The 559,454-nt window shown below is 33.4% G+C and overlaps 23 protein-coding genes, 3 long non-coding RNA genes, 1 other non-coding gene and 1 pseudogene across 59 annotated transcripts; 16 read left to right on the top strand and 12 right to left on the bottom strand.

Annotated features, from left to right (window-relative positions):
* Positions 1 to 14,585: 14,585 nt before the first annotated feature.
* LOC145306593 (C-type lectin BML-2-like) lies at positions 14,586 to 16,533 on the top strand. Its single transcript, XM_080148799.1, has 8 exons — positions 14,586 to 14,735; positions 15,025 to 15,082; positions 15,211 to 15,285; positions 15,544 to 15,585; positions 15,658 to 15,783; positions 15,901 to 16,002; positions 16,060 to 16,136; positions 16,207 to 16,533. Exons 2-8 carry the CDS (start codon positions 15,028 to 15,030, stop codon positions 16,339 to 16,341), a joined length of 612 nt encoding a protein of 203 aa, XP_080004925.1. The 5' UTR covers positions 14,586 to 14,735; positions 15,025 to 15,027; the 3' UTR covers positions 16,342 to 16,533.
* An 11,217-nt stretch (positions 16,534 to 27,750) lies between these two features.
* Positions 27,751 to 29,960, top strand: LOC145306594 (snaclec 5-like). The gene is made up of 8 exons (XM_080148800.1): positions 27,751 to 27,780; positions 27,900 to 28,008; positions 28,152 to 28,193; positions 28,607 to 28,732; positions 28,804 to 28,905; positions 28,965 to 29,041; positions 29,632 to 29,728; positions 29,844 to 29,960. Exons 2-8 carry the CDS (start codon positions 27,903 to 27,905, stop codon positions 29,858 to 29,860), a joined length of 567 nt encoding a protein of 188 aa, XP_080004926.1. The 5' UTR covers positions 27,751 to 27,780; positions 27,900 to 27,902; the 3' UTR covers positions 29,861 to 29,960.
* A 101,768-nt stretch (positions 29,961 to 131,728) lies between these two features.
* Positions 131,729 to 183,840, top strand: LOC145305367 (uncharacterized). Its single transcript, XR_013874579.1, has 5 exons — positions 131,729 to 131,780; positions 164,578 to 164,635; positions 181,635 to 181,694; positions 183,129 to 183,191; positions 183,777 to 183,840. It is a non-coding gene; the product is annotated as an uncharacterized LOC145305367 (long non-coding RNA).
* Positions 183,841 to 189,254: 5,414 nt separating this feature from the next.
* LOC145306132 (glutamate-gated chloride channel-like) lies at positions 189,255 to 229,728 on the top strand. Of its 3 annotated transcripts, none has more exons than XM_080148097.1 (19): positions 189,255 to 189,350; positions 189,838 to 189,919; positions 194,589 to 194,668; positions 195,480 to 195,516; positions 195,853 to 195,924; positions 198,764 to 198,811; positions 199,247 to 199,305; positions 200,523 to 200,579; positions 201,122 to 201,146; positions 203,673 to 203,718; positions 208,231 to 208,282; positions 208,833 to 208,920; positions 209,325 to 209,419; positions 216,811 to 216,948; positions 217,890 to 217,979; positions 218,679 to 218,770; positions 225,449 to 225,485; positions 225,964 to 226,028; positions 226,821 to 229,728. In XM_080148097.1, the coding sequence occupies exons 1-19, from the start codon at positions 189,322 to 189,324 to the stop codon at positions 226,898 to 226,900; spliced, it is 1,272 nt and encodes a 423-aa protein (XP_080004223.1). In that variant the 5' UTR covers positions 189,255 to 189,321; the 3' UTR covers positions 226,901 to 229,728. The 3 variants fall into 3 exon arrangements, with proteins under 3 accessions (XP_080004223.1, XP_080004224.1, XP_080004222.1); XM_080148098.1 differs by having other exon boundaries at positions 199,244 to 199,305; positions 217,890 to 217,964; XM_080148096.1 differs by having other exon boundaries at positions 199,244 to 199,305.
* RpL19 (ribosomal protein L19) lies at positions 190,191 to 440,028 on the top strand. 3 transcript variants are annotated; one of them, XM_080148093.1, is made up of 8 exons: positions 190,191 to 190,233; positions 262,790 to 262,875; positions 263,316 to 263,431; positions 264,621 to 264,770; positions 265,258 to 265,327; positions 265,902 to 265,990; positions 266,774 to 266,843; positions 267,546 to 267,715. In XM_080148093.1, the coding sequence occupies exons 2-8, from the start codon at positions 262,810 to 262,812 to the stop codon at positions 267,576 to 267,578; spliced, it is 594 nt and encodes a 197-aa protein (XP_080004219.1). In that variant the 5' UTR covers positions 190,191 to 190,233; positions 262,790 to 262,809; the 3' UTR covers positions 267,579 to 267,715. The 3 variants fall into 3 exon arrangements, with proteins under 3 accessions (XP_080004219.1, XP_080004217.1, XP_080004218.1); XM_080148091.1 differs by lacking the exons at positions 262,790 to 262,875; positions 263,316 to 263,431; positions 264,621 to 264,770; ... (2 more) ...; positions 266,774 to 266,843; positions 267,546 to 267,715 and adding exons at positions 436,232 to 436,330; positions 436,649 to 436,780; positions 437,280 to 437,414; positions 438,077 to 438,174; positions 438,625 to 440,028 and having other exon boundaries at positions 190,196 to 190,233; XM_080148092.1 differs by lacking the exons at positions 262,790 to 262,875; positions 263,316 to 263,431; positions 264,621 to 264,770; ... (2 more) ...; positions 266,774 to 266,843; positions 267,546 to 267,715 and adding exons at positions 436,232 to 436,346; positions 436,649 to 436,780; positions 438,077 to 438,174; positions 438,625 to 440,028 and having other exon boundaries at positions 190,210 to 190,233.
* Positions 190,688 to 191,919, bottom strand: LOC145305606 (uncharacterized). The gene is made up of 2 exons (XR_013874636.1): positions 191,897 to 191,919; positions 190,688 to 191,563 (listed from the first exon to the last, which is right to left on the bottom strand). It is a non-coding gene; the product is annotated as an uncharacterized LOC145305606 (long non-coding RNA).
* Positions 230,109 to 238,543, bottom strand: LOC145306134 (uS5 assembly chaperone PDCD2-like). The gene is made up of 13 exons (XM_080148099.1): positions 238,424 to 238,543; positions 237,696 to 237,813; positions 236,883 to 236,952; positions 236,278 to 236,421; positions 235,856 to 235,913; positions 235,128 to 235,193; positions 234,476 to 234,568; positions 234,126 to 234,176; positions 233,687 to 233,755; positions 233,319 to 233,380; positions 232,571 to 232,664; positions 231,209 to 231,300; positions 230,109 to 230,685 (listed from the first exon to the last, which is right to left on the bottom strand). The coding sequence occupies exons 1-13, from the start codon at positions 238,529 to 238,531 to the stop codon at positions 230,592 to 230,594; spliced, it is 1,119 nt and encodes a 372-aa protein (XP_080004225.1). The 5' UTR covers positions 238,532 to 238,543; the 3' UTR covers positions 230,109 to 230,591.
* On the bottom strand, positions 238,546 to 250,770 carry LOC145306126 (tether containing UBX domain for GLUT4). 2 transcript variants are annotated; one of them, XM_080148081.1, is made up of 22 exons: positions 250,613 to 250,770; positions 249,940 to 250,032; positions 249,165 to 249,215; positions 248,658 to 248,708; positions 248,228 to 248,329; positions 247,803 to 247,909; positions 247,445 to 247,502; positions 246,984 to 247,082; positions 245,427 to 245,484; positions 244,892 to 244,944; positions 244,675 to 244,776; positions 244,197 to 244,272; positions 243,916 to 243,962; positions 243,425 to 243,490; positions 242,791 to 242,920; positions 242,350 to 242,425; positions 241,687 to 241,718; positions 241,193 to 241,251; positions 240,763 to 240,808; positions 239,954 to 240,016; positions 239,435 to 239,483; positions 238,546 to 238,946 (listed from the first exon to the last, which is right to left on the bottom strand). In XM_080148081.1, exons 1-22 carry the CDS (start codon positions 250,685 to 250,687, stop codon positions 238,853 to 238,855), a joined length of 1,587 nt encoding a protein of 528 aa, XP_080004207.1. In that variant the 5' UTR covers positions 250,688 to 250,770; the 3' UTR covers positions 238,546 to 238,852. The 2 variants fall into 2 exon arrangements, with proteins under 2 accessions (XP_080004207.1, XP_080004208.1); XM_080148082.1 differs by having other exon boundaries at positions 238,546 to 238,934.
* On the bottom strand, positions 252,067 to 261,314 carry Lamp1 (lysosome-associated membrane glycoprotein 1). 3 transcript variants are annotated; one of them, XM_080148102.1, is made up of 12 exons: positions 260,658 to 261,314; positions 260,008 to 260,078; positions 257,699 to 257,776; positions 256,878 to 256,940; positions 256,549 to 256,613; positions 256,159 to 256,237; positions 255,363 to 255,443; positions 254,992 to 255,048; positions 254,412 to 254,510; positions 253,534 to 253,684; positions 253,179 to 253,298; positions 252,067 to 252,669 (listed from the first exon to the last, which is right to left on the bottom strand). In XM_080148102.1, exons 1-10 carry the CDS (start codon positions 260,725 to 260,727, stop codon positions 253,541 to 253,543), a joined length of 807 nt encoding a protein of 268 aa, XP_080004228.1. In that variant the 5' UTR covers positions 260,728 to 261,314; the 3' UTR covers positions 252,067 to 252,669; positions 253,179 to 253,298; positions 253,534 to 253,540. The 3 variants fall into 3 exon arrangements, with proteins under 3 accessions (XP_080004228.1, XP_080004229.1, XP_080004230.1); XM_080148103.1 differs by having other exon boundaries at positions 252,067 to 252,660; XM_080148104.1 differs by having other exon boundaries at positions 252,067 to 252,486.
* LOC145306118 (solute carrier family 2, facilitated glucose transporter member 10-like) lies at positions 296,086 to 299,557 on the bottom strand. Its single transcript, XM_080148073.1, has 6 exons — positions 299,474 to 299,557; positions 299,067 to 299,135; positions 298,834 to 298,951; positions 297,875 to 298,033; positions 296,969 to 297,014; positions 296,086 to 296,418 (listed from the first exon to the last, which is right to left on the bottom strand). The coding sequence occupies exons 1-6, from the start codon at positions 299,497 to 299,499 to the stop codon at positions 296,327 to 296,329; spliced, it is 510 nt and encodes a 169-aa protein (XP_080004199.1). The 5' UTR covers positions 299,500 to 299,557; the 3' UTR covers positions 296,086 to 296,326.
* LOC145306117 (solute carrier family 2, facilitated glucose transporter member 6-like) lies at positions 301,077 to 303,770 on the bottom strand. The gene is made up of 6 exons (XM_080148072.1): positions 303,685 to 303,770; positions 303,498 to 303,605; positions 302,799 to 302,872; positions 302,433 to 302,583; positions 301,994 to 302,125; positions 301,077 to 301,229 (listed from the first exon to the last, which is right to left on the bottom strand). Exons 3-6 carry the CDS (start codon positions 302,803 to 302,805, stop codon positions 301,157 to 301,159), a joined length of 363 nt encoding a protein of 120 aa, XP_080004198.1. The 5' UTR covers positions 302,806 to 302,872; positions 303,498 to 303,605; positions 303,685 to 303,770; the 3' UTR covers positions 301,077 to 301,156.
* Positions 308,197 to 308,268, top strand: TRNAT-UGU (transfer RNA threonine (anticodon UGU)). The gene has a single exon. It is a non-coding gene; the product is annotated as a tRNA-Thr (tRNA).
* Positions 324,805 to 326,912, top strand: LOC145305366 (uncharacterized). Its single transcript, XM_080146985.1, has 2 exons — positions 324,805 to 324,846; positions 325,327 to 326,912. The coding sequence occupies exons 1-2, from the start codon at positions 324,805 to 324,807 to the stop codon at positions 325,966 to 325,968; spliced, it is 684 nt and encodes a 227-aa protein (XP_080003111.1). The 3' UTR covers positions 325,969 to 326,912.
* On the bottom strand, positions 332,823 to 338,810 carry LOC145305613 (uncharacterized). The gene is made up of 4 exons (XM_080147296.1): positions 338,760 to 338,810; positions 333,393 to 336,653; positions 333,199 to 333,287; positions 332,823 to 333,088 (listed from the first exon to the last, which is right to left on the bottom strand). Exons 1-4 carry the CDS (start codon positions 338,797 to 338,799, stop codon positions 332,957 to 332,959), a joined length of 3,522 nt encoding a protein of 1,173 aa, XP_080003422.1. The 5' UTR covers positions 338,800 to 338,810; the 3' UTR covers positions 332,823 to 332,956.
* Positions 343,103 to 356,569, bottom strand: LOC145306483 (putative sodium-dependent excitatory amino acid transporter glt-4). Its single transcript, XM_080148614.1, has 18 exons — positions 356,354 to 356,569; positions 354,703 to 354,760; positions 352,357 to 352,408; positions 352,079 to 352,148; positions 351,575 to 351,662; positions 350,691 to 350,752; positions 350,299 to 350,404; positions 349,741 to 349,880; positions 348,750 to 348,893; positions 348,279 to 348,337; positions 347,761 to 347,824; positions 347,210 to 347,292; positions 345,897 to 346,017; positions 345,582 to 345,668; positions 345,231 to 345,321; positions 344,732 to 344,813; positions 343,981 to 344,118; positions 343,103 to 343,495 (listed from the first exon to the last, which is right to left on the bottom strand). Exons 1-18 carry the CDS (start codon positions 356,409 to 356,411, stop codon positions 343,436 to 343,438), a joined length of 1,563 nt encoding a protein of 520 aa, XP_080004740.1. The 5' UTR covers positions 356,412 to 356,569; the 3' UTR covers positions 343,103 to 343,435.
* Positions 374,348 to 377,012, top strand: LOC145306141 (uncharacterized). The gene is made up of 3 exons (XR_013874904.1): positions 374,348 to 374,419; positions 374,688 to 374,807; positions 376,211 to 377,012. It is a non-coding gene; the product is annotated as an uncharacterized LOC145306141 (long non-coding RNA).
* Positions 381,966 to 385,562, bottom strand: LOC145306137 (small nuclear ribonucleoprotein Sm D3-like). The gene is made up of 6 exons (XM_080148105.1): positions 385,431 to 385,562; positions 384,852 to 384,930; positions 384,077 to 384,130; positions 383,550 to 383,746; positions 382,913 to 383,021; positions 381,966 to 382,245 (listed from the first exon to the last, which is right to left on the bottom strand). The coding sequence occupies exons 1-5, from the start codon at positions 385,504 to 385,506 to the stop codon at positions 382,960 to 382,962; spliced, it is 468 nt and encodes a 155-aa protein (XP_080004231.1). The 5' UTR covers positions 385,507 to 385,562; the 3' UTR covers positions 381,966 to 382,245; positions 382,913 to 382,959.
* On the bottom strand, positions 385,550 to 389,083 carry LOC145306139 (putative arginine--tRNA ligase, mitochondrial). Its single transcript, XM_080148107.1, has 6 exons — positions 388,948 to 389,083; positions 388,560 to 388,655; positions 387,966 to 388,064; positions 387,487 to 387,537; positions 386,650 to 386,770; positions 385,550 to 386,364 (listed from the first exon to the last, which is right to left on the bottom strand). Exons 2-6 carry the CDS (start codon positions 388,585 to 388,587, stop codon positions 386,277 to 386,279), a joined length of 387 nt encoding a protein of 128 aa, XP_080004233.1. The 5' UTR covers positions 388,588 to 388,655; positions 388,948 to 389,083; the 3' UTR covers positions 385,550 to 386,276.
* On the bottom strand, positions 389,323 to 428,286 carry LOC145306131 (putative arginine--tRNA ligase, mitochondrial). Of its 6 annotated transcripts, none has more exons than XR_013874900.1 (15): positions 427,760 to 428,286; positions 427,256 to 427,323; positions 426,893 to 426,970; positions 425,590 to 425,663; positions 424,812 to 424,893; positions 409,513 to 409,598; positions 409,023 to 409,108; positions 408,575 to 408,725; positions 408,115 to 408,237; positions 407,291 to 407,366; positions 406,792 to 406,894; positions 406,457 to 406,541; positions 404,913 to 404,969; positions 402,311 to 402,442; positions 401,928 to 402,168 (listed from the first exon to the last, which is right to left on the bottom strand). XR_013874900.1 is itself a non-coding variant. In XM_080148095.1 (14 exons), the coding sequence occupies exons 1-14, from the start codon at positions 427,830 to 427,832 to the stop codon at positions 402,412 to 402,414; spliced, it is 1,173 nt and encodes a 390-aa protein (XP_080004221.1). In that variant the 5' UTR covers positions 427,833 to 428,286; the 3' UTR covers positions 401,928 to 402,411. The 6 variants fall into 6 exon arrangements, 2 of the variants coding, with proteins under 2 accessions (XP_080004220.1, XP_080004221.1); XR_013874901.1 differs by having other exon boundaries at positions 401,928 to 402,069; XR_013874902.1 differs by having other exon boundaries at positions 401,928 to 402,032; positions 402,312 to 402,442.
* On the top strand, positions 430,276 to 435,685 carry LOC145306135 (uncharacterized). 2 transcript variants are annotated; one of them, XR_013874903.1, is made up of 7 exons: positions 430,276 to 430,451; positions 431,176 to 431,394; positions 431,640 to 431,717; positions 432,338 to 432,441; positions 433,600 to 433,721; positions 435,023 to 435,378; positions 435,541 to 435,678. XR_013874903.1 is itself a non-coding variant. In XM_080148101.1 (6 exons), the coding sequence occupies exons 1-6, from the start codon at positions 430,315 to 430,317 to the stop codon at positions 435,191 to 435,193; spliced, it is 831 nt and encodes a 276-aa protein (XP_080004227.1). In that variant the 5' UTR covers positions 430,276 to 430,314; the 3' UTR covers positions 435,194 to 435,685. The 2 variants fall into 2 exon arrangements, 1 of the variants encoding a protein (XP_080004227.1); XM_080148101.1 differs by having other exon boundaries at positions 435,023 to 435,685.
* On the top strand, positions 433,437 to 433,471 carry LOC145306702 (small nucleolar RNA U3; annotated as a pseudogene).
* LOC145306138 (serine hydrolase RBBP9-like) lies at positions 440,023 to 445,928 on the top strand. Its single transcript, XM_080148106.1, has 6 exons — positions 440,023 to 440,092; positions 441,822 to 441,917; positions 442,371 to 442,426; positions 442,821 to 442,882; positions 444,531 to 444,637; positions 445,488 to 445,928. The coding sequence occupies exons 1-6, from the start codon at positions 440,028 to 440,030 to the stop codon at positions 445,564 to 445,566; spliced, it is 465 nt and encodes a 154-aa protein (XP_080004232.1). The 5' UTR covers positions 440,023 to 440,027; the 3' UTR covers positions 445,567 to 445,928.
* Positions 445,913 to 463,160, top strand: l(2)k09848 (WD repeat domain 74 lethal (2) k09848). The gene is made up of 18 exons (XM_080148080.1): positions 445,913 to 446,062; positions 447,589 to 447,653; positions 448,588 to 448,649; positions 449,005 to 449,040; positions 449,608 to 449,679; positions 450,324 to 450,364; positions 451,043 to 451,092; positions 451,768 to 451,936; positions 452,243 to 452,358; positions 452,760 to 452,809; positions 453,422 to 453,499; positions 454,561 to 454,678; positions 455,239 to 455,285; positions 455,682 to 455,765; positions 456,984 to 457,092; positions 457,867 to 457,974; positions 458,492 to 458,592; positions 462,655 to 463,160. Exons 1-18 carry the CDS (start codon positions 445,939 to 445,941, stop codon positions 462,881 to 462,883), a joined length of 1,659 nt encoding a protein of 552 aa, XP_080004206.1. The 5' UTR covers positions 445,913 to 445,938; the 3' UTR covers positions 462,884 to 463,160.
* Positions 463,071 to 467,927, top strand: LOC145306140 (uncharacterized). Its single transcript, XM_080148109.1, has 5 exons — positions 463,071 to 463,204; positions 465,350 to 465,430; positions 466,838 to 466,952; positions 467,257 to 467,366; positions 467,463 to 467,927. Exons 1-5 carry the CDS (start codon positions 463,171 to 463,173, stop codon positions 467,495 to 467,497), a joined length of 375 nt encoding a protein of 124 aa, XP_080004235.1. The 5' UTR covers positions 463,071 to 463,170; the 3' UTR covers positions 467,498 to 467,927.
* On the top strand, positions 467,888 to 485,140 carry LOC145306127 (sodium-coupled neutral amino acid transporter 7-like). Of its 8 annotated transcripts, none has more exons than XM_080148085.1 (21): positions 467,888 to 468,016; positions 468,160 to 468,220; positions 468,702 to 468,813; positions 469,291 to 469,381; positions 469,887 to 469,949; positions 472,540 to 472,587; positions 474,891 to 474,962; positions 475,381 to 475,480; positions 476,121 to 476,149; positions 476,566 to 476,680; positions 477,081 to 477,171; positions 478,226 to 478,334; positions 479,397 to 479,465; positions 479,627 to 479,711; positions 480,042 to 480,157; positions 480,736 to 480,815; positions 480,944 to 481,072; positions 481,973 to 482,299; positions 482,726 to 483,704; positions 484,101 to 484,158; positions 484,988 to 485,140. In XM_080148085.1, the coding sequence occupies exons 1-18, from the start codon at positions 467,992 to 467,994 to the stop codon at positions 482,081 to 482,083; spliced, it is 1,506 nt and encodes a 501-aa protein (XP_080004211.1). In that variant the 5' UTR covers positions 467,888 to 467,991; the 3' UTR covers positions 482,084 to 482,299; positions 482,726 to 483,704; positions 484,101 to 484,158; positions 484,988 to 485,140. The 8 variants fall into 8 exon arrangements, with proteins under 8 accessions (XP_080004211.1, XP_080004210.1, XP_080004212.1 ...); XM_080148084.1 differs by having other exon boundaries at positions 482,697 to 483,704; XM_080148086.1 differs by lacking the exon at positions 469,887 to 469,949 and adding an exon at positions 471,867 to 471,929 and having other exon boundaries at positions 481,973 to 483,704.
* SrpRbeta (signal recognition particle receptor beta) lies at positions 483,651 to 488,645 on the top strand. The gene is made up of 9 exons (XM_080146984.1): positions 483,651 to 483,704; positions 484,101 to 484,158; positions 484,988 to 485,139; positions 485,387 to 485,489; positions 485,794 to 485,851; positions 486,344 to 486,467; positions 487,678 to 487,735; positions 488,005 to 488,070; positions 488,566 to 488,645. Exons 1-9 carry the CDS (start codon positions 483,651 to 483,653, stop codon positions 488,643 to 488,645), a joined length of 753 nt encoding a protein of 250 aa, XP_080003110.1.
* Positions 488,646 to 489,654: 1,009 nt separating this feature from the next.
* On the top strand, positions 489,655 to 522,278 carry Nsun2 (tRNA (cytosine(34)-C(5))-methyltransferase Nsun2). Of its 2 annotated transcripts, XM_080148078.1 has the most exons (25): positions 489,655 to 489,722; positions 490,451 to 490,535; positions 491,281 to 491,367; positions 491,887 to 491,933; positions 495,717 to 495,798; positions 501,553 to 501,617; positions 502,206 to 502,267; positions 502,561 to 502,637; positions 503,325 to 503,387; positions 504,308 to 504,363; positions 505,337 to 505,466; positions 505,789 to 505,851; positions 505,993 to 506,088; positions 510,622 to 510,689; positions 511,155 to 511,280; positions 511,878 to 511,982; positions 512,714 to 512,795; positions 513,372 to 513,470; positions 514,281 to 514,373; positions 516,657 to 516,792; positions 517,444 to 517,534; positions 519,106 to 519,203; positions 520,153 to 520,254; positions 520,996 to 521,106; positions 521,653 to 522,278. In XM_080148078.1, the coding sequence occupies exons 1-25, from the start codon at positions 489,667 to 489,669 to the stop codon at positions 521,835 to 521,837; spliced, it is 2,265 nt and encodes a 754-aa protein (XP_080004204.1). In that variant the 5' UTR covers positions 489,655 to 489,666; the 3' UTR covers positions 521,838 to 522,278. The 2 variants fall into 2 exon arrangements, with proteins under 2 accessions (XP_080004204.1, XP_080004205.1); XM_080148079.1 differs by lacking the exons at positions 489,655 to 489,722; positions 490,451 to 490,535 and adding an exon at positions 490,625 to 490,689.
* A 19,247-nt stretch (positions 522,279 to 541,525) lies between these two features.
* LOC145306481 (uncharacterized) lies at positions 541,526 to 553,258 on the bottom strand. 12 transcript variants are annotated; one of them, XM_080148608.1, is made up of 17 exons: positions 552,945 to 553,207; positions 552,199 to 552,299; positions 551,752 to 551,863; positions 548,345 to 548,478; positions 548,107 to 548,163; positions 547,391 to 547,484; positions 547,172 to 547,254; positions 546,675 to 546,752; positions 546,436 to 546,527; positions 546,128 to 546,226; positions 545,413 to 545,483; positions 544,861 to 544,947; positions 543,953 to 544,057; positions 543,349 to 543,478; positions 542,265 to 542,882; positions 541,832 to 542,165; positions 541,526 to 541,603 (listed from the first exon to the last, which is right to left on the bottom strand). In XM_080148608.1, exons 1-14 carry the CDS (start codon positions 553,095 to 553,097, stop codon positions 543,413 to 543,415), a joined length of 1,332 nt encoding a protein of 443 aa, XP_080004734.1. In that variant the 5' UTR covers positions 553,098 to 553,207; the 3' UTR covers positions 541,526 to 541,603; positions 541,832 to 542,165; positions 542,265 to 542,882; positions 543,349 to 543,412. The 12 variants fall into 12 exon arrangements, with proteins under 12 accessions (XP_080004734.1, XP_080004731.1, XP_080004730.1 ...); XM_080148605.1 differs by having other exon boundaries at positions 541,526 to 541,836; positions 542,026 to 542,165; XM_080148604.1 differs by having other exon boundaries at positions 541,526 to 542,165.
* Positions 553,259 to 559,454: the final 6,196 nt, after the last annotated feature.

Raw genomic sequence — 559,454 nt, 5'->3', positions numbered from 1 at the left:
TAATTGGTACCCAAAAAAAGTTTTTTTTAAAAGTGTTTGTAGCCCTTTAAATAAATGATAAAAGCCTTTTTCTCAGCACATTTCTACAACAGTATTTACAGAAGAAAATTACTGAGTTTTAGAAAAAAAAATTTTTATTTACTTTTTCAAAAATATCTAAAATAAATTTCTAAGACCATGAACTAACTTATTATTTGTTGCTTCTAGTGGTTATGTTTATAGAACAAGGACTGTTTTAATAAATATGTAAATTGTATTTTATCCCCAACAAATTTTTTTTCTCTCACAAATTCTATTGTGACCTATGTAGTATAAGGCTTTACCTGTAGATAGGCCTAACCAAATTGCAAGTAATATGTTTCAAGTCAAATTCTTCTATTATAAATTTAAATATTGTTTTATTGTGCTATGTAATATTTTATTATGTATAATTTGATTTTCAAAAAATTGATTATTATGAAATAATATTGATTGCTGCATATATATAAATATTATTGTTGTTAGTAGCAAAGCTACTCTTTTATTCATTTTGTCTGACAGTCTGTAAATAATTAAAGCTCCTATTTAAGATAGACTGCTGTTTTTTTTTGTGAAGATACCCCAAAGATTGCCAAAGGGCGTCCAGTAAATAATTTACTGCTTACAAATTTAGGACCTAATTATACAGATACTTCGCGAAAAAAATTTTACCTTGCTGACGTAGGAATTATTGAATGAATTTAATTTAAGGAAGATTATATCATACAAATTATTTTTGTTAAAAAAGCAAAATCAGCATAAACGTAACGATTTCTAAATCTTCATCTAAGGTTTGAAATTTATAGGACAATTTTAACATGCCTTAATAACAATAAGAGCTAACCGTTACGAAAGGAAGTTTACTATAATTTTAGAAATGTTAGCTTTTAAAAAATTAGCTAATTTTATTTCCTGAAAACTGATCTTCATAGCTTTGTAGAGCTTCTATAGTTAATTCCACTAAAGTATTTTAAACGCAAGACAATATTTTTTTTTGTAGTTTTGACACATGGATAAGTTTAACACAGACTAAAAAATATGTAAGGTTGCCTTGTATCAAAATTGCAGCTTTTTATCATCTTTCCTACGTCTGTATATACTATTTATAATCATTCAAAGTAAGATATAAATCAGGAAGAGAGGGGACAATGTACTGTAAATTACACTTTTAGTACCCAAAGTTTTATAATATTGTTTTTCTTAAGAACTTGGGTACGTTTAATAGATTTTGATTGGTTGGTTCATTAAGTCCAAACGTTTCAGCCGATCTAGATAAGGAGTAATTTTTTTTACCATGCAATAGTGGGAAATGTACACTAATTTTGTTGGCCATTGTCTTATCCCTTTAGATCCCTTGATATAAATACACACACATATAATTTATAACTGTAAACATATTTTACCACAAATATATAGGATTACTTTATTGTTTGTTTGTTTTTTAAAGTGAAGCTTATATATAATTAGGGTCTGCATGTCCGTCGGTCCGTCTGTCTGTAGTCCACCTGGATGCCAGTACATCACAGTACATGTTAGAATTATCCTAACGATTTCAAACTTTGGAGGATGATTCCTGTTTAAAACATTCTAATTAATTTGTAACTTTTTTGACAAAATGTTTTTGTATGATATAATTATCATATTCATTTGAGTTTTGAAACAATGATTCATAGGACATGATATTTTAAACGAAACATTTCCATAAGTATGTCCTACGTTATCACGGGATCCTGTATTATTACGTAATTTTGCAATTTGATTTTAACCTTATACATTTATATTCTGCTTTTAAAGATGTGACACTAGTGTTAATATTTTCCCTATCCTTTGACTTCTGGAAAGTATGTTTAATGCAGCAACAGACCTTGTAAAAACAGACCTTGAGGTCTGGTGTGAGAAATACCCTGGCATACCTTAGACTGACAGATGATTTCAATGGCTTAATGTTTTTTAGGGTCGGTCCGTCCGTCAGTAGATTCCTGTAGAATTTGGGTACGATTTAGAAGGCGTAGCAACTCTATAAAAGTTACCAGAATTTACCGAAGTCCATTTTAAACATGTTGATTTTGAACTTTTTCAACAACCAAATTTTATGTGATAAATATACAATAAAACCAAGAATTGTATTCTACAGAAGGGTTAATTTTGTTTTTCATCATTGGAGATGTGCTTCAATTTATCGGCCATTGTCTTATGCCTGATAATAAAATATAACTGTAGTATAACACTACAATGAAATATTTATTGTCATTTAGGGCAAACAACTTTAAATTGGTTTACATGGCCCAATTCAGACAAAAATTTCAATCACTATGGAATATTTATGGAGCCAAGTTAAAAAAATGTTTAGATTTATAATGAAGTTGTGATTAAAGAACATGTAATTTTGCTCTTAAATAAAATCCTGTATTCACGCAATTTTATAGCAACGTTATATGCAATTTTATGTATACCTTTAAATCAACATTCTAGTTTTGACACTCTACAAATGTTCTTGTTCGTTCGTTCTACCAACATTTCAGAGCTTTGCTTTTATGGATGATATCCGATCCTTGTTTACTTAAATTTAAGACAAGAATATCTGGCAATTTGGTTAGGAGACTAAAATATTGGTTAAAATATTTAAAAAATTAAATAACCTTTTCATCAACATTTTAAGTTTATAAAGGTAAAGTATTCAGAACCAACTATTTACTACTTTCAATGAGCTTATTTACTTTAATTTAATATTTCCAATTCAACGATAATTATTCATTGTGTAACTAAACTAAAAGGATGACAATATCCATCAGTAGCGAAGCACACAAAATCATGGAATGGAAAAACAGACAAATTAAGCTATAGAGCAGATGTTCAGAGAGAGAGAGATAATATGCAAAAACTCTAATAAAACCACTAATATTTATAAAATAACGTTTACATCTTTTGAAGCATGACCAACAGAGAACAATGTATAGATCAGAAGTGCATAAGTCATCAGGAATCTTCACTAAAAATTTTAGCTTTCTATCTTAAATAGCATTTTCCCCATAACGTTACGGACTGACTGACGGACAAAGAGAATTATATAATAGCTTCGCTACTAAAATAAGAGACAACCCAAGAATAAATCTCTGATCATTTAGGGCAGGCCAAAAGTCTTGAATTCAATTTATCACCCAAACTTTACTCTTTTTTTTGTTATACTAAGGAGAAGATGGTGTTCATACAATGGATTTTTATTACTACCTGGATCTTACATCAGGTTATCATGTACTCTAATAAAGTGAAACTTGTAACAAGCTAAAATAACCATCACCCTTTTACCCTATCCCCTCCTCTCCTACTAGACGAAGGAACTGTTGAAATAGTTACCTAAATTTACGACAATTTTAAATATTTTTTCTGTCATAATATCCACTTATTTTATCCATCCATTGTTCACACGAATCAAATGGTTAGTTTCAGTAGCGAGACACCTCTACAATCTAATCGTTGCTTCTTTCTTTGTTATTTTGACATGTTGATTTCCAACTTTTTGGACAACAATTGTTGTATGGTATATAATTACAATTTTGTTTAGACTTTTACATTTATATTCTTTGTAAATATATGTATTTTTTTTCTTCTTGTTTTTTCTCGTTCAGAAAATATTATTCCCTTCTTCCCCTCCCCCTTTACCTCTATTTTCATGAGCACCTCATGAGCCTTGTTCTTGTGCTACTAGTGACCAAAATTGTCTATATTATTGTAGGGACACCAAGGTTAGAACAGTGCAGTTTATTTGCCAATTTTTTTGTCTGTTTTCTGTGTCAGGTCAGATTTATACTTTGTTGCTTTACAAGTAGCGTGGCCCTTAGCCTCTAGGAGCTTTATTACATTTTATCACAGTGGCGTCCAGAGTGTGCGCGGAGCGCAATCGAAAATTTTTACACCTCCCTTAAACAAAAATTGAGAAGGGTGTATTTTAAACAACAAGAGGGGTGTATTTTTAGTGTCATGGGGGAATGGATCTTCACTAGTTGTCCATTCCCTAACTCAAAAAACATCACCCTTAAATTTGACGGGGGAGTGACTTTTTTACCTCGGACCCCCCCCCCCCCCTTGGCTGGTTTAGGGGTGTAGAACCTTGTCAAGGGGGGTATAGTATTGAGTAGGAGGTTGTACACCATGCAGGATGTTTTCCACCACCCTTTATTTTGCCAGGGGGTTGGATACACCTCCCTTCTGCACGCGTCTGGGTGAGAGTAAACCACCAACAATCAGTATTTATTAACATTTATTTCCTTATCCTTTTTTAACGAGGGTAAATATTTACCCACCTTCCAAGAAAATGGCTTAAAACCATTCCAGAAACAGTTGTTATTATTTCATTTTCTAGGGCAACAAGGTATACTGTATAATAAAACCCTAAAATTGTATAAGCATGACTTAAGAATTGATATTAAATTTGTTCATTAGTATAAAGCAATTATTAATTTAAAATAAATTTATGATATAAATTTAGTTTGCTGTCTATGTATGTGCCATAGTAATCTATACATTATTACTTGGATGTTGCACCACATTTTCATGTACTCTGATAAAGTGATGCTTGCAGCTGGCTAAGATAATAATACCACCCATCAACCTCCTTTACCCTATACTCTCCCCCTCCCTCTACTTGAAGAACGAACTGATTAATAAATGGGGTTCAGGGACGTCCAAGCTTTTTTTTTTGGTGGGGGGGGGGTAAAATTTTTTAAGGGGGGGTACAATTTGCTGGGGGGGGGGGGTAATTTAACCCCCTGAAATCTGTTGGCAGGGGTAAATTTTGTTTAACCCCTCAAAAATTTACCCCCTGGGTAAAATTTTTTGGGGGGTAATTTAAATTTCAATAAATATTTAGTATTAAAAATGCGCGCGGCGCGCAAAAATTGTTTTTGTTAGAGATTTTTATTTTTTTTGGGGGGAGGGGGGGGGAGTATTTACCCCTCCAAAATTGTTTGGGGGGGTAAAAACCCCTAAGGTAGGGGTAAATTTTAAATGGGGGGTAAAATGAAAAAAATTTTGGACGTCTATGATCGGGTTCATATTATTAAGCTAGATTGACAACAATTTTCCCCTGTACATTTATCCACTTATATACTAAATCTATTTCTATAGTGAGTTTATTTTGGGCAGTTGTTTTTCCCCCACCAACCACCTAAAACTTTTCCTCTAAATTCTATTGAAATTGGAAGGTTCTATAAGGTTACAAATATTCTGAATTTTCTTGAAAAATTCCTTTTAATCCATCAATCCTGGCGGCCACATGAGCTATCCAAAACCCAGATATCCTATTATATAAAGTAGTAAGATTTTTTTGTCTGTAGCGAAGGATCTCGCTAACCGCTGAACCAATATGGTTCTCCTGTAAATTGTAGCTTCATATAGGTCCAGGGAAGGTTTATATCTTTTGGGGGGAGGGCACCACCAACTTTCTGAGAAAAATCGCCACTGAATAAATGAACCTTTCACAAATTTTTTTTTAAACTAAAATTTAATGTCCAACCTTTCCTCAAGTGCCCCTAGAGGTCTCTAGGGGCGTAGTCGCTAGTATTTTAAAAAGCGTCTAAAATATACTATGCAACATTCTTAATACCTTTTTACTCTAAACACAAAGTAATTCTAATGAAAAAGTAATAAAGTAAGTGGCATCAGAAATGACATTTAATAGGTATTCCTGGCACTTAGTACCTGGAGCGTCCTGCTAACCTTAAATTGTCATAAAATTTACCTTTTAAAATGAAAATTAATAAAAGATTCAGAAAATATTCATTTTCTAAATTTCTTCGTTACTCTAGGACCATATTAAAATACTGAAATTTTTTTGATTGCCGATCACCTATCAACCATTTTTACCCCATTCCATCTCCTCCTACTGAAGGAAAGTAATGACCAATAAATGAGGAATAATGAAGTATCCTAAATTGCTGACATAATATCCTCGTATATTATATCCATTAATAATAAGCTGTATTGAAAAGGAAAAGATTATTTTTCTTTCATTGATATTTCCCCTATTTTTCTAACTTTGAAATAATCTCCACACCATCTATTTGGTCTTGAGATTCTCAATTTATAAAATTTCTTGGTTTCCTTTTTTTTGGGCATTGCAGCAAATTCATAGATGAAATTTTTGCGTAGATCAGAAATAATTCAAATACAGTGTGTAATACTCAGGGATATAGGGATAAAAAAAATTGGGGTGGAAATGTTTTAGGGGTGTTTTGAGGTTGGAGGCATCCAAATAGAAATAAACCTACCCATAAACTATACAAAGCTTCACTTAGATGTAGAGATATGTCGGTAGAGCGATTCGTGAGATCTAAGGCTACAACCATAAAGACATCCTATTATTTTTATAAATGGATATATGTTTTTTGATCTTTGTTCTTTGTATATTTGCAATTCAAAGTGAATATCCCAACAATTTTACCAAATCAGTGTTTATATAAAGTAACAAGGAACTTTCCACTGTTGCTTTGGAAAGGAAAGTACGGGGGGGGGGGTAGGGTTCCTTTGTAAAAAACAGGCATATCTCATTACCAGACTTGGTATTATCCTTATAGAAATATTTTTTTCAATTTTAAAAATTTTTATACCCTCGACACCCTTGCCTGCCAGGCCGCAGTGCTCGGCCCCTTGGCCTGCCTAGCCACAGCGCTCGGCTTCCTAGCATGCCTGCCGCGGGAGCTCGGCTACCTTGCCTAAAACCTAACCTAACCTAAAATAGTTGTTCTTTGTCAGAGTCCTAATTCTGTCGGGAGGGGGGGGGGGGGGTGGGAAGAAGTATAAAAATTTTAAAAATTAAAAAAAAAATATTTCTAAGAGGATAACGCAGGTAAAGTTTCTAAAATTGTTTACAATCATATTAAAAATCTGATATATTTCAAAAAAAAATATTTTTTTTGGGGGGGTGGGGGGGGGGTAGGTGGGATAAAAATCTCCTATGCCCTCTCTCCCCACAGAATTTGACGCGCAATTCTAAATATTAAATTTTGCAAGAACACTGCATTTTAGAATATTATGCCCCATTTAGCTTATTCAATTCTAACAGTTCTAGCTTTTCCCTATCTGTCTATCCTATTTTGTAAAGTGGTAAGATTTCTTTTGTCTGAAGCTTAAGATCTCAATTATTACTGAACCGATTGAGTTCTCTATTTTACTTAAGGTTTACATAACTCCAGTGATGGTTTTAGGCTATCCTATTTTCAGATTTGAGTCTTGGGGTTGTTTTAAGCTGTTTTTATAGAAACTACGAATACAGAGCTCCTAGAGGATAGGAGCGTTGCTGCTAGTTTATTATATTAGTAGAAAAAATTGGAAAATTTTAGCCGAAAATTGGTGCTTTCATCAACAAATGATTCTTACTTTATCATATACTAGCGGCTTCGCCCCTAGCCTCCAGGGGCTGTGCCCCAAGAGGTTTGATCAACCTATTTTGTGTTAATTAAATTTAAAAAGAAAAATCAATTTTAGTTAACAAAAAAAATTGAGGGGGGGGGGGGTATTTTTCATTTTTTGGGGGGGGAGGAGTGTCCCACTCCCCCTAGAAAATAGCTTAAACCAACACATGGCCAGTAGGTATATTCCCTGAAGAGTAGAGCCCAATCGGTTCAGTGGTTACTGAGATCTTAAGCTTCAGACAGACAGACGGACAGACAGACAGACATCGTACTACTTTGTAGTATAGAAAAGTTGCTATGTCCCTTCAGATCTGCTTTCCTTTTTCTGCCTTTTCTTTTATCCATTTATTCAAAACCTCATCTCTCAATTTATATCTGTCTATCTACGTCTGTAGCTAGACGAAAAGATTGAATTGGATTTCCTTGTAAAGCAAAGTGGATCTATTTATAAAACAAGGATGACAACATCCATAAGTTGCAGAACACCAAAAAAAACATGGAATATATCACCGGATAAAATGAGTTATAGAGCAGATGTGCAGTTGTAATAACAATTAAAAGAAAGAAAGATAAAATGTGAAAGCTCAAAGAAAATCATGATACCTTTATAAATAATATTGATGTCCTTTGAATTATTATTTACAGACAAACGGACAAAACAATGTATAGACTAGATGAGCATGTGACACAGAAATCTCCACTAAAAATTTTAGTTGTCTATCTTCAATGGCAGAAGAGAAAACCACTTACCTTCGGACATTTAAAGGGAATTATATAGTAGCTTTGCTACTACCAAGAAATATAACATTGTAGCGGCGTACTTTAAAATAAATTTATTTCTTACAAAAGATATAAATTTATCCCGCTTAAAAAAATTAAAACAAAAAAATTGATTGTTTTTTGTCAATTAGAATTGAACAAGCTATTGAAAAAAGTGACAAGTGTATTTATAATGTATATAAGTAATTTTACATAATTAAGAAAAAAGAAATTCAACGTACGTCAATTTGTTGCAAAAAATTATTAAAACTTTTTCCTACAATATTTTCTCAGGGAGTGGACACTGGCTGCTTATTACACTAGTCCCCAAAGTTTTAAATACCTTTTTATTTGTTGGCTTAACATTTTTAGAGACTAAATTTTGATTGGTTGGTTCATTTAGTTGGGTGTACGTACAACGTTTCAATCACTAATTGTAATCACAGACGTGTTAATTTTTTGTATTATTATTATTGGGAATTTACATCAATTTATCGTTCATTATCAAATATTTTCCGATACCTGGAAGTTAACAAGGTATTGGAAAAAATTAACGAGTAACAATGCATTTAATTTTACATAATTAAAATCAGCGCTCTGCAGCTTCGCGTCAGCCGCGTGTTAGCCTTAAAGAAATAGTAATAAAATTAAGCTAGATACCTAAACATGTAAACAATCCATCTTTTTGATTTTTTTTCTTCACACAAGCGGGTTTTAATTTGAGGCATATAGGCGGCTGCCAAGCCCTGAAATTTACTTACGTCAAAATGTCGCAAAATTAATGATCAATATGTTTTGTTACATTTTCCCGCTAACCATTTCTTTATTAATTGGAACTTAAAAGCAGATTATCATTCACTCCTATTAAAATGAAACTTGTAGCGTGCTAAAAGGACGACCCCCTCTCTCCACCCCCTTTACCCCATTCCCTCCCACCACATAGGATGAACAAACTGACCACTAAATGACTGGGATAATAGCAACCTAAATTGGCGATAATTTTTCACTTGTCAAATTATCCAATTATATTCTATCGATTTCTACATTATATCACTTAGACCTAATAATGGTGTTTGATTTCATGCATACAGTTGTATGTAAAAACTTATTAATGGTTATAGAAAATTGGATTTTAAAATATTTATTAGTATTTTAAAGATTTGTAATATTTAAAAAAATTATGTTTTAAAAATTAAAGATTATATTTATAATGAAACTTGATTTCAATGTTGTCAAATGTTTCACAGTTTAATTATTAGTAGCGAAGCTACTCTATAATTCGAAATGCCCGTCCGTCTGTCCGTCTGTCCGTCCGTCCGTCTGAGACAAAGTGGGGGAAACGTGATTTTCTCGGCTCCTATAAAAGATAGACAGCTGAAATTTTTAGTGAAGATTCTTATAACATATGCCCATCTAATCTATACATTGTTTTGTCCAACCATCTGTCATTTGGGGTGCTAGATCGATTCCTACATTTTCATGTTTTTCTGATTTTCTCAACTCCTTTTTAAGATAATGGGCTGAAATTTTCAGGGATTGCTTAAATTTACATTTTACATATTTTCCTTAAGTTTTAATACGATTTTTTTATTAACAGGGGTGCTAGATCGATTCCTAGATTTTTAGGTTTTCTATTGTTTTCTCAATTCCTATTCAAAATTTACGGCTGAAATTATCAGGGATTGAATATGCTAATAGTCTACATATTTCCATCAAGTTTCATTAAGATTTGTTTATATATTGTGGTGCTAGATCGATTCCTAGATTTTTAATTTTTCGTGATTTAAAGGTTGCGTGATTTTGAAGTTTTCGTCATTTCCCTATTTCATCAAATATATAGGATGACACTGGTATATGGTAAATATATTCATAATATACATTCATATTTTCTGAGCTTCGCTACTTATGGATGCTGTCATCCTTGTTTAATTACAGTTTCAAACTTAAAGTTTTTACTATAAGTTTTAATACTTTTCAATTAAATACATTAAAAGGAAATACTACTATGTTGACAATTCTTTAAAATTAATGTTTCTATTGAAGTTACATTTTATGAAAATTACTTATAGAAATAATTACTTAAATGGTTTATAAAGTGTTGTAATTGTTCTTTATGACAAAAGTTATTGCAATTATTATTGAGTTATTGTGTTTATTCAAAATGGAAAGTGTCCGAGAAGGTTTTACCTGAAAAGTAATATTTATAACAAGATGCCTGTGTGTCTGTCTGTACTAAAGAATCTTATTTACCCCTTAATCAATATGGTTCTCCTTTTAAACGTATCTTCTATAAGATTATTTCTTTTAAAAACTAAAATTAAATATGTGGATGGTAGAATCCCCCCCCCCCCCTCCGTGAAGTGACTTTAGAGGCTTCTAGAAGCTAGTTGCTCGTTTAAACATAATTGAACATCTAACAAAACAACCCAGTTTGCGATATATTTCTACAGTTTCCAAACTTTTTAAAATGAAAAAGCTTCAAAATTATTCATAAATCTTGTTTTTTATGTTGTTCATGAATTTTTGGGTGTATCTGTAGAGCAAAAGGTGTATATAAAGTGAAAACTATATTTTAAAGTAAAAAATAATACGTGATAATCCCTTTAGCAAGTGTGTGCATAAGAGGTTGTTGAGTCTATGGTAAAATATTCTAATTCATAATTCTTATTCACTTATGGAACCCATTAAAATTCTACTTATAACAAATAATCAGTAATTGATTTACTATGCTGTAGAAAGCACAAGCCTTTAGAAGCTTAACCATGAATAATATAAAATTACTAAAAACTTTATTCTTAATTTTTGCTGTTGGAATATTTATATTTCAAATGGAGAATTCGTTGAGAAAATATTCTCAAAGACCAATAGTTCAACAGACATCAACAATCAAATTTGATGCAATCAAGAAGCCAATTATTTATATATGCCAGGAAAACCAGTTTAACTATACTAAGGCGGAAAGTTATGGATATCGCACCCTAACCAGATTCAGCACTGGAAAACTTGAAGGCTCTGATACCATAACATGGAAGGGAAAATTTGGAAATCAATCTTACAAGCAGCTGCTAAATGAACTCTTTGAATATGACTACACTAATTTGATTGTGAACTCTGGAAATTCTGTATATAAAGAAACAACAGCTGAAACTGAAAAGATTTTCAATGTGCATGAGGGTTACTGCATAAAACTACAAGAGACAAGATCATCTATACATCTGCAATCAACCACAAGACATGTTCTGTTTCTTGTTGATCCAAATTTAGCCAACAACATCATTTTGCCAGCAGGTGAAAATACCAAAATAACATTTGGCAGCTTGGGCAATGGCTTTTTTGATGGAAAAACTTTTGACATTGAAATTACTCTAAATGACAACAAAATAAATGACGGAGTTGCTTGTAATGATTATGATAGCGATGGCTCTAGTTTTGGTAAATGTATCGAGAAAACATTGGGCAATAGTATGCTCAACTGGTTTGGTTGTCTATCACCTTGGTTTCCAGGATCTGCCAATTTGTCTTGTGAATCATCCAACAATGTTAAAATGAATGAAACAGTATTTGATGAATTGACTAAATTCATCAATGGCTGGAAAATGGAGTCCAGCAATGCTTGCAAACAACCCTGTCAAACACTGAAGTTTAAACTGAATGAGATAACTCATATCACAAACAGGATAAACTATGGTTCCGTAATATGCAGCTTCAATGATGAGATGATTGTCCATACAGAAGTACTTGCCTATGATATGTTTAGCCTGGTGGTTGATCTTGGTAGCTCTCTTGGTTTATGGTTAGGACTTTCTGCTATTAGTGTTGTTGGTTCTTTCATTGATTTTGCTGCTTTTGCCAGGAATGTGGATTTGAAAATTTAAATTATTTTATTGCATGAGACTTTAAGCTTCAAATCTAAGGGAAAAGAACATATATCCCATCAAGTATTTTAATGCTGTAAGGGAAAATTTTTCTCACAGCGAAGCCTAGAAGACCTAATTAAAAGTATTTGAATTAATTTTGTCTAATTAAACAAAAATTTTAATCCACATCCAATAACAGGATAAAATACCTTAATGATTGGTAATCTCCATAATGTCAAGAAATGTTGGAAAAAATGTCTGATATGTACTTTGAAATATAAATACACAAGAAAAATTATAATTGATTATAAATGCAATTATTTTACAAATGCAAAATCTTTCTTCATCTAAAAGTACAAATTATTTACATTTTATTCAGTAACATTTATTTGTACCTTAAAACATTCTCTTTTTATCATTTATTGATTAAAAGTTGAAATATTTAATTTGTAACAGCAATTAATTAAAAAAATTCTCCTTAAATCATTCCATTAAACCGATCCATTTTATTTTTTTTCTATAGCATAATGCAATTCATATACTTTTTATCACTAAATTTAGTTTTTATTATATCTGAGCAAAAAAGAAATTTTTCCTTACTAGTAAGCAATTTATCAGTTAAAATAGTTGTCAATTTCTTTTTTTATTTCATTTCACTGTTAATTTTGTTATTATGTATTCTAATAGTTGAATGAACTCTATGAAAGAAAACTTTTTGATAATTCTTGGATTTAAAAATGATAATTGCGTCAAAAGATTAACTGAGGTAGAACTAAGCTATGTCATTCCTTATTACAAAATTAATTATTCTTGTTCTGCTCTGGAAACTATTGTTCTTGTTAGTCTGTTTCATATTTGTTACTTAAAAAAATTAACTTATAATTAATTTAAAAAATACAATATAAAACCTAAATGTTAAATGTATTTTATGATCTGTTATTGTAAATAAGAGTGAAAATAAAAGTAGTATTTTCATGAATAGTATTTCATTAGTTTAGATAGTTAGTATTTTAATCCATTACAAGAACTTAGACAGAGTCATTACGTAAAAATTGTTTCTGTTGTATTTTGTCTTCAAATATGGTAATTTAAAAAAGGTTCATTATTTTCAATCAGATCATTTACGTGGAATACTCCCTTTATTAGAACACTTGTTGGAATACGACAATTGACGTAATTCTTCCTTTCAGAAATAAATAATGGATATCACTTTAATTGTAAGAGATGTCACCCTTACCACTTGTCTATGATGCTACAAATAATAATAAATTTTATTGAAGAGAAAATAATAGATTTTTATACCTTAGATGAACAATCAGACACTATAATCCAACCAACTTATAAAAGGAAGATTTTTGTTTACATCTGGTCACATATGATTTGATTCAATTTTCAAATGACAAAATTTTTTCACAGATCATAATCTTTTTATATCTTACTTACTGCATGAGTTTAAAAATTATTGCTCTTTATTACAAAAATGTGCACAATATTATTCAAATAAAAGATTGATCATCTAGACGTTGTATAATTATTAGAAGAAGTCCATTTACGTATCATAACAATATTTCTGCATTAGATAAATTATTTATAACATATCTACTCTTAACTTCGGCTGTATGTCCTTTTCTGTGTGCTTTCCTCCTTGCGTCCTTTGGCTTTACTCCAGCTTTAGAAGAAAAAAAAGATTACCCCTTTAGTTCTGTCTCCATTTAAAAAATAATTAGCCACCTGCAGTAAAGAAAGGCAGCTTCAGGTGTAACTTCAGGAACCAATGCCGCATCTGAAAAGAATCTTTGATTCTTCTAAATGTTTGTTTGACAGTATCTGTTAAATAGCCTGTAATTTTTGTTCACTATCCTATTTTACATAATAAAAGATTGAATCTTTGTTAATCGTTTGCACTTTTTTTTTATTTCTATTTTTGCAAACTAACATATTGATCAAAATACAAATTTTTATTGTTTGCCATTTTATCTAGCACACTTTTAATCTATGTTATAAGAAATTATTTAATGTACTAAAATCTTCTAAAAATTGTGTTTCAAATATTGCTGTGCTACATACAAACATCCTTTAGTATATCATTCTCTTTTTACTTATAAGAAACATAGCACTCTATCATGGCAATTAAATTTCATTATTTTCATTATTAGTTAGCTTATATGAACTAAATGAATCTCTGAATTATTTTGTTTCTTACAAGGCTGTTATCAGTGAAGAAAATAGTTTAAAGCATATTTGAATTCGTCTTCAACTGCAGTCGATGTTGAGGGGAAGTTTCAGTGCTCAACATGGTGCTTTTAAAGAAATTACCCAATTTATTTTAATAGTAAATTGTAAAAATTGGGGGTCAACAAGACAAGTGTGCAATGCAACCCTCTTCAATACAAGTCCTTTTATTTCAAAACTTTTTTTTTAAGTGTTTGCTTTTCTACTAACAGTAGATATTAAAAAGACTCCTAACTGATAAAACTTTCAAATTGATTTCACAAGTCAAAAAAGTTTTATAGTAGCAATATAGGTGATCACAAAATACTTGTAGGGTTAATCTTAGCATAAAAATGTAAAATCTTCTTGAGAATAAGATATATTTTCTATGACTAATAACAATTTTACACCTGCAATTGCATATAAATAAGAATTTAGAATTTGAAAATTTATCAGTTTTGTTCAGCTTTTCAGTTGACTGGTATTTATTATTCTGATATACAACATTGACTTCAATTGTATCTCTAGTAGATCAGCTCTTTAAAATTAAAATAAGTTTATTCTTTTGTTTCAAAATGAAATAGGAAAACATTTTGGAGGTGTTAAAATTCTTATTTTATTTTTAAGGATAAAACTTCTTACTATACAGTTGAAAAATTATTAACAACAGTTTCTAAGAAACAATATTATTATGTATCTGCGCTTTTTCTAACATGTTATCTAATCATCACCTAAATAACTGTCATATGTTGGAAAGTATCATATTTTAGAAAATGCTTGTGTTGATAGTTGCCCTGGCGTTTTTATCGCCAGTATTTGCTCAGAAAGGTAAAATAAATAAATATTTTTTTAATTGTTGTCAAAAAATTTTATATTTGATTAAATGAAAATCAAAGGGTTATACTTTTTGGGCAAATATTATTTTGAGAACTTCATAATTTTGTTTATGTTTAAAGGTTCATGTGGTAATATTGTATGTCAGCCACCATATGTTTGTTGGAATGGGCAATGTGTTTTACAGAAACAGCCAGGTAATCTAGAGTGAAAATCTATTCCTAAATACAAATATCTAAAATATCATGTAAAATCTTAAAACTAATTCAAGTTTGGCTCTGAATCCAGTTACTTCCATAAAAATATAAATTAAATGGACATTAACAAAAACATGTATTCTAGAGTTTTGTAGACTTGTTAGCAAAATAATGTAATAATAGGAATTATTATTGTTTAGAGGCTCTATAAATCTTTAATTTAGACAATTATTAATTAAGATAAATTTATACTTTCAGCATTTTCTTGTCAAAAAGATTGGATTCAAGATAACGAAACAGGTTAAAAATTTTCATTCTCTAGTACGTTTTAAAATTTTATTAGAAAATTAAACTAAATTATGATATATGCAGGATCATGCTACAAAGTTTTGACTGCAACAAATAGCTGGGATGATGCTAGAGCAATGTGTGCTTCATTGGACAAAAGATCAGATCTTGCCATTATTAACAATGAATATGAAAATGAACTTGTTAAAGGTGGGTCAAAATTCAAATATTCAATATAATATTCTCAATATTCAGTATTCAATATTTCTATAATGAAGAGCATCAATATTCAGAACAATAGTCTTACATTCTTTTAACATTTTTTAGAACTTGCTCAAGAATCTGAATTTCCAGGATCCAGAGGATTTTGGATTGGAGGACAATGGGTTAAACAAGCTGATGCATGGTTATGGATAAATGGAACTCCAAGTAAGATTTTATAGTTTGTAAAAATAGGAATGAAATAAATCAAAATTTTTATATTAGTTAAGTATGAGGATTGGCAAACAGGACAAGGTTGGCATAATGGTGAAGGAGAAGCAAGTGAGAAAGGCTGTATTGCGGTAATAAAAAAAATTATTTTTGAACAAGTCTAAAAGTTTAAAAATTAAATAATGATCTATTTTTGTTCAGATGTGGAAAGGAATGAAATATGAATGGAAAGATGTGAAGTGCAAAACTAAACTTCCTGCTGTTTGTGAGGTAGCAAGACCACTACAACCACCACCATGTGTGAAGTGTAAATACCCTACAGGCAATTTAAGATAATTTCTAATGAATAAAAAATTCTGATTTATTTAATATTGAATAAAGTTTTTGATTTTTACTTTTAGTTTTTTACTTTTAGGTTAGATGAAGAAGATGTAAATTGAAATGTATTTTATGATTTATAAATTCTGGATTTTTTCTGTACTTTGGCTTTGTAAATTGTAATGATTTTCAATAAATTTTCTAACTTTATTGATTCATGTTTTTAATTTACTACATCACTAGCGGCTTCGCCCCTAGCCTCGAGGGGCTTTGCCCCAAGAGGTGTTAAAATTTTTTTTTTGGCGAAATACGTAAAAGGACCAATGAAATCTTCTACAAAAAAAAAAAAAAAATGGGGGGGATTTTTTGTTTTTGGGGGGGTTGGGGATGTCCCACCCCCCAAGAAAATAGCCTAAAACCACCACAAGACCAGTAGGTATATTCCCTGAAGAGTAGAATCCGATCGGTTCAGTGGTTACTGAGATCTTAAGGGACGGACAGACAGACAGACGGACAGACATCATTCTACTTTGTATTATAGATATCAAATACTGTTTTCATGTAATCTCTAGCTAAACTATTTTATGGTTATTTATAGATAAAAAAAGGGTGAGCAAAAAAAATGCGTAGATTTTTAAAATTCAAATTGCGCGGCTTGTGTTAATAGTAGAAAAATTTTACGCATACCATTAGAACCGATAAGAAGTCTATTTTTTGAAAATATAAGAACGATTCCTCTGCTACGTATAGTTAGGGAGCTACATGTTAAAATGTCCCAACTGACATAAAACTTCACTTGCGAGTAAATTTTGGGACATTTTACCATCTAGCTCCTAGATTATTTGTAGCACAGGAACCGTTCTTATATTTCCAAAATATACAGTTCATAGCGGTTCTAACGGTATGCGTAACATTTTTTTACCATTAACACAAGCCACGCAATTTGAATTTCAAAAATGTACGCACGTCTTTTTGCAAGAATTATTGTCTAATATTTACTAATATACTCGCAAGTCAAGTTTTAAGTCAGTTGGGACATTTTAACACGTAGCTTCCTAACTATACGTAGCAAAGGAATCGTTCTTATATTTCCAAAAACTACACTTCTTATCGGTTCTAATGGCAAGCGTAACATTTTTCTACTATTAACACAAGCCGCGCAATTTGAATTTTAAAAATCTACGCATTTTTTTTTTCTCACCCTTTAGATATAAATCAATTAAACTTGTAACCTTTTTTTGAAAGGTATATAAAAAATATACTCTGACACCTGTAAAATTTTTATTAGGATTTTAAAGTTTTTTTACTATATTAACCCTTTACAGTCGGGCTCCTTGCCGCACCTTAATCGGTCGGGGGGGGGGGGGGGCGTTCAACGCCCCCCCTTATTATCTCAGTTCCTATTAGAGCTAGAGGGCTAAATTTTTTTGTGCAAGTCCCCTGTTTGAAATGAATTTCCGACCTTTTATAAGTCTAAGTCAATTTTCGCTTCCTTCACCCTTTTATTTAACAACCTTTGTTTTAGGTCTTTTTTTACTTAATTTTTCAAACGGCTGTAATTTTCTTATTTTTGAATCTAGAAGAAATTTTTTTTTCCAGAAAATGTTTATCTTTATGTAAATTGTACATTAGAAATATCAAAATATAAATTTCAGCGGCCACAGCTGTACTTGGCAGCTGCCAGCCGCCGCAGTGGGCGGTCGGCGGGAAAACGGCGGCGGATCTTCATGAAATTTTAATACGTTACGTAGACATGTAAGAAAAGCTTAAGTTTAAAATTTGAAGTCTCTAAGTCAAAAATTGCGGCCACAGGAGCCTTTCAAAGATTTCTGGAGACCTGGAGGATCAGGACCTGCAGGATCATACCTGGAACCTGAAAGTGACTTGAACACCTGTATTTCATATAAGGATGTACTACTAGATGATTTTTTAGTATTTTGGTATGATAAAATGCTTTGTTTTAGTCAAAAAAATATTTTTGCTCTTTACCTGGATGACCCTGCCAGGTTTGCTGGCATCCTGTGCCCGCCAGGATGGAGATATTCAAAAAATTCCAACTCTCAGTTATGTGTCATACTCATACTTAAAAAGTCAAGCAGTTTGGGCTCTTTATCTTTCACACACAGAAAATGAGATAGAAAAAACGGAAGGGGGGGCGTTCAACGCCCCTCCCCCCCGACCGTTAAGGGTTAAGTGAGTTTTGCTGAATAATGTATAAATAAATAAATGTATTATGCAATTACCCAAAAAGAAAAGACACATCAATATTCAACAAAATTTACTTAATCTATAGTAAAAAATAATAACTTTAAAATCTTAATAAAAATTGATGTTATAGAGCATATAGAGATAGTTATAGAGAAAAAATTTCCAATTTCAAGATGAGAGTTTTATATTTTTATGACTAAAAAAAATTTGAGGGTCTTTTTTAAAGAAACTTTTAACATCAAATATTTAAAAAGCAAGTAAAAGGTTAATAAGTTCTTTTCTGGCATTCATTCGAATCCAGTGGATAGGAACCGGTTCTCATCCATACGAAAAAACTATGTCTAGCATCGTATTATATCCAGCTTTCTACGAATATAAAAATTGTACAATCATAAGATTAAAACCAGTTTTTTTAGCCCATGCCTTTGGCACCTCAGGGCAAAAATAGTTTTAATCTTATAATTGTACATTCTAAATCCGCGGAAAGCTGTTTATAATACGATGCGAGAAATAACTATTAATTTTTGAACCTGGATTAATTTACTGTAAAATGTTGCTGTACAAAGCAATTCATAAGTATTAATTTAATCTATTATGAATTTAATTTATTATGAAGAAAAAGGCTTTGTATGCAATAATTTCCCCAAAAGAAAAAACACATCAATATTCAGCAAAAATAATAAAAAATAAACTTTAAAATCCTAATAAAAATCGATGTGGGCTATTATTCTCATTTTTAGCTATGCAGTATGATTCTACAGATGTCAGAGTATACTTTAGATATACCTTTCAAAAATAGATTAAAAACAGTTTAAGGCTACTTAATACCTAAATTTGATATGGCCTAATATAGCAAAAGATTTGAGTATTTGTGTCAGAAAATATTGTGACCATAACTTGCATGCAAGTTATCTCATGCCCCAAAACATTAGGTGGGCGCTTTTAGAGACTAACCCCCTCCCGCCTCCTGAAATAGGATTACACAATAATAATTACAAAAAACAACACTAAAATGTACTAAGTAAAGGAAGAAATAAACTAAACAAATAATCTTAAAAACTTTGTTGAATTAGTAAGAACAGCTTAAAGGAAAACTGCAAGAAATATGAACCAATATTTTTTATGTCTGTTTGAGAAAATATTTAGGTTTAAAGTTTTTATTAAACCGAGGTTAAAAAATTGATTTTTTCAATAATTACTCAACAGAATTTTAAAAGTAAGGTGTCAAATTAAAGATCTTACTATTTTTGTTCATACTGGCAATTTTCTTCTTTCATTTTGTTGCGTTTTAGTACCTTAAAACCGACTTAATTATTTTTAAAAAAAACTTAAATTACTTCAAAAATAAGAGGTCTACAAAAAAAAATCGATTGCATATCTGAATTCTCTGGAAAATTTTACATCTATTACTTACTAAAAGCACCGGCTAGCTATTCTAAATAAAAAGCAAAAAAGTTAAGAAGCCTTCTTTTACTGGTTCATGTTTTTATTTAATACCTCATATCAAAAGATTGATAAGATTTTCCTACAATTAAAATTGGTTCCTTTTATTTCATGTTATCTTTTGTTTTTACTTCTACATAGTTTTACATTCTTAATTTTAAAAAGAAACATTTTGTATCCTATATTTGTAAAGCAAGTATAGGTTGATAAGTTCTTATAACTATAGGACATGGTACATTTCAAAGTAAAATGTTGCTTTAATCAAACATTAAAAAAAGGTTTGAGTATTTGACGTTTTTAAAAAATCTGAAAATATTGTAATTATACCATCTTTGCAAATTATCTGGCATCTAGTGCCCTAAAAATCATAGGAGGATGCTCCCAAAGCCTCTTAGAATACTTCTGTTTTAAAAAGGGGAAAATTAAAGAAAATAAAACAATTATAAAAACAATATTCAAATAATGAGAACAACTAAAAGTGAGGGTTAAATATAAAAGATAATAAAACAAGCATGGCAACATTTAAAAAGAGAAAAGCCTATTAATACAAATAAATTACTTATATGAGCTCAATAGTAGCAGAGTATCTACAAATTCACCAATAGTAGCTTAGTATCCACGCATATTTCCCAAGAGTAGTTGAATATCCACAATTTTTCTCTATGGTAGGTAAATATTCCTATTTGTATTTTCAAAAGCAAATCCTCACTAAATCTCTTGTCCATTATGGATATGAAATTAAGTTATGTTGTTAGAAATCTTATATCCTCAAACTCAAACCTCAAACTCAAACCTCAAAACTAATAAATACCATTTAGATATAAATTAATCCATGTATGATTTTGTATGAAATTTAGATGCTGTGAGAATTGGTGCAAAAAATATGACGTAACAAAAAAAATTAGCCAATGAGAGGCCGTTATTGACCACAGCATCTGAAATTTAAGATGTACAAAGAAGTCAAAAAATCTGGCACCTTGAACATAATTACTTTAAAAACAAGGATGACAACATCATTAAAAGCGTAATTTAAGTGTATAATTGTATTTAAGGGACTTGATTAATGAGATGCTTTGCTTATATTTTTGTAAAAGCACATAGTCCCAAAATATATTGGCGGATACAAAACAAAGGTAGCCAAAAATAAGAAAAGTTGGGGGATGTTTTAAAGTTCTGGAACACGAACTTGCTACACTAAGGGGTGTTGACCTGCACATAAACAAAGAAAAGGGAATATTTAAAATTCTCAGTCAACTTGGCTTGAATAGCGGCGCTTGGGTACAGAGACAAAATTAATATATCGGATATACATTATTTTTCAGGGAGGGTGAACAAGGGTTAGAAAAATTTACACGTCCGAAGACTAAAAAGCTTTAATTGCCTATACAGTACTGATAGACTAAGACTAAGAGGCTATTTAGCTTTCTATAATAAATAGCAGGAGAAAAAATCATATTCCTCTATATAAATTTAATGTTTTCTAGCGCATTACAATAGAAAGATTGACAGACAAGTGAGTTTTGGAGTAGTTGCACATTAATAAGAAGAAATATTGATAAAAAAATTAATTTTAGAGTAGTTTTGCTCTAAAAAGGTAAGAACAGCAAAAAAATAATTGGATGTACAAATTGGCCATTGTATCTGTGCATTAAATTATATGAGAAAAATCACAGCACAATGTCTACCAAAGGATTACAAACAGATGGCTGACCATGTAAATTATGTTGGTGCTTATTGGTTAGCAAACTGCAAAATCCACATAAAAATTTCTGTTAAACACTGTAGGGATCCAAGTAAATGTACACTCTCTTATAGAGTAGCGAGACAAAGTGAGTTATTGAGTAGCTTTATTACTAAAACTGTCATATCAAAGTTTTTTTTGATTAGATAAAATAGGGAGTCTTTGACCTCTATTGATAGCTATTATCTGATCATTTTAGCTTTTTATCTAAAATACTTCTTGATCTTGTTATTTAAAACTTTTCATTAACATATATGTCTTTATTGTTTAAATATAAAAAGAAATAAAACAACAGAAATGTTTTTTATGATCTGTTATAGTATATGAGAGTGAGGTTAATAGTGTACTCATGAGTAGTATTTCATGAGTTTAAATAAAAGCTTTGTGTGTCTGTAATATTCGAAATATTATGGATGTCTTTTATACCCAGTTGTCAGAATCGTCACTTTTTAAGGGGAAAAAATACTAAATAGGTTTCATATTCCTGATCAGATCACTTACATGGACTACTCCCTTTATAGAACACTTGTAGGAATTGACGTAATTTTTCTATTCAGGAATTTAAAAATAAATGTCAGATTAATTGTAATGGGTGTCACTATAACCACTTGTTTATGTTGCTAATATAATAAATGGAAAGAAAATTGACGTAGATTAAAGATATTTTTGCATCAGATAAACTATTGGTATCATATCCACACCCCACCCGAAGGCGTGTTAGGTTAGAAAAAACCCCCCGTGGAAACGGTTTACACAGGATGTACCAGGACCTTATGGTGGTTTCAGAACATGCTTTCCCTAAATTAAATTAGTAGCTTCCCATAGTAGAAAATTTTAAAATTACTTTTGGTGATCAAATTTTACTTTTATTTTTAGAGTACCTTCACCTAACCTCCTTTATTGTCTTATTTTGTCTTTCATGTTTATCATGCAAATTCCTTTACATTACGGTTGAATTGACAGATATTGGAGCTTTCTAAAAAGGTCTCTAACAATTTTCTAGATCTAATACTTTTTGAGATATCTTATTTCAAAGTATTGCTGTAAAATCATCTTTTACACAACAAAAAGGTGAAACATAAAATTAGATATTTTAGAGAAAATTACATGTATCTTCATATAAATCTCTCTAACATTTCTTCAAATTGACCAAATCGGACAGTTAAGGTGCCTAAGACTATCTACATTCAATGAACAATCCAAATACATACTTTTTAAGACTTTATAAATTGATAGGAGGATGCTAAAATATAATATCAAAGAAACAAATGTAATTTAATTTTAATTAAAAATCACTTGTAAGACATTTTTAAAATGTAAAAGGTGTTTTAAGGAACAAGAAACTCATTTCTAATAATGATTTAATATTTTTAAACATCTCAGTACTAGTTTAGAGTAACTAATGGTGTATATTAACAAAAAAATTGTTGCCTAAGAATAAATTGTTTCTTTTATTATATGTGAGATCATCCATGAAAGTCTTTTAATTACTATGTTTACTTAGTTAAGGTGGCAAAAATTAATTTTGTTTCACGAGGTTGTAAAGAATTTAAAAGGCCAATCAACTATTCTTAGTTAAAAATTACTAGAATTAGTAAATTACATTTGTAAACTGCTTGGAAATGCTTAAAATTCTAAGCAATTTTGGGTTTATTTACAATGATTATGTCTATTTTTTAAAAGATATGTTTCTATTTGTTCAAAATATCAGATGATTGTGTTTTATTGGCTTTCTAATTACAAAGTGACATCTTTATACACTATAACTTACCTTAAAATCCTTGCTAGAGTCTATTAAATATCAATTTATTTTAAAAAAACAGGAATTTTTTTTTTTAGTATTTTTAAAAATCACTTCAGCTTACTACTATTGGCTTATATAGTCTTTGTAAGTATGAATTTGGATTGTCCATTGAATGTAGATAGTTTTAGGTACCTTAACTGTCCTATTTGGTCAATTTGGAGCGATACTAGAGTGATTTATATGAAGATAGTTGTAATTTTCTCTAAAATATCTAATTTTATGTTTCACCTTTTTGTTGTGTAAAAGATGATTTTACAGCAAAACTTTGAAATAAGATATCTTAAAAAGTATTAGAGCTAGAAAATTGTTAGAGACCTTTTTAGAAAGCTCCAATATCTGTCAATTCAACCGTAATGTGAAGGAATTCGCATGATAAACATGAAAGACAAAATAAGACAATAAAGGAGGTTAGGTGAAGGTACTCTAAAAATAAAAGTAAAATTTGATCACCAAAAGTAATTTTAAAATTTTCTACTATGGGAAGCTACTAATTCAATTTAGGGAAAGTATGTTCTGAAACTACCATAAGGTCCCGGTACATCCTGTGTAAACCGTTTCCACGGGGGGTTTTTTCTAACCTAACACGCCTTTGGGTGGGGTGTGTATCTACTCATAATGAGGTCCTCATGTCCGTTTTTGTATCATATACAAGTTTCCTATATAAAAGAAGTTGTATCAACTTTTTTTTTATAGCTAGCCGGTCCTTTTAGTAAGTAGTAGATGTAAAATTTTTCATAGAATTCAGATATGCAATCGGTTTTTTTGTAGACCTCTTATTTTTTAAGTAATTTAAGTTTTAAAAAAAAAAATTAAGTCGATTTTAAGGTACAAAAATGCAACAAAAAAAAGAAAGAAAATGGCCATTATGAACAAAAATAGTAAGATCTTTAATTTGACACCTTACTTTTTCAATTCTGTCAGGTAATTATTGAAAAAATCGATTTTTTTAAACCCACGAGAATAAAAACTTTGAACTCAATTTTATCATTTCACAAGTAAAAAAATATGGGTTCATATATACCTTTAGAATCAGAAAAATATTACGAATCCATTGTAAGCAAAATTGAAAAAAAAAGTTTACAATATAGTATATAAACTACAATAAAAGGAATTATATGAAAATATCATATTATATTGTACAGGCAACGTCTTAACTCTTCAATTGAGTATAAAAATGGGAAGGGGGTATAGAGGGGGTAAAGAGGGGGTAAAAAAGGGAAGACGATAGTGTTGCCAGAACAAAAAATACAATTGGCTATTTTTTTGTTTTTTATTTTTTTTACTTTTTTTCAATTTTGCTTACAATGGATTCGTAATATTTTTCTGATTCTAAAGGTATATTTGAACACATGTTTTTTATGTCTGTTTGAGAAAATATTTAGGTCTAAAGTTTTTATTAAACCGAGGTTAAAAAAAATAGATTTTTTCAATAATTACTCAACAGAATTTTAAAAGTAAGGTGTCAAATTAAAGATCTTACTATTTTTGTTCTTACTGGCCATTTTCTTCTTTTATTTTGTTGCGTTTTAGTACCTTAAAACCGACTTAATTATTTTTTTAAAAAACTTAAATTACTTAAAAAATAAGAGGTCTACAAAAAAAACCGATTGCATATCTGAATTCTATGAAAAATTTTACATCTACTACTTACTAAAAGAACCGGCTAGCTATAAAAAAAAGTTGATACACCTTCTTTAGAGGACTTACTGATTAGGAGACATTATGTGAAATTATTAATATGATTTCCAGTATGGATTTGAAGCTACATAATATTCACTGGATTAGAACCGGTTCTCAGCCACACTTAAAAATCACGTATAGCATTAAACTACAGATAATTTTCTAAAGACAATAAAAAAATCATAAAATGAATACCAGTTTTATTAGACCGCGACTTTGGCCCCTTAAGGCCAACCAAACTGCTTTTAATCTTTTTCATTCTAATATCCATGGAAAGCTGTCTATAATACAATGCTATACATGATTTTTCAGTGTGGCTGATTACCGGTTCTTATACAGATTATCTAACATTTATAGTAAGAATCATAGTATGTGCTGTTATAAAATCATTTAAAATTGTAAATTATATAATGTTATGCTAATTGTTAATTCTTGTTCATTTATGAATCTTTTGTTGCATCATGTATTGAAAATATAGAGATATGGCACCTGAAGATGAATACTCTACTAAATAGTTTTAACTAACCCGCGACCGTGGCTCAACACGTAGCGCATCCGCTCGTCGTCAGGAAGGTAATAGGTTCGAATCTCGGAACAACACCGCGTCATAACTAAAGACGTTGAAAATGGTTCTTACTGCTGCTATGTCAGATGCGCGACATAAATAGTAAGAGTAGGGGGAATGCCTTGGCCCAAAACAGGCGCAACTCGTTACCATGCACAGTTGGGACTTCTCAGACAAAGGTCGTGCATCACAGAGAGTTGGATGTCTGTTGGATGTTACTTAACCTAATAGCCTTGGGTGTTTGGACAGAGAAGGGTGCGTACCAGTCATCCTTAGTTCTCCTGGATTGCTGGACCAGGACCTGGACAGTACATCAAGTCGATAAGGTCCTTGACTGCAATTCCGCCCGTACGAGGTAATTGAAGGTAAAATAGTTTTAACTATTTAATAACGGAATAGTTATTACTCACATCGTATTATAAACAGCTTTCTGCGTATATAAAATGTACAATTATATGTAAGATTGAAACCAGTTTTTTAGCCCCGAAATGAACAAAGGCATGGGCAAAAAACTGGTTTCAATCTTATGATTGTACATTATTGTATTCGTAGACAACTGGATATAATATGATGATAGACATAGTTTTTTTGGATGAGAACTGGTTCTAATTCACTAGATATTAATGAATGCGAGAAGCCTCTACTGCATCACTATGTAAAGCATAAGGCTAAGCCTGTATTAAATAGAGAAGAAAAAATCTTAAAGTTTATTGTACTTCATAATTCTTCTGTTGTCATGTATATGTATAATTATTATTTAGTTTGACAAGTTTAAAAAAAACACTTTTTGTCTGTTAGGTATTAATTTATAAGATATTATTAAAGAAATAAATAAAATACATTAACATTAAATAGGAAATATAAAAGATACATATTAGCCTAAAATAACAATCACCTTTTCATAGAAATAATTGAAAAAAATAAAAGAATAGTAATTTCTCGCATCGTATTATAAACAGCTTTCCGCGGATATAGAATAAGATTAAAACCAGAATTTTAAGCCCTGAGATGCCAAAGGCATGGGCTAATTAAACTGGTTTTAATTATATGATTGTACATTTCTATATTCGTAGAAAACTGGATGTAATACAATGCTAGACATAGTTTTTTCGTATGGATGAGAACCGGTTACTATCCACCGGATTCGAATGAATACGAGAAAAGTTTTTAAAGATTCCAATGAGTTTATGTTTTTTTTTGTGGGGGAGGATGCCTCGAACCTTGCAAGAGAAATCATCACGAAAAAAATACCTTACTAAATTTGTGTTTTTGTTCTAATTTAACTTAGGTTGTTACCTCTCAATGACCTATAAGGTCAAAGTGTTTGTAAGAGAAATTAGTAATACTTATTAGTTTTAAATTATTGGTTTTTATTAAAAGGGTAATAAAGGATAATAAAATCCCGAATATAAATCTTTAATATCAAACAGTAGTGTGCACAAGGTTCTAACAAGATATGAGAAATGTCATAAAAACAACCAAGGGGTGTTATTTTATTCTTAGGGAGGCGGATTCACCTCTGTAGTTTTCTTCCTATCTACAAGTTTTAGCAGGTGCTCGCCATAGAAACATAATCCACATTTCTAAATAAGAGCTATTTTGATGATTAGTATAGTTGCAGCCACCATTTGATTTAAAATGGATATGAGTTATATGTCCTCTTTGTTCATGCATATTTAGTTGTTTGATTTGGGATAAAAATACCCTCCAAATAAATTCTTTTATTTCTTTTTCATGAAAAATTGTTTATAATCCAAAAAGACACATGCTTTAACATTATGGCTCTGATCCAGTATTAATCCAGCAGAGTGAATCAGATCCCAAAACGTTCTGAAAATTATATTTAAAATATAGTGTAGAAGTCTAAAAACTATGATTTAATAAAGTAAAATCTTGCTCAAATCAAATCGATAGTAATTGTGACTAATAAAACTATTACACGCACCTGTAACTGCCTATAAATAACAAATTAAAGTTGGATAATGTATCAGTTTTTTTCAGCTTTCCAGTTGACTGGTAAATAACATTTAATTTTTAAATAATTTTTTTAATAATGCATTGGGTAAAGGTGTAAAACAAATCTAGTTATTAAATTTTAAATAATTCTAAGTATGTTAAATTATTTGACTGTTTAGAAAATGATAATGCTTTTGTTTGCTCTGGCTTTAATATCACCAGCTTTGGCCCAAGATGTATCAGTAAGCAAATATCCAGGCAAATATCCAAACAAGAACCCAAGCCCAGGTAGTTAGCTAAATTACCTGACTTAGCTAAATCTTAAAATACCAAAAATTATTATTTGTAAATTATAGACAAGAATAAAAAAAACAAATATTATCCTGTTCTAATATTTTGATAATTTTGCCCTAACTTTCTTTTTTTCTTAGTATTTTCTTGTTTGAAAGATTGGATTCAGGATAAAGAAACAGGTATGGATCTTTTATTAGATTGCAACAATACAATATGTATTACTAGCGGCTTCGCCCCTAGCCTCTAGGGGCTTTTCCCCAAGAGGTTTTAAAAAACTAATTTTTCGTGTTTTAGATTTTAAAAAAATATAAATTTTTTTTTTGAGGGGGGGGGGGGTATTTTCATTTTTTGGGGGAGTTAGGGGTGTCCCACCCCTCAAGAAAATAGTTATAAACCTTTCCGGGACCTATGAGAAGCTACTCTGTAAAGGAGAACCCGATTGGTTCAGCGGTTAGCGAGATCCTTTGCTACACACAAACAGACAGACAGACAGACAAACAAACATCGTTCTACTTTGTATTATAGATTAATTAAAAATTTGAACATAAGTTCAAAAGCAAACAATTACATAATTTATTTACAAAATTTGCAGGATCATGCTACAAAGTTTTGACTGAGACTAATAGCTGGGAGGATGCTAGAGTAATGTGTGCTTCATTGGACAATAGATCAGATCTTGCTATAATCAACAGTGAATATGAAAATGAACTTGTTAAAGGTGGGTCTAAATTCAATTGTGTAATATGTATGTATAATGAAGATTATCAATATTCTTTTAACATTGTTTAGAACTTGCCCAAGAATCTGAATTTCCTGGAGCAAGAGGATTTTGGATTGGAGGACAATGGAATAAGAAAGCTGATGCATGGTTATGGATAAACGGAGCTCCAAGTAAGATTTTACAATTTGTAAAAATAGGAATGAAATATGAAGGACCCCTTTTATATTAGTGAAGTATGAGGATTGGCAAATTGGACAAGGTTGGCATAATGGTGAAGGAGATGCAAGTGAAAAAGGCTGTATTGCGGTAATACTTTTTTTGTTTTTAATTAAAGAGTGAAAAAATATGATTTGTTTCATAGTTTTTTTTTTTATACAATTAACTAATTTGCAGTATTTCAAAATCCATAAGTATTATTTTCTTTAGATATTTATACTTTGCTAAAATGTCTTGGTTACTATTGCACTATATTTGTTCTAAAATTTAGGATGATAGATTTTATGCCAATTATTGAGTTGACTTTAAAAAATTTTCTTTTTTTGTTACTACACATCTTTTTTTATAATAAAATGTGAGAACAAGCTTTTTAATATCTAAGGCAAAAAACTAACACTGAAGGAATTATTTTTTATTGCTTATAAATGTAAACTTTCATAAAAAGATTTTTTTTCTAAATCTGTCATTTAAGGCATGAAGTTAATTTTGCAAATCAACATTGCAAATTTTTGCAAAAAACTGTTAAATGTGATTTCTTTAGATTTTCTACATAGGCGTTTTCTATATATTTTCAAAAATATCTTTCTTATGAAGATTGGTTAAAAAAAACTTAATGACTGTGATTCCTGAACTGGGGATATGGAAAAAATGAAAAAAATATTAGATTTTGACATATTCAGATGTGGAAAGGGATGAAATACGAATGGAAAGATGAGAAGTGCAAAACAAAGCTTCCTGCTGTATGTGAGGTAACAAGAAGATGTTGTAATCCTAAAGGTAATTTAAGTTATTTGTGATTGATAAGTAATTTTCCTAAATTGAATTCTTGTGTTTAAAAGAGAAGAAGGTATATAAATGAAGTTTTGATTGAAATACATTTAAATGCTTGTAGGTTGCTATGTTTGTTAAAGGAAGATGAATGAATTTATTTTTTTACTTATTTATTTCGGATTTATTTGTGATTTGGCAGTGTAATATTTGATGATTATTCAATAAAATTTAAAATTTATTTTTGTCTCTTTATATTTTTTAAGAAGATTAGAAATTAAAATCTAATAATTGACAACAAATTTATTAAAAAAAGAATTAACAACATTTATCTATACTAGCGGCTACATCCCCTAGAAGCCTCTAAGGGCACTTAAGATAGGAAGGGGAAAAGTCGACCTCATCCCATTTTAAATTTGAGTTTCAAAAGAGTAAAAAAAAATTAGGGGGGGAGGGGGGTTGAAGACACCCTCCCCAAAAATAGTTTAAAACCTATCTATGACCTATAAGAAGCTTCATTGTAAAGGAGAACAGTATCAGTTCAGCTGTTAGCGAGATCCTTCGGGACAGACAAAAAACGCTTACTACTTTATATAATAGGATTTGTTGGAATGTTAGATGTTTTTTTTAATTTTGATTAACTACATAGATATACATATTTTGATTAACTACATAGATATACATATTTTGATTAACTACATAGATATACATATTTTGATTAACTACATAGATATACATATTTTGATTAACTACATAGATATACATATTTTCATTAACTACATAGATATACATATTTTGATTAACTACATAGATATACATATTTTGATTAACTACATAAATATACATATTTTCATTAAGCACAGAAATACAGCTCTACAAAACTTCAATTTATAAAAATGGGAATTTCAATATTATTTAGAGAAAAAATAGAGTTTTAGGTGTCAATACGATTTCTTTTTTCACATTTCATCATCTAAAATAGACTATGTAAATCAAGTAACAATTTAGAGTCTCATCTTAAACTATCTTAACATTTACAATATTGTTATTGTTAAATAGTTGTATACTTTTTCCTTACGTAATATGATTTAGTCTTTTCAAAATATTTAATTATGCTTTCAAATTAAAAAGTACATTAAATGTTGTTATTCTTCTAACTATAAAGCTGTAAATGTCCTCATGTTTAAGAATCCAATAAGGAGGAAAAACATACATTATCAGCAAGCCATCTATTAGGTATATTGGAATTTTCATTTTACCAATAACAACTAATGCAACTATCACTAGAATTATGACAATTGTACTGGCAACTATAAGTTTATCCGTGCCTAATATATCAGGCTGTTTAACATTTCTAGAGTCTAATGGTGCAACTTGGTTTTGAGATATCTTCTTTTTACACTTTGAGTAATTTACCATGAGTTTTAATATTTGAGGAATCCATAATGATAGAATATGAATATGTATTACAGTTGGTTTATATTTGAAATTATCCTTTTCAATGTCAAATTTTTGACCTAGGCTTTCAATATTTAGCTTATTACAAACTGTATTAAAGTAAGCTATAAAGAAAGAATACTCAAAAGCCCAGCATGATATTATAAGGATGATTGTCACTTTCCATACATTGTCATGGTTCATGTTAATATAGTCTGTTGGATACACAGCAATCATTGACTTGAAAGAGATGATAGCAAAGAGAAAATAAGAGCTGAGAACATACCATGGTTCATAGGACAAAATACTGCAGGCAAGATTGGGATAATTTTGTGCTAACTGTTTGACTGTAGAGCTTAGGTAAGAAATGTGGTATAGATTCTTTAGACAACCAACAATTAGAATGATCCCCTGGCTTACCACAAGAGCTTGTAGTAGCTTGGTCATTATTGTCTGCTTCAGGTCAGGTATAGCATTGTAGTACCTACAAATATGGAATAGAAGTTAGAAAAATGTGTAACAACTTCAAACATAATATTAGTTTCTATCTAATTTTGTTTTGTTTTCATAAGCTAAAAGAATAATTACTTGCTTTGTAAGTTTTCTAATTACATTCAATTGTCATTTTTTTAGCCAGAGTCTTTTCTCCATTCTTATCCCTATTTTTATGGGGCTCTCATAACCTTACCTAAGATTTGCTTTAAATTTGAAAATTAGGAGGTTTGTTGGATCCACTTATCAAAGCTTTAAAAAAATATCCCTAATTTTTCACGTAATTTGTCAAACATTGCTAAGTTATTTTGACTTTAGCAAAGGTTTTATAAGGAGTTATCAAACAGTTTATTAATTTCTCTTAAAAGAGAATTACTCAAGGTTCTTTAATAATATTAGAAGTTAGTAATTGCCAATTTATTCATTTTTTTAACTTGCCTTTGGCCCCTCAAGACTAACAAAACTGGAATTAATCTAATAATTTTACTATCTGCAAAAAGCTGTCAATAATATGATTCAATAAGTAACAAATATAAGAATGAATTACCTGTAAATGTAAGCTATTGATATTAGTGAGATGCTGGTGACAAGAATAGTTCCAGTTAGGGTGACCATCTCTGGTAGGACATTACTCTTCAGTATTATTATCAATACTGCATACACTGGTATGGCCAAACTTTTCAATTCTGGAACAACACACATTTTAGCCATTTTAGATCTCTAAAAATATTATCTGTGTACATTTTCATATTTATGTTAGGCTTTTTTTATGGTTCAAATAAATCTATATTTATTATCATTGCATACTTGTAATATTGTACTGAATAGGGATTAAATGATTCTGTTTAAAATGTGAAGAAGGTGAAGGTGTAGGATGTCGTTTTGCTAAACGCGTACGTTTCTTGTATTTATTTGAAAACAATATATATTCGGTGTATTAGAACTGGTTCTCATCCATACGAAAAAATTATGTCTAGCATTTTATTATATCCAGTTTTCTACGAATATAAAAATATACAATCATAAAGTTAAAACCAGTTTTTTTGGGCCCGTGCCTTCAGCATCTCTGGTGGAAGCAAGGTGTTTCAAAGATAACCTCTGCAGCTATCCAGTACTCGTTATAACCTATCCTAGCTAAAGGCTAATCTAATAAACTAACAATCAAAAAGTGACCCTTAAATTTGTTTTTGAAATAAGGGTGGGGTGGGGGAGGTCCGTGCTCAACAAGGCACTTTGAGGGAATTTGGTAATTGTCCTGCTTCTGTAGGTCATTAAAAATACAAATATCCTATCCTATCATATAAAGTAGTAAGCTTTTTTTTTGTCTGTAGCAAAGGATCTCGCTAACCGCTGAACCGAAAGGGTTCTCATTTACAGGGTAACTTCTCATAGGTCCTGGGAAGGTTTATAACTAAAGTGGGGGAGGGTACCTTCATCTTCCCAAGACATAACGCCCCTAGAAAAAATGACCTGCCCCGAATTGTTTTAAAAAATAAAATTAAAATTGGAGGGTCTAACCTCCCCCTAAAAAAGAAACTTTTCTTAATTTTCTTTTTTAAATATCTATTTAAAATCTAATTAAAATCTCCCTCTTTTAGTGCTCCTAGAGGCCTCTAGGGGCCAAGGATCATGTATAGATATGTGGCTTTTTATTTACAATGCATCCTAACATCTAAGAATCTATACTATTACTAATATTAAAACCCTAAACAATTAATTTTATTAGTTTTGTATTGATTGTCTTTTCTGTAGAAAATAATATTAAATATTTGGATCAGATGCAGTTTACAGTTCCTCGGATAGATTACCTCCAAAAAAGCCCATAAATAATCTGGAATAGCCAAGATTGCGGATTTTTCATCATTATCCCATAAAAGGTCAGTAGTAGACTGCCAAATCCTTTTATTTTACTAAAATAGCTTTAATATTAAAGGAGTAATAAAACATTTAGCGCAGGATTTTTGTACGTTTTGCGGTTTGGCATCTAGCAGCCTTTGAAGTTCGTAGATTTTTATAAGTACTCGTTCCCAGGAACATTATACCGTTAACTGCATCTGATCCAACTATTTAGGAATAAACTGCTCGTCATGGAAACATTAGAAAAAGTTTCTCTTTTCTTGTGTTGTTAAGTTTAAAGGAATTAAGAGATGGTGTAAGTAATGACTCGTTTTTGAAAACGTGTTCTATTCTCTGCGCAGTTGAGCTTTCTATAACCCACTGACGTTAGCTTTTAAAAATAAATTAAAATCTCGACCTTCTTGTTTTAAATCAAAACCAAACTTTGGTCATGGATGCCCATAATTATTCTTTATCAAAACAGATTAAAAATTATAAATGCAACTATAAACTGAGGCGGATTCTTAAAAATTGTTATTGTGAAAAATCCTCCAAAAACGCATAAAAAATTACAGAAATTAAATAAAATCATCAAAGGGTTATTAACATAAGATTTTATTTCATTTTTGTAGATTTTTTATGTGATTTTGGAGAATTTATTACAAAAACAATTTTGCCTCACCAGTGAGCAGCGAAGCTATTTTTTTACCCTTACAGTTTTTAAAAGCGAAGCTTTTCTATAATTAGGGTCAGTCCGTCCGTTCGTCCGTCCGTAACGGATAGCTTTTTTCGTTAATTTAGGCATGTTAGAATTGTCCTATCGATTTAAAACTTTGCATGGTGATTCCTGTAGTAGTTAGTTACAATTTAGAAAGCGTAGCAACTCTATAATCATTACCAGAATGTCCTTATGTCCATTTTAAACATAATAATTTTTTTTACTTTTTTAACAACAAATTTTTATGTGATTTAATATTCCGATTGATGTGATTTTTGGTATAAAGATTCCTGGGACAACAAAGTACAATCTTATAAGCGAAGCAACTCTAACATCAAGTCCTAAAAATGTAAGTATGTCCATAAATATTATTCTGTATCAAGCAGTTTTTCAACAAATTTACTTACAATTTTGCTTCGACTCTTATTCTGATTGTTCAGTTCTGACACTATACAAGTGTTAAGTTAATGTCCGTTTGTCCTACCGTTTCAGTGCTTCGCTTTTATGGATGTTGTCATCCTTGTTTTTGTAATTTTTTTGTAGGTAAGATATACATTAATTTATCGGCCATTGTCTTATACCTAGATCTGTGATCGTAACCGTGTGTCCTTCTGTTGAAAATATGTTCTTATGCATGAATTATTTCTTATTCAGAATTGGAAGTCGATAGAGAGTGCTCACCTAAAACAGCTGAAAATAGATTAGCAAAAAAACAATGACATGACGTCTAAGCTTTATAGAAAGGGGTAAACCCTAAATCTACTTGATTTGTAAAGACTAAAGGTTTTGAACCATGGCGCCAAATTTTCAATTTAGAATTTTATTGAGACCTTGGGATTAAATTTCTCATTGGGGAAGGAGGGGTAGTAGGTGTTGGGCAAAATATTATGTAATGTTTAGGTAACTCTAATGATGTAATTTTAAAAAATGTTTATGAGGCTTTTGTGTGCTTAAACAAATACAATAATTATGAAATTTTATTTTATTTTTAATACCAGTTATGCTACCTATTGTATAATCACTTGGTTTAATAACCAGGTTGCTAGACTATATTAAAAACCAACATACACAGACAATTGTAAAACAACAATTTTGTTAGGTTGCCTTAAGCTTATCCGCCGGTCAAAACTTATCACATATGTTTATGTAAATATCCATTTTATTTTCTGTTTTCATTGAACAACAAAAAGTCAGAGAAAAATATGAGATTCCTGTATATTGTTTCAGGAATCCTAAGGGATAAGACAAAGGACAATACATCATGAGAGATAAAAACAAAATTACCTCTTCTGCAGAATAAATTAATGGGCCTGATGTAATTTACAGTCAAAAGTCCTATGCTATCCCTCCCTGGAGAAATATTACTTTTAAGAATACTAGCGGCTACGCCCCCTAGAGGCCTCTAGGAGCACTTGAGGAGAGAGTCGAATTTAATAATTAAATTTCTTATTTTAGATTTTAAAAGAAAAAGTAAAAACAAATTTTTGGGGCAGCGAAAATTTTTTTTTGGGGGGGGTGCCCTCCCCCCTCATTTTAAATTTTAGTTTAAAAAATTCAAAAAATTTTTTTTGGGGGGGAGTATTTTTCATTTTTTTTGGGGGGGGGGGGGGTTGGGGGTGTCCCATCCCCCAAGAAAATAGTTATAAACCTTCCCGGGACCTATTAGAAGCTACTCTGTTAAGGAGAACCCGATCGGTTCAGCGGTTAGCGAGATCCTTTGGTACAAACATACAAACACACAACACACAGACAAACACACAAACATCCTGTTACTTTATTATATTGATAATTTCATATGATAGTACATATACAAATAACGACATACGTGGTTTAAATGTGCATATCAGTTCAACAAAATTAGTATCCATCATTTTATAAATAAATCTACGTATAGTAAATATAATTTGAACATCGATACATTTATATTTCTTCTATAATATTCTTTAGAATGCAAAGTTAAATGTAACTCAAAAATAAGAAAGTAAAACTTAATATAAATGGTAAAGATTCCCTTTCCTCCATAAAGCACTAAATAAAAAATAAAACAGTTTAACTTCTTGATTGTTCTTTTAGGATAATAGGTGTCATCACTCTTTCAACCCAACCCCTTTATTTTTGAAAACTTTAGATCTAGCTCCTTCAATAGACTAGATTACCCTCGCGGTACCCTGTAAGATACTTTCCACTAAAGGCTCGTCAAGCAATCTGCCTAACTAACTAACCTAATAAACATTTTATTGTTGTCCATTTCAGAAAAACAAACATTAAATATTCTTGCTGCGTTACTAACAGAACATTTATTCCATTATGGTTTCAATTAATATCCACAGGAATAGAACCAGTTCTCATTCATACTGAAAAATCATGTGTAGAATTGTGGTAGCTAACAAAACTGGTTTTAATATTATACCATGGATAGCTTTTTATAATACGTTGCGATAAATAACTATGATTTTATATGTTTTCGGTAGAATTATGATTTTAACTTTTAACTAAAAATGAATCTTCAATTTTTATAAAATACTCTTATGCAAGAGTTGCATCCAAGATTTTAATAATCATTATGAAAAGCACAAAATACAATTTATAGTTATTAGAAAAGGCAAGAATTTACCTTGGTTAACCCTTTCTACAGTTAGAAACGCACATAATGACTTTATAGAGTCAGAATATCATTATTTTTTTTTTATAAGTTTTGACATTCAGATGAAATAACCATTAGAATTGCAGGTCTACAGACAAATTCTTTGTTATTTATTGTTATTCTAGTCATGAATTACTGTTTCTATATTCTTAGCCACAGCTGAGCAGCTTATAAAAGCTTAACTATTGGCTGTTTGGCTTCGCAAGTCACCCAATATGCGTTATTGTCTGACTAGCAGCTTCTTAAGCCTCTCAATAAGCCCTACTCTAAGCAATGTCCACCTTAGCTGTACCCGAAGCTGACCCCTTGAGAATACAGTTGCTCTTTCTTTTTTTCTTTCTCCAACTTCTAGTTTAATCGAATTTTAATCGAATTTGCCAAATTAGCAAATTCGATTAAAATCAAATTTAAATTAGCAGTATATTGTGCATTTTCTAAAAAAAATCTATTGTTAATGCTCTTCTTCTTACTCATAAGGACAAAGTTGTCCTTTTTTAAAAAAAAATATTTCTTACTGAAAGGGTTAATACTAAGATCTCTGTGTGTGAGAACCTAACTTTTAATCTCAAGGGTCCTGGTATGCTCAGGGAGGGAGAGAACATGGGACTATATTTTTTTACTGGTACCATTAAATTGTTGTGTACACCGACAAACCTCCTACTGCGACAAACGTCCTAATGCGACAAACGTCCTAAACCTTATAATGCGACAAACATCCTAATATGACAAATCTCCTAAAACTTTAAATTGATCATTTAAAATCAACCAATGGTGTCGCTTATATTAACACAGCCAAGTAGCAAAAAATAATTTAGAAGCAGATGAAAGAGGTCTTTGAAAAAGGAGGGAGGTAGTTGTCTGTATATACATCTATACCAGAGATCTGTTCTGGTACCCATAGTTTTGTAAGCACGTTCTCTTTTTAGATTGCTTTAACTTGGAGGTACTATTAAAAACTTTATTGGTTGAATCGAGTGGTAGTGTCGAAACTTTTCAGCCAATAATTTTATGAAAGGATAATTTTGTTTCTCATAAATGGGAAGGTAAATCAATTTATCATCCAATGTCTTATCCCTTGAGATCCCTGGTATAAACTATACCATAATAAATTTATGCACATAAACAGTATGGGATATGAAACATCTATCTTGTTGCAATTAAGATTTGAAGCTCCTTATATATAAAATGACGTCATACAATGCAAATTACAAAAGATAGGCAATACTCAGACTAATTTACCACTGGCAGGCCAGTATGACGTCATTTTTATAGGCACTATAAAAAGCTTTATAGGATTTATGCATTACTTACTAACGGATCAAACTTATTTTTAGAAAAACCTTGCTTTATGAAAAAGCCATTTGACATTTAGTTGCTCATTTGGTGAATTGTTCATGCTTATTGGTTAAAAAAAAAGATTTTTTTTCTAAGAAATAACAAAAACCTAAACCATATATGATTCTTCTAAATTCTTTCCAGTAATTGTATCATATATTTTTGGTTGGAAAAGTGATACATAACTGAATTAAAATATGGAAAAAAAGATGAAAACTAAAAGTAACAAATGTTGTGCCCCCAACTGCACCATAAGATTGGTTGTAACGTAGGAATAGGACAATGAGGTATAAATTCAACTTTGCAGATCCAGCATTACATGTTTATTTTGGTAAGGGTGGGGGTAACCTCATAAGAGAAAAGCTTAGGGGAAGTAGGGTGGGTAAAGGATAAAACTCCAACCTTCAAAAGTCCTTCTAGTATATTTTGGTGAAAAAAATGAAAAAAATAATTTGTGTGTTGGCATTAATTGACAACCCTTCCATTTTTTTTGGAGGAGGCTAATTGTAACCTTAAAGGGGATGAAACAGATGTTTCCTTTTTAAAAGCGAAGCTTTTCTATAATTAGGGACGGTCCGTACGTCCGTCCTAGACGGATAGCTTTTTTCCGTTAAACCAGACATGTATCAATTTCAACATGGTGATCCTGCAGTAGTTAGGTACGATTTAGAAAGCGTAGCAACTCTATAATAATTACCAGAATGTCCGTACGTCCATTTTAAACATGTTGATTTTTCTACTTTTTTAACAACAAATTTTTATGTGATCTAATAATCTGATTGATCTAATTTTTGGTATATTGATTCCTGGGACAACAAAGTACAATAATATAAGCAAAGCAACTCTATAATCAAGTCTTAAAAATGTAAGTATGTCCATAAACATTATCCTGTATCAAGCAGTTTTTCAACAAATTTACTTATAATTTTGTTTCGACTCTTATGCATTTATATTCTGATATAGTTCTGACACTATACAAGTGCTAATGTTCGTTTGTCCTACCGTTTCAGTGCTTCGCTTTTATGGATGTTGTCATCCTTGTTTCCTTAGATATTAAATATTGAATTTTAGATCCATTTTCCTATCCCTGAATTTCCTAAATATATGAATGCACTTTGTTCACTAGAAGTATACCTTACTTTACAGGAAGATATTCATACCAGGGAGGCAGAGGGGAACTTTGTTCACTAGAAATATACCTTACTTTGCAGGAAGATATTCATACCAGGGAGGCAGAGGGGAACTTTGTTCACTAGAAGTATACCTTACTTTACAGGAAGATATTCATACCAGGGAGGCAGAGGGGAACTTTGTTCACTAGAAGTATACCTTACTTTGCAGGAAGATATTCATACCAGGGAGGCAGAGGGGAACTTTGTTCACTAGAAGTATACCTTACTTTGCAGGAAGATATTCATACCAGGGAGGCAGGGGAACTTTGTTCACTAGAAGTATACCTTACTTTGCAGGAAGATATTCATACCAGGAAGGGAGAGGGGAACTTTGTTCACTAGAAGTAAACCTTACTTTGCAGGAAAATATTCATACCAGGGAGGCAGAGGGGAACTTTGTTCACTAGAAGTAAACCTTACTTTGCAGGAAGATATTCATACCAGGGAGGGAGAGGGGAACTTTGTTCACTAGAAGTATACCTTACTTTACAGGAAGATATTTATACCAGGGAGGCAGAGGGGAACTTGGGCTGTTTATTACACTAGTCCCCAAAGTTTTATAATAACCTTTTTTTAATCGTTGGATAAACAATTTTGGGAACTTTCATTGTATTTTGATTGGTTGGTTCGTTAAGTTGAGTGTCCAAAAGTTTCAACCACTAATTGTAATCTACAGAAAAGGTAATTTCGTGTATCATCAACGGGGATTTACATAAATTTATCGGTCATTGTCTTATCCCTTTAGATTCCTGTATTTCTACGCAAATTTTTGAAAGTTGAACAAAAGTAGAAACAAAGATCAAGATAATTTTGCAATTCTTAAAAAATCTAACAGAATAATGGATATATTATTACTTGGATCTAACACCAGATCTTCATGTTCTCTAATAAAGGAAAAATTGCAGCAGGCTAAAATAATGATTCCTCCCTGCCACCCCCTTTACCCCATCTTTTCCTACTGGATTAAAGAAATTAACAATAAATGAGTTCCATGTTAGCAAGCTAAATTGACGACAATTTTCCCCTGTCATAAAATCACGTATATTCTACATCCATTAACAGTTTGTAGAAGTAGGGTTTATTTCTGCTTGTAAGTCAGCCATTCTAGAAAGTTTATTATAGGCAGAGTGTAGCACAACATCCCTAAGTTATACATTAATTTTTTAGGCTATATATTTAAAGGAAGAAGGCAGGTAATACACCAGTTTTGTTAGCTCCGAGCGGCCGAAGGCCTGTGCTTAAGAAAACTTATATCTTTTTCAATATTTAATTACTTGTAGGAACTTGTTTACAATACGATACCCCACATGATTTTTCAGTATGGCTTCGGTTTTTAACAAGCGGATGTTAATCGGTTTCGAAGAAATACTGAAAAATATTTTAGATAAGCTTTAAAATATAATTAATTACCCTAGTTAAAAAAAATTAAATGAGATAAAATTTGTGCACTACTGTAAAAACATTTTGAGATATAAAGAGTAGGGTTATGCACTAGAGGGTTTCAAAATAATCAAGCATTTACAATTCCTAACAATTTCAACGGTTACAAACTTACAGTGTTAGCAACATGATCGTATTTTTTATGTATCTCTGATGTGAATGATTAAATGATCAAACGCCCAGCAGACAACTAGTCCTTTGATTGCACAACCTTTGTCCTAACTGTCTTTAGTCATGACGTGGTATTGGGCTAAGATTTTAATCTATTAATCCTCCTTAAAACGAGCAGATGCGTCGTGGGTTTGGTTTATTAGATAAGATTTCATAGATTGATTCCTGGGACAACAACGAACAATATTATAAGCGAAGCAACTCTATAATCAAGTCCAAAAATGTAAGTATGTCCATAAACATTATCCTGCTTCAAGCAGTTTTTTCAACAAATTTACTTACAATTTTGCTTCGACTCTAATACTTTTAAATTATGATATTCTGATTATTCAGTTCTGATACCATACAAGTGTTAATGTCCGTTTTTCCTACCGTTTCAGTGCTTCGCTTTTATGGATGTTGTCATCCTTGTTTATACAAACACATCAAATAACTCAGTCTTGTTCAAATTATAGCATTTTTTAAAAGAAAGTTGTATCAGATAGAAATTTATTTATAAAGACACAAGCTCTTTCGTCTCTATCATCAAGGGACTACGGTTACAAAGGGGGCAGAAAATTGCCTAAAACAACCCTAAGCCTTAACTTAAAATAAAAATAGCATAAAACCATCATGGGACATATGTGAAGCTTTCCTAAAATGGAGAACTCAATCAGCTCTGTAATTAGCAAAATCTTAAGGTGTAGACAAAAAAAACCTTACTACTTTATATAAATCTGTACTCATGACAATGTAAGAACTATTTTATTAACACAGCACAAAATAAGAACAGGGTTATATAAATCCTTTATGGTATTTTGCAAGCCTCTATTATGCATAGATTGGGTGTTGGGTTATTGTGAAATCTGAAATGCAAAAATGCATTTAAGGCCGAGTCACTCCTCGCTGAAACATGACTTTGAAAACATTGCAAGATAACCTGGTGTTGGGTTTCTAGTTTCCCTTTGGTGTTTGGTGGAAAAGTATGATGGCTTGCCCGTTTTTCACCTGCCTAAGTGTAAAAGCCAAGCTGAGAAAGACCTGCTTACCATATCAGACTGATTTGTGGTGAGGCCCAAGCCTAACCGTCATCCCTAAAACTCCACAGCTATGAAGGTTGGTGCTGGTGCCTGTAGAAAAATCATAGTAGATAATTACAACAGGGTATCTCTCATACAACCCTTGTAGCAGACGAAAATATGGAAAATTCTTGTAAAATGAAACTTAATTCAATTTTTTTATTTCAATTTCTCAAAGGGCGCGAATTCCCAGATTTTTTTTTAAATTCGAAAGGTGATATTAATACAAAAAGTAGCAAAACTTACTACATCCCAACTTGGGTTGTTTCAGGGATCTGATGGGATAAGAAAATATAGAATATATATGCTGATTTGATTTTCATACCCAATAATGATAAACAAAATCATCCGTTCTGTAAATTAAAAATATTCGATAAAAAGTTTAGACACAAATAACTTTTTAACTTATCAATAATCTAGCAAAAGTACCCAAAGTTTTAAGCCAGCAAATGAGAGAGAGAGAGCATTTATTATACTTTGGATAAAATGCATTGGCGCCTCCCTCCTTGGGTTGTTTTTATATTTTCAAACTCATGTTTCATGGAGGTGTGAGATATATTGAAAAATATATTAGGATGTAATGTGTATAAAGCCAGAGAGAGATGGGACAATGGGCTGTTATTACATTAGTCCCAAAAGTTTAATAATAACGATTTCTTAATCGTTTGTTTAACAAAATTGGGGACTTTAGTGGATTTTGAATGGTTGGTTTATTAGATAACTGTGCAAACGTTTCAACCACTAATTTTAAACTACAGAAAATTAATTTTGTGTATCATCATTTAAGTTGTACATCAATTTATCAGCCATTGTCTTATTCCCTGAGATCCCTGGTGTAAAGCCAGAACAACATCAATGTATGTACAATATATACAAGCTTCATAGATAAACAAAATATCATAGTTTTATAAGTATGGCTTTAAAACCAGGCATCCAGCACCTAAGAGCTTAAAAAATATTTCAATCTTTTTATTTTTCATTTTTATATCTGCGGAAAGCTGTCTATAATGCGGTGCGATAAATAACTATTGTTAGCGGATGCGACATTAGTATCTAAGGTTCTGATTTCAAAGAGGATGTTGGGCAGAAAAATAGTTTTAAACCATCCATTAACTGAAATATAAAGATTGTATCACCACCCTAGGACATATGAGAAGCTTCTCTTAAATGAAGAACTTGCTTGGTTCAGTTATTTGTGAGATCTTAGCGATCTTAATAATTACAGTTTTTCTATAAAAAAACTTATTCTTATATTATTTGAATATGAAATATCATCTTGTTCCAAAATAGATTTTATTTAATTTTTATTATTATCACATGATTTAACACATTGATAAATATTCTGGAATTTTGATATTATAATATTTTAAAAAATAATTATTTATTAAATATCACGTAGTTACACACGAAAACACACACAAACAACATAAAGATTGATAGATGGGATAGATTTATAAGTTATTTTTTTCCGACTACTAAAAAATGTTGAATATTAAATGCGTTGATACTCACGTTCGTTTGTCTGATCCTTCAGTTTGTTAAGATTCCCTTTTAAAGATGTTGTCATCCTTGTTTTAATTTGTTTACTTTAATGTATTTTTAAGGAAACAATGTTATTCGTAGTGCACTACATATTAAAAAATTGCTCTTGTTAATCACAATATAATAAAGTAGTAAGCTTTTTATGGTCTGTTGCGAAGGATCTCGCTAACCGGTGAACCGGTCCTGGGAAGGTTTATAACTATTTTGGGGGAGGGTAACACTAACCTTGCAAGAGAAATCGTCATCAGCTTTAACAAGCGTACCTTTTGAGCTCTACTTTTTCGGGAAAGCTTCACATAGATCTCGTGATGGTTTTGTGATATTTTATTTTTAGATTTAATGTTAATGTCGTGTGGGTGAGTTGCACCTGGACTGAATATTCAACTTGCCAACTCAAGGCCAGGCTCTTGGTCCTTCACCTCATACCCGTGGTACAGTACATTACAGACAACCAACCCTTTGATTGCACGATCTTTGTCTGGAGATCCTAACTGTGCATGGTAATGAGTTGCGCCTGTTTGGGGCCAAGGCATTCCCCCTACTCTACTTTTTGATGTCCTGTGCCGAACAAAGCAGGTATGTACCATTATTAACGTCTTTGGTATGACGCGGATTCGAGTTGCATCCTTCCCATCAATTTCCTTGGCACTTTAATTAGGACTTGTGGGTAATTTACACTTCAACCTTATGGGTGGATAGTTAAGGTGATTTTTTGGTCACGGTATCATTGCGACAATTAATGCAACCAAAGCATGAACATGACGCTGTATCAGCAATGACTGAAGCCACATCAAATCCTAGGGACTTTTCAATGCAACCTAGGATCCAAGCTTGACTCCTAGTCGTTGAACTAACAAGCGCCACTAATACACTAGTGAGCTACTACACAATGCTAGTCCACAAGGACTTTTCAATCAACCTATGACCTTACAGCGTTTTTCGTTCACTAGTGCTCCATGCTAAGGACCACCCTGATTTAGGGCTAAGGCTTCCCCCCTACTCTTACTCCAAATCTCTAACGCCTGAAAGAGCAGCACTAGGTACTAATTTTACATCTTTAGTATTGATGCGGTCTGGGGACTCGAACCCGACACCTCCCCAACAGATAAGCGGACGTATAACCACTAAGCGGGTAAGTCTTATGAAGGATTTAGGCTATTTCATGCCCCCATCTTACCCCTACAAGACCAGAGGCACTAGAATCTTGGGGCAGAGCCGTTAATATTACTAAAAGTGTGTAAAATTGAACTACATTTATTTTGAAATGTGAAAAGAAAAATGACAATCATAAATCTTATTCTATCAAAATGAAAAGGCATGTAAAATCAGGTATCTAAAGGGATAAGACAATAGCCGATAAATTGATGTACATACCTATTGATGAAGCACAAAATTACCCCCTCTGTAGATTATAACTAATGGTTGAAACTTTTGGACACTCAACTAATTGAACCAATCAATCAAATTCAATAAAGTCCCTAAGGAAACGTAAATATTGACCTTAAGGGCCAAGTGAAATAAAGAGCCAATGTCCCCTCCCTTCCAGATGTAAAATAGAATGATGGTGAAAACAATTATTTAGCTAGTAGACCCCCACCCCAACTCGATCCCAATAACAATTTTTTCCAGTATGGCCCCAAAACCGCTGGATTAGAACCGATCCCAGCCGTAGTGAAAAATCATGTATAACATCGTACTACAGACAATTTTCCACGAATATTAAAAAAAAACACCATAAAATTAATACTAGTTTTGTTAGACCTGGGCCTTTGCCCCTCGGGGCTGACAAAACTGGTTGCAATCTTTAAATTAAAGAGAAGGAAAAGAGACTACTCGCGAAAATGTTTTTTGTTTCAGAAAACTGTGGGGATGCATAAAATTTGCAAAATTTGAGGTGAAGTGGGTGGGAGGTGTAATAGAGGTGTTCCCCCCATGGGACCAATAATATTTATAGACATTAAAAATACTTCGAAATGGGACATAAGAATTTATCAGTATTTAGTTTTTAATAAAATTTCTTAAGGTAAAAAAGGCATTTTTGTTAATCTTTGAATTTTATTAAGATCTTTAAAACAACTAAAAAAATGTTCCATAATTTATAGGAAATCCGTGCATGGTAATAAATTGCGGTGTTTTTGGGTTAGGTTAGGTAAAGTAAAGTTAGAATAAAACAGAAAGCATTTTGTCGACATGCAATTTCAATTGTTTATGTTCACTATATTGCATTAAATGAAAGTGGTTATGGCTGACATATTATTGACAATGTTAGTAGCCCAAGATAAAGATAGAGCTTTGATTTTTCTCCTATAAATTAATCGAACTATAGCAGAAAAGTACAAAACAATCTAAAGGGATAAGACAATGGCCGATATATTGATTTAAATCCCCAAAGGTAAAACATAACCCAATCAAAATTCAAGTTCCCAAAGTTGATCAGCCAACAAATAACAAAACTTTATTATAAAACTTTGATGACTAGTGTAAAAAGCATCCCAACGTTCGATTAAATTTGATAAAAAAACATTTCGAAATTTTAACTTTAGCAAGATATGGAGAAACACTGTAATTGAAAATCAATTACGGAAATTGGAAAGATTTTAGTCTGAATATTTGATAGAAAACGTTCACTCAGATTTTTTTCTCTTTGTGTATGAAATTAATAGAAATAAAATAGGCATTTTTTACCTTTGAAAAAATATATGTGACAAAGACCAAAATGTATCGAAAAAAATCATCCACGTGACGTCATAAAAATTAGGGAGATGAGAGGAGAAGTGGGAAAGGAAACTCCTAAAAAAGAGATGGATAATCTCTAATTTCTATGACGCCACATGGATGATTTTTGACACAATTTGGTCTTTGTCAGATTTAAACTTTATTACAAATTTATAATGTTATTCTAATTTTGTGCTATCTTAAATTGTAATCCTATTTTATTTTAATTAATTAAACAACTATGTGATAAATGGCCCAAATTTAAAGACCATGATTACTATTCAATGAATTTAAAGTATAAGAAAATGGACGATAAAAATAATATAACTGATCTGCACTATGATAATGAACAAAAATATCTTTCTATAGATCAAATTTTTTTGGGTGAAAAGTTTGCACACTTATAGTTTGAAACTTGTCTATTGATTTTCAATAAAAGTATCCAAAGATTTTAAGATAATATGGAATGTTATTACCAGTGTAAGTTACAAATTATAAAAAAGAGACTTGCTTAAGTTTTGAGGATGAATTCTCTAATATCAAAGTTAATTACGATATATTTTCTTCCTTTAGTCTTAATTTCTAGGGATCTAAATTTCTAGGGATCTAAATTTCTAGGGATCTAAATTTCTAGGGATCTAAATTTCTAGGGATATAAATGGGCGATGAATTTATGTACATCCCCAATAATGATACACAAAATTACACCTTCTGTATATTACAATTAGTGGTTGAAACGTTTAAATACTCAACTAAATAAAGCAACCAATCAATGGTCATTAAAAGTCCCAAGATTGTTAATTCAATGAATAAGAAAACATTATTATAATACTTTGGGGACTAGTGTAATAAGCAGCCCAATGTCTCATCCCTCCCTGTTACATTTCAACATACTTTTGATGAGTTGGAATCTACATAAATTTCAGCAACTTATCAATAACTTATCAAAATTTAGAACTTACAAATTTTAAGTTGGTTAGTTATAGTATTAAAAAGAAATAAATCTTTACTATTTGAAAAATTTTAAAAGTTTATTGTTTGAAAATATTTTTTTTTTATAATTTGCATGATGCAAATTTCAGCATCAATATCAGTTTGGATGAAACTTTATTCAGGGATCGGCAACCGCGTGTCAGCCGTGATTAAGTCTCAAATTAAAAACCCGTTTGAGTGCTTTAATTTTTTTAAGCAGAGTGGAGTTACCATAGAATTCCAGCTTATTATTAAAAATGTAAAAGGTTGATTTCTATGTGGCTTATAGGCGGCTGACTTACAAACAGTGTATTATTTGTTGGCTTTTCATCTCCTAAACCCAAGATCATCGCTCCTCCCCTCAATATCGATCTCAGTTTTATAATCCATAGAAGAAATTGTTTATTTTTCTCTTAAAAAGCTAAGCTTTTCTATAATTGAGGTTTGAACGTCCGTTTATACAAACATAACAGATGTCTCTTAACGTCTCTTTAAAATTGTCCAAACTATGCATGATGATTCCTGTTACATTTAGGTACAAGTTAGAAATAAGTTTTTTTTCTATCTCTTCCTGAATGTATATGCCTATAAAATCAATTCATATAGTGAGGGCTTTGTAAGTTTTGTATGGAGGGGGGGGGGGGGTAAAGGAGGCATGTATGCATTTTAAAGATTATTTTTTTATGCAAGATTAATATATTACAAGGTTGGAAAATAAATATTTTCAATGCTAGAAAGACCTAAATAAAAGACCTTTCTTTTACAAATGCTTTGTTAAAGAGAGATAGAAAGACCAATGGCAGATTTTTTATTTACTTTTCATCGTTTGTTTAGACCATCAAAATAATTTGAGACAGATTGATATACCTTGCATTGTTATCCTATTGTCAATTTCCAATTTAGGGAAGCTTCATATAGTTCTTGGGATGGTTTTTGGCTATTTTTTAAAGATTTGAATACAAAGCCTCCAGATGCTAAATATAAATCGTAAAATTATTGGTATCCCCCCCCCCCTTGCTTTAATTCTATAATATACCTGAAAATTTTCTGGATAATACATAATTTTCATATATATTCTTGAATTGCTGAAAAGTTTGGATCATAATTTTTGCTTCTATTGTCTTATTGTAACTTCTCCTTGGTCCAATGCATTCTAAATCCTATTAGGCTAATATCTAAACAAAACAATTTTTTGTAACAGCAAAGCGTCAAATCTTGCCTAATTGAATTGTTATTAAAAAGAGGCCCACGGCAATGTTATCAAATGCTTTGTTGAGTTCAAGGTGACATTAAATAAACCATCAATCTATAATATAATAATCGGTGTATTATTACTTGGGTGTTGCACCAGATTTTCATGTGGTCTAATAAAGTTATACTCCCAACTAGCTAAAATAACGATACCCTCTATCCACCCCCTTTACCCAATCCCCTCCCCTAATTCCTGATATTCGAATATAGCTTTTCACATAATGAGTTTTTTATATTAAACTAGCGGCTTCATCCCTTAAATCTAGTTCAAATGCTTCAGAAGGAAAAGTCTATTACCATCACGAGGGGCTAGCCTGAATAGTAGAATTTAATCAAACCAGCCATTCGACAGGTTTCTTGCTCCAATCAAAAATTCTATTTATGTTATAGACTAGCGACTACGCAACTTGGGGCCCCTGAGGGTGGGGGTGGGGTTAGAAGTCTCCACCCATTTCAATTTAGTTTTAAAAGGAAAAGTTTTTTATAAAAATTGCGGGATGGGTATAATTCTATTTTAGGAACGATTTTTCTTTGGATGTTGTTCAGCAATTATGAAGATCCATTCTCGCATAAACGACCCCTTAAAAAGTGGATGTAAATATTCCTTTTTCTCCCTGAGGTAGTCATTTTTTCCCCGAGGTAGTCATTTTTTCCCTGAGGTAGTCATTTTTATCCCTGAGGTAGTCATTTTTTCCCCCGAGCATGGCAACCGGTGAACAGAATCTCAGTTCTGCACCACAAGCCTCGCACAACTGAAGTTCCCATGTCTATACAGTCATATTTGTATGAAAATCTGAAAAAATATTTTTAGAAGATTTTTGAATTTTTTTTTGAAGATTTTAAATTTTTTTTTGAAAGATTTTAGAATTTTTATTAATTACTAAAAGAAAGCATAATTACCTTGGGGAAAAAACTGACTACCTCGGGAAAAAAATGAAAATTAATAACCAAAATTAAACCACATTTTAGCATAAAAATGAGTTTTTGTTTAAATGAGAATGATATTCCTATCATTTATTCCCTCGGGCAAAAAATATTCATTCCTAAACAAAAAAAAACTGGATAGGAATACCCCATTTGTACACACAATTAGGCAGACATCCTGTTACTTTTATATAAGGATGTAAATAATCTACGTACATTCTTTATGAAAGAAATTTAAAGATGTATATAATACAGTGCTTCCTTTTTATGACTGCACAGAGGAAATTAAAACCATATACACTTTAGAAACTTTATGCTTAATTAAGTCTTCTTTATACATAGATTTATCTTTAACCAAGTTTTTAACTTGGCTCTTTTTATCAGGGCTCGGCAGCAATTACAATTTATGGTGGCTCGGCTGTTGTTTTTTTTACTTCTGAAAAATTTGATTGTATATTTTAAATTCATATTTTGCCTACATTTACGTCTTCGGAATCTATAATACAAAGTAGACTGATGTTTGTCCGCCTGTCCGTCTGTCCGTCTGTCTGAAGCATAAGATCTCGGTAACCACTGAACCGATTGGATTCTACTCTTCAGGGTATTTTCTTGGGGGGTGAGACACCACTAACCCTCAAAAAAACAAAAAATCCTCCAATCCCTTTTTTTAGGTAGGCTGTAGGACTAGGCATCAGCCTGTAGCAATGCCTATTTTTTAAAACAAATTCTATATAGAAAGATTGGATTCGCGTTACCTCTTAGGACGAAGCCCCTAGAGGCTAGGGGCGAATCCGCTATTTCCTTACATAAAGGTGTACACCGACAAACGTACTAGGGGGAAAAACACACAGGATTTGATTGTTACATTGTTCTACTGTTAGTGAATTTTGTCCTCAAAGGTTGGAAGATTTTTATATTTTTATAATAACCAAAAAAATATCCTATATTGTATTACTTCAGAGATGTCCCCCTAGAGGGTTATTAGTTTCATTAACAACAAACAGACAACCAACCCTCTGAATTGTAAAGAAGTCCTAACTATTATGGATGGTATTAAGTAGGTAATGTCTCTAACATGACGAAGTGTGGTCTAAACTCGAACCTAACACGGTAACTTTACAAAGTGTCTAAAAGATCAGCCATGTGACGTCCTAAAACTGAGGGATTATCCATCCACTTTTTTAGGGGTTTTCTTTCGTACTTCTCCTCTCATCTCCCTCATTTTTATGACGTCATATGGCTGATTTTTGAGTCGCTTTGTAAAGTGACCCAATACAATACACTATCAAGTATGTTAATGCCAGGACTAGGTATTTTTTTTGTATAGTATGATATGTGCAAATATTCTCAATATTACATTGCATATGTTCTTAAAGCCAAGAAGTAATGGGGAATCTAATTGTAAGAAATTGTATGTATGTATAAAAAGCAAAACTTTCATCTGACAAACCTTCAATCCATTTTGAACTTATTTCAGCAATGACGTCCAAGCTTTTTATTTTGAGGAGGTAAAAAAAATTTACATTGGGGCTATATCATTTCACAGAACTTTTACCGCAGGGTTAAAAAATTATATGACGATAGTTTACCCCCATCAAGGGTTGCAGGTAAACTCATCAATTTTGGTGTGTCAAAACCTTTTTAAAACTATTTTATTTGGGGAGTGGAGGGTCACCCTTTAAGAGAGTTTTCGTGATTTTCTCTTAATCTTCTACCTTATATTCAAATTTTGTGTTTTCTTTATGATTTTTTGTGCTTCGCTAGACATGGATGTTGTCATCCTTATTATATCTGTATTTTATAAATACGTTGCTTTATGATAACACCCTGCCAAATATAAAAGATTCTTTTATCTGAGACTTCCTCAAACACTTTTAGTTTTACTCCCCGATATTTTTTCCCTTCTGTTAGGGCTCGGCAGCCCCGCGTCAGTCGCAAGTAAGCCTCAGGGCAATCAACCTTTTACAGTTTTAAAAATCAGCTAGAAGTTAAAACTTGACAATCCTTCTTTTCAAAAATTGTTTCAAAGCATCCAAAAGGTTTTGAATTTGAAGCTTCCTTGCGGCTGCCGAGCCCTGCCTTTTTTATTTCCATTATTGTTACATCTGAAAATATTTCTCATATAAAGATTTTTAGATTTCTTTAACCTTGAAAAGATTGAATTTAATCTTTATTGATAAAATTGAAGATGAATTTCAAAATCCTATAAAAAATCATAAATAAAATCTTTGCTTTTTGATGTTAACATTGAACAATTTTAGTTGAAAAGATACTTCTGTTCAATTTGTTTTACTTGAACAACCAACCCCTCTCCCCCCTTCATGTCCCTCTTTACTTTCCCATTCTATTTCCTCTTTAAAGTGATGGCTCCCTATAAAGTTACATAAATGGTGCCCTAGTATTAAACCAAGAAAAACTTTATTCATTCCATAAACAAATAGAATAAAGGGTTTTTATCGTTTTGGTCAATGAGAGTTTAATAATGAAAATATGCATTTTATACATTCTATGGTTTGAGAACTCGAGCTCACCCATAGACGTGTAATTCCTATATAGATCTTGAAGCAATGTAGCAAAGCCTTTTGTTAATGTTAATTGAAAGATTCTTTGTAATAAAAGTTGTCGCAAATATAGGTATTAAAATAAGATTTTAAGATAATTTTAGAGATTAAAAAGTATTTCTCTGTTAAGAACACTGTGACACACTAACAAACATGAAAGTATATTAATTTCTGTGCCATGTCTATATCTGTATATCAGGTTTCTTTTTATTTTGCACCCTACTGAGATGATGTTTGTTCTTGTTTAATTGAAGATTCATGTGCTTGAATCATATCACATACAGAATATTTCCTTTTTTTGTAATTCAGGTCATGATTTATTTTCCATCTTATAAATCTATTTGGTATTGCACAAAAATAATTGAGGAAAAAATTGTGTAAAAAGTAATGGTCCTGAATAAGAGTATTTATTCCTTGGTCACTCCTACTCTATTCCCGCAGGACTAGGTAAAAAAATAATAAGAATGCAAGAGTAAGTTGAGAACTAAACATAACTTGTTTTATTTTTCTATTGATGGAAATGGAAAATGGAAAATAATTTTTTTTTTAAATTGAAATATTTTTAATTATAGTCTTAATAATCAATTTTTGTTTTGAATTATCATTCATTAAAATTGTTGAAATTAAATTTCTGTTGTATTTAGTTAACATTTTAGCTTTTTTTTTGTTTGGTTTAATAATCAGCAACAATCAATTCTTAAAGATGTGTCTTCCTGGAAGTAACAGACAACCAGTTTGCAAGAGACATAAGGTCAAACTTTTATCCAAGACTTGTTATTGTATCATATGCCTGACTTTTTTAACAACTTTTATTTTGATCGGTATTGTGCTGGGTCTTGAACTTGTAACCTTATGACAACTTTACATATGTTTAACTCGGCACATATTTGATAATTTGAAAATACAAGCTTATAATAATAATATTGTTATTGTAAAATTAAATCTTAGTTAACTCTATTGGCTCTTTATTGTCCAATCCATAAAATATTGTTATTGCATCCTTTTGTATTGGATCCCAATTTCTTGATGGATGTGTTTGGCAATATCTTTTTCTGAATGGTTTGTACAATATTGAAGCCACCTTCTTTTTACTTATTTGACAGGTAATAAAGAATAAACACTTTTAAAATGTATTCAGTAAAAAATGTTTGAAATCAAATATAAATTTCAAACAATAAATTACAAAATGCATTCTTCTCATAATTGGGAGATTTCCAATATGATTTAAAAGAAAGAAAAAAGTTACATTCTGTAGAATATACAATTTACATTTTGATATATGAAATAATGTTTAAACAAATAAAAAAATTAAAATTTTTTTTATGAATTTTGAAGTATACCACACAAATACCTTCCTCATTCTTAAAGGACCCATAAATTTGAAGAACAATAATTTATTTTGCTTTCTTGGAAAATTTTTAAAAATTTGATTGCATTAAAATAAAATTCAAAAATGTAAAAAAAATGCATAGGTTACTTTTGTAATTTTGAAGTATATGCATTGAATATGCTGGGAAAAAGTATGTCTTAACCTCTTTTCGAGGAAGCTTTGTGTTTATCAAGTGCGAAATTAATTCCTTATCATTATTCGAAAACTAAGCGCAAATGTCGTCTTTTTATGGCTTTCCTTTCATAATGTGGCGCGGCATGGATTGTTTGTTTATTTTGATGCGCACGTTCTTTACTTTTGAAAGAGATATGAGAGTGTGAAGATTTCGGAGAACAAAATTGGGCCTATCATTGGTCTCATAGTGTGTGAACGACCCTAGTATATCAGGGATTTAAAACCATAAGAGCTTCAGGTAGAATTTGTTAATTTGATTAAGAAGAATGGTGTATAGGACGATTATATGTAGTTTTAAAAAGGCTTTAGCCAGCTAAGCATGAAACTTAATTATGTTTAATATATGTTAGTAATTTTTATGTGCCTTATTGTTGCATTTAACAATGATTTATTAAACCAAATAATTTTCCTTTAAAGCCAAAGTTTCCAAAGATTTTTTACCGTAGAGAAAAATGATTTTTAAAAAGCAAATAAGATTACGTGGTTATAAATAACTGGAATTATGAACTAATTGATATTGTAATTTCAGGTCTTTGAAATAATTTCATCAATAAATCTATATTCAAACCTGCTGTTGAAACTTGATGGTTCCTGGTATTGGGGGTTTGTATGTTCGCCAACTGATCTCGTGAACTTCCCGCTAATTCGGAAGTCAAGCTCAACCAAAGTGTCATGGTTGAGACAATTTCAAAGTATCTGATGAATAGGCGTTAGCATTCATCAAGAGATCAATAGCATCCAGTGAATTATTGATGCAATAAACTGTGACAATTTTTCTGTGAAATAAGTACCTAGTGAATCAATATGCCACTAACCAAAAAGCAGAAAATTGAGCGAGCTATCGCTATTGGCAGTGAAAGGCTAGAAGTTTTTGATGAACAGTTAAAAGTGTTTTATGACAATCTAAAAGCCTGCCAAAGTTTTAGTTCATGTGAAAATGTGAATGTAAAATCAATTCGTGACATTTTTAGTGAGGTCAAGGACCAATCTGACCTAATAAAAAGTCTAAAACCTGCCGTGGAGACTAGTGAGCTGCGCGAGTTCAAGCGTGATTTGGATGAAGCTAGTGAGCAGAAAACTGTTGCAGATAAAGTTTATGCGTCGTTGGAGCAGTGTACAAAAATTCTGTACTGGCTTGACAATGATTCAGACGACGCGAGGTCAAGCACTGTCGCCAGGAACCTCGACGTCATTGAGAAGGTGAAGATGGACATGGGAGTGCTTAAAATTTCCGTGGAGTTGCGCCAAGAAGTACGTGATATGTACCGAAGGCTTAGAGAGATGGAACGTAGTTCATCTAACCTGGATGAGAGTGGGACACCTGCCATGCTCTCCAGAAGTATGTCTGCCGTGGATATTCGGAGTTCCAACCCCCAGTATGGGCGCTGGGACAACAGTTTGTTGCCGTCGTTCGACGGTACTGACACGGATTACCCAAACTTTAAACAGGTCTTTAAAGATCTATGTTCTGGTTATGGATTTGCTGACCAGAGGTTAAGTCTGATGTTGTGTATGGAGAAGGTGATAACCAACCCGGAACTACGCAAGCAAGTGTCAGCGATTAGAGATCATAATGAACAATGGGCGTTTCTTGATCAGATGTTTTTATCAAACACTCGCCGGTTCATGAGGATTTTAACTAAGTTGAACAAGATGAAACCTGTGGATAAACCTGTGGACGTGGTTAGCGCAATTGCTACCTTCAAGAGCATGATGCAGGAGGTAGAAGCCATCGTTGGTTCTGCAGCTAAGGATTACAACCACCTAACTCTTATTCATATTTTTAAAGACAAGTGCCCTGAAAATTTGAGAGACAAAATTATGATGGAGCTAGGTAGCATGAACCAACCAAACATCCCGAAGATTGTAGAACTGCTGGAGAGGACCAGGGGTGCCATGTTGGCCGGTGATATGTCTTATGATAATGGCGCCGGCAAGAGAAATCGTGACAGAGCTGCCGCCGCGCAAGTATCTGGCCGCAACGACAATAAGAATGGAAAGGCTGGAAAGGACAAGGCTTCCAAGTGGAACAGTGCATGTCCTGTGGAGAGCTGCAAGGAGAAACACCCGATTTTCCGTTGCCTTACGTTTAAGAAGATGGACGTGGTTGACCGAAAGAAAGTTGTCCAGCAGAAGAAATTATGTGAACTTTGCCTATGTGACGGCCATACTGCTGACAAATGTAATAAATCGGATAAGCTTGGTGTTTGTGGTACCAATAATTGCGACAGATACCATTCCAGGTTACTCCATGAGGCTAGTGCTGGTGTGAATACAGTTTACAAGTCAAGTTCTGCACCCAGCCCCTGTACCTTCTTACTTCAGTTAGTTCCTGTTGTAGCACCTGGCGGCGGCACCTGCCACGCCACGGTAATGTTTGACTCCGGGGCAAATTTGCCACTTGTGTCTGAGAAGTTATCCAACAAGTTGAAGCTGAAATCTACCGGCAGATATACAACTATTTCTGTAGCTGATGGCAGTGAGTCTTCCTGCCGCAATGTTGTGTTTTATCTGAAGGATAGGGACGGCAATTTGAGGGAGTTTGAGGCAGCTGTCATGCCTACCCTCGGCGGGGCCAACGAGATGCGCTCGGTCCACCCCGAAACTGCCGCCGAGATATTTAAAATGCCGCCAGAAAGGTTTACATATATTAGTGGAGGCTTAGATATCATCATTGGAAATACACATCCTGACGTGTTTCCTTCAACCTACCAGAAAGTGGGCCAGTCTATGTTGTGGCGAACCATTTTTGGTAGTGGTTTTATCTGTACGAGTGCTGATGGTGGAGCTGGAGATCAAAAGTCGGCTTATAAGGCTGTCAGTGTCAGTGGAGGCACTTTGCCAGACTTTCTGACGTCTGAATCGTTTGGCGTACAGCCGCAGGCACTTTGTCCAGGATGTACTGCTTGTCAAGAGTGCAAGGCTATGGCCGACGGCACTACCTGGGACCAGCGTGAGAGGCAGAGAATAATTGAGGCAGGTTTAACACTAGACTTGCAGTCCAACAAGTGGACAGGTCAATATGCTTATATTGAAGATCCTCACACTTTACCCTACAATGAGAGTTTAGCCCGCAAAATTGCTGAAAAGGATCGTGCCAGGATGGTCAAGGAAGGTACCTATGGAATGTATGTGGAGGTATTCAACGACGCCATAAGAAGAGGCGTTTTTCAAAAAGCCACGCCTGAAGAATTGCAGTATGAAGGACCTAAGTCTTGTTCATCAATAGTGGTTGCTTTCAAGGAGGATTCAAGTTCCACACCCATGCGATTGTGTGCAAATAGTTCTCTGACGTTCAAGGGTACCAGTTTTAATAACATAATGCTGGGAGGCCTGCCGCCAATGCAGAAGATTTTTTATCATTTGATGCTTTTCCGCGGTTACAAGGTTGGTATAACCGCGGATATCTCCAAGTTTTATAACTCCATCCTGGCCACAGAGTTCGACAGCCAGATGAAGAGAGTTTTATTTTCCCCGACGCCAGATGGTCCACTTGAAATTTACCTGACCAAAGTTGTGAATTTCGGCGAGTTGGCTGCGGGAAACTTGGCAGTTACAGCCCTGAAGTTGACGTCCCGCCTGTTCGGCGGAAAGAGTGAAGCAGAGGTCAAGGAGATGTATGGAGAGGGGCAGATAAACGGTAGTGAAATTGTTGCTAAACCTGAGTTATGGAAGGAGCCACCAATACCTACCTACCCTGATGAGGAATTCAAGTTACCTCAGATTCCAGTTGCAGTCAAGCTTGAGAAGCACAGCTTCATAGATGACGTTATTTCGGGAGCAGGATCGAAGCCAGAAGCCAAGGAGATGATGAAAGAGGCCGACAGAATTATCGGCAAAGGTAGTTTTTCCTTCAAACAAGTCATTTATTCTGGAGATGATTGCCAGCCTACCAAGGTTCTCGGGCTGATATGGAAGCCAGCCACCGATGTGTTGTCCATCGCCACAAGAGTCAACCAAGATGGTAAGGTCAAGGGAAGGAAGGTGAAAGAGAATGCTGATTTGTACAACCTCCAGGACGCCTTGGACGAGAATCTGACAAAGACGATGGTCCACAGGTTCGCCGCCCAAACCTTCGACCCGATCGGGCTTTGCAGCCCTATTCTGTTAAGAATTAAACTTGTCCTGCGGAAAACATGTTTGCTGAATTTGGGTTGGCAAGATTTCATTCCAAAAAGTCTACGGGATGAACTTGTTAAGTCGCTGGAGGATAGAGCTGAGGTCGCTAAACTGGAGTTTGACCGTTGTGTGGTCCCGGATGAACCAACTGGCCTTCCATCCTTGATGATGTTTTCGGATGGGTCATCAGAGGCTTATGCAAGTAATGCATATTTGAGGTGGCCAACTAGACAAGGATTTGAAACGTTTCTGCTAGCCACCAAATCAAGAGTTGCGCCGGTCAAGTGTGAGTCAATTCCACGCCTTGAGTTGATGGGATGCCAAATGTCCACAAGGTTGGCAAAGTCCGTCAGAGATGCCCTGCCCTTTGATATTATCAGAGTGATGTACTTTACTGATTCATCGTGTGTTTTATCACAAATAGTTTCCAACAGTGCTATGCTGAACACATTTAATTCTCATCGTATTGGAGAAATTCAATCTGCAACCAACAAGGATGACTGGAGGTGGGTCCCGGGGACGCACAACGTTGCAGATTTGGGCACCAGAAGCACCTGCAAGGTATCAGATTTGGGACCAGGTTCCAGGTACAGATTGGGCCCAGAATGGTTGCGCCAGGATGAAAGTGCGTGGCCGGTGAAAACTGCCGAAGAAGTCAAGCAGGTTTTACCCCCAGAGGAGTTGAATACCAAAATGGTTAAGTTATGTTCAATGAAAGTTGCCGGAGAAGCCGCTGAAGATGTCTTTAGGTTTAAGCACAGGAGATCATTTGGACAGGCCAAACGTATTATGGCAGCTGTCCTGCAAGTTGCGAACACCTGGTTGAAGAAGCTAAAGAGCAGACAAGAAGGTAAGACTACAGCCGCTGGTAGTCATGTAGCAGCCGCAGATACTGTGTACAAGCCGTCTTTGTACAATTTTATGGCGGCGGCGGAACTTTTCATTGTGTCACAAAGCCAAGAGGATGAGTGGATAAATGACGCTAAAGGCAATTATGCGTCATTAAATCCATTAGTGTATGAAGTATCATTGACCTGGCCTGTCGTTGGTCCCGGAGGAAATTATGTGACCAGGGAGATGAGGATTCTTAAAATGGTTGGTCGTGGACAGCCAGTCATTGACGCCATTACTGGTGGCCGTAAAATGATATTTGAAGACATGCCAGGTTTAATAATTTTGGAGCCTGGTAATTGGTTAGCTGCTGTTTTTATGAGAGAAGCGCATGTTGAGCTTCACTCTGGTGTCCGTGGAACTTTAGCTGAGAGCCGTCGTTGGTGCTGGATTGTGAAGGCAAGGAGGTTGGCCATCATGGAAGTGAAGAAGTGTTGGCCCTGCAGTGTTGAGAGGGCTAAGGAATGTCGTACTACCATGAAGGAGGTGTTACATGACAAGTTGGTCCCGAGCAGGCCTTTTGAAGCTGTGCAAGTCGACCTGATGGGTCCGCTGGTTACGAGGAGAGCTGCCGCCAAAACGAGGAGCCAGACGGCTACGAAGAAGGTGTGGGTGTTCGTGGTGGTCTGCAGGTTCTCAGGGGCGTTATGGTTAGATGCCTTGGAGAAGTATGATACCAGCAGTATCCTGTTGTCCCTGCGCAAGTTGGAAGCTGTTCATTGTCTGCCGAAGGTCATAGTAAGCGACATGGGCACACAATTATCCAGTGCTCGCAAGGTTTTAGAGCAGAAGTTGGGCAGCCAGGTAGAGTTTTCTTGGTCTCAGATCCCGGCCCGAGCCCACCATTTTATTGGGCAAGCTGAGAAATGGTGGGATTAACCAAAAGATTGCTGTCCAAGAAGTTGGTGAATAGTTCTGTTAATTTCAACGAGCTCCTGGTGCTGTTGGCGGAGGTTAGCAAGCTGATGAATAGCAGACCATTGACGATAGAAGCTGCGAACGACGTGGAGAATTGGCGGCTGATTACCCCTGGCCAGCTGCTGGGAAATGTTGACCGCCAGCCGTTGTGCAATGTGGCGATGAAACCGGAGGACCAAATTTCCTCCAGGTTGAAGTTGTTAGAAGATTTGTCTGCCCAGTTTTGGACTGCCTACCGCCAGGAGATCCTACCGAAGATATTACGGATGTCCAAGTGGAAGGATGAGATGGCAGAGCCACTAGCTGATGGAGATATAGTTCTGGTTACGAGTACCAATCCCCTGATGAGATGTTTGAGGATGGGCCGAGTGACGAGAATTGAGGATGGGAGAAAGACTGCAAGAGTCTTGTTCAGGCTGACAGATAAATCTCCCCTGGAAGAACATGCTGTATCAGTCAGGCAGTTGTTAAAAATTATGATTAATAATTGATTCTTATTTTATGGAAATTGAGATTTTTTTTAGTAAAAAAAGCCACATTTTTCATAAGCCTATTTTTATGCCTAAAATAAGAATCAAATGAAATGCGATTAAATTTTATTCTATTTCATATGCTCAAATTTAATTTTATTGAGTTTAAATTCTTTTCAAAAGTACATTTCATTATAAAACTTACCTGAAAAGTTTAACAAAAAGGAATAAATGTGTCGAGGTTGCGTGATTCGATATTTATTCTAAGAAAAAAAAAATCAAGTATTTTTTTAGCAGATTTTTTTTTAAAAATTATATATGAATTTCAATCAAGTAAAACATTTTTTATTCAGATCAAGGAATGATTGAAAATTCATATTTAAAGTCTCATATTTTTTTTACAAAAAAAAATTGGTATTTTTTTCATAATTTCAATGAAAATTCTAACGAAGATATTATTATTTTGCTATTCTTTAAGTATTAAAAAGTTTTATTGTTGATTAAGATATTACAGTTTTTATTCATTAGGTTTGAAAAACTTTCTGCCCAAGGATTTTGAAATATTTTTTCTTACTACTCTTTTTGATGCTTAACAAATTTAGTTTTAAGTACCTATAAATCTTAATTTTCTTGTCTAAGATTTATTTCGTTTTATTTTTACCATTATTTGTTTACATTTACATTTCAACCTGATTTCGTAGGTACTTATTGATTTATTAATAATGATTTATTACCTATTGATTATGAAATGATTATTATTTAGTATAGTTGTTATATTTACAACATCATGATTAATAGGATTATCTATTTTAGGATTTGTGTATGTGATCTTGTGATTGTCATGTGCATGGAATGTTGTATGGTACAAACCAATTCCCATCCTTCTATCCTAAAATGTGAGGTATTATGAGTCCTAGTGAGGAGTATAATATTGTGTATGCATTTCACGGGGTTTCATTTAGTTAGGAGCAAAATTGTCACGTTTTCGGGATGTGGCCATTCTCATGTGATTATGGTGAGTTGAGTTTAGTGAGAAATGTTGCTAGTGCTCAGCGCAAAAAAAACCTTGAATCTCGTTAAGGAAGTTAATTTGACTTTCAAACGGGGGGTGTGTCTTAACCTCTTTTCGAGGAAGCTTTGTGTTTATCAAGTGCGAAATTAATTCCTTATCATTATTCGAAAACTAAGCGCAAATGTCGTCTTTTTATGGCTTTCCTTTCATAATGTGGCGCGGCATGGATTGTTTGTTTATTTTGATGCGCACGTTCTTTACTTTTGAAAGAGATATGAGAGTGTGAAGATTTCGGAGAACAAAATTGGGCCTATCATTGGTCTCATAGTGTGTGAACGACCCTAGTATATCAGGGATTTAAAACCATAAGAGCTTCAGGTAGAATTTGTTAATTTGATTAAGAAGAATGGTGTATAGGACGATTATATGTAGTTTTAAAAAGGCTTTAGCCAGCTAAGCATGAAACTTAATTATGTTTAATATATGTTAGTAATTTTTATGTGCCTTATTGTTGCATTTAACAATGATTTATTAAACCAAATAATTTTCCTTTAAAGCCAAAGTTTCCAAAGATTTTTTACCGTAGAGAAAAATGATTTTTAAAAAGCAAATAAGATTACGTGGTTATAAATAACTGGAATTATGAACTAATTGATATTGTAATTTCAGGTCTTTGAAATAATTTCATCAATAAATCTATATTCAAACCTGCTGTTGAAACTTGATGGTTCCTGGTATTGGGGGTTTGTATGTTCGCCAACTGATCTCGTGAACTTCCCGCTAATTCGGAAGTCAAGCTCAACCAAAGTGTCATGGTTGAGACAAAGTAAATACATCATTAATTTTATATCTATAGTATCTTTTTCAAACATAAAAGAAAAAATATTTTTTTAAAGCGTAGAGCCAATAAGATTGTTCTGTTGGGTCCTTATTTGGTAGGAATAGGGCTATTTAATTCCTGTGCACTCTTTTCTATAACTTTATTATAGAAATAGCAGCAGTGACCATAGCATCAAGGAGCTTTTTTTTATTTGAAGGACAAAAAAATAACCAAAAACCATCCAAAGACTAAAGTCTAAAAATTAAACATCTTAAAGCTACCCCATGACATAAGTGAAGCAATACAAATATTACGTTATGCTTTAAAAATAAAAATTATGAAATAAGTAAATTTACTGAAGGTAATTGGTTAGGGCGCCTTTTTAAGAAGAATTCTATGAGAATAGAAGAGATATGTACAACAATCAGATAGAAATGCTCAAAATATCTCCCCTTGCTCAAAACTTACCCAACCGACATACATAAGATGCCCAAAAATTCAAGGTTTCAATGCTATAATATAACACATACATACAAACTTTTTCATACATATTATACATCTCTTTATCTTTCCCTTTTTTGCTTTACTTTGGATAATTTTACTCTCCAATTGAAGGTACATAAAAGGGAAGTGAGTATTATTTCGGAGGCAGCAGGTGAGTAAGAGTGTGTGGGGAGTGGATCAGAAATGCGGGAAAGGGTTGAGAGGTGAAAAAGAAAACCCGCGAAACGCCAAATAATTCTCGGAGATTATGAGAGTACTGGGCCGAATAAGGCAGCTTCACTGTATACTTGTGTGCACAGGGGTGGGATACGTGTTGAGACAAACCCCCCCCCCCACCCCCTCCCTCATTTAACCCCTGGTTTATTTGGTGAGGAGGGGGAGGGGGGCAAAGAGGCCTATCTTCAAGTCTACTGCATGGAATTTCTTCCTCTATTTATCCGTCTCTCTTCCTTTTTACCATCTCTATCCTTGCTCAAATATGGTTTGGGCACGATATACTAAGATCTGATGGGACAGTAGTAGATACAAAGTCATTGAGGAGCTAAGCCAGTGTTAAATTTAAAAATAATTGCAGTTTACCTTTTTGTAACTAAAATAAAATTTTTGTTAAAGATTATTTACAGCTTTATCATATTTAATATAATTTAACAGTATACGTTTTAATAGTAAGGTTTCTAATTTAATCAAGAAAAAACTTGATAAATTATTAAAATTGTATAATCTTTGTTGGTCTAGGGTAGGCAAAATTTTAGATTAGATGTCTAAATTTGATTAAAACTCTGGGGTTAAGGGGAAACTTGGAAAGATTATTTTTTTAAAAATATTTATTATAATGGCAACTTAAAAAAAAAGAATTTTATTACTTTTAAACCAACTAGCTGCTACGCAATAAAATTGAAAAAAGCACGTTCATTAAATCACATATCCTATAATATAAAGTAGTAAGTTTTTTTGTCTGTAGCGAAGGATCTTACTGACTGTACATTTGGGGATGTACATCAATTTATCGGCTATTGTCTCATTAATTTAGATCTTTAGTAAAAATTTAAATATTAGAGCGTCTTTTTAAATTGTTAGTCTAATCTAAATATAGACAATACCCAGGAAGAGAACAATGAGTTAAAAAAATAATCTGCGCACAAAATTTTCCCCAAATATTTATCATGTACCAAAAAGTTCAATTTGCACTTAACAATTTTATGGGATTAATATTTGATAGTCCATTAAATTATCCCTGTGTCTCTGTGTGGTCTATCATTGTCTCATATCCAGGAATTAAATTATCCTTGTGTCCCTGTGTGGTCTATCATTGTCTCATATCCAGGAATTAAATTATCCTTGTGTCCCTGTGTGGTCTATTTTTGTCTCATATCCAGGAATTAAATTATATTGTGTCCCTGTGTGGTCTATCATTGTCTCATATCCAGGAATTAAATTATCCTTGTGTCCCTGTGTGGTCTATTTTTGTCTCATATCTAGGAATTAAATTATCCTTGTGTCCCTGTGTGGTCTATCATTGTCTCATATCCAGGAATTAAATTATCCTTTTGTCCCTGTGTGGTCTATCATTGTCTCATATCCAGGAATTAAATTATCCCTGTGTCTCTGTGTGGTCTATCATTGTCTCATATCCAGGAATTAAATTATCCCTGTGTCCCTGTGTGGTCTATCATTGTCTCATATCCAGGAATTAAATTATCCCTGTGTCCCTGTGTGGTCTATCATTGTCTCATATCCAGGAATTAAATTATCCTTGTGTCCCTGTGTGGTCTATCATTGTCTCATATCCAGGAATTAAAATATCCTTGTGTCCCTGTGTGGTCTATCATTGTCTCATATCCAGGAATTAAATTATCCTTTTGTCCCTGTGTGGTCTATCATTGTCTCATATCCAGGAATTAAATTATCCCTGTGTCTCTGTGTGGTCTATCATTGTCTCATATCCAGGAATTAAATTATCCCTGTGTCCCTGTGTGGTCTATCATTGTCTCATATCCAGGAATTAAATTATCCCTGTGTCTCTGTGTGTTCTATCATTGTCTCATATCCAGGAATTAAATTATCCCTGTGTCCCTGTGTGGTCTATCATTGTCTCATATCCAGGAATTAAGTTATCCTTGTGTCCCTGTGTGGTCTATCATTGTCTCATATCCAGGAATTAAATTATCCCTGTGTCTCTGTGTGGTCTATCATTGTCTCATATCCAGGAATTAAATTATCCCTGTGTCTCTGTGTGGTCTATCATTGTCTCATATCCAGGAATTAAATTATCCCTGTGTCCCTGTGTGGTCTATCATTGTCTCATATCCAGGAATTAAATTATCCCTGTGTCTCTGTGTGGTCTATCATTGTCTCATATCCAGGAATTAAATTATCCCTGTGTCCCTGTGTGGTCTATCATTGTCTCATATCCAGGAATTAAGTTATCCTTGTGTCCCTGTGTGGTCTATCATTGTCTCATATCCAGGAATTAAATTATCCCTGTGTCTCTGTGTGGTCTATCATTGTCTCATATCCAGGAATTAAATTATCCCTGTGTCTCTGTGTGGTCTATCATTGTCTCATATCCAGGAATTAAATTATCCCTGTGTCCCTGTGTGGTCTATCATTGTCTCATATCCAGGAATTAAATTATCCTTTTGTCCCTGTGTGGTCTATCATTGTCTCATATCCAGGAATTAAATTATCCCTGTGTCTCTGTGTGGTCTAACATTGTCTCATATCCAGGAATTAAATTATCCCTGTGTCCCTGTGTGGTCTATCATTGTCTCATATCTAGGAATTAAATTATCCTTGTGTCCCTGTGTGGTCTATCATTGTCTCATATCCAGGAATTAAATTATCCCTATGTCCCTGTGTGGTCTATCATTGTCTCATATCCAGGAATTAAATTATCCCTGTGTCCCTGTGTGGTCTATCATTGTCTCATATCCAGGAATTAAATTATCCCTGTGTCCCTGTGTGGTCTATCATTGTCTCATATCCAGGAATTAAATTATCCTTGTGTCCCTGTGTGGTCTATTTTTGTCTCATATCTAGGAATTAAATTATCCTTGTGTCCCTGTGTGGTCTATCATTGTCTCATATCCAGGAATTAAATTATCCCTGTGTCTCTGTGTGGTCTATCATTGTCTCATATCCAGGAATTAAATTATCCCTGTGTCCCTGTGTGGTCTATCATTGTCTCATATCCAGGAATTAAATTATCCCTGTGTCTCTGTGTGGTCTATCATTGTCTCATATCCAGGAATTAAATTATCCCTGTGTCCCTGTGTGGTCTATCATTGTCTCATATCCAGGAATTAAATTATCCCTGTGTCCCTGTGTGGTCTATCATTGTCTCATATCCAGGAATTAAATTATCCCTGTGTCTCTGTGTGGTCTATCATTGTCTCATATCCAGGAATTAAATTATCCCTGTGTCTCTGTGTGGTCTATCATTCTCTTATATCCAGGAATTAAATTATCCCTGTGTCCCTGTGTGGTCTATCATTGTCTCATATCCAGGAATTAAATTATCCTTGTGTCCCTGTGTGGTCTATCATTGTCTCATATCCAGGAATTAAATTATCCTTGTGTCCCTGTGTGGTCTATTTTTGTCTCATATCCAGGAATTAAATTATCCTTGTGTCCCTGTGTGGTCTATCATTGTCTCATATCCAGGAATTAAATTATCCCTGTGTCTCTGTGTGGTCTATCATTGTCTCATATCCAGGAATTAAATTATCCCTGTGTCCCTGTGTGGTCTATCATTGTCTCATATCCAGGAATTAAATTATCCTTGTGTCCCTGTGTGGTCTATTTTTGTCTCATATCTAGGAATTAAATTATCCTTGTGTCCCTGTGTGGTCTATCATTGTCTCATATCCAGGAATTAAATTATCCTTTTGTCCCTGTGTGGTCTATCATTGTCTCATATCCAGGAATTAAATTATCCCTGTGTCTCTGTGTGGTCTATCATTGTCTCATATCCAGGAATTAAATTATCCCTGTGTCCCTGTGTGGTCTATCATTGTCTCATATCTAGGAATTAAATTATCCTTGTGTCCCTGTGTGGTCTATCATTGTCTCATATCCAGGAATTAAATTATCCCTATGTCCCTGTGTGGTCTATCATTGTCTCATATCCAGGAATTAAATTATCCCTGTGTCCCTGTGTGGTCTATCATTGTCTCATATCCAGGAATTAAATTATCCCTGTGTCCCTGTGTGGTCTATCATTGTCTCATATCCAGGAATTAAATCATCCTTGTGTCCCTGTGTGGTCTATTTTTGTCTCATATCTAGGAATTAAATTATCCTTGTGTCCCTGTGTGGTCTATCATTGTCTCATATCCAGGAATTAAATTATCCCTGTGTCTCTGTGTGGTCTATCATTGTCTCATATCCAGGAATTAAATTATCCCTGTGTCCCTGTGTGGTCTATCATTGTCTCATATCCAGGAATTAAATTATCCCTGTGTCTCTGTGTGGTCTATCATTGTCTCATATCCAGGAATTAAATTATCCCTGTGTCCCTGTGTGGTCTATCATTGTCTCATATCCAGGAATTAAATTATCCCTGTGTCCCTGTGTGGTCTATCATTGTCTCATATCCAGGAATTAAATTATCCTTGTGTCCCTGTGTGGTCTATCATTGTCTCATATCCAGGAATTAAATTATCCTTGTGTCCCTGTGTGGTCTATTTTTGTCTCATATCCAGGAATTAAATTATATTGTGTCCCTGTGTGGTCTATCATTGTCTCATATCCAGGAATTAAATTATCCTTGTGTCCCTGTGTGGTCTATTTTTGTCTCATATCTAGGAATTAAATTATCCTTGTGTCCCTGTGTGGTCTATTTTTGTCTCATATCTAGGAATTAAATTATCCTTGTGTCCCTGTGTGGTCTATCATTGTCTCATATCCAGGAATTAAATTATCCCTGTGTCTCTGTGTGGTCTATCATTGTCTCATATCCAGGAATTAAATTATCCCTGTGTCCCTGTGTGGTCTATCATTGTCTCATATCCAGGAATTAAATTATCCCTGTGTCTCTGTGTGGTCTATCATTGTCTCATATCCAGGAATTAAATTATCCCTGTGTCCCTGTGTGGTCTATCATTGTCTCATATCCAGGAATTAAATTATCCCTGTGTCCCTGTGTGGTCTATCATTGTCTCATATCCAGGAATTAAATTATCCTTGTGTCCCTGTGTGGTCTATCATTGTCTCATATCCAGGAATTAAATTATCCTTGTGTCCCTGTGTGGTCTATTTTTGTCTCATATCCAGGAATTAAATTATATTGTGTCCCTGTGTGGTCTATCATTGTCTCATATCCAGGAATTAAATTATCCTTGTGTCCCTGTGTGGTCTATTTTTGTCTCATATCTAGGAATTAAATTATCCTTGTGTCCCTGTGTGGTCTATCATTGTCTCATATCCAGGAATTAAATTATCCCTGTGTCCCTGTGTGGTCTATCATTGTCTCATATCCAGGAATTAAATTATCCTTGTGTCTCTGTGTGGTCTATCATTGTCTCATATCCAGGAATTAAATTATCCCTGTGTCTCTGTGTGGTCTATCATTGTCTCATATCCAGGAATTAAGTTATCCTTGTGTCCCTGTGTGGTCTATCATTGTCTCATATCCAGGAATTAAATTATCCCTGTGTCCCTGTGTGGTCTATCATTGTCTCATATCCAGGAATTAAATTATCCCTGTGTCCCTGTGTGGTCTATCATTGTCTCATATCCAGGAATTAAATTATCCTTGTGTCCCTGTGTGGTCTATCATTGTCTCATATCCAGGAATTAAATTATCCCTGTGTCTCTGTGTGGTCTATCATTGTCTCATATCCAGGAATTAAATTATCCCTGTGTCTCTGTGTGGTCTATTTTTGTCTCATATCCAGGAATTAAATTATCCTTGTGTCCCTGTGTGGTCTATCATTGTCTCATATCCAGGAATTAAATTATCCTTGTGTCCCTGTGTGGTCTATTTTTGTCTCATATCCAGGAATTAAATTATCCTTGTGTCCCTGTGTGGTCTATCATTGTCTCATATCCAGGAATTAAATTATCCCTGTGTCTCTGTGTGGTCTATCATTGTCTCATATCCAGGAATTAAATTATCCCTGTGTCCCTGTGTGGTCTATCATTGTCTCATATCCAGGAATTAAATTATCCTTGTGTCCCTGTGTGGTCTATTTTTGTCTCATATCTAGGAATTAAATTATCCTTGTGTCCCTGTGTGGTCTATCATTGTCTCATATCCAGGAATTAAATTATCCTTTTGTCCCTGTGTGGTCTATCATTGTCTCATATCCAGGAATTAAATTATCCCTGTGTCTCTGTGTGGTCTATCATTGTCTCATATCCAGGAATTAAATTATCCCTGTGTCCCTGTGTGGTCTATCATTGTCTCATATCTAGGAATTAAATTATCCTTGTGTCCCTGTGTGGTCTATCATTGTCTCATATCCAGGAATTAAATTATCCCTATGTCCCTGTGTGGTCTATCATTGTCTCATATCCAGGAATTAAATTATCCCTGTGTCCCTGTGTGGTCTATCATTGTCTCATATCCAGGAATTAAATTATCCCTGTGTCCCTGTGTGGTCTATCATTGTCTCATATCCAGGAATTAAATTATCCCTGTGTCTCTGTGTGGTCTATCATTGTCTCATATCCAGGAATTAAATTATCCCTGTGTCCCTGTGTGGTCTATCATTGTCTCATATCCAGGAATTAAATTATCCCTGTGTCCCTGTGTGGTCTATCATTGTCTCATATCCAGGAATTAAATTATCCTTGTGTCCCTGTGTGGTCTATCATTGTCTCATATCCAGGAATTAAATTATCCTTGTGTCCCTGTGTGGTCTATTTTTGTCTCATATCCAGGAATTAAATTATCCTTGTGTCCCTGTGTGGTCTATCATTGTCTCATATCCAGGAATTAAATTATCCTTGTGTCCCTGTGTGGTCTATTTTTGTCTCATATCTAGGAATTAAATTATCCTTGTGTCCCTGTGTGGTCTATTTTTGTCTCATATCTAGGAATTAAATTATCCTTGTGTCCCTGTGTGGTCTATCATTGTCTCATATCCAGGAATTAAATTATCCCTGTGTCTCTGTGTGGTCTATCATTGTCTCATATCCAGGAATTAAATTATCCCTGTGTCCCTGTGTGGTCTATCATTGTCTCATATCCAGGAATTAAATTATCCCTGTGTCTCTGTGTGGTCTATCATTGTCTCATATCCAGGAATTAAATTATCCCTGTGTCCCTGTGTGGTCTATCATTGTCTCATATCCAGGAATTAAATTATCCCTGTGTCCCTGTGTGGTCTATCATTGTCTCATATCCAGGAATTAAATTATCCTTGTGTCCCTGTGTGGTCTATCATTGTCTCATATCCAGGAATTAAATTATATTGTGTCCCTGTGTGGTCTATCATTGTCTCATATCCAGGAATTAAATTATCCTTGTGTCCCTGTGTGGTCTATTTTTGTCTCATATCTAGGAATTAAATTATCCTTGTGTCCCTGTGTGGTCTATCATTGTCTCATATCCAGGAATTAAATTATCCCTGTGTCCCTGTGTGGTCTATCATTGTCTCATATCCAGGAATTAAATTATCCTTGTGTCTCTGTGTGGTCTATCATTGTCTCATATCCAGGAATTAAATTATCCCTGTGTCTCTGTGTGGTCTATCATTGTCTCATATCCAGGAATTAAGTTATCCTTGTGTCCCTGTGTGGTCTATCATTGTCTCATATCCAGGAATTAAATTATCCCTGTGTCCCTGTGTGGTCTATCATTGTCTCATATCCAGGAATTAAATTATCCCTGTGTCCCTGTGTGGTCTATCATTGTCTCATATCCAGGAATTAAATTATCCTTGTGTCCCTGTGTGGTCTATCATTGTCTCATATCCAGGAATTAAATTATCCCTGTGTCTCTGTGTGGTCTATCATTGTCTCATATCCAGGAATTAAATTATCCCTGTGTGGTCTATCATTCTCTTATATCCAGGAATTTACAAAACTTTATTAGGAAAATTTAGGTAGGGCTGGTACAATTGAGTCTATATTAAACTAGTACCCAAAGTTTTATAATTACGTTATTTGTTGGCTCAAAAGCTTGGGTTCAAAACTTTCAGGTCTTAAATTTTCAACCAATAATTTCAATCTACAGAATTCGTAATTTTGATCAATTATTTTATTAATTTATTGTCTATTGTCTTATCCCTTAAGATCACTTGAATTCAGTTAATTTACTAATCCATGATTGGCCAATTTTTTATTCAAATTTTATATTAGCTATAAAATGACAGAGATTTTTTATGTTTAATCGTCCTGAGAATCATACCAATAAAATTTTAAAAAGCATACAAAAATAACTTTAAATTTTTTTTTATGAATAAACATTTGACATAAAATGTCTAAAAGCTGACCAATTTATACTTTACTAGCCTTGTACGGTTAAAGAAAAATGAATTAAAACACAAAATATAAAAAATTCACGAAATCAAACTACTAAATGTGATGAACTTTAAGATCTATGCAATTTAGTGATATAAACTTGCTACTCAACTTTGGAAATTTCTTATCCTTGTTCAGAAAATGGTTATAGGTAAGTTTTCTTTTGTATCTATCTATTTTATATTTATTTCAATTAGTAGATTTTTAAACTATTACTTTATTACAAAACTACTCTAAATTTGACTTCTTCTTTCCGTCGTTCGTAACGCTCTGGGTAAATTATATCGGCTGCTATTTAAGATACTAGCGGCTTCGCCCCTAGCCTCTGGGGGCTTCGCCCTATGAAGTAATGGGAAGTCAACCCTCCTAAATAGAAATATTCAAAAAAAAATATATTCTTTGTTTAATTACTCTGTGGTAAAATTAAACCCAGCTTGTGCGTTTTATGCACAAAAATTTTAATTTGTACAAATTAAACCCAGGTTGTTTGCCGTATACACAAAAATTTCAATTCGTAAAAATTAAACCTAGGTTGTTCGCATACACAAAAATTAAAATTAAAAAAAAAAATTTAAATTTTTTTTTTGGGGGGGGGATTAATGGGGGCTTCGCAGTGGGGTTCCCCCACCCCAATTACTGGTTTTGTTTACAAAAATTTAAAAAAATTAAAAATTTTGGAAGTGGGGATTTTTTATTTTTGGGGGGGTTGGGGTGTCCCACCCCCCAAGAAAATAGCTTAAAACCACCAGAGGACCAGTAGGTATATTCCCAGAAGGGTTGAGCCCAATTTGATCAACAGTTACTGAGATTTTACAAAAAATGTAAAAAAAAATCTTTGGGGGGTGGTTTTTTTTATTTTTGGGGGGGTTGGGGGTGTCCCACCCCCTTAAGAAAATAGCCTAAAACCACCACAGGACCAGTAGGTATATTTCCTGAAGAGTAGAATCCGATCGGTTCAGTGGTTACCGAGACCTTAAAGGACGGACGGACAGACAGACGGACAGACGGTCAGACTGACAGACGGTCAGACGGGCAGACATCAAGCTACTTTGTATTATAGATACTACTGATTCTTTTTGGTGAAGATACCAAATAGCCTCTAGTAAATAACTTAAATGGGAATTTATTTTCAAATTAATACGCGAATATTAGTTCAAACATTTTGCTTTCCTGAAAAAAAACTTTTTTATTTTATCTCTTTGTAATTTTCTTATCTTTTTATATAAAGTAATAAGTTTTTTTTTTGGTCTGTAGCGAAGGATCTAGCTAAACCGATATGGATCTCCTTGAAAGGGAAGCTTCTTATAGGTCCCAGGATGGTCTTAGGCTATTTTTCTGCCCCTAGACGCATCCGCTAGTAGTTAACAAAATAATTTGTAGAAATATTTTTGTTAACTATAATATGAATGTGAAAATTATACCAAAACAAATGGGTAAAAATCCTTTAAATGGGGGAGGGGAGCGGATATGGGCCCCCTTTCTTTTTGGGGGTAGTGGTGTGCACAGTAATTCACAGCGAGGGTATGAAACCTTTAGAGGATGGGGGGGGGGGGGGGAGCAAAAGACACAATTTTCAAAATGTAGAACTTTTATTTTATGCTTCATATTTAGTCGACATGAACCATTAGGCATGAAAATTTTTTTTTGGTTTCCTTTGGTTAGGTTGACTAAGTTGAACACGGCCTAGACCCGCAGGTTTAAGAAACCCGGAATATGCTTGTCTTATTTATAGCCAACAATTAAAAAATATTCCAAAGGGAGGGGGGGGGGGGGGGAATATTATCAGTTCAACAAAAAGGATTAAACAACCCACAAATGCTCGACATCTTACTTTATGGCTTTTTATTTCCTAGTGATCATGTTCCATTAATCTAAAAACTTTGTCCGTTTCTGGTGAACAGGATGACAACATCCATAAGAGCGAAGCAAAGGAACTTAACTAATTCTAATATCAAAGTAGCAGGATGTCTCTATGTTTGCTTGTCTGTAGCTTAAGATTCTGCTAACTGCTTTTCCGATATGGTTCTCTTTTACAGTGAAGTTTTTAAAAGCGAAGCTTTTCTATAATTAGGGTCGGTCCGTCCGTCCGTCCGTAACGGATAGCTTTTTCGTTAATTTAGGCATGTTAGAATTGTCCTATTGACTTCAAACTTTGCATGGTGATTCCTGTAGTAGTTAGATACTATTTAGAAAGCGTAGCAACTCTATAATCATTACCAGAATGTCCGTACGTCCATTTTAAACATGTTGATTTTTACTTTTTTAACAACAAATTTTTATGTGATCTAATAATCCGATTGATCTGAATTTGGTATACTGATTCCTGGGACAACAAAGTACAATATTATAAGCAAAGCAACTCTATAATCAAGTCCTAAAAATGTAAGTATGTCCATAAACATTATTCTTTATCAATCATTTTTTCAACAATTTTACTTACAATTTTGCTTCGACTCTTATACATTTATATTTTGATTATTCAGTTCTGACACTATACAAGTTTTAATGTCCGTTTGTCCTACCGTTTCAGTGCTTCGCTTTTATGGATGTTGTCATCCTTGTTTTAATAGGTCTGGGGTAGGTTTAAAACTATTTAGGGGAATGGTACTTCCATCCTCCCAACAGAAACATGAACCTAAAGGTTTAAACAGGGATAATCGGTCTCAAAATACAGGATACTTCAACTTTTAAAGACGTAATTACATAGGTGTTTGGGAAGAAAAATTTGCATTAAATATCTGATGTTTCTTAAAAGTATCTTTACTATAAATAAGTGCCACCTATCTCACTTTTATATTGAATACTAATGTGGACCATTTTCAGTTCTGCGAAGCTTTTTATGTTTTGGGTTTGTTGCTACACTGATCTACGTCAGATTAATTGCATAAAAGTACTATCTTAGTAAAATAAAAAGAAATAGGCATCTTACAACTGATCATTTTTTGATTAAGATAAAAAAATCCGCAAAATTGATAGAAAAAATCTTCAAAGACACCCTGTATTAATGTGCAACCTATCAGGGTCATATATTGCATACTAATGAATCTTTTAACATTATTAGATGAACTTATGCTGCAAGGATCTAAACACTCACCAAATAAAAACCCTACAATAGAAGTAACAGAATGTTTGTCTGTGTCTGACTGCTGCTCAGAATCTGGCTATCCGCTAAAGCGATATGAATCTTCTTTACAGTGAAGCTTCTCATATATCTAGGGATGGTTTATAACTTTTTTTTCTAGGGGAAATCAACCATCTCCCCTCATATAAAAATCTATTTTTTCTTCTAAAAACTAAAGGGAGTAGAGAGGAGGGTCGACAATCTTCCCATCCCCCCTCTACATTTTCCTCAAGTTACTTTTTTATGAAGGATACATATTATATTTTCAACAAATAACGTAACAGAAAGAAAATTAAATAAAAAACTCTTTAAAAGTTTTGGCAATTAACAGTTTTAATTAGAATATGTTCCACATTCGAAAATTGTAGCTTTTCAATAATCAGTGGTTGTACGTTAGTATAACAGGGACAGTTAAATTCTGTAACGGATAGTTCTTATCGTTAAGTTAGGTATGATAGAAATATCCTATCGATTTGAAACTATGTACGATGATAACTGTAACAGTAAGGAATAATTTAGAAAGCGTAGCTACTCTATAATTGTTACCAGAAAGTCATATTCATAGTGGCGTACACAGGGTTTAGCCAGGAGGGTGTCCAAACCTTGAGGAGATGAAAAAAGGAAAAGACAGAAGTTCTACCTAAAACTAATATTAGCGGTGGGTGTTGACAGCCCTATAAACCCTCCCTTCCGCACGCATATACATTAATACTTGATTTTGTTACTTTTCCTTCGCTTTTATGGATGTCGTCAATCTTTTTTATTCTTCGGGTATTAGGAAGTTATTCCAAGTTAGTTAGAAATTAAATCTCAAAAACTTTTTTTTCCAGTATGGCTTCGAATCCGATTAATATCCGGTGGATTAAAACCGGTTCTCAGTCAAACTAAAAAATCATGTATAGCATCAAATTACATACAATTTCCGGCTACTTGGGGCTAACAACATTAGTTTCAATCTTTAATTTATTTTAATATCCACGGAAAGCTATCTATAATACGATGCGATAAATAACTATTTTAGATTTTAAATCTAAATGAAAGAAAAAAAATTTATCATGAAAATTGAATCGTATTGAATTTAAATCATGTAATTTTATCATTAAGTTTGCATTAATTCAAAGAATTTTTCATTAATTACCTTCAAGTATCATTATATCATTACATTTGATTTTAAGCAAAAATAACAACATCCAAAGAATTTGTAGACAGTAGAAGTGAGAGAATAAAAGAGTAAAAAAATAATTGGATTATATGTTTTAATATGTTTATAGTTGTACTTACCTAATTTTAGAGTTGCTTCGCTACTGCAAAATTCAGATTAAATTTAAATGTGAAATCCTGATATCATGAAAGCGTAATTTATGTCAGTTTGAATTAAGCAAAGCGTTTGATACAAATTGTTGATTATTTTGAATGGGTATAGTTTATGCAGATATAATGCCAGGGGAAAATTTGTCGTCAATTTAGGTTGCTAATATAGACCTCATTCATTTGTCAGTTCGTTCATTAGGTAGAAGGGGAGGGGACGGAGTTAAATGGGGGGTATTGTTATTGAAGGCAGCTGTGAGTATCACCTTATTAGAGTACCTCATAAACTGATGTAATAATAAAGTAATAATAAATCAAATGATATAAATGCTTGTCGCTATAGCCTTAGAGATTAAAACATCGTGTGGTGTTTTATATTATATAGCGCATGTTTCCCTATCATATAGGGGAAGGAGAGCAGTTAAACAGGCTAAAACCATCCCAGGATCTATTTAAAGGGACTCTATTTCGAAGGGGAAGAATGGGGGCAGAAAAATAGTATAAAACCATCCTGGACCTATGTGAAGCTTCCCTTAAAGGAAGAACTTAATAAGTTCTGTAGTTATCAAAATCTTAAGCTTCAGACAAAAACCTTACTACTGTATATAAAAGATTGGTTAACAGTTAAACCTCTAAAGAGTTTTATAAGAAAATGACTATTTTAGTTTATTTAACACATTTCTACATATTTTTGGATTACTTAACTTAATTGAATATAACACAACTGAATACGAATGATATTGCATACAGAGTTTCAGATCAAAAATGATTTTAAACGTAAAAAAATGCTTTGTATGTAATAGATCAAGTTTGTTTTTTTCTATATTGTTTACTTAGTTACCAAAGAGGAAAAATAAGATTTTTTTCTGTAAAGCATCATATTACAGACAATTTCCCCCGAATAATCAAACAAATATCATAAAATTTAGAACAGTTTTAATACTATAATTTTTCATTTTAATATCCGCAGTAAACTGTGTATTAAAACGATATATTTGTTTATCAAATTGTTATAAAAATTTCAATCATATAACTTTATTACGGCTCAAATTATGATACCTACTCTCTTCATTTTTCATACAGTTTATGTAACTCTCCCCCTGTATATTTGTACATATGTAGTTGTACACTTTTCAATATTAAAAAGCTTTTGATGAAATATTGAAATGACTTGTGAATGGAGCTAATTTCACAGAACATTTCAGCTTCTCAGAATTAAATTAATACGCAAATATTGTTCCACAAGAATTCAGTTTGTCGTTTTATTTAAATGAGTTTGTAACTTTATGGTTATTAGGTTAAAATAGATTTTGCATTAATAGGTCCCCTTTATAAATATCATTTAGTGGACCTTTAAATTAAATAATATCTCCCAAATGATTATACACAAAATTATCCCTTCAGAATATTGAAATCATATTTATACTCTAGTTTGCAACCAACTGATCAAAAATACACGAAAATTTCCCATGAATTCTGTAATTATGATATCCGGTTTAAAACCTTTTTAGATAATATCAAGATATTTTACATTAAGAAAGTAATATTATACTAGTGGCTTCGCTCCTTGAGTCATGTAGGGTTGCTTAAAGGTATGGTGGGGATCCTTCAAAGCAAAACAAAAAAACTTTTTGAAGTTGATTTTTTAGAGGTATAAGAGGATTACCATATTGAAATGGCTTGTGAGAATCTTCGCTACACATAGACATCCTATTACTTTTATTTACTAAGTACATTTGCGATTACTTTTATTTAATGAAATCTTCCAATTTTTAACATGTATAAAACGGCCTGCTTAATTGCTTCAAGATCCATGTCAGATCTATATAGGAAATAAATGTCTATAATCGAGCTCAAGTTTTCCAAGGAATATGTGATTAAAACTCATAGTGCTCCAATAATCCATAATAAACTCTCATTGCCCAGAACGATAATACCCATTATTTTACTTTATTAAAAATAAATTCATTTTTTTCATTTCATGTTGCTATTTACCTTATATTGATGTATTTAATTTCTAATCATAAAAAAGAAAATTTAAATTTATAATATGATAAATTTAAGAAAACTATGTTTTAAAAGAATTCGATTGTGGCGACATTTTGTGTGTTCAAATATTAAACTAAAATTGTAATCATCAGCATTAACCCTTTGGTGATGGTAATGTAAAGAAAAAAATATAATTTAAAAAAATCTTTTAAAAATCATTTAAATTATTAAATATTTACTTTCTTTTAGATAGTAATGCCGGGTGAGGAAAATAGATTTATTGAGAAATAGATATGCATATAGAAAACTAGCCAATAGGGAGATAATTATATCGAGCCAACTCTAGTATATCTATAATTGATATCTTCTTTGTTTTCGATTATCTAAGTTATTCATATATCCTTTCTCTTTAATAAAAATTATCTCTTTTTTCTCATTTTTACCATTTATTTAAATTAATTATTTGAGTTGTAAAATTTTACCTTCATAAATGTTCCCCGTTTAAAAATAGTTTTTATAATAGTAGATTTTTGTTCAGACTGATTTAAGAGAAAAGTTCAGGTCCTTTTTATAATAGACAAACTTGCCAGATTTACCTTTCTATTTTAAACTTTGCATAATAATTCCTGTAAATATAAGGTACAAATATAAGGTTAAAAATGAAAACCATTGTATCTTATATATTATGATTCATAAAATAATAAGGCATAATGTTAAAGCAAAGCATCACCGTAATATTAAGTCTCAAATCGCAAGTACATATGTCCATATAACGAATCTTGTATTTAACCAATTTTAGAACAGAATTTACTGATACTAATATTTGTTAGTCAAAAATTTAAAACTCAAAAAACCAAACAGCTAAAATAATCCATTAGATTTTAACATTAATTTTAGAAAATATTTCATAATACAATTAGAATTATATCTTTGCTGTTAACTTTAAGACTATCTTGGTCTTTTTTAATAAATCTTTTGGCGGTTAATCTAAAACTAATTGGTCAAGCCAGCCAAGTTTATCTGGAATTCTTTGTAAGTTAAATCAAAAGTTTTGCCTCTTAACTTTATCTCACAAACAACTCTTACAATCGCTGCCACTCCATACTTCATGAAAATAAAAATAAAAATAAATATGCTTTCCCATAAAGAGCCATCGAGCAATTACCCATCTCCCCTCATCATTTTTAGATAGATTTGAAATAAAGTGTGGTGGATTTTTACCTGGTGTGTCTTAGCCTTGCGCGCCTTCCAATTAACCATTTTTACCTAACTTAAACTGACCTGAAGTAATAAACCCTTCCTTATTTTCAAATTTTGTCAAAATAGAGTAGTTTCTGTGCCCGAATAAGAACTTTGAGGAAAACCCCATCACAAAATTGAATTTTGAGTCATCACATCAATAAAGAAGAAAATGATTGCGATAGTTTAAAAATAAGAAGATAATTTTAGATATACTAGTTGCTTGGCACCTTACTTTACGGGAGAACCAAGGAAGTCAGAAAATAGCCTAAAACCACCCAAAGATATTTATAAAGCCTCCTGAAGAGTACAAACTATTTGGACGAGCAATTTCCAAGATACGGAGAATAAGAAAGTTATATCACATTTGATTCGTTATTTATGGAATTTCTTTTTCTTGCTTTAGAATCACGCAGCTCCAATCATGAATGGGTCTGGAATTGTTTTATTGTTCCAAGGGGATAATTCAGATAGTTGGTGTGATCTTATATTATTTATTACGATCAAAAACCTATAAAAATTTCGCCTGGCTTAGTTAATCCTCAGTAAGATTTTTTGGGTAAAGTATTTTTGCCCTCCCCAGAGAAATAACCCCAAATTTGGCATGATGATTCTTATCACAGTTCTAGATATTATTAGTTCATTCTATTACGTTGAAATGGCGAATCCTTGGACGATGAGACACCAAATAAGAAGCGAATCAAGTTTTGAAACTTAAAAGTATTTCGATAATTATAGAAATACTGTATTTATTCTTTTTGTGGCGTTTTTCAATCAAATTTTTCAAATTTCAAAGATTTTTACTTCTAGTATTTAAAGCGCTAATCATTGTAACTTGCTGAGCCTTGCTTTTATGGATGTTTTAATCCTTGTTGATAAATTATATGTTAGTATATGAAACACTCATTAGTTTGATGTTGATAACATTATTGGTTTATACGCAGGGAGGGAGGGATTATTAGTTTGATGTTGATAACATTATTGGTTTATACGCAGGGAGGAAGGGATTATTAGTTTGATGTTGATAACATTATTGGTTTATACGCAGGGAGGAAGGGATTATTAGTTTGATGTTGATAACATTATTGGTTTATACGCAGGGAGGAAGGGATTATTGGGCTCTTTATTACAATAGTCTTCAAAGTTCTCATTTTTTGGCCCAACAACTTTGGGGACTTTTATTGAATTTTAATTGGTTGGTTCATTAAGTAGAGTGTTTAATAATTTCAACCACGAATTTGATCTATTGGAAGGGTAATTTTGTGTTTCTTCATTAGGGATATACATCAATTTATCGACCATTGTCTTATCCTTTTATATTCCTGGTTAGTAGGTCACACCTTCTTATATTTACAATTAACAATCAGGCATAAACAGGGATTTTATGGGGAAAGACAATAGATGATAAAGAGATGTAACTACCGAATGATGTCAAACAAAATTACCACCTTCTTTAAATTAAAATTTTTGGTCGAAAAGTTTGGAACCAATCAATTAAAATGCAATTTAAGTACCCAAGTTTTTTTCGTGGTTTCAAGACTTTGGGTACCTGTGTAATATTTAAGAGTAATATCCCCTCTCTCGACTCAACTCCTTTCTTAATGTTTTCAATCTTAAAATTTGGGAAAGACTTAAATAACAGATTTATTTTAATCTCCATTAAATTTGACAATCCTATTGTATCTTAACATTTTATCTCATGTTTTGATATCAAGGACGTCCAAGGGGGGAGGGGGTAAAGGGGTGATAATCCTCCTCCGATATAGAATTTACCCATACCAAGGGAGTGCAGTAGGCACCCCCAACAATTTAGGAGGGTAAATACCCCCCCCCCCCCCCCAAAAAAAAAAAAAAAAATAAATAATAATTCCTACAAAAAATATTTAGCATTTTTACTTCCACTATCAAGATTTTTTACCACCGCCCTAAATCAAAGGACCATATAGTTTCAATAGATTATACAGTTCTGAACTATAATAGAAATATATGTTATAGTTTATAATGGCCTTTTAATTAAACAATGCACTGGGTGTGTCTAAACAATGACTATTCAAAGAAGTAAAATTTTCCCAATTAATAAGAAAAAAATGTTTAAATTAAAATTAATTGTTTAGCTTCCTTAAAATAGATAAATCAACCTAAGCAAACATTTCAGTAAATACCAAAATCTGTTTTTCTAGGGGCAATTCATCTTGGCATGTTGCCAGGGTGGTGGTACCCACCCTAACACTAGTTAAAAACCTTACCAGGACCTATTTTAAGCTACACTTTAAAGGATAATCATATCGGTTCATCAGTTAGCAAGACTTGTAAGTTGATTATTGTGTTTTCATGTAAAAGAATGAGATACTATTAAATATTTAATATTACTTCATTATTAGGTAGGTACTTTTTTACATTATCAAATTACTCCCCCCCCCCAAAAAAAAAAAAAATTCTTGTGAGGAGTATCTTCATATAAAACAGTCTATTTATATAGCAGTAAAAAAATCGCTTCTCCATAGTGTATGGGCTTATGCACTGATGGCCGGACGTACGGACAGACAAAGTTAGTTACTTACTAAATATCACCAAGAAACTATATTTGTATGTTTATTTTATTAATTTACTTTTTTAAAGATATTTATCTATCTATTTCTATAAGCCAAGCTTTGTAAAGATTATATGGGCTTAAATTAGGCTCATAGCTTTAATTTCCTCATAATTTCAACAGAAATGGCCTAAATTCACGGATATACTGGATGTAGGATAAAATATTTTCCTTTTTTAATATCTGCTGTTCTTAGCCATACTGAAATTCAGAAATTGATACCAGTTCTATCATGGGCCTTTGTCCCCTCGGGGCTAACATAACTGGTTTTAATATTATAATTTCTCATTTAAATATCCGCGAAAATATGTCTATAATACGATAAATAACTATTATTTAAACCCGTCACAGTAGCGTAACACGTAAACTGCGGTTATGTAAAATGCGCGACATTTGCTAATATGTGTATGTGTATTGCCTTATACCAAAATCAAGCGCAACTTATTACAATGTACAGTTACGACTTCTATTCAAAGGTCATTAAATTAAAGAGTTGGCTGTCTCAAATAGATGCCTAGAGACCTACTATAACTTAATGGCCCTATCTCAAAGAGAATGATTGAGATTCGAAAAAGTCATTTTTATTGATTTATTGACAATATCAACAAAATTTAATTCAGTTCTTTCCCCTTCTTCTGTATGAACAAACTAACCAATACATGAGTTCAATATTAGCAAGCTAAATTGACGCCAACTTTCCCCTGTCAATATATCCACGTATATTCTAAATACATTTTTACATTATATATAATTTTTTCATAAATACTAGTTCCATTTATATCTGAACAACTTTTCACATTTACAAATCCTGGGCTTTCAAATAGAATAAAACATTTATATTTTTTCAGGGGAAAAAAAGAATAAGTTAATGGAAGATAAATTATACCTCTCTTCTCCGAATTATGGTAAACAATATTACCCCTTATGTAACCCGCGACCGTGGCTAAACACGTAGCGCATCCGCTCGTCGTCGGGAAGGTGATAGGTTCGAATCTCGGGCCGACACCGCGTCATAACTAAAGACGTTAAAAATGGTTCCTACTGCTGCTATGTCAGATGCGCGACATAAATAGTTAGAGTAGGGGGAATGCCTTGGCCCAAAACAGGCGCAACTCGTTACCATGCACAGTTGGGACTTCTCAGACAAAAGTCGTGCATCACAGAGAGTTGGTTGTCTGTTGGATGTTACTTAACCTAATATCCTTGGGTGTTTGGACAGAGAAGGGTGCGTACCAGTCATCCTTAGTTCTCCTGGATTGCTGGACCAGGACCTAGACAGTACACCAAGTCGAAAAGGTCCTGGACTGTAATCCCGCCCGTACGAGGTAATCTAGGTAGGTACCCCTTATGTAGATTTATCATTAATGCAAATTTTTAAATGCTTAATTTTTGTACAAACAATCAAGATTTATGAATGTACCAAAAGCTTTTAAGTCAACAAATAAACTATTGTATATTTTAAAAACTTTGGATTCTAGTATAATTTACAACCCATTGTTCCCTCCCTGCCTCCATGTGGTACCCATATAATGGCGGTACAATTATGGGAAACAAAATATTATCAGGTATTTACAGGGATCAGAAAATGGCGATAAAAATTGATGAACTTCCCCAGAAATAATAGACAAAAATACACCTTCTGTAGATTAAGATTAGTGGTTCAAACGTTAAGACACTAAAATTTATGAATCTTATAATAAAAATTTAATCCCCAATTTGTTAAGCCAATGAATAAGAAAAAATAATTATAAAACTTTGGGGACTAGCATAATAAACAGTACAATGAACTCCCCTTCCCTGAAAGATAATTCTGTATAATTTTATTTTATGTTAATTTGGAATAATAATTGAAATAAAGAACAATATTAAGATAGAAAAGTACAGTTAGAATTTAATTATAAAATTTTGTTTAAAGATAAGCAAGAAAGGCCTAAAAAAAGAAACCTATACTTATACAGAATTTTCGCTGTTAAAAGTAGTAAAATTACTTTTTATCTCAAGTAATAACTGTCTCAAAATTGGTCTTTCTACCTATTTTATATTTCTTTAGAGCCCATATTTTTATCTATTTCTGTTTGAACAAATTATATGTATAATAGAGTAACCAATAAATGTAAAGTATAGATGTATAACCAAGACAACTACCTGACCAATGTGGCGGGGACCTTTTTCGTCTGTTAGCAAATTGCTTTCTGCTCTTTTGTAGCATGTGTTTATTGATTGATTGATTGATTAGCCATAGTTTCTTAGGGTTTAATTAGCGATAGTTTCTTAGGGTATGGGCCTAAGTAGTCATGAAGTTGGCTAAGACACTTTTGTCTAGCCACTATGGCTATCAAGCTCCACGTTCAAGCACATTATGACTTGACCCGCTGTCTCATGAGAGCTACTTATTATTACCTCACCCTCGCCGAGTATGACAGGTGTCCCAAATTAAGTCACCGTAATAAATGACGCTCTCCGCAGAGGAGCTTGGGATAAGGGTAGTACTGATATCATGTACGTGACTATTGAGTATCCAAACTTACTCAATAATCCCCTTCTAACACAACCAGGGGAAGTTGCATGATTATTATTGCGAATGAGAAATTCGAGTCAACACACGGAGAATTAAACTCGAACTTTCACCACCGTAGCTCAGTGTGTTACCACTGGGCCACGGCGCCCCTCAGCATATGTTATTGTTTATATTGGCTGATGTTATAACACACTTTCACTTTCTATAGTCTTATAGTAATGATATAAGAGACTATTTAAAGGGGATGTGATTTACTTAGCTGCTAATTGAGATAGACTTTTTGTATACACAAAATGAGCAGTTGGATATTAAAGGTAATAATTGATTTAAAATTCCTAACAAAACTGGCATTAATCTTAGGATTTTTAGTTTAATATTGGTTGAAAATTGTCTGCAATACGATGGCATATAAGATTTTTCAGTATGGCTAATCCAGCAAATATCAATCGGTTTCAAAGCCATACTGGAATAAATCTTTCCTAGTATAATAATAAAGCTACAAAACATTTACATTAAAATTAGAATAAATTTATCTACCATTGCCCTATATATTTAATCCTGTGTTTAAAGAGATTAAATCGGCAGGCAATCCAATTTTGATCCATGAATGAAATAACGTTTATGCTGGGAGTAGGTGAATTTCATTTATCATAATTTGGGCGGTTTCCGAGGACTAGTGATCAAATCAACATAACAGTTTTATAGAGCTATTTTAGCTGTAAATTAACTGTGGAACAAAGCAAATATTTTTAGAACCCATCTTCAAAGATGAATTGAATTAGAATATATGTATATGTATATAGGAGTTAAAATTGTTTTGAAATTGCAAAAGGAATTGCTTTAAAAAAAGGATAATTATAGCAATGGATATAGAATACGTGGATATTGCGGGAGATTCTCGTATATCATGATAAAATGTTTCTCCCGACCTTGGAGGAACGTATTTGCCAATATCTGAGGACTATATTAGAAATCTAAATTAGTGACAAAAATTACCCTGTCCCAACGTATAATATATCCATCATTTTAGTAAATGAGAAAGAGTATGTTTAAGATCTTTTAAACAGCTGATTGTAATGTTTAGGTTTTTGTCATGTGTTATGCTTTTTCTAGCAGTTTTTCTAAAAGGGAAATTTTTTTTCAGTTTAAGTTCATTTCATAACTAATGTATCTAATAGATATATGTAGGTATAAAGATGTGAACCTTTGTAAAGAAAAACAAGGATAACATTTCCATGAGTAGTAAAGTGCAATAAATAATGGATGGACTACGAGGTGTAGGAAATCACAAAACCTTTATGAAAAAGATATCTTAAATAGCATGACTGACGGACCAAGTAAGTTGTAAACTGGATGCTTTATTAAAAATTGGATATTCACCAAAAATTCAGCAGAGAAAATCCCACAGCGTTACGAACTTAAGAACAGACTGACTGACAAACAATTATAGATAGAGTAGCCTGGATTATAAAAAGAGGTTTCTTGCAATATAGACAAATTTAAACACAAGCTATTGAGCAAATTGTTACCTTAAATTTCAAGACAATTTTATCTCCTTAGTCAAGAATTTTAGGAAAATTATTTTGAAGAGATTAAGACATTTGTGAAGCTTTCCTAATGCATTTGAGGTAAGTTGGGTTAAGGGAAAAAGTATACCCATTTTTTATTTTAGTTTTTTTTTTAAAGTGCCCTGTTCCAAATTAGTCATTCCCAGGATCTATGAGAAGCTACAATGTAAAGAAGAACCATTTTGGATTAGCAGTTAGCGAGATCCTTTGGTACAAACAGACAGATAGACAGACATCCTGTTACTCTTATACAAGGAATAATCTTGGTATTATTACAAAACTATTCTGAATAATTAATTAACATTAATATTACATAAGTAAAAAGTTTTATATTTTTTCACAATTTTGTATGAAAACTTATAAAAGAAGAGAAAGAAAATAATTCTCTTTCTTTGATGGAAGAAGAATTAATCATCCATTCTTTTTTTCTGGTTCAAATTTTAGAGCAAGTTGTCTCAGACCATTCTCAAACTAACTGTTTTACACTGACTCAAAAACGTAAAAGACAATAAATCAATGGTCAGATATCTGACTATTTTATTGAAATATTATATCATGATTAATAGATTTAAAAATTATCTATATATAAATGAAACAGGGTAGAAGTTTCTAGTAGAATGTATCCTTAGGTATTTAATATAATTTGTTTTAATGTCAAATTTCATTTAAGCTTCTTATAAGACTACCAAATTTTTTCCTCCAAATTTATGCTATTGGTATATTGTCCTTAATGGCCACAAGCAGGTGAGAGGAAGGGGTCAAAAGTCCTGAATCTGAAAAAAAAATTGCCTAATACCAAACCCGTAACTATGTGAAGCTTCCCTATAAAGGAGATCTCAATTAGAAGTAATTTATATCCCTAGCTTCAGGCAATAAACCTTACTACTTTATTGAATGGGATTGACTATTTCTTAAATTTTTCAATAATTACATTAGTTTTTCATATTTTACAGATTTTAATAATACCCATTTTGTAACACAAAATAACATTTAGAATTTTCAAACTTTCTCCAGTTTCAAATTATTTTCAGTAAACTCTAATGTTAAGTTAAGGTGCAGCAAGTGATGTCAAAATATGATTATATAACTAACATACAATTTATCAATAGGTTCTAAAGAAGAAGCAAATTATCTTAATGGTATATCTCTACAATTGCAAATGTATTGTATAAAAGATTTTAGTCTAGGGTAATGTAAATATAATTTCTTAATGGAGCTAGGAAAATAGTTTGAGATTAATAATCTTTAGTTAATCAGAGTGGGAGGGGATAGTGAGCTGTTTATAACATCAGTCCCAAAAGGTTTTCTTTCGTTGGTCCAACAACTTTGGGGACTATTAATGATTTTTGATTGGTTGGTTCATTGTTGAGTGTCAAAAGGTCTTTACCAATAATTGTAATCTAATAATGGAAATTCTTTGTGTATAATCATTGAGGATTCACATTAATTTATAGGCCATTGTCTTATCCTTTTAGATTCCTGATAGTTAATATTCATACAGTCTGAGAACAGTTTTCCCATTATTTGTTTATTGCTGTCCATGTGAGCAAGAGTTGGTTCAATAGCCACAATTTTAAAAATATCTCTTTATTTTCATCGTGACAATATTTAAATTTTGTCTGCTAATATTGTGATGCAATTAATATTCCTTTCAAAGGTACAGAAAAATAAAATGATATTACAAAACAGAGTCTCTTTAAAGGATTCAAAATGCAAAGACATTTAACTTATTTATACATTATAATTGGAACTGATGATCTATTTAATAATGAAACAATTGTCTTACATTAATAAAATGCTAAAAAAATAACTTGTGTTAATGTACATAATAGAATTAATTAAAGTATAGATATTAAATCCAGATAACTATTTAGCTGGATCCAGTGTTGGGGACCTTTTTGTCTGTTGGCAAATTGCTTTCTTCTTTTATATTTCCGATGCTGTTGGCTGATGTTTAACGACCCAATTGAAAGTTGGTACAGGGTTAGCTAGCAGGGTTAGAACATACAGTTATTAGACCCCTTCCTCATCTATTGTTTCACTTAAATCACCAAATAAACATGGTAGGCATATGTAAAAGAACTTAAATATCCAAATAAATCAGTTTATACCAATAAATTTTCAAGAATTTTACTTTTCTTGCATAGTTAAAAGGAAGTTAAGAGGTACAAGTTGTTTTCAAAGTTTAAAGTTTGTAATTTATTACTTTAAAAATAAAATACTTAGATTCTTTATTTAAGCAAAAGAAACAAAGACAATGTAATGACATGACAAAGGAAACACTTTTGAATATTCTTTAAAAGAGAATGTGTATAGCCAAAATTTATTAAAATTTTGAAAAAATTTTATTCTGTTTAATTTAAAGCCAATTTTTAAAGGAATTCATTCTACATGTATATTGATTTATTTTCTTATTTTTAAAATCACCAAAACCAGAAATCATACGGTGGAGCCATTAGGTTTGCCATGTTTAGAACCAAGTTGAGTAAGATCACTTCTTTGTGTGTATTTTATGGAAGCCAGAGAGCAAAACTTTGTCCATAAATTTCCATATTCAAAAACTTGTTCATAGGGTCCAAACAAATCAACATAATACTATCTCAAAAATGGCCTCCTGAAAAAAATGACATAATTTTATAATCTGCTTTCTTTTACACAACTAGTACCTAAGGATTAATTAACATGCATCCAAATATTGTTTTGTTAAGAGTTATCATTGTCAAGAAAACAATTACAATTATTAAATTTCTTATTTATGGCTTGATTTTATTATAGTACATAAATAATTGTATTTGTGTATGCATATCTGATTTATAAAAATTTTGAGTAGGTTTGCTTTTAGGAATAAGTTTTCAATATTATTATAAATATTGTTGTTCATTTATGTACCAATTTCAGACATAATTCTGAGAAAAGAATTTCTTGTTCGTCATTTTAAATTGAACCAAATACGACCATTTTTTTTGTATTTTGAATAAATTCAAATGTACACTAATTTTCTTTCTGATCAAATAAATATCTATTTCATTTTGTGCTAGTATTATATAAACCTTCTGATTTTAATTAATAATAGATCTGTTAGGTATAGCATACAAAATACAATAAGCTGAATATGTCAAAAACAGATAATTTCTTGGGAAAAATGAAGCTGTTTATAAAAATAAATTAGATTTCATTGTTACCTACTTGTAGAATATGTATCCATTGTACTCAAATTGTATTTACCCAACAACAAAGCAGAACAATTGTTTAGAATGCATTTTTGCAAGTATAAATTTGAGTTGAACCTCATAACATGTTATAAATCACTATTCTCCGTGTAAACACACATCGTAATAATTCAACTTGTACAAGATCCAGGTTGAATTTTTTTCCCTTCAAAGTTTGTTCAAGTTTAAACTGTGGCACAAGCTCAAAATTGATCTTTTTATTTCCCCCCCACCCCCACCCTCCAATTTCTCTCTGTATAAAATTTTCTGGCGAAAAATTCTTTTTTAGGGGTCAAGGGAAAGTTAATAGATTGAAGGAGTTATTTCAATTTACATAACAGAACATTCAGGGAAGAACAGTTAATCAATCATTTCTTGAAATGAAATGAAATGAAATATTTATTTTAAGACAATTAGTAAAAAAGTATACTTAAATAAATTTAAGAATATAATCAAAAACAAACAAAAAATCACTTTGAATAATTACTTTATAATAACAAAGTTATTGATATTCTAATAAAACTGAGCTTGATCTTTAAAATCTTTAAAAGCCGTGGCCGTAGTCGTAACCGTTGCAGTAGCCGTCGCCACTGCCAGTGCTGCCAATAAAACATGAATTTTTAAATGTTTGAAGTTTTACGTATTATTATTATTATTTTTCTTCATATTTTTACTGAAAATTCAAAAAGTGGTTGTGATTTAAAGATTTAAGGCCGTGGCCGCGCGTAGCCAATTTGATTTAAAGATCGCTATTAGGTTAGTGGCTGTTTCTCTGGCAGCGGCAACGGCTACACATTTAAAGATCCAACTCTGGTAGGTAGTGTGTTAAAGGAGTAAATACCTTAGGTGAAGACATCAAATTGCCTTTGCTATGTTTAAAGAAAAGTTAAAATAAAAATAAGTATCTTGAACTTACTACTTTCTCTTAACCAAACAGAACACTTTTAAATTCTTAGGTGGAAAGAACAGCAAAGTAGTTCCTTACAAGCTAAGTCTATCTTATAAGAAGACATGTTTTTATCTTCTTCTTAGATTCATTAAAGATTAAAAACAATTTAACATTGTCATTGTCATCAAAACTGTTTCATGCTGGCCATCTCTTACCCTAATATAGCCTAAACTGAGCATCTACATCAAGGATTGATATGTGTAAACTAAGCTTAATAATATAATATGATACTATTATATACTTTTTCCATGCTCCACTGTCAATTCAAGAGATTTTTCTTAAAATATAAAGTTTAAATAATAGTATGTGTGTATGTAGGATAGTTGGAAAGAACAATATTTATCCTAGTCAACTTTTATGCTGGATTTACATCATTAATTAAGAGACATTTTAGCTTTTGAAGTCTAGATAATGTGTATGAGGGTATTATCCTTATTTCCTAGCTTTATACTTTAGTTAATTCAAAATTACAAAGAAATATTTGAACCACTTTTTTGTATAAGCATTTGAATAACCAATGACATGTAGAGTACTATAATATAATTTTTAAAATAAATTATAAATGAAAAGATATCTTTTGGCATTATGAGAATTCATAAATTTGTTATCTTGTGTTGCAAGCTGACTCAGCTGTCAAAATATTCTTTTAATCTTTTTTTTTCTTTTTTTCTTTGCCCAGGTTAAATTCAATTTTCCTCTCCGTCAAGAATGTCAATACTAAAATGAATGAAATTTTTTTCTGACACATTACCTCCTTCATATGCATAACGTCACACTGTTTGGTAGCATAGCTACATGTCACAAATATAAGTATGTCAGTCTTCATGTATATTACAGAAAATATATGGAAAATGAGATGTAAAGATTTGAGAAAAAACACCTTCCTAATTTAGTTTTAAATACGTACGAATGTTTGTATGTGACACTTACTCGTGTTTATATTATGCTTGCTATGAATATCTTAAAAATGTAAAAAATATTGAATTTCAAATAATCCAAACCATTTCATTTTTAATTTCACCTATTTCTAATTTCTCATTATTTTATTTCCACCTCCCTCAAGTTCATCCTCTAATTAGTTAGAGGCTGCATATGTTCAGCATGCTTTAATTTTCAAATCTGTATGCAAATTTTAGTGTGTCCATAATTTTTGTACCAGAACTGAACGATACCCTCAAAAATAGTTTTTATGTCATGGCTTAACAGCCGTCAACAAGCAACTACAAAGCTGATTTTTCAAACAGTCATTTGGATACTAAACCTGATTTTTTCTCCGAAGCCAAGAAGTAAAAAAATGGCGGCTGCAAACCACTTTATACTCTCACATGCAGATCTCTGTATGTACATTATACACAAAACTTCTTTCCATTTGCAATTTTTTTCCATTTTCCAGTGCAAACATTATTCCCAATCCAGAAGAAGAATGCTTGAAGAAAAAAGTTACATTGAAAAAGTTTGTTTGGTGCTGCTAGCCCTCATCTCTAGTTAAGTTTATGCTCATCTCAAGTGATGATGATTGGTTAAGTACATCTCTAGAAAAATTGGGGAAGGATTATTATTCTAATTTAGGCAATAGTTTGGGTATCAAGGACTAAATGTTCACAGGAGAGAAGGCAAAATGGGTTGTTTATTACACTAGTCCCCAAAGTTTTATAATAACGTTTTCTTATTTCTTGGTTCAACAACTTTGTAGACTTTAGTAGAGTTAAGTATACGATGGAAATTATATTCCAAATGAAAAAAAGAAAAGTTTAACATAGGTGATGTTTAAAAAAAGGTGAATTTAAGGTAAACAGTAAATAAGGTTTGATAATTTTATAAGAAAAAGACTGATGGAAAGTAAAAAGAAGTTGTATAAAGCATAAAAACTGTGGTTTATAGTTGGTTGTAGTAAAGCTATGCTTTAAAAAAACACAAGGCTTATGAAGCAATATTTTTCTGATATTGAAGCAAAAAGATTTATTTTCAAGCCATTTCATTTTTATTTGTAAATATTGAGGGATACAAAAAGGACAAAACTATTTTCAAAGAACATTAGTAAACAGCACACCACTTTTGGTTTACTAAGGTTTTCATTTTAGCAGAAGTAAGGTAGAATAGTTATTTAACGCATCGTATTATTGAAAGCTTTCCCCGGATATTAAGATGAAAAAAATATAAGATTGATTTTAAAAATTTAATTTTTCTGCAGATAATAAAATGAAAAATTATAAGATTGGTTTTATTTTTTTAAATATTTCAGTTAAATTGTTTGAAATATGATAAGACTGAGAACCTGTTCTAATCCTGGAGATATCAATCGGTTTCAAAGCCATATTTTACATGTGACTAGATCATCTAACATCTAAAACATCCAATTATTCATTACTATTCAAAATTTTCCCTACTTTTTTTTTCCTTTTTATCCTCTAAAAAAAGGTATTTTGACTAAAGTTGACTTAAGATTAACAATCCAACGCTAGTTTTGAGAAATAGCTGAAATTGTATTAATAAATTGCAGGTACTTTCCATAATTTGATTAAATCACACCAATTTGGACAAATACAAATTGTTGTATTTGACAACTCTAATTTTGTGCACAAAATTCACAATTACAGGGATAATACATTGGAGGATAAATTATTCTTTCCCCAATTCTTAAATGTAAAACTATTATATATATTTTTTGATTAGAGTAAAACACTAGAGAGAGAAAGGGTTAAACAGCTGTATTTCCCCATCGCAAATGTCTTGTGCAACCTTTCTATTGGGTCACTGCAAATCAATAAATGGTGTCACTTTTATTAACACAGCCAAGTAGCAGAAAATAATTTAGAAGCAGACAAAAGAGGTCTTTGAAAAATGAAGAAAGGTAGTTGTCTTTATATACATCTATACTATAGATCTGTTTTTTTATGAGAAGAATCATTTAGGTGAAATTGTGCCCCCCCCCGCCCCCCCCCCCTCCCTGACATAATATTAGTATTGTTGTTGTGAGGATGAGCAAAGCAAGAATAGAAAGAGGGTTGTTTAGTTATATAATTATAGAGTTTGTTGGTTGATATTGTAAATGATTACAAAACTATACTACACAAATACAATTATTACAGTCTTTGCCGCCGAGCATTAGCTGAAAATTGATTTTAAAAATGAATATGGCTGTGACTTGCTTAAATATAGTAATACAAGGATGACAACATCCATAAGTAGCGAAGCACAAAAATCGTAGATTGGAATACGTACAAGTAGATTTAAAAGGTATTTATTAAATCAAGAATAGATTTATTGGATAAAATAAACACGAAACCTTGTTTTATTTTGTATGATGACGATAGTCAAAGTAAAGTACATTAAAGATGCACATAACAATGGGAAAAATTATTTTGATACTGATATCCCAAAAAAGTTTGAAAATTGGATAAAAAAACAAAGATATGGGGAAATATGTAAAACATATAAAAATAGCCAAAAACCTGATAAAAGGCAGTATGGCCGCTATGGTTGTTTTCTCAAAACCACAGAAAATTTAATTTTTACATCCTTAACTTAAAAAATTTGGAAAATCGGACCATATACACTGATGATATGGAGAAAAATGATAAAAATATAAAAAATAGCCTAAAACCTGCAAAAAGGCAGTCTGGTCATCATGGTTGTTTTCTTTGAAAGACGGGAAATTTAATTTTGATATTTATAACTGAAAAATTTTTTTAAATCGGACCATAAACACTGAAGATTTAGAGAAAAATGTGAAAAATATAAAAATAGCCTAAAACCTGCTAAAAAGGTAGTCTGGCCGTCATGGTTGTTTTCTTTAAAAGACGGGAAATTTAATTTTGATATCTGCAATTGAAAAAATTTTGAAAATCGAACCATAAACACTGAAGATATGGAGAAAATGTGAAAAATATGAAAATAGCCTAAAACCTGCTAAAAAGGTAGTCTGGCCGTCATGGTTGTTTTCTTTAAACGACGGGAAATTTAATTTTGATATCTATAACTGAAAAAATTTTGAAATTCGGACCATAAACACTGAAGATATGGAAAAAAATGTGAAAAATATAAAAATAGCCTAAAACCTGCTAAAAAGCGGTCCGACCGCCAATGATGTTTTATAGTCAATTGTGCTCCTTAATGATGGGAATGTTGTCAAAAAATTTTAGCATTCTATCTTTCATAGGAGCTGAGTAAATCCCATTTCCCCCATAGCGTTACGGACTGACGGACGGACTGACGGACGGACTGACGGACTGACGGACGGACGGACAAAGTGAATTATAGAGTAGCTTCGCTACTAAAAATATATAAGCAATACAATTCATTTCAACGTTGTTAATATGACACGGACTATTTCCGGTAAGATGCGTATCTACAAAATTTTTAAAAAATTATTGATAGAATCGATATAATTACTTGGATGTTGCACAAGATTTTCACGCATTCTGATAAAGTGACACTTACAGTTGGCTAAAATAACGATATCCCACATCCATCTCCTTTACCCTATCCCCTCCCCTCCTACATGGAATGAACGATCAGATCAATATAATTGTCCTAGCAATTAGGACCTTTATTTGACGACAAATCTTCACATGTCAATATATTCAAGCATTTATATATCGATTATAGATACCTAGATAGATATTTTTATAGAAAAAAGATAGCAAATTATCTACCTTATCCTCAGCCTTGATGTCCAGTTCTTCCATCCTCTTGATAGCAAATCTAATAGAGTCCTCGTTGTGGCTTGCTACCATTATACCAACTCTCTAGATAGACACAAAGATAAATAATAGATAGAAAATACTATATAGCAAAAAAATATCAATTAAACAAGGATTACAACAGTTTTAAGCAGCGAAGCACAAATCAAATCAATAATAGAAAACTTTTTGTTAGTTTAGGTAATGTTAGATGTGTCAAATGGGGGAGCCCTGCAGGGTTGGGACGTATGAAACTCTCACACAGGGATTAGGTTAGTTTCTAGAGAACGTATAGAAAAACACTTTTATAACTAGTATTTTTTTTACTTTTTTTAGTAGCTATTCTCTAATTAAGGTCTGTTTGTAAGTATGTCTTTCAGTTAAACTTAAAGTTTAAAAAGTCATATACAAATGTTGCTTATTGGTCGAAGAGCAAATGGCATCAGACGGAAAATTATTCTAGAACTTCCCAAAGCCTTATCAACACTCTCATTTGTTGGCTTACAAGCTTTGTTGTCTCTATTAAATATTGATTGGTTGATACAAACTGACAGTGGCCAAACCTCTCCACCAATACATTTAGATCATAATCTTATCCCTTTAGAAAAAATATATAAAAAAGGCATTCTCAATGATTTATTGACAAATTTTCTTATTATTTTAATGTTTTGTCATTGCCGCGCTACATATTGATATAATCATCCAATCCATGTTAGTTATAAGAAAATTTTTGTATATGTATTATTGTTAAACAAAAAAAATATTAGATAAAAACCTTTTAATTAGAAAGCTATTTTAAGAAAATCTATATAATGATAAAATTATAAAAACACTACCTATATATATCTACTAGCCTACAGCTCACGTTGTTCGCTGGTCTGTAATGCTCTTAAGAATATTAAATATCCTTACTGGAAAGGTAGAAGTCTGATGCAATTATTAAGGTATAAAATCCGATCATTTAAGAATTTGTAGAGGGCCCGATCTTTCAGGGTTAAGACAGAAGACTTATTTTATGTTTACTGACCAATGCACGTCTACTCTAAGAATAATATTGTCTGTCGGTCTATTGGTAATGCTCTTAAATAATTTCCCAGCTTTTATCGAAGATATTTTTTGGTGTACTTACTATGTCTGTCTGTTGTGCACCCTTTTTGCTTTCATTTGCTTTGCCTTTTATTTTTTTTAAATTCAAGAGCTTCTATGGTTATGGATGTTGTCATCCTTATCTACCTGTTAAATTTTAGTAGCAAAGTCAATTAATATCAAGTTAAATAATTTTATTCCTCACTTAGTCTGTTATTCTGTCTATAGTGCTTCGAAATGAATAAAATTACTGTAAGGGAAATGTTTATTTCCCCTTCTGCTATTTAATATAGAAGGTTGAATTTTTTTAGACCAATGTACTTCTGTCCGCCTATCCTTCGATCAATCAGTACTGCACATAAACATAATTTTATTTTCTGATATCAAAGACTAATTTGTGTGAAGATTTGTATGACCACTGCACTGATCATCGTTCGTCTGTCTGTCGCTTATACCGCGTTTTCTTCTTTTAACTTTTAACTTTTGTGTTTTTACTTTTACTATTAGGAACTTTGCTACTTATGGATATTATCATCATTGTTGGTGATTTTTAAACTTAGGGATCTTAGGAGATAATGTTCTATATTTATTTTACATCCCAAATGATGATAAACAAAGGACACTTCTAGTATGTATAGAACTGATGAAACACTGATTAAGTTTTTTTAGTCAACGTGGTTACTAAACTTTGGTTAACAGTGTAATTTACAGGCAAATGTTCCCTTCTTCCCTGAGGAAAAAAAATTTTGGTATTGAAACTATCCTTCTTCCTCTAAATTCATATGGTCCATTAGTCTTTTGGAGACATCATATTTAATAGCTAAAATATTTGTTTTCTCAGCTGCTATCAAAATTAAATGGCTTAAATATTTAATCAAGATTATAATGGAACATTTGCAAATTCCGCTGTTATTTAGTAGCGAAGCTTATTTATAATTCAAAATGTCCGTCCGTTCGTCTGATGGCTAGGATTAGGGGGAAATGTAATTTTCTCTCTTCAATTTTTCAATTCAATGCCTGAAAAATTGTGTAAATATTCCCTACATAGCTTGTCAGTGTGGACCTCATTTATTGGTCAGTTCGTTCATCCAGTAAGAGGGAAGGAAATGGGGTAGAAGGGTTGTATAATGTTAATGATCTATTTCTACAGTTGTTCTGTCCATCCGTACGTCCCTAAAAGAAAGTTCTGATTGTTAATTTAGGCATATTAGAATTGTTCTATTGAATTAAAACTTGACAATAAAATTCATGAAACTGTCCTGCAATGAAGTCAAAGTAAATTTTTACCATTGCTTTACATAGTTTCCCCATCACCATGACGTTAGTATGTCCAAATAAAATAACTTGTATTTAAGGTATTAAATGACATATTTACTCAAATTTTTGCTGCAATATAAATATTTTCTCTTTTAAGTGCAGTTACTCTATATTTCTTAATGTTCTTTAGTATTTAGTAGTTCTTTACGGATTTTGTCACCCTTGTTAATCTTTCTCTCTCTCTCTCTCCCCCCCCCCCCTCGTTATATTTCTCTCTCTACCCCCTCTCTCTCCTTATCTCTCTCTCCCCCCCCGTTCTCTTTCTCTCCCCCCTCTCTCTGTCTCGTTACTACGACTTTTTAATGTCTTACGTTAGAATATTTGTTTAACTGAGTATTCAGTAATTAGTTTATATTTTCACCCAATTTAAAAATACACGATTTAACGTTTTGCTTCCTTTTTTAAAATCATTTATTAAAGATTAAAATCCTAATATTTTTCATTTCAAATTTTCGTCCTGAAGGGGTTAAAACATTTAGTTCAATATCTGAACACATTTACGGGAGTGTCGCACGAATCAATTCATTTTAAAACTAAGTTTTCTAAGATATACTATTTTTAAAATTTAAGTTTTCTGCTTTAAGAATAGAAATCAAATACTTTTATGTTATTTGAATAGCAACATGAATTAAAAAAACTGAATTTATGATGCAAAAAGTAGAATAATGGGTATTAACGTTCTGGTCAGTGAGAGTTTAATAGGGATTATTGAAGCACTATGAGCTTTTAACACTATATGCTTGGAAGACTCGAGCTTGATTATAGACGTTTATTTCCTATATAGATCTGTCATGGATCTTGATGCAATAAAGCAGGCCGTTTTATACATGTTAAAAATTGGAAGATTTCATTAATTAAAAGTTGTCTCAAATATAGGTATTAAAAGATATTGCCTACCAACAAACCTAATAAAAAGGCATCCAGCAACGACGTCCAAGCTTTTTTGAGGGGGTAAAATGAGGAGTTTTAAAGGTTTGAGGGGGGGGGGGGGTAGCCTACTGTATTTTATGAAATTTTAGGGAATTCAAATTTAACATGACACTTTATTTTTAAAACATCTGAGAGACTTTTAAACAAATAGTAGTGTTGCTGCTGCTACATCTGACGAGCCTAGTTTTCAAGCCTTGACCTAAAAAGCTAACAGACTTATTTCAATTTGTATTATTTGGAAGAAAATGTGAGAATTCTAATGTATTTTCTTTATAATATTTGTTTATTTAGCTGAGAGAGAGAAGACTATGTCCTATTTATTGCACTAGTCCCCAAAGTCTTAAATTATCGTTTTCTTAATAGTTTGCTAAACAACTTTGGGGACTTTTAGTCAATATGATTGGTTATTTTATTAAGTTGAGTGTTCAAACGTTTCTATCACTAATTATTATATAACAAAGGGATAATTTTGTGTATAATCAATACATCAATTTATAGGTCATTGTCCTTTCCCTTTATATCCCTGTTTAATTATTCTTGTTGTACTATGGCTAGATTTGGCAGAAAAGCAATATTATTGGCAAAATTTTAGTGTACAAAATTCTAACTTTTCTTATTTTAGATTCAATATTATTAATCCTGTAGCTGCTACATTATTTGTAAGGTCTACATGTTTGACTGCCAAACAGACTACAACTACATGAAAGTACTTTTAAAAATAATAAATTATAAAAGTACAATGGATTATTAAATTATATGCTATCTTACCAAAATGTCATATTCAGTAATTTATTTAACAATTCTATTTAACATTACAGTTTCTTATTTTATTAATCATGCTTCAAAACTTCATAGCATGTGGTTTTCCTTAAGGTGTTACTAACGGCTATGCCCCTAGAGGCCTCTAAGGGCACTTAATGAAGGCGGGAGAGGTGCGTTTCAATAACCCAATTTTTTATTTTAGATTTAAAAATAAAAATTTTAAAATATATTTGGTGGGGGTTAATTTTTTTCTAGGGGCGATTTTTCTAGGGATGTTAGTGCCTAGTGGTACCCTGCCCGAAAATAGTTATAAACCTATCCAGGATCTACGTAAAGTTATCCTGTAAAGTAGGACCACATCGGCTTAGGGGTTAGCGAGATCCTTAGATACAGGCAGACAGAGATCCTTTTACTTTATTATAAGGATGTACATAGTTGTCCTTGCTTCAACTAATATAATGTAATAGTTATTTATCATATTTTCGTAATATTGTGAATGCTAGAAAGGATATTAAAATTATTTCAACAATTTTGGTCATGTGATCAAAATTTGAATTTTCCTTCTACTATTGCCCCCTCTGGGGGCGAAGTAGGTGGAAATTTAAATTTTTGTCACTTGACCTTAATATTGGTGAAATAATTTTGAATGACCTTTCTTGTATAAGCAATATTAATAAAATATGATACTTGGTTTTGTCTCATTCTCTATCTTTTTCTTAAATTCAAAAAAGTCTATCAAAAAATTTACATCATCTAAGGGTGAACAATAAATATCTCTGTCTACTTTTCTCTATATTTCTTCCCCCTCCCCCCTCCCTCACTTTTCTGTCTATTTCCTTCACTCTCTCCTCCTCTTTTGTACGTTCATTTATACAATAGAGATAACCTAGAGACAGCACAAGGGAATTTTGTTTACATTATGTATCAGCTATAAATTGTTGAATATCTTAGGTTAAAGCTTTCCTTGGGTGAAATTTTTGAAGAAAATATTTCTTCCATCATATAATGTGAAGCGTATGACACAACATATAATAAGTTAGTTATAAATAATTTAATTTCTTATAATAAAGTTATCTTTCTAAAAATTATATCATTGCAAAATTTAGTTGCAAATAATGTTGCCTATAGGGCTGTATTTCATATACAACAAAAAGTGAACAAAGGTTTCTTTTTAAGAAAAAAATGGGGTCAGATTGACCATCTATGTCTAATGTTTATACCCACATCAAATATTAAATTATAACAATGTACAGTAGAGTGGATCAATTTTGGACATTGAATTTGTAATCAACATCTACAGTTTAAACGTCATATAAGAAACCTAAATATAAAAAATTGATTTTGTCCTTGAGGGGAAATGGGGGGAAGGTGTTTCCATGCATTAAAAATTTTAGAAGTTTATTCTGGAGGTGCAACTTTTTTTCTTTCAAAGTATTGCTTTATGCATCTTTTTGAATTTGTCTTGTTGATTGATATAAGAATATCAAATTGGTTTTAAAAAATATTCATCCAAGCATGAAAAATCTTAAATTAAATGTAAAATCTCTTGGTTTTTAAATTTATTTATGGATTTTTCTTGCTAGGATCAATAGTTTTAAAAACAGATTTTTTATTCTTATTCTTCTCTTCAAGACAAAATTGGGAAGGTGCATAAAGCTATACTTTGAAAGAAAAATAATTGCCCCCCCCCCAAAAAAAAAAAAAAAAAAATTCTCCCCACAAGTGTCTTTCTAAAAGTTTACATGCATCAGCGAGCCTCCCCATTATTCAAAATATTTTCTTTTCATTTTTTGGTCTCTTATATGATGTTCAGACAGAAAGTGTATGTAGCACATTTAAAATTAGAAAATCATTGAAAATCAAGCCACTCTAATGTACAGCATTTATTTCTTCAATTCCACAGTACAAAATTATTCCTGTATTTAAATATAACATATCATATAGGAAAAAATATTCTTGTATTTAAAATTAAAAATCATGTTGGAATTTTTTTTACAATTTTTAAATTTTTTAATAATGTACAGCAAATTATTTCCTTTTTATCTCATGTTTTGAAATTTATAAGATAGTTAGAATAAATTACAGAAATAATGAAAGATTTAAAGAAGAGAGCGTCAGGGGGGGGGTCGAGGGGGGTTTCCCCCCTCAGGAGAGGGGGGGTTGAGGGGGGTCTCCCCCCTCAGAAAAAGCTTGGGCTTAAATCTTCAACAAATAAAGAAAACAAAATTATTTTAAAAATTTCTTTTTTATGTTAAATATTATTATTTTTGTGACACTTGATTTTGAATGACAAAAAATGTTGAAATAAATATTACCCACTATATGAAATGTTAAATTAGAAATCAATAATGATGTTGGAAAATTTATTCTCATTTTATACTCTGAAAAAGGGAATTGACAAAAAATAATAATTTTTATTCCAAACTTTTAAAACAGCATGCCTATTTCTTATTGGTAGACACTCGAATTAAAATAAAATAATGAATATTATTTCAAGACCAGAAATAAATTTGAAATAAATAATTTTCTTTCCCCTATATTTTTTATTCCAAAATGCCAAGAATTAATTTTGAAATAAAATAATTTTCTTTCCAATATTTTTATTCCTTTTTCTTATTGGACGTCATTTTGTGTCCAATGAGAGACTAGTGTTTAAATATTTTAAAGCTTATTACAGCATTTATTTTGAATATGATAATAGCAACATTCTCACATTAAATGTGATAAAATTTATTCTAGTCCTTCTTTAAAAAAATGAATTAGAATTTGTTTGAAGAAAATGTGAAGTTTTACAATTGTTGAAAGTAATGGCATTTCAGTGCTGAAAGTAACAATAAAATGAAAAATATTCAGGTTTATTGCATTTCTGGCAGACAGACAACTCTAGTCCTCATTTAATTTCAATTTCTTGATGAAAAACAAAACTTGGAAAAATAAAAGGCTGGGGGAATTCAATCTTCATGACCTGTTGACCTAATCTTGAATAAAAAATACTGAAATTTTATGAACATGAAATAAATCATTGTTAAAGTAAATTTTAAAACATTTTTGATTTAAATTAGATAACTTACTAAATTGAAATCATGTGAAAGAAAAAACTGAAGTACAAAAAGTAAAACTTACATAGCAACTTTGTTTCTGAGATGCATTTTTCTTATATTTTTAATAAAAAGCATCTAATATTACAATTTTGAAATTGAACTTGCATCTTGCACCACAAGGTTAAAGTTGATATGATATTGATAGTGTTAAATTTCAATATAGCCTTGAAATAGGGATTTGGAGCTTTTTTATTGGGTGATCAACTATAGCCTTGTAAAGAAAACAAAATATGCTACCTTTAGAATGATTCCTAAAAGTTGGCTGTTTATTTTTTTTAATACACAGCCGACTTTTTGACTGAATGACTGCAGAGATTTTTTAGCTGCTCATTGTCAAAAAGAAATCATGCATTTTTGTTTTTGTTTAATGGCTTAGTAGAATGAAGAAATTGTGTATGTAGCAGCAGATTAACTTTCCTGTAATATAAAGCTGAAGAGTTCCTTTGTCTGAAGCTTTATAAATGTCTAGGAGAGGTTTTAGGCTATTTTTCTTAAAAACTCTCTCTTCCCTCGAGGCTAGGGGGGAAGCAACCAGTTTTAAAGATTATTATCTGAATATTGTTACATACAGCTGAGCCCTGTTCAAAATTTAGATCAAAACTATGAAAGTGTTGAAGGAAGTATCACCTCACCTGAATTGCAGTGAATTCAATTTTGATGATTGAAATGGTAGAAATGTGCAACAAACATTCTCTGAGAGCCACTCAAACATTCTCCAACAACCAGGGTTACAGGGATGGAGCAATGCTTATTTTCCCCATTCATGATAATAAGCTTAAGGTTGGGTATTGGTGGAAAAGTTTGGACACTGATATTTTTTACATTAGATCATCCTCTAACCAGTTTATATTCTTTAATTTTACAAAATTTTAAAGTCCATTCTCTCATTTTTCTCAGTCAACAACTTATTATTCATCCAGAGACCTGGAAAAAAATTGTATTTCTCAAACAATGCCGCCATTTACAACGATTATCATTTAACAAGGATGACAACATCCATAAAAGCGAAGCTCTGAAACGGTAGGACAAACGGACATTAACACTTGTATAATGTCAGAACTGAATTATCAGAATGCGAATGTATAAGAGTCAAAGCAAAATTGTAAGTAAATTTGTTGAAAAACTGCTTGATATAGGATAATGATTATGGACATACTTACTTTTTTAGGACTTGATTATAGAGTTGCTTCTCTTATAATATTGTACTTTGTTGTCCCAGGAATCAGTATACCAAAAATCAGACCAATCGGATAATTAGGTCACATACAAATTTGTTGTTAAAAATGTAAAAAAAATCAACATGTTTAAAATGGACGTACGGACAATCTGGTAATGATTATAGAGTTGCTACGCTTTCTAACTCGTACCTAACTATTACAGGAATCACCATGCAAAATTTGAAATCGATAGGACAATTCTAACATGCCTAAATTAACGAAAAAAGTTATTTAAAAAAGTAAAAAAATCAACATGTTTAAAATGGACGTACGGACATTTTGGTAATGATTATAGAGTTTAAATCTTACCTAACTACTAAAGGAAGCACCATGCAAAATTTGAAATCGATAGGACAATTCTAACATGTCTAAATTAACGAAAAAAGCTATCCGTGACGGACGGACGGACGGACGTACGGACGGACGGACGGACGGACGGACGTACGGACGGACGGACGGACGGACGTACGGACGGACAGACCGACCCTAATTATAGAAAAGCTTCGCTTTTAAAAAGCACCGAATTCTATTGATTTATTTTATCATTAAAAGGAGTAAGACTTTTTCGTCTGTAGCTTAACCCTTAACAGTCGGGCCCCTTGCCGCACCTTAATCGGTCGTGGGGGGGGCATTCAACGCTCCCCCTATTATCTCGGTTCCTATTGGAGCTATTGTGCAAGTCCCCTTTTTGATAATGAATTTCCGTCCTTAAGTAAGTCAAAATCAGTTTTCGCTTCCTTCGCCCTTTATTTAACAACCTTTGTCTTTAGGTCCTTTTTTACTTAAAAATTTAGAACGGCTGTAATTTTCTTATTTTTGAAGCTAGAAGAAATTTTTTTTGCAGAAAATGTTTATCTTTATGTAAATTTTATATAAGAAATATCAAAATATCAATTTCAGCGGCCGCAGTTGTACTTGGCAGGATTTGGCCCATTGTTTATTTTAATTAACTTGAACTTGAATGATAAAATTTTATCAGAGGTTAATTCTATTTCAAATTTGATTACCAAAAAGGTTGCAAAAAATTTGTTTCCTATCTATTCCCCCCCTTCCCCCCCCCCCCCTTAAACATATGTAAAACACTGAACTGCACTGCAAATACAAAAATGCTCTCAGAGGTAAATTTTATTTTGCAACACATACACTCACAAACACACACGCATAGGAGGAGTTATTTTCTTAATTTTAATCCAATAAGAAATGTTGAGGAAATTGAGTGATTAAATGAAGTGCATCATCACAATGCAATACTTTCAATCAAGCTCTTATTATTCTTACATTCATTTCACTTCAAGTATATTAGATCCTGCGCTCCAAGCATTTAGGGGCTCTGTAGTTAATTAAAGGAGCAAATAGGAATAGCATATAAAAACATTCCCAGACTTATTTCCTGAAATAAATAGGGTAAAACTAGGATTGGAGCTATGAAAAGCTTCCCTTATTTATCTTAAGCAATAGACATAAAAACTTCATACAAGAGGATTAATTTCGTTCAATGTATCTCTAAAGGCTTTATTTAACTTTTATGTCATCATTTCAATCATTAGGATAGCCCACTTTAAGACAAAAAAATACCTTGTTTACCATGTGAGAAAATTTGTTATGGTGGACTAATAAAAATCATTGATACTAATTACATAAATGGTATTATTTTCTAATTAAATGAAGGTCTTAAGATAAGATAATTATGTATAAAAAAAGTATTGAAGCTATTACTTTGTTAGTAAGCATTAAATTTTGTCCTAGTATCATACATGTAGAATATATGTATGATGACAATATGTATGTCAACCAAAGCCACATTTACATTATGTCAATAATGGTGACCTTACAAATTAAAATAATATAAATTTATGGCCCCTTTTTTAATGCAATATATTTTAATGAATTATTACTATATATAAACTAAATTTTGACTAGATGTCAACTATTTTTACAGGAGCAAGGGTCAATAAACTATAAACTGTTAATACAACAATTTATAAATAACAATCTATCAATTTGTACAAAAAGGAAAACCTTCCAATATTCAAAATAAATTCCTCTATCATACCTTGACAGGTTAACAATTCATATCCATCTGAAAGTGACATAAATATAAATAATTGTGAAAATATAAATATTAAAGGGACTGTGAACGTAAATTTTTCTCTTCTTAATATCAAATCTTAACATTATCTCATTCATAATATCTCACAGATAGAGCAAAAGGCGCTTTTGTTTGCTTAAAAAACGGCTTTTTCCGACGATTTTTATAAGGTAAAGGGAAAGGAAGAAATTTTCCGTATTATATAAAATGTGCATTAAATTGCTTTTTTCTCCCATTATAGCTAAAATTAAACTTTTTCACGTAGTTCATGATTTTTCCTAACGGTTAAGCTGACTTTTAACATAATCCTTGCTTTAAACTAATGTATAGTTACTTAGAAATTGATAAAATAAGCAATATTTTTTATTGAAAACCAAATACAATAACAAAGCTAGAAACCTGTTTTTTTTATAGGTATCCAATTAACTTAAGATGGTCCATCTCTCGCCCACCTTTAATTACAAATTTGTAAATAATAAAGACGCAATATTTCTTTATAAACAGTCTAATAAAAGTGTAAACAAATTCTCCAAAGTGGGTTATTTATTGTCCAACACAATAAAAAAGGATATTATTATTTTAAATAACCTATGAGATTCAACCCTTTGAAGACAGTGAGGTATTTTTTTGTCAATAATACAAATTTAAAATAGGTCTTTATTATCTAATTACTACGTTATAAAAAAACTAATTGGCAATTTTATATCATAAAATAAATCCTTAACAGTAAGTAAATTGTTTCAACTATATATGACAAGTTAAATATCCCTACAAACATTATAAGAAACAAAAACGTTCAGATTTTCCCTGTTTTTTCCTTTTTCCCTCCCAAAATACCATAAAATCAAGGCATTATTCCTGGATATTTTTGTTAATAGGACGTTTTTGGTTGATCAGTGTAGTGAAATGTGCTTAGAAAATGTTAAGATTTGATAATCAGATGAGATATTTTTACGTTCACACTCCCTTTAAGTCATTAAAAATTGTGTTGTCAAAAAAAGACTGAATGCTAATTACTTTAATATTTTAATTGTCGTTTATTGGGAACAGCTAACCCCCCTTCTCTCACAAATTATTTGTTTAAAAAATCAGCATGTGACGTCATAAAAATAAGGGATTATCCATCTCTTTTTTAGGGGTTTTCTTTCCCACTCCTCCTCTCCTCATCCCTCATTTTAAGGACGTTAGAATTTTTTTTGAGAGACTTTCTTCATCTTCTATTTATGACCATCCCTTGAGGGCGGCTTTAAACCTACTATGGAGCTTTTACCTTGCGGGTTAAACCTGAACAAAAAAATATAACCTAACCTAACCTAAGGAAACAAATAACACGAGAAAGATACTAAACTACCCCCCTTATTTTCAATTTATTTCTTAATGAATGTACAGGGGAGGGAATTATTTGCTCAACCGCCAAATAACCAAAATGCTTGAGGATGATTAATAACAAGCAATAATATAATTATTTTCAAATAATTGTAAATATATTACAAGAGTTTTAAACGGATTGGCATGTCCAAGTGATAACGAAGCTGCTCTACTAAAATATATAAACAAAATGTCATGAAAATAACAGCATTTGAATATCAGATTATTATTAATAATAAATGCTTCATAATACAAGTATATATTCTTGTTTCTTGCAAAAAAAAGCTATGACTATTTTCTTCATTAATATTTTTTTCTAAATACATCATTATGAATTATACAACAAAAGTGCTTTATTCTTGGGCATAGTCATAGAGTATTTCTGCTACAGAGTATAGAAATATACTGTGGCGTAATCTGCTCTTCGTTTGAAAGGTGATAGGTTAGAATCTTGGGCATGGTTCCTACAAAGACAAAGGTTGTGCAATCAAAGGGTTGGTATTCTAAAGACCATATTATCATGCATATTATTAAGCAAGATTTTGTTAAGAGATAAAGAAAAATAGATCAAGTGGGTAGTGGTGTATCCCATCCTCTCTATAGGTTGTCTGTGCTGCTTACAATTCATTTCCTGTCCCAAACTTTAGAATTGAGCTGAGTTGCTAAATAAGGAAAACAATAAGACAAATATAAACTCTCCAACAACAAATAACAATGCTTGCTGCCCATATCATAAATTGCTAAGTGCAGAATTTTCAGGGAGGGAGGGGACATTGGGCTTTTTATTACACTAGTCCCCAAATTTTTAAAATAACGTTTTCTTATTAGTTTGCTTAACAACTTTGAGGACTTTTATTGAATTTTGATTGATTGGTTTATTAGGTTGAGTGTTTAAACGTTTCAGCAACTAATTTTATTCGAAAAAGAGGTATTTCTGTGTATTATAATTAGGGATGTAAATCAAATTATTTGTCTTTATCTTAATCCTTTAAATCCCTGGAATTGTATACATATATAATATCCTTATACTAAAGTAACAGGATGTCTGTGTGTTTGTGTGTTTGTCTGTTTGTTTGTCTGTTTGTTTGTAGCGAAGGATCTCGCTAACCGCTGAACCGATCGGGTTCTCCTTAACAGGGTAGCTTCTCATAGTTCCCGGGAAGGTCTATAACTATTTTCTTGGGGGGTGGGATACCCCCAACCCCCCCAAAAATGAAAAATCCCCCCCCCCCAAAAAAAAAAATTCTTTTTAAAACTAAACTAAAATAGTGGGGTCGACTACCCCCCCCCCCCAAAAAAAAAAAAAAATTACCCCCCCCCAAAAGAAATTTTTGGTAAAAAAATTTCTTTTATATCTAAAATACGAAAAATTGGTTTGATCAAACCTCTTGGGGCAAAGCCCCTAGAGGCTAGGGGCGAAGCCGCTAGTATGAATATATAGTAAATATATTTCCCAAGTATTTATTAGCAAAGCTACTTTTTTTGTCAGAAACAGTAACATAAATTTCCTCAATGCTATTCAAAATAGCAATTTGAATTTTGGTTGAAGATCTTTTTATGAGAATCTAGATTAAAAGTTACAGTTGATTTTTTTGTTTTGATTTTGCTAACCTATATACTCTACAGTTGCTGCGCACTTATGAACAAAATTTGTTTTTGTTAATATTTGATTTATTAAATTATTTCAATAGGAAACCTTTTTGATTGCTTATTTTTAACATTGCATGGTACGATTTTTATTAACATAAAACAAATACAAAAACTAATCATTTTAGTAACCAAGCTTATCTATAACCAGCTTAAACTAACAACGAAATTAATTCGGGAAAAAATCATGAAACGTAAACGTGTTTTCAGCTGCGATTGGGGGTCAACACATTGAGTAGAGTTGACGACCTTTATATCTGCCCCCAGGTTATACCTTATTCCTGAGCTATAACTTATCAGCTTTCTCTTGTTAATAATTTTGAGTTTCAAGACTTTTTTTAAAATTTAGAATATAATATGCTTCTAGGTGCACTTGAGAGATTAGGGGAAGTCTATCTTTAACTTACAATTTTATTAAATAAAAAAAGTAAAACAAAAAAGTTGGTGGGGTATCTTTTCTAGAGGCTAATTCTCTTGAGTAAGGGTAGAGGTACTGTTTCCCTCCTCCAAAATAACCTTTTATTCTACTATTTAAAGCTTCACTGTAAAGAAGAACCATAACAGTTAAAGGTTTGTGATACCCTACAGACAGATAGACACCCTGTTATTTGTAAGATGTATAGTACCTTATTTAGTGATCCACTCTTCTTTTCTTAAAGTTAGGTTAGCTTGTAATTGCTGCGCTATTTACACATTTTTAAAACATAATATTTAAACTATTTAAAAGAAAAATTATTACAATTCGTAAATTTTGTGTAATACATAATACTTATTCTTGTAAAAAAAAACAATATTATTTTTACCTCATTCTCTAAAGTTATACATAATACATGTAGTGTTATTGTTTCTTAATGATTCCGTCCATTGCCCTATTTCCTCCCCTTTGATGAACTGAAAATAGTTGCCGAATGTGTACGCAGTTTCCTGAGTGTTTCCTCATCCTAGCTCAATATTTACTACTAGCTAAAAAAGCTTCAAACTTCAAAAAAAAATCAAAATTTAAAAAATTCAAATTTATAATGTATAATGTATAAATCGTTTATACATTCAAATTTTGATTTTTTTAAGGGAAGTTTGAAGATTTGTAGCTAGTAGTAAATATTGAGCTAGGATGAGGAAACACCCAGGAAACTGCGTACACATTCGGCAACTATTTTCAGTTCATCTCCCCTTTGTGTCTAGCAAAATCCAGGAAGGGAGGGGACATTGGGTTGTTTATTACACTAGTCCCGAAATTTTTTAAAAAAACGTTTTCTCATTTGTAACAACTTTGGGGCCTTGTATTGAATTTTGTTTGGTGATCTACAGAAGGGTTAATTTAGTTCCCTGATCCAAATCAAGGATGACAACATATAATAAAAATCAAAAGCAAAATAATCATAGACTTACACAGCTTGTCATATGAGTAGCTTATTAAAAGTAAAATTTCAGAGGTTTTGATAATAAAATCTAACTACCCACTGAGCAAATTTGCTTAATAAGTTTTGTAACTGCAATAGATATCTCTTTGGTTAGAATTTTAGAGCAGTTTTTTCAATGAATTATGACAACTTAACGGTTGTGCATCTTGCATCTAGGATATGGCTAAAGTGGCTAGGGAGAGCAAAAAAATTATAAAATCATGCAGGAACCGTTGCTAAGCTTCCTTAAATGAAAGAACTAAAAAAAATACTTTATATAATAGGATTAATACATACACTTCCGTTTGACTAAAAGTTCCGTCCTTTCATTAGGATGGGTGCAAATTAGACAAACGCAACCCCTAGATAGCTATTTTGGGGAGTAATCAGTAAAACTGCCCTGGTTAGGGTTGGAGGTCTGACTTCTTTTGATCTAGTATTAAAGTTCATACCATAAATATTGTAAAGAAGTCTTTTGAAACCAACGTGTATCTATTACGAAAAAAACTATCCATTCATGTTCAACCCCTTTTATATAATAACAAAAATCCCCCAAAAAAATATTTCGAATAATTATCTCTTATCATTAAAGAGAGAAAATAACCCATTTACTTTCTATATTTAGCATTTTTTTCAGGGTGAAAGGAGACATTGTTTATTACACTAGTCCCCAAAGTTTTATTCTTTTTCATAACAACTTTTGGGACTTTTATAGAATTGAGTTGAGAGTCCAAATGTTTCAACCACTAATTGTAATCTACAGAATGCTTAATTTTGTATAACGTCTATGGGTATGTACATCAATTTATCGGCCATTGTCTTATCCCTTTAGATCCCTGATTTTTCTACATACACATATGTATTGAACCATACTCAATCCACCAAGAAAAAAAAATAATTACAATATTAAGTGATAATATTATTGTTGATTATGTGTTTGCTATATATATAATGTTTGTACTTGTATTAGCTTCACCTACTGCTTTCAGGGTGTTCACATTACTTTTATTGGGAGGGGGGGGGGGGAAGACGTCCAATAGTGGGAGCTAAGGGGTGTTTACCCCACTCAAACTTTAGAACTCCTTATTTGAATCCTCTTATTTTTTTTTAAAAATACATCAGAATACTCCCCCCCCCCTCAAACCTTTACCTCCCTTGAAATAAAAAGATGGGACTTCAGGCTATTTCTCCTGTAAAAGTTTTGCTACCCCTTTGTTTCATACTGAAAGTCCTTCTAGATACAATTTGATTAGCTCTAATATACAGTTCATTTTTAAAATACTAAGCTTTTGGAATAAATATTTTTTTTAATCAAACAAAACTGAAAAAAACGGTAGGATTTCTGAAAAGATTGACTTTACATGGAATTGAACATTATACTTAGAAGTTATCTTGATAAAACAACTCATTCCCATCCTAATTGTCCATTAAAATCACGGGGACGGCGAAATTTTTGATATTTAATATTCTAAGGACATAATTGAACTTGTTTTATATTGTGGAATGTTTATGATTTAATGCCTTCATAAATAACAACAAGACATAAACTCAATATTATTTAATTCAATTAATATTAGCCTTTTCATATAGTCATTTTTAATTTACTTTTATTATTCAGTTTATTTTTTCAGGGATAAGAAAATAGACGATAAACTGATATTCATCCCCAATGATGATAAACAAAATTACCACTTGTAATATCAAAGTTCTGTTTGATAATTTGTACACCAGTTTGACCAGTAAGATGTTATAAACGACTTATCCGATAAGTTCACAATGCTCTATAAAGCTTCAAGTTCATCCAAGGCAGGTTTTTGGCTATTTTGCGTGAAAGTGGGTCAACCTTTTTCATTTTCTTAGTGTTGCATCGGAATATGAATAAGCGGCTGCACTCCCAGCATCTGGGGGGTCTGAATTATAAAAGGTAATAAGGGGCAAAAAAACTTTAATGCATAAATCTATAAATAGAATAGCTTAAAACCATCATAGCTTCCTGAAAAAGAAGTTCAGTGGTTATTTAAATCTTACTACTTTATAAAATAGATTATGTAATATATACAAATACATACATAAATATAATTATGTACGTGTTGGCTTACATTTTTTTTTATAATAAAGCAGTCGAGATATTAATCTTAATATATCATGTTCTTTATAGAAAAATCAAGGATGACAACATTCATATAAGCGTAACTCCGCAAACAAAAATGAGAAACAAACATTAGCAAATTAATGTAAAGTGATTTTATTTGAAATTATTTGAACAAATTTCAGATTGATGTAATTATTTGCTTCGCCTGTAGCTTTTGGTTGAGTGCGAGAAATGTAAGGAAGCTAGCATTAAACCAGCCCAAGATATTTTTAAAGCTTCCCTCAAAAGTATAAGATAGACCAGCAAATTTTTAAGCTTCAAGTTTTAGACAAAAAAATCTTACTACTTTATATATTAGGATGTAAAATATGGAAACAAAATAACTTTCTTTTCGTATATTATCCCTAACTGTTCAGGAATCCTCATGAAATGTAGAAATGCTTCGCTGTTAATAATGTATATTATTGCTTTATATACACCTCTGATTATTATTTATCAACATATAAAAAAAAAACATTTTAGTATAGTATATAAGTGCACAACTTATAGAACAAGGATGACCCATTCCTTTAAAGTAAGCTCGTTAGGTCTTTATTATGGAGATGCTTTGCTCATAATATTGTACCCTGTTGTTCTAGGAAGCTATATTCAAAAAATCAAATGAATAGGAAAAAGTTGTCAAAAGGGTTTAAATCAGCTTGTTTGAAATGGAAGTACGGATTTCAAGGTAACGATTAAAAGTTGCTACGTTTTCTATATCGTACCAACTGTTACAGGAATCATTTTGCAAAGTCTATAGGACACAAATAACTATAAGAGCTAACCGTTACGTACGGAAGGACGAACGGACGTACGAAAAGACCCAAATTATAGAAAGATTCGCTTTTAAAAATGAGTATGTTAATAAAGATGCTATATGAGATAGGTGTCTGATTTTTCTTGTGTAGATTTTCTTCACAAAAGGACAAGTTTATGCATAAAAAGATTTTTTTAATTGGTTCCTTGCTTGTCTGCTTTAAATAACTTTATTTTGTATTTTTCGTGCTACAAGCTTAATTTTTTATAATAATAATTATTTATTTATTTCCAGTAAAAGAAAGTAGTAATAGTTTTGTAAAATTCGATATTACTGGTCTAAATTAGTTGCTTTTCGGGTGTGGTTTTAAGCTATATTCCTTAGCTTTCCCGCTATTACCTAAAGACTTGTGGTGAAGCAACTAGTTAAAATAAATAAGAATGATATTTACCTTTTAACCTATAAAATATATTTATTACAGTTTATTTATTATCTTTTTATATGTAATTTTTTGGCGCTTTTACTTTATATTATAGCATTCATTGAATATTATAATAATATTATAAATATTCCCTTATTTTTTACGAGACATTCTTTCAATTAAGCAGAAAAAAAAGCCATAAGCGAAATATTTTTATATCTATAATACAAAGTAGAACGATGTCTGTATGTCTGTCTGTTTGTTTGTTTGTTTGTAGCAAAGGATCTCGCTAACCGCTGAACCGATCGGGTTCTCCTTTACAGGGTAACTTCTTATAGGTCCCGGGAAGGTTTATAACTATTTTCTTAAGGGGTGGGACACCCCCAACCCCCCCCCCCCAAAAAATGAAAAAATACCCCCCCCAAAAAAAAAAAAAATTCTTTTTAAAACTAAAATTAAAATAGTGGGGTCGACTAGCCGCCCCCCCCCAAAAAAAAAAAAAATTGCGCTAATTGTTTGGTTGGAATTTAAAAACACATTTCCCTCATACAAGTGTCAAGAATTAATAGATATTTACCTTTTACCAACCACTTTATATTACTAGCGGCTACGCCCCCTAAAGGCCTCTAGGGGAATAAAAATGATCTTTTAAGATTACAAAAAAAAATATTTTGACGGCGCCGCTACATGGGGTTAGTTAAATGTTTTTTGCAATGATGGACCCTTGGTGTTTTTGGCTATTGAATTAAAGGTTCCAGTATTGCTTCAGGCTGTTTTATTTTCTAATAAAGTCTATTTATGGTTTTATGCTATTTTTATGCCGTCTCTTATCCCATTTAAATACAAAAACTGACTTAAAGACCTCATCTAAAAGATATGAGTAACTTAGAATTTTCAGTAACCCCTAGTAATAAAGTTATCTTTCATTTTAGGTATGTGTACTACAGAGATTTTTTTGCTTGTGTAGGTATTACGAAGGGGAAAGCAGGCTTGGCCCCAAGACCAGTGTTGCACAGAGAAAGAGGGAAAACTACACTAGTACCCAAAGTTTTCTAACAAACTAATCTTATCATTTGACTCAAAAACTGTTAGATTTGATTGGTTGGTTCAAACTGGTAGTATCCAAACTTTTTAAACATATTATTTCAATCTACAGAAGGAGTATATCAATTTATCGTTCATTGTCATGTATCTCTTTGCACGCCCATTTTTCAAAAAAGATTTTATTTGTTCAGCGTTCATAGTACAAAATAAAACAAGGATGACAACATCCATAAAAGCGAAGCTCTGAAATGTAAGGACAAACGAACATTAAGACTTGTAGAGTGTCAGAACTGAATAAGCAGAATATTAATGCATTAGACTAAACAAAATTGTAAGTAAATTTGTTGCAAAACAACAAATAAATACATGATACTTTTTTTAGAACATACTTATAGTTTTGGGAGTTGATTATAGAGATGCTTCGCTTACAACACTGTACCTTGTTGTAATCAGTATACAAAAAATCAGATGAATCGGATAACTCTAATAATAAATAAATCAGCATGTTATGGACGTACGGACAATATAGTAACGATTATAGAGTTGCTACGCTTTTTAGATCGGACATAACTACTACAGGAATCACCATGCAAAGTTTGAAATCGATAGGAAAATTCTAACATGCCTAAATTTACGAAAAGAGCTATCCCTTACGTAAAGACGTACGGACCGACCCTAATTATAGAAAAGCTTCGCGCTTCGCTTTTAAAAACAGGGATCAGAATATAAAATCGCCTCTGACTTCTTAACATATTGTATTGTGATTTATTTCCAGTGATCTAAGGGGATAAGACTATGGTCTATAAATTGATGTACTTCCCCAATGATGATACACAAAATTTCTCCCTCTGTAGATACAGTTAATCGTTGAAACGTATAGAAACGTATATATTAAAGGAACCAATCAATCAAATTTTTTTAAAAGTCCCCAAAGTTATCAAGCCTATGAATTATAAAACTGTAATATAAAACTTTGGTGACTTCTTCATCAAAACGCAAAATCCCCTCCATTCCTGTTTATACCTCATACTGGTAGCTGTGCCCCTAGTAATAACTCTACAAATAATAACAGGACTTTTGAATAGATAAATCTTACAGATTTAAATTATAATATTATAAGTTTATTCTATTTTACTCTCATAAATTATGTTTTTGTTAAATTTTTACAACAAATAACAATTTTATTTACATTTTTAGCTTAATTTATAATTGTTTAGAAAGTTTGCTATCTAAAATAATATAAAAATTATTATTTACTACCCTTTTTATAAAAGTAACTAAAAAATCCACCTATCTAAAGTTAGATAAACTAAAATAAACGATTATCTTTCGCAGTACAATTTAACCCTTTACTTCCCACGTTTCAAAAAAAAATTACTAAGGGATCAAATAGATTAATCGTAAAAATCGTTAAAAAAATATCCTTACCGCATTTTATTATAAAAAAAACTTACTACATTATATTAAAGCTTTCATGCTCTTGAGACCTTAGTCGCACTTCACCCTTAACTTATAAAGAATCTTCACTAAAAGGATATCCCTATCGGTCCAGCGGATGGTGAGATCCTAGCTGTAGACAGACATACATCTTAGTTAGCATACTAAAATTTAAAAAAATATCCTGTAATTTTGAATTATCCTTCTCCAGTAAAAATATGTGTTAAAAAGTTATCTGTGAATGCCATATCTCTGTCTAGAATAAAAAGTATTGAGTATTGAATATTGATGAAATACATAGAGCCTCATAAATGTGATAAGAGCAAGAACATAGGGATAGCACAATGAAAGATACGTAAAAACATAGATGTTTTTTGTAGCATGTATGACAGACCAACGGACCAAGTAGAGAAAAAAAATGCATGCTTATTGGTTAAGAAAATCCCCACATAAAAATCAGACGTTTATCTTAAATAGTAGCTAAGAAAATCAGCATACAGCAGGACATTTCAAATTAACATATTAGCTTCGCTACTACTAATAATATCAAGTATGTTTGTGCATGTCTCACTTATAGTAACTCTCACACTGATGTACATATACTCATGTATAAATATATTAAGTATGGATGTAAAATCCAGACAACTGCCAGCGCTAGGTGTAGAGTAGACTTTGACAAAAGATTTTTGGGATATTATATCTTTGGCCTTATGTGTTTAAATTGAAATATGCAGAACACCTAAATTCATCTTCCAAGCCATTCTCTAGGCATTTTAATTTTTTTTATGAAATAACGGGATTTCAAAACTGCCCTTTGAAAAGGCCTAAAAAATATCTTTTTTTGTCACTTTGAAACTGAGAAACCACACTTATCCTTTTTGAAGGCTATAGACGAAGCAATTTGTACTTTATAAGGAAAATACAAAAAATAAATTGTTGTTTATATAAAGTTAAATTGTATGATTTTGAAAATAGAAATAGGAACAACACAAAATTAGATATTTGCAACATTTCAAATGAAAGCAACAATTGTATTAAATCAATCAGATACGTAAATGGAGTTCTGTGCTTTGGAAGCGCTAATAATTTTGCTTATTTAGTTCTGACACTGTACAAGAGTCAATGTTTTTTGTCCTACAGTTAAAAGAGCTTCGCTTTTAAAGCTTGTTTTTAAAAAAATCTTGGAATAAATGATATTCAAAGAAGATAAAGAATATAATCCAGTTAAAAGATTCTGAATGGCTTTTCTGAAATAAAATTGGAACTTTTGAAAGATCTGAAAGTAATTCTGGCTTTTAGTAAAATCGCATGATTACAGAAATTATATATTATTAAAATTGATGCCCTTTTTAATAATTAACTAAAAGCCAGAACAGCTGGCATTCGGCCATTCACATTGTATTAAAACTGTTTACTATGTGCAAAACCATGAACAAAGTAAGTAAAAAATTGACTAAGAAATATTTGAACAAAAATAATGATATTGTCATTTTTGATATAATTTCTTTAAAAAGTATTATTTTAGTTTTGTCCAAAATAGACAATTATACTATTTACGTTGATAATAAGATTTTAATTGCACAAGCGCGACTTTTCTTCAATTTTCCAATAAATATTTGAGGTTTTCAATTCTATACTTTATCATCTTCTTTGTGATATTGGTCAAATTATGATAAACTATTTACGTACCTAACTATGAAATGTATATAGAATATGCATATATTTAAACATATTCATTATTCAATGCATTATGTGCTGGCATTGCATTAAACAGATACATTTTTCAGCGTAAAGTTAAACACATTTTTTTCTTCATCTAAAAGAGTTTTAGCCTTCCTCTTTCGTGGCTTATCAAGTAGTAAATCCACTCGTTGTCTGGGGAGTGATCTTGACGCGACACAAATTCATTACTAAAGCCGTTAAAAATCGTTTCTACTGATGCTTTGTTAGTTAAGCAATATAAATAGTTAGAGAATGGAAAATATTTAGGTATTTCTAGGATATCATTTGGTTTAAAAGCCATATTGTAAAACTGACATCTTCTGTGAGAAGTAGGAAAACACTGAAAATAATTAACTTTTCTTTATTTGTTTTATTTTGTGTACTGCCTAAGAATAACATTCTCAGCATGTACATAAACTTTTATTTTATCCTATGGTATACAATAATGTAGAACTTACTGTATGGGGAAAGTATTTTGTAATTTTCTTTATTGTATTGTTCTTTCATCAATACATAAAAATCTTGCAGACATCATTTGTACTTTGCAACGAATAGCAGATAATTAGATACTTTATTTATTCTAAAACTATTTTTAAAGAATTGAGTACATATTTATTATCTAACCTATACATTTTTTTTTATGTTAGTTGGTAAATATTGCCATTCTTACAGATATAGAAATGTGTTTTTAAAAAGTAGCCAGCAAAATTGATTTTAAGGGTCTGAAATTAAAATAGCAATACTAAGAGATGTCAAAAACCTTATAGCAAGGAAAACATTCCAACCATGCAATAAAAATATATATTCTTGTAAGTGAACATACTTACAATAGCTTTAGGCATGTAATCTCACTTTTGAGAATATAGGACACTCTTTTTAAAACCTTGCAGCTACCTCTAATATCAATCTTAAAAGTATGTATTTGGTAATTCTAATTTCTCAAAGAGATTTTTAAAAAAATCAAAACTAAACATTGTGAATAATCAATTATAGATTTTATACTTTGCAAAATTACTGTAGCAAATTAGAATTACTTATTTTTAATAATTGATGAGTGGCCTTCAGAAAAAGTAAAGATTTTCTCTTGTTAGAAGGTAGCTACACATCTAAAAAGAATGAAAAAGCACAGAGTGCCCTTTTTTGAAGTGTACATTTACCAATATTGGCAAACATAGATCCATACCAAGGAGGGGAGGAACAATCAAAGTTATATAAAAGCTTTTTTCTCCAATAAATTAAAATCTTCCTGTCAAATGTTATTGTTATCTATGTCAATAAATTAAATAAAAGCTTACAGGTTTGTTAGGACTTCCAAAGACATGTTTGAAACTTGAATTATAAGGGGAAAATAAAGATTAATTTATCTATGTTGGCTCTATCCAGTTCTCCTCGGAAATCCTTTGGACTGAAAGTTGATGTTGTACAAATGAGCTCTGAATAGATTCCAGACAGATTTTAGAACAAGGGCTTTTATCAAGGCTTGGCAGCCGAAGCAGTTTTCAGTCCTAATTTTGCCAGCCGCAGCAAAAGACCAAAACAATATTATTTTTTACTACCCAAAAAAAAAATTTAACCAAAATCAAGCCGCATTTTTTTAACAATGTTGTTGATGCACCCACATTCACAAAGAAACCAATTTATGTAGGCTGGTTATTAAAAAAATCTGCAGCAATAGACTTTTGTACTTTTTATCAGCCAAAGTAGCTTTTATTAGAGTTAGCTATGCCTTATTTTAATCACCAGCTTAAGTTTATTTCAACAATCAAGCAGATTCTTTAAAAATCTGCACACAACCAGACACCTCCAAATCTATTGGCTGCCAAGCCCTGCTTTCTATGCTTCATGAAAATATAGTTTTTGCTTAAGTTGTTAACATAAATACTTGGATATATTCCAAACTGTTTAGGTCTGGAATGAATAAGATTATCATATTTTGCAAATAATTTATTTAATAGGATTGACCAATCTGCCAAGGAGAAAATAACAATAATAATTGATATAGATTGACTGTTACATACAACAATACCTTTAATTTAAAGACATTTCCTGTAAAAACAATTGTAAATTGTAAAAAAAATAGGGAAAATTCATTAGCTAAAGCATACCTTAGTTATGCACATCTGACATAAAAAAGGAGGTACATTTACAATTACAGTCTATGCAGATTTAAAAACATATGTTTATCAATACCAACAAACTTCGAGAAATAACTTCAGTAAAAATTTAGTGATATGATTTTTTTATGTTTGATATTGATTAAAACTAAATTAAAGTTTCAATTCTAGAACTAATTTCACTGAAAATCCCCAGAATCTAAGTTTAAATTGGGACAGATATCAAGAAATTTCAAGTTGAACTCAGATTCAATTATAATTCTAATAACTTTATCTGTTGTGTTGTTGTTCTGTCTAGTATCTATCTATATGTTTATAAATTAGATATTTTAATCAAATTGACTTTTAAAATTTTGTGTTTGTACTGACAAAATAAATAAGAGAAAATAGGAAAACTTTACAAAAGAGAAAAATCTAATAAATATGTGTAAAGAGTAATATTTATTTTAATTTTATAAATATAATCAAATGCAGCTCTTTTAATAACCCAGTTATACTTGTATATATTAACCAATTACAAAAAAGCATAGATTTTCTATAAATTCACATTATTCAGAAAATCACAAAGCATCAGGTTGATTTCATAGATTAATATGCTTAGGCTCTACTACAAGCAAAGGGGGGTGTAAAATAATATTAATCACCCCATAAAGAAAACAATTTGTACATTTTAAAATAAGACTCTAATGCAATATTTTATTTAGTACAAAGAATGGTAAAGATATAATACATTCACACATGTATATACTGTGTGTATTTAGAAACATTATCAGCACTATTTTGTTTGGGTTTATGTGGTAATTTGGTAAAGTTTAGAAAATATCTTCATCTTTATGGTGTAATTGGGTGGAGAAATGGGTAAAGTTTAGTCAATACCAGGCACTCCACAAATTTAAACAAACTTCAATAACAAACAAAGAAGTTGCTTCACTCAGCTTTTAAAGAAAATCCACTAAAAAAACTTTATAAGTAGTTTGAGAATTATGATTGATACTAAAAATAAGTTAGGCAATGAAAGAAGACATAGAGAAAAATTCAGTTAACAATTTTGACACTTGATTGTTATAGATTCAATCATTACCTGGTTAATTAAGAGGCATTTTTAGTGCAGTACAATAGCAATATCATCTGTTAATGGTCTCATTTTTGGAATGGAATCTTTTACTTTCAAAACTAACATAGACAAAGTTTCCATAACTAATTACTTTCTCTTTTTCAGGTAAGCTTCATGCTCGCCTTGGTTAAATCCACTATCAACTCAGGATAAATGTATCATAAAACGTTTGATTTGTTTAAATTTTAATACATTTAGATCACCTTCTTTAATACAAGAGTTAAATCTCAATAATCAAACCGTGATATAAGTGAAGATTAAAATAATCAGACAGGCATCTGTGGCCTGTGATTAAAACTGCAATAGCTAAGCCCTAGTTGAAATACATAACAATTAATTTATGCTCTAATATAACATTGAGATAATGCAGAATTATTACATTATTATTCAAAGTTGTGATTTATAATTCATTGCCAAATGCTTCTAGTAACTACATTATATTTGAAGATCAAAAGATATCACCATGCATTGCTGCTAACATAAGATAAGTTTTTCAACATTATGTCCACACTTACTTCAAATGTTGAATATCAAATTGCATGTTTATACATTGATTCCAGACTCAAATGAGGCTGTTTCCTCACTTTTATTCTGCAATTCTGTTTGTGTGTGTGTGATGAAAAAGAACAAATATATATTTTATCCAATGTAAATGAAGATAAAACAAGAACAAGAATATTCTTACTTTTACTACATAGAGATATATTAGACAAATCCATTCTATTTCTAATTCTAAATTCATTCAAAAATATAAATTATTGGCAGTTGTTTAGTTTAGGAAAACATTGTTTGAATTATTAATTGCTATCAAAGAATAGAATAATACAGCCTTTTATCACAAGGGTCATAATTTTGAAGGACAAATGAACCCTATTCATAGAGCAGCTGCCCTACTATAAAGAGATATATGAGTCTGTAAGCTGAGATGAAATTTGATTATAAATTCCCTGAAGTAAATGTATTTTGTATGTATATACTGCAGGAGTGTTTACCTGCTATATACCTGACTATTACAACTACAAATTGAATTCTACCTACTTTATGGTACTTTGTTTATAATGGGGTTTTGTGCAGATTACTTTGAAGTATAAGAAAATAGAATATGAGACTGAACAACATTTTTTTTCAATGTTATGCCCACATATTGATTCTTTTATCTTATTTTTTAGTAGCAAAGCTACTCTATTATTTGAAATGTCCGTCTGTCTTACTTTGGGGGAAACGTGACAACATTCTCATTATAAAGGAGCACAATTAACTATAAAACATCAATGGCGATATGACCCCTTTTTAGCAGGTTTTAGGCTATTTTTGTATTTTTCACATTTTTCTCCATATCTTTGGTGTTTATGGTCCGATTTCCAAAAATTTTTCAGCTATAGTATCAAAATTAAATTTCTTGTCGTTTCAAGGAAACAACTATGACGGTCAGACTGCCTTTAAGCAGATTTTAGGCTATTTTTATATTTTTCACATTTTTCTCTATATCTTTGGTGTTTATTGTCCGATTTCCAAAAATTTTTCAGCTATAGTATCAAAATTAAATTTCTTGTCGTTTCAAGAAAAAAACTATGACGGTCAGACTGCCTTTAAGCAGGTTTTAGGCTATTTTTATATTTTTCACATTTTTCTCTATATCTTTGGTGTTTATTGTCCGATTTCCAAAAATTTTTCAGCTATAGTATCAAAATTAAATTTCTTGTCGTTTCAAGAAAACAACTATGACGGTCAGACTGCCTTTGAGCAGGTTTTAGGCTATTTTTGTATTTTTCACATTTTTCCATAACTTTGGTGTTTATGGTCCGATTTTTAAAACTTTTGTAGTTAAAAATATCAAATTAAATTTCCCATTGTTTTGAGCATCCAGTATGTACTTTGACCGTCAGTCTGTTAGTCATAGTACTAAAACATAAATATTAAGAAATTAAAAACAAATGTTGAAAAGGTTTTGTGATTTTTTTCCTAATATACATGTTTTTGACAACTAATCTTCATATTCTTATAAATATTTTTTGTGCTTTGCTACTTATGGATGTTGTCATCCTTGTTTTATTATCATAGATCCTCATTCCAAGGTTTTTTGTAAGGCATATCTCAAGAATGTTTTAATTTGTATTGATCAGCATTTCTGGTTTTTGTTCAAATATGAATCTGTTTCCCTTGATTATTCTTGTAATTTATCTCTATTCCCCTTCCTTGTAATATTTTTGCAACCAAGAACATTAAATATTCTTAAATTCATTCTGATTCTCTTCCCTAGATTAGTTTGCTTTCTAGAACATTTTAAATCGTACTGGTCATCTTCACTGGATTATTCTTGCTCACAAGAACATTGATAATGTTTACTGCTTCACTTCCCTCACTTTGTCTTGATCACAAGAATATTATAAATACTCTTCCCAGGATTATTCTTGTTCAATATAACATTGTGATCTCTTTCAGACCCTCTTCACTGATTATTCTAGTTCACACAACCAATGTAAATTCTGATCCCCTTCCCTGACTTAGTCTTGCTCACAAGAACATTGTAAATTCTGATCCCCTTCCCTGACTTAGTCTTGCTCACAATAACATTGTAAATTCTGATCCCCTTCCCTGACTTAGTCTTGCTCACAAGAACATTGTAAATTCTGATCCCCTTCCCTGACTTAGTCTTGCTCACAAGAACATTGTAAATTCTTACTGCATTCTATTTATCTTGTTTACTAAGACTTTCCTTAGTTTAATACATGAATGGGAGACTGTGTATTAGGAGGAAGAACAATCTAATATTGATTTTCATGGATTGTAATTAGAAACCAAAAATAAATTTTAAAACTTATTAGTCAATGTAAAAATATGTTTTATTTGCTCTAATTAAATTAGAATTTACTATTTCTATCAAAGTTTATCATAAATACGATTTATTTTACAATACCAGTTTATAAATTTTTTACTATTTTTCCTAAAAATCAACGATTCTTGTGGGGTTTTTTTGTATGAAGAACAGTTTTCTGATTTACTTCTAAAAATAAGAATCCTGCAATTATCAATAATATAGTATTTTTAAAAAAAATAGATACCTCATAATTTGCTCTCCTAAGGCACCAGCCTCCATTCATAAATTCAACTGTTTTAGTTTGCACAATTTACTCAACTTAACTTTGTTAACAACATTAAATTTAATCTTTTGCGTGGTTCTAGGAATTTGGAGCATTGCAAACCCTAATTTGTTTCCTACTCACAACAATTTTGCTAAATTCCAACTAAATATCTTGTTTTAACCACACACAAAAAAATTAAAAAGTAATAATATTTTTAAACTAAATTTTTTAATAGATGCTTCTCTTCTTGCAACCAATTACTTTGTTCTAGGCTAGGGACTTAAAATACTTTATTTTTTTTAAAAATAGCCTTAAACCATCATAGGAGATGATTTGAGCTTCTAAATTAGAGAACTTAATTGGTTCGGTTGATAATAAAAACATTACTTCTAATCAGGCAAGGGAGTATTATTTAAGCCTCAAATATTTAATGGATGAATTTATTGAAAAAAGTTAATTTTTTTTCTGTAAATAAAATTCTTTAGTTTGTTTTCAAGAAATTTAATTGTTTCAGAAAAGAGGGGTATAAGTTTCATCAAGTTCCCATTTTTTTTATTTTAGACCTTAGTGATTAGGTTTCCATCTAATATAAATTCTATACTTGGAACTAATTTTTAACTGTTCTGTAAGAACACCTATAAGGAAAAATTGCTGAGGTTTTATAAATTTTTACAAAAACTTTCATAAGACAACAGGCTTGTGCCCATCCTAGCTATACAGGTTCCCAGAGACCTCTTACATTCGGACTTCACAGTATAACATTCTAGAAGTAGGGTCTACTTTGACAGTTTTATTTCCTCTTTCCAGGGATTCAAAGGGATAAGACAATGTCCTATAAATTGATGTACATGCCCAATGAAGGTACAACAAAATACCTCTTCTGTAGATTGGTTGGTACGTTTGAACACTCAATTAAATGAATCAACCAATAAAAATTCAATAAAAGTTACTAAGGTTGTTAAGCCAACGAATAAGAAAACTGTATTATAAGACTTTGGTAACTAGTGTAATTAACAACCCAATGTCCCCTCCCTCCCTATCTTTTTTCCTACAGATATAGTGTAACTTTTTCTGTTATTGGTTAAATAATATGCCAAAGTGGTGTTAATAACCCTTGGAGAACTTTTTGTTTTCAGCTTAGCAATTTCAGTAAGCAGTTTTGGTTTTCAGAGAACCAACCATGGAAAACTCTTTTTCATTTTCTTTACACAACTTTTATTATATGTCCATTCTCTTTGATGAATCAGTTCATTTATATAGTACAATATAACCTTAATACTTTCTTCATATCTATACTTTCCTTATATATTATTTTCGCTTGTTTATGTTGTTGTTTTGGGGGACCTTATGGCATACAACAATGGATGATACATCTGTATGTTTTAGTTTTATTAAATTATTTGATAATAAGATCACTGATTGAAATAGATGAAAATAATTATCCTTAAAATACAGAAACAAATACACTTGATACAAGTTATTATGAAGAATTCACCCTCGCTTTTTAGTAGCGAAGCTACTCTATAATTCACTTTGTCCGTCAGTCCGTCTGTCAGTCCGTCCGTAACGCTATGGGGGAAACGTGATTTTCTCGGCTCCTATACAAGATAGACAGCTGAAATTTTTAGTGAAGATTCCTATGAAGTATGTCCATCTAATCTATACATTGTTTTGTCCATCTGTCTGTTATTTGGGGTGCTAGATCGATTCCAAGATTTTCAAGTTTTTGTGATTTTCTCAATTCCTTTTCAAGATGGAGGGCTGAAATTTTCAGGGATTAATAAATTTTAGATTCTACTTATTTTCACGAAGTTTTGATAAGATTTGTCTATTAATGAGGGTGCTAGATCGATTCCTAGATTTTTTGTTTTCTTGTTTTCTCGATTCTTATTCAGGATTGATGGCTAAAATTAGCAGGGATTGAATATGCTCATATTCTACATATTTCCATCAAGTTTCATTAAGATTTGTCTATTAATTTAAGTGCTAGATCGATTCCTAGATTTTTAAGTTATCGTGATTTTAAAGGTTTTCTGTTTTTACATATTTTTTCATTTTAAATGCTTATTGTATGACACTGCTCTATAGTAAATTTTACCCTATATTCATTCATAATATTTGAGCTTCGCTACTTATGGATGTTGTCATCCTTGTTTTCACCTCTAAAAGGCTTGACACTGCCTTAATGAATTTCTGTATATCCCACCGAAAAAAAAGAATAATCAAGAAACAATAAGGAATGTTAAACTGATATTTATAAAAATTTTACCCATCCCGTAATAAAAAATGGTAATATTTTTTGTCTGAAGCTTAAGATAATATTATTTGAACTTATTTGAGTTTCTCCCTTTAAGGGAAGATTCACATAGGTCCCGGGATGTTTTATTTTCATATTTAAACTTTTATTTGTTCTAATTTATGTTCTGCCCATTCTCCCCTTTGAGTTCCATAAATGCTAGGGTACACAGCAGTTAATTCTTAATTAATAATGTACTTTCTGCACATTTTTTAACAAAATTGGTAAACTGTGTTCAGGACATATCTTAAAAATGTCAAGTGCAGCTTTAATAAACTTTAAAATAATCTTTCATAATTGTTCAATTATATAGAAAGAATTCAATTAAGAGACTTTTTCTGTATTTTTTTTTAATTTTCTCAATTAGATAAAAACAAGTATGACAACATCCATAATTAGCGAAGCACAAAAAGTTTTAAGTGCATTTTTTAAAATCAAATAAATTTGAGAAAAAAAGAGACATCGGAAAATGTCATGTGTGACGTAATAAAAATACGTCTAAAAAGGAAGGAAGAGAGAAGAAGTGGGAAACAAAACCCCTAAAAAAGAGTTGGATAATAGACCTATTTATATGAAGTCACACATGACACTTTCCGCTGTTCCGAAAAAATCATGAAACTTTCCTTACGTATTTCTTTGTTCTTAAATGTTATATTGCGTACAGACTGACAGACTGATGGACTAGGTAAATGTTATATTGCGTACAGACTGACAGACTGATGGACTAGGTAAATGTTATATTGCGTACAGACTGACAGACTGATGGACTAGGTAAATGTTATATTGCGTACAGACTGACAGACTGATGGACTAGGTAAATGTTATATTGCGTACAGACTGACAGACTGATGGACTAGGTAAATGTTATATTGCGTACAGACTGACAGACTGATGGACTAGGTAAATGTTATATTGCGTACAGACTGACAGACTGATGGACTAGGTAAATGTTATATTGCGTACAGACTGACAGACTGATGGACTAGGTAAATGCCATACTGAATACTGCTCAGACATATAATCTTCGCACTTAAAATCAGTAGTTTTGATACTAAAAAGGTAGTTGAAAACAGGTTTACAAAAACATTTTTTTCTTAAATCTTAATTTTAATAAAGGAATTCTGGGAATAGTTTTGTGTATTCTTTTCTTGTTTACCGAAGAAGTTAAGTAGTGATAATCTGTTTACAATATGGACATCATCTAGCACCTACACATTTTTTATTTACCCTGTTAGCCTGAGATAGATAAGGACGGGATACACCACGAGACCTTATTTTGATGCATCTCTGAACGAACCAAATCTTGCTTTCTTCATTATATGGTCCTAAGTTCTAATTGTATATAGTTACGCCTGTTCTGGGCTAAGGCATTTTCCCTACTCTAACTATTTATGTTGCGCACCTGACGTTTTTGGTTATGATACGGTGTTGGACCGAGAACCGAACCTATCACCTTCCCAACAACGAGCAGATGTACCCTGTTAACCCTTGCTAAAATGGATATTGTCAAAAATATAAAACTAAAAAAAAGTATTCATGGTTAAAAATAGTAGCTGGACAAAGCGTCGTAAAAATGAGGGTTTATCCTCTTTTTTGAGTTTTTCTTTCCCATTTCTCCTCTCACCTCCTTCATTTTTATGACGTCGCATGGCTGATTTTTGGAGACACTTTGAAAAGCTTCAAGATTAATTGAGTTAAGACACTTTGTCTAGTTACTTTATCATAATCGAATTTTACAAAATATTGACAGGGAATTTAATAGGATTCCTTATGACACAAAAAAATGTGTATGGCTATAATATCAATAATATGTTTCTTTATTGTTTAGTAATAAGTCATTACGATAACTTTTTATTTATACTAAAAACTTTTATAGTTTTACCACATTACATGTCGATATAATAATTCAAGTTTAGTTTGTCAGTTAACATTACAAAAGCATAATATTTTACAGGGTTCACATCCTTTACATACTAAAAATAAACATATTCATATCATTATTTTGAAAACACATAAGGTTGAATAAATCATCCTGTAAATTGGCTAAAGGCTTATTTTAAATAATAAAAAACTCTCCTGAAAATAAAGAAAATTAATTAATTAACATACAAAATATCCTACAACTTGCTTCATTTAATCATTGTATACAGTTTTATTTTTTCTACATGCTTCTTAAAGGGATCTAAAGGGATAGATAAGACAATAGACGATAAATCAATGTACATCCAAATGAAGATACACAAAATTACCCCTTTTTTTAGACTACAATTAGTAGTTGAAAAGTTTGGAAACTCAACTAAATGAATCAACAAGTCAAATTTCAATAAAAGTCCCCAAGGTTGTTAAGTCGACGTTATTATAAGACTTTGGGGACTTGTTTAATATACAGCTCCATATCCCCTCCCTCCCTGGGTTTTATGATATTGACATAAGTCAGATGCAAGATTTTACAACCATACATCAAGGGAAAGAACAATAGCAATATTGATCCCATTGTCAGTCAAGTATTGAAAATCTTAAATTTTTAGAGTTTAAATCTATATGAATAAATGAGGAAGGAATATATTATACTCCATTGTTTTATCCCTGTATGCAGTGGGAAATGCATAGTTAAAAACAGCGTTGCGGAGCCGTTTGATTTTTGGTGCAGCTCCGGTTCCGGCTCAAGATAAAAAAAGCATAATAGGGGCATTTGCACTTGACAAAACAGAGTTACCAAAATATAATTTACAAAAAATCTCTTTATTTATCTATTCCGGAGCCGGAGCCGTTTTCAACGAAAATTACGGCTCCGGCTCCAGCAAAATATGGTGGCTCCCGGCTCCGGCTCCGCAACACTGGTTAAAAAGGGATAAGACAATAACCCATAAATTGGTTTAAATCCCCACCCTTCTGTAGATTACTAGTAATGGTTGAAACGTTTGAACACTCAAAGTCCCCAAAGTTGTTGAGACAACGAATAAGAAAACGTTTTTACAAACTTTAGGAACTAGTAAAATAAATCGCCCATTGTCCTATCCCTATTTACAAGGTTGAAATGTCTTTGGGCAAAAGCAAACTTTGACTTTTTGTATTTCATGATTTATTTCTGTTGCATTTTCAACACAAAATTTTTTTTGAAATTTTTTTATAAAAAGAAAAATAACTATAAAAGTTTACGTAAAAGTATTTCCAATATTTTTATGAATATTTAAATAAAAATCATATAATTATTACCAGTTTTGTTAGCCTGAGCCTTCGGTGTTACAAACCTGGTTTTAACCTTATAATTTTTGTTTTTAATACCAGCGGAAAGCCGACAGACCGACCTTAAAATACAAAATTTTATTTCCTAAATTTCGACCTAAGGTGGATTCTTTAAAAAACTTTTTTAGCTCACTGGCACTGATTTTAGTGAGGCAGTGAGCCACAAAGGAACACAGTAATAGTGTCTGACTGATTATGACGTAACAAAAAAAATTAGCCAATGAGAGGCCGTTATTGACCAATGGTAAAATTTATAACGGCCTCTCATTGGCTAATTTTTTTTGTTACGTCATAATCAGTCAGACACTATTACTGTGTTCGCCACAAAGTTTTAAAGATCCACCTCTGTTCTCTTAAGATCTGTATGCCCTTATTTATTGTCTATTCATACTACTTGTCTGTGTGAGTGTGTGTGTGTGTGTGTGAGTGTGCATAGTATTAAATATCAGCCTAATAAATCAGGATCCATCTTAGCCGTGTTAAGCCATATTTTCTCTCAATACTGCAAAAAAAACAATAAGCAATATCTTGATGTTAAAGCACAAGATAATAACTCCTATTATATGAACGTCAAGGATTTTTTGAGGGGGTAAATTGAGGGGTTACAAAAGAATTAAGAGAGGGGGTAATCTAATGTATTTTTAAGATTTTAAGGAGGGTAAAATGAGGGGTTTTAAAGCTAAACATCACATTGAATTGCAAATTACCTTAAGTATATTTTATTTAGAAAATTCTATGTCTAGAATTTATATTTAGCAACAATAACTACATCAAATACTAGCTTTAATTTAGATTTTTTAAATTAGGCAATCTAAGTCAAAATAATAAATTCCTGAAAAATTTGTATTTACCCAATAATTTTTTTGGATAAAAAAAGTAATTGTTTAGACATTTTTATCCTGGTATACTAATCTTTTTAGGAAATCTGTACAGCAATTTACGAGATCTTAAAGTACATATATTTTGCTACTTTTGAATTCGTAATTAGCTGAATTGAATGAACACCATTTGAGCAGAGCTGTAAAACTTTTTGATTTGTGTAAACAGAAACACTGTGCAAAAAAATCTGGCAAAAAGGTAGCAGCAGTAACAACTTTTTTTACTGGTAAAAAACTCTTAAAGGGAGGAGACATTTGGCTGTTTATTTGCACTAGTCCCCAAAGTTTTATAATAACGTTTTCTTATTCGTTGGCCTAACAACATTTGGGACTTTTATTGAATTTTAATTTGTTGATTCATTTAGTTGAGTTTCCAAACTTATCAACTACTAATTGTAATCTACAGAAGAAGTATTTTTTATTATTATTCCAAACAACTTTTTCGATGGCTTTACAACTTTGGGGATTTTATTGAATTTTAATTGGTTGGTACATTAAGTTGGATGTCTAAATGCTTCAACAACTAATTGTAATCTACAGATTGGGTAATTTTATGTACTATCATTGGGGATGTATTACAATTTATCAGCCATTGTGTTATCCCTTTAGATTACGGGGCTCTGGCTTACCCTAAACCAAAAATAAGAGAGGTTGTGGTAGGGGTGAAGCAGTTCAACCCTACTGAGCGAGTCCGGTCAAAAGAGCCCCTAGCCTTAAGGATTCTATCAATAAAGAACTACAAGTAGTTACAGTTTGAATGTTTTATTTGAACTGAATATACACAACAAGTTAATGGCTTTATATACAAACAGATTACAATAATGGGTTAGGTAGAAAATGGGTGTGGAGAAGATGGGGGAGCCTCAGCCAGGTGAATAGTAGATGGGTAGGCTCCGGTAGCGGGTAAGGTAGACGTCCCCCGGAAAAGGGTAGGTTACTGGAACATGCAGGGGGGAGGGGCAACTCCCTCCCCATATCAGCAGGTGATAAGTTTGACCGCTTTCTTTGACGGTCAAACAATGGAGAATGGGTTGGCTAGAATTGTGATAAGGAGGGGATTAACATCTGGGTGTTATCGGCAGTCCCGGAGCATAGCGTGCTCTAGGAAATGACAGTCTGTCTGTCCGACTACCACAAGGTAACACCAAGAAATACTCTAAAAATATTGAAATAATTTAAATAGATATGGCTTTCCCCGACTAACTAACAAGGTTTTTTTTCTTTGTCCGTTAATTTTTTTTTCACGTTGGTTTTATGCTATGTATTTCATTTTCAAATTTACTTTTTTGAATGGTTTTAGTCAAAATTACTGTCAAGATGTTTTGGGACACAGCCGCTAGATGCTAATAATTTACCTCCAATAGATTATTTTTTATTGTCTTTATGGTCTTTTATGAAACCCATTACCTCCCCAGCCACAAGCGGATCCCATTTGAATTGCCTAATCCCTCAACTCTGACCTACACCCTCCAAAAAAATTGCATTTCTTATATGGAACCATAATGGATCTAATTACTTTTGTGCTTTCATGCATGTTTTAGCATTGACAAATAAAGATTTTTTTGTAAAAAAAAACAATAGCTTAATCAGACTTTGGTTTAACCTTGTTTTTTTATGTAGCGATGGATCTCGATAATCGTAGAACCGATATGGTTCTCCTTAACAATGTAGCTTTTCATAATTCCTTGGAAGGTTTACAAATAATTTTGGGGAGGGTGCCACCAACCTCCCAAGAGAAATCACCCCTAGAAAAAAAATATCCAACCCACCAAAAAAAAATTTTTTTTCTAAACAAAATATTGAAAATGGGGGGAATGTCGACTTCCCATACACACATCAACCTCTAGGGGCTCAATCGCTAGAGGTAAATGAAAGTAGCCGGATGTCTGTCTGTAATTCTTTATCGAGAAAAAATTCAGAAAAAAAGTTTAAAAGGCATTTGATTCAAATATTTTTTTAATGCAATAAAGGTAGGAAAACGGGGACAAAATGTGTACTTTATAAGGCATGGGTTATGAACCCCCGACCACTCCCCACCTTGAGAGGAGAAGGGAAGGAAGTTGACAAATCAATATAGGAAAAAAATTATCCAATTTTATTTTTATTACAAATTGAGCTTATATCTAGAACATATGTTTCTTTTTTACAACGTTTAATAAATATTGTACAAATGGATATAGAATACGTGGATATTGTGACATGGACATTTTTGTCGTAAATTTAGGTTGCTAAATTGATCGATTCTTTCTTCCATGGTCAGGGGAGGGGATGGGGTAAATGGTTTAGATTGAGGGTATCGTTATTTCAGCCAGCTGAAAGTATTACTTTTTCAGAATACATAAAAATCTGAGGCAACATATTCATTATTTCAGAATGCTTTGGAGAGCGCAGATACTCTAAATTTAATGTGCTTGCAAAAACAAAATAAAGTTGAAATTGCATAATTCCTCTTTCCCTTCATAGAATTTATTTTAATAATACCCTTTTTTCCATAATTGCATTTCGACTAAATTCTTATCATAGATTTTTGTTTTCAAAATGTTTTTATTGCTTCGCTACTTATGGATCAAATAGTTTCTTTACTTTTAGATTTTTAAATGTAAAATTTATTGAAAAAAAAAATGTACATTTTTTTCAGATAAAAAAAATCGATGAGAATAAAATGCGACGGTTGTGTTACATTATTGGCTGTGGTGAGTACACTTTTATCCTATTAAACTTTAGAGTTATCTTTATATCAACATTATAGAGATAACCTAGTCTAGAGACACACTCTCTAAAACAGCCAATAGGAATATAGTGAGAGAAAAAAATTCCAGCCATATTAATTTTTGAAATATGCACAGATAATTGGTGTGAAAGGGCTTAATTTTTTACTTCCGCTCGTATATTGAGTCAGCTGTAAATAGTCCTATTTCTTAGAAAAAGAATTTCTAAATGGTAAAAAAAGCTGATATAAATATTTGAAAAAGAGCATAATATAAACTATGTGAAATAGTCCCTTTCGTGGCGATTCGTCGTATTTTTAAAATGGCTTTTTATAGGTTATTTTAGAATAGGTTAGGTTATATTTGGTTAGGTGATTGCCCCACAGGGTTGGGCAATTGGCCCCGCAGGGGCTAGAAATAGGAGAAAACCTACTGTGAAAATACGAAGAATCGACCCTTAAGGTGCGTTGCCACGAAAGGGACTATACCTAAAATATGTTATACATGTTTGACAACTTTCATTAAAAAGTATTTAAATTAAATAAAACATCCAGGAATAAGAAACCTAAACTTATGAAAACTAAAAGTTTTGCCTTCTATTTTTATTTATTCTATAGTAGCTCAGAATAGATTAGGCTAAAGATTTTGAAAACTAAGGAACAAGTAGATTCTGCAGAGGCAACTGTCGAGCCCTGGTTTAAAGTTTACACAGTTTTCATTATGCAGAGGTCTAAGATAAAAAATTAAAATGCAACTTTTTAGAAACTTTTAGTAAACAATTACTACATAAAAGCAAATTTACATAAATTAAAAAGTTTGTTTTTTAAAAGGATGCATTCATTAAAAAATCGGTCTTAATCTCAAAAATAAAATTTTTATAAATCAATTGGGATATATTTTCAATTAGGGAGGGGACATTGGGTTGCTTATTTCACTAGTCCCCATAATTTTATAATAACGTTTTCTTATTCTTTGGCTGAACAACTAGTTCAAAACTTAGTAGTGCATGTACAAACGTTTCATTAACTAATTGCAATCTTCAGAAAGGATAAAATTATGTAAAATCATTGGAGCTGTTTATCGATAATTGTCTTATCCCTTTAGATCTCTGATTTTTAAAACCCAAGCAAAGGCAATGCAATCAAAGAGTTTTTTTAATATTCACATGAATCATAAAAGTGCAAAATCTTTTTGAAAATGAGATCATCCAACCCCTCTCATCTTTTTCCTAAAAAGAAAAATAGAACGGGGTAATTTTTTAAGTGGCTATTTATCTTTGGAGGGGGAAATCATTTTATAGTTATTTATCGCATCGTATTATAGGCACCGAAGCTGAACTGGAAAAACCTATCTGGGATTTAATAAGTTTCACCTTATCAGTCCAGCAGTAAGTGAGATCTTTTGGTACAAAGATCTACAGATATCCTTCCAATTTTATATTTTTCTAGCAGCTGTGCCACCTAGCATCTAGGGTAAGAAGTGGACAGAATAATAGCCTAAAACCATCCTGAGACCTATGTGAATTTTTTAGAGCCTCCTTTAAAAGGAGAACTAAATCTGTAATTTTGGGATCTTAAGCTTTAGACAAAAAATAATATAATTATATTTTAGGATAAACTTTTTATTTTTAGTTGTGTTAGGTATAAAAAAAAAAGTTTTTATTTTGTATGCTAAAGGTTAAAAGTTAGATGGGGTTCCATTATCATTAACTTTTTACTCATTAATATTCTTTAGACAATTTGGTGAAATCACTTTTGATATTAGTAGAATACAACCCCCTCCCCCCCCCCCTCCCTTTCTAGCACCTAAGGGGACTTTATTCTTCATTTTGATCGGATGGTTCATTGAGATTATGTCCAAAAATATCAACAACTTATTGTATTGTGTTTCATCATTGGGGATGTATGTATATATTATCCGGCCATTGTCTTATCCCTTTAGATCCCTGGAAACACCCCCAATTATGGTAAACATAATTGATCCTTCTTTAGATTGAAATTGTACCAACAAATAAGGGTCCTACGACAAACGCAGGAGTCCCAAACGTCGGAGTGGACACTTAACCAAACCTTACGTAGTTTAGCCCATCTTTTTTAAATGCCTAACCCCTGCGGGGGGCTTATTTGTTCATTTATATCATAACCTAACCTAATCTGTATAGAAATACTTTATAAAATTAATATTTTAACACTCCTGCGTTTGTCCACTCCGACGTTTTGGACTCCTGCGTTTGTCCTGGAACCCAAATAAGGCTCTTTAGTCTTTAGCCATCAGCCAACAAACGTTTTAATAAAAAAAAACCTTTGGGATCAGTTTAGATACCTGTTCTTCCTCCCAGAGTATATAGGATAAGTAGCCTACTTATAATTTACAGAGAAATGCTTACAAATTCATCAACCTTTATACATTTTATACTCTAAAACAAAGAAAGGATGATGAAACTCATGTACATCATGCTGTCTGTCTGTCCCTAAAGATTTCACTAGCAGCAAACCAATACTTTTTCCTTTTAAACGAACCCGGTATTAGTGTCGGACTGATTATGACGTAATAAAAAAAATTAGCCAATGAGAGGACATTATTGACCAATGGTAAAATTCATAGTAGCCTCTCATTGGCTAATTTTTTTTGTTACGTCATAATCAGTCCGACACTAATACCGGGTTCCTTTTAAACTTGTTTTATGTTTCGAGAGTTGATCAACCCTTCAAAAACAAATAGCCCCTCCTAAAATGGTTATAAACCTTCCAAGGACCTATGAGAAAAAGAGAACCTTATCGATCAAGTGTTTAGCGAGGTCCTTTTGTACACACAGACAGACAGACTCATAGATATCTTGTTACCTTTCTATAAGTATATATACAGTGTCTAATACTAAAAGAAAAGAAATAGATGTGGTTTTTTTTCTTAAAAAGTCATTATCACAATCAAATTATATAGAACATAAATATGTAAATAAATAAATGATCAGAAAATGTGTAAAGCGTAGCGAAGCTACTCTTCAGTATATCCATCGGTTATTAGGTCTAATGGTTAGTCTTATTATTTTTAAGGCTTAGGACCTCCAAGGATGTATTAAATAGATATTTTGCTTGGGTACAGTTTTAGGTGCGTTGTCAATCCCCCACCCCCTTTAGTTCCTCCAACTTTATTAATTTTTTAAGAACCTAGTAATAGTGTCTAACTTTTTATCTTTGTGACGTAACAAAAATCGAAGGATGAGAGGAGAGGTGGGAAAGGAAACCCCTAAAAAAGAGATGGATTTTTGTTACGTCACAAAGATAAAAAGTTAGACACTAATACTAAGTTCATTTTTTAATCAAACATCAAAACATCGTGGACACACATTTTTATGGCTGTGCCAGTTAATTTCTCAGGCAGATTTATCCTTGTTTTTTTTTGGTGTAATTTATGTTTATCTATACATTAAGTAAAATTAATTATTTATGTACGTAGAGAAGCTTTGTGTATATGTAGATAGATAGATAATAAGATAACTATATCAATAAAAACTAGGAGTTCTATGGAAAAGGACATCAGACGATAAATTGATCTACATCCTCAATTATAATAAACAAAATTACCACATTTTTAGATTTAAAGTATTAGTTTGCAAACACCAATCAAGGTTTAATAAAAGTGTCCAAAGTTAACGATTGAGGGAACGTTTTTTCTAAAAGTATGGGCACCAGTTTAATTTAAAGTCAATATTCCCATCCCTCCCTGATTAAAGCTGAACCACAAGTACAATCATGTTTTTAAAAATTATGACATGTAGCTGTCTATTGTGCACTAGCAAAATGAGGATAGAATTTATTGCTATTGGCCTACCTATTTTATAATCGTCAGGAATACCCTATTCCCCATCTCTTTTCGAGGAGGTTTCTTTTCCCCTTCCCTTTCTCTTTTTCTCTACTATGATGTCAATAGAATAGGTAGGCTAAAATCAGTGACATCTATCCCAATTTTTCTAGGGAACTAGTTACTTGTATCTTCCTGTTCTGAGAATTATCACTCCAAAAACATACATTTTTTTTGTAAAAAGAAATAAAAGACAGTCCTACAGTCTTTATGTTATGATAATAGATTGTTATTGGGTATTCTTTCTGATAATGGTTTAATTTGTGTATTTTAGACTTAAACAAAACTTTTGATTAATATAACTGGCATTTTAAGTAAACAATATTTTTAGTAGATCTTTTAACCTAGTTGGTCAATCAGAAACAAAAATCCATTAATCTAAAGTACATCAAACAATAATCACAAATTTTATAAAAAAAAAAAAATTGGTAGATTTTTTACCCAAAACATTTATATTCACTAAGATCATGATTTCTTACTCGCAGCTGATAAAAACTTCATGGTGTTTCTTCAGTATGGTTGAAAAATCTCTTTTTTATTATAACCCCCCCCCCCCCTCCTCCACCTGGATCTTTTTGGTACATTTCCAGTATATTTATGTATGGGGCATTTTGATTAATTAAGATGTGAGTCAAACTTCGGGTTGCTTCGCACAACCCCATGGTAAAAATCTGTTTCTAAAATTTTACTGATGTTAATTTTATCAGCATAAAAAACCGTCGATTTGAAAAAGTCGTCGTTGGTCTTAAGAAAGTATTTAGGTTATTTTTGTTTGTCGTCTGTCTCCCTAACCACTGAAACGATTAATTTCTTGTTTTTGGGTGAAGCTTCACACAGTCGTTGCAATTGTTTTAGGTCATTTCATTTCTAAGTTAAGGTCTTGCAATGTGTTTTAGGTTATCATCTGTCCTCTCTAAAGAGCGAAGCCACTAGTTTTTTACACTAATAATTTTGTAAATCCACAAAAAAAAAATTTTTTTGTTTCTTATTTTTGAACACCATGAAAAAAAGTTGGTGGGATAAAAAAGTTGTGCCATAAATTTTCTGCATTTCTTTGCAGTTTCTTTTCTCAAGGTGCAACTCAGAATTCGCTTCAAATATTTAGGCTTGCATTATTTGAACATGTCGTTAAATAGTTGAATAGCGTTTATAGACTTGATTACAGAGATGCTTTGCTTATTTCATGGTGTCCAATTGTCCTAAGAATAATCAAGAATAAAACAACTGTAGCTAGACAAAGTGTCTCAAAAATTAGCCATGTGACGTCATATACAAGAGGGAGATGAGAGGAGAAGTGGGAAAAAAAGAGCCATTTATGCCAAGCTTGAATTTTGTAGGATAATTCTAACGTGCCAAAAAAAACGACATAAGCTAAATGGACTATTGACTCAAGTTTAAAATTGAAATATTTTCAATATTTTGATAAGCAAAGTTTGAGTTAATTTTGGTTGGCACTAAGTTTATTTTGTGTTTATGGAAGTGTCAAATTTAGAAAAGAAATGGTCAACATTTATCACATTTTATCATTCAAACAAGGATGATGACATCCACTTTAGTAATTAAATTTTTATAATTACGTTATCAGAAATATAACTTTGGCTATGGTAGGGCTAAAAGAATGGTTCTTTTATTCTAATATGTTTTTAGAGGGCAATATAATATATATATGTATATATACATATATATTTAAAGTTTGTATGTCTTTACACGAAAAAAAACAATAATCTTTTTACTTCAAAAAGGCATTAGCTTTTATGAAAACTATTCTTGTTTAATACATTTATTCGCATATACTGTGTTATTTCATTTCTATTCTTTAGCTAGGCTCATTTCCCCTCTATTGCAAGGATCACTTAGAGTAGGGGGTAATTTGGTAACTCCCCTACAACAACAAAAAACTAAATCCACTGCACTGCACTGGTTCAAAGCCCTTGCTTGATAAAAATCCCATACCCCCCCCCCCCCCTCCACATTCCTCCTTCAACCACTCATTGATGAATTTCCTCCTATTTGACCTTCCACCTCCCCCATTTAATTAATGATTAACATAAATATTGAATAAGAACTTTAGATATATTAAAATCTTTTTTTGTGCTGTTCGAATCTTTAAAAAAAGTATAATTCCAGCTATTTTTAATGATCACCATAATTGGTTAATACTAATTGATGATAATAAATTGTTAAGTGAGATTATAGAAAATTGTTTACCTAGAATGTCTGAGGATAGGATTTTTTTAGTCCCATCTCCATGTGATTTTGACATTCCATGTATCCGTTTAAATGATTATTAAATGTAGAAATGTAGAATAATTATTTATTGCATTGTATTAAAGACATCTTTATCGTGGATAGCATAATGCAAAGTTATAAATTCTATTTTTTTTGTTCCAGAGGGGACGAAGAACCCGGCCAATAAAACAGGTGTACTTCTAATGATTTTTTTTGTTTACTCATGGAAAATTGTCTGCAATACATGATTTTTCAGTATTGCTCAGAACCGGTTCTTATCCAGCGGATAATAATCGGTTTCAAAGAAGGAGCTTTTACACACTCTAGTAATAATAATCTATAATTGAGTAATTAGACAGATTATGATAAATTCTAATTAGCCAAGTCACTAAAGATATTAATACAAGTATCACGGGAGGGAGGGAGTGGACATTGGAATGTAAATTATATCTGTACCTAAAGTTTTATAAACTAAACATTCTCTCATTCGTTGGCTTTGATTAAATTTTGATTGGGATGGTCAAATTAGCAATGACTACTCTTTTGAACCAATTATTTTATAAGATAATAGGGAAAAGGTAATGGAATATAAAATTATTCCTATTTTTCCTTGTGTGCTATATGAGTTACTAGCGGCTTCGCCCCTAGCCTCTAGGGGCTTTGCCCCAAGAGATGGTAAAAAAAGTGTAAGGTGAAATTTGTAAAAAAAAAATAATAAGAAGGACCAAGGAAATCTTCCACAAAGGAAATATTCCACAAAGGAAATATTCCACAAAGGAATCTTCTACAAAGGACCAAGGATATTTCTTACAAAAAAAAAAAAAAAAAAAAAAAAAATGGGGGGGATTTTTTTTTGTTTTTGGGGGTGTCCCACCCCCCAATAAAATAGCTTAAAACCACCACAGGACCAATAGGTAGATACCCTGAAGAGTAGAATCCGATCGGTTCAGTGGTTACCGAGATCTTAAGGGACGGACGGACAGACAGACGGACAGACGGACAGACGGACAGACATCGTTCTACTTTGTATTATAGATTTATCGCATCGTATTATAGACACATTTCCGCGGGTAGTTAAAGTAAAAATAATAGGATTAATTATTGTAGTTTTGTTAACCACAAGGGGCCGAAGGCCCGTTCTGACAAAACTGGTATTAATATTACGATATTTATTTTATTGTTCGTCAAAAATTGTATATAATACCATACGATGCATAATTTTCAGTATGACTTAGAACCGGTTCTAATCCAGCGGATATTAAACGGTTTGTAAGCCATCTTCTTGTAGATTACAATAAGTGGTTTAAACGTTAGGATAGAAAAAGTGATTAAAAGACTTTGGGGACTTATGTAATAAACAGCCCAATGTCCCCTCCCTCCATGACTTATTATACACTAGCGGATTCGCCCTTAGAATCTAGAGGCTCTATATTCAAAGGTGTATGGTTTGAAGAGCAGAATTAAAGCTTAAAACCACCCCAAGACCTACATCTACTTTTTATAAACGAATATATTAATGGCTTTTGTTAAAATCACGCTATGGTGTTTTTTTGTCTCCTAAAATTTTTTATCTTTTACTCTAGTAATTTGAATTTTTCTGAAAGCTATAATTGGTTTGCCTCAGACAGATTTTAGGATGTGTTTATTAAAGAGTAAAAACTTTATCTAAAAATATTATTTTATCATTACTTATTAAAATTCAAAATAAATAAATAAATTTTGTAAATAAGCACTTGGGTAACATTCTATCAATTCTTCTTGTTCCATGTTAATAGAATTATGTTTTTTGTACTTTTTAGCACGTTGAGGTGTTTCAATCAATTCCATATAAAATTTTAAAATTTAAAATACAACATTTCATTTATAAACTACCAAATGAATAATTCGTAGCTACCTACTTTTCAAATAGTAATCCCTCTATTTTTTATTTTTATATATGGTATTTTTAATGTTAAACTCTGGGCAGATTTGATAATTAAGCTGATGTGATCGAACACCCTTTTTTCTTATTTCTTATTTTCATTTAGAAGCAGACAATGTAAATTTATTCTTCAATTTCATATGCCGCGTTTTTATATCGGCGTCCGCCAATTAATTATTGGTTGATACAATCCTTATTGGTTTAGAGCTATAGCTACTTTGGAGTGTCCGCCAGTGACTTCATTTAATTAGGAATTGGTAAAAGTTGCAATATCCCTTTCAAATCTAGGCCAGGACCTAATTAATGGCCAGGTTTCCTATCCCTTATCCCTGGACAACACTACTAAAACGTATAAAAGGTTGACTTTAAATAGTTTGGTAAGACAACTAAAATAATAAATTAATATAGACTTTTAACCAGACAACTACCTGGATCCCAATTCTGGGGACCTTTGTCGTCTGCTAGCAAAATTCTTACAGGACACTATTGGTTGATTTTCTAAGACCCAATTGAAAGTAGGCTCAGGGTCCTCTGGATTGGGAGTTATCTAACCCCTTCCTCCTATATTTTTTTACTCTTATTCTAAGATGAGCAAGAAAATTCAGAATTTACTATTCTCAGCACACATTTTAGATTCTATTATATTTTTCGATTAGAACAAGTAAAATGTGTTTAAAATGATAAATTTATGCATTGAACCAGAATATTAAGTTCCAAAGTAAAGATATCTGAATTGGGAGGGAGGAGACATAGGACTGTATAATTATAAACACTATATCTTATTCGTTGGCCAAAAAACTTTGGGTACTTTTATCTCGAATGTTGATTGGTTGGTTCCTAAAAAGGAGTGTCTAAATCCTGGAAAGGTACAGGGTAAAATTTTCTTATTAATCAAAAATTCGAGTATTCAGGGAGGAAAGGATTATCCGTTATTTGGATTTTAATTATACTAGTACCCAAAGTTTTAGAGACACGTTCTCTCATTCGTTTATATAGAATTTTTGGTTAGTTTAAAATCTTCATTGCTTGGTACAATAATTTTGATCACCGAATTTTGATTATCATCATTTGGGATGTAAGTAATGAAAATATATCAAAATTGAAGAAAGGATAAATCGCAGAGTTGCTATGCAGTACCAAAATATATGCATAGAAAAATATAAATATACTTTATCTTTCTTAGCATCCTAAGTTAATAGAATACATTCTCTTTTTATATCTACACTACATCACGGCTGCTCAGATAGGACAATGGGTTTAAAATTCTATATATATTGCTTTTCCACTTCTGGATGATAGGGGCAGTAAGAGTTTGAGGAAGGTGATGTATAAATATCACAATAAGTATTTTACAAGAGCAACCAGAAAAAAAATAGTTTTTGAAGGGTATTCTTAATTAAGCAGTTGAAATCGTTCAATTTATTTGAAACCTAGATTTTCCTGAAAGCTTTGCCTTAGTATTTAGAATTTACTCGGTAATAATAATATTGGTGAATTGTTGATTACAACTTAAAGTTAGGTATCCTTATTATTCCTATTGGCATATTTCACCTAATCACCCAAACCATTACAGACAACCAACCCTTTCAATAAACAACCATTTAAGGGTGTCTTAAACATATGAGTAAGCAAATAGGTTTAAGCAACATCGCAATATCCTATAATAAAAAGTAGTAATTCTTTTTTTGTCTGAAGCTAAAGATCTAGGAAAATTCTGTTCCAAATAGGTTATCATTTCCAGGGGAGCCTCATAAATATCTTTTAGGCTATTTTCCTTACCTCTCTCGCCCTCCCCTAGAGGCTAGGGGTGAAATTAACACTTCATTCATCAGCAACTGACTTATCCCATTGACTTATCCCTGGACCCCTGAAACTACACAGAGAAAATGAGAGTGTAAATATTAACAAATGTTTTTACAAACAAGCAGAAGTTCATGTAACTATTTATCAAATAAATAATTAAATTATTTAACTTGAATTAGATTCAGATACACTAAGTTAGGTATTTTTAGTAGCAATGCTACTATTTAATTTGAAATATCCGTCCGTTCATTCATCTGCAACGTTTTGGATGAAACATGATTTTCTCCACTTCTATTCAATTTCTTGTCAACGTTCCTATTGAAGCAATAAAGTTTTTAACTACTTTTACTAAAGATTTTTTTATAAAAATTTATAAATTGTTCTAAAACATTAAATATGAATACAATACAGCAAAGTTATATGGAAATAACTTGCTTATGGACATTATTGTCCATGTTATAATTTGTTAACTACAATGAAGTGGTGTTAGTGTGGTATATATGTGTGTGTGTGTGTGTGTGTGTGTGTGTGTGTGTGTTGAGTGTGTGTATATTGAACAAATGAGATTAGGAGATTAATAATCATTTTCTCTTTTTCCATCCTATTGCCGAGATAATAATATAACGGAGCACATACAAAGTAAACACTTTTTGTGAAAAAAAAATGATTTTGATCCATCCATCCTGGCGGTTACAAAAGTCATTAAAATCCAGGTAAGTTTTTAAATGTGCCAAAAATACTAAATTATATTCTTTTTGCCTTTATTTACTTCAAATGCAAAGTAACATTGATAAAAAGCCACTTTTTGACCTCAGAAAGGCCTTTGACTTGCATACCTGGCACTAGAAGTACCTGGCACCTGGAGCGTTCTGCTGATGCCATTAAATGGCAATAGAATTAACATTTTGATGTATCCAGAAAATGTTTATTTTATATATATCTATCTTTCAGGGTGGGGGGGTTAAATAAGTCCCCCTCCCCTGGAATAGGGTTTTCAGGAGACCCCCTTTCCCCTAAAATACAATAAAGTAAAAAAACAATTAAGTATTGAACTAAATTCAGGTGGGATGAATTTCCACACTATACATCTTCTTCAAACAAACTAAAACAATCAGATACTTGATTGGATTTCTATGTTCTAGTGGAGTTGATGGAAAACAGTAAAAGTGTCTGACTATGACGTCAGAAAAAATTAACAACTAACCAATGAGAGGCCGCTATATATTTTACCATTGTGAATACTGGCTTCTCATTGGTTAATTGTTAATTTTTTCTGACGTCATAGTAAGACACTTTTACTGTGGCCGAGTTGATGTACTGTTTCAAGTCTTGTTTTGTTTCATCTCTGATGCTATGAGTTGCATTTAAACCCATCAATCGCCAATCCAAAAACATCTTTAATATCCATTCCCCCAAAATAAAAGATATTTTAGATTTTATCCTCTCATTTATTGTCTTAAATAGGCATCCTCAAAAACATTTCTACTTCACAAAATTTTGTCGGAGCTTTTGCTGTGGTTCAAAGTCTAAAGATGTAAAAAATATTAGTTGTATTGTTTACATTTATTGCATCAAAATACTAATCCAATGCACAGCAATATATTTGTGTACCTAACCATGAAATGCATGCAGTGATGATTAAGATGATGCATTTTGGACACACAAGAAAATGGGAGTGTGCCTTCATAATGAGAGGGTGCTAATTGAAGAAAAAGGGCTACTATCCATCTTATCTAACTGTCCAACAAAAATTTGCCAGAGTATAAAGATCTATACGTTTCCCTTACTTATAGGCATAGACTTCCAAGAGTGGGGTTAAAGGGGTGTTTAACTCCCTCACACTTTGAAACACCTTCTTTTACCCTCCTCATATTTTTCAAATAGATTAGATTACTACCCTCAAACCTTTGCAATCCCTCATTTTACCCCCCTCAAAGTAAAAGCTTGGACGTCACTGAGTCAATATAAGTTTCCATCTATCTTTTTTCAAAAGGATAGAACGTTTTACAGCCTCTAAAAAAAATAATAAAAAAGGTGCAAAAATACATATTTTTAAAAATTATTTCATGATAAATTAATATACTTCGCATAAAAGAAGCATCATATGTTTCATAAAACTGCATTTTACAGATTATATCTTGACAGCTTTTCTCAAATTTTTCAATTTAAGCATTTTAAAGTGATGTCTTTAACATTGAAAAATTACTCTGTACTTGAAGATTATTTTAGCAAAGTTTCCATTTATTCAGGGATATAGGGATGGGGCACGGACATTCAATTTTAGAGGTCTAGCTCAATGGCCTTGAAAACGGAAATATTTCAATAAATATGAAATATTTAGTGCTTAATTGATTGTTTAACCACAGAAAGCTGATCAAATATGCCAAGATAGAAAAGTTGAGCTGGTTCTCAACTATCAATAGAATAAATTTTAGATCCTTTGTCTCATCTCTATATCCCTGCATTTTTTATAGAGAAACTTTAGAATTCAAAATAATGTAAATGTTCTAATCTAGATGTTTTTATAAATGTAAACAAATATCGCAGAATTATTAAGTTATCAGGAAGAAAATCTAGATTTAATTTGGAAGGTCATCATCATCTTATTATTTCCTGTTTGTAAAACATAGGCCATGCACAATGGTTCTCTAATCATCTTGGGTATTTGCCACAATCTCAGGCAGTTCCAAGCCAAACGTAGGAGTGGAAAAATATCGGAGTGGACAAACGCAGGAGTCCCAAACGTCGGAGTGGGACAAACGCAGGAGTGGGACAAAGGTCAGAGTGGACAAACACAAGATTTTTGGGACAAACGTCGGAGTGAACAAACACAGGAGTCCCAATTTTTTTTTCAATTTTGAATTTTTTGTATTCAACCAACCCACACCCCCCCCCCCTCTAGGTCCTGTTATTTTTCTTAGTTAGGTTAGGTTAGGTTATAGGCCAGGGGGCCGAGCGCTGCAGCCATAGTCATTATTTTGTAGACAGGGGTATAAAAAAAAAAAATTGTCATATTATTAAAATAGCGGACACTCCTAGGTTTTACTTAAGCAATGTCCACTCCTACGTTTGTCCACTCTGACGTTTGGGACTCCTACGTTTGTCCACTCCGACGTTTGGGACTCCTATGTTCACTCCGCTAGGTTGTTTTTGGTCTACCTGGTTTTCTCCTTTCCAAGGGAAAACATATAAAGGCTTGATTGGTTGAATCAACGTGTTCTTTCCATAGTACTTTCTCTCAATAAATCAATTTTAGTTATTTTTTTACTGAAATACTATGAATAATGCAATTTTCAATTGTAAAAAATACTTATTTTGTTCCTTTTACTTTAGCTTTACAAAATAAGTAAAATATTATTATATATTTCCATTGAAAAGGATTCTGTTTTGGAAATTTCAACAGATTTTGTGTTATTGTGGTATCCGCCGAGGATCAATGGCAGACACCGGAGTTCAATTAGATTACGGCAGTGTGACAGACGTGGACACCTTACTATAGAGAAGCTACGCTTCTCTAGCTTTCACTAGATAATGATCAACATCTACTTTCAGTTGTCACTTTATTGAAGGGTTAAGAGATACTGCAGTTATATACAACAAACAATAATTACATGGATAGGAATAAATAATCATAACATAAAAGCATAAATAATACATATACAATGGTCAGTTTGGGCAATAATGATTCCCCCATCCCTGGAAAGGGTGGGGGAGAATTAAGAATACAGTTAACCATAATAAACATGACAGATTCAAATCATTAATTCTAAGCGTAGGGAGGGGGTCACTAGACCCCTTCCCCAGGACTCGGGGGAGGGCCATTGACCCTCCACCGAACCCCAGATCAGGGGTGCCATAGACATGGCTCACGGTTGCCGAATACCACAACTCTCCCCTCGGAAGGCTGGGAGATGGTTTCCCTACCAGACTTCCGACAGTGGTTGAGGCCTTCGGCCCGCTCCTTAGGGCTAAAAATATATACAAACGATAATGATTCAATGGAATCCTAGTGGTGAGTATCTTCTTAGGGTTGATGGGCTCCCAATGTGGGATAGAAGGCAGAGGCTGCCTTGGGTTGGATACGTTGGTCAGCGCCGGCAGGTATCAGGTTTGGTGGTGGCACATTTGTTGCTGGGACGGTCAGCAGTGGGACCTGCGGGTTGTTGTTGGCAGCGGCTGGGGCACTGGCTGCCAGGTTGAGTGTCTGAGCAGCGGCCTGTCCTCCTGAGGGGCCGCGGGGCCTGCCAGAAGGCGGTCCTGGTCTACCTGGGCGGTCATGCCCGCTGTCCGTTGATTTCATAGACACCATTTCCTCGGCTGCTTCCCTGCCGATGGGAATGGCATCCCAGTCCACTGAAAAGTCCCGGGACTTGGCATGGTTGAGCCTGGCTCTAGCCATCGCCTTCTTATACAAGGCTGGGTGGTACAGAAACACTTGTGATATCGCATTCAGGGCTGCCCGGACTCCTCCTTGTGCTGCTGCCAGAGAAATGATGGTGAGGTCCCCCAGCAGTTTGAGGACCAGCAGCAGCAAGCACAAGATGGCGGCGCCATCTCCCCACTCGTGGATGGCTTGTCTAAATCCTGCCCAGACATCCAGGGCTGCCTCTCCTTCCTCCGCCAGTCGGTCAATGTTGTAGGACACTATCCCATGGTCTCCTGTGGCCGAACAGCTGCCTTGCTGAACGCAGGAGCCATAGGATAGGCCGGTCAGCATGGCACTCTTGTATGCTGGGAACGCCAGCAGTTGTTGCCAGTCGTTCAACTCAGCCTGTGAATACAAACCACCTGAACTGAAGTCATCTAAGGGGTCTGTCAACAACTGCTTAGGCGTATCCAGCGGGGGTGGCCTTTTCTTGGGAGCAGGGGTTAACTCTATCCAGCCTTCCTCTGCGTGCACAGTCAGGGGGTAGGTGGAGGAACAGGGAATCTTGGTGGCGTGCTCACTGTATACCCGCGTCACGGCGTCTACAAAACCTGTGGGCTCCACTGGCACTTTGTCCCAACACTCCTTGTGTTCGCGGACAACATACTTGTGCCTTTGGCAGGTCAGCTGCAGCAGGATGTCTCCCCTCAGTACCGAGAACGTGCTCCCCTGGACACGCACCGGATGGGCCGGATCTAGTTGCTGGAGCTTCCAGCAGTTGGCCGCTACTTCTTCTGCTGCAGTGCTCCTCATGCGGGTTTCCAGGGTGAATCCAATATAACCTGCATGGATCTGTGCTTGGAGGGGAACGTCAACATCCCTGGCCGACACTCGGGGCAGCGCAGCCGCGGCTGGGTCAGCTGCCACAAACAGCGCTGGATGGTTGGTGGCATGGGCCTCGAAGTCGCAGTTCACAATTGAGGTGGGGCTGGTCATGTTGATGAAAAACTGGGCCTGATGGTCAACCAGATATGCATCCCTCACCAGGCTGGGCTGGAGGCTGCGGATCAGCCTCAAGGGGCAATCTCTTCCCAGGTGGTCCCACACGTAGGTTGCTTCCCCAGTGATACAGGACAGCTCTGAATGGGGACAATCGAGGGTCAGGTGGTCAGACTGGGATTCCACCCGTCCATCCTCCACCACATAGGTCTCCTCCTTGACCAGCAGCCGCCGCTCCTGGAGCACTAATTCATTGCGGTAGAGCTGGCCCTCAAAGTGGACGTCCTCCCCCTCGCAACCCACCCCCTCGGGGCTGTTGACGAGGGCGCCCACTACATCAACGGTGAAGAACAGGGGGTGGTTCAGCTGGAACGTCAGTGGCTGGGTCTTGCCTGGCAACGTGTATACTCGGTTCCTGGCCAGGTCTCGGCACGCTTCTGGGTCTATCTTGGTTGGCCTCATGAGGGTGGGGACCGAGGTCACCTTGAGGTGACCCCATACCCCACACCTGAATGTCCACTGGGACACGGTGAGCTGACAGCTGAACCCAGTGGTTTCCCTCACCTTGACTTGCTGCAGGACGTGGATGTCGTGGCCCAGGGGCACCTCCTGGTGTAGGGGCTCCGTGTCACACATCTTTTCTTTGTTGTAAGACGTGACATGGGTGGGGTTGGCACAGTCCCACCCCACCAGGACGTAGCTGGTTGTAGGCCACACGGCTGCCAGCAGGAGGCCCCACAGGACCATCCACCAATGGGAGAGGCTTCCAGGTAACCATCTTCCTCGTGCACGCGGCTGGGGATCTCCGGCTCTGGTCACGGCTGCTTCTTGGGGCTGGACACGGCTGGGCTGCTCCTGGCTAGACACAAATTTCCATTGAGCGTTATCTGTATGCGGCCGAGGCACCCCGATACCCTCCCCAATGACAGACTGGCAAGCGACTGGCACTTGCCTGGGTGTCGGCTCCCCTAGCCCTAAATGCTCCCTTCCCTGGTCCAAGGCATGCCCAGTGGCATGGGGCTGAAGTGCATGTGGCACAGGCTCGCCCTTACTCAATGCCCTCCCCTGCCCTAGGAACTCAGGTGCATGTGGCACAGGCAAGCCCTTATTTTCCCAATTTTCAATCTCCCCAGCCTCAAGTGCAGGGGGCACAGGCAAGGCTGGGTGTTTACAAGGTTTTGGATTCAATACATTTAACAAATTCAACTTATCCTGATGGTGAGCCGCTGGGTTCCCTTGGCTGGTAGAGAGCTCTGGATGGCATGTAGCTGGACTCTCCCTGCAGGCTGGTGGCGCTGGCTGGCTTGTAGCTGGGCTCTCCCTGCAGGCTGGTGGCGCTGGCTGGCTGGGGGTGACGGGTGTCACCCCTTCCTCTGGGACCGCTGGCTCGTTCCAGGACTCAGGTCTCTCGGTGGCGGCGACGGTTGTCGCCCCAGACATCAGGTTGGAGGCTGGCTCGTTCCAGGATCCAGGTATCTCGGTGGCGGCGACGGTTGTCGCCCCAGGCACACGGTGGGAGGCGCTGGATAGCACCCCCCCATCATCCCAGGTGGCGACGCCGGGTGGCGTCCCATACATCGATGCAGAGGTGCTGGCTAGCACCTCCTGCCTCTCTCGTTCAGCGGCTGCCAGGGCCTCCCCATACACCGTCTCAGGGACGCTGGGCAGCGCCCCTCCACTCTTGCTGGGTAGGCTCAGTCGGGCAGGTTCCATCATGTTGAGGCTGAAAGGCTGGGGTCTCAGCACCTCTGGCTCGGCTATGTTGTTGGGCTGTATCAGCTCTGGCCCCAGATGGTTAAGACTGAAGCCTAGGCCAACCCGGTTGGGTTCAGCCGCGCCGCCCAGTACGTTGATCCTAGCGGGGACAGTCCCGAACTGCGGCATCCCATCGGCTCGGTCCGCAGCTCTGGAGGCGGCTGCTTGCGGTGGTGGTGCTGGGGGCGCGCTCCCTTCCATATGGGCCACTCTGCTGGGCTTCCCTGGAGGGGCACCTTTGTCGGCGGTGCGCCTGCGGCTGGCTACCTGGGCCCAGTCAGCTCTACACTCGGCCGCCGTGTGGCCGTCATAGTGGCAACGCTCACACTTGGCAGAACGGTCACGGCGTGGCTGGGTGCGCCTCTCCTCTAGGCTAACTTCCACAGGCGTTGGACAGTCTCGAGCTCGGTGGCCTCTCCCCTGGCAGCGGTAGCAGCGGCCTGGAACCTTGTCATCTGGAGCGACCTTCCCCATCTGGTGGAGACCCGGAGCCAAGGAGCCAATCTCCATTGGCTCCGACTCGTCATATTGGGGCAACTGGATGCAGGCAGATCCAGTCAGCCCGTCGGTCGAGTCCACTAAGCACACACCTTCCTTCAGCTGCTTAGTAACCATGGTCACGGTGAACATGGCCTTGCGAGTGTACTCAGGTACACTCGCAATTTCATGGTTCATCATGAGGCGTTTTACATTGGCGTTACGAATTCCACGGTTTAATTCGTCCACCAACAATTCAAGATCCTCATGATTGTAGGCGTCCCTATACAAGGCGCACTTTGTTGATATGTACGCCTGTATAGGTTCTGTCGAGTGTTGCTTGTAGTCCCTAAACGCTTGTTTAAGCGTTTGGGACTCAAAAGCAGGGCGAAATAACAATTCACACTCGGTCTTGACCTGCTCGTAGGTCAAGGCTTGGCCTGCCTCGCCAAACAGATGGGACGCCATTTCCGCCGCTTGCCCTACCAATGACAGTAGTAGGGCGTTGCGGCGGTTGAGGGAATCATGAGGTGGCACGCGGTAAGCCGCCCATGACATCTCCAGTCGGCGGATATGTGCCGACCAGGACTGCTTGGGCGGCCCTCTATACTCTGGCAGATTGCTCAGCATCAGCTTGCGGTACTCGGCTGGGGCCGGCTGAGGGTCATCCTGGAGCCATCCTGGGGCTTGGTCACCTCCTGGGACTTGATGCTGGTCCATTAGGTCAACGGTGAAACGGCGGGCACAAAGTTATACAGGACTACAATGAATGGGTTGTCACTTGAGGCTTCCTAGCCTAACAGCCAACACTGTTTGTATCACTAGGTTGGGAGTTTTAGTTGCAAAGGTATAACTTAGCTGTACTTATCAATAGTTAGGTGTTGAGGTAGGTAGATGTTGAGGGTCTGAACTGCTGTCAGGAACTGATTGGGTTTTCCCTTATCACACTAGAGCTAGGAGGAAAGAAACTTGCAATTCTTTATTTGCTAAAAATACCCCTGTTAGATGCTATGGAGTAGCTCTGCTCTGGTGTGAAAGTGTGTGTGTGTGTGGGTGTGTGTGTGTGTGCGTGGAATCTTCTGTCCTTGTAACGCGCGTTCGCGCCGTCAAATCCGCGCACACGGGGAAAACGCGCTCTCACCCCTCAGCTCGCTCCCTCATTGGTCCGCTTCGTCCGTTGGATTTATGATGTTTTCCGCACTTTGTTGCGCTACCCGTGAATGGCGCTCTGTATATCCGATCGCTAGCTCCACACTACAGACGGACTTAGCCTAGTGTGGGTAGGAAGGGGGAAGCGCGTGAGGGGACGGGGGTAACTCCGTCCGTTCCCACTGTGAGGGAGGGGGTAACTGTGTGCTGGTGTAATGGGGCCTCTGCTTCTTAATCTTAGGCTTATCTGTTATATAACCCTGATTGTATTTGTCTTCAAATGGAGAGGGGCCCCCTCCCCTTCCCTTGGAATAAGGGGTGTATTTGTTATTGTGCTGTGGGCTTGAGATTGTTTTGATTATATTACATCTAACTTTTATTGCTGTCCTTATCACAATTGCATAACAGATTTGTTGACCAACTCTGTTCTATTTTTAGCTGTTATCACAATAAACAGTAATCCAAGCCTGTTCTATTCTTAGATTTATCACAACACAACAATTTGTTTGCCAAGCTTTGCTCATAAATCTATTGTTTGGTCATCGCATTAGGGTGGTAATCCCTGCAAATGTGATATAATATCTGTCTTCTAGATGGGTGGCTGCGTTGTAGCTTCTCAGGATACTCGGGGTTGACGTAGTTTTTCTCTGTTCTGGTGCACTACACCCGTATGTTAGCTCGCAGCTTGCAGCTATGTGGCATGTTTCAGCCTATCGGCGGCAGGGAATGTCCCGTCCTGCTAGCGCCACTGGTTCGGATCCTGCTATTTCTTGCAGTAAAGTTGGCCTATTTTCAGCCGTCTACACGTATTTGGCTTGTTTCAGCCGGTCCGCAGGCCTGTTTCAGCCCTTTTGGCGCTCAATTCTCCGTTAGATATCAGCGCTGCTCGCGGTTATTCGTCAGATTTCGCTGTTTTGCTTCCACAACTGCCGGATGCAGAGTTAAACTTTGCTGTCCAGGGTGGGTAATTCAGGTTGCTTGCGTCAGTTTTGCCAGATTCACTGCTGGGAGTACCTTAGCCTCAGATGCGCGTCTGCTCTACACTTGTGGTTCGCCGTAATCTCACACAGCTGTCACCAAAGTTGTGGTATCCGCCGAGGATCAATGGCAGACACCGGAGTTCAATTAGATTACGGCAGTGTGACAGACGTGGACACCTTACTATAGAGAAGCTACGCTTCTCTAGCTTTCACTAGATAATGATCAACATCTACTTTCAGTTGTCACTTTATTGAAGGGTTAAGAGATACTGCAGTTATATACAACAAACAATAATTACATGGATAGGAATAAATAATCATAACATAAAAGCATAAATAATACATATACAATGGTCAGTTTGGGCAATAATGATTCCCCCATCCCTGGAAAGGGTGGGGGAGAATTAAGAATACAGTTAACCATAATAAACATGACAGATTCAAATCATTAATTCTAAGCGTAGGGAGGGGGTCACTAGACCCCTTCCCCAGGACTCGGGGGAGGGCCATTGACCCTCCACCGAACCCCAGATCAGGGGTGCCATAGACATGGCTCACGGTTGCCGAATACCACATTATGTTACTTTATCCTTTTATGAGACACATACACTCAATGACATAACAACAGTTGGGACTACAATACTAAGTATTACAACATTGAAACATTAGGGCAAATGTTGTTACTTTAGTCAGAGTTGACCCTCCTTTTTAATTTGCTTTCTTAAGTAAAAAAAAAATTTAGGGACAATTTTAACTTGAATGGTAGTATTACCCTCCCCCAAAATAGTTATAAACCAATGAGAAACTACATTGTAAAAAATAACCATATCGGTTAAGTAAACACATACATATAGACAGACAGACACAGACCCTGTTACTTTCCTATCACAGTTATGGAATCTCGACAACAAAGATTTTTCTATCCAATCTTGACAAGTGAGGTATTTTTGGAAAGAGGAATATACATAGAAAACGCCTATGTAAAGTAGAAAATCCGCAGAAATCATATTTGCAAGTTATTTGCAAAAATCTGCAATGTTAATTTGCAAAATTTATTTCATGCCTTAAATGACAGATTTAGAAAAAAATCTTTTTATGAAATGTGTTTATCTATAAGTTTAGAACATAATTAAGGCCAAAAAAATTTCTTTAGTGTTACTTTTTTCACCATATATATGAAAAAAGCAGTTTCTCACATTTTATGATAAAAAAAAGGTATAGGAACAAAAAATATGTTTTTTCTTGATGTAAACACAATAATTGGCATAAAATTTATCACCCTAAATGTAAAAATCAGATATAGAATCCTTTTTAGAGTCAATATAGTGCAAAAAGTAACCAAGACATTTTTGCAAAGTATGAAAATCTAAAGAAAATAGTTCTTTTTGATTTTGATATACATATCAGATAAATGTATATAAAATTAGTGATCAAAAACTATAAAACATGTTATAAGTTTTTTCAACACTGTCATTGATTAAATTGCACTTTTAGGTTTAAGAATTACCAAAGTAGTGCATAAAAACTCTTTATATGTAGTAATTAAACAAAATAAATGCCAAAAAACCAACTACAAAATGGCCTACTGCATAATAAAAAAACGCCTAATTGTTGATTTGAATTTATTTTGTTCCATAACTTAATAAAAAGAGTTTTTATGTGCAACTTTGGTAATGAGTAAACCTAAAAGTGCATTTTAAACAATGATAGTGTTGAAAAAAGTTATAACTTGTTTTATAGTTTTTGATCACTAATTTTATATACATTTATCTGATATGTATATCAAAATCAAAAAGAACTATTTTCTTTAGATTTTCATACTTTGCAAAAATGTCTTGGTTACTTTTTGAACTATATTTGTGCTAAAAAGGAGTCTGTATCTGATTTTTACATTTAGGATGAAAGATTTTATGCCAATTATTGTGTTCCTATACCTTTTTTTATCATAAATTGTGAGAAACAGCTTTTTTCATATATAAGGTGAAAAAAGTAACACTAAAGAAAATTTTTTTGCCTTAACCCATTAGTGCCGAACCTCCCCCCTGTCGTCAGAATCACTTGAAATTTTAAACACAGCTTCCTTAAGGGATTGTAAGACATTTGTATTTTTAGATTTTTTGATTTGTGGCATACCAAAGAAGTTTTTTTTTTGCGTCGTTTCCGACGCATTCGGACTAATCATTTTTCCCATGCCTCTATTATGTACCATATCGGACTAATAATCTTATGCTTTTACTGTATAATCTATTAGTTGCTTCGCCCCTAACCTCTAGGGTGGGTGGGGAATGTCAGAAAAATAGCATAAAACCATCCCAAGATATTTATAAAGCTTTCCTGATAAGTAAAACCAATTCAGACCCGAAATTTCTATAATCTTTAGCTTCAGACAAAAACCTTACTACTTTATAGTATGGAACACTATACTAGCAGCGGCTTCGCCCCTAGAGGCATCCAGGGACCCTTGGGTTTGGGGGGAGTCAAACCCCCTCTTTCAATTACAGTTTTTGAAGAAAAATTTCAAAAAAATAATGAGAGGGGTTTATTATTTTCTAGGGGTGATTTCTCCTAGAGCGGTTGTGGTACTCTCCCCCAAAATAGTTATAAACCTTACCAGGTCCTATGAGAAGCTAAAATGTAAAGGAGAACCATATCGGTTCAGTGGTTAGTGAGATTCCTTAGTACACACAGACACATGTAGAATGTATTTAGATCCTGTTACTTTATTTTAAGGATACATAACACAGATACTCTACAATCAGTGTCTGTCTGTACGTCCATTCGTCTGTATAAAACAATTCAGAATATAATTATTTGGTACTAGTGGCTACGCCCCTAGAGGCCTTTAGGGGCACTTGAGATGGGGAGAGGTCATTGAATTCAACAACAATATATTTTTTTTAGATTTAAAAAGAATTAATTTCATTAAGTTAATTCTATTTTTTCTTGTGTTGGGGGTCTTTTTTAAGTGGCGATTTCTCTTTGGAGGGTGGTGGTACTCACCCCCAAAATATTAATAAACCTTACCAGGTTCTATGAGAAGCTACCATGTAAAGGAGAACCATATCGGTTCAGTGGTTAGTGAGATACCTTGGTACACAACACACAGACACATGTAGAAAGTATATCCTGTTACTTTATTAAAAGGATACATAACACAGATACTCTACAATCAGTGTCGGTCTGTACGTCCATTCGTCTGTATGAAACAATTCAGAATATGATTATTTAGTACTAGTGGCTACGCCCCTAGAGGCCTTTAGGGGCACTTAAGATGGGGAGAGGTCATTGAATTCAACAACAATATTTTTTATTTAAAAAGAATTAATTTCATTAAGTTAATTCTATTTTTTCTTGTGTTGGGGGGTCTTTTTCAAGGGGCGATTTCTCTTTGGAGGGTGGAGGTAACCTCCCCAAAAATAGTTGTAAACCTTCCCAGGACCTATGAGAAGCTACAAAGTAAAAAAAGAAGCATATCAGTTAAGCAGATACACAGATAGATACCCTTTCACTTTATTACAATGTTTAGCAAAGAAATATGATTTTGTCGACAATTATATTGAACAACCCAATACATGACAACCCCTTACCCCACCCCCCCCAGCCCCTGTTAATCCTTAAAGTTTTATAATAACTTTTTCTTATTTGTTGTCTTACCAACTGTGGGGAATTGTATTTGTATTTTGATTGGTTGGTTTATTAAGTGTCCAAATGTTTCAACCACTAAATGTAATCAACAGAAAGATTTTATGGTATAATATCCCTGAGTAAGTACATCAATTTATCGGCCATTGACTTACTATTTTAGATCCCTAACCAATACATTTCTTAGTTGTAGCGTAGTTGTTAATTATTTGGATGCAATTATATATATACAGACGGACGGATGTACAGACAGACCATAATTGTAGAGTATTTGCGCTATTTTTATGAATATATCAACAGCTAGGCTGCAATAAAAATTACGGAAGTATAAACATATTTACAGTCTTTAATTGGCTGTAATTTTGGTTATATAGACAGACATACATACATTCCCTAGTTGTAAGGTAGCTATTATTTATTTGGATGCAATTATGGAAATACAGACAGGTCGACGTACAGACAGACCCTAGTTGTAGATTATCTGCGCTACTATTTTTATATCCTTAAAATAAAGTAACATGTTATTGTATGCCGTGTGTGTACCAAAGGACCTTGCTAACCCCTGAACCTATATGGTGCTCCGTTACATGGTAGCTTCTGCTAGGTCCTGGTAAGGTTTATAACTATTTTGAAGGAGGGTACCACCACCATCCCTTAAGAGAAATCATCCCTAGATATTAAAAAACCCCAAAATTAAAAAAAAAACTTTTTCTTAAAAAAATTGTAATTGAAAGAGGGGATTTGACTCCCCCTGCATTCTAAGGGGCCCTAGATGCCTCTAGGGGCGTAGCTGCTGCTTGTATTGTATTCCATACTATGAAGTAGTAAGGTTTTTGTCTCAAGCCAAAGATTACAGAAATCGAAGGTCTGAATTGGTTTTACTTATCAGGGAAGCTTCATAAATACCTTGGGATGGTTTTAAGCTATTTTCCTGACATCCCCCACAGGTCCTAGAGGTTAGGGGCGTATCAACTAGCAGATTATAGGAGATTATACAGTAAAATCCTAAAATGATTAGTCCTATAAGGTCAAAAAGGACGCAATGGCTAAAATGATTAGTCCGGATGCGTCGAATACGACGCACAACAATTTATAAAAAAAAAGTATGTAAACTAACTAAAATTACAGAAAACTTAGCAGAAACTAAAAATATATAACAAATGCTATAATTAATTATAAATAAGTATGTTTTAATTCTTTAAAAGAAAAAAGTTAGGCCTGGTGTGGAAATTATTTCCTATTTTTTCCACTTCTGCCATGAAAATATGATTTCATCTGGTCATCGAATGAAGTGAGAGGCCAGCCAATGTAGAGGACAAAACTTGAAGCTCTATTCAGTTATTTACAAACATTTAAAAAGGACAGCATAAAAAAATAGAGTGATAGTATAGGTTTGAATTTGTGCGTCGTTTAAGACCCTATTGTCATTAATGGGTTAAGTATGTTCTAAACTTATAGATAAACACATTTCATAAAAAGATTTTTTTTCTAAATAAGTCATTCCATTGCAAAAAACGCGATCTTTGGTTTGTTTAAATGTCCATTTATTTAGCATTTTTCAAGAATGTCAAGCGTGGGAAAATTTTTAGAATGTGGGAACCATTTATTTTGATTTAAATGGTACATATGATTTTCATTTAAATTCATTTTATGGACCCGTGAGAAATTTTTTTAACGTGAGAACCATTTAATTTTCATTGAATTTCATTTTTTGGAAGTATGGGAAAAAACGGAAGAAAAAATATGTTTTAGTATAAAGAAATTTTCTATCAGTTTCAAACCTTTTTCATTCGATAGATCATACTGACTTTGGAAAAACTGTCAGACCGATTTTTGAAATTCAATCTGTGAAAAAAGATATTCAAGTTTTAATTTTTTGTTTTGAAAATATTATTTTACATGTATTGACGCCATCTTGGATTATGATAATTTTTTTTTGTTAGAAGATTTTTTTTCTAAAATATTTTTAAAAAATTAACTTTTTACAATAAAAAAAATCTTTGAACTTAAATTGACCAATAATTCAAAGATTTTTTCTCTTTGATTTGGAAGATTTTTTATGATTTTTATTTCTAATGTCAAATAAAAACACAACAGTGAAAAAAATGAAAATTAAATGAAAAAACGTTTTATGATTTTATTCAAGAAATTATTTGCTAACATCACCTTTTTGTTGCAATAGAATGTTATTTAAGCAAACAAAATTTAGCATAAATGGATATTTAAATCCCTCGGTATTAAATGATGAGCTAACGCTCGATCATTTAATACCTTGGGATTTAAATATCCATTTATGCTAAATTTTGTTTGCTTAAATAACTCATTTAAGGCATGAAAATAATTTTGCAAATTAACATTGCAGATTTTTGCAAATAACTTGCAAATATGATTTCTGCGGATTTTCTAATTTACATAGGCGTTTTCTATGTATATTCCTCTTTCCAAAAATACCTCACTTGTCAAGATTGTAAAAAATTCTTTGTGGTCGAGATTCCATAACTGTGCTATAAGAATAGAATTATTCCTTTCAGAGACATTTTAAACTCAGATTATATTCCCTAGTAGTGAAACTTGTTTTCTTGCTCCCAACTGAACAATATCAGAATGTGTTTGTTGTTACAGTGCTTACAAGAGCTTAGGCCTGTATTATAGTCAGAAAACAAAATACATAAAGTATTAAAGGGTTTTTATTAAGGTTTCTATGGACTGGGTGTCTTTTGAGAGGGGATATTGGGCTGTTTATTAAAAAAGTTATATTATAACGTTTTTTTTCGTTTGCTGGACAACTTTGGGGACTTTAAAATTTTGATTGGTTAGTTCAATATGTTGAATGTCCATACGTTTTATCCACCAATTGTATTTTACAGAACGGGTAATTTTGTGTCTCATTTCTGGAGATGTACGTCAATTTATTTTCTATTGTCTTATCCCTTTAGATCGCTGATTTTACATCCAAAGTATTGCAGACAATCAACCCATTGATCACGACCTTTATCTGAAATCATTACAAAATATTACTTTTGTTTGTGCCAAGGCATTCCCTCTACGCTTAATATTAATATCGTACGTCTTATGTATCAGCAGTAGGTAATAATTTTGATATGTATCGCTTTTTTGGTTAATTTTATATCTATGACTATATTAATCATTTTTATTGGCAAAAAGTTATATGAAAAATTATTACTTTTTTTCCAATTCCAAATTCTTAGAAAAAATTGTGTGTGTACTGTTTATACTGGAATCAAAAGTTCAAATTTTCCACTAGACAAAAAATTTGACAAAATTCAAAATTATTTATGTCTTGTGAACCGAAGACTGTTGGTTCTATCTATGAGCAAATATTTAGATTTATAGGATCAAAGCTTCTCTATAATTCACTGTCCGTCAGTCATTTCGTTAGCAAATGAAATTAAATATGGTTTTCTCGGATGCTTTTAAAGATAGACAGCTAAAATTTCCATTGCAAATATACTGTGACATATGCGCATCTAGTCTATGGCTCATTATTTACGAAAAAAAACATTTTTCTGCATGAGGTCTCAGATTTTGATAAAAACTTCCAGTCCCCTTCATTTGGTTATAAAACTAAGGGCTGGGTGATTTTTAACCTTTTTAATCCATTTAAAGTCCGATTTTTCGCGCATTTTCTCACTGTGGTGTTTTCACAATGAAAAAAAGGCTTTTTTTCATGATTTTCAAGTTTAAAATTTTTACATTAATTTTCAACTTACATACTTGTTTTATATATCAAATTAATCCCCCAGATGGGTACAATATAGAATTTGTCTTTAAAAGTTTAAAAAACCTGTTTTGACATTTTTCTTGGGACACCCTGTAATTCTTGAATTTTGTGATTTTAAAGACAAATTCTATATTGTACCCATCTGGGGGATTAATTTGATATATAAAACATGTATGTAAGTTGAAAATTAATGTAAAAATTTTAAACTTGAAAATCATGAAAAAATTCCTTTTTTTCATTGTGAAAACACCACAGTGAGAAAATGCGCGAAAAATCGGACTTTAAATGGATTAAAAAGGTTAAAAATCACCCAGCCCTTAGTTTTATGGCCAAATAAAGGGGACTGGAAGTTTTTATCAAAATCTGAGACCTCATGCAGAAAAATGTTTTTTTCGTAAATAATGTGCCCTATGTTTTGTTCGTATTTCTGACGGTCAAGTTCTAAAAGAAATACCCTTATTTTCAAAGGTTTCGTGTGTTTCTTTCAGTTTTTGCATATTCTCACTCTTTCTTTTCTGTGTTATGACAACTGAACATTTGCTCCATAACTCACTTTGTCCGGTTGACAAGTCTATGATTTTTTTGTGCTTTGATACTTATGGATGTTGTCATTCTTATTTATCTATCAAAATTACATCTAAACCCGCAAATCAATAATACTGTTTCATCTTATTGAACAAAAAAATACCTGAGGTGTAAAAGTTTGAGGTAGTAAAACTATTATCTGCAGGTACGCTGTCCCTGTTCAGAGAACTAGGAAACCAAATAAATTTCTGTGAAATGAAAATGGTATTTTGACTTGATCTCCAGGGATCTTACGGGATAAGACGATGGAAGATAAGTTGATTTACATCCCCATCCATGATAAACATAATTTCCTATTGTGTAGATTGGTTTACAATTTTAAATACTTATAGTTTTCTAACAAAAAAATCTCTAAAAGTACCCAAAGTTATTTAGCCATTCACTAAAATTTGGGTACTAGTGTAAATTACAGTGCCATGTCCCCTCCCTCCCTCCCTCCCTCCCTCCCTCCCTCCCTCCCTCCCTCCCTCCCTCTCTCCCTCCCTGCATCATCTCACTCTGATCTGATTCTGATCATTGGATGAAAATTTCAGATGAAATTGAACCTTTCCTTCCTATATTCCTAGCAACACTTTACATTTATCTTTTTATGTTTAATAGTTTTTCCAGAGCTGGAGCTTTAAATCGTTTAGTGGTGTGCTAAATCGGGGCGATCCAGTTCACCCCGGTTTGGCGCGGCAATGACACTCGTTGAGTGCCATTGCCGCGCCACTGGGCGCGCTGGTTCGCCCATTCAATTTAGATTTGAAGATTGAAATCTAATAATATCTAGGTGCACCGAACTGGATCGCCCCGATTTAGCGCACCACTAAACGATTTAAAGATCCAGCTCAGTATGGCCTTGAAACCAATTAATATCCCGCTTGAATAGAACCAGTTCTCATCCATTCTGAAAAATTATGTCTAGCATTGTATTATATCCAGTTTTCTAAGGGGCTAAAAACTGGCTTTTATCTCATAATTGTACATTTTATATCATCGGAAAGCTGTTTATAATACTGTATGACTTCGAAACCGATTAATATCCGCTGGATTAGATCGTGTTGTTAGCCATCCTGAAAAATCATTTATAACATATCATTACGAATATTGAAAAAAAAAACATGAAATTAATACCAGTTTTCATCTTAATATCAGTGGAAAGATGTCTCTAATACAATGGCATGAATAACCACTTTTGAGTTGTAGTATTACATAAATTTTGTTTTGTTAGCTTCATGGGCCAACAAAACGAGGATCAATATGAATTTATTTCATTTTTTGTAGAAAATATTTTTTCATTGTTGCTCAGAACCAGATTCGAAGCAATTCAATTAAATTATAACATATAATAAAAATTGAAACATTATTTTCACTGAGATCTTCTAAAACTGAAAAAAGTACAAATATTTTATATTTTCTTTCTAGGATTTTTATAACAACCAATTAGTTAAGAATAATATATTGAACTATAAAATTCTAAAAATTCATTTAATTATTGATATTGTTATGTACCAAGAAAAAAAACAGAAAAATATTTTATTTCAATTTATAACATATTTAACATGAATCCAATTTATTGACAAGGGGGAGGGTCAAGTGATTCACCCCCCCCCCCCCCCCACACACACAAGGAAAATAAGTTTTTAACATATGAGGGGACAAATTCGCTCAAAAAAACAGCATATGACGTCATAAAAATGAAGGATTATCCATCTCTTTTTTAAGGGTTTTCTTTCCCACTCCTCCTCTCCTCGTCCATCATTTTTATGACGTCAGAATTTTTTTGAGAACTTTGTCCCCTCACTTAAACATATTAGATTATTCCCCCTCCAAAACTCATCAAACAATTTTTTTGGCGCTTACAAAAAAGCTTGAACGTCCGTGATTGAAAATACATTTTTTCTTGTCAATTACCTACCCTTGAAAATTCCAATTTTAGGCATGCATTAAAGTTTTGTTCTTTTTTAACAAGTTCTAAACTAAATAATAAAAATCACCAAATACCTCTAATAATAAAAAATGTTCTGTTTTATAATACTTGATAATCAGGGATCTAGCGGGATAAGACAATGGCAGATAAATTGATGTACATCCCCAATGATGATTTACAAAATTACCTGTTCACTAATCTTAATGAACCAACCAATCAAAATTCAATAAAAGTCCCCAAAGTTGTAAAGCCAACTAATAAGAAAACATTACTATAAAACTTTGAGGACTAGTGTAATAAACAACGCAATGTTCCCTTCCTCCCTGGTTGAAAATATTACATATTAATGTGTGGAACAGTTTGCAATGAAAGATTTGCAAAGAGCATTACAATCAAATATTTGGTATTGTAACATAAAATTATATAACATTTGTCCTATTAAACTATATTTTTCTATAGGCAATGTTTTTCTATCCGTAAATGATAGCTCTCATCGTTAATTAGGCATGTTAAGATTGTCCTATCGGTTTCAAACTTAGAATGATGTTTTTTGAAAAGTGAAGATACAATTTAGGAATATATAATTGATCCTATTTTACTTGATTTTTGGTATATAGATTCCTTGGACCATTAGGTATAATGATGTAAACGAAGAATCTCTATTATCAAGTCTTAAACTATAAGTATTGCAATACTGAACACCCTGAAATAAAGTACTTTTGGAATAGATATATACCGAATTTGATTCCTCTAGAGCAATACAGACAGACCGACGGACTATATAATTTAAAGAGAAGCTTCAAAATAATTAAGAATATATTTGTCAATTCAGCTCAGTTTCTGTCTTAAACATATTTTCTTTTTTTTATATATAATCTTCGAGAAATTAGATTTTCTTTGGTAGAAATCTTTTCTTTATATACTTTTACTTTAGATAATTTTAATATTTTTATTCTAGTGACTTTGCTCGTAGCCTATCGTGGACTTCCACATAAAAGGTTCCCCAAACTTGTAATTTAAGTTTTAAAAAAATATATGTAGAGAAAAAAAAATTTGGCGGTGGGAATAGGGTAAAATTTTTCTAGAGGCTTTTTCTTTATGAGGGTCTATATATTTCCTTGCAGATTAGCGAAAAAAATTCACAGAACCCATGTTAAGCTTCCAGGAAAGTGATTGGTCAAGCCGTTTACAAGATCCTCTTAGACATGCACACACAAACAATACACTAATGTCAAAAATATACTGTAATTTGTATGTATAAATATAATATTTACTTTTAAAATAAAATTCAAAGTTCACATTTTAAGGAAAAATTAAAAAAGATTGATAAGAAAATGCATTGGAGGTCTATTATACATAAATCTTTCTAACAAAAATGTTTTGTTACACTTTTTAGGTCACTCCTTACGTTAAGTTTTTTATAAAAAAAATGAAGCCCTTTATAGTGCCTATGCAAATGACGTCATATTAGAATAGTCCGTTTTTCTAATATGTCGTAATTAATGATTTTTCGGCCAAAAAATTTAGATTTTAGCGCCTATAATAAAAGGGTATAAATCTAAAAACTTTTGGCCTAAAAATCCCAAATTTTATTATAAAAGAATAGTTAACTATTATAATATGACGTCATTTTTCATGGCACTATAAAGATCTCATTAAAAAACGAAGTACTGCAGTACGGTTTTAAATTAATTCAGCTAAAAGTTTTAAAAAAAAAATGATTTAAAGATTTTTCATAAAATTAATTCCTTTTCCTGATTTTCTTTTATTTTGTTTGCATAGCCTGTATATGTCAAAGAATATAATAAATACAGATAAATCTCAGAATTGTTTGTTTTGACGTTATTGTTCTATTATTAGAGCTTCTCTTAATGCTTTAACCTTCTTTTACTTAAAATTTAAGTAGTTTTTATCTATTGCTTCGCCCCTAGGATTTAGGGGAGGGCTGGGAAAGTGATAGAAATAGCTTGAAACCACACCAAGACATTTATAAAAAAAATTCTGATAAGTAAAGCCTATTGAAACAAGCATATCCTAGCTTTAGCTTTAGACAAAAAAAAACTTACTACTTTAAATATTAGAATAGGACTATTAAATTTTAGATTTCTCAATTTTAGAATGTTTTATCCAATATTATTTTAGGCCTATGTTTGGAGTGATATAATAAATCAAATATTACTATCATTTTTCTATGCATATTTGTTTTGCTTATGCATACATCTTATTAAGTCAACAGGCTGGAAGATAAATAGTTAGTAGATAGAGCGATAGATAGACATTAGATAGAAAGATAGATAGTCAATGGATAGAAAGTTGGTCGATAGAAAGTAAGACTTTGGATAGATAATTGTTTTGCTTATGAATACATCTTAGTAAGTCAACAGGCTTTAAAGATAGATAGTTATTAGATAGAAAGATAGATAGTTGGTAGATAGAAAGATAGATAGTCAATCGATAGAAAGTAAGACTTTGGATAGATAATTGTTTTGCTTATGCATACATCTTATTAAGTCAACAGGCATAAAAGATATATAGTCATAGGATAGAAAGATAGATAGGTGGTAGATAGAGAGATAGATAGTTAGTAGATAGAAAAATAGAGTTTGGATAGATAATTGTTTTGCTTATGCATACATCTTATTAAGTCTACAGGCTTAAAAAATAGATAGTTGGTAGATAGAAAGATAGATAGTTAATAAATACAAAGATAGATAGTTTATAGATAGAAAGATAGACTTTGTATAGATAATTGTTTTGCTTATGCATACATCTTATTAAGTCAACAGGCTTTAAAGATAGATAGTTATTAGATAGAAAGATAGATAGTTGGTAGATAGAAAGATAGATATTTGGTAGATAGAAAGATAGACTTTGGATGGATATTTGTTTTGCTTATGCATACTTCTCATTAAGTCAACGGGCTGGAAAAAATAGATAGTCAAAAGAAAGAAAGATAGAGAGTTAATAGATAAAAGATAGATAGTTAATAGATACAAAGATAGATAGAGAGATAGATATTCGATAGATATTTGTTATGCTTAAGTATACATCTTATTAAGTCAACAGGCTAGAAAAATAAATAGTTAATAATAGAAATATATAGGTATAGTGTTTACTGTATATAAAGAGAGATAAATTGTGTTGAAATGTAAAGATAGATTTTGTAAATAAATATGTTCCTAAATAGTATCATATATTGAAGCAATTTTGCAAGAAACTTAGTTTTGACATCTATGTCAATATTGTACTAAATAAGTTCTATTACTCTAAAAGTATCAGTGTTCGTTGCAACTTTGCTTTTATGGATGTTGTGATTCTTATTATTTGTCTTTTTTTCAGGCGTAAATTTTTTTTTTTTTAGATTGGGGCCTATTTTTTCTGTTTCTGTGTTGCCTTCCCACAACTGCTAGAGTAACCAGGTAAGATTTTCACATTTTTACTAGCGAAGCTACTCTATAACTCACTTTGTCTATCCATCAGCCAGGGGAAATGGGATTTTCTCAGCTGCTATTAAAGACAGAAAGCTGAAATTTTTAATAAAGATTAATACAATATGCATTATTTTGTAAGTCTGTCTGTCGATAATTCTTCTAGAAGAGAAGGGGAGGGGGGAGTGAAAATGATTAAGAAAACAGATATATCACAAACTACCATTCTTCAAACTTATCCCCAACAATTTTAGTAATTTACTAAATGAATTTCGTTGATCATAATTAAAATTTAAAATAGTACCCATATTTTGCGAGCTAACGAATAAGATGATGTTGTCAAAACTGTTTGTATTAGTATAATTTGCAGTGAAATGTCCCCTCCCTCCCTGCCACCTTGGATAAAATGCATAATTGCACTCAGTTTGACCTAAGCAAAGCATTTGACAGCAAGACAAATATTGGAACAATTGCTATGGCGCCGGTGTCCATTCATTGCAGCATATTATTGACCTCAAAATAGTTACATATCCTCGAATAAAGTAGTTAAGTTTTTTGTCTGAAGCTTGAGATTTTAGTAACTACTGATCAAGGGAAGCTTTGCATCGTTCTTATAATGGTTTAATCATTTTAATGCTATTTTATTTCGCAATTAAGCATTGGGCTAGTTTTTGGGGGTTTTTTTACCCCCTTTTATTACAGAGCCCTTAGATCCTTAGGAAAAAGCCTCTAGTAATTGATAATCCTATGCTATAAAGTGGTAAGTTATGTGAATCTGTGTGCTTGTATATCTGATAAGATCTCGTAGATGGCTGTTGGATCGCTATCGTAGCAATTAGAGGGAAAGGACAATTTTTGCTGTGTTTATAATATAATTTTCTAATGGAAAACAGGTGCGGTTGTGAATGCCCACCTGCTATGTTTAACTTTCTTTTACAAAATGCTATTTATTTCAAACTTATTTGGTACAGATTATATAGCAATTTCAAGGAAATCCATCTACCTGAAACTTTCTTCCGAAGGTTCAAAATAAATATCATAAAGATAAGACTTATGTAATGTCTTTTTTTAAAATTAAAAGTGTCGTTTTAAAATTACTTAAGAATTAACTAGCAGCATTCTTTCTGTTTGCATTTAAATGTATGTTATATAACCATGATCCCATGTTCAAAATGCTTATTTTCCACTTCAAAAAATATTACATTCGTGTTACATAATTTTTCCAGATTTTTTATCTCCGCTTTCAAAGATTATTTTTTCTCGGAGAAATAGTCAAAGTAAAACTATATCAGCCTGAACTCAAAACCTTTCAATCCTTTAATCTTCCCAATAGTCTAGATTTTTACAGTAAGGAACTTAAATTTGTTATTGTAATCTTATTTAGCTAATATGCTATTATCTTGTAGCGTATTTAAATGCGTAGTTGAGTAGCCAGTCTCTTCCTGTATGTAAGAAAATCTTAGATTTTCCAGATTATTTTTAGGCTTCTAGTATCTGCTAGAACAATTTGCGAACATTACGTCAGTCATTTTCCCGTTAGATTCCAATTAGAAAAAAATACTTTTTTTACCTTAGAAGTCCCATTCATGTTTTTGTTGTTGAAGCAACACTCGTATCAAATCAAGAATATAAAAAAGAAAACTGTAGCTCACTTTACTACACTATGATTTATGCAAAGTCCCTACTGGTGTATTAGAATATTCTATTCTATAACCTGACTCTCAAATCAATGTCTAAAGAAAAAATGTTTTAAAACTTTGTAAACCTGGCGAAAAGCAGATAAATAAAGTCAATATCGGAAAAACTTCACCGAATATTAAGAAAGAGGGGTAACACAGCCCCGTTGTCACCTTCATGGAGTAGTTAGAATAAGGGATAACACAGCCCAATATCCGCTCCATGAAGAAGTTAGAAAGAGGGAGAACAAAGCCCGATATCCACTCCATGGAGTAGGTAGAAAGAGGGGTAATACAACCTGATATAACCTTATAATTTTTATGGAGTAGTTAAAAAGTGGGGTAACACAGCCCGATATAACCTTCATGGAGTCGTTAGAAAGAGGGGTAACACAGCCAGATATTACCTTCATGGAGTAGTTAGAAAGAGGGGTAACACAACCCAATTATACCTCCACGGAGTAGTTAGAAAGAGGGGTAATACAGCCCAATATCCCCTTCATGTAGTAGTTACAAAGATGGGTAACACAACCTGATATAACCTTATAATTTTCATGGAGTAGTTAAAAAGTGGGGTAACACAGCCCGATATAACCTTCATGGAGTCGTTAGACAGAGGGGTAATACAGCCCAATATCCCTTTCATGGAGTAGTTAGAATAAGGGATAACACAGCTCAATATCCGCTCCATGAAGAAGTTATAAAGAGGGAGAACAAAGCCCGATATCCACTCCATGGAGTAGTTAGAAAGAGGGGTAATACAGCCCAATATCATCTTCATGAAGTAGTTACAAAGATGGGTAACACAACCTGATATAACCTTATAATTTTCATGGAGTAGTTAAAAAGTGGGGTAACACAGCCCGATAAAACCTTCATGGAGTCGTTAGAAAGAGGGGTAACACAGCCAGATATTACCTTCATGGAGTAGTTAGAAAGAGGGGTAACACAACCCAATTATACCTCCACGGAGTAGTTAGAAAGAGGGGTAATACAGCCCAATATCCCCTTCATGGAGTAGTTACAAAGATGGGTAACACAACCTGATATAACCTTATAATTTTCATGGAGTAGTTAAAAAGTGGGGTAACACAGCCCGATATAACCTTCATGGAGTCGTTAGAAAGAGGGGTAATACAGCCCAATATCCCTTTCATGGAGTAGTTAGAAAAAGGGGTAACACAGCCCGATATAACCTTCATGGAGTCGTTAGAAAGAGTGGTAACACAACCCGATATCACCTTCATGGAGTAGGTAGAAGTGGGGTAATACAGCCCAATATTCCCTTCATGGAGTAGTTAGAAAGAGGGGTAATACAGCCCAATATCCCCTCCATGGAGTAGTTAGAAAGAGGTGTAACACAGCCTGATATAACCTTATAACCTTCATGGAGTAGTTAGAAAGTGTGGTAACACAGCCCAATATAAACTTCATGGAGTAGTAAGAAAGTGGGTTAACACAGCCAAATATAAACTTCATGGAGTAGTTAGAAAGTGGGGTAACACAGCCCATTATAACCTTCATGGAGTGGTTAGAAAGAGGGGTAACACTGTCCGTTATCAGCTGGTTGGAGTAGTTAGAAAGAGGGGTAACATAGCCCAATATTACCTGGGTTAGCAGAAATTAATTGCTTTAGTAGCATAACTACTCCTCGAAATTTCTCGGCTGCTATGAATGATATATTGCTACCAAAATAAAGAAATATATTTGTTGTTTATATGTCAGTATTGCTATTGGGGGACTGATTCCCATCCTTGTTTAATATTTTGTTTGCTAAATAGTACATAATATTTTTACTTTTAATTTCTATTGAAATTGTTCATTTTGTTTTGAAATATGAGAACAATATGATAATTTACATATATGAATAACAAACAGAATTTTTAGGTTATATAAATAGTAAAAATTTTAATAATATTATCAGAGATATATGTTTTTTTTTATGAAAATTTAAGATTAAGATTTTTTAGTCATATCTCCTTTTCCCCTTGTCAAAAGAAATTAAATTCATAACAAAATAAAACCCTAAAAGGGTTTGTTTGTGAAAAAAAAACTTATGGGCAAAGGAAAGAAAAAAATAGTTTTGGGGGTGGGAGGGTTACACTCACTTAACTTAATTATTGTGAAGCCCTTTTTGGGAGTAGTCCAGCAATTAGCAATTAACCATGAACTTTTGGACTTAAGTTAAGGTCAATAAAATATTTTGTCAAAAATGTCTAAGTTTACACTAATACAGTACCCCCCCCTCCTTGACAAATTATTTCTGCATATATGCCAACAATATCCCTCCAGGCTTATAGTCAAGAATTCCTCCCCTCCCTCTCCTTCTCATAAATAATAAATTGATGGGGTCTTTAACGCAAAAGTCATAAATAAGATAGTAGCCATCTTTGTAGATCTTTATTAGAAAGTGGTCCACTATTTACTTCATGGGGACATCAACAATTGTCATATAGCGCCATATATCCTTCATCTTGGAACTAACTTCGCTTGGAGGAGGGAGGTTGGGGGGTTGGTTGGTTCACTATGTTTTATGAAACATCGTCCATTCCCCATATAATGTAAGAATTTTAAGACCATTAAAACATGACCATCTAAATGTCTTACAGTGTATGCTCTTGGAATATTTATTCAATTTTATGTTAAAAATGTGAAAAATTTTGTAATATCAGACTTTGTAATTCTTATATTACAAGGAAAGAAGAGAAATATGAAACAAAGTTTAAGTAATGAAATTACATTTACATAGTATTACATAACTTTTTACAATATAAATTTCATAACAGTATTTCTTCAATATTAAAAAAAATGTTTTATTCTTTTTTTTGGATTTCTACTGTTTAATTTCAGAGCCTTGGAATGTTTTATGGGATGTTGTCATCCTTGTTCATTTATAATTGCAAAAGTGCTGAGTAATTTATTTTAAACTTGCAGCTGCACCCCTAGCATCTAGGGAATCTATATTCCAAGGTAAAGGGGTGGAAAAGAAAATTGCCCAAAATTTAAAATTATTTTTTTTAAAATTGAGAACTCATAGGGTTCAGTAGTTCTGGAAATCTTAAGCTTCAGACAAAAAAAATCCTTAATTCTTTATGTAATAGGATGTGTTTGTTTGTGTTTGTCACGGTTTCCAATGATGTTTCATTGATTGACTGACATATCTTAGTTATAGAGTAGCATTACTACTAAAAACATATGTTATTGTACTGCAGCAATAAAATATAGTATCAAATATAAAAGCCAATATATGAAGAACTACCATCTTGTCATCCTTCACTGGTGTTCAGTCATTATCCAACATTTTGCATAATTTGATGATAATGTCACGTTTATTTGTTAAAATAAACATGTTTCCATCATTCAGAGAAATCTTGACTTTAAAAATGGCTGACATTCAGCTTTTTTATGGCTTTTAGTAAATACAATTAAATGTACTAATGGTATGATAGCAGATTCGCTTCATGAATCTTGTAATTTTACCCAAAAAAACTGATTAAACAGTAAAGTTTTCAATAGTTTTAAATTTATTCCTGGCTCTTGCCCAAATGTTCTATCTGGATTCTTAACTAAACTTTTGTATCTTCTCTTCTATATATTTCCAGAGTAGAGTGCATAATGTGATAATATGTGGAAGTTAGAGCACACCTCCTTCACTTATTCTTGTAAAATTTTTACAGTGCACAGTTATTATGTTGATAAAGATACAGGGATAAGTGTAGTGAAGATAAATCCTCAAATAAAAAAATTAAAAAGCCTTAAACTATTCTGGAAACTAGGTGAATCTTCTTAAAAATGGAGAGCTCCATTGGTTCAGTAGTTACCGAAATTTCAAACTACGGACCTTAAATCTTACAACTTTATATAATAGGACTATAATTCCGCTATCATCGAAGGGCTCTGTATTCAAAGGAACAGAGCGGGGCTAAGAAAATAGCTTAAAACCATTTAAATCTGACAATAAAACAGCCTAAACCACCCCAGGACCTATGTGAAGCATATGTATAATAGAGAACCGGTTCAGTAGTTATTGAGATTTAAGCTATACCGATAATACTTTATATAATTTGATAACAAAATAAAAAAATAATAAAAATTTCATATGGTATATGCCTATATCCCTGAAAGTTATTGCCTTTTCCTTTTATCAAACATATTTGAAAATCATTCTACACTGATGGCTCAACAATGGGATATAGTAATAGAACAATGGAAGAAAAGGTAGTCTTCCTCTCAACTATTTTAAATGATTTAATTTTTTCATACAAATATTTAGTAAAAGATTTATTAATGAAGATTTCGAAAGTTCGAAACCACAATTAAATATTAATTGCAGAAAAAATATGCCTTTATTACTGAACAGTTTAAAAACTTGTAGCTTCACCTATAGCCTAGGGGCTTTATGAAAGAAATAACAATCTCATGGGAAATAATAGCATAAAACAATGTTAAGATTTCAATTGTTTAGATAGCCTAAAACTAACCCGCAACCCATGGAAAAAAAAGGGGGCGAAGCCATAAGGCAGACTTCTACATTATAGGAATAGAAATATCTAAAAATAAACTAAATGTGTGTAAGTCAGTATTTTTAGTTTTAATTGTATACAAATGTGAAAGAAAGGATTCTTACCTTAGAATACAAAATAAAGAGACCGCGATTTAGATTATTTAGATATGTTTTATATGTTAATTTAGTTAGGTTATAATAATCATTAAGTTTAGCTAACAATTGTACATTAACTTTAGCTATCAATTCAACATTAAGATCGTTCTAAAAGAATGCTTTAAGGTGTCTGAAAATATTACAAGTCAGTCATAATTAAATCAAACAATCCTTAAAAGCATAAAGATCACAAAGAAAAACTATTAATCACAATAAGAATAACATATTAATAATGATTACAATTCAGTTTTAACCCTATCACATTGGAAGTCAAAGGACAATTGAATGTATGTACATGTAAACAAAAGTCAGCTGATGACAGAATGTGATTCACATACATGATTGCTGCATAGGATATTAATGGGTTAAATGTCGTCTTTTGTGATAAAATGATATTATGAGTAAGGCAATAATTTAAACAAATATAATTTTGTTACAACAAACTCATTAATTAGAGATTATACCAGGTATATTCAGGGATAGACAAATGGGCGATAAATTGTTGTAATTACACAGTCCCCAAAGTTTTATAATAATGTTTTCTTATTCATTTAGCACATTTATTGTTTGATTGTATTTATTTCAATCACTGATTGTAATCTACATAAGAGGTAAATTTGTGTGTCATCATTGGAGATGTGCATTAATTTATCGCCATTGTCTTATCTTATAGATCCTTGATGTTAATAAAACTTTGGGTACCAGTGTAATTTATATTCCAATATCCCCTCCCTCCCTGGATTATATAGAGCAATTAACCTTGCAGGATAGAGCCAGATATTGTTGGTGGTGTCAGGGACAGGGTACCTCAAGAAAACCTTTTTTTTGCAGCGGCAGCCAATTAAGAGTTTTCAGTCCAAACGTTATATAATATAATGTAACTATTTTTCATTTTGGTCCAAAGTTAAAAAAGTAGGACAAGTATATCCTCCATTTGATTTCAGTTTTAAATGGGAAAAGTAAAAAATTAAGGGGGTGGATTGATATTAAAATGTTTCCCTCAAAGTCCCAAGCGAACAAAGATACCCATCTCCTTATTTATTGAATAAATTGTAAATAAGGAAAGATTATTTTTTTAGCTTTTCCTAACCCCTGCGGGGCCTATACCTTCGGGACCAAAACCTATGCCCTGAACCCAATATAACCTAATCTAACCTGACCTAAAGTAAAACATAAATACAATCACCCCTACCCTCACTACTTATTTTCAAGTTATTCAAAAAATATTTGGGGGTCCTTGTTCAACTAAGAATTTAAAGGGAAACCACTGCAGTTGCATTGTCTTGTTGTGACCTATCCCTGTTTGTAGTATAAGCAGACAGATAAATAGATTATGCCGGTAAATTTGATAAAGTTCAGACAAACATAACAAGAATAACAACATACATAAGTAGCGAAGATCAGAAATTTAAGGCAAAAAAAGAAATATATAGTAAAAGAAGTCAAGAAAATTAATCCATAACAGAAATCAAATGGAAGGACATAAGGACAAAGTAAGTCATAGAATAGATTCTGAATGGTCGAAGGAATTATCACAATAAACTTCAGCCGTCTATCTGAAATAGTGGCATAGTAAAACACATTGGTCATATAGAAATCGATCATATCTTGTTGCATTACCGAAAAGCAGACAGATTTTATGATCATTAGTCAATTGAATCTTTACAAAACAAAGATAACAACATCCACAAAAGCGAAGCACTGAAACGGTAGGACAAAAGGACATTAACACTTATATAGTGTCAGAACTGAATAATCAGAATATAAATGTATAAGAGTCGAAGCAAAATTCTAAGTAAATTTGTTGAAAAACTGCTTATTTATGGACTTACTTACATTTTTAGGACTTGATTATAGAGTCGCTTCGCTTATAACATTATACTTGTTGTCCCAGGAATCAACATACCAAAAATCAGATCAATCGGATAATTAGATCACATAAAAATTTGTTGTTAAAAAAGTAAAAAAATCAATATGTTAAAAATGGACGTATGGACATTCTTGTATTGATTATAGATTTGCTACGCTTTCTAAATCGTACCTAACTACTAGGGGAATCACCATGCAAAGTTTGAAATCATTAGGACAATTCTAACATGCCTAAATTAATAAAAAAAAGCTATCCGTTTGTGACGGACGGACGTACCATAATTATAGAAAAGCTTCGCTTTTAAAAATCATCAGTCCATCATTATATCATCAATCATATCTTTAAGAGATGGAGAAAGCAGATCTAACGGGACAGATGAACGGGCATACGATCGGACTGATGGACAGATGGACGGATATAGGGACGGAAGGACAGAATGATGGATCAACGTAGAGCCAATAGTACATGCGGACGGGAACAGAGACAGACAAAATGAATCTAGAGAAGCTTCGCTGATTAAAACTTTACAATAAACCATAATTGTGTGCTTTTGACCCAGTTATCAATTTCAAATACTGAACATCATTCTCTCTATATTTCTCATTTCTCTCTCTCTCTCTCTCGCTCTCTATATACCCATCCATCTATCTTTCTTGATGCATACTATTATCTATATTATTTGATATTAGTGGATATTTTAAGAGATTTCTGCATACTCTAGTAAATGTTTCTCCTAGCTGGCTATAATAACGATACCCCCTACCCTATTTCTTCCCCTAAGAATGCAATGGAGCAAAGTATTGACCAATATCTAAAGTCTATATTAGCAACCCAAATTGACGACAAAAATTCCCCTGTCACAATATCCACGTATTCCATATCCATTTTAATTTCTATTTTGTTCCATCTCTCACAAACTTTTCTCAAAATTTTGAACTCTTTTGCAGTTTGTACAAGGAATTGAAATTAAATGTAACAGTTTTATCCAGGGATATAAGGGAAAGAACAAATTAAATTGGTGTAAATTCCGAATGATGATTAACAAAATTACTCCTTTTTCAGAATAAAACTACTTGATTGAAAAGTTTGGACACTACATAGTTTGGAAACAACTTATCAAAATTTAAAGAAAATATCAAAAGTTTTTATGCTAACAAATGAGATTATATAGATTTGGGTACCAGTGTAATTTACAGTCTATTGTCCCCTCCCTCCATGGATCTATGTCAACTGTATTATTTGGTTGGGGGGTATTTCTTTGCTGGGGAAATTTCTCTTGGGATAGTAATGGTACGCAACACTAAATCAGGTATAAACCATCCCAGAACCTCTGAGAAGCTACATTAAAATGGAGAACAATATTGGTTCAGCGGTTAGCAAGATCCTTCGGTACACACATCCTGTTACTTTTATATACGGATATGTTATTGTTCGTTTGTGCCTTTATGACTGTTATCATCCTTGTTATTACAAAATACAAAGATATAATCTAAAGCACCCAAAACAATTTGAACATCTAAAATAGAATCTAAATTGGTAATCCAATTTGGGGTAATAAAAATCATTTTGGGAAAGCAAAGCTTTTCTATAATTAGGGTCGGTCCGTCCGTCTGGAACGGATAGCTTTTTACGTTAATTTAGGCATGTTAGAATTGTCCTATCGATTTCAAACTTTGCACGGTGATTCCTGTAGTAGTTAGGTAAGATTTATAAAGCGTAAGAACACTATAATCGTTACCTGAATGTTCGTACCTTTATTTTAAACATGTTGATTTTTAACTATTTTAACAAAAAAATTTATGTGATAATAATAATCTGATTGACCTAATTTTTGGAATACTCATTCCTAGGACAACAAGCTACAATGTTGTAAGCGAAGCATCTCTATAATCAATTCCCAAAAATGTAAGTATTTCCTTATTTATTATCCTGTATTTAAACAGTTTTTCAGCTAACTTATAACTAATAATTTTTTCGACTTTTATACAATTATATTCTAATTGTTCAGTTCTGACACTATGCAAGTGTTAATGTTCGTTTGTCCTACCATTTAGAGCTTCGCTTTTATGAATGTTGTTATCCTTGTTATTCCAAATATAATCCAAGAAAAATGGATGCAATTTTGGTTAACTTAATTAAATTGAATATAATCTAAATTCAATTAGAAACATAATTTTGTAAAAAGTTAGTTTAAACGCAAAGCATGTTACCAATTCTTATATTCTAGCAATTACAGCTATCTGTCACGGACGGACGTACTGACAAACGTACAGACCATCCCTAATTATAGGAACCTTAGCTTAAAAGTATCAAAAAAAGCATTGATTTTAAGCAAATTTATTTAAAACAGTACTAAATGGAATTGAATGCATTTATGTGTACTGTTTATTTGTAGATACATATATGTACTGTAAAAAATATCTTTTTTAAAGAGTATTAGTATTTATCGCATCGTATTACAGACAGCTTTCTGCGGATTGTAAAATGAAAAATCAAGTCCCTACTTGAGTGCAGAAATTCTCCACCCATCTTTTTAACTAAATAGAAAAAAATTAAGGGGGGGGGTAGTTTTTCTTGTATTAGTGTCCTACTGTAGGTAAGGTTTTATTGGGTAGATGGATTAGAGCCTTCCCCAGGGGTTAGACATAAAAAAATACCCCCACTTTTTATTTTCATATTTTTTCTAAAAAGGGGCTGGAATATCTGTGCCCGCTAGGTACTTTGAGTAAAATATCCAAAGTTCTTACAGTGCAGTGTATTGCTTATTAGCAGTAAAGTGTTTGTGTGTGTGTGTGTGTGTGTGTAGGGGGGTGGGGTCTATAAGTGTATATGTACATGACAGTTGAGGATCATACATCCAAACTTGTTTGCTGTTCTTTTGATGCATATTATGTATTAGTATGAGTTTTAATAGACATTAACATCTATGTATAAACATACAAACACTTTCATAGCATGGAACAGTGGATTGTTGATTAAACTGATGCCCAAAATTTTATAACCATCGTTCATTGCTCTTTGGCTCAAAAAAAATTTAGAAAGTTGATAAATTTAAATTGGATGGTTCTAAACTTTTCAGCCAATAATAATTTGAATCTACAGATGGAGTAATCATCAAGTATTATTTTCCTTAAAATCCTTGCTCTTATTGGTAAAAAATGCTTTAAGATTATTTCAATCGATCCATCAAGTTCAATTCATTTTTTTTTTTTTGAATATTTTGATATCTGTGTTAGTCTTAAAGATAATAGTTGTTAAAAAAAATACATTAAAATTTAATGTATATTTATTTTTATAACCACTTCAATTTAAAAAGAAATTACATAAAAATTATCTAAGAAAAAAATCTCCTTGAAATAAGAATCTTTACAAATCTTTTACCATGAAGGAATAGGGAATTGGCATCTGCTGAAAAAAAAACTATTTGAGGTTGAAAAAGATTTTTTTTAATTTTTGAGGGCTTCTATTTCTATTTGAAGGGTAGTGGTACACTAACCATCAAAAAAGTTAAAAATTATCCATGGGCCTATGAGAGATTGTAAAGGAGAACCATATCGGTTCAGCGGTTAGCTAGATCCTTCAGTACAGACAGACACACACACTGACAGATAAACATCCTGTTACTTTTCTATAATAAGGATATTTTTAGTTCACTGTTATAATTTTTCTTTAGATTTACTAATTTTCTAACCCATACATTTTTATTAGCTTTTATAAGTTTTAATGTTTACATAAGTTAAATTTTATTTTTAATGCAAGTTTTTTGAAAAACTTTTTTTATTTTCAAAAGTGAAGCTCTATAGTTGTATATTTCTTATGTGTGTCTCACACTTTCTTTAAATTTTTCTCCTATTATGTGGTAGTATTCTAGTCCTTCACAGTTCACTGCGTGATTTCCTTATATTTTCATTTTTTAGCTTGTAAGATTCAAGTTTTTATGACAGTACATGAAAGGAAAATAATCTTTTTTTTATTTTAAGGCCGTCTTTATAAAACTAATCTTTTTAGATTATTACTTTTTTATTTATGCCTGTTTTGGGCGGTTACGTTCTTGTTCATGGTTGCAAGTTGTATGTAGTTAAAAACTAGATGTTTATTTATTGTCTGGTGGGGATTATCTCAACAACAGTTCTGCGAATCCCACCAAAAAGCAGCCAAAACAGAAAGAATACTAAAAAAGAGTACAAACATCCATAAGTAGCAAAATAAAATAAAATCTTGGATGGCTAAAACAGATTAAAAGTTTGGATGTTCAGCGGTCATAAAAAAGAGTGAGCGAAAAAGAAAAAAGTATAATATATGTAATTCTTTGTAGCATGACTAACAGACGGGAAACACCGAGTAAGTTTTAAACTCGTTTTTTTAGCCAGCTATAAGTTTCACTTTACATGATATTCTCAGGGATCTAAAGGGAAAAGATAACGGCTGATTAATATATATTTGTCTCCAATAATCATACACAAAATTACCACTTCTGTAGATTACAATTAATAGTTGAAAGGTTAGGACACTCAACTTAATGAACCAACCAATCAAAATTTAACAAAAGTCCCCAATATTGTTAAGCCATAAACTGGTTTTTTTATCCAGCTATGAGTTTCACTTTACATGATATTCTCAGGGATCTAAAGGGATAAGATAACGGCTGATTAATATATATTTGTCCCCAATAATCATACACAAAATTACCACTTCTGTAGATTACAATTAATAGTTGAAAGGTTTGGACACTCAACTTAATGAACCAACCAATCAAAATTTAACAAAAGTCCCCAATATTGTTAAGCCAACGAATAACAAAACTTTGGGGACTAGTGTAATTAACAGCCCAATGTCCCCTCCCTTACTTTTTTAATCTACATATTCTTTCATGTAGTTTTGTAATCACACTTTACAATTGCGTAGCATATAAATGTTTAATGAGGATGGGAATTGTAATTCCATTATGGCTTCGAAACCGATTAATGTCCACTGGATTAGTACCGGATCTCGGTCATACTAAAAATTATGTATAGCATAGTTTACAACTAATTTTAGTTTTAATATTAAAATAAAAAATCCTAAAATAAATACCTATTTTGTGAGTCCAGGCCTTCGGCCCCTCGAGGCTAAAATATTTTGCTTAAATCTTATATTTTTTAATATCCGCGGAAAGCTCTCTATAATACGATGCGATAAATAACTATTCCAGTCACGAATTCTAGTCTCATACTACTATATATAGTTTCAAGGGTAGAGGACAATGTACATCCTAACTAGCGAAGCTCCTCTATAATTAAGTGGTGTCTTCTAGTTATCCGTCCTTTTGCAATAGTAATATACATATTTTTTTCTTTTGGACCACAGACAAACCCTCTAAAGAAAAAGTGAGGTTTTATTGCTAATCTTGGGTTAGGTTAGGTTGGGTTAAGTAAAGGAAAAAGAACCCTTCAGGGATAGTAGCCCATAAGGATGGGGCTCCACTCAGAGACTATAGATGATTTTTTTCTCAAAAATTAAAGACAAGCAAAGGGGTTTTGAAAGTAAAAAAAAGTTTTGAGTGAAACTATCTTCATTGGTAAATTGTTAAAATAGTTACTGCAAAACTTAGAAGTCATAAGGTTTTGTATGTGAAGGGTATTGTTTGGAAAAGGTGCAGTAAGAAATTCGAGTTATTTTTGATCGCAAAGTTTATCAATCAGAGGCGTGCACAGTTTTTTTTCAGGGGGGTGTAAACCTTGATGGGTAGGTGTTTAACCCCCTTTTTGCACAATCAATGTATCTAGGCATATAATAACTCATTCAATAGACAATCTTTTTGTGTTATAGATATTGTATAAATATTCGCCGATAAAATTCAAAACAAAATTATATGATTTACATTTATATATTGGTGCTTTTCCTGAAAGTGCTCATTGAACACTGACCAAATCACCTTATTTTTAAAATAAATAGAAAATTTGGTGAGGTTATTACTAAGGTTGGTCTATGCTTGTGTGGGGGTGTGGCCCTGCTGTAGCCTCGGGGGTTCGGAATTACGAGCGTGTAAGCAGACGTGTTGACCGTAATTATAGATAAGATTCGCTTATCTACACTTAACAATTTAACTAACGGTAGATTTCCAAAATTAAACATATAAACATAGAGCTGGAGAAGCGAAGCTACAATATAGCCGGGTAAAGTAAGGAGCATACTACACTTGCAATTCCCTAACCCTGTGGGGCTACCCAGTGCCAAATATAACCTGACCTAACATCTCCTAAAGTAAAAAACAAACAAATGATATAACCTAATTTCCTTTCAAAATAAGTAGGGGGGAAGTTCTTTGATGAACCAGGCACTTTGAAGAAAAACGCCACATTTCAAATGATTGCTTTGCATATTTCGAATCCATTTTGTTACATCCTAAATTATCTTCTTTTCTTGTAAACAAAAATGATTCTTCTATTATTTGTGTAATTCTTCTTATTCTTTTTTTCTTTCTCTCTTTCTGTCATTAAAACTAAGTTTTACTTTCAGCTTTTCAGAAATGTCGCTGTAGAAAAGATATCTTTAAAGTTCACTAGAATCCACAAAAAAAATATTTTTACAGTATGGCCTAGAAACTGATTAATATCCGCTGGATAATGGATTAGAACCGGTTCTGAGCCATACTGAAAAATTATGAACACAGTAATAGTGTCTGACTGATTATGACGTAACAAAAAAAATTTGCCAATGAGAGGCCACTATAAATTTTACAATTGATCAATAACGGCCTCTCATTGGCTAATTTTTTTTTGTTACGTCATAATCAGTCAGACACTATTACTGTGTTCAAAAATTATGTATATTGTTGAATTATAGACAATTTTCCATGCCTATTAAAATAAAAATCCTTAAATTAATATTAGTCTTGTTAGCCCCCAAATCTTATAATTTTTCATTTTAATAGCCATGGAAAGCTGTCTATAATACGATGTCAAATATTTAACAGTAAATCTATTGCTACAGCATCAAACATAATATTCAAATCATCAGAAATTATTATCTTATCTTGACATTTATAAAAAAAAATTTCAAAATTTATTTTTGGAAAAATATGTATATCTAAAATCAAGATGAAAATTTGTAGGCTGCTTCATAAGAGCACCCAAAAGTTTTGCTAAAACACCCACAATCTCACACAAATAAACACACAAAACACACACACACACATACATGAAAACCGCCATTAGTAGGAAAATATTAAAATTTTGAAGGAAAGTTTTGAAAGAATTGAAATGGCCTTTCTATCGCTTTGCATTGTGGCCATCAGGGATCTACAGGGATAGGACAATGGCCGATAAATTGATGTATAACCCAATGATTGTACACAAAATTAACCCCTTCTGTAAATTACAATTATTGGTTAAAACGATTGGACAGACAACTTAGTGAACCAACTAATCCAAATTCAATAATAGTCTCCAAAGCTTTTAAGCCAACGAATAAGAAAACGTTATCACAAAACTTTGGAAACTAGTGTAATAAACAGTCCAATGTTAAATCTTTTTCGCAATTTTAATGTGGAAGATTTTATCTGTTATCCAACAACCAAGGATAACTAAGGGGATGACACCCGTAGTATTAGATTAAGCAACATACATTAGACAACAAACTCTTTGATTGCACGACCTTTGTCTGGAAGCTCGAACTGTGCATGGTAATTGGTTGCGCTAATTTTAGGCCATGGGATTCCCCCTATATAGCAGTAGTAGGAACCATATTTAATGACTTTACTTATTACGCGGTGTTAAGCCGAGATTCGAACCTATCACCTCCCCGACGACGAGCAACAGTCGAGGGTTTTGATATCCTAATTGGTTGGTACAAACTTGCAGTGTCCAAACTTTTCCACCAATAATATTAATATAAGTAATAAAGTTTAATAATTTTGTATTTCATAATAAGGGGTGTATATCAATTTATCGTTCATTGTCTTATCCCTTAAGATATTATCGGCTAGGTAATAAATGTAGAAGAATGGATTTTTCACAATTTTGTGAATAATCTCTATTGAAATTTGATTCAATATTTATCTACCTATCAATCAATCTGTCAGCATTGGAATTAATCTTTCTCTTATATATTTAGTTTTAGTTCAAGCAATAAATTTGTGCAATGCTACTCAATATGGGCAAATGGACGCTTTACATCGCAATCATAGGGCTTAGGGCTGACAACCCTATCCCATATCCATAAAAAGCCCCATTGTTACAGAAACACTGACAAATTGTCAGCGGCCTATGCTCCCCCTGTGGAGTGAGAAGGGCTTGTTACTGTTGTTACTACTCAATATGCTTAGATTATTGTTTAGTCGGTTATTTAATAGGTTATATTTATTAACTGCTATGCCCCTAGCCTCTAGGTTTTCTGTATTCGAAGTGGATGAGAGAGGGGCTGGAAAACTGGCTTAAAACCATCCAAAGACTTAAATCTGAAAATAGAATGGCCTAAAATCATAAAAGTCTTTATGTGAATCTTGCCTAAATAAGAGAACTTGATCGGATCAGTAGTTTTTAAGATCCTAAGCTTTGGAAAAAAATAATTTTTCAGTTATTACCCTTGATATAAAAATGCCGGATTTTTATTAAATTTTCATTATTGTGGTTTTATTGGCGAGCTAACTCTAAAAGAACAAATGTTTATTTTTTGGAAGTCAAGATGAACAACTGATTTTGCAAATGCCATTAAGCATCCTGTTTAAACTCACTTGGTCCAATGACCTGTTGGTACTGCTAAGGGCGATCTATCTATCTATCTATATATATATATATGTTTCAGGGACCAAAGATACCACTCTCATAGAAGACCAACACAAAGACCAAAATTTGTTAATTACAGGTATCTATCTATCTTAACCCTATTCTGGTAGGGGGGGGATGATCTATCGCCCCCCCCCCCCTCCTTTCTATAATAAGGTTTTTTCCCTTTTCATGTTAGTTGTAATAGGTACAGTAGTAACAAAATATTTGACTTTTGTATTTCACAAATATACAACTTTTAGAGGGTAAAAAATTGATCCATGCTTTCTGGCTGCCACAGGACCCATTCAAAATCAAGGTATATTTTAAGAGGTGTCCTAAAATGAAGATGATTAAAGTCCCTCAACAGATTATGACGTCATACGATAGAATAGCCAATGAGAGGCCAGTAAACACTGTAATTGACCAATGGTAAAATTTATGCTGGCCTCTCATTGGTTATTCTATGGTATGACGTCATAATCTGTGATGGGACTTTAATCATCTTCCTTAAAATACGAAATAATAATATCTAAGTCTTTTTTGGCTCTAAACACAAGAGAATTAAAGTGCCTGGTTCTTGAAGCATCCTGCTAGTTATTCATTTATCTACCCATTCATCTTTTTGTATATCTATATATCTATGTATCTGTATATCTATCCATTCATCTATCTGTATATCTATATATCTACCCATCCATCTATCTGTATATCTATCCATCCATCTATCTGTATAACTATCCATCCATCTATCTGTATAACTATCCATCCATCTATCTGTATATCTATCCATCAATCTATCTATCTATATATTTAGACAAGTAGAGAAGCAGATACTGGACAGTATTCTACATCCATCTATCTATATATCTATCCATCCATCTATCTGTATATCTATATATCTATCCATCTATCTATCTGTATATCTATATATCTATCCATCCATATTTTTGTATATCTATATATCTATCCATCCATCTATCTGTATATCTATATATCTATCCATTCTTATATCTGTATATCTATATATCTATCCATTCTTATATCTGTATATTTATCCATCCATCTATCTGTATATCTATATATCTATCCTTCCATCTATCTGTATATCTATCTACATATCCATCCATCTATCTGTATATCAATTTATCTACCCATCCATCTATCTGTATATCTATATATCTATCCATCCATCTATCTGTATATCTATCCATCTATCTATCTGTATAATTATCCATCCATCTATCTATATATCTATCCATTCTTATATCTGTATATCTATATATCTATCCATTCTTATATCTGTATATTTATCCATCCATCTATCTGTATATCTATATATCTATCCTTCCATCTATCTGTATATCTATCTACATATCCATCCATCTATCTGTATATCAATTTATCTACCCATCCATCTATCTGTATATCTATATATCTATCCATCCATCTATCTGTATATCTATCCATCTATCTATCTGCATAACTATATATCTATCCATACATCTATCTGTATATCTATCTATCTATTTAGACAAGTAGAGAAGCAGATACTGGACAGTATTCTACATCCAAATATTTATGATCCCCATATTAGGAATAATAAAGCTAATCTTTTTATACTAGCAAAGATACTCCATAAGTGTTTGTGTTTGTCTGTTTGATCTATTTTCAGACTTTTCTATTAGTCATCCCCATTTTCTTGTTTCTTAGTTTCATGTTTTATACTACTTATATACCAATGGACAAAGAATATGTGGATATTGTGCCAGGAGAATTTTTGTCTTCAATTAATGTTGCTAATATAGTCGTCAAATTTCGGTCAATACGTTCCTCCACGGTGATTGGATGGATTGAATAAAGTCATAAGATCGTGTTTACTTCTGGGTAATCGTTACATTAGCCAGCTGTGAGAAACATTATATCGCGGTATGCGAGAATCTCTTACAATATCCACGTATTCTACATCCTTTTTTATGTGAAAATTTCTGTGACCAATCTACATTCACTTAATAATTTCTTTTGTCGTAAGTCTTTGTCCAATTGTCAATGTTTCTTTGTGATGTCACTTATGGATATTATCATTCTTGTTTTTTATTATATAACCTTTTTTATGTTGGTCCTTTTAAATGTTATTGCTTAAAAGAAGTGAAATTTAGCTTTATTAATGTCTTATAACTAGACCAAGAGGAACAAATCTAACCAGAGAGCAATCAGGAACTTTGCATTCAAATAAAAATAGTTAATAATTAACAGGGTTAAAATGGATGTAAGGACATTCTGGTAACAATTATAGAGTTGCTACACTTTCTACATTGTACCTAACTACTTCAGAAATCAACATGCAAAGTTTTAAATCGATGGGACAATTCTAACATGTCTAAATTAATAAAATGTGATAACCGCTCCACGAAAAAAGCTAACCGTTACAGAAGATCAGTTCGACTGACCCTAATTATAGAAAAGCTTCGCTTTCAAAAATGATAGAAAATGTTAAAGATGTACAGACTCTAATCTGCATCAACCTTCTGTTTTGAATAACAATTGTTTTTGTTTTTGTTTTTCCTCATATTTTGCGTGAATTCGAACCTTTAACGTAAAAATAAATTTTTCCGACAGAATAATTTTTCTATAGGTGTCATACACTTAACCATGTTAATATTTCTATTATTTATCAGGGGTCTGAAGGGACAAGACAATGGCCAATTTATTAAAGTATATCTCCAATGATGATTAATAAAATTACCCCTTTTGTAGATTACAATTGGACACTCAACTTAATGAACCAACCAATTAAAAATCAAGTCCCCAAAAATGTTCAGCCAGCTAATAAAAAAAAACATTATTATTTAAAATTTTAATTTTTAAATTTTGGAGACAGATCTTTAGTATAGGTGTATATACAGACAACTACCTCCCTTTCTTTTTCAAAGATCTTTTTCGTCTGCTTCTAAATTATTTTCTTTGTGCTGTGTTGATATAAGCGACACCATTGGTTGATTTTCAATAACCAAATAGTGTTTTACTCTGATGGTGTAATAAACAGTCTAATGTCCCCACCCTCCTTGATATTAATACATATTATTTCTACCTCGGGAAGAAAAACAGTAATCTAATAATGTATCTATTATAAAAATATATGTATAATACATTTTGCGGTATCCCTTCAAGGGCATAGCGACCACACATTTATACTGCCGTCACAATGGGTGAATATTGAAAAAAAATTCAAATAAAAAATTTAAGAAGTTATATGTAACATATATGTACTCTAATAGCTTTAATTCTAACGCCACTCTAATAGCATATACTCATTCTAATATCGGTATACAACATTTCTTAGGGAAGGAGTGAGTAAGGGAAGGAGTGAGTGAGGGAAGGAGTGAGTGAGGGAAGGAGTGTGAGGAAAGGAGTGAGTGAGAGAAGGAGTGAGTGAGGGATAGGAGTGAGTGAGGGAAGGAGTGAGTGAGGAAAGGAGTGAGTGAGAGAAGGAGTGAGTGAGGGATAGGAGTGAGTGAGTGAAGGAGTGAGTGAGAGAAGGAGTGAGTGAGGGAAGGAGTGAGTGAGGGAAGGAGTGAGTAAGGGAAGGAGTGAGTGAGGGAAGGAGTGAGTGAGGGAAGGAGTGAGTGAGGGAAGGAGTGAGTGAGGGAAGGAGTGAGTAATTGAAGGAGTGAGTGAGGGAAGGAGTGAGTGAGGGAAGGAGTGAGTGAGGGAAGGAGTGAGTGAGGGAAGGAGTGAGTGAGGGAAGGAGTGAGTGAGGGAAGGAGTGAGTGAGGGAAGGAGTGAGTGAGGGAAGGAGTGAGTGAGGGAAGGAGTGAGTGAGGGAAGGAGTGAGTGAGGGAAGGAGTGAGTGAGGGAAGGAGTGAGTGAGGGAAGGAGTGAGTGAGGGAAGGAGTGAGTGAGGGAAGGAGTGAGATAGGGAAGGAGTGAGTGAGGGAAGGAGTGTGTGAGGGAAGGAGTGAGTGAGGGAAGGAGTGAGTGAGGGAAGGTGCATTACATATAGGATTCGTTACACCCTGGGTTATGTGTCAGGGGACAATGGGCTGTTATACTAGTCCCCAAAGTTTTATGATAACGTTTTCTTATTCGTTGGTTCAAAAGCTTTTGGGATTTTTATTGAATTTTGATTGGTTGGTTCTATAAGTGGAGTGTCCAAACGTTTCACAGAAGTAGCAATTTTGTTTATCATTATTGGCCATTGTCTTATCCCTTAAGATCCCTGTGCTATATGTAATATGTATATTGGTATGGAAGATTATCGAAGATTATTGATAAGATTAGGAATTGTTAATTAGGTGGCCCAGACATGAGATATTATAATCATGGATAAAACAAAGACTTAACACAATTCTAGGGTCTCAAAGTCTTAGAATGTACGCAAGAAAAAAACATAAAATACTACTTCACTAAGTTGTAAGTAATATCGGGTTTTGCAATTCTCTTTGATTTATATAATTGGTAAAAGACCTTTTTTTGAAATATATTTTAAAAATTCTAAAAAGTATTATGTCTTGCATATGTATATGTATAATTATATCATTTGTGATTTTGTGAATAGTTAGATTTAATTTAAAAAATTGTTTAACCTGGGAAAGGGGGAAATTTGACAAATCATTTACACTGGTACCCAAAGTTTTATAATCACGTTATCTTATTTGTTGGCTTTTACAATTTTGAATCTTCATTTAATTTTAATTTGTTGGTTCTAAAATAGAAGTGTCTAAATTTTTCAACCAATAATTATCACCGTTGGGGATACACATCAATGTATCAGCTATTGTCTTATCCCTTAAGATCATTTGGTTTAAGTTTATTGAACCTTAATTTCTACTAATATTGTATCCATTATTTTTCATCAGCTTAACACAATATAATATACATTTACAATAATATACATATAATATATTCAACAAAGATATAGCTTAAAGAAACACTTACTACATTTCTCTATGGTTAAAATAAATATAAAACCGGAATAAAGGAAATAGTAGCTTTCGCATAATTCCGTAAAGTTGTGAGTAAGATTACAGTCAAATGCGCGTATTAGGTCAAACTGTTTTTAAATAAGCATTTAATTATACTTTGTGTTTGGACATCATTAAGAACAGTTAGACTCATTAAGCGCATTTGACTGGAAGATTGCTCACAATTTTATGGAATACTGCGAAAGCTCCAATTCCCTTATTTCAGGCCTAGTTAATGTTCTATTATGCAAAATTGATATTTTTCGGTCAAAGAACTCATTTTTAACTTTTAAAAAGCATTTTTCGGAGGAAGGTCTTTTAAAAAATACTTTTTTTCTAAATTGAGAAAAAGCAATCTGAAGTATTTAAGCTATATGAGTATATATCAATGAATTTGGGTCGACCCGTTCATACGTCCGTCCGTACGTCTGTAATGGTTACCTTTTTTGGTTAACTTCGACAAGTTAGAATTGTCCTATTGATTTAAAACTTTGCGTGATGATTACTAAATCAGTTAGGTCCAAGGATAACAAGGTAAACTAATATAAGCAAGAAACCTATATATAATCAAATCCTAAAAATGTCCTTTTACTGTATCCTATTTTTTATCAATTTTGCAACTAAACTTATGTACAATTTTATTTAAACTCACAAATTAAGTTCTGACACTATATAGCTGTCAATGTTATTTTGTTCTTCCTTCTGATCATGGAGCTTCGCTTTTATGATGATGTCATCCTTGCTTACGCTAATGTTAATTTTAGTAAACAGTGAAAGTTTTTAAAGAAAGTTTTTTATACCATATTCAAATCAATTTAATCCCTTTTTGTATTGTAATCATATTGTCAAATGCTGTTGCATAAAGAAGTAGTTTTAAAAGCATTTATTAACAAAATTAATGGTTCTTGTAAACTATTATTAATTAAATTAACTAACTTGTAAAGTCTTAGAACTAAATATGACTAGGACAGAAAAATGCAAAACAGCTAAATTTTTGATCCATTGGCAAAAAAAAGTAATACTATTTGTCGACACCATGGAATCTGTCCCGATTGTGAATAACTTTTGCGGAACATGTTCCAGTTACGTCATATTTTTCTTTCCCGAAAAAGGGAAGGGGGAAAGAAAAAAAGGGAAGGGGGAAGAAAAAAGAGATGGGAGAAAAGGGCTTTTTCCCCATCTCTTTTGAAGAGATTTTCTTCCCCCCTTCCCTTTTTCGGGAAAGAAAAATATGACGTAACTGGAACATGTTCCGCAAAAGTTATACAAAATCGGGACAGATTCCATGGTGTCCTATTTGTCAGTTTTCTAATGTTGCTAATGGTGTTTATATAAAATTTCATTGATAAATTTCAGAAGTAAGGTATTGCCAGCAGCAGATGTAAAGGACGTCAGTCAATGCTACTAATCATTCTCTTTCATTCTCTTACTTTTTATATCTCTCTTTCTCTTGCGTTTTCTATTCTTCTTTCTCTCCCTTTCTTTTTTTTCTCGTTCTCTATCTATCTTTCTCTCTCTTTCTTTCTTTTTCTTTTTATAACATTTATGAAATAGCTTCGCTGTAAAAAAGCACTCTTTCAATAAGCGAATGTATGGAAAATGTTTTCCTTCATAACTTTTAATGGGTGTATGCAAAAGATTTAAAACTTTTAAAATATATAAAATATAAACTTTCATATGACTAGGTACTATCAAACTTGTATGTTTTAAGATTGAAATTGAAACAAGACCGCAACGGTAATAACATTTAAAAATGATATTAACACAATTTTTTTATTAATGCATAAAATTAATTTCAAAATATATATATATATATATATTAGGGCGGGTTCATATCGGAATTAGACAAAGAGGGGATATGCAACAGATAAAATTAACCTTTAAAACATTTCTGACCGAAAAAGAATTTTAAAAAATTGAGTTTTAGAACGCGACCAATAAAAAATATATTTGATTACTCATTAATATGCAAAGACGACATTCAAATTTCTTTTTGAATCAGAACTATGGCTTCATGATGCTCCCTGGAAAGGCCTTGAGGAGCTGAATCTTGAATTTTTGTCCGTTTCAAAATATCTCGTTCCTAGCCTTAGAAATCACTAAAAAACACATTTTTTAAAGGTTTATTTAGAATTGTCCAATTTGTAGAGGTTTTTTAGATTTTCTCAGGCTAGGAACGAGATTTTTTGAAACGGTCAAAAGTTCCTGATTCTACTCCTCAATGCCTTTCCTGGGAGCACCATGAAGCCATAGTTCTGATTCAGTAAATTTTTGACTCCCATTTACAAATAGCTATACAATTGAATGTCTGGTCGTCAGCGGTTTTAAGACTCATACAAATCATTTGCAGATCCCCGCTTTGGCCTCAGAAAAAAAATGTCCAAAATCGACCCACCCTAATATATATATACATTACTATAGGTTGTGCCCCTTTGGGCATCTTAAAATCTTAAATTTTTAGTAAAAAATAGCTAAAAACTATCTAGGCCGGTAGCGAAATCTTAAGGGAAAGACAAAATATGAAAAAAGACTTACTTTGATGTATTATAAAATTTCACATATTTATAACTAGTCACTAGTCAGACATAGGAAAAGTAGTTACCATTTAAGTACAATTAATCCCGCGGGTTATTTTGTATTTATGATATTGTCAATAAATCACTGAAATTCAATTTTAACTGTGTGCAAATGCATCCAGATGGGCCAACCCTGATCCTTGTCAACCTGTATGTTAGAAGTTTTGAAAAGATAGATGATGTCAAAATGGAGTTTAGTGTTCAAATTACATTCAGGTGAATATTTTTATATTTCACTTTGTCTGTTTGTCTGTCCGTCTGTCTGTCAGCTAGGGGAGAAATATATGTTTTTTTTCTGGTGCAATTCAAAATTCCCTTTACCAATGAGCATTTGGTCTTTCAGTCATGCTTTAATCATCCAAAAATATATATGAAAGCTTTCGTGATATTCTTCTAAAAATATATTGTTTATTTATGACCACGTAACATCTGCTCTGAAACTTATTTTGTCCGTTTGCCCATCCATACTTCGCTGCCCATAGATTTTGTCATCCTTGTTTCTGTGTAAAAGGCCAAATAGTTGATATCAAAAGAAAAAAGCCCTCCCCAAAAATCGAAAATATTTCAATCGTGTTAAAAATTGTCTTTTTTTCTGTTTTGATAAAAATTGGAGCTTTAATATTATATTTATTTTTACAAGTGGTAAATTTTCGTTCTTTTCATTATATAATTTTGGAGATTTTTTTATTGGAAATAATTTTAGACAACAATGGAACGACAATCGCCTTGAGTTCAACGATGAAATGGGCAAAATCAAGTATTTAACCATGACAGAAAAATCTAAGGTAAAAATCGATAAGTATTCGTGGACATTATGGACCAAAGGTAAAATTGTAGTCGATTTAGGTTGCTAACATGGACTTTATTTATTAGTCAGTTCGTTCATCTAGTAAGAGTAGAGGGGGTGGGGTAAGGGGTTTTGCCGGAGAATGATCACTTTTAGCCTGCTACAAGCTTCATTTTATAAGAATACATGATAAGCTGGTGTAAGATCCAAGTAATAATAAATCCGTCAAGGTAACACTTTTGTGTGCCTTAAATTCTACATGTTTTTATAAAACGACCAAGCTAATATTGCTTGATTCACTTCTACAAGAGACAAAATGAATTGAAAATGATTGCTAAAATCGAAATATATCTTCATGTCTTAGAATAGTGTATTTTTTTAATATAGGTTGAAAAACATACTAACTTTTAAAATTTATAATAACCATAATGATTAATGAATTTTATAACGTAAAAAAGATGGTTGTCAAAAAAAAGTGAAACATTAACATGTATTAAATGAAAGTCAAGTTTAGAGTTACTACGGTTTCTACATTAAACCTAACTACTCAACCAAGTTTAAATTCAATAAGACAATTCTTATACGCCTAAATTAGCTATCCGTTACTGACATATGGACGGTTGAACCGACTGACCCTAAGTATATGTATAATGTATATAGAGATATTTATATTTTAAACTTTGGGGGTACCATTTCAATATATAGTCCAGTGTCATCAACCTACATTAGAATTAATACATATGAATTTAATAAAAGAAAATAAACATTTAATATTTAATAAATGTATTTTAAATATAATTTGATAGATATAATATGGAACATATACTTAAATATAATATAAATCATAGTCATTAATATTCTTATATATCATACTAGCAGCTGCGCTCCTAGCATCTAGTATCTATGTATTTGCAGGAGTAAGGAAAGTAGGAAAAGGGTCTAAAACCAAATTTAATAGCTTAATACTATGCAGGGACCATAAAAAACCATCCATAAAATGAAACTCAATCAGTTTAGTAGTTATCGAAATCATAAGCTAGAGTCAAACAAACAAAAAAAACTTACTACTTTATGTATTAGGATATTATAAGATGCGGTTCGGTTGCATTATTAATGATATTAATAAGGAAAAGAAGATTGTTGTAATGTGTACGGAATGCAAGGAATAAATATAATAGTTGCTTATTCTTAACCTATTGTGCATTTAGCCCTTATGATAATAACAGCCGCCTGGGAGCTTGTAACAAGGAATTGGGGGATAGTCAGCGGATCTTTTTTCGGGGGGGCAGTGGGTTCTCAATTCTGCAGGACAACCCCTTGGATTGGCACAAGGATTCCAGGTGCAGGAAGGTGGAAGGGCCTCAGCATCAGCTGATCTCTTACCTCTTCTACAGATTGGTCTTCTTGCCCTGGGACATCCTCGGCTGCAGGGTCGGCGACGACAGCGTGGAGGTATGGCATCGGCTTCAGAATCAGCTGATCTCTTGTATCTACAGCTTGGGCTTCTTGCCTTGGGACATCCTCGAGTGCAGGGGTTGCGGAGACAACGTGGAGGTGCCGCATCTGCTTTAGCCTCTGCAATGGCTTGGGCCAGGAGAACACTTGCCAACGCTGCCAACAACAATGTGTACTTCATTACTGTCTAAATGATCATATTGTTACAAATGAAAGTTTTAAGTGAAATAAGTATGTACGTACATAGACTTGAATTTGGTGTACTATTTAACATGACCTAATTAAACCTAATTATAGAGAAGCTTCGATGCTACAAGTGACAAAAAATAGCAAAATTAAACAGAACTGTGGAATAGTAACTGTTTATTCTTGACGTTCAAAGTAAATCTCCTCAAAAAGATTGCAGAAGACTATCTAAATAACAAATCATAGGTCCAATAATAGAACTAGAATTATAAATTTACGTATCTGGTGTCAACTGTACTTGAAAATAAATCTATAATTAAAATAATATTTGTACCTGTTAACAGTTAGAACCTGTTGGACAATCTGAATGTATTAATCAAATTTTCTGTCTTATATACCCATGGAAAATATTGTCGTTTTTAATATTTCCTTCCCAAATTATTTGTCCCCCTTATAACATATGTTTATGAAGGGGATTATTGACAATGGGACTCCGCCCATTTTTACCAATTTAATCCATAGACCGCCTAAAATATTTCTTAAATTTATAAATGTCACGAATGTACTACCAATGTGCCTTTAAAAAATCACGTATTTAGGATTAAAACAGGTTAATAGGTAATCAGGGCTCGTCAGCTGCGCGCAATTGAATTCTTTGCCTTAAGGCTGATTTAAATGCAGGATGCTCTTTAAGGACATACTTACGTTTTTAGTAATTGATTATAGAGAATCTTCTCATATTATATTGTACTTTGTTGTCTAGGAATCATTAATCAAAAAATCAGATAAATAGATTAATTATAAAGTTTGAAATCAATAGGACAATTCTAACGTGCCTAAATAAACTAGTACGGACGTATGGACCAACCCAAGTTAAAGAAAGGATTCGCTATAAAAAAAATACCACCATGAAAATGCATCTGTAAAAAAAATATCAAATTGTATTAAGTCAAAAGGTGAAAAAAATATTTTCTGTCAATTATAGAATTATAAACTAATTATATCATTATTGAAAGCTAATTAATCTTAGAGAAGATAAAATTAGGAGATCTACAAGTTTTTTTAGAAAAAAAATAATTTGTTTTGAACATTTGAAAATACAAGTTTGTGTTACTTCTTTATTGGCTGATTTTTAAAACTTTAAAACTAAAAGCGCTTACATTGATCGGAGTATTTCTTGCCAAGTTGAGCATATAAACTAACCTTATTCCCCCTACCCCCACATATTTAACTTTTTCATTTGTTTCTTTATCATTTAGTTCAGGTTAGGTTTGGTTATATTGGATAATGGGTAACTCCAAAGTAAGGCAGAGAAAAGAAAAAAAAATTTACATTTTCATCAAAAATAAGAAGGGATATACAGACACTTTAAGAAAAAGTACCTATTGCTCATAATCAAATGAAGTAATTGATAATTTGACATTTTACAGTACTTGAAAAAAACATAGGTAATCCCAAGCCCTTTTTCATCAATAATGGCTTTATCTTATTGCTGCTCTACTTCTGAGCTGAGCTGGATCTTTAAATGTGTAGCCGTTGCCGTTGCCGCTGCCACAGATACAGTCACTAACCTAATCTTTAAATCAAATTTGCTACAGGTGGTCACAGCTTTGAATCTTTAAATCACAACCACTTTTTGTATTTGCAGTAAAAATATGAAAAACAATAATAATAATAATAATACGTAAAAACTTCAAACATTTAAAAATACATGTTTTATTGGCAATACTGGCAGTGGTGACGGCTACGGCAACGACTAGGGCCACGGCTACGGCAACGGCTACACATTTAAAGATTAGCTCTGCCGATTCAAAATTTAGTTAAAAAATAAAATAAAAACTCTAAGAAAATATTTAGTTTTCTTTAAAACAAAAATCAAATAAAGATGAAAGTCTTGGATGGAGTAAACTTTTTAACCAAATTCTTTGGTAATTCAGTTCAACTCTAGAATTCTAAAATTATCTCATTCTAAAGCAAAAAAACCTTATATAAAAGTAACAGGATGTCTTATGTGTTTAAAGAAGGATCACTTTAACCGCTAAAACGATATGATTTTCCTTTGCAGTGTAGCGTTTATTAGGTCCTACCACCACCCCTTGGGGTTAACCAGTCAATCTACATATTTAGCGCAAGTCAAAGGACGTCCAAGCTTTTCAGTTTATTTTGGTGGGGGGGTTAAATAAGGGTTTTAAAACTTTGGGCTGGGGGGTTTAGCAATTTGTTTTTGAGGGTTATCCCCCCCATTACTCCACCTTTCCCCGGCCCCCTTTGAACGTCCATGAGTCTAACTGTCAGACAGACGGATGTACGGACAGGCTTTGGCAATAGAATAGCTGTGCATTTTGCACCCAAGTATGTGCAAAGATATTCGGCATAGATGCCATTTAACTTTTATGCAGAGCTTGGTCTACTCGGGAATGTGGAGGTATTTAGATCATCGCCATTTTTCAGAGAGGGAGTGGAAAGTGGTCTGTTTAGTCCCCAAAGTTTTATAATAACGTTTTCTTATTTGTTGGCTTTACAACTGTGGGAACTTCCATTGAATTTTGATTGGTTGTTTCATTAAGTGTCCAAACGTTTCAACTACTAATATTAATCTACAGGAGGGTAATTATTTTATCTTTGACAGGGATATATATCAATAATTTTTTATAATCAATCTGCAATTGGCTTATCCTGTAGATCCCTGTTAAATTCACAAATATAGGTGTTTGTTTAGCCTTTTATATTTTTGCTGTTTTCTCATCAACATCATACTTAATTATTATTATTATACTTAATTACAGGATGTCTATGGGTCTGTCTGTGGCTTAAGATCTCGCTAACTGCTCTGTGCTGATATGGTCTCTTTTACAGTGTAGCTTCTTATATGTCCAGTAAAGATTTTTAACTCTTTTATAAAATTTATTTTACTTCATAGAAGAAAACTGTATATGGAAGTAGAGGGTCAACTTACTACCCCCTCCCCCTTTCCCCAATAGTCAGTCATCAAAGATATATTTTGCTAGCAAATATTATTTTTTTAGGTTTGGATGCCCGATACTTTCTTTAGAAATGAGAAGGATGGCAAGTTCCATAATATTATCCAACCAAATCTTTATGTCAGGTATTATAATTGGCAAGTTTCATGATATTATCCAACCAAATCTTTATGTCAGGTATTATTATTGGCACGTTTATAATATTATCCAACCAAATCTTTATGTCAGGTATTATTAGTGGAAAGTTTCATAATAGTATCCAACCAGATCTTTATGTCAGGTATTATTAGTGGCAAGTTTCATAATATTATCCAACCAAATCTTTTTGTCAGGTATTATTAAAGGCAAGTTTCATGATATTATCCAACCAAATCTTTATGTCAGGTATTATTAGTGGCAAGTTTCATGATATTATCCAACCAAATCTTTATCTCAGGTATTATTAGTTGCAAGTGTCATAATATCATCCAACCAAATCTTTATGTCTGGTATTATTAGTGACAAGTTTCATAATATTATCCAACCAAATCTTTATGTCAGGTATTATTAGTTGCAAGTTTCATAATATCATCCAACCAAATAATATCATCCAACCAAATCTTTATGTCAGGTATTATTAGTGACAAGTTTCACCTCACTACTTACCTCTCCAAAGCAACACAGCTCGAGACCTAGCCATTGTGAAGAATTTTGCTCTAATTTAATATTGTTTTAGCATGAAGTAGAACCATTGAACATTAGGTTTGAACCAAAATGTAGTGCTTAAAATGAAAATTGAGAGCAATTAGTTATTTTTTAAATCCTTTATATTTACAATTATGTAATCTCTATTTTAAAGTAAAATTGAATTGTTTATATCTTGACATGTACTTTGTTGGAATGTACCTATAAGACCCGAGTTAAACTTCTAATTATAATAATTGTTTTATTTTTTAGAGTTCATCCAAATGGTGATGTTCTGTATAGTATTAGGGTAAGTTATTTATCAATTTGATTGATCTTAGTATAAATTCAAGAACCAATTTCGGGTTTCTTTAGATAAAGTATATAAAAGTAACTGGATGTCTGCCTGTCTGTACTAAAGGATCTCGCTAACCGCTTAACCGAAATGGTTCTCCTTTACAATTTAGCTTTTCATATAGGTCTTGGGAAGGTTTTGGAGGAGTATACCACCACCCTAAAAAAATCGCCCATAGGAAAATTACATTACCATAATTCTTACTTTATCTTTTTAAAACTCAAATTAAAACGGGTAGGGGCTTCCTCCCCCCCTTGGGTGCCCCTATTAATTAATCTTGTTTATAATCAGGTTTCCCTGACCCTTTCCTGTCCAATGAACCTGGAGCTTTTTCCACTGGATACACAAACCTGCCATCTCAAGGTAAAACTTAGGGTTCTAAAGGGATAAGACATTAGCCGATAAATTTGTGCACATCCCCAATAATAATACGCAAAATTAAACATACTATATATTACAATTGGTAGTCGGAACATTTAAACACTCAAATTAATGAACCAACCATCAAAATTAGACAAAAGTCCCCATACACATAATACAACTTAACTTATAAACTTTATTATAAAACTTTGGGAACTAGAATTAACTGCGTCCCCTCCCTTCCTGGGTAAACCAGAGGATTCACTTTACATTCGCACATTATGATATTAAGTGATAGTTCATATTCGCAAAAAAGCACAATAGCTAATTTCAAGAAAGAGTGTTTTAAAGAGTGAAGCAAAGAGGAAGTACAATTTTTGCATTTTTATTATTTAAAGTTTTGGTTTTGGAAAATTTTTTGATCTAAATTTTTTCTAGGGAGTAGTAATAAAAAGCTTATTACTAATTCTGTTTCTTCCTGCTTAATGTAAACCAGAGCTAGAACCTTATATCATTTAGTCTCGCCCATTGTCACTGTTGATTCCACTGCCAATGCCAGTGCTTCCGATAAAACATAGATATTAGAATCAAAATGACAGTGGTTAGCAGGGAAACATTTTGAAAACACCCACTGGCTCAGTGGCAGTAGTCATTTTAAGATGCCAGTGAGTGTTTCCAAAGTGTTTCCCGGCTCATTACTGCCATCTTGATTTTAAGATCTCTATTAGGTGAGCCGCTTTCCAAATCGGCTCACATTGAATTTTGAGCTATAAAGAGAATGATTAAATACATTGAACTGGTAAAGAAGTTGGAAGACAAAGTGTTTCTTTTAATTTTGTATCTACATTCTAACATATGTACCTAGAACTCACTTTAAAATGTACGGTTTTTAATAAATTTTGTTTCTGCAACATTTAATTAAAACAATAATAAATCTTAAAAGTATTACCCAGCAAAATATTAAAAGTAATAGTGTAAGCAAGTTCACAAACAAGCTTTGAACTTTTTATTTAAATAGAACAGTAAAGTATTATGCTGTAAGAATAGATAAAAGATAAGATTTTATAGTTAGTATTAAGAAAATTTTTGGCTGAAATTATCAATGAAACACTAAATATGAATTTTTATTACAGGTTTTAAATTTTAAGCAACTAACTTTCAAATTTTGTTATGGACGTACAAACACTTGTACAAAACACTGAAGTAGCTTCGTTAATTTTAAACAAATATTTTTCAAATTTTGTGATGTACGTACAAACACTAGTTATAGAGTAACTGCTCTATTCTAAATTTCTTCGTATTGTTCAATCTCATGTTTTATTGTTTTGCTTGTTTGTTTGTATGTTTGTTTGTATGTTTGTTTGGCAGAAACAAAACTTGGTTCTAATTCATTAAAGAATTCTAAACTTTTTCTAATTAAATTTAGAACCTGTATTTTATTTATATACTAGTTCAACAGATTCAGAGTTTGGGCTTTAAAATCCTTATATAAAAGTAACAGGATGTCTGTGTGTCTCTTTTTGTGTGTACCTTGTAAGGATCCGCTATTCACTTAAACCAATATGATTGTCATTTACAATGTAGGTCCTGGGAAGGTTTATAACTATTTTGGGTAGGGTTCCAACTCCCTCCCTAGAGAAATAATCCTTAGAACTTTTTTACAAATAAAATGTTGCCTCTAGAGGCCTCCAAGCCTGCTAGTATTCTAATAAAGCATTTAAAAGGGATTACAAAACACATATTTGGATCGATCGTATTTGATATTAAACAATGAATGATGTCCTTGTTATTTTAACATTTTTAGAGACTAATATTTAAACTTTTATAAAAGTTTGGTTACAAAAAACCTAATTTTTTTTAAGGGTGAGACTGGAAGAGTGTTTGTATGAAACTTTAATTATTTCTTATTTTTGTATTCTGACATGTAACACCAACTTTTAATTTTCATAAAAATGTTATTAGTTATATAAAAAATCTTTGTCCTAGTAATATGCCAGAGATGGGTTTTTGAAAGAAGAATGCCGCGTTTTATTACGAAATTATTATAAAATGCCTCGTAGGATTTAAACAGAGTATACAACTATTTATTTAATTATTTCGCTTTTGTTAGTACGGCTTTTATAGAAGAAAAATAAATAATCTTAAATCCATTTTTGCTGTATATTAATTAATGCATCTTTTTAGAGCTTTATTAGACATTATACAAATGGCTGAAATAATAATTTTAAAATTTTGAATTCCTAAGTTGTATACTCTGTTCAAATCCTACGAGGCATTTTCGTAATAATTTCATAATAAAACGCGCCATTCTTGAACCCAGTAATAGTGTCTGACTGATTATGACGTAAAAAAATTAGCCAATGAGAGGCCATTACTGACCAATGGTAAAATTTATAGTGGCCTCTTATTGGCTAATTAGTTTTTTACGTCATAATCAGTCCGACACTTTTACTGGGTTCTCCTGTCCGTCAGTCTGAGACGCTATGGGGAAAAATTCAATTTTCTCGACTGCTATTGAAAATAGACAGCTGAAACTTTCATTGAATATTCCAATAACATATGCGCATCTAACTTATACATTGTTTTGTCTGTCGGTCATACTTTAAAAGACATAAACCCTATTTATTAAAGGTTTCGTGATTTCTCGAGCTTAATCTTTCCATTTCTTTTCTTTGTTGTGACAAGTGAACATATGCTCTATAACTCACTTTGTCCGTTTGTCCAGTTTATGATTTTTTGTGAATTGCTACTAATAAATGTTGCCATCCTTATTCTATTTGTCTATCTAAATATAAGTATTTGTGTCTACCTATCCAATAATAATTTTTTTACAATTTTTTAGATTGCCAGTTATGGATGGACAACGAAAGACCTTGTTTATAATTGGAAGGTAATACATATTCTATGAAGGAATTTTAAATTAAAGAAAAAAATCTTCGAATTTAATTGTTAAAAATCTTTTGATTTTTTTGATATATTTTGATATATAGAATCGTATCACAAAAGCATAACAAGCTTACACTTCATTGTGAAAACACAAAAGGTTTAAACATTGAATAAAGCATTTTTTAAGTATATGCATAATTAATGCAAAAAGGAAATACCTCAATTTTTAAAATTTTTTTGTGTTGTTTTCAAAAGAAAACATGTAAAAACTTGGATTTTTTTATTCCAAACTAACAATTATTTAATAAAATAAAGTTGCTTTAAATGATCAATGCTTGGTAGGGGTACTGATATATTACTCTTGTCCCCTCTATTCTTTAACTTTATTGTGTTAGTGTGACGCAACTAACAGAGTCTTGTTATTATATTTATTAAGCTGCCGGATCCGGTGCAGTTTGTTCCCAACCTCTTCCTTCCTGGAGGCTTCGAGCTGGCCAGGTATACACATAGATAGATAGACAGATAGATATACTGACAAACAGACAGACAAACAGACAGACAAACAGACAAACAGACAAACAAACAGACAGACAAACAGACAGACAAACAGACAGACAAACAGACAGACAAACAGACAGACAAACAGACAGACAAACAGACAGACAAACAGACAGACAAACAGACAGACAAACAGACAGACAAACAGACAGACAAACAGACAGACAAACAGACAGACAAACAGACAGACAAACAGACAGACAAACAGACAGACAAACAGACAGACAAACAGACAGACAAACAGACAGACAAACAGACAGACAAACAGACAGACAAACAGACAGACAAACAGACAGACAAACAGACAGACAAACAGACAGACAGACAAACAGACAGACAAACAGACAGACAAACAGACAGACAAACAGACAGACAAACAGACAGACAAACAGACAGACAAACAGACAGACAAACAGACAGACAAACAGACAGACAAATAGACAGACAAACAGACAGACAAACAGACAGACAGAAAGACAGACAGAAAGACAGACAGAAATACAGACAGAAAAACAGACAGAAAAACAGACTGACACACAAACAAACAGATAGATAGATAGACAGATAGATAGACTGATACACAAAGAGACAAACAGACAGACAAACAGAGAGACAAACAGACAGACAAACAGACAGACAAACAGACAGACAAATAGACAGACAAACAGACAGACAAACAGACAGACAGAAAGACAGACAGAAAGACGGACAGAAAGACAGACAGAAAGACAGACAGAAATACAGACAGAAAAACAGACAGAAAAACAGACTGACACACAAACAAACAGATAGATAGATAGACAGATAGATAGACTGATACACAAAGAGACAAACAGACAGACAAACAGACAGACAAACAGACAGACAAACAGACAGACAAACAGACAGACAAACAGACAGACAAACAGACAGACAAACAGACAGACAAATAGACAGACAAACAGACAGACAAACAGACAGACAGAAAGACAGACAGAAAGACGGACAGAAAGACAGACAGAAAGACAGACAGAAATACAGACAGAAAAACAGACAGAAAAACAGACTGACACACAAACAAACAGATAGATAGATAGACAGATAGATAGACTGATACACAAAGAGACAAACAGACAGACAGACAGATAGATGGATAGATCTAATTACCTAATATTAAGACACAAGGATGCTAGATGTGATGTAGCAACTGCTACTGGAGAATACAGCTGTTTAAGGTAGATATTTTATCTCTAGCCGGCCGTTTGTCCAACCTTTCAAACATGACTTCGACTAAACCTTTTTGTCTCCTATTAGTCCTAACAATATGATAAAAAAAAGACTAAACATTGGTCGCTTTATTGACATTACCTGTAGATTATTCTTAACTTTAATGATTTCAAATAAAAAAAAAATTCTTTTTATTGCTTCGCAACTTAAGGGCTGTAGGAAAAAAATAAGTGGACTTAAATTAATTATCAACAACGCTACAATTGCAACAAAAAGACAAAATTTAAAGTAAATTAGTTGATATTACAAAACCTTAAAATATTTTTAAAAAGCTTAATATACACCATGGTCTAAAGATAATAAGAAATGGTCGCAAAATTATGCCCACCTTCAAGGCGATTAAAATATTTTCAAAATTTGCATTGAACAATTTGAAAGAATTCAAACTAATAATACTTTAAAATTTGAATATATATTATAGATCGTCAAATACTTTGTTATATTCAAACTGTTTAAAACTAACAAATTATTAAAACTATTTATTTTTCAGTGTTGTCATGCAGTTTAAAAGACAGGTAAGCGTTTTATAATGCATATCTTCATAATATATTATTCAATAAATAAACAAATACATATATATCCTTATAATAAAGTAACAGGATGTTTGTTGGTTTATTTGTCTGTACCGAAGAATCTCGCTAACGGCTGAACCGATCGGGTAATCCTTAACAGGGTTACTTCACATAGGTCCCGGAAAGGTTTATAACTATTTCGGGGGAGGGTACCACCACCATCCAGAAAAGAAATCACCCCTAGAAACCCCCCCCCCTTCCCAATTATTTTTATATTTTTAAAATCTAAATTTAAAAAATGGGTTTTGGGATTCAACTCCCCTCTCAAGTGCCCCTGGATTCCTCTAGGGGCGTATTAGCTAATACACTATTCAGGGCTCAACAAAATAAAAATGCATATGAAAAAACATTTTACTACATAATCACTTCATTTTTGAATCAAATATAACTTATCTAAAAAATGACCAATAAATTTATACACATCCCCAATGATGATACATAAATCTCCCCTTTCTGTACATTACAATTAGTGGTTTAAACGGTTGGACACTCTACTTAATGAACCAATCAATCAAAATAAAAAAAATTGATAAGCGAATAAGGAAACGTTATTTAAAACTTTGGAGACTAAGCCGAAAGTCCCATCTCTTCCTGATCAATTTCAGACCTTAAGAGTCCTATTTTTAAAGGACTTTCAGTTCTAATTTTTTTAAAATTTATTTCTTGACAATTTACTTATCCCACTGTGTACATTGTTAAAAAGTTTTCTCTCTCCATCATATGGATAAATGTCAGTTTTGTTGAGGCAAACTTTTAACAGACATAAAACTTTAAAATATTTGTTTGTAAATAGTTTGTATGGCGGCAGTAAACATACAGACAATTCTATACTGTAAAAAATAAAAATTTTAGTTGCTTTCTTAGAGTGTATTTTTTAGAAGATTTACCCGAAGGTAAAGTGTGAAACTTTATAAATAAACCCACAAATAAACATTGTAATAACAAGCAACTACGACCCTCTATGGCGTTTTCTCTGGGGAGGGTGGTGGTACCCTCCCCTAAAATAGTTATTAACCTTCCCAGTACCTATGAGAAGCTACACTATAAAGCATAACAATATTGGTTCAGCGGTTAGCGAGATTCTTCTGTACAGAAAGTCTTGCTTATGCACATGTTACTTTTATTATCCTATTTATAGCCCCTGCGAGGGGGGGGGGCTCTAACCCTGCGGGGCAATCACCTAACCTAACCTAACCTAAAATAACCCATAAAAAGCTACTAAAAATACGACGACACGCCCCTTAAGAGGCTTTGCCACGAATCGACTATACAAAAGGATATTTCAATTTTATCAAAGATTTTTACAGTGTCATATAATTGATGCAGTAAAATCAATGATAGATAGCCTTTAAAACCAGTTCTTGAAATTGCAATTTTCAAGTACCCAGACAGGTTTAAATCGGCTTATGATATTAGGATAAAATTAATCCTAAACCCATAAAATTGTATTTCTTAAAGAGCATTTAAAAATTAATACATTTCTTGTTTGTTATAATAAAATTCTTTTAAGAGAGTTAGAATGATTAACCTAGATTACTTTTATAAAAAGATTTCCTTTATCTTTACGCTATCTTCATTTATACAAAGAAACCATTATTTACCAGGGGGGAGGGGACATTGGACTGTAAATTACACTGGTACCAAAGATGTACAACCATGTTATCGTTATTTGTTATCCCAAAAAAGTGGATACTTTTGTGAATTTTGAGTAGTTGGTGTCCAAACTTTTTAACCAATAATATTTATCTTCAGAAGAGATGATTTTGTTCATCCATTTTTATCAATTCTCTAGATTCCTGATTATTTACTCTTTTATTTTATATCAAGTACGTAAAAAGTAGACTGAGATTTTATTATTATACTAGTGGTGGCTCCCTAGCATCTAGGGGGTCCATATTTTAAGGCATATAGAAGAGGTAAAAAATAGCCTAAAACCATACTTAGACTTATTTATAAAAATAAAGTATCCTAAGACTATGTCCTTACCTATAAGAAGCTTCACTGTAAAGACAAACTTATTCGATTCAGCGGTAAGCGAGGTCCTTCACTACAAACAAAAAAACCTACTACTTTATATAATAGGATACCCGAAAGCTATTCAATTGCTAAAATAGTTTAAAATATAAATTTATAACATGTGTTTTCAATGCGTTGTTTTTGTGCGTGGATGCCGCGTCGATCTAGTCAGCTACTTAATCAATCAATCAAATTATACCTTGAGTTTCGTGAGCTTTGTATTAGCTTAAAAAATCTACTTGTTGAGTTAAAAGTATTTGAATCTCCTCAAAAATCAGGTCATAATTAAAGACGTTAAAATGTTTGAACCACAGCTGTACCAGTAATAAATAAGTAGCAGTAGAGGTAATGCCCGAAAACAGGTATACATGATACCATTCTCAATTACGACTTTCAGGTAAAGGTTTATAAAGAATAAATATATTTATAATATAATCCTTTATTTATTTTCAGTTGTCCTACTACGTGGTGACCATCTATGTTCCAACTTTCATGATAGGTCTTTTATCACTGCAATACTTACATATTTTTATTCTTATTTAAACATGTTTAGATATTAGATATCTTGCATTTAGCAATTTAGATTTATAATTATTAGTAGCGTAGCTACTTTTTAACTTGATATGCCCAGTATCGTAAAACTAGCGGCTGCTGTATAAGGAAGAAAATAAAAACCAGGTAAAAGGGAATGATATTCTGACAAATAATTTTGAAGGTAAATTTCCGACGAAGCCCAAAATACATAACTTTTGCACCAAGTCGTCTTCTTGTTACGTCATAAAATGAGGGAGATGAGAGGAGAAGTGGGAAAGAAAATCTATAAAAAAGAGATGGAGAATATGGTGCCACAGGAAGATGACGTGGTGCAAAAGTTATATATTATGGAATCCGTCCCCACAACCTCCTTCCCCTTTTCCTCCACTTCTTACCCACCCCTCTTCAATTAAAAAAATATACTTCCACTCACTTTAAAAGGTTTCGTGATTTTTTGTAGAATTGATTGTTAGAATAGCTACCCCTGAATAAAAACCAACCCAAGAATTGAATTTTGAATAGCCTAAAATCATTAAGGTACTTTGTAAAGCTTAACAAAAAATCTTAAGATAAGATATCTCCTGAATAATATAAAGATTTTAATGTTTGTTTTTTGTAGTAAAACTATTCTACAAGTGATTATGTCTGTTCTTCTGTCCTTCATTTTGTCTCTGCTCCTAAGAAGTAAAATACATTGACATGTGAATACAGAATCGTTTGGTCTAGATTCTAGACCTCTTAATGTACAGGGTGTTTCAATAGAAACGTCTTTTTTAAAATCTTAATTATGCATAGAAAATAAAACAATTATATAAAATGCTTTATATATTTGGAAAACGTATTCTGGGACATTTATGTTTTAAATATTTGAAAATAATTTTTTCAATAGATTATGCCTTAAAAACCAGTTTTTCCAAAGGCCTTATTTTTGAAGATTTTACAGATTTATAGATTCTGGAAAATATGCACATTTTTAAAATTCAAATTGCGCGGCTTGTATTAATAGTAGAAAAACGTTATGCATACCGTTAAAATCGTCATAAACTCTAGTTTTTGGATATGTAAGAACCATTCCTGTGCTAGGTATAGTATAGGAGCTACGTGATAAAATGTTCCAAATTTCTTAAAACTTTTTAGTATTTCTCACATTTTTCAATTTAGCTCCTAAACTACAAATAGCACTTTAATAGTACTTATATATCCAAAAACTAGAGTTTATGACGATTCGAACGATATGCATGACGTTTTTCTACTATTAATAAAAGCCGCGCAATTTGAATTTTAAAAATGTGCACATTTTTTCCTCAACCTTAAATCGGTAAATCTTCAAAAATAAGGCCTATGGAAAAACCGGTTTTTAAGGCATAATTTATTGAAAAAATCATTTTCAAATATTTGAAACATAAATGTCCCAGAATAGGTTTTCCAAAAATATAAAGCTTTTTATATAATTGTTTTATTTTCTATGCATAATTAAGATTTTAAAAAAGACGTTTCTATTGAAACACCCTGTACCTTGAAACTTACTACGCATCTTATAATTGTGGTGTAAAGTGTCCATATTATTGACCACCAACCCTTTGATGGCACAACCTTTGTCTAAAACTTCTAACTTTGAATGGTAATGAGTTGTGCATGTTTATGAAATAAGGCATTCCCCCATTGTTTGGTCCAGTCTCGAACCCGACACCTCCCTGACAGCAGGCTGACACATTACCAATTATGCTAATGCAGCAGGTTTCATATTAGTATACTTTCTTTGTATATGTCTATGTAACTATTTATGTGTCCTAACTTCTATTACAATATATTGTGGATTTTGTATAGTCACAATTCTAAACTTATTCATAAATGTATGTTTTTTAAATCTTTCCAAAGTTCAAATAAATAAAATTTCAATATAATTTATAATGAATTAGAAATATCTCTTATTCCTGAAATAAAGCTATATTTGAGGGTTTATTTTTAGTAGGCTATTGGAAAAAAGGAATAAACATTTGCTTTGGTCTTTTTGTGAGTCTATGAAAACAATAGAAATGTTGATCAATAAAAACTTGGGACAGATTAAGCTCTGTTTAAGACAGAGAAACATGTCCAAAAGCAGCACAGCTATTAATCTGAGAAGAAAAAAATTATGCTTGTTTACCAGTTGGACAGGAAAAACGGTAAAAGAAAGAAAGAAAAGGAAAAAGGGCCAAAATGGAAAATGTAGGAGTGGGAATTTAGGTAGGACTAATGATCTGTAATTTGTCGTATATGGTTTTTGCTGCATATTAGAATCTTCTTTTTACTTGACTTCAAACATACATCACTAAATATATAGTAGCTACACAACTAAATAGATTGTCTTCACATCACATATAAATACTATATAAACTCTCTTTTTGCCCATACTAAATATTTAGTCTCCATTCAAACTAACAAATTGTTGTTGGCATTTCTTTCTATTTCCGAATTTGCCATCAAACATGGAAACAACTTATTGGTTCATTTTTGCAGTATATTAAAAAATTGTATCAGTTCACAAATAAGACAGTTGGGAGGTTGAATCCTTTTTATAGAAGCAGAAATATAATCTATAATTACGGTTTTGACCATCTAAAAATCGTAATGTATCATTTTCCCCTCTCTTGTTAATGATATCATCATGGCCTATATGATTTTTTTAATTACCAATCCACTTTCAATAGAGGCGAAAATGGAATGGTACATTCACGTTTACAAATCAGTGTATTCATAAACATTGATTACTAGAGTTGGCTCGATATAATTATCTCCCTATTGGCTAGTTTTCTATATGCATATCTATTTCTCAATAAATCTATTTTCCTCACCCGGCATTACTATCTAAAAGAAAGTAAATATTTAATAATTTAAATGATTTTTAAAAGATTTTTTAAAATTATATTTTTTTCTTTACATTACCATCACCAAAGGGTTAATGATGATGATTACAATTTTAGTTTAATATTTGAACACACAAAATGTCGCCACAATCGAATTCTTTTAAAACATAGTTTTCTTAAGTTTATCATATTATAAATTTAAATTTTCTTTTTTATGATTAGAAATTAAATACATCAATATAAGGTAAATAGCAACATGAAATGAAAAAAATGAATTTATTTTTAATAAAGTAAAATAATGGGTCTTATCGTTCTGGGCAATGAGAGTTTATTATGGATTATTGGAGCACTATGAGTTTTAATCATATATTCCTTGGAAAACTTGAGCTCGTTTATAGACATTTATTTCCTATATAGATCTGACATGGATCTTGAAGCAATTAAGCAGGCCGTTTTGTACATGTTAAAAATTGGAAGATTTCATTAAATAAAAGTAATCGCAAATATACTTAGTAAATAATGTTGATGTTAAAAGAGTAAACCACCATTTCAGTTTCGTCTCTCTTGAAAGTGGAATTGTACATTACAAATACTGTATCGGGCTTAATGATATCATTACCAAGAGAGGACAATATAAATGGTAGATTTTAAAAATCATATTGGCCTTGATGATATAATTTACAAGAGAGGGGAAAATGGAATCATACGTTCCGTTATTTAGAGGGTCAAAACCGTAATCATAAATCATATTTCTGCTTTTATAAAAATGGATTCAACCTCCTAAGTGTAAGAATATAATTTAGGAATCAATTTTTCTTTTCGACCATAATTATTTAGTTTTGTTCAATATAAGATATTTATTTGGTCATATTTCTTTGATGAACAGAAGTTTATTAGGTTTGTAAAACACAACAATATATCTACGATTATAAAACTAATGAAATTACCAATGTATTTCTTAACAGACATTGAAAGTATAAATATATTATATATTCTTGAAATAACAAGGATGCCAACTCCCATAAAAAATAAGCTTAACAGATAAAATTGACAAATGAACATTTATAAACTGAATTGTTACAAGAATAACCATATAAATAAAATCACATAAAAAATCTAAAATATCATCTAAAACTTTAGTTACAATGTATTATAGCTGAGCAGAGTCAATCTGCTTTTATAGAGTGTGTAAAAAGAGAATTAAACAGAAAAACTTTTTCAATGTCTCATCTTTTTAGGTTTAGTTTCTTTTTAGTAAATACAAACTTTTCTCATCATTGAGTTCTTATTCCTACAAAGCCTTGTATCCTAAATACAAAAGTAGTATGATGTCTGTATGTTTAGCAGTGAGATACTTAAGATCTAGGAAACAGTAAAACTGATATTTAATAAAAAAAAATTCCTTCCCCCCCCCTCCCTCTTTTTATTTTCAAAGGAGGTGATTTCTCTTAGGAGGGTGGTTGTACCCTCCCCTATAATACCTTGTATAGCTTGTAAAGGAAAACTATATCGGTTCAACGGGTATCGAGATCCTTCAGTACAGACCGACAGACAGAGACAGATCCTGTTACTTAAACAAGAATGAAAAATAAGATTGTGCGCTGTTATTGCAATGATGAAATAATACACAGTCTGTGTCTCCTGGATGTCCTTCTGGTTGGATCATAAGTCTGCACCTGCCAGGTATGAATTATCAGGGAGGGAGGGGACATTGGGTTGAACCCAAAGTTTTCTTATTCGTTGGCTTACAATCTTTTGGGACATTTAATGTATTTTAATCTGTTGGTTAATGAAGTTGAGTGTTTGAACGTTTCAACCACGTTTTATTTACAGAAGGGATACTTTAATGTATTAGAATTGGGGAGGTTCAGCAAATTATCGGCCATTGCCTTATCCCTAAAGAATTATACTATTGCATATATTTTTGGTTACTAACATGGAATTTAAATGATAATGCAATGGATAGTAAATTTATAGACAAAATTACCCCTTCTATAGATAAAAAGTTTAAATTCTACTTCTTTTGAACCAACCTATCAAAAATACATTAAAAGTATTTAAAATTTTAGTACTAACAAATAAGATAATGTGGCTTTATCACTTTAATTTACAGTCCAATGTATCCTCCTTCGCCTTGGGGCTTACAAAACTGGTTTTAATCTTTAATTTTTCGTTTTAATATCAACGGAAATCTGACTACCATACGATGCTTATAATAACTACTGTTTTTCAGAGTATCTCTAACAATTACAACCCTTCTGGCTATGTCGACAACGACTTCGAGTATTAACAGCTCACTACCCCCAGTTGCTTATACTAAGGTCAGTGGTTTTAATGAAATAGGACAATTACATCAAATCAATACAAAGCTTTTTGAAGGAAAAATGCAAGTACGAAACAATCGGAAAAGCAAAAAAAACAAATAACTTTTATAGAAAGGAATAATATGCTGACACGAATAAATTCTAGGGCAGCTTCAAGATTAAATTTTAGGTTGATGGGGATTAATGAACCCTCCACTTATAATTTTAGTGTTAATTAACTTTTTTTTGGAGGGGGGGCGGGGGGGGGTTTATATGAGTAATTTATGCCCTCCCCAAAAATAGTTATAAAGCATCCCTTATATGACAATCTTTCCTGTAAAGAAGAACCTTATCAATTCGATGGTTATCGAGATCCTTTGCTACTCACCCAGACAAATTTTGATTTTGAATAACTATTTTAGGCAATTGATGTATGGTCCAATATTTGTGTGTCTTTTGTTTTCCTGGCCCTTCTAGAATATGCTTTGGTCAACTATGCTGCTAGGGCCGATGCCAGGTATATTATCTATCTATCTATCTATTTAGCTGTCTAACTATCTATCTATCCATTTGGCTGTCTAACTTTCTATCTATTTACTTAACCTACTAAAATATGTTTTGTCAACTATGCTGCTAGGGCCGATGCCAGGTATATTATCTATCTATCTATCTATTTAGCTGTCTAACTATCTATCTATCCATTTGGCTGTCTAACTTTCTATCTATTTACTTAACCTACTAAAATATGTTTTGTCAACTATGCTGCTAGGGCCGATGCCAGGTATATTATCTATCTATCTATCTATTTGGCTGTCTAACTATCTATCTATCTATTTGGCTGTCTAACTTTCTATCTATTTACTTACCCAACTAAAATATGTTTGGTCAACTATGCTGCTAGGGCTGATGCCAGATATATTATCTATCTATCCATTTAGTCCATTTAGCTGTCTATCTATCTATCTATACTATCTATCCATCTACATGTCTGCTATGTATTTACTTAACCTATTAGAATATGCTTTGGTCAACTATGCTGCTAGGGCCGATGCCAGGTATATTATCTATCTATCTATCTATTTAGCTGTCTATCTATCTATCTATTTAGCTGTCTAACTTTCTATCTATTTACTTACCCAACTAAAATATGTTTGGTCAACTATGCTGCTAGGGCTGATGCCAGATATATTATCTATCTATCCATTTAGTCCATTTAGCTGTCTATCTATACTATCTATACTATCTATCCATCTACATGTCTGCTATGTATTTACTTAACCTATTAGAATATGCTTTGGTCAACTATGCTGCTAGGGCCGATGCCAGGTATATTATCTATCTATCTATCTATTTAGCTGTCTATCTATCTATCTATCCATTTAGCTGTCCATCTTCATGTCCGCTATGTATTTACTTAATCTAATAGAAAATGATTTGGTCGATGCCAGGTTTATTATCTATCTATCTATCTATCCATTTAGCTGTCTATCCTTCTGTCCATGAAGCTTTCTATCTATCTATCTATCCACATACATACATATATCTTACCTATCTACAGTATGACCCTCGAAAAAGTATTTTTTAGCATCTGCAGCCCTTATTTCTCAATGAATTGTTAAAAATGTATATGTCCTTGTTCTCTATAGATTTCCACATAAGTAGATATAAAAATATTTTTTTACCTCCATTAATACCGGAGATTTTTAGAGCTAAAGTTTTGAAAAAGTGACTGAGGAAAAAGTAACTTTTAACATGAAACGACTTTTTTAGTAAAATTAAGGTAGAAGTCCTTTTATTTTTGTTACTATCAGAAACTTTATACAAAAATGAAATAAAAAATTTAGGCTTTGAGTAAAAAGCATTTTTTACACATATTTTTGAGTCTTTTTAGTTTAATGATATTTTGAAAAACTTGATTGTACATTTTTATATTCGTAGAAAGCTGGATATAATACAATGCTAGACATAGTTTTTTCGTATGGATGAGAACCGGTTCCTATCCACCGGATTCGAATGAATACGAGAATAGTTATTTCTCGTATCGTATTATAAACGGCTTTCCGCGGATGTAGAGTGTACAATTATAAGATTAAAACTAGTTTTTTTTAGCCCCGAGGTGCCGGAGGCACCGGCTAAAAAAACTGGTTTTAATCTTATGATTGTACATTTCTATATTAGTAGAAAGCTGGATATAATACGATGCTAGACATGGTTTTTTCGTATGGATGAGAACCGGTTCCTATCCACCGGATTCGAATGAATACGAGAAAAATAATTATAATTATGTTGCTCTTACCTATATTAGATTTACTAGAGTTGGCTCGATATAATTATATCCCTATTGGCTAGTTTTCTATATGCATATCTATTTCTCAATAAATCTATTTTCCTCACCCGGCATTACTATCTAAAAGAAAGTAAATATTTAATAATCTAAATGATTTTAAAAAGATTTTTTAAATTATATTTTTTTCTTTACATTACCATCACCAAAGGGTTAATGATGATGATTACAATTTTAGTTTAATATTTGAACACACAAAGTGTCGCCACAATCGAATTCTTTTAAAAAAGAGTTTTCTTAAATTTATTATATTATAAATCTAAATTTTCTTTTTTATGATTAGAAATTAAATACATTAATATAAGGTAAATAGCAACATGAAATTAAAAAAAAGGAATTTATTTTTAATAAAGTAAAATAATGGGTCTTATCGTTCTGGGCAATGAGAGTTTATTATGGATTATTGGAGCACTATGAGTTTTAAACAAATATTCCTTGGAAAACTTGAGCTCGTTTATAGACATTTATTTCCTATATAGATCTGACATGGATTTTGAAGCAATTAAGCAGGCCGTTTTGTACATGTTAAAAATTGGAAGATTTCATTAAATAAAAGTTATCGCAAGTATACTTAGTAAATAATTCAAAATATAAAATTTGAAATGCATATTTAAGATCCCATTTAGTAATATATGTATGTGTGTATGTTTACACATTTGGTAATATATTTGCACTAAATATGTCCTTACAATTCAGGTAAAATTTATAAAGTAGCAATTAATAGTCTTAGTAGAAACCCATCTTTTCTGAATTTTTTTTTTTTTTAAGAAATTAAGTTAGAATTTAAAAAACCTTTCTCTTTACAGTGAAAAATAACAAGGGTTAAGAGAATGGCCGAACATTTGAAATACATCTCAAATGATGATACACAAAATTAACTCTTCTGTAAATTACAATTAGTGGTTGAAACGTTTGGACACACAACTTAATTAATCAACCAATCAAAATTCAATAAAAGTTCTCAGAGTTGTTAAGCAAATAAGAAACGTCATTGTTAAATTTTAGGGACTAGTGTAATAAACCTTAGAGGAAGGGGACTTTGGGTTTATTACAAAAGTCACAAAAGTTTTATAATAACGTTTTCTAGTATAGAATTGTGTTCACAAGCATTGATATTTTTTGATGAAAAGTATCCACATGTTTGTATATCCATCTCCTTGCTTAAATGCATTTTAAGTTTACTTTTCCCTTTTGTTTGCATTTCAATGCTCTTATTTGGTTTCAGATAAGCATGTATGTATACAATATAACAAGAGAGATAATCTAGAGACTTATGGTCTAAATCGGCCTATAGGAGATAAAATACGGTACATCCCATACCTGTCATTGGTTCAAATATTTCACAGATTTGAGTACGTAAGGGAAGAATTTTTTCATTTCCTACGCATTATGAGTCAGCTTCAAATTGTCGCAATTCTTAGGATAAAGCTTTTAAAGTTAATTATATCGTGTAAAATTTCTTCCCTCGTATAATGTGAAGCACATGACAAACCTCATAATAAGTCAGTTAAAATTAATTGAATTTCTTAGAATAAAGTTAGCTTTCTAAAAATTAAATTGTCAAAAAAATCCTTGTATATAACAAAAAATAAACAATGGTTAATGTCTGCAAAATATCCATTTTTAAAATGGACGAAATATGGAACAGATTGCTTATCTAGATATGTCATATTTATTATTATATGACCATGGGATTAGGTCAAATTAGATTACAGAAAACAGACCCTAATTAAGAATAATTATAACTTAGAGGACCCTGGGTTTAGGGCATGTTAGAATACAGAAAACTGACTCTAATTAAGAATAATTATAATTTAGAGGACCTTTGGATTAGGTCATGTTAGAATACAGAAAACAGACTCTAATTAAGAATAATTATAACCTAGAGGACCTTGGGTTAGGTCATGCTAGAGTACAGAAAACAGACTCTTATTAAGAATAATTATAACCTAGAGGACCTTGGGTTAGGTCATGCTAGAGTACAGAAAACAGAATCTAATTAAGAATAATTATAACCTAGAGGACCTTGGGTTAGGTCATGCTAGAGTACAGAAAACAGACTCTTATTAAGAATAATAATAACTTGGAGGACCTTAGGATTGGGTCATGATAGTGTACAGAAAACAGACTCTAATTAAGAATAATTATAACCTAGAGGACCTTAGGTTAGGTCATGCTAGAGTACAGAAAACAGACTCTTATTAAAAATAATTATAACCTAGAGGACCTTGGGTTAGGTCATGCTAGAGTACAGAAAACAGAATCTAATTAAGAATAATTTTAACTTAGAGGACCTTAGGATTGGGTCATGGTAGTGTACAGAAAACATGCATCTAAGTCAGAGGACCTTGGGTTTGGTCATGGTAGTGTACAGAAAACAGACTCTAATTAAGAATAATTATAACTTAGAGGACCCTGGGTTTAGGTCATGATAGTGTACAGAAAACAAACTCTAGTTATGAATAATTATAACTCAGAGGACCTTAGGTTTGGTCATGCTAGAGTACAGAAAACAGACTTTAATTAAGAATAATTATAACCTAGAGGACCTTGGGTTAGGTCATGCTAGAGTACAGAAAACAGACTCTTATAAGGAATAATTATAACTTAGAGGACCTTAGGATTGGGTCATGATAGTGTACAGAAAACAGACTCTAATCAAGAATAATTATAACTTAGAGGACCTTGGGTTAGGTCATGCTAGAGTACAGAAAACAGACTCTAATTAAGAATAATTATAACCTAGAGGACCTTGGGTTAGGTCATGCTAGAGTACAGAAAACAGAATCTAATTAAGAATAATTATAACTTAGAGGACCTTGGGATTGGGTCATGGTAGTGTACAGAAAACAAACTATTTGAGAATAATTAAAACTTAGAGAACCTTGGAATTAGATCATGTTCTAGAACAGAAAACTTAGTAAAAAAAATGATAACGTTAAAACAAGGATGACACAATCCTTAAAGACAAATATCTAAAATCAGACCAAACGATCATTAACAGCTGTAGAATGTAATTTAGAATTATGAACAAAATTATATATGAATTTTTGGCAAAATTGGGTAAATTTTGTTTGATATTGTTTTAGAATACGCTTAATTTTTTAGGACTTTGTTAAAGTGATGCTTTGATATTGTACATTGTTATACTAGGAATCATTGTTTCAAAAATTAGATAAGTAGGATAATCATATCAAATAAAAAAATGTTGTCAAATAGCAAGAAAGGTAAGCACAATTTCTTCTTTTAGGGATAGGTTTATATAATCGAACATGAATAAATCCTGAGTTTTCTAATAAACATAAATAAGTTCTTCATGCCCTTAGGGGTTTTAGAAGTAAGGTGTTAACTATTTATTCTGCACCTAACATATTAGCAGAAGGAGCCATTTTTTATGTACTTGGTTAAGACGAAGTGTGGGCTGAGATTCAAACTTATCACCTCCCCAACATACAACTAGCAGATGCACTATGTTCATTATGCCACAGTCCTGGGTTTGGGAAAGTATCATGTACAGTACGAAGGAAAGTTTGGTTTCGTAGGACACATTTGACCATGTAATCATGCACTTCATTATGCAATATCTAGTTAAGGTAAACAAAATGAAACCCTGCAGTACACCTGTCCTCTGGTGGTTATGCTGTCAAAAAAATGTACAGCTATTTTGTCAGAAATAATATGTAACTAGTCAAAATGTCATTAGAATATTTATGTCGTTTTATTTTGTTATTTATCAGAGGCTTGCAGAAGGGGAATGTATGAACCAACTAGCAAAATTAAGGGGGTTAGATACACATCCCTAGGTTTCCACCCTCATACACCCCCCTTTATAAGGGTCTACACCAACAAATACACCCAATTAAAACAGCTAATTGTGTATTACACACCCTCATTCTTAAGGATAGTATAAAGTAAATATCCATTCAAAAGACATTGTTTGTTCTTTGCGTATATTGTGATTATTATGTAGAGGATGGACAAAAAGAGGGGTTCGTTTTGCCCCCTGATAATAAAATGACACCACTCTTGTTGTCTTTATTACACACTTCTAAAGCTTACTTCCCATTTGATTTGTCTTGTCAAAAATTGCAATGTGTTGTCAAAATTTTCGGGTGTGTTTTACGGACCCCCTTAGAAAATTCCTGTGCACGTCACTTGTTTTGACCATGATTCCAGTTTTGAATACATAAATTTAAATCCATGGAGTGTACCCTTACTCTAGAGGTTATCCAGGTTAAATAGGTAAATAACTTTATTCAGACTTTAAATAAACCTTAGAATTGTGTTAAACTAAATTGAAACCTTTGTTACAATTTAATGAAAGACAGGAGTGTTTATATACAATTAGAGAAATTGTTATTTGTTGAAATATAAGGCTCTTTTATACAAAGCTTCTTCATGAACAAATGAACCCCCGAATTTTTATTTCTATTTTGTTTTTTGTTTATTACTTTAGATTAGGTTAGGCTGACCAACATGAATCATTGAAGTTTAAACCTATCTTTTACCAAAGAAAATATTCATGGGAAGCTTTGATTTCTTTCATATTTGTTAAGTAGGGTAAAAATTCCCTGTTCCCTTTTGCCAAATAAGCTGTAACTTGACAAAAAAAATATTGTAGACTAATCTATCAACTTTTTGCTGTAATTCTTGTTGGTGTGTTTTGTAATAACACAGAGCAAATGAAAGACAACATGAAATCAGTTTCAAGCTGTTCCTACAACAATATATTCCTTTAGAATCACAACAAAAGTTACTGTCTCTAATTTCCAACAATTCCTCTGTGATTCTGTTTATGAAATTGAACCATTGAACAAATCTTAAGTGTATTTACTTTTGAGCTCAGCAAGGGGCTTTAGGTCATGTAATATCCATCTAAATTGAAAGTAAATGGGTTATGTAAATACCTCTTTTCCATCAAAATTTTATCTTTAAAATTTGGATTATAAAAGTCTATCCTATTATAAAAAGTATTAAGTTTTTTTTGTCTGAAGGTTCAGATTTGAAGTGATACTAAACTGATTGATAGTTTCTGGCTGTTTAACTTATAGGTTTTGTTAATTTTTTACTTATAACTCCTTTGAATATGATGCCCCTAGTTGCTGGGGGCAAAGCCACTAGTAAAATACAATAAAATAACAAAACTAACAACATTTGAATTATATAAAGAAAATAAGAACAATATTAGTCAATATATTAATAGATAAGAAGATTTTTAAAAATGTTAGTAGCGTCATCGGACAAAAAAACATGCTGACATGCCCAACAAATAGTTATTGGATGCTGTAAATTGTATTTAGTTGTATTTAGTTTCTAACAAACAAAATAACTTGAAATGATTTTAAACCTTTATTTACTCTTTACTCTAGACTTTAACATTAAAAATATAGATTTATTTGTTTAAAGAGGCACATTTAAGTATTTAATCATTTTTAAACTTAAATAAACTACTAATAAGTGATTCAGTTATGTACCTTACCAAAAAAACGAAGAAGAAAAACATATCTGTTTGGCAAAGAGTATACCAATAACAAAACATACAAAGAGTAACATTCTTTATTTAGGGGTTTGGAGATGCGAAGAGCTTATCAGAAACAAATTGAACAAATGGAGAGAGATAATATGTACAAACAACAGCACCAACATTTCCCCAGCCAATTTAATAATAACCCAACAGACCCCCTTATGGGAGGATATAATAGGTCAGTTTCATCATTTTTTTGGCGGAGCAGAACATTTCTGCGATGTCATTCTGTGTATGCCATATAAGCGGTTCTATATAAGCTTATTATCAATGTAAAAAAGGTCATAATATAATTTTTGAATTTATTAAGGTTAGAAAAATTTTTGATTTATGTCAATATTAAATCCAGGGGCGTGTGGTACGGAGTATCAACATCCCCCTTAGAGTCGGTAGTTCCTGCCTTCCCTTTTTTTTATTTCAAATGGTTTTACACACCCCTATTGAATCGCCGTGCACACCACTGAGTAGCACACAAAAATAAATACCATCTAATACTATTCCGAAGTCAAAGATACACAAATTGTAACATTTCATTATAAGCATACAAGTTTTTGCGCCCTTATCTCTAGGGGCTCTGTATCTGGGGATTGAAAAAATAGCCTAAACCAATCCTAATACTTGGATTTAAAATTCAAATATTCTAAATCCATCTCGAGACCCATATAAATCATCCCTAAAATAAAGAACCCAATTGGTTCAGAAGTTATTGAGATCTTAAGCTACAAACAATGTCAATCAATGAATTTTTGTGCTTTGCTATGCTTTTTTTTTATCAATTAGTAGTTGACTTGAAGCTAAACTGATTATTGGGCAACTGGCAGCTGAGAAAATTATGTTTTCCTATCATCATAGACGGACAAATTTAATTATACAATATCTTAGATACAACTTGAATAGTTATTTATCGCAGCGTATTATAAACATTTTTCCGCGGATAGTATAAGATTAATTCTGGTTTTGTTAGTCCAAAGAGGCCGCAGAGATGTTAATATTGTTATTTTTTATTTCACTATTCGCAGAAAAGTGTCCTTGATGCTATGCGATATTTGATTTTTCAGTATACAGAACTGAGAACCGGTTAAACGGTTTTGAAGCCATACTGAAAGTCCTTTTTTTCAGCTCAGTCCAAATAAATCTTGAAGAATCTGATCATGATGATATATTTGATCACATGAAGCTTGGTCCTAATGGCAGGTATGGCAGTTACAGGTATTATACAACAATTTAGGGATGTAAAGGGATCTAAGGCAATGGCCGATAAATTGATGTTCATCCCAAACGATGATACACAAAATTATTCTATATTGAGTATATTGTGATTGGTGGTTGAAACGTTTAAACACTCAAATTAACTAACCAACCTGAAGCAATCAAAATTTACTAAAGTCCCAAAAGTTGTTAAGCCAAGGAATAAGAAAACACTTTGGAGACTTGTGTAATAAACAGCCAATTGTCCCCTCTCTATCTCTCTCTCTTACAACAACAACAGCCAAGGACGTTCAACACCAACTACAAAAGACAGAATTCAGCGGGAAATTAATTTCTTTCTTATTTTACTAGAATGGATATAGAATACATGGATATATTGACAGGGAAAAAATAACGTCGATTTAGGTTTCTAACATGGACCTTATCTGTTGGTCAGTTCGCTCATTCATTATGAGCAGGGTGTAGGGGGTGGAAGGGTGGTATCGTTATTTTATCCAGCTTGGAGTATCACTTTATTAGAGTACATAAAAATCTGATGCAACATCCGAGTAATAATATATCCATTTTAGGAGATAGAATGAACATATTAAAAACGAGAGAAAAATAAATGTGAAAAAAATCCGCAACCCCTTCATTCCCCTAATAGATACCAGCTACAAAAGTCAGGATTCGGCGGGAAAATTTATTTTTTTATTTTAGAAGAGAGAATGGAGACGTGCCAAAGTCTGAGTCTAGAAGAATGTTCTATGCTCAGCTACTCAGCAAAACAAGCAAAAAATTAAAACAGTCAGGTACAAAGCCATTTTTCAGTTTGGCTTCGAAACTGATAAGTATTCGCTTGATTAGAACCTGTTCTTAGCCATACCGAAAAATCAATTACAGCATCTACTTTAGACAATAATAAAATAAAAATCATAAACTTTGTTTTTGTTTTGTTAGCCCGCTCCTTCGGCCCTTTAGGCTTACAAAACTGGTTTAAATCTTACAATTTTTCTTTTTAATATCTGCGGAAAGCTGTCTATAATACGATGCAATATATTATAAACTTTGAATGATAATTCCTGTAACAATTAGGTATTTAGAAAGCTTAACCAGAAATTTCGTACGTTCATTTAAAACATGCTGGAAGTCTTAATTGTGCTAGGTAATGCGTTGGGCCTGTTTTTGGATTTTCCCTACTCTACCAATTATGTCGAGCACCTGACATAACAGCAGTAGGAACCATTTTAAATTTCTTTAGTTTTGACGCGGTTTCTAATCTATTTCGCTGATAATTTTGTAGAAGTTTCTCTAACCTTTTCTTATGTAAGAAAATTTTAATTCAATAGTAAAATTTTACGATTATAGCAAAGGGAGTATGGAGGCATAGCCAATAGACTTGATAATTAGATCTAGGATATCTGAAAAAAATAGGTATTCTATCTAATGGCCCAAAATTTTTATTGATAGTAATATGTCAAACAGGGAAAAAATGTCATAATGATCATTATTAAACTAAAATGTATTTTTTTCAACATTCAATGTGGTAGAAATTAAGAAAACTTAAATATGTGCCAATATGACAAATTTTATGCATAATCGTACCAGAAATTATTATACCACAAATCAGATGAATAGAATAGTTACATCACATAAAAAATTATAGCCAAAATTTGTTTAAATAAACACCTATTAAATAGAATAAGATTCATTATACCAAGTTTGAAATCGATAGGACAATTTTAACATGCCTAATTTAACGATAATATTTATCTGTAGCGAAAAATTGTAAATATAATCTCTCACAATAGACGAATGAGGACAATAAAACTAGGTATGTTTTATCTATGAATTATTACTCTAGTTTAATACCTCTCATGTTTGCATAGAATGCATATTTCTTATACCTGGGGCTAGAGTTTAATGTTATAGTTATGACCATTTTAGGAAGGGAGGGGACATTGGGCTGTTTATTACACTAGTCCCCAAAGTTTTATAATATTTTTTTTTATTCGTCGGCTTAACAACTTTGGGGACTTATTGACTTTTGACTGGATGGTTTATTAAGTTGAGTGTCCAAACGTTTCAATCACTAATTGTGATCTACAGAAGGTTTTTTTGGTGTATCATCTTTGGGTATGTATATCAATATATCGGCCATTGTCTTATCCCTTTAGATCCCTGATTTTATGTTGAAAACAAGAATATATCTGGTTGTCAGTGGCGAAGCTCATTGTATTTTACCCACAATATTTTTTTTTTAAATTGAGTTCTTCTATAATTTTACATATGAAAGAATTGTCTAATCTGAATGAAACTTGGTGTTAGTAGTGTTTGTCACAGATAGCAAAGCTTATCTAAAATTTAATTTTTATTATAATTGTAAAACTAAAGTAAGTACGTCCATTTTTACCCTCACCCAAAATATCGAATGTCATATATATAAAGCAGCATTCTAACAACACTAGACGTGAGTAGTCATGACTACTTAGGTCCAAACACTAAGAAACAATGGCTACACACACAACAACAACAACAATAGAATTGTATAATATCTTCGCTTCTATTAAAATGAATATTTTTAAAAGCGAAGCTTTTCTATAATTAGGGTCGGTCCGTACGTCCGTCCGTCCGTCCGAGATAGATAGCTTTTATTCGTTAATTTAGGCATGTTAGAATTGTCCTATCGATTTCAAACTTTGCATGATGATTCCTGTAGTAGCTAGGTACGATTTAGAAAGCGTAGCAACTCTATAATCATTCCCAGAATGACCGTATGTCCATTTTAAACATGTTGATTTTTCTACTTTTTTAGCAACAAATTTTTATGTGATCTAATTATCCGTTTGATCTGATTTTTGGTATATTGATTCCTGGGACAACAAAGAACAATAGTATAAGCAAAACAACTCTATAATCAAGTCCTAAAAATGTAAGTATGTCCAAAACATTATCCTGTATCAAGCAGTTTTTCAACAAATTTACTTACAAATTTGATTCGACTCTTTCGATACTTTTATATTCTGATTATTCAGTTCAGACACTAGACAAGTGTTAATGTCCGTTTGTCCTACCGTTTCAGTGCTTCGCTTTTATGGATGTTGTCATCCTTGTTTTATGACAATTTTGTAATGCAACCTTTTTACACTTAGCTTTTCTTATATAATTTATACCAACACTTTTTTCTTTGAAGTCCTTTAAAGTTTTTTTATTTACTTGTTAGATCTTATAAATGAGAAGGAAAAAAAACAGAGTCAAGGGCGTCCAAGATTTTTTATTTGCCTACGGCACCCCCAAATTCATTTTTTTTTTTTTTGGGGGGGGGGGTAATCACCCCTTTACCCAACCCCAATGGACGTCCCTGACCAGAGGGATCCAATTTATTGTATAAAAACTTCAAATTACTAAAAGGAATCGCGTCGCATTATAGACAGCTATCCGCGGAAAGTAAAATTTAAAAATTATAAAATATAAACTAGTTTTGTCGTCTCCGGTGGCCGAGTGCTCGAACCAACAAAACTTATATTAATAATAAAATTTTTATTTTATTACTTGTGGAAAATTGTCCATAATACAATACATGATTTTTCAGTATGGCTCAGAACCGGATCAAGTCCAACGGATATTAATCGGTTTCGATGCCATGCTGGAAAATTATTCTACAAAATTTTGGAATGACAAAATAGTTGAAAGTAGAATTACTTACCATAAACTACAAGTACACATACATTTAGAGATCTACAGGGATTAGACAATGGCCGAAAAATTGATGTACATTCCCAATGATAATACACAAAACTACCTTCTGTGGATTAGAATTAATGGTTGAAACGTTTGGACACTCAACTAAATGAACCTACCAAACAAAATTCAATAAAAGTCTCCAACTTTGATGAGCAAACGAATAAGAAACCGGTATTATAAAACTTTGAGGACTAGTATAATAAAGAGTCCAATGTCCCCTCCCTCCCCCATGTACATTATATAAATTTAGTAGACACAAACTTTTCAAATATGTAATTTGTTATTTGATAAAAGTTTTGACAAATATAAACAGAGTTTTGGTGTGTCATGTTTATATTTATTTTATGTAACAATGTGTGCAACTATAAACTATATAGAGGAATACTCTCAGCTGGCTTAAACAACAATGCCCCTCATCCATCCCATTTACCCAAACTCTTCCCGTTATACTGGATAACCAAACTGACCAATAAATAAGGTCCATAAAAGCAAGTTCAATTGATGATAAATATTCGCCTGTCAATATATCCCTGTATATCATATATCCAATTATATGTATAGAGAGTGAGTGTAAATAAAAAGTGTAGGATAATTTATATTATCTCAAATTGCATTGAGTCTAACTTTCAAATGTGCTAAATTTTAATTTCCAAATGTGTACGCAGTTTCTGCGGTGTTTCCTCGTCCTATCTCAATATTTACTACTAGCTAAAAAAGCTTCAAACTTCCAAAAAAATATAAATTTTATAAATTAAAGTTTTGAATGTATAAATCGTTCATACGTTCAAAATTTTAAAAGTTTGGAAGTTTGAAGCTTTTTTAGCTAGTAGTAAATATTGAGATAGGATGAGAAAACAGCGCGGAAACTGCGTACACATTTGGAAATTAAAATTCAGCACATCAACTTTCATGCTAAGCTCAGTGTTCTCACAAATATGAAGTGGCCAGGATAGTTAGCTAAATATAATCCTGTTTAAATTCCTATTTTTGAGGTATTAATCATAGTGTTTCTATGATTTCTAAATTGCACCTAACATTTACAGGAATCATCATACAATGTTTAAAAATTATAGGACAATTAAATGAGGATAAATGCTTTCCACTTTTGAAACTTAATTTGTTTTATTACAATTAGAATATAAAATGGTAATTTATTTTAGCAAATATATTTTACTAGAGTTAGCTCGATATAACTACCTCGCTATTGGCTATAAGTACATATCTATTAATCTATTTCTTAATAAATCAATTTTCCTCCTCCGCCATTACTATCTCAAAGAAAGAAGTAAATATTTAATAATTTAAATGATTTCAAAAAGATTTTTTCAATTATATTTTTTTTCACATTACCATCACCAAAGGGTTAATATGATTAAAATTTTAGTTTTAATATTTGAACACAAAGGAAGTGTCGCCACAATCAAATTCTTTTAAAATAGAGTTTTATTAAATTTACTATACTATGAACGCATATTTTTTGTTTATTAAATAAAGAATAAATACTTCAATTCATATATCAACATGAAGTGAAAAACTTAATTCATTCCTTAAACAAATAGATTAAAGGTCTTATCGCTTTGGTCAATGAGAGTTAAATTAGGATTATTAGAGCACTAAGATTCTTAAATGCCCTACCATTGGAAGACTCGAGCTCATATATAGATGTTTATTTCCTATATAGATCTGTCATGAATCTTGAAGCTTGAAATCAAGCCATTTTATAAAAAAAATCTGTCGAAAATATTTCATGAAGTAAAATATATCAAAAGCTGTCGCTCATATAGGTATAGAATAAGAAAAAAGAGGAAATATTTTACTGTTTTGTGTGTGCACCTGTCCGCCAGAGGTTGAATCAGAAATGAATACGAGGTCCAGAAATTTCTTTTCAAATAATTCTGAGACAAAATTCTTACTAGTACTTTTATCATTAACTTACTTAATAAAGTAAAGAACTGAAAACTTAAGAAAAACTAAGAAACTTTATAAGTATTTATAACTAAAAGATTTTTTAAGACTAACATTAAAAAATTTCATTAGGATAGCATCTTCTTTTGTGATTAGCTTTATTGATTCTTTTCTCACTTTTTTTTCTTTTCAGCCAGAAGTGACTAAAACTGTTCCTAATTTAGGAATCTGCTAATAAAAAATTGCTTTGATGAAATACACACTTTAAAGCATAAAAAGTCTTCGCTGTTTTCGCGGAAATTAAAATGAAAAATTATAAGACTAAAAACGGTATTGTTAGACCCGAGGGGCCGAAGGTTCGGATTGGCAAAACTTAATTTCATGATTTTTATTTTGATATTCTTAGAAAATTGTCTGTAATACGATGCGATAAATAACCATAATAAATCGATGGTATACATTATTTTTCAGCATGATCAGTTTTTAAAGCCATGCTGCAAAAATTTCTAAGAATTATCCTAAAATATTTTACCCAGTCTTTTATGAAAAAGCCCATCCTATATAAAAAGTTTGAATGTTTTCCTGGCAAAACTTGGTTCCACAAGACGAATAGAGGAATTGATCAGATCTTAAATACAATTTCTAGTATGGCTTCGAAACCGATTAATATCCGCTATATTAGAACCAGTTTTCAGCCATACTAAACATGATGTATAGCATCGTGTTACAGTCAATTTTCCACGTATTATAAAGTTAAAATCATAAAATAAATACCAGTTTTGTTAGCACAGGCCTTCAGCCCGGGCTAAGAAAACTGGTTTTGATCTTATAATTTTTCATTTTAAGATCCCCGGAAAGCTGTCTATAATACGTTGCGATAAATAAATATTTCTTTCTATTTTGCATTTTCTTTACATTATATTTGGATAGATATTTGCTTTTCATTAAATTTTAATCATATTTTGAAAATTTTACTTATTTTTAAAAACAAGGATAACAACATCCTCAGAAAAAAAAATCCAAAATTAGATGGTAGTACAAACGAACATCATCACTTGTAAAGTGTCAAATTAATTATAGAAAAGCTTCGTTTTTATAACTAAGGTAACTTAGGTATAATATAATTTACGCTGGAGTGCAATTTGTTTTTAATTTGTTAATAAAATTAATCCCCCTTAGAAAATAGTTATTTATCGCATCGTATTACAGACAGCTTTCCGCGGATATTACAATGAGCAATTATATGATTAACAAGACTGGTATTAATTTTCTGTTTTTTATTTTAATATTGTAATATTGTATATTCAGAACTGATAATATTGATGTAGTACGTTGCGATACATGATTTTCTAACATGGCTGACAACCTGTTCTAATCCAGTGGATATTACTCGATTTCGAAGCCATGCCGTATAAAAATGTTGCAATAAATTGTGATTGTGAAGCCTATCAAAGTTTGCAAAAGAAAGTAGATTTGTTACAGCTTCACATAGAAAGTGTCAGTTATGCATTACCCCCAATTTTTAAAATATTTATTATATGACAAATAAGCCAGGAATATAAATAGATAAGACAATGGCCGATAGATTTATGATGATACACCAAATTACCCATTCTGTAGATTACAATCAATTAGTGGTTGAAACATTTTGACACTCAACATAATGACCCGACCAATCAAAATTCAAAAAAAAATCCTCAAAGTTGTTGAGCCAGCGAATAAGAAAATGTGTTTATTAACTTGGGGGACTAATGTAATCATTGTACTCATTGTCTCCTCCCTCCCTGGAAAAAGTAGGGATCAGAAAGCTAAAAGAATAATGATTTTTAATCTTATTTTAGGTGTCAAATCTGTTTTAGATCCGCGCCAAGGATTAAGGTAGGTTTTATCATTAAATATTATTTATCAGAGGGTGGTGTTGACTTTATTTAAAAAACAAAAACAACCCCCCCCCCCCCATTTTTGATGATTTCCTTGGTACTTTTACAAATTTCGCCTTAATTCTTTTTAAAATCACCTGTTGGGGCAAAGCCCCTAGAGGTTAGGGGCGAAGCTGCTAGTGTATAAAATAGTAGAAGATTTTTGTCTGAATCTTAAAAATTTATTGAATACTGAACTGATTGAGTTCTCCATTTAAGGGAAGCTTCACATAGTTTCTAAGATGGTTTTAGGCTATTTTATTATCCAGATGTAGGTCCTAAGATGGTTCTATGTTATTATCATTTCAATCGCGTCCCCTACGAATAAAGAGTCCTTTGATGCTAGGGGCGCATCCGCAAGTGATTAAATGTTGTAGGTGTATAATTATTCTCTAGTATATATAATTGCAGATAGGTAAAGTGACTATATATTTTAGTTATAGGCCAGGAGCTAAGAAGATTGATGTCATGGCCAGAATTGTCTTTCCAGCCACTTTTGCAGGTATTTTCACACAATAACTTCCATGTTATCCTTATATAAAAAGTAACAGGATCTGTGTTTGTCTGTGTGCTAACGCTGAACCGATATGGCTCTCATAGGTCCTTGGAAAGTTAATCTTGTTGGGAGGGTACTACTAACACCCTAAGAGAAATCCCACCCAGAAACAAATGTCCCCAATAAAAATTGTAAATCTTCTTTTTAAAACAGGATTCAAAAGCGGTTGGGAAGGAGGGTCAAATTTCTCGCCCGCAACCTCAAGTGATGCCTCAGGGGATGTAGCCGCTAATTTTAACAGAAGATAGAAAACTGTAATGGTTAATTCTCTCACAGTGGTTTTCCATTTTTATTTTTGTCTGTTATATAAAAGAATGGTGACAATTCATGACACCTTGAATTTAGCAAAGCATTTAATAAATTCAATAATTCATTAGATGAATGAATGTAGAATACGTGGATATTGTGACAGCGGCTCATATAGAGCTCAGTTCTTAGTCAATACGTTCCTCCATGGTCAGTTAAGGGTGGGGGGCCCGGGGGTATCGTTATATTAGCCAGCTGGGTGAAATATTTAGTTAAAGTGTGCGTGAATCTCTCACAATATCCACAGGTGAATTCTTTAAAAACTTTTGCCTCACTAAAAAAATCAGTGAGGCTCGCTAAAAATTTAGAGGGGACAATTTGGCCTCACTAAAATTTTAGTGAGGCAACTGATTTTAGTGAGGCAAAAGTTTTTTTAAGAATTCACCTCAGGTGTTCTAAATTCATTATTACATTAACCTTATTTGTTTTTAGGTTTAAATGTGTTCTACTGGTCCTACTATCTCTCCATGGCTGAATATGCAAGCTCAAAGAATTCTACGGATTCTAGCTAATTTTTTGTTAAAGCCTTATCATTTATATTATTTATTATTATTAAATAATTTATTTTAGATAATTTATTATTATTGTTGTTGAAGTCTTTCCAAGAGGGTTATTTTTTAGCGTATTTTCTAAAAATTCGTGATTAGTGTTTAGTCATATGCGCTTATTAAGTCAAACTGTTCTTAATTTTGACCAAATGTATGTGTATGAAATGTTCATAATTAAGAACAGTTTGACTTGATAAGGGCATTTAAACGATAACACACAACTTTAAGGAAAATAACCGTATAAAAATATCCTCTTTCTAGCAAACAAATCTGAGTGTTTTATAATTAAAATTTTATTTTTGTTATTATTACAATACAAGTAAAGACAGTATGAGTGCTTTCAATAAGTTTAAATCGATCTTTTACACAATTTAACCTAGGAAATAGATATAATATTATTTGATAAATTAATATTATGATAAATAGTATTATATATTATGATGTATGCTTTGTGTAAATGATTGTAATTGCTTTTTGTTAATAATTTTATCTCATGGAAAAAATATGTATTGAAATATTGAACTTGGCTTAATTCTGTTAGTTTGAAAAGTAGTGAAGCCTAAGAGGAGCAGACGGGCCTAGATGACAAGGAGTGATTGATTGATTGTGGCGCCAAAAATGCCGCGTTTATTTATAAGTGTTTAAAAATGCGCCAAACACAGGTTTATCCAAAGCAAATTAAGAGTTTTCTGATCTTTTAGTGATAAATTAATATAGTTAGAATTGGTTATACTAATAAATAAAGTGATAAGACTAACACAAGAAAGTACTAATTAATATGAAAAAGTTTAGCATTTCTAAACCGATATTTAGTTAAATGGTGTAGAATTTTTATGCCAAAAAAAATAATTTTGCCCATATTTATGGCTAGAGGGATAATTTTGTATTATCTATTTATCTAACTTAATCTTTATCTCAAAGAAAAAATCCGACCAAAGAAATATGTACAGTTTTGGGATTTTACAATGCAAATTGAAGAACACTTACTTTTTTTGCCAAGTTTTCTTGTTTGTTGTGGGTTTAAAAGCTACAAAACCAACTCCTTCAATGAGATTATTTATTGTTTAATTAATATTTGCTAAGTATTTAGGTTATGGTTTCATTTGGTTAGGTTAATTAGGATTGTAATTTAATGCAATTTGTAAATTTGATTATAGAAATAAGGTCATGTTAGTATTATGTAAAACATACAGTCTATAGTAAATTTTGATCATTATTTTTCAAATATTAAAACACATTCAAAGTTCTTGTAAAAATCTTGTAATAGTTATTTACTGAATTACAGACAGCTTTCCATGGATATGAAAATGAAATCTTTTAAGATTAAAGCCAGTTTTGTTAGCCCAGAGGAAAATTGTCTGTAATACGATGCAATATATGATTTTTCAGTATAGCTGATAGCCGATTCTAATCCAGCTGATATTAATCGGTTTTGAAGCCATTCTGGAATAAGGAGTATGTATTTTGGATGAAAATTATGTCAAATTAGGGAAGGGATTTTTGTTACTTTTCACTGCCAAAAAAACCATTAAAAATTTAAGTGTTAGAATCAATTAACATTTATTTCATTTATATAAGATTACATCGAATTGTGATTTTTTTTTCAAATAAATTATTTTCTCTAAAAAATATTCAGATAAAAAGTTTATATTAATAGACTAATTATTAGTTAGGTTTAGAAATATTGGATCTATTACAGTTCATAGTAAAATGTTCCTGGTAACGATTATCTCTAAAAATCTATGAACTTTTAAGACAGCCAAACGGTGAAATGTAAAGATTACGCGCGCACAAAAGAAGTCCTACAAATATTCTGGAATAGTCATAACTTAATAATGCACAGTTGTTTCGCAGTGCACATAAATGTGCGAAAAAGACTTATATTACACGTTTTTTCTTCAGTGAAGTTTTTCCTGTACTTCATTGGATCTTGGCTATTCCAGATTATTTATATAGACCTTCTCATGTCGTTTAAAACGGTGTACGAACATGCCATGTACATTCAGGCGTTTGGTAGCTAGCAGCCTTTAAAGTTAATATATTTTTGAAGTAATCGTAACCAGGAACATTTTACCGTGAACTGCACTAGTTGCGAATTGTATATGTAAAGTTGATTATTATTATTAGAGAAAAATGCAGTTAGTTAGCATTGAAATAGGAGGAGGGAACATTTCTTACAAGTTACAATCGTTGGTTAAACAGCACAAGTAAAAAAGTCAAATCCTTTGGTATGGAAGATAGTCATTAAGGGAAGGAGGGGACATTGGGCTGTTTACACTTATCACCAGTTTTATTATAACGTTTTCTAATTCATTGGTTTTACAATTTTGGGGACTAAATTTGGATTGGTTGGTTCATTAAGTTAAGTGTCCAAACGTTTTAACATCTAATTCTATTCTACAGAAGGGATAATTTTGTATCATGATTTCGGGTGTAAATCAATTTTTTTGGAAATGGTCTCATCCATTAACATCCCGGCTAGTTATTGCATGTATTTCTTACAAAATGAAATAAAACTATGAACAAATATGGTTTATCAAAGCAAAATAATGGTTTTTGTATTAATATAATAATAGATTATTTACCTTTTAATACCAAGAGCAAGTACTCTAGAGTAAGGAGGTAAGAAATGAGCCCCCCTCCCCCCTATTTATTTTTACCTAGTGATATTATTATTAAACTAGAATTAATTGTTATTTCTACACAGTACAATTTTAATGAGGCCTAATAATAATTAATAACTCATATTTATATAAATATTATGTCATTAAATAATAAATATATTAAATTAATTTCTTATTTATAGTACCTAACACACAGGCTGGCCAATGACTTTTTACCAAAATAGTGTAGAGGAAAATCATGCATAGTGTACAACAGATCTTTACCTACTAAATACTTTAGCAGTCTAGGTTAGTTATCAGATTTTAAGGTATTTCAGAGCAGTACAGACAGACCAAATAATTTAAATAGAAGAGATGCATTGCTTAGCAAAATTTCAACCAAAAATCATTCTTTCAATTTTAAAAGCATGAGAGAAACCGCATTTTCTCTGTGTAAATCAATCTTCTACATCCGCCAAAAAAATCACTTTTCCCCTATTCCATTTAAAACGTACAGACAATAGGACATTTTAACTCATAGAGTAGCTTTGTTAATGAAAAACATATAGTTTTTGTCGCAGTTTTATTTCATAGTACTTCCTTTATAAAATCTTAATATATTTTATTCATTTCATACAAACAAAACTGCACTAGATAATTTTTCATGAAAAAAAAAATAGAAAAAAATATGTAAATTTGACATCAATGGTTCAGGGAGCTAGCTCAACAAGACGAGATTATTATTTATCGCATTGTATTATAGACATCTTTCCGCGGAAAGTAAAATGAAAAAATTTGTAAGTTTTTTTAGCCCCGAGAGTCCGAAGGCACGGGCTAACAAAAATGGTTTTATTTTAATGTTCATGGAAAAATTGAATGTAAAACGATGCTATTCATGATTATTCAGTATGGCTGAAATTCGGTTCTAATCCAGTAGATATCAAGCAGTTTTGAAGCCATACTGAAAAATCTGGAAAAACATAATGCTCTCGACTAGGTTCTCTCTGTTATCAGCTGTTGGCAGCTCTCTATTAGGTACTCTCTCTTGAGTGTTATGCTTCTGGTTGGGGCATCACAGGTAGATTTGTTTTGTCAAAGTCAAGCACAGCAGCAAACTCTTCTACATAGCCCTCAATATCACAATCTCTAAAAAAAATCACTTTGTTAGAAACTTTTACAGTTATATATTAAAACTAGTCTTACACGCTTGTACCCTTACAGACAAAATTTTTAAAAAATATTTGACATTTGATTTGGCTTGGTTAAGAGATTTTGTTATCTTACTTGGACAGACGGACGTACAAACAGAGGGACATACAAACAAAGGGGGGGGGGGGAGGACATCCGTTTTGTCCTAGATTGATTAGGCTTATTGAGAAAATTCCAAAACTGTAAAGAACATTCTTCTAGCCCTAATATAGACAATGTAACAGTTTTTTAATTAACTTACTTACGGACAGACATGCAAACCGACTGACGTTATATATGGTGTTATAAATGTGTCTACAAACATAAAGACGGACAGAAAATCGTTTTGGAGACCATCATTAGATGTCCTAAGGGAGATACAACTGACGAGAAAGCACTAAAAAATTGAATTGGTAGAAGAAAAAACTAAATTGGCATAAAAAACTTTAAAGATATATCTAAAGTAAAGTTTAATACTTACTTATTACAAGTGTATATATAGATACTGCCCCAGTCCACTGCCTCCTGAAGTTCTAAACCAAGTCCAAGCACGCACAAGATTTGTGGCATCACCTTAACATATAGTAATGGATATTAGAATACGTGGATATTGTGAGATATTCTTGCATATCCTGAAAAATGCTTCTCTTAGCTGGCTATTTTAACTCTATCCCCCTTTCCCCCCGTCCTTATGACTTTACCCCATCCCCTAATTGACCAAGGAGAAACATATTGACCAATATGTGAGGACTTTGATAGCAACCTAAATTGACTACAAAAATTCCTCTGTCACAAAATTCACGTATTATATATCGATTCAGATGATATTAATATAATTTTAGATATGAAAAACATTTGGTGGTAATTTAATAGTATTGCTAAAACACCTTCACTAAATAATTAATTACAAGGATAAGTTAAAAATGTAATCAGATGCTTAAAGCTAACATCTGTGGATAAAAATGTTAGCTTCTGATAACTGATCTGATATAATATAGGCCTACTAATGAAAACGGCTTTCAATATCTTTTGAAATCACTAATTTTTAACAGGTCATGTTTGAAAGTAAATAAAACAAGTTTAAAAATACAGAGCACAAAAAGATTATAAAAATTATTACCCAAAATGTAATCAGATGCTTAAAGCTGACATCTGTGGATAAAAAAATGTTAGCTTCTGATAACTGATTTGAAATAATATAGGCATACTTATAAAAACGGCTTTCAATATCTTTTGAAATCATTAATTTTTTACAGGTCATATTTTGAAAGTATAAAAAACAAGTTTAAAAATACAGAGCACAAAAAGATTATAAAAATTATTACCCAAAATGTAATCAGATGCTTAAAGCTAACTTCTATGGATAAAAAAAGTTAGCTTCTGATAACTGATTTAATATAATATAGGCCAACTAATGTAAAAAACTTTAAAAGTCTTTATTAAAGCTTTTAGGGGCTAAGTGGCAATTATATTTTTTGAAAAGAAAATCATGCTGAATAAGTAAACTTTTTGATGAAAATTACAAATTGTATTACAAAAACTACGTAAACAAACAATACATGTTGCCATAATGATAATATTTGCTATTCTAAAAGTTGGAGGCAAAATAGTTTATCTTCAAGACACCTATCAATTAGACTCAGGGATCTAATGGTATCAGAAAATAATCTATAAATTGATGTACATCTCAAATGATAATACACAAAATTACCCCTTAAAAAATTAATAAAAGTTCCCAAAGTTGTTAAGTCAACGTATAAGAAAACGCTATTATTAAACTTTAAGGACTATAGTTTATTAAACAGGCCAATGTCCCCTCCCTCCCTATATTTGACCCCCTTACCTGGAATTCAAATGACCTCTGACCTCCACACTTTGAGCAAGGAGGTATTTGTGGAAGTTGAACAGTGAAGGTGCATAACAACGGTTCTCCACTCCTTAAATATGTATTTAACCTATAGATGCCTTTAATACTAATCGAAATTATTAATTGGTTGTTGCAACAGAGTTTTTTAGTTATCTGATAAAGCAATTCTCGCAGCTGGCTAAAATAATGATTCCCCCCATCTACTCCCCTCCTACTTGATTAACGTTCTGACCAGTAAATGAGGTCCTATTAGCAAGCGAAATTGACGACAAATTTTCCATTGTCATTATATCCTCGTATATTCTATATTATATCAATTCTAATACTCTATTATGTCTTGTTTTTGTTTATCTCTGAACTAAATATTGCTGGTGAATTGTTGATAACGCGGCCAATCGTCCAACCATTTGATCGAATGACCTTTGTCAGAAAGCCCTAATTGTTCATGGTAATAAGCTGTACCTATTTTGGACCAAGGCATTTCCCCCTTCTCTAACTATTATTATCGCGCACCTGAGCTGACATAGTAGCAGTAGGAACATTTTTTTAACGTCTTTAGTTTGACTCAGAGTTAGGGTAGAAAGTTAGGGTAACCCTATCACCTTCACGACAAAAATCAGATGCACTACGTGTTGTGCCACAGTCATGGGTCAAAGAATAATTACTTATTTGTCTGACACAAAAAATCCTACTACTTTATATAAAAGGATTGTTGAGCACTTACCTTTGATATCTTATAATTTGTTGGGGTGCCCTTCTAACTCGAGAATTAAACTTTTCACTTGCCTAAGAACATAACATTTCAACATGGTAATTTTGAGAAAAAACAATTAGGTAATCAAGAGAAAAAATTTGAACAAATTTTATTTATTTAGTAAGAGCTGTTTAGATTAACCCTTTGAAGTTTTCAGTTGCTTGTTTATTACTTCAGGTTATATTTAGTTACATCAGGTAGCCCCACAGGGTTAAAGCCCCCCGCAGGCATAGAAAAAAACATTCCTCCCATTTGTTCAATTGATTTTAAAAATAAGGGGGGGGGGGTTTCAGTGCTCGATGGGAACTTTGAGGGAAAGGACCAAATTATATTGTTACCTTATCATTTGTTTGTCCTGACTCAACTTGATTCCATTCCTCCTCAGATACTCCTTCACTGATAGCTTCCTAATCAGGGATATTAAGGGATAAGACAAGGATGTTCATTTAAAATGCAACCCAAAATATAATAAAACGAATTTCTCCGTAGGAGATAAAAATTATTGGTTGAAAAGTTTAAACACTTCTAGTTGGAACCAACCAATCAAAACTCAATAACGTTTTTGAGCAACATGATATCGTGGTTTATTATAAAACAAAACGGTCAATACAATGTAAAAGCTGAATGCTCATGGGGTACAGTTTTCTTCAGAAGAAAAAATCAGCCTTATATCTTATATAGACGTCGAGAAATTCAAGTTTCTCCTGAGCCGTAGTCAGACGAACAGCCCGACAAGGCGAATTATATTGTGTAGCTAAAAAAAACACATTTTCTTACCTCTACTTCCATGGTTGGGTCTATCAAGTGTTTGTAATCTTCAATATCGTTCTAAAAAATAAACATTTTAATAATTTATTATTTCTCGCTTCGCATTAATACTTTTCCGCGGATAATAAAATGAAAACTTGTAATAATATTTAAAATTTTATTTTGCTATCCGCGGAAAAGTTTCTATAATACAATACATGAATGAATTTTCAGTATGGCTCATAACCGATTCTAATCCAGCGGATAATAACCTGTTTCAAAGCCATATTGGGGAGAAAAAAATAAGACAAAGATACGCAACCTAAAAATTAAAGCAGTACCTACATTTTTAAAAACTTAAAATTTCTGTGAAATATTACCTGCTTTTCATCTTTTTCCGGTTCTTCCTCAATCTCAAGAAGTCCTTCAGGGAAGCCAACTCTTGTGTGAGGTCCCCCATATTTACCATTCTCCTAAAGTATTAAAATGTATAGTATTTCTTCAGGGAAGCCAACTCTTGTATAAGGTCCCCTATATTTACCATTCTCCTAAATATTAGAATATATAGTATTTCTTCAGGGAAGCCAACTCTTGTGTGAGGTCCCCCATATTTACCATTCTCCTAAATATTAAAATATATATAGTATTTCTTCAGGGAAGCAAACACTGGTATGTATTGTATATCCCTATTTCATCATTTCCTTTCAGGAACACTACTTTATCAATAATTTTGAATAAATCAGAAAAAGATTTTCAAAAATGAAAAAGGTCTGATAAATATTGTAAATTAAGAAAAAAGTGTATATATATAAGGTTTTCTGGTTCTAGTTTGCAGGCTTCCTCATACACCTCATACAGATGTGCTGGAATAAAATGTAGGGTAGGTTTTTTTTGGAGATAATCGTTTACAAGAACATTTTACGTCCATCTAACTATAGAGCATATCCTATCTATAATATAGCTGCGCTCCTATAAAGAAGAGTTATATATGTATTAAGATGAATATAAATGGGAAATTAAAAATGAACTTACTGTACATTCTTGTTTATGTCCTTTTTTCCAGTCCAGTTTTTGGTGGCTTTGACTACAATATGAAACCTAAATAATGATATCTATAATACAAAGTAAAACGATGTCTGTCTGTCTTTACTTTTTCATTTAAATTATAAATACAAGGGTTGTCAAAACCACACAACCCCCCCCCCCCCCCACCCCCAATGCCCCTTGAGACCTTCATGAGGCATAGCCGCTAGTATAATAGAAAGTAATGAACTCTTTACGTCTGCAGCTTATGATGCTAATAACTGATGAACTGATTGAGTTCTCCTTATTTAGGGAAGCTTCACATAGGTCCTAGGGTGGATTTAGACTATTTTATTTTAGATTTAAGGCTTGGAATGTTTTAGGCTATTTTTTCCCTTTTCTTACAGAGCCTTAGATGCCTGAGGCGTAACCACTAGTTCTCAATCTTCATAGGGGATAATTTAGGACAATAATTTAATTAAAAACTACCTACTTGTATCTTTTTTGTATATTTTAAATTTGTAGAAAAGAAATACAGATATCTTAAAATTTGAAATAAAAACAAGCGATTTTCCTTGGCAGCTATATAACATAACATGTATAATTTTTGGTGAAAATTCGCATTCTATCTCTAACTTACTTTGTCCGTCCATCCGAATTTCTTTTTCTTCTAAAATATATATCAAACCCAATAAACTAAACATCTGCTCTAGAACTCAGGGAGTCCATCTAATTACCTGTCTGCACCGTCCACAAGATTTATCTCCTCGACACCCACAAACAGGGCAAAGTGTTCTGAAATACAGAAAATGTTCGTTTATATTGTTATTTGTTTTGTTGAATAGTAAAACAGCAGTGCCCTTTTTTTTGGGATATTTGTTACACAAAAATTCTTAACAACATCACTATGCTAATTTTTTTTTCGGGGGGGGGGGGGGGTGTTGGAACACAATTTTTATCAGGAGGAGGGTGGAAGAAGAATGTTTCTAACCCCCTAGAAATTAAATAGAATGAAATCTAAGCTTGGTATTACCAGTAGGGATAGTACCTGTTACACAGATCCTACTCAGTACAGAGTTTTTTTTCATCCGAACGAACACATATTTTTCTACTCTGCATTTTAGATACCTACCTATTAATATTACTACGATTAACCTACCCAAATTTCTGAGGTACAATATCAGTTCTCCAACCCGGCCTTTCCTCTGGTGGTTCGGCCGGATAAAACCGGTTTTCTCTCGACAGCTGACTTCGCAGTACTAAAACAGGGAGGCCAACTTTTGATCCATCTTCCACGGTTTCACTAAAAATAACAAGTTAAAAATCAATAACCCACATGATAGGTATACACGAAAATCTTATTGTAAAAAATTGCTGAAATTGGAATAATAAAATAATTTAATTAATTTTAACTTGAAGAATCACTTATATTGCGCATAGGCAAAATATCTAGCTTCGTATAGAATCAGATATTGTTGGGTGCTGTATTTGGCCCTTTCCCAAAAATAGTATGTATATGTAGTCATAGTTTCTTGGTGTTTGGACCTAATTAGTTATGGATTATGACGATACACTTTTGTATAGCCAATAGGGCCAGCTCAAGCTCCACGTTCAAGTATATTATCACTTTAAAAGCTGTCACACGGGAGCTACTCTTTATTACCCATAAAAACCCATTGGTTTAGAGGTTAGCGAGACTCTTCGCTATACACAGACAGACATACGGACATCCTGTTACTTATAAACCAAAATTTATAGATTTACCTCTTTTTATTCCAGCATGACCCATTTGAACAGATAAAAACAAAAATAGTTCTGTGAAACGCTCTCGCACCTAAATAAATATATTTGCATATACTTGGCAATCGTCGAAAAATTAAGTTATCGATGGTTTTTTTGCATTTAGTGTACCCAAAGTATTTATACTCGACACGTTCACAGTTCACTCTTGGTTGGCTGTAAAGCTTTAGTTCCTGTTATTAAACGGTTTTGCTGGCTCAAACCAAAGCTTTTAAACAACAACTTTCATTTGAAGAAGGGACAATTTTTATCATCATTGGGGATGTATATCAATTTAGCATCCATATTGTCTTATCCCTCAATATTAAAGATAGTCACTAAAAAACTTCACTAAAATAATAGATAGGTACCTATAGAATATAAGTTGTTATTATGATAGGGGAAAACTGCTAAAATGGACATCACTTATTGGTCAGTTCGTTTATCTAATAGGAGCTGAGGGAATGGGTAAAGAGGGTGGCTCGTTATTGTAGCCAGCTACAAGTTTCAATTTATTAGATTACATTAAATGCATGGATCTAAAGGGGTAACACAATGGCCGATAAATAGAAGTACATTCCCTATGATAATACATAAATTACACAAAAATACTCCTTCTGTAGATTACAATTAGTGGTTGAAAAGTTTGGACACTCAACCTAATGAACCAACCAATTAAAATTTATCTACATATAGTACCCAAAGTTGTTAAGCTAACGAATAAGAAAACGCTATTGGGGACTAGTGTAACAATCAGCCCAATGTCCCCTCCCTACCTGGTGAAATGAGATTTTGTACCTGACCCCGGCGCATACACTTGAAGTAGAAATACTAGCTGCTGGGAACAATGTGGGCAAGTTAGTTTTGTTGACAAGGGTAGGTTCTGCAGATCTAACCAGGCGGGAGCACCACCAACCTAAAATTATCATAAACACTAAATGGTGCTTTACCTAAAAAAAAACTGTAAAGTACTAACCATACCTTGTAATTTTTGAAAATTAAAGTAAAAGGTTGTTTAATAGAGGGAATGTACCTCCAACCTCCCGGCACGAGCTCTATATAACTCATCCCAAGGGGTTGGGGACCGTGTATCGACTTTAAATTGGGTCTTTAAATATATCAGCCAATAGCGTAGGAAATATTAGCACAGCAAAGTCGCTACAAAAGAGCAGAAAGTAATTGCTGGCATTATACATTTGTTGCTCCTTTCAACAAAAATACTTTCCTTCTTTCTAAAAAAATATAAAGTGGGGGTATCAAACTTCAACCCCAAACCTCGGTTTAAAGTGCATTCAGAGGCTCATAATGGCGCCTCCAATAATCCTTGAGTGCCGAAGGATCTCCCCTAACGTTGGACCGAAATGGTTTCTCTTAAGGTTACCTAAAGAGATGGATACTCGTAAAAAGAAAGTACAGAGGTTTTTATTTTTATTTTTCAAGCTAAAATTTTAAGTGATAGGTCCCCCCTTCCCTGAAGTGTCTCTAGCAGCATTTAACGGCGTCGCCAATGAAACATAATAATGAACCTTGCTAGGAAAATATCTGCTTTCAACTTCAAAACTTTCAAATTCTTTCTCGAGTCCCCAGGCCGGATAATCTCCATTATAAAACCCTAAATCAACATTTTTAGGCATTTTTTTCCGTTGAATCTGAAATTATAGAAAAAACATTACATAAAAACTAGATATTTTTTTATTAAGATTTAATACAATACATGTTTCAATGGGATTAGGTTGTTATGATCACAGTAATAATTTCACCAAATTTTATAAAAATACTTCATTACCAGAAAAAACAGGCAAACCAAAATATTCAAGGATCTTAAGGGATAAGACAATGAATTAACTGGAAATATGTTGATCAACTTTTTAGGTTTCATATATAAATCTTTGCAAAAGTAATAAATAAATATAAAACTATTATGCATTATTTTTTACAAAAATATTTAAGAACTATTATTTTGCAGGCTTGAACCATTTCGGCATCTTTGATGGCTGTTTGATGGGATTGTTGTTGGGGAGACCTGTGTCGCTGCTCCTTTTACCCAACCTGGTCATATCAAGTTACCTCCTTGTATCCTATTTCATAAATAAGGGGGATGTATGTTATGTCAGGTGTCCTACATTAATTTTCAATCAAATATACCTAATCTACATTAGTGAAAAAAATGACTAGGATTGCCTGTACTATATGTGCAATATAAATCTTAATATTTTAGATGACCAGAAGCACACCCATGAGAAGCAAAGGAAGCCTAAACAATTTGTTTCATTCCTGAGCATTTTTTCACTTCTTTTTCCTACACTTTAATATCTATTTAAGAACAAAATGAGTAGATGGTTGTGAAGCTACCTTACAAGAGCTTTAAGACTGCCAGAGGAATTATCTGATTAATGAGGTGATACATTATCAGGAAATATTGCCTTCTCTACTATTTGCTTTAGATAGCCTTTTTTCCTCAACCATTTCTTGAACAATCTTTAGAAAACTCTATATCATAATGTTAAATGTAAAAAATTGAGGTTTGATATGGCTACCTAGATGATTCTGGAATAGTGTCCAATGGCAGGCTAGGTTTAAACTCCCCTTAAAAAATGGTATTTGTTAATTTTGGGAAGATTTTATACATAGAAATATCGTTTCCAGTATGGTTCCGAATCCGATTTTATGTCCGCTGGATTAAAACCGGTTCTGAACCATAATGCAAAACCACGGTATTGCATATAGCTCCACGGGGCTTACTTTCCACGACAAATATGTCTAGGTACCTAGTGTCTATTTGATGCAATAAATAACTATTAAAAAACTTCAACGTCAGTAAAAAATGACACAAATGAAACGAAACCATGTATGGGAAAATGGAGGATAGATTAATTTTTGTTCATTGCGTTGAAGAAGATAGATTTGTAGATTGATTTCAGTGTCATTTTTTTCGTTTCAGATTGGAAACCAATTTTTTTTAGTGTACAATATTAATAAAGTGTAGTTGATGTCAACAAAGAAACAATACCCCTCCCCCCCACCCCATACACAAAATCACATACACTTTTTCTTACCTGAAATGCCAGTCTCTCGTTTTTTGGCTCCTTTTCTAAACTCACTTGCAGCCTTGTTTGCTCCTAAGAATGAGAAGAAAATCAAAGCTCTAGATTATTTCTCCATATTTATGACAACTATTAAGTGGATTGTTCCATGTTTTAATCACCAATAAAATTTTGAGTAACCGAAGTTTTTTTCTAAACTTTGTCACAAGAAAATCAAATTCAAGTGTTCATACATGGTACGCATTTTGAATGTTCTCAAATATTGATTGGAAAATAACCAATGTGACTATAGGAATAAGACAATTGAAGATAAAATGACATACACCCCCCTAATGATGATAAAACAAAGTAAACCAAATTAAAAATTACTGATTGAAAAGTTTTGACCCAAATGAGAGCGTGTTTTTAAAACTTTGGGAACCATGATAATTTACAGTCCAATGTCCCATCCCTCACCTATTTTCACAAATAATCATAATTAAAAGATACAGAGTATTAATATTAAAAGATACAGAGTATTAATATTAAAAAATACTAGAGCTTTTATTCCAGTATCACTTCGAAACCGATTAATATCCGTTGGATTAGAACCGGTTCTCAGCCATACTGAAAAATTATGTCTAGCATCGTATCATATCCAGTTTTCTAAGAATATAAAAATGTATAATCATAAGATGAAAACTAGTTTTTTTAGCCCGTGCCTTCGGCATATTGGGGCTAAAAAAACTGTTTTAATCTTAAAATTCTACATTTTATATCCGCGGAAAGCTGTTTATAATACAATACGCGAAATTGCTTTTACTTTAAATTATTGTTTTTACCTTCGACATTTGATAAGTTTTCTAAATATTCTGGTTTCAACCAATCCTTTAAATAAAAATGAAAGTTATAGAAGAAAGCATTTTAAAAACTATTTTTCCATAAACCTTTAAGAGATTATGATATGAGCTCCCAAATTAAACATTTACCCAAATACTTTCACCAAAACAAAATTCAATATTGTGTGACCTTCTATTGAAATGTTTGAAGTTGTAGTAAATTTGAAATTTTTTGGTAAAAAAACTGTAGGGGATCTCTTAGAGATACCGTAAAACAAAGTGTTTAGTACAAACATTCTAGAAAACTAAAAAAATCATACACAACGCAGCTTGCGCTTTAAGTTGAAATGTATGCTTTGACTAATTTTGGCTGTGTATATCTCTCCCTCCCATTACAACAAAAACGAACCATCTTAAAATGCGCGCAGTATACCTGAGGATCACTAGTAGGACCAGAGAAGTGTATCAGCGAGGCTGGCACCAAGTTCAAATCTACAATAGGTTACGCCTTCAGGAATAAGACAATGAAATGCAATTAAATCTTCCGCCTTTTAAATCCTTTATGGAGTAGGTAGATTTTTTTAGGTTATATGAAAGAAAATAATACATTCAAGAATTAACACAATATTAATATTTAATCAAATTCGTCTTTGATATATTTATTTCTTATGGGCGTTTGCCCTCAAAGTTCCTAGTCGAGCACAAATCCCCTTTCACCTCTCTTATCATGATATTTTAAAACATTGTTAAGGGGGAGGGGTTGTCTTTTATGTGTGTTTGTGTTCACTTAAGCTCGCGCAGATTCAGTGAGGTTATATAGAAAACGTAATGGTTAGCTGCGTGCGCCGGTTTTAAGCACCGCAGGCAGGATGTTCAATGCACGCTAGACATTTTAAAGGAAAGCACGCAAAATATTCTAAATTTTACCTAAAAGAGAATCTTTCTCCTGTAGTTCTGTTCTAAAATAAAAAAAATTATGAATTAAAAATCTCACAGTATTTTAAAATAACGGATATATTATTAATTGGATCTTACACAAGATTTTGATGCCCACTAATAAAGTGAAACTTGCAGCGGGCTAAAATAACAATGCCCCCAACAACCGTATTTTAAAATAATGGATATATTATTACTTGGATCTTACACAAAATTTTAATGCTCTCTAATAAAGTGAAACTTGCAGCGGGCTAAAATAACAATGCCCCCCACAACCTTTACCCCATCCACAACCTTATCATTCTTATATTTGAATTCTTAAGAAAACCCTTTTTGCCTATAATTTTTCACTATTAAAAAGTAACAGTACTTCTTAATATCCTTGTCAATTTCTTTTCAGACAACAATTACATCAGAATAACTTTTAATGAATTTTATATTTTATAATTGACAGTCTAATTTTTGTCAAATGAAAAATCATTCATGGGGGGAAGGCGATTTTGATAAGAAGAGTGAAGGAAACCTCCCTCAAAATAGAAATGTATAAGCCTTTCCGCTTTACTGTATAGGCCATATCAGTCCAGCAGTTTGCAAGATCTTTCAGTACAAACATACAGACAAAGAGACATCCTGGTAGTTTTATAAAAGTATTACCTTGGTGGAACAATATACAATTGAAAGCTTGATTCTGGATTGATAAGCAAAGGCCTTAACCAGTCTTTTATTTCACCTGAAAAAATTTTAAGTTTATTAAAGAATAAACTAATAATAAACATTATACTTTTTGGTTATTAGTAGCGCGGCTACTCTATGACTGTGTTGAAACTACTTTTTAGCAGCTTTCATTTTCTAGTTTTGCTAAATTATACCCACATAAACTTTATTGTGTAGATTCCTCTAATTAACGGGCATGTTTAGACTTTAAAGTTTAACCCTAAAAAAAACGTAAACGAACCAAAAATTTTAGTTTATTAAAAAAGATAACAGAATCCTAGTATATTTACAAAAAATGTTTGACAATTACTAGATCAATACCTAGAGCAAAATCTATTTGCTAAATAACAGCCTCTGGTAAAAAAAAAACAGGAATGTTACCTATGGTATTATGGGGTTTAAAGACGCCCTGAACAGTCAGCCTCGAAGGAAATTGTATTCTGACCAGACTAGATTTATATCTCCCCAGCATAGCAAGCTTCTCTCCCTCCTTCAGACTTTCTCGCATATCCTATTATTTAAAGTAGTAAGTTTTTTTTGTCTGAATCGTAATTACCAGATTTAAATTTTGAGATGGTTTAAGGCTTTTTTTCTTTCAACGCTACAGAACCACTAGATGCTAGTCGTATGTACTCTTCTTAATAAATAGTATTATTATTAGGGATCTTAAGGGATAAGACAATGGACAATAAAGGAAATAGTAGGTAGATATTACAATATTCCATAAAATTGCTTACAGTCAAATGCTCTTATTAAGTCTGAGTGTTCTTAATGTTGATCAAACGCAAAGTAAAATTTAAAGCATATTTAAACAGTATGACCTTATACCTTATACCCTTTATATGCAATCCCCAGTGCAATGATGATAAACAAACTACCCTTTCTAGTTTGGAAACAACAAATCAAAATTCAATATAAGTTTTTGAGCAAATCAATATTAAGTATTTAATATTTATAAAACTTTGTGTACCAGTACAGTTTACAATTCACATTAAATCCTTAAATATTTGCTTACCGTGGTTAACAGAGCATCTCCTTCGTCCAACTCTTTAATTTCAAGTCTCAGTGCTTTGTATCTTCCCTAAATATATGGTCAATGGTAAGTGGATCAAATTAAGAAATACTTTTGTTCCTTGAAATAAAAAAAAAATATGTGTAATTATACAGGATGAATCAGAAAAACATTTCCCAGTAAGACTTCCAAACCGATCAATATCGGCTGGATTAGAACAGGTTCTGGACCATATTGAAAAAGCATGTATCGTATAATACTTTGGATTTTTCTATTTATTATAAACATAAAAAAATCATAGCATTAATACCATTCTTGTAACCCTGGGCTTTTGGCCCTTCAAGTTACCGAGACAAAACCAAGAATAAGATATGTATGTTTCGAACCTCTAACGTGTCGTCAAGATATAAAATTTAGCTGAGAAAGTTGAATTAAAAATTGAAAAACACACTTTGAGACAAAATAAATGAGAACTAGCAAAAATGTATAATAACCTTAACATCTTCTAGTGTATGTTGGAAAAAATCTTCATCGTTATCATCTAAACAAAAGAATTACAGATAAGATAATCGCCTTTTAAAAATTAAAAAGAAAGAAGTACTGTGCGATAATGGATATAAAATATGTGGATATTTTAATTTTATCTAAGAATTTTTATAGTCATTTTAAGTCCTTAGATATTGGTCAATACAATAGGAGTAATTTTGTGATTCTGGATGGAAATATTAGAAAAATATGTTTAAAAATATGTTTAATTTATATATATATTACCCACCTGGGAGTGTGAACCTTGAGGAACCTTCGCTCTGGAAAATAATAGCCTCGTGTGGCCCCACAGGGTTTATCACAGCCTGTGTTATACACAGAATATTAAGAAATTAAACATTAATTTTGTTGTTTTGGAATCTTAAAATAAATAAGAACGAGCCACTAATATAAATAAATCAAAGACTCCATGTTGACAATGCCTATTATGAACTTCTTATTTACAAATTACAACCATTTAAATAAGGGGGGAGGTATTAGTGTTTCTTTTTCTTATGCCTAACCCTTTGCGGAGCTGCCATGCCTCTAACACTACGGGGCTAACCAGTACCCAATATAACCTAACCTAGCTTTAACTTGAGTAATAAACAAAAAAACGAAAATCTATTATATTCCCTCCTTGGGATATCAGTGCTTAACAGGCTACTTTGATTAAAAGCGCAAAAAATGTCATAAAGATTATAATTCTATTACTTTATATTCAATGCCTGGATATGTTCATCTTGTAATGTGGTTGAGTCTGGTGTCTGGCGTGAGGAACCACCTCCTGTAGAGTTAATACTACTAGGTCCTGGCATTGGTGAACTTTCCTAGTAATTTATTATTCATTAAAAAAAACATGTTGCCGCATTCTGGATGTAAAATGCACAATTTTTTGAATCGTTGGAATTAAAATTGAACGATTATATAACTATAAATATTTACCTTAACTGATAGATCTATTGCTGGTTCGTTTGAAGATTGTCGTTGCTCAGCACCTATTTAAAATGTAAATTCTAAAGCTTTTTTCAAGGGAACAAATTGCAATTAAGGAAACTTTTACCTAACAATTTTTTTTATACTGCTACAAATAGACAAAATTAGCCTATTAATTTGAAACGAATTAGGATTAAAATCCATAAAATGTTAACAAGCAGTTTCATTACAAAATGAGCTATTTCATAGAGAAATATTTATATAATAGTTATTTCTTTCATCGTATTATAAACCGCTTTCCGCGGATATAGAATGTACAATTATAAGATTAAAACCAGTTATTTTAGCCCCGAGGTGCCGAATTCACGGGCTAAAAAAACTGGTTTTAATCTTATGATTGTTCATTTTTATATTCGTAGAAAGCTGGATATAATACGATGCTAGACATAGTTTCTATCCACCGGATTGGAATGAATACGAGAAAAGATTTTATATATTCTTGTAGCCGTTAGTGTCTTTAATAATGTTTAATCCTAATAAATACCTGCGTTGTTATCAGTAGGACGTTCTAAACTTTTGTCAACAGACATTGGAGTTTCTACCTAGAAAAAAAACATAAAAGTAACAGAGCTGGATCTTTAAATCATTTTAGTGGTGAGCCAGATCGGGGTGAGCCAACTTTCCACCAATGAGAGCATAGCATTTTATGAAATGCCGCGCTGTGATTGGCTGAAATTCGGCTCACTCCGATCTGGCTCAGCACTAAAATGATTTAAAGATCTAGCTCAAGATGTCTTGTAGTTTTCCAAAGGACCTCGCTAACAGCTGAACCGATATGGATCTCCATGATAATGTAGCTACTCATAGTTCATGAAAAGGTTCACAACAAGTGTGGGTGAGGGCACAACCACCATCCCAAGAGAAAACGAACGAGAGCAAGTGATTCTAAGCACCTTCCAGCAATGATTCTCAATGTTTTTTTTAGTGAATATACTATGGTTAGGATTAATATCGTTAGCCTTAGGTATATCAATTTAAAAAATATAAGTTTTACCATGATTTTATGTAAAAAAAAGCTTCAAAATGTTAGGAATTTTTGAATATATATAATATTATCGAATGTTTTGTTGAGTTCAAACTGATGTGACACAAAAGTAAACTTTTTTATTGAAAAGAGTTAATTTAGATGAACGGATGGTAACTTGTAATATTGTTAACAGTTTTATTGGTGTACTTTCGTAATTTACAGCATTTGATTATGTTTTGGCCTGTTATTTTATTTGAACTGTTAAACTCAACAAACATTTGATGAAATTTCATTAAAAAAAATGCTTAACATTTGAAAGTTTTATTCATAAACAAGGATCACAACATCCATAAAAGCGAAGCTCTGAAAGGGTAGGACAAACGGACATTAACACTTGTATAATGTCAGAACTGAATAATCAGAATGCGAATGTATAAGAGTCTAAGCAAAATTGTAAGTAAATTTGTTGAAAAACTGCTTGATACAGGATAATGATTATGGACATACTTACATTTTTAGGACTTGATTATAGAGTTGCTTCGCTTATAATATTGTACTTTGTTGTCCCAGGAATCAGTATACCAAAAATCAGACCAATCGGATAATTAGGTCACATACAAATTTGTTAAAAAAATGTTAAAAAAAATCAACATGTTTAAAATGGACGTACGGACATTCTGGTAATGATTATAGAGTTGCTACGCTTTCTAACTCGTACCTAACTGTTACAGGAATCACCATGCAAAATTTGAAATCGATAGGACAATTCTAACATGCCTAAATTAACGAAAAAAGCTATTTAAAAAAGTAAAAAAATCAACATGTTTAAAATGGACGCACGGACATTTAGGTAATGATGGTAATGATTATAGAGTTGCTACGCTTTCTAAATCGTACCTAACTACTAAAGGAATCACAATGCAAAATTGGAAATCGATAGGACAATTCTAACATGTCTAAATTAACGAAAAAAGCTATCCGTTACGGACGGACGTACGGACGGACCGAGCCTAGTTATAGAAAAGCTTCGCTTTTAAAAATTATTTTCTTCAAGACATTTGTAAATGCAGCTACCTTAGATTGTTCAGGCTCGATGGAAGCAAGGGTTACAGGTTCCATTCTCATAGGCAGGTGTCTCTTATCTTCTTTTTCTTTTGGCTCTACCACTTTCTCCTTTAAAAAGGTAAACACATGTTTGTTTGTTTTTAAAAAGAGGGTGGGTTGGAGGTTTTTTTTAAACTGAACCGATAAAGTTCTCTTCTCATTTACTATAAAATTTCTCATAGGTCATGGGAATGTTTTTAACTATTGTGGGGGAAGGTAAATCTAAACCCACCAAGAAAAGTCAATCTTAAAGAAAATCTACACCCATTTAAAAATTGTTTTTTTAAAGTAGTAGCCTCTAGGGGTGTACCCCCACCTAATGAATAATGATAAAAATTCTTAGATTTAAAGTAGACAAAATACCTATAGTTTTCTTAATTTCGCACCTATTAACAAAAAAATGTTAGTTTAGTTAGATTAAATGTTTTTACCTTAATAGCATAAACATTGGCCTGTTCCTTGAGCACTTCTGGTTTCTTGAAGAAAAACCTGAGATAAAATGATTATTTTCATCAAAACTTAATCTGTTTAATTAACAACAAAAAGCTGCATGTCAATTTCCTTTACAGATAAAGCTGCTTCTTTAGTGTTTTAAACCTTACAATTTTTAATAAAATAAGTAGTAGTACCTAGGTAGGTAGGTATAATTTTAAATTTTTTAAAATTTTGAGTTTTAATTTTTTAAAAGTGCCTAGTTTAGTTTACCCAACTTCGTGTCTTACGGACGAACTGGCAGCTTCGCTACAAATAAGGTAGCTTGAAAGAATGCACTAAAAGTATTATATTTACCTGAAAAGACCTTTGCCAGTAGTGAGGCCTAGACTTCTCAGAGTTGTAGTTCCAAGAGCAGCTCCGATAATTTCATTTCTTAGATAAACCAACACTGCCTCTTCACCCTAGGTAATATAACAAGGATGACAACATCCATAAAAGGCAGGAAGAGGGGAAGGGTTGTTTATTAAACAAGTCCCCAAAGTTTTATAACATTTTCTTAATCGTTGGCTCAGTAACTTTGGGACTTTTATTAAATTCTAGTGGCTGGTACATTACGTTGAGTGTCCAAAAGTTTCAATCATGAATTGTAATCTATAATAGAGGTAATTTTATGTATAATCATTGAAGATGTACATCAACTTATCGGCCATTGTACAATTACATACATACTTAGTACTTACTTACCAACAGACATCCTGTTACTTTAGTTATATGATTACCTGTTGTGGTAGACCTAACTTCTCTTGGTCTGTATTGGTCAGAACTTCTTCTAAAGTTGAGCCACAGGCAAAATCTTTTATTATTCTTTCTCCACTGGGCACCTAGTCAATAATAACAGGGGTGAAAATTTATTTCCACCCTCCCCCTAGTAAAAATAAAATTTCCCATCATTCTAAAGGACTTCTGTATCTGTAGATGAGAGGACAAGTAGGTTTTCGTAAATTGTTCAAATATTTCCCCATATCGTAGGTGTTTTCGGTTCGATTTTCTGGATTAAGCTGATGCTTTCAGTACACTTCATTTTTTCACTAGGTATTATTTATAGTCTAATGTAACCCTTGTCCCTGCGATATATAAAAACTCACTGAATACCAGGAGAACGTACGGACATACAAAATCATAGAGAATCTTCGCTTCAATAAAAATTACCTGTAAACAAACTGAAACAAGAGATTCTTTCACATTTCTCAATTCATCTTCCTTAATTATAAAAATAGTTTTATTATTAATTGGATCTTACACCAGATTATTATACACTCTAATAAGTGAAACTTTTAGCTGGCTAAAAAAAACCATCACCTCCATCCAACCCATTTACTCCATCCCCTCCCCTCCTTCTGTAATGCGGATTAAGGGGAAAGACAATGGACTATAAATTAATGAAAATACCAGCTGATAATAAACAGAATAACCATTCAGTTGATGAAAAGTATTGGTTGATAAGTTTGGACAAACCAAGCAAGATTTAACAAGTTTAGGTCAACGAATAAAAGAACGTGTTTAAAAACTAACCTTCAAGGATATCTATGTATCGCATCGTAGGATTTTATAATATTATTTTATTTTTCGTGGAAAATTGTCTGTAATACGATTTTTATAGTAGGACTTAGAACCCTTTTTAATCTACCGGATATAAACTGGATACGATGTTCTTACCGTTAATTCTTCCATTTCGATGAGACAGTTATTTGGTAATCCGGAAAATCTACAATTTTCAATCATTATCAATACGTATTAGGTTTTATTAGAATATTAGTATTAGACAAACAATATTGATACATCATCATGTGTAAATCTACTACTAATGCCTTAAATGAGACAATGCCTTAAATGAGACAATGCCTTTCAGGCTGGGTGCAAGGCCACTTCCATGCATATAATTATAAACGAAGTTGCTGGTTTTAATTTTATAATTTTTCATTTTAATATTCGCGGAAAGCTATCTATAATAAAATGTGATAAATAACTACTATCAAATCAAAGAGTATCATGTTTCAAAATTACATATTTTTGTGATATCAAAAAAACATATATATATTGTGCTGCATCATAGATTTACTTTTATCTTCCATAGAAGAGTTATAGTTACCATTTTAATGTCTTTTGTATGACGTAGAGAGTGGCCAAGACTCGAACCCAACACCTCCCCAACAAGACAGTTATGTCACTCTGATAATTACGCTAATGTTAAGGTGAGTCAGTAATCTAAAGGGATAGGACAATGGCCCATAAATTGATAATTACCCCTTATGTAGATTACAATTACTGGTTATTCTCTGAATGAACCAACTGATCAAAATTCAATCAAAGTCCCCAAGGTTGTTAATGTTAAGCTAACGAAAAAAACGTTATTATAAGACTTTGGGGACTAATGTAATAAACATCCCCCTGTCCCCTCCCTCCCTGGGGTTATGTAATGATATAATTTCCTGATAGTTGAGCTGAGATCCAGTTTAGTTCTGTGATGGACAAGTTTGTGCTTGTTGGCATCGAAGCCCTTCTTTTGACATACTGTTTCAATAACCTAGGAAATAACAATATCAGTATTCTTGGTTCCTAACATCTATCTAAAGGGGTATAGAAGGAACAGAAAATGGCCTAAAACCATCCAAAGGTTTAAATGTAAGAATAGTTTCAATATCCTAAATAACAATATTCTCAAATATATAATACTTGTGGCTGCATCTCTAGCATCTAGGAGGCATATATTTAAAGGTTTATTGAAGGGCCAGGAAATGGCGTAAAACGATCCAAAGGATTAAAACTAAAAATAAAATAGCCTAAAACCAACCCTGGACATGTTTTGAGATTCCTTTAACAGGAGAACTTAATCTAGTTATTGAGATCTTAAGCTTCAGCTTTAAAAAAAGTAGGTATACGACATTAATAGAGTAAGGAGATGCCTAAAACTGTGGCATCTCATTACCAAACACAGTTAGGACATAAAGACAGCGGTCGTTTAATCAATGGGATTGTTGTCGAAAGGAAAACCTTACGTCGTTTTAACTGGATAACATATCTAAATCAACAATTAGAGCTATTATGAGTCTAGTCGGACAGATCCTAGTTATAGAAAGCTTCACTTTTTACAAATAGCAACAAACCTGCTGTAAAGACATATTAGGCGTTGTGGTCACCTTCTGTCGGTGCCCGTTGGGGCATAACACTGTTAAGCTCATTTTTAAATAAACCCTGCGGGGGTTAAGTAATCTGAAGTGAATATTTATGTATTTTTCACTAAATTATATATATTGTGAATCAAATAAATCAGTCCTTTAGTATGATATTAAGGGGGGGGGGAAGTTCTGACACTTTTGCGTAAACAGTGATTATTGGCTTTGTCTTTGGACTGAGAGGATAGGCTATTAGGGATAAAATCATTCTTATATGATGAATTTCCCCCAGATTTAAGATTTTTTGGATAGGCCTCCAGGTTCCGGAGCTCCAGGCCTCCAGGTGGTCTCTGTACAGGTAAAAATTAAAAATAAGATTTTTTTTTTTGAAGAGTTAGAAGTTAACTTAACAAACAAAATATACTTCTTTTTGATTGTTATTCACATATTTGAAGAAAAAACATACATATTTTGTCTCATAAGCTGACATCTAACTCTTAAAAAAAAATTTTTTTTTTTCATTTTTACCTGTAGAGAGACAACCTGGAGGTCTGGAGCTCCGGAACCTGGAGGCCTATCCAAAAAATCTTAAATCTGGGGGAAATTCATCATATAAGAATGATTTTATCCCTAATAACCTATCCTCTCAGTCCAAAGACAAAGCCTATAATCACCGTTTACGCAAAAGTGTCAGAACTTCCCCCCCCCACTTATTCAATCATTTTTAATCAATTTATTAAAATAAAAAAAATGTTCTTTAAATATTTCTGCCAAACATTTTCACTTTTTAATAACGCACAAACTCTAAAATTCTCGGCAAAGTCTGTGCAATCTTCCCGCGTACAAACCTAAAAAAACATCTGCCGTAACTCACTAAAAAAATACAGGACTCTATAATGATTGTAATTAACAAGGGATTTGAAGGGATAAGACAATGGACGATAAATCAATGTTAAACAAAAAGACCCCTTCCGCAGATTTAATTTAATTGTTGTAAAGTTTAAACAAACCAATAGTAACTAGTTTGGATCAACGAATAAGAAATAGCGGTTAAAAACTTTGGGATACTCGTGTAAATTACTCCGCTATCTTTGGACACAATTACATTACCTTATTACATTAATTATTGTTTCATATAAAATACCTAAAGAACATCTTAATCCCATTTTCCAATATGGCTTCGAAACAGATTAAAATCCGCAGAATTAGAACAGGTTCTCAGCCATACTGAAAAAGCATGTATCGTGACGTATTATATACAATTTTCTACGAAAAGTAAATAAAAAAATTATAATCCTAATACAAATATTTTTAGTATGGGCTTTAACAGGAATTAATTTAATAATTTTAAGTTTTCATTATCCGTGGAAAGTTGTCTATAACACTATGCCAAAAATAACTATTATCAAATCAATATTTTGCATATTTAGGTATTATTATATCCATTTTTAATTTATGATAAATATTTATTTCACAAAGATTACAATACTATAATAATCTATTATTTACAACATACATCCAACATTAAAATTAAAATCAAATCATTATATGTATATAGGACTTCACTTTTGTATTAATTAAATTTGAAATTTATAATGTCTATAGAAATTGACCAAATTTTTAAAATTAACATTATTTTAAAAATTATAAATTTAGTCCATAATAAAATAAAATCAGTAGGTATAGAAAGACAAAATGCTTTTAACAAAGTTAAAAATTCACATATTTGCATATTTTTAAAAATCAATGTTATGTTTGAATCTCTAATGTTAATAAAATTGTTTTAAATAAACCAGACAAGTATATCACATGACAATTATTGTAGCAAAATATTTTTAAAATTTCAGATCTGAGTCTTAAAAAATCTAAATAAAAATGTTTAAAATTATTTTGATTAAAAAGAAATTCTTTTAGTTATGGCAAAATATAAGTACAAGTAAGCTAAATAATAGTGCACTAATAAAAGCAATCATTTACATTTTAAATTTTTTTTACAATTAAGATATTTATAATTAAAAGTATTATAGAGCTAAAATCGACTATTATATCTTGAAATAATAAAGTACAAGAACTTATTAAGCAGGGATCTTAAGGGATAAGACAAATAAATTGATGAACAAAATAACCAGATTATTGGTAAATAGGTTTGGAACCTATCCATCAAAATTCAATGGAAGAACCCAAAGTTTTTTTTGAGCCAACGAATAAGATAAAGTTGATATTAATCTTTGGGTACTAATATTTATTTCTTTTATCGGATTATAAACGGCTTTCCGCGGATATAGAATGTACAATTATAAGATTAAAACCAGTTTTTTTAGCCCCGTGGTGCCGAAGGCACGGGCTACAAACACTGGTTTTAATCTTATGATTGTACATTTTTATATTCGTAGAAAGCTGGATATAATACGATGCTAGACATAGTTTTTTCGTATGGATGAGAACCAGTTTCTATCCACCGGATTCGAATGAATACGAGAAAGTAATTTACAACCCAATATCTAAATAAACTTTTTAACGAATTAAGTTCAATTCAAAAAGAAGTATACTCTTGTACCTTATAATTTCACAGATTTATAATAAGAAATGATGTTTGAAATTATTTATCTTCTTTATAAATGTCATTCATTGTCGCTAAACTGAGCCAAATCAGAGGTTTATAATCTTAACACTCAACCTAAAAAAAATTATCATTAATTACCTAGGTATACAAAAATAACCTTTCTTCTAAACAGTTAATATGGTAATAAATAATTTAATTTAAAGTTTTTGCTACACCTACCTCCTAAAGACAACCAATCTTTGATTTCAATACATTTGTCTCAATGTCTTAACTTTATAGAATATTGTGAAGAAAACGTTGGGTACCAGTCTAATTTACAATCCTATGTACCCTCCCTCCCTTAATATACCTTAGATTTAGACACTCTGATATCCGGCAGCCCTGTTCTTCCTTCTGCCGACCATGTAGGCAACAAGGACGGCCAGAACAGTGCCAGCAAGAGCGCAGCCAACTATGATGGGAACCACGTCACTGGGACGAGCGGAACAATCGAGGGCAGCCTGAATGTAAATATAATTTCCAGAATCGCTATGAAACCGAGCAATACCCAATGGATTAGGACCGGTTCTCAGCCATACTGAAAAATCCAGTTTTCAACGAATATAAAATGTACAATCATAAGATTAAAACCATATAATTGTACATTTTTATATTCGCGGAAAGTGATTGGACAATATGTCTTTTCTTTCTTTTGCTTGAAAACACAAAAGGGGGGGGGGGGTTATGGTGGGAAAGAGAAGACACACCACAACTTTTTTTGAAACCTTATTTTCTTATCTAAAGTGGTATTTTATTCTTTTATGGCCCGGGTTGCCCCTTGGTTATACTTCAGTCCCAGAAACCGAACTAAGGCCTTTATGACACGCGGATTATGTTCAGTTCAAGGTGTTGACGTTGTGAGGGCTAGTTCCCGAAGCGTCAGAGCCCCCGAGAGTTAAGGTAAAATGGATGGTAAAATGACGAAACTATTGATATATTATTAATTGTATCATACACCAGATCATCATGTACTCTAATAAAGTGAAACTTGTAGCTGGCTAAAATTGCGAACCCCGCCCACCCTTCCCTCATACTGGATAAACGAACTGACCTATAAATGAGTTCCATGTTAGCAACCTAAATTAACGACAATTTTTCCCCTGTCACAATATGTAAGTATATTCTGTATCAATTCCTCGCCCCTAGGTGGTAAGGAAAATAACTATGTATATTACGACGAAGCAGTACCTGGAATGTATGAGGAGGTTGGTTGGCAGGACGGAAGGCATCCAGCATAACATTGTTGGCGGTGATTGTCACGTTAGGCAACATGTTTCCAGATCCACCCTAGCAAATATTTATTTTTTAGTAGCGATTCTACTCCATAATTCCCTTTAAAATTAAATGTCCGCCATTCCGTCCGTATTGCTATGGAACAAATGCGATTTTCTCGGCTGTGCTTCGCTACTTATGGATGTTGTCATCCTTGTTTTATAAAGTAGGGTAGCTATTCTATTATAAGAGAATCTTCAGGAATAAAACTATGAATGATAAATTGATGTACATGATATTACATCCCCATTGATAGGAAATAAACAAAATTTCTCCATTTATAAATCAAAATTATTGGTTGAAAGGTTTGGAGACTACTATCAAAAGTAACTACCCAAAGTAGTATTTGAGCTAAAAAGTAAAATGCAGTATTTCAATAAAACTTTGGAAATCAGTGCAATTCACACTCCAATGTCCCCTTTATTACTAAATATTTGTTTTCGCTGATAATGGATGTTGGCATCCTTGTTTAATCTGATTATGAAATTATTTTTACCTGTGGTTCAGAAGTATCATGAAGCTCAGAGTGCATAGAGATAAATCCAATGTCCTGTTCCAAAATTATATTAGTTTAGGCTTGTGCTAGTCAATCCTTATATAAGGGTGATTGCAAGTCTTTTTGTCCGTTTGTCTGTCTGTCTAATGATTAAATTCTCAGTTACCGCTAAACCGACAAGATAGTGCCTCTCAGGGAATATATCTACTGATCCTGTGGTGGTTTAAAGCTATTTTTACATCAAAAATTATCCCCAAAAATTTTGAAACCAACTATCAAACCGTTACGAGCTCTTACGAACAACCTGTTACTTTAACATATAGAAGTACTTATTTTTGAAGAAAAAAAAACAAGGCTAAACTAATTTCCTGGCACATATAGCTCATGTTCAGAGGAGTCTCCAGCTCCAACTTCTTCAGATCAAAAGTGGTGAAGGACACATACTCAACAAACTAAAAAAAGGGATAAGACAATGTATGATAATTTGTCAATCATCAAAAATAACTTCTCTGGATATTTATATTGTAGGTTAATTTATATTAAGATAGTACCAGCATAACAAAGTTTGAAGCCAATAAATAATAGAGTATGTGAATAGATAGTACACTGCACAACATAACATTTAGTTATAAAGAACTTGTAAACAAGGGGGGGGGGGGGGGTTGACACATTTGCGTAAACCTGGTGTATAGGCTTTATGTTTGGACTGAGAGGATAGGTTATTTAAGATAAAATCATTCTTATATGATGAATTTCATCCCAGATTTACGATTTTTTTGGATAGGCCTCCAGGTGGTCTCTGGACAGCTAAAAATAAAAAAAAATTAAGAGTTAGAGGCTTATGAAACAAAATATGCAGGTTTTTTCTTCAAATATGTATATAACATTAAAAAGATGCACATTTTGTTTTATGAGTTACCTCTAACAATTCAAAAAAATTTATTTTTTTATTTTTACCTGTACAGAGGCCACCTGGAGGCCTGGAGCTCCGGAACCTGGAGGTCTATCCAAAAAATCTAAAATCTGGGGGAAATTTATCATATAAGAATGATTTATCTTTAATAACCTATCCTCTCAGTCCAAAGATAAAGCCTTTACACCAGGTTTACGCAAATGTGTCAAAACTTCCCCCCCACCCTTATCCTATAAAGAAAATAAAAACTGAACCTGTTTAAGAACGGTAGTATTTTTATCTTCATCAGTTACATTCTTGTCAAAATAACGGGTTTCATAGTAACCGTCGATCCTGGAAACAATTATTAAGGAGAAGCGGAGCTACTAACAAAACTCACATGGAGAAATAAAATATATTAACATTCATAAAGCTCAAAGATTAATAGACAATGCATTTCTAGATTTTTCTTATTTTGCGAGAAAATAGGCTATTTTAATGCCCAAAATGGAGTACTTACAAGGCTGATGGAGCAGCCGCTAGTACTTGAAATAGCTTTAATTATTTCCAATCAAAATTTTTACTGCCCCGCACCTGAGGCCCCTCGAGGCCAACCAAACAGTTTTAATTTTTATTTTACAATGCGATAAATAACTTTTGCTAACCTGGATAATCCGTAGTATGGGGTAGGCGCCGTAGTGTTAACTTTGAAAGTGATATTCAAATATCTGTCACAAAAATTTGTGATTAATATTAATGTTATTTGATCAAAAGTATTTACAATATTCTTATACCTATTAGAGTGATTCTTAGTTAAGATAATTCTTTTTTGAACAGTAATTTTAGTCATACCTGATATTAAAGAAAATGCTCTCGGATTAATAACAACTAATGAACCGATTAAGTTCTCCATTTTAATAAAGTTTATCATATGTCTATTTTATATTTAGATTTAAGATTTGTAAACTTTAATCAATCAATTAATCACATTCCTCTTCAAAGGTGGAGTGGTGGCACTGGGAACCAATTCTTCCCAGTGGAGGTCTATTTCTTCAGTCTAAATGAAAAAAAATGGAATAATCGGTGCTCTTCCTCAACTCAAGTCTGGACTTTTGCCTAGCCCCTCTCAACCGTATTTAAGAAAAACATATGGAGGTCGGTTAAGGGAAAGGAAATGTTTACTAAAAAGGGCGTTGATTGCGTTCTAAACCCCATATAAAGAAACTTAATTTACTACAGTCATATTGAATTGTTACGACTTAACTTATATTCATATTTTAAAAGAGTTTTAAAATACGGTCTGTTTACCAATGTTTAAAAGCAGTGTTTCGGAGCCGGAGCCGTGAGCCGCCATATTTTGCTGGAGCCGTAGCCGTAATTTTCGTTAAAAACGGCTCCGGCTCCGGACTAGATAAATAAAGAGATTTTTTTACAAGTTATAATTTGGTAACTCTGTTTTGTCATGTGCAAATTCCCTTTTTAAGTTTTTGAAGTCTATTTTTATTAAAAATTGAACTTTTAAAACCTTCAAAAGTCAAAAATAAAAAAAATAAAAATTTTATGGGGGAAAAAAATATGTCGAGTTTTTCTTGATTTTAGGTCGAAGCCTGAGCCGCACCAAAATCAATCGGCTCCGATACGCTGTTTAAAAGTCTAATCATGTATTGTTATCAAAGTTTAGTAGATGAGCTTTATTTAAAAAGATAAGACAATGAAGAGGGCAATATTCAAATATGATGACGAACCCTCCTAGTTATACATCAATTTCTTATATATCAATGATTTCAAAAAGAAAATTTGCAAGTATTAATTTACCTCATTGAGAGCAGTGGTGCAATGTCCAGTATTTTGTGCAAAGCTCGGCACCTCTACTAGCTTCGTGTTGTTCACATTCTAAAAGAATAAGAATTTATTAGATGTATTACAGAGAAATATTGTTACATTCTTTTTTACTTTTCTAAGACAAATAAGATTTTTCTTTAGATGCAAAAGTAAAGTTTTTAATTTAAATGTTTTGAACTATATCATCATCAGGCGCGTCTAACTTTTGGACTCTGTAGTCCAGAGAATACGGCCACCCTGTTCCTCCATGATGTCCTGTCCTTGGCATGATTTTCAGCTTCTCCCCATGTTAATTATAAGTTAAAGAGTTCTTTTTCAGTGCTCTGCCTCCAGGTCATTTTTGGTCGTCCCTGTTTACGTTTACCAGTGGTAGGGTTCCATTTTAAGCACTTTTTTGAATCCTGCTATGTTTTATTCTGAGCACATGTCCTAGCCATCTTAGACTTTTGTATTTCACTTCTGCTTCAATACTATTGCACTTGGTCTTGGCATACAGTTCAATGTTTGATATTTTGTTTGGCCAAAATATTTTGCAAATTCTTCTTAGGCAGCTATTATGAAATGCATTAAGTTGTTTTGTTTCAGTTTTCACAGTTCTCCAGCATTCAGCCCCATAAAGAAGAACTGATTTCACATTACTATTGTAAAGTCTGATTTTTGTTTTCAGAACAAGTTTCTTTGAATTCCAAACCTTGTGTAGGCTGTTGAAAGCAACCCTAGCCTTATCAATCCTGTTTTTAATATCAGCTTTTGAGCCATCTTCACTGCTGATAACACTCCCCAGATAGGTGAATTTGTTACTTTGTTTCAATTGTTCACCATTTATTGTTATACTTTAATCAGGGTTTGTAGGTATATTCATAATTTCGGTCTTCTTGACATTAACAAAGAGCCCGACTTGTCCTGCATATTTGACTAGTCTATCTGTCTTAGCTTGTAGATGTTTGATTGTTTCTGAAATCAGTGCCAGGTCATCAGCAAAGTCCAGATCTTCTATGTGTCCTAGTATGCCCAGCTGGAGACCACGTTTTTTGTCCTCGGTGGTTTTCTTCATCACCCAGTCAATGACCAATATAAATAGAATAGGTGATAAAATGCATCCCTGTCTAACTCCAGTGTTTATTTTGAAAAAATCAGATGTCTTATTGTTTCCAACTGAAACACAGGCTTGGAAGTTGTCATAAAATTTAGTTATCATAATTATCATCTTTTCAGGTATACCATAACTTCTTAGTATTTTCCAGAGTGTTGGTCTGTGTATGGAGTCAAAGGCCTTAGAGAAATCAACAAAATTTACCTGAAGTGGCTTGTTAAATTCAACACATTGTTCAATAATCGTCCTAAGTGTGAAAATTTGGTCAACACAGCCCCTTCCAGCACGAAAGCCAGCTTGTTCTTCTCTTAGTTTATTGTCAATTTTCTCATCAGCTCTGTTTAAAATAACTTTACATAGGACCTTGCTTGGGATAGAAAGCAGCATAATTCCTCTCCAATTATCACAGTTGTTCAAATCTCCCTTCTTAGGTAGTTTTATGATCATTCCTTTAGACCAGTCCATTGGTATCTTTTCTTGCCTCCAAATTTTATCAAAGAGATCAGTTAGAGTCCTAGCAGAAAGATCTATGTCTGCCTTGAGCATTTCGGCAGTTATCAAGTCAGGTCCTGGTGCTTTGTCATTCTTTAGACTATGTATAGCAGCTTTAACTTCTTGAATAGTTGGTGGTCTTATATCTATGTCTATTTCATGTCCTGGTTCTGGTTCAGCAGTAATTTCTGGTTCAGGTCTGTTCAACACTTCTTCAAAATGCGATTTCCACCTTTCAGCAACTTCTTTTTTTTGAACTATATATAGATATCATTTAGGTAGTGCCGGATATCTGGCCATTTTCAATATCCAACCGGATACCAGATAATAAAACTATCCGGCCGGGCATCCAGCAATAAAATATTTTATATCATACAACAAAAATCCCTGTTACAAACAGTTACAAGCTTTGTTTCTTAAATTCTTGGACTATACAATTACCCATAGCAATAAGAAAGTAAAACATCATTTATATTACAGATTGGCGGAAGTAAAGACGTTACTTAATTCAAAATCTTTTGATATTTAACAAAATATGAAGAAAACTTTTATTCTACGGCAATATACGTTTACTCGATATTAGAAATCCTGCCAGAAATGTATCCGGCCCAACCCTAATATCATTATTGAATTTGGAAAGAAAGGGTTTGTTAAGAAGTTTATTATAAATTCACTAAAATAAAATAAAATTGTGAACCTTTGCATCAGGAAAGATATTGAGTATGACATCCATTTCCACATTAATACAGTTGCCAACGGTCCAATTACCTAAAATTGTAAAAAATTAGTAAGATATTTCACAAACGTACGGTTGTTGTGTGCTCGTTAAGATTTCGGCACAATTACTGAACTAAACGAGTTCTTCTATAGGCATGTTTTTTTGTTTGTTTCTAATTAAAATTAAGATGATACAAATAACTAAAAATTGAATCATTGATTGAGAAAATCTTGCCTCCTATCTAGAGTTACATACATGAAATATATATATTTAATTATTGGATAACATCCATAAAAACTATCGTTAACAAATCATTAAAAAGAAGGAACTTCAAAGATAATTCGCGTATAGAAGAATGTATAATCGCCCAAGGAATTAATAATACAAAAAGGGATTTATCATATATTACAAAATGTAAACAAAGGTTTAAAGGAACTAACTTATTTTTCTGGTAAAGATTAGAGAGATTATATGCTTTCCAATTTATAGTTGTTACAGGAATCATCATGTCACAGGCTTGAAAGAAGGACATAAAATCTTACGTATACATGACTGATACAATGATCAAAGTTATCCTCTTACGTAATTTAATTAATTAAATGTGGAAATTTCAAAGTTTATATATTTACCTATATCAGCAGAGCAGATAGTCCAACATAATCCACTGAATAACAACACTGACAAACTGTTCAGTGCCATTTTAGTGTCTTTAAATTTCAGTAAATAATATAATAAAACCTTATATAAAAGTAACAGGATATCAATCTTATGTCTGTCTGCATGTATTAAAGTATCTCGCTAAACCTGTATGGTTTTCCATTACATTGTAGCCTCTCATAGATACGTTAATGTTTTTAACCCTATACTCAGAAGAGAAATCGAAACTAAGATCGAAGAAAAACAAATACCCAAGGAAATTCATTAATACTTTTTATAATAAAAACTATATGAAGGCCTCTAGAGATGTAGCCTATGGTAAAATATAAAATTATAACTAATCAAAACATTAAGATAAAATTCCAGCCAATTGAGTAATTTGATACATCGAGATAAAATCACATGATAATTATAAAATGAGTACGTGTATATGAAAACAAGTTTTATTTTGGGTATTTTTTTTGTATTAAGTACTGAAAAAATACCCTAGCTTTTAAAATACTTTGATTTAAACTTAAAACCATATTTAAAAAAAACAACATGTGTAAAATGATACAAACAAAGTATAAAGTTTTATAAGAAACGTAATTACAATTCTCATTGTTATTGTTACTAACTTGATAAAAGTAGTTTTGACTAATTTTGCGCATTTGCCGCGTAAATTTTGTATGGCTTTAAGTAAAATGAGACTTTTGAATTAATATTAAAATTAACAAAAACAATTGTTAAAAAATTAATTCTTTGGTTTTTTAAAGATAGTTGTTTTAATCATTCTAATAACTTTTTTTTAAATAAAACTTTTTTTAGAAATCAAAACTATTTTCTTAACCGGAAAAAGAACCTAAAGTTCATATTCTACTAAGAGCCTACGTACTTTTTTCGCTAAAATTCGCCATACACCGTAACCAGAAAAAAAGTTATCACATTGCATTGGATAATATTTGTAAAACTGCCTGAACGCGAGAAAATAAAAGTCATATTCTCCATCAAATTTTTCGAGTAGAGCTATCCCCATCGTAGGAAATAAACACGCATTTGTTCAATTTTATGTCAAAATAATCTTCCCTCCCCGTATCAAAAATTCGAAACCCGCCCCCATTTTTTTAGTTTGAAGTGTCTTACTATTGTTTAAATTAGCTTATATTGGGGAAATTGTAGACCTTTTGGTTTTAAAGGGTGGGGCCTGACTGAATCTCTGGCAAAGAATTTTTAATTGGGCTATATATAAATTAGCTCACGCCTTTTTTTTTGACAATTTGACAAGGTAGCAATTTGATATAAGGGATTGAAATTGAAAATTAAGATTTAGAATCATATTATGGATCCGTGGGTAAAGATGTAGGGTGGTTCCTCAACACCTAGACATTGAAATTACCATATATCTATTTCGATTTCATTGTTGAAATATCGGAGCCTGGCGAATTTTGTAGCGCATTGCCGCTGAATAAACCGGAAACTTGCTCCCCTCAATTCTCATTGTGCAATGGCTTTCACACCTCTCTCGTCACTCGTGTGTGTCTTGAAAGATTTTGATTTAATGTTGTAAATTGAAATTCATTGAAGAAATTAGAAAATATAGTGTATCTTATAAATTATACACATTGAAATAACTAATACCAAGGAAATCATTTATGATGTATTATAATTTTAAAATTTGTGTATGCGTTGCTATTTGTCTATTATATACCTTTTATTTCGCCTCTATTGTAATTGTTTTATAGGTTCTAAGGTTGCCTCAAATCTTTTAGTTATCCCGAAATCACTACTGTAAAGCTTATTTATTTGAAATTAAGATTAAATAGTATTAAAGATCTCGGTAATTAAATTCGTTAAATTTCCAAGAGAGGGGACAAAGGCTGTTTATTTAATTAGTTTTTATAAGCTCTGCTTTGCATAACTTATTCTTATTTAATCGATTTCTTGACATCTTGGGGTACTTTTTTTAAATTTGGTTGGTCCAGTTATTTGTGTTTAAATGTTTTAATCACTGAATGAAATATTCTACACAAGGGGTTAAATGTTTTCATAGTTGGGAATATTCACTAATTTATCGGCTTTTGTCTGAACCCTTTGAAACTCTGATAAATTAAATTTATTTTTCAGAAGTAAAGGTCAACATTAAAAATGGGAGGAGGTCTTAAACTCCAGAAGAGGTTGGCAGCAACTGTCCTGAGATGTGGTAAGAACAAGGTATGTCCTATTTTAGTTTGTTTAAGCCAGTGAGGAAGGGGGGCATTTGACTGTTCATTACATTGGCCCCCATTGTTTTATTTACACAAATTCTTATTTGTTTTGTTTAAAAGCGCGCTTTAGGGACTTTGTTTGAATTTATTTAATATTTTGGGTATTTTTATTCAAGATTTCTGTTTAAAATCTTTGTAATATGCTTTAACTGCTATGAAATATATGTATGTTATCAGCTTTTATAGATTGCTGGCTTTTGAATAAGTTAAATGTTACTCAAGTATATAAGGTTCTATTTGGCTGTAAGTTTCTCTTTAATTTTAGTTCAATAGGTATGGGAGCGTAAGTTTACAGTTTGTTTAATTGTTATTGATAGGGGTTCTAACTTCAAATAAATATTTTATTCATTTGGTAATCCTCAGATTTATTACCCTCTATTTGTATAGGTTTGGTTGGATCCTAATGAGATTAGCGAGATCGGAAATGCCAATTCCAGGCAGAACATCAGGAAGCTGGTCAAGGATGGTCTCGTCATCAAGAAGCCCGTAGCTGTCCACTCCAGGTAAAGATTGTTCATTTCTTTAAATATTTTTGCTTTCTTAAGATCTCTTTAATGGTGCACTGTTTGAAGTTTGTGTGCTTTTAAAAAACTTTTCTTCTCAAACTATTTTTTATAAATGGATATATTACTATAATATTACACCAGATTTAATATTTTCTAATAAAATAAAATTCGTAGCGAGCTATTATATTTAGCTCCTGTATTGCTTCCCCTCCCCTTTGACTGGAGGTGGGTTCTATAGTCGGAACTGTGATCACAGTTCTATCACATTGCTGTTCTATCACGGTATCTTACATTGCGGTACCTCGGGCGGCCATTTTTGTGTGTCGGTGCGTTCTATAAACATTACTGTGAGAGATAATACGGTAATATGGTACAGTGATAGAACTGCAATACTGCAGCTGTCATCAACAACAAAATCAACAGCAAAACTACAAAAAATGGGATGTTAAGCAAATGTCGTCTTTGAATTTTGGTCAATTTAGCCTATTTTTTTTAAGTACAGAAAATGTGAAGGGAGAGGGGGAAAGAAAATGCCCCCCCCCCCCCCCAAAAAAAAAAAAAAAAAAAAAATTTTTACTCACTTATAGATTACCTAATTTTTTTTCAATTAAATATTTTTTTCTACAAAATTAAAAAAAAAATTCTAATTTCCATTACCTATCAAAAGTTTTATATTGAAAATATTTATTTTTATAATAATAATTCAAATTTTTACTTAAAATTTTTCATCCCCTGCATAGAGATCTGTTGGGAATGCCCCGTTTTTTTTCATCATAAACCATGCTTTCAATGCATGATTTATTGTTTTATTTACATAATTTTCGTCTGCAAAAGCAGGAATTTTGACAGCTTTTGATAGCTTGTACTGTAAGATGCTGTTCATCTCCCTGATCCATCTGTGAAATCTACAGCAATGTGAGATGACGTCATAACAGTGATATGTTACAGCGATTTTGTATACCGTGAGATGACTTCTGAACGTCTAGCGTCAGATTTCTGTTGTTGATACCGTATTTGCAGCTGTCGATACCGTAACAGTTTTGTTTATAGAACCCACCTTGGATGAAGGAACTGACTAAGATTTCCAATGTTGGCATCCTAAATTGACATTTATTTTCTTTTGTCACATTATCTTAGTATATTCTATAATCTACCAATAAATCGTATCTAATCCCCTTTTTTTTAGATATCGTTGCCGTGTGAAGCAGGAGGCTCGCCGCAAGGGTCGTCACTCTGGCCCTGGTAAGAGGAAGGGTACCAAGAATGCCAGAACCAACCAGAAGACTCTCTGGGTCCAGAGAATGCGCGTCCTCAGGAGGCTGCTTAAGAAGTACAGGTGAGTGAAAGTTCTTATCAAAGGCTATTGTTTTTAATATGACTTAAATTCCTTAGCATTTAAGCTGTGGTGGATATTATGCACTGGTTGCCTTGCTCAGGGGGGGGGGGGGGAATATGAGGAAATGGACATAGAGTTTTGGAAACTTTTTTTTAGCAATCATTTGATAACACCTGGAGAATTTTTTTTCCCTTTTCTTGCTATGAGGGGGGTGGGGTATTTTTAAGCTGGGGGTAATGTGAATCTTAGCAGAATATTTTTACCTTCTATCTTGCATTTTAGGTTAAGTAGTTATTATCTAAAGACTCTGAAAGGCAATTTTTTTAATGTCTGGATAGAAGTCTATAAATTATAGCTAAACCTTGATTCTTTTCTTTTTTCAATGAAATTAAACTATGATTTTTATTTTGAATAAGATTTAAATACCTAGCTTACTGTTCGATATATTTTTAATTTTCTTACTTTTTAAAAGTTTTATTTGTTCTAGGGAGGCCAAGAAGATTGACCGTCATATGTACCGTGAGCTTTACCTTAAGGCCAAGGGTAACACCTTCAAGGTTAGTAACAGGCGGTGCCAGGGGCCAGAGGGAGGAAAAATCATGTCTAGTTGGTAAGACTTGACACTCCCTTGACAACTGATTTATGATATCAGAATGTCGTGTCATAATGCTGATGTACATAGTAATGTGCTAGTTATGACATTGGCCCACCTGCTAATTAACAAAAGCTGGGACTTTAGTTTGAAGAAGATTTATTATCCCACAGCTTTTGGTTTAATGCTTAATCCCTTTTATTCGGGAAATGCCAGCAAAGGAGAGGATACTGTTATTAAAATAATCCAAAACCTAATGTGTTTTTTTTTAAAGATTGAAATAGTCTTATATTACGATAATTATTTTAATTATAGCGTAGAACCGGTTCTTATCAAGCGGATATTGATCGGATTCGAAGCTATACAGGTAAAAGTTATCAGGGGCAAATATTTTAGAACTGGAAAAGATTATTTTATCACCCTCTGTCCAATCCTTTTGTCTCTGGCCAAAGCATAAGCAGAGTGCACCTTTAAAGAAAGACATTATTATTGATTGTGCCAAATTTACCCCTCTGCAGATGATTGTATTTGTTTTGTAGAACAAGCGTGTCCTGATTGAGCACATCCACAAGAAGAAGGCCGATAATGAGCGTAGCAAGATGTTGGCTGACCAGGCCGAGGCCAGAAGGTATGTTTCGAAGCGGATTAATTTCCGGTGGAATAGATCCTGTTCTCATCCATACGATAAAATTATGTTTAGCATAGCATTATATCTAGCTTTCTACGAATATAAGAATAGTTATTTCTCGCATCGTTTTATTAACTGCTTTCCGCGGATATAGAATGTACAAAAAGATTAAAACCTGAGGTGCCGAAGGCACCGGCTAAAAAACTTGTTTTTATCTTTTGATTGTTCATTTTTATATTCGTAGAAATAATACGATGCATGACCTAGTTTTTTCGTATGGATGAGAACTGGTTCCTATCCACCGGATTCGAATGAATACGAGAAAGTATAAATCTAAGTTAAATACTAGTTTTTTAGTCCATGCATTCGGCATCTCTATCCGCGGAAAGCTGTTTTTAATGCGATGCGAGCAAATTAGCAATAACTAATATAATTGTAGAATATACGTGGATATTAAAATGTAACTTCTTCCAACATGGTTATCATTTATTGGCCAGATTGTTCATCTAGTACGAGTGGAAGCAATGGGGTTAATCAAGTGTCGGGGGGGATTTTATTTGTAGACTTTTTATTGGTGATAGATCCATTAGTACTTTGATTTTGTCCCAGAATTTCGGCCAGTAAAAATAACTCTAACTTCCTCTTCCATCCCGACAATTTTCCCCCTGTCAATACATCTACGTACTCTATATCTATTACTATCTTATTCGTTGGCTTAACAAAATATAGGTACTAATATTTAAAGTTTTAAAACTATCTTTTTAACATATTTTTTCTCTTTAGGAACAAGACTAAGGAAGCCAGAAAGAGGCGTGAAGAAAGGATGGTCCAGAAGAAAGAACAGATGGTCGAGGTAGGTTTTGGGAGTAGTTATGCGTTTAATGACTCGGGATTGTAAGACTTAGTGTTAATCTCCTCTTAACCACCTTGACGCACCTCGATGCGATCCATATTTTGCAATAATTCAGAGCATTTGAATTTTTTTAACAGTAATTTAAGAAGAATTTACCTATTTTAATATGAGAAAAATGTTTTTTTTTAAATTTAATCTTTGTTTTAATGGCTGTTACGGATTGTTAATTTGTCAGGCTAAAATTAGCATCCTTTTTTTTTACTCCAAATTAAAATATATATTTTAATTTTTAACAATGTTAAGTTGGGATAAGTAATGGTTTAAAAATGGCCCCTGTTTGGGTTAGAAATAAATAAAAGATGCTATAAAAAAAATATGAAACAAAATTTTAGATCCTCCCAGTACCCGATAAAATTTAATCCCTGAATTTAATTTTTAAAGGCCTTTTAAAATATTGCTAGAATCCGGAATCTGTCAAAAAATAAGATATTGAAAACGATCCAACAATTGGACGGATTGCCAACCTTAGTAAAAAGCACGAAAGAAAGAAAGAAAATTAGGGATGGGGGAGAAAGAAGTCTTTGTAAGAAAATACCTTTTATGTTTTATTACCAGCTTCTATGATTATCTAAAACAAACCTGACCTCAGAAAAATTTCAAGATAAGATACTCTGTAGACTTTTAAATTTTAATCCTTTTCAGATGTACGCCAAGGAGGACGAGGGCAAGAAGTAAGCTAATTGTCTGCTGGGCCCCACACACAGCTGTGGTGCACCTACAACATCCTACGTCACCGGATAATTATATTGACATGCATACCTATTTGTTCTTGTCAACCACATTTCATGATAAATATATGTAAACCCTCTTTATATTTTATTGTTTTTCTTTGAGCTAAGCTTTTCTGTTAATATGGTATTTCCGTTCGTAATTCATAGCCTTTTTTTCGTAAATTTTGGTATGTTAAAAAAAAAATTTTAAACAATTTGCTTGGCCTTTCTTCTATTAGTACGCTGATTATTCAGTTATGACAATTGAAAGTGTTTAATGTTCGTTTGTCCTACCGGTTTAGGGCTTCGCTTTTATGGATGTTGTCATCCTTGTTCTAAAATTCAGATGGAAAGGATAAAAAAAGAAGTGTAGAGGTTAAAAAATCTATTTGTTTTACATTGATGATTCCTGTCATCGATATTATAGAGTTGTTGGGTTTTTTAAATTGTACCCAACTATTATAGGAATCATCATACAGTTATACATTAAAAGTAAAACAAAATTTGTCTAAATTAATATAAGTGCTACATGTAACGTGATGATGGACGACGAACAAGCCTTAGTTATTTAAAGCTTCGCTGAAAACATCAAGCTTAGAATTGCTTAGATATCGAAATTTCCACTAAATATTTAAGATCAGCTGAAATAAATTTCCTATTCGAGCCCTAGTTTCCTAAAGTGTACAGCAGATAACCCAATTATAGCAGACTCTATTTTCAGCGACTCCGGTCAAATGGAAAAACGATTTATACATTATACATTCAAAAATTTAAATTTTTCAAATTTTCATTTTTTTAAGTTTGAAGCTTTTTTAGCTAGAAGCAAATATTGAGATAGGACGCGGAAGCTACGCACACTTTCGGAAACTAAATTCAGTTCATCATATTTAAACATGCGCTATGGTAGTCTTATCTTTAGTAGCAGCTAAAAAGAACTTTTAGGAACATACGGGCAGACCTTAGTTAACAAGGATGACAACATTCATAAAAGCGAACATAAAGAATTAAAAATTAACACTTAAAAAGAGTGTAAAATATCAATTTGTAAGTTTAAATGGGAAAATTATGTACTTGTCAGATGCTATTTAGGGATTTTCTGGTAAAGATAAGTTGTTTCGCTTTCTAAATCGTACCTAACCCTTAAGGAAATCACCATGTAAAGCTTGAAGTCGATAATGAAATTCTAACATGCTTAAATTATCAATTAGAGCTAACCGTTACTAATAGAATGACGGACGTATGAACAGATCCTAATTGTAGAAAAGCTTTGTTTTGCTGTTTTAAATTGAAAAGGCAGTTTGAAAATATATTTATTGAATAAAAACCAATTTAATTTATTTGAAATGAATTACAAAGTACTAGTTACTAGTATTGGAATGTGGTAGAGGAAGGTAAAAATTGTGTCCTTCAGTGGTGATTGAGGATTCCTGGTCTAACACTTTTTTTAGTCTCGTGACAAGTACGAGAAAAACTGGAAGTCCAGCGAGGGGAGAGAGGCACATTGAATTTGTTTGGGGGATGAATTGGATTCAATGTAAGAGTGGATTGTTCTGTCTTGACAAATTTGAAGTTAGATGGTTGGAAGCTGGTGGATTTGGTGAGTGCAGAGGTTTGATGAGTAGTTTTTGACTGTAGGGTTGCTTTTAGAGTACTTTGATGATGTATTGTACAATCATATTTTTGGGTCGCACTTCATTGCCCACAGGGATTCCACTCTCAGTTGCTCCTTGGACTGAGATAGATGTGTGGCTGGATTGAATATTTGCTTTTCCATTTAAAACATTGTCGGGAGAGCCGCGTTTACCATGATCATGCGCTGTCATGATATGATTTTTGTTAGGGTAAGTTTCATCCCCATAAACATAAACTTGGTGATCGTGGCCGGCATCTGTGTGTATATGTCCAGGGTCAGAGATACTGTGCTTATGCTGGCCTATCATGTGATCTTGATATGTCCAAGAAGTAAACGCCTTTCCTCCACGCAGAAATCTATCTTCCCCATTTATGTTTGGTGAATTTTGACCTTTCATTGGACCTTCAAGAATCTTTTGACCATCACACATCTGCCATCCATCTGGAAGTTCAGTATTAGAGAGAGACTGTCCGCTCCATGCAATTATTGATCCAACTGGAAGCATCTTTAGTATCTTTGAATCTAATTCATTCATGCTAGTTACAAGATCATCTAACCTTGTTGTGATGGCTTCATCACTGGTTTTCAAATTTTCTATTTCTTGATGGATGACAGCATCGTCTACTTCTAAGTTGCTTATCTTGCTTGTAAAATTAGAATTTACACTGTCTTGAAATACCTTATTATTGTCTATCAAGATAGTGTTCTCTTCTACATCAGTTGTCAATTGTTCAATACCTTCTTTAACTTCAGCAATAATTTCAGAATTGTTTCTTACTTCATTGAACAGTTGGGCAATATCCTCATCAATGATGTCATTAAGGCGTTTATTTTCAGCTCTTAATGCACTCAATTCCTCCAGTACATCCTGAATAGTCATAAACTGAAATTGGTTGAACTCCAGAGTAGCTTTCAAAAGTTTTTCTGTTTCTCTATTGAATGCAATTTGTTGGTGTTCATCTTGAAGGTTCAATTCTTTTTTGGCCCAGCTATCAATAAATACACCTGTAAGATTCTTTTTAACACCAAACATTTCTTGAAGACCCTCATTATAGTTTTTAAGCTTCCACTCTTCTGTTTTTCCAGTGCTGTTCCGCATCATAACAGAATGATCATCATATGCCCAATGAGTAAACTCCAGTATGACATTGTCCCAAATTCCCTCACCAAATAGAGCCACCATCTCTCTTATCATTTGTTGAAGAGCTGTATCTAAGCGATCAACCTCACCATTAAAAGAAAGAAGAAATACATTAGTGGTATTGACAGTATTTTTTAGAAAACCAACCATTTGATCTATGAGTTCAGAATCATCATGATCAGAATCACCAAAACCTGGAGTGTCTACAACAGTAAAAGGAATTCCAGTGCCAAGAAAACTTCCCACACCATATGTAGTCTCTTTAGTACAAGAATCCACTCCATTACAAACCTCAAATAGACAGTCCTCACTGTCAGGTTCACATCCAAGAAGTACATTAGCCACACTAGACTTACCCACTCCAGTAGAGCCTAGAATCACAATTCTAGGCTCCGGAAGAGTTATGTTGTCCTCCTTCAATAGAAAGCATCTACTGCGGGCAGTAAGCAGCAGAATGTAACCAGCTATTAATGCTATGTTTGTCATTTTCAAACTAGAAAATTTATCCACTACAATGTCTTTTATACAAAACTTATCTCTCAGGAATTGTGTTACAAAATAGAAATCATTCTCTAAAATGAAATAAAGATGTATGAACTAGTTAAAGCTTAATATCTTATGCAATGCTACTCTGATTGGGCTCTACTTTTTAAGGAAGGGACATACTAGTCATAAAATAGTTTAAAGCTATTTTTCTGAGGGGGGGGGGGGTTATATCTAAACTAAAAATATGTTCTGAAATGAAAATATTCTTTAATATAAAATAACAAATTACAGTGTCATGTACCCCAGTGACTGCTTCTCTTTTCATCTATGACACTCCTTTCCTATGTATATTATTATTATTTTAGAATGGGATGGTAGTTATTCAATCCACATAAAGAGTGTCCTATAGCCACCATGCTGTTATTGGTTAAATATAGGTTCAAGTCCCCTTATAGACTATGTAATGTGTTGGCTAATACTGTCGCATTTAACATCACGCAACCTTGCCTGAGAAGTTTAAATGGAGGAATATTTGAAGGAAGTTAAAATACACTGTTTCATTCAAGTAAAGCTAAATAGAGAAAAAAGAAAAATTGAATAAACCTTACATAAAAGTAACATGATGTGTGAAAGGTCCATGAATTGCATGTAACTATTATCTATAGGAAGGTTCCACCATCCTCTCAAGAAATGGCATGTAGAAATATATGACCTGCCTTATTCTTTCCTTTTTAAGACTAAAATTAAAAGTTGAGGGTTGACCCCCCCCCCACCCCACTTAGCGTTGATTCAAGTCCTCTAGAGACCTTAAAAAATGTAAAAAAAAAAAAAAAAAAAGGTAGTAAAAGGTTTTTATTTATGCAAATAAAAAAATACCTTTAGATCAAATTTTTTTGGGGTATAGTCCCTTTCTTGGCAACGCCTCTTTAGGGAGGTTTTGTCTTTTTTTCACATTAGCTTTTGAGAGGTTATTTTAGGTTAGGTTGAGTGATTGCCCCGCAGGGCTAGAGCCCCCTTACAGATGCTAGAAATAAGAGAACAGCCACTGATAAAATACGACAAAACGCCCCTTAAGAGGCGTTGCCACTAAAGGGACTATACCCAAAATTTTAAATCATTAGAATTATTAAATTTTAAAAATTGAAATATTTATCTCTTGAAACTGTCTATTATGTTCTCAGAAAAACCGAATTTTAATGCGTTGTTAAAATTTGAAAGCAAATAACTAATAAAAATAGAAAAAAATGAAGTAAACTTATCATGCTGTATAAAAGTAATAGATAAAAATACTTGATGTATACATAGACATTTTAACATTAATTTTGAATTAGAAATATTGACTACAATTGGTAGATTCAAGATTTAATAGGTACACTTCTGAAGTATAAAATGCTTCTATTTCTGTGGTCTACCAAGCTCTATCGACCTTTTTTTTTTGGGGGGGGGGGGGGGTAAAGGGGCGAATCCCCATCCAAACAAATTCAAGGGTGACGTAGGCACCCTCAAAATATTTTTCATTTTACCACTACCATGGGTCCGAACCATTTAGGAGGGGCTATTTACCCCCTCCCCCCCCCCCCCCCCCCATTAATAAATAATCCCTAAAAATAATAAAAATTTTGGCGCACTTTGCATGGAATTTTACTTTCTCAATAAAGATTTTTTACCACCGCTCAAAATCAAAAGACTATATAGTTCCACCAGATTAGAACAGTTCTGAACCATGATAAAAAAAAATGCAGGTTATAGTTTGTAATGGCCTTAAAAGTAAACAATTATTCAACATACTTTGCAGAAAATTTTTTTTAAGTTCCCATTATTACTGAGTAAATTTTTACAATAAAAACGTACCTTTTAAAGTCAATATCTCTCAAAAAATTGGTTTAATTAAGAGTAAAATCATAGCGGAAAAAAATGAAACTAATACAAACTGTGATTTGTCGTTAATTGGCTGAAAATTCTATAAGCTAATATTCTCACACTACATTACTCTCAGTACAACGCAAAATAAAGTAGCTGGCTATAGTGCCCTAGCAAAATGGGGATAGATGTCACTGCCTTTGGCCTACCTCTACCCAATCTCTTCTCTGTGGGTTTCTTTCCCCCTTCCCTTTCGCTTTCCCTCTACTATGACGTCGATAAAATAAGTAGACCAAAAGCTGTGACTAGGGTTGGGCCGGATATTTAAACTATCTGGCACTATAATCTTTTATATTTTACAACAAAAATCTCTGCTATTTTTAATTTAAAATGGCTTTAATTTTCTTAGTATTGAAGCTAGAAGAACAATTTTTTCTGATTATGTTCATCTTTATGTAAATTTTATATTAGAAATCTCAAAACATTAATTTTAGGTGCTGCAGCAGTACTTGGCAGCTGCCAGCAGCAAACCCGCGGTTGGCAGGTAAACGGCAACAGATTTTATGAAATTGTAGTATGTCATTAAGACATATTAAAAATCCTAAGTTTAAAATTTGAAGTCTCTAAGTAAAAAAATGCGGTCACAAGAACCGTTTAAAGATTTCTGGAGATCTGGAGGTTCAGGAATTGCAGGATTATACCTGGAACTTGAAATTGACTTGAACACTTATATTTCATATGAGGATGTACGACTATAGGATATTTTGTATTTGATAATATGAAATGAATTGTTTAAGTAAAAAAAAATATTTTTACTTTTTACCTGAATGACCTTACCAGGTTTACTGGTATCCTGTGCCCGCAAGGAAGAAGGAGGCAATAAAAAAATTCCAACTCTCAGTTATGTGTGATACCCATATTTCGAAAGCCACTCAGTTATAGCCCTCTACCTTTCATACACAGAAAATGAGATAGAAAAAAACAGAGGGAGGGGGGGCGGCGGGCGTTCAATATCTGGTAATTTGGCCGGATATCCGGCATTTTAAGTCAGCTGGATATCCGATATCCGACTGAAAAATTATCCGGCCCAACCCTAGCTGTGACATCTATTTACATTTTCCTAGGGCATTCAAAATTTTCATATACAAGGTGTTTCAAATAAAACTGCGTTTTCCGGTTTTGGGAAACAACCAGTAGGAGTATGAAAGAAATAATTATATATTCTTAATCTCTTTAAAAATATGGATCAATTTTATAAAAGGTGTTTTTTAATATCTCTTAAAACAATAGCACTTTTTACAGCTTAAAGAATTCAAAATGTATGTGTGTTGCTTTATTCTTGTAGAATTTAGGGATATAACGTCCAATTAAATTCTTCTTTTTACTTGAAAACAACATTATAGCATGCTCAACCAAACATTCTAATAATTACATTTAAAATCTAATTCAATAATGCTTTTTTAAAGAATAAATAACAAATTTTATTTTTGCTTTAATTACGATTCAATCATGATCATTCAATTATGATCTCATTACCGTTCCTCCTGACCCTCCCCTTTTAATCTCTTAATCCCTTTTGATTTGACAGTTGTGACATATTAACCTAATATGATATAAATATAAGCACTTTTAACAACATTTTCAAACTAAGATAGCTTGACTATTTTTTAAGATATTGAAATGAATTAAAAAGTGACTTGTTTTATTTATCAATGCGCATGGAATTAAAAAAGATTTTTTATAAAAAATGATTTTGCAATAGAAAAATAGAAAAAACTAAATTCCGAGGAACCCAAAAAGCTCTGTGCATGTAGCCAAAAAAAGAAAATATGCAAAAAATCTCAAATGCGGACATTGATTTACCCTTTTATTACTTTAATATTGAACTTTTCAGCCTATATGTTGCAAAAAAAATAAGTTAATTGAATCTCATTGTTGTCACAGATTTAGGATCAGGCATTTTTAACCTACATGTACCTATCAGTACAGCCACATTTTTAGAGATATCGAAAACCACCTTAAGTAAATGTTATGTGCATTTTTACAGAGAATATAGACCTATAATTGTTTTTTTCATGCTCCTTCTGGTTGATTCCCAAAACTGGAAAACGCAGTTTTTTCTGAAACACATTGTACATAAAATGTAATTTTAAAATGCCTGTAACTTTTTTGTTATATAAGCTGGAGGTATTTTATTAGCATAATGAATTATAAAACATCCAGTGCGGTCATATTGCTTTTTAGCAAGGTTTCGGTTACTTTTATATTTTTCAAAGGTGAAAGGACAGGAAGCTTGTTTTGATTTTTTACACATTTCCCCATATCTTTGGTGTTTTTGGTCCAATTTTCAAAGTTTTTGTGAATAAAAATATCAAAACTAAATTTCCCGTTGTTCGGACAAGTTTATCAGTCCTCATATAAAATATAAATATTAAAAAATATATAAAGGTTTTGTGATTTTTTTCTCTTCAATAATCCTATTCTTAATTTTAACAAATTCTCTTTAAATCTCCCTGTCCGTGTTCTTGTACATGATTTTCAAAAAGTTATTGTGAGTAAAAAAATTGCCTGCTTTTGGAACCAATTTCAATTTATAAACCTTTGATATTTATCTTAGTATTTTATCCCGAAAATGTATTTCTGTCTAAATAAATTACCTTGGAATTTGATGTTCAGAAAATAAATAGAATTTTCTGTGTATATTCCCCAAACCAGAAGACATGTTTTTTTTTGCATTTAACATCAAAACATCTTAAAGGTCACATCTTACAATAAAATAACACCCTCTTGTTGACTGAAATACAACCCCTCTTAGTTTTGGATTGAAACGGGTGTCAATTTTTTTTAGTGCGATTCGTGCACCCCCTTGCAAAACCATGTGCAGTCCTCTGTATAAACATAGACAGATTTTAAAGAGCCCTTTAAGGGGGAGGAAGTAGTGATTTAACTTTTTAATTATGACAATAAAAATTATTTCAAATAATTTTTTGGGGTTTGGGTTAATTTGCTCTTTTTGCAAATTGCTTTTTTAGTTACTACTTCCCCCACCCACAGCCAGGTAAATGAGGGAGTTAAGAAAAGATGGGGGTTGGTAAGCCCAAAATCAAGTAACAACCCCTTTAACGCCTCTATTTAAAAATTTGTATAGATAATCGAAGTGACCCACCAAAAGTAAAGTGCCACTCCGGAGCAAATTTTTTCATACATTATCCTTGGACTACTGCCTTGAAACCCCTGTCACTTCTAGTACAGTAAAGATGATCCTTTTAATAAAACTAGCGGCTTCGCCCCTAGCCTCTAGGGGATTAGCCCTATGAAGCAATGGGAAGACAACCCTCCTAAATAGAAATATTTAAAAAAGTAATTCTTTGTTTAATTACTCTGTGGTAAAATTAAACCTAGGTTGTGCGCTGTACGCACAAAAATTTCATTTCGTAAAAATTTAACCCAGGTTGTTTGCCGTACACACAAAAATTTCAATTTGTAAAAATCAAACCCAGGTTGTTTGCCGTACACACAAAAATTTTAATTCGTAAAAATTAAACTCAGGTTGTTTGCATACACAAAAATTTAAATTTTAAAAAAAAATATGAAATTTTTTTTGGGGGGGGGGATTCATGAGGGCTTCACCCCATGGTGCAGTGGGGTTCTTTGACCCCAATAACTGGTTTTTGTTTACAAAAATAAAAAAAAAATTAAAAATGTTGGAGGTGGGGATTTTTTTATTTTTAGGGGGGTTTGGGTGTCCCACCCCCCAAAGAAAATAGCTTAAAACCACCAGAGGACCAGAAGGTATATCCCCTGAAGAGTAGAGCCCAATCGGTTCAGCGGTTACTGAGATTTTACAAAAAATGTAAAAAAAATTTTGGGGGGTGGTTTTTTTATTTTTTTCGGGGGGGGGGGGGTAGGGGGTGTCTTACCCCCCTAGAAAATAGCTTAAAACCATCACAGGACCAGTAGGTATATTCCCTGAAGAGTAGAGCCCAAACGGTTCAGCGGTTACTGAGATCTTAAGCTTCAGACGGACAGATTGACAGACGGACAGACAGACGGACAGACTGACAGACATCAAGCTACTTTGTATTATAGATAACAGGATGTTTGTCTGTTTGTCTGTGTGTCTGTAACGAAGGATATCGCTAACCGCTGAACCGATCGGGTTCTTCTTTACAGGGTATCTTCTCATAGGTCCCAGAAAGGTTTATAACTATTTTGGGGGGAGGGTACCACCACACTCCCAAGAGAAATCGTTCCTAGAAAAAAATCCCCACCCCAAAAATTTTTTTTTGACTAAGATTAAAAATGGGAGGGGGGCACCCCCCTCCAAAAAAATCCCCCCCCCAATTTTTTTCTTCCTTTTTTTAAATTTAAAATAATAAGTTGGGTTATCAAATTCGACTCTCCCCTCCTCAAGTGCCCCTAGAGGCCTCTAGGAACGTAACCGCTAGTTATAGAATAAAATAACATTATATCTTTAATTGGGAAAAACATAATAAAATTTTATGATTATGTTTTTCTGCTTTTTTTGACACATCTTAAAGTTTTATCAATGTGTGACTTTTGCCTTAAAGTTTTTACATTTTATATTTGCAATTTATTGATTTATTGATTTATTTATTTTATTTATTTATTTATTATATAGGTACACATATTTTTTCTACTTGTACCAATGGCGGCAAAAAGATTCAAAGGTAATCATGTTTAATATAATTATAGCTTTGTATTTAAATATTGATTTACAGTAGCGAAGCTACTCTTTAATTCAAAACGTCTGTCGGTCCGTCTTTAATAGACAAAGTGGTGGAAACTTGCTTTTTCAGCTCCTATTTAAGATTCACGACTGTCAAAATTCCCATCATCAAGGAGTAACTATAAAACGTCCATGGCCGTCAGCCTCCTTTTTTTCATTGGTTTGGCTATTTTATGTTTTTCATATTTTTTTCTATATCTTTGGTGTTTTTAGCACGAATTCCAAAATTTTGAAGTTAAAATTATCAAAATCAAATATCTCGCCGGAGAACATCCATGGCGGTCGGACTGCTTTTTAACAGGTTTTTGGATATATAAAAAAATATATGTATATTTTACATTATTCTCTATGTCGTTCTAAAGGACAGGTAGCTTGTTTGATTTTTACATATTTACACATATCTTGGTGTTTTTGGTCCGATTTTTATATCTTTGTGGAAAAAATGTCAAAATTAATTCCCCGGGTATAGTCCTTTCCACGACATCCCTCCAAAAGGGGCGATTTGTCGTATTTTGAAAATGGCTTTTTATAGGTTATTTTAGGTTAGGTTAGGTTATATTGGGTTAGGTGATTGCCCCACAGGGTTAGGTAATTGGCGCCGCAGGGTTAGAGCCTCCCCGCAGGGGCTAGAAATAGGAGAAAACTTACAGTAAAAAATACGAAGAATCGCCCCTTATGGAGGGATGTCGTGGAAAGGACTATACCCAAAATGGATAAGTATGTGAGAAAGGTTCTATGAGTTTTTTCTCCCATAACCCATTCTTGATTTTAACAATTGCTCTTTAAATCTCCATCCTTGACTTCATTGTACTTTACTACTAATGGATGTTGTCATTCTTGTTTATCTCCAATTAAAGATAATCTAGGTTTTCTTAAATCTCAACTTTTTGTTTTAAAATATTTTAAAACAGTTGGACTTTTACTAATAATTAGTTGAACTATAAGCGATATAGTGAAAACATTAAAAATTTTTGCTACTTTATCATTAACTTTTTCCGTCTATCCACTACTAGTTGTACATCCCCAATTTAAAATAAGTAAGATTATGTCCAATGTAGTTGTTTACTTTATAAATCCCTTGGTCTATCGCCTGTACTGCTGTGAAATACATCAATTTTCAATGTGAAATTTGGTACGTAGATTCTTACGTCTATTAAACATCTACTCTACAACTCTAAAGTCTTGCTTTTATGATATATTTAAGATTAATTATGAATTTACGATTTTGCTCAATTACTAAGAAATATATAGTAAATATATATTAATTACAGGGCTCGGCAGCCACTCGCAAGCCTTAGAGAATATCAATATCGTCATGTCAATTTTAAATTTAGCTGCATGTCTGAACCTGAACAGACAATCCATCTTTGTTAAAAAAAAATGATACACACAAGCAGGTTTGAAATTGTGGCCTAGGTGTGGCTGACGAGCCCTGATTTATCTGAAAAGTTTTTCTTGGTCTTCTCAACGTGATCCCTCTCTATTCTGTGGTTGCGAAAGGAGTGAAACGTGATTTCTCTTGGCTCCTTTTTGAAATAAAAGCTGGCCATGTTCGTATACATGATATTTTTGCTTTGCTACTTATGGATTTTTGTCATTCTTGAACTTTATAATAGAGAAATTACAGAATACATTACAAAAAAATTACCGGTCTTTAAAATGGTCTTGCCCCCACTCTAATGAAGTTTTATACATAACCCTATTTTTTGTGTGTGCTCTTGATATACATGTATGATAGTGTTAGTTGTGGTCAATTAAATCTAAGATCATTTTCCGACATTCAGCAGACTATAAAATAACATATTCAAAATGTCAGAATTTCACCGATTCTGTATTTTAATTGAACTTTACTTAAGGCAAAAATCATAGATTTTAAGTTCTCAATACATACTTTTTGGCCTCAAATGACTTGTATGAGAGCTAGGAAGCTGGGTAAGGTGTCAATGGACGCAGAATTTTATGCTGAAGATGAAAATCTAAACAATCCCTGTGCTCAAATCAATTTTATTATTTGATTTTTTAAAAATTACTTAAAATAATTCTTAGTGGATTTTAGGCAATTTTAATATTTTCTTTTATAGCCTGCTGAATGTCTGTAAATGTTTTTTGATCTAATTGACCGCAACAAACACCATCATACATCAGGGAGTAAGGGAGGGGACAATGGGCAATTAATTCAATTTAAGAGGGTTCGCTGAAAAACAATGAAAACCAGATTTATCAAGAAAATTTTACCAAAATTGTGAATGGATCATGGTAACCTAATTTAGAACAAAATTAGTTCTAAGAAAAAAAACATTTACTTGAAAATTAAATTATCAAAACATCACAATGTAGTAAACATTCTGTAATTAATCACTAGAAAAATCTTGTTTAGAACTACCTCAACCATTCTCATATATTTATAACTGACCCCTAAATTCTAGCGGTTCTTAGATCATTTAATACATAAATATCACAGTAGAGTTTCTATACATGAAATGACATTTTCTTGGGGAAAAATATTTGTTAAAACCAGCCATTGATAACAAATTTTTCTGTCTGCATATTCAAAACTAGCTCAGCTAGTTAGTGGGGCATTGATGCGCAAGTACCCAAAGTCAGTCAGAATCTGCTGTATTCGTGCACATTCCCTAAGCTGGAACATTATGCACTGAGCTCATTTTATTCAAATCCAAAACTCTGTTAAACTTTTGAGCTGCAATAAAAGTTGATTGTTTACCAACAACTTCTGTATCATAGACAAAATCCAGCACAAAGTGACCCATATCTTCTACAAGTTTAGTATTTTTTCTTGTTTTCATGACAGTCATTGCACAGACATATTGAAGATTGATAGATGTTGCATCAAACCAGGCAGAAACATCCATTCCGGTCTCTTCCACTTTTGTAACCTGTGGCAAACAAATATCATCATCAGTAAATAGAAAGGTTTCATCAGCATTTTGTATTATTGTTACAAGACCAAAAGATTTTTTGTTGATAAGAACTTTACCAATGCAATGTAGTAGAATTCTTCTTTGTTTGCCCAGGCTTCAACTGTAGGCTTAGTTTTAAACATTTCTTTAGTCATATTCATTGTTATGGGAAAGTATAAAGAAACAACTCTTGCTTGAATATCCAAGTAGTGACTGATTGTTATGGAACTACTCATGTAAACTGTGTCAGCTTTGATTGTAACTAATTCAGTTACATCGCTAGTTAGCTGTTTCAATTTTGCAAGATCATATTTAGTTTCATACAGATTTAATTCTATCATATACTTTGCATGCTGTAGTAGTTTTCAACTGTATTAGACTGTTTATCAACTGGATAAGTAAATATGATATTATCAAAGTTTTCATTTTGAATGTTACATGGTATTGATGTAAAGTCTTCTATAGAGGTGCAGTCTATTATACCATTTTCAAGTCTAATACAACTATCTGTAGGAGATTCTGTTACAGAGTTACAGTACTGCTGTGAGTATTCGCTTGTCTTGAAGTTTTTGTAAAATGTCGGAGAGTCTTTGTCCAGTTCTCTATCAGATGCCATTGTGCAGAAATGCCAGGCATTAGTTGTGTTGGAAGTAATATTGGGATTATTTCTCATATCTAATCGGTGGAGATTAATCATCTCATCTAGAGCCCCATTTTCTATCATCTCAAGTTGATTATTTTTTATGTATAGTGATCTAACTTTATTTGCTCCATTAAATGCACCTCTGTGGACAATTTCAATGTCATTAAAAGACATTGCAATGTACAACAATGAAGGGAACTTTCTAAATGCATCTGCATTTAAAACTCTAATTGGCTGATGTTCTACGACTAGTTCCCATACAGAAGAGTAGTCAAGTATCTCATCACAACCATTCTTTGTTAGGTCTCCAGGGAATTTTGTAATTGTGTTTGATTGACAACTGAGCTTCCCATCGTCAATAGTACAGGGGCAAGTGGCAACAGCATGCCCATCACTTATGTGTCCAAATTAAAAAATTAAAATCATCAAATCATTATGAAAAAGCTAAATAAAAATATCCATCTCAAAAAAAGAATTAAATGTAACCAAAAACATATCAAACAATGATAACCAAGCACAATTTAGTTTGATAGTAGCCGAGCTCTTAAGAATAATAAGGTAAATTATAATGGCTATAGGTACTGAGAGATAAAAAGAAAAGTAGAAAGAAAACACATTTAGAAAGACAATTGTTTCACACAAACAGTTGTTGTCAAAAAAGGTAAAAATTGCATATTTTAAATGGACTTACGGTATTACTTTTGATATCGATTATTGAGTTCCTATGCTCCCATAATCGTATTTAACTGTTTTAGGAATCATCATACAAAGTTTGAAATTGATAGGACATTTCTAACATGTCTAAATTTACGAAATTAGCAAACTGTTACGGACGGACTGACCCTAACTATAGAAAAGCTTTGTTTTCAAAAATATAAGAATCATTTTGAACACAGTTTTATGAGCTTTAAATCTATTAAATATACAGCCATTTTTTTAGGGCTACGAATGACAAAACAATTCTCTCAGAAATAAAAAAAATAATTCAAATATTTAATATTTTATTGCACAGATGCTTAATTGTAACAAGAATCTTCACAAAAATAACTTTCTGTAGGAGTAGTCGTGTATATCACATTTCCCCTGTTAAAATTAAATGAATCTCATAGCATTTACAAAAAGACAGACAAACAAATCAAAGAATAGAAGGTTCATAGCATTCTTCACAAAAAAATCTAGCCTAATTTCTTACAGTATACATTACAAAAAAATACCAGTCTCTATAATGGTCTAGCCCCCCTTCTGATGAAGTTGTAACCCTATTTTTTGTGTGTGTGCTCTTGATATACATGTATGATGGTTAGATCTTTTCATGAAAATACCCATTCTCGAATTTCTAAGTGAACTTTACTTTAGCCGAAAAATCATGTAATAAAATTGATTTTAGCACAGGGATTGTTTAGATTTTTATCTTTAGCATAAAGTCCTGTGTCCATAGACACCTTACCCAGCTTCCTAGCTCTCATACAAGTCATTTGAGGCCAAAAGTATGTATCAAGAACTAAAAATGTACAATTTGTCACCATACAGAATCGGTGGAATTTTGACATTTTGAATATGTTCTTTTATAGCCTGCTGAATGTCGGAAAATGTTCTTTGATTTAATTGACCACATCAAATACCATCATTAGATCTTTTCATGAAAATACCCTTTCTCGAATTTCATTCTTCTGCTAACCTAAAAAGTTACTTTAGGGGCCTAGAAATACATGTACAAAATTTCAGCTCTTTATCTCTACTGGCGACCTAGCGCCAGGCATGTAAAATATCAACAGATAACGGTAGCACGGCGGTTTTAACAATATCTCAGTAATGTGCAGGTTTTAAGCTCTTCTGCATATTTCAATTTAAACACATAAGGCCAAAGATATTATATCCAAAAAATCTTTTGTCAAAGTCTACTCTACACCTAGCGCCAGTCAGTTTTCTAAAATCATGCATTTTATACCTGTGAAAAATGAAATCGCCAGCGCTAGGTGTAGAGTAGACTTTGACAAAAGATTTTTGGGATATCATATCTTAGGCCTTATGTGTTTAAGTTGAAATATGCAGAACACCTAAATTCACCTTCCAAGCCATTCTCTATGCATTTTAAATTTTTTTATGAAATAACGGGATTTCAAAACTGCCTTTTGAAAAGGCCTAAACAATATCTTTTTTTGTCCCTTTTTTCACTGTTTATAGTTACAACTTATTAAGATATTATTCTCAGTTAAAAAAAAATTGGCGCTTCCAGCACCAAAACCGGCAAAAACAGGCAGTTAAACTTCTGTACCCCTACTTAACCCCCTAACAGTCCCCCCCCTCTATCTCGGCTCCTGTTACAGATAGAGATGTAAAACTTTTTTCTGGTGGTTATGTGTATTTTTAGAGAAAATTACTTTTCTAGTCATAGCGGTCAGACCGCTCCTTATCTGCTTTTTAGCGGCCAGCCGCTAAATATTAAAACTGCTGTAGAGCAGCCAATTTTAAAGCTAAGAAAACCAAATTTTATGACAAACTATTATTTTTTATAACAAAAAAATACCTTTTCTGACCATCGCCGAAAAGCAACAAATAACGGAAACCGCCAATTTTGGCGGTAAAATGGCGGTTGGCGGCGCTAAATAATATTTTTATCTGTTTATAGTTACAATTTATTAAGATATTATTCTCAGTTAAAAAAAAATTGGCGATTCCAGCACCAAAACCGGCAAAAACAGGCAGTTAAACTTCTGTACCCCTACTTAACCCTCTAACAGACCCCCCCCCCCTCTATCTCGGCTCCTGTTACAGATAGAGACGTAATACTTTTTTCTGGTGGTTCATGTTTATTTTTAGAGAAAATTACTTTTTCTAGTCATAGCGGTCAGACTGCTCCTTATCCGCTTTTTAGCAGCCAGCCGCTAAATATTAAAACTGCTGTAGAGCAGCCAATTTTAAAGCTAAAAAAACCAAATTTTATGACGAACTATTATTTTTTTATAAAAAGAATACCTTTTCTGACCATCGCCAAAAAACGACAAATAACAGAAACCGCCAATTTTGGCAGTAAAATGGCGGTTGGCGGCGCTAATTAATATTTTTATCTAAGAAAACCAAATTTTATGACGAACTATTATTTTTTATAACTAAGTTTTGTTGTCCCTCATTTTTATATTATTTGTCAAAATTTATTCAGAAGGTACCATGTGATCAATCATATACAGGGTGGGGCAAATAAGACCGGACAAACTTTAAACGGCCATAGCGCCAAAACTACTTGACCAATCAGGACGTTTGACCACACTATAAAAAGCTTAGGTAATGACCTTTTAGCAAAAAAAATCTTTGGACGTAGATGGACGTGTACAACGAGCTAGCTGCGTATATTTTCAACAAGGCAGATTCCAAATGCGCCGGTGGTTTAATCTGGATTCTCGACTAGGGCCCACTTAATATGACCTCAGCCCATCTGTAGGTGAGGTAGAGTTATGCAAATTGCTGGGGATACTGTTAGATACATAAGTAAGACACTAGAAAAGAATAGAGCTCTCTATCTGAAATTGCTTGGCGGTAGTACTCCAGCAAAGTGAATCGGGGCAGATTTTGAGATGTAAAAAACATCAAAAACCGTGAAAATTTCTCGGTTCTTGACTTTCGGGACCCATATTGAACTTTAAAACTCATTTTAGACTATAGGTTGCGCTGACAACCCTAGCTTAAACTTCATGCCATTTCTAAAAAGGTAAAGAACGTCTCCTGTGGCCTCCCAGCAGCCCGATCTTAATTCAATGGACTTTTTGGCCTAGGGCTACTTTAAAGCATGCACCAATAGACGTGCCCATACCACAAAGACATCCCTCATTGCCACTATCAAGGAGAAATACGCCAGCTTGGACAGGTACATTTTGATCTGGACCTGCCGGCGGTTAAGGAGGCGGGTAGAGGCGGTAATTAAGGCTGGCGGCGATAATATTGAATAATCTAATAGTCATATACCTATTTTGCTTGCCAGTTTTTAAAATTCAATAAAATCTTTAAAATTGACGATTTTATGTTCATTTGTTTAGAAGTTAGAATTTGTCCGGTCTTATTTGCCCCACCCTGTATATATTTATTCATACTTTTCTACACTTTTTGTGTGTCAAATCAGATTGATTCCTAGATTTTCAAGTTCTTGGGAAGGTGGTGTTACCCTCCCCCAAATTAGTTATAAACCTTCCCAGGACCTAAGAGAAGCTACCCTGTTATGGGGAACCATATCAGTTCTGCAGTTAGTGAGATCCTTCAGTACAGAGAGACATAAAAACAGACATCCTGTTATCCCCCCAAAATAAAATATCCTTCCCCCCCCCCCCTGCCTAATAAACACATTGGACGTCCTTGAAGGGGAGAATGGTAATATTACTACAATTATTTTTTACACTATATCAATATTAAATATTTTACAAAAGTTTATATAAAGACAACCATAGACACAATTTTTCTCACTATCACTGATTATAAACTTTTTTTTTTTAGATACTATAAAAATAGGTCCTTCACTTATTGTATCCACCTTTCAACTAAAATCAGAAGACATTTCTTAAGTCATTTTATGCATACTAGCACATAAGAATCGCCGGCAACTTCGTTTTCTGTCCATGGTCCAGAATCTTTCTGTCAACAGTTAAATTTTGAAAATACATCTTGCATTTGAAAAGGAAAATAAGAAAGATAATATGTAATAGGATGGAAAAGATCATCTTGATGTTTTTAATAATTAGATTTGTATATTTTGATTTTGTTTTTAACCCTTTTAGACAAATTGATAATATTTCTAGGATCATGGAAAGAAAACAAAGTCATTACTACATTAGGACAGAAGTCACCTTCCTAGGAAGGACATAAGTAGCCTTCCTTATGTGAGAATTTGTTAGATGAAGGGCATAACATGCCTCTCTTAACAAAGATTTTGCAAGATTGAGGACATAAGTAGCCTCCCTTCACCTCACAAAACCTAGCTTTTTGATCCTTCACATAGCAAAATCTTGCATAAAATTGGTTTTTGGTCCATCACATAGCAAAATATTGGAAAACTTAGCTTTTCTGTCCTTCACATAGCTAATTCTTGCAAAACATAGCAAATTCTTACAAAACATAGCAAATTCTTGCAAAACATAGCAAATTCTTACAAAACATAGCAAATTCTTACAAAACATAGCAAATTCTTACAAAACATAGCAATATCTTACAAAACATAGCAAATTCTTTCAAAACATAGCAAATTCTTAGAAAACTTAGCTTTTCTGTCCTTCACATAGCAAATTCTTGCAAAACGTATCAAATTCTTGCAAAACATAGCAAATTCTGGCAAAACATAGCAAATTCTAGCAAAATATAGCAAATTCTTGCAAAACATAGCTAATTCTTACAAAACATAGCAAATTCTTGCAAAACATAGCAAATTCTTACAAAACATAGCAAATTCTTGCAAAACATAGCAAATTCTTACAAAACATAGCTAATTCTTACAAAACATAGCAAATTCCTGCAAAACATAGCAAATTCTTATAAAACATAGCAAATTCTTGCAAAACATAGCAAATTCTTACAAAACATAGCAAATTCTTAGAAAACTTAGCTTTTATGTCCTTCACATAGCTTATTCTTGCAAAACATAGCAAACTCTTACAAAACATAGCAAATTCTTACAAAACATAGCAAATTCTTACAAAACATAGCAAATTCTTACAAAACATAGCAAATTCTTACAAAACATAGCAAATTCTTACAAAACATAGCAAATTCTTACAAAACATAGCAATATCTTGCAAAATATAGCAAATTCTTGCAATACGGGTCCCAAACTCAAAAACGAAGTTTCAGCGCGATCCGACCACCAATTCTTGAGATACAGTGACCTGGTGTCCTTGGTTTGAATCCTTAGTAAATTAGTAAGTCCAAAAATATTTTAACACTTAGTCAAATTTTTAAAGAAAAAATACCCAGGTGACACCAAGCATACCTACTGAGATGACACAAGGTCGAAAATATTCTAAGTGTCAAAAAATTTTTGGACTTAGCCAAATTTACTAAGGATTCAAACCATTTCCCAAATCTTACTGTTGGTACCAAGGACACCAGGTCACCGTATCTCGTGAACCGGTGGTCAGAATTTGCTATGTTTTGCAAGAATTTGCTATGTTTTGTAAGAATTTGCTTTGTTTTGCAAGAATTTGCTATGTTTTGTAAGAATTTGCTATGTTTTGCAAGAATTTGCTATATTTTTGCAAGAATTTGCTATGTTTTGCAAGAATTTGCTATGTTTTGCAAGAATTTGCTATGTTTTGCCAGAATTTGCTATGTTTTGCAAGAATTTGCTACATTTTGCAAGAATTTGGTATGTGAAGGACAGAAAAGCTAAGTTTTCCAAGAATTTGCTATGTTTTGCAAGAATTTGCTATGTTTTGCAAGAATTTGTTATGTTTTGTAAGAATTTGCTATGTTTTGCAAGAAATTGCTATGTTTTGTAAGAATTTGCTATATTTTGCAAGAATTTGCTAGGTGAAGGACAGAAAAGCTAAGTTTTCCAATAATATGCAATGTTTTGCAAGAATTTGCTAGGTTTTGCAAGAATTTGCTATGTTTTGCAAGAATTTGCTATGTGTTGCTAAAATTTGCTATGTTTTGCTATGTGAAGGACAGAAAAGCTATGTTTTGTGAGGTTTTGCTATGTGAAGGACAGAAAAGCTAAGATGAAGGGCATAAGCAGCCTTCCTAATGTAAGAATTTGTCAGACAAAGGACATAAGTCACCTCCCTTAAGTTAGATTTTGTTAGATGAAGGACATAAGTAGCCTTCCTTAGATCAATCAGATCAATTTCCAGTGACTTCTGTCCTAATTAGGAATGACTTTGTTTTCTTTCCTATTTCTAAATGTTAATTTATTTAATTGCCTGCGTCTGGCATCTGACTAAAATAAAAATCTATTACATTAGTTTCAACAATTAACTGTGTTGCCCCTTTCCGGACCTTAATCAGCCAATTTTTTTATGAAGTTTTTTATTGTGATCATAAACAGATAAAAATATTAATTAGCGCCGCCAACCGCCATTTTACTGCTAAAATTGGCGGTTTCCGTTATTTGTTGTTTTTGGCGATGGTCAGAAAAGGTATTTTTTTGTTATAAAAAATAATAGTTCGTCGTAAAATTTAAGTAGGGGTACAGAAGTTTAACTGCCTGATTTTGCCGGTTTTGGTGCTGGAAGCGCCAATTTTTTTTTAACTGAGAATAATATCTTAATAAATTGTAACTATAAACAGATAAAAATATTATTTAGCCCCGCCAACCGCCATTTTACCGCCAAAATTGGTGGTTTCCGTTATTTGTCGTTTTTCAGCGATGGTCAGAAAAGGTATTTGTTTGTTATAAAAAATAATAGTTTGTCATATAATTTGGTTTTCTTAGCTTGTAAATTGGCTGCTCTACAGCAGTTTTAATATTTAGCGGCTGGCCTCTAAAAAGCGGATAAGGAGCGGTCTGACCGCTATGACTAGAAAAGTAATTTTCACTAAAAATACACATAACCACCAGAAAAAAGTTTTACGTCTCTATCTGTAACAGGAGCCGAGATAGAGGGGGGGTCTGTTAGGGGGTTAAGTAGGGGTACAGAAGTTTAACTGCCTGTTTTTGCCGGTTTTGGTGCTGGAAGCGCCAAATTTTTTTTAACTGAGAATAATATCTTAATAAGTTGTAACTATAAACAGTGAAAAAAGGGACAAAAAAAGATACTTTTTAGGCCTTTTCAAAAGGCAGTTTTGAAATCCCGTTATTTCATTAAAAAATTTAAAATGCATAGAGAATGGCTTGGAAGGTGAATTTAGGTGTTCTGCATATTTCAACTTAAACACATAAGGCCTAAGATATGATATCCCAAAAATCTTTTGTCAAAGTCTACTCTACACCTAGCGCCGGCGATTTCATTTTTCACAGGTATAAAATGCATGATTTTAGAAAACTGACTGGCGCTAGGTGTAGAGTAGACTTTGACAAAAGATTTTTTGGATATAATATCTTTGGCCTTATGTGTTTAAATTGAAATATGCAGAAGAGCTTAAAACCTGCACATTACTGAGATATTGTTAAAACCGCAGTGCTACCGTTATCTGTTAATATTTTACATGCCTGGCGCTAGGTCGCCAGTAGAGATAAAGAGCTGAAATTTTGTACATGTATTTCTAGGCCCCTAAAGTAACTTTTTAGGTTAGCAGAAGAATGAAATTCGAGAAAGGGTATTTTCATGAAAAGATCTAATGATGGTATTTGATGTGGTCAATTAAATCAAAGAACATTTTCCGACATTCAGCAGGCTATAAAAGAACATATTCAAAATGTCAAAATTCCACCGATTCTGTATGGTGACAAATTGTACATTTTTAGTTCTTGATACATACTTTTGGCCTCAAATGACTTGTATGAGAGCTAGGAAGCTGGGTAAGGTGTCTATGGACACAGGACTTTATGCTAAAGATAAAAATCTAAACAATCCCTGTGCTAAAATCAATTTTATTACATGATTTTTCGGCTAAAGTAAAGTTCACTTAGAATAATACTTGATAGATTTTTGACATTTTTAATATTGAATATTTTTAACCACAACAAACACCATCATACATGTATATAAAGAGCACACTAACACAAAAATATTGTTACAACTTCATTAGAGTATGGACAAGACCATTTTAAATAACAGACATGTTTGGTACTGTAAATAGATAGCTCATTATTTACAAAAAAAAATTCTTCATGAGGTCTCAGATTTTGATAAAAACTTCCAGTCCTCTTCATTTGGTCATAAAACTAAGCGCTGGGTGATTTTTAACTTTTTAAATCTATTTAAAGTCTGATTTTTCGTGCATTTTCTCACTGTGGTGTTTTCACAATGAATAAAAGTCATTTTTTCGTAATTTTAAAGTTTAAAATTTTACATTAATTTTCAACTCACATACATGTTTATATATCAAGTTAATCCGGCACCATCCCAGTTGAGGAGTGAGATTCTACCCCATCTGAAAAAATAAAGTTAGGTTAGTTTAAGATTGAGTAGCCCTGCAGGGCTACTCAATATTACCTAACATAACCTAATTCCTCCCCTGAAGGGATTAGGAAATATTGAGTAGCCCTGCAGAGTTAGGGTCTCCTAACCTTGCAGGGCTACTCAATATTACCTAACCTAAATTAACCTAATTCCCCCTCCATCATAAAAAATTGCCCGAATATTCAATTTTTACCCACCATCATGAAAAAATACCCCCTATCAAATTTTTGTCCCCCATGTGCATAAATGGCTTTCTTATGTAAATCTGAGTTACCACAGTCAAGCAACTAGGCTTCTATCTCTTACGGTTCTCCAGATATAAGCACTTGAAACTAACCCCATCATGGAAAATGTACCCCATATAAAATTTTTGTCCCCCATGTGCATAAATGGCTTCCTTATGTAAATCTGAGTTACCACAGTCAAGCAACTAGGCCTCTATCTCTTACAGTTCTCCAGATATAAGCACTTGAAACTACCCCCATCATGAAAAAATGACCCCATATCAAATTTTTGTCCCTTATGTGCATAAATGGCTTCCTTATGTAAATCTGAGTTATCACAGACCCCATATAAAATTTTTGTCCCCCATGTGCATAAATGGCCTCCTTACGTAAATCTGAGTTACCACAGTCAAACAACTAGGCCTCTATCTCTTACGGTTCACCAGATATAAGCACTTGAACCTACCCCATCATGAAAAAAATACCCAATATCAAATTTTGACACCCCATTATGAAAAAAATACCCCATATCAAATTTTGACACCCCATGTGCATAAATGGCTTCCTTGTGTAAATCTGAGTTACCACAGTCAAGCAACTAGGCCTCTATCTCTTACGGTTCTCCAGATATAAGCACTTGAAGCTACCCCATCATGAAAAAATGACCCCATAGTAAATTTTTGACCTCCATGTGTGAGTTTTAACCCCTTGCTTCAATTTTAATATCATAGCATTGTTTGCTACCCCATCTGTGTTTTTCAATCACTAATCATGTTTAATGACATCCAGAAAAATGTATATTATGAAGTTCAATAATCTGCCACTAGATGTTCCTATTTCAAACAAACTATTGTTATTTTTCTTCAATGGAGCCAAATTTTTTTCTTAGAATATTAGATAAAGTAAAGCATTAGAATATGTTGGTGAAAGGCATAGCTTCACTACAGTGGAGCAAGGTAGCTTTATGCTAGCCTAATATAAATTCTTTTGCGCGAGGCTCACCTCGCAAACCCCTCTAGACTCTTCCTTCCCCCCTACCCAGATTTTAGTTCCCCTTCTGCCAAGTTGATGAGCAATTTCATAGACAGGATTAATGAAAGTTGAGGAAAAGACTTGGTGAGGAAAGTATTAGAGTTTAGGGCAACAATCATTCAAGTTTTCCATTATTTACTAAGTATATTTGCGATTACTTTTATTTAGTGAAATCTTCCAATTTTTAACATTTACAAAAGGGCCTGCTTTATTGCATCAAGATCCATGACAGATCTATATAGGAAATAAACGTCTATAAACGAGCTTGAATCTTCCAAACGTATGTCGTTCAAAACTCATAGTGCTTCAATGATCACTATTAAACTCTCATTGCCCAGAACGATAATACCCATTGTTCTACTTTATGCATCATAAATGCATTTTTTATATTCATTTTGCTATTTAAATAACATTGAAGTATTTGATTTGTATTCATAAAACAGAAAACTTAAGTTAATAATATAGTAAACATAGGAAAACTTAGTTTTATAATGAATTGATTCGTGCGACACTCCCCGTAATGCGGTCAGATATTAAACCAATCATTTTAACCCTTTCAGGACGAAAATTTTAAATGAAAAATATTAGAATTTTAATCTTTAAAAAATATATAAAAATGAAGCAAAACGTTAAATCGTGTATTGTTACATTGGGTGTAAATATAAAACAAATTACTGAATAAATAAGTTAACAGATATTCGAAGACGTTAAAGTTGTAACTTATTATTTTGTTGAGTATGAAGAGAGGGAGAGTGAGAGTGAGAAGCAAGAGAAAGAGAGAGAGAGCGAAAGAGAGAGATTGGGGGAAGGAGAGAAAGAGAATGGAAGGAGAAAGAGAGACAGAGCGAGAGAGACAGAGAGAGAGGGGGGAGAGAAAGAGAACGGGGGGAGAGAGAGAGAGAACGGGGAGAGGGAGAAAGAAAGAAGTAGAGAGAAACAGAGAGAGGAGGGGAGGTTATATCGCTCGATCATTTATTTCCTTGAGATTTAAATATTCATTTATGCTAAATTTTGTTTGATTAAATTAAATAACTCATTTAATTGAAGAAAAAGAGAATAAAATTTGTAAGTCAATGAGCGAGAGTAATTATTAATTATTAATTAAAAAGAGTAATTATCTCTGATAATTAATAAGATTAACAAGAATGACAAAATCCTTAAAAGAAATTTAGAGTAACTGCACTTAAGATGAAATATCTAGATTTACCAAAAATAGTAATATATCATTTAATAGCTTAAATACAAGATATTTTATTTGGACATACTAACGTCATGGTGATAGGGCAACTATGTAAAGCAATGGTAAAAAAAAAATTTTACTTTGACTTCATTGCAGGACATAACAGTTTCAAGAATTTTATTGTCGAGTTTGAATTCAATAGGACAATTCTAATATGCCTAAATAAACAATCAGAACTATCTGTTAGAGACGTACGGATGGACAGACAAACCCCCCCTGTAAAAAAGTTTTGCTTTTAACAAGAAATAGATCATTAACAACATTATACAACCCTTTTACCCCATTTCCTTCCCTCTTACTGGATGAATGAACTGACCAATAAATAAGGCCCATACTGGAAAGCTATGTAGGGAGTATTTACACAACTTTTCAGCCATTGAATAGCAAATGAGAAAATCACATTTTCCTCTAATCATAGCCAACAGACGAACGGAAGGACATTTTGAATTAAAGATAATCTTCGCTACTAAATGAAAATGAATTTTGCAAATGTGTCATTATAATCTTGATTAAAAATTTAAACCATCTAATTTTGATAGCAGCTGAGAAAACAAATATTTTAGCTATTAAAATATGAAATCTCGATCCAAGAGACTAATGGACCATGTGAATTATAGAGTAAGAAGGATAGTTTCAATTCCAGAATTTCTTTTGCTCAGGGAAGGAGGGAACATTTGACTGTAAATTACACTGTAAACCAAAGTTTAGTAACCACTTTGACTAAAAAACTTGATCTGTGTTTTGTCACTTCTAAACAAGAAGTGTCCAAACTTTTCAATCAACAGAAGGCTTACCTTTATTTATCATCATGGGGGATGTAAAATAAATATAGTACATTATCTCCTAAGATCCATGAGTTTAAAAATCATCAACAAGGATGATAATATATCCACATGTAGCAACGTTCCTAATTGTAAAAGTAAGAACACAAAAGCAAAAAGAAGGAAAAGGGGCATAACTGACAGAATGACGAACAATGATCAGTGCAGTGGTCATACAAATCTTCAAACAAAATATTAGCAGTCTTTGACATCAGAAAAAAAAGTTGTGTTTATGCAGTACTGATTGATCGACGGTTATGCGGGCAGAAGTGCATTGGTCTCAAAAAAATTCAATCTTCAATGTTAAATAGCAGAGGGGAAAATAAACATTTTCCCTACAGTTATTTTAATAATTTCAAAGCACTATATACAGAATAACGAAGAAGGTGAGAAATAAAACTTTTAACAAATAAATAAGGATGACAACATCCATAACTATAGAAGCTCTTGAATTAAAAAAATAAAAGGCAAAGCAAATGAATGCAAAAATGGTGCACAACAGACAGACATAGTAAGTAATGATGCTTAGTGGTATTTGAATATTTACACAACATTTAAAAAGATTATCATTGATAAAAGCTGAAAAAAAAATATTTTAGAGCATTAACGATAAATCGCCAGACAATGTTATTCATAGAGTAGAGGTGCATGGGTCAGCATAAAAACATAAAAAAGCCTTCTGTCTTATCCCTGAAAGATCAGGCCCTAAACGAATTCTTAATTACCGGATTTTATACTCTTATAATTGCATCACCATTATACCCTTTCCCTACAGATATTTAATGTTCTCAATAGCATTACAGACCAGCGAACAACGTGAGCTGTAGGCTAGTAGAGATATAACTTTGTTGCAAACTTATTATTTCATGAAGTATGTTGATTTGTTCTTTCTCTACATTTATTATCTCAACTTCAAAATTAGAATTTACCTCATCTTGTAATTGTTTATTATTTTCAATTGAGTTGGTGTTTCTTTTTACATCAGAGGTAAGTTCCATTATTTCGTTATCATGTCCTTCAACTATTGACTGCATTCCTGTAATTTGTTTAGAATTTTCTTCAATGAGATTTGAATTACTTGTGACTGCATTGAAAAGTTGAGCAATGTCCTCATCGATGATATTATTCAGGTGTTTATTTTCAGCTCTCAATGCACTCAACTCCTCCAGTACATCCTGAATAGTCATAAACTGAAATGGGTTGAACTCCAGAGTTGCCTTCAAAAGTTTTTCTGTTTCTCTGTTGAATGCAATTTGCTGGTTTTCATCATCAAGATTCCAGGCCTTTTTGGCATAACTATCAATGAAAACACCTGTAAGGTTCTTGGTAACCCCAAACATTTCTTGAAGACCTTGGTTGTAATTATCAAGTTTCCATTGTTCTGTTTTTCCTGTAAAATTTCGTTGCCGTACTGAAGCATCATCATATGCCCAATGTGTAAACTCCATGATGACATTGTCCCAAAATCCCTCACCAAATAATGCCACCATCTCTCTTATCATTTGCTGAAGATCTGTATCCAAGCGATCAACCTCACCATTAAAAGAAAGAAGAAATACATTAGTTGTATTGACAGTATTTTTTAGGAAACCAACCATTTGATCAATGAGTTCAGGATCATCATTGTCTGAACCACCAAAACTTGGAGTGTCTACAATAGTAACAGGAATCCTAGTGCCAAGAAAACTTCCCACACCATATGTAGTCTCTTTAGTACAAGAATCCACTCCATTACAAACCTCAAATAGACAGTCCTCACTGTCAGGTTCACATCCAAGCAGTACATTAGCTAAAGTAGACTTTCCATCTCCGACAGCACCAAGAACAACTATTCTAGGCTCTGGAAGATCATCTTTGATCAGAAAACATCTACTTCTGCTTAAGAGAAGCAGGATGATACATGCTCTTAATCCTATGTTTGTCATTTTCAGACTAGATAGTTGTGAACACTTTTTGTCTTTTATACAATCCTTATCTTATAAATTCATGTCTAAACAAATTAGAATAGCTTTACTTTCAAGTGGAAACTTCTTTTACCTATACAGATACTTTATTTTAAATTAACGAAAATAGGTATATGTTGTCATTTTGATTTATAAGGGGATAGGGGAACTTGGTAGAAACAAAGACACAGACAAAGTGCCTACATAGTACAGGCCCTGCATATATTACCCCTTTCCTTATTTTTGAAAAAAAATTATTTAGAAGTTGGAGTGGTTAGTCTTTTTCTATGCATAGCCCCTGCAGAGACCTTAATCCTGCGTGACTACACAATACCCAGCTTATACCAACAATGAAATTAATTTAGAAAAAAATCTTGAAACCTTTTCATGTTCCTCAGCTGGGGGGCAATACATTATAAAATTGACAACCCCTCCATTTGCCCCCTCCCCATTTATTATTTTAGTTATATATTGCTTGTTGATTATATCTTATTCCTGCTCAGTACCCGATGTAACTGAACCTAACTAGACCTAATTTTTTCAATTTGATTTTTAAAATAATGTTTTTCCTAAACTGAAATTAAAAATATTCAACAGAAATTTGTGAAGTTTATAACAACCACTGAACATTAGTCTTAATACTCACTTTGTTGATTTGTGCCTCGCTAATTATAAATATAAAAAAAATTAAAAAGCTTCATTTTATTTTATATAAATCTAACTACAAATAGTATGGATTTACAAACACTGCACTGGTACAGTACAACAATTAGAATTTATTTTATTTCACAGATTTTATTTCATGGCTCAAACTTTTTAAACTAAACGATGCAAAAAATCTTTGAAGGATTTAAGTTGAGGAAAAAAGTACTCATGAACAATAAATTAATCCTCCACCTATCTTTTGGCATTAAAGGACTAAATATAATTTACCCACGCCTTCTAAGTCATTAAGCTCGTGAATCCTTAGTCCTTTAAAATCTAGATTTTCAAGTTTGTCTTGAATTGAATTTCCATATGATGACGTGCTTTCACCTCATCCTCAATCTGGTTCATATCAGGTGGGTCAATAACTGAAAAAAATGTCTAACTTAAGAGCTATACAAATACAAGTTAATTTACTACCTAGAGCCTTTTTATCATTACATATATTCAAATTATCGAATATCTCAAAATTTGAATGTTAATTAAGGGATCTTAGAATCATTCTATAGATTATAAACCTAACTTGATAAAGCTTCTCTATTATTTATGTTTTATCCTTGTCTAATCTTACGTTCTGTTGCCCCTAGAGGTGTAGAGAGTGTTTCTCCCTACTTTATGTTTAGGTTTTAAAAACAGGAGATTATAGAAATTCTTCTGTTACAGGTTACTCTAATTTGTCGCACACTATAAAAACTTAAACTTACGAGTACACACACGATTGTAGTGGGATATGTAATTATGTGTGGGAATTGGTGTCCAAAAAATATCTTAAAACTACCGTATTACCAGAAGTTTATTTTTGATTTTTTTTAAGTTGATCCCAATTGGTTCAGCAATTACAGGGAGCTTAAGCTTTAGACAGACAAACATTGTTCTACTTTGTATTATAGATATCCTTATATATATTTCATCAATTACCAGTAGCTTTTCTAAAAAATGTGTGCATTTTCTCCAATTCAACTCCCTAAAATAAAATATATGATTAATTTACAATGAAAATTTTATAACAAAAGTCTGTTTATAAAAGTTTTCTGATAAATAATTTCCTTTCCAATTTCATTTAAAAAAGATTTATTAAATAATAAATTAATTACATTATATTTTAAAAAATTTTAGCTTATAACTAATCAACTGGTGAGTGTTGTATATTTCTATTTACTAGAGTTGGCTCGATATAACTATCTCCCAATTGGCTAGTTTTCTATATGCATATCTATTTCTCAATAAATCTATTTTCCTCACCCAGCATTACTATCTAAAAGAAAGTAAATGTTTAATAATTTAAATGATTTTAAAAAAGATTTTTTAAATCATATTTTTTTACATTACCATCGCCAAAGGGTTAATATGATTACAATTTTAGTTTAATATTTGAACACACAAAGTGTCGCCACTATCGAATTCTTTTAAAACAGAGTTTTCTTAAATTCATTATATTATAAATTTAAATTTTCTTTTTTATGATTAGAAATAAAATACTTCAGTATAATGTAAATAGCAACATGAAATGAAAAAAATGAATTTATTTTTAATAAAGTAAAATAATGGGTCTTATCGTTCTGGGCAATGAGAGTTAATTATGGATTATTGAAGCACTATGAGTTTCAAACATATATTCCTTGGAAAATTTGAGCTCGATTATAGACATTTATTTCCTATATAGATCTGACATGGATCTTGAAGCAATTAAGCAGGCCGTTTTGTACATGTTAAAAATTGGAAGATTTCATTAAATAAAAGTTATTGCAAATATACTTAGTAAATAACAAAAGCCACAATTTAAATTTTTAAATAATATACATTTTTCTTTTGCACACCCTTTACCTTAGTTTCCGGAACAATAAAATACAGAATGGGGCACAATAGAGTAAGAATGCATCCATACAGGAGGAATGTGCCAGAAAGGGTCATCCAGTTAACAAACAAAGGAAACAATTTGAGAATACCAAGTAACAGCAGGGTAATGAATGCTCGTGTTGAACTCTAAATAAAGAAACAGCGTAAAGTGCCTCAAAAAATGACGTCATGCAATAAAATGACCAATGATAGGCCAGAATACATTGTAATTGACTAATGGTAAAATTTATACTGGCCTATCACTGGTCATTTGATTGTATGACGTCTTTTTTGGCGGCAATTCACGATATCTTAATAAAAAAAATAGCTTTAAAAATAACTTGTTGTTTTAAGTTCTTGAAAAATTAAATATTGATTTTTAAAATTCAACAACTGTTATTTCAATTTAAAACAAATTGAATCACATATGTATATTAACAAAAATGAAATTATTTTCAGTTCCATAAATCCCTTCTCCCTGCTTTATGTAAATACTAGCGGCTACGCCCCTAGAGGCCTCTAGGGACACTTGAGGAGGAGAGAGTCAAATTTAATAACCCAATTTCTTATTTTAAATTTTTAAAGAAAAAGTAAAAAAAAAATTGGGGGGGGGGGCGAAAAAAATTTTCTTTGGGGGGGGTGCCCCCCCTTCTCTTTTTTAATTTTAGTTAAAAAATTTAAAAAATAAATTTTTTGGGGGGGGCGTTTTTTCATTTTTTTTGGGGGGGTTGTGGGTGTCCCACCCCCCCCCCAAAAAAAAAAATAGTTATAAACCTTCCCGGGACCTATGAGAAGCTACCCTGTTAAGGAGAACCCGATCGGTTCAGCGGTTAGCGAGATCCTTCGGTACAGACACACAGATACACAGACACACAGACATCCTGTTACTTTAGTATAAGGATTGGTGAAAATGTTAAATTTAATAGGTATTGTTAGTTTGTTTCTACCTTACAAATGACTCTGATATCTGCTGGAAATAACTCTCCACTGAAAATGAAAGGTAAATTCTGAACTCCAAGTTGAACTGTGGTCACAATGAAACAAGCAGATACAAGGGTAAGCCATCTGAAATTACAACCTATTAGGCTATTAACAATTTTATTCATTTAATAATCTATAGCCATTTTTCTTTACTATCAGCAGTCACCAAAATATGAACCAAGAAAGATAAAATAATTACCCATAAACATCTTCTGTGTGATGATCTTTTAGAAAGGAGAACAAAGAAAACAGCAAACAACCCAGAATACTGAAATATGGTAACAGTTTTATAAAATTGATGTAGATCATAATTAAACATTGTAAAAAATCACTCATTCTTGAATTGTTTTATATAGTTTATGACATTATACAAGGTGATAGTTAGTTATGCAAAATTAGGATTTTATTTTAAATGTTCTTTCATAGATTATCAAAATTAGAACCCCTTCTCCTTGCAAATTGAAAATAATCACCAATAAAGATATTTGAATAAATCCAATTTTTCATACTGTATTGAAAAGTCAACATTTTGTTGAAGTCAAAAACTTTTGAATTTTGTAATGAAGGTAAATTATTCTTTGTTAGTTATGAGAATATGAAAGAAACCTGCAAATGATTGAAATTTTGTACATGCTTCTTCTCTTGTGGTTCTTTAACTTTCTAGCACAGAAGACTGAGCCAGCAAACCGAAAAAATCCTTGAAAAAATATGATATTCTTTTTAAAAAAATAATCAAGAATTATATCACCAATAGAGGCAAAGCCATTGACATTATATCAGCAAAATATATTGTCAAACATAATAAAAATTAAAGATAGATAAAACGTAGAATTCAAAGAAAGAAAGGCAATTTAAAGGAAAGATGTTGAAAAATAAGCAGGTAGAAACAAATACATATACAGGGTGTGGCAGCCAAATTGTCGCCAACTTTAAAGCCAAATAGATCAAATATGAAAATATCGAAAATAAAATTCTACACACTGAATAACAGATTAGCATGTCTGAAAGTATTTTGAAAACAAGGACTCTACCAATTTTATAAAGTGGTTAATTGAGAACTGCCACGACGTTGGGTTCAAGGATTTGAGGCATCCTAATTCACCTGACCTCAATCCTTTGGATTATTGTGTACAGGCGAATTTCGAAAAAATTGATAATAGACATACTGTAGTATGCCCTCACCCTTTCTGTAAGATTGTAGAGTAGCTTCGCTATCAGTTTAGTATTGATTTTTTATTCATCCTACCTCCCAAGTTATGTGTCCAATTTTGTATCTAATCTTTTGGTATGAATTAATGATTCTCTAAGCTTAATGCAGGTGTTAATTTTAATCTTTTCAAGGGACCTCCCCCCCCCCCTCCCCTAGTCTACCCTGTCCCCCATGGACAGGGATAGACATTGATTTAACCATTGTAGTTACTTATGTTTTGCCTAAAGGATTTAACGTTGTATATCTTTATACCTGTAAGTGTACAATACATATGAACTGTAATACATTTGATGGTTGTAGTCAGTTATTTGTGAACTGTTGATCAATATATATGTAAAATAGACTTAACCTGGTTCCACATCAGCGTAGCTGATCTATAATCAGTGAGCTGTACGTCCGTATGTCTACCTATGCTCGTTAATGTAAGCTAGTCCCAGTTTTGTTTTTCATTAAAAATATTTAAAAAATTATGATTTGTGTTGTTTTTTGGCTAAAATTTGGCTGCCGCACCCTGGAGTTTTGCCACTAAAAATCTTTAAAGAATGTGAATCCTAAAAAAAAGCAAGCTACTCAATGTTTGCGTTTTATATTACAAACTGATTATTTTACTTTTTACACTTATTGGATAATAATACATGTCTTACCTATAATTATTCCTGCAATATATGCCCAAATATGAACTTCGTTTTCCTTGATACATTCGCCAGTGAAGGTTTCATTTTCCAGACTTTCAAATTGACTTGAATCTGTAGCTTTAAATTATTGTTGGATTGAATTATAATTTTACATATCTATAATGCAAAGAAGTAAAATGTCCCCTTGTCTGCCTGTCTGTCCATTATAAGCTTAACCGTAACAGCGGAATCGATAAGTTTGTGCTTCTCAGGAAAAATTATATATACATACTGTCCTGTGATAGTTTTAAGGTATTTTCTATTTTCATAAAAAAAGAAAAATAGATTTCCCCAAAAAAATTCACGTAAACCTAAAAAACGGGGGGGGGGGAGCTAGGGAAGAATCCCCCGCAAGAAAACTTATCAAATGGAAAATTTCAAGATAATTATCTAATAAAACAAAAATCATTTACCTTGGTCGGATGAAAAGATAGAATCAAAGATTTTGATGACATAACCACGTAATACAGATGCACCACTGAACAAATAGATATAAAATTTTAGTTGTATAAACAGTAACACCTTTAGAGATTTTTTCAAATGATATCTTAAATTAATAGTACTAGAGTTGGGCTCGATATAATTATCTCGCTATTGGCTAGGTTTATTCAATGTTTTATTCACTTTCTTTTGGTTATCTAAATTCTGACTATTAACCCTATTCTTCCATTATCTTCTCCCTGACGATTTCTTTCTTTAAACTATTTTAGGATCTTAATATTTTTATTCCAAATTATCGTCCTGAAAGGGTTAAAATGTTCAGTTAAATTTTAGTTCAATATCTGACCACATTACGCATGTATCGCTAGTATCAAATTATTTTAAAACTAAGTTTTCTTTAATTTACTATATTATTAATTTAAATTTTCTTTTTTATGGATAGAAGTTTAATACTTCAATATAATTCAAATAGCAACATGAAATAAAAAAAAAGAATTTATTCTTCATACAGTAAAATAATGGGTCTTATCATTCTAGTCAATGATAGTTTATTATGGATTACTGGAGCACTATGAGTTTTAAAAATCTATCGCTTGGAAAACTTGAGCTCATATAGACATTCATTTCCTATATAGATCTGTTATCAATCTTGATGCAATAAATCAGGCTGTTTTGCAAATGTTAAAAATTGGAAGATTTCATTAAACAAAAGTTCCCGCAAATATAAGTATTAAATGATTTTAATAATCTAGCAGGATCTTCATTAAAATTGATTTAATTTGAATGACAATATAATCCTACCTGCACATTTGAGCTACGCCAAGGACAAGAACAATAATGAAAGGTTTGTACACTTCAGGATGTTTATTAATATTTTTTAAGTAATTGAGCTTTGTACCTCCTTGTCGTTTAGATATGGATTCTAGATTCTTTCTGAAAGATATTATAATCAGTTATTTCTAATTCTAGGCTTTATAGGGAAGAAAACTTTAATATAAACTTTGAGCGCTCAATAGGTATAGGAGTTTTAAAATTTTAAAAAGCGCGAGATAATAAAAAATTTTTTGGGTATGCAATTTTTTAAAAACAGGATGCACCCCGCCCCCCTTCCCAGAAAATAGCTTACAACCACCCCAGGACAAGTAGGTTTATTATGTATTTATGAAAAGTACATCCTAATCAGTTTAGTGGTTGGCAAGATCCTAAGCTCTGACGGACAGGTGTCATGAGATAAACTTACTTTATCTTCTCAGATTTCAACTTTGTGTCGTAATCATTACCATACAGCCTCTTCATACTTCTTTCAGCCTTTTCATCCTTTTGCTTTGAGATCAAATAAACTGGAGATTCTGGTATTACAAAGGTCAAAAGTAATGCTAGAACGGGCACACCTATTAGACATTATCTGGTTAAAATCTGAGTTTTGATAAATGATCATTTACTTCAACTGAATAAATCATCATTTACAGAACAATTATTCAAAAAAATCCTTGGAGCGAGATAAACGAAAATTAGCTAAAACCAAATTTCGCGTAATTGTAAAATGGAATGATTTTTCCTTTTTTAAAAACTTCATATTTTAAATATTTATGAAAATATCACTAACCTAACATCAATTGTGAAATTGTTGTCCATCTGAAAAGAAGCCCAAGGGCAAATACAAGTGTGGAACCTACAGCTCTTCAAATATATAGTATTTTTATTATATAGGATAATATCTCAATAAAGGTATATTAGTATCTTTTTGAATACTTTTAAATTAAATATGTTTAATTTAAGTTTTTTTCTCTCTATAGTTTTGAAATGTAGAACCCCCCCCCCCCCCCTCCTATATATCCTCTCTCTGTACACACTCCTAAATTAGTCCAAAAGAGTGTCAAGATAAAAAAAAGTCACCCTATCCCCACCTTCAATTCAACGCTGGTTTTACTTTTTTTGAGCATGAGAATTATGGATTTTCAAATTTTATCCCCCCACCCCCCTCAAATAAATAGGCTTCCCTCTATGATATAAAGATTACCCCCCCAAAAAAATTTTATTTTCAAATTTTTACCCCCCCCCCCCCCCAAATGAAAAAGCTTGGACACCCCAGCCTCTTATTGTTTCTATCACAACCTCGATTTTGATTCAAGGGGAGAGTCAAAATTTTTTGGTGAACTTTCACTCCCTTTGACAAACCCTGTGCATGCCACTATATACAATATACATAGTACCTGAGGAAAACCTTTACAGAACTAGTTTTGAGTATTTTAAATAGAAGTTTCAAACTACAAAAAGAGGTGCGTTAAATAACACTTTGTTTTACCTGAAAGAAGCCACCACTACTTCAAATGGTCCTCTCTGTTCATTACTGAGAACTTCAGCAGTATATATTGTTGTTGCAGACAGGGCATGACTTATTCCAACCAACAATCTGAGAAAAAAAAGCAAAGCTATTATACAAGTTAATTCATTGGTAATTTTTATTATATCTGTAAATTATAAAACTTTACCTAGCAGCATAAATGAGTTTATAATCCTCAGCGAATATAGTTATTATCCAGGCAGTAATGTAGGGCAGACAGGCTAGCTGTAGAGAAGACCTAAAACTTTATATGTTAGCCTCTGATTGCCGTTGACGATTGTATAACTATGAGATCTCTTTTTAGCGCTTCTCTGAACCAAAACTGATGTGTATGGTTATATGGTCATACCTCCTTCAGACAACGAACCCTTGGATTGCACGACATTTGTCTGGAAGTCCTAACTGTGCATAGTAATGAATTGCGCCTGTTTTAAGGCAATACATCCCCCCCCCCCCCTAGAAACCATAAATAACATCTTTAGATATTATGATGTGTCGGATATCTATGTATCTGTATGTTTGTCCGTCTGTCTGTCTGTCTGTCTGTCGGTCTATCTATCTATCTGTTTATACCTAGGACCAATTATATGTTGGATAGGACCAGAGAGAATACATACAAGTGGTGTAAACAAATTATCCAAACTTACTAAAAGAAAGGGTAGAAATTAAAAAAAAACCTTTAAAAGCATAAACAAGCATGACAACATCCATAAGTAGAGAAACTCAAAACTTATGGATGGACATCCGGAAAAAAATGAACTATAGAGCAGTGAAAATTTAAACAGACTATCTTGAATAGAAGTCGAGAAAATCATGAAAACTTTAAAAAAACTAGGAATCAAACTAGCACCCCTATCAAAAAGCGAATCTCAATGAAACTCTATATAAGTCTGCAGAATTCAAATTTATTGAATCCTTGAAAATTTCAGCCGTCTATTTTGAATAGGAGTCGAGAACATCATGAAATCTTATAAATCTAGGAATCGATCTGGCACCCAAATTAATTGACAAATCTTAATGAAACTTGGTGAGAGTGTAAATAATATGAATTTATTTAATCCCTAAAATTACAGGCGTCTATCTTGAAAAGGAGCCGAGAAAATCACGTTTCTCCCACACTGTCTTTGACAGACGGACAGACATTTAGAATTATAGAGTAGCTTCGCTACTAAAAATAGGAGTATGCTAAATATTTGCATTTAAAAAGATACATATGTATTTTAAATGATCTTATTATTAAAGTATGCTGTGATTGTGATCTGTAACAACGTGCAAAAGACGAAAAAATGCAATTTCTTGAATGAATTTCTGAAAAAGAAGCAAAGCATTTTTGCCCTAGATTTACCTATCCATGATTCTTGATCTTCTGTGATATGGAATTCAGAACAGTCTTCTCTTAGTTGGGGAGTTAACAAGGATACAAAAGCACTGAAATAAAACAATAATATAAGAAATAACATTTTTTTCAGTAAAGCTTCGAAACTGATTGATATCCGGTTGATAAGAACCGGTAGCATCGTATTATCTCTTTTAATCTTATATAATTGTACATTTTTATACCCTCGGAAAGCTGTTTATAGTACGATGCAGTAAATAACTATTCTCACTTTTAGAATTGGTTGTTATTATTTTCAACCAGCTTCTTTCTTTTTGTCTTTTAACCTTTCTTATATGTCGTATCACATTATCATAATAGTTACGATAATCAAAATAATCTACCTGTTTGTTCCATAGCAGAGGGATAGAAGAATACAGGGTAACAGAGATATAATCTAGTAAATAGATAAATTACATAATTAAACACAACTAGTTGCTTGCTTATTGCCTTTAGGGGAAGGTGGGGGAAGTAAGGTAAATCCTAAAACCACTCTAAGACAGAAATAAGCTTCCCTAAAATGGACATCTAAATCGCACAAATTATTTTAGAGATTTCTAGGTTCAAATAAAAAAAACTCTCAGGACGAAAAGAATAATAAATATAATCATCTAAAAATTCATATTTCCTTTGAGCGATTAGGGGTTAATACCCTTCCAAATAAAAATATTTAGGCTTTAATCATACTTATTTATACCTGTCTAATTTTACTTTGGTTTTCTGTTTTTAAATCAGGCTTCTTTTGTATGCTTATATGAGTATCTTGAGACATTTTCATTTGTGTAATGTCCACCACTCCTGTTTTTTGCTACCGAATTTTCTGCAAAAAGTAGGGGCCATAACTATGTGACTTTTTAAATATGGGTGTGACATATACCTGAGAGTTGGAATTTTTTAATTACTCCTTCCTGGCGTGCACAGGATGTCAGCAAACCTGACAGAGACATCAAGGTAAAGAGCAAAAAAATTTTACTTTATTAAAGCATTTTATGTTACCAAAATACAAATATATCTAATTATAGTGTATCCTAATATCAAATATAGACGTTCAAGTCGATTTCAGGTCCTTATCCACCAGGTCTCCAGCAATTTCTTAATCTTTAATCTCTTGTGACCGCAATTTTTTACTTAGATACTTCAAATTTTAAACTTAAGCTTTTCTAACATGTCTACATGACATATTAAAATTCCGCAGCCGTTTTCCCGCCGACTGCAACTCGCAGCAGCCAAATACAGCTGCCACCACCGAAATTTATGTCTTGACATTTTTTAGATTAAATTCACATAAAAAATTTCCAAAAAATAATTGTTCTTCTATTTTAAAAAATAAGAAAATTGCAGCCGTTTAGAATCTTTATAAAAGTGGACCTAAAAACAAAGGTTGTTTAATAAAAGGGTGAACAGTGAAGGAAGCAAAACATGACTTTGACTGACTTATAGTCGGCAATTCTTTATCAAACAGGAGACATGCATAAAAATTTCACATAAATAATTTTTATAAGATATTAAAATGATCTCTGTTTGTCTATTTTTTATTTTTCTTAAACTAAAATTAAAATGGAAGGGTCGTCGATTAACGCCCCCCCCCCCCCCTTCCCCAAGAAGACAACAAAAATCGAAGCCGCTATTTATGAAATAAAGTAGAGGAACTAACAAAAGAATTAACTTTGTTCTAATGTTTTTACTTTATCGTTTATATTTCAACTAAAGTATTAAAGTCAATTTATTCTGTTTTACAATATATAAAGACAATAAACCAGGGTTCGGAAGCCGCAGCCGCAGCCTCAGCCTCAGCCACCATCAGCCGCGCGGCTTACGAGAAGCCTCAAAATCAGCCGCGCGGCTTCCTCAGCCACCCAATAAGCCTCAGCCTTAGTCGCAGCCGCGCGGCTTAAAGAAAACATAAGCCACTGTAAGCCTCAGCCGCATTCAGCCACTGTAAGCCTCAGCCACTGTAAGCCTCAGCCACAAAACTCCAATTCAGCCACATTAAGCCTCAGCCGCACTAAGCCTCATTCAGCCAACGCCCCTCTAAGCCTCAGCCGCAATCAGCCGCGCGGCTTATAGTTGGGGAAGCCTCAGCCACACTCAGCCGCGCGGCTGTTAATAATTTGAAGCCGCAGCCGCACTCAGCCGCGCGGCTTCAAGAAAGCCTCAGCCGCAGCTGCAAAGTTATAATTATGCCGCAGCCGCAGCCGCGCGGCTTGATATTTGTAAGCCGCAGCCTCAGCCGCAGCTTAATTTTTTTAATTCAGCCGCAGCTTTGACACAGCCGCGCGGCTGAGATATTGTAAGCCCCAGCCGCAGCCGCAGGTGCTAAATTAGTACAAGCCTCAGCCGTCAATTCAGCCGCGGGGCTTAATTTTCATTTAATTTTGTCTGTCTGAAGCTTAAGATCTCAGCAACCACTGAACTGACAATGTTGTCCTTCTCAGGAATCCTTTTACTAAAGTAACAGGATGTCTATGTGTCTGTGTATCTGTGTGTCTGTACCGAAGGATCTCTCTAACCGCTGAACCGATCGGGTTCTCCTTAACAGGGTAGCTTCTCATAGGTCCTGGGAAGGTTTATAACTATTTTTTTGGGGGTGGGACACCCCCAACCCCCCAAAAAAATTAAAAATCCCCCCCCCCTCAAAAAAAGAAAATTTTTTTTAAATTTTTTAAACTAAAATTAAAAATGAGGGGGGAGGCCCCCCCCCCCTAAAAAAAAAATTTTTTTTACTTTTCTTTAAAAATTTAAAATAAGAAATTGGGTTATTAAATTTGACTCTCTCTCTTCCTCAAGTGCCCCCTAAAGGCCTCTAGGGGCGTAGCCGCTAGTTATATATATATTGACATTGGATGGTTTTGAGCTAATTTTGGGGTGGGGGTCAGACATTTCCATCGCCCAAAAATAATTTTTTTAAATGTTATACTTTTAAATTTTTTTATATTCTTTTATAAAAATTTTATCTTAAGTTTTTTTTAAAATTACAACATAGAAACTACCATCTCGAACAACTACAAAAAGTTTGAACCTGTAATGTAAGAGCTCCAGTGGCGCAATCAGTTAGCGCACGGTTCTTCTACACTGTTATGCCTGGGTTATAAGTTCGAATTTCACCAGGAGCAATACGTTTTTGAATGTTGATACTTATGAATATTATTGAATACTATTTATAGGGTAACTGCCCTACTGACGTTTGCCTAATTTTATTGTTTTTAAAAGATACAAATTTTTCAGAATTTACTTAATATTCACTATGAATTTGCATTATCTTAAATTTTTTTTCTTGTACAAGTGGCCTATTTAGCTCAATGGTAGAGCACTCGTCTTGTAAACTAGGGACCGTGAGTTCAAACCTCACAGGGGGCAATCAATTTTTGTGATACTCAAGTTATATAGTAGCTTCTCTATTATTTTTTCCGTTTAGGTACGCAATACTTGTTCTATATAATTAAGCTTCTCCTACTTAGATATTTCTTCAATTTTAAATGTATTTAATACTTTGTGGTTGATGAGAGACACTAAAAAAGTTATGCAAAAAAAAAGATTTATACATATTTCATTTTTCATAGTATTTTTAAATTAATGAAAATAATTAAATTAAGATTTGAGGAGGGGGGAGGGTGTGTGTGTGTGTTTATTTTGAACACAAATTATCCTAATATGTTTTCTAACAAAAAAAATTTAAACAGCGATGTATTTTACTTTTTAAAGTTGGTTAAAAAAGGTCTGTAAAATGCAATAAATTGTCCTGTATAATATGCAAAAAAATCTACATAATCTTTATGTACTCGATAGATTGAAATAGTTAAATGATTATCATATATCATCCGATTTTGTTTATTTTACAAAGATGCTTACTAAAATTGATTTTATTTTCGAAACTGCAATTATTATAAAAAAAATGTTTCTTTATCTTTATCATTATGTTATACAATTTCTGAATTTATAAGCAATACATGAATCGATATATTATTACTTTGATGTTGTCCATATTTTCATGTACTCTGATAAAGAAATAATCTCAGCTGGCTAAAATAACAATAACCCCCATACACCCCCTTTAATCCATCTCTCCCCTCTTATGGGATATATAAATGAACTGGCCAATAAATGAGGTCCATAATTTTATTAACAAATTTTCTTTTTTTTAATATATCCACATATTCTATAATATAAAGTGGTAATGTGAAGCTTCTTATTGATCCAGGGAAAGTTTATAATTTTTTGGGGGAAATGTATAAAGTATGGAGAGTTATTTTGTCTGTAGATTAAGAATTCGATAACTACTGAACTAATGTAAACTTTTTAAATTGCCTTTTCCAAGTTTTTGAATTTTTTAAAAAACTAAAATTAAAACTGGTGGGTGCTCAACCAAACTCCCCCCTATTTTCCCATAAAAAAATAATAAAAGTCACCGTTCATCCCCCCAAATTTTTTTTTCTTCTGGGATTCGAACCCGGATGATAGATGGTTCAAAGCTGTTACCGTACCAAAAAGCTATCAGAGCTCCAATATTTCAAAATGAAAATTTGTCTTATTTTTAGATCATTAAGTATTATGATGTCTGTTTGTTTGTCTGTCTATATGTTTGTACTACAGGATCTCGCTAACTACTAAACCGATATGGTGCTCCTATTCAGGGTAGTTTCTTATAGGTACTGGGAAGGTTTACAACTATTTTGGGGGAGGGTACCATCACACTACCAGGAAAAAATTTCCTTAGAAAAAAAATTAAACATCACCCCAAAATTAAAAATGTGATTTACTCGCCCTGGCCCTCCACACCCAATAAAAATCACCCTACCCCCCAAAAAATTATTTTAATTCAGTTCTTCTTTTTCCAGTACCTATTGTTTAGTATTTTTTGTAATAACTTCATAATTACATTCTCATTAAGATTATGTGACATAAAAAGTTAGTCATAAAAATTATACCCATGAATAATTGTAATAAAAAGCACTTTTGTAAAAAAACATTTTTCATAAGAGGTAAGTTTTTATGACAAATACATTTATTGCAAGTGTACATATGATAAGCATTTTAAAGACGATTATTTTTAAGACAAATTTAACCTGCGTACCATGGCTCAACATGTAGCGCATCTGCTTGTCATCATGGAGGTAATAGGTTCGAATCTTGGCCAGACACTGCGCGAAAACTGAAGACGTTAAATGGTTCCTACTGCAGCTATGCCAGGTATGCAACATGTAAAGTTAGAGTATGATTTCCTTGGCTCGTAAACAGGCGTAACTCATTACCATAGGACTTTCTGGCAGGTAGTTGGTTGCTGGATAGATGTCACTTAAATTGGAAAGAATTGGTTCCCCGTAATTATCCAAGGTTCAACAAGAAGCGCATCTGCTTGTCATTAGGGAGGTAATAGGTTCGAATCTCGGCCAGACACTGCGTTATAACTGAAGACATTAAATGGTTCCTACTACTGCTATGGCAGGTGTGCAACATGTAAAGTTGGAGTAGGAGGATTTCCTTAACTCATAAACAGGCGTAACTCATTACCATAAAACTTTCAGGCAGGTAGTTCAATAAAAAAAGTTGGTTGCTGGATAGATGTCACTTAAACTAATACAGAAAAGGAAAGAATTGGTTCCCCAAGGTTCAACAAGTAGCGCATCTGATTGTCATCAGGGATGTAATAGGTTCGAATCTCGCGCAGACACTGCGCTATAACTGAAGACATTAAATGGTTCCTAGGTGCTAGGTGTGCAACATGAACAGGCGCAAAGGAAAGATATAATTCCCCTTAGTTATCCAGGGTTGTTGGACCTTGAGTTAATGTCATAGAAACCCTCGACCGTGGCTCAACATGTAGCGCATCGGCTCGTCGTCTGGGAGTTGATAGGCTTTGTACTGCATCATAACTAAAGATGTTGAAATAAATTCCTACTGCTAAAAAACTTGTATAAAACTTTGGGTACCAGTATAAAACTTTGGGTATCAGAATAAATTTTTGTCTATTAGTATAAAACTTTGGGTACCAGTATAAAACTTTGGGTACCAGAATAAATTTTTGGCTATTAGTATAAAATTTTGGGTACTAGTATAAAACTTTGGGTACCAGTATAAAACTTTGGGTACCAATATAAAATTTGGGTACCAGTATAAAACTTTGGGTACTCGTATAAAACTTAAGGTACCAGTATAAAACTTTGGATACCAATATTAAAACAAAATTTTAGGTATTAGTATAAAATTTTGGGTACCAGTATAAAACTTTGGGTACCAGTATAAAACTTTGGGTACCAGTATAAAACTTTGGGTACCAGTATAAAATTTGGGTACCAGTATAAAATTTGGGTAACTGTATAAAACTTTGGGTACCAGTATAAAACTTTGGGTACCAGTATAAAATTTGGGTACCTGTATAAAACTTTGGGTACCAGTAAAAAACTTTGGGTACCAGTATAAATTTTTAGTACCAGTATAAAACTTTTGGTACCAGTTTAAAACTTTGGGTACCAGTATAAAACTTTGGGTACCAGTATAAAACTTTGGGTTCTAGTATAAAACTTTGGGTACCAGTAAAAAACTTTGGGTACCAGTATAAATTTTTAGTACCAGTATAAAACTTTTGGTACAAGTATAAAAGTTTGGGTACCAGAATAAAATTTGAGTACTAGTCTAAAACTTTGGGTACCTGTATAAAAACTTTGGGTACCAGTATAAAACTTTGAGTACTAGTATAAAACTTTGGGTACTAGAATAAAACTTTGGATACCAGAATAAAATTTGAGTACTAGTATATAATTTTGGGTACTAGTATAAAACTTTGGGTACCAGTATAAAACTTTGGGTACCAGAATAAAACTTTGGGTACCAGTATAAAATTTTGGGTACCAGTATAAAACTTTGGGTACCAGTATAAAACTTTGGGTACCAGTATAAAATTTTGGGTACCAGTATAAAACTTTGGGTACCAGTATAAAACTTTGGGTACCAGAATAAAACTTTGGGTACCAGTATAAAATTTTGGGTACCAGTATATAAAACTTTGGGTACCAGTATAAAACTTTGTGTACCAGTATAAAACTTTGGGTTCTAGTATAAAACTTTGGGTACCAGTAAAAAACTTTGCGTACCAGTAAAAAACTTTGGGTACCAGTGTAATTTTTAGTACCAGTATAAAACTTTGGGTACCAGTTTAAAACTTTGGGTACCAGTATAAAACTTTGGGTACCAGTATAAAACTTTGGGTTCTAGTATAAAACTTTTGGTACAAGTATAAAATTTGGGTACCAGAATAAAATTTGAGTACTAGTCTAAAACTTTGGGTACCTGTATAAAAACTTTGGGTACCAGTATAAAACTTTGAGTACTAGTATAAAACTTTGGGTACTAGAATAAAACTTTGGATACCAGAATAAAATTTGAGTACTAGTATATAATTTTGGGTACTAGTATAAAACTTTGGGTACCAGTATAAAACTTTGGGTACCAGTATAAAATTTTGGGTACCAGTATAAAACTTTGGGTACCAGTATAAAACTTTGGGTACCAGAATAAAACTTTGGGTACCAGTATAAAATTTTGGGTACCAGTATAAAACTTTGGGTACCAGTATAAAACTTTGTGTACCAGTATAAAACTTTGGTTACCAGTAAAATTTGGGTACCAGACTAAAACTTTGGGTACCAGTATAAAACTTTGAGTACCAGTATAAAACTTTGGGTACCAGAATAAAATTTGAGTACTAGTATATAATTTTGGGTACCAGTATAAAACTTTGGATACTAGAATAAAACTTTGGGTACCAGAATAAACTTTGGGTACCAGTATAAAACTTTGGGTACCAGTATAAAATTTGGGTACTAATTCTGAATCAAACATTTGAAAAAATCCTGCTGTCCTCCCCCCTCTTCCCTCCACTCTTATTCTCACAACCCCTAACCACCCTCAACTCTCCAAAAAATGTCCTAGAATGCATTTAAAAAATCCAATTTAGCCGAAGCCTCAGCTGCAAAGCTTATTTTATAATCAGCCATAAGATCAGCCGCTAGGCTTAATATTGTATTCAGCCGCAGCCGCATTCAGCTGCGCGGCTGAATTTAATTCAGCCACAGCCTCAGCCGCACGGCTTTCAGTAAGCCGCAGCCTCAGAATCAGCCGCGAGGCTTAATTATGTTATCAGCCACTCTCAGCCTCAGCCTCACTCAGCCGCGCGGCTTAATTTTCCAATCAGCCACTGTAAGCCGCAGCCGCTATGAGCCGCGCGGCTTTCAGTAAGCCGCAGCCTCAGCCACAAATCCTTCAGCCACTGTAAGCCTCAGCCACCCTCAGCCACTGTAAGCCTCAGCCGCTCGAAGCCTCAGCCACAAAATTCCAATTCAGCCACTGTAAGCCTCAGCCACCCCAATTCTTATTAAGCCTCAGCCGCATTCAGCCGCAGCCACTCTCAGCCGCACTAAGCCTCAGCCACTCTCAGCCTCAGCCACTTCCATAACTTTAAGCAGCCGCAGCCGCAGCCGCAAATTAGGATTCAGCCGCAGCCGCAGCCGCGCGGCTGATAGCGCGGCTTCCGAACCCTGCAATAAACTATTTCAATTAGAGACAATAAATTAATATTTAAATTCAAAGCAATAATTTTTTATTTTACATGATTACTTTTGTAATGTTTTGCCGCCATTATAAAACATGAAAAATGAATAATAAATCAATATATAATCAAAGTAAGTAAATAAACAAAATTATAAAATTCAAAAAATTTTAATTTAAAAAGTCACACAGTGATAAGACATTAAAGTAAAAATTATAGTTTTCATAAATTTTATTATGTTTTTCCCAATTTTTTTAATGATTTTTATTTTTAATGATTTTTTAAAAGTTAGATATAATTATCCTTATAATAAAGTAACTGTGTGTCTGTGTGTTTGTTCCGAAGGATCTCGCTAACCACTGAACCGATCGGGTCCTCCTTAACAGGGTAGCTTCTCATAGGTCTCGGGAAGGTTTATAACTATTTTGGGGGAGGGTACTTTAACCCTCCCAAGAGAAATCTCCCCTGGAAAAAAATCCCCCCCCAAAAAAATTTAAAATTTTTTTTTAAAAACTAAAATAAAAATTACCTCCCACGAAATTATTTTTTACTTTTTAACGTTATGACATTTGACTCTCCTCAAGTGCCCCTAGAGGCCTCTAGGTGCGTAGCCGCTAGTTACTTATATTTTATATAAATGGAACTTTTGTCAGCTTTTGTATGACACTTCCTTTATAGTACTTGCTAAGAAATTATTGAACTATAGTTAAGTTTCAACAAAATTTAAAATAATATTTTTTGGGTTCCCGAAAAAGAAAGATATCAAGGATGACAAGGAATTTAAAGAGCATTTAATCAAGAATATAAGAGGGGGGGAAAATCACGAAACCTTACATTTTTTACTTTTTAATATTCATATTTCATTGTGAGGATAAACTGCAGTTCACGTTAAAATATTTCCGAAAATCTATGAATTTTAAAGGCTGCTAGCTGCCAAACGACTGAACGTACAGATTATGCCCGCACACTGTTTTAAGTGGCATATGAAGGCCTACAAATAATCTGGAAAAGCCATGAATCAATAATGCATAATTATCTCGCAGTGCAGAGAAATGCGCAAAAAAGATCTATTTTACGCGTTTTTTCTTCAGTGATGCTTCCCCTGTGCATCATTGGATCCTGGCTGGTTCCATTGGAATTCAGTCCACACAGGATTCAACTCACGAAATTCAGCCCAGAGGGATTCAACCCAACGGGATTCAGCCAACACGGAATTCAGCCCACACTGGACTCAACCCACGGAATTCAGTCCATACGGGATTCAACTCACGGAATTCAGTCCATACGGGACTCAACCCACGGAATTAAGTCTATACGGGACTCAACCCACAGAATTAAGTCCGTACGGGACTTAACCCACGGAATTAAGTCCAAATGGGACTCAACCCATGGAATTCAGTCCACACGGGATTCAACCCAATATATATATACTAGAGTTGGCTCGATATAACTATCTCGCTATTGGCTAGGTTTATTCAATACTTTATTTACTTTTTTTGGTTTTACAATATAAAATACGCTCTATATTACTATAAAATCCTTTTGTGGCATTCTTTTTCTAAAAAGCCACCTCATATTGGCATGGTTTAATAACCAATTTAAAATTTATTTAATAACCTTTACAAACTGAAATTTTAATTCATACACTTTATTTCGACCTCTTTAGATTTTTTTTAAAAAGACGACAATGAATATGTTTTTGAAAACATGTTGTGTTCACCGCAACATGTTGTAACATAAACAGGGGTGGGTTTTTATATAAATAATGCTGCGTTTTATTTTTTTATTTTTCCTTTGTCATGAAATCTATGTTTTTTATATGTACTTTTCTCTCTCTCTCTCTCTCTCTCTTTAGCATGTAAACTAAGACTGTAAAACAATAATCTTTGTCCAATGCTGATGTACCTCTTTTGGTTAAAGCGTCAGGTTTCAGATGTCAAGTTTCAAGGTGAGTGGTTTGAGACTGACCACTGAAACAATATTTTTTTCTATCTTATAGACTTAGACATGTTAACAAAGGCTGTAAAACAACAACCTTTGTCTCATGTTGATTTAGCTCTTGGGAGGGTTAAAGTACCCTCCCCCAAAATAGTTATAAACCTTCCCGAGACCTATGAGAAGCTACCCTGTTAAGGAGGACCCGATCGGTTCAGTGGTTAGCAAGATCCTTCGGAACAAACACACAGACACACAGTTACTTTATTATAAGGATAATTATATCTAACTTTTAAAAAATCATTAAAAATAAAAATCATTAAAAAAATTGGGAAAAACATAATAAAATTTATGAAAACTATAATTTTTACTTTAATGTCTTATCACTGTGTGACTTTTTAAATTAAAATTTTTTGAATTTTATAATTTTGTTTATTTACTTACTTTGATTATATATTGATTTATTATTATTCATTTTTCATGTTTTATAATGGCGGCAAAACATTACAAAAGTAATCATGTAAAATAAAAAATTATTGCTTTGAATTTAAATATTAATTTATTGTCTCTAATTGAAATAGTTTATTGCAGGGTTCGGAAGCCGCGCTATCAGCTGCGCGGCTGCGGCTGCGGCTGCGGCTGAATCCTAATTTGCGGCTGCGGCTGCGGCTGCTTAAAGTTATGGAAGTGGCTGAGGCTGAGAGTGGCTGAGGCTTAGTGCGGCTGAGAGTGGCTGCGGCTGAATGCGGCTGAGGCTTAATAAGAATTGGGGTGGCTGAGGCTTACAGTGGCTGAATTGGAATTTTGTGGCTGAGGCTTCGAGCGGCTGAGGCTTACAGTGGCTGAGGGTGGCTGAGGCTTACAGTGGCTGAAGGATTTGTGGCTGAGGCTGCGGCTTACTGAAAGCCGCGCGGCTCATAGCGGCTGCGGCTTACAGTGGCTGATTGGAAAATTAAGCCGCGCGGCTGAGTGAGGCTGAGGCTGAGAGTGGCTGATAACATAATTAAGCCTCGCGGCTGATTCTGAGGCTGCGGCTTACTGAAAGCCGTGCGGCTGAGGCTGTGGCTGAATTAAATTCAGCCGCGCAGCTGAATGCGGCTGCGGCTGAATACAATATTAAGCCTTGCGGCTGATCTTATGGCTGATTATAAAATAAGCTTTGCAGCTGAGGCTTCGGCTAAATTGGATTTTTTAAATGCATTCTAGGACATTTTTTGGAGAGTTGAGGGTGGTTAGGGGTTGTGAGAATAAGAGTGGAGGGAAGAGGGGGGAGGACAGCAGGATTTTTTCAAATGTTTGATTCAGAATTAGTACCCAAATTTTATACTGGTACCCAAAGTTTTATACTGGTACCCAAAGTTTATTCTGGTACCCAAAGTTTTATTCTAGTATCCAAAGTTTTATACTGGTACCCAAAATTATATACTAGTACTCAAATTTTATTCTGGTACCCAAAGTTTTATACTGGTACTCAAAGTTTTATACTGGTACCCAAAGTTTTAGTCTGGTACCCAAAGTTTTAGTCTGGTACCCAAATTTTACTGGTAACCAAAGTTTTATACTGGTACACAAAGTTTTATACTGGTACCCAAAGTTTTATACTGGTACCCAAAATTTTATACTGGTACCCAAAGTTTTATTCTGGTACCCAAAGTTTTATACTGGTACCCAAAGTTTTATACTGGTACCCAAAATTTTATACTGGTACCCAAAGTTTTATACTGGTACCCAAAGTTTTATACTAGTACCCAAAATTATATACTAGTACTCAAATTTTATTCTGGTATCCAAAGTTTTATTCTAGTACCCAAAGTTTTATACTAGTACTCAAAGTTTTATACTGGTACCCAAAGTTTTTATACAGGTACCCAAAGTTTTAGACTAGTACTCAAATTTTATTCTGGTACCCAAAGTTTTAAACTGGTACCCAAAGTTTTAAACTGGTACCCAAAGTTTTATACTGGTACTAAAAATTACACTGGTACCCAAAGTTTTTTACTGGTACGCAAAGTTTTTTACTGGTACCCAAAGTTTTATACTAGAACCCAAAGTTTTATACTGGTACACAAAGTTTTATACTGGTACCCAAAGTTTTATATACTGGTACCCAAAATTTTATACTGGTACCCAAAGTTTTATTCTGGTACCCAAAGTTTTATACTGGTACCCAAAGTTTTATACTGGTACCCAAAATTTTATACTGGTACCCAAAGTTTTATACTGGTACCCAAAGTTTTATACTGGTACCCAAAATTTTATACTGGTACCCAAAGTTTTATTCTGGTACCCAAAGTTTTATACTGGTACCTAAAGTTTTATACTGGTACCCAAAATTTTATACTGGTACCCAAAGTTTTATACTGGTACCCAAAGTTTTATACTAGTACCCAAAATTATATACTAGTACTCAAATTTTATTCTGGTATCCAAAGTTTTATTCTAGTACCCAAAGTTTTATACTAGTACTCAAAGTTTTATACTGGTACCCAAAGTTTTTATACAGGTACCCAAAGTTTTAGACTAGTACTCAAATTTTATTCTGGTACCCAAACTTTTATACTTGTACCAAAAGTTTTATACTAGAACCCAAAGTTTTATACTGGTACCCAAAGTTTTATACTGGTACCCAAAGTTTTATACTGGTACCCAAAGTTTATTCTGGTACCCAAAGTTTTATTCTAGTACCCAAAGTTTTATACTGGTACCCAAAATTATATACTAGTACTCAAATTTTATTCTGGTACCCAAAGTTTTATACTTGTACCAAAAGTTTTATACTAGAACCCAAAGTTTTATACTGGTACCCAAAGTTTTATACTGGTACCCAAAGTTTTAAACTGGTACCCAAAGTTTTATACTGGTACTAAAAATTTATACTGGTACCCAAAGTTTTTTACTGGTACCCAAAGTTTTATACTAGAACCCAAAGTTTTATACTGGTACCCAAAGTTTTATACTGGTACCCAAAGTTTTAAACTGGTACCAAAAGTTTTATACTGGTACTAAAAATTTATACTGGTACCCAAAGTTTTTTACTGGTACCCAAAGTTTTATACAGGTACCCAAATTTTATACTGGTACCCAAAGTTTTATACTGGTACCCAAAGTTTTATACAGTTACCCAAATTTTATACTGGTACCCAAATTTTATACTGGTACCCAAAGTTTTATACTGGTACCCAAAGTTTTATACTGGTACCCAAAGTTTTATACTGGTACCCAAAATTTTATACTAATACCTAAAATTTTGTTTTAATATTGGTATCCAAAGTTTTATACTGGTACCTTAAGTTTTATACGAGTACCCAAAGTTTTATACTGGTACCCAAATTTTATATTGGTACCCAAAGTTTTATACTGGTACCCAAAGTTTTATACTAGTACCCAAAATTTTATACTAATAGCCAAAAATTTATTCTGGTACCCAAAGTTTTATACTGGTACCCAAAGTTTTATACTAATAGACAAAAATTTATTCTGATACCCAAAGTTTTATACTGGTACCCAAAGTTTTATACAAGTTTTTTAGCAGTAGGAATTTATTTCAACATCTTTAGTTATGATGCAGTACAAAGCCTATCAACTCCCAGACGACGAGCCGATGCGCTACATGTTGAGCCACGGTCGAGGGTTTCTATGACATTAACTCAAGGTCCAACAACCCTGGATAACTAAGGGGAATTATATCTTTCCTTTGCGCCTGTTCATGTTGCACACCTAGCACCTAGGAACCATTTAATGTCTTCAGTTATAGCGCAGTGTCTGCGCGAGATTCGAACCTATTACATCCCTGATGACAATCAGATGCGCTACTTGTTGAACCTTGGGGAACCAATTCTTTCCTTTTCTGTATTAGTTTAAGTGACATCTATCCAGCAACCAACTTTTTTTATTGAACTACCTGCCTGAAAGTTTTATGGTAATGAGTTACGCCTGTTTATGAGTTAAGGAAATCCTCCTACTCCAACTTTACATGTTGCACACCTGCCATAGCAGTAGTAGGAACCATTTAATGTCTTCAGTTATAACGCAGTGTCTGGCCGAGATTCGAACCTATTACCTCCCTAATGACAAGCAGATGCGCTTCTTGTTGAACCTTGGATAATTACGGGGAACCAATTCTTTCCAATTTAAGTGACATCTATCCAGCAACCAACTACCTGCCAGAAAGTCCTATGGTAATGAGTTACGCCTGTTTACGAGCCAAGGAAATCATACTCTAACTTTACATGTTGCATACCTGGCATAGCTGCAGTAGGAACCATTTAACGTCTTCAGTTTTCGCGCAGTGTCTGGCCAAGATTCGAACCTATTACCTCCATGATGACAAGCAGATGCGCTACATGTTGAGCCATGGTACGCAGGTTAAATTTGTCTTAAAAATAATCGTCTTTAAAATGCTTATCATATGTACACTTGCAATAAATGTATTTGTCATAAAAACTTACCTCTTATGAAAAATGTTTTTTTACAAAAGTGCTTTTTATTACAATTATTCATGGGTATAATTTTTATGACTAACTTTTTATGTCACATAATCTTAATGAGAATGTAATTATGAAGTTATTACAAAAAATACTAAACAATAGGTACTGGAAAAAGAAGAACTGAATTAAAATAATTTTTTGGGGGGTAGGGTGATTTTTATTGGGTGTGGAGGGCCAGGGCGAGTAAATCACATTTTTAATTTTGGGGTGATGTTTAATTTTTTTTCTAAGGAAATTTTTTCCTGGTAGTGTGATGGTACCCTCCCCCAAAATAGTTGTAAACCTTCCCAGTACCTATAAGAAACTACCCTGAATAGGAGCACCATATCGGTTTAGTAGTTAGCGAGATCCTGTAGTACAAACATATAGACAGACAAACAAACAGACATCATAATACTTAATGATCTAAAAATAAGACAAATTTTCATTTTGAAATATTGGAGCTCTGATAGCTTTTTGGTACGGTACGAGAAAAATAATTATTTTCTAAAATTTTGTTCTCAAATATAAAAAAAAATAAACTAAGAATTTTATCTATATATTGGGTTGAATCCCGTGTGGACTGAATTACGTGGGTTGAGTCCCGTATGGACTGAATTCCATGGGTTGAGTCCCGTATGGACTGAATTCCGTGGGTTGAGTCCCGTATGGACTGAATTCCGTGGGTTGAGTCCCGTATGGACTGAATTCCGTGGGTTGAGTCCCGTATGGACTGAATACCGTGGGTTGAATCCCGTGAGGGCTGAATACCGTTGGGTTGAATCCCGCTGGGCTGAATTCCGTGGGTTGAATCCCGTGTGGGCTAAATTCCAAATGGAACCATCTTGGCTATATCAGTATAATGATTTTCTGTAATATTCTAATAATTTTGATTTAGGGGACTGATGAATAAACTGAGATTCCCCTCCCTGCCTCTAGGAGCAGGGATATGTTTTGTATAAAACTATTTGTAATGCTAGTAACCTATCCATAAACTTATTTTGTATATATATATATATGTTTCTGCACCTATGTAATGCACCCTATAAATATTGTTAGTTAGTTACTTGTGAACTGAGCTTGTAAATACATCTGTATACTGGACTTGATCCTGTTATTTATTCAACATAAGCAAAGCTTCTATACATTAGTGATACATCCGTCTGCATTCCACTTAGGTCATTATATCCAATATACATAATATAATACTTATATAGAGTTCCAAGGTCTCCAACGAAGGTGGGGACTACATCTCCTTGAACACAGTGCAGTGGTAATGAATCTGTACCCCTGCGTTTTTAGCTTCCATATCTGAACAAGCCGTTTGTACAGCAAGTGGACGGCTGTTGAGAATCTTGGCCAACAACCCATTGATTAAACATATAAGTTGTTGAGCTTGTGCGTGCTCTTTCCTGACATTTACTAAGATGATAGAATACTTAAGTTTTATTTTAGTGACAATTATAGTTATCAATATGAACATGTAGGGTGATCAAAAGTCCATAAAGACCACTGATATAGAAGCTTTTATACTTCAGAAGTATACCTATTAAATCTTGAATATTGAAGATACCAATTGAAGTCAATATTTCTAATATAAAATTTATACATCAAATCTTTTTGTCTATATTGCAAATATTACATATAACTTGTAAGATTGATGAGCTTTGTATAGTTCTGTTCTTGTTACATTTGTACGTAATCTTTCCAGCCTGCCTGCTTCATTGCAAATATGAGACCTTGCTAACTTATCTAGGCACTTTGCAAAATATACGTCCTACTTTGTACAACATTCTTTCAATCATTCTGTTTTATTTATCATGCACATGGATGGACAGTGGACACCAATAAAAGATAATTAAAGAGTTTTGTTTAATTCATTAATTAAGAGTAAAAAGTTATTACATCTATTACTTTCATACAGCATAAAAAGTTTACTTCATTTTTAGTAGCGAAATTACTTTATAATTTGAAATAAGTCATCCTTGGCGGCCAGACTGCTTTAAGGTAGGTTTTTAGCTATTTTTATATTTTTCACATATTTCTCCACATCTTTGGTATTTATAGTCCGATTTTCTTTTGTAATTAAGGATATCAAAATTAAATATTCCTTCATTTCAAGAAAACATCAATGGCGGTCGGACTGTCTTTCAGCAGGTTTTTGGCTATTTTTATATTTTTAACGTTTTCCTCATATCTTTGGTGTTCATAATCAAATTTTTTTGGGTGCCAGTATTGAAATAATTTAACGTTGTTTTACCGTCAGTCTCTCAGTCATAATACAAAATATTGGTTACTAAATTTTTGATGCAATGTAATTATTATTTATAAATGTTGATATTAAATGTTTATGTTGTTTTGTCCCAATAAATATTTGTATTTGAAAGAAAACAAGGATGACAACATCCATAAGTAGCGAAGCATAAAAAAATCGTGGATGAAAATACGTACAAGTAGATTTAAGGATTATTTGTTAAAATCTAGAATATATTTATTGGAGAAAATAATCAAGAAACATCATTTTTATTTCTATGATGACTGATAGACCGACGGTAAAAGTAAATCACATACTTTATGCTCAGAACAATACGAACAATTTTTTTGAAACTGATATCCAAAATTTTTTGAAAATCGGACCAAAAACACCAGAGATATTGTGATGTGCACTAATGTATGTACACTTACTGGTTACCAGAAAAGAACAGAAGTGTTGCCTGCAGCTCACTGCTCACTTAATTATAATGTCTGCCGGCTCTCTAGAGAACTAGGCTGGCCACACCCGAATAGCAGGTCCCCAGGTAGGCAGCCGTTCTCTAAATACACTTATGCTGTCATTGTACCAATATAGTAATAATGTTTACACTTATTGGAGGGTTGATTAGAGCCTAGCTTAAGATAGGTTCAGTTTAGATTTCAGTCTCTCTAAAAAATCTAATCTGATCATATTAAGGTATCCCCATAAATTCCTCCCGCTACAGAACTCTACCCTTTACATTTATGCACAATTGCCCCTTACTGGCGGAGACCCTATCCTAGAAGAGAAGAGACTGAACTGTGAAGAGGGATCTTTGATCTAACCCATCTACAGATACAGGTAGATTTTATTGCTACAGCTGCTCTATAACTATCCTGTTCTGTTGTCCTAATACTACAAGGTGGATAATTGCAATCTACCCGCACAGACATGGGGAAATAAGTAAAAGATATGAAAAAAGCCAAAAATCTGCAGAAAGGCAGTCTAACTGTCATGGATGTTTTCTTAAATCGATGGGTAATTTAATTTTAATACTCTTAACTAAAAAAATTTTGAAAATTGGACCATAAACAAAAAAGATATGGAAAAAATGTGAAAAATATAAAAATAGCCCAAAACCTGCTAAAAATGAGTCCAATCGTAATGGATGTTTTATAGTTAATTATGCTCCTTAATGATGGAAATGTTGTCAAAAAGTACAAACTTCTATCTTTTATAGGAGCAGAGAAAATCACATTCTCCCAAAAGTTTCATACATACGGACAGACATATGGACAGACGGACATCAAATTATAGAGTAGATTCGATACTAAAGATATTAAAATTATGTTAGAAAGGTTTCGTGATTTTATCTAATATTCTAGATTTTGACAAGTAATTCTTTGTCCGTATTCTTATACATTTATACGTATTCTTATGACTCCCTACACAGACAAACACTCTGTAAAATACTAAGAAGTTATGGTATTCCTGAAAAGATGATAATTATGATAACTAAATTTTATGACTACTTCCAAGCCTGTGTTTCGGTTGGAAACAATAAGACATCTGATTTCTTCAAAATAAGCACTGGAGTTAGACAGGGATGCATTTTATCATCTATTCTATTTATATTGGTCATTGACTGGGTGATGAAGAAAACCACAGAGGAAAAAAACGTGGTCTCCAGCTGGGCATACTAGGACACCTAGAAGATCTGGACTTTGCTGATGACCTGGCACTGATTTCAGAAACTATAAAACATTTACAAGCTAAGACAGATAGACTAGTCAAATATTCTGGATAAGTCGTTTTTTTTGTAAATGTTAAGAAGACTGAAATTATCAATATACCAATTGCAAAAGACCAATTGCAATAGTATTGAAGCAGAAGTGAAATATAAAAGGCTAAGGTGGCTAGGACATGTGCTCAGAATGGAAAAAAATAGGTTTCCAAAAAAGTGCTTAAGATGGAACCTTACCACTGGTAAACGTAGACAGGGGCGACCAAAAACGACCTGGAGTCACAGCACTGAAAAGACATGAATTGACATGGGGAGAAGCTGAAGCACTTGCAAAAGACAGGAATTCATGGAGGAACAGGTGTCCGTATGCTCTGGACTTCATAGTCAAATAGAGAGATGTGCCTGATGATGATGATGATATATAATTTTTTATGCTTCGCTACTTAGGGATGTTTTCATCCTTATTTTTACTTATTCTTATCAGTTATTTACTTTCCTTTCATAAGATTCGGTTTTTCTGAGAACATAATAGACAGTTTCAAGATACAAATATTTGAATTTTCTAAATTTGAATATTCCTATAATTTTGATTTTGAAAAAAAATTGAAAGGTATGTTTTACTGGCATAAATACCAACCTTGTACTAAAGGTCTGTAGCGGCACTTCAGTTGACGCTAGGGAAGGGTGGGGGCGGACCCTCAATTTTTAATTTTAGTTTAAAAAGGGAAGACTATATAAGGTAGGTCATATTCTTCTACAGGCCATTTCTTAAGACCTTCCCATAAATAATAGTTATATACATTTCATTGACCTTTCCCACATCCTTTTACTTTTATGTAGGGGTTACATCTACTCATATATTTTTATTTTCTCTCTCTTTAGCTTTACTTGATTAAAACAGTGGCTTCTAACTTCCTTTAAATATTCCTCCATTCAAACTTAGGACATCTCAGTCAAGGTTGCGTGATGTTAAATGCGACAGTATTTGCCAATCATTTACAAAATCTATAAGGAGGTATTGAACTGGATTTAACCAATAACAGCATGGTGTGCTATAGGACACTCTTTATGTGAGAAGAATAACTACCATCCCATTCTAATAAAATAATAATTTTTATAGGAAAGGAGTGTCATATATGAAAAGAGAAGCAGTACATGACACTGCAATTTATCCTTTTATATTAAAGTTTCATTTTCATTTCAGAATAGCAGATTTATGAATATGTTTTGGTATACCTCAGAAAAATTGTTTTAAACTATCATGTGACTAGTAAGTTTATTCCTTAAAGAGAAGAGCCCGATCAGATAGCATTTAGTAAGATATTAATCTTTAAGTTGTCAATAAGACATATATTTTCTTTCTTGTGTTATGCAGTTTGTTAAATTCAATAAATCTTTATTTCATTTTAGAGAATTATATCATTGTATAACACAATTTCTGAGAGATAAGTTTTGTATAAATAATAAAAGACATTGAAGTGGATACATTTTCTAGTTTGAAAATGACAAACATAGCATTAATAGCAGGTTTCATTCTGCTGCTTACTGCCCGCACAGTAGATGCTTTCTATTGAAGGAGGACAACATAACTCTTCCGGAGCCTAGAATTGTGATTCTAGGCTCTACTGGAGTGGGTAAGTCTAGTGTGGCTAATGTACTTCTTGGATGTGAACCTGACAGTGAGGACTGTCTATTTGAGGTTTGTAATGGAGTGGATTCTTGTACTAAAGAGACTACATATGGTGTGGGAAGTTTTCTTGGCACTGGAATTCCTGTTACTGTTGTAGACACTCCAGGTTTTGGTGATTCTGATCATAATGATTCAGAACTCATTGATCAAATGGTTGGTTTTCTAAAAAATACTGTCAATACCACTAATGTATTTCTTCTTTCTTTTAATGGTGAGGTTGATCGCTTAGATACAGCTCTTCAACAAATGATAAGAGAGATGGTGGCTCTATTTGGTGAGGGATTTTGGGACAATGTCATACTGGAGTTTACTCATTGGGCATGTGATGATCATTCTGTTATGATGCGGAACAGCACTGGAAAAACAGAAGAGTGGAAGCTTAAAAACTATAATGAGGGTCTTCAAGAAATCATCATCATCAGGCGCATCTCTCTTTTTGACTGTTGAGTCCAGAGAATACGGACACCTTGTTCCTCCATGAATTTCTTTTTTTGGCAAGTGCTTCAGCTTCTCCCCATGTTAATTCCAAATCAAAGAGGTCCTTTTCAGTGCTCCGCCTCCAGGTCATTTTTGGTTGTCCCCGTTTACGTTTACCAGTGGTGGGGTTCCATTTTAAGCACTTTTTTGGAAACCTATTTTGTTCCATTCTGAGCACATGTCCTAGCCACCTTAGTCTTTTATATTTCACTTCTGCTTCAATACTATTGCACTTCGTCTTAGCATGCAGCTCAATGTTTGATATTTTGTTTGGCCAGAATATTTTGCAAATTCTTCTTAGGCAGCTATTGTGAAATGCATTAAGTTGATTTGTTTCAGTTTTCACAGTTCTCCAGCATTCCGCTCCATAAAGAAGAACTGATTTCACATTACTGTTGTAAAGTCTGATTTTTGTTTTCAGAGCAAGTTTCTTTGAATTCCAAACGTTGTGTAGACTGTTGAAAGCAACCCTAGCCTTATCAATCCTGGTCTTAATATCAGCTTTTGAGCCATTTTCGCTGCTGATAACACTCCCCAGATAGGTGAATTTGTTGCTTTGTTTCAATTGTTCACCATTTATTGTTATATTTTGATCAGGGTTTGTAGGTATATTCATAATTTCGGTCTTCTTGACATTGACAAAGAGCCCGACTTGTCCTGCATATTTGACTAGTCTATCTGTTTTAGCTTGTAGATGTTTGATTGTTTCTGAAATCAGTGCCAGGTCATCAGCAAAGTCCAGATCCTCTAGGTGTCCTAGTATGCCCAGCTGGAGACCACGTTTTTTGTCCTCTGTGGTTTTCTTCATCACCCAGTCAATGACCAATATAAATAGAATAGGTGATAAAATGCATCCCTGTCTAACTCCAGTGCTTATTCTAAAGAAATCAGATGTCTTATTGTTTCCAACTGAAACACAGGCTTGGAAATTGTCATAGAATTTAGTTATCATAATTATCATCTTTTCAGGTATACCATAACTTCTTAGTATTTTCCAAAGTGTTTGTCTGTGTATGGAGTCAAAGGCCTTAGAGAAATCAACAAAATTTACATGGAGTGGCTTGTTAAATTCAACACATTGTTCAATAACCGTCCTAAGGGTGAAAATTTGGTCAACACAGCCCTTTCCAGCACGGAATCCAGCTTGTTCTTCTCTTAGTTTATTGTCAATTTTCTCATCAATTCTGTTTAAAATAACTTTACATAGGACCTTGCTTGGGATAGAAAGCAGCATAATTCCTCTCCAATTATCACAATTGTTCAAATCTCCCTTCTTAGGTAGTTTTATGATTATACCTTTAGACCAGTCCATTGGTATCTTTTCTTGCCTCCAAATTTTATCAAAGAGATCAGTTAGAGTCCTAGCAGAAAGATCTATGTCTGCCTTAAGCATTTCGGCAGTTATCAAGTCAGGTCCTGGTGCTTTGTCATTCTTTAGACTATGTATAGCAGCTTTAACTTCTTGAATAGTTGGTGGTCGTGTGTCTATGTCTATTTCATGTCCTGGTTCTGGTTCAGCAGTAATTTCTGGTTCAGGTCTGTTCAACACTTCTTCAAAATGTGATTTCCACCTTTCAGCAACTTCTTTTTCTGTAGTGAGTAATTTACCATCTTTAGCCCTGATAGTTTCACCACTCTTTTTGCTATATTTGCCACTTAATTGCTTGGTTATGTTGTATACTGTTTTCATGTTACCAAAGTCAGCTGCTCTTTGGGCCTTTTCAGCCAGATTGTCAATGTAATCTCTCTTGTCTTTCCTTGTGCACTTTTTGACTTCTTTGTCTTTAGCAGTATATTCAGCTCTTAAATTGCTCATGTCAGCCAAATGTTGAGCATTATGGATTTTGTTTTTGAGCTTCTTTCTCTCTTCTATTTTGATCCATGTTTCTTCAGAGATCCAGTCCTTTTTCTCTGGTTTCTTGTGTCCTAGGATTTCCTTAGCAGTAGATTGAAAGTTTTCTTTAATTGAAGTCCATGTGATCTCAGTCTCGTCATTTAGGTCCTCTAAGACTTGAAATCTATTTCTGAGTTTTAAGACAAATTCATTCTTTATCACAGGGTCCTTTAATCTTGAAGAATCATATTGTCTACCAATCTCACTCTTTTTATCATGGCCAGTACGCTTCAGCTTTAATTTAATCTTACTGACAACTAGTTCATGGTCACTAAATATGTCGGCTCCTCTGTAACTCCTACAGTCTTGCATTGACTTGACCCATTTTCTATTGATCATAATGTGGTCAATCATGTTTCTTGTTTGTCCATCAGGCGTTGTCCAGGTATATTTGTGAATGTTTTTGTGTTGGAATAGTGTACCTCCTACAACCATATCATTATTTAAACAGAATTCAATTAAAAGTTCTCCATTTTCATTTCTTGTACCTATACCAAAGTGTCCCATTGCGTTCTCCACTCCAGTCCTGTCAGTTCCTACTTTAGCATTCATATCTCCAAGAACTAGGCACATGTCATGTTTGGGTACTGAGTTTCTGATTGATTGCAGTTGATCATAAAACTCTTGTTTTACTTCTCCATCTTTGTCATTTGTTGGGGCGTAGCATTGGATAATAGTCAACTTGCAATGCCTTGATTGGAATCTAGCCTTAATTATTCTGTCTGATATAGGTTTCCAGTCTATTAGTGAATTGACATGTCGTTTTTGAATAATTATAGCAACACCATACATATGTTGGCTTTCATGACCAGAATAAAGTATTAGGTGGCCATCTTTGGTTGTAGTTTGTCCTTGTCCTGTCCATCTACATTCCGCAATTCCAAGTATTCCAATATTGTAACTTGTCATTTCTTTAACTACTTGGGCTGTTTTAGTTGACTCATACATTGTTCTAACATTCCAGGTTCCTATCTTACAGCTTTGCTTAGAACTTATTGGTCCTGTCATCAAGTTGATAGCTTCCTTTCGGATTTGACCATCATCTTTCATATTCTCAGTAAACTGAGCATCAGTTCCAACAGTTCTTATTTCATGTACACCTCTGGCTGTGTGAAAGCCATAAGTGTTTGAGGTTCTGTGGGTGTTTTCGCTAACTGTGGGGATTTTTACAGGTAGGATAGTTAGTCCTACGCAAACCTTCCATATCCCTGGAAGGAAGGGTGACTGGTAAGGGGAGGGACGTCAATATCCCCCAGTACTTCAAGAAGTACCTCCTGCCCTGGTCTTCAAGAAATGTTTGGTGTTAAAAAGAATCTTACAGGTGTATTTATTGATAGCTGGGCCAAAAAAGATTTTAACCTTCAAGATGAACACCAACAAATTGCATTTAATAGAGAAACAGAAAAACTTTTGAAAGCAACTCTGGAGTTCAATCCATTTCAGTTTTTGAGTATTCAGGATGTACTAGAGGAGTTGAGTTATTTGAGAGCTGAAAATAAACGCCTGAATGATATCATTGATGAGGATATTGCCCAACTGTTCAGTGATGTTGAACAACTGACAACTGATGTAGAAGAGAATGCTATCTTGATAGACAATAATAGGAAAATTCAAGACAATGCAAATTCTAATTTTATAAGCAAGATAAACAACTTAGTGGGAGAAGATGCTAACATCCATCAAGAAATAGCAAATTTGAAAACCAGTGATGAAGCCATATCAACAAAGCTAGATGATCTTGTAGTTAGCTTAAATGAATTAGATTCAAAGATACTAAAGATGCTTCCAGTTGGATCTATAGATGCATGGAGCGGACAGTTTCTCTCTACTATTAAACTTCCAGAGGGATGGCAGATGTGTGATGGTCAACATATTCTTGAAGGTCCCATGGCTGGTCAATATTCACCAGACTTAAATAAAGCTGGAAGATTTCTGCGTGGAGGAGATGGTTTTACTTCTTGGACCTACCAGGATCACATGATGGGCCAGCACAAGCACGGCATCAATGACCCTGGGCACAAACATACAGATGCTGGCCACAAACACAATATATATGTATACGGAAGTGATGGCAGTGGAAGGAGAAATCATGTTGATAATAGTGATAATCATGGTAAAGGTGCAGTAGACTTCCTTGTTTTAGAGGGTAAAGCAAACATCCAGACCAGCGGAACAAAAATCACTGTAGAGAATGTTTCCAGTACTAGTATTCCCCTGGGCGATGAAGTGCGTCCCAAAAATATGATCGTGCAATACATCATCAAAACACTCTAAATGCATCACTACAGACAGAAACTAATTTCAAACTGATACACTCATCAAATCCATCAACTTTGTTCCTGCTAACCTCCAATTGGACATAACAGAACAATCCACTCCTACATTGAATCCAATTCATCCCCCAAACTCCCATGCTTCCAAATACAATTAGCCATTGTAACATATCACAAACCAATTCTTGAAGCTATTCCTACCTAAGTTTACCTACTGATCTACCTCCCCCTCTTCCCCCTTTTCTGAATCATACATCCATCACCTGGATACTTCAACAAACCAAGAATAAATAACCGATACCAATGCTAGTAACTTTTCCTTTGTAATTTACTTTAATTAAATTAATTTGGTTGTTATACAATAAATTTATTTTCTATCTGCGTTTTTTATTTAACACAGAACAGCTACTTTTTTTAAAGCAAAGCTTTTCTACAATTAGGATCTATTCGTACTTCCATCCTTCTATACATAAAGGTTAGCACTTATTGTTAATTTGAGCATGTTAGAATTGCCTTATCGACATCAAACTTTACAAGGTCATTTTTTTAACAGTTGAGTAAGATTTAGAAAGTGAAGCAACTTTATAATCGTAACCAGAAAGTTTTTAAACAATCTCCTGCACTTAAGGAATTGGTCATCACAATTATCAACAATTTTGTTTAAAATTAAAAATTAATATTCTGCTTATTAAGTTCTTGCAATCTACAAGTGTTTATATTCTTTTGTCATAACTAATTTTAGAGGTTCGCTTTTATGAATGTTGAAGAATGTACCATAGTGCATGTTTAATAGAATTTTCTATATCTAACCAATTCTAAGCTGCAGAATTATTTAAGCTTAACGGGTAGCTCTATTTAAAACAACTTAAAAAGCGTAGCAACTCTATAATTGTTTAAAACATGCTGAATGTTAACATTTTGATAACATTCATTTTGATATTGTATGATATGATTATCCTATTCATTTGATTTTTGGAACAATGATTTTTAGAAAAACATGATACAATATTATAAGATAGGCCTCTTTATAATCAAATCCTAAAAATGAAAGCATGTCCTTTTACTGTATCCTATATTTACGCAATTTTGCATCAAATTTATGTACAATTTCGTTTAGACTTCGAAATTATTGTTCTGATAATTAAGTTCTGATACTCTACAAGATGTAATGTTGGTTTATCCTTCCTTTTGATTTTAGAGCTCCGCTTTGATGAATATTGTCATCCTTGTTTAGTATTGAAGCTACTTTAGAAATTTAAATGTACGTCTGTCAGCTACACCTCAGAAACATGATTTTCTTATAAACATTCCCCTGACCAATTTAAATCCTTTCCTATAATTTACATGGTCGTCTGTTATTGGCATCAACATGAAATAAATCATTTTTGTCAAAAGATTTTTATGTTTTATAGCTTCAATGCGTAGATTTTAATATTTTTGCCATATCCCAATGAAATTAAAGAAAAAGATATTCTTTTAGTCAATATTAAATATTAAATATATCCTGCTAACCACTGAACACATATGGTTCTCCTTTACAGGGTAGTTTCTCATAGGTCCTTGGAAGGTTAAAGATATTGACATAGATTGAATAAAAAACATTTAACGTGCCCTTGGAGGCCTCAAGGACAAAAAAAATAATACTTGTAGATTGTCAGAGCTTCATAAGCAGAATATAAATGTACTCTCAAAGAACTTACTTACATATTAAGACTTGACTATAGAGATGCTTCGCTTATAGTGTTGTCCTAGAAACCAGTATTCCAGTATGGCTGTAAACCGATTAATATCCGCTCGATTATTACCAGTTATCAGCCATAATAAAAACTCATGTATAACATCCTATTACATAAAATTTTCCACAAATATTAAAAAACTTTGAGATTAATACCAGTTATCAGCAGTTCTATTTTGTAATTTCGTAACACTTAGTTCATCCACTTGATATCGTGAAGGTGATAGGTTTAAATATTGGCCCGACACCACATCATAACTAAAGACGTTAAAAATAGTTCGTATTGGTGCTATGTCAGGTGCACGACAAAAATAGTTAGAGTAAATAGAATGGCTTGGTCCAAAACACTTTCTAAAATTTGCCCATCTTTTACAGGAATCACCATGTAAAATTTAAAATTGATAGGACAACGATAAGAGTCATCTCTTACAGACGGACCTAATTAAAGAAGAAGCTTGAAACTTGTGGAATGTCTGTACAATTGTACAAAATTTCTTAAATACAGGATTCCTTTTTAGGAAACACATACATTTTAGGTCTTCATTATAGAGCCTTTCGCTTATAACATTGTACATTGTTTTCTTATAAATCATTAATCCAAAAATCAGATGAATAGGATAAACTTGTTGTCATGAAGGTTTCAACCCCCCCCCCCCAAAAAAAAAAAAAAAATCTAACCTAACTAATACAGGGATCACTATGCTAACTTTGAAATTGATAGGACAACTTTAGCATGCCTAAATAAATTATAAGAGCTATCAGTTACAGACGGATGGATGGACTGACCCAAAGTTTAGAAAAGAATTATAATTGTTAGCCTGACTTTAAGACGCTTGGGGCTAACAAAACTCTTATTAATCTTATAATTGTTTTCGTTTTACTACCTGCAGAAAGCTATCTATAATTAGGAAAAACAAAAAAAAACCTCTTATACAATTTGTTATAGAAATAAAGACAAACTGGCAAATATATGTAAATACATTAAATATGTTATATGTTTTGACTTATACTGATTTTAATAAAAACAATCTATTTCATATTTCGAATACAAAATATTTAGCAGGATGTGGAGGCTAAATTGGTAATAGTCATGTTAGGTGCATTCTTGTTGAACCCAATTCTTGTTCCGGTCAGGGTGATCTGGAATTTATCCAAACTTTCGAAGTCAAAGGTTTCAGGGTTCTCAATCTAATAGAAAAGACTTCAGTTAAAACTTTGCATAAAAAGAACAATAAATAAAAATCATGGGAACTTTGTGTTTTTCAGTACAATAAAATGAAGTATGTAATTAGATATACCTTGAAAGTAAAAATACCATCTGGTGCTGGTTTGTAGTTCTTCTGACTGAAGGCAATGTCAACTCTACATTCACTCAACCATCTGGGGCCTAAAGATGAAATGTCTATTATACATAAATTTCAAATTAAAATTTATTTATTGTTGAATTTGAGATCATAATATATTTATGTCAATGATATATTAAAAAAGTCACCTGATGAATCTGTTATGTAATCAGAATTACATGCGTAGTTTTGGGCAAGGAAACTATGGAAATTATTATGGTTGTCTGTATCATTAAAGACTGTTGGATACTGAATTTTAATTTGGATTTCTTTTCCAGTGGTGTTCCCAGCACTTTCAATTGGGTTGGATTCAGCATCCAGAAGAAGAATTTTTATTGTTTCAATCCTAATTCTCCAAAAATCATCAAAGCGATTGTACATATCAAGATCTTTGATATTTACATCAATATGATATGTACTTTTAAAATTACCAACAAAGTAATTTTTAACTCCTCCAAAAAGCACCTCAGGATTAGAATCAACATCAAATATTGCAGTAAACTCATTTGGTATCCCTGGAATCTCAGCATCAGATATAACACTATCCCATTGTATTTCAAACAGCTTGTCAAGAAGGGTTTCAAGCTCATCAGACATGTATGGTAAGCTTAGGTCATCACATGATTTGAAGGAGTTATAGTATTGAGCATCACAATAGTCAAGATATAAAGAAAGTATCATAGCTCTTTGAGTCATACTATGTTCTTTGAGACCATAAAACTTCTGATGTATGGAAGACATGACATAAAAGATTTGTCTGTCATAGCTTTTTGAAAGAGATGCAAATGAGTCCTGAAAGTTCTTGAATGAAAGTTCAATTTTTGCTTTATATTCTGCTCTCAGTTCAGCAGTGATATTTTCATAGGAAGCTTTCATTTCCTCAATTTCTTTTTCATATTCCTGCTTTGCTTTCTCTCTGTCAGCAATAAACTGTTCCTTAAATATTTCTAAATCTTTTAATTGATTCTTAATATCTTCAATTTGTTTGGTAGCTCTTTCTCTGTCCTCTTGTGCAACTGTAAGTTTGTCACTTTCTTCAGAGAGTCTTAATACTATGTCTGAAAAGTCTGCAGCTTCAGTGATCATCTGTTTTCCAACATCTGTAACCCTGGTCATTGCCATCATACAATTATCTACCCCAGAAATTCCAGAGTCAGTGGCTTGGTTCATTGCATCAAGCTTGATGGTTGCAGTTCTCTCCAGCTCATCAAAGTCAGATCCCTTGAGTTTTAATTGTACCATGGTTTGAAGGCTATCCTTGAAACTGGTGCCAAGGTTAAGGTTGATATCAGCTAAATGATCAAGATCTAAGTCATTGATCATATCTTGAATATCCTGACAGCTTTCAATGATCTTAACAAGTTCCATCAAAAGATCAAATATTTCCATAATGTCTCCAATAACTTCACCAATGTTAAGATCCTCAGGATTTCCTGTTGCAAGACCAATTCCAAATGTGAAAACTGCTTTAAAGATAGCAAAAAAAGCTCTGACTTCTTGTTTATGTTTCCAAACTTCTACAGCATGTTCAAACTTGTCAAATTCTATCTCTAAATTTTGTGTGTTGTTTTTTAACCTTTGCATTAACTCAGTCTGAACATGAACCGAGGCAGTCACCAGATCATTGAGCCTTGTGATTTGTTTCCTGTAACCTTCAATAACATCATCAATGTGTTGTTGAGATATTTCAGCCTCACTTAAAGCCTGTTTTAATGCCTGTTCCTGCATTTCAAAAATTTGATCCTGTATTGCATCCATTGATGAACCAATCTGATCTTCAATACTATTTCTGTGGTCAAAGTCAAAATGCCAATTATTATCAGCAGCAGCCCAAATTGAGTCCAAGACAATCAGTTCTTGGCTAAAGTATTGATTTTGTTGTAGTTTTACAATCTCAAAGTTAGTTTGCATCATTTGAGCTATATTGGTTGCTTCAGCCAGCTGAATTTCTTGGTTGTTTTCGTTTGCTAGATAATCTGACATTCTTGCATACAAAAGGCTTGCTAGTACAGATATTGTATCAATTGAATAAGCTGGAACATTATGCACTGAGCTCATTTTATTCAAATCCAAAACTCTGTTAAACTTTTGAGCTGCAATAAAAGTTGATTGTTTACCAACAATTTCTGTGTCATAGACAAAATCCAGCACAAAGTGACTCATATCTTCTACAAGTTTAGTATTTTTTCTTGTTTTCATTACAGTCATTGCACAGACATATTGAAGATTGATAGCTGTTGCATCAAACCAGGTAGAAACATCCATTCCGGTCTCTTCCACTCTTGTAACCTGTGGCAAACAAATATCATCATCAGTAAATAGAAAGGTTTCATCAGCATTTTGTATTATTGTTACAAGACCAAAAGACTTTTTGTTGATAAGAACTTTACCAATGTAGTAGAATTCTTCTTTGTTTGCCCAGGCTTCAACTGTAGGCTTAGTTGTAAACATTTCTTTAGTCATATTCATAGTTATGGGAAAGTCTAAAGAAACAACTCTTGCTTGAATATCCAAGTAGTGACTGATTGTAATGGAACTACTCATGTAAACTGTGTCAGCTTTGATTGTAACTAATTCAGTTACATCGCTAGTTAGCTGTTTCAATTTTGCAAGATCATATTTAGTTTCATACAGAGTTAATTCTATCATATACTTTGCATGCTCCATTTGACCATTTTGAGAATTAAACTCTTGGAAGAACCTGTTTGATTCACCTTCATAGTAGTTTTCAACAATTTTAGACTGTTTATCAATTGGATAGTTAAAAATGATATTATCAAAGTTTTCATTTTGAATGAAACATGGTGTTGATGTAAACTCTTCAATAGAGGTGCAGTCTATTATACCATTTCCAGTTCTAATACAACCATCTGTAGGTAATTCTGTCATAGAGTCACAATACTGCTCTGAGTATTTGCTTGTCTTGAAGTTTTTGTAAAATGTTGGAGAGTCTTTATCCAGTTCTCTATCAGATGCCATTGTGCAGAAATGCCAGGCATTAGTTGTGTAGGAGGTAATATTGGGGTTATTTCTTATATCTAATCGGTGGAGATTAACCAACTCATCTAGAGCCCCATCTTCTATAGTCTGAAGCTGATTATTTTTTAGGTAGAGTGATCTTACTTTGTTAACTCCATTAAATGCACCTCTGTGAACAATTTCAATGTGATTAAATGACATTGCAATATACAACAAGGAGGGGAATTTTCTAAATGCATCTGCATTTAAAACTCTGATTGGCTGATGTTCTATAACTAGTTCCCATACAGAAGAGTAGTCAAGTATCTCATCACAACCATTCTTTGTTAGGTCTCCAGGGAATTTTGTAATTGTGTTTGATTGGCAACTGAGCTTCCCATCGTCAATAGTACAGGGGCAAGTGGCAACATCATGCCCATCACTTATGTGTCCTAATTTAAACATTATAATTATTAAATTATTATGAGAAAGGTAAAACAAATAACCATCTCAAAAAAAGGATAAAGTGTACACCGGCTACACCTTAAACTAGTCATTGTTTAAAATATTAATCAAGCACAATTTAGTTTGATAGAAGCAAATCTATGGGTTGGGGAGAAGGGATGGTGATTACTAAAATCAACCAAAATCCCTCATAATTTGAATAAACCCCCCTTCCCCCTCACTTATATTCAAAACATTAATTTCGGCCAACGCAGCTTGTATTTTGGTAAGATAAAATGCTTTGTTTAAGTCAAAAAAATATTTTTCCTCTTTATCTGGATGACCCTGCCAGGTTTGCTGGCATCCTGTGGCCGCCAGGATGGAGATATTAAAAAAATGCCAAATCTCAGTTATGTGTCACACCCATATTTGAAAAGTAACTTAGTTATAGCCCTCTATCATTCACACCAAAAAAATCGGAGGGGGGGGGGGGGCATTAAACGTTTCCACCCCCCCCCTGACCGTTAAGGGTTAACAAGCAAAATGTGTTATTCCCCCCTAACCTCCCTCACTATCTCTGTAAACAGTGACGTGTACAGTGATTCACCAGGGGTGTTTGAAGCCATTAGGAGAGAAAAAAGGGGAAGTAAGGAATTCCTAATTTCGCTTTTAAGGGGGAAATTGATTCCCTTCTACACCCCTCTACCGGTCGCCACTGTCTTAAGTAAATGTGTATATCTTACATTTTATATATTTCTGATGTATAATTACAAATTAATTCAATTCGAATTTTTTTTATAAAATTAAATTAAAGATTTAACAAGGGTAACAACATCCATAAAAGCGAAGCTCTGAAACGGTACGACATAGGGCAGTAACACTAGTACAGTTTCAGAACTGAATAATCAGAATATAAATGTATAAGAGTCAAAGCAAAATTGTAAGTAAATTTGTTGAAAAATTTCTTGATGCAGGATAATGTTTAAGGACATACTTACATTTTAGAACTTGATTATAGAGTTGCTTCGCTTATAATATGGTACTTTGTTGTCTCAGAAATCAGTATACCAAAAACCAGATCAATCGGATAATTAGATCATATAAAAATTTGTTGTTAAAAAAGTAAAAATATCAACATGTTGAAATGGACGTACGGACATTTTGGTATTGATTATAGAGTTGCTACGCTTTCTAAATTGTAACTAACTACTATAGGGGTCACCATGCAAAATTTGAAATCGATAGGACAATTCTAACGTGCCTAAATTAACGTACGTACGTACGGGGCGACCGTAATTATAGAAAAGCTTCGCTTTTAAAAAATGAAAAATATAGAGATCATTTTCAATTACATCTAATAACAAATATCAGTGGCGTGCAAAGCACTTTGTCCGGGGGGGGGGGGGACTAATAGACATTCCGTTGGAAGGGGAGGGGAATGATGATCACCTATGGATATTTTTTAATAAGAGTGTTTTCAGGGGGGTCACCCCCTTCCCTCTTACATACTGGTTATAAGAGAGGGGGGGAGGGTTTTGAGTTGTAACTAAAAGTACCGTTCAAAAAATTACTTAACTGAAGAAAATTTACCGTCCCCCCCCCCCCCATTTTTTGTGGTGGGAGGGAGTTAACTACTTTTTTATATAAAATAATAAGATCTTTTATTGGAATAGTCGTGAGTATTACATTTCCCCTGTTAAAATTAAATTAACAGACAGACGAACAAAACAAAAGTATAAAAGTTCATAACAATCTCCATTAATAAAATAAGCTTTATATCTTCTTTTAGAATTCAAAAACATTAGGTCACTTTAAACTTATATAAAATTAAATTACAATATTACCGACGGACAAAACAATTTATATACTGGACGCATACAGGACATCGGAATTTTCAGCTTTGTATCTTAAACAGAAGCCGGGAGGATAGTGTTTTTCCTTAACAGCCGCACATAGACTAACTGACAGTAAGTTGTTTGTAGACTAACTTTGCTTTCTCAAAAAGTTATATTAAGAAATTTCATCGGAGGAGCAAATGAAATAGAGAGAACAGAAAAAATGTGGGTTTTTTATTTGTAGCATAGCTTCGCTAAAACTAATTAAGATATAATTACCTAAGGACAACAAGAAAAAAAATGCTTCTAGCCGAAGCATTTTTCCAGAACTGCTTATTACTAATATTATGTTTTCTTTTTATAATTCCTTTATCTTTCGATTTAATAACTTTAATAACAATAATAAATTATCCTTATATTAAAGTAACAGGATGTCTGTGAGTCTGTCTGTCTGTGTGAAATGATCTCGCTAACCGCTGGAACAATATGGTTAACGATAATGTAAAGTGGCAGGTCGACTCCCCCCTCCCTCTTCCCACAAGTGCCCATAGAGGTTTCTATGTATTCTATTGAATAAATACTAATTGTATTTAATTTTAATTGGCAGCCGCAGCCATCGATGCATCAAAGCTGCGATAAATAAGTGCAGTTTATACATTTTGTTTGTATAATAGTGGGCTAGGAACTTTTTCGTTCACAACAGACGTAATGTAATCACCAGTACTGGTGGTTTTGTTTCCAAGCCCCTCCCCGCCCCCGAACCCCTGTGAGAGTTATCAGCCTATTTTTAGACTAACAAGAATGATAATATCCATACAAGCGAAGCTCTGAAACGGTAGGACAAACGAACATTAACACTGAACACTGAATAATCAGGATATATAATATATATGTATAAAATTCGAAACAAATTGTAAAGTATATTTGTTGAAAAACTGCTTAAATAAAGGATAATGTTTAAGGACATAATTTCATCTTTAGGACTTTATCATAGAGATACTCCGCTTTTAACATTGTACTCTGTTGTCCTAGGAATCAATATTCCAAAAATCCGATCAATTATATCACACAAAAACTTGTTAAAAAGTAAAACAATCATCATATTAAAAATGGTCGTACGGACTTCCTAGTAATGATTATAGCGTTGCTACGATTTCTAAATCGCACATAACTACAACAGGAATAACCATGAAAAGTTTTAAATCAATAGGAAAATTAGAACATGCCTAAATTAACGAAAAAAGTTATCCGTTCCAGGCGGACAGACGGACCGACTCTAGGCATAGAAAAGCTTCGCTTTTAATAAGAATTTTTTTTCAATTTACAGGAAAAGTAATTTACAGAGGAGGAAAATTTAATAAATTAGTTCTTTGATCCAAAAAGCCAACTTTTGAAATGCAGAACCCTAGACTAATCAAATTTTAATTGATTTCCCAATAATGCATTGATAAAAATTAGAAAACTGTTCGAGAAAACTTTCGAGCCTTCAAAGTGTAACTATATAACAGTATGTCCAGAGCAGTTTTGCATTAAAGAACGTGTCCTAACTTTTGTGATTTTTTTAACCCATTCGTGACGAGCCCCCAAAGTTCAAAGAGTTTTGATTCAAGGGGTTCAACAAAATAGATTTTTTTAATAAGTACTCAACAGAATAAAAAAAATAAGGTGTCAAATTAAAGATCTTACTGTTTTTGTTCATAATGGCAATTTTATTTTTTGTTGCGATTTAGTTCCTTAAAACCAACTTAATTTAAAAATAAAAACAAAACTTAAATTACTTCAAAAATATGAGGTCTACAAAAAAAACCGATGGTATATCTAAATTCTATGGATCATTTTACACCTACTACTTACTATAAACACGGACTAGCTATTTTTCAAAAAAATTCAAAAGTTAGTAAACGTACTTTACATAAATTTTGTTTTGACTTATAAATCTTCATTAACTAATAATTTCTATTTATGTTCTGATATTATAAAAGAATTATTTTTCGTTTGTCATACAATCTGATCTCTCTTATAATAAAGAGTTTGTAATTAAATATCAAAGTTTTTTTTTATTTCATGCTTTCTGAAAACAAAGTTTTTTTTTATTTCTATAATCGGTTTGTCCGTAATGGATAGTATATATGTATATCTTCAATTAAGGCATGTTGGATTCCTCTAACATTTAAATATAGAAACAACCTTTAACTCTTACCCTAAATTCCGTAGACCCATTTTATAAATTTTGATTTTTTAACTTCATGCCAAAAACACTTTTACACTCTACAAGTGTAAATGTTTGTTTGTCTATGGATGTAGACAATAGACATCCTTATTTTTTAGAAGTATTTAATTGCCTGTCATTATATTGCAAAAAACTTTAATAAAATAAAAACCAACAATTGTTTTTGTATTTTAAGCCAATAATTCGTCAGCTGTGATGCTTAAAAAGACTTCCAACAAACAAATATTTTTCAGTTAGATTTTTTAAGATTTAGGTCATAGGTTTTGTGATTTTTTATTTCATTTTGTTTCATTTTATAATTTAAAATTTGAATCCCATACATTACATATCTGAAAATGTCCATCTAAACAAATGTCTATTAGAATAATGATACTGAAGTTATGTGATTATGTGGTCTTGTCCATTTATCATTTTCCTTCGTTGCTATTAATTTTTTTTTTTTTAACAGACTCTGTAATTCTTATTAGGAAAGAATAAACTTAAATTATAAAAAATTCTTTAATGAAACTCCCTAATTTATTATCTTTTATAACTTTTTAATCTTAAGTTCAAAGAAATAGTAAATAAAACGTAGATAAGGCCTTGATTGACGTAAAAAATAAATAAACAAGGCCTTGATTGACGTAAAATAAATATTCTTAAACGTACTAGGCTTAATAAAAAGTTAAGGCCCCAAATTGACGTAAATTAAACAATAAAAAGTAAATAAGTAGGTATTAGCATTAAGTCAAAGACAAAAAAATGTAAATGTACATTTTAAAATTTGGAATTTTTAATATTATTTTATATCAATTTTCAGTAAAGAAAAAAAAATAGGACAGCAGATCTATAGTACAGATGAATATAGATAACTACCCATCCCCCCCCCACCCCTTTTCCAATGACCTTTTTCGTCTGCATGCAAATTGTTTTCTGCTACTAGGCTATGTTAATATTCACAACACAATTGGTTGATTTTCAAAGACCCAATTGAGAACCGACACAAGGTCATTGGGATAGGAAAATACATATTCCTCTATATATCCATAATAAACTCTCATTGACCAAAGCGATAAGATCTTTATTCTATTTGTTTATGGAATTAATTATGATATTTATTTCATATTGATATTTAAATTACAATGAAGTATTTAATCTTAATTAATTTTACAAAAAATATGCATACATAATACAGTAACTTAAAGAAAACTTTGTTTTGAAAGAACTTGATTGGTGCGACATTTCCGTAGTGTTCAAATATTAAAACTAAAATTGTAAACGGTTTAACCCTCATGTTGGTAATGTATAAAAAAATTATTTTTAAAATCTCATCAAAACTCTATTAGGAAAATTGATTTATTGAGAAATAGTTAAATAGATATGTAGTTACAGAGAATATTAAGCCATATATCTTTCCCCCCACAGAAATGTAATGTTCTCAAGAGCATTACAGACCAACGAACAGAGTGAGTTGTAGACTAGTTTGACAATATTTATTTGTTATAAATTTAACTACAAAAAAGCTAATATTTACACACCTGATACAACAAATAGAATTAATTTTCTCGTATTCATTCGAATCCGGAGGATAATAACCGGTTCTCATCCATACGAAAAAATTATGTCTAGCATCGTATTATATCCAGCTTTTAGCGTATATAAAAATGTACAATCATAAGATTAAAACCAGTTTTTTAGCCCGTGCCTTCGGCACATCGGGGCTAAAAAATGGTTTTAATCTTATAATTGTACATTCTATATCCGCGGAAAGCTGTTTATAATACGATGCGAGAAATAACTATTCTCGTATTCATTCGAATCCGGTGGATAGGAACCGGTTCTCATCCATACGAAAAAATCATGTCTAGCATCGTATTATATCCAGCTTTCTACGAATATAAAAATTTACAATCATAAGATTAAAACTAGTTTTAATCTTATAATTGTACATTCTATATCCGCGGAAGCCGTTTATAATACGATGCGAGAAATAACTATTATTTCACAGATTTTATCTTATGGCCCAAACTTTTCAATAAAAAATATAAAAAAAATCTTGAAAGGCATTAAGCCAAGGAATAAAGTATCTAGGCATAGGACATTTAAAATTTAATTAATCTTGAACCAATTTCTTTTGCATAAAAATCTGTCTTTGGTAACTGGTTATTATTAGTTTAAATATCGATTTCCTCTCCCTCTGAGAAAATACTATTAAATGGTGAGATTCTGTTATTTTTTCTCTTTTTTCATTACAAAAAATGCAAAACCAGGAAAAAGGAATTAAAGAGGATACATATAATTTATAAATCACAATTTACTTTCAAATTTCGGAATTTTAATATCAAAACTGCTTGTATTTAAAATTGAAATCATTATTTTATTTTGATATTTGTAAAAAAAACTTTGCTACTTCTGGACATTATCATTATATTTGATTATCATTATTAAATATACAATAATCAAAATGTTTTTACAGTATGGCTTCGACACCGATTGTTATCCGCTGGACTTGAACGGTTCTCAGCCATACTAAAAATCATGTATAGCATCGTATTACAGTCAATTTTACACAAATATTGAATAATATAATCATAAATCTAAAATTAGTTTTGCTAGCCCAGGCCTTCAGCCTCTCGGGGTCAACAAAACTGGTTTAAATCTTATGTTTTTTATTTATGTATCCGCGGAAAGCTGTCTATAATACGATGCGATAAATAACTATTTAAAGAATAACAAGGATGAATTATTACATATCAACGCATTTAGATCTGTCTCTGGATGTATGATACGCGAATTTGTCAGCTTCCTAAAATAGAAAAAAAAGGATCTAAAGGGGTAATACAATAGACGATAAATTGATGTACATCCCAAATGATGATACACAACGTTTGGACACTCAACTTAATACAACAACCAAAATAAAAATTTAATGAAAGTCCCTAAAGTTGTAAGCCAACGAATAAGAAAACGTTATTATAAAACTTTGGGGACTATTATAATAAATAGCCAAATGTTCCCTCCCAACCTGATTTTCATGAAAATTCTTATGCCTTTTAAGAAAAGGAGCTAACTGCCCCCTAATTTAGAGACGCACAAAAAGACTATAAACTATTTTCCAGTATGGCTTCGAAACCGATTAATATCCGCTGGATTAGAACCGGATCTCAGCCATACTGAAAATTTATGTATAGCATCGAATTATATCCAGTTTTTATAAATATAGTTGGGGTTTAATGCCCCCTTAGAGCCCCCCCTCCCCCAAATTTCAAAATCCTATGGTTTTTTACTAACCTTTGGTTTTTCTGGAGAATTTAACAAGATTGGGAGATGTAAAGATTCAGATTGAATTAGTTTGGAGGCCTCAAGTTCATCACCACCTCCATATTCTACTTTGTGCTCCAGTGGTTTCAGCTCATTGTCATCTTCAGTCTAAATTAAACATTCATTAAACTCATTTAGCTAGAAGCTGTTTATAGTACCTGTAAAAAATTATGTCATACAATACAAATAACCAATGATAGGCCAGTATACATTTTAATTGACCAATGGTAGGCCAGCATGATGTCATTGACGTCATATTAGAAGGAAATTTTTCGTTAATCGGGTTACTTCGGCAAAAAGTTTTTGCTGCTTATTTCTTTTGAAAAATAAACTTTTCCTATTTTTTCAGTAAAATTAAAAATAATTTTGTTATTTCACTTTTAGTTTTAGGATTTATCCCTATCAAATTGTTTATATATTTTTTTATTTTTTTGGCAGAAGGTTCCGTGATTTTAATTATTAGGTAATATCTTAAAGTAGATATATAATTTATTTCTAGATTTTTTTGTTATTTTGATTGAAAACAGTAATAGTGTCTGACTGATTATGACGTAACAAAAAAAATTAGCCAATGAGAGGCCGTTATTGACCAATGGTAAAATTTATAGTGGCCTCTCATTGGCTATTTTTTTTTGTTACGTCATAATCAGTCAGACACTATTACTGTGTTCATTTTGATTGTTAAGACTACAATTGCGTCATAGTGTAGATCCTCTCTTACCTGATTAAAGTCGTCTTTGCAGAGATGAGCAACAATGGCGGCGCCGAAGCTATCACCAAGTACATTCACCAGGGTACGGAATCTGAAAAGAAGGACATAAGAATAGAAAACTTTAAAAGACTGATATCAAATTATAAAACCTTCATATAAAAGATTATATGTCTTTTGTTACATGACCAATGAACCGACAGTAAATTTTAAAATTATAGTCGCTAGTGCTGTTGTAATATTTTTCAGTTTTTATGGTTTGATCTTGCCAATCAACAGACATGATAATAGAAATAAACTCGCGTGAAATTCCAATTGTCATTACTTTGTCACGCCGGTCATATAGCCGCACAGACGGTCAAACTAAGGGTACCTGTCAACTAGCCAATCGACAGACATGATAATAGATACATATTCGCTGTGCAGACCAACTAAGTCATATGACCCTAGGATGTCGCGCCGGTCAAACAGCCGTTGGGACGGTCAGACAGTCCTATAGACAAAGGTTTACCTGTCAACTAGCCAATCAACAGACATGATAATAGATACATATTCGCTGGGAAGACCAACTGTTTCCAGAACCATCACAAGAGTTACCAAACCTAATATTAGAGAATAGTTTTATAGACAACTTTCTGTGGATATTAAAATGAAAATTAAAGTTTAAAACCAGTTATTTTCGGCCCCGAGGGAAAGTAGTCCAAGAATAACAAAACTGATACTAATTGTTTATTGAGTTGAGTGTTCAAATGTTTTTACCACTAATTTTACGTTAGAGAATGGGTAAATTTGTGTTTCATCATTTAGGATTTACATCAATTTATCGGCCACTGTCTTATCCCTTTAGATCCCTGTTACTTACCAGCATGTGGAATTCCAGCGGCTCCAATACTGGCAGCTGTAGCTGTTATTGAGATTATGATGATCTGTCCGAGGGTTGGATTCATTCCTGAAATATTAATTTTTGGAAAACATATATTTCAAAATTAATAAAAGAAGTATGGGGAAGGTTTAGGTAACTATTTCCCCTGAAATAGCCTAAAACATGCCCAGAAACAATTTCTAACTTTATGACAAATTGCGAGTACACACACATGTTACTACTATGTGAAATTTGGTGTCATTTCAGCCTTTATACCAAAATTAAGAATAGCGGACGCAAGTAAAGACTGCTTACCTGTAAGCTGAGCAATAAAAATGGCGGCCACAGCCTCATACAGCGCCGTCCCGTCCATGTTGATGGTGGCTCCTATGGGCAGCACAAATCTGGCTATCACAGGGTTGATCTTGTTCCCATTCTAAACCATACAAATTTATCTGACATGTTCTACTAATAGTTTCATGGATTTGTCTGTCTGTCCGTCCGGTAGAAAAGTGATTTTCTCGACAGCTGTTTGACAGATGAATTTTTTCTGTGAAAATTCCCTATACCAAAGAGCGTCTATTATATAATTTACTTGGTCCGCATGTCTGTAGATCATGCTAGCGAAAATGTATTCTATACACATTGCTTAACGGGAAGCGCATCCGCTCGTCGTCGGGGAGGTGATTGGTTCGAGTATCGGCTAAACACCGCGTAAAAACTAAAACTGTTACTGACTACTGATGATATATCAGATGCACAACATTAATAGTCAGAGTAGGGGGAATGCAATAGCCCAAAACAGTCGCAACTTTTTACTATGCACAGTTAGTACTTCTAGACAAAGGTCGTGCAATCAAAGAGTTGGTTGTCTATTGGGTGTTACCTTACTTAATACCCTGGACGATTGAGCGCGTTACACTACAAACTTATCTGAACTATAGTAGTACTATTTATAAGGTTATATGTACAGATATTATTAATATTATTAACTCAAGGTTATTAATAGTTACAGGTAAGGTAGCTGTACTGTAGTTGTACTATATACCAGGTTATATATACAAATATTATTATCATTATTACCTCAAGGTTATTTACAGTTACAGGTAAGGTAGCTGTACTATAGTAGTACTATATACAAAGTTATATATACAGATATTATTATTATTACCTCAAGGTTATTTATAGTTACATGTAAGGTAGCTGTACTATAGTAGTACTATATACAAAGTTATATATACAGATATTATTATTATTATTACCTCAAGGTTATTTACAGTTACAGGTAAGGTAGCTGTACTGTAGTAGTACTATATACAAGGTTATATATACAGATATTATTATTATTACCTCAAGGTTATTTATAGTTACAGGTAAGGTAGCTGTACTATAGTAGTACTATATACAAAGTTATATTTACAGATATTTTTTTATTATTATTACCTTAAGGTTATTAATAGTTACATGTAAGGTAGCTGTACTATAGTAGTACTATATAAAAGGTTATATATACAGATATTATTATTATCATTACCTCGAGGTTATTAATAGTTACAGGTAAGGTAGCTGTACTATAGTAGTACAATATACAAGGTCATATATACAGATATTATTACTATTATTATTACCTCAAGGTTATTAATAGTTACAGGTAAGGTAGCTGAACTAGATGCTGTACCAAATGCAGTAGCTAAAGCAGGACCCATATTTCCTAAATAAACAAGATTAGTGTTTATAAAGCTTATGCCTTTGAAAATGAACAACATGAAATTATACTCAAACAAACATTCATATATGCACCCTAAAGGCTACTATGTGGACTTAAGGGGTTAGAGTCGAACCCTACCCCCCACCAGCCCCCCCCCCCCCCAACCACCTCCGTACTTACAATTTTAGTTTTAAAAAGACAACGTTAAAAAAAGTTGGGGAGGGTTATTTTTTTCCAGAGGTAAAATCTCTTGGGAGGGTAGAGGTACTCTCTCCAAAAATAGCTATAAACCTTTCTAGGACCATTTAGAAGCATTACTGTAAATGCAAAACAAAACATTTCAGTCCAGTGGTTAGCGAGATTCTTCGGTTCAGATACACACACATACATACATCTTGTTTCTTTTATATAGATATAAAACTTTATAATTTGGTTCTCCTGGACGATATGACGTCAATAAATATAACTTACCCATGAATTTAAAAGGAAGAGATCTTGTAATAATACTGTAAATCAGGGGGAGGACAACACCACCCTAAACAAAAATAAAATATTTATCACACTAGTTCTCAAAGTTTATTAATAGCATTTTCTTAATGGTGGGCTAAACAACTTTTGGGACTTTCATTGAATTTTGGTTTGTACATAAAGTGTCCATACGGTTCATCCACTGATTTTAATCTACAGAAGGGGTGTTTTTGTGTTTCATTCATCATTGAGGATGTACAGTACATCAATTTATTAGCCATTATCTTATCTCTTTAGATCCCTAGGGGTAAATCTAGTATCAAAATATAGTTTCGCAGTCGCCGCAGTATAGGAACTATTTTTTTGGGTAAACTGTAGACAAAATAGAATCGTTAGCTATGGCTTTATTTGCCAATATATGGGTGATACATTCGACATACATTTTACGGTAGGATGGATGTAGAGACAAACGGACGTACAAACATACACTAATGACAGAGTAGCTGCGCTACTAATTCTACCTGAAGAGAAATACCCAGGCAGACAACAAACAGGTACCAGCCAAGTTTCACCAATTCCTCTGCAAAATTATAATACTGGACAATTAGTTTACCTTCTCAGGGAGAGAGGGGAAATTTGACTGTAAATTACACTAGTACCCTTAGTTTTATAATTACGATTTCTTATTAAAAGGCTTAAAACTTTGGGTACTTTTGTTGAATTTTAATTGGTTGGTTTATTACCAGTCACAAATATTTCTACCTATAATTTTAATCTACTATAGGGTTAATTGTTATAATCATTGAGGAAGAACAATAAATTATCGTCCATTGTTTTATTTAACAATTTGTACAGAAACTCTCAAACGATTAGAAGTAAAAGGTTTAAATAAAGCAAATTTTCTAGTTTTCTCACGCCGCTACATGCCGCTACTCACCGCTGCAGAAAACATGCTCCCCTTCACACAATTTGTGAACATGAAATAAACTTACCCAGCACACTCTTCATATGGAGGATTTCTCCAGCAATGAGGAATGCGACACCAACAGGAGCCAGACAGACAATCCAGCTGGTCAACTTCATCATCACGTGACTTACAGACTGGAAAAACTTCAACAGTGGCTTTCCCTCCTCACCTATGTATAATTTAAGAAATTCAAGTAAATTAAATTTAATTCCTTTTAAATTTAGTCTTAAATAAAAGTATCAGGGTGTGTGTAGAGAAGGATAACGCTAACCGCCTTATCGATATTGATACCATTTTAACGTCTTCAGATCAAAGTGAATGAATAGAAGGGGCATTGTATGACACACAGAAAACTGTCCCGAATTTGTATTAATTTTGAGGAACAAGACTCCAGTGACGTCATATTTTTCTTTCCCGAAAAAGGGAAGGGGGGAAGAAAATCTCTTCAAAAGAGATGGGGAAAACCCCCTTTTCTCCCATCTCTTTTTTCTTCCCCCCTTCCCTTTTTTTCTTTCCCCCTTCCCTTTTTCGGGAAAGAAAAATATGACGTAACTGGAGTCTTGTTCCTCAAAATTAATACAAATTCGGGACAGTTTTCTGTGTGTCCATTGTATGGACCCTTTTCCGGTTTTGTATTGGGTGTTTCGAATCAGCTTATAGCGTATATAAACATAGCCGATTCCATACAAGAGAACAAAAAGCAATTTTCTTACAGACGCTAATTTTGTCATGTAGATGTCTAAATTATACATCATTACTTATACATTTATTGATTATGACTCAACATGTGATCAAGACTCGATCCTGACAATAAGCGAATCCAGGCCAATGCCGTTATTTTTTTTCTTAATTTACGAAGCCTTTAATAGTACCAATAAAAACGACATTATACTGGTCTAACATTAATCAATTAAATGTATACTGGCCTGCAGTTGGTAATTTAGTCTGTGTATTTGTTGGCCTATCATTGGCCATTTGTATCATATGACGTCACTAAAAACAGCTTATTCATTCACCTGAGATTGAGATGGCAATTCCGGTGGCAATGCTGAAGACGACGAGACCCAGGATGTTGGTGGAATTTGACCAGGAAGACGACATTTCCCAGGTCAATAGATCAGCTGGGTCCAACATGGCGCCCGTTTTGGGATCCTCTCTACAAATATTTAAATAGTTTGCTACAAGATGATTAAATAACCAAGAGAATGGTGTCTACAAAAATTCAGAATTCGAAATTGAAAAAAATATAGATCAACTAAGCTATTTATAGTGCCCATAAAAAAATGTTGTCATACAATACAAATGACTAATGATAGGGCAATACAAAGACTAAACTGGCAATGATAGACCACTGCCAGTATACGTAATAAGAATAATTGACTAATGGTAGGTCAGGCACTATAAACAGCTTTTAGCTCAACACAAGCATTAACTACAGTTTATGATTTCTATCAAAGGATATATAGATAATTCTGTTGCAACTTTAAAGTTAGCTAATTTGAAATACAGAGTGAGAGAGGCCAATTTTAATAGAACAAGCTTGAGTGTAAAAAAGTATAAAAATAAACTGTTACCTCAAATCATTGCCAGGATAAATAATTTGAGTTTTGTACTGCTGTAAAGTTGCCTGAACCAAATTTGGCGGGAAGCAGTTTGTGAATAAATCAAGCAGGGTGTCCACTAAAGAAGATAAATTCATATAATGAAAAACTATTTATAGCTAAATACCCTTTTATGCATGTTTTTATTAATTACCACATGAAAAAGTATCTATATGCATATGTGGGTCTGTACAATATCTTACTTTTTCTTTATAAATCTAAAAATCCCTAGCCACTAAATGAAAAGGAACCAAATTAATTTCTAACAAAGACAAAGAGTAAAAGAAGGAAGTTTCAAAGTTTGAAGGGGGGCGGACATCCCATTAACCCCCCCCCCCCCACACTTGGACTTCTATGGAGTTTACCTGTTGTAGAGTTATTGCTGTTAACATTTTTGGCGGTTTCCTCAACACTCCCAATTCCAGGCCTATATAAATAAATAATGAATAAATAAGCTAATCAATCCAATTACAAAAAGAAGTAAGGTTTTTTATGTCTTTAGCTTGAGATTTCGATAACTGCTGAATCGATTGCCCATTTTAGGGAATATTCAAATGGTCCTTGGATGGTTTTAGGCTAATTTTTTTACTTTACTACACCTTTGAATCTGTGAAATGTGAAATGATTATCAATGTGCATGCTGTATGTCCTCAATAAAAGTTCCTTTTCGTGACAAAAAGTATAACATATACTATGAACTTTTATGAACAATATTTGTATTCTAAGGGGGAATTATGGGATGAGACAATGGACGATAAATGGATGTAGATTCCCTCTGAAGAAATTAAAAATTACTCTAATTGGAATTATTGGTTGAAAAGTTGTAACACAATAGTTTCAAACTAACCAATACAAATTCAAATATTACGTACGTGGTTATAAAACCTTGGGTATCAGTGTAATTTACATTCAAATGTCCCCTACCTCCATTCCTATTATTCCCTCTTCTTTTTTAACCAATTTGTATTGAATGTTTTGTTAAATTCAAACCGCTGCAATACAAAACATATATTCAAAACACCTATTTACACCGGGGAGGAAGGGGGGTGGGGAAATTGGACTGTAAATCAAAGAGGTACCCTAAGTTTTATAAGTACGATATCTTAATCATTAGCTTAAAAACTTCTGGTACTTTTATTTAATTATGATGTTTAAACTAGCAGTGTTCTATGATTCCAAACATACTATTAAGAATATATGAATTATTATCTACTCCCATTTTCTTGAAATTAAAAAAAAACATATTTACCTTATAGTTATAGTAAGAATAATTCCTAGAGTAACAGCTAATACTGTGGTAGTTGTATAATATAGAACTGCTCGCATTCCAATTTTTCCTTTTCCATAGATACAAATTATTATCGTTTTTAAAAATCTTTATATGGTTTCTATAAAAATGACGTCATACTGGCCTACCTTTGGTCAATTTAATGTATACTGGCCTGCCATTCGTAATCTAGTCTGTATCGGACTATCATTGGTCATTTGTATTGTATGACGTCATTTGTTATAGGCACTATAGAGAGCTTAATTTGTTACATTTAGAGAGTGTGATTTTGAAATGGTTATTCCCATGACGATAAAGACAATATGACCTCTATGTAATTAAACTAAGTTCTTTTTATGTTTGCCTTTTTGTGTTCTCGAATTTATTCAAATTTTAAAAGTGACTTTTTCTGATAGACGGACAGACTAACAAACCCTAATTACAGAGTAACTGCGCTACTAATGAGATTGGAAATAATTTGTATGCCTGAAGTTCTGAGATCCAACTGCCCAATGGCAGCTATCAAGCTTGGCACTATCAGAGGAATTATCATACACTGAAAAAAAAAAATAAATACAGAAATGTTTGGGAAATCGAAATTTCTTTAAAAAATTGAAATATAAGGTTGTACTCTAATAATACTCCCAGATGAATAAAAAATGATAATCTCCATCCACCCCATTCCCTCACTCTCCTATTGGATGAACAAACTGATCAATTAATGAGGTCCATTCCTGAAATTGTACTATTAAAAAGATTCTTACCTTTAACATATTAAGAAATATTTTACCAGGATAACCGACATAGTTGGCTTCCCTAAACAGAAAATTTATATTAATAATTCCATTTTGAAAACATGGATTACAACAAGAATGGGAGATAGATAAAGCCAAAAAAAATACGAACATACGGATACTGTTAGAAAATTAATAGATTTGCTAATAATACACAGACAATCTAAATTAAAGAGTTTAAAGTGTAATTCTGACCTACACATTTCTTTTAGAATGCCCAAATAGTTTTGTCCATAGAGTAGGATAAATATTTGTCATTTTAATGGATATAGAATATATGGATATTGTGAAAAAATGTTTTCTACAAGTTGGCTATTATAACAATTAATATAACCCCCACCCCTTATGACTTCATCCCATCCCCTCTCCTGGCCATGAAGAGGGGATGGGATGTAAAAGATGGGATGGGAAGAGTATTGACCAATATTTGAGGACTATACTAGCAGCCTATATTAATACGAAAATTTCACAAAATGTCACAATATGCACGTATTCTATATCCAATGTCAATTTTCAGTGACGTACACATCATGTCGTCATAAACTTCACGTTGCTTACAGATATATACAATTATTAGTATTAGCGAAGCTTCTCTAAAACTCATTATATCTGTCCGTTAAAGTTATGTCTGTTAAAGACATAAAGGGCCTAATCTTATTGTTTAAAAGCTTCGTTTCAATTTATCTTTAAATTACAAATTCGTTTAAGAAAATATGGTTAGATTTTTAAAAATAGCCAATTGTTGACATTTTCAACCTACATTTGAACGGGGAACTAAAGGAAAAGACAATGGCTGATAATTTTATTTACATCCCCACGGATGATACACAAAAGTTACCCATTCTGTAGATTATAATTAGTAATTGAAACGTTTGGACGCTCAACTAACCAATCAAATTAAGTTAAAGTCCCGAAAGTTGTTAAGTCAACGAATAAGAAAACGGTATTAAAAAACATTGAGGACTAGTGTAACAGACAGCCCTTATGTCCCCTCCCACCCAGCGTTTTTCCTTCCCTAAAAAAATGCAAACACATGTTATGATGAAATTCAAAACAATTTTTTAAATTCAGCATTTTTAGGTCAAAACATCACGAACTGTAAAAGTGATTGATTTGTTACAAAATATTCCTAAATTTTTGTTAGTTCAGCAAAATAAGTTTGCAGTTGCAATTTTACAATTTTGCATTAAATATTTAACGCAAAAAAAATCATTTATTTTGAACATGTTTTAAACAAGGATAAGATTATTTGAAATTTAGTTTTTTTTTTAAATTTAAAATTTGATGTTCTATTGACGAAAAATTGTAGAAAACGTACGTACAGAAGCAATTATACAGCTGCTATTGTCAAAAGAATCGTCACAAGAATCCTCACAATGGAAAAAGTAAAAGATTTAGGGAAATTTAAATTTTGTAGTAAAAAACTTTATTGGACTTGATTCAATATACCTTTATGTTATAGGAATCTTTAGCCTTTCAAACTGCCGATATGCAATATGACTTTAAAAGGAAATGGCAACGAATGAAACATCTACAATGAAACAACTTTTATAGAACAGCAAATAAAATGTTTGAAATCGTTAGAAGAATTATAAAAGGCGTAAATTTATGATCAGAACTTTCTGTTTCATATCGACGAACACATGGTCCACCTTCAAATATAAGTAATAGGATGTCTTTTTTTGTGTGTGTATGTATGACTATCGTACCAAAAGTTCAAGATCACCACTGAACCGAAATGATTTTACTCTTCAGTGTAGCTCCTATTAGGTCCTGGGAAGGTTTATAAAATTTAGGGGCATATACCACAAATCTCCTTAAAGTAATCGATAATAGAAAAAAATACTACTTTTATTTTTTAATTCTAAAACTGAAAGTGGGGGAGGCTCAACTCTCCTCCTCCCCCCTACTGGAGGCCTAGTATAATCATATTTTTACTTTATTATTAGACTAGCGGCTACGCCCCTAGAGGCCTCTAGTGGCCTTTAAATGTTATTTTAAATATCTAATTTGAGAAATAACTTGTCTATGTTAAATTCATGAGTCTACGCAGCGCGACTAAGCTAGCGAGACTACGCTAGCGACACTAAGCGGCGGAAATATTTCAATTTTTTTGTGATTTCTATTGGTAGGGTAGTGGTACCCTCCCCCAAAATAGTTAAAAACCTTCCCGGGACATATGACAATCTACCCTGTTAAGGAGAACCCAATCGGTTCAGCGGTTAGCGAGATCCTTCGGTACAGACACACAAATACACAGATACACACACAGACAAACAAACATCCTGTTACTTTAGTATAAGGATTATGGATTACCTTTGTGTCCAAGGCTCCTCAGATCTCAGAGCTTTTAAACCAAGGCCGAGCCCAAGACCTGAACATAACAATATTTAATTATTCTTTCACTCAAGTTGTTTATGATTATTGTTTTTTTTTGTCTGTTGGTTAAAATCTCGCCTATGATTAAATCAATTTGGTTTGACATTTCAGGGGAGCATTTCCCTCTCTAAAATTTACGATGCCCTCAGAGGCTAGGGGTAGAACCGCTAGTATATGGAAAAAGTATAAAATACTATTTTTAGTAGCTTTGCATTTCGTGATTATCATTCTTAATCGAATTTTTAACAATAAACAATACATTTGTTGACGGTTTATCTCAAAGTCGAATACTGGCCTTGATTATAGAGTAGCTTCGCTACTAAATTATAGGGTTGGGCCGGATACTTTTTTGGCCGGATACCGGATATCCGGCTGATTTATAATGCCGAATATCCGGTTCCGGCCGGATATCTGGCCAACGTTCGATATACGGCAAATTACCGGATATCCGGCTGGATAACCGGATAACCCGGCGTCAAAAATCAGCCGGATATCCTGTAACCGGATAGTTTTAATATCCGGTATCCGGCCGGATATGGAAAATTGCCGGATATCCGGCCCAACCCTACTAAATTCTATAAAGTACTATTTGATTACTTTTGAATAACAAACCACGCAGAAATATATAATGCATGAGTCATTCTAATACATAGTACAACAAAAAATAATGATATACATTTACAATAAAAACTTGAAGCCGCTAACTAAACCCAGAACCACTTCATTATGCAATCTACATTTTCTGGATTTTTTGTCTACGGTAGACCATAAGTGTACAGCTTTACAGTACATTGTTTCTATTTGTTAAAGCAACTTTTTGCATAATGAAGTGGATCGGAAAAAACTAAAAAAATATAGATTTTAATTGAAATATAAGCATTTTACTTTAAACAGAATCTTTTTCTTTTATCATACGTGTTGCTTTAACAAATAGAAACAATGTACTGTAAAGCTGTACACTTATGGACTACCGAAGACAAAATATCCAGGAAAATGTAGATTGCATAATGAAGTGGTTCTCGGTTTAGCTGCTAAAGAAGCAGCTGACAAAACAAGAAAATCAATCCAAATGGAATGGAATTGAAAGTTAAAAAATTAAGTACAAATAACGTGAAACTTTCAAGAACTCGAAGGAAATGTGAAAACTTTATCATAATCATTTTATTAGCCGCTAGAAAGGCAGCTGAAAACTATGAATAAAAACATATATAATAATGCATCAGGCAGTAAAATCAATTCAAGTGTAATAAAACCGGCTACATTTAAAAAATTCACTTGAAGACGCTAAAACTTTAGGCTGTTAAAAAAACAGCTGAAAAACCATCAAAATCAATTCAAGAGTAATAAAGTCATCTACAGTTGAAATATGTAAATGAAGCCGCTAAAAAGCTATCGAAATATGCGGGAAAAAAGCAATTAACATTTGAGTAATCAGACAATTTAGTATAAACTTAAAGCCGCTAACCAGCCGCCAAAAAAAGCATCTGAAAACCATGAATCTCAACCCACGTGTAATTAAACCGGCTGTTGAACATTCTATTTTACAAAGTTACCTGAAATTATTTTAATATTGATTTAACAACAATACCTGCGGCGACACCAACTAGCGTCATGATAGTCAGAAGATTTTCTCGCATTTTTCCCATTTTTCTAGCAGCTGTCAGTGAGATCTTATGATACAAACAACAACTTTATATTTAAAAACAACAGCTGTGGAAAGTGTTGTTGTTGTCCTTGTGAAGTTGAGTGAGAGACTAAATTCCGAGGCCGTGTTGTGGATAGCAAGATAGATAGATAGCAGGATAGATAGATAGATAGTTTTGATTGAGAGTGTTTTAAGCTATAATACAACCGGCCTTATGGAAATGGAAAGAGTCTTTTTTAGGTGTTTTTACAAAATAACTTAGAAGCTGTAGTTTGAAAATAAATATTTTTCTTAAACTCATTAAATCTATTAATGACAATATTTGCCAACATCCTGACATTTAAATTAAATTAAGGTATCAAATGCTTTAATTTAAAATATGTTAGGATAAGTTATAAATTTGCTTTATATAAATTTTGCTTTTCTTATTGTATCTAGCCAAAAATTTACAACAAATTCTTAAACAATTTTGTTTAGACTTAAGTTCTAACACTCTACAAGTGTTGATGTTCGTTTGCCCAACAGTCTGATTTTAGAGCTTGGTTTTTAAGGATGTTGTCATCCTTGTTTTCTCATATACTATTTTATGCTATAATTGTCAACCAAAAGAATAATTAAAATTTAATAAGATTTTTAAAGTTTTTGCTAATGACTTGATGTACAGATTAAAGTAAAAAAACGTTTTAACTAAAAACGTTAATAGTTGTACTGCTGCTATGTCAGATGGACAACATAAATAGTAAGAGTAAGTAGCATAACTTTGCCCAAAACAGGTGTATCTCATTACCATGCACAGTTAGGACTTTCAGACAAAAGTCGTGAAATAAATGGATTGGTTGTCTGCAATTGTTGGGATGTTATAGTGCCAACGTTGTTATCAAACAAGGATGACAACATCCATAAAAGCGAAGCTCTGAAACTGATAAGACAAAAGAACAATAACACTTGTAGAGTGTCAAAACTAAATGATCACAATACAAATGTATTAGTATAAACAAAAATGTAAGTACTGCTTAAATACAGATATTTTTAAGGACATACTTAAGTTTGAAATCAATAGAACAATTCTAACGTGCCTAAATTGACAAAAATAGCTATCCGTTTCAGACGGACGGATGGATGGATCGATCCTAATTATAGAAAAGCTTCGCTTTAAAAAAATGCTGAATTGTCTGCACACCCGCAAGTGAGTAAACACCGGGTAAAAGAGTATCTACCCACTATTCCTACTTTCACAAATATGCATCTGATGTAATTTTTACAAATCTTGCGATAGCCTAAATTAAATACAATAATATAATATATTTTATACCTTTTTTATTAAAAATATTGGAAATATAAATTTTGTAGTTGATTATGAAAATTGTAAGTTTCCCTATGGTTATTATAAGATATTATGTTAGATTGGCGGTTCCTCATGTATAAAGAGAAAGGGAAAACTTATAAAAAATTTATAAATTTATTTAAAAATAGAAAAATGGATATAAAATGATTTTCTAATACTTTCCGTACCGTTATAAATACATAATAGTATGTCTGTCTGTGTGTAGGAAAGGATCTAGCTAACCACTGAACCGTATATGATTCTTTTTACTCTGAAGCTTTTTATACGACCAGAGAAGGTTTGAATGCGTGAAGGATCGACTTATCCTACCCCCCACCCCCCCAGACCCACCTTTCTTTATATAACAAGAAAAAAAGACTAGACTTCACAAAAAAAAAATATTTTTAGTTATTTACTCCTCCCCACATCGCTGCCTTCCATGAGAAGTACGTACATTTTGAACCTGAGAGAAAAGAGAGAAAGGAGAGGGAGAGAAGTGAGAGAGAGAGAGAGAGAGAGAGAGAAAGAGAGAATGGAAAAAAGATTATGAGAGAAATACATAAAACTTTCCTAATTAGCTTTCTATTATTTCTAAACTTTTCATTTTTATATAAATAATTATTGCTACCAGAAAATCATGAAAATTAGATAATTTTATGTTTTGTTTGCTTATTACCAGCTTATAACAATAACAAAACTAATTCGGAAAAAAATATCACGAAACCTATACGTGTTTTTCAGCTGTCGTTGGGGGGCAACCCATCGTAAATTGAAGACCATTCCATTTGCCCCCAAAAAATTATTTTAGATTTATTTCGCTTGTTGGTTATACCTTATTTCTGGGGTATTACATTCCAGATCTTGTATAACAATGTTTTTAAGGTTCATTTTTGTTTTTTCTATTTAAAACATATCAGATTGTTGTAAAACCTCCTCAGGAGCTTTTTGGTCAAACGTTCATAAATCAGATTAAAAAATTAAATATTTAACACTCTGACTTTAGAGTAACATTTGATAACAATTCTTAAAACATAGTGGAATTTTAAAAATTTACATTTATTATATAAATAAACAACAAACACTTAAACAATACAGATACATCTGGACATAGTGTTTAAAAAATCAGCCAATTGAGGCCATTAAAATGAGGGATTTTTTATCTCTTTTTTAGGGATTTTCTTTCCCTTTTTCTCCTCTTATCTTCCTCTATGACGTTACATGGCTGATTTTTAAGACACTTTGTCCAGTTACAATACTCTATAAAAAATTAATATTTAAGGTCTCAATTATTAGAGAACGTAAACCAATTTTAAAATGGTGAGTCATGTAATATTTTTGTATAAATTGTAGCATTATTAAATAAATCCTTATTTTTTTGTGCAAAGAAAAAAGAAAAAAATCTAAAAGTTTCATAAACTTGAGTCATTACCTAATAAAAGTCTCAAAACCTCTCTAAGATCAATGAAAATTGACAGTTCTAATTGTCCTTATTCTATGTAGTCAATCTGGTTTAAAGATAAAAAAGACAATGACAAAAACTTACTAAAAAAATTTAGTTACATTAGTAAATATTTCTATAAGAAATTTAAAACAATTATGCCATAGCATAGTATCATCATGAATAAAACAAAGATTTTAATGACAAAAATTTCATTAGATTTAAAATAATGATAAACTCATTAGAATATTGATTAGCCAAAGATAATTTTTCATGAAGTTGTTAAACACAATTCTTTACTTTTGAAGAATAAAAGAAAAAAATTATTTACTTTATTTAGTATTTCTAATGGAACTTTCTTCTAATTATAATTCTTATTTGGATTTCAAGGTTATCAAATTTGCTTAATTTTTTTTAATAATACCGGTAATATAACTGTGCTAACTTATGTTTGATGAAACCTAAAATTTTGTCTGAACTCAAGACAACTGCTGTTGGTAAAGCAAAGTAGAAAAAATCATAAATTACTATGGCTATATAGACAATTACATTTCCATAGCCAAAAATAAAAGTATACAAAAAAATAACAAAGAATATGACAATAACAAAAATTGTTAGTTCAGCAAAATAATATCTGACGTGTTGGCTAGGGCTTGAAGAATTGACATTAGAGGGTGCTGTGGAGGGGTTTCTTTCATCAAGGTCTGAATTATGTTGTCCACTACTTATTGAACTAGATGCACTAGTTGCAGCGGCAAAATTGTCTAGATCTATTGGAGCCAGAGTGGGATTCGTTACATGAGATCTATTACACTGCATTGACAAGGGGAGATTAGAATTAACAGGAGCAGCATGCACACTTCTATTCCTTTTTCTCATCCAAGATTTTAGTGTCTTCAAATGTTTCTTAATCTGAATGAGGATCTCAATTACTCCAATAAATATGAGCATGAGTGTTGTTACTTGGATCCTTGTAACAAAGGGTGTTGACTCAGTTTCTAGGTTGAGTTTCTGCAAAAAATACTTCAATGTTAGCTGATCACAAATTGTCCCTTTGTATAGATATATGAGAAGTTGAAGGGCAAGTGCAGTTACAGGAACTGAGGTAGCAAAAGGATAAGCCCAAGCTTCATGATTAAAACTTAGAAACTGTTGGGGTAGATATTTTAATGTAAATCTAAATAGTTGGAATTGTGCAAGTGCAGTTGCAAAAATAGATTTGGCATGCAATAATGGATTCATGAGACAGGTTTCATATTCTGCAGGAATCCAATTTTGCTCTTCTTCATCAAAGTGAATTGCTGCATATCCAAGATAAATATTGGTTGAACCTAAGAATAAATAACTTTAACTTCAATTCTTTTTTTTTACTTGTTTTACTGTTACACTGTATCAACCCCCTAACACTTAGAATACACCACTATTGTTGTCTGTAATACAACCCCCTTGATTTTGGCAAAATTATCTAAACACAACTGATTAATCATATGCTTTTACCTGCACAAACTGCATGCCACACTATAACTGATTTAGATGAGGATATCAGCAGAGAATACTGAGTCTCAGGAATACTGCTGAAGTAATAGTAGGCTGTAGCTGAGGCTAGTGTACTGCTTGCTAGCATCACACTGTAGAATGTCAGCCTTACTGAAATAGGAATTCCAGGTGTGTTACAAAGACCAAGGATCACTATCAAGACAAGGAAACCTGCAAGTTTCACTTTCATAGCAAAAACTGCGTCTGTTCTTCTTGAAGATATATTTCTATATGAAAGTAAACTGAAACTCTGGAAGTTCACAAGAAATAATTATTGTTCATTATAAAATTTTGGATCTTAAAATCAGGCGTGAAGGGAATTATTAACAAATGATCTGTATCAAAGGATCTTGCTAACCAATAAACCAAAATGGTTCTCCTTTATAATGTAGCTTCTCATAGGTCTTTGGAAGGTTTATAACTATAATAGGGGAGGGTACCACTACTCTTCTAAGATAAATCTCCCCCACAAAAAATTAACCCCCAAAAAACATTATTTTTTCACTTTTTCTTTCAACTAAAATTGAAAATAGGGGGTGGTAACTTCGTTAAAGTGCCACAGGAGGCCTCTAGGGGCGTATTCTCTGGTAAAGAACTATGAAGTACAAGATAATACGACTAAAACACCTTCCTCCCCCCCCCCAAAAAAAAACACATTTATTTCCTATCTAAGGGATTGCTTGTAGAATATTTTTTACATTAATTTTGCATTTGTAGACGAATAATATTGTATTTGTTATTAAATCTTGATTTTTAAATAAAATTTATTTCACTTATGCATATACCTAATTTTTAAGAGAAATTGTTTTGAAATTTAAATTAGTTAAAGGTTAAATTATAAATCAATAATTTCTAAAAATCAATATATAATTATGAAGTGAAGAGCTTTAAGAAACATTTTTAGTAGCGAAGCTACTCTATAATTTGAAATGTCCGTCTGTCCGTCTGTCCGTATGTCCGTATGTCCGTCTGTCCGTCTGTCCGTCTTAGTTTGGGGGAAACGTAATTTTCTCGGCTCCTATAAAAGATAAAAGGCTGAAATTTTTTGACAACGTTCCCATTATCAAGGAGCACAATTAACTATAAAACATCAATGTCGATAGGACCGCTTTTTAGCAGGTTTTAGGCTATTTTTGTATTTTTCATATTTTTCTCCATATCTTTGGTGTTTATGGTCCGATTTCCAAATTTTTTTCAGTTATAGAATCAAAATTAAATTTCCTGTCGTTTTAAGAAAACAACTATGACGGTCAGACTGCCTTTAAGCAGGTTTTAGGCTATTTTTGTATTTTTCATATTTTTCTCCATATCTTTGGTGTTTATGGTCCGATTTCCAAATTTTTTTCAGTTATAGAATCAAAATTAAATTTCCTGTCGTTTTAAGAAAACAACTATGACGGTCAGACTGCCTTTAAGCAGGTTTTAGGCTATTTTTGTATTTTTCACATTTTTCTCCATATCTTTGGTGTTTATGGTCCGATTTCCAAAATTTTTTCAGTTATAGAATCAAAATTAAATTTCCTGTCGTTTCAAGAAAACAACTATGACGGTCAGACTGCCTTTAAACAGGTTTTAGGCTATTTTTTTATTTTTCACATTTTTCTCCATACCTTTGGTGTTTATGGCCCAATTTCCAAAGTTTTTCAGTTATAGATATCAAAATTGAATTTCCTTTCGTTTCAAGAACACATAAATGGCGGTCAGACTGCCTTTTTGCAGGTTTTGGGCTATTTTTATATTTTTCACATTTTTCTTCAAATCTTTGGTGTTTATGGTCCTTTTTTTTTAAATTTTTGTAGTTAAAAATATCAAAATTAAATTTCCCGTTGTTCTGAGCATCCAGTATGTAATTTACTTTGACCGTCAGTCTGTTAGTCATAGTACTGAAATATAAATAAATATTAAGAAATTAACAAATGTTGAAAAGGTTTCGTGATTTTTTCCTAATATGCATGCTTTTGTCAACTAATATCTAAATTCTTATTTAATTGTTTATGCTTCGCTACTTATGGATGTTGTCATCCTTGTTCTTTTATAATGATATAATTTTATCATAGATGAAACAAATCATGTATATTTATATCATCCTAATAACTATCCTATTATATAAAGTAGTAAGCGTTTTTTGTCTCTCCCGAAGGATCTCGCTAACCGCTAAACCGATATTGTTCTCCTTTACAGTGAAGCTTCTTATAGGTCCTGGGAAGGTTTTAAACTATTTTTGGGGAGGGTGTTTTCACCCCCCTCCTCTCAAATTTTTTTTACTCTTTTGAAACTCAAATTTAAAATGGGATGAGGTCGACTTTTCCCACTCCTAAATTAAGTGCCCCTAGAGGCTTCTAGGGGCGTAGCCGCTAGTCTATAATACAAAGTAGCTTGATGTCTGTCCGTCTGAAGCTTAAGATCTCGGTAACCACTGAACCGATCACATTCTACTCTTCAGGGTATATACCTATTGGTCCTTTGGTGGTTTTAAGCTATTTTCTTGGGGGGTGTGACACCCCCAACCCCCCCTAAAAACCAAAAAATCCCCCCCCATTTTTTTCTTTCTTTTTTTTCTATTTTTTTTTCTTCTTTTTTTCCCTATTTTTTTTCTTTTTTTTTCCTTTTTTTTCTTCTTTTTTTTTCTTTTTTTTTTTTTTGCTGAAGATTTCCTTGGTCCTTTATGGTTTGTAGAAGATTTCGATTTCCTTGGTCCTTTATGTTTTGTAGAAGATTTCCTTGGTCCTTTAACGAATTTTGCCTTAATTTTTTTATCACCTTTGGGGGCAAAGCCCCTAGAGGCTAGGGGCGAAGCCGCTAGTATATAAATAAAATGATATCTGTCTGTATAACTAAAGCTTAAGTTCTCGGTAACCCATGAAATTATTGGATTCAGGGAATATAGCTACTAGTCCTGCTGTGGTTTTAAGCTATTTTCTCGGGGGTTGGGGCAACCTCAACCCCAAAGGAAAAAATGCCCCCCCCCCCCTCCTTAAAAAATTTCATTAACTTTTGTTTACAAAAGTCATCAGGGAATTTAATATTCTCAAGTTAATATTTTTAACTCATTTTAAATTCATATCCTTTCTACTTTACTAGGAGTATGTCACTAGAGGCCTCTAGGGGCACTTAAGGTGATGGGAAGAGTGAAGTAGATTCTCCATTGAAAATTTTAGCTATTAAAACAAATGTGCAGAATATTTTTCGAGGTTTATGTTTTAAAGGGGTGATTTGCTTGGGAGGTTGAAATTACCCCCTAAAAAAATAGATTGTTATTAACGTTCCCTGGATCGACCTAGAAGCTCCATTGTAAAGGAGAACCATATGGGTTCAGCAGTAACGTGTTCATTCGCTCCAAAGTGTCGTGCACACAGACAGACATCCGGTTATTTTTACATAAGGGGTGGGGGGGGGGGGTTTAATGCAACCATCTCGTAATCAATGTATAAATGGCACTTAGAATTCGAATTTCGATCTGAAATTTTGCATGAGTAATCCTTGGTAGGTCTATTTTTTTCTAAATCGAACAAAAAGTTGGAAAAGTAACGGCTAACGGCTCAGCCGTTTAGGCATTATTCTAAGCAAATCCATCACGAAACCTATCTCCACATAATACTCTTTAATGCGTCAAAACGTTTTCAAACGATTCTAGTCGGTAGTTGCTGGTACTAGAAATCTAAAAAAAAATGTTTTTGTATCATTTCACATGATTTAAAGCAAAAATATGTTTTAAAATGTTGATTTCTACGTAATTTATGACAGATTTGCCCAAAAAATAGCCAAACTTTTTGTTCGATTTAGGGAAAATAGACCTAACAAGGATTACTTATGCAAAATTTCAGATCAAAATTCGAATTCCAAGTGCCATTTATACATTGATTACGAGATGGTTGCATTAAACCCCCCCCCCCCCCTTATTACATAAATGAATATAGAATATTGTGACGGGAATTTTTGTCGTCAATTTAGGTTGCTTATATATTGGAAAGAAGGAAAAAGTAACAATGGGTGATATCTATATATTATCCAACTGGAAGAAAAAATGTATCAGGGTATGCAAGAATCTGTCACAATATCCATATATTCTATATCCATTAATATGTGGTATCCGCCGAGGATAAAGGGCAGACACCGGAGTTCAATTAGATTACGGCAGTGTGACAGACGTGGACACCTTACTATAGAGAAGCTACGCTTCTCTAGCTTTCACTAGATAACGATCAACATCTATTTTCAGTTGTCACTTTATTGAAGGGTTAAGAGATACTGCAGTTATATACAACAAACAATAATTACATGGATAGGAATAAATAATCATAACATAAAAGCATAAATAATACATATACAATGGTCAGTTTGGGCAATAATGATTCCCCCATCCCTGGAAAGGGTGGGGGAGAATTAAGAATACAGTTAACCATAATAAACATGACAGATTCAAATCATTAATTCTAAGCGTAGGGAGGGGGTCACTAGACCCCTTCCCCAGGACTCGGGGGAGGGCCATTGACCCTACACCGAACCCCAGATCAGGGGTGCCATAGACATGGCTCACGGTTGCCGAATACCACAACTCTCCCCTCGGAAGGCTGGGAGGTGATTTCCCTACCAGACTTCCGACAGTGGTTGAGGCCTTCGGCCCGCTCCTTAGGACTAAAATATATATACAAACGATAATGATTCAATGGAATCCTAGTGGTGAGTATCTTCTTAGGGTTGATGGGCTCCCAATGTGGGATAGAAGGCAGAGGCTGACTTGGGTTGGATACGTTGGTCAGCGCCGGCAGGTATCAGGTTTGCTGGTGGCACAGTTGTTGCTGGAACGGTCAGCAGTGGGGCCTGCGGATTGTTGTTGGCAGCGGCTGGGGCACTGGCTGCCAGGTTGATTGTCTGAGCAGCGGCCTGTCCTCCTGAGGGGCCGCGGGGTCTGCCAGAGGGCGGTCCTGGCCTACCTGGGCGGTCATGCCCGCTGTCAGTTGATTTCATAGACACCATTTCCTCGGCTGCTTCCCTGCCGATGGGAATGGCATCCCAGTCCACTGAAAAGTCCCGGGACTTGGCATGGTTGAGCCTGGCTCTAGCCAACGCCTTCCTATACAAAGCTGGATGGTACAGGAACACTTGTGATATCGCATTCAGGGCTGCCCGGACTCCTCCTTGTGCTGCTGCCAGAGAAATGATGGTTAGGTCCCCCAGCAGTTTGAGGATCAGCAACAGCAAGCACAGGATGGCGGCGCCATCTCCCCACTCGTGGATGGCTTGTCTAAATCCTGCCCAGACATCCAGGGCTGCCTCTCCTTCCTCCGCCAGTCGGTCAATGTTGTAGGACACTATCCCATGGTCTCCTGTGGCCAAACAGCTGCCTTGCTGAACGCAGGAGCCATAGGATAGGCCGGTCAGCATGGCACTCTTGTATGCTGGGAATGCCAGCAGTTGTTGCCAGTCATTCAACTCAGCCTGCGAATACAAACCACCTGAACTGAAGTCATCTAAGGGTTCTGTCAACAACTGCTTAGGCGTATCCAGCGGGGGTGGCCTCTTCTTGGGAGCAGGGGTTAACTCTATCCAGCCTTCCTCCGCGTGCACAGTCAGGGGGTAGGTGGAGGAGCAGGGAATCTTGGTGGCGTGCTCACTGTATACCCGTGTCACAGCGTCTACAAAACCTGTGGGCTCCACTGGCACTTTGTCCCAACACTCCTTGTGTTCGCGGACAACATACTTGTGCCTTTGGCAGGTCAGCTGCAGCAGGATGTCTCCCCTCAGTACCGAGAACGTGCTCCCCTGGACACGCACCGGGTGAGCCGGATCTAGTTGCTGGAGCTTCCAGCAGTTGGCCGCTACTTCTTCTGCTGCAGTGCTTCTCATGCGCGTTTCCAGGGTAAATCCAATATAACCTGCATGGATCTGTGCTTGAAGGGGAACGTCAACATCCCTGGCCGACACTCTGGGCAGCGCAGCCGCGGCTGGGTCAGCTGCCACGAACAACGCTGGATGGTTGGTGGCATGGGCCTCGAAGTCGCAGTTCACAATTGAGGTGGGGTTGGTCATGTTGATGAAAAACTGGGCCTGATGGTCAACCAGATATGCATCCCTCACCAGGCTGGGCTGGAGGCTGCGGATCAGCCTCAAGGGGCAATCTCTTCCCAGGTGGTCCCACACGTAGGTTGCTTCCCCAGTGATACAGGACAGCTCAGAATGGGGACACTCGAGGGTCAGGTGGTCAGACTGGGACTCCACCCGTCCATCCTCCACCACATAGGTCTCCTCCTTGACCAGCAGCCGCCGCTCCTGGAGCACTAATTCATTGCGGTAGAGCTGGCCCTCAAAGTGGACGTCCTCCCCCTCGCAACCCACCCCCTCGGGGCTGTTGACGAGGGCGCCCACCATATCAATGGTGAAGAACAGGGGGTGGTTCAGCTGGAACGTCAGTGGCTGGGTCTTGCCTGGCAACGTGTATACTCGGTTCCTGGCCAGGTCTCGGCACGCTTCTGGGTCTATCTTGGTTGGCCTCATGAGGGTGGGGACCGAGGTCACCTTGAGGTGACCCCATACCCCACACCTGAATGTCCACTGGGACACGGTGAGCTGACAGCTGAACCCAGTGGTTTCCCTCACCTTGACTTGCTGCAGGACGTGGACGTCATGGCCCAGGGGCACCTCCTGGTGTAGGGGCTCCGTGTCACACATCTTTTCTTTATTGTAAGACGTGACATGGGTGGGGTTGGCACAGTCCCACCCCACCAGGACGTAGCTGGTTGTAGGCCACACGGCTGCCAGCAGGAGGCCCCACAGGACCATCCACCAATGGGAGAGGCTTCCAGGTAACCATCTTCCTCGTACACGCGGCTGGGGATCTCCGGCTCTGGTCACGGCTGCTTCTTGGGGCTGGACACGGCTGGGCTGCTCCTGGCTAGATACAAATTTCCATTGAGCGTTATCTGTATGCGGCCGAGGCACCCCGATACCCTCCCCAATGACAGACTGGCAAGCGACTGGCACTTGCCTGGGTGTCGGCTCCCCTAGCCCTAAGTGCTCCCTTCCCTGGTCCAAGGCATGCCCAGTGGCATGGGGCTGAAGTGCATGTGGCACAGGCTCGCCCTTACTCAATGCCCTCCCCTGCCCTAGGAACTCAGGTGCATGTGGCACAGGCAAGTCCTTATTTTCCCAAATTTCAATCTCCCCAGCCTCAGGTGCAGGGGGCACAGGCAAGGCTGGGTGTTTACAATGTTTTGGATACAACACATTTAACAAATTCAACTTATCCTGATGGTGAGCCGCTGGGTTCCCTTGGCTGGTAGAGGGCTCTGGATGGCATGTAGCTGGACTCTCCCTGCAGGCTGGTGGCGCTGGCTGGCATGTAGCTGGGCTCTCCCTGCAGACTGGTGGCGCTGGCTGGCTGGGGGTGACGGGTGTCACCCCTTCCCCTGGGACCGCTGGCTCGTTCCAGGACTCAGGTCTCTCGGTGGCAGCGACGGTTGTCGCCCCAGACATCAGGTTGGAGGCTGGCTCGTTCCAGGATCCAGGTATCTCGGTGGCGGCGACGGTTGTCGCCCCAGGCACAAGGTGGGAGGCGCTGGATAGCACCCCCCCATCATCCCAGGTGGCGACGCCGGGTGGCGTCCCATACATCGATGCAGAGGTGCTGGCTAGCACCTCCTGCCTCTCTCGTTCAGCGGCTGCCAGGGCCTCCCCATACACCGTCTCAGGGACGCTGGGCAGCGCCCCTCCACTCTTGCTGGGTAGGCTCAGTCGGGCAGGTTCCATCATGTTGAGGCTGAAAGGCTGGGGCCTCAGCACCTCTGGCTCGGCTATGTTGTTGGGCTGTACCAGCTCTGGCCCCAGATGGTTAAGACTGAAGCCTAGGCCAACCCGGTTGGGTTCAGCCGCGCCGCCCAGTACGTTGATCCTAGCTGGGACAGTCCCGAACTGCGGCATCCCATCGGCTCGGTCCGCAGCTCTGGGGGCGGCTGCTTGCGGTGGTGGTGCTGGGGGCGCGCTCCCTTCCATATGGGCCACTCTGCTGGGCTTCCCTGGAGGGGCACCCTTGTCGGCGGTGCGCCTGCGGCTGGCTACCTGGGCCCAGTCAGCTCTACAATCGGCCGCCGTGTGACCGTCATAGTGGCAACGCTCACACTTGGCAGAACGGTCACGGCGTGGCTGGGTGCGCCTCTCCTCTAGGCTAACTTCCACAGGCGTTGGACAGTCTCGAGCTCGGTGGCCTCTCCCCTGGCAGCGGTAGCAGCGGCCTGGAACCTTGTCATCTGGAGCGACCTTCCCCATCTGGTGGAGACCCGGAGCCAAGGAGCCAATCTCCATTGGCTCCGACTCGTCATATTGGGGCAACTGGATGCAGGCAGATCCAGTCAGCCCGTCGGTCGAGTCCACTAAGCACACACCTTCCTTCAGCTGCTTAGTAACCATGGTCACGGTGAACATGGCCTTGCGAGTGTACTCAGGTACACTCGCAATTTCATGGTTCATCATGAGGCGTTTTACATTGGCGTTACGAATTCCACGATTTAATTCGTCCACCAACAACTCAAGATCCTCATGGTTGTAGGCGTCCCTATACAAGGCGCACTTTGTTGATATGTACGCCTGTATAGGTTCTGTCGAGTGTTGCTTGTAATCCCTAAACGCTTGTTTAAGCGTTTGGGATTCAAAAGCAGGGCGAAATAGCAATTCACACTCGGTCTTGACCTGTTCGTAGGTCAAGGCTTGGCCTGCCTCGCCAAACAGATGGGACGCCATTTCCGCCGCTTGCCCTACCAATGACAGTAGTAGGGCGTTGCGGCGGTTGAGGGAATCATGAGGTGGCACGCGGTAAGCCGCCCATGACATCTCCAGTCGGCGGATATGTGCCGACCAGGACTGCTTGGGCGGCCCTCTAAACTCCGGCAGATTGCTCAGCATCAGCTTGCGGTACTCGGCTGGGGCCGGCTGAGGGTCATCCTGGAGCCATCCTGGGGCTTGGTCACCTCCTGGGACTTGATGCTGGTCCATTGGGTCAACGGTGAAACGGCGGGCACAAAGTTATACAGTACTACAATGAATGGGTTGTCACTTGAGGCTTCCTAGCCTAACAGCCAACACTGTTTGTATCACTAGGTTGGGAGTTTTAGTTGCAAAGATATAACTTAGCTGTACTTATCAATAGTTAGGTGTTGAGGTAGATAGATGTTGAGGGTCTGAACTGCTGTCAGGAACTGATTGGGTTTTCCCTTATCACACTAGAGCTAGGAGGAAAGAAACTTGCAATTCTTTATTTGCTAAAAATACCCCTGTTAAATGCTATGGAGTAGCTCCGCTCTGGTGTGAAAGTGTGTGTGTGTGTGTGTGCGTGGAATCTTCTGTCCTTGTAACGCGCGTTCGCGCCGTCAAATCCGCGCACACGGGGAAAACGCGCTCTCACCCCTCAGCTCGCTCTCTCATTGGTCCGCTTCGTCCGTTGGATTTATGATATTTTCCGCACTCTGTTGCGCTACCCGTGAATGGCGCTCTGTGTATCCGATCGCTAGCTCCACACTACAGACGGACTTAGTCTAGTGTGGGTAGGAAGGGGGGGAGCGCGTGAGGGGACGGGGGTAACTCCGTCCGTTCCCACTGTGAGGGAGGGGGGTAACTGTGTGCTGGTGTAATGGGGCCTTTGCTTCTTAATCTTAGGCTTATCTGTTATATCACCCTGATTGTATTTGCCTTCAATGGAGAGGGGCCCCTCCCCTTCCCTTGGAATAAGGGGTGTATTGTTTTTGTGCTGTGGGCTTGAGATTGTTTTGATTATATTACATCTAGCTTTTATTTTTGTCCTTATCACAATTGCATAACAGATTTGTTGACCAACTCTGTTCTATTTTTAGCTGTTATCACAATACACAGTAATCCAAGCCTGTTCTATTCTTAGATTTATCACAACACAACAATTTGTTTGCCAAGCTTTGCTCATAAATCTATTGTTTGGCCATCACATTAGGGTGGTAATCCCTGCAAATGTGATATAATATCTGTCTTCTAGATGGGTGGCTGCGTTGTAGCTTCTCAGGATACTCGGGGTTGACGTAGTTTTTCTCTGTTCTGGTGCACTACACCCGTATGTTAGCTCGCAGCTTGCAGCTATGTGGCATGTTTCAGCCTATCGGCGGCAGGGAATGTCCCGTCCTGCTAGCGCCACTGGTTCGGATCCTGCTATTTCTTGCAGTAAAGTTGGCCTATTTTCAGCCGTCTACACGTATTTGGCTTGTTTCAGCCGGTCCGCAGGCCTGTTTCAGCCCTTTTGGCGCTCAATTCTCCGTTAGATATCAGCGCTGCTCGCGGTTATTCGTCAGATTTCGCTGTTTCGCTTCCACAACTGCCGGATGCAGAGTTAAACTTTGCTGTCCAGGGTGGGTAATTCAGGTTGCTTGCGTCAGTTTTGCCAGATTCACTGCTGGGAGTACCTTAGCCTCAGATGCGCGTCTGCTCTACACTTGTGGTTCGCCGTAATCTCACACAGCTGTCACCAAAGTTGTGGTATCCGCCGAGGATAAAGGGCAGACACCGGAGTTCAATTAGATTACGGCAGTGTGACAGACGTGGACACCTTACTATAGAGAAGCTACGCTTCTCTAGCTTTCACTAGATAACGATCAACATCTATTTTCAGTTGTCACTTTATTGAAGGGTTAAGAGATACTGCAGTTATATACAACAAACAATAATTACATGGATAGGAATAAATAATCATAACATAAAAGCATAAATAATACATATACAATGGTCAGTTTGGGCAATAATGATTCCCCCATCCCTGGAAAGGGTGGGGGAGAATTAAGAATACAGTTAACCATAATAAACATGACAGATTCAAATCATTAATTCTAAGCGTAGGGAGGGGGTCACTAGACCCCTTCCCCAGGACTCGGGGGAGGGCCATTGACCCTACACCGAACCCCAGATCAGGGGTGCCATAGACATGGCTCACGGTTGCCGAATACCACAAATACATGCATTGTATAAGTCATAAATTATAACCTGTCTGCCTTGGAGTTGGACGTAGTGGAGAGTTGCTACCTTGATCGTTGCACTCCCCTTCCCTCAATGACATCAAAACTTTTTAAAGGATGTTCGGGTATAGCCCCTTTCGTGGCAACGCTTCTTAAGGGGCGATTCTTCGTATTTTCACAGTAGGTTTTCTCCTATTTCTAGCCCCTGCGGGGGGCTCTAACCCAATATAACCTAACCTAAAATAACCTATTAAACGCCATTTTAAAAATACGACGAATCGCCCCTTAAGGAGCGTTGTCACAAAAAGGACTATACCTGGATGTTCAAGCTTTTTTTTTAAAGGGGGGAGGGAGGAGTAATCCTGATATATTAACAGGACAAGGGGTTTTAGAATATTCTTACATTTTTACTTTTATCATCAACTAAGATGAACAAATAAGACAGCAAGCAAGATTTTAAAAATTTACATCACATGCAATATGCTCCATTTGTTTAACTTGTTTGTTAATTATGGGAACACAGTAATAGTGTCTGACTGATTATGACGTAACAAAAAAAATTAGCCAATGAGAGGCCGTTATTGACCAATGGTAAAATTTATAGTGGGCTCTCATTGGCTATTTTTTTTTGTTACGTCATAATCAGTCAGACACTATTACTGTGTTCAATTATTGGGACACTTAAAGTTGATGGGTGAGGGAGGGCGACTTCAACTTTTAAAGTTTTAAAAAGAAAACGTAAAAAACATTTAGGAAGGTTAGTTTTTTTAGGGAGGGTGGTGGTAGTTACAAAAAATTCGTATTAAATCTTTCCATGACATAAGAGAAGCTACATTGAAAAGAAGAACCATAAAAGCGGTTATTGAATAAAAGAACTATGAAAATTTTTTGGGAAGGGGTATTTTTAAAATTGAGATTTCTCTTCCGAGAGTGGTGGTACCCTGCCAAAAATTCGTATAAAATCTTTCCAGGCAGGACGTATGAGAAGCTACATTGTAAAGGAGAACGATAAAACAATTAGGCCCAGTCTAATAAAACTGGTATTAATTTTATGATTTCTATTTTATTATTCGTAAAAAAATGTTTGTAATACGAAGCCATATTGCATCCATATCTTTTTAGCATTAAGGAATGGAGTGGTTTATAGAATTAAAGGCATTTTTTTCTTTACAACTCTGGGATATAGGAATTTTACATTGGGAAATTGATTCATTTTTAGAGTCAAAGCTCAATTCTCTTGAAAACCAAAGGAGAAGTTCTAAAAAAATCCAAGTGCAGATTTATACTATTTTTACTTTGGTGAAAAAAGTGCCTACAGTAAAATGTTTGTCTTACAAGTTGGGTTTTATATTCTGTACTGAACTGTAATCAATGATTAAAGTTTGCCTGTAAAACTCGCTCACTCCCGGCCGTATCATAATGGATACAGAATATATGTGAACAATATGACAGTGGAAAAATTGACGTCAATTCAAGTTGCTTACAAGGAACTCATTTATGGTAAATTCTTTCATCAAGTAGGAGAGGAGGGGATGGTGTAAAGGGGTCGGAGCGTATGGTTATTTTAGCCCGCTGCAAGTTTTACTTTATTAGAAAACATGAAAATCTGGTGTAAGATTTATAATATATCCATTCATATCACATTTTCAAATTATACCAAGTTATATGGGGTTCTATATAATTTATTTATAGAAGCATCACAGTAGAGTTTCTGTCTTAGCGAAATTGATATTTCAATAAAAGATTTTTATAACATACCTATGTCAACCAACACAATAAGCCAATAGTTCAAAGTACTCAAAGTCCAAGACAACAAAATATGTATTTATTTTATATCCATATTCCTATCCTTATATCCCTGTTAGTTCTTTAGTTTTAGTAAATGTGCCATGCTTGCCCGGGGGGTTTTACAAACCAGAGAGGTAGATAGTTAGTGCGCTGTGCTCGCTTCAGTGGTTTCAAGCAATTTTTTTTTATAGTTATAGAGGTATTTTTTTATTTTTTAAAGCACATTTGCATTTGTGTTTATAGTCGTTAAACAAGCAATAAGGTATTTGTGTTCATTTTTATTATATTATTATTATTTTTTAATTACCCTTGCTAGAGTTAAATGAATGTTATGTTATATTATATATGTCCTGTCCATTTTGAGTCCATATAAGCGATTTTTACATGATAAATTTAAATTTTATTGAATATTTTTTGCTGTTTGAGGAAATAAAATTCCTGACTTTCTCTAATATGGGCGAATTGTTGCTATATCGTGTTCTTATTGGTCTAATTCACTCATTAGAGAAATAGATCTACAAAATATATTTATGAAAATTGGGAGGTTAAGAAGAAGAGAAGACACACGATTATAGTGAAGGTTCGCTCCTAATAGTATAATATCGAAAGGTTGTAGACATTTTTTTTACATAGCGCTTCGAAACCTATTTACGGTAGATTAGAACCGGCATACTGAAAAATTATGTTCAGCATAGTATTATAAACAGCTTTTTTTGGATATAAAATGTACAATTTTAAGATTAAAGCCAGGTTTTTAAGCCCCAAGATGCCGAATGAATGGGCTGAAAAAAACTGGTTTTAATCCTATAATTGTACATTTTATATCCGCGGAAAGCTTTTTATAATAATCCAAGAAATGACTATTCCCTGATTTAAAATTTATTTTCTTTTATGTTTGAAAGTTGAACAATGCAAGCAAGATGAAAAAGCTACTTTTGGAAAAAAGTCAAGTTCCTGATTAGGTAAATGTGTATTTGTAGATAATAAATATATTAACATTTAACCCTTTTTACAAGAGGGGAGGAGGGGAAGAATGGGGCATAATATTAAAAAATGTATATTATACAATATTTTTTCTTTTACTTTCTTTTTCTTTTTTCTTTCATTTTCATATTCCATTTATATTTCTTTTTTATTCTATTTCGTTTTCTATCTTCTTTTATCTTTTTGTTTTATCCAACTATATAAGATATAATTTTATTAAATCAACAATCCTTGAATCTTTAATAGGTATAGGAAACCAGAATGAAGAAACGGATGTATCTTAACAGTTTTTTTAATCGATTCTGCATAAGAAAGAAGAGAAAAAATGATGGAGAATAATCTGAAAAGAACATAAATAAATTCCAAGTTAGTATGTCTTTAAAAATTTGGGAAATAAGTCATCAACAAACAAATAAGAATCATTGGTGTTATAGTCTTAGAAACTATGACTCTGGCAGAGGACAACAATTTTTTTACAATTAGGTTAGGTTATAGGCTAGGGGGCCGAGCGCTGCGGGCAGACTAGGAGGCCCAGCGCGGCGGCTAGGCAGGCCAGGGGTCCGAGCGCTGCAGCTAGGCATCAGAGGTCATAGCCCTGTCGGAGTATAAAAATTTTCAAAATTTCTAGGATGATAATACCGAATCATTATTGGAAAAATTCAAACTTTTTATCACAACTGTAATCCTGGAAAAAAAATAAAAATTATAAATTTTCGGGGTGCCAACGGCAAGGCAAGAGGCAAGGTCGTCCAAGCTTTTAAATTTAGGGGGGGGGGTGGTGTAAAAATTTTAAATTATATAAGAATTGGGAGGATAATCACCCATTTACCCCTCCTTTAGACGTCCTGTCAAAAGCCATAAAGGAATATGCAATACAACATAAATTCCTTAAATAAAAATTTTCTATGCTTAGTACAAAAAAATACTTATTATATTTGTTGAGAAAAGTATAAGTACATGAGACTCTTGATAATACTAATCAGGGATCGGAAGCCTCACGTAAGCCGCGCATAAGCCTCAGTTTTAAACCTGCTTGTGAGCAGAAAAAAAAATTTCAGAAAGAAGGATTGTCTGCTAAAGAGCCGTTTTATACATCCAGGTGAATTTTATTGTGATAAAATCACGATTTCACTGAGGCTTACACGCGGCTTACGTGAGGCTTCCGATCCCTGATACTAATACTCAAAGTTTTTATACATGTTTTCTTAATACTTCAAGTGTCCAAACATTGCAACCATTAGCTTTAATCTACTAAAGGGTTCATTTTGTCTAGCATCATTAGCATCAATTTATAGTCCATTGACTTATCCCTGAAAGTCCATGGTCTTTGCTGTTTTAATCTGATTTCAAATTTTGGGGCAAGAAGTAATTTGAAATAATTTCTATGAGGCTGTATGAGGCTTGAATGTCAGTTATACTTATTATTATTTGATTCTTTATTTACATAAAAAGTTTTATTATAATTATTATTATAGTTAAATTATAAGAGTTATTATAACAATATTAAATTAAAACTAATCCAAGATATTCTCTTATAAAAAAAAATTGTCAGTTGATTGTAAAGCAGAAGTAAAAAAAAGAGATATAAAATTGCCGTCTAACATATTAAGTGTACATTAAATTATAAATTTCAAGACTAATTCAACATAATATAATATCTTCTCAAAATATGTCAAATTTATACAACAACAAAAAATATAATTTTAAAATGTCCCATATTCAGTTATACTTGAATATTTTATTTTTAACTAATCTTATTTTCTTTTTAGTTGAAGTTGAAGTCAGACTAGATAAGGAGATGGATATGTCTGAACAAACAATCGATTCAACCAATCTCAAAGAAGATCATTCAGAAAAAGAAGAGATTTTGGAAGGTAATCTGGATAATCAACTAAAAATTTCTAAATCACAAGAGGAATCAAAGTTTTCACCAGGACCAAGCAGATTTCCCTTTAAGAAATTACAACTATCTGATTCATCTTGCACCTGCAGTCTCAATCTTGGAATATATCCTTTAACTACTCCTAAACCTGAATATTCTAATGTACTTGATGATATAGAAAATACAACAATAAATTTTCATGGCCCAGCTGGTTCAAGTGAACAACTAAAAGTTAAGGAAAAGATTAATGAAATTAAAGAGGCAATTGCTGAATATTATTATGATAAAAACTGCCAAGTGATAGCTATTCCTAATAACTGGACAATACCAAAGAAGCCATCAGTAATTGGACTTCCTAACAAAGGGTATCAAGATGAAGAATTTTTTAACAAACATTGTGAAGAACTTCTGCATCATGAGATTGTAAGATATACCAGAGAGACAAAAAGGGAATGTTTTGTGATGAATGGGTTTAATTCACAAGATTGTCTCAAAGTATTACTAAAAAAAGCTAAGAATGCCAGGGGTAAAAATATGTTTGCTGCATTAAATAAGTTTGAAAATGAGATCAAAGACATCCTTGATATAAAAGATATATCAGAGGAAGAGCTTAAACAAACTATGGAAGAACACCATAAGTGGAAGGAAGGTGAATTGGACAAGAAAGATATTAAGAGCTGGTTGTTTAAGCAGGGAATTATATTTTACATTTTTTTCCACATTTTATGTAACATAAGCTTTGCTGGGAGTTATTTTTCTAAAAGAAGAAAGAAATTTAGATTCTAATTGTATGTTTTACGAAATTTTAATAATAATAATAATAATTGTCTTGTAAAATATAATCAATATCAGGTATTAAAGTGTACTGGAAATGGAAGAAATCCAAACATAAAAGAAATCCCTCTAGAAGAATTAGCCAGCTACTATCATTATCAATACTACAACTTGACTCTACAACAGCTGAAGCAAGAATGGGATATACTAGTCATCTTTCCAGATTTCAAATATATCATAAACATTGAGGTGAAACTTGGACCTAAAATTAGTGGCAATAAACTTAATTTGCTTCATGAAGCCTCAAATCAGACTGAAAAACACCTTTCTTACTTCTTAAAATTATTTGGTTCTAAACTCTCTGAAAATTGGAAATTTATCAAAGCAGCCTGTGTTCCTTACCTGAAGGAAGAAAAAGATGCTGATAGTCCTTGCAAACAATGCAAAACTTATATCCTAAAAGAGAATAACATATTTGATATATCCTCTTGGATTGAAGACTTAACATGTAATACAGATCAATATACTAACAGAACAGACTATGAACATTTATTGTCAACAATTATTGGACATTCTTCTCTTCAAGATTTTTATAAAAATGGTCTAATTATATCTCCTCTAGATTATTCTAAAATGATTGAGCAGGGATCGGAAGCCGCGCGTAAGCCGCGTGTAAGCCTCAGTGAAATCGTCATTTTATCACTATAAATTTAGCTGGATGTATAAAACTGTCTCTTTAGTAGACAATCCTTCTTTCAAAAATTTCTTTTTCTGCTCACAAGCAGGTTTAAAACTGAGGCTTATGCGCGGCTAAGGCGCGGCTTCCGAACCCTGTGATTGAGAGATCAATAACAGGAAATAATCCAGGAATATCAGGTGATTCAGAATATGATGATAAGTACATGCTCAACACAGAACAGTACAAAGCAGTCCATAACAAATCTTCTGTTCTTGTCATTGATGGAGATTATGGGACAGGAAAGACCTTTGTACTAAAAGAAAGAGCAAAAATGTGTGCTAATCAGAACAAAGATGATACAATAGCATATATTAATCTAACAGGTCTAATTATTGACAAAAAGTTCTCACACGATCAATACACATGTCCAACGACAATGGACTATATTGCTGAAATAGACTTTGATGAGTATCCAAATGTTGAAGTCATAAGTTGTTGTAAACTACTTCCTAACCTCTTCTCTAATGAAAATAATTGCTATATAGAAGAGATTATAATCAAAGCCTTTGAGACTTTTTTTGTAACAAACTCATATCAACACCTTTTCATTGATGAAATGATTAAAATTGATGGACCACATAAAGAAAGGCTATATAATATGTTATCACAATTTAAGACAGTATGCATTGCAATGAAATGCATACCATTTGAAATAAACACAAATTGGATAGTCTATGTGAAAAATAAATTTAGTCATATCAATCTAAATTTAAACATGAGAAATTCTGAGAACATATTAAATACATCATCTGCTCTTGGAAGTCATAATTTATCATTAGATCATCTTATGCCTATGAAGAATATCAAAGGTAATTGTAATTTTTTTTATGAAAACATATATGACCTGGATGAGGCTTCTTTAACTGTACTTTTTATTGAAAAGTATTACCAAAAAGAAAATGTTGTTGTTTTGGTTCCATATCAAATGAATGAAGTTGTAGCTGACAAACTAAAAAGACACTTTTCTCAATCCACAAAGGTCATTTGTTGTCAAAGCCCTATAGATAATGTAACAATCAAAGAGTATTTGAAGAAACCAGAAGGCATTTTTGTGACTTCTATTGAGGGCTTTCAGGGTGCTCAGGCAAGTAACTTGATTATTATTCTGAATGAAACAATGAATACCTTTCAACCTTATCTTAGAAATATTGTTCTTAGAGCTATGTCACAGGTTATTGTCATCATTACTGGAAAAGTTAAAACAAAATTAGTTCCTGGATTTGAAGAAGATAAAAGTCTAAATGAAAATATCTCAGAAAAAGTAAATAATGTTGAAACAACTAAAGCGAAAATAGGTTTGCAATATTACCAGAATATTTACAATATTAATCAACCTATCCTTACGATAGCAGTATTGAAAAAGTACTTCAACAATAAACTTGAAAGAAATCTTGTAATTTTGACCATTGAAGGTAAATATATGTTTAGATTATTAGAAAAGGAAGTTTCTGGTGTTTCAAATGATATTACATGTTCTTATATTGACAAAAAAAAACTTTCTGATACTGAGAACATAAGTCAGATAGAAGAAAAAAGTAAAGAAATCATTGATTTACTACAAAAACCTGGACAGATTATAGTCTTACATTATAGTAAACATAGTGATTATTTGCATAAAGTACGTTACATCCTTTCTCAAGCAAAAAATGTTCTGATTTTTGCTTCTTGGGACTATACAATTCTTCAAAAGCTAATAAACTCAAGTGTTTATTCTATCCCTAAGTTTACACTAGTTATTTATGATGAAAGCATTGTGTTCACTGGCGCACCTGATCAACCAATTCTGAGTATTGAGGACTCTGATCTACATGAATATGTGAAAAGTAGAGTAAGTGAATTTTGAATATTTGTATCATACTGAAATATTTTTATTGTTATAATTTAATGTATTATGAAAATAAATTTTATACATGGATTTGTTTATATTTTTGAAAGCAATGCTTTCTATTTTCTGGTCATTATTTCTGTACAACTAAAACTAAAATTGAAAGAAATGAAGTAATTGTCATTTAAAAACCATATTTTTTTGCCTTCCTTAGAGCTATAATAGTTATTTCTTGTATCATATTATAAACAGCTTTCCGCGGATATAAAATGTACAATTATAAGACAAAAGCCAGTTTTTTTCAGCCCAGAGATGCCGAAGGCTCGGGCTAATACGAGAATATACTTTACATAAACATTATTAAAAGCAAAGCTTATCTGTAAAAGGGTTTCCACTTTTATTATGTCAGGTGCACAGAAAAAAGTTAGGGTAGAAACAGGCGCAGCTTAAAAGGACTTCTAGACAAAGATCATGCAAATAAAGTATTGCCTAAAGATTGTTTGACCGCATATTCATGCACAACAGTAAGCAAGATTTGTTTCATTATATTTGAACAAGTGTGACAACATAATAAGTAGAACAAGGATGACAACATCCATAAAAGCAAAGCACTGAAACGTTAGTACAAACGGATATTAACACTTGTATAGTGTCAGAACTGAATAATCAGAATATAAATGTATAAGAGTCAAAGCAAAATTGTAAGTAAATTTGTTGAAAAACTGCTAAATACAGAATAATGTTTATGGATGGACATACTTACATTTTTAGGACTTGATTATAGAGTTGCTTCGCTTATAACATTATACTTTGTTGTCCCATGAATCAATATACCGAAAATTAGATCAATCGGATGTTTAGATCACATAAAAATTTGTTGTTAAAAAGTAAAAAAAATCAACATGTTTAAAATGGACGTACGGATATTCAGGTAATGATTATAGAGTTGCTACGCTTTCTAAATCGTACCTAACTACTAAAGGAATCACCATGCAAAGTTTGAAAACGATAGGAAAATTCTAACATGCCTAAATCAACGAAAAACCGTTACGGACCCTAATTATAGAAAAGCCCCGCTTTTAAAAATATCATGCCTGAACAAACAGATAAATTGAGTTATGACTTTGTAGAATGACCAACGGATATGTCAGTCACTGATTAAAAATTGTGTAGGGAATCTTTACAAAAAAGTTCACAGAGGTTTATCTCAAATAGAAACCGATTTAATCACTTTTAAGACAAGTGGACACACATACATTATTAATTATAGAGTAGCTTCGCTACTAGAAATATTACGTTTGCAAGAATCGATTTATTATTACTTGGATGTTGCACTAGAATTTTAAATCCTAATATATAAAGTAGTAAGATTTTTTTGTCTGTAGCGAAGGAACTCGCTAACCACTGAACCGATCGGGTACTCCTTAACAGGTAGCTTCTAGGTCTAGGGAAGGTTAAAAACTATTTTGGGGGAGGGTACCACCACCCTCCAAAGGGAAATCACAAAAAAATCGAAATTTTTTTTATGTAGACTTAAGTGCCACTAGAGGCCTCTAGTGATACTCGCAGTCGGTTAAAATAACAATATCCCCCATCCACCTATAGGTATACTTCATCCCATCCCCTCTACTGGATGAACAAACTGACCAATAAGTGATGCCCAGGTTAGCAAAGTAAATTGACGGCAATTTTTCCCTTTTCATAATATCCACATATATTTTACATCAATTTTAATATCATAAGAGTAGTAACTCTGTGCTCATCCTTGTTCGTTGAACCTTCCGATTTGTTAATCTGCGTTTTTATGGATGTGGTCTTAAAATATCAGCTTGTTGCTGCACTACTTGTAAACAAAATTATCCTTGTAAGCAGCGAAGCTAATTTGAAATTAGTCCATGACTGTCCGTCGTAACGTAAAAATACTTCAACTTGTATTTCTATCCAATTAACCATATTTTATTAATTTTACAAACTTACATTACATGAAGGGCAGTGGCGTGCGAACCGAAGGGGGCACTTGGGGCGATCGCACCCCCCCCCCCTAGCGCCAAAAACGCCCCAACCTGCCCCCCCCCCCTTTTTGCCCCCACCCCTGGTGAACAAAAATGCCTCATTTTGAAAGGTCCGAAAAAGCAGTTTTACAACAAATTTACTTATAATTTTGTTTTGACTTTTATACATTTATATTATGATTATTCAGTTCTGACATTCAACATGTATTAATGTTTGTTTGTCCTAAGGTTTAGGTAAGAGCTTCACTTTTATGGATGTTGTCATCCTTTTTGAAAAAAAAAACACAATATATTTAGGTGAAAAAATTGCTTTATTTTTACTATTGATATTACAAGACGTGAAAAAAATACACAAAAAAAATGTTCACAATCTACAAGGCAATAAGTGACACTTACTTAAATATTGCTTGAAATTAAAAAAAAATACAGTATAATTAAAATTGCACAAAAATGGAAAAATTGCTTAAGAATGATCATTAGTAGATAAATACAAATAAGAATGATTCGTGTGAACATATACAAAAAAAATGTAGATTGAAGGTTTGGGGTAAACTTCGCGGATTTTTGAAAACCTGAAAAAAAATCAGGATTAATTATTAATATAATTTCTCGTATTCATTCGAATCCGGTGGATAGGAACCGGTTCTCATCCATACGAAAAAAAAAACTAAGTCTAGCATTGTATTATATCCAGCTTTCTACGAATATAAAAATATACAATCATAAGATTAAAACCAGTTTTATTCTTATAAGTGTACATAAATTCTATATCCGCGGAAATCTGTTTATAACACGATGCGATAAATAACAAATATTATAGACAGCTTTCCGCGGATATTTAAATGAAAAATTATAAGATAAAAGCCATTTTTGTTAATTATGAGGGGCCATAGGTACGGAACAAAACTGTTTTTGATATTATGCATTTTCTTTTAATGTTCGTGGAAAACTGTCTATAATACGATGCTAGACATGATTTTCAGCAGGGATGAAAACCAGTTCTAATCCAGCGGTTATTAATTGATTTCATAGTCATACTGAAAAAAAAGATATGAACGATCATTTCGTGTATAGACATAAAAAGTCCGATAAAAATCAGCCAAAATATGTTAAACTTGTAAAAGGGACCCACCCTTTAGAGTTTTTAATAATAGTAATAGATCATAATTATAAAACTTCGGTTACCAGGATAATTTACACTCTAATAGTAATATCCCCTCCATTCCTCATGGCATTTACCTTTAAAAATTGAAGTTTTAATGATCCAAAACAATAGTTTGAACCCCTTAACGTCCGCCAAATCCGCCACCGCCGAAACCACCACGGCCTCCCCTGCCGCCTCTATCTCCTGAAATAGAGTAGTAAATAAATGTTCTGATTTAAAAAAGGAACTGTTATTTAATCCTATTACATGAAGAAAGTTTTTATTTGTTAGCAACTGAACAGATTGATAACTGAGACCCATGATACTAAGGACCCAATCAAAAGTTTCTAAAACATTAGATACTTACAGAAAAAAATAAAATGATGTAGGATTACTAAGTTAGTAAGATCTTTAATCGTCACCTAGTCTTAGTAAGAGAAAAAATAATATATTGAGCTATACCAATATAAATATAACGAAATAGAAATGTTTAAAAACTACTAGCTTTCACCAACCAATCAAGATTAATATTAGCACCCAAAGTTTTCAGAACGTTTTATAAAACTTTGGTTACCAGAAAATAAAATTCTGCTCTTCCCCAACATCTTTTAAGTGTATTTTATTGGGTGAGTAATAAAATGGGTCCGTGTAGAACAATTGAATCAATGAGATGGATGTATTGACATTTTCAAGTTATAGAGTAGCTGCGATAAAAAAATAAAAGTATCTTACCGCCGAAGCCACCACGTCCGCCACCGCCTCTTCCTCCTCTGTCGCCGCCGCCAAAACCTCCGCCACGCCCGCCGCGGCCGGCCTGAGCACCCAGTATGGCAGATTTGCCTCTGGCACCGCCACCGCCTCTACCGCCACGGCTGGCCATATTCTTCAACATTGGAGCGTTTTTCAACATGTCGGGTAAAATCATAAACCTAGAAAAAATTACATTTTTTCTATATTGAGGAAAGTTTGGTGGATTACTTATGAACTGGTTCTACTAGTCTATAAAAAATAATAGATAAACAAAACGAAGGAGAGGGGGATTAAAATCAACAGTATCACTGATTTATTGTTCTACTTGAGAATAATCATAATTTGACCAATGAGAAAACAGTGGAAAACACTTTGGTCATAGTATTAGTTTTATTTGGTAGAAAAGGGTAGTTATTTTTCATTTCATTCGTATAATAAACCAGCTTTAAATAATCGACTTTCTTAGGATATCTGTCTGGTAGACTATCTAGGGTTTTTAATCTATTTACCTGATTTTAGATCCACGAATGTAGATATGCTCCAACTGAGCAACTCTTCCATCCCTGAAATAAAAAAATAAACTTGTGTATATTATAGGGTTGGCAATCCGGATCCGGAATCCGCCCAATTTTCGGCCAATTTTGGAATCCGAAATCCGTTTTTTAATAGTGGATTCCGGATTCTTATTTTGTAGGCTAAAATTAGAGTCTTGAGTTTTTTTTCTTTCAACTCCTCTTTGAAGGCAAAGATTTTCATCATTATATAATATATAATATCTTTTAAAATCTGGTTCGATTCTCGGAAGTGAATTATAGAGAACACCAAGAACATTGATTTTTAGGACATATGTAGCACTTAATTTTTTTAAAAAATCTAAAAATCCTTTTAAAATATTGCTAGAATCCGGAATCCGCCAAAAATAAGAATCCGGAATTTGCAAGGAATCCGCCACTTTTTTTGACGGATTCTTTAAGAATCCGGAATCCGAATCCGGCCCAAAAATTCGACGGATTGCCATCACTAGACGAATAACAATGTACGAAGTACACTTGTCTTTGTTAAAAATGCACTGGAATTACCCTATGTAAAGTAAATAATCTGGACCAATATTTTACCAAAGAAACACCATTAAAAAAAATCCCTCCCTCTCAAGAAAAATCGCCCCTGGGAAAAAAATACCCCAAACTTTTCTTAAAAAAAACTAAACTTAAAAGTAGAGTGTCGATTTGGCCCCCACCACCCCATCCCTCAAGTAACCCTAAATGCCTTAGGGGCGTTTATTACCTGTAAGTGACAGTAACACTGGACATCTGACAGTTCATGTTGTCCTCAGCCTCAATCAGCTTCCCACGGTACACCTCCCCTAATAAGAAATAAAAATGTTTTCATTTCTAATTAAGTTGTGTCTAATATCTAACCTAAATACTCGACTAAAGGTATATAAAAGGAACTGAGGAAATATATTGTCATCCTATCTATCTTTGCTAAGTAGTAATGATCTTTTTTTTAATTGACGAAGAAATCAAACTCCTCGAGAAAGTCAAACTAACAATAAATGGATATGTTATGAAGTCATGAAACCTTGACAATAACTCACAAAACTTATGTCCGAATAAAAGATTTTAAAAAACCTACATAACAAGATGGCGCGTATATTTACTATTTGTCCTTTGGAAGTTTTAACTGATGTATTGTGGAGATCTGTATGTTATTTATAAAAACAACGCGAGTTTATTTTTGGAATCTGTATTCTGTATGGTCTGTAATTCTACTTGTAGTGGTCTTTCCGTCTGTCTATCTATCTATCTATATGTCTGTCTATCCTTCTAATTATCTATCAATCTGTCTGGTCTGTAATTCTACCTGTAGTGGTTTCAATGGTGACAATATGTCCCTCCGCCTCATGCAGAACCTTGATGGGTACTCCGATGGTTGCCATTTTTACTTTAGAATAGGTTAATACGGTAACCTGACCTTAAATATCTGAAATTTTTATATTTTTTAATTATAAATTAATTTAATAAATATGTGGATATAGATGAATAGGTCAATGAGAGATAAATCACTTTTTCCAAATAAATTAACAAGTACAAATGATTCAAATATTTGGGTTATAAATGTTTATCTTCCATTTACCTATCCCCGCAAACTAAGGCATCCCACAAACATCACAGGATTAAAAGCAATCTAATTATTATTAAATTAAATAAGAAGGGCACTTTTTTTATACCTTGAATACGATATATCTACGATTATCACCCCCTTTACCTTTCGTCATGGATCTCAGAGATAAGAAAATGGACAATAAATTCACAAATTCCCCCCAAAAAGTTAGAACTAACCGGTCAATATTTAACAGAAGTCTTCTCAGGTTTTAATTAACCAATTAGAAAACATTATAATAAAACTTTGGGTGCTAGCATAATTTACTGTCCAATGGCACCCTCTTTTTCTGATAATTTAGAACCATCACTACAAATAGAAAAGGTATCACATTAAAGGATTTTCTTACACAAGATTGAAGATTATCACTTACTTTAATAAAGTGAAACTTGTAGCTAGCTAAAATAACGCTCCATCCCCTATACCCCATTCCCTCCCCTTCTACTGCATAAACGAACTGACCAATAAATTAAGTCTATGTTAGCAAACTAAATTGACGAAAACTTTTCTCCTGTCATAACATCCACTAATATTCTGTATCCATTATCACATTCTATCCAAGGGCTTCACACCAATAAGACACAAGCCCTCCGACAAAATCTTCTTGCTACAGTAGAATAACAAAGCACGGGCCCTAAAATAGTATTGAGTTCATTCATGGATCTTAGGGATAAGACAATGGAAGATAAATTACAAGGAACATAATTACCCATTATATAAATACGTATGTAAAGATTGTATCTTGTTAAAAAGTACAGCTTAATCAAGTTTTGATACTCTAAGTTTTGAGCTTATTAACAGAAGAAATGAATAGAATATATCAGGATTGTCCACGATGGAAAAACTTTTAAGGGATTAATACCTTCCTATCCGCAGACAATTGTCTTAAATATGAGGCGAAAGAAATATAATCTTTTACCTTGCTTTCTCAATTTGTTCTCCCTTTACTGTAAGCTCTTTGAAGCATTTATTGGTAAGATTACACAGTTTGAACAAATATCTCACTATTATGGACGGTTCCAGTTCTTCATAACTGTCCTGTACATCATTATATCAAGTTATTTAATAAGAAAATGGACGATAGATTAAAGTACACAAAATTATAATCAACATATTTACCCCTTCTGCAAATTAAATTTATTGATGGAAAAGTTCAGATAACGCTAGTTTGTAACAATACCTCTGATAAAAGAACCCAAACCTCAAGCCAGCGAATGACAAGACGTCTTCATACAACTTTGATTCCTTTCATTAATGAGGAGAAAAGGGATTGATAATGTAAAACCAATAGACTTAAACATTAAGAAAAATGATAAAAAGTTAAAAATCCAAATATAGTATCCCTTATGGTACCCAAAGCTTAAATTTCAACGAATGAGAGGATGTCTTTAAACAACTTTAATCTACCGTTTACTAAGGGAGAGAAAAGCTCTTTGAGGAGTTATTAAACCCTTTGTGTAATATTAGTGGCTTCGCCGAAAGACAGATTGAGAATGAACAGTACATTTGCACTACATGTTACCCCTTATTTTTTCGTTTACAAAAAAGTTGATGGGATGGTGAAGAACGTGTGGGAATGTTCCAACTGAATTGCATCCCCAAGAAAATAGCTTAAAACCACCCCAGAACCATTTTATGTATACCATAAGAAGCACAATGATGTCTGTCCAGCGCGGTTACAGAAATCTGAAGCTTCAGACAGACAGACATCGTACTACTTTGTATTATAATCGGTAGAAAAACTTGAGACATTCCTTTAGTATTTGTTCCCATAGGCCAAGATGAATCACTAGCTGAATAGCACATTCTATATATCATCAACTATAGTTGGTGGAAATGTTTGGACACCAAAGGTTTGTAAAAATCCTATCAGAATTTGATATAAGTACCTAAAATTTATTTTTTCCCCGATTGACTTTAAGGGGTATTGAATGAATTTTACTTGACAGTTTTATGTAACATAAACATAAATATATATGAATATAGTAAGTCTAAATGAAAAGTCACTTAGTTTTAGCAATATCAAAACAGTGTAGAAGCAATCCAACCACATTATTAGTCAGAAAAAAGTACACAAATTAGAGCACTTATTTTTTTTTATCTTAATCGATATAATAAGTCAATCATATAAGACTCAATAAAAATAAAATCTTCGTCTGCTAGAAATTCCTTATTAAGCAGAACGTAACATTATGTCCGATTGACCATCAAGAGTAATAAATCTATAGTTGTAACCTTGATGTAATGATTGTGTGTTGGCTTCTAAATCCAGATCAACTTGACAATTCTCCAGCAACGAATGAAGTCTAGCGTGTAGGTATTGTAGACGTACTCCTGGTGGGTCAAATAAGAAAAGGTTTTTATTTTTTAAAAAGTAGCTTTTAATAATAAAAATAAGCCTTTAACATTTAAGTAGGTACAGAAGATGCAACTCTAAAATTCATTACTAAAAAGTCCGTATGTACATTTTGATGATGATTATTGAACTTTTTAGAAAGCTAAGAAAAGATCATTGATTCCTAGACGACAAGGCACAATCTAAAGTCTTTAATTATATGTATGTTCAATGTTTATTGTCCACAGAATTCTGTATTTAAGTAATTTTGAGATAGTTTTAAGCAGAATTTTTGTTGAGGCTAAGGGCTTCTAAATAATGTTGGAAATTAAATGTTATCACTGTGAGTGTGTTTATATTTGTTAATGTTAATATTTGTTTGACTCTATTGAAGTACCTATAGTTCTTCCACTTTTATCCATTAATTGAAGTGAGTAACGTTGCAATTTGTCTAACTAAAATCACGCAACCTTGTCATTGCTTATTCTTCCTGCCTGTGTCTCCTTTATTGCTGAGCGCCATCTCCCAGCTAAATTTGTAATCTTTCACTCTCCGCTGCTTAAAGTCAGTTACAATCAACGCACTCAGGCCTAAACAAACAATCCTTATATAAAAGTAATTGAATGTATATGTGTATTTATGTATCTTAAGATATAGTATCCGCCGAACCTATATGGTTCTTCTTTACAGTAAAGTTTCTTGTAGGTTCAGGGAAGGTTTTTAACTATTATAACGGAGGATACCTCCTACTCCCAAGAGAAGTCGACAATGAAAAGAAATACTCCAGCCAACATTTTATCATTTTTTGAGGTAAAATTGAAAGTGAAATGACAAGATACCCCAGCCGCCCTTCTTTGAAGTTCCATCAAAGATTGTATTTACCTAGAATTTCTGCTGAATACTCCGCTTCATCGCCTTCGACTTTGGTTGTGCTTGTTTTGTCCTGATCAGTAGTACATGTCTTGTTGAAATAGAACAATTATGACTCGTAACTTTCAAATATCATAAGATAACAAAATTAATTTTTTATGAGTAGTATTTTAATATAGCGAAGCACAAAAAAGTCATGGATTTGTAAATTCGAACAGGAAAAATTAAATTATAGAGCAAATAATCAATGGTCATGAAAGAGAGAAAGAAGATCATAAGGATAGAAAATAAAATTATGACAGAAAAAACACGAAACCTACAAAATAATATTTGTATATCTTTTATTCTATGACAAACAGTCCAACAAACAGATTAAATCTTAAAATCAGAAAACTATCTCAACTAACAGCAGAGAAAACTAAATTTTTCTTCGAGTTTTACAGGCTTGCGGACGGACAGACGAAGTGAATTATAGAGAAGACTTTCAGGTCTAAAAAAAACAATTAAACAAGACTGTACACTTTCCTGAATTGATTGCATTCTTTGCTTAGCTTCCTCAATAATATTACTCAACAGGACAATATTTCCTTTCCGCGTACTTAGTCCCTGGATTTTACCAAACCTATAATAATGGATATAGAATATACGTGGATATTATGACAGGGAAAAATTTGAGGTCAATTTAGCAAATATGGAACTCTAACTTAGCTAACCTATACAGATAGGGTAAGTTAAACATTATGAATCCCATTATAAAAATAAAATAGGTTTTAGTGTGTCCTTTATAATCTCGCTAACAACTTGACAGATTTCGTTCTCCATTTTAGGGAATCTCCTCAAAAAAGATCCCAAAATGATTTTACGCTTTATAATTTTCAAATATACCAAGTCTTGAGAAAGTTCTATTTTATACCCCTAAACTCATACCCTCCCTTTTCTAATAAATAGCCGCTGAATTTTCGTGACGTTTATTAAGAACTAAATGGTAAAATAGTCATTTGTCGCATCGTATTATAAACAGCTTTCCGCGGATATAAAAATATACAATTTTAGATTGAATTCACCTACCTGGCATGGATACAACTGGAGGACCAGTCCTGACCCATCTTCCCCAGGATTAGGAAGAGATTATTCAAATGATGAGCTTGATTATTATCCACCACATAGACCATCTTGTCAAATCTATACTCATTATACCTAAACATTACAGGAATTATGCAGGGAGGAAGAAAACATTGGGCTGTTTCTACTGCTGCGTTGTTATTGAAATTAGAAAGATTTTACCCGGGGCCAGAGATATACTAAAATAAGACCTATCGATGTATCCCGTCCTCTAGAAGTGGTCACTTACTGAAAAATTACCTATGAATGGCAGCCGCTATATCTCTTGTGATATATAAAGAACTTCCATCTTGTTTAATAATCCTCACTTTGGTTCCATTATCTAGTTCAACTATACTACTGCCATCTGAACTCTAAATATTAAACTAAATTAATGGGTAGATAAAAACAATTATGTCCATAAGAAGCGTAGCAAAGATTCAACACAAAACACAACAGTCAACTTTAATATAGTATTATTTCATAGATGCTTGCTCATTTAATGTAACAAAAACAAAGTTTTTTTGTGCTTACGTAATTTTTGGATCATCTCAGTTCACGGTAAAATATTCCTGGTAACGAATATTTCCAAAAATCTATGAATTTAAAAGGCTGCTAGCTGCCAAACGGCTGAACGTACATATCATGCCCGCACACTGTTTTAAGCGGCATAAGAAGGCCTACAAATAATATGAAATAGCCATAAATCAATAAAGCATTATTATCTCGCAGTGCTAAGTAATGCGCGAAAAAGACCTATTTTACGCGGTTTTTTTCAGTGAAGCTTTCCCTGTGCATTATTGGATCTTGACTATTCCAGATTATTTGTAGGCCTTCTTATGCCACTTAAAATGGTGTGCGGGTAGGATCTGTACGTTCAGCCGTTTGGCAGCTAGCAGCCTTTAAAATTCATAGATTTTTGGAAATATTCGTTACCAGGAATATTTTACTGTGAACTGCAGTTGATCCTAATTTTTTAATACGGATACAGTAAAGTGATTTAAATTTATTACAATTTTGTTAGGCAATTGTTATCCTTTATCGAACAAACACACACAAATTAAGAGTAGTTGTGCGACTTATAATCAACAGTATGGTTAAAATATCATTGTATCGCAGAAATAATCATTAAAACTTTGGGGACTAGTGTAAAAAACAGCCCAAAGTTCCCACCTTCCCTGAACACCAGTGTTGCGGATCCGGATCCGCAAAGATCCGTATTTTTTTGAGTCCAAGGATCCGGATCCTGGGGTATAAAGGGAGAGGTCATTTTCTAGTAAATCCCGTAAAGGTGTGTGTTATAAGGCCTAAAAATAGTAGTAGAACGATAAGGTGCTCTAGATATATGTATTCCCTATTGAATAGAACAATAGGGAAATTTTTTTTTTTTTTTTTGATAACCGTACCTGGATTATCTAAAAAAATACGAAATTTCTATCAAACGCTTTGTTTGGCTCAAACTGACAAAAATTAAAAAAAAATATAATTATAATAATAATGTTTTCTATAGGTACAAGGTAAAGGTTAAGAACAATCTATACCATTAAACAAAGGAAGAAGTCATTCTTTACAGGTTGATTTATTATAATTATATTTTTTTTATTTGTGTCAGTTTGAGCCAAACAAAGCGTTTGATAGAAATTTCAGATATTCCAGGTACGGTTATCAAAAAAAAAAAAAAAAAATTTCTTCCCTATTGTTCTATTCAATAGGAAATACAAATATATAGAGCACCTTATCGTTCTACTACTATTTTTAGGCCTTATAACACACACCTTTACGGGATTTACTAGAAAATGACCTCTCCCTTTATGGAAAAATCGACCTAAATTTATATAAAATAGTCACTTACAAATTTTGAAAATCAGACATTCTCGTGATGAGAGCCAATCTTTAAGGTTTAGGTTCAGACTTAAAAATTAAAAGTATTTTTGACTTCGAGATTAAAGAACAAATATTTTTTGAAAACTTTGGTGATTTTATTTTTATTGTCAAGGATCCGGATCCGTAACACTGCTGAACACAGTTCCTAGACTTATTATAATGAAGAAACATACCTTTAATAAATGTTTCTCCTTCAAAATATTAATAATGTGATCAGATTTATCTTTTGAAAAGAATGATTCTCCACTGTATTCATCGAAATTTATGTTTAACCTGAAAAAAACTTGTGCCATCATTTAGGTAACTTAAAGGATAGGACATTAGACGAAAAATTGATGTACAACCAAAGGGCGTTCAACCAGATTCAAGATTCAATAATTATTTTCAAAATTTTTAGACCAACAAATGAAAGAAAATTTTACGTTTTGGTACAAGTTTTAACTATAGTCTAATGTCTACAATCAATCCAATCAATTTCCGCCAAACTGAAAAATCATGAATCGTAACGTATTATTGATGATTTTCCACGAATGAATAAAATATGATAAATCCCTGTTTGGTTAGTCCGTGCCCCTGGACCCTTGGGGCCAATACAACTGGAGTTTATTTTTATAAGTTTTATAATACTATCATCTGAAAACAGATAATAATGTATTGATAGTTTTTTTTCGCATTGTATTATAGACAGTTTTCCGAGTAAAGTAAAATTAAAAAGGGGGGAGGCGGAAGTGACACTTTTTGAAACCAAAACTAAAAGTCAAAGAACTGAACAAAATAAGAGTTACAGCTCTATGATTTGGCATGGCAGTTGCTTTTAAGAGGTACAAAAGAATATGTGATGAAAATCACCGTTTCCCACCAATTTTTTCCCCTTTTCTGTTCAAAGCGGGGGGCGGGGTTTAATGCAATTATCTCGTAATCAATGATTAAATGGCACTTAGAATTCGAATTTCGATCTGAAATTTTGCATGAATAATCCTTGGTAGGTCTATTTTCCCTAAATCGAACAAAAAGTTGGAAAAGTAACGGCTGGCGGGTCAGCCGTTTTGCCAATTTTTGGATATCTTAAAAGCAAATTAGTCACGAAACCTATCTCCACATAATACATTTTGTGGCTCAAAAACCTTATCAAAAGGTTTTAGCAGGTAGCTGTTGGTACTAGAAATTTAAGAAATGGTTATTACTATCATTAATATGAATTAAACCAAAAATATGTTTTTAAAAAGTTGATTCCTACGTAATTAATGATGAATTTGCCCTGAAAATAAACTTTTTTTTTCGCCGCCGTTTCTTCAGTTCCAAATTGTATGCCTTTAAAGCAACTGCCATGCCAAATCTCAAAGCAGTAACTCTTTATTTAATTGAGTTCCTTTGACTTTTAGTTTTGGTTTCAAAAAGTGTCACTTCCGCCCCCACCCTTACAAGATGGATTAATGTATGATTTTTTATTTTAAAATTTTTAGAAAATTGTATGATAACTGTTACCTTGCATAAACCTTCTTCAATTCGACTACAGAAAGTTCTCTAAAATATTTCCAATACTCTAGTAATTTTTGGTCCCCGTCTTCCAGCTGACAAAACTTTTCTCTGGCCTACGGACAAAGTGAGTTATAGAGCTCAGGTTCTGTAATATATCTATTAGCCTTAGAAAAGAGAGAAGAAGAAAAAAGGAAGAAATGATAAATTATCAGGTAGGTAAAGGGATAAGACAATGGCCGATAAATTGATATACATCCCCAATAATGAAATACAAATTTACCCCTTTTAAAGGTTACAATTAGTGATTGTAACTTTTAGACACTCAACTAAATGAACTAACCAATCCATATTCAATAAAAGCATATAAAGGGGGGGGGGGGAAAGTGACACTTTTTGAAACCAAAACTAAAAGTCAACAAAGGAACTCAACTAAAAAAAAGAGTTACAGGTCTGAGATTTTGCATGGCAGTTGCTTTATAGGGGTACAATATGGAACTGTGAAGAAACGGTGGCGCAACCGCAGAAAACCGCCGTTTCCCGCCGAATTTTTTTTTGCCTTTTCTCGGCGGTTTTCGGCGGTTGCGCCGCCGTTTCTTCACAGTTCCATATTGTACCCTTATAAAGCAACTGCCATGCAAAATGTCAGACCTGTAACTCTTTTTTTAGTTGAGTTCCTTTGACTTTTAGTTTTGGTTTCAAAAAGTGTCACTTTCGCCCCCCCCCCTTTGTTAAACCAACAAATAAGAAAACTAAGGAGACTGATGTAATAAACAGCCCAATGTTCCATTCCTCTCTGTATATACTAGAAAATAACGAAATGATTTTTTATCAAATACAACTATTTTAGCGTGACTGAAAGACTAAGCAAGTTGAATAGTAGATCCTCTTTGTTAAGGCTGTATCATCACAAAAAATCTGCACTATCTTAAATAGCAGCTGAGTAAATCACATCCCCTCCCATAGTGTAACAGACTGAAATACAGACAGACAATTTTAGTTATGGTGAAGGTTCTCTACTTACTTATAAAGAAAAAGAGAACATTTACAAACAAACAAAAAAGCGATAATGGAAAGAAAACTAATTAGCGTGTATCGTCGTATTGCAGGGTTATGAAATTGGCCACGCAGGGTTATCGCCCCAGCAAGGGCCCAAAATAGGAGAAATGGTACTTCGTTTTCTTTCAATGATCCGAGAAAAGCTATTGCTTTAAACATTTAAAAGCTGAATATTACAGGACTAACACACAAAGGTCATACAATGAAATAACTCACCAATTTGGCAAATTCTGGATCTTTTTCTCCCAATTTATTAGCATCTATGTAGATTTTCAGCAGTTTATTCAAAGTATCTTCCTACTAACAATTGGAAATCTTTTTTTATTGTACGTACAGGGATAGGAAAATGAAGTTAATTTTAACAAGAATTTGCTTCCCCCAAAATCAGAAGTTAAGGTCGGAAACATGTCTAAAAAGATACTAGGGATCTTTAGGGATAAGACAATGACTATAATTTAATGTATACACCAATGGACGGTAATAAAAATTACCACTCATGTATAGTAGAATCGAATTATTCGTGGAGAAATTTGGACACTGCTATTTTATTTTTTTAAACCAACGAATCAAAATTAAAGAACAGACCCCAAAGTTCTATCTGTCAATTAAACTTATGTTCGTATATTCTTAAGTCAAACAACTTCTCAAATATAACACTCAAATGACAATAAAAGATTTTAATTCCTTGAGATCATCTATTGAAATATTAAACTGATCCATGCCGGCTAGCAGGTACCCAAACTGGGTCCCCCAGTCTCCAAGGTAATTTATTCGGGTTACTTCATTTCCTAAACACCAAAAAAAGGCAATTAAAAAATCTTTCAAATATCTAGGTAACCAATTTTTATTTTGCCGGATTTTTTTTTATTAGCGAAGATTGTTTAAAGTCGAACTAAGTTTTTGTAAAACAAATTCCCGAGGGGCAGAAAGCCCGAAATAACACAATTAGTAATGATATGATTTTATTACTTTATTTCTTGCAGTAATGCTTATTCAACATGGGATCCCCTGCTAAAGAGGGGGAAAAAATTAAATATTTTGCAGCAGGGGTAAAAATATTGATTTCTAGTTAAAATATGTCTGTAATACGATATGATGTATTTTACAATATGGCTCAGAACCAGTTTAAATCTGGCGGAAATTATTCGGATTGGAAGCCGTACTGGAATAGTAGATTATTACCTATGCTTTCTTCAATGTTAGCTATGAAACTTCCCATGATGGTTGACCGAAAATGTCCAATGTGGAAAGGCTTCGCAATATTAGGCGAACTATATTTAGTCAACATGTAACAAAAGTTTTTTTTTGTTGTTATTAAAGGGGTATATCCACATCGGTTTAAACTATCCCTTTTAATTTAATTGTTTTTATTCTAGGGTTGGCAATCCGGCCAATCTTTGGGCCGGATTCGGATTCTTACCGAAATCTGCCCCCCAAAAAAGCGGATTAATTCAAGAATTGTGGATTCTTGTTTTTTTTGCGGATTGCGGATTCTAGCAATATTTTACAGGCCTTTTAATAAATAAAAATTCTAAATTACGGATTCGGATTCTGGAATAAAAAATTGGGCGGATTGCGGATTGCCAACCCTAATTTATTTCATTCAAAAAACTTAAATATTTGTTACATTCCTGAATTCAACAATAACATGTTTTGATTCTGGATTAAACAGACAATTTCTATTCCATTTATACCTGAAACAGGGATGACAACATCTATTAGTAGCGAAGCTCAAAAATTATGAATGAATATCAGGAAAAAAATTACTATACAGCAGTGTCATACAATAATCATTAAACTTGATTAAATAGGTAAATCACAAACCCTTTAAAATCACACAACCTTCAAATCATGAAAACTTAAAACTCTAGGAATCAAGGGGGGCGTCGGATCTGACACTTTTGCGTAAACAGGGTGCATAGGCTTTATGTTAGGAGTTAGAGGATAGGTTATTTGGGAAAAAAGTTTACATTTGGGGTATATTTTTCTTATATTTAAAAAAAATTTTGATAGGTATCCAGGTTCAGGTGCTGCAGGCTGGAAGGTCGTTTCTGGACAGGTATAAATGAAAAAAAATTTATTTGAAGAGTTAGAGATCAACTTATTAATCCAAATATGCATCTTTAGGGATGTTATGAGCATATATGAAGAGAAAATAAAAATCAGCCTCCAGGTTCAGGTACTGCAGGCCTCCAGGTGAATTCTGGACAGGTAAAAACTGAAAATTTTTACTTTTGAAGTTTGAACAAACCTTATTTAACAAAAGTTGCTACTTTATGGATGGTATGAACTAATTTAAAGAAAAATTTGAAATCGGGCTCCAGGTTCAGGTACTGCAAGCATCCAGGTGGATCCTGGACAGGTAAAAACTGAAAATTTTCACTTTTAAAGTTAGAGCAAAACTTATTTAACAAAAGTTGCTTCTTTATGGATAGTATTAACTTATTTGAAGAAAAATTTGAAATCAGGCTCCAGGTTCAGGTACTGCAGGCCTCCAGGTGGATTCTGGACAGGTAAAAACTAAAAAATTTCACTTTTAAAGTTAGAGCAAAACTTATTTAACAAAAGTTGCTACTTTATGGCTAGTATTAACTCAATTGAAGAAAAATTTGAAATTGGGCTCCAGGTTCAGGTACTGCAGGCCTCCAGGTGGTTCCTGGACAGGTAAAAACAAAAAAATTTCACTGTAAAAGTTAGAGCATAACTTATTCAACAAAAGTTGCTACTTTATGGATAGTATTACCTTAAAAACTGAACAGAAGTTGCTACTTTATGGATAGTATAAACTCAATTGAAGAAAAATATGAAATCGGGCTCAAGGTTCAGGTACTGCAGGCCTCCAGGTGAATGGTGGACAGGTAAAAACTGAAATTTTTTTTTTTGAATTTAGAACAAAACTTATTTTACAAAGTTAGCTACTTTATGGATGGTATTAACCAATTTGAAGATAAATTTGAAATCGGGCTCCAGGTTCAGGTACTGCAGGCCTCCATTTGAATTCTGGACAGGTAAAAACTGAAAATTTTTACTTTTGAAGTTAGAACAAAACTTATTTAACAAAAGTTGCTACTTTATGGATAGTATTAACTCATTTGAAGAAAATTTGAAATCGAGCTCAAATTTCATATACTGAATGCCTGCAGGTGGATTCTGGACATGTAAAAATTAAAATATTTAACTTAAGAGTTAGAACTATATCTATTTAACTAATTCAAAGAGAAATTTAAAATCGGGCTCAAGGTTAAGTTAAATCCAACCATTTTGTTACATTTTGAATTATTTCTGCAAAAATAATATTAACAATCGACTAGAATAAAAAAAAAACATATTGTCAACAGGTCAGTCACTAAAGGAAGCCTGCAGTAAATGCAGTAAATCCAACAAGTAGACACAATACCATTAATTTGATACAAAAAAGTTATTGAAGTTTAAGGCTTCGAATTCGGGGAATTAAGCCTAATTGTGGCAGTCTTTCAGCAATTAGAGCCTCGTATTTCCTGCAGGCTTTCTTCAACTATCAAGTATAAAAAAAAAGAATATGAAAACTTTCTTACATAATTAACTTAAAAGTAACAAACAAACCAAACAAATTTTGTTAAAATAGACAAATAGAACTAAGATGCAAGTTAAACATCATCTATTCATTGTCATATTGAATTGCCAATAAAACCACATGTTTCTGCACAAACGTCTCATCAATCTCATGAGGAGCATGAGCATCGTCAAAGCTGTCAAAGCTGTCAAACTCAAAAAGCAATTTTTAAAAATAAGTTTTGCTCTAATTATAAAGTAATTAAGTACGTTCATTATAAAACTAACCAGAATCCAATTGGAGGCCTAAGCACCTTAACCTTGAGCCCGAAATTTAAATTATTTAATACTAGCCACAAAGTAGCAACTTTTGTTTTAACTTCAGAGGTATTATTTTTAGTTTTTACCTGTCAAGAATCCACCTGTGGACCCGCAGTACCAGAACCGGGAGCCTGATTTCAAATTTATCTTCAAATTGGTTAATACTATCAATAAAGTAGCAACTATTGTTAGATAAGTTAGGCTCTAAATTTAAAAGTGAAATTTTTAGTTTTTACCTGTCCAGGATCCACCTGGAGGCCTGCAGTACCTGAACCTTGAGCCCGATTTCATATTTTTCTTCAATTGAGTTAATACTATCCATAAAGTATCAACTTCTGTTAAATAAATTATGCTCTAGCTTTAAAAGTGAAAATTTTTAGTTTTTACCTGTCCAGGATCCACCTGGAGTCCTGCAGTACCTGAACCTGGAGCCCGATTTCAAATTTTTCTTCAATTAAGGTAATACTATCCATAAAGTAGCAACTATTGTTAGATAAGTTAGGCTCTAAATTTAAAAGTGAAAATTTTTAGTTTTTACCTGTCCAGGATCCACCTGGAGTCCTGCAGTACCTGAACTTGGAGCCCGATTTCAAATTTTTCTTCAATTGAGTTAATACTATCCATAAAATAGCAACTTCTGTTAAATAGGTTATGCTCTAACTTTAAAAGTGAAAATTTTTAGTTTTTACCTGTCCAGGATCCACCTGGAGTCCTGCAGTACCTGAACCTGGAGCCCGATTTCAAATTTTTATTCAATTGAGTTAATACTATCCATAAAATAGCAACTTCTGTTAAAAAGGTTATGCTCTAACTTTAAAAGTGAAATTTTTTAGTTTTTACCTGACCAGGATCCACCTGGAGTCCTGCAGTACCTGAACCTGGAGCCCGATTTAAAATTTTTCTTCAATTGAGTTAATACTATCCATAAAGTAGCAACTTCTGTTAAATAAATTATGCTCTAACTTTAAAAGTGAAAATTTTTAGTTTTTACCTGTCCAGGATCCACCTGGAGTCCTGCAGTACCTGAACCTGGAGCCCGATTTAAAATTTTTTGTCAATTGAGTTAATACTATCCATAAAGTAGCAACTTCTGTTAAATAAGTTATGCTCTAACTTTAAAAGTGAAAATTTTTAGTTTTTACCTGTCCAGGATCCACCTGGAGTCCTGCAGTACCTGAACCTGGAGCCCGATTTCAAATTTATCTTCAAATAAATTAATACTATCCATAAAGTAGCAAACTTTGTAAAACAAGTTTTGTTCTAACTTCAAAAATAAAAATTTTCAGTTTTTACCTTTCCAGGATCCACCTGGATGCCTGCAGTACCTGAACCTGGAGCCCGATTTCAAATTTTTCTTTAAATTAGTTCATTCCATCCATAAAGTAGCAACTATTGTTAAATAAGGTTTGTTCTAACTTCAAAAGTAAAAATTTTCATTTTTTACCTGTCCAGAATTCACCTGGAGGCCTGCAGTACCGGAACCTGGAGGCTGATTTTTAATTTCTCTTCATATATGCTCATAACATCCCTAAAGATGCAAAGTTGATCTCTAACTCTTCAAACAAAATTTTTTTTTCATTTATACCTGTCCAGAAACGACCTTCCAGCCTGCAGCACCTGAACCTGGATACCTATCAAATTTTTTTTTATATATAAGAAAAATATACCCCAAATGTAAACTTTTATCCCAAATAACCTATCCTCTAACTCCTAACACAAAGCCTATGCACCCTGTTTACGCAAAAGTGTCAGATCCGACGCCCCCCTTAATAGACAGATCTTAATGAAACTTGATGAAAATATGTAGAATATGAGCATATTTAATCCCTGATATTTTCAGCTGTCACTCCGGAATAGGAATAGAGAAAATCACGAAAACCTAAAAATTTAGGAATCGACCTAGCACCCAAATTAATAAACAAATCTTATTAAAACTTGGTGAAAATATGTAGGATGTAATATAAATTACTCTCTGAAAGTTTCAGAATCGATCTAACACCCCAAATAACAGACAGATGAACAAAACAATGTATAAATTAGATAAGCATATGTCATAGGAATCTTCACTAAAAATTTCAGCAGTCAATCTTGAATAGGAGCCCATAACCCATAGCGTTACGGACTGACGGACATACAAAGTGAATAAAAAAGTAACTTCGCTTCTAAAAACAACTGAAAATCGGAAGGATAAAAATTGTTACGTTCCATAAAATTTTTCTTTTTAAAGCTAAAATTTAAAGTGGGAGGGATAAACTTCCTGCACCCCTGAGTTCCAAAAGAGGCCTAGTATTCAAATGCAATTAATATTGGTGTATGTCATATGTATAAGCAAATCGTAAGAATGAACAGTAAAAACTTTTCGATAAAGGTTATACAATCAATCGATTGGTTATCCGTAAAATTTGGGATAATATGAAACCTTACCCTTTGGGTCTGTTAGCAGTTGTATGAAGTACTTCTTTGACAAAACTATCTTTCTCAATGTTAAAACAAACAGAGGATTCTTCATTTAAAACTTCGCGGATTTCTTTTCTTTCTAGAAAAACATTTGTAATGTATATTAAGGGATAAGACATTGTTTATAATTTGATGTACATCCCCAATGATAATGATCAAAATCACCTCTTGGAGAAAAGCCTAAACATCAATATTTCTATCCAACCAAATAAGTCTTTTATAAATTCTTCCCTCCCAAAGAAACAATTCTTAAGTTAGTATTAGGCTTGAAGAGAAAATAAATTATTGCATGACTAGCCAATAAGTTAAAAGAACAAGCTAACGATAATATATAGTATAGGTATACTGTTAATACGATGTTGCAAGAAAGCGATACTCGCAGCTGGCTAAAATAACTAACAGTATAAATCCCATCCACCCAATCACCTCCCAACCTACTGAATAAACTGACCAATAAATGAAGTCTAAAACTGAAGACAAATTTCCCCCTGTCAATATATCCACACATTCTGTATCATCTGTCGTTATAATTTAAAACTTTCTAACCTTGAAATGAAGTATTCAAGTCCTGTAGCATCCGTGAAGAAAACCTTGGTATCAGTTGCTTGTCAAGGCACAACGCAATTCTGGAAAATTCATATTTTATCAAGGATATTAAAGAAAATAGACGTTAAAAATGATGTAATGAACACTCCCAATGAGTATAAACAAAATTATCCTTTGTTCAGATTAAAATAATGAAAACAAATCTGAACAACCAAATCAAGATCTTCTATAGCTTAAGTTTTTTTGGTTTTAGGCTAACATCCATAAAACTTCGAATACAGATCCATCTAGATGCTGTGTTGTAAAAAGTACTTAGTAAGTTTTTTTCGTCTGAATCTGAAGATCTCGAAAATTGCTTGTTCCATTGTAATATACTTTTCAGGATGGATATAATAAATTTTGTGGTTTTAGGCTATTTAACTGAACCCCCCTAGAAGCTTGAGACAAACCAACTAGTATTTTTAAAAATATGACTTTCCTATTGTTTTCGTTATTGAGCTTTAAACTCGCTGCCAGGCGTCTGGCAGAATTATTGTGAAGCTCTCCTTCAGTTGTATTCTTCAATACAGACACAAGGTTTGCACCGATCAAATTTCGAAACTTGGACGTCATTTTGCTCTGAAAATTAAATTTTTCAATTACTTTTATACAATTAATGGATTGGTTTTTTATATATTAAACAATAAATAATATGGTGCAATGGGTTTTAAAAACACGCACACAAAATAAGAGATGGGTTAATGGAAAATTAATCGGTCCCTTAAATACAAAAACACAAAAATTTATATTTATCCCACTATAATATAAACAGCTTTCCACGGAAAATGATGAAAAATTATCATATTAAAACCAGTTATGCTGAAAACATGAATTTTCAGTATGACTGAGAAGTAGAACCGGTTATAAATATTATCATTGGATATTAATCGGTTTCAAAGCCATACTGGTAAGCAGTCTATCCATAATTTCAAAGAAAAAAAATAATTCAACATCCATTTACCCATCACTGTACAGTGTACAAACACATAACAAAATAAAACAATATATGTTCTTAAGCAGCATTCAATATGATCATTAAATTCTTCTTGTTTTGATTAATACCTATAAAACATACCTTCTCCTTGAATCATACCTACAAAATACATAAAATAAAACAAAAAGCTGGGAAGGCCCATTTGAAAAGAGATTGAATATTAAAGAAATTGCAGGGGTGTATATTTTCAGTTTTAATATCTATTAATAAAAAAGGATCTTGGACAAAGTAGCCACGGACAAAGTAGCTTCAGGATATTTACTTAAGAAAATTAGCCTCCTATGGAAAGTAGTCTCCACTGTTAATAAAGGTCATGGCCGCAGCGCTCGGCCCCCCAGCCTATAACCTAACCTAACCTATGTTAGACTAAGGACATTTATTTAAGAAAATATCCTCAACTTTTTATACATAATTGGTTTAGAACAAAAAGTGGTTAGTAGATTTTTACAATTTGTTTATAATGTTTTTACAATTTTTAAGTTAGGTTATAGGCTAGAGGGCCGAGCGCCCGCGGCTAGGCAGGCCAGGGGGCCGAGCGCTGCAGCCATGACCTTTATTAACACTGGAGGCTACTTTCCTTAGGAGGCTACTTTGTCCTGAAGCTACTTTGTCCTAGAAGCTAATATGTCCGAAGCTACTTTGTCCAAGATCCATAAAAAATAGTTTTCCATTTAAAATCGAATACAGCATAGCTTTTCGCTCATAGAAAACTAATAACGATGGATAGGAATCAAGAATGTCAAGTTTTTTTTTGAGGGGGGGGGGGCGGTAAACAGTGAAAAACCCATTACCCCAACCCTCTTGGACTATGATAGGTACATAACAGATGGTTATCAAGCCACAAAATAAACGGCCCATTTGAAACTGGCAAACTCCAGAAAATAACTAGGGATCTAATACAAAATAATCCCTCCTATATGAAATTGTTGATTGATAAGTTGGACACTGCTGGTGTAGAAACCATTAATCAAAATTCAACAAAAGCACACAAAGCTTTGCCCCAGATATCAGGTTATAAAACTTTAGGTACCAGTGTAATTTAGAATCCAATGTCCCCCCCCTAGATATACCACACTTTTCTGGGATCTTGCTGAGTCAAGTATCAACTGTTGGGAATATCAAAGGATGACTCCATGCAAAATTTGAGCCGGATCCGGCCGAAACCGACCGTGAATTTTATAAAAAACCGGTTTTTTCCGGTTTTTAGGGGGTATCTGTAAATCGATTCAGCTGGAGCAAAACCGGTTAGAGGTACAAAAAATTTTACTTCACATGAAATTTAGCCAATGCAATTGCCTACAAAAATGTACTTCATCATCAACTTGATTGGACAACTCTTTCCCCTCCTAAATGTCCATTAAAACCTCGGAAACGGCAAAAATCGCCAAAAATCACGCCTTCGGCGGCAAATAACGGCTAAACGGTCAGCCGGAGGCGAATGAAACATAAATAAAGAAATGTCTGCCTCAAAAAGTAGTTCAACATCAAAGAAATGCTTGAAGTCTCTAAAACGACTCCTTCCCCTCCTTTAAGGGGAAAAACTGAAAAAACGTGATTTTCAAAAGTATGCCCACTTCGTGGGTGTGGGGGGCACTGAACCCGTCACCCCAGGGTCACCAAATATAAAGTCTAGGCGGCCCACAATGCTGAATTTTCACCAAAGGTGTCTTGTGTCATTATCTCTTATGAGAAAAAAGTTATTAATTAATTAAAATTTCAAATTGTGATTTTTTGATGGATTTCTTTGATGAAATGACAGGCCGGTCAATTTTCAGGCCATTTTTTGCAGTTTTTGGGCCGTCACGCCCAAACGGTTTGAGATAATCTCACGGGACCTTTTGCCCAACCTAAGTCTGGTTATTTGTGAGGTCTGGGAAAAAAACAGACTTACGCAAAAGATTATAATTATAATCTTTACACAGAAAAATGGCACGAGGTGGGGGTTTGAGGGGGCAAAATGAGCCGACCAGCGATTTTTGACGGCGCGCAGCGACGTCGTGCTTCATCCAATCCGGGATTTTTTTTTCTTAGACCTTACTAATAACCAGGCTTAGGTCGGGCAAAAGGTCCCGTGAGATTATCTCAAACCGTTTGGGCGTGACGGCCCAAAAACTGCAAAAAATGGCCTGAAAATTGACCGGCCTGTCATTTCATCAAAGAAATCCATCAAAAAATCACAATTTGAAATTTTAATTAATTAATAACTTTTTTCTCATAAGAGATAATGACACAAGACTTTCACTTGGTGAAAATTCAGCATTGTGGGCCGCCTAGACTTTATATTTGGTGACCCTGGGGTGACGGGTTCAGTGCCCCCCACATTTCATGTAAAGTAAAATTTTTTGTACCTCCAACCGGTTTTGCTCCAGCTGAATCGATTTACAGATACCCCCTAAACACCGGAAAAAACCGGTTTTTCATAAAATTCACGGCCGGTTTTGGCCGGATCCGGCTCAAATTTTGCATGGAGTCATCCTTTTATATTCCCAACAGTTGATACTTGACTCAGCAAGATCCCAGAAAAGTGTGGTATATCTACCCCCCCCCCTCCCTGAAAATAACAACATACCTTTCTCTGGACCTTGATCGGTCGAGATTCGATCTACGTCCTCCACGGTCGCCGCCTCTACAAATATAAATAACAATTTTCCTAAATCCGTCTTTTGAATCAATTTCACAGATCAGGTGAATATATAGGAAAAAGGGGCATTTCTATCATATTGCCCTGTGGCTCATGGTATTTAGGTTTTGGTAAGCTTTTTTTCCGGCTATTTGGTTGCGTGAAAAAAGGGGAATTTGGAGGTGACTGAATGGCTTTTTTGGATATGTAACATCTTTAAGGTTATGTAAATGCTTCAGTGGGAGCGAGGGTAAAGGTATAAGTGTCTTTATTTGGAATCGGTAACTACTTTTTTTGTTGGCATAGAATAATCGGTCTTCAAATGGGCTGAATGAAAAAGGTTCTACTGGTGTTTAAACTGTTGGTTTTAGAGGAATTGGGGTTTGGGGTGGATTTTTATTGGTAGCAGCTAAATAGTTCTCACACCCTTGGTTTTTTTTATGGACAGTGGTAGCAGCAATGTAGGTAAGGTTTAATGTATGGGTAACCGGCGAGGGATTAGGCGACGGACAGACGGACGGGCATGGTTAACTTCTCATGGGGAGGTTTTTGGTTCAGTTTTATTGTTAGTATTGCTCAGCTGTCTAGGTAACAGTAAACAATGGCAAAGCGACTAGGCGACGGACGGGCATGGTTAACTTCTCTTGGGGAGGTTTTTGGTTCAGTTTTATGGTTAATATTGCTCAGCTGTCAAGGTAATGGTAAATAATGGCACATCGACTAGGCGACGGACGGGCATGGTTAACTTCTCATTAGGAGGTTTTGGGTTCAGTTTTATGGTTAATATTGCTCAGCTGTCTAGGTAATGGTAAACAATGGCACAGCGACTAAGGGTTAGGTATGATGTTAGGGCTAGTAGGGTTAGGGCTTGGGAGGGGAAAGTGGTAAAATGTAGAGGAAACGCAGCCCTAAAACATAAACAGCATGTTAGATAAAATAAAATTACAATTGACTTTAATCTTTTACTACCAAGCCCCCCAAAAATATGTTGTTTACCCCCAAATTTACAGTTTCATGTTTAGTTTTATTATAGAAATTAATTTTTAAAAGAATTTTTTTTTAGATATGCTAAAAAGTTGAAAAAAAGATCCATTAAAATCTTAAAATACAAAAATAGTTATTAATTGCATAATATTATAGACAGCTTTCCGCTGATAATAAAATGAAAAATTATAATATTAATCATAGTTTAGTTATCCGCAATGGGCCGGAGGACCGGGTCAACTAAACTAATATGATTTTTATTTTAATACTCTTTGAAAATTATCTATTATGATATACAATACATGATTATTCATTATGGCTCAGAACCATTTTTAATCCAACGAATAATAGTAAGTTTCGAATCCATACAGGAAAAACTTATCTTCATTGATATATCCTTGTAAAATATTGGGTAATCTCCCAGCTCTATCGCCAAATTAGTAAGTATGACTGACAACCGGTTTTAATCCAGCGGATAATAGTCGGTTTCGAAGCCATACTTGCCATACCTGTCTCTATCCGTATCTCCCAGCTCTATGGCCACATTAATAAGACTCTTGGCCAGAGCAACCTGCTCTTGGCTTCCAGAAATTTCTAGAAAATAAAATCATCATCAAAGACTAGAATGCGAAAAAAATTCTTTTTAAAAAATTGGGGCAGGGGGATTTTTTTTTGTTTTTTGGGGGGTTGGGGGTGTCCCACCCAAGAAAATAACCTAAATCCACCAGTAGGTATATTCCCTGAAGAGTAGAATCCAATCGGTTCAGTGGTTACCGAGATCTTAAGCTTCAGACGGACAGACGGACAGACAGACATCATTCTTCTTTGTATTATAGATACGTACCTATAACTCTTTCTCTATCTGGGTCGCTTGAAGATCTGCTCGACATCTCGCGCACGTTGATAAAAGCTCCAGAAAGTTGACGAATTTCGTTGATTTTAGATCCCTAGAATATTACTTTGTTAAGTAACTATAACGCAATTCATTTGCCTTCAACTGTGGGACCGAAATTGTTATAGGAATCATCATTAAACATGTAACAATATTATTTCAAAATATTCCAAAATTTAACGTTCATTTCGGACATATAATATGGCCATTTCAGTACGCTTTCTAGATTCTAGTTTCAAGAACCGTCGTTCAAAGTTTTATATAAAGAGGACAATTTTAATGTGCATAAATTACCAATCCGTACAAACGCGGAGATTATGACAGGATAAAAAGTTTGTCAATTTAGGCTGCTAACATGGAACTCATTTATTGGTCAATTCAATCATCTAGTAGTAGAGGATTGAATGGAGTAAAGGGATAAAAATATCGATATATCTATTATAGATCTTACCTTTCTTCCAATAACAGCCCCAACTTGATCGTTGTTGACATACATCTCATATTTAGAGTCGCGAGACGATCTTCCACTGAAAAAAAATAACTTTCCAGTGTGTCTTCGAAACCAATAATATCCGATTGATTAGAACCAGTTCTCAGCCATATTGAAAAATTAATATAGCATCGTATTCCAGACAATTTTCAACGAACATTAAAAAAAATTATAACTAAAATTAATACTGCATTTGTTTGACCGGACCTTCGGCCCCTGATAAAAATGGCATTAGTTTTATAATTTTTAATTTTAATATCCGCGGAAATCTGTTTATAATACGATGAGATAAATAACTATTCATTATTTAAATCAACAAAGTGTATTTAACGAGACAAGGCACTTGAAGCTGCGGTCATTAATATTATTTTTTTTGTAGTATATTTACTAGCGACTTCGACAATAGCATTTAGGAACTCTAGTTTCACTTTTTAAAGAAAAAGATCAGAAACTAAAAAAATATACCTACTAAAACCAACGGAAAACGTAAATCTTAAAATAAAACCATCCCGAGAATAATGTTAAGCTTCCCTAAAAAGAACTGAAGCAGTTAAGTAGATTTTGAAATGTAAGCTTCAGACAAAAAAAAACTAACTAATAAATAACAAAAATATTTTACTCATAAGATAATTAACTTGAACCTCACTGTTTTTTAGTAGGTTATACCAAAAATATGTGCAATTTGTGATTTCTGAAGCCGCTGAAGAGATCTTTTCCGTGCATAAACAAAAAACATTGATAGACAGACATTCTGTTATTTTTATTAAAGTATTAGGAATTCTTACCCTGAATTTCTAGAACCACTGTGGCTCCTGGCAAAATCCATGAGAATGTTGAAAGCGGGAGTGGCACCACCCCCTCCCATACTACTACTTCCCCAGCGCGGGGGTGTTTCATCCCTTCTGCTCCTAGATAAATGTAAAGAATTGATAAAATAATATTAACCAGGGGCCCTAAAAAATAAGACACTAGAAAAAGGTATTTTTAACCTTAAGCAAATAAAAAACTAAAGGCTGTAGGTAAAATATATACCTAATTGTAAACCAGCGAATACATGTTTAATGCCAATTTAAATATATCTTTATTACAAAAAGTTATTAACAACATCGTATTGTAGACATCTTTCCGTAATTTTATGATTTAAAATTGCCTGTAAAACGAATTTTCAGTATGGTTGAGAGCCGGTTCTAATCCAGCGGATATTAAACCGCGGTTTCAACGCCATACTGGAAAAAAATCTCAAACCTTCTATCCCGCGAACTGCTGGAAGAGTCTCTGTAGCTAGATGACCAAACTGGCCGCATCCGCTCCTCCCGCATCATCCTGTCCCTATCTCTGTCCCGCATGGTGTCGCGGTCACGTTCCACCATTGGCTGGTACAGCCGCACGTTTCCGCCTTATAAACAAACAAAACATAATACTAAGTTACAGATATAAAAGGGTAAGACAATGGGCCATAACTTGATGTAAGTACACAGTGATGATACACAAAATGACCATTTCTGTAGATTACAATTAGTGGTTGAAACATTTGGACACTTAACAAAGTAATACAGCTCAGGAATTCAGGGAAACTTTAATCTTTACATTAAAGTTTTTAATTGGTTTTATGCTATATTTCACCCCCCTACTCTTCCTTTTCACGAAGCCCTTAAATATTTGAGGTGCAGCAGTTAGTTAAAATTAATAGAACCTTTAGGTGGATTTTCCAACAAAATGCTGACAACACTGAAGATACATTTGGTAACTTGTTCCCTTGTCCCACACATACTAAACTCTCTAAATAAAAACAAAAACTATTATAAAAGTTTTAAACTTTTTAGGGGGTCATCAAGGGTGGTGGTACCCTCACCCCAAAAAGTTAAAAACCATTCAAGGAACTATGATAAGCAAAATTGTAATGTGCCTTCAGCGGATAGTGAGATCCTTCGGCAAAGACAGACAAATTCACATCCTGTTACTTTTATATTAGGATACGTAACAGGATGTCTGTTTGTCTTGTGTGTGTGTGTGTCTATAGAAAAGGATCCCGCTTTCCGGTGATTCAAGACATACAATTGACGAAAAAGCACTATTAAAAAAATTGGTGTAGTAAAAACAATATGCCCTTATGAAAAAAATAACTTATTGTCTACATAAATATAAGAAGTTAAGATCCCATGGCAGGTTTCAATCTGTTTTACCTTTCCGTAGAACCGGGTAGGGGATCCGAGTGGAAATTTATTTCTGCCCCACTTGAACTTCTCATATCTTTGATATTTTCTCCTCCCTAAAACATAGATAATTAAAATAAATCATTGAAAAACATCTAATTAAAGAGTTATTTTTTGATTTTGTTCATTATTTCTACACTAGCGCCCAGGGGTGTATATTCTGCACAAAATTTATTTTATTTCCCCCCCCCCCCCCAGAGCAGGGGATCCCATGTAGAATATACACCCCTGCTAGCGCCTTTGCCCCTTGCATCTAGAGGGTCTCTATTCGCAGGGATATGGAAGGGAAAATAAATAGCCTAAAACCAAACCCAGACATAATTATAAATAAAATAGCCTAAAACCAAACCCAGACTTAATTATAAATAAAATAGTTTAACACCATCTCAGGACCTATAAAGAGCTTCATTGCATAGGAGAACCATATCGGTTCAGTGGTTTAGCGAGATCCTTTGCAATAGCTTACTAAGGGGGGGGGGGGGGTTTTAATGCAACCATCTCGTAATCAGTGATTAAATGGCACTTAGAATTCGAATTTCGATCTGAAATTTTGCATGAGTAATCCTTGGTAGGTCTATTTTCCCTAAATCGAACAAAAAGTTGGAAAAGTAGCGGCTGGCGGCTGGCAGCTCAGCCGTTTAGCCGTTTTTTGCCTATTTTCAGGGCAAATTCATCATTAATTACGTAGGAATCAACTTTTAAAAACTTATTTTTGGTTTAATTCATGGTAAATGATAGCAATAACCATTTTTTAACTTTCTAGTACCAGCTGCTAAACGGCTAGAACCGGCTGAAAACGGCTGGGAGCTGCCAAGAGTGTGAAGGGTAGATATGGCTTGTGACGTGTCTAGGGGTAGGTTTTTATGGCTGCTGAGCTCAAAAATACTTCCCAAAATAGTGGCCGCCCATCCATATGGCAGCTGGGTAACAGCTGCAGCTCAGCTGGGAGCGGCCAAGAGTAGATTGAGTAGATAGGGCTTGTGACGTGTCTAGGGGTAAGTTTTTATGGGTGCTAAGCTCAAAAATACTACCAAAAATAGTGGCGGCCTATTCTAATGACAGCTGGGTAACAGCTGCAGCTCAGCTGGGAGCAGCTAAGAGTAGAATGAGTAGATAGGGCTTGTGACGTGTCTAGGGGTAGGTTTTTATGGGTGCTTAGCTCAAAAATACTACCTAAAATAGTTGCGGCCCATTCATATGGCAACTGGGTAACAGCTGCTGCTCAGCTAGAAGCGGCCAAGAGTAGAATGAGTAGATAGGGCTTGTGACGTGTCTAGGGGTAGGTTTTTATTGGTGCTAAGCTCAAAAATACTACCAAAAATAGTGGCGGCCCATCGATATGGCAGCTGGGTAACAGCTGCAGGTAGAGTAGAATGAGTAGATAGGGCTTGTGATGTGTCTAGAGGTAGGTTTTTATGCTACCTAAAAACTTATTTTTGGTTTAATTCATGGTAAATGATAGCAATAACTATTTTTAAAATTTCTAGTACCAGCTGCTAAACAGCTAGAACCGGCTGAAAACGGCTGGGAGCTGTTAAGAGTATGAAGGGTAGATATGGCTCGTGACGTGTCTAGGGGTAGGTTTTTATGGCTGCTGAGCTCAAAAATACTTCCAAAAATAGTGGCGGCTCATCCATATGGCAACTGGTAACAGCTTCAGCTCAGCTAACAAGAGTAGAATGAGTACATAGGGCTTGTGACATGTCTAGGGTTAGGTTTTTATGGGTGCTGAGCTCAAAAATGTTACCTAAAATAGTGGTGGTCCATCTATATGGTTGCTGGGTAACAAGGGTAGGTCTGAGCTCAAAAATACTACCAAAAATAGTGGCGGTCCATCCCTATTGCAGCTTGGTAACAGCTGCAGCTCATCTGGGAGCAGCCAAGAGTAAAATGAGTACATAGGGCTTGTGACGTGTGAAGAATATCAAAAAATATACCTATTATTTCAGTAGAATTAAACTTCTCCTAATTAACATTATAACTTTATTTCATGGACATATTACTAGTAACATTTTTTAATTATGAAAACAGTTATCAACAGCCAAAAGTATATGTTGTAGATATAGCATGTGACATTTCTAGGGGTAGGTTTTTAACTTTTTATGGGGGTGTTGAGCTCTAAAATACTACCAATAATAGTGGAGGCCCATCCATATGGCCGCTGGGTAACAGCTACAGCTGAGCAGCAGCCGTTATCCTGATGCTATATGGATGGGCCTTTTTATTTTTGGGGAGTATTAATAAGCTTGGCACCTATAAAAATTTACCCCACACATCACAAGCTACCTATGTCTTAAACTTTTACTTTTATCTGTTGATAACTGTTCTCAGCCAATTTCAGCTGTTTAACAACTAAATCAATACTGAAATATTCATTATTTGGTTATCCTTTAATAGTCCCAAAAAGTGCTAACAGCTGAGTCTTAAACAACGGTTTACTGCACAGCTGCAGCTGTTACCCAGCAACCATATGGATGGGCCACCACTATTTTTGGTAGTTTTTTTTGAGCTTAGCACCCATTAAAACCTACCCCTTGACACGTCACAAGCCCCATGTACTCATTTTATTCTTAACTGCTCCCAGCTGAGCTGCAACTGTTACCAAGCTGCAATAGGGATGGTCCGCCACTATTTTTGGTAGTATTTTTGAGCTCAGATCTACCCCTGTTACCCAGCAACCATATGGATAGACCACCACTATTTTTAGTAGTAATTTTGAGCTCAGCATTCATAAAAACCTACCCCTAGACACATCACAAGCCCTATCTTCTCATTGTGCTATTCTAATGAAAGCATGTTTAGGTTGAACGAGAAATACATGGTTGAGAGCTGTCCTGGACGATTGGCTATTGTATTCGTTGTCTGTTTTAAAAACATTTCAAACCCCTTTTTCTTTTCAGACAACTAATATAATGCCTGTTGTCCCTTACTCATTGTAAATTGGTGTACTGGATAATCTACAGGTACACCAATAAATCATATTGTATTGTATTTAAAGTATACCCTGTGACTAGTCCCACTAACTGGTAGAGGTGGCTTTATGTCTGTTTACTTAGGGCCACTCTTCGTTCGACATGTCACTCTCAAATTTAGGTTTCTTATGATTTTCACCCAAATAATTGAAATACATTTAGGTGATATCATCAAGATCCCCTAAACAACAGCCTAAACTACTTACAGATAAAATACCATTTCCGTGTAGACGCCCTCCCCATACCATAGTTGGAGAGCTAACGGCTGAAGGATCATTTGTGTGACAACCTGGTCATAAGAACAAGGTAAACCCCTTTGTTCATGAACTTGGTATTAATTGACATCAAATGGACCGAACGGATAACCACTTGACATTGATGAAATAACGAGTAGATATTGATTAGTACAGACAATTTAACAATACAGTACTTTAAGAGATCTGTCAGTTTCCAGTTGAGCCAGATAGAACTCTCCCAAAAAGAGGGGACTAGGCGAAGCTTCAGTTCCTTACTTTTCTTTTCAACTCAACCTTTGACTAGGGCGGACATGACGCAGTTGTAGTCCTTTCTCAGAATATTTAGTTCTTTCATCCTGACACAATCAAATAGACACCCCTATAATTGTGTCTTGGTACTTACAAGGGCAAGCACTTGTCACTGAACACTCTCACCCTATCCCCCGATGAGGGAGGCATTTATCACAAAACCTGAGGGAGCTTTAACTCGTGCTAGAACCAACCGCATACTGCAAATTATCACTGCTGAAACTGTATCATCACGCTCTACTAGATCACAATCAGATTCTGCAATCACTAGACCTGCTCGTTTCACACCCAAAAGAGTTATATGCACAAAAAGACCATTGCATACACCCTTTGAGCTTCCTAAACGTAAGATCAAAAGATCACAGCCGGTGAAACGTAACCTTAAGCCTGTTGTGTCAACTCGCAGGTCAAGCCCATCCCAAACCACCCCCCTGAGAGACCTTATCCTTGCTACACCTGTGGATAGGTCACCATCTCCAATCACCAATAGAAGCCGCTCATTATCACCATTCTGTGGTTTCCACACACCCTCTTCAACACAAGAAGCCCCCCATTTACCTTCAACACCAATACATGTTCGTGGCCGACTTTCTACCAACAAACTCAATCAACTAGCCCCACAAACCCCTACTTCCCCCAACAATACTGAGGTGTTTGAGCTACCCCCCCAAGAATTAGTGTGGGATAACTTTTCTCCCAAATCTTCCTATCAAGAACAGGGATCAATCATTGAAGCTGCTTTGGATCAACTCTTTACAGAGGAGAATCAGGTGGAAGAAGACATTGTTTTTGCCAATAATAGCAGAAACCAGCTCATATTAGACGACGAGCTACCAGGTTCCGCACACAACGCATCTACGTCTACTCACAATATTAGTGTGAGTTCCTTGTCTGGCATTCAAGACTTCCTGACATCAACCATGACAGAAGAGGCAGCCAAGCTCTTAACAGTGTGTGACACCTGCCTGATGTTTGACGAGGATTGCGAAGACATAGTAGAAGATTTGGATGCTTGGACAACTGCTAGATTAGAAGAGGTTGAGAAGGAACTCAATGAGAAGCGTAAAGGCCTGCAGCAAGCACTCGCATATTTTCTTAACCATGAAAATGAGCGCTTTAACGAGTCCAAAAGGGAGATAGCTAACCAGCTCCGGATAAGAATGCGATCTAAATCAAAGATAATTAATGGTCATCTAAGAGAAAGGGAGAAGCAGACAACCCCAGCACCTTCAGACGTGTCAGTAGAAACAGCGCTGGCACAGGACTCAAGGCCAGCTGGCACAGAACTAACAAGCCGCATAAGCTCTACAACTCGGGGAGTTAAACAAGCAAGAGTCAATATCAAGTATGAACCCCTGCTTGTTGAAATGGATGAATTGTGCTCAAAGTTTGGAGAACTTAAAGAGAAAGAGGTCAATCAACTTGGCCAATTCAACAAGATTAGTGGACAATTCAAAGAGCTTTTAGATGAAGGTCAGCGCACACTGCTCAAAGCAAGGTCACTTTGTGAAGATGCTATGTGCGTGGATATGGAAGATGCTGCAAAGACACTAGATGCTGAATCAATAATGCTGGAACTAGAAATGTCAAAAGCTGAGTCATTTATCAAAACACTCAGAAATCACTTTGGAGTACCTACAGCTGGTTACATTCAATCTCAAAGGTCAGCAAACATCCCTATCCCCCATTTCTCAGGAGCCAAAGAAGACAAATTTGATCTATTTACATTTAAAAAGAAATTTCAAATCTATGTTGATTCAATGCCATCTATTGCTGAAATCGAGGCTCTTGAAATTCTTAAAGAAAAATGTCTCCAAGGCAATGCACAGATGTTATGCTCAGCTGAGAAATCTATACCTGGATGCCTGAAGCAACTAACATTTCACTATGGCAGTAAAGCTGGCATTATAGCTAAGCGGAAAGCAAAAATTATGGAACTAGGTACCTGTCCTAAATTCAGCTGGGAGCAGCAAATAACATGGATGGTGAAATTGAGATCACTTCTAGCTGATACCCAGGAATTTGCTAGGGAAAATAATGCTGAGCATGCATTGTATTATGGAAAGACAGACATCGCCAATTCTGTTCTCAACCTACTAAAGGGAGATTACTTCAAGAAAATGTCAGAAAAGTTCTTGGAAAGTGCAGATGCAACAGGAGAAGAGGATGGTAAATACTGTTATGAGGAGCTGCTAACATTTCTAGACAAAGAGCTTAGGCAGCTGCAATACCAGCTCACTCAGCAAGAAGGAGCTGCCCAGCAAACTCAGCCTCTCGTCTCCAACACTAACAGTTCAAACAGTAACAGTAGTAGTGCTAACCAGCGACAGAGCCGTGGCAGGCAAAACCAGAACACTGGACCCTCTCACACATACACTAATACGGAAGAACATACCCTACAACATCAACAATCCATGAGTAGAACAATGGATAAATCAAACAGAACAGTTATTCCCCTCCTTACGTACAATGGTTCAGCTTCAAAACCAGTGTTAACAGACTGTGTGTTATGTCAGTCCCAGCATACATTTCTGTACCAGTGCCCAAATTACATTTCAGCAACACCTAAAGACAGACGTAAGCTCCATGGTAAAACTAATACATGTCACAGATGCCTTAGATCAGATACTAATGTAGATTTTGACAACCTGGAGGAATGGTGGACCCACCATAAAAACAACTGCCGAACCACTTTCTACTGCCAGACTGATAGCTGCCAATACATGCAAGCACACAGAATGCAAAGGCATATTCTTGCATGTGTGAACCATGCAGAGTCAAATAAGAAATATCTGACAGAGTTTCGTGATTCACTACCAGAAGACATTCAGCTGCCTACAGGAGACTTACTATTCATGGATAGCATAACAATGAGCCTGCAAATGCAAGAGGATAGCATTGAAGTTCCTGAACCTGATACTATCCCAGATGTAGGAGCACCTGGAATTTTCATGTGTCAAAATATTCCTGATCCTATGGGTAATCCGATTTTGGTCTTTTATGATAGTGGATGTGGCACAGCAGCAGTATCAGCATCAGCTGCTGCAAGGCTTAATGCAACAGAACATCGCCCTGGCCCTACAATCATGAATGTGGCTGGCGGTAAAGTTATTCATCTTCCCTATGGCAGTGACAAGTTCAAATTACCTCTGGATGACAGCTCCGTGTCAGCAACAGTCATTGCTGCAAAAATGGACACACTTACAGCTCCATTTCCAATATGGGATCTGCAGGAACCATATAATGATCTTATCAATCACTACAAAGGACATGAACTCTTACCAACAGTGCCAGATGTTATTGGTGGCAGACAAGTTGATATTATTCTGGGAATCAAGTAAAATTACTTATTCCCAATGCGAATATGCTCCCTACCCTGTGGACTGTCACTATACAGAAGCCCTGTCAAAGGCATTAATGGTCATACAGGAGTTTTAGGTGGCCCGCATAAAGCATGGGCACGGGCAGCTGAAGCTGTAAATTTTGTTGGTGCAGCTATCTTCTTCACCAATGAACTCTCTGCCTACCGTTCATCTACTGAATCGCTTTTTAACAGTGGAAAAAACTGGTGTGCAGAGATCAAACAGAAGCATAATGTAAATCTCATTCAACCAATCAATATGGACGATGAAGCTAAAGATGTTACAATTGATGCTAGCTCTTACACCTTAGACACTCAGCATGTCAAGCGCCAGGAAAGAAAATACTTTGAGACTGAAGATATTGGCACCCAAGCTCCTTACCGCTGCATGGGCTGCCGTGTATGCGGAGACTGCAAAAAGGGTGATATTCTTGAAGCCACATCACTTAAAGAGGAAGCTGAGCAGCTCCTTATTAAGAAGTCTGTCACTTTTAAACCAAATGAAAAGCTAATTGTAGCCTCACTCCCCTTTATTGCCGACCCAGTGAAGGAGCTGCAATCAAACAGGAACAGAGCAAAGAAGGTCCTGGAATCCCAGCTGCGTAAACTTCTAAAAGATCCAGAAACCAAACGGCAAGTCCTTGAATCTCATGATAAGCTTGCGAACAATGGCTACTCATGCAACATAGAAGATTTAACCCCAGAGGAGAAGTCACTAATGGATAGCCTGCCAGGAGAATACTACCTTCCATGGAGATTTGTGACTAAGGAAGGATCACTCTCAACACCTGTCAGAGTTGTTTTTGATGCATCAGCAACTACTCCCACAGGAAAGAGCCTTAATGATGTACTGGCCAAAGGAGTCAACAAGCTTGAAAAGATCTTATCTCTTGACTTAAACTTCAGAGCTGGACCATTTGCATTTGCCTGTGATATCCGAATGGCATACAACCAAATCAAACTTGTGCCAGCTGATTATCGTTGGCACAAATACCTATGGGTCGACAACCTTGACCCTGCTAATCCTATCAGAACAAGAGTGATGCGTACCATCATATATGGTGTTAAACCATCAGGCAATCAGACAGCTGAAGGTCTTGAGCAAGTTGCACAATATGTCATTGACAATTACCCAGAACATGCTGATGGTGCTGGAGTTCTCAAATCTAAAACGTATGTTGATGATGCATCAGACTCAGCAGACTCAGCTGAACAGCTAAACAAGCTTGTTACAGGAGTTAAATTCACACTTGATTTAGCTGGTATGAATGTGAAAAGTTTCATTCACTCAGAAGCAATCCCAGAAGACACTGTTTCTAAAGATGGTACCAATGTCAGCTACCTTGGATACTGCTGGGCACCCTTAGCTGACACTTTAAGTCTTGACATAAAAACCCTGTTCTTTGGTAAAGTCAAGAGAGGTAAAAGACCCCCACCTGTTGAAGGAGACATAGAGGAGGCATTGACACCCAACTTCACAAAAAGGATAATCCTATCAAAAGTGGCGTCAAATTGGGATCCATTAGGACTATGTACTCCGGTAACTGCAAAGTTCAAAGCAGACTACCATGACCTCTTAACACACTCAACTGGGTGGGATGATGGCCTTCCGGCCAATCTGTTGCCAACATGGGTAACAAACATAGAACTAATGCAATCTCTTGCAGCAGTCACCTTCCCTCGATCTGTAGTACCCCATGGCTCACTGCAGAAAGTTGACTTGCTAGTGTCTGTTGATGCCAGCCAGAATATGGCTATAGTATGTGTTCATGTTAGATCTTCATACCCAGATGGTAAAGTTACTGTGCGACTAGCAGCAGCTAAGTCTAAAATAGTCACAGGCAGTACTATTCCTAGAGCAGAGCTTCGAGCAGCAGTTGCAGGTGTTATCCTGGCTAATACTGTTGCTAAGAATCTCAAGTCAAAAGTGGACAAGATTACTTACTTTACAGACTCTACTGTAGTGCTCTCCTGGATTCACCAAGATGCCAGACCCCTAACAATTGGAGTACGGAGTTGTGTTATTGAAATACGCAGATTCTCCTCACCAGAACAATGGCGTCATTTAGAGTCTGATAACAACATTGCTGATCTTGGCACCAGGTTTCTTGCTTCAGCTGCTGATATATCTACTGGATCAGAGTGGCAAAATGGAAAAAGCTGGATGTATCTATCTTATGAAGATATGCCAGTTCAAACAGTCCAGCAGCTCCAACTATCTATGGAAGCTAAACAGGCTATTGCACAGGAGGTCAGACTGCTTCACCTGGACACACGAACTCCTAGAGAAAAATCAGTGGAAATAACAGATTTCTCTAAATATCTGTTTGACCCATGTCAACGATCCTGGCCGATAGCTCTTCGGGTTATGGCTATAGTCAGAAAGTTCTGCTTCTTTAACTTCAAACTGTTCAGAACTGCTAAGCAATCCAACACATTGCAACCAGGAATAAGAACCATCACCCTCTCAGATGATGAAATCAAACTGGCTGAAAGGTATTATTTCCAACTTGCAACTAAAGAGGTACAGAAGTTTACCCCACCAAAAGCCTACGGCAGTAGCTTCATCATGGACAATGGCATCATGAAATACAATGGGCGAATTGTTGAAGGGACAATCATAGAAGATGTTGATAGTATTATGCCTGACCTTTCACCACTACATTTTGTACGGCCAATCATAGACCGCCACAGTAGGATAGCATACTCAATTATGCTCCATGCACACGAAGATTTGGCGCTTCACAGAAACGTCAATGCCACACTGCTAGAGTCAAGACACATAGCATTTATTCTCAATGGTAGGGACCTTGCCAAAGAGATCAGAACAGCATGCCCCAGCTGCCGCAAGTTCAAAGCACAACTACTGGAAGCAGAGATGGGTCCTATTCACAAGAACAGACTCACCATTGCCCCACCTTTCTATTACTGTCAACTTGATCTGATGGGGCCATTCCTTGCTCAGTGTGAACACAATCACAGATCAACAGTGAAGGTGTGGGGACTAGTATGCAGAGACACAGCATCTGCAGCAACAGCGTGTTTTGCAATGACAAAATACAACACTGATGCTTTTATTCAAGCTCTGCAACGATTCACACATAGGTATTGTATCCCCAAAAAGGTCTATATCGACCCTGGAGCTCAGCTCATCAAAGGTGTCTCCAAATCTGAGTTTTCAATGGCTGACATAACAAGGACTCTTAATGGAAAAAATTGCAGCATAGAATTTGAAGTTGGTCCAACTGCTGCTCACAATTACCAGGGCTGTGTAGAGAGATCTATCAAGGAGATCAAAGCTCTCTTCAATGCCAGCTTTAATGGTCTCAAGCTTGATGTAATGTCATATGAAACAGCATTTTCATACATTGCAAATGAGATCAACAACATGCCTATCTGCACTGTGAGTAGAACAGAAGAAATCGGTCATGCAGATTTAATTACGCCTAACAGGCTGATTCATGGCAGAAACAACAGGCGAGCCCCAACTGGCCCGATCAGAATTGCGCAACCATCTCAGCTACTGGAACAAATGGAGAGGTTATACCAATCATGGTGGCAAGTTTGGCTATACGAACGTCTGCCAGACTATATCCCTAAACCCAAGAAATTTGGAAAGACAGGGCCCCAACCCAAAGAAGGAGACATTGTAGTATTCCTCCGGGCCCCTGACGAAATGATTGGGGACCAACTCTGGCGTCTAGGTCAGATCTCTGAGTTGATTATGTCAGAAGATGGTGTTATCCGACAAGTCATTATTCGATGGCGGAAGCACTGGAAAGAGAATTTTCATGAGACCAGGAGAAGTGTCCGGCACATAGCCATTCTCTTCTCAGAAGATGAGCTGTCATTGGTGGATCAGCTCAAGGTTGCTTCGGTTAAAGCAAATGCTGCTTTTTATTATGACCATTACTAGGTCATCCAGACAACAGACAAGGTTTAACCTATCTGTGCTGTCTCATTTTTAATCCTACTGACTACATTGTACAGAATTGATTCTACTGCATCAAACCTACCCAACATGGCATTATTTGTAATTCTGACAAAATTTATCCTAATGTTTGTACCTAACGGTGATTTTTTCACTTTACTTGGTACAAACAGGATTATTTGTTAGTATACATATAATTGTTCAGATCATATCCATCACTACATGCTATGGTGTAAACTATATGCGTAAGTGTAGAATACAATCCAAATTAAACCTAACACTTCCAAATTTATGTTACCTGACATCTGAAATTTTGACAAAATAGATCCTAATGTTTGTACCTAACGGTGATATTTTCACTTTACTTGGTACAAACTGGATTCCTTTGTTAGAATACATATGGTAGTTCAGATCAGTCTCTACATGCTATGGTGGAATCCATTGCACAATTGTAGCACACACTTCATCACTTACATCATCCTGCTACACCTACTACTTGCTATGACATAGTTGTAAGCTCTCTTGTAGTAAGTACCAAGACCCGATTTCCCTCACATACGCTGCGTCATCATCGTCCAGTACAAAGACTCGGGATTTTATTAGTTAAATGTAGTATATGATTGCATGCTTATATCTTATTGTAAATTTCTCAAACGGCCGGAATTCAAAATTCTCACATAAGCGTAAAAAAAAAAAAAAAAAAAAAAAAAAAAAAAAAAAAAAAATATGCACTTTCTATTAACCCCCAAAAATTACTTCTAGGATGAATTCTGATACTAATAGAAGACTGATATCCAACAGTATCCCAGAAGAAATGCAGATGGGCCCTCTCAAAAGAAGAAGCACTGATCAGCCAGAGGGTCATGAGCATAGGCAAGACCCAAGACGTCGTCTGGGCAGCGAAAAAATGATGGACAAGGAGCTGTACAATCGTATAGTTAGCCCTGATAATGTATTTTTCATGGAAGAAGAAAACTTCATTCAAGACCGCAAGGAATTTCTTGAAAATTGCTGTGTACGACTTGAGAGTGAGATATCTGAGAAGAAGCAGAGACTGGATTGTCATGATCCATCTGGTGAAAGCCTCAGACCTGGGGAAGAGGAACAAATCCCAACTCCACAATGGGCTAGTAAAGGTACCAACTGTTCATCAACACATTACTACAGGGAGCAGATCATTAAGCATCACAAGCTTAAATGCCTTGCCAAGGACAAGCTGAGCAATATGAACATCACCAGTGAACTCTCTCTAGTGGACCTGAAGTCTCCAGACAAGCTTTATGAAAACGATGCCCACAACAAACTGGAACATCTTCACCAAGAGGCTAGAAACATTGACCTGATTCGAGAACTAGTGGGTCCTGACCATGTCAGCGCACGCAGACATCAATTGTTGGTCCTGGAAAAAATAAGGGTTGAGGAATTATCTTTAAGAAAGGACACATTAGAGCTTTATCTGGAAGCGCTAGACTTCAATTTCCAGGTTGAAAGGGCTAGATACAAAAGTCTGTCAGAACAAAACTTTCAAAGACAAATTGATGCTGTTCCCAAATTCAACATCAAAAAGCTCTTCTGCCGAAACAAAAAGTGTCCAGACTGCAAACACAAGTCAATGCCTACTCTTAAATCTTATGGCTTGCAGAAGAAGCCAAAGAAATATGATAACCCTGATGCAACTGTTGACCATAGGCACTCCAAACCTGGTCCAAGTCCCCGCCATGAGACTCAGCTAATCAACCATGATAGCAGCAACAGGAATAACCGAAGTGACCCTTACATTGAATCTGAAATTGTCTATTTCAGTGATTCTGACAATGATGATCATAATAGTGAGACAGAAATTCAATACTCCCTGCCCGCAGTCAAATATCCACAGTTCAGTGACAAATTCAATGATTACTGCAACAAGGTGCTATATGAATACATTGGAACTGATGAATATGGTGATGACCGTGAGATACCTCTTGATGGCCTAGCAGAGAGGATGCGAAACAACTCATATGAAGCCAGACTCCCTAGATATTGCAGAAACAATGATTTTTATGCACTGGAATATCTCATCCAGTGTAGAACTGCTGGGACTACTAAGCTCCATGAAAAATGGAAAATGATGAGAAAAGCCGAAGCCAGAACTAGATCCAAGCAGAATACATGTAGAAGATAGAAAAAATTATTTTATGATGTTCCCAGGCTGAGCAACTCCAAAAACCATTAACTTGATTTTACCGTGTTTCAGAAGATCAGAAAGAAAACACTATAATGACAACCACCACTTTTGCATACACACCCCAAAATAACATGAATCTGCAGAAGATTATCCTGAGATATTTGGTATAACACTTTTTTTTTTTTTTTTCCCCTTTCTCATAAACATTTCTTCGAAAGTGCACAAAAATAAAAAAACGCTTTAAACATGTGAGTTCAAAAATAAAGTAGAATAATGTACTTACTAGAGTGGGTCAAGTCTCAATGATTTTTATGTTTGCTGAACCACATTCCAATTTCAAAATTGACCCACCCTAATACTAACCCCATGTATTGCCAGACTGCAACCATGTATTTTCTTTTTTTGCCGGGAGTGTGCTATTCTAATGAAAGCATGTTTAGGTTGAACGAGAAATACATGGTTGAGAGCTGTCCTGGACGATTGGCTATTGTATTCGTTGTCTGTTTTAAAAACATTTCAAACCCCTTTTTCTTTTCAGACAACTAATATAATGCCTGTTGTCCCTTACTCATTGTAAATTGGTGTACTGGATAATCTACAGGTACACCAATAAATCATATTGTATTGTATTTAAAGTATACCCTGTGACTAGTCCCACTAACTGGTAGAGGTGGCTTTATGTCTGTTTACTTAGGGCCACTCTTCGTTCGACATGTCACTCTCAAATTTAGGTTTCTTATGATTTTCACCCAAATAATTGAAATACATTTAGGTGATATCATCAAGATCCCCTAAACAACAGCCTAAACTACTTACAGATAAAATACCATTTCCGTGTAGACGCCCTCCCCATACCATAGTTGGAGAGCTAATGGCTGAAGGATCATTTGTGTGACAACCTGGTCATAAGAACAAGGTAAACCCCTTTGTTCATGAACTTGGTATTAATTGACATCAAATGGACCGAACGGATAACCACTTGACACTCATTCTACCTTTGGCCACTCCCAGCTGAGCTGCAGCTGTTACCCGGCTGCCATATGGATGGCCGCCACTATTTTGGTAGTTTTTTTTTAGCTTAGCACCCATAAAAACCTACCCATAGACACGTTACAATCCTTATCTACTCTTTCTACTCTTTGCCGCTCCCAGCTGAACTGCAGCTGTTACCCAGCTGCCATATGGATGGGCCGCCACTATTTTTGGTAGTATTTTTGAGCTCAGCACCAATAAAAACCTACCCCTAGACACGTCACAATCTCTATCTACTCATTCTACTCTTGGCCGCTCCCAGCTGACCTGCAGCTGTTACCCAGCCGCCATATGGATGGGCCGCCACTATTTTTGGTAGTATTTTTGGGCTTAGCACCCATAAAAACCTACCCCTAGACACGTCACAAGCCCTATCTACTCATTCTACTCTTGGCCGCTCCCAGCTGAGCTGCAGCTGTTACCCAGCTGCCATATGAATGGACCGCCACTATTTTTGGTAGTATTTTTTAGCTCAGCACCCTTAAAAACCTACCCCTAGACACGTCACAAGCCCTATCTACTCATTCTACTATTTGCCGCTCCCAGCTGAGCTGCAGCTGTTACCCAGCTGCCATATGGATGGGCCGCCACTATTTTTGGTAGTATTTTTGAGCTCAGCAGCCATAAAAACCTACCCCTAGATACGTCACAACCCATATCTACCCTTTATACTCTTGGCAGCTCCCAGCCGTTTTCAGCCGGTTCTAGCCGTTTAGCAGCTGGTACTAGAAATTTTAAAAATGATTATTGCTATCATTTACCATGAATTAAACCCAAAATATGTTTTTAAAAGTTGATTCCTACGTAATTAATGATGAATTTGCCCTGAAAATAGGCAAAAAACGGCTAAACGGCTGAGCTGCCAGCCGCCAGCCGTTACTTTTCCAACTTTTTGTTCGATTTAGGGAAAATAGACCTACCAAGGATTACTCATGCAAAATTTCAGATCGAAATTCGAATTCTAAGTGCCATTTAATCACTGATTACGAGATGGTTGCATTAAAAACCCCCCCCCCTTTATATAATACGATACCCTTGTTAAACAAAACAAATACCTATAAATTCATAATTTTCATTTTACTATCTGAGCTGTGGAAAGTTTATAATTAAATGCGATAATTAACTATTAATAACAAATAACCAAGATGTACTTTTAAGTACCCAACGATTTTAAGCAAACTAATTAAAGAATTTGTTTTTAAAACTTTGGGCAAAATATCATTTCAGGTCCAATGTCCCCTCTCTGAGAACTTATTCTTACCTTTCCAATAATAGGCCCAGCTTGCACAGTTGGTATCAAAAGTTTCAAACAAATCTCTCCAGGTTTTCTACCTTCACCAGACCTTTAAATAAAAAGAGATGTTACTAATACTATTACTAGGGTTGGCAATCCGCCCAATATTTGGGTCGAATTCGGATACAACATAAGAAAAATTACTTCCCAAAAGGAAACTTTTTTGTGAAATAACCTATCCTCTCACTCCAGAGACAAAGCCTATAATTTACGCAAAAATGTCACAACTCCCCACTCCCCCTTTATTAAAGTGCTACAAAAGTCGTAAAAAAGTAACAATCCGTATCCTCAATTTAAATTGCGGATACGGATTCTGGGTACAAAAATTGTTCGGATTGCGGATAGTCCAACCCTAGTTATTCTGCTCACGATACTTTTATAGACCCTTTAAAGCTTTCTAGGAAGTTTCTTTATATAATTTCTATATAAACTTTGTTCTCATCCATTTTATTTCTTCAAAAATTTACTTAAAGAACTATTTGGTACGTTTTATTTTTTTAAAGGGGGGGGGGGGGGGATGTAATATGATTGTTTAGCCATTGCATTGTGTAAAAACTACGAAGTTGTGGAAACTTTTGACCCACATGAGAGTTCCTCATTATTACCTAACCTGTGCCGAATATGGCAGGTGTCCTAAATTATGTCTACGGCGAGGTTGAGAAGTTCGAGTCAACATTTGATATTTGAACTCAGTTAGTTACTACTAAGCTACCATGCCTCCCTATTTAGTACGTGAAGTACATACCTATTTCTACTTCTGCCACCAGATGCATCCGGATCAGATCTACTCTCCAGAACTTTACAGATCATTGTGTACGCCTGGCCAGTTTCATACAACTTTGTCTATTAAAAGGACTCTCCACAGAAAAATCAACTTTAGATTTTTGAAAATCTAACCTGAAATTATTATTCTCTGTTCAATTTTAGGCATTTTTTGTTTTTGTGGCATCGCGATCGAAGCCCTTTGAAATTTTTTACCTCCTTTAAGTGAATCCTCCCGCCATTTAATTTGTGCTGCTTTAGTGATTTTTAGCTTCTATTTTTGCCGCCGTTGCCGCATTCATCGCCCTTCTCCGCCGCTACTCCGCTGTACGTCGCTTTTTAATACATGCTCCCCTCTCCCTTGTTCAGAAATTTAATGGAGGCTGGGGGTGTTGTGTATAGCTACGTGCGCAATGTATAGCGGAGTAGCGGCGGAGAAGGGCGATGAATGCGGCAACTGCGGCAAAAGATGGTTATATTTGGCGGAGGCGAACACAAAATGGAGGCGGCAGGATTGTCCAGTCAAGGAAGAGGATAAATCGTAGAGCGGCCGGTTGCAATGGAGCAAATGTTCTTTAGCGGCGAACACATATTGAGTGGAGGAAAGTGTAGTATATATTGTTATAGCGGCAGTACAAATAGGCGGCGGACAAAATTTTCAAAGGGCTTCGATCGCGATGCCACAAAAACAAAAAATGCCTAAAATTGAACAGAGAATAATAGTTTCAGGTTAGATTTTCAAAAATCCAAAGTTGATTTTTCTGTGGAGAGTCCTTTTAAGATCCTCGAAACGATGGTGTGTTGGGAATTTAGATTTTTGGCTTTAAAAAAAGAATCAGAAATTGGATTAGTCTGTCTATTAAGATCTCATGGTAGCATTATTGGGTTTTAATAATCCAGATTAGATGAACTTATTGTTTATGTTACATTTTCCCGAATTTAAATGAAGACATTTAAAATAATGTTATCCAATTATGTAAAGTATCTAGTGAAGTTATTTTTGACTGTAGCGAAGTATCTCGCTAATCGCTGGACCGTTATGGTTCTCCTTTACACTGAAGCTTCTTATAGACCCTGAGATGGTTTAAGGCTATTGTATTTTTATGAATAAGTCTGGATATGGTTTTAGGCTATTTTTCTGTCCTTCCATATCCCTACGAATATAGCGCAGCCGCTAGTTTATTCTCAAGTAATAAATTACATTTCCGTTTAATAACAATGGATGAATATTGAAATGGGAATTGATTTTGCGTTTGAGATGTCGATTAGAAAAATATATGAAATGCCTTGAATATAGAATCTGTTTTTCCCTCCACAGAAATCAATCTTTCATCTTTACTGTCTCCAAATATACTAACTTTAGCCTAAAAATAAAAGGTTCATGTATTTTAAGCCAATTAACAACAAATCAATGTAAAGCTCCAATAATTAAAGACTTGATTAAAAGATGATTCGCACTAATCGTCCTAGACATCATTATACCAAATATCAATAAAATTATACCAAATGAAATATTGATGTCAAAAAAGTTTGAAGTACAAAATATTTTTAATGGACCTACAAACTTTCTAGTATTGATTGTCGAGAGGCTATGCATTGTAAATTGTACCTAACCTAAATGCTACAGAAATTATAATAAAAATAAGGACCTTTGATTCATCTCTGATGTTCTTAATAGAATCTCCTTTCTTTCCAATTATGGAGCCTGCTTCCGGACCTAAAAAACAGATGATTTATCAAAGCTATTCTGTAACTAACTTGTCCGTCTAGTGATTTTTTTGTTAGAGTAGTAATGACATGTAAGTGTCAAGTACGTGAAAATGTCAGTGATATTTTTGATAAGAAAATTAAGTTAGTCTCAAAATGAATCAAAATTGTCTAATTTAGCAAGAATTAACAAACAAGAAAAATTTCAAGTTCAAAAATTTACCTCATAGAAGCAACTTGATATCCTTTGAGTTTTGGATTTTGTTTTAAAAAGTGTCTCATCTGTCTTTCTACTAAGTCTCCCAGAACAACAGGGTCGAATTAAACTTTCGATCCATTGTCTAAACATCCCTGAAATTACCTGTTACTAGAGCTCTAAGAACAATGGGGCCTGTGCTTCTGAACTTTAGATCCATTGCCCTATTCCTGTAAATCCCAGAAATTACCTGTAACTAAAGCTCTGAGAACAATAGGGTCTGTGCTATCAAACTTCTCCTCTCTCTCATCTTCGCTAGACATTTCTTAATTTTTATTTTCTGAAATTTAGGTAGGTAATATTGTTTTTAAATCTTGGGGATATTATAATAGAAGGTATAATAAACGTTAACCATAAACGTACTGCATGGTCTATTCTGTTACATAAAGAAAAATATATAAGTGGAAAAACAAATAAGTCTGAATATAATACTTTTGCTAGTGTAGGAATAGAAAAACCTAAACTCAAGTAGACAAATAAACCTATTATTTTCCTTATTCAAAATTAAATCATATCATAAAACATACATATTCTATTGTTTGAGAATTAGATTTACAGTGAAATAACACAAATATTAAAGATTTAAGGCTAAAATACATTTTTAAAAAAAAGAAAATTTTAATATTTTCATACACATCTCTCTTATTTTCATGCAATTTATTTAAAAAATAAGGGAGAGGGGTTTCTATGCTCGACAGGGCACTTAAAGGAAAATTGTAGGGGATGGCTAAAAGTTTTATTTCAGGCGATTTTACTTGCAAATGAAACGATTTAACGATTAACAAACAAATCTGAAATCAGATGCCAATGCGTGCATGTTTAGTCTACGCCGTGTGGCGGCGGCGGTGTTTATAATGGCTTTTAGTAAATTAGTTTATTTTTAATTTTAACTAAAACTATATAAAAACAAAAATTGTTTCGTTTACTTTAAGCCTACAAGGGAAACTCTGGACTTTAAATTTTTAAATCCTAATAATCGTTTTAAAGTTCAAACTATTTCTAAAATAATTTTTGAAAAAAGTTAAAATGTTCTAATAATCATTTAAATCCGACAATAAAATTTTAAAATAGAGACTAAAGTAATATGTATATCAATACTGCTTTACAGCTTAAATTAGCCAAGGGATTTTTAGTTATAATTGGGCTCTTTCACCCCAAGACTAGGAAATTCCTTCCAGGATAAAAATCAGTTTGCAATAACCGCGCAAAGACTTAAATTTAAAAAAAATAGCCTAAAACCATCTCAAGACATATGTGAAGCTTCCCTGTTTTGTAAACTTTACTGACAAATATAAAAACCTTGTTACTCAATTTACATAATTTGATTTATATTTTTTTTAAATCCGGGAGTGTCCTTTTAAAAATTAAACGCGGCAATTGCGCAAGTTTAGTAAGCTCCTAGAACGAAAAATGCGGGTGATCACAACATAGGATTGAGAAAAAAAGGCTAAAAATATGATGTGATTTTTTATCTGTTATTCTTTTGGAACGATGCCATGTTGACACGCGTTTGGAAAAGAGTTGTTGTTTATTGTTCATGTTGTCTGCTAAAAATGAGTAAAGTCATAATGATAGAAAATTAAAGTTAAAAAGGAAAATTAACCCAAAAACGTTATTAAAAAGTGCTCTGTGTTTTTTTTCCAGATAGAGAGAGGGGACAATAGGCTGTTTATTACATTAGTCCCCAAAGTTTTATAATAACGTTTTTTTATTCGCTGGCTTAACAACTTTGAGGACTTGAGTAAATTTTGATTGGTTGGTTTATTAATAATATAAGTTGAGTGTTCAAAATTCAAATGTTTCATCCTTATTCTTACGTTACAGAAAGGTGATTTTGTGTATCGTTATTGGGGATAGATGAACCTGATTGAATGGTTAGAATTCAAACCTGAATCTGAAACTGAATCAAAAACTGCCATTCCTGAACTTTGCAATAAAATTAGCTAAATGTTATTTTGACTTCAGCAGAATTGATATTTCAAAAATTAAGTAATGTTTAACCTTCAAAATAAATATAGATGATACATTTGATTATTTGAAAGTGTTTTTTTTAGCTATAACTATCAATATCTACCTACTGTGTGTTTGTATATATGAATTTGTTTGAAAATCTGTATCTAACAAAGAGAGGGGTAGGTTTCTGGAAAAATCCATAAAGGTTATGTGTTATAAGTTAAAACAGTAGTAGTACGATAATTTATGTTAACTTAAAAATTTTTTTTTTGTCTCTATAGATCTTTTCAATAAGAAATACACATATTTAGTGAAAATTATCGTTCTACTACTATTTTTAAGCCTTAAAACACACACCTTTACGAATTCTACCAGAAACCTACCCCTCTCTTAATATGTATAATCTAAATTCAAGAGGGGGGGGGGGGGGTGATGGCGTGTGACACTTTTTGGCAGGTATGCGGAGCCACCATATATATCTGGAGCCATAGCTGTTATTTTCAGAGCTGCCCCGGGGATAGCTAAATAATATCGGGAAAAAAAAAGATTTTTTATACTGCTTAGTGTAAAGGAATTGGCATGTCATTTTCCATCTTTTTTTTTATTTAAGTTCCTTTGACTTTTACTTTAGGTTTCAAAAAGTGTCACATCCCACCCCATTTTTGTTATTGGTACAAAAACAATTTAATTCAAATAATTAGACATACATTTAAGTATCTTGTTTATTTTTTTTATCTCCATGGGATTTATTGTTTATGTACATTTATTTTTCAGACAATACTCAAATATCAGATGGGTTCAATGAGTAATCCCCAAAATGACGAGCTCGACTCTCTGTTTGAAAAATACAATTTGGAAATACAAACATCTGTGGATCTTATCTCTCTGGCTGTTCATAATATTGCCTTAAATTTAGGTTTCAATATTAGGTTAGTATATTTCTAGTATGACTTTGAAATCGATTAATATCCGTTGGATTAAAACCGGCTTTCAGCTATGTGAAAAATCCTGTATAGCATTGTATGACAGACAATTATCCACGAATATTAAAATAAAATTCACACATTTAATACCAGTTTTGTTACCCCAAGGCTCTATTACCTGCCGGTATTGAGATATTTAAAAGTGTTAAACAGCGTTTCGGAGCTGGAGCCGGGAGCAGCAACATTTTTGGTGGAGCCGGAGCCGTATTTTTCGTTAAAAACTTTTCCGGCTCCAGATTAGCTAAAAATGATTTTTTACATTAATATTATAATTTGGCAACGGTCTATTTCCATATAATAAACTGAAAAACTATTGTTACTTAACAAATAGACACACATCTTTCTACTTATATATAGCTTTAATCAAATATAAGCAAAATATTTTATATTATTTATTTTATTTTATCAAATTCAATAATGAACAAAATTGATATACTAATTTTAAGTTAGGAGCCGGAGCCGCATCAAAATTAAACGGCTCCGACACGCTGGTGTTAAAACTATGTTTGTCTTAGAAATGCCATATCAGGGAAACCGCCGCGCTATTCCATCATTAAACATGAGAACAATAAAGTAAACACAATAAATAAGAAAGTGCTGTTTTTTAAATTGATATTATCAGATAATTTCATGTAAAAAGAATATCTGCATTAGTTTGACAATATTTTAGAGGTGATAATAGCACCTTGCTGACACGAACTCCTGCTGGCATTGTCTTCCTTTATACCTACCTTGACACACAAACAAAGATGCAGCTCACAATATTCCCATTAGGCCCCACCATTCTGATGATACATTGTCACCTGCCTGACACGTCAGATAGCTTCACATTTCAAATCAAAGAAATAGATGAATATGTTCAAGATTTGAGATTAGTCAATTATGAAAGGCATACATACATGTGTTTTATTATCAAAGATAACTTTTTTAACGCTTTGAGTTCTAACCATAACACATCTACCTATTCATCCTAGTAATCGCCATATTAATATAATTTAGATTTCCTTCGTATTATGTAATTAACCTGTTGCTTGTTAATTTTTTGGCCTCACAGGGGCTTCCTATATTATTCCCTGCCTATTGTTACTTCAGGAATCTTCATTCCTTATATTAAACATGTATGCTAATGATAAGGTTGAAGAGATTATTTATCTCCAGTATTGGGGAGAGATTACGCCATAAGGCAAGATTGTTGACTGGCATTGAAAAAGGAATTTATTAGTGTTTTTTTTTATAAATTACGAAAGTACACTAATAAAACTGTTTACAAGTTACCATCACTTTTTCTAAATTAGCATTTTTTATTGAAAAAGTATACTTATGTGTCACAGCAGTTTGAAGTTAACAAAACATTTGATGATATACAGTCAAAAAAATGCCGAACATTTCAAAATTTAAAAAAAAACATGGTGAAACTTATTTTTTAAAAGCGACTTAATGATATTACGCATAACCCTAGTATATTCACAAAAAAACATTTAGAATCACTACTGGAAGGTGCTTATTATCACTTGCTCTTGTTCGTGCATACTCCCCTTTTAAGATTGTTTAAAAATTGGCTGATTCTTCCGAAAAGTATTTGTATTGGAATAAATTGAAGGAAATATTTATATCAAAATTAGCAGTTTTACTTTCGGTATAAAATAGCACATTTAGAAACATCCTAAAAAGCTAAAAATTCATACATCTTTGCTTTTAATTTAATTAAGTATATCAGTAACTAGATAAATATTATATATAGTCAGGGTTTAAAGTTAAATAAATAACAAAACATGAATCTTGTGCAGAAGATACACCCCCTCTGTAGAAACACTAATGAAGATTTGAACAGGTTTATTGTCACTGCCAGATGAGGTGTTAAGAAAAATGTTGAGATATCTTGACTACAGATCTGTTCTAAGTCTGTCAGCAGCCAACACTAGACTCTGGGCATTAGGTTAACATGGATTTTTTCTGCCAGTCAAAAGTTATGATAACTTTTGGATGTTAGTATACAACCACATTGTGATGGAATACTTTTCATCAAAGTAAACGATGCTATTTAGTTGTTAAGTTTATTTTTTGAAGTTAAACTTTATTGAGGTTTGGAATAGCTTAACATTTTATACCATAAAAGTCATTAACACTCAATTATGGCATGAATCAATGGGTTAAAAGGGATAAGACAACGGGCGAAAAGTTTATGTACAGTAAAGAGATTAAAGAGTTTGTACCAGTCTTATTTACTAGGAATCTAAAGGGATAAGACAATGGCCGAAAATTTATTTACATCCCCTGTGATGATACACAAAATTACACCTTGTGTAGATTACAGTTAGTGGTAGAAACGTTTTAACACTGGACTTAATGAACTAACCAATCAAAATTCAACAAAAGTACCCAAAGTTGTTAAGCCAACGAGAAAGAGAACGTTATTATAAAACTTTTGGGACTAGTGTAATGAACAGCCCAATGTATGTATGTATGTAGCCTTGATTCTCTAAAGTTAGGATTCAGATGCACGTGGAGATTGGAGGTGAGAATCCTTTGACCAATCCTAGATTGGTAAGCTTCGCGCACAGTTGAGTGTATTCTATGTTACATTACAAGCTGACCCGCAATTCTCGTGGAAGCTACTCAATTATTACATCACCCTGGCCTAGAGTTTTGGCAGGTGTTCCATATTAAGCCACCCTAATTAATGGCACTCTCATATGGATGAGGAGCATGGACGAGGGAAAGCACGATTACAGTTGCTTGATAGGTAGGATCCTAACTTCCTACAAATCTCCCTCCTTACAACCTAAGGGCATCACAGGGAAGGTTGCGTGATTATATTCTGACAAATTGCAACAGCATTTGTCATCCAAGTGCAATATCTATGAAGGGACTTGAACTCGGATTTTCCCAACCACAGCGTGGTGCGCTAACCACTACTCTATGGGACACCCTATTATACTTCACAGAATCATTTCTGTAGTATATATCCTTAGTTTCATTACGAAACTTAAAGATAGCTAACAGCCCAATGTCACCTCTGTCCCTGGTAATTTACAGTCCAATGTCCACTCTGAAGCCATGAATTGATGGAACCTAAAATCCAAGTTTATAAAAGGTCGTGAAACTGCTTTATGGAAATATTTATTAAAGAAGCATTATCCAAATGTTCTTTTGGCAGAAGATGAAGATCCAATTGAAAGATTTATCAAAGAAACAAGAAAATTAAACACCAGAAAGGTTTGTTAAATTCAATTTGTTTCAGGGGTGAATATTCTGCAAAATTGACCCTACTGAAGAGGGGGAGGGGATGAAAAATATGTGGTTGGGGGAAAAAATGTAAAAATTAAGAAAACTGAAAAAATTTCCATTTCCCCCCACTTGGTAAAAAAAAATAAAAATATATAATGTGAATAAAATGAATAAAATAAAGAGTTCTTTAAATATTTTCCATTTTTTTCTTTATATCTGTTTTTAATTTATAAGTGCAGATGAATCTTATTATATTACCTAACTACTAGCGGATTCGCCCCTAGCCTCTAGGGGCTTTGCCCCAAGATATGGTAAAAAAAGTGTAAGGTGAAATTTGTAAAAAAAAAATATTCCACAATGGAAATCTTCTACAAAGGACCAAGGATATTTCTTACAAAAAAAAAAAGGGGGGGGATTTTTTTTTGTTTTGAGGGGGGTTGGGGGTGTCCACCCCCCAAGAAAATAGCTTAAAACCACCACAGGACCAATAGGTATATACACTGAAGAGTAGAATCCGATCGGTTCAGTGGTTACCGAGATCTTAAGGGACAGACAGACGGACAGACATCAAGCTACTTTGTATTATAGATATATTTATAGGTATTAGTTCGTTAAGATCTCTTCAACCAAAAAATCGTATGAGTTAACCTTTTTAGAGAAAGTTTACTTATATCACGGGATGGTTTAAGGCTGTTTTATTTGGGATGGATTTAGGTTATTTTTTTTTGCATCCTCTCCCTCGCACTTCGAATATATCTTAAGATTTTGGATATTGAATATGTGTTTATATTTGCGGAAAATTTGTTGTCATTTTGGGTTGCTAATATGTACCTCATTTATTGGTCAGTTCATTTATCCAGTGGGATGGGATGGGATATTATTATAGGGGGTGGATGGGGAGTATCGTTATAATAGCCAGCTGGGTGTAACACTTTACAGGGGTGTATATTCTGCAAAATTGACCCTGATAAAGGTGGAGTAAAAAAAATAAAAATGTGTTTTTTTTGGGGGGGGGGGGGAGGAGGGAAAATGTAAAAATTAAGAGAAATGAAAACATTTTTTCCATTTTTCTCTCCTCCTTGGTGAAAAAACTAAAATAATGTGTGGGAGGGGGGATAATATGAATAAAATAAAGAGTTCTGAAAATATTTTTCCTTATTTCCCCTTCCTTGATGGAAAAAAACCAGGAGGGGAAAGAAAATTAAAAAAATTTGCAGCAGGGAAAAAAATTTATTATAAAATTTTGGGGCAAGCAACATCCAAGTAATAATATATCTATTATTTTGTAGAAGCTGACTTGGATGTCCTACTCGGTTGATCCCATCACCCAGGAGCCCTTGTTCCCACAGGGGGTGGGAGGGGGCAGGGGCCCAGGAATGGGATCTTGGTTCCCTCCGCCCTTTTTTCCGCCACCGGCGCCACCAAGAGGCGGTCCTTTTGGCGGGTTTCCACCACTTTAATTTCCAAAGAAAACAGAACGATGTAACAAATAGATATTTATTGTGTAAACCTTCTTTTGATGCCTTTTTGAAAAGTTGTATCTAAATTTTAGTATTTATATCAAAACATAATTTAAAACAAGCATTATTTTAAATCATATGTGATATGAAAATTTTATTAGCAAAGAATAGTTATTTATTTTATCGTAATATAATAGTTTTCCGCTGATATTAAAATGAAAAATTATAGGATTAAAATCAGTTTTGTTATCTCCGAGGGGCCGAAGGCACAGGATGACAACACTGGAATTGATTTATAATTTTTAATTTGATATTCTTGGAAAATTGTCTTTAATACAATGCTATAGGTACATGTTTTTTCAGCATAGCTGAGGACTGGTTCTAGTCCAGCGGATATTACCTAATTTGTTTCAAAGCCATACTTAATTACTCAAATTATATTGTATTTTATTTACTAAATTATATTATCCATAAAGGGGACTATCCACGAACAAGAGCACATGATTCTAAGTACCTTCCAGCATTGATCCTGAGTATTTTCTTTCAAAATATAATAGGTCACTATTAATAATAATTATATTGACGAGAAAATTTATGTTTCACCACATCAAGTTGAAGAAAAGTAAAAAAATGTCCATGATTTTTAGTCAAAATTCTATCAAACGTTTTGTTGAGTTCGGGGTGTCTTTAATTGTCCATGTTGTCAATTGATAAAAATAAAAAAAAATTCAAAAGCACATTTAATATATCTCATATGTATGTTTAAATTAATGCTAATATGGATTAATTTACAATCTATATAACACGAGTATTCGCATGTGTATCATCAAATATCCATCTTATTAAAAGAATTAGCTTCATAACAGTTTTCAATATCAATTAAAATACCTAAAAAAAACATGGTGAAACATAAATTTTCTCGTCAATACAATAATGATATATGGTGACCTATTATATTCTGAAAGAAAATACTTGGGATCAATGCTAGAAGGTACTTAGAATCACGTGCTCTCGTTCGTGGATAGTCCCCTTTGCAGATAGCACAATGCCAGGTACCAGTCGAAAAAGAAAGGTTTCTGGAGGAGGGAGGGGTTACATTCAGAGCTTTCAGAAACCGAAGCTAAGCCAGCAACAGAGGTTGGTTTTATCCAAGGTCATATATTCTGCAAAAGATTAATTCTTTTTCCCATAAACCACATATTTTTATTCATCCCCTCCCCCCCCCCCCCCCCATTAGCATGGTCACCTATGCAGAATATACACCCTTTGTCTTATCACCAGGGAGGAAGGGTACATTGGACTGTTTATTACACCCCCAAATTTTTATAATAATGGTCTCTTATTCGTTGGCTAATAATTTTGGAGAGTTGAGTGTCTAAACGTTTTAACCACCACAATTGTGATTTACACTAGGGGTAATTTTGTGAATCATCATTGGAGATTTCATTTTTTCAGAGGATGTCTCTAACTCCACATTATGAGAATAGTATTCTGGGCATGCTAAGGAAGATAGCTGACCAACTTGATATTCCTGAACAAGGACAGTCAGAAGCACAGCTTGCCTTAGATATCCATCTCATTGTAAAGGTTTGTTAATCTATTAAATTACAGGCGGCTACGCCTCTTGAGGCGTCTAGATGCGCTTGAGATGTGTGTGTGTGTGTGGAGGGTAGGGGGGGGGGGGGTCCACCCCTTTAGTTTTTTGCTAACATTTTCATTTTAGGGGTGATTTCTCTTGTAAGGGTGGTGGTACCCTCTCCTAAAATAGTTACAAACCTTAACAGACTTATGAGAAGCTGTATTATATAAAAGTACAGCGGTTAGAGAACTTTGAAACAAATTGGAAAGAGGAGAGAGGAGAGTAGTTCTTTCTATGCCTAACCTTTGTGGGGGTCCTTAACTTGCGGGGGCTTTTTCCTTTGATTCTCTTACCCTATGGTAACCCCCTCCGGTTCCACTTTATTTCCTTTTTTATTTTATTTTTAAATAAGGGGAGATAGTTTCGGTGCCTAACAATGCACGATGTGTGAAAGTTTCTGTGATTACTCTTCTCCTTCATTATAGGATTTTTTTTTCTCTCTTTAAGGACCTAGAAGTAAGTGAACAGCCGCTACAGGGTAAATATGTAGAAATGAATAAGAGAGAATTACCAGTACGGGGAAATGTTGGTTACAACAAAAAGGCAAAACTGTTTGAAGATCTAAGTGTCTGTCATTGTAAGGTAAAGCAATTTTTTAAAGAGTTATCCAGGGGTGTATTTATTCTGCTTTGTTGACCCTGCTAAAGGGGGGAGAAAAAGTATATAAGGTTGGGGAGAAAAAATCTTGAAATTAAGAGAACTGACAACATTTTTTTCCATTTTTCTTCCCTCCATTGTGAAAAAACTAAAACAATATATGGGGAAGGGGGGGGGGGGGTTATAAATAAAGTAAAGAGTTCTGAAAATATTATTCCCTTGTTTCCCTCTCAATGGTGGGAATAAAATATAAAAATTTACAGCAGGGGGAAAAATGTATTTTGTGCAGAATATATACCCCTGGAGTTATCTGGTAACCATGATATGATCGTTCGGTTAATCAAAGGAAAAAAAGTACATATAGCTTAATCTTCTGCACATTTGTGCTGTACTGTTAACCAGATTTTCATAATTTTAAAATCTCACTGTTTTTCAACAATAGTTATATTATTACCTGGATCTTACACCAGATTATCATGTATTCTAATAAAGTGAAACTTTTAGCTGGCTAAAATAACTATCTCCCCCCATATTATCCCATCTCCTCTCCTCATTTTGTATGAACGAACTAACCAATAAATTGTGCCCATATTAGCAACCTTATATCCATTTAAATTATCCCTTATTAAAGATTAATTTTTCCCCAGGTGTTTCCATTGTTGAGCCTACCCGACACAGTTCTCTCTCGTGTATTTAAATCATTGGACATCAAGGACAAGAAAAATCTTAGGCTCGTCAACAGATGGTAATTTTATATTCCAGTTTGCGGCTTTGAGACCGATTAATATCCACTGGATTAGAACTGGTTCTTAGCTGTACTGAAAATCATTCATGTATAGCATCGTATTTCAGACATTTTTTCACGAATATTAAAACTAAAATCATATAATGAATACCAGTTTTGTTAGCCTAGGTTTTCGGTTCTTCGGGGCTAACAAAACTGTTTTTTTAGTTTAGTGTCCAAACGTTTTAACCACTAAGTGTAGTCAACAGAAGGTTTGTTTTCTGTATCACCATTGGGATGTACATCAATTTATCGGCCATTTCTTATCCCTTTAGATCCCAGTTTGTATGTCTGTATGAAAGTACACTTAATTTGCTTCACTCTATTAGATATATTTTCATTGATAACTAAACATATTTTTTTTCTTTCTATAATCTGTTTACTTTTCATGATATAATTTTTTTGTTATAGGTTCGGAAAGAAAATTAAAATTCTGGACTCCACCTTCAGAACGTGGAAAATAGATCTTAATGAATACTCTGAATTTAAAGAAGTTCAGGACACACTTGGAAAGGCAAAAATAGATGACATTATTCTAAACTACAGCATCAACATTGGGCTACTGAATAAAATACTTCACTCTTCCTATAAGAAGGAAATGTTAACCTGGATATTGAATGTCTGGGGTGTTTATGTTACAGGACTACGCGTATTTTTGATAGGAAATGAAGTTTTTTTGTTAAATGAGTTTTTTAGATTTCCTCATCTAGAAATGCTTCATTTGATGAGTACCGCAGAACCTGATGATGATTGCGAAATAGAGATAGAGTTAATTAAAAGGCATGCAAACACTCTTACCAAGTTATCTGTTCGTGGATATTGGGATTGGATTAAGGTTCCTTATGAAATTAATCTTCCTCGCATACAAGCCTTAAAGTTTGCAGTTTGTGGTTTCGCACCAATTAAATTCTTGACATTTGCCTGCAGTGAAAATGTAAGAAGAATAGATTTTGAATGTTGCTTGGTCGATGGTAATTTACCTGAAATTAAAATGCCAAAGTTATTGCACATATCCATAGAAAGCAGTACATTAAACCTGTATGCATTTGCTGAACAGTTTGCTGAACAACTGATTACCCTTAAGATTCATGATCTTTATGATTTAGATAAAAGGGCAAAGTTTAGGAATTTAAAATACCTGTGGATTGATAAGGATGTTCAATCAGGATGGAACTTCATACAAGATTGTTCAACTACTCTGGAGCATTTAGTGTGTGAATTTCCACGTCCACCAAACAATGAATTTGCGCCTGAGCAAAAGTTAGAATTTGACCTTCCAAACTTGAGAGATTTGTATATAATGGGAGTTGGGTACTGGAGAGCAACTTTCAATGCTGAAAATCTTGAATTTCTTTTTTATCAAGAGATATTGTTACAACATCATTTTATGATGAATTTAGACTGGATGAATCTAACATGAAGTATCCCAATTTGAAGACCTTACTACTGCCAGGCTGTATCAATGATTCTTTGGTTTGCAAGCTTACAGCTAAATATCCAAGCAAATACTTCTCAAAGATGGAGGATGCAGTAGGACTGCAAGCTGACTCTGTACTTACACTGAAGCAGGATGTGAACAGAGCCATGAGACTGAGAGCCAAGGAGTTCTATCAATGTCTTGACCTTGTCCCATTCATTCAAGATGATTGTCCAATCAGATAAAAATTTGTGAATGTTAAAATTATGTGATATAATAAGTCTCCCAGCATTTTAAGATAAGTCTTTCGATATTTTAAAAACCTGTATTGAGAATCATAAACCTGATATTTTTTTATACTATTTTTATAAACTTTATAAATATTTTGCAGAATAAAATGGTGCCTAAAAGAGCTGTGATTGTACCTGGTAATGGATGTGGAGATGTTGCTCAATGTAACTGGTAAAAACTTTAAAAATTATGCTTCTTATGAAAAAGCAACAGGATGTCATTATCTATCTGTTTGTTTCTATTACATTGGACATTGCAATCGGCTGAATCGATTTTATTCTCCTTTTCATTGTAGCTTTTCATAGGTATTGGTTTGTAACTATTTTGGATAAGTACCACCACCCTAAATCGCCCCTTAAAAAAGACACACCCCTAAAAAGGGAGAGGTCATTTTCTAGTAAATCCCGTAAAGGTGTGTGTTATAAGGCCTAAAAATAGTAGTAGAACGATAAGGTGCTCTATATATTTGTATTTCCTATTGAATAGAACAATAGGGAAGAAATTTTTTTTTTTTTTTTGATAACCGTACCTGGAATATCTGAAATTTCTATCAAATGCTTTGTTTGGCTCAAACTGACACAAATAAAAAAAAATATAATTATAATAAATCAACCTGTAAAGAATGACTTCTTCCTTTGTTTAATGGTATAGATTGTTCTTAACCTTTACCTTGTACCTATAGAAAACATTATTATTATAATTATATTTTTTTTTAATTTTTGTCAGTTTGAGCCAAACAAAGCGTTTGATAGAAATTTCGTATTTTTTTTAGATAATCCAGGTACGGTTATCAAAAAAAAAAAAAAAAATTCCCTATTGTTCTATTCAATAGGGAATACATATATCTAGAGCACCTTATCGTTCTACTACTATTTTTAGGCCTTATAACACACACCTTTACGGGATTTACTAGAAAATGACCTCTCCCTTTATTTTAAAATTTTTTCTAAAATAGAAAATTTGAGAGGGTATATCCCCTCCACCTCCCTAGAGGAGTTTAGGGGCGTAACCGCTTTTTTGTTATCATATTGTAGTTGTCTAGTAATGGCTTATGACATGATAAATAGGCAAACAATTGATGTCCTATATGAATCTTCCCTTTAATTTTATTCTGTTATTTTTGAGATCTTGCTGGACCAGGCTTCTCTAGTTTATAAGATCATTTTCCTTTGTTTTTGCAGAATTTGTATTATACCTTATTTTTAATTATATTCGCGGCTTTTTCTTATGCTATTTAAGATCATTTTCTTTGAAAGGTCTGTTAATTCCTTAATTATCAAATACTAATACCTACCTATATATATAATATTATATTAAGGTATGGTTGGGTAAACAGAAAATTAAATTATCTGCCAAATTTTGAATCTACACTACGCAATATGCCTGATCCAATCACAGCTAGGTTGGTTCTTTTAAATTAATTTTTATTTTTATTAGCAATATCGGCTACGTACCTGGCACGTAGGGGCTCATTCGACGGTTGATGAGGTGGGCATAGAAACAGCCTGAAACCATCTAAAAAATATGTGTATGATGTATATAACAAAATAATAAGAAAACTTTAATTGATTCAATGCATTTAGGGGAGGGGTCTTTTTCCAATTTTTGCCCTTTTTTTTTTAGAAAAAACCTACCTACCGGGGAAGTAATTAAATATTTTTTTGCAGGAAAATACTGAATCTTGTGCAGAATATACACCCCTAAAAAATGATATAGAGTAAACCTAAACTTTCCAAGGACCTATTTGAATCTTCCCTAATTGTTTTTGTAATTGCTAGGATCTTAACAGATATACCAACTAAACCTACTTCTTTTTTTCAAAGGATTTGTGTTCGTCTGTTGTAAAAGCACATTTTTACATCATTGACAAACAATCAAAAATGATTTTTGTTGCATTTAGGAGATCTATATGGTTGCCCTATATGAAGGATGAACTTAAAGTTGATGAAAACACAATCATAATTGGACATTCTAGTGGGGCTGTGGCTGCTATAAGGTGACTTACAAAAATCCTTACTCCTTGTAGCTTTTCACCAGTCCTGGGAAGGGTTAAAGCTATTTTAAGGAATGATACTATTACTACCACCCTACGGCGACTCTGTATACTTCACATGATTTCCCTACCTACAAGTGTACCGAAATCTACAATTGAAAGTGCCACCGCCCCCCCATTTTGATATTTGCCTCAAGCTTATTCTTTATGTTTATCTTTCTTAATTTTTTAATATCTATGATGACAACATCCATAAATACCAAGCACAAAAAATCTTAGTTTATCTAAAGTTTAACTTAAGTAGCAGCCGAGAAATTCACATTTCCCCTAGAGCGTTACGGACGGACGGTATGATGGACGTATAATGTGAAATATAGAGTAGCTTCGCAAAAAAGAGATTAAAAATAATAAATATGTAAATTGTTATTGTTAACTAAAGTTTGGTATAAAGTTTAGATATGCAGAAGAAAACAAAGTGTGGGGAATAGTTTTAGTTGGCGCATATATTTCAGGTAGGAAGTTCAACTATTTTTGATACTGCTATTTTTTTTTGTGAAAAAATGTATATTAATAACCATGTAGGTAGGTAAGTTGTTTTATTTTGTAGAATTTTATATTACATATTTTAAATCTATATAGTCCTGTCGTTACTATGCTTTTTGTTGATATAATTGTTCTTGTTGCTTTAGATTTTGACCATGTCTCTTAAATGATTTGTTATGTTATTGTGTTTATATTATATATAGGATACTTTTTTATAAAAAAAAATCACAGTTTTTTAGACCCTGATGAAGTTTATGCTAATAAACGCTACAGTCGCGTGGTTGAATAAATGTAGAATTATAGAATTAGATAGGTAATAAAATGCATTTTCGCCACAAAAAAATACAAATCCTTTTTTTCCAGATCTTGGTGACACAAACGAGGCTGCAAGTGGCTATTTTAAAGACCCGTGGCAATGGGAAAAGGTATCATGTCTAGTGCAGTTCACGTTCAAATGTTTCTGGTAACGAATATCTCCAAATATCTAAGAACTTTAATGGCTTCTAGAGGCAAAACGGTGGAGCGTATAGAGTATGCTCATTCAAACTTTTTCGCTACCAGGAACATTTTACCGTGAACTGCACTTAACCCAATTTATCTTGTCAGTAGCACAGCGACCATAATTAATATTAAAATATATCCATCCTTTAGCAATACTTAAAGCAAAGTTCAGTGTTCATCCTATAATCTTTATGTCCCAAGATTTTTATTTTGTTTATGTTGAACTTTATGTGCTGGGCATTCCCTTAAAAGGGCCTCTCGAGCACTGAACCCCCTCCCTTATTTTAAAAATAAATGAAGAATAATGGAAGGTAGTTACCCAATACCCATTACCCAATATAAAGGGGGGGGGGGGGGAGGTTAATGCAACCATCTCGTAATCAATGATTAAGTGGCACTTAGAATCCGAATTTCGTTACGAAACTTGGCATGAGTAATCCTTGATAGGTCTATTTTCCCTAAATTGAACAAAAAGTTGGAAAAGTAACGGCGCGCGGCTCAGCCGTTTAGCCATTTTTTGGCTATATTAAGTAAGAGATATAAGTTTTCCGGAATTGTAATGTAGGGAGTAGATTTGAAATCTGCATCAAATTTTAAGGATTTTTTATAAAATTCGTTTTTTGTAAAATTCTTTATCTAAAAGCGAAAATACATTTTAAGTTAATTAGTTTTGACCAATAGGATAGGTGGATTTTAAACTACCTGCGCTCTAATTGGTTGAATGATGTACGACATCCAATCAGAGCGCAGATTTTTTAAATCCACCAATCACAGATGCCAAAATTAATTAACTTAATTTGTATTTCCGCTTTTAGATAAAGAATTATACAAAAAACGAATTTTATAAAAAATCCTTAAAATTTGATGCAGATTTCAAATCTACTCCCTACATTACAATTCCGGAAAACTTATATCTCTTAATATTAAGGGCGAATACGTCACGAAAACTATCTCCACATGGCACATAATACTGTTTGCCGTTCCGAAACGTTTTCAAACGGTTTTAGCCGGTAGTTGCTGGTACTAAATATTTAAAAATATATTTTGGTATCATTTCACATGATTTAAAGCAAAATATGTTTCAAAAATTCATTTATGACAGATTTGCCCTAAAAATAGCCCAAAAACGGTTGAACGGCTGAGCTGTTAGCCGTTACTTTTCAATTTTTGTTCAATTTAGGGAAATTAGACATAACAAGGATTACTCATGCCAAGTTTAGTAAAAAAAATTCGGATTCTAAGTGCCATTCAATCATTGATTACGAGATGGTTGCATTAAACCCCGCCCCCCTCCCCCCTTAACTTAATCTAAAAAAAATCAAAGGACGAAAAAATCTCCCATATTTTATACTAGCGAGGGCAGAACAATATGGCATAATATCATATTAAGATTTAAATACCTAATAAAAACAACATAAAACCATTCCAGGACATTTATGAAGCTTCCCTAAAAAGTAGGACAATTAAATCAGTCACTACCAAAAGCTTAGAATAGGATTTATTTCATATTTAACTAATGTATTGACTGGGAGGTTTCTGTATTTAAAAAAAAACGCTATCTTGTTTTTTAAGGTTCAAGAGAACTGCAAGAATATTGTACAATTTGGATCAACCGACGATCCATTCCTCCCTTGGGACGAACAGCAGGCTGTAGCTGACAACCTGAAAGCAAATCTCAAGTAAGTTCTGGCGTATTAAGTAATAAGTATAGCCTAGTTCATAAATAGACATAGGTCGACCTAAAGAAGTCTTAGGTTGACTGTTCTTTATAAGGTATTGTATTGATTATACTTTACTATTTGGTTGACCTTAGACGAAAAACCTCTTTTGGCGTCCTTGTGGGTAAACGGGTTTTCAGCAATGCTATTTAAAATAAGATTATAAGAAATAAGTTTTTCCATCTAATAATTGGCGTAATTTTAGTTTTATACACAGTAGTAAGGTTTTTTAGTAGTTAAGCTACTATATGATTCGTAATGTCCGTCCGTCTTTCCGTCAGTTAGAGACAAAGTGGGTGTAAACGTGGTTTTATCGGCTCCTATTCAAGATAGAAAGCTGATTTTTTGGGGGGATTTAACAAGTTTACATTTCTAATATTTCAACTAAGTTGCATTAAGATTTGCCCAATAATAGGGGTGCTAGATCGATTCCTAGCTTTTTAGGTTTTCGTGATTATATCAATTTCTTTTCAAGATTAACAGCTGAAATTTTCAGGGATTGAATATGTTCACATTCTTCATATTTCCACTAAGTTTCATTGAGATTTGCTTATTGGTTGGGGTACCATTTTTATCATTTCTCATCTCATCGTATTTTAGACATCTTTCTGCACCTGCAGATATTAAAAAGAAAAATTATAAGATTAACTCAGCTGTCACTTATCATACGATTTTTTTAAAAATATTGGTGGAAAATTGTCTATAATATGATGCTAGGCATGATTATTCATTATATCTGAGAACCGGTTTTAATCCAGCGGATATTAATCGATTTCCGCGCCATACTGAAATCAATATGATCCTGTTTCAGAAAGTATACCGATGCTGGTCATTTTATGGAGCCAACTTTTCCAGATCTGGTCAAGCAAATCAAACAATTTTTAGATTAAGTACCATCTAAAATCTTATGCATTATTAATAGTAGTTAATAATCGTATTGTATTATAGACAGCTTTCCGCGGATAATAAAACGATTATTTATAGGATTAATTTCGGCTTTGTTAGCCCCGAGGGGCCGAAGAACTGTGCCAACAAAACTGCTACTAATATTATGATTTTTCATTTTACTATTCTTAACAAAATTGTCTATAATATGATACGATACATGATTTTTCAGCAAGACTGAGAACCGGTTCTTATTCAGCGGATATTAATCGGTTTTGGTGTAATACTGGAAAAAATTACTTTAATTTGCATTTTATATGTAATCCATTTTTGCATTTCAATTTGTATTTTTCAGAGCAAAATAAAATCTGTAAAAAATGACATCCACAGATGTAGAAAATAAAACTTCATCTTCAGAAGCTGTTACAAATAATCCTAATAATCCTAATGAAGAAAATGATTTCAATGTTTTTATTTGTTCTCAAAATGGAATTTTGAAAGGTGAGATAATTTTGGGAAGTTTTAACAATTTTTCGACAATTTTAATAGGATAGTTGCATAAAATGCATTTAAGGAAAATGATTGAAAGCATAAGTTACAAGAATACCGTCTAACATATGTAATTTTGTATTACAATAGATATAAAATAATTAAGCACCTCTAAAATTACCGGCATGCTGTTTTTGTGAAAATAAGACAGCCATATAAAGGGGGGGGGCGAAAGTGACACTTTTTGAAACCAAAACTAAAAGTCAAAGGAACTCAACTAAAAAAAGAGTTACAGGTCTGACATTTTGCATGGCAGTTGCTTTATAGGGGTACAATATGGAACTGTGAAGAAACGGCGGCGCAACCGCCGAAAACCGCCGAGAAAAGGCAACAAAAATTACGGCGGGAAACGGCGGTTTTCGGCGGTTGCGCCGCCGTTTCTTCACAGTTCCATATTGTACCCCTATAAAGCAACTGCCATGCAAAATCTCAGACCTTTAACCCTTTTTTTAGTTGAGTTCCTTTGTTGACTCTTAGTTTTGGTTTCAAAAAGTGTCACTTTCGCCCCCCCCCCTTATTAATATAATTTTAAAATTACGTGGTAGAAAATTTAAATTCTATGAAATACATGCTCTATAGGTAGATGTAGTTTAAATTATTGAAGAGGAAACAATATGTAGTTCACCAAAGGGGACTATCCGCGAACAAGAGCAGGTCATTCTAAGCAGCTTCCAGCAGTGATTCTAAATGTTTTTTTTGTAAATATACTAGGGTATGTTTAATATTGTTATATCGATTTAAAAGTTAAGTTTCACCATGGTTTTATATGAATAAAACTTTGAAATGTTAAACATCATGCAGCTAAATGTCATCAAATGTTTTGTTTAGTTCAAACTGGTATGAAACAAAAGTATGAAATATGTTAATTTAGATAAAGGGATGGTAACTTGTATAATTGTAAACAGTTTAAATTGTGTACTTTCGTATTTTATAGCATTTGATTATGTTTGGTCATATTCTTTTATTTGAACTTTTGATTTCAACAAAACATTTGATGATATTTCGTCAAAAATGCTTAACATTTCAAAGTTTTATTTATAGAAAACCATGGTGAAACTTAATTCTTTTAGTCGATATAACGATATTAGTATATTCACCAATAAAACATTTAGAATTCCTGCTGGAACCTGCTACAATCATTTGCTATTGTTCATGGATAGTCCCTTTAAGTCTTAATGCAATTCGTGCAACTACCCCTTTTATATTCGATATGTCCATCAAGCTATTTATTCTTTAGAGTTGTATAAAGTTTGTCCTAAAAAATATCGCAAACGGCAATGGTTGTCCTACTATCTTGCAGAGAAGGATTTAGGAAATTTAGCGGAAAAATAAAATAAGCCATCACCTCGTTTGGGCTTTACTTATCGTAATAATGATTGCTTTACAGTATAATATTAGGGGTATGTAACTGCATATAATTCTCCAAGCTAAGTAGAAAATTGCTCCATAGTTAATTATAATATTTTATATACTTTTAGGTGTTAATGTCAATAAGAAGGGAATTATCAGCAAAAATTTCGATAGTCTTGACAAAGTATCCAAGGTAATTTTAACTAGGGTTGGCAATCCGAAATCCATCCAAATATTATACAATTTTTTAATCCAGAATCCGAATCCGCAATCCGTTATTTTAATAGCGGATTCGGATTGTTAATTGTTAGGGTAAAATTAGCGGCTTGAGCTTTTTGGTTCAAATATATATTTTATTTTTTAACAAAGTTAGGTTAGGTTGAGTAAGGGTTAGAAAATGGCCGCTATAGGTTTTATAAATAGGAGAAAAGCTACTGTTGAAATATGAACAAACGCAGCTTTAGATTCTTCCTAGTACCCGGTTAAACATAATCTCCTAATTTATTTTTAAATTTGCTAAAATCTGAAAATCCGGAATCCGTCAAAAAAATAAGAATCCGGAAAATCCACGTATAAATCAGTTTCATTTTTGGGCAGATTTTTGTAAAATCGGATCAAAAGCTATCTACAGTTCTATTATTTTTATATGAAAGTAACAGGATGTCTGTTTAAGATCGCGTTAACCTCTTAACAGTTTTTAAATCATTAAGATCTTGCTAATTGATGGACCGATATGGTTCCCCTTTACCGTGAAGCTTTTAAAAGGCCCAGGGAAGGTTTGAAACTATTTTGGATGATGGCACCTCCACCTTACCAAGAGAAAATGACCACCCCAACCCAAAAAATCATAAATCAACTATTTTCATCCAATGAGGATTTTTTAAGTGTTTGTCCCTGATAATAGATTTATTATTACTTGGATCATACACTAGATTATCATGTACTCTAATGAAGTGAAAGTCGTACCTGACTAAAATAATGATATACCACGTCCACCCCCTTTATCCTATTTCCTCCCCTCCCCTCTTACTGGATTAACGAAATGCCCAATGCATGAAGTCCATGTTAGCAACACAAATATTTCTCTTGTCATAATATCCAAGTATATTATATATCCATTTTTTAAGGTAAATGGTTACACCTGTCTTGGATTGGGAGACAAGCCTAATGAAATTCTTGTTGCTAACAGGTAACAACATTTGTAGTGACAACAAACCAGGGATCTTAAGGGATAAGCCAATATTTTTTTTACCAACAAATATAATTTTAAATAATAAAAATTTAAAATGATACCAAGGGACTATAAACGTTTAATTCATGTATATTCATTTGTAATAATATACAAAATTTCTTCTTTAGTAAAAAATTTTCGGTTGAAAAGTTTAAGATCAAGATAAAGTAATAATACCTACCAAAAAATTTAAGCCAACAAATGAAAGATCTTGTTTATACAACAGGTTGCAAAAATCGAATCTAGTTTTCAAAAACTTACACCGAATAAACTAATAATATCAATCACAAAATTTAGAAAAATTCTATTTTAGGGTTCCAGAAATTAAAACCTTTAACATCAAAGACAAGTAAGATTTGTTTTATTTTATTTTTAGCAGTGAATCTACTCTATAATTTGATACTCTGTGTAGGTCTGTCCGTCAGTCAGTCCGCAACGTTATGGGGGATATGTGATTTTGAATTTGTTTGTGAATATTTCCTTTACCAATGAACTTTCAGTATGTCTTGTATTTTGTCCGTCTGTCTGTCATTCATTCCTCAAAATGCAAATATAAAAATGTGTGAGAAAGTTTTCGTGGTAGTTTCTTTAATACATCTGTTCTTGATTTTAACAGATGCTCTTAAAAGCTATTTATCCGTAATCCCATTCATGATATTTTTGTGCTTAGCTACCTATGGATGTTGTCATTATGGGAAGGGGGGGGGGGTGTAGACCTATAGGAACTCCGTTTATGAACAATCCGACCACTTTATAGTTAAAAAAGTGTACACATTTTAGTAAAATTTATCATTTTATCCATGTAATAAGATGAACTTCTTAAGATAATGATTTGCTTGAGGAAGTCCTATTTTCTGTGGAACGGATTATTGTTCTGATTGCCATCAACGATAGTAAATCTATTGTATAATTTTAGAACCTTCACCAACACCGTAAAGTTAGAACTAGAAGAGAATCTTGGCAAACATACTTTGGTCGGCGTAACCAGGTAAGAAAAATAATTATAACTTTGCAGGCATCTAATGACCAGGGATAAGACAATGGCCGATAAATTGATGTACAGTACATTCCCGATGATCATGCACAAAATTACCTTTCTGTATGTTACAAATAAAGGTTGAAACGCTTAGACACTTAACTTAAGAAACTAATCAATTTATATACAATATTAGTCTTTATAGGTTTTGAACCAACGAATAAGAAAACATTATTATAAAGCTTTGAGGACTTGTTTAACAAACAGCATTATGTACCTTCCATCCCTGATAACTTTTCCCAAATATTAATCATTTATGACTACCGAACAATTTTGAAACGATAACTACCTAGGTATATTTTTTTTTATTTTTTCAATCGAACACAATCTTTTTTTCGGTATTTTTATGACTTTCTAAATAATATATTATTACTTGCAACAGATTTTACTGTACTCAAATAAGTGATACTTACAGCTGGTTAAAATAACGAAACCCCACTATCTAACCCATTTACCCCCATCCCCTCCCATCCCCTCCCCTCCCCTCCTACTGGATGAACAAACTAACAATGTTAACATTCTACATTGATGACAAATTTTCTCCTGTCATTATATGCACTTATTCTATATCCATTAACTTACTATTTTTTTTCTAGCTATGAGGGAAACGTCGTTACAGCGATATCAAACGGACAGGGTAAGCTAATATAAGTTTTGCTGATAAAAATATTTTATTTTAAAATATGGAAGTTTGTCTTTAATATTCATCGCACGATTATTTGATTAGTTATCGAAGGCCCGGGCCAATAAAATAGGGATTCATTTTATGATTTTTATTGTAAAAATACTTGGAAAACTCACTAAAATACGATATGTATGATACTTGATTTTCAGTCAATCAATCTTTGAATTTAGCGGATGCTTATGCGGCACCCTTACCTATAATAGTTATAAACCATTCCAGGACATATGAGAAGATTTATTGTAAAGGAGAACCATAGCGGTTCAGCAGTTAGCGATATCCTTCGGGACAGACGGACACACAGACATATATCCTGTTTCCTTTATATATGGATTGATTCAGATTTGAAGCCATACATGATAGTTTGATAGTTATTTATAGCATCGTATTACAATCAGCTTTCCGCGGATATAAAATGTACAATTTTATGAGTAAAGTCAGTTTTTAATAGACACGAGAAGCCGAAGTCACGGTTTTAATCTTATGATTGTACATTTTTATATTCGTAGAAAACATGATACAATACGATGCTATACATAATTTTTGAGTATGGCTAAGAACCGGTTGTAATCCAGATGATATTAATCGGGTTTGGAAGCCATACTGGAAATAATGATTATTATTTGTTTTTAGTCATCATGTCTGGCCCCGATGCTGCTACGTTTAATGCCATTGAGCATGAGGTAAGCAATTTTTAAAAGCGAAGCTTTTCTATAATTAGGTCCATTCGTCCGACAGTAACGGATAGCTTTTTTCGTTAATTTAGGCATGTTAGAATTTTCCTATCGATATCAAACTTTGCATGATGATTCCTGTAGTAGTTAGGCACGATTTAGAAAGCCTAGAAACTCTATAATCATTACCAGAATGTCCGCACGTCCATTTTAAACATATTGATTTTTAACTTTTTTAACAACAATTTTTTATGCATATTATCAGATTGGAATACCGATTTCTAGGACAATGTAAAATGTTATAAGCGAAGCTTCTCTATAATCAAGGCCTAAAAATGTAAGATTAAACAGTATCACGTATTTAAGCGGTTTTGCAACAAATTTGTTTAGACTTATGCGTTAATATTCTACTTATTCAGTTTGTCATACCGTTTCAGAGCTTCAATTTTATGGATGTCGTCATTCTTTTTCAATTTAAAATTAAAAATGAAAGGAGTGGTCAAAATTAAACCTTTCCCCATTTTTAAAGGCTTCTAGGGACGTATCTGCTAACTGTAAGTAACGCATGAAGATTGATTTATTACCAAAGTGTTGCTTTATAAATATTGTATGCCGGCTTGCGGGATCTCTTAGAAGATCCCTCCAACTTTTTAGAAATGCTGCATTACTAAGAAACTATTTTAGATGAACTATCGAACGAAGGAAAATAAGAGAAAGTTAACAAAGACGCAGAAACAGAAAAAGTTGGAGAAACAAAAAAATGGCGGAAATGAGTTTACAGTTCTGGAAAACGAGCCTACAGAAGAGGAAAAAGAAGAGAAAAAGAAGAAAAATGTTGAGGCTTTTAAAAAGAGTAAGTAATCTTTTTCCATCATGGCTACGAAACCGATTTACTGATAATTATCCACAAATATTAAATTGAAAATCATTAAAGACGTGATTTTGAACTGTTAATTATACTTGTACCCAGAAAAGGGGAGGGGGTATTAATGCAACCATATCCTAACCAGTGCACAAAAGGCACTTAGAATCCGAATTTTGCGTACTTTACAAGTTGTACAATATAGCAGTATACAAACTTTTCCACCAATAATTTCAATATATTGAGGGAGTAAATTGGGTAACATATCAACATTGTCTTATCCCTGCCTCTGTATAGTAAGGAAGTTGACCCGCATGCGTCGTTGTCCGGCCAGCCTCAATCCTACAGAACCACTTATTGCCGTGGCAGGACAAGAGGTGGAGCTGCAAGTATGGAACCTCAAAGATCTTCAGGCAAAGCAACATGTGGCGACTGTAATGAACTAAAAAGGCGGTTTTCTGTGTATTTTTTCAAAAATAAAGGAAAGAGAGCGAGCGATCAATGAGCTGTTTATTTCGCTTGTCCTTCAAGTTTTATAATAACGTTTTCTGATTCGTTGGCTTAACAACTGGGGACTTTAATTGAATTCAATCGGTTGGTTTATTAAGTTGGGTATCCAAACGTTTCAGTCACTAATTGTAATCTACATAAAGGGGGAAATTTTGTATCATCATTAGGGATGTACTTCAATATATCGGCCATTGACCCTGCTCAACAGTATATAACAAGTCCAGACTAAACAGTAACTTTCTCTCAGACAAGAATTTTGCTTTGTTTTTATCAATTTATCCTAAAATGTTGCTTTGCTTACCAGAAACCAGTTTTCCGATCAAGAAATGTGCAGTTAGATAAATTGGATTTAAGGAATGAGTTCTATTTCTAAAGATACACTATGGATGGGTAAGTAGATGATAAAATGACAATAAAACCATCTGTTAAAAATATAACGAATTGTTAAAGTATTTATCTTTCACTAATTCTCGCCTGTTATTTTAAAGAGGACTACCCGCTAGTGATAAAAGATGATTTTAAAATTTTTATTTGTAGATGATTTTTATTGTTCGCATTTACTTCTGCACATGTTGTATCACAGCTTCAAATCATTAGAACCTCGTTTTCTCTGATATAATTTCATTACTAATGCCTCTAGAGACACTTTTGATTTTGAGAAGAAAAAAGACCTGTTAGGGACATATATATACAGTACTTAAAAATAAAATTTAAGTAAGTTTATATTGAATATTGATTGGTTGGTTAAAACTAGCATTGCGCATATGAACTATGCTACCAATGATTTGAATTCACAAAAAGGATAACTTTAACTTTTATCAACAAGCACATCAATTTATCGTCTAATGTGATGAAAAGTTGCTACCCCCGTCCGTTACCGTGGTAAAGTTATAGGCCTACTTAGTATTATCACCAGTATGGCAGGTGTTCCTTTAGAAGTTAAGAACTCATAATAATGGTGCACAGAGTACCAGTTTGGACCTCCGACATTGCCTGGTTGTCACCAACTCTTATTGCCACCTGTTCCAGACACGGGCACATCAGGTATAAAAATCCTTATAATAAAGTAATAGGATGTTTGTTTGTCTGTCTGTCTCTCTGTTTGTACTGAAGGTTCTCGCTAACCGCTGAACCGATATGGTAATCCTTTACAGGGTAGCCTGAGAAGGTTTATAACTAGTTTGGGGGAGGGTACCACCCTCCATAGAGATATCGCCAAAAAGAAAGTATAAAACGACGCCCTGCGGATATTAGCTGAATACAAAACTAACACCATCTAGCGGCGAAAAAAATATTTTTGGTAAATAGCTGATTTTAACATAGATTCATAAGAAACAATTTTACGTGTCCTTAGATGTCTCTAGGCCCTAGGGGCACTATATAGGGGGGGGGGGGGGGGGTGGCATTCCTCTTAATTTTAATTTTAGAAAGAAAAATAAAAAAATAATTTGGGATGAATTTTTTTATTAATTTCTCTTTTGGGGGTTGAGGTAACCTCCCCCAAAATAGTTATAACTTATAAACCTTCCCTGGATCATTAAGAAGCTTCCCTTTTAAGCAGGTGCTATTGAGATTTCTCGGTAATAACACAGACAGAAATACATTTAGACATTTAATATAATGATACTAGCATAAAACTATCCTGGGAAATATAAAATCTTCCAAGGGATTTCTTGGGAGAGTGGAAGTACATTTTTTTATAAGTTTTAAAACCTTTCCGGGATGTATGGGAATCTTCACTATGAAGAGTCTGATAGGTCCAGAGGGGGCTAGCAAGATCTTTTTAGATTTTGATTTTGGATAATGATTTAATTAACGTTATTAAAGGGTCGGTCCGTCCGCAACGGTTAATTTAAACATGTTAGAATTGTCATATCGATTTCAAACTTTGTATGGTGATTCCTGTAGTAATTGGGTACGATATAGAAAGCGTAGCGACTCTATAATCGTTTCCTGAATGTCCGTACGTTCATTTGAAACATTGATTTTTAACTTTCTTAACAGCTAATTTTTATGTGATAACATTATTCGATTAATCTGATGTTTGTCCTACCATTTGAGAGCTTCGCTTTTAATGGATGTTGTCATCTTTGTTTTTTGTTCAGAAAATACGATATTTCTGGTAAGAATCGTAGGAGCCTAAGGCCTGTGGCTGATCTTCTGTGGATGCACCAGGAGGAACCTGCAACCTGCACCTCTATTGTCGCTATCAATGAACATGAGGTACACATATTATATATATAGATAGATAGATTGATTACCTAGTCAATTACCTCATACGGGCGGAGATGCTGTCCAATTCCATGACATGAAACGCCATGGTCCAACAACCCAGGATAACCAAGGAGAGCCAAATGTCTCTTTTTTTCTGTCCAAACACCCGGGGTATTAGGTTAAGTAACACCCATCAAACAACCAACCCTTTGATAGCAAGACCTTTGTCTGAGAAGTCATAACTATGCATGGTAATGAGTTGCGCCTGTTTTGGGCCAAGGCATTCTCCCTACTCTTACTATTAATGTCGCGCACTTGACATAGAGGCAGTAGGAACCGTTTTTAACGTCTTTAGTTATGACGCGGTGTTAAGCCGAGATTCGAACCTATCACCTCCCCGACGACGAGCGAGTGCGCCACGTATTGAGCCACGGTCGCGGGTTAGATAGATGGATAAATAGATGGACACAAAATCCCTTAGAATGGCTGGAAAGATAATTAAGCTTGAGCAAATTAATATACATTTTACCTACACCTCTGAATAGAAATATTATAAATAATTCTTTTAGGTTCTTGTGGGCGGAGCTACTGGTGCGCTTGTTCATTGCGACTTCAGGTAATCCTAATTTTAACTGTTGAAAGACTGCCACAGATAGATTCAATACTCTAAATTTGAAGCCTCAAGTCGCAATACTAAAAAAATTTTAGGCATCTCAAAATAACATTTTAGAGAGTTGTAAATTATTAGAAAAGGAGGAGTAGGTTGCGCTTAAAATCCGTAAAAGTTGTGAGTTTTGAGTTAAAAACATTAGAAAAAAACTATGTCTAGCATCGTATTATATTCTACGTATAAAAAAATATACAATCATAAGTTTAAAACCAGTTTTATTAGCCAGAGGCTCCGTCATATTAGGGCCAAAAACTGCCTTAATCTTATAATTGTACAGTTTATATCTGCGGAAAGCTGTTTTTAAATACGATACTATGCAAGAAATAACTATTTCCTTTTTAGGAGAGCTAGATATACTCCGCGTGGTTATCCTATACCTCTGCGTGGAATCTTGAGGAAATATAGAGGCAGTGTGGGCGCAGTCAAGTAAGTATTACCAGGATAAACCGGTTAGCATCGTATTGTAGACAATTTCCTGGAATTTTTAAAATAGAAACCATAAAATCAATACCATTTCGTTAAATCTGGGCCCTTGGCCCCTGGGGGATAACAAAACTGGTGATGATATTATATTTTTAATTTAATATCTGCGCAGGGGTGTATATTCTGCACAAGATTTATTTTTTTTCCCCTGCTACAAAATTTTTTATTTTTTTTCCCCCCTAGATTTTTCTTAAAAAGTAGGGGGGAAAATAGAAAAATATTTAAAGAACTCTATATTTTATTTATTTTATCCCTCCTACCACACATTTTTTTAGTTTTTTTTAACCAAGGAGGGGGGCGAAATGGAAAAAATGTTTTCAGTTTTCTTAATTTTTACATTTTTTTCCCTCCAACCACTTATTTTTTATTTTTTTTCCCCCCCCCTGAGCCGGGGATCCCATGCAGAATATACACCCCTGTATCTGCGGAAAGCTGTCTATAATACGATGCATTGAATAATTTTGCTTGTATTGACTATAGTCTTGATACATGCCATTTAACTACCAGCAAAAATACAGTTGCAATCAACAGTAATGGATAATTTATTTTGCTAATATTGACCTCATTTATTAGTTAGTCCTATTATGTAAAGTAGTATGTTTTTTTGTCTGTAGCGAAGGATCTCGCCAATTTCTGAACCGACATATTCCCCTTTACAGTGGAGTTTCTGAGGGGGTTTTGGTTTTTTTTTTATTAATAAGTCTGGGTATAGTTTTAGGCTATTTTTCTGCCCTTCCAAATTCCCTTCGAATATAAAGCCCCTAGATGCTTGGGGTGCAGTCGCTAGTTTATTTAAAAAGTAGGAGATGATGGGTGTAAGGGGGGTGGATTGATAAACCACTGGCAAAAACGCGCATTTAACTGTCATAATTACATCTATTTTAATTCTGCTGTTTGTATAAATGCATTGAACCATTTTTTTCATACACCGAGTTTTTTTTATGTCAGAAGCGTTTAAGTTTTAAATTACTAAGTATGGCTTTGAAGCTGATTAATATACGTTGGATTAGAACCGGTTCTTAGCCATACTGAAAAATCATGTATAGCATCCAAGTACAAACAATTTTCCACAAATATTAAAATAAAAATCATAAGATTAATATCCGCGGAAAGCTATAATACGATGCCATAAAAAAAAAACTATTATGCTTGCTTATATAGGGAACTGAGTTATTCCAACGGTTATGTCGGAGCCGTGGGCCTGGACAGATTCTTGAGAGTGTACAAGTATGGCAAGATTGGTCTAGCCAAAAATGAACCAATCTACCAGGTGAATAGAGATTAGTGGATTTTTACCGAAAAAAATTTGAACCATTTTGGACAAGTATCATGCTAAGTAATTTCACTTTGAAAATCTCAAAAAAATTGGCCATTATCAAAAAAAAACCTAAAACTGTTTTTTTAAAGACTTTTTTATACATTTTCTTAGGCTAGGAATGAGATATTTTGGAACGGACGAAAATTTCGGATTCTCCTCCTCAAGGCCTCTTCAGGAAGCACCTTGAAGCAATAGATCTGATGCAATGAATTTTTGACCCCATAAGGGGAGCATAAAAATTTTAAGTGAAATTACTGGGCATAATACTTGTCCAAAATGGTTCAAATTTTTACACAAGTGTTTTTTTCACCAAAAGGCATATTGAGTGCAACTGCGCAGTACTTGAATTTCAAAAAATCCGGGAGAAAATATCCCCTAATAGAGATAACTTAGGAACATACTGTCTAAATCAGTCAATAGAAGAATTTTCATTTTGTTCTCTATATGAGTCGGCTGTAAATTGTCGTATATGAATCTTAGGATAAAGCTTTCCCTTGTATAATGTGAAGCATATGACAAAACTTTTAATAAGTTAGTTATAAAATTCTTTGAATAATGTTAGAATTAAAAAATTATACCGTCGAAAATATTTGTCTCAAATTTCGTCGCCCGTATATCGTATGTAACAAAGGTAAACAACCGCTTTTGTCTGCATAATATCTCTTTTTAAGTTTGACGAAAAATGTTGTCAGATGGACCATTAGATATATCATGTTCATTTACTAGGTGTATCTGAAGTCCAAGTTGATGGGGATCACGCTGATGCCCGGCTTCGATCCCGAGTACGTGGATCCAAAGGAGGAGAAGAAACACAAGGAGAATGCAGTTGTACAGGTTGGGTGACTATGGATATTATGACAGGGGAAAAATTGTCACTTTAGTTGGCTAATATGGACATCATTTATTGGTCAGTTCATTCATACAGTAGGAGTGGAGGGGATGGAGTAAAATTGGATGGATAACTTAGCCAGCTACAAGTTTCATTATATTATAATAATGTTAATCTGGCGTAACATCCAATTAATATATGTCCATTATGACAGGGGAAAAATTGTCAATTTACATTGCTAACATTGACATAATTTATTGATCAGTTTGTTCATCCAGTAAGAGGGGAAGGGAGGGGTAAAGTGGGATGGATGGGTGGATTTTTTATGACAGGGGAAAAATTGTCAACTTAGGTTCCTAACATGGACATCATTTAGTAGCCAGTTCGTTCATCCAGTAGGAGGGGAGGGGATGGGGTGATGGATGGGGGGGATCGTTATCTTAGCCAAGTACAAGTTTCATTATATTATAATACATGTTGATCTGGTGCAACATCCAATTAATTATATATCCATTATTGCAGGTGGTTGACCCACTGGACAAACAGAAGAATGAGGAAGAAAGTATTGACGTCATCATCGCCAATACAAGACTGGAACAGCTCCTCTCACTTCCAACTTCCAAGTATGTATTTTCCAGTATGGCGTCGAAATCGATTAGCATCCGCTGGATTAGAACCGGTTCTCAGCCATAATATAACACCATGTATAGTATCGTATTTTTCCGTGGATATTAAAAATCATATAAAAGGGGGGGGGTTTTAATGCAACCATCTCGTAATCAATGTATAAATGGCACTTAAAATTCGAATTTTGATCTGAAATTGTGCATGAGTAATCCTTGGTAGGTCTATTTTCCCTAAATCGAAAAAAAAGTTGAAAAAATAACGGCTAACGGCTCAGCCGTTTAGCCGTTTTTTGGCTATTTTTAGAGCAAATCTTCATAAATTACGTAGAAATCAACTTTTTGAAGCATATTTTTGCTTTAAATCATGTGAAATGATACAAAAAAAACATTTTTTGATTTCTAGTACCAGCAACTTCCGGCTAGAACCGTTTGAAAACGTTTTGGATCGGAAAAGAGCATTATGTGGAGAGAGGTTTCGTGATGGATTTCGCTTGAAAATACCCAACAAATGTCTAAACGGATGAGCCGCCAGCCGTTAGCCGCTACTTTTCCAACTTTTTGTTCGATTTAGGGAAAATAGACCTACCAAGGATTACTCATGCAAAATTTCAGATCCAAATTCGAATTCTAAGTGCCATTTATACATTGATTACGAGATGGTTGCATTAAAAACCCCTCCCTTTAAAAAAAACTGTTTTGTTAAACCCGGTTCTTCGTCCCCGCGGGGCTAACAAAACAGGATTTAATCTTTTAATTTTTCATTGATATCCGTGGAAAGCTGTCTGTAATACGATGCGATAAATAACTATTCTAGTCTTACGAATACATAACTAAACCCCGAACCACTTCATTATGCAATCTACATTTTCCTGGATATTTTGTCTACGGTAGACCATAAGTGTAAATCTTTACAGTACATTGTTTCTATTTGTTAAAGCAACACATATGATAAAAGAAAAAGATTCTGTTTAAAGTAAAATGCTTATATTTCAATCAAAATCTATATTTTTGTATTTTTTACCGATCCACTTCATTATGAAAATCAATGAGAAAACGTTTGTTTTGCCCTTTTCTCCACTTTTTAAAATTAATTCTGATAAAATAACAATTTTTAAAGAGATTTATGCATTAATTATAATGAAAAACAGTTTAAGGTAGATTTTATTGATTTTTCTAAATAAGAAATAATTGAAAAAAATAAATTCTATCCCTATCACTGTAGAGGACAGCTGCCGACCCCCAGTCTTATGGATGAAGCTAAATACGTGTAAAAAATAAAAATTTGTCTGAAAAGTATACAAAAATGTCTTTTGGTGTGTTAAAATAATCCATTTTAAAATCTTGATTTTGAGGATGATGGCCTTTAAGATGCTCTTACTGGTGGTGATGGTGAGCTAAATGTTATCAAAGTGCATGCCCTTGAAGAAAACTTATATATTGAACTATGGTCCAATTTTTGTAGTCATAGCAGCCTCCAGCCAAGCAATATTAAAAAAGAAAAAAATTGCAATTTTAATTACTAAAATTCATAAAGTAAATAATGTAGTTTTTAGATAATGGTTATATTTCATGTCGAGAGGCTCCACTGGAGGCTGCTATGACTACAAAAAATGGTACATAAATTAATAGACAAGTTGTTGTAATGGTCATGTACTTAGATAACATTTAGCTCACCTTCACCACCAGTAAGAGCATCTTAAAGGCCATCATCCTCAAAATCAAGATTTTAAAATGGATTTTTTTATAACACATCAAAAAACATTTTTGTATACTTTTCAGGGTAATTTTTATCTTTAACATGTATTTAGCTTAGACTGGGAGTCAGCAGCTGTCCTCTAAAGTGATAAGGATAGAATTTCTTTTTTTCAATTATTTCTTATTTAGAAAAATCATTAAAATCTACCTAAAACTGTTTTTCATTATAATTAATGCATAAATCCCTTAAAAAATTGTTATTTTATCAGAATAATTTTTAAAAGTGGAGAAAAGTGCAAAACCAACGTTTTCTCATTGATTTTCTTTTGATTTGCATAATGACGTGGATCGGTAAAAAATAAAAAAATATAGATTTGATTGAAATATTTTACTTTAAAAAGAATCTTTTTCTTTTATCATACGTGTTGCTTTAACAAATAGAAACAATGTACTGTAAAGCTGTACACTTATGGACTACCGTAGACAAAATATCCAGGAAAATGTAGATTGCATAATGAAGTGGTTCGGGGTTTAGTTTGGAGCAAAGCTACGCAATAATATTGTCTTGTCAGTTACATTTTCCTGATATTTTGATTCCTTTTTGCCGGTGACGGTTCCTAGTGCCAGGTAAAGGTTCGATTCCAGGAATATTTTATTCTTAACTGCAGTAGATCCAGAACGAATGGGTATTTGACTGTAAATTTCACTGTTACCTAAAGTTTAATACACCTTCTCCCTTTCCTTGGCTCTAAAACTTTAGGAAAATAAGTAAACTTCATTGGTTGGTTGAAACCTTTCAGTAAATAATTTTAATCCACTTAAGTGTTTAGTTTGTTTATCGTAATAAGGGATGAAAATGAATTTAAATCGTCCAAATGTCTTATCCTCTAAGATCTAAAGGTACACCGACAAACGTCCTAATGCGACAAACATCCTAATGCGACAAACATCCTAATGCGACAAACGTCCTAATGCGACAAACTTCCTAATGCGACAAACTTCCTAAAGGACAAACGTTCTAATGCGACATCTCTTAAGTAAAACGTCCTAAATTTTTTTAACAATTTAAATCTTCCAAAGGGATAGTTCTATGAAGTGTATTTAAAGAGTTAAGGTACTTAGAGTAGTGAACTTTTATATGTCTTAGTAGAATATATTAGGCATTGGATAGATATGATTGTATGTTAAAGAATTTTTAACATTGACCAGACCAAACTTTTTTTATTTGACAATATCTAAAAAAGTTAAAGTGATTTGCCACATAAATTACATGAGAATGGTCTATTTTTTTCCAAATATGTATAGCCAAAACACCATTTTTAGAGAATCTTTTTCAACATATTTCACAAGAGTTATAAAAAAATTGAACAGGGGTTCCCCTTTGGACAAGTTACTTAAAAAACATAAAAAATAACGTCCGGTTCATTATAGGACAGGTTTTCTATAGATTCTTTAAAAAAAAAAAAAAAAACGTTCGGTTTACTTACAATATACACATTATCTCACGCGGAAATACCAAATAACCATACAACATATATAATATATATATATATTCTCATGTAATTTATGTTGCAAATCACTAACTTTTTTTAGATATTGTCAAATAAAAAATGTTCGGTCAGGTCAATGTTAAAATTCTTTATCACAATCATATCTATCCAATGCCTAATATATTCTACTAAGACATATAAAAAGATCACAACTCTAAGTACTATACTAAGTATTTTATTGGTCATTCTTTGTTGTTCTGTGTATTTTGTTGTATAAAAAGTTTGAAGTTCTATTAACTAGTAAATGCTATCTAAAGTTGTATTTATGACAAAAAAAATTTGCCATATATAACATGCAACGAAGTTAAAAATAAAAATGAAAAACTCATTTTTTAAGGAAAATCCCTGGTCAAATCTTTTAATTTTAATCAATAACTTTATATTATGCACTACTACGTTATTTAAAATAGAAAAAACTTACAGTTCACTATTTTTTTTAAAATGCACTTCGTGAAACTATCCCTTTGATTTTGAAATGTTCTAAAATTAGAGGAAAAGTTTTTGAATTAAAAAAATTTAATGTCGGATTTTGTAATGGTTGTCGCATTATGAGGTTTAGGACGTGTGTCGCATTAGGAGGTTTGTCCAATTTTAAAAGTGAAGCTTTTCTATAATTGGGGTCGGTCCGTCCGTCCGTAACGGATGGCTCTTTTCGTTAATTTAGTCATGTTAGAATTTTCCTATCGATTTCAAACTTTGCATGGTGAATCCTGTAATAGTTATGGGAGATTTAGAAAGCATATCAACTCTTGAACTCTTTAATCCTTACCAGAATGTTCGTATGTCCGTTTTAACGTGTTGATTTTTTATATAGATACAAGAACAAGAAGCATCCTTTCTACAAATTCTTCCTGAAAACAGCTGACCTTCGCAAAACCTTGAAGGCCACTGATTCTGACGAGGTGCGCGACACGGCCATGGAATTAATCCGCGAAAAGTTTGTCGCCTTCAAAAACGCCGCGGCAATTCGCTCGCTGTGCGACGGGGAGGAGGAACCAGATTTGGAGGAAATGGTGCCCAGAAAGAAAAGGAAATATGATTAAATATCAAGGAATTGTTATTTTTCGCGTCGTAATATAGACAGTTTTCCGCGGATATTGAAATAAAACTTTTTTAGATTAAAACTGATATTAATTTTATGATTTTTATTTTAATATTCGTAGAAAATTGACTGTAATTAGATGCTATAATACACGCCTTTTCAGTATGGCTGTGAACTGGTTCTAATTTGCCAGATATTAATCGGTTTCAAAGCTATACTAAAAATGTGATTAATTGATTGATATTTTCTGGTTTTGCATTATTTTTTTTATTTGCAGATTTTTAAAAAATGGCGGATGATTTTGATAACAGCGATAGTGGAGGTACAATTTCTTAACTGATTTCAAATATTTAAGAGTCAGTCCAAAGTTCTCTTTTTCATACAAGCTGTTTTAAATACCTTACCATTGCTGTGCTACTTATTGAAATATTTGAGCGCTTTCCCTATAGGAACTTAGTCTTGTCGAGCATCGAAACCCCTTCCCTTATTTTTAAAATTGAATGAATTTAAGTGGGGTAGAAGGGTGGGCAGATTTTCATTTGTTTCTTTATTAAGTTAGGTTAGGTTAGATTATACAGTAAGACCCACGAAAAAGTATTTTTTAGGTTGCACACTGCACAGCCTTTATTTCCTACTATATTATCAAAAGTTTTATATATTCTTGTTCTCTATACATTTCCACATAAGACTATATAAAAATTGAATGTTTACCTTCATTAACAACTGAGATTTTTAAAGCTAAAGTTATGAAAAAGTGACTGAGCAAAAAACAACTTTTTACAGAAAACGTCTTTTTTAGCAAAATAAATGTAAAAATGCCTTTATTTTTGTTACCAGGAGAAACTCTATATAATAGTGCAGTACAAAATTTAGGTTTTAAGTTCAAAGCATTTTTTTCACATATTTTTTTTGATTCTTTTTAGGTTAATGATATTTTGAAAAACTTACTTTTCATGCAAAAATATATTAGATAAAACAAACAAATAAATAAGTAGGAATATAGCAAGAAAATTGTTTTTGTTTCATAATCCTAACTCTAAAAACAAAAAAGTTATAACTAAAATGAAATATTAAATAATGATTTTTCTATTCTAAAAAGCATAATAAGCGATGTCCCAAATGATTGACAAGTAAAAAAGTGGGAGGAGTAACTGTCATAATTAATCCCTTTAATTGATTTATGGGATGAAATGGTGAGAAACAAGATAGTAACAGCCTGAAATTAGCAAATAACCACTTCAATTTGTTGTATTTTTAGCCATGAAAAAGGGGGGGGGGGGCGAAAGTGACACTTTTTGAAACCAAAACTAAAAGTCAAAGGAACTCAACTAAAAAAAGTGTTACAGGTCTGACATTTTGCATGGCAGTTGCTTTATAGGGGTACAATATGGAACTGTGAAGAAACGGCGGCGCAACCGCCGAAAACCGCCGAGAAAAGGCAACAAAAATTACGGCGGGAAACGGCGGTTTTCGGCGGTTGCGCCGCCGTTTCTTCACAGTTCCATATTGTACCCCTATAAAGCAACTGCCATGCAAAATCTCAGACCAGTAACCCTTTTTTTAGTTCAGTTCCTTTGTTGACTCTTAGTTTTGGTTTCAAAAAGTGTCACTTTCGCGCCCCCCCCCACCCCCATTTATATTTTTTTTGTGGAATAAATAAGAAATGATTAGTAAACTTGTTTTTCTTTAAATATTATTTTTCAATTAGCAGAAATACATTATACATCCAATAAAAAAAATAAAGAATAAAAAAATTTCTTTTTCTCAAGAGCTTTTTAGAAACTTTGGCCTTAAAAATCTCTGTTAATATATTCTTAAAATTAAATTTTTCTTCTTTGTCTTGTGTAAAATTGTATAGAGAACAAGAACAAGAACATATGCTGCTTTTGATGATACATTATGAAATAAAGGCTGTAAACCCTAAAAAATACTTTTTCGTGGATCAAACTGTATTGAATAGCCCCGCAGGGAAGGCATGGGGAAACCCCTTCTTCGTTTATTTTTTTTTTCAATAAAAGGGGATAGGGAATTTGTGGAGAAAGCACCCATATTTGTTTCACCTCCTACGGACATAATTCATTGTCTAAATCCTATAATATAAAGTAATAAGCTTTTTTGTCAGTAGCGAAGGATCTCGCTAATCGCTGAACCGATATTGTTCTTCTTTACAGTGAAGACTCTTATAGGCTCTTAGATGGTTTTAGGCTATTTTTCTGCCCTTTGAATATAAAACCCCTAGATGCTAGGCGCGCAGCCGCTAGTGGATATATAATATACGTGGATATTATGACAGGGGACATATTGTCGTCAATTTAGGTTACTAAAATGGATATCATTTACTGGTCAGATCATTTATCCAGTAGGGGTCGGACTGGGGGTCGTTATTTAGCCAGCTGCAAGTTTCTCTTGATTAAAGTGCATTATAATCTGTTGAAAGATCCAAATAATAATAAATCCATTTGTTTAGATTCTGGACTGGATGTAGATTGGCATCATCTGGAGAGAAAAAGTTATACAGAAGGATTCAGGGAGGGACGCTCCACAGGAAAATGTTTTTTTTTAAGCAGAGAGGGAGGGGACAATCGCGTAAAAACTATGTGTACTGTTAATTTTGATTGGTTGGTACAAACTAGTAGTGTCAAAGCTTTTCCACTAAGAATTTCAATATATAAATGGGGTAATTGTTTATTATGATTCAATTTATTGGCCATTGTCTTCACTGTGGGCTAGAATTGAATCAAGACAAAAGTAAGCCCTGGGACCTATATATGGTGAAAATAGACATAAAACCATGATGATTCCAGGTAAAACCAAAATATTTCAGCGGGGGCTTTTTAAGAAAATTAGATTTGAAAATTTCAAGTTCAATTTTCACCCCCTAGGAGTTGCCGCATAATCATACAAGAAAAGCAAATATTATTTATTTTAAATTTTGAACAACTTTGCTTTTATGAAGTCCTTCTTAAAACCTCTCTATACCTATATGATTTATTTTAGGCTGAATTTTCGTGACCTTTGCAAAGCAAGTGATAAAAATGGCCATTTATTAACTGCCTTCAGGAGTGGTTTTATGAAGAACTTTATAAAAGCAAAGTTGTTTAAAAGGGGGGAGGCGGATGTGCCACTTTTTGAAACCAAAACTAAAAGTCAAATGAACTCAACTGTTAAGAAACGGCGGCGCAACCGCCGAAAACCGGCGTTTCCCGCCGAATTTTGCAATTTCTCGGCGGTTTTCGGAGGATGCGCCGCCGTTTCTTCACAGTTCCATATTGTACCTCTATAAAGCAACTGCCATGCAAAATCTCAGACCTGTAACTCTTTTTTTAGTTGAGTTCCTTTTTTGACTTTTAGTTTTGGTTTCAAAAAGTGGCACATCCGCCTCCCCCCTTTAAAAAAAATAATATTTGCTTTTCTTGTCATGATCATGCGGCAACTCCTAGGGGGTGAAAATTGAACTTGAAATTTTCAAATCTAATTTTCTCAAAAAAGCCCCCGCTGAAATATTTTGGTTTTACCTGGTATCATCGTGGTTTTATGTCTATTTTTACCATACATAGGTCCCAATGCTCGGCACTTACTTTTGTCTTGATTCAATTCTAGCCCACAGTGTCTTAAAACTTTATTATTTAGCCATAACATAGTTTTCTATTGAATTGAAAGCTAGAAGCCGATTAAGAATATTAATTGCATAGGTAAAGCTACAAATTTTTTTTTACAAATTTGAGAAACGTTGATTTATCTGCAATTGATCTATCCATGTATTTATTATATTGAAATATACAGGTGGTACATTATTTGCCAAGTGGACCACTTTTCTGAAGAACCAACCAACAGACCAATATACAGAGAATTATTGAAATCGGAGAGGTAGTGCAGGAAAGAGGTCCACTTGGCAAATAATGCACCAAGAACTTAATGAAGTTTTAATCTATAAAAAGAAATATTTTAAAAGGAAGCGAAGAGAGTATGCAGAAAGGTTTTGATGCCGCGTATAAACTTAGCATGGCGGTTGCTAAACATTTTAGCAAGTTGAGAGGACAGCTAGCTGTTTTACATCATATTCAAGACAGGCAATTCAAAGATTTTTTTATAAATACTAAACTAAAAAAGAAAATTTGCGTAGTTTTATAATATTTTACTTACGTATTTACCATTATTACTCCTCCTCTATTAAAATTCACTTAGCCCGTCGGTATATTGGTATTGCTCTAGAATATATTAAAATATAGAAATGATGTGTTTTTTATCAGCTGTTTATTTGTCTGTTATACTTTTTCCTTTTATTTGCTTGGCCTTTTTTTAGAGAATATTTTTAGCTTCGCTACTTAGGGATGTTGTGTCATCCTTGTAATAAATGTTTGAATAATTTTCTAGTGATGATTCAACGTACCAAGAAGAATGTTCAAAACTAATGGAAAGGGAAAAGAAAGTCATGAAGCATATTAAACTTAATTGGTCAACAGAAAAGGATAAAAATCACACAGGTTAGATAATAATATTAATACAAAATAAATAATTTCTACAGTTGAAACCATTTGTTATACCTAATTTTAATTATTTTTATAAGCAATATTTTTCAGCAATGGATTGGATTAACATGGCGGAACAAAAATGAGATATCAGTTGATTTTATGAAATTGGCGGGAAAATGTTGAAGCAAACAGATGGTTGAATTAACATGGCGGCGGTAGCTATTCAATAGTCAGCTGATTTTAAAACAAAATTAATTTAGATACTAAACTATAACTATTACATCAATGAAATCAGTAGTAGTTGCAATATAACATGTTATGGTTGAGACAGATTTAAAATGTTAAGACACTGCATTAAATTCTGATTTTAAGATGAAGCTCTAATTTGTATATAAGTAAAGTAAACGGTAAGGATTTTATACCTGTCCAGTGACCACCAAAATCCAAGTATGGTATGGAAATAACAATTAGAATTATTGAAGAATATCTATGTTTTAATTACTTGAATCGTGATAATATCGTATGGCTGTGTTAAAATCTAATTCTATTTTATATCACCATGTTATTTTCAGATTTTAAAATATGATATAGACATAAGTTTCCAACCCTTTTATTTTCAATTTTAAAACTTGACAAAATGGCACCAGATCTAGCCGTTTCAGGTAAAATAAATTTTAGTTTATTTTTTGCCGCTACAATGAATTAGTTACATTTTTCTCGCAGGTATTTTGATAAGGGTTGGCAATCCGAATCCGCAATTTAAATAACTGATTATATCTCTGATTTACTTAAATTTTATTTTAAGTTTGTGGTGATCATATGGAAGCAGATTCTGGTATCTCTTCTGAGAACAGAGATGATCATGAGTAAGATTTCATTTTTAAGATTTTCTTTATATTTTGGTGCAGTTTGTTTATACTTTATTGGTAAATTCGTTTCTTAATATCCAGAGTTGCAATATTCGAATTTAAGTTTGGGGGATAAGAATTAATCTTTAACCAATAATAATTTTTCTTAAATTTAGATGTTACTTTATGATTCACTTTGTCCGTCAGTCAGACAGTCCATAACGCTACAGGTCAAGTGATTTTCTCGGCTGAAATATAAAGATCGACAGCTGAAATTTTTGGTAAAGATTCCTATGTCTTTACCTTTTCTTATCCGTATGTCTGTCGTTAATGGCTTTAAACTTATTTATTATCAAGGTTTTGTGCTTTTCTTAATATTATCACAACACAACATATGATCTTTATCTTACTTTCATTGATCATCCATCTATTTTCATGCGTTTCGCTACTTATGAATGTTGTCATTATTGTTAATTTCTAATCCATCATTTTAATCCAGGGAAGGAAGAGATGAACTGGATGGTATTAGTTCAGACCTGGAGCCCATCATCCAGGATCTGGATAATCTAGTAATGACTGCAGGACACAGGGGTCAAGGATATAATCCACAGGTATGATATTATCCAACATACAGGACCTGGATAATCTAGTAATGTCTGCTGGACACAGGGATCAAGGATATAATCCACAGGTATGATATTCATCATCCAGGACCTGGATAATCTAGTAATGTCTGAAGGACACAGGGGTCAAGGTTATAATCCACAGGTATGATATTATTCATCATAGAGCACCTGGATAATCTTGTAATGACTGCAGGACATAGGGGTCAAGGTTATAATCCACAGGTATGATATTATCCATCAGAAAGGACCTGGATAATCTAGTATTGTCTGCAGGACATAGGGGTCAGGGTTATAATCCACAGGTAGGATATTATCCATCATACAGGACCTGGATAATCTTGTAATGTCTGCAGGACACAGAATCAGGGTTATTCTCCATAAAAACCGCCGTCCAAAAAATTCTTTTCACCAAAGCAAACCCTGATGTGACATTTTTTTTACAATTTTCTGTTTATTATTTAGGGAACTGGTACGCTAGCCACAGTATTCTTGATAGTGAATGCCGCACTAGGAGCTGGACTTCTAAACTTTCCTGAACAATATCATAAAGCAGGTCATTATTTTTTTGTACTAGCGCACACCAAATGTGTAAAATTCTTATACATTTTCCTAAATTTTCCTAACAAAAAAATCCTTTAACCATTCCGAGATTTATGAGAAGCTTTCATGAAATGGAGAACTCAGTAATTTCACTTATTTTCGAGATATTAAAACCAAAAAAAATCTTGGTACTACATAAAAGGGATCTTGGACAAAGTAGCCTCGGACAAAGTAACCTCCGGACAAAGTAGCCTCGGGACATTTACTTAAGGAAAGTAGCTTCCTAAGGAAAGTAGTCTCCACTGTTAATAAAGGCCTGCCTAGCTACTTTGTCCAAGATCCCATAAAAGGTATAGAAAACGAAAAAAAATAGCCTGAAATATTAGACTGCAATCCAAAAATTAAACAGCTCAGGACCTATTAGAAGCTTTCCTAAAATAAAATAATCGATGGGTTCAGTGATTGGTGATATCTTAACACACATTCAAAAAATCTAATTTTGTCATTTCTCTTGGCAGGTGGTGTTCTTTCAGCAGTTATGGTTCAAGCTGTTCTACTTGTATTTATTATGTTTGCATTAGGTAATATATAGATAGGTATATACAGATAGATAGATTGGTGGTGTTCTTTCAGCAGTTATGGTTCAAGCTGTTCTACTTGTATTTATTATGTTTGCATTAGGTAATATATTATACAGCGTGGCCACATTTTTCAGTATACTGAAAATATTCAGTATTCTTCAGTATTTGGAAATTGGGGGTTCAGTATTTTCAGTAAATACTGAATATTCAGTATTTGAAAATTTTATTCAGTATTTTTCAGTTTTTGGAAATTTTCATTATTCAGTATTTTCATTATTTCTTAAATTCCAAAAAATTTTGCATAAATGAGATGTTTTTTCAAGTAGTTGATGTCAGATTTTTTTCAGCACTTCGCGCCTCACTTTACTTTCCTTTAAATTACCCTATAACTTTGTACATTAACTTTGCTTTTTTATGGTAATATACATTTTTTTTTCAATTTCATCTCAAATATAAATTTTTTAGATATTTGAGATGCTTTTATACAGTATTTTTTTCAGATATTTTTTTTGTCTATTAATAGAATGAATAATCTAAGGTGAGTACTTTGCATGATCATTGAAGGTAAAGTTTCTTAGCATGCTCTTAACCATAGACGTCCAAGGGGGGGGGGGGGTAAAGTGGCGATTACCCCCCCCCCCCATTCAAAACTTACCCCTACCCTGGGGGTGCCTACGGCACCTCCATTTAGGAGGGGGTATTTACCCCCCCAAACAATTTTGGGGGGGTAAATACCCCCCCCCAAAAAAATAAAAAATCTTGAACAAAAAAAAAATTTTTGGCGCTTTGCGCGCATTTTTAATACTAAATATTTAATAAAATTTAAATTACCCCCCCAAAAATTTGATCCCAGGGGTAAATTTTGGGGGGGTGGTAAACAAAATTTACCCCTGCCAACAGATTTCATGGGGGGTAAATACCCCCCCCCCCAAACAAATTTTACCCCCGGGGTAAAAATTTTGAAGGGGGTAAAAAAAATTTGCGGCGCGCTTCGCGCCCCATTTTACCCTCCCCTTAAAAAAATTGTAACCCCCCCCAAAAAAAAGGTTGGACGTCTATGCTCTTAACTCAACTAAAAAGTATTTAAGTTTTGTAATCATTTAAGATATTTATCAGTCATTTTCTGCTTAATTGGTGCAAGAAAATCTAAGAGGCAAAATTAAAAGATCTTTAAAATATCCCCCTAATAATAAATTTTGAAATGAGGAATCATATAAAAAAATACTTATTCAGTATTTGTATTTTTTTGTTCAGTATTTCAGTATTTTTTCTTATTTTAGGATTCAGTATTTTCAGTATTTCCTTTTTTTTCTTCAGTATCAGTATTTTTTTGGTTGTGGCCACACTGTATATAGATAGATAGATATACATACAGATAGATAGATAGTTGGTGTTCTTTCAGCAGTTATGGTTCAAGCTGTTCTACTTGTATTTATAATGTTTGCATTAGGTAATATATAGATAGATAGGTATACATACAGATAGATAGATAGTTGGTGTTCTTTCAGCAGTTATGGTTCAAGCTGTTCTACTTGTATTTATAATGTTTGCATTAGGTAATATATAGATAGATAGGTATACATACAGATAGATAGATAGTTGGTGTTCTTTCAGCAGTTATGGTTCAAGCTGTTCTACTTGTATTTATAATGTTTGCATTAGGTAATATATAGATAGATAGGTATACATACAGATAGATAGATAGTTGGTGTTCTTTCAGCAGTTATGGTTCAAGCTGTTCTACTTGTATTTATAATGTTTGCATTAGGTAATATATAGATAGATAGGTATACATACAGATAGATAGATAGTTGGTGTTCTTTCAGCAGTTATGGTTCAAGCTGTTCTACTTGTATTTATAATGTTTGCATTAGGTAATATATAGATAGATAGGTATACATACAGATAGATAGATAGTTGGTGTTCTTTCAGCAGTTATGGTTCAAGCTGTTCTACTTGTATTTATAATGTTTGCATTAGGTAATTTATAGATAGATAGGTATACAGATAGATAGATAGGTAGATAGGTGGTTTTCTTTTAGCGGTTATGGTTCAAGCTGTTATACTTCTATTTATAATGTTTGCATTAGGTAATATATAGATAGATTGATATATAGATAGGTATAGTATATATACAGATATAGGCGAGGTGGTGTACTTGGTGCAGTTATGGTTCAAGCTGTTCTACTTGTATTTATCATGTTTGCATTAGGTAATACATAGATAGGTATACATACAGATATTAATATAGAAAGGTGGTGATATCAGCAGGTATGGTACTAGCTTAATGTGTCCCCATAATTAGTTATGAACCATCCTTGAACCTATGTGAAGATTCACTATTAAGAACCACATCGGTTCAACAGTTTGCGAGATATTTCTTTAGTGATTTTCGAGATCTTTCGCTACATACACACAGACACAGATAGACATCCTTTTACTTTTACATATGGATTACAAACACTAACCCATATTATAACAAACAAAACAGCTATTAAAACATTCATAGACAAACAATAAAATGAATAGAAACTAAGGACAAATATAGTAATCACAAAAGTGATTGACAAAAAAAATGCTATTATTTTAGTTATCCTGGCAAGTACAGCAAATATCAAGAATTCATCTACACTGCAAGGTTTGTTTACATTATCTCTTTTCATTTTAGTTTTGATAAGACTTTACTTTATGGAACGTAATCGCTCCTGTTTATATTTGAACAAGGATGAAAACATCCTTAAAAGCGAATCGTAACAAATAAGACAAACGAGCAAATACAAATATATTACAGGTAACAACTCGTTTAATATTCAAAATAATTTAGAAGTTATGTTTAAAATTGATGTACGGACTTTAAGGATTGATTTATAGCTGCCATGCTTTCTAGATTATACCTAACTGTTACAGGCATCATCATGTAAAGTTGGAAATCGATAGGACACTTCTAGTATGCCTAAATTAATGATTAGAGCTATCTGTTGCGAAAGTCAGGCCTCACAGCGGTCTAAGGCCAGACATTTCGCCAAAAATCAACTTTGGAGTTTCTCTAAATTAATAAATTATTTTGAAAATATATACCCTATCTCATATAAAACAGAAGAGTTTTTGTCTTTTTAACTATTGGTTGATGAATTATGAACTTTGAAACATGAAGGTTAAGGATTATTTTCACGTCAAGAATTTTACCTTTTGAATTTTCACCATATCTGGAAAAAATATTTTTTTTCAGTGTTACATTGATACAATGAAGTTTCTTCACCTATTTATATTTATAATACTACAGGATCTATTAGGAAACTGGGGTTTAAAAATTTTTTTTTAACTTTTTTCATCCATTTTTATGTTGTTTTTGAAAAATTTTCATGTCTTTTCTTAAATATTTTTGCAAAAAATTTTGGCAATAATTTTCAGTTTTTTAAGTTTTTCACCAAAAACCGGGTCCCGCAACATACCAAACCATATATTATTCTTAATATACAGGTATAATGCCATAGTTTGATGTTTAGTTTAGGTTGTTGCAGGGCCCGGTTTCTTGCAAATTTTAACTTTAATTTAAGGGTCCAAACTCTAAAATTACAATACAAGAAGAAAAAATTGTTGCAATTTTTTTTCTTTTCATTGTTAATTTTAATTTCTGATGCATTTAAACTGCCCATAAAGTGCCTACGATAAATTAAGAGACTTTAAGAGATTTAAAATGAATGTTTTAATCTTTTTAAGGGGAAGGGGGTACTTTTTAATGCATCCTTTTCAATGCCCAAATGGCACTTAGAACCCGAATTTTGTTATGAAACTTTGCATGAATATTCCTTGGTAGGTGTCTATTTTCCCTAAATCAAACAAAAAGTTGGAAAAGTAATGGCTAACGGCTGGCGGCTCAGCCGTTTAGCAGTTTTTTTTTTGCCATTTTCAGGGCAAATCCATCATTTATTACGTAGGAAACAACTTCTTGAAACATAATTTTGCTATAATTGATTGTTACCAATAGCCATTTTAAGAATTTCTTGTACCAGCTGCTCAACGGCTAGAACTAGCGGAAACGGCTGGGAGTGGCCAAGAGTATGATGTGTAGATATGGATTGTGTCGTGTCTAGCTAGGGGTAAGTTTTTATGGGTGCTGAGCTCAAAAATACTTCCAAAAATAGTGGGGGCCCATCCATATGGCAGCTGGAAAACGGCTTCTGCTCAACTGTTTGCCATTTTATAAGACTATTTAATGATATTTTTTAACAGTAAGAATTTCGGTAAATTTAACTTCTTTCATTAATACCCATTTCTATTTAATTTTACTGGATATATTAATAATTTTTTTAATTTCTAGATTTAGCTGTTAAACAGCTAAAAACATTACTATATAGATAAAGTATTATTACTTATCTAAGAGAAAACAACTTCGTAAAAAAGGGTGAAGAAACTTGAATTAGTTGTATCAAATGTATGTTGCACAAGGTTGGTGAAGGGCATTTACCTTTAAATAATCATTTCTACAGTAATATTTATTAATGCTTCAAGGTTTTTCAATGTTTTATTGCTATAAAACATCGAATTTAGGCTCTTTACCAATTAAGAAAATATTATGAAAATATGAAATTTTAGCTAAGTTTCAAAGTATTTTCTAGACCAGTTGGCTTTTGTTTTTCTTCTCTAGATGAATATACGAGTTGCATTAGGTAATAATAAGGCGCAGGCTTTTTATTTTGAACGATTCTATCAACTACAAGCTGAGAAAATTGACTTTGAGTAGAGGTAGGTGAAATGTCCACCAAAAGGCCAAAATAGACCACTGTGGGCCTCTCCCTAATTATAGAAATGCTTCACATAAAACAAATTAATACAAGCAAAGCCAATTTATTATAACTGCCGTTTATCATTTTTTTTGAGTCTTGAAATATGCAAAAATTACTAAACAGACATATCATAGTAATGTGATAAATATTTTAGATGTTATGTACACAGCGTGCGGACCCTGGGGACAAAGGGTGACGTCATTTATTGTTGCAATCTACTGTTTTGGTAAGCATACAAAATACACATTATTATCTATACTTGTTGTGCTAAATTAATACAAAACTAAATATAAAAAGAACATGCATTCATTCTATTTATTAAGAACTATCTGTAATATAAAGTAGAAGGATGTCTGTCCGTCTGAAAATCTCGATAACCGCTAAACTTATCGTGATCCTATGATTGTTTAAAGCCATTTTCTTGGAGAGTGGGGTGTGACACTCTACCTTCTTAAAAAATTCTCCTAGTTTACTATTTTGAAGCGAATATAAATATTTAGGCGACCCCTAAATATCTCTTCAGGCAAAGCCCCAAAGGCTAGAAAGAAGCGTAATATATTGTACAATGAAGTGAAGTAGTTAAATAGTTAAAATAAAATAAAAAAAAAATTATGTATATTGTATAGGACCTATATTATATTTAGGAACATGTATAACATTTTTGATCATCATTGGTGACCAGTTTGACCGAGCTTTCTATTCTCTTATTGGACCACACTTCTGCTATAATTGGTATCTTAACAGGTATACATTTTAGGGATCTAATGACTATGACCGATAAATTAATGTACATCCCAATGTAAATAAACACAAAATTACCCCATCTGCAGATTTACTGTCGAATTTACATCCAGACAAACAATTTTGACAAAATTACAACCACTGTATTTCTGCCAGTTGCAGGAACGGCAACGTCCCATTTAAATTAGTGGTTGAAACATTTGGGCACTCTACTTAATGAACAAATCTATTAAATTTTAAAGTCCCCAAAGTTGGTACCTAAGACAACGAATAAGAAAACATCCAATGTCTCTTCTTTACCTGTATATTATAAATATGAAATGTCTAGATGAACAATCCCTTCATAAGATCAATAATATAACAGTATGGAAACAATCCGAACACATTATTGGTTAGAAAGTGCTAAGACATGAAACTTTTTTTTATTTCATCCATATGGATTCAACTTTCAATAGTTGGATTTCTAAGTATAAAACGTTAGGACATTCGATGTAAAAAATGTGCCAAACGTATTATTACATAATTTATATGTTTCTTTATTTTGATTGACCATGATAAATCTATTATGAAACAAGAGCCTTCGAGTTTAGTTGTGATAATGTTTATAAACAAAATAGATACCTATTATGTTCTTTTTTTTCAGAGATTTTATTGTTCCGGCGACTTGTACAGGAAAGATACACCAATTAACATTAGATGAATTTTTATTAAATGCGATGATGATTTTAGATTTTCCTAGGGAATCTTTAGGGATAAGTCAATAAACGATAAATTCGTGTAAATTTCCAATTATAATACACAAAATTACCGCATTTGTTGAGAAACATTATTGATGAAAAAGTTTTGAGTTTTGCCAATATAGTTTGTAATACCCAATCAAGTTTTCATAAATGTCCACGAATGAAATAACGCGTCATAAAACTTTAAAGAACAAGCACACTTCAATATTCCCATCCTCCCTGGGTTTATTTCAGAGAATGCTTTATAAATTTTGTTAGGGTATGGTTCCATTTTAAAATTTTAATTTTCACTTTAGAATTTTATCAGATTAGTTTGTGATTTAACCGCTAGATGTATCTTTACTGTAGTTCTTGTTCTTCCCATGTGCTATTCTAAGAGGATAGATTTTCTCAAGTATGCTTCTATCATGGGAGTCTTTACTATTGTTTATGTTGTGGCCTTGATTCTTATTCAATACGCCAGGTTAGTTCTTTTAGATATTTATCTATCTTCTAATTATTCATCAATCTTTTCATTTTCTACTCATTTTGTTATTTATTTATCCATATATGTAAATCTATCTATCTATTAATTTAATTTATTATAATCTTATCAATCTATCAATATCCATTATCCATCTATTCTATATATATTAAGCCATCCATATATAATCCATCCGTCTAGTCAATTAATTCATCTATCTATCTAACAATTAATTAATCTTTCTATTTTATTTATTCATCTATTAATTCATCCATCCGTTTATCCATCTATCTGCAATACATTTCTATCTATTCACTTGCTACAATCTAAATTTATCAGTCCACCCATCCATCTATTTATCTATCTAACTATCAATTAATATCCATCTATATATTTATAGTGGAGGGTATATTCCTGGAGAAATAAAGAAAGCCCCTGATAGTTGGTTGGATGTTTTTAATGTTATTCCGGTCATCTGTTTTGGTTATCAGGTCAGCATAAACCAAATTGGGGTGTTTATTACACTAGTCCCCAAAGTTTTATGGTAATGTTTTCTTATTCATTGGTTTGAAAACTTTTGAATTTGATAGGTTTGTTCGAGTTGAGTGTTCAAACTAGCGATGGCAATCCGTCGAATTTTTGGGCCGGATTCGTATTCCGGATTCTTTAAAGAATCCGTCAAAAAAAGTGGCGGATTCCGAATTCTAATTTTTGGCGGATTCCGGATTCTAGCAGTATTTTTAAAGGCTTTTCAAAAAAATAAAAAAATAAGTGCTACATATATATATAAAATTAATGTTCTTGGTGTTCTCTATAATTCACTTCCGATAATCGAACCAGATTTTAAAAGATTTTGTATATAATAATGATAATCTTTGCCTTCAAAAAGCGAGAGTTGAAAGTAAAAACTCAAGACGCTAATTTTAGCATACCAATTAAGAATCCGGAATCCGCTATTAAAAAACGGATTCCGGATTCGGATTCCAAAAATGGGCGGATCCCGGATTCCGAATCCGGATTGCCAACCCTAGTCCAAACGTTTCAACCTCTAATTGTAATCTACAGAAGGTGCAATTTTGTAAATCATTATTGGGGATGTACAGAAATTTTTAGGCCATTGTCTTATCTCTTTAGATCCTTGAATAAAATAAACTTAGTCATGCATTTTATAATATTTCGTCTTCAAAACCTTATTTTTCTAAAATGTAGTAGGCATTTTATGAAAAAGTTGATTTTTTGAGATAGGAGTTTTCTGAGATGGGCGTTTTTTGAGATAGGCGTTTTCTGAGATGGGCTTTTTTTTAGATGACTCTTTTTGTAAACCATCAAACGCACTCATTTAGTGTAAAGAACAATTTTATTTTAATTCTTAGCACTATACGTATAAATTACTGTAAAAAAATTACGAAATTAGGAATTTAACACATATGATGTATTCGTATATTTTTTATTAAGCTGATTTTTATAGGTTTTATATTTGATTTTTCCCATAAGATGAGTTTATTTTGGCTACAAATGCATTTAAAACTTGATTTAATTTTTTAGTGCCATGTCAGTGTTATACCCATCTACTCATGTATGAAGCACAAGAATATCAAGTCCTTCACCATAGCCTCTAGTACAGCTATTGCCATTTGCGTCTTTACATATACAGGTATTATATTATTTACTAGCGGCTACACCATTAGAAGCCTCTAGGGGTACTTAAGGTGAGGGCGGTAATTCGAACTCCCCCTACCCTTTTATTTTAGTTTTAAAAGAAAAAGAAAAAAATATTTTTGTTTGGGGGGGGGGGGCTATTTTTTATTAGAAGAGGGTGTAGATACCCTCCCCCAAATACTTAAAAACGTTTCCTGGACCTATAAGAAGCTTTACTGTTAAGGAGATCTATATTGGTTGAGCGGTTAGCGAGATCTTTCGCTACAGACAAAAAAAGCTTACTACTTTATATAATAGGATAGGAGCGTAGCTACTTTAAAAAATTACAATGTCTCTACGTCCATCTGTCTTAAATGAATCATAAGAACATAAAGACCTACACATTAGCCTCTAGTACAGCAATAGCCATTTGTGTCTTTATATATACAGGTATTACAATGTTGAAAGGAGCGTAGTTACTCTATAAATTACAATGTCTATACGTCCAGCGGCTCTTGTAGGAAGCATAAGAACATCAAGTTCTTCACCATTGCTTTTAGTACAGTCGTATTAATGTTTTAGGAGCGTGTCCAATATCTTATCTTCTATTATATAATACTAGAAGCCTCTAGGGGCACTTAAATTTGAGTTTCAAAAGAGTAAAAAAAAATATTTTTCGGGGTGAAGACACCCTCCCTAAAAATAGTTTAAAACCTTCCCAGGACATATAAGAAGCTTCACTGTAAAGACGAACAATATCGGTTCAGGGGTTAGCGAGATCTTTCGGGACAGACAAAAAACACTTACTTTACTTTATATAATCGGATATACTTTTTAAGTACTAAAGCATAAAAATCATAGATGGACCAACGGACAAATCGAATTGTAATGCGATTGTACAGTGATTACAAAAAAAGAGAAAAGGATAGAAGAAAGTAAAAAAAATATCTTATTCTTTATTTGATTATTTTTTTCATTGTTTTAGGTAACGTTTTAACTCTTGCAAAATTTGCTTACAAGAGCACATAATAGAAAGCGATGTCGTTCAATAGATCTTAAGCAACATTAACATATTTAGGAGCTGCCACCTTTGGTTACCTCACATTTGGTGCAAATGTACTTGATGACATACTTGAAAATTATTCAGGTATTTTGTAACCTTTTTTTTAAAGCGAAGATACTATTCAATTTCCAATGAATATCTTCAAAAATCACAAAATTGAAACGGTGTGTCCTACGGACGGACATAACCTATTTTTATAGTAGATGCGCTTATAATCTATGTTTTAAACCAAATTTACTTTTTAGCCTCGAATGTTTGGGTGTTGATAGCATTGATTTCTATGGCCTTTAAAACCTACACCACCTACCCCATTCTTCTATTCTGTGGAAGGTAAAAATAAGGATCCACATATAAAAGGATATACCAGGATGTCTGTTTGTACCGAATGATCTCGCTAACCTCTGAACAGATATGGTTCTCCTTGACAATGTAGCTTCTCATGGGTCCTAGGATGGCTTTTAGCTATTTTGAGGGAAGGCATTACCACCCTCCCAATAGAAATTGGCCCCTAGAAAAAATAATCGACACCCTCCTTCTCCACCCACCGGCCCCCCATCTTATTACTAAATTATTTGAATAGTCAAATTTTACCATCGGAAAGGATGATGGCAAACGGCATACGTTTCCATAAAAACTAATCTTGTTTCCTTTGATTTTCAGGGAAGGAATATCCAGCCTGGTGAAAGACCTGTGTATACGAGAGGATAGTGTTACCAAGGAAAGGTTTAGACGTGTGGGCATAGCTACCATCTGGTTTGTTCTATCTATCATATTAGGTAAATATCAGTGATACCCGTTACCGTCGTTGGGAAGGTGATAGGTTCGAATCTCGGTCCTACACCGCGTCATAACTAAAGACGTTTAAATGCTGATGCTATGTCAGGTGCGCGACATAAATAGAGTACGGAGAATGCCTTTGCCCAAAAATAGGTGCAGCTCACTACCATGCACAGTTAGGACTTCTGAGACAAAGGTCGTGCTATCAAAGGGTTGGTTGTCTGATGGGCAAATGGACGCTTTACACCGCAATCATAGGGCTGACAACCATATCCATAAAAAAAACACATTGTTACAGAAACACTGAAAAATTGTCAGCAGCCTTTGATCACCCTGTGGAGTAAAAAACGGCTTGTTGCTGTTTTTTTATCAGGGATATTAAGGAATAAGATACTGGAGGATATATTTATCTACATCTCCAATGATGATAAAAAAATTGATAATCTATTGGTTAAAAAGTTTTGACACTGCTAGTTTGAGAGAAAAAAAACAATCATGATTTAATAAATGTAACTAAAGTTTTTAATCTAACAAACTCTTTATGTCTTGTTAGTGAATAATAAATGTTTATTTTTAGCTATTGAGATACCCGACATCAGTAAAGTAATCAACATGCTCGGATCTTTGGCCGCTGTGTTTATATTCATATTTCCAGGAACCAACATTTAATATAATACAATATATAAGGGTGAAAACATCTAGAAACTTTATAGTTGTCTTGGTTAGGTTTTAGGCTATTTTCCACTAGAGACTGTTGATTTTATAAGTTGGTACTCAAAACAGGATTATGTCTACTGCAGTCAACCCTGATGTCAGATCCAAGTCTTGTAACCACAAAATCCAAGCTGAAAATATTGTTCTCCGTTTTCTTTCTGCTCATTGGTACCTTCCTGTTTGGAGTGATTCTAACACAGGTATGGTTCTGCTCATCTCAGGGAGATTAAGGGATAGGACAATGGATTATAAATTGATAAACTGCCACTTCTCTAGCTAAAAAGGGGGAGGTCATTTTCTAGTAAATTCCGTAAAGGTGTGTGTGTTATAAGGCCTAAAAATAGTAGTAGAACGATAAGGTGCTCTATATATTTGTATTCCCTATTGAATAGAACAATAGGGAGCACCTTATCGTTCTACTACTATTTTTAGGCCTTATAACACACACACCTTTACACACTTTTACGGAATTTACTAGAAAATGACCTCCCCCTTGTTGGTTGATAAGTTTAGACACCAATAATTTGATGAACCAACCAATCAAAATTCAATAAAAGTACCAACAGTTTTACAGTCAACAAATAAGATATCACAGTTATGAAACTTAGAGTACCAGTGTAATTTACATTCTAATGTCCTCTCCCTGGCTCTAAGCAATGTGATTCTGCTTTATAAGTAACTCTGTACGTCAATTTTTTTACTTTAAAAACTTTACTAAAACAAATGCCTTTAGATTGTTAATCAAATGCTTTGCTAAATTCAACGTACACTTAAATAAAACAACTAAAAAATATTATAAGGGATCTAAAGGGATAAGACAATGGCCGATAAATTGATGTACATCCCAAATTATAATACACAAAATAACCCCTTACTGTTGATTACAATTAGTGGTTGAAACGTTTGGACACTCAACTTAATGAACCAACTAATCAAAATTCATAAAAAGTCCCCAAAGTTGTTAAGCCAACGAACAAGACAACGTTATTATAAAATTTTGGGGACTAGTTTAATAAACAGCCCAATGTCCCTTCCTTTGTAGAAATTGTTCCTCAAAAAATATTTTTTTAACATTTAATTTAATAACATTTGTTTTTCAGGCACTTATAAACGACTTTTCTGGAGAAAAATCGTCGAAAGGATTGTTATGTCAAGTTCCGGGAAAAGAAAAAGCCAAACTACACTACAGTACATATATGCTTGTACATTAGTAAGGAAAACTCAAAAATTACAAATCAGAAAATGCGTGAATTCAATTGAAAAAAGGCGCCATTTTACACTGAGCATCAAGGAATAGGTAAATAGAAGATAAATTGAATTCTTTTTAAGGAAAATTTATTTGACTTCTATTGACCTTTCCTGACATTGCAATTGTAGTTTAATTTAACTTAGTTTCTCTAGAAATGATCTTATGTTTTGATTGTGAAGTAACATTAATGCTCATTATATTTCATATTTATTAACAAAGACAATTAAATTCAGTAGTAGCGAAGTAAAAGACAACAGTAAATGTTTGCTTGTCTTTTTGTGTGTATGTGTGTGATTGCTTATAACAAAAGTCTTGATACAACTATTATATAAAACATTTTCTAAGAATATCGTCCTTAGCATTTATGGAAATATGGGCAATAAAAAGCCTAAAACCAGCCTAAGATTTTAGTTTAGAAATAAAATAAACATTGCAGGAAGTTATGTTAAGCTTCACTAAATTGGAGAACACTCTGGGTTCGGCGGTTAGCGAGATTTTTACGGACAAACATCCTTTATATGATAGGAAAAAGGAACATTTAAATAAATATATTTTGGAGAACTAAATACTTATAGAGAAGTTGCGAAACTAAAGATAATTCAAGGCATCTAGTAGAAAGTTGTGATTTAAAGAACAATGATTTTAGTTTATAAAATGATTAAAGTGCTGTGATTTAGTCAAATTTCATCTTTCATATCAATCATCTTTTTTCTATTTTCATATTCATATTAATTTTAACTTTAATTGTAGTATTTTTTTAATGATTACATATATTTATCGTCCAATGTCCCATCCCTTAAGATTCATGGCTTTATTCTATTGATTGGCCTTCAACACTTTTGAAAACTTAGGTTAGGTAGGCAATCAAGCTTTAATTTGTTTAAATAAAATATTTTGATATTATTTTAATACTGCATTAAGCATTGACAATCCGTGTCTTTTAAAACTGCCTGTGATCTGACTGTATAGCAGAATTAATAGTAACTCTAAAGGAAAAAAGAGAAGGACGGGAACTTACCCCGACATTCATAGTACCATGAGAATCATCCAAAAAAGCTACAAATTGAAATCTAGTTTCCTATAAACATGTATTAGGAAGATCAGTTCAACTAATCTTCTTAACACCTGTTAATAGTTTACTATTACAACATTAAAATGTTAAGGAAGTTTCTAAATGTATTGAACACTTCGTTCCAATTTATCTCCCTCTCCTTTTATGAGATAATCAAGTCAAATCCTTAACAACTTTTACATGAAAAAGTTCTTTTATATTGTAAAAATATACTAAATCATATTTTTGATGTCAAAAAAGTTTCATTTGATATAGTATTTTTTAAGACTTACTTTATTAGGTAGATTAACTACATTTTAAAAAAAAGACATTATTTTTTAAAAACTATATAAAATATTGTAAATCTATTCTATTTTAAACATATCATTATATAAAAGAATAACTTAGTGTAATTTTGAACATAATTATTTATTATAATGATTAAGGTATGATTTATTTATATTATTGCAGATTTAAAATGGCGGCACCACCTCCCACTCAAAATATCAAAGGATTCTTTGAGGAAACTAAGGTTGGTAGAGTTTTATACTTCAAGTTTAATTTTAACGTTTGCGGAATTATTTATAATTAACAGGTAAAACCTGCGACATTAGTAATTGATAACGTGTCAGGTTCGAGTCCAGACCACACAGTTTCGTACTTGATACTTTGAAAATGTTGACGATCTATATTAAAAGTAGGAGAAATGTTGGCCCATAAAAGTACAACTGTGCAGTGCAATCAAAGGTTTGGGTGTCTGTTGAGTGTCACCCTACGCCCTGTGTGCTTTAACAGGAAAAAAAACTTATTGGTAATCTTCAAGGTTGTTGGGTTGGACTTGTGAAAGTGTCAGTGACAGCAGCCTTGCCCGTACGAGGTAATTGTCAAGTAACCATACTACCTGATAATGTATTAAAATTGTTTTTAGGAAAAGTTGGAAAGTAAGGACCCTCAGACCATTGGAATTGTAGTTGCACTTTTTGTTGGTAAGCTTGTTTTTCTATAGTAAAAAAGTTTTGAAAAATAATAACTGTCAAATAAAGCAACTACAGTCTACGAGTACATACATACCATTGAGGGAGAGGACTTTGGGCTGTTCAATACATTAGTCACAAAGTTTTATAATAACGTTATTTTATTGGTTGGTTAACAACTTTGGGGACTAAACCACAAATTGTTATTTATTTATCTGCCATCGTATTATTACTTTAGATCCCTGAGTTCAAACTCACAAAGGGAAAAGTAGGTTGCAGGTAAAATCCGTAAAGGTTTGTGTTTTAAGGCTTAAAAACAGTAGTAGAATGATTATATTCACTAAATATGTGTAGTGTATTCCTTATTGAAAAGAAGTATAGACAAAAAAAAAATTTAAGTTAAAAAAATTGTAAAAAAAATCGAAAAAGTCATCTAATGCTACGCCAATGTCAAACTGACAACAATAACAAAATTAACAATTATAAAAAAAATATTGGTAAGAGTTTCAAAAATTACAAATAATGCCAATTAATTCAAAGATATCAATTTTTAAAAACATTATTTGATTGTCCATGGTAATTCTATGTATTATATATTAAAAATTAATATTTGTCAGCTTGACATTAGCAAAGCACTTGATGATTTTTTAAGTTTTATTATTAATTTTCAGGTATTGTGAATTTAGAAAAAATTTTCAATAAGGAATAAACATATTTAGTGAATATTACTGTTCGACGGTTTTGAAGCCTTAAAACACACACCTTTACGGATTTTACCCGCAACCTACTTTTCCCTTTATTAATTAAATAAAGGGAAATCTTAAGTACTTACTTATTTTAGGATTATTTACTCTGGTTCTGATTCTGTTGATCACCAAGAGGAAAAGATTTGGACGCGGCATTCTGCTCTGTGGAACATGTGACAGCGGGAAGACGACGTTATTCTCTCAGCTGATGACTGGCAAACCTGTTGAGTCCTATACTTCCATGAAGGCATAGATTTATGTTATATATTGTTTAGCAGGATCATATAAGGGCAATTTTTTGAGGGAAAGGATTACCAACGGATAAATAGTTGATTTAAATGATTAAAGACACATAGATAGTTTAACACCTATGAACATAATTTTGCAGGGCCTAAGATTTTTTGAGAAGTTGGTTATTAGATAGATTAAATGCTATAAATTAAATGCAAAAGTTTTATCCACATAATTTACAACAGTTTTTTCTTGTTATTTAGGAAAACAAGGCTGTGTTGACTTTGGCAGGATGTAAACCAGTCAATCTTATTGATATTCCAGGCCATGAGAGACTGAGGGATAACATTCTTGGCAAATATGTAGGTTAGTAAACTATCCATCCTATGTACTAAAGTTACAGGATTTAAGTCTTGTCTGTATGTATGTCATTGTTCGATAAGATCTCTAAACGGCTATATTGATCGTTACACAATTATAAGAGGAGTCGGTCTATCAATTCCGAATATTTTCAATTTTAGTTTTAAAAAGAAAGAAAATTTTTTCTTGGATTTGGACTTTTCTTTGTAGGGTGGTGGTATTCATTCCAAAATTATTAAACCTTTCCTGGACCTAAGTAAAGGTACATTGTAAAGGGGAACCATATCGATTAACTTATATATTTTTTAAGGGTCTGCCCGTGGTATCATCTATGTAGTAGACAGTTCTGTCGTCTCTAAGCAAATCAGGTGAAAACTTTAAAAACTTTTTTTCAGTAATTAAATGATAACTTTTCACAGAACAGGGTAGTGTTGTTGTAGGATGTTCCAGTTAATTTATAACCTCATCTTGTATTCTTTTTATGTGCTATGATATTTTTCTGAGAACATGAAAGCGTAGGCAGATAATTTTTATTCTCTTTTCTTATGTTAGGTGTTAGTTATTCTAAGTAAAATCTATTTATTTACCATACTTTTGACTTTAAAATTAGGTTGACAAATAACTAATAACAAATTAAAAATTAAGATTAATTTAATTTCTGTCTTTATCAAATATTTATTTAAATGTTCAAGCATAAGTGAGGGTGTGAAAACTCTCCTCTTTAATATTTATAAATTGGGATGATCTGTTCCCCTGTTTTTCACCTCCAGTCAAAATCTTGTATGCCACTCTATGGGTCAGGGAAGTAAAAGAATTTTACTTTTCTTTATTTAGCCATCAAGATTTACATTTTCTTTTAGGGACATTACAGAATTTCTGTTCAACATCTTATCTACTCCTGACGTGTACAGTGGCAGACCTAGGGTTCTCATTGCTTGTAACAAACAAGACATGGGTCTTGTCAAGGGAGCAAATGTGATACAGGTAGTATAAAAGTTGTATATTCTTCACATGATTTTTTTTCTCCCTACTTCAAAAATATTTCAGCCCCTTCCATCTGGTTTCCCCCATGAAGGGGGAAAAGTTAAAAAATGTTTTCATTACTCTTCTTTTTATTCATTCCTCAAGCCCCCCCCCCCCCTCCCCCCCACATATTTTTCTTGTTTTTCCCCGAAGAAGGGGGAAAATGTTTTAAGGGCTCTTTATTCAGGGAGTAAGGGAGGGGACAATGGGCAATTAATTCAATATAAGAGTTATCAAAGAAAGGGCATGAAATCCAGTTAAATCCAATAAATTTGTAGGAAATTATAAAGGGATTGTTAATTGAATAATAGATTTCCATAGCTTCATGTAAAGTGAAATCACAACTTGTTTTTGATGAAATATATTGAGGTTTTTTGGTGTGCTTTTTATATTAAAAGATTATTGGACCCGGCCAGCTGCTAGCAAGAATATGACTGCCCCTTTTTATTCTGTTTATTTCCCTTGCCCCCACCTCCCTTCTCCTCGTCTGCTACATTCCAAACTAACACAACGAGTGTTTATTTCTCTTCCCCCCACTTCCCTTATCACTTCTCCCCGTCTGCAATATTCAAAACATACATAACGAGTAGCGGCATTCTATGCGCAAGTCCCCAAACTCAGTCAGAAACTGCTAAATTCTTGCACATTCCCTTTAAGCCAGTCCCCAAAGTCTGAGACTCCTAAAAATTGAATATTCGATCCATTGTCCCCTCCCTTACTCCCTGCTCTTTATTTCTTCTTTTTATTCCCTTTCACGTAATTTTAATTCCCCCCCCCCCCCCTTTCAGCAGAGGATCCCATGCAGAATATGTACCCCTGACAGGTATATTATATATATACAATACATATACATTATACAAATATAGATAGAATCCTAATAAACAGGATACGGATCTTTTCTTGAAAGAATAGCTATTTCTCGCATCGTATTATAAACAGCTTTCCTCAGATATAAAATGTACTATTAAGATTAAAACCAGTTTCTAAGCGCTAAAAAACTGGTTTTCATCTTATGATTGGACATTTTATATTCGTAGAAAACTGGATATAATACAATGCTAGACATAGTTTTTTCGTATAGATGAGAACCGTTTCTAATCCACCGGATATTAATCGGTTTCGAATGAATACGAGAAAAGACAAATAAATAATTATGTGTACATATTTTCAGACACTTCTTGAGAAGGAAATAAACGCTCTGAGAGTTTCTCATTCAAACACTCTTCAAGGTAAATTTGTATTTAATTTCTAAGATCGAGAAAACTTTTTTTAGTCCTTTTTGAAAAAGGTATCTAGTTTTAACTCTTCCACCATTAAAAAAAATCAAATGCTTTCTCATCATTGGTATGTCCGTCCGACCAAGTAAGTTAAGAAAATTCTAACTTGGCTAGGTAAAGACTTATGTTCCTCTGGGCCAACAAAACTGGAATTTATCCTATAATATTCATTTTCCTATCTGCGGAAAATTGTCTATTTTATGAATAATAACTATTTTTAGGCGTTGGTGGAGCTGGGGACAATCAGGTCTTCTTGGGCAAACAGGGAAAAGATTTTGCTTTCTCAGGTGAACAATTGTTAATAACTTTAGAGTAATTAATATGAAGCTGTTTCACTATATTTAATTTTAACTAGAGGCTACGCCCCTAGAGGCACTTGAGAAGGGGGGAGTTGAATTTGATAACCCTATTTTTTATTTTAGATTTAAAAAAAAAATAAAAACATTAATTTTTGGGATGGTGAGGGGTGGTATCCTCCTCTAAAAAGTTATAAACCTTCCCAGGACCTATGAAAAGATACTTGTTTAAAGGAGAACCCCATCGGTTCAGCGGTTAGCAAGATCCTTCGGTACAAACGAACAAACAGACATACATACATCCTTTTACCTTATTATAAGGATTGCTAGTAAAAAATTCTTTCATGAAAACGCATAAAGCAAATTATGTGTGCTTTCAATTTTTTTAAAATGACATTTCTAATATCATTGTTTAAAGCCTTATGCCAGGATGATGTATTGAATTTTTCACATGCTAAGTTTTTATGATAACTGATCTTGTTTTAGATATTGGATCCGAGGTCAGCTTTGTTGAGATTTCTTCCCAATCTACCGAAGCCATAGGAAATCAATTAACTTTAATCTAATTCTTCACTTAATCTTTGAAAATATCTTAAATTGATTTTAATAGAGGCTCAATGCAGTAATAAAACTTTTCTAATAATGATTTTAATAAGGGTTTTATCTGTGGGGTTGTAAATGTACACCAATTTAATGTCCATTGTCTTATTATCCCTGTTGTATTTACTATAAAGTGACCTAAAGTTTACATTGTAGTGTAGATAAATAAACAACAAACATATAAAACTCAAGGCTCGGCAGCCGTATATCTGCCTCTAAGCCTCGAGTCAATGAAATCAAGGTTTTTACAACTTTAAATTTCAGTTGCAAGATTTATCCTATTCCCATTTAATTCTTTATAGATCCCAAGCATATATAAACTTGAGGCTTGGGTGCGTGCAGCGAACGCGAAGTTGCCGAGCCCTGAAAAAAACTAGATAGATTAATTTATTGATTGTCTGAATAACAGGACCTGTGGTTGATTGGATTCGCTCTGTCGCATAAACAAGAAAACATGATGTGAAAACCCAAGAAACATATTTTGTTTGAAATCAATAAATGGATCTGGAATTTTCGAAAAATGGAATTGATTTTGGCCGCATGTAAATATCATTAATAAATGTATTAATGTAAAAAATCTTAGTTTTTGATGTTTCATAAAAATGTATTTCTTGCCGTTATTCTTTTGTTGACAAAAGTCTTCAAGATGTTTTTAAGTTTAACCTGAAATAGTTAAAATAATCAAGAGATATTGTATTATAATAATACTAAAATTTGTAGAATTCCTCTTATCAACTAGTACACCACTTAGTCCCCCGCTAGCCTCTTTGACCCAAAAAGAAGGATATGTGGTTTGCTGGCGATCTTAGAAAAATAGCTCATAAAAGTTAAACTTGTTTGAAATTTTCGTTGGTAAGAAAATAAAGTATTAGTTTAATATATACATACCTAGTTTTTAAAAAAAAGTTATTTCATTGTTATTTTTGCATTTTTATTTATATATTTAATTAAAATAAATCTATTAATGTTAAGTTTTTCAGATTAAAAATGGGAGGAAATGGAAAACGAAAGCATTATAATAAAAGTAGAAGCAAACGTCCAAGGAAAAATTATGAATTACAATCCCTACATAAAAGCAACAGAGTGTTTAAGTGTCTGTCTGTACCAAAGGATAACGCTAACTGTTGGATTGATATAGTTCTTCTTTACAATGTAGCTTCTCATAAGTCCTCGGAAAGTTTTTAACTGCTTTTGGGAAGGTACCGCCACCATCTCGAAATACAGAGATCGCCCCTATTTGTGGGGAATGGGATAATCGTACCGGATACAGATTTTAGTAAAATGTTGCTAGAATCAATTTTTTTACTTGCACAACTATTACAGTTTTTAGACTTAAAAATATTCTAAAATATATGAGAAATGTGCGACTAAGACCTTATTATTCTAAATTATTCACGTATTTTTTTTTAATCTTAGCTATTTTAAATTATTTGAAGCTCCAGGCCTCCAGGTGGTCTCTCTACAGGTAAAAATGAAAAAAAAAATTTCAATTATTTTTATTTTTTACCTGTACAGAGACCACCTGGAGGCCTGGAGCTCCGGAACCTGGAGGCCTATCCAAAAAATCTTAAATATGAGGGAATTTCATCATATAAGAATGATTTTATCCCTAATAACCTATCCTCTCAGTCCAAAGATAAAGCCTATACACCAGGTTTACGCAATTGTGTCAGAACTCCCCCCCCCCCCCCCCTTATATAGGTAAGGGCATTGGGATGAAATTATGTTTTAAGTTTTTAACTTGAACAAAAATTCAAATTTTATCATGTAGACAACTTGGTGCGAAAAAGTATGATGAAAATGGTCAGCTTATTGACGATAGAAATACTGAAGCAGGGGCTAAGCTTGGTTATAAGGTAACTAGTGATTGCTCATTCATAGAGTACTGCTATACTTTTCTGTATTTATTGTGCCTCCTTAAAATTAGTAAAAAAAAGTATCATATTGAGCAAAAATGGTTAGCTTATTGATTATAGAAATACTGAAGCAGGGGCTAAGCTTGGTTACAAGGTGAATATTGAATAAATTATTGGTTGAAAAGTTTAGACATTGCTGGTTAGAACTAACCAACAAAGTTGTCAACGAATGATAGAACATGAAAATAAAAATTTGGGTACTTCAATAATTTAAAGTTTAAGTTTCCTTCCTCCCTGGGTAAGGGGGGGGGAGTTTTGACACATTTGCGTAAACATGGTGTATAGGCTTTATCTTTGGACTGAGAGGATAGGTTATTAAAGATAAAATATAAAGCCTATACACCAGGTTTACGCAAATGTGCCAACCCCCCCCCCCCCCCCATTAAATGCTGAATTATGGAGTTCTATTGTATTTATCTGTTAATACAGGGTCCGATTTTGTACATTATTTATCTTATATGTTAAAAGTTTCTCTCTCAAGTATCCTTATGTAAAAGTAATAGGATGTCTATCTGTGTGTAACGAAGGATCTTGCCAACCGCTGAACCGATATGGTTATCTTTTGCAATGCATCTTTTATTACGGTTTTTTAAGGTTTTTAACTATTTTACTAACTAAGAGAAATGGCCCAGAGAAACCTTAAAAAAACCTCAATCAGATTTTTATCATCAGAATGTTAATCTAGGACATAGTGAGAGAAAACAAGAACTTTGAGGAATTCTACAAAGCCCAACATATTTGCCCGGATGAAGAGTTTAATGACATGATTAAGGTAAGACATACATAATCAATTGCCATTTTTGCAGAGTTGCTACGTTTTAAATATTGTGGCACATCTTATAAACATAGAATCATAAAACATTAATAGTTATTTATCGCATCGTATTATAGATACCTTTCCACGACGGTTAGTAAAATAATTGATTAATTTCAGTTTAGACGGCAGACCAAAACAGTATTGATTTTTTTTATATTTTATTATTCGTGAAAAATTGTCTATAATACTAATCGATACGATACATGATTTTTCAGTATTGCTCAAAACTGGTTTGTAAGCGATACTGTTAAAGTTTACCTTTCAAGAAAGTAAATACTTTTTAAACTCGACAGAATTGATTTTTTGTAAAAGTTATAAAAAAAACTTACATAGTTAAATTGATTATTTATCATACTAGTTCACAATTGAGCAATTGATCTGTTACAGAAAAAAGTAACAATGCTAACATTTTACCTTCGTAGATTTATCCAAAAAAAATGGAAGATTTTTTTTCTTAAAAATATATATTTCTAGGCTTTACAATTGGATCTCCCCGCCTCCTTTCGTATTACTGGTTTCAGGTATATTAAGTTTTTATTCAATTTCATAAAAGTGTATTATAATAGGGACGATCATATCCATCAGAAGTAAAGCTTTTTGACAAATATTCTTGTGAATTTATTCCTTTGAGAGTGTTTTGAAATTATTTTACTGTCATATAAAAAAAAGTTACCGAACAATAGAAAACTACCATTTAAGTTACTAACTCTAAGCCTGTAATAACTTACTTTTGAAGTTACCTTTTGACAAAGAGTATCTATTATAAAACTAATATGCTGCGACAGTCTGTCGTTCATGCTTCAAGATACATTTATCAAGGGGGGGGGGGGGGGGGAAGTTCTGACACTTTTGCGTAAACAGTGATTATAGGCTTTGTCTTTGGAGTGAGAGGATAAATTATTTGACAAAAAAGTTTCCTTTTGGGATGTAGTTTTCCTATTTTTAAAAAAAATTTGGATTCGGCCTCCAGGTTCCGGTACTCCAGGCCTCCAGGTGGATTCTGGACAGGTGAAAAAAAAATTTCAAGTTAGAACAAAACTTAGTTAACAAAAGTTGCTACTTTATGGATGGTATGAACTAATTAGAAGAAAATTTTAAAATCGGGCTCCAGGTTCAGGTACTGCAGGCCTCCAGGTGGATCCTGGACAGGTAAAAATTTTTAAAAGTTAGAACAAAACTTATTTAGCAAAAGTGGCTTCTTTATAGATGGTATTAACTAATTTGAAGAAAATTTTGAAATCGGGCTAAAGGTTCAGGTACTGCAGGCCTCCAGGTGGATCCTGGACAGGTAAAAATTGAAAATTTTTAGTATAAAAGTTAAAACAAAATTTATTTAACAAAAGTAGCTTCTTTATAGATGGTATTAACTAATTTGAAGAAAATTTTGAAATCGGGCTCCAGGTTCAGGTACTGCAGGCCTCCAGGTGGATCCTGGACAGGTAAAAATTGAAAATTTTTAGTTTAAAAGTTAAAACAAAACTTATTTAACAAAAGTAGCTTCTTTATAGATGGTATTAACTATTTTAAAGAAAATTTTTTAATCGGGCTCCAGTTTCAGGTACTGCAGGCCTCCAGGTAGATCCTGGACAGGTAAAAATTGAAAACTTTTTAGTTTAAAAGTTAGAACAAAACTTATTTAACAAAAGTGGCTTCTTTATGGATGGTAGGAACTAATTTGAAGAAAATTTTGAAATCAGGCTCCAGGTCAAGGTACTGCAGGCCTCCAGATGGATCCTGGACAGGTAAAAACTGAAATTTTTTTATATTAAAGTTAGAACAAAACTTATTTAACAAAAGTTGATACTTTATGGGTGGTATTAACTAATTTTTAAAAAAATTTGAAATTGGGCTCCAGGTTCAGGTACTGCAGGCCTCCAGGTAGATCCTGGACCAGTAAAAATTGAAAATTCTACTTTAAAAGTTAGAACAAAACTTATTTAACAAAAGTAGCTTCTTTATAGATGGTATTAACTAATTTGAAGAAAATTTTGAAATCGGGCTCCAGGTTCAGGTTCTGCTGGCCTCCAGGTAAATCCTGGACAGGTAAAAATTGAAATTTTTTACTTTAAACACTTATTTAACAAAAGTGGTTTCTTTATGGATGGTAGGAACTAATTTGAAGATAATTTTAAAATCGGGCTCCAGGTCAAGGTACCTGTAGGATCAAGGTGGATCCTGAACAGGTAAAAACGGAATTTATTTACTATTTAAGTTAAGACAAAATTTATTAACAAAAGTTGTTAATTTTTAGCTAAGTATTACCTAATTTGAAGAAAAAGACGAAATCAAGTTTGTTCTAACTTTAATAGGAAAAATTTTCAGTTTTTATCTGTCCAGGATCCACCTGGAGGCCTGCAGTACCAGAACCTGGAGCCCGATTTCAAAATTTTCCTCAAATTAGTTCCTACCATCCATAAAGTATCAACTTTTGTAAAATAAGTTTTGTTCTAACCTTTGAAGTAAAAAATTTCAATTTTTACCTGTCCAGGATCCACCTGGAGGCCTGCAGTACCAGAACCTGGAGCCCGATTTCAAAATTTTCTTCAAATTAGTTCCTACCATCCATAAAGTAGCTACTTTTGTTAAATAAGTTTTGTTCTAACTTTTAAAGTAAAAAATTTCAATTTTTACCTGTCCAGGATCCACCTGGAGGCCTGCAGTACCTAAACCTGGAGCCCGATTTCAAAATTTTCTTGAAATTAGTTAATACTATCTTTAAAGAAGCTACTTTTGTTAAATAAGTTTTGTTCTAACTTTTAAAGTAAAAAATTTCAATTTTTACCTGTCCAGGATCTACCTGGAGGCCTGCAGTACTTGAACCTGGAGCCCAATTTCAAAATTTTCTTTAAATTAGTTAATCCCATCCATTAAGTATCAACTTTTGTTAAATAAGTTTTATTCTAACTTTATTAGAAATTTTTTTCAGTTTTTACCTGTCCAGGATCCATCTAGAGGCCTGCAGTACCTGAACCTGGAGCCCAATTTCAAAATTTTCTTTAAATTAGTTCCTACCATCCATAAAGAAGCATTTTTTGTTAAATAAGTTTTGTTCTAACTTTAATAGAAAAATTTTTCAGTTTTTACCTGTCCAGGATCCACCTGGAGGCCTGCAGTACCTGGACCTGGAGCCCGATTTCAAAATTTTCTTCAAATTAGTTAATACCATCTATAAAGAAGCTACTTTTGTTAAATAAGTTTTGTTTTAACTTTTAAACTAAAGATTTTCAATTTTTACCTGTTCAGGATCCACCTGGAGGCCTGCAGTACCTGAACCTGGAGCCCGATTTCAAAATTTTCTTCAAATTAGTTAATACCATCTATAAAGAAGCTACTTTTGTTAAATAAGTTTTGTTTTAACTTTTAAACTAAAAATTTTCAATTTTTACCTGTCCAGGATCCACCTGGAGGCCTGCAGTACCTGAACCTTTAGCCCGATTTCAAAATTTTCTTCAAATAAGTTAATACCATCTATAAAGAAGCCACTTTTGTTAAATAAGTTTTGTTCTAACTTTTAAAGTAAAAATTTTCAATTTTTACCTGTCCAGGATCCACCTGGAGGCCTGCAGTACCTGAACCTGGAGCCCGATTTCAAAATTTTCTTCAAATTAGTTCATACCATCCATAAAGTAGCAACTTTTGTTAAATAAGTTTTGTTCTAACTTGAAATTTTTTTTTCACCTGTCCAGAATCCACCTGGAGGCCTGGAGTACCGGAACCTGGAGGCCGAATCCAAAATTTTTTTAAAAATAGGAAAACTACATCCCAAAAGGAAACTTTTTTGTCAAATAACCTATCCTCTCACTCCAAAGACAAAGCCTATAATCACTGTTTACGCAAAAGTGTCAGAACTTCCCCCCCCCCCTTTATATGTAACGGTTTTATGATTTTCTATTATTTTTCTAATCCTTTTTCTTTTCTTTATCTTTTTTATGGCCCTTTGGACAAGTATCTGCATTAGATTATGACAAAACTCTTGTCATTATTATAAAAAGCTTGATTTCTGAAAGCATGATTTGAATTAAGATATCCGTGATACACCCAATGAAACATTTGACATAGACAAATAGAATGACATTATGACGTCCTTTATTGTGTAGAGTGTCTTTGTACATTGACTTTTTATATGACTATATATGAAGTAGATGAAGTGTTCAGTACAGCTGCTTTATCTTTTTACATTAAACTTTGTAATCTTTGATAATTCAGATTCACCTAAATATGGACATTATTAATGATTAGCGCTGCTTATAACTATCTTTTTATGTTTGTCCATTCGATTTTATGATTTTATGGATGTTGTTTAGATCTCATGCCAAGTCTCTGTTGAATGTGATCAAGGGAGAATATTTCAAGGAATTCACAGATTTCCAGGCCAAGGGCGGAAAGGTAATTTTTTGCTTTTTTTATTAAATACTGTACAATCCTTTTAATAAAGTAACAGGTTGTTTGTGTGTCTGTGTGTTTGTTTGTACCGAAGGATCTCGCTAGCCGCTGAACCGATCGGGTTCTCCTTAACAGGGTAGCTTCTCATAGGTCCCGGGAAGGTTTATAACTATTTTGGGGGAGGGTACCACCACCCTCCCAAGAGATATCACAATAAATCGAAATTTTTATTTTAAGTATCACTGCGACTCTGATAGGAAATTGACAACATATTCATATGTGCTGTACTAAATCAATCATTACTTGAACTAATTTAATTAAATTAGTTTTTTTTTAGGTCTTTGATAATTCATACAACCCCCTTAAGTTATTCATTACAATAAAATACAATTTTAAAATTTATTTACTGTGTAAATATGCATAAATATAACGTTTTTACTGACAATTAGGTTGATTTTTACTCAAAGCATATTTCTTGTAGACAATAAAATGATTATAACTTTCGTTCTATTTAAGATAAATTGATGAAATAAAAAGTATATTCAATTTTATTATGCTGAGAAGTCACTCATTGATTTTCAGAAATAATAAACCCCTTTGAGTGGGGGCCTTGAGTATCGAAAAAAGAAACTATTGTAAATTTCTTTTCTATTGTGGGTTTTAATGATTCATATAGCAGCCAAACTGTTTTTAGGCAATACCCATTTGTCTGTCTGTCTGTCTGTCCCTCTGTCTGTCTGTCCTTTTGTCTGTCTGTCCCACCACTTGTCTGTCTATCTGTCTAACTGCCTCTCTTTTGGATTTCAATGAATCATCTAGCATAGCCTAATTGTAATTTGTTAATGCCTCAAAGACTGTCTATTACTATTTACCTGTCCCTCTGTCTGTCCGTCTGTCTATTCCTCCGTCTGTCTATCCCTCCGTCTGTCTGATCATTCACAGGTTCTCTATTGGATTTTATGTAATTAATTGTCTATTATAGTCAAACTTTGATAATTCTTCTTGCCTGTCTGTCTGTCTATCTGCTGAGTTTCTACCCTTGGTCTAACAGACTGATTCACTTAATTTATAAAAAATTAGATTTAACTAATAATATGGTGGTATCTTGCACCAAGAGATACACAAATAACCTTGTGTTGAAAAAAAACAAATAAAAAATTATTCAATTTCTTCTATGAAAAAAAGTGTAATACATGTTCCTTAAATCTCTTTGTACATCAAAAATATGTTTCAAATTTATAATATCAGGTTATATTCCATTAATTTATTAACAACTAAATTTTTTGACACCCCACTTATGACTTTTAACAGCCCCCTTAAACTAAAATCAAGGGTTATTTTATTAAGATTTTATCAAAACTACTTTACATAAGAAATTTATTACATTTCAAAATTTTTTTATAAAAAGAGGATTGGGATATATCTCCCTCCCAACATTAACTTTGAGCACTATTGTAAAATATATTAAAAGTTATAAACATATATCTATCAAGATCATTAAAGGAATTAATTTAAGTTTAAGGGGGGGGGGGGGTTAATGCAACCATCTCGTAATCAATGCGCAAATTGCACTTAGAATTCGAATTTCGTTTCAAAACTTGGCATGAGTAATCCTTGGTATATCTATTTTCCCAAAATGAATCAAAAAGTTGGAAAAGTGATGGCTAACAGCTGGCGGCTTAGTCGTTTAGCCGTTTTTGGGCTATATTCAGGGCAAAACTATCACTAATTACATAGGAATCAACTTTTTAAAACATATTTTTGCTTTAAATATCCATTTTTAAAATTTCTTGTACCAGCTGCTAAATGGCTAGAACTGGCTGAAAATGGCTGGGAGCGGCTAAGAGTATGAAGAGTAGATAGGGCTTGTGACATGTCTAGGGGTAGGTTTTTATTGGTACCAAGCTCAAAAATACTACTATAAATAGTGGGGGTCCATCCATTTGGCAGCTGGGGCTGTTACACAGACTGTTAAAAACCTACCTATAGACATGTCACAAGCCCTATCTACTCATTCTACTCTTGGCCGCTCCCAGCTGAGCTGCGGCCGTTAGCAAGCTGCCATATGGATGTTGTGTGGTATTTTTGAGCTCAGCACCCATAAAAACCTACCCTTAGACACATCAAAAGCCCTATCTACTCATCATACTCTTGACCACTCCCAGCTGTTTCCAGCCAGTTCTAGCTGTTAAGTGGGTGGTACTGAAAATTAAAATATGGTTATTGGTATAATTTAACATACATTAAAGCAAAAGTATGTTTTAAAAAAAAAACCTACCCTAGACATGTCACATCTTCCAAAGTCAAAATTGCATAAATATATATAATACAATTTTTGAGGTCACAATTTACTATAAATACTAACACTATCTGTGTAAAAACTTTGAGGGAAACCCCAAATAAAATAAATGGTCTTCTTATCAATAAAGGGGGTTTAGTGTTGGAAGGTGAGCAAAATTGATTGAATATTGAGCTAAAATTTTGAAACTGCCTGGTTACAGTAGTTACTGCATCTAAATGAAAACCAAATTAAATTTTTTATTTTTAAGTTATGTAAGAAAAACTCTGCAAAAATGGAATTTGACTGCAGATTACTTGCTACACCTTCATATGTTATAATTGAGACTGCTCCATTTTTTGGTAAATTTCAGGTTTATATTGACATACTAGAATTGAAATTTTGTAAAAATCTTTAAAATTGAGATCACACAAAAGAACTAAAAAAAAATTTTTTTTTGCAGATTTCAAAAACTTTGCAGTGCTCATGAGGTCACAATTATTGCATCACAGAAAAATATTTAGCATGGGTCATTTTTTTGCTTAAATCAACCAATTTTTACTGGGGGCAAAACTTTTATCAAAATTTTTCATGGGCGGGATGATTCAATCTACAATATATACTTTTGGCTGTTGACGGCTGTTCTCAGCCATTTTTGGCAGTTTTTAGCTGTTATGACAGCGAAATCTAGAAATTAAAAAAAGTTCTTTTAGTAATATGTCCATGACATAAAGTTATAATGTTAATTAAGAAAAGTTTAATTCCATGGAAATATTCAATTTTTTTATATCCTTATAAGCCATTACCCAGCTGCCACTATTTTTGGTAGTATTTTTCAGCTCAGCACCCATTAAAACCTATCCCTAATGGATGATTCCTACATGATTATTGATGGATTTGCCCTGAAAATAGCCCAAAAACGGCTAAACAGCTGAGCAAACAGTGCCATTTGTGCATTGATTACGTGATGGTTGCCTTAACCCCCCCCCCCTTAAGCTTAACTTTTTGTTAAATTTTGAAAAACAGACCTACCAAGGATTACACATGCCAATTTTCATAACAAAATTTGGATTAATTGATTATGGGATGGTTGCATTAACTCCCCCCCTACATATGTATGAGAGCTTCCCCATGTCCCAATTTACTAATTAAAAGTTGTACAGTACAGTTGTACAGAATATTGCAAGATTATTTTAGTAAAGTCTGGTAATTAATTTATCTAAAAATAGATAGCATATAATTATCTGAATCTGTGACTTGCTTAAATACACCCTCCTTAAACACCCCCAACCCCACTTCATTTTAAGGGGTGTAAATTTATTTCCTTTACACCCCCTTGGAATTTATAGAGGGGTGTATCTGAGGGTGTAGGCTCTTGTCAAGAGGGTGGACATGGGTGAAAACCTAGGGAGGTGTATCCATCCCCCTTAATTTTACAAGGGTGGTGTAAACAACCCCTATACCAACCTTTTGCACGCCTTTGATCTTAACTATACTTTCAGAGTCCATAACGTTGTAAATTCTGTAAGGGGGGGGTAAGTTTTGCCACTTTCGCGTAATCAGTGTTGTGTGGGCTAGGTATTGATCTGAGATTATAGGTTATTAAATAAGAGATTATAATTTTTACCTGTTCAGAGTGGACCTGGAGGCCTGCATCACCTGAACCTGGAGGCCGATTGTCAATTTATCTTTAAACATGATACTAACATCCAAAATTACGCATATTTAGTTTTATAAGTGTACCTCTAACTCTTTAAATAAGAAATTATAATTTTTACCTATTTAGACTGGACATGAAGGCCTGCAGCACCTGAACCTGGAGGCCGATTTTAATTTTAACTGCAAATATGATGATAACATCCAAAAAGATGCATATTTGGTTTTATAAATGTACCTGTAACTCTTCAAATAAGAAATTTTAATTTTTACCTGTCCAGAGTGTACCTGGAGGCCTGCAGCACCTGTTCCTGGAGACTGATTTTAAATTTTTCTGCAAATATGATGATAACATCCAAAAAGATGCATATTTTGTTTTATAAGTGTACCTGTAACTCTTCAAATAAAAATTTTTAATTTTTACCTGTCCCAAGTGTACCTGGAGTCCTGCAGCACCTGAACCTGGAGGCCGATTTTAAATTTTTCTGCAAATATGATGATAACATCCAAAAAGATGCATATTTTGTTTTATAAGTGTACCTGTAACTCTTCAAATAATTTTTTTTTATTTTTACCTGTCCAGAGTGTACCTGTAGGCCTGCAGCACCTGAACCTGGAGGCCGATTTTAAATTTTTCTGCAAATATAATGATAACATTAAAAAAAAATGCATATTTTGTTTTATAAGTGTACCTCTAACTCTTCAAATAAGAAATTTTATTTTTTACTTGTCCAGAGTGAACCTGGAGGCCTGCAGCACCTGAACCTGGAGGCCGATTGTCTTTTTTTTTCTTCAAATATGGTAATAACATCCAAAAACACGCATATTTGGTTTTATAAGTGTACCTCTATCTCTTCAAATAAAAATTTTTAATTTCTACCTGTCCAGAGTGTACCTGGAGGCCTGCAGCACCTGAACCTGGAGGCCGATTTTAATTTTTTCTGCAGATATGTTAATAACATTCAAAAAGAAGTATATTTTGTTTTATAAGTTGCTCTCTAACTCTTCAAACTAAATTTTTTTAATTTTTTTACCTGTCCAGAAACGACCTTCCAGCCTGCAGCACCTGAACCTGGAGACCTATTCAAAAAATGATTAAATTTCCGTGAACTACTACCCAAAAGTAAACTTTTATTCTAAATAACCTATAATCTCAGATCAATACCTAGCCCACACAACACTGATTACGCGAAAGTGGCAAAACTTACCCCCCCCCTTATTCTACAAAAATTATCTTCCTAAATTGATATATAATTTTCGGGGTGGCGTGGGGTGGACTAAACATTAAAATTTTATGGAAAAAAAGATATCTTTAGAACATTCATGACTTGAAATTATCCCCCCTTTGTACTCAATACGCATTTTTTATTCTAAGTGCGTCAATTTTGCGTCTAAAGATACCCTTAGTTTAATCATTAATTTCTCCAAAAAATGATGAAAAAAGATAAATTTTTTTTGATAAAATGATAAAAGTATATGTAAAATAAAATAAACAGCAAAAAAGATGATAAAATTACGTTAAATAGAACGAAAATTAGAGCGTTTTGTATGCCTTATAAAATGCGTATTTCTCATGAAAATTGTTACGATTTCGTGTGTTGAGTAAAACTTTTATAAGTTTCCCATTTCTATAAGTGAGCGAGCCGCCGTGGTATAGAGACTCCTACGTAACATTGCAAGGTATCATAGAAAGTGACTCCTAAGGATTGAACGCAACAAAAAACTAAACATTTAAAGTGCCACTAGATGCTTCCAGGGGCGTAGCCGCTAGTATTATTTATTTTAAGATCGATTCCTTAACTGATTTCAAAATTAATTTCTAGGTTGTAGTGCCAACCTGTCTCGAATGGTATCCAGATCAGTTGGCTTATCAGCTTAATGTCACCAGGTAAATCCAGCAGCTCTTAAATTTATGTCCATCTGCGTTATAAAAAATACTTTTATAAAAGATGACTCGGTTGTGAATATTTCACTTACTACTGGCGCGAGTGACTGCAGATTTTTCAAAATTAGCGACCAAACAGTTTATGTGAAAATTCAGATGATTAATTCTTACATCCAGTGTACCACAATGCCCTCTTTTTAATATTCAAAATTTTTTTAAATAATACCTACAACTTTTCATTTTTTGCATTGTATTTTTCATTATTTTAATTTTTCCCTTTTTCTCTTTATCTCTCAATGTTGACCTTATATTTTGCCTATAAATTCAGGGGTTTATATACTGCACAAGATTCATTTTTTCCCCTGCTACAAATATTTATATTTTTTACCCTCCTAGTTTTTTTCCAGCAAGGAAGGGGATAAAATGGAAAAATATTTTCAGAACTCTTTATTTTACCTATAGATATTATGCCCCCTTCCACATATTTTTTAGTTTTTTTTTACCAAAGAGGGGAGAAAAATAGAAAAAAAATGCTTTCAGGCCTGTATTGCATACTATAAATATCTGACCTGTAAGATCTCATTTTTTCAGGAAAGATATCAGAAGAGAAGAAATTTACTTTAAACTTCACAACTTTCTAGTCGCCGAAACAGGTTAATGTTGAATAATTTTAAGTTTCCTTTCCCTTTAAGTTGCTTAGTTGACAAAAGAACAAAAACTCCCACGCTTATTTTTAAGATAAATTGAAAACACTAGGAACTTAACTCCGCGTAGTTATTCTGTATCCAACGTAACCTAATCAGACCTGAAGTAAACAAACAAAAAATATAATTGATTTTAATATGCCAATTGAAATTTCAGAAACTGTTTGTGATTACCTTTCTTGGTCTAGATTCTGATTATTAGAATAGAGTTATTTATCTGAAACTAAATCTATATTATTTAGAGAGTGGAAACACAACAAGACAGGAAACTGTATCTATGATTCCTCCATTGGTATTGGATGTTAAACCTCACCATAAGGTTGGAATCTTTTAGTTTTTCTTTTACTAGTTGCCCCCAACGATCTAAAAGAATAAGACATTGGCTGATAAATTGATATACATCCCCAATCATACATTAATTTACCCCTTCTGCAGATTACAATTAGTGGTTGAAAGGTTTTGACGCAACACTTAATGAACCAACCAATTAAAATTCAATAAAAGTCCCCGAAGTTGTAAAGCCAACGTTGGGGACTAGTTCAAATAACAACCTAATATCCCCTCCCTCCCTGAGTTGCCCCGCCCCCTTGCCTCTATTTCAGGGGAGTTTTTAAAAATAGCCAAAACTAATAATTCTTTACATTATGTTTACTTAATGTACTTTTGAACTTAAGATAGTGTTTGATTGTAAGGGGAAATATCCAAAAAAATCTTTTTTATTAATCTTTAATATGACAATGTAGGATAGATTAATGAACACAAACATTTATGATAAACAATTTAACCCTTGCGTAGATTTAAATTCAGAACTAGTTTATATATGAGGATTTAACAAAGGTCCCAATGTTTTAATAAAACCAATACAATTTACAGTCTAATGTCCCTTCCCTTCCTGTCATGTCAAGGTCCTGGACATGTGCGCCGCCCCAGGTAGTAAGACTGGTCATCTTATTTGTATAACCAAATCAAAATTTAACAATGGTCCCCAAAGTTTTTATCTACCCAGGTCCTGGACATGTGCGCCGCCCCAGGTAGCAAGACAGGTCAACTTATTGAGGCTCTACATCAGGTTAGCAGTATCATATATGTAGTGTTTTTTTTGTGTATGCTGGTTTTTAGAAGGTATCTTATCATAACGGATAAGACAATGGAAGATAATTTGATGTACAGTACACCCCAAAATATGTTAAACAAATGTGATATCTGTGTCCCTCATTCTAAAACTGAATTATGTCTCCTGCCAAGCTCCCATCCACTTCAGCTCTCTGCACACTTGTGGCCAGTTAGTTGTTTCTTGAGTTCTGTTCTAGTCGGTTCCCTTAGCAGCAGGATTCACGCAGCCGCCTCTGTGTGCCGGCTGCATTACAACACCAGCGATTGTTATTTGCTAAAACATATTAATCCTACATTAATATACTAGCGACTACGCCCCTAGAAGCCTCTAGGGGCACTTAAGGTAGGAGAGGGAAAACTTGACCTCATCCCATTTTAAATTTGAGTTTCAAAAGAGTAAAAAAATATTTTTTGGGGGAGGGGGTGAAGACACCCTCCCCAAAAATAGTTTAAAACCTTCCCAGGACCTATACGAAGCTTCACTGTAAAGGAGAACTATATCGGTTAAGCAGTTAGCGAGATCCTTCGGGACAGACAAAAAACGCTTACTACTTTATAAAATAGGATACATAACCTGTCATTTTTTATGTATAATAAATCCTGTTATTTTTACAAAGTGTAATCATTGGTATTGCTAGCGAAACTACTCTACTTAAACGTATGTCCAACCGTCAAGTCTGATTATTTTACACAAAGTTACCCTTAGAGTCTGTAGAATTAGATAGAAATTATAGTAGAAAAGTTTGAATATGTCCTTTGTTCTTAAGCCAACTTTTGAAAGTGCATGTTAAACAAATGATAATCTCTTGTCTGTACGTGTACAGAAAGTACATATGACAAAATTCCAAATCTTCTAAAATTAGATTTTTATTTCAGGACGAAAGCACTTTACCCACAGGTTTATTAGTGGCTAATGATGCAGATAATGCAAGGTATTCAACAATTTTCAACTTTTAAGTAGTGAAGCTACTCTGTAATTCACTTTGTCTCTCCTTCCATATAAATGTTATAGGGGGGAAATGGGATTATCTCAGCTTCCAAAAGAGATATACTGCTTCCAAATTATTTGATAATATTTTACATGATTGATCGCACATTTTCTCTCTTTCTGAACAATTCATCTATAACTTACTTTGTCCGTTTGCCCATTCATCTTATGGATGTCATCATGTTTTGTTCTTAAGCTGTTTTTCATTTCAATTTTTACTGTCACTTCAAAGTAATTGCTTAGACTTCACGAATATGTTTTTTTTATTATGCCTATTTGAAAAAGCATAGATATAGTTTTTGCTTCTTCCACGTAATTACGACTGCATTTCTAAGTTTTTATAAAAAAAATAATCCTGTTTATCAATATGAATCGATTCATTGTTACTTGGTTGTTGCACCAGATTTTCATGTTCTCTGATAAAGTGATGCTCGCAGCTGGCTTAAATTACATTATCCCCCATTCACCATCTTAATTCGATCCCCTCCTGCTGGATGAACAAACTGACCAATAATTAAGGTCCATATCAGTAAGCTAAATTGACAACAAATTCCCCCTATAAATATATCCACTTATATTTTATATTTGCTAGCGGCTTCGCCCATGCTTTGCCCCAAGAGGTGATAAAAAAATTTTTTTTTGGCGAAATAAGTAAAAGGACCAAGGAAATCTTCCACACAAAAAAACGGACCAAGGAAATCCCCTACAAAAAAAAAAATGGGGGTGGGATTTTTTGTTTTTTTGGGGGGTTGGGGGTGTCCCACCCCCCAAGAAAACAGCCTAAAACGACCGCAGTACCAGTAGGTATATTCCCTGAAAAGTAGAAACCGATCGGTTCAGTGGTTACCGAGATCTTAAGGGACAGACAGACAGACAGACAGACAGACATCATTCTACTTTGTATTATTGATGTTTAGATGTTACATGTTGACCCATCAGGCGAAGCGGCTGCAGTCTCCCGCCTTTCTGATCACTAACCACGATGCCTCCATCATGCCAAATATTTATGTACCTGACCCAGACTCTGCTGAGCAGGGCAAAAATAAGGTAGATACAATCATAACAAGGACGTGACAACATACATACAAGCGAATCTCTGAAACCGGCAGGACAAACAAACATTAACACTTGTAGAGTATCAAAACAAAATAGTATAAATTATAAGTTTAAACAAAATTTTAAGTAAAATTGTTGGGAATTTGCTTAAATACAGGATATTATTTAAGAACATATTTCCTTTTTATACGATTTGATTATGTAAATGCTTCGCTTAAATATTGGTCCTTGTTAACCTAGGAATCAGTATTCAGAAAAGTTACTTCATCATAAAAAATATTGTCATTCAATTTCTCTTTTATTATTTTTCTAGGTGATGAAGTTTGACAGAATATTGTGTGATGTCCCTTGTACTGGTGATGGTACTATGAGAAAGGTAAGAACTAGAACATAGATAGACAATACATACATATTACATACAGTTAAAAAATTGAAGCTGGACAGTATGTTAATTAATAGATAGACACACAGACAGACAGACACATAGACAAAAAACTTATCAATTTATTATTTTTAGAATCCAGACATTTGGACTAAGTGGAACCCAAGTAATGGAGCTAATCTGCATGGCATTCAGTTCAGAATATTGAAGAGAGGAATTGAACTCTTAGAGGTATTTTTGTGTGATAAACACTAGATTGAATAATAAAAGAAAAGAAAATATTACTATAAAAAATCCTTTCTTTCTTAAAGTCTACCTACTGTAATTTTTAAAATTTTATTAAAATGAGAAAATTTAGAATTAAAAGACAGGACAATTATTATAATGAAATAATATACATTCTTAAAATTAATAGTTTTAATAAATGAAAGTGCAGTAAAATAGGGAATAAAAGTATGATACCTAATAATAATATTGAATAAATGATATAAACAAAATGTTCAATTGGTTTTGTAGAAAGTAATTTAAACAAATAGAAAATAGAACAAATCCTTTTCTGCAAAACTCCTTTATTATTCTGAGGAAAAAAGATCAAATCTAGACAATATGAACAATGGTCTTGATAGTCTTGATTGGAGAAAGTCCAAAATCAATGACAGATACAGCTGACAATCCTACCCAGGTTCCAAGAGAGCTGCCAATGTCCACAATGAAGTTAAACCAATTATAGCTTGGCTTCTCCTACAAAACACAATATTTTTACTATAAAATTATGATAACTTAATGATAGGTATTAAAAGGTATTTTTAAACTTTTATAAATACAAAATTATTAACAATAAGGTCAATATTATTAAAAGCTTTAAAGTTCCAACTATACCTATCTATAATTCAAAGTAAATTTATATCTGTTTACCTATCTTTTCTTACTACATAAACAAGTAAAAAGTGAATAAAATTCAATTCAAAAATTAATAATACTCATAAGACAAAATCTTATTTCGAGAATTTAGCTTAAAGTAAAACATAAAGTGTCATATTTCTTTTATCAAAGAAAATATATAGTGCCTTGAATATCTTTGCAACTGGGTTGAAGGTGAATACAGACATGGATCCTTTTCTCCATACAATATGGGTTTCATCTCTTTGCACAACCTTGATCTGCTGTTGAACACAAGGTTTTTTACATTCCTTTTCAGCTTTGGTTTCTCCAGATGTTACATAAGGTGTGACATATTCATTAATGTAGTAATCAATATTTTTGTTTTCTTTATAAGTTTCATTCAAGATTCTGCAATGATCATTACCCGAAAGGAAAGGAGGAATACATCCAAGTCTTTGTTTTACATCTTTCTTAACAAAATCATCAACACATTGTTTAAAAGAGTAATCAGGGTCAGGATTGCATTGGGTTGAATCAGCCATTTCATACATCTCAATATTAATGAAGTAGGTATACATAGAGTTTGTAAGCTGTACCATTTTATCACCTTCCTGAGATGACCGGTCAATACTAAAGTAAGATTTAGTTTCCTTATCAGTAAAAAGTATAGTTATTTCAGATTCAAATAAATTCTTTCCTGGGAGTGTGAACGCTTTCTTCATTGTGTAGTTTTGCACATCAAAACAAAATCCAAACTTCGGAAAAAGAATAGGTTTGATTTGCATTTTTGGGTCTGTTCCAATTTTAACATTTTCAACAAAGGAATTTAAATCAATGTCTGTCACATTTTCAATGAGTTGCTCAAATGTCATATTAACATGTGATCCCCATGATGTTTGCTTGAATCCTTCTAGTTTTCCTTCAAGTATATCCACATTAGTTACATAATGATGTTTTTCTAGTTTAGTTTGATTGTACTGTGCCATTGGACATAGATACATTAGAGGCAAGGGTACTTCAGAAATATCGACTTGTTTGCTAGTTATCATCATTGGTGGGGCAAGGATCAACACCACTGCTTTCTGAGACTGATAGCATAGCATTGCTATTGCCCCAAGAAGTAGGACAAGTCTAGCCAACTTTTTCCAATCCATGTTGGTAGTTATTTCCTAACTGACTTTGGGAAATTAACACTTGTGTGGGTAAACACAGTTCTTTGTTTGATCTAAAGTGTTTTGTTGACTTAGTTGTTCTTTAAAAATTTTCCATAAGGCAAGGCTTGTTTTAAAGTTACCCTTTTGCAAAACAAAACACTTTTAGGTAATCAGTGTTCTCTTAAGCCAATTTATAAAGCAAGAACCCTGCAACTTGCTGGCTAGGTTTTTTTTTAAATATGCGGCTGACTGGTATATCTAATTTGAAATATGTCCTTTTTTTCTATATGACAGCTGGGTTTATGACTTAACCTAATTATGTATAAAATTTTAATTTTTGTAATGAACCCTGCATTTGGTAGGGATTTGGATCTTGTTTAGCTGACAGAAAAAGTACTTGCTTTGCAATTGCTTTTACCCTTGCATGGGCTATGGTCCAAGTTTGCATTACCTCTAGAGCACACTGGTTAAATAAAGTGTAATAACTGGCCACCCCTTCTTTACTTTCTACTTGAGCAATTTAGAACTATGGAAAATTTTCTTTAAGGGGGGGGGGGAAGTTTGTACAGTTATAGGAAATAAAAATTCGGTACCAAATTTTGCTTTGGCCGTTTGGGCTTATTTTTATAGTTATCAACCTAATTCTTTTTGTAAGCTCTCTTATATGATTGGATCTACCTGTAATATTTTGTAAATTGAATTTTGGGACTTTCCCTCTAGGGGCTAGTTGGGCAAAAGACCCCCCGAAACACTAAAATTTTAAGTTATGAGCTTATTTTTAAAGATATCGAGCTGATTTTTTAAATGGAACCTTTTATTACATAGATGAGTTGATTAGCCACCCCTTATTTCATTTTTGCACTTTACTTCTAGGGGCTTTTGGAGTAAAACAACCCCCCCAAATACAAAATTTATAAGTTTTGAGCTTACATGCCCCTAGAGGTAAGGTGCAAAAATGAAATATGGGATGGCTAATCAACTTATTTATGCAATAAAAGCTTCCATTTAAAAAATCAACTCGATATCTTTAAAAATAAGCTCATAACTTAAAATTTTAGTGTTTAGGGGGGTCTTTTGCACCACTAGCCCCTAGAAGGAAAGTCCCAAAATTCAATTTTCAAAGTTTTACAGGTAGATCCAATCATATAAGAGAGTTTACAAAAAGAATTAGGTTGATAACTATAAAAACAAGCCCAAACGGCCAGGCCAAAATTTGATACTAAATTTTCATTTCCTATAACTGTACAAACTTTCCCCCCCTTGTTTGCTAGATATTGAATTGCAATATCTAGGCAAATATAATAAAGTGAAAATTATGTTTTATTTTAGTATTTCTTTTAATTATATTAGAGTAGTGTGGGTGTATATCTGGGTAATTTTTTTATTTTTGATAAAAAACATATTTACAAACTATCTTTTTTAAAGATTACGAAAGGATGAGTCATCAACTAGCTGTCTGTTTTTGTCTTTTTAAGATAAAGTAAATATAAGTAGGTCAAAAATTGATTTTAAGAGGAACAAATCAAATGGCAATGATCCATCCAGTTATTGTTAAATACTTTTATGGCTCAAATTGGCTAGGATCAACCTAAAAGTTCAAGGAATTTCCAGTTTTCCACAAAATTAAGTTTAGTGCAATATTTTTTGGCCTAAAGGGGACTATCCGCGAACAAGAGCAAGTGATTCTAAGCACCTTCCAGCATTGATCCACAGTATTTTTTAGTGAATATACTAGGTTTATGTTTAATATTTGGTTTATCGACTAAAAAGTTAGGTTTCACTATGGTTTAATATGGAAAAATAACTTGGAAATTAAAGCATTTTTATGCAATATCAAATGCTTTGTTGAGTTCAAAGGACAAAATAGAATAACACGACAGAAATTTAGAAAAGCATCTGTAAATTGCAAAAGTCCATTAAATAACTGTTTAAAATAATAGTAGTTAAACAAAAATATATACTTTTGTGTAAAGCTTTTAAACAACAGTTTGAACTCATCAAAACATTTGATGATACATGCACCAAAAAATGTTTAACATTTCAAATTTTTTTTCATATAAAACTATGGTGAAACCTAACTTTTTAGTCGATAAACCAAATATTAAACATAAACCTAGTATATTCACTAATAAAATACTATGGATCAATACTGGAAGGTGCTTAAAATCACTTGCTCTCGTTCGTGGATAGACCCCTTTAAGACTAAAAAAGTCTACAAGATTTTATTTTACTAAAAGTGATAAATTAAACTATAGGGCATGAGGTACAACTTAGTTTTTTAAAACTGGTTCTAAAACGATTAGCACATGTTTAGACAATGTTTTTTAAAAGTTAGCAGGGTGCTGACCCACAACTATATTTACCCCCACACCACCCTACTCTGCAAACATAATTATTTTATTACATAATTATGAGATTCTAATAAAACCTTTAAAAGAAATTAAAAGTAGTTCTCAATTGTTAACAAAAATCGGAACTTACATGATTTTACTGGAATTTTTCACTGAACCTTAAGGTAAAATCGTTGGCATAACTTCTTTATTTATGTTTCTTTTTTAAAAAGATTTGAAAATCAGCCTATTTTCTCAAAAAAAATATTAAAATTGAACAATATACCATATGTGTTCTCAATTGTCTCTAAACTAATAGTCTTAAAAGCTGTATATGAAATGATTATCTTATATAGTGTTTCTAAATGTACAACTCCATTATTATTGTTTTTTTTTAGGTTGGTGGTCGGATAGTGTACAGTACCTGTAGTCTTAATCCTACAGAGGATGAAGCTGTTATTGCCAGGTAAACAGTTAGTATCTGGTCAGATAGTGTATACTAGAACCTGTAGTCTTAATCCTACAGAGGATGAAGCTGTTATTGCCAGGTAAACAGTTTGTATCTGGTCAGATAGTGTATACTAGAACCTGTAGTCTTAATCCTATAGAGGATGAAGCTGTTATTGCCAGGTAAACAGTTTGTATTTGATCAGAAATTGGACAGCATATTATACATATTTCCAACAAGTTATACTAAGATTTGTCTATTAATTGCGGTGCTAGATCGATTCCTAGATTTTTAATTTTTCGTGATTTTAAAGGTTGAATGATTTTAAAGGTTTCTTGATTTCCCTATCTCACCAAGTTTAATGTTTATTGTAAGACAATGCTCATTGTAAATATCCATTCACACTAAGCGAGATCTTTCGGTACAAACAAACAGACATATGGAGATTCTGTTACTTTAATATAAGGATTATTCACTGTTTAGAATGTTGAAAGAGACAGCTGGCACAATGGAGCTGGTTCACATAGCTGACTCTCTGCCTGGCCTCAAGCATGCCCAAGGTCTGTCCAACTGGGTTCTAGCTGATAAGAAAGGCACCCTTTTCAAGAGGTAATAAAAAATAACTTTTAATTGAAGAGATTTTAAGCTACTTTTCAAATATTTTTTTTTCAAACCCAGATTTTAGGAGAAAACCTACTATTTTATTCACTTTGTTTGTCCGTCCGTCCTTAACGCTATGGGGGACACGTGATTTTCTTTGATCCTATTCAAGATAGAACGCTGAAATTTTTAAGGATTAAACAAGTTTACAATACACATTCTTCATATTTATACCAAATTTAATCAAGATTTGACAAATAATTTGGGTGCCAGATCGATTCCTAGTTTTCATGATTTACTCGACTCCTATTTAAAACAGCTGGCTAAACTTTTCAGGGATTTAATAAGTTCACTGCCAGCTATATAAATTGAAATACGATTTTTAAATTCTTGATATTTTTAAAACTATATGGTAGAAAATTGAAATTCTTTCAAATATATGCCCTATAAATGTAGTTTTACCCATTGAACAGGAAAACATATGCAGTTCACTAAATTCAAGTTTACGACCCCTTTTTTAATTTAATAGATTTCTAAGCATATTTTCAAATTTTTTTTCCAAAACTTTTTTTTCTTACATTTACGTAACATCATTTGTATATTTAGCTGGGAAGAAGTGCCAGAAGACTGCCAGAATCTTGTCCGTCCATACATGTTCCCTCCCCCTCCTGGCCAGGAAACAGATAATCTACACCTAGATAGGTGTATCAGGTATATAGATAGATAGATGGATAGTCAGTACAAGTAGATAGATAGATAGAATGGTTATTCATGTTCCCTCCCCCTCCTGGCCAGGAAACAGATAATCTACACCTTGATAGGTGTATCAGGTATATAGATAGATAGATGATACATGAATAGATAGATAGTCAGTAAAAATAGATAGATAGTAAGGCTATATACATTTTCCCTCCCCCTCCTGGCCCTGAAACAGATAATCTACACTTAGATAGGTGTATCAGGTATATAGATAGATAGATGGATAGTCAGTTCAAGTAGATAGATAGAAAGGCTATACCTGTTCCCTCCCCCTCCTGGCCCTGAAACATATAACTTACACTTTGATAGATGTATTAGGTATATAGATAGATAGATATTTTATACATACACACCAAGAGACATATAGTTTCTAAAAGTAATGGCGAATAAATTCATTAAGTGAGACATAAGCCAGATTGCAAAATACAAAAAAAAATAAGTGGTAGGAATCTTAAAGGACAAGACCATTGACGATAAACTGTATTTATGCAAAAAACGTTACTTCTTCTGAAGACTAAACTTGACAATTTATAAGTTTGCATACTGCTATTTTAACTATTTTTTTAAAATTTAAAGTTAGCTCTCTTACAAATCTTGGCAAATATGAATAAAGAGATTAAAGTTAGACGAAAAGCAAACATAATATGATTTCTGTAAAAAATCGAAATAAACAATAATTTTAGAATTCTACCACATCAGCAAAACACTGGAGGATTTTTTGTGGCCCTGCTTGAGAAGAAAGCGCTCTGCCCTTGGGAAAAACAGGTACACACAGTTTTTATGCCTTTTTTCCCTAAGAAGTATTTTCGTATTTTTACTAAATAAATTGAGGGAAAGAAATAGAAAAGGGGAGAGCTACAAATTCAACTATGTTGGAAAACATACATCCTTGATGTTCCAATCATTTTAATGTTTTTCTTTGTTGTCATTTTTGTGGACCCAAGGAACTCTAAAACAATTTCACCAAAATATTTAGGTAGTTTTCTCACTTTTTAAATTCTGTGTATCTTATCCATTTTCTGCTTAGAGTAGCAAAATTTTTTTCCATCGTATTAAAAACAGCTTTCCGTGGATATAAAATATACTAGTATAAATTGTACATTTTTATATTCTTAAAAAACTGGATATGATACGATGCTAAACATAATTTTTTCGTATGGATGTGAACCGGTTCTAATCCACCGGATATTAATCCGTATCGAAAGAATACGAGAAAATAATTTCCAGTGGGGTTTTTATGTCTGTACAGAAAAGGACAATAATAATACATAGAAAAACAAACAAATTAAATTGTTTTAAGTAGAATGTAAGAATAATTTTATTGGAAATATAAATTTTCAGCCGAAGAAGGATAGAGCTAATGGAAAGGAAAAATCCGCAACTCCTGATGCTAATGGCGAAGCATCTGCTACAGATGATACTAATGGAACTAATAAGGAATTGTGTTTTAATTATGCAAGCAAATACTTCTTTTTTTGTAATAGATATATCACCATAGATGGCAAATTAAAGGACGCAAGAATCTACACATTAAAAAAATTTTTACCAGACAAAGATTTGTGTTTTGTCACATATTCAAATCTGTAACATGAGCCACGATTAAGAAATTCAACTATTAATGGATTTATTGAAAGAAGGAATTTTTTTTCATTATTGTGGTGGACGGATTGTTCTTACACAAGGTATATATTTTCCATTGGACAAATAAAGGAAATGGTCATCTAGACTTTCTGTATTTATTTTTTCTTATTTAAACCTGTAACCTCTATGTGATGTGACCTACCGATGAATGAGGAACAGTCATTTATCGCAGTGTATTATAGACCACAGCTTTCCGCGGATATCAAAATTATATGATTAAAACCAGTTTTGATAGCGCTGACGGTCCTCATACCCTAGCTAACGAAAGTGATTTTACTTTTATGGTTTTTATTTTGATATTCGTGGAAAATTGTCTGTAATACGATGCTATGAATTTTCAGCTGAGAACCGGTTCTAATCCAGCGGATATTAATTGGTTTCGAAGCCATACTAAAAAGTTTCTTACTCCTTTATATAATACTACTAAGGAGAACCCGATCGGTTCAGCGGTTAGCAAGATCCTTCGGTACAAACAAACATACAGACAAACACACATCCTGTTACTTTATTATAAGGATAATAGGAATAGGTTAATGGTTAAAAACATCTTTTTTTCTTCTAACATTTGTTTGCTATGCATGAAAAAAACACTAAAATAAACCCTAGGAAGGAGAGGATAAGACAGAGGAGCCACCCAAAAAGAAACCTAAAAATGTGTCCGGATTCCGGGGCTTCAGAGAAGATCCATATATTTATCTGAAGGAATTTTTATGGCTATAAGTTTTTAGTATCCAGATTTTTAAATTCTATCCTAGAAGGTCCTTTTTCGCCTATCCATTATCACTAAGAGGGCGAAGGGGGGGGGGGGGTAGATATACCACACTTTTCTGGGATCTTGCTGGGTCAAGTATCAACTGTTGGGAATATCAAAGGATGACTCCATGCAAAATTTGAGCCGGATCCGGCCAAAACCGGCCGTGAATTTTATGAAAAACCGGTTTTTTCCGGTTTTTAGGGGGTATCTGTAAATCGATTCAGCTGGAGCAAAACCGGTTGGAGGTATAAAAAATTTTACTTTACATGAAATTTAGCCAATGCAATTGCCTACAAAAATGTACTTCATCATCAACTTGATTGGACAACTCTTTCCCCTCCTAAATGTCCATTAAAACCTCGGAAACGGCAAAAATCGCCAAAAATCACGCCTTCGGCGGCAAATAACGGCTAAACGGTCAGCCGGAGGCGAATGAAACATAAATAAAGAAATGTCTGCCTCAAAAAGTTGTTTAACATCAAAGAGATGCTTGAAGTCTCTAAAACGACTCCTTCCCCTCCTTTAAGGGGAAAAACTGAAAAAACGTGATTTTCAAAAGTATGCCCACTTCGTGGGTGTGGGGGCACTGAACCCGTCACCCCAGGGCCACCAAATATAAAGTCTAGGCGGCCCACAATGCTGAATTTTCACCAAGTGAAAGTCTTGTGTCATTATCTCTTATGAGAAAAAAGTTATTAATTAATTAAAATTTCAAATTGTGATTTTTTGATGGATTTCTTTGATGAAATGACAGGCCGGTCAATTTTTAGGCCATTTTTTGCTGTTTTCGGCCCGCCACGCCCAAACGGTTTGAGATAATCTCACGGGACCTTTTGCCCAACCTAAGTCTGGTTATTTGTGAGGTCTAGGAAAAAAAAACAGACTTACGCAAAAGATTATAATTATAATCTTTACACAGAAAAATGGCACGAGGTGAGGGTTTGAGGGGGCAAAATGAGCCGACCAGCGATTTTTGACGGCGCGCAGCGACGTCGTGCTTCATCCAATCCGAGATTTTTTTTTCTTAGACCTTACTAATAACCAGGCTTAGGTCGGGCAAAAGGTCCCGTGAGATTATCTCAAACCGTTTAGGCGTGGCGGACCGAAAACAGCAAAAAAATGGCCTAAAAATTGACCAGCCTGTCATTTCATCAAAGAAATCCATCAAAAAATCACAATTTGAAATTTAAATTAATTAATAACTTCTTTCTCATAAGAGATAATGACACAAGACTTTCACTTGGTGAAAATTCAGCATTGTGGGCCGCCTAGACTTTATATTTGGTGACCCTGGGGTGATGGGTTCAGTGCCCCCCACACCCACGAAGTGGGCATACTTTTGAAAATCACGTTTTTTCAGTTTTTCCCCTTAAAGGAGGGGAAGGAGTCGTTTTAGAGACTTCAAGCATCTCTTTGATGTTAAACAACTTTTTGAGGCAGACATTTCTTTTTTTATGTTTCATTCGCCTACGGCTGACCGTTTAGCCGTTATTTGCCGCCGAAGGCGTGATTTTTTGGCGATTTTTGCCGTTTCCGAGGTTTTAATGGACATTTAGGAGGGGAAAGAGTTGTCCAATCAAGTTGATGATGAAGTACATTTTTGTAGGCAATTGCATTGGCTAAATTTCATGTAAAGTAAAATTTTTTGTACCTCCAACCGGTTTTGCACCAGCTGAATCGATTTACAGATACCCCCTAAAAACCGGAAAAAACCGGTTTTTCATAAAATTCACGGCCAGTTTTGGCCGGATCCGGCTCAAATTTTGCATGGAGTCATCCTTTGATATTCCCAACAGTTGATACTTGACCCAGCAAGATCCCAGAAAAGTGTGGTATATCTAGGGGGGGGGTATGGGGTTAGACTAGTCCCAAAAGTTTTCCTTTTCGTTGGCGTAACAACTTCCGGAATATTTATTAATTTAAATGGTTGGTTCATTAAGTTGAGTGTCCAAACGTTACTACTACTAATTGTAATATACAGAAGGTGTAATTTTGTGTATTATCTTTAGGAATGTACATCAATTTTTGGGCCATTGTCTTATCCCTTTAGATTCCTGATCTTTCCTAAGGGTTTTATGTATTTTTTTTTATTTGTAAAAGGAATTAGTTTTAATGAAAACTAACTTTATAATTAATAATACAACACTCTAACCGGATAATGGGTCAAAAAACTAGAAGCTGGGGGAGAAGCCCTTAATGTGTTTAAAAGCCTCAAAGATAATGCTTACTAGAGTGACGACCCTATTGGACCTGAGCTAACCAACTACTATGGATTAAAACTCCCTGTTGAACTATTCCTGTCCAGATGTAAGGATGAGTCCAAGAAAAATAATCTCTACTTCACAACTAAAGCTGTTAAAGATATAGGTAAGTAATAATGAATTTATTATTGCTTGGATGTTGCACCATATTTTCGCCTACTCTTATAAAACAGCCTCCATCCACCCCTTTTACCCCATCCTATCTCAACCCCTTCTACTGGAGGAAAGTACTGACCAATGAGTGAGGACTTAAACGGCAACTCAAATTTCTCCTGTCATAATATCCACGTATGTTATATCCATTCAGAAAGTAGACATCTCAAATAGTTTATATAATTATCAGGGAGGGAGTGGACATTAGATTGTGAATTATACTGGTACCAAAATTTAAACATCTTCTCTCATTAGTTCGCTTAAAATATTTGGAGACTAATTAAATCTTGATGTGGTTGTACCAGGGATCTAAAAGGATAAGACAATGGCCGATAAATTGATATACATCCCCTATCTTGAATCTTGATACACAAAATTACCCCCACTGTAGATTACAATTAGTGGTTGAAAAGTTTGGACACTCAAATTAATGAACCAACCAATCAAAATTCAATAACAGTCTCCTAAGTTGTTAAGCAAACTAATAAAACTTTGGGGACTAGTGTAATAAACAGCCCAATGTCCCCTCCCTCCCAGGGTTGTACAATAAATATTAAGGTTACTAACTGTTCCACCAATAATTTTTTATATTTTTACTTTTTAGTTGAGAATAACACTGAGAAAGTAAAGGTAATCAACACTGGCGTGAAGGCCTGGACCAAATGCGAAAACAAGGGGTCTGAATGTGGATACAGGTGGGTGGTGATACCCCTTCCAGTATGGCTTCCAAACCGATTGATATCCGCTGGATTAGAACCAGTTCTCAGTCATACTGTAACTGATAAATCATGTATTGTATCGTATTACAGACAATTTTCCTTGAATATTAAAATAAAAATTTTAAAATTAATGTCAATTTTTTTAGACGTACTTTTGGGCTCTCGTGGATAACAAAACTGGTTTTAATTTTATAATTTTTCAATCTAATATCGGCGGGAAAATGTCGATAATACGATGCAATAAATAACTATTATCTACATGATCTTTCATTTCTTATAGTGAAATAGCCGAATGGTAACTGAAATCATTATCAGAAAGTCTGTATTTCCTTTTATCTATAATACAAAGTAGCTTGATGTCTGCCCGTCTGTCCGTCTGTCTGTCTGTCCGTCTGTCTGTCCCTTAAGATCTCGGTAACCGCTGAACCGATTGGATTCTACTCTTCAGGGTATATACCTATTGGTCCTGTGGTGGTTTTAAGCTATTTTCTTGGGGGGTGGGACACCCCCAACCCCCCCAAAAACAAAAAAAATCCCCCCCATTTTTTTTTTTTTTTTTTTTTTTTTTTTGTAGAAGAATTCTTTTGTAGAAATATTCTTTTGTAGAAGAATTCTTTTGTAGAAGATTTCTTTTGTAGAAAATTTCTTTTGTAGAAGATTTCTTTAGTTCTTCTTATTTTTTTTTTTGAATTTTTTTTGTTGTCATCTCTTGGGGCAAAGCCCCTAGAGGCTAGGGGCGAAGCCGCTAGTTACATTATATTATATAATACAATTTTCCTATTAACTTTTAATAGTAATTCCAATTACAATTAGACACAATATTGTTTTTCAGTCAAAGCATCTATGATTAAGTCTTCAAATAATAATTATGATTTCTAGCATCCTGTACTGAATCATTTTAAAGAGACTTGCTCTATATTTGTCAATTTTAAGAGCTTCGCTTTTATGTACATATGTTGTCATTCTTGTTTCATATACTTATTAAAGGTGGGGGGGGGGGTTAATGCAACCATCTCGTAATCAATGTAGAAATGGCACTTAAAATTCGAATTTTGATCTGAAATTTTGCATGAGTAATCCTTGAGTTCCCTAAATCGAACAAAAAGTTGGAAAAGTAGCGGCTAACGGCTGGCGGCTCAGCAGTTTACCTATTTGTTGTGTATTTTTAAGGGAAATTCATCACGAAACCTCTCTCCACATAATGCTCTTCTCCGCTACAAAACGTTTTCAAACGGTTCTAGCCGGTAGTTACTGGTACAAGAAATCTAAAAAATGTTTTTTTGTATCATTTCACATGATTTAAAGCAAAAATATGTTTCAAAAAGTTGATCTCTACGTAATTTATGACAGATTTGCCCTAAAATTAGCCAAAAAACGGCTAAACGCCTGAGCCGTTAGCAGTTACTTTTTCAACTTTTTGTTCAATTTAGGGAAAATAGACCTACCAAGGATTACTCATGCAAAATTTTAGATCAAAATTCGAATTTTAAGTGCCATTTATACATTGATTACGAGATGGTTGCATTAAACCCCCCCCCCCCTTTTAGGATAGCACAGGAGGGCGTGTTAATGATGTTGAATCATATAACAGAAAGAAAGCTGTACCCTACAAAACAAGATATGGAAATCATGTTACTAAACTCAGGTTAGTTAATGATTTTGAATCATATAACAGAAAGAAAGTTGTATCCTACAAAACAAGACATGGAAATCATGTTGCTAAACTCAGGTTAGTTAATGATTTTGAATCATATAACTGAAAGAAAGCTGTATCCTACAAAACAAGATATGGAAATCATGTTGCTAAACTCAGGTTAGTTAATTATTTTGAATCATATAAAAGAAGGAAAGCTGTATCCTACAAAACAAGGTATGGAAATCATGTTACTAAACTCAGGTTAGTTAATGATGTTGAATCATATAAAAGAAAGAAAGCTGTATCCTACCAAACAAGATATGGAAATCATGTTACTAAACTCAGGTTAGTTCATGATGTTGAATCATATAACAAAAAAGAAAGTTGTACCCCACAAAACAAGACATGGAAATCATGTTACTAAACTCAGGTTAGTTAATGATGTTGAATCATAACAGAAGGAAAGCTGTATCCTACAAAACAAGATATGGAAATCATGTTACTTAACTCAGGTTAGTTAATGATGTTGAATCATATAACAGAAAGAAAGCTGTACCCCACAAAACAAGATATGGAAATTATGTTGCTGAACTCAGGTTAGGGGCGGTGCCATTTTTACAACCAGTAGAAATTCTGCAGGATGTTTTTTGTCATAACTTGTAAACCCCAGTCAATGAAATTCAGTCATATGATTTTTTTACTGCCATAAATACATCCAAAACTGACATTTTTACAACCATTGATTTTATTTTATGTCCATTGACAAAAATTCATTAACTAATTTCTGTAAGAAAAATTGAAAATAAGGGATTGGGGTTTCAATTTGTTTGTCAGGTAAGGTTGGAAAAAAAGTATCCCTCTCCACTTATTTTCAATTTAGTCAAAAATAAGGTGGGGGGGATATCAGTGCTCAACAGTAACTTTGTGGTAAATCACCAATAACCTTGTTTTTGCTTAGATTTTGAATCCCCGCCTGAGATAGCTAGTATGTCTGCAGAACTGAGGAAACAAATGGAAAATATGAACACAGGCTCTGTAGCACTTATCTATTGTGATAAAGGTAACTAGTTGTTCCGACTCTAGCCTCCATTGGAGCGTCAAAAATAGCCTAAAATCACACAAGGATATTTAAAAAATACAAACAATTGGGATCAATACTTTTCGAGACCTTCAGCTTCGGACAAAAAACCTTACTACTTTATATTGTACTAGCGTTTACGCCCCTAGTAGCCTCCAGGGGCACTTAAGTTAGGACGGGGAAAAATCAACCTCATCACATATTAAATTTGATTTTCATAAGAATAAAAAAATATTTTTGGGAAGGAGGGGGGTGAAGACAACCTACCCAAAAATAGTTTAAGGCCTTCCCAGGACCTATAAGAAGCTTCACTGTAGCGAACAATATCGGTTCAGCGTTTTGCGAGATCCTTTGGGACAGACAAAAAACGCTTACTACTTTATATTATAGGATGATAAATACTAATTTCAACATTAAATAGGATGGGTGTGTGTACTTAAACCATCTCGTAATCAGTTCATGGTAGATACCTTTTACTACAGTGCAGTTGTAGATTTTTTTGCATTTCGTGGGGAAATGTCATTTTTCAATATTTATGAGTAAGTAAAATAGGAAAGTTTAGTAGAATATCTTACAAATAATTCAAACAATTTAGAGTTTATTTATAATTATGATTGATAATTTTGTGGTTATTGGGGGGGGGGGGGGGGGGAGCTAGGATAAGCTGTCTCCCCTAGGGTTCGATTATTTGAAACTAAAAAATTTTTATTATTACTTATTTAGATAAATTTGGAAGTGAGCTAAAAGTAGAGATAGTTGGATGGAAGGGAAATAAAAGTGTGAGAGCTTATGTTCCCAAGAATGAGAGGGTTCACTACCTGCGGCTCATTGGAGGTTAGATATTTTTTTTATATGCAATGCTTTTCTATAATTAGGGTCTGTACGTCCGCCCGTAGGTAACGGTTAGATCTTTTGATTAATTTAGGCATGTTAGAATTGCCCTATCGAGTTCAAACTTTGGATGATGATTCATATAACAAACAGGTATGATTTAGAAGGGTTGCAACTATTTTATCATTATCAGAAAGTTCGTACGCACATTTAAAAACATGCAGATTTTTAACTTTTATGCCAATTATTTTTTGTATGATTTATTTGACATTTTCTTCTGATTTCTGGAACAATGATTCTTAGGACAATAAAGTACAATATTTTAAGCTTATCATCTTTATAATCATATCCTAAAAATACAGTATGTTTTCAAACAGTATCCTGTATTTAGCAGTTTTGCAACAAATTTACTTACAATTTTGTTTATACTTTTAAATTGATATTCTGCTCCTTAAGTTTTGAAGCGAATTTCAAGCGTAAGAAGATAAATTCTGTATTTGACTCTTGTCCTGTAAATTACCCTGGTACATATATACATACTTATTGTAGGAGATGTGACCAAATTTGAGAAGAATAAGTTTGAAGAGAAAAAGATGAGGGAGGATGCTGCTGGTTCCGAGCAACTTCAAGAAGAAGATAATGCTGGTGCCGAGCAAAAAGATGACAAGGTAGAGGAGAGCAATGGTGGTGATGATGATGCCAAGAAGGACACTCAACAAGTTGATAACAATTAAAAGTTGTCGTGTGCTGTGATTAAAATAAAAAAATACAAATCTCATTATAAAATTTTCTATTTCAATGAAAGGGGTTAGTTCCACAATGCATTATAATGAGGGTCATTTTTCGCGTATTTTCCATAATGTTGTGTGTTAGCGTTTTAGTCAAATGCGCTTATCAAGTCAAACTATTCTTAATTATGAACATTTCGTATTTCTAAATTTGTTCAAAATTTAGAACAGTTTGACTTGATAAGCGCATTTGACTGAACGCTAACACACAACTTGCTTAAACCTTGCTTAATAGTTGTGCTAGATAGATTGATATTTTATTTAATATTGAAATCTTTCAGTATTAATTTCTTCTTAAGAATTATAGATATTTTTTTTTTTTATGAACTTTTGGGCATTTCTTGTTATTTTTTTACTGTTGATATAATAAATATTTTTTTTCTCATGATTTTATATATTTTTGAAAGCAAAGCTTTTCTATAACTAAATTAAGACTCTAAAATAGGAGTAGAACTCTGAAATTTTACTTCGCAGTTCCTTAAATGTGTTAAAAGTGGATTTGTAAAAAACGATAGCTACTCGGGAACAATTAGAGCTATATCATCAGACCAAGATTTCAATTATATGTGGAAAAAAGAAAAAAACAAATAACAACATCCATAAGTAGCGAAGCCCCAAAAAATCACGGACGAGAATACAGACAAGTACAGTAAAACAGCATCTGTTATAATGCAGAATATAAGATTTAGTGGAGAATAAAAGCACGAAACCTTTCTCATGTATTTGATATTTATATTTTGAATGATGACTGACTGACGGTAAATTACTTACTGGATGCTCAGAAAAACGGAGCAAAATCGAACCAAAAATACCAAAGATAATGGGAAATTTGAGGGGAAAAATAGCCCAAAACCGGATAAAGTCATGTTCTTTATAGATCTTTCCCTATTTAGAAATACGGGAAATTTATCTTATCTTCAAAAATTTTAAAAACCGGACTATAAACATAAAAAAAGGTATGAAGAAAAAATTTAAAAGCAAAAAACCGGCGAAAAATACGTCTGACCGCCATGGATGTTTTATAGTTGATTATGCTCCTTAATAATGTGAATGTCGACAAAAAGATTCAGTTGTTTATGTTGAATAGGAGCCGAGGAAATCACGTTTCTACAGCGATAAGGACGTACTGACAGACAAGATAAAACGGTCCAGCGGTTATCGCGATCTTAGGCTACAGACATCCTGTTAATTTTATTTAGAAAACTTGTTTCTTAACCTCTAGATGCTAACAATAGCCTAGAAACGATTATAAAGCACGATGACTTAAGTTTCTGTGTTACAAGGATGACAACATCCATAAAAGCGAAGCTCTAAAATTAAAGGTAGGACAGGACATACGAACGCTGACACAGCAAAATATTAATCTATAAGTATAATCAAAATTGTGAATAAGCAGAAAATAAATAAGTTTAAACAAAATTGTAAGTAAATTTGTTACAAATTAAATTGCTTAAATACACTAAACTGTAAAAGCACAGAATTACATTTCATAATATTGTACTTTGTTTTCTAGGAATCAGTGTATCAAAAATCAGATAAATACATCACATTAAAAATTGTTGTTAAAAATCACTTCAAATGGACGTACGGACATTCTGATAACGATTGCAGAATTCAATTGCTACGATTTCTTAAGATTGTACCTAGCGTTTATAGGATTCAACATACAAAGTTTGAAAATGATATGACAATTCTAAGCTCTCCAAATTAACGAAAAGAGCTAACCGTTCCGGACGGACGGACCCTAATTATAGAAAAGCTTCGCTTTTAATATTCCTCATCCGCAACTTCTATGAGAATTTAAAAGATTTTTTTTAAATTACTTTATTTGCACACAAGAAAAATACAGAATTTTCATAATATTAAGATACAGTTTAGAAATTAAAGAACTAAAAATCAAAATACCACAAAATATATGCATGTTATTAAAACGAAAGATATACATTAAACTAAGCAAATAAATGAGATTAAAAATCGTAATATAATGTATTTTAACAAGTTTTAAAAAAATAGTTTGATATTCACATATTTACTACACTAATTGATTACTTTAGAATATAAAATAGGTGAATGTTTGATATTGAGACAAAAATTTGTAATTATAATGTCATATCCCTTAAAAATTAGATCCATATGTGATATGTGTATTGAGTTAAGTTTAAAAATTTGATCTTTTTCATTTATGTTGAATTATTTACTAGGTACCCTGTTTGGTTACTTAATGACATATTTTAACTATTTTTTCCCCTTCCAGTTTATAACCAGTTAGATACATATGTGTTTCATTAAGAACGTCATTTCTAATTTTTAACAGGGAGAATATGCTGGGCCTGTAATGCATTAGGCTACCAACACCTACTTTCCGCAACACTTCTTCACAATAAAATATTTCATCTCGACGAGTGATATCCTTGGTGTACACGCGGATATTAGATCTTTGACAATCCACTGTTGCCTGCAAGATATCCTCTCCAAACTTCTTGTTCAGTATTCCCATAGCTACAGCTTTCCAGTTTTTATCCGAGTTATCTTTATGTGGATGGATAACCCACTTGCCCTCAAGGTATCCCTTTTTTTTGTCTATTTCAATTACACTATCGTATGTAATTTCTTTCCTTTTATCCTCTTGCCACAATTGTTTTGCATGGGCTTCTTTAGCCTCATCCTTTACGACACCATTCTCCCAGTAAAGGTTAATCCAAACTGTTTCGCGAAACCTTGAGCCAATTTTAGAAGGTTTGTTATTCTCAAGCCATTCACTAAGCTCCAGATCAGTTGTTTTTGATGTTATAACGAAGGTTAGGTCGTTCTCTGCTGAATATGGGTTGTAATACTCCCAAGGGGCTGTATCAACACCTGTATCACGTAAAGAAGGGATGAGACATCTGAAAGAAAAAGCTATGACTGTACTCAAATCAAGCTGGTTGTTTGTTTAGCTAGTCCCTGGTAATTTACAGCTAAAGGCATAAAACAGAAGCCTGGTAGGTTTATTGGCCCAGACCCTGAGAAACCCTTAAAAATTGCTTCTAAAGCTTCTAAAATATCATATATTTATCGCAATGTATACTAAATCAAACCCAAGACTGATTTAAATTATAAGAGCATTAATAAATTACACCTTTGAAGGTTTTTTTTATCTATAATACAAAGTAGAATGATGTCTGTCCGTCCGTCTGAAGCTTAAGATCTCGGTAACCAATGAACCGATTGGATTCTACTCTTCAGGGTATATACCTACTGGTCCTGTGGTGGTTTTAGGCTATTTTCTTGGGGGAGGGACACCCCCAACCCCCCCCAAAAACAAAAAATCCCCCCCCCTTTTTTGCAGAAGATTTCCTTGGTTCTTTTTTTGCAGAAGATTTCCTTGGTCCTTTTTTTTTGCTGAAGATTTCCCGGGTCCTTTTTTGATCACCTCTTGGGGCAAAGCCGCTAGTATTGTAGTTAAATTATTTGGATCATGGGGAAAAAACGAAGTAACTGGTTTCGTCGTATTTTCACAGTAGCTTTACTCTTTTTTCTAGCCACTGCGGCTCTAACTCCGCGGTGCAATCATTAACATTTACCTAGTCTAACTTAAGCTAAAATTACCTATCAAAAGCTACTGTGAAAATACGACAAAACCCACTACTTTGTTTTCTTTCCATGATTATTTTTATTTAGATGCAATACATCTTCTATTCCTGAATTTGAAGCTTTTGCGCCAATTACTTGTCTGGACATTCTTGATAAAGAATTTGGAGAATTTCTGAAAAAAATACTTAAATCACAATATATGTTATCATCATTGGGGATGTACATAAATTTCTCGACTATTGTCTTATCCCTTTAGATCCCGTAATATACAGATTATAAGTAAATATACCCCTATAGACAAGTTTACTCCAACTGAGAAAATGAAAACCTACCCGCCTTCCCTTTATTTTCAGTTTAGCCTAAAATCCATCTTTATCAAACATTAAATTTTGCAGTTAAAATATGATTTTTTTGTAAAAAAGTGTTGAAGATAATTTAAAATGCCCTATTTTTCTATCACTAGCAACTTCGCCCCTAGAAGCCTCTAGGGGAGGTGGAAAAGTCTATCCCCCCATTTAAAATTTTAGTTTTAAAAAAGAAAATGTAAAAACTAGGGAGAAAGAAATTTATTTATTGGGAGGATAGAGATACCCTCCTCCCCCCCCCCCCCAATATTTAAAAACATTCACTGAACCCATAAGAAGCTTTACTGTAAAGAAGAACCATTCCGGTCTAGCGGTTAGCGAGATTCTTACGTTCAGACAAAAAAGCTTACTTCTTATGTAAAAGGATAAAAATTTTTCAAAAATATGTTTACCCTAAACATATCTTACAGTCGGACGAAAATCTAAAATTTAGTACTAGAAACTCAAGCAACAAACAAATTACAAGTATAGAGTGGTTTAGATTAATTATAATATTTTTCTCGTATTCATTCAAATCCGGTGGATAAGAACAGGTTCTCATCCATACGAAAAAACTATGTCTAGCATCGTATTATATCCAGCTTTCTACGAATATAAAAATGTAAAATCATAAGATTAAAACCAGTTTTTTAGCCCGTGCCTTCGGCACCTCGGGGCTAAAAAAACAGGTTATAATCTTATAATTAATTGTATGTTCTATATCCGCGGAAAGCTGTTTATAATACGATGCGAGAAATAACTATTTTTATATTAATCCTTTCTAAGTTGAAACTGAACTGATGACTCAGACTACTCTTCCTACCCTACATTTAAGAGAGAGCAACTTTATCAGGGATCAATGTATAATATTTCTGGAAAAATAATTTGGTATAGTCCCTTTCGTGGCAACGTATCTTAAGGGGCGTCTCGTCGTATTTTCACAGTAGCTCTTGATATGAGAAGTCGCCCCTAGAAAAAAAAGTAAAGGAAGGTTGGATCATTGGACAGTAAATTATTATACAGGTCACAAAATTTTGATTCAGCAATTTAAACCATCAGCGTTCAAACTCTTTAAACATTAATTTTAATCTTTGATAATGGGCTAATTAATTTTATTTATCACGCATCAATTTAATGTCCATTGTCTTATCTCTTTAGATCCCAGAAATTTGGAACTCTAACGTTGCGTCAAATAATGATAAAATTCGTTTATATTAGCTATAAAACATACTAGTGGTCCTTGAAGGGGGGGGGGAGTCGACCCACTCCACTCTATATATTTTTTTTTGTTGGGGGGCAGTTTTTCTAGGGGCGATTTCTGGTATGATGGTGGTAATAGTTATAAACCTTTCCAGGACCTAGGGGAAGCTAACTGTAAAGAAAAACCATATCAGTTCAGCGGTTAGAGGGATTCTTTGGTACAGACAGACATACACATAGATATCCGTTTACTTTATTATAAAAGGATAAAATATACAAAATTCTCTGAGGGCAAAATTTAAAATCGATAGGACAATTTTGTCATGTCTAAATTAACGAAAAGAGTTAACCGTTACGGACTGACCGACCCTAATTATAAAATCTTCGCTTTTAAATAATATATCGCTTAAGCTAATATCACAAGAATTTCTATGTAAAAAAATTGTCGAAAATTAATCCACACGTGTTTATGCCTGTACCAATGCGCAATAAACAGAATATTTTTTAAACTCGCGTGCAGATCTTGGTTTCTAAACTTGTCCAATGACAACTCTTCATTCGTAAAACAAACCAATCAAATTTCGTAAATCAATTTAAAATAGCACAAGAGCCAATCAGTCCCTGAACCTCCGTGGAAACATGTGCTGTTATTTTAACTCTTCGGAAAGAGTGGAGGGGGGGGGGGAGCACATCTATTATTATAGATAGAGGCCTAAAAAATGTTGAAAGTGCCACTTTTTATAATAAAAAGACAAGTCACCCTTGTTTTTAGGTCCTATCATACTTTAAACCACTATTCTTTTAGTTTGCTTCGGGGAAAAAAATGGCGACGGATCTTAGCAATTTTTAATCTAATATCCACCCCCCACCCCCATATTTTAGGGTTAACTTTAATCAGTACTATAATTATAACCAGCGATGCGGAGCCGTTTGATTTTGGTCCGGCTCCAGTTTTGGCTCCGGCTGCGACCTAAAATCAATAAAAAATCGACATATTTTTTTCACCCGTCTATTTTTAACTTTTGCAGGTTTTAACAGTTCAATTTTTGAGAAAAATAAACTTGAAAAACTTAAAAGGAGCATTTGCACATGACAAAACAGAGTTACCAAATTATAATTTATAAAAAATCTCTTTATTTATCTAGTCCGGAGCCGTTTTTTAACAAAAATTACAGCTCCAGCTCCGACTCCGACCCCAGCAAAATATGACGGCTCCCAGCTCCGGCTCCGCAACACTGGTTATAACAGTCCGGAAAGAAGGGGTATTGAGGGAACTTCTTGGCTGCTAGTACGTAAATAAATAAGTCAGGGAGGGAGAATAGAATTCACCCAAGATTACTTTAGACATGTAAGAATTGTCCTATCAAATTCGAACTTTGATAATGATGATTTCTATAAAAATTAGAAAGCGTAGCAACTCTATAATAGTTACCAGAAAGTCCATACGTCCATTTTATACATGCTGATTTATTTACTCTTTTTGACAAAATCATACCTAACTGTTACAGGAATCATCATTCAAAGTTTGGAATCGATAGACCAATTCTAACATGTCAAAATTAATGAAAAACCGTCACAGACTGAATATATAGGACGGATCTACCCTAATTATAGAAAAGCTTCGCTTTTAACAATATGGTTAGGTTGTGTTATATTTCGGTTGTACTAAAATTGGTTGACCTTAGCTGGATCTTTAAATCATTTTAGTGGTGAGCCAGATCGGGGTGAGACAACTTTCCACCAATGAGAGCACAGCATTTTATGAAATGCCACGCTGTGATTGGCTGAAATTCTGAAATATTAGGTCGACCTCTAAAAATCTTTTGTGAACTGGGCTATAGACGTTATAATTGCGATGTTATTACAGACTTACAGACACACATAGTTACAGAAAATCTAACTTTTATTATATCAGAACCAGCACTTATCATATCATTGTAGACAAAACAAGGATGACAACATCCATAAAAGCGAAGCACTGTAACGGTAGGACAAACGAACATGAACACTTATAATATAGTGCAAGAACTGAATAATAAATAGTGTTGTCTCAGGAATCAATATACCAAAAATCAGATCAATCGGATGATTAGATCACATAAAATTTTTTTGTTAAAAAAGTAAAAAAATCAACATGTTTAAATGGACGTACGGAAACTTTGGTAATGATTATAGAGTTGCTACGCTTTCTAAATCGTACCGAACTACTAATGGAATCACCATGCAAAATTTGAAATCGATAGGACAATTCTAACATGCCTAGATTAACGAAAAAAGCTATCCGTAACGGACGTACGGACGGACCGACCCTAATTATAGAAAAGCTTCACTCACAAAACAATCAGGGATCTAAAGGGATAAGACAATGGCCAATAAATTGGTATACATCCCCAATGATGATATAAAAAATCACCTATTCTGTACATTAAAATGACAAACCCCAAACTGTCCAAGTTTTGAGCAAGACGATTCCTGTGACGTCATATAAAAAGGGAAGGGGGAAAGAAAATCTCTTCCCTTTTCTCCCATCTCTTTTGAAGAGATTTTCTTCCCCCCTTCCCTTTTTCTTTCCCGAAACGTATATAACGTAACTGGAATCGTCTTGCTCAAAACTGGGACAGTTTGGGGTTTGTCATTAAAATTAGTAGCTGAAATGTGTGAACACTCAACTTACTGTAACAAACAATCAAAATTCACTGAAGTTCTCAAAGTTATTAAGCCAACGAATAAGAAAACGTTATTATAAAACTTTGGGGACCAGAGTAATAAACAGCCCTTTGTCCTCTCTCTCTCTTCAAAATAATAATCAAAGATCTACAGTAATCTAAAGGGATAAGTCAATGGGCAATATTAAATTGATTATGAAAAACAAAATAACCCTGTCTCTAGATCATAATTATTGGTTGAAAAGTTAGGATATGCTAGTTTGTACCAATCAATCAAGACTCAATAAAGGTTTTTAGGCAACAAATAGGAGAACGTGTTTGAGTATCAGTAAAATTTACAGTCCATTATCCCCTTCCTCTCTCATTTCCACATTTCCAAACATCGAACTAATCAGATAGAAATTTAATTAGCAGCAAAGCTTCTCCTTAATGCATTATGTCCGTCCGACAGTCCTAAACGCTAGGGGGGAAATTAAATTTACTCAGCCTCCATTAAAACTAGATCTATGAGTTTTCCTAGTATTATGGAGCATAATTAAATATACAACATACATGACTGTCTTTTAGCCGTTTTTTTTTATTGATTTACACATAATTTTTGTGTCTATTGTCCGATTTTAAGAATATTTGTAAGTAATAGAATCAAAATTAAATATTCTCTCTGAACATTTGATTCATGATTCACTTTGGGCCAATCCATGATTTGATTGTGCTCCGCTTCTTATGTATATGTTGTCATTCTTGTTTGAAAACATTTAAAAGTTCATGAAAACTACTAAGATATGTAAAAACAAGGATGACAACATCCATAAAAGCGAAGCACTGAAACGTTAGGACAAACGGACATTACCACTTATATAGTGTCTGAACTGAATAATCAGAATATAAAAGTATAAGAGTCAAAGCAAAATTGTAAGTAAATTTGTTGAAAAACTGCTTGATATAGGATAATGTTTATGGACATACTTTCTTTATGGACATAATCATTTTTAGGACTTGATTATAGTATTGCTTCGCCTATAATTTTGTTCTTTGTTGTCTCAGGAATCAATATACCAAAAATCAGATCAAACGGATAAATAAAAATTTGTTGTTTAAAAAGTAGAAAAATCAACATTTTTAAAATGGACGTAACGACATTCTGGTAAAGATTATAGATTTGTTACGCTTTCTAAATCGTACCTAACTACTACAGGAATCATCATGCAAAGTTTAAAATCAATAGGACAATTCTAACATGCATAAATTAACGAATAAAAGCTATCTGTCTCCGACGGACGTACGGACGGACCGACCCTAATTATAGAAAAGCTTCGCTTTTAAAAATCAAATATAGCCCATAGTTCCATTTGAACGAATAAAATTTATTTTAATTCAACAAAAATTGTGAAAATCTGACCACAAACATCAAAGATATTTTGAGATATATGACAACAAGCTGATAACAATCATATCCTTATAATATATCGATTAAGATTTACGTCAGCAATGTACCTAATGAGAATAGAAAAAAAAAATTTCCAATATTTTTTGTAATATTTATAGAAAACCTAATTCTATCATTTACGTAAAAGAAGTATTGAAAATTTATATTAATGGATTTAATTAAGTCCAAAATATCAAATATTGATTATGTTTTTATGTAGCAAATCTACACTATGTTTTTTATCTTTTTTGTGTATATACCTTTCTTTCTCTGTACTAACTCTTCACTGCAACATTTACACATTTTTTTTCAAAACTTGGAAAATTGGAACACCAATTAACATTTTTGGTATATCCATTGCCAAGTTAAAAAGAACTATATGTTGTTTCGTAAAATGCTGTGAGATGTTTTGTAGTAGGAAATGTATTTAAATTATTAATTAAGATTATGAAAGCTGAACAGTAGAGTAAAACCCTTCATCTTAATTGTTAATATTTGCTTTATGTTTAATCAGTGGCGTGCGAAGCACTTTGTCTAGGGGGGGGCATTTTGAAGATTTTGTAAAATTTTGCCCCCCCCTAAATCAAAGTGCCCCGGGGGGGCATTTTGATTATATATACTAATTTTAAATAAGGGCGTTTAAGGGGTGGGATTCTTTGATTATGGGCCTTCTAGTCCTTATCCCTTCTTCCCCATCCCTATTTCCCATTTATATCCCCCATCTCTTCCCCCCCCCCCCATCTCTTCTCCCCCATCCCTTCTCCCCACCCTGCAATGACCGAAGGGAAGGGAGCTAGAAAGTATCTTCGAAAAAAAAGTACAGAAGATAATTTAACCTTCCCCCCCCCCCCCCACCACAAAACCTTTTTTATGGGTGGAAGGGGATGTTATAAAATCTCAGCAGGAAGGATGAATAACCCCATTAAAAAAATTTTTTGGAGGGGGAGATAAAAACACTCATTTTGGAAATAATTTACCAAAAATTAACCTAATATGTAAAACTAATTTTAAATATTTCTTTATTGTATGACAACAAGGATGACAACATCTTTAAGTAGCAAAGCACAAAAAAATCATTAATAAGAATACAGACTTTAATAAATTTAAAGAGCATCTGTTGAAATAAATATATATTTTAGATAGAAAAAGTCACAAATCCTTTTTCCTGTTTGTTGTGTGACGACAGTCAAAGTAAATTACATACTGGATGCTCGAAACAGCGAGAAATTTTATTTTTTTAAATCATATAATCCACAAAAAAATTTATCGTACCATAAAAACCAAAGATATAAAGAACTATGTAAAAATAAAAAAAAATTACTTGTCCTTTCATCTACAGATATAAAATTCTCTTAGAAATATTGAAAACTTTGGGGTATAGTCTCTTTTGTGGCAACGCCTCTTAAGGGGCATTTCGTCATATTTTCATAGCAGCTTTTAATAGGTTATTCTAGGTTAAGTTAGGTCAGGTGATTTCCCTGCAGGGTTAGGCAATTGGCCCCGCAGGAGCTATAAATAGGTGAAAAGCTACTGTGAAAATACGACTAAATGCACCTTAAGAGGCAATGTCACAAAAGGGATTATACCCGAAATATAAAAGATACAAAAATAGCATTTAATTATACTCCATAATGATGGGAATGTTAACATTAAGTTTTAGCCTTCTATCTTTAATTGCAGTTGAAAAAATCACATTTCCCCCTTAGCATTACATACTGACAGCCATAGCGAATTATAGAGAAGCTAAAAAGTTTTATCAACATATCCTACCCTCTTTAAATGGCACTTTAAAACTCAGTTAATTTTTGATTAAGTGGTGTTTCCAATGATTTATAAGGGCGGTGCGCTTCACACACCTAAAAATATTTACTCCCCCTTTGAACTAAAATCAATTAAAGACAACAAGAGTGGCATATTTTATCAAGTTAGGAATATAGAGTGTAGTAAGTTTTAAGGTTTTTTAATGAAAATTGCCATAAAAATTTTTGTAAGGGTATGCACACACAAAAAAATGATAAACTTATCCTGAAAATAATATGACATCATATATAGTTATTCATTTAGACAGACATACAGTGTTGAGAAAAAGGCTTAGATAAATATCAACGCTGTTTCTTTTTTATATAAAATAACTTTTTGATTAAAATTTGTTGTTTACACATGTTTTTATAGAAATAAAAACAAAATATATAATGTAATAAAAAGCAGAAACCATTTGGAAGGGCGCGAAGCGCAAATTTTTTTCTTCAAATATGCAGGGAGGGAGGGGTTTTTGGGCTATTTATTACACTAGTCCCCAATATTTCATATAAAATTTTCTGTTTAGTTGGCTCAACAACTTTGGGGACTTTAATGGAATTTTGATTGGTTGGTTAATTAAGTCGAGTTTCCATACATTTCATCCACTAATTGTAATCTATATAAGGGGTAATTTTGTGTATCATCATTGGGAATGTACAAAATTTCTTTGGTAAAAAGTTTATATTATACAAAATAAAATACTTCCTATTACCTGGTTTGTTATGTTCAGTGAAAAAAGATTATAACCTAATTTCTACACTAATTTAAAAATTTGGTAAGGTTAAATGAATAGTAACTGTCTGTTTTTGTTGAGTATTTCTTGATCTTTTTTTTGGAAACTGGGATAGTTTTGCTTTTTGTAGGGTAGGGGGCAAAAAGGGGCATTTTTGTTGACCAGGGGGGGGCAAAATGGGGCATTTTTCAACATTTAGGGGGGGGCAGGGGGGGCGGTGGCTAGGGGGGGGGCAGGGGGGGGCGTTTTGGTTGCTAGGGGGGGGCGATTGCCCCAAATGCCCCCTTCGGTTCGCACGCCACTGTGTTTAATCAGCATATCCAAAAACAAAAGTGAATGTTCTTGTTTGCATAAGAGAGGATAATATTTCCTCTTAAGTAATGTTATGTAATTCTTAAGTTATTTAAAGACATTAAATTGTATTTCAACTACACATATTTGAAAATATTTTTCATTTAATTGTAAATATTTAACCCTATAATTACAGGGAATGATGGGTCATTAGACTGTATATTATATTGGAAACCAACTCAAAATAAACACATTCTCTCCAGGGAGTAAGGGAGGGGACAATGTGTAATTAATTCGATTTAAGAGTTTTTGCTGAAAGACCATGAAATGCAGATTTATCCAGAAAATTTGAAGGAAATTGTAAAGGGTGTGTTAATTAATTTTAGAAAACTATGAAATAAGAAAAAAGTTCCAAGAAAAAAAGCATTCATTTTAAAATTAGATTATCAGGCTGATTCTGTAATTAATTACTAGAAAAATCGTCCCTGGAACCTGTTCAACCCAGAAAAAAAATTGCTAAAACCAGCCATCTCATAACAAATTAAGTTTATTCAAAACGAACTCAGCGAGTACCCAAAGTCAGTCAGAACCTGCTAAATTCTTGCACATTCCCTTTAAGCCAGTACCCAAAGTCTGAGATTCCTAAAAATTGAATATTTGATCCATTGTCCCCTCTCTTACTCCCTGCATTCTCTCACATGTTTTCTTGAGTACCATGGTTAGTGTTACTTTTATAAATTGTGAAAATCTGACCACAAACATCAAAGATATTTTGAGATATATGACACTCAACAAGCTGATAACAATCATATCCTTATAATATATCGATTAAGATTTACGTCAGCAATGTACCTAATGAGAATAGAAAAAAAAAATTTCCAATATTTTTTGTAATATTTATAGAAAACCTAATTCTATCATTTACGTAAAAGAAGTATTGAAAATTTATATTAATGGATTTAATTAAGTCCAAAATATCAAATATTGATTATGTTTTTATGTAGCAAATCTACACTATGTTTTTTATCTTTTTTGTGTATATACCTTTCTTTCTCTGTACTAACTCTTCACTGCAACATTTACACATTTTTTTTCAAAACTTGGAAAATTGGAACACCAATTAACATTTTTGGTATATCCATTGCCAAGTTAAAAAGAACTATGTGTTGTTTCGTAAAATGCTGTGAGATGTTTTGTAGTAGGAAATCACTCAGAAATGTATTTAAATTATTAATTAAGATTATGAAAGCTGAACAGTAGAGTAAAACCCTTCATCTTAATTGTTAATATTTGCTTTATGTTTAATCAGCATATCCAAAAACAAAAGTGAATGTTCTTGTTTGCATAAGAGAGGATAATATTTCCTCTTAAGTAATGTTATGTAATTCTTAAGTTATTTAAAGACATTAAACTGTATTTCAACTACACATGTTTGAAAATATTTTTCATTTAATTGTAAATATTTAACCCTATAATTACAGGGAATGATGGGTCATTAGACTGTATATTATATTGGAAACCAACTCAAAATAAACACATTCTCTCCAGGGAGTAAGGGAGGGGACAATGTGTAATTAATTCGATTTAAGAGTTTTTGCTGAAAGACCATGAAATACAGATTTATCCAGAAAATTTGAAGGAAATTGTAAAGGGTGTGTTAATTAATTTTAGAAAACTATGAAATAAGAAAAAAGTTCCAAGAAAAAAAGCATTCATTTTAAAATTAGATTATCAGGCTGATTCTGTAATTAATTACTAGAAAAATCGTCCCTGGAACCTGTTCAACCCAGAAAAAAAATTGCTAAAACCAGCCATCTCATAACAAATTAAGTTTATTCAAAACGAACTCAGCGAGTACCCAAAGTCAGTCAGAACCTGCTAAATTCTTGCACATTCCCTTTAAGCCAGTACCCAAAGTCTGAGACTCCTAAAAATTGAATATTTGATCCATTGTCCCCTCTCTTACTCCCTGCATTCTCTCACATGTTTTCTTGAGTACCATGGTTAGTGTTACTTTTATAAATCTTGATTTGCTGGCTTAACTAATTAGTGTTTAAGCACTTCAACCAAAAATCAACAGAAGAGTTAATTAAGGATATTAATCAAATTAATATCCTTTGTATTATCCCTTAAGATCCCTGTACATTTTCAATAATAAAAAACCAATCAACTAACAAGCCTAGCTTCAAAATTATTTCCAATATATTACCAACCATGTTTCCTAGAGCTCACTTTTTTCTTCGATCATGTTTCCAAATTTTTGCCTTTGGAATATTTGTGTATCAAATGAAGCAGGCAGTACAGAAATATATGAGCAAACCTGAGATTGTTGAAAGATCAGTTACAACCCTTGATGATATACAAAGCCCACTGATGTATGTCTGTAGTGATAACCAGTTTAACTATAGCAAAGCAGAAGAACATGGTTATCAGAGTAAAACTAATTATCTTGCAGGCAAAGTAAATAATTCAACAACACCTTCATGGATGGGAACACAACTAATGACAACCTGACACCAGATTTTTTACTTAAAAGATTGCACAGTTTCAACTATTCAGATTTAGAGGTTAAAAATGGTAAGAGTAAAGATTATTACACCATTAACCCAGGATTCTATAGGAAAATAATTGATTTTTCAACAAACTCGTATGTAGAAATGATTACCAAAGAACCAGTGAGATTCTATCTATTAGATCCGTATAGAAGTACTGCACTGCGTTTGGAAGAAATATTGGGATACACCTTAAAGTTAAGAAAAGGCCAAGAAGGATATAGCTATTCCCATTACAAAATTAGTTTAGAACTTCACGATGATACAATTCATGATGGACACGTTTGTAAGGACTACTCAAGTGCTAGAGGTAATTTTGGGCACTGCGTTAATCAAGAACTCATAGAGAATCTGAAAGATTGGTTTGGTTGTTTACCAATTTGGTTCCCAACTGACTCAAGCAAGTGCAGCACTAGCTCTAAGCCTCATAATGAAAAAGCCTTTGACTACATGAAGGATTTCCTGGATAATGCAGATATGAACACAACATGTAAGCAATCCTGCTACCAACTGAAAATGAACTTCATGCTTGTTGAGGAAATCACAAATTTTCCAAAACATTCACTACTAAATGTAAAATTTGTTAAAGATGTCCAGATCTACAAGAGAGTGTACAGTTATGATGAATTTAGCCTTACAGTAGAGCTTGGAAGTGCTCTTGGTCTTTGGATTGGCATGTCAGCCTTAGGGCTTTTTGACATCATCATTGAAGCTTGTTTCAGAGCTAAACAATCTGTTGAAAATCATCTCAAACATTTATCCAACACGTGAATTGCTTGAAGACACTTGCTAATAATAATATCTTGCACTTTTTCACAGGTATCCCTCAGATAGAATAAGAAATAACAATCCATCCTTACTCCTTCTTGTTGAATATGCCACCTGTATTCCTGTAAATCTCTTTGTAACCTCCAGTTCTCCCATCTCTTATTAACCTCCAGAATTATTTCCTGTACTAAAATGCACCCTATAAGTCAGCAAAATGGAACTTTTTGCAATAATATACATTCAATCAAGATTTTATGTTACCATAATAATTTTGTCATTAAAACATTCTAACGCAAAACTTCTTATTTCTTTTCTTTACAACCAATATTTACTCCCCAATTCAATTCCGTAATAGCCTCTAGTACTAAAACCTTCATATATCTGACCAAGTATAATGCTATTGATCCCAAGTTTTAATAAAAGAATTTTTCAATTTGAAATAATTTGAATAACGCCTATCCTATTTTATGTATACTACTAATGGACAAAAATTTATCTGTTCTTTATGATATTTAACCTTTATACAAAAGTTAGGTGAATCTATTAAAACTCAACTAGCATAAATATTTGTAAGATAGGTGTTCCTAATTCTTTGTAAATTTACTAATGATTTGTATTTTTTATTTCTACATGTGTGTAATTTAATTTTCTTTCTTAGACATGAATGTATTTTATCTGAAAACAACAGTAATGAAAGATAAAAGTTGTTTTTAATTATATCTTTACACTTTATTTTTAGAAAAGTTAGGTTATTTTGGATAACGTAAGTTGGGTATACTTAACTTTAATTGGTACCACCTATTTTGTGTTTTTTTGGATCTTGGACAAAGTAGCTTCGGACAAAGTAGCTTCGGACAAAGTAGCTTCGGACAAAGTAGCTTCAGGACAAAGTAGCTTCCGGACAAAGTAGCTTCAGGACAAAGTAGCTTCCGGACAAAGTAGCTTCCTAAGAAAAGTAGCCTCCACTGTTAATAAAGGTCATGGCCGCAGCGCTCGGCCCCCTGGCCTGCCTAGCCGCGGGCGCTCGGCTCCCTAGCCTATAACCTAACCTAACCTAACCAAAAAATTGTAAAAACATTATTAAAACTTATAAAAACAATATTAAAAAATTATAAAATCTATCAACCACTTTTTGCAAAATCCACGAAATTCTAAACCACCTATGTATTATCAGTTGATGATATTTTTCTTAAATAAATGTCCTGAGGCTAACATAGGTTAGGTTAGGTTAGGTTATAGGCTAGGGAGCCGAGCGCCCGCGGCTAGGCAGGCCAGGGGCCAAGCGCTGCGGCCATGACCTTTATTAACAGTGGAGGCTACTTTTCTTAAGTAAATGTCCTGAAGCTACTTTGTCCGGAAGCTACTTTGTCCTGAAGCTACTTTGTCCGAAGCTACTTTGTCCGAAGCTACTTTGTCCGAAGCTACTTTGTCCAAGATCCGTTTTTTTGACACCTTACACATATTTGATATAACCAGAAGTTAACACTTTAATTTATAATCTTATTAAAACCTACTTGAAATTTCAAATAAATCATTTATTTATGAGGTTTTCTTGATTACTAGCGGCTTCGCCCCTAGCGTCTAAAAAATAAAAAATAAATTGATGGGTTGGGGGTGTCCCACCCCCTAAGAAAATAGCCTAAAACCACCACAGTACCAGTAGGTATATTCCCTAAAGAGTAGAATCCAATCTGTTCAGTTGTTACTGAGATCTTAAGGGACAGACAGACGGACGGACAGACAGGCATACGGAAAGACATCATTCTACTTTGTATTATAGATAATATAATTAGGCTAAGTTCTTATTTTATTATATTTTATGTTTTTTTTATTTTTACTAACAAGGGTTATAAATAAAGCATTTAGCAAAACTTTTGTTTATTACCATTTTTTTTAGAAAATAATTTCTTTGTTGATTGAGATACATTTTACAAGATTTTAATTTGCTAATACTCAATACAGAAAAGATTATATGTCTGTATATATATCAAGATCATAGAAACATATGTAAATATTGCTCCTAAATTTTCAGGAAAGTATAGTATTGGTCCAGGGAGGGGCGTCCAAGCTTTTTTATTTGAGGGGGAGGGGTAAAATTTTTTTGCAAGGGGTTGGTAATTTGTATTTGGGGGGGGTATTTACCCCCGAAAAATTGTTTGGGGGGGAGGGTTAAATACCCCCTCCTAAATGGTTGGGGGTAAATTTTAAATGGGGGGAGGATGGATAAATGAAAAATATTTTGGGTGGGGGGGGGGGGGGTTAATCACCACTTTACCCAACCCCCCTTGGACGTCCTTTGGTCCAGGATTTTGGACTACTTTATAAAATTTGTAAGTCATTGGTTTTCCCCCTTTGATTGTTTGTTTATTACTCTATGTCAGATTAGGTTAGGTTATATTGGGTACAATAAAGCATTGCAATATAAGGGCATCGTAGCGAGACATCCCATTTTGTCCCTTTTTTGTATCATTTTGAAAAGTGCGACACCCTATGACGTCATCAACCTTTTGGGAAAGAGAAAGGGAAGAGGGGAAGAAAATCTCTTCAAAAGAGATGGGAGAAAAGGGGGCTTTCTTACTATAATAGGCTGAGTCGATTAGACAAAAAAAAATCATATATAAAGATGCAACGAGTGCAAACTGCAATATTTGCTATGCTCTTTGTAATTCTACTTTATGTTGCCTTTCCATAGAGAAATTAATTTGTACTTTCTAGAAATTAATTAACTTTTAAATTCATCCAGCTTGGAAATGATTTAGGGATAATCTCGTATTTTGCTGGTTTATTGCCCCTACAGGGCCATATCCTAACCTGCGTTCGACTCTTACCCTGCAAGAACCTAATTTAACCCTGCGGGGCAAATCTAACCTTAACTTAATTCTTCATAGTTACACACTATACCTCTTAATATTAACCGCCATGCCAAATTTTAGTGTTGTAACTATTTTTTAGTTGAGTTCCTTTTACTTTTGGTATCTTTAAGTGTCACACCCTCCCTCCCCCTTTGAAGGCTATAGATAAGTAGTTGTGTTGTTTGCATAATTTTCATAATACAAGGATAACCACATCCATAAAAGTAAAGCTCTAACAGTAGGATAAAAGTACATTTACACTTGTAGAGTTTCAGAACTGAATAATCGGAATATAAATGTTTAATAGTCAAAACAAAATTGAAAGTAAATTAGTTGAATAACTGTCTATATACAGGATAATGTTTAAGGACATTCTTACATTTTTGGGACTTGATTATAGAGATGATTCGCCAATAGCATTATAACTTTCTTGTTCTAGGAATCTGTATTCCAAAAATCAGATGAACCATAAGGATGACAATATCCATAAAAGGGAAGCTCTGAAGTGGTAGAACAAACAAACATTAACACTTGTAGAGTGTAAGAACTGAATTATCAGAATATAAATGTACAAAAGTCGACAAAACATTATAAGTAAATTTCTTGAAAAAATGCTTAAATACAGGATAATACTTACATTTTTAGAACTGATTATAGAAATAATTTGCTTATAACATAACACTTTGTTGCCATAGGAATCAGTATTCTAACAATAAGATCAATAGGATTAATACATCATATAAAAATTGTTGTTAAAAATATAAAAATAAACATGTCTAAAATGGAAGTACGGACATTCTAGTAACAATTATTGAGTTGCTACGCTTTCTAAATCCTACCAACTACTACAGGTATCACTATGCAAAGGTTGAAATCAAGAGGACAATTCTAACATGCCCAAATTAACGAAAAAGATATCCTTTCCAGACAGACACACCCTAATTATAGAAAGCTTTGCTTTAATATTTAGTGGTAAAAAAGTTGATAATGTTTCAAATGGGCGTACGGGCATTCTGGTAACATTTATAGAGTGGCTATGCTTTCAAAGTTATACCTAACTATTATAGGAATCATCAGCTAACTGTTCCGACGGATGGGCATACGTAAGGACAGACCCTAATTATAGAAAAGGTTTAAAAATCAGACATCTGTATTACATTGCAGGGAAAAAAAATTTCCGCTTTGTTGATATCATGTTTTCTAGCGCACTACAGACTGGCTGACCAAGTGGGTTGTATAGTAAACGCAGATATTATAATCTTCACCTAAACAATCATTTGTAAAACCAGCTGAAAAAAATTCATTTTTCTTACGGAAATTAAGTTTAGTCTCCAATTTTTGTTTTCCCCTAAACATAGCTAACAGACAAACATTTCTAATCTTAGAGTAGCCACGCTAGTAAAGGCTAAACATCACAAAAACAAGTAAATCTTTCAAAAATGTTTTATATTTTAAATTAAAATGGATTGTGATTAATGGCATTTAGGAACAGTTTTGGCATTCTCCTCTTAGAAATATTTTTTTTCAATTTTGAAAATTTTTATACCCTCCCCCTTCCCCCCTGACAAAACAACTATTTTAGGTTAGGTTAGGTTTTAGAATAGGGAGCCGAGCGCTGCGATTAGGTAGGCAAGGGTGCCGAGCGCCGCGGCCAGAGTTCATAGTTCTGTCAAGGGGGGGAGAGGGGGGGGGGGAATTTTCAAAATTAAATAAAATATTCCTAAGAGGATATTACCACAGCTTTTACATAAAGGGATAGTTGCATGAAGTGCATTTCAGAAAAACAATTTCAATTGATATTTTTAAAACTACATGTACAAAATTAAAATCTTTTTAAATATATGCCCTATAAATATAGCTTAAACCATTTAAAAAGAAAATATATGCAGTTCACTAATTTCATAAATAAATGCATTTCGTGCAACTAACCCTTTAAATATACAACAAGTAACATTTTGATATTACATAGTATATAGTAAATATAATTATAATTCAACAGTTTCACAAAATTTTTAGTGACCTTAAATTTTATAATTTCAATATATTTTGTTTGTAAAATTCATTATTTTCTAAATTAAAAAATTATTTAATAAAAAATCCTTAATTTTAAGTTACAAATGCATGGAAGAAATGAAAGAATTAATATTTAAATTTAAACTTGTTCTTACCTACTTACAAACTATGAACAATATTATTTTAACAAAATAGTTTTTACTGAGAGAGAAAAATTTACCCGAAGAAAAACAATTTAACTATTTGAAATTATCATTTTTAGCAAAATAGCGTAGACTACTGTACACTATTGTTTTAGATTATAACTAACGAAAAAGTTTGATTATAAAGAGTTTTTCATTGGATTAAATATCGCCCCCTGTATTTTTTTCTTACATGTCTAGATTCTTAAGAAAATACATTAGATAATGTTCTGAAAAAAGATGTGTTAAATGTAGTTTCACTAAGTATAACACGTTTTTTATGCCAAATTATTAATTATGACTTAATAGATTAAAAAATGAAGACTGAAAAACTGTAGTTTCAAGTTTTGATAAACAAAATTATATAAGGATAGATAAATAATCATTGATTACAACCTTGCATTTATAAATCTTGTAATAATTATAGTTTTCTGTATGACCCGTACAAATATTAATAAGCTTTCAATTATAGCTTAATGACAAACCGAAATGACTGTTATGTTAACTAAAATTTTACAGATATAAAAAGTCTGTTTTTTATTGTGATGTAGGTTGCGATTAGAAACCAGTTTTCTGCAGGGCTGTTAGCATCTGAACAAAAAATGATATTTAATACAAAGATTTATAATAGATGAAATGACTTCAATTTTTAAAAGAGAACTTAAAGGTTCGCTTTGTCCTTCATTAACGGTTAGCACTTTTCATTAATTTTTTTTAGGTAGTTTTCGAAGTACATTCTTGCAACTTTTAATGGTGTATATGAATGAATAACCATGCATAAACTCTATTTCTTCCTAAGCAATTTTAAAAAAAGGTAATATCACCTACGAATACAAAAATTTCGTGACATCATTTCGTTGTCATGTCATGAAATGACAGACTGATGAATAAAACAATGAAACAATTCAAAATCATATTCATCCTATATCGTTACGGATTGAATGACGGACAGACAGAAGAAAATTTTAGAGTGGCTTCACTTAAAAAAGTAATTTGAGTAATTTCACTTATGATGATAGCAACGAATCTTAATAAACCTTAAAATAAAAGTTTATACCTGAAAATAATGGCAGGTTTGGTGGTTGTGTCTATGTGAGCGGCCGCCAGGCTGCTTTTAGGTACTACGCAATGCGCGCTAGGGCCGAGAACACGCGGACAAAGGCTAGCTGTCTTGGACTGCTGGTCTCCTAAAACAAAAAAAAAATTTATTTTCACGACAAAAATATCTTAAAACATTTCTTTAAATAACAAAAAAATAATAAAGAGCTTTAAAATTATTTGTTGAAAATTTTTACACTTCAGGTTTGGAACCAACCAATCAAAATTAAATTAAAGTATTGAATGTTTTAAGCCAACGAATACAATAACTACAATAGCGTGGTTGTTATACTTTGGGTTCTAGTGATTTTAGTAAATATGATTTTTGACTTTCTGACTTTCATCTGACCGTATAAATGAAAATATTATATAACTAATGTTAACTCATCAATGTTTATGCACAAAATTACTCCTACTGCAGATTACAATTAGTGGTTGAAACTTGAAAATAAACCAACATATCAAAATCTATTAAGAGTCACCAAGTTGTCAAGCCAACAAGCCAAAAACATTTTCTTATAAAACTTTTGGGACTAGTGTAAAAAAAAACAATTTTCCCGGACCTCTAAGTACCTGTACTGGCCATTAATAGGTGGATTGAATGGCAGGTTATTGGAGACTGGAATGTGATTATCCTCAGGATGAGGAACTGGCCGGCTATCTTTAACCTGGACAGAAATTAATTATTTAAAGGGGGGGGAGGGGGCGAAAGTGACACTTTTTGAAACCAAAACTAAAAGTCAAAGGAACTCAACTAATTAAAGAGTTACAGATCTGACATTTTGCATGGCAGTTGCTTTATAGGGGTACAATATGGAACTGTGAAGAAACGGCGTCGCAACCGCCGAAAACCGCCGAGAAAAGGCAAAAAAAATTAGGCGGGAAACGGCGGTTGCGCCGCCGTTTCTTCACAGTTCCATATTTTACCCCTATAAAGCAACTGCCATGCAAAATCTCAGACCTGTAACTCCTTTTTTAGTGGAGTTCCTTTGTTGACTTTTAGTTTTGGTTTCAAAAAGTGTCACTTTCGCCCCCCCCCCCTTTTAGTTTTAAAAATCTCAAGAAGGAAAATAAAAACAAACTAGGAAATGTATTTAAAGAACAGATAGAAATTTTTTGAGCCAAGCTACTTCCAGTAGCGACTTCAACGAATAAACAAAAAGGTAGCGTTTTAATATTTTTAATTAAAGCGTTTTCCATTCAACTTAACATTACAGGAATATGTATTCGTTATGAATGGCTGAAGTAAAAGATCTCAAAATTTCAAAGAATTTTAATTCCATTGGTCAATATAGGGCTTAAAGCTATTTTGAGGACTGAAAGGAAAATAAAACAGCCCAACCTATAAAGTATAGAAGTAACACCCAAATAACCTAATAGAACATAATCGCTCAAAGCCACATGAACAGAAATAGGTAAATAATAGCTATGATGAGATGATCACAGACTCAAGAAAAATCAATTTGTTTACCTTGACAACGTCGAGATAAAGATTTCTGTTCATTTCAGTAGCCAGGTTCATATTGAACATATCACTATCCTTCTCAATATCTTTAACCTAAAAACAACAATGTATAATAAAGATGATTGTAAAGTGTAATCCTAATAAAAGGTCTGCCATTTTCGGTATGAAAGTGCAAGAGTGTGTATGTGTTTATATTCTCTTTAGGTCCCTGAAGGGTTTTAAACTATTAATAAAAGGTCACGTCTACCCTCCCAAGATCAAATAAATCCTAAAAATCTCCAATCTAATTTTATTATCCCTAAAATTATGTGGCGAAGTCAATCTCACCTTCGGGAAGAAGTATTTGTTGTACATTTATGTTTTATTATCTCTGCTAAAAAATGAATGGGGAGACAACGACTAATTAAAAATAAAACAACTATAATGAGCTTATTTTCGCTGGATTTTAAACCTTTAGTTATATAAAAACAGATTGAATTTTATACAAATATTAAATAAGAAGAATGAAGGAAACTAAACATTACAGATAAACTCTTTATCACAACAATAAATATTCACCTTAATTTGATTCCATTGATTGCCATTCAGATTTTGAAAACTTGTATTAACAACATCATTCTTGTATGTACCTTAAGTAATATTTGATCATTAATAATTAACTAGGGTGACAACATCCTCCAGTGGCGAAGCACAAAACATTCGTGTGTGTACATTTATGAAAATAAAATACATGCATTCAATATTTTTTAAGTAATAAAAATTAAAAATGTCCTAATCAGTGAAGTTTCAACAAACTAATAAATTAAGTTATTAACTGTCTTCCCTGACATTTTTTTCTGTCCTAAAATAAGACGCTTTTAACTTAAAAATTATGCCCTATAATATTAACTAGGGTTGGGCCGGATATCCGGTTTGGCCGGATATCCGGCCATTTTCAATATCCGGCCGGATACCGGATATTGAAACTATCCGGCCGGATATCCGGTTCTATAATTTTTAATACTTTACACCAAAAATCTCTGCTTTTAAAAATTTTAAATGGCTATAATTTTCTTATTATTGAAGCTAGAAGAACTTTTTTTCTGAACAAGTTTAACTTTATGTAAATTTGTATAAGATTTCTTAAGAAATTTTTTTTGCTACTGTAGTATCTAGTAATTTGGCCGGTTATCCGGTAATTTGGCCGGATAACCGGATATCCGGCCCAACCCTAATATTAACGTCCTAGAAATTGCTCTATACAAATAGATCTTGGGACCAAAACTAAGCTTACTTATGTCTAGCTTCATTCTCTTGGTGTTGATGATGTCCAGATCTGGCATGTTGATTGTCTTGTTGAACATGGAGGTCACCTCGTACGGTTCAGACTGACCTAAATTTAACGGAACGTGTTTAAGCTGGACTTTAACGAGTAGTAAAATATTACTAGATTTAAATCAGGAATAAGGTATATTAATATTAATCTAAGAAAATTTGGGTGGGAGGGTGGCAGTCAATAGAACAAAGATCAATTATCATATCCAAATTGTATACCTGCTTTTTACAATATAAAAAAATGTGTTTTAATTTAAATTTACGTACCTAAAGCCCTGTTGTAAACATCGTTTACATCAACACCAGAATCAGCACTGGATTCGCTGGATTTCCGCAGAGATTTCGTTGGCATCAAAGGTCTAAACAATAACAATTTTTATTCAAAATTTTAACATTCGTTAATAATTAAGTCTAGTAATAGAAAACTAGTCTTTGTTAGAAATAATGAAATAATATTTTCTTTTCGCACAGGAAAAATAGCTTTAAACCAAGGTGTAAAAACTCACCTGAATCCAGATTGATGTTCTCCAACTCTTGTCTTCTCTGCAATGTGTTGCTCCTCTTCCTGGTGAATGAAGTTGCATCTGAACAATTAAAGTTTGTGAGATTTCAAACAAAATACATAATTTTAAATTTTTTAACTCTTTGAATAATGAATCCTTTGGATAAATTCTGTAAAAGTTAAGATTATGTTTGATGTAATAAAGGTAAATCCCTGTACTAATAATCAGGGATCTAAAGGGATAAGACAATGAATGATAAATTGATGTACATCCCCAATGACTACCGTTCTGTAGGTAACAATTATTGTTTCAAACATTTTGACATTAATCTTTATGAACAAACTACCTAATCAAAATTTAAGTAAATGTTACTCCAAAACTAACCAATAAGAAAACTTAATAAAAAATTTTTAGGAGACTAGTGTAAAAATTATAACAGTCCAATGACCCCCTCTTGACTTATTAAACTAATAGACAGGTTGCATAAACATGGAAAGTACCTTGTGCCATAAGCACACCATCCCTTGATCCAATATTTCTGGCACAGCTTTGTCTTGTACTTGTTGTGGCGGATCATATCATGCTGAAAGTAATTTACGTATTTTATACAGCTTTCTGCGGATACTAAAATAAAAAACTTAACTGTTTTAAACCGGATTTAAACTTCTTTTTTAGCCCTTTCGATATTGGATATTTAAAATTTTTATTTAATATCTTACCCTTAATTTTGCTTTGCCATGAGCGAACTGGCACTGATTTCCATAAATGCATTCACCCTTCTCTCTAAAGTTGCGACAAAACTCTGTCTTAAACCTTAAAGACAAAAAATATGTAAAAGTGAATAAAAATAATCTCGAAATACTACCTATGGAAGTAATACAAAGGGGGGGGGGCGGATGTGCCACTTTTTGAAACCAAAACTAAAAGTCAACAAAGGAACTCAACTAAAAAAAGAGTTACAGGTCTGAGATTTTGCATGGCAGTTGCTTTATAGGGGTACAATATGGAACTGTGAAGAAACGGCGGCGCAACCGCCAAAAACCGCCGTTTCCCGCCGAATTTTTCGGCGGTTGCGCCGCCGTTTCTTCACTGTTCCATATTGTAACCTTATAAAGCAACTGCCATGCAAAATCTCAGACCTGTAACCCTTTTTTTTATTTGAGTTCCTTTGACTTTTAGTTTTGGTTTCAAAATGTGGCACATCCGCCCCCCCCCCCTTTATAATGATTAATAAATTGTGTCTATACCTGGGATTTGGGGATATAATCTGGCCAGGCTATCCATCCTGTGAGATCATTTGACTTCCCTAAATTAAAATAACAATTTTAGACCAGCTAAACGACGGATTTTAAAATACATAAGTTTCTTGTGGTGGCAAAGTAATAAATTAGGAATAAACAAAGATTTTATTGAAAGCTTCGTTAATTAAACTTACATCTTTAGATTCATTATCAACTCCACTGGCGTAACTAGCTGTATCCATATGCTGAACCTAAAAAGTAACATAAGTTAACTGAACGGAAACCCCAAAATAAATATTAGAATAGGTATTTAAGTGGCTAAATAAACCGCACACTTTTCATAGAACTATTACATATTTATTAATATAAAGGGGATATTTCCTTAACACTAGTTTACACTTAATTTACCTTATAAAAATAAAATATATAAACCTGTAATAATTTTTGTGCCAGTCTAGTAGCACTGTCATGGTCCCATGTGTCAGGATTACTGTCCCACAATGGAGTCTCTTCGTTTGTACCCCAAATTTCCTGGGAATCACCGAGAGTGGACCATTGAGATTCGCCTAAAATTCAAATTCGCCAGCATCCTTCATCAATGCACCTAAACAAAATAAAATATACCTAGTCCAGTAGATTTAGAGCAAACCTTAATTATTAAATAAGGAATTTTTTTACAACTTAATCATTTGATTTGTTCAAAAAATTCACTAGAAACAAAAATACATGTTTGTAAATAAACTTAAAAGACAAATCCTACCCCATCTTTTAGATTTGTTAAAGAACCACAAATTATCTAATATTTGAAGTTGAAGATATAAATAAGATAGAAGTCTTTTTTTTAAAATCCAGGTATCTAAAGGGATAATGACAATGGCCGATAAATTGATGTTCATCCCCAATGATTATTCACAACGTTACCCTTTCTTTAGATTAAAGTTAGTGGCTGAAACGTTTGAACACTCAACTTAGTTAACCAACCAATCAAAATTTACTTAAGTCCCCAAAGTTGTTTCGCCAATGAATAAGAAAACGTTATTATATAACTATGGGGACAAGTGTACTAAACAGCCTATTGTCCCCTCTCTCTCTGATTTTAATCCCAAAAATGTTGTAAAATTTAAAAAAAATATTACCTAAATCGAAAGTTTTCTGAGCAGCTGTGGTTGTTGGTGGTGGCTGTGACGTTATCACTTGCGGCGGCGGAACCTCCTCAATATCTTTTTGCTGGCCACCTTGTTGAACAATAAACTGGCCGGGTTGAGCTGCTATTGGCACTAAAGTAGGCGTTGTTTGTAAGGGAGCATTGGGTCGTAACAACAACATAGGGCCACCACCACCCTGCTGTTGAATTATCATGGGAGTGCCAGCTGTCCCACCTCCAGACTGAGCCACCATTTGTCCCATTATAATTGGAGTGCCTCCAGGCTGGACACTACTGAGCACACCATTGGAATTAATAATTATGGAATGCTGAGTTTGACCGGCAGATACATTTGTTACAGGCGCCTGGTTTTGTGTGGTAACCATCGAGTTTAAGGTACTGGTAAGTCTTGTCCTGTCCTGGGGGCTGATTCCGGACACACCAACCGTCTGAGAATTAACAGGTGACGTGCTTTGTGGAGGATGATATTTAGCTGCAGTGGTATTGGTAACTATTGCTTGCCCTACACCAGTATTAGGTTGTAGTTGAATTTGAAAAACCTGACCCCCACTATTAACTAAAGTGCCGCTAGAACTAAATTGCAGTGGTTGCATTCCAGAAATTACATTTCCAGGTACAAAAGAGGCGCCAGGTGGCAGGACAGTAGCTCCACCACCCGGCCCTGAAGGTGCAAGTATAACAGAGTTTTGGGGCAGGGATACAGACTGAGGGGATAACACAGAATGGGGAACACTTCCGCCACGTGGAGATTTTGGGGCACTCACGCTTCCAGGAGATTTTACAGAGTAGTGCTTGTTTAGAGGTGATGAAGGTGGTATACTACTGGCTGGGGATTGAGGTGGAAGCAAGTTGGCAGGAGATGGCTGGGGTGTCATGTTGCTGACTGGAGACAGCGGCGGCGGGAAGGCGGCTGGTGATTTCATAGGAAGATACGTCACCGGTGAAGGAGGCTGGGCAGGAGACGGCGTGGCAAACTGGTGGGTAGCGGGGGACGGCGGCACACTTGCAGGAGATTGCATTTGGTGCGGGGATTGAGGCACAGGAGCTGGTGACGCATGCATGCTTGGGTGGGGAGAACAGCCAGGTTGACTGCTGCTGGATCTATGCAAGGAGGGGAGGCCCATGGGTTGGTTAAGCATTGGGCCACCAGGCGAGGGAAGGCTGCTGTACATAGGCACATGGCGGGGCGTCACATCAGCACTCTCAAAAATATCTTCATTTAGAACATCAAGGTCTGATGTATCATGCCCTCCCTGTCCCAGAACTCCAGTGTCCAAATCCTAGGTGAAAAATATGTGTTCTTGCAAAGTGAAGATTATTATCACAAACTATTTAAGCAAGACTAAACTACCTATATAAAGTTATTAAAGCAGTATTATTATTCTAAAATATGTATTTAACATCATAAATACTTTTATGTCCCTAAATAACCCAGTTAAAATACTTTACTGGCAATTAGTTTCAAATCTTTAAATCTAAGAAGGAATTCAGACTTGTATATTTCAAAAGATTAATAATATATTATTATAAAGATAATTGTCATAAGTAATTTGAATTATATACGTCATTAATTGACCGCAAACGTTTTAATTATAATACTGGGGGGAGGCGGATGTGCAACTTTTTGAAACCAAAACTAAAAGTCAAAGGAACTCAACTAAAAAAAGAGTTACAGGTCTGAGATTTTGCATGGCAGTTGCTTTATAGGGTTACAATATGGAACAGTGAAGAAACGGCGGCGCAACCGCCGAAAACCGCCGAGAAATTGCAAAAAAAAATGGCGGGAAACGGCGGTTTTCGGCGGTTGCGCCGCCGTTTCTTCACAGTTCCATATTGTACCCCTATAAAGCAACTGCCATGCAAAATCTCAGACCTGTAACTCTTTTTTTAGTTGAGTTCCTTTGATGACTTTTAGTTTTGGTTTCAAAAAGTGGCACATCCGCCTCCCCCCTTTTCTCACTGAAAACAAATATTCAGTTTTTCTTTTTGTATACTTAAAAAACATGACCTAAAAAATTGCTCATGTTCGTAAATTCCCACCCCTTATTAATTCCTATAATCCTTTAATTTGATTGACAGGTTAAGATATAACTTCATAATTTATCCATAATTTGTAATTAAATGCTTTAATAAAAAAAAATCAAACTTCAATAGCTTTTTTGTCTTTAGAGATTTTTTTGTCAAATAAGAAGGAGTTTTTTTTCTTTTTACTATAACCTACGTTATTAAAGAAGATTCTTTTACTGCAAATGCATCACAGTCAAGAAATGTGAAAAAATGACAAATTGCAGTTTCTTAAAAATGCTTTTGTGAGGAGCTAAAAAGCATTTCACCTTTAAAACTCATTAAGATACTTTTCTTATACCTTATTCTAAATTAATATTAAAATTTTAAGATTTTTTTATACATAATAGAAGAGTTATTTTAATTAGTATTATAATAAGTATAGATGTATATTGTATACAGATAACTACCTGCCCCCCTTTTCCAAGAACCTTTTTGTCTGCTAGCAAATTATTTTTTCTGTTACTTGGCTGTGTTAATATTCCCGACAATATAGGTTGATTTTTAAAGACCCAATTGAAGGTCGGCACATAACAGTTATCTAACCCCTTCCCCCTCTAGTGTTTTACTCTGTAGTTTTGATTTACATTTTCATATTGAGATTTTTTACCTGGTTAGGGGTAGAAGGTGGTTTTGGGGTGTTGGCTCCACTCATTATTCCGCCATCCGTGGGGGGTCCTCCCATTTCTGGGGGCGGGCTGGTAGCCATGCTATTACGGGGACTGTTCCTGTATTCATTTGTGATTTTCAAACATTTTTATTTCATGAGAAATTTTGTGTAAATCATACCTATCTATAATTAAAGAAACGTCGCTTAATTTTTATCTCAAAGTGCCTTGTTTAATGTTTACTTCAAATACTCCCATACTATTGTGTATGAAATAAATTGAAAGCAAGGGAAGGGGGCGAATAATTTTTTTCTAATTCTTTAGGGCACTGAATCTATTTGCCCCGCAGGGGTTAGCAATAGGTATTTTTAAAAAACAGAATTTGGTACATTTGAAGAAATCATAATTCACAGATTATTGTTGAATCATTAAATCAAATGTATGAAAACCCATTCCTGTCATGCTGATTAGGGGGAGGTCCAGTGGAATCTCTGGGACTGGTTGACGGCTGCTGGTCATGAGAACTGCTGCCAGACTGCCGTCCGCGGTCCTAGATAGGTAATTAACATTAATGATATGGTGAAATGCAGCCAAAACAGTGATCCTCACTCAATCAGTTAGCATGTCACTGTTCATAAGTATTATTTTAAAATTATTAATATGTTTGAACATAAGTTAAGGCTATTATCTTGGAAGATTTTTAAAAAGTTTAAGGGGGGGGGGGGGGGTTTAATGCAACCATCTCGTAATCAGTGATTAAATTGAACTGAAATTTTTCATGGGTAATCCTTGGTAGGTCTATTTTCCCTAAATCGAACAAAAAGTTGGAAAAGTAACGGCTGGCGGCTCAGCCATTTACCCGCGTTTTGCCTATTTTCAGGGCAAATTCATCATTAATTACGTAGGAATCAACTTTTAAAAACATATTTTTTTGTTTAATTCATGTAAAATGATAGCAATAGCCATTTTTTAAGTTTCTAGTACCAACAGCAACCGGCTAGAACTTAAATAAGATTTTTGAGCCAAAAAAAAGTAATATGTGTTCTTTTTGTTCGAATTAGGGAAAATAGACCTACCAAGGATTATTCATGCAAAATTTAAGATCAAAATTCGAATTCTAAGTGTTATTCAATCATTGATTACGAGATGGTTGCATTAACCCACCCCCCCCCCCCCTCCTTTAATCCTAACATACCATGAAGAGTAAGTTTCCTTCTTCCTCTCTTCTTTTCAACTCCTTTAATTTGTTTGTCCATGAATTTTTACCCATAGTTCTAAGTTCTGAAATAAAATATTTTATGCTGATACTGTTGTTCCTGCCTAAATACACTTTACGACTTCCAACCATTTTTAAGATTTTTAAAGAAACCAAAAGTGTTCCCAATTTTCAGCCCATTAAGGGGAAAAGGGAAATGGGCATAAACCGGTTATAAAATATCTGAATCAATTAAGATATCATATGCCCAAGACCGCTAAAACGCTAAAACGGGACCATGGTCAGAAAAAAACACCCCAAAGGAAGTTCCGGGAATGCCTGATTTTAGCAAACCAAAGGGGGGGGGGGGGGGGGGTTAAATTTTGACATAATTTGGCTTAATGTGAATATTCTCATTACAAAATACCTTATTCTATCCTTCAACTTACTAAAAATATTACTTTAAGATAATAAGTATTTTAACATTGTGTAAAAAAATTTTAAATTCAGATTTTTTACCACTAGCACAACAAATTCACATTTTTTAAAAATTTTTTAATCCAACTCTTGTTTGGTCTTATTAAAGACTTATGTTTAAATTCAAGCCAGTCAGGTGCCTAACTCTGTACATCAGGCATGTAATGGGAATCCCCCTTCCCTTTCATCCTTTCAACCAGGAGGAAAAGTCATCCCCTCTCATGCGATGCTCCACCCTTTATTTTTGAATGAAATGTATTGCTCAAGTCTAACCGGCCAATAGAGGAAGAGGCTTCCACTTACCCCCTCCCCCGACCCTCTGCTTATTTGACCGGTTGTGTATAAAGAAATTCTATGGATTCTTGGATATCTTGAAACCGGTTTGTGACCATTTCCCTCTCCCCCTTTATGGCCCGAAAATGGGGAACACTTTTGCTTTCATGAAAAATCTTAAAAATGGTTTCAATAAGTGGGCTCATATTAACCCCTTAGCTGATGATAACGTGAACAGTCTTAAATAATTTATTTTAAAAATATTTTTTTATATTCATTTGGGGTTTATGGTTTTTAGTGTCGTTTTTTATGATTGTAATTTGTATTCATGTGATATTAATGAAATTTTATTTAGAGACTACCAATTACTTTAACTAGCTATGTTTAAAATGTCATCGATCTACATTGAAAGGCCAACGAATTAACGACACTGAAAGACAATCAACATTTTTTATTTAATAGTATAAAAAAAGACTTTTTTAAATGTAGTACCTACGGACAAAGTTTGCATAATTAAAGGGATTTAAACATAAAAATAGATCATGAAGCATAAAAGAACTGCGATTCTCATTTGTCTAAAGAATCTACACAAAAAATTTCAGACTCCTTTCTTTATTTTTAGTGGTTTATTTTTGCACGAAAAGTTAATGTAAATTTTGTTACAGGAAAAAAATAATTGATCCGAAATTTAAACCTACTAAATGAAAACTAGCATAAATCCTGCCCTGTGGGTCTGCCCCCAACCCCTTACCACTTACAAATAAATGAGGTCCATATTAGCAACCTAACTATACAACATGTTCTACCTTGTAAATATTTCAATGAATGAGGGATCTTTTATTTTTTCAGTACAGCTTTGCAACCGATAAATATAATGGATATAGAATAACGTTTTTCACTTCGTTTTTAAGTTTTTAACTCTTGTATTTTTATTTTAATATCTGCGGACAGCTGTCTATAATACGATGTGATAAATAACTATTCCAGTATGGCTTCCAAACCAATTTATATCCGCTGGATAAGAACCTGTTCTAAGCCATACTGAAAAAGTCATGTATAGCATTGTATTACAGACATTTCCCACGATTACTAAAATAAAAATCCTAAAGAATAATGTCAGTTTTTTTTAGCACAGGCCTTAGGCAGGGAGGAAGGGAGGGGACAATGGGCAATTAATTCAATTTTATAGTTGTGACACTGTAAGGTTGAAAAACCAGATAATTCCAGATAAAACGAGTATTTCTGATAGTGCAACTTTTATTGGAATTTTTTTCATTTTTTAATTAATTTTAATTCAAAATGCACCATCCCCCAAACGCTACTTTACTAAAAGCCTCTGATTATCAAGATAAAGAACTTGGTAGCAATTCATTTACTAAAGAATATTAGTTTTAGAATTTAGCGTAGAAAAATAGCATAAAACCATCTTCAGATTTTAATGATGAAAACGGTCTAAAAGGATTTTAGAACCTTTATGCATCTTCCCTAAAATGTAGAACTTAATCGGATCGGTAACCAAATTCTTAAGCTATATATGAACAAAGCTTACTACTTTTTATTGGATATTAGCGCAGATTACTATATGTGTATCAGCATATTATAAATGGACGTACGGATTCTATGGTTTCTAAATCGTAATAAATAATAAACAAGAATCAGTTAAAACAATTGTATTAAAAATTATTAAAATAACAACAAATTCTACTTAAATAATACATATATAAATATAAAACAATTGAATTAAAAATGATTTATGGGTATAGTCCCATTCATGGCAACGCCCCTTAAGTGGCGATTCGTCGTATTTTCAAAATTGCTTGGGGCTAGAAATAGGAGAAAAGCTACTGTGAAAATACAAAGAAACTCCCCTTAAGGGGTGTTGTCACGAAAGGGGCTACCCTGATTTAATTACAACAAAATAATAAATAAAAATAAAATCCATTAGTTTAACTTTTTAAAATCTAAAAAATTTGTCAGTTTAAAATTTAAAGTGCTTGTATACGACGTACCTACACAGTTATATACACTAGGTATAAACAAATTAACTTGATTAAAAATGTTTATGAATAAAAAAGGTTGCAGAATAGAATGTCTCAAGGATATTTTTAGTTTTGTATTTAGATTTATGGTTCATTTCTTAATTATATTTGGTCTAGTTACAAAAAATTTACTTTTTATTGATAAAGTCTTAATAAAACATATTTTGGAAAGTATCAGATAAAACAAATGGATATAATAAAATAAACTTATAAATGGCCCCCTTTTAAATAAAATTAAACAAGGATGACAACATCCATAAAAGCGAAGCTCTGAAATGGAAGGACAAACGAACATTAACACTTGTAGATTGTCAGAACTGAATTAGCAGAATATTAATGCATCAGTACAAACAATATTGTAAGTAAATTTGTTGCAAAACTGCATAAATAGATAATACTGTTTAAGGACATACTTAAATTTTTAGGACTTGTTTATAGACATGAAACATTTTTATGTTAATTCATTGATATATTATAAAGAATTAATTTTTAATTAGTTTTGATTGATAAAATCAAAACATGTAACTTTACTGTATACTAGCATACAATATTTATGACGCAAGACACTCTAAAAGCTGAGTATTTTACCCACAAAGGAAAGAAACATCATGATTCAGTAAAATTTATTGAATCCATAGTAAAAAATAAACTTTAAAATCCTAATAAAAATCGACGTGGGCAATTGTTCTTATTTTTGGCTTTGCAGTATGATTCTACAGGTGTCACAGTATGTTTTTTATATACCTTTCAAAAATAGTTTTAAAACAGTTTAATTTTCCATTTTAATATCCGTGGACAGCTTTCTATAATACAATGCAATAAATAACTATTCCAGTATGACTTCCAAACCAATTTATATCCGCTGAATAAGAACCGGTTCTAAGCCATACTGAAAAATCATGTTTAGCTTCATATTACAGTCAAATTTCCACATTTTCCCACAATTACTAAAATAAAAATCATAAATAATATGTCAGTTTTTATATCACAGGCCTTTATCACAAAACTGGTTTTAATCTTATAATTTTCCATTTTAGTATCCGCAGACAGCTGTCTATAATACAATGCAATAAATAACTAGTCCAGTATGGCTTCAAACTGATTTATATCCGATGGATTAGAACTGGCTCTAAGCAATACTGAAAAATCATGTTTATCTTCGTATTACAGTCAAATTTCCACAATTATTAAAATAAAAATCATAAAATTAATGTTAATTTTTTACCACAGGCCTTAGGCACATCAGGGCCCACAAAAATGGTTTTATTTGTATATTTTTTCATTATAAATAACTGTGGAAAGCTGTCTATAATACAATGCGATAAATATATATTCCAGTATAGCTTCAAACCGATTTATATAAGATGGATTAGAACTGGCTCTAAGCAATACTGAAAAATCATGTTTAGCTTTGTTTTACAGTCAAATTTCCAATTATTAAAATAGAAATCATAAAATAATGTTTAATTTTTTAGCATTGGTCTCAGGCACCTCAGGGCAAACAAAACTGGTTTCATTTGTATATTTTTTTATTCTAAATAACTGTGGAAAGCTGTCTATAATACAATGCGATAAATACCTATTCCAGTATGGCTTCCAAACCGATTTATATCCGCTGGATTAGAACCGGCTCTATGCAATACTGAAAAATAATGTTTAACTTGGTATTACAGTCAAATTTCCACAATTATTAAAATAAAAATCATAAAATTAATGCTAATTTTTTTACCACGGGCCTTAGACACCTCAGGGCCCACAAAACTGGTTTTATTTGTATATGTTTTCATTCTAAATAACCGTGGAAAGCTGTCTATAATATGAGGCGATAAATTGATTAATTTAAGCATGTTAGAGTTGTCCTATAATTTTCAAACTATGGATTTCCAGCCCAAAAGTTGTTGATCAACAGTGCAGTTACTCTTTAATTTATTTGCCTTGTGGCTTTTCTTGGATGTAATTAAATATCTAGGTTTACAATTCAAATATTATGCTTATTTTATTCTAAAATCTTTTAATCATTTTTAGTCTTTTAAAATCGCTAGGATTTGTAGTTGAACTTAAAAAAAGAGCGAATTATGAGATTTCCATTTTATTATTGTTATTATCATAAACCGGTTTCAAGATATCCAAGAAACCATAGAATTTCTTCTGCTACAACCATTTGACCTTCCCTGGTACACTGGAGAGAGTACCTCTCTCCCCCTTCTGGCGATTCCAGCTTCCGTGTCGCTGGGGCCCCCCCAAATTCTACACAGTGCCTAGGATGAGAGACTTTCCCTTTTCAGATGGAATCTTTTGGGTCCTCCACAACTTTACATATATGATCAAGGGATAGGATAGCCTAGCTGGCCTGGGTCCTTGCCAAAGAAGCTGGCCCCAACGTCATCAATTAAAATAAATTTCATCAAATAATATAAAGTTCTAATGCTGAGTCTTCCCTAACCCCCCCCCCCCCCGATGACCCCTTCGCCGCTCATTCCCCCCTCCGTCCGTACCCCATTCGACCCCATCCATAAAAACCGACAATTACTGTCAAAAGTATAATTTAAAGATGAATAAATAAACCCTTCTCTTACATCTACTTAATCAAACATAACCTAAACTGAGCATCATTTGTTGTCTAGATGCAATACAAATGGTATTTTTAAAAGTTTTCTTCAGTTTTGGTTTGTACTAAATTAGCTCTTATAATAATTTAAAGCTGGCAATATTATTCCTTTAATTATATTTTGTATGCATTAAGTAACAATAAATGTTTATAACGGACCTATTAATGATTATAAAGTACCATCACTTTCTATATTTTATTCTATATTTCTATAATTTTAATATTTTCAACAAATTTTAAAATTGTTATGAAAATTATAACACGCCTCTAATAACAATCAAAACAATAATAAAAAATAGAAATCAGCTGATGTGATGAACATTGAAGATTGAATTTATTTAAAAAGTAGCAAAAAAACTAATTTTGTTACAAAAAAAAGAAGCAAATACGTTTTATAGAAATTATGTATTGTTTTTAAGATTTTTAATATTTTTTTTAAGCATTAAAAATAGTTATTTTAAAAAAAGTTGTTAATTTTATTACGATCAACTCTTCCTATTTCATTGACGTCACAGGGTGTCGCACTTTTCAAAAGAGATACAAAAAAGGGACAAAATAGGCGGTCTCCATCGTAGCATAGACTTAGCCTCTCAATATTTATTTTTAAAAAATAAAAGGCGCTTTTGAGGCTATTGCTTTAGTGAATACAAATTTATTACATAAAAAAATGTTTATTTTATATAAATTTATTCCATTTATTAAATTAAGAAATGTAAAATGCATTATTTCATTACAAAATATTTTAATACTTTGAGTTATATAAGACAAAATCATAAAAAAATGTCTCAGGCTAGCTTATGATGTAACATAACCTACGAAGATTACCTATCACTTTCCTCAGACACGCGAAGCTGATGTCTATGACACTTTAACGCCAGGTCCTACAACCCAAGATAATTAAGGGACACAAAATCTCTTCTTTTCTGTCCAAATACCAAGGTTATCAGTTCCAGTAGCACCCATCAGACAACCAACTCTTTGATTCTCTAAAGTTAATGGGTTGCGCCTGTTTTTGGGCCAAGACACTCCCCCCCTACTTTCACTATCAATGTCGCGAACCTGACATAGCAGCATTAGGAACGGCCGCTAATCCTAATATATTATAAAATTATG

This window comes from Acartia tonsa, chromosome 14 (assembly GCF_053477335.1).
Source record: "Acartia tonsa isolate MP-2025a chromosome 14, ASM5347733v1, whole genome shotgun sequence".
NCBI classification, from domain to species: Eukaryota; Metazoa; Arthropoda; class Copepoda; order Calanoida; family Acartiidae; genus Acartia; species Acartia tonsa.
The sequence above is the reverse complement of the archived record's forward strand: the minus strand, read 5'-3'. Positions and strand labels throughout refer to the sequence as shown.

Excerpts from the sequence above, each read along its gene's own strand:
- LOC145305366 (XM_080146985.1), top strand. The coding sequence starts at position 324,805 with ATGCGACAGTATTTGCCAATCATTTACAAAATCTATAAGGAG. Across the intron at positions 324,847-325,326 it reads TTTACAAAATCTATAAGGAG|TTTGAAAATGACAAACATAG; the intron begins GTATTGAACTGG and ends TACATTTTCTAG.
- LOC145306134 (XM_080148099.1), bottom strand. The coding sequence starts at position 238,531 with ATGCCTAAAAATGTTGATTTAGGGTTTTATAATGGAGATTATCCGGCC. Across the intron at positions 235,194-235,855 it reads CTTGTGGACGGTGCAGACAG|GTTTCATATTGTAGTCAAAG; the intron begins GTAATTAGATGG and ends ATCATTATTTAG. Across the intron at positions 230,686-231,208 it reads TATATATACACTTGTAATAA|AGATTGTGATATTGAGGGCT; the intron begins GTAAGTATTAAA and ends GATTTTTTTTAG.
- LOC145306117 (XM_080148072.1), bottom strand. Across the intron at positions 302,126-302,432 it reads TTGAAATCTGAGAAGATAAA|AAAGAATCTAGAATCCATAT; the intron begins GTAAGTTTATCT and ends AATATCTTTCAG. Across the intron at positions 301,230-301,993 it reads GGCGTAGCTCAAATGTGCAG|TGGTGCATCTGTATTACGTG; the intron begins GTAGGATTATAT and ends CTATTTGTTCAG.
- LOC145306132 (XM_080148096.1), top strand. The coding sequence starts at position 189,322 with ATGGAGTTTAGTGTTCAAATTACATTCAG. Across the intron at positions 199,306-200,522 it reads GGAGGCTTCGAGCTGGCCAG|ACACAAGGATGCTAGATGTG; the intron begins GTATACACATAG and ends CCTAATATTAAG. Across the intron at positions 203,719-208,230 it reads TGTTCCAACTTTCATGATAG|TCTGTGTCTCCTGGATGTCC; the intron begins GTCTTTTATCAC and ends AATAATACACAG.
- LOC145306131 (XM_080148094.1), bottom strand. The coding sequence starts at position 401,922 with ATGACGTCCAAGTTTCGAAATTTGATCGGTGCAAACCTTGTGTCTGTA. Across the intron at positions 394,755-395,141 it reads TATTTCAATAGATGATCTCA|AGGAAGATACTTTGAATAAA; the intron begins AGGAATTAAAAT and ends CCAATTGTTAGT. Across the intron at positions 389,558-390,003 it reads TCCAGTTGTATCCATGCCAG|GTTTGGTAAAATCCAGGGAC; the intron begins GTAGGTGAATTC and ends CCATTATTATAG.
- LOC145306140 (XM_080148109.1), top strand. The coding sequence starts at position 463,171 with ATGGCGGATGATTTTGATAACAGCGATAGTGGAG. Across the intron at positions 463,205-465,349 it reads TGATAACAGCGATAGTGGAG|ATTCTGGACTGGATGTAGAT; the intron begins GTACAATTTCTT and ends CCATTTGTTTAG. Across the intron at positions 467,367-467,462 it reads AAAGGATAAAAATCACACAG|CAATGGATTGGATTAACATG; the intron begins GTTAGATAATAA and ends AATATTTTTCAG.
- LOC145306126 (XM_080148081.1), bottom strand. The coding sequence starts at position 250,687 with ATGAGCTTAACAGTGTTATGCCCCAACGGGCACCGACAGAAGGTGACC. Across the intron at positions 245,485-246,983 it reads TCGAGCCTGAACAATCTAAG|GTAGAAACTCCAATGTCTGT; the intron begins GTAGCTGCATTT and ends TTTTTTTTCTAG. Across the intron at positions 244,945-245,426 it reads TCCTACTGATAACAACGCAG|GTGCTGAGCAACGACAATCT; the intron begins GTATTTATTAGG and ends CATTTTAAATAG.
- SrpRbeta (XM_080146984.1), top strand. The coding sequence starts at position 483,651 with ATGGCGGCACCACCTCCCACTCAAAATATCAAAGGATTCTTTGAGGAA. Across the intron at positions 485,852-486,343 it reads GTCGTCTCTAAGCAAATCAG|GGACATTACAGAATTTCTGT; the intron begins GTGAAAACTTTA and ends ATTTTCTTTTAG. Across the intron at positions 488,071-488,565 it reads AAAAGATTTTGCTTTCTCAG|ATATTGGATCCGAGGTCAGC; the intron begins GTGAACAATTGT and ends ATCTTGTTTTAG.
- LOC145306127 (XM_080148086.1), top strand. The coding sequence starts at position 467,992 with ATGGCACCAGATCTAGCCGTTTCAG. Across the intron at positions 480,816-480,943 it reads TTATATTCATATTTCCAGGA|TTATGTCTACTGCAGTCAAC; the intron begins ACCAACATTTAA and ends CTCAAAACAGGA. Across the intron at positions 481,073-481,972 it reads TTGGAGTGATTCTAACACAG|GCACTTATAAACGACTTTTC; the intron begins GTATGGTTCTGC and ends TTTGTTTTTCAG.
- LOC145306594 (XM_080148800.1), top strand. The coding sequence starts at position 27,903 with ATGATAATGCTTTTGTTTGCTCTGGCTTTAATATCACCAGCTTTGGCC. Across the intron at positions 28,009-28,151 it reads AAACAAGAACCCAAGCCCAG|TATTTTCTTGTTTGAAAGAT; the intron begins GTAGTTAGCTAA and ends TTTTTTTCTTAG. Across the intron at positions 28,733-28,803 it reads TGAAAATGAACTTGTTAAAG|AACTTGCCCAAGAATCTGAA; the intron begins GTGGGTCTAAAT and ends AACATTGTTTAG.
- LOC145306481 (XM_080148599.1), bottom strand. The coding sequence starts at position 553,097 with ATGGTTGGAAGTCGTAAAGTGTATTTAGGCAGGAACAACAGTATCAGC. Across the intron at positions 552,300-552,944 it reads AAGGAAACTTACTCTTCATG|GACCGCGGACGGCAGTCTGG; the intron begins GTATGTTAGGAT and ends TTACCTATCTAG. Across the intron at positions 547,978-548,106 it reads TTGATAATGAATCTAAAGAT|GGAAGTCAAATGATCTCACA; the intron begins GTAAGTTTAATT and ends ATTTTAATTTAG.
- LOC145305613 (XM_080147296.1), bottom strand. The coding sequence starts at position 338,799 with ATGCTTCGGCTAGAAGCATTTTTTTTCTTGTTGTCCTTAG. Across the intron at positions 336,654-338,759 it reads TTTTTTCTTGTTGTCCTTAG|GACACATAAGTGATGGGCAT; the intron begins GTAATTATATCT and ends TGTTTAAATTAG. Across the intron at positions 333,288-333,392 it reads TTACATAACAGATTCATCAG|GCCCCAGATGGTTGAGTGAA; the intron begins GTGACTTTTTTA and ends TTTCATCTTTAG.
- LOC145306118 (XM_080148073.1), bottom strand. The coding sequence starts at position 299,499 with ATGTACAAAATTTCAATCATTTGCAG. Across the intron at positions 298,952-299,066 it reads CACACAGAAGATGTTTATGG|ATGGCTTACCCTTGTATCTG; the intron begins GTAATTATTTTA and ends TTGTAATTTCAG. Across the intron at positions 298,034-298,833 it reads ATATCAGAGTCATTTGTAAG|AGTTCAACACGAGCATTCAT; the intron begins GTAGAAACAAAC and ends TTCTTTATTTAG.
- RpL19 (XM_080148091.1), top strand. The coding sequence starts at position 436,652 with ATGTCTCTAACTCCACATTATGAGAATAGTATTCTGGGCATGCTAAGG. Across the intron at positions 436,781-437,279 it reads ATATCCATCTCATTGTAAAG|GACCTAGAAGTAAGTGAACA; the intron begins GTTTGTTAATCT and ends TCTCTCTTTAAG. Across the intron at positions 437,415-438,076 it reads TAAGTGTCTGTCATTGTAAG|GTGTTTCCATTGTTGAGCCT; the intron begins GTAAAGCAATTT and ends ATTTTTCCCCAG.
- LOC145306138 (XM_080148106.1), top strand. The coding sequence starts at position 440,028 with ATGGTGCCTAAAAGAGCTGTGATTGTACCTGGTAATGGATGTGGAGAT. Across the intron at positions 441,918-442,370 it reads GGGGCTGTGGCTGCTATAAG|ATATGCAGAAGAAAACAAAG; the intron begins GTGACTTACAAA and ends TATAAAGTTTAG. Across the intron at positions 442,427-442,820 it reads AGTTGGCGCATATATTTCAG|ATCTTGGTGACACAAACGAG; the intron begins GTAGGAAGTTCA and ends CTTTTTTTCCAG.
- LOC145306593 (XM_080148799.1), top strand. The coding sequence starts at position 15,028 with ATGCTTGTGTTGATAGTTGCCCTGGCGTTTTTATCGCCAGTATTTGCT. Across the intron at positions 15,784-15,900 it reads TGAAAATGAACTTGTTAAAG|AACTTGCTCAAGAATCTGAA; the intron begins GTGGGTCAAAAT and ends AACATTTTTTAG. Across the intron at positions 16,003-16,059 it reads ATGGATAAATGGAACTCCAA|TTAAGTATGAGGATTGGCAA; the intron begins GTAAGATTTTAT and ends TTTTTATATTAG.
- Nsun2 (XM_080148078.1), top strand. The coding sequence starts at position 489,667 with ATGGGAGGAAATGGAAAACGAAAGCATTATAATAAAAGTAGAAGCAAA. Across the intron at positions 490,536-491,280 it reads GGGCTAAGCTTGGTTATAAG|GACATAGTGAGAGAAAACAA; the intron begins GTAACTAGTGAT and ends ATGTTAATCTAG. Across the intron at positions 516,793-517,443 it reads TAAAGCTGTTAAAGATATAG|TTGAGAATAACACTGAGAAA; the intron begins GTAAGTAATAAT and ends TTTACTTTTTAG.
- LOC145306483 (XM_080148614.1), bottom strand. The coding sequence starts at position 356,411 with ATGGGAAAAATGCGAGAAAATCTTCTGACTATCATGACGCTAGTTGGT. Across the intron at positions 347,825-348,278 it reads GCCTGGGTATTTCTCTTCAG|GGTGGTGTTGTCCTCCCCCT; the intron begins GTAGAATTAGTA and ends ATTTTTGTTTAG. Across the intron at positions 346,018-347,209 it reads TAACTATTAATAACCTTGAG|AATGGGAACAAGATCAACCC; the intron begins GTAATAATAATA and ends TGTATGGTTTAG.
- LOC145306137 (XM_080148105.1), bottom strand. The coding sequence starts at position 385,506 with ATGGCAACCATCGGAGTACCCATCAAGGTTCTGCATGAGGCGGAGGGA. Across the intron at positions 384,931-385,430 it reads CACCATTGAAACCACTACAG|GGGAGGTGTACCGTGGGAAG; the intron begins GTAGAATTACAG and ends ATTTCTTATTAG. Across the intron at positions 384,131-384,851 it reads AGTGTTACTGTCACTTACAG|GGATGGAAGAGTTGCTCAGT; the intron begins GTAATAAACGCC and ends TTTTTATTTCAG.
- LOC145306139 (XM_080148107.1), bottom strand. The coding sequence starts at position 388,587 with ATGGCGCTCAGCAATAAAGGAGACACAG. Across the intron at positions 388,065-388,559 it reads CAGCAATAAAGGAGACACAG|GAGTACGTCTACAATACCTA; the intron begins GCAGGAAGAATA and ends TTGACCCACCAG. Across the intron at positions 386,771-387,486 it reads CCTATGGGAACAAATACTAA|AGGACAGTTATGAAGAACTG; the intron begins AGGAATGTCTCA and ends ATAATGATGTAC.
- LOC145306135 (XM_080148101.1), top strand. The coding sequence starts at position 430,315 with ATGGGTTCAATGAGTAATCCCCAAAATGACGAGCTCGACTCTCTGTTT. Across the intron at positions 431,718-432,337 it reads TTGACTGGCATTGAAAAAGG|TTTATTGTCACTGCCAGATG; the intron begins AATTTATTAGTG and ends GATTTGAACAGG. Across the intron at positions 432,442-433,599 it reads CACTAGACTCTGGGCATTAG|GTCGTGAAACTGCTTTATGG; the intron begins GTTAACATGGAT and ends AGTTTATAAAAG.
- Lamp1 (XM_080148102.1), bottom strand. The coding sequence starts at position 260,727 with ATGGCACTGAACAGTTTGTCAGTGTTGTTATTCAGTGGATTATGTTGG. Across the intron at positions 255,049-255,362 it reads TGAACATGAGCTATATGTGC|CAGGACATTGGATTTATCTC; the intron begins CAGGAAATTAGT and ends ATAATTTTGGAA. Across the intron at positions 253,685-254,411 it reads AACCTCCTCATACATTCCAG|GCTGCCCTCGATTGTTCCGC; the intron begins GTACTGCTTCGT and ends ATTTACATTCAG.